The 565,935-nt window shown below is 54.1% G+C and overlaps 14 protein-coding genes across 36 annotated transcripts; 4 read left to right on the top strand and 10 right to left on the bottom strand.

Moving 5' to 3' along the window:
• Window positions 1–4,960: 4,960 nt before the first annotated feature.
• Window positions 4,961–78,618, bottom strand: SBF1 (SET binding factor 1). Of its 15 annotated transcripts, none has more exons than XM_040544880.1 (44): window positions 78,488–78,618; window positions 43,543–43,628; window positions 36,008–36,145; window positions 35,758–35,886; window positions 32,970–33,080; window positions 31,085–31,108; window positions 30,146–30,251; window positions 29,492–29,624; window positions 28,003–28,111; window positions 26,969–27,082; window positions 26,185–26,262; window positions 25,517–25,630; window positions 23,323–23,451; window positions 22,986–23,084; window positions 22,127–22,331; window positions 21,641–21,753; window positions 21,001–21,150; window positions 20,794–20,862; window positions 19,947–20,105; window positions 19,500–19,759; window positions 19,071–19,243; window positions 18,789–18,862; window positions 18,481–18,676; window positions 18,036–18,163; window positions 17,071–17,246; window positions 16,402–16,479; window positions 14,605–14,744; window positions 13,634–13,841; window positions 13,278–13,474; window positions 13,041–13,178; window positions 11,961–12,053; window positions 11,560–11,637; window positions 10,781–10,965; window positions 10,532–10,708; window positions 9,804–9,905; window positions 9,537–9,722; window positions 9,255–9,381; window positions 9,040–9,170; window positions 8,268–8,501; window positions 8,046–8,156; window positions 7,676–7,887; window positions 7,390–7,477; window positions 7,165–7,296; window positions 4,961–7,015 (listed from the first exon to the last, which is right to left on the bottom strand). In XM_040544880.1, the coding sequence occupies exons 1-44, from the start codon at window positions 78,540–78,542 to the stop codon at window positions 6,917–6,919; spliced, it is 5,844 nt and encodes a 1,947-aa protein (XP_040400814.1). In that variant the 5' UTR covers window positions 78,543–78,618; the 3' UTR covers window positions 4,961–6,916. The 15 variants fall into 15 exon arrangements, with proteins under 15 accessions (XP_040400814.1, XP_040400804.1, XP_040400836.1 ...); XM_040544870.1 differs by lacking the exon at window positions 78,488–78,618 and adding an exon at window positions 51,849–51,921; XM_040544902.1 differs by lacking the exons at window positions 11,560–11,637; window positions 78,488–78,618 and adding an exon at window positions 51,849–51,921.
• A 5,593-nt stretch (window positions 78,619–84,211) lies between these two features.
• Window positions 84,212–88,934, top strand: ADM2 (adrenomedullin 2). The gene is made up of 3 exons (XM_040544856.1): window positions 84,212–84,281; window positions 84,585–84,723; window positions 88,331–88,934. The coding sequence occupies exons 2-3, from the start codon at window positions 84,617–84,619 to the stop codon at window positions 88,866–88,868; spliced, it is 645 nt and encodes a 214-aa protein (XP_040400790.1). The 5' UTR covers window positions 84,212–84,281; window positions 84,585–84,616; the 3' UTR covers window positions 88,869–88,934.
• Window positions 88,935–92,910: 3,976 nt separating this feature from the next.
• MIOX (myo-inositol oxygenase) lies at window positions 92,911–94,945 on the top strand. Its single transcript, XM_040544997.1, has 10 exons — window positions 92,911–92,998; window positions 93,118–93,180; window positions 93,299–93,379; window positions 93,492–93,654; window positions 93,768–93,835; window positions 93,932–94,041; window positions 94,136–94,203; window positions 94,345–94,394; window positions 94,494–94,606; window positions 94,682–94,945. Exons 1-10 carry the CDS (start codon window positions 92,942–92,944, stop codon window positions 94,788–94,790), a joined length of 882 nt encoding a protein of 293 aa, XP_040400931.1. The 5' UTR covers window positions 92,911–92,941; the 3' UTR covers window positions 94,791–94,945.
• A 112-nt stretch (window positions 94,946–95,057) lies between these two features.
• LMF2 (lipase maturation factor 2) lies at window positions 95,058–101,105 on the bottom strand. Its single transcript, XM_040544775.1, has 14 exons — window positions 100,968–101,105; window positions 100,615–100,868; window positions 99,107–99,135; window positions 98,755–98,951; window positions 98,356–98,534; window positions 98,108–98,246; window positions 97,669–97,803; window positions 97,454–97,559; window positions 97,188–97,284; window positions 96,857–97,039; window positions 96,485–96,653; window positions 96,294–96,405; window positions 95,938–96,046; window positions 95,058–95,859 (listed from the first exon to the last, which is right to left on the bottom strand). Exons 1-14 carry the CDS (start codon window positions 101,062–101,064, stop codon window positions 95,515–95,517), a joined length of 2,151 nt encoding a protein of 716 aa, XP_040400709.1. The 5' UTR covers window positions 101,065–101,105; the 3' UTR covers window positions 95,058–95,514.
• NCAPH2 (non-SMC condensin II complex subunit H2) lies at window positions 100,852–110,377 on the top strand. Of its 6 annotated transcripts, none has more exons than XM_040544787.1 (22): window positions 101,142–101,260; window positions 101,682–101,859; window positions 101,951–102,216; window positions 102,666–102,767; window positions 103,181–103,236; window positions 104,599–104,674; window positions 105,283–105,354; window positions 105,519–105,598; window positions 105,959–106,110; window positions 106,493–106,588; window positions 106,850–106,950; window positions 107,052–107,123; window positions 107,311–107,377; window positions 107,498–107,605; window positions 108,458–108,511; window positions 109,028–109,098; window positions 109,170–109,269; window positions 109,351–109,416; window positions 109,539–109,591; window positions 109,716–109,817; window positions 109,902–110,051; window positions 110,131–110,377. In XM_040544787.1, exons 3-22 carry the CDS (start codon window positions 102,109–102,111, stop codon window positions 110,266–110,268), a joined length of 1,824 nt encoding a protein of 607 aa, XP_040400721.1. In that variant the 5' UTR covers window positions 101,142–101,260; window positions 101,682–101,859; window positions 101,951–102,108; the 3' UTR covers window positions 110,269–110,377. The 6 variants fall into 6 exon arrangements, with proteins under 6 accessions (XP_040400764.1, XP_040400721.1, XP_040400747.1 ...); XM_040544813.1 differs by having other exon boundaries at window positions 101,934–102,216; XM_040544804.1 differs by having other exon boundaries at window positions 101,165–101,260; window positions 101,752–101,859; window positions 101,934–102,216.
• LOC121063906 (protein SCO2 homolog, mitochondrial) lies at window positions 110,370–111,949 on the bottom strand. The gene is made up of 2 exons (XM_040544843.1): window positions 111,908–111,949; window positions 110,370–111,373 (listed from the first exon to the last, which is right to left on the bottom strand). The coding sequence occupies exon 2, from the start codon at window positions 111,364–111,366 to the stop codon at window positions 110,560–110,562; it is 807 nt and encodes a 268-aa protein (XP_040400777.1). The 5' UTR covers window positions 111,367–111,373; window positions 111,908–111,949; the 3' UTR covers window positions 110,370–110,559.
• Window positions 111,950–113,417: 1,468 nt separating this feature from the next.
• Window positions 113,418–118,243, bottom strand: LOC121063817 (thymidine phosphorylase). Its single transcript, XM_040544691.1, has 9 exons — window positions 117,389–118,243; window positions 116,691–116,893; window positions 116,474–116,572; window positions 115,536–115,665; window positions 115,275–115,393; window positions 114,993–115,155; window positions 114,348–114,578; window positions 113,785–113,925; window positions 113,418–113,677 (listed from the first exon to the last, which is right to left on the bottom strand). Exons 1-9 carry the CDS (start codon window positions 118,182–118,184, stop codon window positions 113,532–113,534), a joined length of 2,028 nt encoding a protein of 675 aa, XP_040400625.1. The 5' UTR covers window positions 118,185–118,243; the 3' UTR covers window positions 113,418–113,531.
• Window positions 118,244–118,440: 197 nt separating this feature from the next.
• On the bottom strand, window positions 118,441–120,844 carry ODF3B (outer dense fiber of sperm tails 3B). Of its 2 annotated transcripts, none has more exons than XM_040544721.1 (7): window positions 120,766–120,844; window positions 119,840–119,973; window positions 119,542–119,745; window positions 119,360–119,461; window positions 118,892–119,013; window positions 118,675–118,815; window positions 118,441–118,589 (listed from the first exon to the last, which is right to left on the bottom strand). In XM_040544721.1, the coding sequence occupies exons 2-7, from the start codon at window positions 119,946–119,948 to the stop codon at window positions 118,512–118,514; spliced, it is 756 nt and encodes a 251-aa protein (XP_040400655.1). In that variant the 5' UTR covers window positions 119,949–119,973; window positions 120,766–120,844; the 3' UTR covers window positions 118,441–118,511. The 2 variants fall into 2 exon arrangements, with proteins under 2 accessions (XP_040400655.1, XP_040400645.1); XM_040544711.1 differs by lacking the exon at window positions 120,766–120,844 and adding an exon at window positions 120,226–120,262.
• Window positions 120,845–121,351: 507 nt separating this feature from the next.
• On the bottom strand, window positions 121,352–122,767 carry LOC121060692. Its single transcript, XM_040538704.1, has 2 exons — window positions 122,177–122,767; window positions 121,352–122,057 (listed from the first exon to the last, which is right to left on the bottom strand). The coding sequence occupies exons 1-2, from the start codon at window positions 122,765–122,767 to the stop codon at window positions 121,758–121,760; spliced, it is 891 nt and encodes a 296-aa protein (XP_040394638.1). The 3' UTR covers window positions 121,352–121,757.
• A 6,404-nt stretch (window positions 122,768–129,171) lies between these two features.
• Window positions 129,172–130,500, bottom strand: LOC121063846 (rheacalcin-1-like). The gene is made up of 5 exons (XM_040544755.1): window positions 130,429–130,500; window positions 130,017–130,111; window positions 129,783–129,923; window positions 129,397–129,502; window positions 129,172–129,315 (listed from the first exon to the last, which is right to left on the bottom strand). Exons 1-5 carry the CDS (start codon window positions 130,490–130,492, stop codon window positions 129,248–129,250), a joined length of 474 nt encoding a protein of 157 aa, XP_040400689.1. The 5' UTR covers window positions 130,493–130,500; the 3' UTR covers window positions 129,172–129,247.
• A 2,194-nt stretch (window positions 130,501–132,694) lies between these two features.
• On the bottom strand, window positions 132,695–140,830 carry CPT1B (carnitine palmitoyltransferase 1B). 2 transcript variants are annotated; one of them, XM_040544669.1, is made up of 19 exons: window positions 140,704–140,830; window positions 138,829–138,988; window positions 138,610–138,749; window positions 138,140–138,311; window positions 137,863–137,964; window positions 137,638–137,775; window positions 136,923–137,000; window positions 136,701–136,808; window positions 136,380–136,464; window positions 136,031–136,226; window positions 135,720–135,905; window positions 135,528–135,633; window positions 134,933–135,049; window positions 134,567–134,731; window positions 134,353–134,487; window positions 133,857–134,009; window positions 133,587–133,700; window positions 133,388–133,480; window positions 132,696–132,919 (listed from the first exon to the last, which is right to left on the bottom strand). In XM_040544669.1, exons 2-19 carry the CDS (start codon window positions 138,967–138,969, stop codon window positions 132,830–132,832), a joined length of 2,319 nt encoding a protein of 772 aa, XP_040400603.1. In that variant the 5' UTR covers window positions 138,970–138,988; window positions 140,704–140,830; the 3' UTR covers window positions 132,696–132,829. The 2 variants fall into 2 exon arrangements, with proteins under 2 accessions (XP_040400612.1, XP_040400603.1); XM_040544678.1 differs by lacking the exons at window positions 138,140–138,311; window positions 138,829–138,988; window positions 140,704–140,830 and having other exon boundaries at window positions 132,695–132,919; window positions 138,610–138,747.
• Window positions 140,831–141,953: 1,123 nt separating this feature from the next.
• CHKB (choline kinase beta) lies at window positions 141,954–146,306 on the bottom strand. The gene is made up of 11 exons (XM_040544702.1): window positions 146,146–146,306; window positions 145,428–145,536; window positions 145,229–145,342; window positions 144,215–144,348; window positions 143,987–144,091; window positions 143,816–143,874; window positions 143,648–143,735; window positions 143,465–143,573; window positions 143,234–143,340; window positions 143,023–143,104; window positions 141,954–142,741 (listed from the first exon to the last, which is right to left on the bottom strand). Exons 1-11 carry the CDS (start codon window positions 146,301–146,303, stop codon window positions 142,685–142,687), a joined length of 1,122 nt encoding a protein of 373 aa, XP_040400636.1. The 5' UTR covers window positions 146,304–146,306; the 3' UTR covers window positions 141,954–142,684.
• Window positions 146,307–152,071: 5,765 nt separating this feature from the next.
• Window positions 152,072–165,472, top strand: MAPK8IP2 (mitogen-activated protein kinase 8 interacting protein 2). Of its 2 annotated transcripts, XM_040544656.1 has the most exons (13): window positions 152,072–152,175; window positions 156,937–157,042; window positions 157,573–157,812; window positions 159,446–159,548; window positions 159,904–160,059; window positions 160,186–162,378; window positions 162,685–162,760; window positions 162,933–163,105; window positions 163,223–163,332; window positions 163,559–163,678; window positions 163,764–163,834; window positions 164,018–164,116; window positions 164,257–165,472. In XM_040544656.1, exons 1-13 carry the CDS (start codon window positions 152,111–152,113, stop codon window positions 164,327–164,329), a joined length of 3,585 nt encoding a protein of 1,194 aa, XP_040400590.1. In that variant the 5' UTR covers window positions 152,072–152,110; the 3' UTR covers window positions 164,330–165,472. The 2 variants fall into 2 exon arrangements, with proteins under 2 accessions (XP_040400590.1, XP_040400580.1); XM_040544646.1 differs by having other exon boundaries at window positions 159,904–162,378.
• A 7,506-nt stretch (window positions 165,473–172,978) lies between these two features.
• SHANK3 (SH3 and multiple ankyrin repeat domains 3) lies at window positions 172,979–558,157 on the bottom strand. Its single transcript, XM_040544765.1, has 26 exons — window positions 557,921–558,157; window positions 548,342–548,391; window positions 534,640–534,951; window positions 499,813–500,016; window positions 495,975–496,046; window positions 480,730–480,838; window positions 465,639–465,790; window positions 465,177–465,344; window positions 463,949–464,065; window positions 462,311–462,388; window positions 438,700–438,766; window positions 420,404–420,610; window positions 400,338–400,354; window positions 372,866–372,883; window positions 370,674–370,938; window positions 321,487–321,600; window positions 295,453–295,528; window positions 259,277–259,359; window positions 245,704–245,828; window positions 222,388–222,523; window positions 219,856–219,936; window positions 216,767–216,790; window positions 213,083–213,210; window positions 212,080–212,185; window positions 197,900–200,225; window positions 172,979–173,522 (listed from the first exon to the last, which is right to left on the bottom strand). The coding sequence occupies exons 3-26, from the start codon at window positions 534,904–534,906 to the stop codon at window positions 172,979–172,981; spliced, it is 5,484 nt and encodes a 1,827-aa protein (XP_040400699.1). The 5' UTR covers window positions 534,907–534,951; window positions 548,342–548,391; window positions 557,921–558,157.
• Window positions 558,158–565,935: the final 7,778 nt, after the last annotated feature.

Below are 565,935 nucleotides of genomic sequence, written 5' to 3'. Positions count from 1 at the left end.
CACCTGCAAGCACCGGGGGCACGGTGCTGTGCGTGGTGCTGTGTGCGGCGATGGAGGTGATGGAGGCGGGGGCTCCGGTGGGGTGCTCGCCCCCGGCATCTGCCTCTGCTGCAGAGCTTTAATGTCGGGGCCACCGGGTGACCCCGCGGCCGTTTGGTGCCCAGGGAAGGGCTGCAGGGGACGCGCCAGCACCAGTGCGCGGGGCATTCGCAGCCAGCGCGTTGGCCACGTCGCAGCATTCGTGGGGCGTCCACGTCGCCCTCCTGGGCTCTGGTTGGGGTGAGGACGTGAGTGACCTGTGGCACGGGCATGGGGCTGGAGACGAGGGGTCTGAGGGCTGGGGATGGAAACAGTCGGGAGGGACAAGGGAGAAAATTGTTCTGCCCGCCTTGGTGGTGATCCGCAGAGCAGGTTGAGGCGCGAGGAGCACCCTTCATTTATTGCTGTGCCTGAGAGGTTTATCGCGTATTTTTGATAAATTCTCCTGGAAGTGTCAGCGCCTTCTCTGCGTGCAGGAGGCTGTGTGTGGCCGAGGGCAGCGCAGAGCTGGCAGAGGGGGGCGCAGGGGCCGCGGGGGCTGCGGGGCAGAGGGAGCTGCAGGGACTGTGGGCACTGCGGGCCTGGGCAGGACGGGGGCGCAGGGACTGGGGCAGGGGCGCTGGGCTCACACAGGGCTGGCTTCGGTTCCTTCTCTCGCCCTCTTGTTTGTCGTGTACATAGGGTCTATTTATATATGTATAAATATGTGTATATTTCTAAATTTCTTCACCTTAGACCTATTTTTCTCAGAGCTTTCGGGTTTGCATTTAATTTCTTGATGGGTAAGTGTGCACCTTCTAAAACACCGTAATCGTTGGTACAAATAATAATAAAAAAGGTACTGGGTGCGTGGAAGAAGGTTTCTGGAAGGGCAGGATTCACTCGTGACTCGCTTCCACCGGGCTTAGATTTGAGAATTAAATGACTCGTTAGGGTTTCTCAGTTGAAGATAACATACTATTTTGCTACAGTTATAAGTACCTTGCTGCCATTTTCTCTAGGTAGGTGAAGTTATGTTAAAGGAACATTCTCAGACTGAAAAAAAAAAATGCTCAAGGGTTTCTCATTTTGGTGTTTTCTCAACAAGGCTCATGGAAATTAAGGTCGTTGATTTTTAATTTTTGTTCCTTGTCTGTTTCTGTGTTTGCCTTTTGTATCCAAACTGGGTTTTGACAGTGTTTAAAATCTAGATGAGCAGCTTCAGTTGAAATGTAAAGTTTTATAGAAACCTTTTTCTTGATCTGATATTTTGTAAACCTTTTCTTTAACACAACCCAAGTATTGGCACTAGATCAGCTTGGCAGTGCTTAAGGTGGTCATCATATATGTGTGTGTGTGTGTGTGTGTGTGTGCGCATACATATACGCATACATACATGTACATACTTGGAGTGGGTAATATGTATTATTGCACATGAAAATATCCATGGTTCTAATGATATTTTTTATTATAGGGTGTATCTGCTCAGACAAACAGAAACTTCCTTTTCAAACTCAAAAAGACGCCATGGTTTAACCAGTTAATTTGCACTTGGCATATTTAAAGCAATCAGAATATTAAATATTCTTTGCCACTTTATTTTGATCCACGGTCTCTTGCCTGTAACTCCTGGAGTTGCTTTTCTGGGGGGTTTCCATAACCTCCGTCGGTTTCTGTTCGGTTTGGCGTTAGGCTGCAGTGTAGACGTGAGACAATTGGAGGTGTTTGGCTTTTTGACTGTTAGCACAAACCACTTATTCAAGGCCCGTCCACCCTAGGAAGTTCACCAGTTGCCACCTAATGCCAGAGGACCTGGAATGCTTGTTTAAACTAAAAGTGATCCAAAACATATTTTTAAAAAGAATTACTTAACTCGGAGAAAACTGGAAGGCTCCAGGAGCCTCTGGCCAGGCAGCTCCATCCAAGCGTCCCTGCGGAGCCGCGGCCAGGCGCGGTGCCGGGCGTGTGCCTTGCTGCGGCCGCTCATTTTGGGAGAGAAAAACGTGCAGGCGGCACCGCGGCAGTCCCGGTGTCACCACCGCTCAGCGCCGAGTCCCAGGGCTGGCGGGATGCAGGGCAAAGCCCTTCTGGCTCCTGGGACCTCTCACAGCCCGGTCCAAGGTGGGCGAGTTGCGCTGTGGGGTGTGGATGGGGCTGTGGTGGGCTCGGGAGCCGGGCTCTGCAGTGCTCCGTGCCCAGACAGGGGCCCTGATTTTCAGCAAAGCTCTGCACCCACTTTCTTCTGCTCTTCTAAAATTCCAGGTGTTTTGTTTTGGTGTCCGAAGAGCCAAGTTTCCTTGAAAAAATCTGCCTGTTGAGCACTGTTGGAAAGCCCAGCTGTAGTGCTTCCCTGAGGAAAGGCTCGCTGCACATGGGGTTTGCAGGCGCCCCGATGGCCTGGCTGGAAAAACAAGCGTTAGGGGCTGAATCTATGCTTTCTTTTTTTTTTTTTTTTTTTTTTTTTTTGTCCTTTAAAACAAACCATGAAATGGTGGCTGACGATAGGTAAGATGCACTCTGTATAGCAATAAGAAATACTTGCCTGCATAGACGGTGTCCTGAGGCTGTGGTAGCGGACGTGCCAGGCAGCGGCTGCCCGGAGGCTGGGGCTGGTGCGGGAGGGTCCTCGCCGAGCCCCCGGGGGACGCGGAAGCTCAGTCCTAGCTTCAAGTGGCCTTTCCTCTGAATCGGGAGGGGTGGCGAGGGGGGTGCCCCACTGGGTGAATTAATTTAGTGCAATGACATAGGGGAGCCTTTTTTCTCATGATGCCTACTGCCCTTAAATGTTGAAACCGGGTCTTTGTAAGCAATGTCTGTGTATCTATGTGTATATATGAGGGACAAATTTTAAATTACTGCCTTTTTTCCCTGTTTATTTTTCTGAGTAATTCCAGATGTACTTTAGTCTCTCTACTGTCAAAACTTTTATATTGTAAAACTGATGCTGGTGGCTTTTGGTTATTTTGGTTTTTGTTTTTGTAAAAAAGAAGAAAAAAAAGAAAAAAAGAAAAAAGAAAAAGAAAAAAAAAAGTCTGCATCTCTCTATGTTGTCAGTTTTAGGCTGTAAATTCCAACTATCAATAAAAGCTCAAAATTCACGTGCCAGTGGTGGATTCCTGCAGGACACACTGAGCCAGGCGCCGTCACGGCCTCAGCCCGGCCGCTGTGCACGGGCAGCGCTGGGGCTGTGGGACCCTCACCCCCCGCCAGTGCTGTGGGACCCCCCCCCGTGGGAGCGCAGGAGCCGTGGCCAGGGCTCAGGGCATGGCCAGGGCAGCGGGGCTTGAAGGCGTTTGTTGCTTTCGAAGGGGTGAGAGAAGGTAAAAGCGCATCGGTACCTGCTCCTGCGCTGTCTCAGGAGGTGAAAAAGCAGCAGCAGCGTTGTAAGAGGAGCGAGGCTTTGCTTTTAATCTGCACCACTGGAGCGAGAGTGACCTGGCACCCATCAGGAGCTGGTACAGGGCAGGATTTGGGGCTCTGGATGACACCTCTGGAGTGACTGGGGGCAGTGACCAGGGATGTGGCTGATGGTGAGGCCAATGCACATCCTGACTGCAGCCGTGCTCTTGCTCACCCCGGTTTAGTCCTTGCCACAGCCTGGCCTGCAAGCAGGCGAACCACCCGCAGCGCCCCGAGTGCTGTGGCTGTTAGCAGCTTTGCCAAATGCTCTGTGTGCAGCCGGTCCCTTGTTGTTGACTGATAGCTGTGTTGTAAGAAAAACTCCATCCCAGGGAGCCTTGTGACAAAGTTTTCAAGTCTTCACCAGGAAGAAAGCCGTGCTTGTTGCTGGTAAAGGCTGTGCCAGCCATCAGCACGCACCTGGAGCAGGGCTGGGCATCACCCCTGTAGCTTGTTCTCCGTTGACCCCGTTTCAGGGCGTTGAGATGGAGTCGTCGCATGAAGCCTTCTCTTGTTCCCTCTAGTTTTTCCAAGGGGTCCCCATCTTGGTGGCTGCAGCCAGGAGCAGGTTTAAGTGAGACAGTTGCGTGAAGTCACTGTTCCCATCCAGAGTAATGAAGCTTTTTGGTTACCCAAGGTGAGCAGCCCCAGGTGTGGTGCCACGCACTGCCTGGTCTCACCAAGGCATGATAGAGAGGTTGCAAACTGGCGTCATTGGGTCTGGGTTTCTTTCTGCTTCAACTTCACTGGTTTCCATCAGCTGCTGTAGATTTAAGGCAGTTTTCAGCATGCCTCAGCAGTGCTGTGCTTCATCCATGCGCAGTGTGAGCTGCTTGGAGACAGCCTGTTGCTTCAGCGTGTGAGAAACGGGAACTGGTCCAACCTTCGAACGCACTCCTGGGGCTGGAGGGGACCCCGGGGGCGGTCAGTGGGATGGGGACAGGGCCTGAACCAGCTGTGTGCCAAATGGAGTTGTGTTCCTTCAACGTGAAGAAAGAAGACAGAAACAAACAAACAAAACCCTTTCATATGGACAGCAAATGGGGAAAAAAAAAAAAAAAAAATGGTCGTTTAACAAATTGAAAGTCACAGCTGCAAATGTGCGTATGGGGTGGGGGTGGGGGGGGAGGAAACTAAGAGAAAACCAAGCATAAAATCTGGGCTCCTGGAGACTTACCCAGCAGTACAGGGGCTGCTGATTTTGTTCTTCATTAGCTTTTACTGTTAAAATCAGCTGCTCAGGATGTCCCCACCACAGACATGGAGCAGCAGAAATGGTCTCACAGCAGAGCTGAGCTTTAATGCCCCAGGCAGCAGACACCTGATGAACCACGGTCTGTGTTAGCCCATGATGGGCATCACTGAACCCTGCTCAGAGCAGTCCTGGCGGGGCTCCTGCCCTCCTCCTCCTCGCTGTGCCGGCTGCTCTCCACAGGGCTCTAGCCCCAGCCACAGGTAGCAGCCCCCATCCTGCAGCTCCTGCGGCGCTGGGGGGCTGCGGGGCACCCGCTGTGGGTGGCAGTGAGGCACAAGGGGGCACGTGTCATATTAATTTTTTTATTAAATTCAGTTAGTCTTCTCTTTTATATAATAACCTTTTTCCTCTAGGCACAATACAATACAAGGACTCTGTATGTTTGACACAATGTACAGAAACTTCAATAATCTACAACTGCTCAGGTAAGTTACAAAACCTCCATGTTACACCAGCTACCTGCCACAGCCATTATTGTACAATAAAACAAAGAGGGGAACCTGGGGATTAAGACTGTACAAAGACCTCTGCACTGAAATAAAACAAGGAACTCCTTTAAAAACAAGACAGGTAGGAGAGCTGGCTGAGCTTGCAGGAGAGGCGTGGTGGGTCGGGCCCTGGTCACGGTTGCTTCGCGGAGCTGGGAGGGCCGCGGGGGCCGGTTCCCATCCCGTGGACGGACGGACAGCCGCACGTCCTGCGCGTCCTCCACCTGCCCAGGAAGCGACCTTGCGATGAGCGGGGCCAAACCCACCCGCAGTAACACCAGTGCAGGGGATGAGGTGCTGCAGGATCTGATTCTGTACCGAGATTCCCCCTTTGCACTGACACTGTGACAGCAATAAGCAGGGAGGCGGCAGCGGGGGGGACGCGCAGCCCCCAGCAGTGCTGGGGGGCAAACCTGCCCTCCTGTGGGGATAAGACCCCTCCACTGGCGGGCTCGGCCTGGCAGCGCTGGCAGGGGCCCAGCCTGAGCACAAGCACAGGGGCTTGGGGAGGGGAAGAGCCCCGGAGGTGGGGAGAAGCAGGCAGCACAGCGCAGTGCCCCGCACGGTGCCCGCCGAGGTGCTGCCCGCTCCTTCCCGCAGGATGCACGGGGTGACCAGAGCAGAGACCAGAGCAGAGCGTGGCACTCGACAGCGCCCATCGCATCCTGGCCCTGGCGTCATCACCTGGCATCAAACCCCTGGGGACCCTGGGCTGCAGCCGAGCAGGACCCCTTGTCCCTGGGGCTGGGTGGTCCCCATCTGGGAAGGGACCTGCAGGGACAGGGGGCACTCCCCAGCCTGGGCCAGGGCACCGAGGCTGCAGCATTTGGCACCTCCCATGGGGAACGCACCCCCGCCAGCAAGCCTGAGCAAGGAGGTAGAGGCTGCACCCAGCCAGGGCAGGGAGCCCGTTGGTCACAGCCTGAACAGGCACCAGCCACATCCGTGCCCCCTCCTGTACACGCACCTGGTGCCTACAGCTACAACACTGTGAGCAGCCCTGGGCAGGCAGCAGCTGTGCTCGTTTGTTCCTGTGCAAGTCTATGAGAGCTCAAGGGCTTGGGAGCGCTGCCCGCTGCTGCCAGAGGGCCAGGGCAGGATGGTCCCAGGGCTCAGGCCAGCACCCTCTGCACCCACAGGCACCCTGAGCTGCAGATCCCCGGCTCCAGCAAAGCAGGAGCTAAGCCTGGGCCACACTTGGGCCAGCGACTGCACTGGGGGCAGCAGCACCAGGTGAGGAGGGAGCAGGCCCTGCCCCCTGGATGCTCGGGCAGATATGCAAGCCGTGGGGAGGATGAGGGAGCCAGGCAGCTCCTGCTTTCTCTAGCAGCACGGGGCAGTGGCAGGGGGCACCCTCTCCAGCCAGCCAACACCATCCCTGCTGCAGCAGAGCTGGAGTGAGGCCGCCTGGCCCAGAGGTGCACAGAGGACACAGGGTAATTACAGGGCTCAGACAGGACGGAGGAGCAGAGCAGGACAGGCTCCCGCCTGCACCCCAGCCTGCTTCAATGCGACGAATTCCTCCACTACACAGTCCTACCATAGTGTAACACGCTGATCCTGCCCCCACCACCACCTGCGGGAGCATGGGCGGCTGTGGGCACTCCGGTACAGCACACCCACAGCAGGGAAGGGTCCATCTCCTCGCCAGTCAGTCACAGCCCCGGCTCAGCGCCGAGCCTGGGCACTGCCTCTGCTCCACGTGCTGGGGCGCGGGAGACTCTGTGCCTGGAATAGAGGCTCCTCTGAGCCAGGCTCACGCGTCCGACAAGCAGCTCTGGATGCGGTCGATCCACTGCTGGGCTAGCTGCACATCCTGGGCGCAGAAATTGTAAACTCGTTTTGTCGTCTTCAGCTGCAGGGGAGGAGAGAGAAGGTGAGCGGGGCCGGGCGGCTGCTCCGGGTGAGCCAGCAGCGCCGTGGCCCCCAGGAGCCCAGCGAGGGGCAGGGGCCGCGGGCTGCCGAGCTCCTTTCCATGCAGCGCAGGCTCAGCGCCCCACTCACATCGAAGAAGGCTTTCTCGTCCACCGTCTTGGGGGCCCCCATGGTGGGGGTGCCAGGGGTGATGGACTCCACCTCGGCCAGGTCAATGACGCCTTTGCACTCCGTGTCCATCCGGCTGTCGTAGTACCGCAGCTGCGGGGAGAGGTCCCGCACGCAGCTCAGCACGCGGGGAGGGAGGGAAGGACCCCGGACACCCATCCCTCACCCTGCCCAGCCCCTCAGTACCTGATGCTTGGTTTTATCCAGCACAAACCAGCGAGGCTTCCAGGGTTTCATGAAGGCTCCTTTCTTGTACAGGGTCCCCTCATAGGACCTGCGGGGGCCAGGCAGTGCGTCAGTGCCTCGCTGCACCCCGTGGGCGAAAGCAGAGAGGGGCCCAAGTGCAGTTCAGCCAGTGGCAGCCTGACATCAGCGGGGACCACCGAGGTCCCTGCGCTGCAGAACCCAGGTGCCACCTCTCTGGGAAGGGCCCCCCACCCCTGTCCCCCACCCCTCTCCCCTCCCCGCCTGCCTGTTCTCGCTCTCCGACATCTGGAACTGGCTGTAGAGCGTGCTGGTGCTCTTCCGGCCGCCCTGCTTCCCGCTGGACGGGGTGGAGGTGCTGCTGGTGTCGCTGTCAAGGCTGAGGTTGAGCGTCGAGCCCACGCCACTCTCCTGCAGGTACACGCCCAGCGAGCGGCGGTGGTGGGAGAGGCCGGAGGACATCAGCAGGGAGCTGGGGGTCTGCGGGAGGCAGAGGGCACCGTGTGAGGGTGGAGGGCTCCTCGGGCACACCAAGCACCAGCTCCCCTCCTCAGCCCCGGGCTGCAGAAGCTAACACCAGCCTCGCTGGGCACCCTCAGCAGAACCAAGTCCTCCCTTCAGCCCCATCACAGCCCTACCCGGCTGCCCTCCTGCCGGGCCTCGGTGCGCTGGGAAGCTTTGATCTTGTCCCACGTGTCCTTCCAGCGCTCTGGAACCTGCCCCAGCTCCATCTCCAGGTTGTGCAGCTCCTGCAGGGAAGAGTCAGGCATCAGCCCAAGCTGTCTGTGTCCCGGGGGGCTGCAGAGCGCTGTGCATGGGGCACTGCACCACCTCTGGACACCATCCAAGCCCAAACTCACCTCCAGCAGCTTGGAGATGGCGTCGGGCTCCACGCGGCTGCGGTTGTCGTAGCAGGGCCAGATGATCTTGCGCTTCGTCTGCGGGGCGCTGGTGTCCTGCCGGTCTGCCTCCTCCACGTGCTCCGGCTGCCCCTGCACCAGCTCCCAGTCATAGGAGGGGCCCTCCGACAGCGTCTCCTCCGTGTAGTAGTCCCACACCTTCAGGTTGGAAATGTTGCTGTACGGCCTTAGCACCTAGGGAAGAGCCAGGGTTATGCTCAGAAGAGCTGGCGGCATCCAGGCAGACCTGGCCATGCTGCAGGGTCACAGACAAGCCTGTGTTGTACTGGTTTTCTCTGTCCAGACTGGAAACCAGTCCCTTCACAAAGAGCTTTCCCCATGGTGATGCTTTCTGGCTGGTACCAAGAGGCTGCAGGCTGGTCAGCGGAGGGCAATGCTGGCCCGGCGACACCAGAGCTGCTGCCAGGACAGGGCCCAGACCAAACGCAGGCTCTGAGCAGCCCAGCCCCAGACTGGGCTCGCATGCACAGCGCATCTCCCATCGCTGCCACCGTGCTGGGGCCATGCGCCAGAAGCCGAGCTCTCCCAGTGGAAGGGTATTTCCAGCTTGTGGTGGTGAAGAGCCCATAAGGAGACCCTGACAGCTCCAGCTCAGGATCTCTCCTCTGCTCGAGGTTCCTTGCATTACCCCCAGAAATCCCTGAGCCCCTGCAGAGTGCGGGGTCCTGAGGTGCTGGAGCAGGTGGATCCAGAGCAGCAGCAGAGCTCTCACCTCCCCATCCTCGGGGGCATACATGTAGTTGAAGAAGACAGGAGCCTTCTTGTTCAGCCGGTCGATGTAATCCCAAATTGACTTGTAGACCTGCTGGCTTTTCCGCTCACCCTTCTCCTCGTAAAGGAGGCCTGTGGAGAGGAGGGCAGGGAGGGCGTTATTTGGGGCAAGTCACTGAGCTACCACCCCCTGCGCACCCCGCACGCTGCCCTCACCCAGCTCGATGCGCTCGTAGTCCGAGTCCAGCAGGAATGTCCGGAAACGATTGGAAATGTAGTGGTAGCTGAGGAACTTCAGGTAGTACTGGCTGAACTCAAACTCCATGGGGAACTGCAGGTGGATCTGCGAGGAAGAGCGAGGTGAGGCCTCCCAGCACCCACCTACGCTGGCAGTCGCTGCCCAAACCGCGGGCTGGCACCGGTGCTCGGGCAGCCCCCACTGGTGGCAGGGATCTCCGCGGCTGGCGGCAGGGCCAGCAGCCCGCACGAGGACCTCACCTGATGCACGCAGTCCAGGAACTGCAGGAAGATGGGCGCAAAGCCGCTGCTCTGGCTAGCCAGGGTCTGGGCCCCGCGGTGGCTGAAGCGGTGCCCGAAGGACAGCCACTCCTTCTCCACGAGCAGGCGGAAGCCCTCCATCGTCCGGTAGTAGGGGTCCGAGAGCAGCTGCACCAAGGAAACAACCTGCAAGGACAGGGGGGCTCGAGATGCTCGTGGGGACAAGGTCAGCGGCAGCCGTCGCGCTGGGCAGCTGAGGGCTCCTACCTGCGTGGTGATGTCCCAGCCGTCCTCCAGGCTGACGAGCACAGAGGAGCCCGTGTCCAGCAGCTCCACCACCAACACTGAAATCTGCAGGATCTTATGGATCTGCCAACGTAAGGATCAAGACTTACTAGGGAGCAGGAAACTCACTTGCTGTCGTGGGGCAAAGCGACCCCTTCTTCTGGAAACAGCTGAGCCAAATGGAGCAGAGCACAAGGGCTCTGCAGGGCCAAGACACGACTCCAGTGCTCAGGCACTGCGAGCCTGAACAGCAAAGGCAGAGGGGCAGAACCACCACAGCAGCACGGCCGTGGGTGCTGTGCTCCCTCCAGCAGCCAGGGTCTGGGTCCACGGCAGCTCTGCAGACAAAACCCATCCTACAGAGAAGCAGACCCTGGGTCCCCCTGGGTCCTGCGGGTGCTGCCCTGTATGCTGCTGTGCTGCAGGTCCTGTCCTGCTTCTCCAGCCGGCAGCTGCCCCAGATGCTCGCAGCGCTCATATCCAGAGCCAGCAACCAGCACGTTGTCTGGGCTCTTTCATCCTTGTTCCTCTCAGCCCAGCCTTGTTTGCTTAGTGTCCCCACTCTGCGTCAAGCGGCACTCGGGACAGAGCACCTAGACCCCCCCCCTTCAGCCTCTGCTTCACCAGAAGGGACAAACACATCCCTGACACGATCCGACAGTGCCATGGCGATGGATTGGGGCCCCTGCAGCCTCCAGGGAACCACTGACCTGGGAGAGCCACTCGGACTCCTCCAGGGACCGCAGATAGGTGACGGGGGAGTCGCCGGAGGGGCAGCCGGGCACACAGGCCTTCATCAGCTTCTTGAAGCTGGCTTTCACCTGCCGCACGTCGAACACTTCGATGGGCACCACCTCCCAGTGCTGCAGCGGGTCCGGTTTCACGCCCTGCGGCAGGAGAGCATCAGCACCGTGCGAGGCCGTGCGCAGCCCCACCGCCACCTCGTCCCCTTCAGCTACCTTCAGCTGCGACTTGTCCCCGATGATGTAGAGCGAGGCGCGGTGCTGGCGCAGGAAGCTGGCCTCGGCGGGGGTGCCGTTGTGCTGGGCGCTCAGCAGGTCCTTCCCAGCCAGGCGCGACCCGATCTCCACGTTCAGGGCGTAGCTGCTCATGCGCCCGCTGGCGCGGATGCTGCCCCACTTGCCTGCAAGACGGCCGCGGTCACCAAGGGGCCCCGAGGCCGGGACGGCCGCTGCGCTCACCCCGACCCCGACGGGCTGGCGCAGGGCGAGCAGCTCTCCGTGGGAGCCGAGCTGCTGCCACCCGCAGGGCAGCGCCCTTGGAGCACATGCTGGGAAGGTGCTGGGCATCAGGTTTGCTTTCGCTCCGTCTCCTCGCTGGGTGCTGTGGGGCCTCCTGCCCGCCGTGAGCCGGGACCAGCCCCAGCCCCAGCCCCGAGCAACGTGGGCTGCCCCCGTGCCCCTGTGCCAGGACTCGCCCCCTTCCCTGCAAGCCAGACCCCCTCCTCCGCCACCACCACCGAGCACCAGCAGAAGTGCGAGGAGCCTAAAGCAAACCTGGGAGAGGGCGCGGGGTCGGCACGGGCAGACCCAGGACTTACCGCTGGCACCGCGGCTGGGCCGCACCAGGGACGTGCTCAGCTGAGCGCAGGCGTGAGCGGGCGGGCGGTGGTGTTACTGGGGCATTAGTCGTGTGAAGGGGGTGTGGGGTGTGGGGGTGTGGGGTCAGTCGTCAGGTTAGCACCCGGGCGGCGGTTAGGCGCACGGCGGTACCGTACCTCGGGGCGCCTCGCGGCCCTTCGCCGATGCGCACTTGGGGGTGGAGAGGGTGATGACCCTGGCTCTGTGACCGAGCCCTGAGAGCACAGGACGAAAGCAACCTCAGCGAAGGCGCCGGGCAGAGCCGGACCAACGCTCTCGCTGGGTGGACATGGATGGAAGGGACGGGCAGCGGCGCCCGGGGGTCGGGATGGAGCGACTGGAGCCACGAATGGGATGGAGATGGCACGGGGAGCTGCCTCCGGGTCCTGCAGCCGGTCCCTCCCTCCCTCCCCTGCGGCTGCCCCATGCCAGAGAGCTCTGGGGAAGCGAGAGGGAAGCAACTACTCTACCCCAGCTGCCCCGGCCCGGGGGCCTTCGCGAGGCCCCCACGAGGCAGCGTTCACTCGCACGTCCTCACCTCCACGGCTAATAGTACCGGGCCCATCGTCCTTCCCTCCCATCACCTGCTTCATGAGCGATCCCAGCTTAGGCTGCCTCTTGTCGGAGAAATCTGTAGCACCAACAAAACGTCAGCTCTGAGCCTCCCTGTGCTGCCCCAGCAGGACCCTCCCGCCCTGCCTCCCCACGGCTGCTCCAGAGGGAGGGAAGGGGCCCGAGAAGGAACCAGCGGCAAGCAGGAGAGCCCAGGGCCGGGACCAGGGGCCAGCATGCAGGAGACACCTTCCAGCTGCAGCCACGGCACGCAGGCACCTGCAGCAGCAGCGTGAGCAGGGGCTGGACCCCACAGCACCAGCGAGTGCCACCGCTCTGCCCCAGCCCTGCCCTGGGGGGCGCCACCCAGAGCCGTGGAGCCGGGCAGAGCCCAGCACCGTGCCTGCTCCCTCGCCGCCCCCCAGCCCCTCTGACCGTGCTGCTTCTGCAGCAGCTTCGGGCACGTCCCACACCAGGGAACGAGCCCTGGGGGGCTTCAGCAACTGGGCTCTCCTACATCCCTTTGGCCCCCGGTCACCTCCGCAGCGATGACGGGGTGGAATGGCAGGGACAGACGATGAATGGCAATGGAGCATGGCTGGCAGCAATGGAGAGCTCTGCTCGGGCAGGAGCTGCTCGGACAGCACGAGACAGACTTACCGCAGCTTCCCGTGACAGACCCCGCGGGCTGCCCCCTGCTGTGCTTGGTGCCGAGGTCTCAGCTGATGGGGTCCATCCCCTCCCAGCCCACCCCCGGCTCCCAGCAAGCGCCTGGGTCCAGCTGGGAGCTCCCAGTGCTTGCAGGTGCAGGGACACCGCCTTTCCCAAACCCATCCCCACCACCAGTCCTGGAGACCCGGTGGGAACAAGGAGCTCTGGGAAGTGCGCCGGGAAGGCTCTGCTGCCTTCATGGAGATGGCAGACCAGGGAGAGCTGCTCACCTGGCTGTCCAGGCTCTGGGACACGCAGCAGGACCCACGAGCGGGGCCCCGTGCACCAAGTAAGGCGCGAGCCTCCTGCCTCCCCTGAGCACTGCGCCGCAGCGCCACGACCCAGCTCCTCTCACCTGAGCTGCTCATGTGTGCCGAGGTGAAGCCACTGAGCGTGTTGCGCCCACTGGCATCAGCATAGTGAGGCATGGAGTTGATCACTGCCTGCAGATACTTTTCCTGCTCCAAACTGGTGGAGTCTGTCTGCGAGGGGCCTAGGAGAGAGCCAAGAGCATCAGCACTCCGCCCCGGGCACGGGATGGGGCCGCAGCCCGCTCCAGCACAGCGCTGCCCGGGGCGAGGGGGACAAGCACCTGTGGTGGGGGCATTCTGGGACTTGAAGAGGCCCACGACGCCCTTGCCGTGCAGCCCTCCCGAGCGCAGCAGCACGGCCTTGGTGCGGGAGTTGCGCCAGCACACCACGGGGAAGCGGTTCTGACGGTAGCAGCGGGAGATGCGCTGGATCGTGTTGTCCTGGATGCTCTGCGGCACGATGAGCAGCCCGGGGTAGCTGCAGGAGAGAGCGGAGGCTCTGCAGGGCGCAGCGAGGTGCAGCACGAGCCCGCCCGCAGCTCCCACAAGCGTCTGAAGACCCTCGCTGCCCTCTCCTGCCATTGCAGGCCTCTTCCCAGGCGGCTGCCCCCGCCGCCGCCACGCCACTTGGGCTCACCTCCGACAAATGGCGTACATGCGGTTCACCGTGGAGATGCGGAAGGGCTCGTTCTTGGAGCGCGTGAGGCTGCTGCTGAGCGTGCCCAGCCCCAGCCGCTGGTAGTCGCGGCAGCAGGCTCGCTCCACCAGGTGGTTGATGGTCATCTTCTCCGAAGGTTTGATGGTGGTGGTGGGGGTCAAAGTGCTTCTGTCCATCTCTTCAGACACTGCGGAGACAAAGGGGGACCTGGGTCAGCCTGCGGCGCGGAGGCGGTGTCCCGCTTGCAGCTGGAGGCATCGTCCAACCTGGCAGAGACAGGACGGGACGGGAGCTGCACCCCAGCACCTTCCCCTGAAACAGAAGAGCTCTGGTCCCTCCCAAGGGCTGGGCACTGGATTTTGAAGCAAGAGCCTTTGCTCGTTAGGTTAACAGAATTCAAAGCATCCTAGTGAACAGAAGGAAAGCTCTGAAATCAGCCACGTACGATCTGAGAGGCCAGCCCCGCATGCAGCAGGCTCCCCGTGGATACTGCTCCCATCGAGCCCCGGATCCCACAGCCATGCCTCCTCCGACAGCCCTCCCCGGCGGAGGCTGGGATCTTCAGTACTGGGAACTCCTGGTCCTTTGCTCCTCTCAGCCCAAACGAGTTTGTCTCACATCCAATCCAACCTTTCTTGCTACAGCTTAAGTCTGCACATTTTCGCCTGACAGGCTGAGGCCACCAAGTAACTCCCTCCCCTCCGCACGGCTCACTGGGTGTTTTCAGTTCTAAGGCAGGAATATCTCAGCTCGCTGCCTGGTCACTACAAGGGGACGAGAGCTGGCAGGCTGCCGGGGACAGGCAGAGGTGACCGGGGGCAGCGCTCTGCGCAGGGAAGCTCCCGCGCCTGCTCCCTGCACGGTGACAGCCGAGCCCTGTCCCGGGGAGCTCCTGCTGCAGCCTCCCCCTGCTCCCCGCCGCCTCCCTCCCCGCGCAGGATGCTCCCAACCTGAGATCTCGTCCTCGTTGTCCTCTGCGAAGTGCTGGCTGCTCCGCTGCTCCCACGCGGGCGGCGTGTATTTCTTCCGTGTCACGTACTGGCGGCCGATTGTTTTCTTGGCGTTTTTCACCAGGTTTTTGGAGAGCGTCCTGGAACAAAAGAAGAGGCCGGGGCCAGCTGACACCCGCTCCAGCACACGTACGGCCACCAGGGTAGGCCCCGAAGGCTGGAGCAACACCCACGTCACACCCAGAGCGAAGCAGAGACGGAGCACCCCGACCACCGGAGCACCCCGACCACTGGCACACCCCGACCACCCCGACCACCGGCACACCCCGACCACTGCCGGCAGGCACGGTCGCAGCCACGGCCACCAGAGGATGGATGCCACCTGCAGCGCCCAGCACTGGGCGAGCAGCCCCAGACTGAGCAGCCCCCAGCGCCCCAGCCTCCTGGGCGCACCACCGGCGTGGATCCAGCCATGTCCTGGGCTCTGAAGCCACCACCTCCACATCTGAGCCCTCAGACCCATTGGTCTGTCGCATCCCTAGAGAATCGTGGAATCCCAGAATGGTTTGGGTGGGAAGGGACCTCAGAGCCCACCTCATTCCAATCCCTGCCCCCAACCCCATCCAGCCTGGCCCTGGTCACTGCCAGGGACTGGGCACCCCCAGCTCCTCGGGGCAGCCTGTGCCACTGCCCTCATCATGAAAAAATCCTCATTTCTCCAAGGTGGGCTCCTTCTCACCACCGGGGCAAGGTGACGGCTGCTGAAGGCCGCCTGGGGACGCCGCCAACCCAGCCCAGACACGGGGCAGAGGGGAGCTGCTGAGGGCGAGCTGCCCGGTGCTGTGTAAGGGACAATGACAGCAGCTGGGCTCAGCCCCCCAGCCGCCCGTGGGGGAACTTCTCTGCCTGCCGAGGGCAGAATGGGAAGGCGCAGAAGGGAAGTCTTCAAAAACCTGCAGATGGTTAGGCTGCGTGGTCAGAACAGGCTCCTTAGGTCACAGCTCCAGCAAGCCTACGCTTGAAGGCATGAATGGTCTGCTTGTGTGCAGGACCTCACACACATTATCATCATCATCATCGTCATCTCAGGGAGCCCATGGGCTCAAAGAGGAACAAGTAAAGAAGGTGCAGGAATCAGCCAGGGAACAGGCCACGTCCAGCCCAGAACAACAGCCAAGCTGGTGCGCAGATCTCTAGTAATTCACCTTGTCAGGACTGGGGCCAAAGTGAGACTAGCAGGTGGCTCGTTTTGCTTTGCAAAGCAGACCAAGAGGGAATCTAACCGCTCCCTACAGTTATTAAGAGAAGAAAAGCCTTAGGACTGGGAAATAACACTGTCCTGGGAACCAGTGGTCAGGTACGGAGGCTAGAAGTAGGAGTGCTTCCTAACCAGAGGAACAAGACCTGCAGATAGTGTGGGGCACAGCCGGCAGCAGACTTGTGGGGTGGTGATGAAGCAGACCTCGCAAGATCTGGGACTGCGCCCAGGCAGAGCTGGGCCCAGCAGCTCTGGTGGTCCCTAGAGGTTAGTAGGAAGACGCAGAGCTCCCTCAGCACGTCCTGGGGATCCGCCGCAGTGCCATGGAGCACAGGGACGGCCGCCCGCCGCCTGAGGCTGTGGTGAGAGCGCACCCCAAACCTTCACTCCGGCAGCCTGGAAAAGGGCATTCCCCAAGTGCCAAGCCCCCGGCCCAGGCAGCATGCAGAGAGGGTGAGAAGAAGCCCTGGGAGCAGTGAAGGCTGCAGCCTGAGCCGATGCCACCTCGCAAGCTCCCGCACAGGGTGAAGGCATCTTACGTGGTTGAATGGCCAAGGTGCCCGAGGGACATGACCCCCACTGTCAGGCCCTGGAACATACCGGTCACCTGCTGGGAGCTGAGTCACAAACACACGGGAGAGCAGCTTAGACTCCAGGGCACACCAAGCACGAACACAGCAGCAACCAGACCCCACAGCTACAGCAGCGGTTAACGCAGCCACCGAGCGCAGGAGCAGGGTCTGGCCTCGGGCCAGCACCAAGCACAGAGCTTTTCCACTGCCCCGCAGCGCTCCCCATCCTCCGCAAAGGCAGAGACCACGCTCTCGTGCCCAGCGGAGCTTCTCCCATGAGATGCTTCCTTGGGGCTTGCGCTGCTTCAGCCCGGGCAGCCGTGCAGGGAACAGCACTGAAGCCGTCAGCGTGCTTCCCAGGCTTGGCTGGTCTCTGCTTGGAAAAGGACCCCAAAAAAAGGACCGTTCCCCTCCTTGCAAAAACCCAAAGAGAGCAGGAATCCTGTGCCAGGGGAGGTCTGAGCAAGGCATGCCCAGGGACCCCGAGCTCCAGCTCCGGAGCCTGTGCCTGGTTTCCCCCTGCCTGGCGGCTCTCTGCCGGTGGGCTGGTGGAGGGAGAGAAGAGCCCCAGCACCGCCTGCAAGGGCCAGGAGCATCCCACGACCGCTCCCCCTGCTCCGGGGACGCTGCAGGCACCTGAGCGAGGGGTTCTTCTCCTTGGCCTTGGGCTGCATGGCTTGCTTGGGCGACTGGCCCACCGTGAAGGCGAAGGTGCCATGGACGTGCTGGGGGTAGCGCAGCTTGTGCAGGTGCTTCCTGAAGACCTCGGCACTCTCCGTAGCCACCTCATCATCGAAGGCAATCTTCAGCAACTGCGAGGACAAGCAGAAGGCAGGCTCAGGGGGGTCACCGCGTGCTTGGCACCGCTGGGGCAAGGGAGAGCAGGAGAGCTCCATGGGCCCTTCCCCCAGCTCAGGTCCTACTCAGCAGTGGCCACCATGGGCACGGGCCAGGTGGGGGGCTGCCCCGTCTGCCCCCTGTGCCAGTTACTTGGTGCCATACACGGCCCTCCTGGGGCTGCTCTGCACGTGTGCGCTGCCCCCGGGATGTCCCCAGAGTGCGGGGACAGGCGGGAAGGGGCAGGCAGCACACTTTACATGGTGCTCTCCTCCCCAGGTTGCTCTGTCTCCACGAGTCTCAGAGACGTGCCATGCTCAGTAGTGACTCCCCTTCTGACATCTCTCCCTGCTGGATTCCTCCCCTTCTAGGACCCGCTACAAGGTTTGCAGGATCACCTCTGAGAGCACTGCATAAGCACGGCACGTGCCTTCCCAGGGCTCCAACAGCCACCAAAGCAGTTGGAGAGGAGCCTCCAGCTACAAACAGACTGCGACCGGCCCTGTATCGGGACCACAGCCCAATCCCTCCTCTGCAAGGGGGCCTCAGGCTCTGCCCCCAGGTGCAGTCACCCCCTTCAGAGGCCGTCTTTGGCCCCTGCAGGCAAAACTACCCCCAAACCAGGTGAGCATGGGCAGCGAGTGCCTCGTCCCAGGGGAAGAAGCTAGCACTGGCCAGGTCCCTGCTGGGTCCCACCGTCAAGGCACTCCTCAGCTGCGACGATGCAGCTCCAAGGAGCAGCCCGCAGCCCCCCGCGGCCTCACCTGGAATGTGCAGGAGCGGAGCTGCAGGCCCTCCATGAGGAACTGATCCTGCTGGCTGTGGATATTGATCTTCTTCTCTTTGGTCAGCGAGGCGATGGGGAAGGAACGGATCACCACCTGCTCCCCCACTGGGCACAATACGGAACACGTTAGCCACTGCCCAACCAGCTCTCACCAGTCCCACAGGATCAGAAGGCCAGCAACAGGTCAGAGGTTCTACAGCCAGGCCACGGAGCTTTGGAGATGGCACGAGTAATGTAACATCTCCAGAGGGCGCAAAGCGAGAGCAGGCACCCCTCCTGTGCAGCACTGGGCGTACCCACCAAACTCGTGGCCCCCCCGGCAGCGAGCGAGCTGCAGCCGCTGCTCAGGATCGTCCCTGGCCGCCTCCCCCCAGCACCACCAACCCACCCAGCCGGAGGATGTGGTGCACGGGCAGCCTTACCCAGCGGGTCCGTGGGAGTGCCTTTGAAGATGATGCGGTACGTGGTGAGGAAGATGGCTCCCTCGGCAGGCAGGAGGGGCGGACCACCTATACTGCCCCCCGCAGCCTCTTCCCGCTCGTCGGGCATGAGGTACACGCGGAAGCCCTCCATCACGCACTCCTCACCCACCAACAGGTTGGGGCGCAGCAGCTTTGGCTACGGGGATGTAAAATAGGAGGTTTAGGGCCATGCAGACATGGAAAGGGACTCGACAGCCCCCCACAGCACCAGAACCTTCCCCCCACCCTGCAGCGGGCCAGGTCAATACCTTCTGGATGGGAGGAAGCCTCTTGCTCTCCCTGTGCACGGCATCCAGGGTCTCTATGTGCATCTGCACAATATCTGTGGACAAGAAGTTAGAGACCATGAGCAACGCGTTATCTTACACGCTCCCCAGGCAACCTGCCCTGTAGCACGGAGTGCTCCTCTTTTGCCCTTCTCGCTGCTTCTTTCAGAATCCCCTCGCGAGCAGACCCCCAGCTGATCAGGAAGGGTCTGCAGTGGGATCACACGGCCGCCCACCCCCCAGCAGAGCTGCAGGGCACATTACCAGGGATCATGACGTGCAGCCCCTTGAGGTGCTCATTGGTGACCCCGCTCTCCGTGCAGACTTTGTCCACAAAGCGGTTGATGAATCGCACCACGTAGTTGGCCACATCGGAGCTCTCGGCGTCCTCGAATCCACTCTCTGTGTCATAGCTCTCAGCCACGCTGCCAGCGATGCTGCCGTACAGAAGCAGAGAAGACTTAGCTCAGAGTACCTCCCTCCACTGCCATAACTATAGCAGGAGGCCCCTGCCCATGCCAGGCAGAGTTCGAAGGAGTCTTCATCCCTCTCTTCGTATGAACCCAGGGGTTCCACTCTTGATGTGGAACAGCCCTGGGCAGTGCAACCTGCAGCAATCCTGCCTCGCGGCTGAATGATCCGGATGCCCAGGTATCGCACCAAGGTGTGCTCTCAGTACTGTGCCCACGGTACCTGTTGGTGACGAGGCTGTTGCTGACACTCTCCACGTCCCCCAGCCCGGAGCTGCGCAGCAGGCGGTTCTTGCTGGTGTCAAGAGGCAGCAGCAGGTAGCTCATGCGGTTGGCGTAGTGGATGGCCTGGCTGAAAACAGTGCTCTCCTCCTTCTGGATCAGCTCCTGCTGTTTCTCTCGGCTCATGGTGGGCCAGAGTCTCAGCTGCTCTGACGCTATCTCGAGGGCAGACTTGGCTTCCTGTGGTTCCTCCATGCTCTCCTGAAGGAGGTGGAAGGACGTGTCAGAGGTCTGCACGGACAGGAGACCTGCCAGCCTTCACCCCGCTGCTCCCAGAGCAGTCTCCAACAGCAGGCTGCAGTCCCTCGTCCGTCCCTATCAGCCTGTGGACCTAGGAGGGCTGCTCCCATGCAGCTGCTCTGCGGGAACCCCGACACCGCCGCCTCACCTCCTCCGTGTGGTTCTCCTCGTTGCTGTCCAGGTACAGGGCTCGGATGTGGTTCTGCACATCGCAGTAGAACATCGCCTCCCAGAACTGGATGTTGGTCCACACCACATGCTCCTGCACACAGCTGTAGGCAAACTGCGTGATGCCTGGGCCCAGTTTCTGAGGAAGCAGAAGACAGAAGCTGCATGCAGACACGGCCTTTGTGCCAACCTCTCCTCCCCAGCTGATCCTTTCTCTCGCCTGTGCCCTTGGGCAGGCAGGAGGGACGCTTGTACCAGAGCTCCTCCAAGCATTCCTTGCAAACTCTTCTCAGATTTGCTCAGCGCTGACCCAGGGCCCAACAGGGCCCCGAGCCAGAGATAGGTTTTGGAAGGCAGAATCTATCAAGTGTTGGGACAGGCTGCCCAGGGAAGTGGTGGTCTCCAACCCTGGAGGTATTTAAGAGATTTGTGGACGTGGCACTAAGGGACACGGTATAGCGATGGCCCTCAGTATGTCACATTGATAGTTGGACTTGATGATCTTGAAGTTTTTTCCAGCCTAGCTGATTCTATGACCTGAACCCAGCCTGACTGATAATGAGAACATCCCCAGTTTCTGAGCACCCTTCCCAACATGTTCCAGCCACTTTGGAAACCCTGGGCCCGGAGACTGGTACAGACAGCAGGGCTGGCGTGGCTGGGAGCTCCTGGACAGGACCCCATGCTCTGGGAACTGAGGGGACAATCTGCCTTTAGCCTGGCTGCGGCACTGGCTCTCGGCCCTTCACACTACCAGCCCCTGTGGCCTCCAAGGAGCTCGGAGCCTGCAAGGCTACAGCAGGCATCAGGGCACCGCAGGTACTCACTCGGCAGAAAGCAGTGACCAGTGGCAAGAGAGCAGCTGCGATCCCATGCTCGTCCATGGCCGTGCAGTCCTGGGGAAGGGAACAGAGCTTACAGGAGGATTCACTGCAAGACACCCCAATCTACCCCCAGCCCTGCACAACGCTGCCTCCCCCAGCAGGACACGCTCTCCTTCCTGAAGGGATGTGCTCCCCCAGCCCCTCTCCCACCTGCAAGCAGCAGTTCATCATGCGGACTACGAAGTCAAACTGCTGGTGGTCCAGCACGGCCCGGTTCTGCTGCACGTGCAGGTTCAGCTCCTGGGTCAGGCAGTGCCGGGCTGCTCGGCCCTTCATGGCTCGCAGCACAGCGGGGAATAGCTGTGGGAGGAAGAGCAGAAAGATGGGGCCCAGCTGAGCTCTGGGAGACGGTGAGGTCAAGGGCAGCCCGCAAGGAGAGGTGCAGGAGGGGCTTCACGTTCTGGCTGCATGGGCTGACACCACGGTGTCTACAGGCAGCTGATCCAACGCGGATGCAAACCAGAGCATCCCCATCTGGCCAGCTGGAGCACAGCTCAGGGGGGCTCCTTGCCCAGCAAGGCTGGGGGATAGGACCCCAGCCCGGCCACCTCCGTGGGACAGACCCTGAGGGGCACTGGGAGACCCTGGTGCAATGGAAGGATCAGCCAAAAGCCCAGGGACAGAGCAGGGAGGAACAGGGCTGCGAGAACAAGTGCCCGTATGGCAACAGAGCTGCTCAGGAGAGATCTGGACAGAGGCAAGGAACGGCCTCCCCAGCCCGTCACGGAGGAGAGGCAGAGTGACCTCAATGCCTCCCCTCAACCAGCAGCTCCTCGCGAGTGCCCCTCACCTTTTTGGCTTCTAACATCTTGTTTTCGAAGACATAAGAGATGCAGTTCCTGACCACCTCCAGGCGCCGGGCGCTGTTGGCCAGGGCGTTGCCGTTACGCTCCATGATGGCAGCTGGGGAGAGAGTCAGCTGTTAGCTCGGGCAGGGCAGGGCCGTCACCCCAGGGTGGGGGGCGAGGGGTGCCCCCACGGCTCTGCGTGGGCAGGGCCCTGGGCTGCAGCAGCCCTGCTGGAAGGATCCTGCAGGGTCCCAGCTGTTCCCTCGTGCTGGCTGCTGGAGCCCGGGGAGCTCCAAGCTGCCAGCAGCTAACGGGGACAGCGCTGCCGCTCAGCCAGGAGGCAGGACTGCCCTCATTTTGCTCGCATGGGACCCTCGGACACGCCGCGGTGTGGAAGTGAGGCGGCACCCCGAGAGCTGGCACTGCCACGGGGGAGCTCCTCCCGGGCAGGGCTCCTCACTGCGGGGACACGCTCTGCGCACACGTACCGATGGGGGGGCCCGATGGCACCATGCACTTCTTCTCCGCCTTCACAGCAGGAGGGGCTGTCTGCAGCTTGGCCGTGGCCTGGTCAATGATCCACTGCACTGTGCCCTCATCCAGACGGGGAAAAGGCTTCTGGTGGAGGCGCAGGTGGCAGCCTTCCGTGGGCTTCTGCACCTTGTGCATGGTCACTGCGGGGTACGGGTTCTCCTGGCACAGCAAAGACAGTTTCTTTTCAGGCACATGGAAGTTGTGTCCCCTCACAGAGCAGGAGGCTCAGGAAGGCATTCTTCTGCGACCCCTGCTCCTCTCCTCCTCTCCCAGAAGGTGATCTACAGTCCCCCAGGCCTGCAGTCCTGAGACCTTAGTTACAGTGCCATCGTGCTCTGCTCTCAGGAGCTGCAAGGACAGCACTCCAGCCCTGAACTCAGCAGCGAGCAAAAAGCCAGTCAGGAGCTCAGGGCTGAGGTGCCCAAGGGGCTCACGGGCGCTGCTCTGCTCTCGGAAGACCTCAGCAGGTCTGACCTGCGCCATACAACGCGTGCATCAGCTGGCCAGCTGCTCCAGAGCAAAGGAAGTGCCTGACGGCCAGGCCACCCCAAAAGAAGGGCTCCTATTCCCAGGCCAGACTTCGGGTCCGTCAGCAGGCCAGACTTTGGGACCTGCTTTGGGTCCGTCAGCAGTTGCCCTGCCACGCCTAACAGTGCAGGGCAGGACGGAACAAGCACCACCAGCACTGCCTCCAGCACCAGCTCACAGTAACACAAGTGGAGGGAGGACGGACCGACCGGGGCTATGACCCAGGTTCTCCCAGCCCTGTATCCCCGTCAGACCACCAGTTCCCCTCAGGTGCTCAGGACTCACATTTTTGTAAAGCTTCTCTGCCAGCTCCTTGATGTGCCGCAGTATTTTCTGCTTGTTCCCCTCTTCTGCACGCATGCGCTTCACTTCATAAGCAACAAGCTGGAAGGAGGAGAGGCGGGTGAGAGGAGCAGCTGCCTGCTGGGCAGGATCCGACCACCCTCCCCATGCCCCAGCTCTGTCCCCAGCAGCTGCCAGGCCGGGCTCAGCACCGCAGCCAAGCATCGAGGCGGATCCCCACCCGTAACGTGGGAGGGAGCGCATCCCACCCGTTCCCACCCGTACCCAGTGAAGGCAGCGCGGCACGGGGCAGCCGGCAGGGGCCGGGGGGGCTGCTCACCTCATCGAACAGGTCGATGGCACGGTACGGGGCGCCCCTCTCGGTCACGAAGCCCGCGAACGCCATGCCCTCCAGCACCTTGGTGAGGAAGTCGTCCTCCGTCAGCCCCCGCTGCCCGAGGAAGGCTGCCTGCAACAGGGAAGCGCGGAGCCGTCAGCAGCACGGCAGCACGGCGGCCGTCCTGGCGTGGGCGGCACGGCGAGGGCCCCGTCCCCATGGGTTAGCAGAGATGCCTGCACCCAGCCCACTGAGCTGAGGGCACGTCCTGGGTCTGCAGCAGGACAGACGCGGGGCAAGCAGGGCACGCTGCCTGAGCACCAGCCCGTGTGCACCCAGAGGCAGGTGGGGCTCAGCAGCCACATGCGCGCAGAAGCCCAAAATATCCCGAGTTGGGAGGGAGCCACCAGGATCGCTGAGGCAACTCCCGGCTCCACAAAGGAAACCTAAGAGCTAAACCATGCATCTAATATTGCCCAAATGCTTCCCGAACTCCTGCAGCTCGGTGCCAGTGCCCGACCACGTCCCTGGGCAGCCCATCCCAGTGCCCGACCACATCCCTGGGCAGCCCATCCCAGTGCCTGACCACCTCTGGGTGCCAACCCTTCCCCTGCCAGCCCTGCCCCAGCTCCATGCCACCCTCCCAACCCACCAGCAGTCACAGAGAGGAGATCAGCTCTCCCCTCTCCGTTCCCACAGCGGGCTCCTTCCAGCGTCTGCAGCGAGGACCTCACCCTGAATGCTTGCTCACCCTGCCTCTTGCCCCAGCTGTGCCTCTGAAGGCATCTCACCACTGCCCACAAAGGCAGCCTGAGGCACCAGGGCTACCCAAAGGCCCCGGGACCTTGCCCTGGGCAGGTGAGCAGGGAGCTGGCCCCCAGCTGCTGCGGGGCTCCCTGCTCCCCCAGCACCCTCACCCGCCCGGTGAGATGCTGGGAGCAGGGCTGCAGGGTGCTACAAGCAATCAGCGTGGCTGTTTGGGCAAGAATGGGATGTTTCTGAGATGCTGCTGTGGCCAAAGCAGCCAAATGAGCGGAATTCAGGCTATTTTGTACCGCACGCAGCTGCTGCACGTGATGGTTTTATGAAGTGGAGGTTTGTTATGCTTCATAAGCTCTATAGCTGTTTACCAAGGTAAAGGTAAAAAGTAAAGTTTTTCTTGGGTTTACTGCGTGCTTATAATTTTATGGAACACGTGAATCTTGTCAGCAATAAACATTTACTGAGCATAAAAAAAATCATTCAAAACCTTTAAGAACTCAGTGCTGATTTTAAACATCAGAGGCCAGCACGAATCCTGCAGCACTGGGCAGTGCTGGCGATGCACATGCCCGGGACGTGCACAGCACAGGCGTGCTCACGCCTGCCCCCCGCACACTTCTGCAGGACCGAGGTTTTGCCCCCACGCTGCACTCCAGCCCGCTGGTCCCCACGGGCCCGGTGTGGGCAGCGGCGAGGGGCGAGCTGCTTGCAGCTGACGTGGCCACGCTGAGCTGCAGCGCCCGAGTCCCTCTGCTCTCTCCCCATCTGTTGTCTTCTCCTGCGCTTGGTCTCCCCACGGACCCCTGAACACCTCAAATATTTTCCTCTTCTCCCTGCCCTGCACTTGCCAACAGCCCCAAGGCACCCGGATCGGCCGGCCCTGCCTGCCTCGTCTCCCCAGGCTCTGCTTCCTTTGCCTGGACTTGAAGATTTTCCCTAGACTTCCTGGATTTAAGAAAACCCACAGCTCCAGTCTGCGACGCGAGGGACGCCTTCTGTAAGCCTCTGCACGACACTAGGCACATGAACGTCAGCTGTGGTGCATCTGACTACGTGTGGGCACGAACAGGGAAATGGTATCTGACCCACGGGACCTCGGGATGCTCAAGGACAAACAAGGGATGCAGGTGGAGCTGGTGATGGTGCAGGGCAGTCACCTGCTGGCAACGCAGGTCTTTATTTCTAGATACGGCTGTATTTGTGCAAACCTTCCCACAGATTAACTCTCCCCAACCTTAATTCAACCCATTTGGTAAAGAGTTTATCCACAGACCTACAACGCAGCCTGAAAAAATAACCCTGCTGTGCGGGCAGAAGGCCTTGGGGCAGGAGGAGCAGAGTCCCTGCAGCCGCACGTCCCCTGCCCGCCCCTGCTGGCCGAGCCCCGAGGTTTCCTACCCTCCCACCACCCCACGTGCTTCTGTCCCAGCCGTACCTTGTGGAAGCGGATGACCGGCTCGGGATGGATGCGGATGATGTGCAGACACCAGCGATAGCCCTGCAGCAGCTGTGCAAACAAGCGAAGGAAGACAGCCCGGATCTCCTTGTCCTGCGAACAGGGACGGGCGGCACGGTCAGAGGGGCGAGGAGCAGCCAGCAAGCAGGGCAGAAGTTTCCACCCAAGATCCGAGCCACGTGTCAGGCTCGGCCTCTGCTGAGCGGGGCAGGAAACCCAAAGGTTCAAGGGAAAAGGGAGAGGCAGACGGATCCCCCGTGCTCTGCCCCTCACAGCGTCCCTGACACCACGCACGGAGGAAGGAGCTCTCAGCCCCGGGGCCCAAGGTGCCGCTCCCGGCAGGGCAGCACACCGGCACCGCGCGCTGAGCCCCCTCTGGCAGTGCTGCTGGCTCCAGGTCGGAGCACGTCCCGGGGCTGGGGGCAGCGTGCTGAGCCCCCACCCGCAGCGGTGCTGCCCCAGAGGCAGCGGTGCTGAGTGCGGGGCAGCCTGCTCTGTGCCAGCCTGCAGCTCTGCCAGCCTGCTCTGTGCCAGCCTGCTCCGTGCCCGCGGAGCGCGGTGCCCACAGGGCCGGCAGCCTCGCGGCAGGGGCTCTCCGCTCCCGAAGCGGCGAGGCCCTGCGCCTCCCCTCTTCCCACTCCACTCACCTGCATTTTGAGGGAAGAGGCAGAAACGGTGGACGGGGGGAACGCGAGATCAGCCACCTCCAGCTCTGGGTCCAAGACCTGCACAGACAGGGCACAAAGCATGCTCGAGCCCGCGGGGATCTGTCCTCCCAGCTGGGCACCGTGCAGCAGCGCTCCCCGGGAGCCCGGCAGGACCCACGGACGAGGTGTGGGTCCCGCAACCAGCAGGGCTGGGCTGCGGTCGCCAGCCATCAGAACCCCCCCGCTGTGCCACGGGCTCCCCGTGGCTGGACGCAGCTGCCCAGGGACAGCTCGGCGGCTGCCTCTCCAGCTCCATGTCCTTGTTAGAACTGGGGAAACGCGTGCCACGGAGGGGCTGGCGCTTGGCACGGCCAGGCTGTGACCAGGGCTCACGCATGTAGCGGAGCTCAGCCCCCTCTACCCCCGGCCACAGGCAGCGGGGCCCGAGGGGCCCAGCCTTTGTTTGCCTGCGCTGTCCTGGGCACGCACTCGCACGGCCGGCAGGCTCTGGGAACGCGCTAGCAGCCAGAAAGCAGCTTCAGGGCTGCAGCTGCTTCCTGCCCGAGGGCTGGGAGCCAGCCACCTGATTCCCAGAAACCTTTGGCAGAGGGGCCCCCTGCAGCACTGCCACGCAGCAGGGGCCATCGGGATCAGGAGAGGTCCTGTGCGGCACGGCCAGGGGGACCCTGAGGTAGGAGCCCTGCCCTCAGCTCCGCTCTGCCCGCTCCCCCCACGCTCCCCAGGCGCCCGCACCCTGGAGGTGGGGAGAAGCCGCAGCACTTACCATGGAGAGGGCTTCCCGGGTCTGCTGCAGCAGCGGCTCAGGGAGCAGGGAGATGTGCACGCACTCAGGGACGTTCACCGTCCCGCCGTCCAGGTCTGCGATAACAACATCCAGCTGCAAGGGGGGACAGGCATGAGACGAGGCCAGGCTGGGGCACTGCCACCGCCTCCTGCTGCCGACGGGGAGCTAACGGGGGAAGGAGCCTGGCCAAGGGGGGGACCTTGGGGAACCCCAGCTTGTCTCCTCTCTGTCGTCTGCAAGCTCAGAGCACTCTGGCCTTCAGCAGCAATTTCCCCTTACCCACTGTCACTGCACCCAGACACGTGCAATACCACAGCTGTAACAGGATCCCACCACTGCCTGCAGTGGAGGCACCCGGCTGCACGGAGCCCACAGCAATGGCACCCACAAAACCAGGGGCAAGCCAGATGTGAGGGAGCAGCAGAGGAGGAAAGCTGGCAGAAGAGGGACGAAGAGGGACGCAGCCCTGCTCGGGAGGCTGGGTCACCGATCGTGGCTTTGCGGCATCAGACTCCTCAGCTGGGTGAGACGTCTCATGGAGAACAGACACCGATGCCAGCCCCAGCGCGTACGCCACCCCGCTTAACCCAAACGGCACTTCTCAGCTTGTTCGGAAGGCTGCACAAAAGCTTGTTTCAGTTTGGATCAGGCTCATTATGCTTTGATTTAATTCAGTTTCTGCACTGAAGTCTGTCGGGCTGAAGTGCCAACACAGCCTCTTGGACCAGTGCTGCCAGCTGAGTTTCAAACTCAAACCCTCAGTTAACCCAGGCGCTGCTGGCCGACTGGAGACCTGAAGCCCTGCCCAGGCAGCCCCAGGCAGCCCCCCTGGCTCGTGGCCGAGCTGCCTGGCCAGGACAGCACGCCGGGTGCAAGCTGGGTGCCCAGCCTGCTGAGCCGGGCGCCTTTCAGGGCCGTTTTCTCTCTGGGATCACTGGCACACGGCCCCGCTGCTTCCCCCGGCCCAGTCCCCGCTCCCAGCCCCCAGGACAGGGCATGGGGGGGGTTCTCACCAGCTCCTGGGTCTCCGACTGGAAGATGGAGTGGACTCCGATAATGAAGGGCGTCGGTGTGCTCAGCACTTCCAGGAGCTGCGCAGGCAGGATGGGCACGTACGTGAAACTGCAAGCAGAAAAGGTCATCGCTGCAGCCGGTGGAGCCCTGCTCGGTGCCCGGCCCCGTCCTCCCCACGCAGCCCCCCTGGCAGAGCTCAGCCCACCATCCTGCCCATCGCAGCGCTCTCCTGCCAGGAACACACCGGCGCGTCCCTGAGCAGGGTTTACGCGCCAGGACATGAGGAGACGGCAAGCGCAGCACCCTGAACCCATCCCTTCTCTGTTCCACGGGCAGCTGATGGTCTGCAGGACGGAGCTGTGGGGTGACCGCGTTCCCAGGAAAGCAGATTTTCGTCTGCCACTGTCAGCCCCCGAGACAATACGAGTCTTACAGCTGTGCGAGGTTTCTGAGTGCTTGTGGACACAGACCATGATCGTTCCCTGGCCCTGGGGTTACAGCCCAAGTCTGACTGAGGGAAAGGTTCCCAGCACAGCAATTTAAATCCAAAAGAAAGCTTTCTTTGGACTACAAACAGCCTTTCTGCAGCCTGGGAATACGGCAGGCCAGTGTGGAAACAGCACGACAGGAGCTGGCAGCCACAAGAACTGTCCTACATGGGGATGTGCAGCAGCAGGCGGGCTGTGGGCTGGGTCCCTGCTGGCCACCGCATCCCCACCGCCCCAGGAGGGTGAGCAGGGTGCCGGCTGTCCCGCGGGAGTCACCGCAGCCGCTCAGCCCCGGGCCTGAAAACAACAGCTCCGTGTGTGCGTGCCCCGTCCTGGGGGCAGGATCTGCCCCGCGGGTCTTTGGAAGCCTCCCAGCACCCAGCCCTGCCCAGTGGGACGCTGGGGCTGGGGCCGGGCTGCCCGCAGAAGTGGTGCCCAGAGGCTCTGTGCTCCGCACAGGGGGAGCTATGAGCGAGGGGAAGGGATGGGCTCTGGGGCACTACGCCCCGCCAGCCCCTCCGAGCACACTACGGGGCATCCACACATCCCCCCAGCCCCCCAGCCCTGCTGCCCTCCCTCCAAGGCTGGGAGCAGTTGTGGCAGCAGCTCCAGGAGCTGCAGGCGCTGTAGTGATGCCTCGCTGCCTGCCCCCAGGGCTCGCTGCCTGCCCCCAAGGCTAGTGCCCCGATTCCCCGCCTGTACCAGGAAAGGCAGGAGGCAGCGGGTGGGAAGCTCACAGCCCTTCGCTGCTGGAGGCACCTGGGGAATTACACTGCTGTGCACACCAAAGGCTCCAGGAGAGGAGCCGTGAGCACAGCCAAGAACAAATCCTTCACGTTGCCCATGCTGCGTTCACCTGCCCTGCGCTGGCAATGCCCCAAACGCAGTTATTCACCAGCCAGGGCACGGAGCGAGGGGGTGGCAAATGGCCTGGCCAGTCGTGGTGCCCCAGCTGCCTCCAGCTCCGCTGAGGGCTCGGGGAGCAGGGCGCTTCCCTCACCTGTACTTGAGGGGGAACATGAGCGCGAGGAGAGCCCGGCAGGCGTCGGTGAGCCTCTGGTAGCTGCTGGAGAGGAACAGGATCTTGTGTTCAGTAAGCGCTGCGCAGAAGAGAGAGAGCACGTTGGTGATCCCTGGGGAGGAAGGGAGAGAAGAGCACTCAGAAACGAGGGTTCCCCTCCTCTGCTCCAGCACAGACCGTTACACCCCACCCGTACGGATCCCACTCCCATCTCCACGCCGTGCACAACGGAGGGGCTGACGTCCTGCAGGGAGCCACTGCTGGGCCACCCACGGAGTGCCCTCCCTTGGGGATGGCGCTCGGGGGCTCTGCCGAGGCTGCCAAGACCCTTCTGTTGGTGGCACAAGGACATGGCAGCACGGCTCTGCGCCCACGCCTGCCAGCCAGGCCCTTGGCACGCCCGCGGTGAGACCTGGCCACAGCCCTGCTCCCAGCCGGGGAAGAGCCACGGCCCTTCCCCACCGAGGGGAAGGCAGAGCTGGGCTGCGGCGGGGCTCGCTCCGACGGGGCTGCAGCGGGAGCACAGCCCCGAGCCCCCACACCGGGCTGCAGACGTGGTGGGAGCTGCAGCCCGGCGCTGCGCTGGCCTTGGCACCGGACCCGGTGAGAAGGAGGCGCGGGGAGAAGTCTCACCGAGCTGACGGAAGAGCAGGGCCACGCTGCAGCTGCTGACGGGAAGCGAGTCATTGATGGGCGTCTGGATCACCTGCCTGTCCCCCGCGCCCAGGGAGATCGTCCTCTGCAAGACAAAGCAGATGTGTCCGGGGCTTGCACCGTGCAAGGGGACAGTGCCGGCAGCAGCCCAAAGCCCCACACGTGGGGTCAGGACCGAGCCCTCGGCAGCACTTGCGGGAGCGGGGCAGAGCCGTGCCGCGGCTCGCGAGGGCTCTCCGGGAGCTCCGTGCCCGAGGAGCAGCTCGCCTGCGCCATGCCCCCCAGCACCACCAGGCAGGGGCTGCAGCGCCAGCTCTGTGCCAGCTCTCTGCAGCCTCAGGCGAGGCCACATCCAGGCAGAGCTGTCCCTGCTCGGCTCCTGGGATAGGGGCTGGGGCGGGCACGCTGGGCACGGCCCCACGTCTTCTACCCAGGGGCAATTTTTCAGCTCATTCGCAGCGGCACTGGGAGGCCCTCCAGGTCCTCAGCCTCTCCCCAGAGAGACGAGGGCAGCCCCGGATCGCTGCGCTCCTCTCTCTGCGCCTCTCCGGGGACACGCCGCTCTGCAACAGGAGGTTTCGCCATGCGACCCACCTCCCCGCTCAGCCCCACGCAGCCGCGAGAACTCACGCCACCGCAACAGCCCAGGAGGCTGCCCCCGAACGCCGGGCTGGCCGCGCAGAGCAAGCACCCCTGACCCGCTCTGCCAGCCCAGCAGGCCGGGTTTTCACAAGCCCCAGGGGAGGCAGAGCACAGCAGCCCTGCTGCCCGGAGCGCAGCCCCACGCACGGCCAGGGCTCCGTGCCCGCGCTGGGGACGGACCCGGCACTGCAGGGTGCACGGCCCCCGAGCCTTCCCAGCGGGAGTGAGAGGTGGCTAACGAGGAGACAGACCCGATGAAAGAGAAGGTGTGCGTACCGCTGCTTCGTCGTCCGCGTCAGGCTGAGATAGGGACAGACAGAGATAGCACAGTCAGTTAGAAACACACGGACACAGCCAGGCGAGGGGAGACACACACACAGCCGACGCGAAGCAGAGACCAGCGCCCTCAGAGGAGGAGAGGTGCACACAGACAAAGCAAAAGCAGTGAATGCCACACTGAGAGAGAGCTTCGGGACACCGCGGGGGAACAGGTGAAGCACAGGAAGGGAAGCGCCACCAACAATCTGTCCTCCCTGCAGCACGCTACTTGTCCCCATGGCACAGATCGATCCTGCAAGAACCGGGAGGTGACGAACAACTGTGCCAAAATGCACGGCTCACTGAGCCACGGCATCTCCAGAGGCCTCCCAGGTCCGAGGCCTCTCCTTGCCTTGCCTGCTGCTGACAGGCTCCACCTGGGAGGAACCAGACGGAGTCAGACAGCCCTGGGCAGCTCCTGCAGGAGAGCCGCTGCCCATACCCGCAGCCGGACACAGCCCGGGACGCTTGGCACAGCCCCAGCCCTTGCTTCCTGCTCCGGAGCGGGGTGTGACCGGCACACAGCCCTGCACAGCTCAGCCCCCCGGGACCTGCAGCGCTCTGGGCCATCGGGGCAGCACCAAACTTAGGCTGGGCCATGAAGCCAGCCCACGGGGCATCGCTGCCCAGCAGAAAGCACCCGCACCAGGAACCTACACGGGTGCAGGAGAGCGGCCGCTCCCTAGGGTCATGGGCCTCGGTGGTGGAAGGAACTCAGCCTCCACGCACCGAGGACCTGCAGCACAGCCAGGGCCTTGCAAAAGCTCCTTCCCCTGGGTGCAGAATTGGACGCTGCCTTTTGCTGAGCAGCTGAAAGTGAAGCCACTGCAGGAACAAGTGCCACATCCGTGGCGATCTTCCAGGGGTTAGCATGGCAAAACAGCTCCAGGGGGTTATGCTGCTGTCTCCAAGTGCTTCCAGACAGGGGCTCCAGCTGGGCGCTCTCCACTTTTTCCATCTCCTCGTCAATTAGCGAGGAGCTAATTACACCCATCTGCTTACACCCATCACCCACCTTACACCCCTTACACCCATCTGCTGCTCGCGTGGGCCTGCAGCCCAGCTGGCCTTCCTGGAGCAGGAGGAGCAGCACAAGAGGAACGCACGGCTCGGGGGGAACGGGGAGGGCTCTTTCTGGTGGCCTGCTCTGGGCACAAGCAAGGCTGTTGCTCCTCCAGCCCTGTCCAACAATCACAGATGCTGGCCATGCACGGGCACAAGCCAGTGGTTTGAGAAGAGAGCTCCAAGCCGTTCATCTAGCAAACAGGAGCCCTGCTTGGCCTGTCCCCCTCGAGACGGGGACTCTCACAGACGGCCTGAGACCAGCTCTGGAGCAGCTCTCCGTGCAATCAGATAGGCTTGAATGGAGGAGCAAGACCTCCCTGGTGCAGGGGCGACCACAGACCATGGCAGTTGTTTGCACAGACGGCTCTGCCACTACGCAGCTGGGGTCAGCCCATCCAGCACTCCCTCCTGCAGGGAGCAGGGAGCCACGACAAAGCTGCTTACCCACGGCAAGCGAAGCAGCGAGATGGCCTCAGCTGGTCCAGGACCTGAGCTGCTCCATATCACAGAGCTTTGCTGTTTCTACTAATAAGCACTTGGGAAGGCACTGCGGGCACTAGTCAATGCCGTGCCAGCAGCAGTGCCAGCTTGGCAGCAGCCAGCACGCAGAGCCAGCTGCTGCCTGCAGACCCAAGCAGCCCTGCTCAGCTCAGCTCAGCCCAGCCCAGCGCCCAGGACGCAGCCGAGTGGCACATCCCGGCCCCGCGCCTCCGCTCTGCGGGAGCCGCGCGAGGCAGAAGCACGGGGAGGTGGGAGAGGGCGCGGGCAGGCTACCCACCTGAGCTCCCCCGGTGATGGGGATGGTACACGTCAGGAGGTTCCCGATGACGTTCTCCAGGGACACGCTCAGTCCGTCCACGTAGATGGTGTAGATCAAGCCCAGGCTGTTCTGCAGAGGGAAGCACAGCGCGGCTGAGCACCGGCGCAGGGGGCAGACAGGAACCGGAGCAGCGCGAGGGCCTCCAGCCCGGGCACCGTTCCCTGTGCCTCCCAGCGCCTGTCCCAGACAGGAGCACGCCCCGTGACAGCCAAGCCCTGGGTGCAGTGCTCGAGGCCTCCCCTGAAGCTTCCCACAGTGAGTCCTTGTCGGCAGGGACGGGACATTCAGCCCGTGCCCAGCCTGCTCCCAGCCAGCAGCACCTTCCCAGCACGGGGCTGCCCCGGTGGGCTCAGCATGAACGGGGCGGTGGGACTCAAGGGCTCCACAGGCAGAGGGGGAATTCTCCAGCACTCCTGGTCCCTGCACAGTTTAACCAAGTCTCATAAAAACCCCAAACAACGGACAGGGAGGAGTCCCCTTGGTCACCGAGGGCTTGCTGAGGCACCGCAGCTGGGCACTGCTCTTCTGGCTGCACACACCGAGGAGCCGGCGTCAGCTCCTGCACAGGGGCACAGGTACGGGGCAGTGTTCAACACGTCCTCTGCTGGGACACGAAGAGCTACTATAATACACAGATATGTAACTAGGAATTCGAGGAATTTGTCTTCAAGGCACCCCCTGTTTTTTCTCAAACCATCTCTCCATGTCGGTAGGAAGAGAGAACGTCGTCACTGGGCCTTTAGGAGAGCATCGGGGACGGGTGCTGAGTGAGAAGCGAGTTCCCGTTCCTGCCTGCCCACGGACACACGGACACACACAGCTCTGCTGGCCACGCAGCGGAGGGAGCCGGGACCACGACCCCAGCCCAGCACCACGCTGACCGAGGGTGAGCAGGGCAAGGTCTGGGGCTGTGCAGAGACTGCTTCAGAGACGAGAAGGGGCCAGGACAACTCGAGCCGTGTGCTGGGGAAGTAACAGGCTGCACTTCAAACTCAGTCGTGAAATTCATCCGCTCAACCGAAGGCCAAACCATGAGGTTTTACCTGTGCCCCTTCTGCTGGGAGGGGCAGGGAACAGCAAGGTGAGCAGCAAACGCTGCTGAAAACAAAACCACCGAACACCTGCAACAGCGACCCAGCTCCAGGGCCCGATTCCCCCTCACAGATCCCCAGTGACATTTCTGATTTTGTCGTAGCTTAAGGGGGACAGAACCCAGGGCCCAAAAGCACAGACTGCAATACTCCTGTCGCTAACTTGTTCCCCCGAAATCACTGAGGCGGATAACTCACGCAGCTGAGTGCTGAAATCAAGCAGCCGGGCGAGCAATGCAAACATTGCTCGGCCTCCCAGCGAGAGCAGCGGAGCAGAGCGGGCAGGTAGGCAGACGCCGAGCTGGGAGCCGTGTCAGCCAGGCTCCAGGCGCTCTTGCAGGAAACGTCTGTGTTGGGCAACAAGCGAGCTGACCCACTTTCCTCCGAAAACATCCCCGAGCACAACCGGCTCCTGCCCCGTGCGGCAGGCACGGTGGCCTGGCTGACCTCGCTCTGCCCTCTCGGACCCCGACCACGAGCAGCTCCTGCGTTTTGGGGAGTCTCAGCTCCACGGAGGGCTGGACACGGCAAAGCTCGTCCCCGATGTGAAGACGAACACAGGATGCAACTGCTCACGGTGAGGGGAATGGTTTCAGGGTCCCAGCTCCCATCTGCTCTCACGCTCCCTCCTGTCCCGGTGTCACTGCTCTCACCGAAGGGTCTCTGTGTTTTCCTGCCACCTCTCAGCCACCACGGCCTCACGTACGCTCAGACGCCTTCCCAGCAACACACCTAGGTACGAGGCTATGAGGCGCGTGGCCTGCCTTGCTGTGAAGGTGCCTGAGCGTGGCCCAGGCTGCCCCGAGACGCTGCAGTCGTTGCACCTCTCAAACCCAGCCAGTCAGAGGTCCTGGGTGACCGGCTCCAGCTGACCCGGCTCGAGGAGGGGTTGGAACAGACGTCCCGGCGGGACGTCCCCACCAGCCTCAGCTGCCCTGGGGTCCTGTGAAGCCCGAGGTCTGTTTGAAGCAGCTCCAGGCCGAAGAATGCAGCGATATTTTTCTCTGTCAGTTATTACCACCGGGAGGGCGCAGTGGCTGAACACCCCCAAGGAACACCCCGTGCCCACGGGGCAGGCTGAGAACAAGAGACTCAGGCACGGGGCAGCTACCCAGAAGTGATATCCTCACAGCAGGAGGGAAAAAAGGAAGAATAGAGCCCAGCCTGGTGGAAAATGCCACCCTCCACAAGCCCAGCACCTGGGCTAGCAGCGGATGCTGCCCGACCACACTGGCCCCACCGGAGAGCTGCTTCCCCACGCGTGGCACCTTTATGAAGGTGCCAGGTTGCAGCCCGTGCCCTCCCAAACCTTTTCCAGCCACATAATGCAACGAGTTTGAGGAAAACACAGATGGCCAAGATAAAGGCCGTACAGGAACAGGCTGTGCTTCACGGTTTTTGCATTAACAAAACTGGGTCAAGGCCACCAGCTGCCCAGCGTGGCCGGGTCCCAGGTTTGCTGCTCTGCAGGCAGACGTTTGGGTTCAGCGCGCTGAGCGTGGCGGTGCCGCCAGACGGGGCGCAGGGAGCGGGCTGGGCTCTGGCAGCACATGGTGCTGGGGGGCTGCGTGGCCTCCTGTGGCTCCCACAACCTCGAGGTCTTCGCTCAGGTTGCTCTTCTTTGTCTCCCCTCTCCCAGATCATTTCAGACTTACCCTGAAGACCTCCGCGTGGTCCAGCCGCGACACCAGCACCAGGCTTTTGGGAGCAAAGAGCTGTGCCGGTTGAACAGGAGATGACGACGACTCGTCCTCCTCCTCTCCATTCCTGGGGTGGCTCTGAGGCTACGGAGACACGCGGATCAGCCACATCAGACACCCTTCCCTCTCCCAAATCCCAGGTTCTTCCAATACGGGAAACCAGGAACCCGTAGCACCAGGCACCCTCCCCAGCAGCCCGCGGTACCTGCGCGCTCTCCACGGCCTCCCAGAAGGTGAAGCAGGCGCAGTAGTGCCGCTCCGAGTTGATGTCGGTCAGCACGGCGACGAAGAAGGTGGGGGGGTTCCTCTCCGTGAAGAGCTGCCAGCCGCTGGGCTGGCAGAACTGCAGGAGAGAGCAGGGGAGGGGGTCAGGCGGCAGGGCCGGGGGGCTGCACGCTGCCCCGTGCCCCCGCTTTGTGCCGGGAGCTCGCTGCAGTAACGCATTGCCGTGGGGCACGCAGGGCTCTGCCACCCCCGGCAGCACACGAGCAGCTCTGTTCCAGGGGGAGCTCTGCTAGAGCCCCTGTCCTCCGCAGAGGCACCCACGGAAGGGCAAGGGGCGCCGGGACCCGCTGCCGCCCCGTGCCCAGCCCAGAGCTGGCAGAGGGCTGGGGCTGAGCTGCGCCTCGGGAGCGGTGCCTGCAGGATCCGCGCTGGGCTCCGCGCAGCTCCTCCAGATGGGGTGAGGCCGGGGCTGTGGGGTGAGGCCAGGGCCGTGGGATGAGGCTGGGGCTGCGGGGCTCGGATGGGGCTGTGGGGCTCGGTTGGGGCTGAGGGGCCTGGTTGGGGCTGTGGGGCTCGGTTGGGGCTGTGGGGCTCGGCTGGGGCTGCGGGGCTTGGTTGGGGCTGCGGGGTGAGGCCGGGGTGCGGGTGTAGAGCTCCGGGAGGGGGCACTGCTCCTGCGGGGCCGGGAGCGCCGACCCGGGCTGCTCCGTGCTGCAGCCGGCTCCAGCGCGCGGCTTGGCTGGTTCCTGGGGACTTCCCAAACACCCTCCCGGGCCCGGCGGGTAATTCCAGCCCCAGAACTCCCCGCGGGGCTTCAAAATCTCAAGGGATTTTTCTGCATTTCCCCTCCTCAGCACCCGCGTTTGGCTGGTGTACGCTGGAAAATTCCCAGTAGTTTTGGAACCCCACAGAAAGTGCTTGGAGAGCAGGGAAACGTGGCAGCTTCTGCGGCCACAGTCTGGCAGCCCTGAGGATGAGGCGATTTCAGCAAAACGGGGGCTGAGAGCGGGAAGGCCACAGGGCCGGACAGGCAGAAATGCCTGCTCCAGCCCTCGCTGCCGAAAGCTGCTTCCAGCCCAGTGCAGTTTGCCAACCACTCGCTGTTCTCCATGCCCTGTATCATGCTCCACATATACGAGCACCCTACGGCACACATCCACCCGTCCTCTCTTACACAGCGCGGGGTGGCCACGGCTCCAAGACGGGAATCGGCCGCAGCTCTGCCATTTCCAGCTGCCCAGGAGTCGGCGAGGCAGAAGGACACAGCTGGCTGCCCGCCGGGCCCCGCCACGTCCCCATAAAGCTGTGCCTGGGGCCTCTCCTTCCTGCTGCCCGGCCCCGGCAGCACGCAGGAGGTGGCTCGCAGCGACCAGCTAAGCGCACGGCGCCGCTCTCCCTGGTGAGTTCCTCACCTCGCTGGGCTCCGTGCCGGGTGCCCTGCCCCAGCTCAGCGCTAACGCTCCCTGCACGTTACAGACGAGGCTGAAGCACACAACGGCTCGCAGCCCGAAGGAGCTGGCTGCCGGCCCCACCCAGCACTCGTGGTCACCACGCACGGGTGCAAGGAGCAGGACGCACTCCGTGGCTGCGGTGCTAAGCCTCACGTGGAGACGTGTGCATACAAGCCTGGGCACCAGGGGTCAAGCGTGCCATTTCTCAGGCCTCGGGATGAGCAACCCGGTTCCCCTGGATGGCTCCCCTAGGAGAACGCCATGAGGACACCACCACCACCGCCGGACACAGGCCCTGCTCCGCTGCCCCAGCAAAGCTGCCTCCTGTGCTGAGGCAGCTTGGACCCATTCCTTTGGGAGCTACGGCACCGCTACATGGGCGCAGGGCAACGACGGTGCCACATGGGCGTGCCTGTGGGTCTTCAGGTGGGCCTACAGCTCTGCTCCAGCAGCAAGCTCAGCATCGGAGCCCAGACCTTGATCCCACCGTGGAAGGCTCTGAACTGAGCCGTCCTGGGGCAGAGGAACAAGAAGACAGCTCCTTCAAAACATCACAGGCCGCTTTGAAGCACAGCACCAGAGCCCAGCTCATGCTGCGGCTGTGCACGGAGTTGCTCCAGCCCGATGCAGAAGATGCTTCTCAGCAGATTTATCATGCACAAGTCCCCGCAAAGCATCAGGCACACAGAGGTCTGATGGGCGCTGCCTTGTGTCGAGCTCGGTCCTTCAGAAGGGACAAACAACGATTCAGCTTCTCCGTGGACGATGGGTGTAGATCAGCTGGCAGCAAGAACAGCAGCGCCCCAGGACCAGTGCCCGAACGGCAGCACCGTGGTGCTGGGCCACACGGACCTCCCACAATTACAGCGGGACAAAGCCATGGGCCCCCAGGCAGAATTAACGATCCCTGCAGGAGGTGAGCCCAGGGCCCTTGCCTTGCCCAGACTCGGACCCGCAGTGGGGGGATGCTGACCCCGTGCCCGTTTCCCCTACGGCTCTGCAGAGCCAGCACCCGAGGCGGGCTCCTCCTCAGCCTGACAGCAGCAACAGCCTTCATTTCTGCAGAAAGGTTTCACAGGAAGACAGAGCTGTGTCCTGGGCTGCACAGACACTGCCTAGCGCAGCAAGAAGCAGCTTTAGCAACATCCTCTCGCGACCGTGCGTCTGTCTGTCTGCTTGGCAAGCCTTGTTTTCCACAGCACTGCTTCACCACCTTTTCTCCTTCGCCAGTGATGTTGCAGGCCCTCCCCAGGTCTGTAACGATCGATTTCGGAGCATCTTGTCTATGACGATCCAGGACAACCCCTGGATCCTTCACATTCACCCCGTGAGGCCAGGGGAGGGCAGAGCCCTCGCCGCCCGCCAGGAAGGGAGGCACGGGGAGCCCCCGGCCCCAGCAGGCGGCCAGCAGCCCCCTCGCTCCTCGCCGAGCCCAGCGCAGCCACCGGTGGCTCTGCTTGCTCCCAGCGCTGCCGACCCGCAGCGGGCTGCCAGCTGCCGTGCCGAGGGACGTCCACAGGTCCTGATCAAAGTGGCAGAGGAGCTCGGCTCAGCTCTCATCACATGACGGAAGCAAAGTGCCCAAGGACGTTTCCATGCAAGCAGCAGAGCGCGCTGAGGGGTCTGAGGCCCCCAGAACGCAGCCCCACCGAGCCCCCTGCCAGGGCCAGGACTGGCACTGGAGCGTCTGCACAGCCCCGTGCTCTCCGTTAACCAAACGAGGGGACTGAAGCTGCAAACACGCAGGCAATTACCTTGCGGTCAGAAAACAAAAGGACCTCACGGCTTTATCTCAGAGAGCAGCAGGAGCCCTGATGCTCTCCAGCGCACAGGTGCCAGGAGGAAATGCTGGCAGACGCCGGCTCGGGAGCTGCTGCATGCCGGCAGAGATGAGACGCTTCTGGAGGCCGGGATGTGCCCGGTGGGCACGATGACAGTCTGCAGAATGCGATGGGCACGGGAAATGCTGCGCTGCCCTAAGTAGGCCTGTGCGATCCTGCTGCAGGACCAACAGACAAACGCTACAGGCAGCGCTTCAAAGGAGAGGAGGAGTTGTCCCAGCACACGCCAGAGCAGACGGAGCTAGCATGTGCAGCACACCACGGCAGACCTGTGGCCTCTCCTTCCAGCAGCCACGCCATCGCCGCAACGCGCACCTCACCGCTCAGGTGGCCAAAAGGCCAACAGCATCCTGGCTTGTATAAGAAGCAGTGTGGCCAGCAGGTCTAGGGAGGTGATTGTCCCCCTGTACTCGGCTCTGGTGAGGCCGCACCTCGAGTGCTGTGTTCAGTTTTGGGCCCCTCGCTACAAGAAGGACATGGAGGTGCTCGAGAAAGCCCAGAGAAGGGCAATGAAGCTGGTGAGGGGTCTGGAGAACAAGTCTTACGAGGAGCGGCTGAGGGAGCTGGGGTTGTTCAGCCTCAAGAAGAGGAGGCTCAGGGGCGACCTTATCGCTCTCTATAGGTACCTTAAAGGAGGCTGTAGAGAGGTGAGGGTTGGTCTATTCTCCCACATGCCTGGTGACAGGACGAGGGGGAATGGGCTAAAGTTGCGCCAGGGGAGGTTTAGGTTGGATATTAGGAAGAACTTCTTTACCGAAAGGGTTGTTGGGCATTGGAATGGGCTGCCCAGGGAAGTGGTTGAGTCCCCATCCCTGGAGGTCTTTAAAAGACGTTTAGATGTAGAGCTTAGTGATATGGTTTAGTGCAGGACTTGTTAGTGTTAGGTCAGAGGTTGGACTCGGTGACCTTGGAGGTCTCTTCCAACCTAGACGATTCTGTGACTCTGTGATCCTGTACCTGCAGGGGCCCTGGGACTGGGAGCGCCGCGCGGCAGCAGCCGGTGGTGCCAGCACAGAGCCGGGCTCCCTGCGAGGTCCTGCTGGCACGGGCACGCCGGCAGCAGCCCCGCGCCATCTGGCCACAGCCAGGGACACGGCCGTCCTGCTGTCCTCGGCCTGTGCCCCCAAGAGGAGCGAGGCTGCCATGGAGGAGAGGCACTCACATCCTGTGCCTCTGGAGGAGCTTCCACCAGGAAAAAAAAAAAAAAAAAAAAAATTTTTGTTTGGAAATGCTGTCAGCGAGCTGGGACAGAAGCTACCAATTCCTCAATCCCTGCCCCCTAAGACACCGAAAATGTGCTCCTCGGAGTGGCTGTCGGACACAGAAGGGATGACACCGGGAGGTACAACGCTACCAGCGGGGGCTGCCCGGCTTCCCAAAGCTGCCTTTCAGCCCTAAGTGCTGCTCTACCAGGAGGCCTCCCGGCGACTGGTGGAAAGCCTCGGAGCCACCCCATGGCCCCCAACAGGACGAGGCTTCAATTGTTTAAATTCCACAGATTTTTTGGCTGGACAGTTTGGCCCTTGGGAAAAAAGCACAGCTTTCCTCTCTCTTGGCACAGGTCCCAAGTCCCCCGCAGACAACAAGGAAACACTAACCAGAAAAATAATATATATTTTTGCCTCAGACAAAGTAAATAGCGAAGTCCATAACTGCGCTGGGATTACGGTGAGCATGCAATAAATAGGAAGAAGGTTCCCCACCGCCGATCCCGAGGGCTGGTAGGCACACAGCGCCACGTGGCAGCTACAGAGGAGCACCGTGAGCAGAGCACCCGAGACGAGGACAGGGACCAGGAGACGTGTCCAGCTCCGGCCTTCCCTCCACGAGCTGCTTGCTCCTGGCAGACAACAGGAGCACGCCGGCAGCTCTCCCTCCTGCAGGGGGTTTACGTGGCAAGGTTTGGGTAGCGGGGGGCCACAGGCGTGGCTTCTGTGAGAAGAGGCCAGAAGCTGACCCGTGTTAGATAAGGGGCCTGCTGCTGGCCAGAGCTGAGCCAATAAGTCATGTTGTTTGTGCCTCTGCGAGAGCAGAGTTAAGAAAGGGAATAAAAAAATGCAGCTACACAGCAGCTGGGAGAGTGAGGAGTGAGACCCAGCCCTGCAGACCCCAGGTCAGTGCAGCAGGAGGGCAGGAGGTGCTCCAGGCACGCAGCAGCAGTTCTCCTGCGGCCTGTGGAGAGGCCCCTGGTGGAGCAGGCTGTCCCCCTGCAGCCCATGGGTCCCACATGGAGCAGATCTCCACGCTGCAGCCCCCCCGTGGAGGAGCCCCCGGTGGAGCAGGTGGATGTGGCCTGGAGGAGGCTGCGGCCCATGGAGAGCCCCCGCAGGAGCAGGCCCCGGGCCGGAGCTGCAGCCCGTGGAGAGGAGCCCACGCAGGAGCAGGGGGTCTGGGGGGAGCTGCCCACCCGTGGGGGACCCGTGCTGGAGCAGTTTGCTCCTGGGGGATGGACCCCGTGGTATGGAGCCGTGTGGGAGCAGTTCTTGAGGAGCTGCTGCCTGTGGGTCAGTAGGATCATGTAGGATCAGTTTGAGAAGGACGGCATCCCGAGGGAGGGACCCCATGGGGAGCAGGGGCACAGAGGGACCATGAAGGAGCGGCAGAGGAAGAGCGCTGCAGGCCCCATTCCCCTGTGCTGCTTGGGGGGAGGAGGTGGAAGAGAGTGGATGGGGAAAGGTGTTTTTGATTTGTTTTTGTTTCTCACTGCTCTAGCTTGTGAGCAATAGGCAATAAACTTTATTATCTCCCTACTCTGAGTCTGTTTTGCCCATGACGACAATCGCTGAGTGACCTCCCTGTCCTTATCTCAACCTTTTGCATCGTATTTTCTTCCCCTTTCCCTTTGAGGAGGGGGAGTGAGAGAGCGGCCGTGGTGGAGCTCGCCCCAGTAAAACCTCCACACCCTGCACGCGCCAGCAGGGCCCAGAGGTTTGCAGGTGGCATGACAAGAGCCCTGGGGGGCACACGACACGAGGTGTCCTGAGCAGCCCCATGCACGGCCACAGCTGACACGAGGCCCTCCGGCACCAGCACACGCGGTGAGGTGGAGGTGGCAGCCAACTGAACAAGGCCAAGGAACGTCGAGGTGGCTAAGAACCGAGCTCGGTTGGGATGTGCGAGTGTCACAGAATGGCTGAGGCTGGCAGGGACCTCTGGGTCCTTCTGGTCCTACCCTGGCTCCAGCGGGGCCGCCCACAGCTGGTGCCCAGAGCAGAGACGGCCGCAGCCCCACAGCTCCAGGAATCGAGCGCTGCAGAGAGCGCGGTGAACTCGCCCAGGCCACGGAACGGGGCAAGGGCTGGGCCACCACCTCCCGGCCACCCAAAGCACTGCCTGTGGGCTACGTAAGGCAAGGCAGAGCCCAGCACTCCACCCCGGCCCCCTGCACCGCGTCTGCTCTAAGAGAACGTGCTCCCGAGGGCACGAAGCCCTGGGGACAGCGTGACCCTGATGGGGTCCCCTTCTGCCTCGGGAGTCCGCAGCTCCCCTGGCCAACACGAGGGCTGCTCAGAGATCCTAGCGCTCGTAGGGCAGCAAATGAACTTCTAAAACCTCATCTGTCTTCACAGTTTGTGCTCCGCTGCACTCAGCCAGCAGCGGGAAAGAGCTGCAGGAGGAGGAAGAACGCAGCCGAGAGGGGGCCTCGGCCTCGCGGTGAGGGGGGCCCGCAGAGCCCACGCTGCTTTCCAGCAGAGCGGCAGCACCGATGCAGCAGGGAAGGATCTTAAAAGAACTTCTGCTCAAATTTAGAAACCGAGGAGAACAATCCTATTATCCTTGATTAGTTAAAAGCTGGTTTGTGAAGAACCCACGCAGTGCCAAATTAGACTGGGTGTGTCGCTCTGGGTATGACCCAGCAGCGATCGCAACCTCAAAGGGCTGCACAGCAGCAGGCGAGCGCGGCTGGAGGGCTGGGGAAGGGATCCAGGGCCCCCACCCCTCGCCCGGCGGATGCAAGCAGAGCACACCCAGCCCCGCAGCAGGGCGAGCCCCCGCCGGCCCGGGCCGGGCAGCACTGGGAGAGCTCAGCCGACGGACGAGCCCCGCTGCTGGCGACGGGGCCGGCGACACGGAGGTTTATCCGCACGGCTCCTGCGGGAAGCGAAGCCGGGAGGAGTGGGGGTACAGCGAAACCCACCGCTGCCAGGGCTGCGTCGGGGCGCGTGCGGTGCCGTAGCGGGACAGCCTGCCCGGGCCCCGGCCCCGAAGGGCGGCACACTCACCAGCTCGATGCCTTGAGGAAAGGGGTTGTCCTCCCAGTCCTTCTCGGGGAAGCGCTGCAGTATCTGTCCCTGTCCATCCCCGCTGCCTGCAGGAACAAGAGGAGGATTAGAGGGCAGGCAGCCGTGCGGCCAACGCTTCGGCCTCCCGGTGACGCCGGGCAGAGCTCCAGCAGCACGACACCCCCACGGACACGGGCAGCGCAGCAGTGACCCCAGCCCCTTCCACAGGCACGGCGACGCGGCAGCAGGCGCCCCGGCACAGGGATGGGCTCCCCTGAGCCACGAGCAAACAGCCCCCAGAGCGAGAGCAGCTCTCTGGGGATGCACAACCTGGCAAAGCAGAAGTGCGGCAGATCTCTGGCCAAGTTTAACAGTAGTTTCCTTCCTTGTTGCCACTGCTCGTTATCTCCAACTTGGCACTTGACATTTTCCCCGAACAATGGAACCCAGCTGCTCAGTTTCATTTTCAGGTTCCCCCGGGGCCCGCAGCTGCCCCGCGGCTTTACATCACCTGAAGCCCACACCGCTGCTGAAGGCCACCCACACCTTCCCCCGGCTGAACCCAGCAAAACGAGCATCCCCCGCTCGCCCCTGCCCGAGCATGGAGCCAGGCACAGCAGGGATGAGGCCAGCGCTCCAGGAGGCACCCGGAGAGCCTGAAGCAGAGGCAAAACCCCGCTGAGGCTCCCGTAACTCCTGCTGCGTTTGTGGAGCTGAGTGCGAGGCCAGCGAAGTGGCCTGGCACTGGCCACGTCCCCTCAGCTATGTACAGTAAAACCCTGCTCCAGCGCATGGAGCTGCAGTGAGGGACCCGGGGCGCAGTGCTCCTGCTGGGCGCAGCCAGGTAACCCCTGCGGAGGGGCGGCCCCAGCCCGCAGACCTGCTGGGGGTCCCGGCGGACGCCTCCTCTCCGTCCTGGCAGGGACGTCCCATGGCCGCGGGGCCACGTCACGGGAGGAGCCGCGCCGGGAGGTGCGCGCCGCCGGCGGGATATTTTCGGCACCCAGACCTGTCTCCACCACCCCACTCACCACCGGCCAGCCACAGCTGAATTTAGCAGAAGACGGCATCAGAAGAGATGCCACTTATAGCCCGAGGACCGAAACGGAAAGGTCAGTGCCAAGTTATGAAGAAAACAGTGCCAAGCGTCACGTTGCCCGAATCCCCCTCGCACCGTGCCCGGACCCCGGCTCCCCTCGGGCAGGGCTGGCACAGCGGTGGCAGCGGCAGTGGCTGCGCAGGGCACCAAGCGCCGTGAGCGAGGGCTGCCTGCTCCAGCACTGCTGGGCTGCACGGACAGCACGAATGGAGGGATCACTCCGGCAGATGTTGGAGCAAGAGGGCACTCAGCTCCGGGGCTTCTCGAGCACGTTACTTAGCAGCGTGCGCCCCACATGCGCCCCAGCTCCGGCTGCCAGCACCACCAACCGGCCTGGCCCGCGCACTGTGACCGGCCGGCGGCGCCGAGCAGTCCGGCGCTTCCCTCGGTTACTCCTCGGGCGGCCTGATCCTGCCTCCCTGCCTCCCGGCTCCCAGCGCACATCTGCCTATCGGGCTGTTCTATCAGCGCGGCCCTTCCTGCGGCGCGGAGCCGGCCCGGCCCGCCGATTCTTCTGCTCCCCGGCCCGGGAAGGCACGTGTGCGTGTGAACGGGCGCTGGCGCAGCTGCCGCGCTCCGCTCCTTCCTTCCTGCCGGCTCCTCCGCGCAGAAAAGGCAACGGGACTGAAGGTGACACCTGGCCGCTGCTCCTGGGGCAGCCTGCGACGCTCGGGATTCATGTCAGGCTATATTTGGAAGTTTATGAGATCTTATCACAATACAGGAAACTCTAAATAAGCAAAAAGTTAAACACTCAGCTGACGCACCACAACCCAGTGACCTCAAGTCCCGGGCAGGCACGCTGGCACGCTGGGGACACTGGGGACACTCTCCCGGGGCAGGCAGCTCCCAGCCCAGCCAGGGCCACGGTCGAGCGAGAAGCTCCCCACCGCTTCCCTTGCTCCTGACACTGCTGGAGCGCTGGGACGAGAGCAGCTCAGCCCCAGTGCCCGGCGGAACGGCCGGACCAGGGCTGCACTCACGGGGCACTGTGCCCTGCTCCCAGAGCGGCCCCAGGGCCCCGCAGCCCCGTCCCCCTCAGCCTGGCGGCTGCCCCCAGCCCCTGCGCACCGCTCGGGGCTGGCACTGCCCGCAGGAAGCTCGCAGCAGCGTCTCCGGCCGTGCTGGGACCTGCCCCTCGCTGTGACGGCGGAGCGAGGGGAGTCAAAGAAGCGCTTCCATGCGGCAGGGGACCGCGGCTGGCTCAGCTCTCCAAGGGCCGTGCCTGCAGCCCTGGGCCCTGCCAGCGTCCCACGGCAGCGCTGCGCAGCCTGCGCTCAGCCTCCGGAGGTCGGCCCTGGGCTCGGGCACGACCCCCACGGCACCGAACTGCCACCAGCCGGTGTTGTACAGCACGGGGGAACGTGGAGCTCGCAAATCCTCAGCGCGTGAGCACGGCGCGCTTCAGGCCTCCGCCAGCCCCTGCCTCCATGGGGAGGCTGCCTCGTGCTGGGGTGTTTGGGGCACTGCAGCAGCTCACCCCTGGTACGGGGAGCCCAGAACTCAGTCTTCGCTCCCAAGGTCGTTAGAGGCTTCAAATTACACCCCGGCATCTCACAGCTGAAATTGGTTTAAAGCTGCTTTAAAGCATCACAAGGTACCTCATGCCACAAGAGCGCTGAGCGCAGCTCCTGCAGTGGTTTCCTGCAGCGCAGCACTAAGCCACAAGGCACAAACCCGGCAACAACCTGCACGGGGACCCGGGGCTTCTGCCACGAGCGCTCCTCGCTCAGAGCTGTGCGCAGCGCCGCACCGGGCCCAAACCTGCCTGCCCGCTCTGTGCGATGGAGTCAGGCACCGGGGCTGCCCGGCAGGCTGCTCGTGGTGCTCCTGGAGGAAGCAGCGACCCAGATAACCCTCGCCAGGCCGCGAGCTGGATGAAACAGCGTTGGGCAACTACCCCGCAAGAAGCAGGAGCTATTGCATCAACTACTGCCCCGGTGTGACTAACGTGCCAGCACCTCTCTGCAACGCTCAGCTCTACCTGCAATGCCAGGCGGTGGCTCTTGGCACCGCTGCCACGCGCCGGCCGGTGAGAAATGGCATGGCACAGGGCCTGGGGAAAGCAGGCACTCTTCAGGGAAGTGCTGCGCAGGAGGTTCTCACGCAAATGTGCAGACCAGTGAACACAAACAAGCACCTGACTGTCCAGGATGAGTGGCACTAAAGAAAACAGAACACCGCGTTCAGCTGCCGCGATGAGATCGGGCCGGGAAGGAAGCGGGGAGCAGGCGAAGCCCAGCAGCTTGCAGGGCTGCAGGGAGCAGCACAGCCCGAGCTGAGCCCGGGCCAAGAGCGCTCCGGCACCGGGCTGCAGGAGCCCGCAGCGAGAAAGCAGCAGCAGGAAGCTCCCCGATTCCTGTTTGCTGGGCAAGCACAAAAGATCTGGAGCACGGGACAGCAGCCCAAGGCTGTGACCTGCACAAGGTTGGACAGGCACCAGCAGCTCCCTGCGGCACGCTCGGCTGCGGGCTGCACGTCAGAGCGGCCGGCACGGCTCGCCCTCGGCCGGAGCACCGCAGGCACGGTGCCTGCCTCGACTGCTCGGGACCTGCAGCTGCGCTGTGGGAGCTCTCCGCCGACACCCAAGCCCACAGAGCTGCACCAAGCCACATGAGAAAAGCCACTCCAGCTCTTCAAGACACTACGACAAGCATGCCCCTTCTCCGTACCTCCGCTTCTCTCCCTCCGTATGAGGAAATGCACTTTTTAGGCAAGCAACAGCTTAAACAGAAGAAGGGGAGGAAAGCCCAGCGGGAGGGCAGGGGACAAGCTGCAGCCACGACTGCCATGGGGGGTGTCGCTGCAGGGCCCTGCGCGGGCCGGAGGGGGCACAACGGGGACGGATGTGTGCCCACAGCCCGACTGCTCCCGCAGAGCCCTGGGAGCTGCACGGCTCTCCTCCCCAGCTCCCCCACCAGGAAGCAGCCTTCTTTTTCACCCCAGCACCACACCTGCTGTTTCGCTTTCAGACACAATCGTTACCGGCCGTCATCGCTGGCTCTCATTTCCCCTGCCTTGCCCGTCAGGCCTCACCCCAGAAGAGAAGCTTTGGAGACAGGCTCCGGCCAAACCCCCTCGGCCTTCTCATTTCTTCCTTTCAGTCTCAGGAGGAAGCTCCTTTGAGGTCTTCCCTCGTACAAACTCCACATCGAGGCTCCTGTGTCCATCCCCTTGGCCCCAGAGTTTCCTCCAAGACGAGGGGATTCATCGCGCTGAGCACAGGAGACGAAGCGCCGCAGCTAACGGGGGTCAGCACACAAGGCAGTCAAGAGGCAGGGACACCACGGCCCACGGACATCAACTCCTCCTCCGGGAGAGCAGGGAGAAGCCTTGGGGCTTCACAAAACTGTGCAGGGAATCAGGGGGAAGTCAGGGGTTCGGAACTCGGTCCCGCAAGCTGTCCTCCACCTGCAGCACACCTGAAGTTCGCTCAGGCTGCGACAGAGAGCCCCAAGATTTAGCTTCCGTACTTCAAATTCTGGCCACAGCCCTGCTTCTCCCTCAGTGCCTCGCAACTTCACAGCTGGTGCCTGGACACCAAGGTGAGCCCCGAGAGGCAGCCAAGGGACCGGTGGCAACAAGACCGCGGACAGCACGAGGCGGATTTCAGGCCCGGCGCACGGGACCTGAGAGCAGCCACGGCTCCACCGCCCGGTGCCCGGAGGCAGGGTGTCCCTGCGCCCCCGGGACCCAGCGGGACGGCAGGCTGCTCTGTGCTGGGGGCAGGGTGGGGGACCCCGAGAGACCTGCGGCGATGTGCAGCACCACGTTCCTGACGGCACGAGACTTTATCCAACCTGCAGGAGCCGGCTGCGAGGAGCACCGGGCGCACCCCTGCGGAACGGAGACCGGGGCGCTCCGGGCACCAGCAGCACTGCCGCTCCCCCCGGCGCTCGGGTCGGGGCTGCGTGCTGCGTGCACCTTAAGGGAGAGGAGGGGTCTGAAGGCTGATGTGAGCCAGAAGCCATCTGTACGAACCCAGGGCAAGACAACAGGTACAGTGCCTGTGAAGAAAGGCGCCGCGCCGTGAGTAGGGCAGCGTTACTTAAACCCGACCGGGTCCCGGCTGCCTTGCGGTGCTGTGCCGCAGCGGGAGCATCGCCCCTCCTGGTCCCCGGGGGCTGCCCCAGCACGTCGGACAGCCCCAGGCCAGCTCCGTGGGTCCGGCCCCAGCAGCACCCAGTCCCGCCACCGGTGGCCACGGCTGCCCCGGGACCAGGGTGGGGAGCGCAGGCCCCAGCCCGGCCAAACCCACCGCACCGGAGGGCACGGCAGCCCCGAACAACACGGCGAGTGTCTGCTCGGAGACAATAACCGCACTGTTCCTGCGTTACATATTTATGAAATGAGCACGAAGAATGGCTTTTCTATGGGGGAATACAAAAGGGCTGTGTGCGGTGCTGAGGCTGGAGCTGGCCTGCTCCTCCCTGCCCCTGCACGGTCCCAGCTCCTCCGGGGGAAAGCCCACCCGTGCCCCAAAGCCACCACGGCCCGGCAGGAGCACGACGCCACCACTGAGGGCACGGCTCGCCGGGCAGCCAGCCGCCGGTGGTGGCGTTCGCTGGGCTCGTGCTGTCCCCTCCTGCTCCTCCCAGAGCCCCGACCCGCTGCCACAGACGCTGCCGCCTCATTTGTCTGCAGAGGGGCCGGCAAGCCAGACCAATAAATAATCCACACTTTTTTCTTCGCTTCATGTTTTAGTGCAGTTTCACAGGGCAAGAAACTTGGGAAAAGACAAAGCTCGGTCCTTTCCCAGACAGCGAGAAAACCAGATGCCTGCGTGCCAGCTGAGTCAACCACCCCTGGAAGGAGCCGCAAACTCGAGGCAGATTTGAACCGACACCAACGGGAGAAGCAGCCTGACAGCAAACCTGCAGGACAAGAGCAGGCCGACACAGAGGCTGCGGGCTTTCATTCCACTCTTGACAGCATTTAAGGCAAAACACTCTGTAAAGAACCAAAGTCGCGCTCAGCATGCCAACTTCTGTGCTGGGTACATCAGAAATAAAAGGAAAAAAACAAATGAGGTCTCTGTTTAAAGATCGCCTTAGTGATGTTTGAAGACATGCTTGGCTCTTCGTAAACACGAGGTGATAACGATCAGAAGGACAAACAGTTCAGGATGGGACCGAACCGCTGGATGGAGAAACGCGCTGCCTACGTGCAGGCCCAATGAAAATAGGAGCGACTTGTTGCTGGGAAAGCTTCCTGCAATTGCGGAACTTCTCCCAGCTGCAGACGAAATACTCGACTCTTGGGTCACTTCGCTCCCAGAAAAACGTCCCCGGCACCGTGTCCGCGGGATGACACGGCCCCTGGCCGGACCCGCCAGTGTTCCTCCAGAGCACGGCACAGCGGTGAGCCCTGGGAGGCCTGGCCGAGCACGCCAAGCTGGGGAGCTGCTTAGTAATGAGACTTTTATAGAAGAGCTAAAATTAAAGCCTCCGAAGAACTGGACAGCGTTGTTCTCCCTCGCAGACCTCTCCGTAATTCTATTTTCACGCCGTTCCTTCCCCGGGCCCCAGCTCTCGTCCCCAGGCTGTCATTACCGTACTCAAACCCGTTCTTACCCACTCTCCAATTAGGGCCCAGAAGTGTCAGCGAGACATCCCATCTCCTTCCGGACACCATCCTGCGCGCGGCCACCGCCGGACCTGCTCCACGCCGGGGCCACCGGGGCCAGGACCCGTCGGAGCCAGCGCTCGGGGTTTGGGTGCTGCGTGGGGAACTCTGCGAGACCGCGGGACGAGTCCCCTGCCCACCTGCAGGACAAGTCCCCCGCATGCCCACGGGACGAGCCCCCTGCCCACCCGCGGGTGCCACTGGCCGCTCTCCCACCCCCTCTGGCAATGCCCGCGCAGATCTCCGAACAAGACATCTCCCGAGGTCTCCAAAGCCGCTGCTTGTGCCCAAGCAAGATATTTCCACGATGACAGCCCTGACCCGCGCCCCAGGAGGAAGCGGCTGAGTGGGTTCGGAGAGATCCCTCGCTCGGGACCTGTCACGGAGGGTGGCTCAGGACCCCCGGGGCAGCGGGACGTCCATCGTCCCAGGCAGGGAGTGGGAGAAAACGATTTACGGCCGCCTCAGGAACGAGCCGCAGGTTGAGAGCCGAGGCACGGCACATGCTGATATGAAGCTTTCCTCTTTTGTAAAGCTTTACTGTTCCTTGAGCACACGCCAAGAGGAGAGTCGTATTTATCTTTAGAAACATTAAGGCATAAGAGGAAGCAATTAAAAAAAAATATCCGCCTGTTTCCAAGAGCTTGTCCCAGAGAAGTGCTGTTCAGGGCCCCGAGGGTTACTGGCAGCCAGAGAGATAAGCGTTTTACAGCTGCCTGCCACTTGCTCACCCTTAGCCATTTCTGGAAATGCCCCTGCACGGACCTAAGAGGAAGTCCCGCACAAAAACCTCGGGCTCAGCAGCCAGCCAAAGCCCCTTGGAAACCGCACAGCCCCCGACCCATGCAAGCCCCCGCTGCGCACCCGCAGCACCTCAATGCCCTCGGCCTGCTGAGGGGCGAGCCCCAGGTGCCCCCAGCGCCCCCGGAGACCCGCAGCGCCCTTCGGAAGAGCCCCCCACAAAGGCTGTGCCGAGCCTCCGCGGCCCGAGGGCTGGCTCAGCGCACGCAGGCACCGCAGCGCCAGGGGCCGCAGCCTGGCAGTGGGGCCGCCCGCACAACGGGATGAGACGTGTGGTGTCCGCCGGGGTTCCTCCCCGAGCGGGAGGGGGTGACAGCCTCGCACCGCGCGGGGTGACCGGGCACACCCCCTTCCCCGCTCCCGAAACGCTGCACAACGGCCGAGGCCAGCGTGTCGGGGGGACGCCGCTCCGAGTGACACGGTGCGGGCTGCCCAAGCTTTGCGGCTTGCACGCTCCTAAACCGCTTCCTGGCGAGAGCTCCTCACAGGGAATCCGAGCCCCCTGAACACAGGTTTGCCCGGCTTACGCTTTGCCAGATGGTCAGGACGGCAGCTCAACTCCCAGCTTTCTACAAACCACAACCCGAAAGCCACCGCTTCAGTGAAAAGCTGCTGGAGAGCCCTGTTTGTAGCCCAGCCCTGCCCACGCCTGCGCCCGGGGCTCCCCAGCCCCAGCGGCCGCAGTGTCAGAGCCCAGCCGAGGGCGGAGGTGTGCGAGGCCCCCCCAGCAGGCAGGGACACGCTGCCCGGCTCCGACACTCTCCAATTACCAGGGCTTTACCGAGGTGGAGAGAGCAGTCCCTAACGCAGGCAGAGTGCTCCGAACGATGATGTGGCATTATATGTCGTCAGGTCCGTCAGTCCAAACAAACAGAAGAAGAACGAGGGTTCTCAATGTCCCACAGCCGTCCCCACACATTTCAAGGTGGCCTCAAGGAGCGCTGCCTCATGGAGCGTCCCCGGCCCAGGACAGCAGGGCTGAGCGGCACAACACGCCCGGCACAGCGCCGCCGCGCAGCGAGCGCAGGCAGGGACACCGCCGGCAGCCTCGCGGTGACACGCGCTGCACCAGGACACACCGGGAAGGTTTCGTCCTCCTCCAAGGGCAGGTGTGTGCCACCGTGGTGCTCGTGCAGCCCGCTGAGCGCTCGCTGCGCGGCTCATTGCAGAAAGGAGCGACCTGGCTCGGGGCTGCCACCTGCAGCGGCTGGTTTCAGTCCTGGGGAGCGCGCCCGCCTGCCCTCAGCCGCTGTCCGAGAGCCGCAGCTGCTGCCCGGCTGCCTGCTGGCCGTGCTGCCTGCTGGCCGTGCTGCAGGCAGGCCCAACGCTGAGCGCGCCAGCGCTCGCCCAGCCTGGGGCAGCAGGTGCCGGACACCGCCGATGGGCTGGGGGGACGGCGGAGGGCAGCGGGACAGTTTCAGAAGGCATCGCTGCCTCGGCACCGAGGCGTTCCTGGGCCTCCCCGCGCCAGGTGAGCCGCGCCGCTTCGGTTCCCACAAACCTTCGCCCCGCGAGGTTAAACACAGAGCAAGGCTTCAAGCAGCACGGGCGAGCACAGCAAGGCACAAGTGCTGAGAGGAAACTCCAGCTTCGGCCAGGGGCAGAGAGAAGCAGAGGCGGGCACTCCGAAGGGGAGAAGTTTATCCTCTCCAGTTGCTGACCATAATAGGCATTTTCAGCGCGGAACAGCTGGTGTTTGGGGATACGAATCCCGTGATTCACCCGCACTCCTAACCGAATACTGTGCAATGAATGCACTCGAGGGCAGAGCTGAGCTCCCCACAGCCCCCAGGGCCTGCAGGACCTGACCCGCAGCTCGTGGCTCCGCCGGGCAGCGGGAGCGGGGCCGGGGCGGCTGCTCAGGCGCTGAGCTCACGACGCCCGCCGGCACCTTGGGTTCTCTGCTCGCCCTGCCCGGCGCGGAGCAGCGTGCGCTCAGGAGGAGGAAGCGACGCTGCGTGCCAGCGTTACCTTCACCACCTCTTCTCACCCCACTTCCTCCTGGCTGCCGGAGGCTGCCGCGTGATGGCTGCCGCAGGAGCGCGGGCACGGCAGCGCGATGAGCTCAGCGGGGCCGCGCCGGCTGCGGGCGCTGCATCTGCTGCATCTGCTGCCGGCAGGCGCGTGCCCGGCCCCTGAGCGCCGTGTCCGTGGGAGCTGCGGCCGTTAAGCTGCAAGGCTGCAGCAGCCGAGTCAAAGCAGGCAATAGGGAGCGTTAGTGCTGCTGCCGGGAGGTGACACGGGCGGACAGCCCACGGTTACTTGGGCGAAACGGGCTCCATATGTGAGCGTCTCCTTCCCCATACGAAGCGAAGAAGCTTTTTCGGTTGACACGGTGCACTCATGCGTGGTTCCCGAGCACGTGGGTATTTATGGGCGTGCTGCCTCATAACTAGAGTCTGTACAGCCCAATTCAGTACTTCCACATTCGCAGCAGTGCACGCTTTATAAAACCCCAGGTGCTAACACAGTTAACTGAAGTTCTTCCTGAGAAATGGACTTGGTGTCTGGAAGCCTCCTGGGGGGCCGTGTCCCGTGAGGGCAGGCCCACGGCACCGCACAAAGCAGGAGAGGCCGCAGGGCTGCTGCGATCGCTGCGATCACACCGGAGGAGAGGCGACGTGGAGCAGCGAGGCTGCCGGGGAAGCCTGAGCTGGGCTTCCTCTGCGAGCAGCAGGGGCTCGTCACAGAGGAGTAGCACAGGGCAGCACGAAGGAGTCCTCTGGACCCCGAGTGAATAGAGCCAGGCCCCGATCCCAGCCAGGATGCTCTCCTTCAGCCACGAGGCCTCTCCCGCGTGGCCTCCAGGTCTCGGAGAGCCGCTCCTCGCACTCACTGCAGGACCCGGGGCTGCCGCCACGCTCCTGCCCAGAGGTCGGCAGCCAGCGCTCGCCAGGCCCAGGCCCAGCCTGCGCTCCCCGACCTGGTGTTTGTGTCCTCTCCTCCTGGCAGCGCGGGCAGGGCCGGGGCTCGCACGCCGAGGAGCGGCACCCGCAGGCAGCGGGCACCGAGCAAACAGCGCGGCCCACGCACGGCTCCACTTGGGGAGGGTGTGGGGGGGGCAAGGGGACAGCTACTAAAAGCATTTTGGGGAGGAACCTGTTCTATTTTTACCCAACGCCAAATTCCACTTGCTTCCCGGGGGAGCCACGAGCCAGCTCCAATGGCACCCTGTCCCGATAATTACAGGGCCGCACCGCCGGCGCTTACCCAGAGCCTAAAAACAGCACGTGCTGCGCCGGCGGCCCCCCCGCGGCACCGAGCGCCGTCCCGTGGCACGGAGCGCCGGGCGCTGCTGGGGCACGGCCGCGGGCACCTGCTGGCCTCTGCCCCCAAGGTATTTTTAGTCTCCCCCCAGAGCTGCCGGCTGCCTGCCAGCGCTCCCACGGCCCTGCCGAGGCCGGGGGGCGAGTCGCAGAGGCACATTTGCCTCAGGAGCGGCACGGGCACCGCGCGCGCACGTCCTGTAGCACACGGGGGCACAGAACGCCCCGAGCCTGCGAGGACCGTCGGGTCCAGCTGCTGGCTCCACTAAGGGCCAACTGAAAAATAAACCATACAGAGAAAAATAAAGCATACAGAGAACCGCAGAACCACGACGCGCACACATCCAGCGCTCCCGGCCTGGCGCGTGCCGACGCAGGGAGCGCTCAGCCCGGGCTCACAGCCCCCGGGGCACCGAGGGCAGCGTGGCAGGAGCAGCCCAACGCCGGGCAGCAAACCTGAGGTTTCAGCAAAGGAACCTCCAAGTGCTCCGGCCCACCTGGAACCAAGTGCCAGGCACATCCCAGTCCACATTGCCGTGCTTTTCACACAGCACAGACGTCGCGGGTTCCCCATCCAGCCCAGGGTGGAGGCGTCTTGGTGCCTCCCCTCCCCGAGGACCCCAGTTTGTGACCCCTCTCCCGCCTCGGGGCCGTGCCATGCGAGGAGCCAGCACCAGCAGCATTGCTCTGGACAGGAGCAGTGCGTCCTCTCAAGCTCAGCGCCGCGGCACATCGCAGCAGGGGCACGGGACTGGTTTATTCGCTCCGGGCAAGCAAACGTTTCAGCTGGGCACCCAAGAGGAGGGAGCTGCCGGCAGTGCCCTGAATGGGGCCAAGGCACCCGCAGGGAGAGCAGCTATGGGGGAAACACGAGCAGGAGCTCCTTGCTCGCTCACCGACAGCACTGCCAACGGCTGCTCCAGGCACCACACTTGGACAGAGCCAGCCCTGCCCCTGTGCCACAAGCGCTGGGCTCTGCTCCGCCACCTCTCCTTGCCTGCTGCCCAGAGGGAAGGGCCCGCCGCTCCCAGGCCCTCGCTCCTCCCAGAGCCCCACTTCCAGCACCCCTCTCGGCAGCTGAATTTGGGCTCTGAGCCTCCCGAAAGCCTGTCGGGGAGGGCAAGCCAACCACCCAGCTTCGAGTCACCGCTCCCGGAGGTCTTCAAGAAACAGGTAGTTGTAGAACTCAGAGGCATGTTTTAGTGGTGGACCTGTCACTGCTAGGGTACAGGCTGGACTGGATGATCACACGGGTGTTTTCCGGCCTGACCCATTCCATGATTCAGCCTCACCCGGCCTTCGGCTGCACGACTGCTGCGCCCTGCGCCTCACCCGGCCGCAGCGGGGCAGAGCGCTGTGCCCGAGCACCGGGGGAGCGCTCGGCACGAGCCCGCCCGCGCTGCCTTTCACTGCAGGCCCTCCTAACGCCCAGCCCTCGTTTCCTTCCCCTGGCATCGCGCACCGGCCGCGCACGCCACCAGCCCGGGTGACGCAGCCGAGCGCTGTGCACCAGGTAAATGGCACTGCCGGGAAGGGGCTGGAAGGAAAATCCCTCGCAGGTGACGGGCAGCACCGCCAGCAATGTAAACACCGCGCGCAGCGTAAGCACGGGGCACGCCACGGCCCTGCACGGGGCAGCCGGAGCTGCAGGACGCGGCGTGCCACGGCCGGGCTCGGCGCTGCTGAAACTTCAGCCGGTGCCAGGCGTCCGGGCGGGACGTGAGCCTCATCCCGTGGGCATAGGGGCACCGGGTTTCACTTCTTGGAACTCTGACCTAAGCGCAGGTTCCTCCCGCTGCACGGGCCAATTCCTGACATTATTTGTGTTTGAAGACAAATCTGCTTTCCCGCTTCGTTCCACTCCACCGGCAATTCCCAAACGTTCTCCTGAGCTACGCCACGCAGAAAGGCAGGGCGCTGGTGCCGAGGCAGTGCACGGCCCCGAGCCCCTTCCTGCAGCCCCGCTCGGCAGCGAGGGCTTTGCTCTAACACCAGGCACCGAACACCAGCCAAGCCCGAAGCCAGGCCCCAGCGGAGGCTCTGCACCCCCGGAGGCCGCTGGCCACGTCTCCGCTGCGTCACCGCCGGGCGAGCACCGCCGCCTGCCAGAGCCGTTCATTAACTGCTGCCAGTTCCCCAGCCAGCGGCGTTTCAGCCCCTGCTCCTACGGGATCGGAGCGCCTTCAGCCAGGCGTGCCTTCCTTTTAGGCTCATTTCCCTGTGGGAATGGGAGCCCACTTCTGGTACCGTGCGGAGTCTGTTACAAACTATGGAAGACTGGTAACCTGTAAAAGCGTACTAAAAACACAAAATGCACGGGGCTTTTCACCCTGAAGGGAACCACCTCTTCTAACCCTGACAGTCCGGTGAAGGACTGACACCAGATGCGAGAGCATGGAAAGGAGCTGGGGGTGCCCCATCCCTGGGGGGGCCCAAGGCCAGGCTGGGGGGGCTGGGGGCAGCTGGGGCTGGAGGAGGGTTGTGCCCACAGCAGGGGTTGGAACCAGGTGGGCTTTGAGGTCCCTTCAACCCAACCCACTCCATCATTCTCTGAACAGAACAAGGAAACGCCGGCACCTCTCCCCTGTGAGGAAAATGCTGCTCCTTTTGCTTGGCAGTAAACTCTAATGCAAAGACAGGGGGGAAAAAGACAAACCGAACAAGACCGTTGTTCACTGGCTCACGTGAATACCCCAAAGCCCTCCCTCTTTCAGCACGCCAGGGAAGAAGGAATGATCTAAGCACTAGCCCAGTTTGCCCCGACCCCACCACGAGATCATTCACGTCCACAGCGTTTGCCAGGACCAACGTCTCCTGCAGCTGCAGGAGGAGCTTTTGTTCCCAGGTGCTCGGCGCAGGAGGCAGCACCGAGGGATCGGAGCCGCTGTCAGCACAGGGAACGCCACGCTCGGAGAGAACAAGGGCTGCGAGTGACAACAGCAGGAACTGCCAGGATGCGATACAGGGAGCAGCCAGCGTGCTGCCCCAGTGCCGGTGCCGCACCGGCTCGCATCAGGTGCTGAACTGCGAGGAAATGTTCGGAGATGTGTCACTAGCCCCTCCGCAAAGCACGGCCGTTCGCGCACCGACTTCTGGCCTGATGGGGCCCTGGGCAACCCGATCTAGTGGGAGGCGTCCCTGCCCACGGCAGGGGGTTGGAACTGGATGATCTTTAAGGGCCCTTCCAACCCGAGCCGTTCTGTGACACACGGAGGAGGGCACCGGCCGTGCCGCAGCGCCGCCATGCGCCGCACAAACGGCCATCGGAAGGCTCCTCCAGTGCTCCTCCAGAGACCGTCCTGCCCCAGCTGCCCTGAGCGGCCTCGCACGCGGCACCACGCGGGGTTTTCAGCTCACCACAACGAGAGCTCGGCCGGGTGGTGCAGGAGAAGCCACCGAGCACCGCGACGCGCTGCACAGCCCAGCCTCGCACCCGGCAGCGCCTCCCGTGCGCCCGCAGCTCACGTGGTCGGGACGTCCCGCGGCGGTCACGGCAGCAGCCGCTCGCACGGGCAGCAAGCAGAGTCCTGCTGCAGCGTGGGCAGAGCGGCCCCGACGTCCAGCTGCTTGCAGGGTTTGCGTTTCAACTCGCAGGACTTAGTGGTGGAGAGCAGGAACGCTGCAAAACCAGCGCTCGGGGCCGGTGCTAACGGGGGGACCGGGTCATGGAGAGGGAGGGAAGCGCTGCCCTGTGGCAGAGGCTGCGAGGAGCTGCAGGGGGACGCTCGCCAGGCAGCCGGGAGGGAAGCAGCCAGGGATTGCCACCTTCCCGAAACTGGAATTCGTCTCAGGCTGACCCGGTTCTTCCCCTGCCCCCTCGCTGGGAAGTGACGACCGTGCCCCATTCCACCCCTTGCTGAGAACTGCGCCAGCGGGGAAATGCGGGGATGCTGCGAAAACTGACGGCCACGACAGAAGGCACGATGCGCTCTGTCCACGGGGCCAGAGAACAACAAAACCACTTTGGGCGGCTGCTTCACCGCACACCCCCGAGCTACGCGTCTGTGATCGCCTCCTGACTGCGATCGCCTCCTGACTGCGCGGCCACGGGCCCCGCGTGCAGCACAAACCCGTCTCGCCGGGCAGGAGGCGAGGCGGCGCGGTGGGGCCGGGCAGCCCGGTGGGGGCTCAGCCTCGCCCCGGCTTGCAGCCCTGCTGGCAGGCAGGACAAGCCCCACGCCAAGGAGAAAGAGAAGGAGAAGCTGGGCGGAGCGGGGCTGCAGCAGGAACCGAAGCCGAACGGTTCCTGCAGGAACCTCTCCGAACGCGCCAGGGCAGCCAAGCCCACAGGAGGACGGGGCTGTTGCTAACGGGAACTGAGAGCACCGTTAACCTCAGCCCCCGCTAGGAGGGAGAACCAACACATTCCCCTTTGGCTTCCACGCATGCAGCTCCCCAGCGAGCTGGGACTCGATGCTGGGGAGCCCTCCGCAGGTGCCCTCGGTCGCGCAGGCTCAGCAGCTGCAGGGGGCCGCTGCCACCGGAGGACCCCGAGGCACCGTGCCACGGGGGTCAGCTTCGAGAGGCTGCAGCAGCGTCGGTGCCGAGTCCTTGCTCTGCGCAGAGCAGCTGCCGCCCTGCAGAGCAGAGCGTTACGGCCTCTGAGACCAAGCACTGGCCCCATCCCTTGCTCGTCCGTGCGGTGCTGCTCCTGGAGCGCTGCAGAGCTGCTGGCCCCTTCCACCCCGGAGACCTGCTGCCGTGCCCGGGCAGGACGGAGCCGTGGGCAGCTCCCACCTGTAACCCCGCTGCAACCAGCGGACTGGCTCCTGTGAGCCCCAAGCCCACCGCGAGGGGCCCGGGGCTGCCGGCTGTGCCGGCCGGCAGAGCCCCGCAGGAGGTGAGCGGCGGCGGTGCGGTGCCCGCGGACACCCCCGGCACCAGCGGGGTTCAGCCTGGGGCCCCCCAGCTCCTCCGTCCTTACCGACACCACCTCATCCTCCGCACAAGAGATTAGCTGGAAAGCCTTTAAGAGGCAGGGGTGTCTCCTGAGGTCACTGGAGCTCGGAGGGAAGGACAGGCAGCACCACGCCGGGCGGCGGGGACGAGTGCGTCCTGCAGGCAGCTCTGCCCAGGAGCGGGAGCAGCCGGTGCCATCACCCAGCTCCGGCTGCTTCACGAGCAGGCCCGGCGCCTCTGGGCACCTCCTGGAGACCAGCAGCATGTGCAACGCTTCTCACCTCCAGCCTGGCCACGGCAGTCACTCCGTGCAGGGGGGGATCGCTGCCTTGGGACACCAAAGGCACGGCCTGCGCCAGGCCAGCGCACCCAGATCTCAGCACGGCTCCTGCAGGAGCAGCGTCCTCTCTGCAGACAGACAGACAGACAGACAGACTGACAGCAGCCCCAGGGGAGAAACCTCCAGACGATGCAAAGCACATCAGCCACCTCGGTGCAGGAGAGGCACTATCTGATTAGGCAAGGGAACGCTGCGCAGTCTAACTCAGGAGCAGGAAACAAAATCCTCCTCCTCCCCGAAATCAGCAGGCCCGAGGCACCAGGCAGGCAGAAGACACCAGCGCCTGTCTCTGCCCACCCTGGGGTCCTCCCTTGGGTTTATCATCCCCGAAAGTGGGAACCAGATCCTGGAAACCAGAGGAAGAGGCTGGAAGGGGCTGCACATGGCCTGAGCAACACCCCCCTTCTCCACACCTACAGCCTCCCAAAGAGCCAGCGGAGCCGTGAGACAATTTGACAACTTGACACTGATTTTGAGGGTAAGGGAAGCCCGTGGGGCTCGGTCCTGGTGCTTCTCCCCTCTCAGACAGAGCCGGTGCCCACGTGCCAGGGAAGCTGAGGGAGCAGCAGGAGCCCGGCCTCCTTCCCCGAGGCAGAGGCTGGTCGCTTTCAGCAAGAAAGCCTGACCCTGACAGGAGAGTGAACATCTCTGAGGTCCCACCCGTCGGCACCCCTGCCCTGCTCCTGCAGCACCTCACTCACCGCGCTGCAGCGGCCGCAGGCACGGGCAGCGGGCTCCATTCGGACCTCGGCTATCGGCCTCACCCTGCTGAGACGAAGCTACAGCCCGTCTGACAACCTGCTTCTCGATGACAGCAGAGCATTGCTAGAGCCGGCACTGACAAGTCTGGAAGGCTGTCAGGGTTCCTGCAGCTGGAGGACGGCGTCTCACCGATGCCGTGGCCAGGGCAGCCCAGCGAGGCTCCGCTCGCTGCTTGCTCCCGTCCCACCTCGCCGACACCGCTGCAGCTCCGGCACTCGCCTCCTCCGTCGCCCTGCTTCAGCCGTGCTGTGCCACCCAGATCTCAGAGCAGCGCTTCATCCTCTTCTCTTCACTACGCCCATTGCGCCCCTCGAGACAGAGATTTCCAGGAGGACAACCAGCTGCAAAGCAAGCGATACCTGCAGAACCCCCTGCTTGTCCAGGCTTCACAAAGCGCTGCGAGCACTTGGGGACACGAAGCCTCCACCCTGCCTCACTCGGCACCAGGAACACCACCAGCCTCCGTCCCATTTACAGGGGACAACCTGAGCTCTAGTCCCTCCACACCGAAGTTATCTTTAACAAAAGAACAGGGTGATCACAGCCTCTTAATGCGAGGCCCGAATTCACAGAAATGGTTAATCTTAAAATGTAAGTTACGGCAGTTTCACGACTAACTCGTATGCAAGTCTGAACTACTTGGCAGCGTCCCTCCTAGCAGCCCTACAACACACTTATCTGAGCCATCGGTGGCTTTAGGTCACTGCTATCAACTCTTGCAGCTGAGGTGGGTGAAGGGAGCTGCGGGTGCCGAGCCCTGGGCTGCTCCCCCGGCGGGCAGTAACGCCCCCTCGGCAGGGGGACGGCACTCGGCACGGGGCTGCCCAAGTGTGCCTAAGATCCACGCGGGCGGCGTCCAAGGAGTCCAAAGGATGCCCCGGCCCCAGGCAGCCAGAACACAGCCACGTCTATGCCGGCACCGCTGCCGGTGGCTGCCACGACCAGCCCGAGCCCGAGCCCTCGCCGCCAGCCCGGGCCTGGTGCCCCGTCTCTGCACACCCGCCACAAGTGGGTCCGTGCCCGGCCGTGTGCCCGCGGTGCTGCTCCTCGCCGATGGGGCGGCCCCGACCGAGGGAAGCCACCGGCACCTGGTGGCGTCCCGGCCGTGTCCGTGGGCACGGCATCGCGCCCCAGCCTCCCCTCCAGAACGGGAGGCCAGCCCTTTGTTTAAACTCTCTGGGTGGCCAAGAGGCTCTACAGAAAACAAACAACCTGAAGAAAGGGCGTGCTGCGCTGCTGCTCCATTCCACTGTCCTCTTCCCCCCAGAGAGAAATCACGGAGCAAGCTGCGGCCCACACCTCCGCCCTCCTGAGCGAGGCCGCAGCTCGGCAGCGCCAGCAAGGGAAAAAGGGAAAAAGGGAAAAAGGGAAAAAGGGAAAAAGGGAAAAAGGGAAAAAGGGAAAAAGGGAAAAAGGGAAAAAGCCCCCGCGCCAGGGCCGCTCCCTGAGCTCCACCACGGCGCAGAAGGCACTGAGCAGCCAGGCAAGCCTCCAGTGACAGAGGGCTCGGCGTGACTCAACCCACGCAGCCGAGGTGCCCACGGGGCTGGGAGATGCTCCCCCGGACCGAACACGCCTGGAACGCGGAGGAAAACACAAAACCCACAGAGCGTGGCGAGCGCTGGGCTGACTCGCGGGGTGGTCTGCAACGCGCGGCACCGGTCAGCATTTATGAACGCCTCCTTGCCACGTTCGCTCCCCTAAATCAGATTTCACAACTTATCCCAAGAGACTCGAGGAAAAAAATTGTCCCCCACACGATGGCAGGACAAGGCACAGGGAGCGTTAGCTCCCGGCAGATCCCAAACCCCCATTTTCAAACATTTTGGCCATTTATAAAGAGGCTCACACCCCGCAGGGGCCGAGCCTCCCACCACAGAGAAGATAGTAATAACCTACTGAGCTACCACGTGGGGAAAGAGAAAACACGACCAAAATCAAAACCGAATCTAAAATAAGAGCTGAAGTGGAGGAACTTCACGGGGGGACCAACTCCCAGGGCAGCTCCTCGAAGCGGGCACCGCTGCCCCGCCGCCAGCACACTCCCCGTACCGGCAGGGCTCCGTCCCGACCCCATCACAGCACAGAAGCCCCTCCAGCCGAGGAACACGTCAAGTTTTAAGCAGGTTTCAGCCCTTTCCTCAAACGTGCCTGGACGTTTCCGTGCGAAGTAACGCGGATTTCCGTACAGCTGTGCCCACAGGTGCCGGCTGCAGCGCGAGTGCTGCTGCGAGGAAGAAGCCCCCGCGCAGGACGGAGACGGCGCGCACCTCGCCTGGAGCCGTCCCCGACCACCCGACTGCTGCCGGCACCGGGTGCAGCGCTCACCTCACAACCGGGATTTTAACCTAAACGCCTGCGGAGCCCCCTCTTTACACCTCCGCACCGCCTACTGCTCCAGAAAGCAGAGACTGCAAGCGCCGCACAGGCTCCTGGGGGCACTCGGCCTGCTGCCCCGCTTCGGTTTTAGTTCAGAAACCTCAGCGCCGAGTCTCTCACCGTCAGCAGCGCTAATGGGGGTGCAGAGGAAACAAAGTCAAACGCGGGCGGACTGACTCCTGGGGACTAAACAAAAAGAAGAGCGTAAGTGGAAAAACAACTTTTGTTCTTGATACAGCAAGGGGAAAAGAAAACGAGAGTGAAACTTTCACGCTGCAAGGAAACAAAGCAACAAAACAAACAGCCAACACACAAAACCAACACAACGCACAAACCGCCCTCTACTCCCAAAGTAATCCTGCCCGGAGCCAGAGCCGCCAACCAACGCGGTGCTGGGCTGCCAGCACTGACACGCCGCCCCGCGAGCATCAGAAGATGGCCGCAGCTTGGCGTGACCACGGCGAGAGCCGCTGCGTGCCCTGGATGCCGGCAGCCGCGCTCTGCACGCACGGGGCCGGACACCGACACGCAGGAGCAGCGGGCGCAGCGCAGGACCCCCTGCCCGCAGCCATCGTCAGCTCCTCCCGGGGCTGGAGAAGCGAGGTCCTCGGCCTTTAAAAGCCACGGAGTCCTAAAAGCGAATTCCGCCCAAGCTCTCAAGCTGAAGGGCCTGACTGCAAATAGACGCAGGGGCTCGGACGGCTTTGCCCTGAAGCACGGAGCCACAGCAGGAGGGGAAAGGGGCTGGCTGCAGGGAATCAGGCTGGGCGAGCGCACGCACCTGGCCAGCGTGGCCCTTCCTCTCCTCCTGCCGAGCTCCCAGCTTCTCCTGGGCGAGGGGCTCTGCTGCACACACCCAGGGGCCTCAGAGCCAGCAGACCGCGGGCGAGGAGCCCACAAACCGGCCGAGAGCGGCAGCGCACACGTCGCTGCGGTCACCAGCCGGCATCGGGCCGGACCAGGCGGCACGCGGCGCACGGCTCGGGAGGCAGGGTCAGGCGGCTGAGCACGGATGCTCGCAGGGCACCGAGATGCGCGCCCCACGCGGCAGGCGGCCGTACGGGGCCACACACACGAGGCCAGCGGGCAGCGGCTCCTCCCGGCGCTGCTCTCACATCCCCTCCGGCAGGCAGAGAGCAAACGGGCCGCGGCCGCAGCCGCCTCGCGACCGTCGGGTACGCGGCGACTGCGTCTATATAAGGGAAGACGAGCGAGGGACTACACGCTGCGCAGCAAGCCCCGGCTTCCTGCTTGGTCCCCTTCAGCCCACAAAAGTTTTTGTGCTTTTTTTTTTTTTTCAGAGTGACAACAGCAAACAATAGCAGGAACATGATTTTAGTTAGCAGAGCGAGGAGAGCGGGCGGCCCTGGGGAGAGGAGCGCGCAGGCGCAGCGTGCCCACGAGCTCAGGGGCACCGCAGCAGAACGCGCACTCCTGCCGTTTCCCCAAATACGAAGCGTCATCGCCCCCGGTTCAGTTTTATTGTCTGCAGCGCAACAATTCAGCTCGCTGATTACCTCTTCTCAGGAGAGATGCTAACTCGATCCTGTTTGGGAAGTATCCTGCCCACTGAGGACAGCTCTGTGCGGGCGCAGGGGGAGCTGCTGCAGGGTACGCTGGCACAACCAGCAGGAAGCCGCTGGTTCTGAAGCCTCAGACTGAAACCCGCTCAGGTCCTGCAGAAACGGAGAAGCCACAACACGGTGGCAGCACAGGAATGAGGGCTTTGTGTCCGTCGTTTGTCTACCTACAGGCACAAACCGATCGCAGAGCCCTTCTCAAAGGCTGCCGTGCACCAGCGAGCATCCACGCAGTGCCTTTGGTGCACCACGGAGCGATGTCAGCACATGGGCTGTGCCCCTCTGGGCTCAGTCCAAGCCGGAGAGCACAGCCCCATGGTGAAGGGTGCTCGGCAAGGCACGGGGCAGAGCCATGCGGGGAGAGGCCCCTCGGCGCCCCCGGTCACCCCCAGGGCTGCCGCTGCTGGGCTCTGCTCCCCGCCGCCAGCGCGCTGCTGGATGCAGAACCCGATTCGCCTCCGCTGTGGCTTCCGCACCACCGGCCCCAAAGGCCTTTGGAGACCGGGGAAAGACGCAGTCGGTTCTTACAAAGCCTGCCGACCTCACCAGCCCGTTCCCGCGGGGAGCCCCGTGAGGCCCGGACACGCAGCTCCTGCCCGTGGCCCTTCCCTGCCCGCCCAGGTCCGCGTGTCCCAAGAGGATCTCTGCCGATAACTCACCGACCGCCCCCAGCCACGCCAGCCCGGCTTGGAAAATGAGCTTTGTTCGCTCACAGCTGCTGAACAGCAGGAGCCGGGGCTGTGAAGGACCTTTCTTCAGATCCTCAATGAAGTCATTCTGCCGAGGCTCAAGGAGGCTGCGACCACGGGAGGGGCTGAACCGGGGCCCCACTGCCCCCCGAGCCCAGTTGCTGCAGGGCTGGTGGCACGGCACGCGGCTCGGCAACGCTCCCTCCAGCTCCTCCGTGGGCACAGAGCACACCAGCCTCACCCAGCAACCAGGCCGCTGAACAACACGCCGCCCAGTGCTGGAAAACACCAGTAAGCCCCAGGATTTACATTAACTCCCGGCAGCGTCTCCATCTGGAAGCTTTGCAAATCCCAAAGCCCTGCCTTGCAGCCCTGACCCCCGGAGCACATCCCGCAGGGCCGCCCCGTGCAGGTCTCGCTGCCCCACGCACGCCGCGTGCCCAACAAACACCGGCGAGCTCGCTGGGCACCGCTACCCCGATGCAACCGCACGTCCCTCGTCCCAACACCGTGCAGCGCTTCCTGGCAGCTCAGCGGCACCGCACGACTCGTCCACCTGCCTCCAGCACGGCCCCAGGCGTCACCGCGCCTCTCACTCGGTTCCACCTTCGTGGAGAGGCCGCAAAGCGGCCACCCAAAGCCCTCTGCCCCTGCCTCAGCCGTGGACTGAAGCGTGCGTGGTTTCAGATGGAAAAGCGGTGTCGCACGGACCGCGTCCAGGAGAAAGCGGACCTCTGGAGAACAAATACGGCGTTACCTGGCACGGGCGTGCTTTCCAAGGGCAAAGAGCTACTCGAGAACCTCGGCGGTGCTATTCCACGGGTACAGGGAACGGAGCAGGGAGAGGGGGGTGCGGGCACTGGTCCCCACCACCCAGGGGGTAGGAGCACCCTTGAGCTTCACACACCGCCTTCCCAGGTCTCCGTTCCCCCCTGGGTGGGTCTCGCCCCGCTGTGCCCACGCGCAGACAGCTCCGCGGGGCGGACTGGCTGCCACCGCCAGGACAAACCTGCCGTCCCCAGAAACAGCCCCCTACTCCCTCCGTGCTCCGCTCCCAGTGGCACACGTTCCATTTTCTCATTATAATCGCTCTCATCTTGTGCGGCGAAGCCCGGCACAGACAGCACAGGCCTGCAGACCACGGCCAGCTCCCCGTGCGCCTCCCAAACCGCGGGGACCTCCGGCTGCTGCCCAGGCACTGCACTGACATCCGACGGAGCCTGAGGAGGGGAGCGGGGGTGAGGGTCCCGCAGCGGTGAGGGGAGGAATGTCACAAATAACGGTTTGGAGATGGACAGCGAGAGTTGTCCATGGAGGAAAACAATGGCAAAGCTCTGAGGACAATCCTCCGTTTGAAGGGAGCGCTTGAGGTCCCCCGCGCTCCCACTCAGACTGCAAGCAGGACGGCCCTAGGTTCTGCAGTCACCCCTTAGAGCCGAGGACGCGGCACTTCCCATGGCAAAAGTAGGACAAAAGCTGTGGCAGCTGTGCGGGGAGGCGGGGCTGGTTTGCTCGGCTTCTTGTTTGTTTGTTTTTTAAAAAACTGCACAGGGCCACTGTCCTTGAGCAACGCCCTGCGCTCCTGTCGCAGCACGGCTACAGACAGCCCCTCATCCCCCGAACCGAGCTCCCCTCCTCAGGCAGGACACCCAGCCCCGTACCACGTCAGGACACCAGGCCACCGCCCTACTGGGACGAGAAGAGCGCGCCTCCTCGCGCACACTTGCGAGACCTTTATTCCCACGATTTTTACTTCTTGCTCTCTGCGGATTCACGGACAGCCAAAATCACGAGCCACGGACGAGGGCGGCAGCTCCCAGGGTCACAGCACGAAGGCTGCAGGAGCACCGCCGGTCCCGCGCGCGCCGCAGCCTGCCGTGCCGTCGCTGCTCCTCTCCCGCTGCCTGGCAGGGCTCCGGGGCCGTCAGCTGGTCCATGACCGAGCCTCAGCCTTCCACGGCACTTCCCACCGGGAACAGATTTCCTTCTCTAACGAGTGATTCAGAGGGACCGCAGCCCCCGCGCTTTCATGGAACGCTTGTCTCATGACTCCCCTGCAAAAGCCTGCAGCGTTTCCATTCCTGCAGGGACGGCGCTCACGGTGCCGTCTATTCAGTCTAGCGTGCTGAGGCAGCGTCAGATGACAGCGCGCGCTTATTCTTCTTGGCCTGATGCCACCGAGACGCTTCACATCCAGGAGACAGGGCCAAGATATGCCCACAGATGCTTCTGAAGGGCCTTTGAGAAAATGCAGCTACTTTTCCATGGGCAAAACCTTCTGTGAAAAGGCCAAGACCATAAAGAAGCGGAGGTTATGACCTTGTCTTGGGGAGGTCTGCTCAGCTTTCCCGCTGATCATATACGGTCTGAATAACCTTACTATTGTACCCCTTACCGCACCTGCGAGTAAGGCGATAGCTGCCTGCCTCTGGAGTTTCACAACACCCCGTCCGCTCTTGCCAAAAATTCGGTTCTCTGGGGTTTATTTCATTTGTTCTCGCAGCGGCCTGGCGCAGCCTCAGGTCCCGGAGGCGTCGGGGCCCCGGCCAGCCCTTTCTTGTGCTCTGCAGTGCTGCAAAAACCCCAAGCCCAGCAGCGTCGCTCTGCGCTCTGCCAGGACAGCGGCGTTAACGTCAGCAGCAACGCCGACATCCAGCGCCCCAACGAGAACATCTCCGTGACGCCGCTTCAGGAGGCGACTGTCAGTCTGGCCACCCCACGGCCTCGAACCCAGCCTCGTTCCTCCCTCAGAGGCTCAAACTGAGCGAGTCCCCGGACCGACGAGGTGGGACGGCGGGGCAGGAGAGCGGCTGGCACCGCCTCACCAACGCCTCCACCGCGGGGACACGGGGCCGGAGCCGGCCGCGACACACGGAGGTGACGGGAGCAGCGAAGCGGGCACCCGGCTGGGGGCAGCGGGCACGTCCACAGAGCACGGCACTGCCACCAACCTGCCCACGGCTGCGGCCCCAAGCAGAGGGGCTCTCGGAGCTCACACCTTGCTTTTCTCCCGCTCCAGGCTGCCCCCAGCCATCAAATTAAACGTGGAGGCTGCAGGTGGCGATGAAGCTCCCGCGCGCTGCAGCGAGGCAGTGCCAGAACCAGCCACAGGTGAGCTCTCCGAAGGGACTGGCTCAAGCAGCAATCCCGGCCAGCCCTTGGCATAGCTCGTCCTGAAGAGACATGAGTCTAAAAACGGGACAAACCTTGAGTAGGTGCATCAGTTTTAAAAACATCCAGCGTGATCACCCTGACATCCTCAATGGCGAGGAATTTCCCTGAGAAGCAACATTTTTGAGAGGCAGTTCTATAAAGTGAGAGTTGCCAAGAAAACTTGAGGTCAATAGAGAAGAATCAACATCCCCATTCTCTGCTTCGTTAACTGTTAAAGCGGCCTCAATTGCCAGCACTTAGAGTAAAAAAACAAAACAGGGATGTCAAAGACGACAGTAAGGTTACGACAGTAAGGACAAAGGCAATTATGTGAAACGAGCAAGGAAACCTCCAAACGGCCAAAAAACCAGTCCAAACAGAGAGGAAAATAAAGAGCAAAACCAGAGCATAGTCAAGGCAGCTGACGGAAACTTGGAGAGCCTGAAGCCAGAGGCAGAACAAGCAGCGCAATTCACTGAAGCAGCAGCAGGAATTCCCCCGAGAGCAGCTGCAGGAGCTGCGCAGGTCACGGCTCCGCGCTGCACACGCTGCTGGCAGCGCCTCTGCTCGCTGCGCTTCTCTCCAGCCTGGGCACGCTGGCTGCTCCTGCCCGGCTCTGCTTTACAGAGAGTCTTCGAGGAAATCGCCAGGCGGGACTGGATCCTTTTCCACTCAGAGACAACTCACCACGCCGAGCTGTCAAGGAAAACGGCACTACAACGGCCTGGAAAATTAAAAACGCATGCGGTAACCAAAATCAGAGAGGAGTTACCCTACAGCTGGAGAATGAAAAACCTCCCCTAAGGCCTCCGTCGCTTTTTGTTCCCAACTCGCTTTAAATACACTGTTAGGAACAGAGCTGCTCCCCTGATTCACAACCACCGTGCAATTACCTTAACGAGCCGCCCGGACCAGCCAGCAGCAGACACGGGCGGACAAGCAGTGTCCGCAGAGCAAGCGCGTCAGCTCCCCGGTGCGTTCCCAGGAGGCTTCAAGGAAAGAAACCTTCCCTTCCGCGGCTCTGCCACCGCTTCCAGCCCACCTCCCTACAGGAGGAAGACGGGGCAGAGGGACACGGGTGACGGAGGCGGTGCGGACACCCCACGTGAAGCCTTGGGGAAGCGCCGTGCCACCCCGGTGGCTGCTGAGCCTGAGAAGCAGCACGGCAGTGACAACACCAGCAGCGGCTCGGCCTGGGGCCGGCAGCTTGAGCGAAGGCTCAGCCCGCACGGGAACGGCCTTCTGGTGGCTCTAAGCAGGACCGCACGCAGCCCCAAAGACAAAGGCCAAGTCCCTCAAGCACCTCCAAGTCCAACACGCAGCTGCAGCACGCCGGCGTTCCGTTGGCTAATAAAACACCTGCGCTGCCGAGGCAGCAGCACCGACACGGGCGATGGAAGCCGCCTGCTGGAGCAGCCCTCTTCCGTCCAAGCTCCTCTGCGCAACGAGGCGGCCGGGAAGGAGGCCCAGCACGGCCACGCTTCTGGAGCCCTCGCCCTGTGCGCCGCAGGCGGGGCCGACGGGCACAGACCCTCGGGTTTCAGCCCGGTGCCCCGTTAACCGCACCGGGTTGCAGGGCACCGCCGCCGCCCGGACCCTCGCAGGTGCCTCTCATCTCGGTGACTCCCTGCGCTGCCCCCTCCTCACCGCACCTCCCAGCGCCCACATGTCCTGCGCCCGGCGAGGGCCCCCGGGGAGGTCCTGGGGTCACGGCGGGGAAGTTGGGCGCTCAGTGCAGGGGCACGAGGCGCTGAGCGGCTCCACAAATCGCTTCTGCGCCGTAAGGTGCTGGCAGCTCCCTCGTCCCGACTGTGCATCGGTTGGGAACGCTAACGACAGACGGTCATGTCCCAGCTCATTAGGGAAGGCCATAATTAACGCTACTCCAGGACCTGCTGCAGTTGCACCTTACCGCCCAACTCCCCCAGTGTGGTTCTGCGTAACCGGCTGCCCGCAGCCCCTCGGCCCCCGGCTCCCACCGCCCATCCACGCGCACGCGCCGCAGGGACGCCCGGCCCTCGGCTCACAGACGGCCGCTGCCGACACGCATCTGCTGGGGCTGCTCCTGCCCCTCAGCCGGAGCCGTGCGGGATCGCTCCTCGCCTTCTAGGGGAAAAAAAGCGCTGCCGTGCCCCCGGGCAGCCAGCAGCAGACTCCGCTGACTCCCGGTTATCGCAGCCCGTGCCGCTTCGCTAATCTGGGCTTTAACCACACCGCCAGCCTCGCTGCGGCTCCCAAGCAACGAGGCCGAGATTTGCTTATCCAATTTAACATCTCAAATGGAGCCAACTAACAAGAACCATCACGCTAGGACTAGGTGCCCAAGTTTAATCTCCAACACGGACAAAGCGCAGGGATACGTGCACGCACGGGACCCATTTTAGCCAGCACTGCCCGCACGGGAGCTTCCCGAGCTGCCTCTGTCGATGGGCACTGACCTACGTGGTGAAGCAGCACCCGCATCCGAAGCGACGTTGTCCTAACGTCCGTGCTCTCACCCACAGACATCCAAGCCACTGGTAGCCCATCGGAGTCACCCCTGCCGACCATTGCTGTATAAATCAGCACTTCTTCTTGCCGGGGGGCTCATTCTGCTCGTTAGGAAGCAAATTGGAGCAGCCTATCTTTGGTACGCCGTACGGCACCGTGCACGCTGCCTGACCTCCTTCCTAAGTAGGCCTGCTAAGTTCACATTGATCTCATCCAGGAGCTTATCTCTCCTCGTTTCTAATCTAACCTGGCTTTTCGCAGCAACCCCCGCCATGCCAGCTGACAAAGTCCAGCGCCACCGAAGAGCGCTGCTTTCTCACTCGCATCCACCCGCGCATGCCAAGCGATGCACGAACCCACGAGCACCGCGGTTTCGCCCATTGCTAAATAAAACCGATGACGCGGCCCCTCGCCGATACCCCTGCTGCCACCACAGCCGCTCCTCCAGAAGGAGCTGAAGCAAACAATTGTCCTCCGGCCGCGTCCTATTCAGCGCCGAACAGAGATGCTGTGTCCCAGGCGAGCTCCAGGCAGCGTCCCGCTGCCCGCAGCTGCGCCCGCCCCGGCTCCGGCTCCTGCGCTCCTGCCGCAGGCGGTGCGGGAGCCGCGGTGGTGGGGGGCGGCAGGGGGCAGCCCCCGCAGCGGGGAAGGGCTGGACACGGGGAGCACCACACCGGGACCCGCCGCTGCCCTGCCGCGCGCTGCCGAGCGGGCACCTGGTCCTGGCACAGGGCCTCCGCGTACCCAGTGCACCCAAACCCCCCGGCCGGGGCTTGCACGTAATTTAGCACAGACTTCCCCAGGTGTCAATTAACAGACACGCACCGCTGTTCTCGGAACACGAGATGCCTGGCTGCCGGTACCGAAACCAGCAGCAAGACAAACACTGGGCGAGGTCCCGAGAACGGCATCGGAGGCCGTCGCCCGCTCCAGAAGAGCGAGGGATGCACCGAGCACCACGGCGGCTGCGCCGCGGAGCCCCCTCGGGACGCCCCGTGCTGGGCGAACCCAGAAGCCGCCCGAGTCGGGCAGGGCGAGGGGGCGGCATCGCAGCATCGCCTCCCTCCCCGCTGCAGGGGCCGTGACTCAGCCGGAGCGAAGGCGCGCTTATCTGGGCCATCAGCACGGTTCGGAGAGGAAGGTGACGTAGCGCCGAGGCAATCAGCCTGACTCGTTTCTGCTCCACTTCCTACGGCTACCCACAACACAAATGTGTCTGACAAACAGAGAGCTTCAATTCTTCCTCCCCAAAAAAACACCCTGCTGCACCATTTTGATCAAAAAAGCAGTCAGAAAAAAATAAAAATAGCAGGCAAGACTATCCAAATCGCAGCTACGAGGCATCGGCAGCTGCCAAATACGCGGGCTGTTCCTGCACACTGACACGTGGCCGCTTCTGAGCCACGCCATAAACAAAGAGGGGACTGGAATCAGCACGAGGAAAGGGCCTCTGCTCCTCGGAGTGCCCGTGCTCACAGGGAGCCCTCTGGCACCCCGGCCACCCCCTCACTGGTGACCGCGGCCACCTCGGCCAGGCCCTGCGCGCCTCGGCTCCTTCTGCTGCAAAGCCGGCAGGGATTCACACGCTCTGGGTATCTGAACGACGCGTTCCCGGAGCGGGATGATCCCTGCCCCGTGGCACTCTCAGTACCCGGTGCGATGTCACGGGGCATCCAGCACATCGCAGCCTCAGAGGGCGACGCAGCCCGGCCCGCCAGGCTTCATGCCGCGACCGCAGCAGACGCAGACAGGAGGAGGCCCCGGCCGTGCCCGCGGGACCACCATCCCGGAGGGCTCCTCTGCGCCGCCTCCTTCCCACCCCGCGGCCGGGGCTCCCGCGAGGCACCAGCAGAGCCACTGGGCAAAGGCCAGGGCACGTCCCTGCTGCGGCCGAGCCTTCCCTGTGTTTGTTTGCTTTCAGCATCTACAGAACCGCAGCTGCTTTTCATATCTGGCATTGCAGCGCCAGGAACCGGGAAGTAAAACCGGCTGGGAACAAAGCCTTCAGATTCCTGCCCGAGCTGAGGAAAATACACGCTAAAGTGAGGGAAATTTTAAAGAATTTGCAAAATTCTCACCGGCAGCAAACAAAATATTACTAACGGTGAAGGAATCTGGTTACAGCATATGTTTCGAATTGGTGCTTCCTCCTCACGCTCACCCGCTCTGCCCAAACGGTGACACACGGGGATGGCAGCTCGGGACGGGACTCCAGCCCGGCCCCGCGGGAGGCTCCTGGTGAGCAGGGCCGGGCGGGACGGAGGGCTGAGGGTGTCACACGTGGCTATGCAGAGGGCTGAGGCTGGCGCACACGCGGCTGTCCGGCACAGGCGTCGCTGCGGGGCCCAACCCGCTCCCACCGGGGCGACACACGGCGCCCCGCGAGGGAGGAGGGCCGCCCGCGGCGGGGCTGAGTTTTCCATCCCGCCCCCAGTGACGCTGCAGGGTCACCAGCTGCAGAGGTGAGCCGGCGGAAAGCTTCACCCCGAGACGCTTCTTGCGCCGTACGAGGCGATTTCAGAGCATCACCCACTCGGCGAGCAGGGAAGCGCAGCGCCCCGGGGCCACGCCCGAAGCCCCGCCACGGGCGCCCCGCAGCGCCCACGGCCGAGGCCAGGCCGCGGCTTCAGCGCCGGGGCGGCGAGCGCGTTCGCAGCGGGGTGCCAGCCGTGCCGGCCCGCCGCCGGGGGAGGGATGGGTGGCACAGGAGGAACAGAGCCCGCCCAGCGCCGCGCGGCTCCCCCAGCCCGCTGCCTCACAACCACCGGGGCGACCGCAGGACTTCTCCCTTCTGATCCGCGGGAGCAGAATCACGGGACGCGGCCTACAATGGGCTGCGTTGGCAGGGACCTCAAAGCCCCTCTGGTTCTGACCCCCCACCACGAGCGCGACCCCTCCTCCAGCCCCGGCTGCCCCCAGCCCGGCCTTGGGCCCCCCCAGGGATGGGGCACCCCCACCTCCTCGCGGCAGCCTGCACCAGGCCCTCGCAGTAAAGAACCCCTTCCTTATACCCTATCTCACCCTGCCCTCTGTTACTTTAAGGCCCTTACGCCACGTCCCATCACCACGTGCCCTGGTAAAAAGCCCCTCCCCAGCCGTAGCCCCGCTTTGGGCACTGTGAGCCCGCTGCGAGGCCCCCCCGGGGCCTTCTCGCCCCCAGGCCCAACGCCCCCAGCCCCCAGCCGGCCCCGCGGAGCTGCTCCCGCCCCGAGCATCCTCGCAGCTGCCCCTGGCCCCGCTCCAGCAGCTCCGTGTCCTCGCGCGGGGCCCAGAGCTGGACGCAGCGCTGCAGGGGGGCCTCCCGAGGGCAGGCAGAGGGGCACATCCCCCCCTCGCCCCGCTGCCACGAGCGCCTCCGGGAAGGGGCAGCGCCGAGACCGGTGCCAGAGAGCGCCCCGCTGCCCATCGGAGCCGCTGCTGGCTGAGGGCTGCCCTGAACCCCCGCTGAGCAGAGGGGCACAGAGGCTGCCAGGCGCCCGCCTCCCCAGCGCCCAGAGCGTCTCCTCCAGGACGAGTCCAGCCACAGAGGCCGAGGCAATGGCTGGATGCCCCTGCACGGGGCCGACCCCCGCGTGGCGGCGCCGGGAGATGCCCCCGCTCCCGGCAGCCGGAGCACAGCCGGACGGCAGGCACAGCCCCGCACGCAGCGCGTGCACGGATCACGTCCTCTCCTCCCGCGGCGCCCCCCGAATGTCTGCGTGGGGAGCGAGCTCGCCGCCAGCACCCGCGGGAGGCGGCTCAGCGCACGGGGATCGCGCCAGCTGCGTGTGCGTGGCGCTGAGCGAGCGGGGTCGAGGCGGCGAGTCACTTGGACGGGCCACAGCACCCGTCTGCTGCCACGGGCAGCGCCTCCCCCGGGGGCACGGCAAGGACACCCCGGCAGCAGGAGCCCGGTGGGCTCCCCGGTGCCCGCACGGCACGGCAGGACGCGGCGGGTTGCCTTCAGCCTCTCCTGCACCAGCTGCACGTCCTCCTCCCGGCCTTCACACCGACGGCCCAGCACGCCTCCTCCGGAGTGACTTTTGTGAAGGAGAATGACACGGAACATTTTCGGTGCGAGCAAGAACTAACGGAGCGCTCAGAGCAGCCTGCAGAACCGGTGAGAAAAACTGTTAGGACAGGCAGGAACGAGCGCGTATCCTCCAGCAGCTCCGCGCCACAGCCAGGCCTTTAAGTGAAGATTTTTTTCCGCTCTGCTGCCAAGTCCCAAGCCAGAATTCTGCTTTCCTGCTGCAACAGCTGAAGATCTCGCCACAAACAAAGCACAGAACAGCCCGATGAGAAACGCCGCATACGGAGGGCGTGAGGGCAGGAGGCTCGGAAGGGCAGCTGCAAATTTGGACACAGCCAGAGACAGCAGCGCATTCACAATGGCTCATTCTGAAACGCGTTTCCTAAACCCCCCGACTTTATTGTTGTTCTCCAGCTCCCCACAGGGAAGGGGCCGCGGCTCGCTCAGCGCTCCGTACAGAAATCCCAAAGAAACCCCGAAGAGAGCCCTCGGCAGCGCTCGGCACGTCCTGAGGCTGCGCTGCTCTGCCCGAGATCCGGCCCCGCGCAGGCCACAGGGGACGGAGCGAAACCTCCCGGCGCCGGAGGGCAGCAGGCAGCCAGAAGGCCCGGCCCCGCAGCGCGGCCGTTCCTCCTCATCCGCAGGGCCGCAAGCGCCCGGCGACCTGAAAACAGCCAGCTAGAGAGTACCAGGAGTTATCGTGGCAGGACGGGACCAGCGCTCGCGGATGAACGGGGCCGTTCCCTCAGCTGGGCGCTGGCTCCGCGTGCAGCCCCTGCAGGACGCAGCCCCTCTCCTGAGCACACGAAGCCGGTGAGAGAGGCCCGTGTGTGCCGTGGGGCACGATCCCACAGCTCGGTGCGGTCCCGTGGCTCAGCATCGCAGCCCGGAGGGGAAGGCGGCCAGACCGGTGCCTGGTGCACACCCAGAAACTCTCACAAGGCCCTTCCCCGGTCAGACGGCGCGCTTCCGTCACAGTTAGCGACCCTTGGCTTCTATCAGAGTTAACGACCCTTCTTCTCTAACCCCAGCAGGACAGCACCCACCCCGGGCAGGCCACCGCGACCCCGCACGGTGCGTGCCGGGGAGGCCGAGCCCTTCGCAGCCCCGAGATGCCAGCCGTAACCCGCGGGGACGCGCCGGGCTCCCCCGCGGCACCCCCGCCAGCCCCACTTCCTGCCTCTCCCCAGCCCCCGCAGCCGCCTTCGCTCGCTTTCGGTTTTGCTCCCACGACGGCGCGATGAGCTGTGCCTGGGGACGGCAGAGCCGCCGGGGTCCCGCATCCCGCGGGGCTCCCCTTCGCTGCCCCCCGCCACCAGCCTGCCCCCGCCTGACCGCTAACCCCATCGGCGCACGGAGGCCTCGCGGGCAGAGCCGAGCCCCTTCCCCGCCTGCTCGAGGGCCCCCCCGTGCCACAGCGGGACCCCCGGAGCCCCCCGCACCCGCTCCCCTACTGGTACTGGCACCAGCTAGCCGGGGCAGCAGGGAGGTGCCGCGCAGGCTGCAGCCCTGCCGAGACCGCCCCGACCTGTAGGGCAATTAGTCACTGGCAGAGAGCGGTGTGCCCTGCCTCCAGCACCACCTAAGCTCCCTTCAGGGAGGCGCTGCAGGAAATCGGCGCCGCAATGGCAAGTATTGCCACCACGGCCCCCGGAATCAGATAAGGGGTCACGAAGATACCGGTCAGTCTGCGCTTCCGTAGCCGACGATCCCCGGGGCTCCTCAGGTCGCTCTGACACGCAGCTTGCTCCAAACCGCCCGTCGTGCTGCGAGGGAGAGCACCGGGGGCTCGCAGGCCGGGATGGGGGAGCCGTCTGCCCTTGCTGCCACTGGCGGGGCTGGCGTTCGCAAGGTGCCACCGGCGTCGGTCCCATCCCCTGGCCAAGGGCACACGAGCGCCCGGCCGAGGTCGCCTTCAGTGCAGCCCCAGGAGCACAACACCCAGGCCCTGCGGTGGAAGCTCCTTGTTGCGCGCCGGAGGCTCCCCCCTCTTCACCGCGCAGCTCTGCCCCGCTCTGTAAGACAGCCGTCCGTCTGTCCGTCCTGACATCCAATTCCCTGCGCCTAGGGCGATGCTCAGGCTGCACCAGCGGCCACAGGTAGAAAGCAGGCCTGCCTTGTGCGACGCGGAGCACACAACAGCCTCGTGCCATCGGGCACAGCCAGCCCGGCCACGAAGCCGCCCACGGGGGCGCTGCCTGAGGAGACCAAGCCCCGTGGGGACGCGGGGCCCTGCGCACCTCCGGCCCCGCTGCACCGGCGGCTCCGCTCGGCCGGGTGCGAGCAGGAAGCGTCCCGCAGCCTTCCCCCACAGCACTACTCACACCGACCGGGGACCGACCGCTCCCCGCCGGGAGCGGCGCTCGCAGCACGGCACCCGCTGCTGCTCCTGGGCCTCTGGAGCGCGAGGCAGCAGCCGGGGTCGGGCACGCGGGGGCCAGGCGCGAGGCACTGCTGCTCCTGGGCCGGGGGCGCCTCACCCCACCGGGAGCCGCCGAGGGGTTTCAGGTCAAGGCTGGGTGCTGTGCCGAGATCCGTACCAGCACAAACACAAGCACGCGTGGCGCGGTGCTGTAGCCCACGGATGGGATTTAAAACCAAACGGTGGATGTTTAGGTCAGAAGAATGCAGCTCGTTAATTGCAACGTCTCCTTTCTGATGCCCCGCTGAAAACAACACTTGGCCGCAGAACTTCCCCAGGCGAGTCCCGGACGGCACCACGAAGACTCACGGCACTCGTTTCTCCCTTCTGAAACTCCGGTTTCCAGAACCGAGGGCGAGGAGCGGACGGCTGCGACACGGGCCTGTCCCACAGCACCGCCGTACGTGACGGCCGCCGCTGCCAGCGGCCACCGCTGCCGGCTGCCAGCACCCCACGAGGGAGGCCGGGATGTGCAAAGCGGCGCAGGAGGAGGAACTGCAGGGCTCAAAGGAGCCAGAGCCAGCACAGCCACACGCCGCTGTCCCGGCCTTCCCAGCCCTCCGCGGGTCTCACGGCACGCCAGCCCCGTGGCACGCCAGCTTCGCAGCACGCCGGTCCCGCGGCGCACGAGTCCGGCCCGGGGGTGGCCGGGGCGAAGCATCTCCCCCAGCCCTCTGCCACGCCAGGGGATGCCGCAGGGCCGGGGAACCCAACGCGGACGGTAACGGGGGAGAAGCGCCACGGCATCGGTTCTGCTCAGAACGCGCCGGAGCTCTCGGCCGGCCCCGGCCCCGCGTTGCTCCCGAGGCCGCGCTCCCGGTGCCGCCCCGCAGCCGGGCGGCCCCGCACCGGGTGCCCCCAGGGCCGCTGCTTCCCACCGGCGGGGCAGAGGGGACGCCGGTCGGGCGGTGGGTGCCGGTGCCCGGTGCTCCGAGCGCCCGCGTCCATGCAGCCGGGTCTCGCCGGGCCCCCAGCTCCCTGCGGGGACAGCACCGGGCAGGAGGGGTCCCCCCGGCGCCGGGGGAGCGCCACGACCCTGCCCCCGGCAGCCTCCGGGCCCGCGGGGCGCGAACGGGGCCGCGGCTGGGCCTGGCAGAGCCCGGTACCGGCGGGGGGCTGCGGCCGGGGGGCTCGGGGCAGCGGCTCCGGGCAGCGGCACGGCCCCGGCCCTGCCCCGGGGGGGGCTCCCGGTGACCGCCCCCCCCCCGGGACCCGCTCCGGGGAGCTCCGGGAGCCGCCCCCGGGCCCGGCCCCGGTACCGGCCGCGGTCCCGCCCCGCCGCCCCGCCACGTCGCCGGGCCGCGGCCCCCCCCCCGCCGCACCTCCCCGCCGTGCCCGGCCCCCCCCGCTCCCCCCGGTCCCCCCCGGCCCGGCGCCGCCCGCGCCCCTCCCCCGCGGCGGCGGCTGACAGCGGCGGCCCCGGCTCACCGCGCTTGTCCGCGTCGTAGCCCACGAGGACGAAGTAGTCGGCGAGGCGGGCCATGGCGGCGGGCCGGGCCGGGCCGGGCCGGGCCGGGCCGGGGGAGGCGCCGCGCTCACAGCCCCGCTCCCGCTGCCGCCGCCGCCGCCGCCGCCCGCCCGCGCGCCGCCCCGACCGCCGCCATCTTGGCGCCGCGCGCTGCCCGGCCCGGCCCGCCCGCACTGCGCCTGCGCCGCTGCCAACGGGAGGGGGCGCGGCACCGGCACGCCGGTGGGAGAGGGGCGGGGCCCGGCGGAGGGGGAGGGGCGGGGGGCGGGGCTAGGGGCTAGGGGCGGGGGCCGGGGGCGCGCTCCGCGGGCACGCGCGGGCGGGGGCGCGCAGCCACGGGGGGGGCGGGGGGGGTCCGGGGACGAGCAGCAGCTCCCCGGGAAGGGGTCCGGGGGTCCCCTGGGGTTTGGGTGCCCCCAGCCCCAGCACCGTGTCCCCATGTGCCCTGTCCCCGTGTCCCCACATCCCTGTGTCCCCCGTCCCCCTGTCCCCCTGTCCCCACGTCCCCACATCCCCACGTCCCTCTGTCCCCGTGTCCCCACATCCCCGTGTCCCTCTGTCCCCATGTCCCCACATCCCCATGTCCCCCTGTCCCCATGTCCCCATATCCCTGTGTCCCCCTGTCCCCATATCCCCATGTCCCCACGTCCCCATATCCGTGTCCCCCTGTCCCCCTGTCCCCATGTCCCCACATCCCCATGTCCTTCTGTCCCCGTGTCCCCATATCCCCACGTCCCCATATCCCTGTGTCCCCCTGTCCCCATATCCCCATGTCCCCATGTCCCTGTGTCCCCATATCCCCATGTCCCCCTGTCCCCACGTCCCCACATCCCCATGTCCTTCTGTCCCCGTGTCCCCATATCCCCACGTCCCCATATCCCTGTGTCCCCCTGTCCCCATATCCCCACGTCCCCATGTCCCTGTGTCCCCATGTCCCCATGTCCCCCTGTCCCCCCGTCCCCATATCCCCGTGTCCCCGTGTCCCCCTGCACGGGGTGGGTGCTGTCACAGGCACACGTCCCAGCGCTGCGGACAGGCACAGCCCGGGGGCTACGGGAGCCTTGTCCCCCCCCCCATCCCCAGGGGGCCTGGCACACAGCGCAGGGAGGGCGACGGGGGGACGTGGGGCTGGAGCGGTGGCAGCGAGGGAGCGGGGAGGTCGGGCTGGGGGGAGCAGGAGATCGGGCTGAGCTGCTTTGAAGCGCCCGAGGGCGAGGCGTGCGTGGGTGCGAGCGGTTCCCAGGGGACAGCGCGGACTGGGGGCAGAGGGAGGGAGCACGGCCAGGGGCATTGGGGCTGGGGGATCGGGGCCGGGGGGATTTGGGGCCACTGGAGCGGGTCGCGGTCCTGCCAACCCACGGGGCTGCGGTGGCAGCAGTGGGGTCGATGCCGGGCCCCCAGCGTTGCGGCACCCATGGGCGCTGCGTGGCCATGGGCTGCCCATGGGGACACCGGGGGCACCCCCGTGTTTGGTGACCTGGGGGCCAGACGCGTCTCTCCCCTCTCCCGGGGATTTGCAGCCACCGAGGCAGCGCCGAGCACCGCCCGGGCAGCTCCTCCGGCGTTTTCCTGGCAGGCGAGCTCGTGGCTGCGTACGAGCGGCGTTTCCCCGTCCCCACCCCCCGGCAGTTGCCGACCCTGACTCAGCCCGACGTTTTATCGCTCGCTCCCCCCGTGTTCGAGCTCCTCCGGCACCTCTCCGCCTCACCTGCCATCCGTCCCGTCCCCACGGCTCGCCCAGCGCCGTGCCCAGCCCCGTGTGCCCCTGCCCCCTGCCCGGGCAGCCCAGCACCCGACGGCTTCGGCAGTTGTTGGGGCACAAGCACACCCTCCTGTACCCCCAGAACTCCGTTTCAGATTAAAAACCTCCAGGATGAGCCAGGCGACGGTGTTTTTCCGGAGTCCCCGTGCCCAGGCCCTGCCCAGGCCCGGGGAGCAGCGGGGGGCCGGGGCTCAGCACCTCGCTCCCAGGGGCAGGATGGGGGCCCGGTGCCTGCAGGGGGGCACCCGCCGCTCGCGGACTTGGTGCTGGACGGAGCTCGGTGCCCACAGGGAGCAGGGCTGGGGCTGGGGCTGGGGGGGGAGCGGGCGGCCGGATCCTGCTGCGGAGCTGTGGTGCTGCGGGCAGGGCAGTGGCTGGGTGCTGGGGGTCTGGGGTCCGTGTTGGGTGACCCTTTCGGTGTGGGGGCTCAGCCGTGGTGTGGGGGTCCCAGTCATGGTATGTGGGCTCTGCTGTGGTGTGGGGGTCCCAGTCGTGGTATGGGGGCTCTGCTGTGGTGTGGGGGGCTCGGCAGCAATGTGGGGGCTCAGCCACGGCCCGGGGGGCTCAGCTGTGGTGTGGGGGTCCCAGTTGTGGTATGGGGGCTCTGCTGTGGTGTGGGGGGACCAGCAGCAACGGGGGGGCTCAGCCATGGCCTGGGGGGCTCCACAGCAACGTGGGGGCTCAGCCGTGCCAGAGGGGCTCAGCCCCAGGATGGGGGCTCCTCCGTGCCCCAGGGTGCAGGACAGCACCCCGCCAAGGCCCTGGTGCCCCGGTGTGAGCGCGCTGATTCAGGCTGGGTGCCGCCCGCTCCCGCGCCCGTCGCAGAGCCGCGTTCACCTCCCTGCTCGCCTGCGTCACGCGCGGCCGCGGTGCTGCTGGACGGGGCGGGGGCTCCGTGGCTGCGGCCCCTCGCCCCGTGCCCAGCCCCAGACAGCCCCCCCCCGCGGCCCCGCGCTGTGCTCCGACGTCCCCGGGTGATGTCTCGGTTCCCAGAGCGCCGGCACCTGCCGAGGGGTCCGGGAGCCGTGGTGCAGGTACTGGGGATGCAGCGGCACGGCGGGGCTTGGGCAGGGGGGCGCCAGAGCCTCCACGAAGCCCCCCAGGGATGGGGGGGCTCTGCCGCTTTCCCTCCCCGTCCCTGTCCCCGTGCCTGTCCCAAGCGGGTGTTGGCCACGCAGGTGCAGCCCCCCCGCTCCCCCCCTGCCCCCAAAGCGCGCTCTGACCCCAGCGGGACACGGGCCCAGGGCTCCGGTCTGTGCTGGCTGTGCTCAGCTCCCTGCCCTCCCCTGCCAGGCGCTGGCCAGGAGGTAATTAAGCTAATTGAAACTTAGCGATTGATTCTGGTGGCTGGACGCCAGGTGTCTCCTCCAGAGGGAAAGCACTGCCTGTCCCCAGCCACCAGCCGGGGGGCCTGGGGCTCTGGCAGCTCCTGCTGCGGGGGTCACCACGCCAGGCCCCCGGTGCAGCCGCGGTGCCGGTGAGCTCTGCTGCAGGCCGGGGGGGTCGGATCAGGCACAGCAGGGCACAGGGGCCTTCCCAGCGCCCCGGGAGCCGTGCTGCCCCAAGCAAGGCAGGGAGCCCGGCTCTGCCCCTGCTGCGGCTCAGCCCTGCCTTGTCTGCGTGCCCTGGGGCCGGGCACATGCCTGGAGCGAGGGCTGGTGGAGAGACCTGCTCCTGGTTCTGCTCCTGCTGCTTCTGCTGCTTCTGCTTCTGGTCCTGCTCCTGCTCCTGCTGCTTCTGCTGCTCCTGGTTCTGCTTCTGGTCCTGCTCCTGGTCCTGCTCCTGGTCCTGGTCCTGCTGCTCCTGGCCCTGGTCCTGCTCCATGGCAGCACCCGGAGCTGCCAAGCCAAGGCACGAGGGGGCACCCAGCAGAGCCCTGGCCTCCTGCTCCCCCCCCTGCATGGGGAGGGGTGACTGAGCAGTTGGGGCTCTCCCCCCCCCAGCCACCTGAGTTGGACAAACGCGAGCCACCCACAGCTCTGTTCTCTCATCCAGCCTCGTGCAGGCGCCGCAGCCCCCGGCACCCTGACGCTGCCCGTGTGGGGGCACGGGAGGTGCCGTGGGTGTCCCCAGGCAGGACCCCAGCACGGCGCAGCTCAGGGCTTGATTTGGGGTAGCGGGGCTGGGCTGGTGGTGGCCGGGCTGCTCTCAGCCCTGGGGACAGCAGGGGACATCCCGCACAGGGGACATCCAGGGGACATCCCGGGGACATCCCATGCAGGTGACACCCCTCACAGGGCACGCTGAGGCTGGGCCGGGGCCAGGCAGGGTGCTCGTGCCCCCGGCCCCTGGCTGCACTCCTGCGGCGCGGTTTCCCTGCTGTTTTTTCCGTCGCTGCAGTAATCCAGCAACAAACAAGCGGAAGAATCCGGCGTGCCACAGAAATCCCCCGGGGAGACGCCAGCAGAGCCCAGGGCCGCGGCGCCGGCTGCTCGCCCAGGGCCGGGGGCTGCTCTGCTCTGCTCTGCTCTACTCAGGGGGCTGCAGACGCGGCTCTGCCCCGTGGGGGCTGCCTGGGTGCCTGACACCCTCCAGGCTGGACCGTGTGCTCTGTCCCCAGTCCCATCCCAGTCCCGTCCCGTCCCCATCCCGTCCCGTCCCCGCCGACACATGATCAGGTGCTGCTGCAAATCCTCCTGCGCTGGCCGCGGGTGTTTGAAGCCTTTGTGTCCTGATGATGCAGAAGAATCCGAGCGATTCGGAGCACGCGGGGCCCCGGCCCCTCGGCACCAGGAGGCCTCCAGGGGGGAGCGGGGCACGGAGGGGGCACCAGCACCCCGCCTTGGGGTGAGACCCCGGCCAGGGCAGCCCAGCGGTGCCTGGGCTCCTTGCCTTGCCCCAGCTTGGCAGTGGGAGATCTGTGGACACCCAGACACGCTGAGCCCCTGCCCTGGAGCACGGGGGGGTCCCTGCACCTCTGCTCCCCCTCCTCTTGGCCTGGCATTGCATTTCCCTTGCCTGGCTGGACACGGTGTGGTTCTGAGCCGGCCTCGTCCCTAAAGCTGCCCCACTTCCTCCCTGCTCCTGGGGGCTGCAGCGAGCCCCCGGTCCCCAAACCCCTCCTGCAACCCGAGGGGACAGCGAGGGAGCACCCCCGGGGCTGAGCATCGCCCGCCCTGCGAGCACCCCGAGCCCGGGGACCCCCACGGCTCTCAGCCGAGGGCTGCCAGGGGTGAGGCAGAGCAGCGGGGGACAGCGGGGAGCTCGGGGTGGCCTGGGCTCGTCGCTCCCCGAATCGCGTTAAAAGGCCCCGAGAGGTGCTCGAGGGCTGGGGGAAGCCCCGGCCCCGCTGGGGGCGGCTCCGTGGTGGCACGGGGCCCGTGGGGCTCGTGGGGTCCGTGGGGCAGGGGTTTGGGTGCTGGCCGCACCGGGCACCGAACGTCTCCGTGCAGCCCGGCAGGGGGGCAGGATGCGGCCCCGGCCCCGCAGCGGGGTTTGCTCAGGTCTGTCCCGTGGGACTGGGGCTGGGCACGGCTCGGCACGGCTCGGCACGGCTCGGCGGGGCTTCAGCAGCGCTGCCACGGCCCGGCCGGCCCCGGGCAGGGGGCGCAGGTGAGGGAGGAGCCCCCCAACCCCCCCAAACCCCTCCAAGCCCCCCAAGACCCCCGCCGGCCCCGGCCCCGCTCCCGGCCCGGGGGTCCCGGCGGGCGGCGCCCGGGGCCGGTCCGTGGGCACCGTGGGGAGCGGGGCCGGGGGCGGTGCGGGGCCGGGCCGGGAGCACGGTGTGGAGCGGGGCCGGGCCGGGCCGGGCTGCCCCGCGCCCCGTGGCTCCTCCCGCGGCCGCCCGGCTCCTCCTCGCCGCGCCGAGCCCAGCGATATTTAACCTGGGCCGGGCCGGGCAGCGCCAGCTCGGGCAGCGCGGCCGGCGGCGGCACGGACCCGCACCCAGCACCGCGCACCCGCACCCAGCACCGCGCACCCGCACCCCGCAGCCGAGCCCGGCCCGACCCGGCACCGAGCCCCCCCCGCGCCCCCGGCCCGGCCGCAGCCAGGTACGGGCGGGGCCGTGCGGGAGCCCCGGCACCGGGAGCAGCAGGGGGGCACCGGGGGCGGGAGCAGCCTGGGGGCAGAGGGGCACCGGGGGGCACCGGGTGGTAGCGGGGGGCAGCTCGAGGGGGGCGCCGGGGGCACGGGGCAGGAGGGCGCAGGGGGCGCCGGGCCGGGCGGAGCGGCTCGGGGCGGGTCGGGCAGAGCCGGGCTGCGGCGCTGGGGTCCCGGAGCCGCTCGCTGCCGCCGAGCCGAGCCGAGCCGTGCCGTGCCGCGCCGAGCCCTGAGCTTTCCTCTTCTCCTTGCAGCCCCGGATCCGCTGCCCCGGCCCAGCCCCGCCATGAGAGCCCCGGCGCCGCTTGCGCTGGGTTGCATCAGCTTGGTGCTGTGTCTGCTGGAGCTGCCCGGCTGCCGGCCCCTGCCCGCGGGGCGCTCGCCCAAGCACAGGTGAGCCAGCACCCAGCACCCCCACCCGGCCCCTCGCGGGGACGCGATCCCGACCACCTGCTCAGGACCCAGCCCAGGACTGAGCCCTGCTGCCCTAAGCCCCTGCCCAGGACCTGTCTGGCACCGGACCCAGCCCCGCACGCCTGCCCCGCGCCGCTGGGCTCTGCTCCTGACTGCAGCTGGCCCGGTGCCAGCAGGGGCCACGTCCCCGCACCCGTCTGTCCCGCCAGGCACCGTGTGTCCACCCGTCCTGCCACCCAGCACTTCCCCATGGGGCCGCTCCAGACCCGGTTGCTCTCCCTGGCTCCCTTGGGGTCCAGCACGGGTGGCACTGCTGTGCCTCCTGCCACCAGCACGTCCCCGCTGCAGGACGTGGCCCTGGGCAGGGAGGGGGCACCCGGCCCCGCACAGAAGCGCCCTTGTGCGGGCAGCAGGTTGGGCACAGGGTCCCCTGGGCTCAGACACAGCCCCTGGGGGTGCGTGGAGGGGGCGGGCTGGGGGCTCCCCCAGATCCACACGATCCCTTCATGATGTTCCAAAAGTGCTGCGGGAGCCCTGCAGCCTGCCCTGGTGTGAAATGGGTGAACGGGGCTGGGACGTGGCCAGGGTTAATGCACGGGGCGCATTGCTGTGTGGAGCTGTGCATGGGGACAGGGGGGACGGGAGGGCGCAGGGGCCAGAGCGGTACCGGGGGGTGTCTGTCTGTGTGTGTGTCTATGCCCAAAGCCTGGGCAGAGCGCGAGTGTGTGCAAGGGCCGGGCAGAGTCCATGTGCCCAAGTGTGAGCAAGGCCAGGACGAGGTGTCCGTGCGTGCCGTGCCGGATGGTGCCTGTGCCAGGAGCCAGGGTGTGCGTGTGCTGGACAGGGCACACGGGGGCGAGGATGTCGAGGGTCCACGAGCAGCGGCTGTGCGGCGCCAGGATCTCTTGTCAGAACTTTCTGCCGAAGGAGGAAGCTGGGAAGGGGATTAAAGCTCCTGCCGGCGCCGTGTGTGCGTGCACGCGCGGGCTGCGCGCCTGCATGTTGCTGCTTGAGGAGCTGGTTTGGGCTGCGCCCGGCTCCGTGGGAAGCCTGCGCTGGGCTCCGTGCGGCTCCGGTGCCTCGGCCGTGGGGTGGCACGGCACGGCTGCCATTGGTGCTGGTATCCCTGGGGCCGGGGGCGCTGCGGGTGGGTGTCCTGGGGCTGCCCCCGCGTAGGTGCTGGCTCCGCACCGGTGCCATGGGAGCTGGGTCGGGCAGCAGTGAGAGGCAGCGGGAGGGGGGGGGCTCACTTCGGCACTGGAAGCTGCATGGAAAGGGCCCGGGGAGGCTGCAACCCAGTAGGACAGGGGCTGTGGAGGGGTCAGTGGGAGCCCGCGAGCCTCGCAAAGCCCCGGGGGACAGAGCTGCAGCGATCCCACGCACTGCCGGATGCGCTGGGGCAAAGCCAGGGGCGGGCGGGGAACTCCGCAGCTGTCCTGCGGGAACCCGGCACGGGGCTTTTTGGGCTGGGGGCACGGCGGGGCTGCCTGGATGAGCGCTGCCAGGGAAAGCCCCACACGGCCGGGCAGGCTCCGGGGTTTCCGGGCACCAGCTGCCTCCTGTAAACACGTCCGAGGAAGGGGCAGGCGAGCGCGAGGCCTTGCCCCGCCGGTGCTTCCTGTCCCTGCCGGGCTGCAGGAATTTGGCCTCTGTCCCTGCTCCCCGGGGCTCGTGGCCAAGCGGCGTCCGGCCTCGACCCAGATGAGCCGTGCCGGGACGAGCCCCCGGCCCCGTGGTGCAGGGCCAGCAGCGCCATGTGGCCGCATCCAGCCGCAGCGGGGGTCTTGGTGGGCTCAGGGTGGTGCAGGGCTGCGTGTGCCCACCGGGAGCAGCGTGCCTGTGTGTGCGGGGGGGGTACAGCGGGGGGGTGTGTGCCAGGTTGTGGGGGTCTGCATGCCAGCAGGGGTGGGGGCACCTCGTGTGCACGGGGTCACCGCCCGTCTGTGTGCACTGCGGGACGTGGGTACGGGTGTTAGAGTGCACGGATGCGTGTGCGTGCCGGGACATGTGTGCACCGCTGTGTGCAGGGGTTGGGGCGTGCGTGCGTGTCTGCATGCACACCGGCATGTGGGTGTACCTGTGTGTGTACAGGGGTCACGGCACGCGTGTGTGTGTTCACAGGGGCGAAGGGGGACGTGTCTGCAGGGACAGCTGCGTGTGCGTGGGGTTGCACCGTGCCTGTGTGTCTGTGTGTGCGGGGTTGCACCATGGCCGTGCCCCTGTGTGTGCGTGGCACCGTGCCGGTGGCGCAGGAAGGTGCGGGGGGCTCAGGCCGGGCTGCAGGGGCAGTGCCGGTGCTGCCGTGTGCCCATGTGCCTGCCGGCAGTGCCGGTGTGTGCGTGGGGGGATCCCCACCACAGTCCCTGGGTGCCCCCAGCCACGTGGTGTGTGATTCCCCCCCACTGCCCCCACACCCCGCTGCATGTCCCTGCGGGGCAGGGGGCTGGGTCGGGGCAGGGCCTGGTGCCGATGGGGATGGGGCAGCAGATGTGTGAGCAGTAGGGGCTGGGGGGCAAGGGCTCAGCTGCCAGCATGCAGCCCCCTTGGTGCCCCGTGGCTGCACCGTGGCCAGAGCCGGGCCCCAAGCCAGGGCTGCTGCTCACTGGTCACAGCCACGGCCAGAAGGAATGGGAAGGCGGAGAGGGCCCGGGGTGTCCGTGCGTGCCAGGGCCAGGCTGGGGCAGGCGGTGCCCCTGGGGTGTGGGGGCTGCGGAGGAGGTGGGCAGCGGGCTCAGCAGCCCGCCCAGCACAGGGACCCGGCACAGCCGTGGGGCAGAGCGCGGCCCCAGAGGTGTCAGCGCTTGTGGGGCTGGGTGGGGGCTCGTGGCGGGGCTCCCGGCCACGCTCTCATAGCGCAGTGGCCGCGGCATGGGGTGGCCGTGGTGGGACATGGGCTCCCGTGTCCCCAGAGAGCCCCGTGGGACGGGACAAGAGGGGCCGGGAGGCGACGGGCGCTCATCCCAGTGCTGCTGGTTTGGAGGCTGGGAGCCTGCGGCCGCAGCCGGGCTGCTGGCGGCACCTCCCCACCAGCCCTTGTGGCGCGGCGCGGGTACGTGTGGGGCTGCAGGTAGCTGCTCCCGCTCGGCCTCCTCCCGGCCCCACGCAGCTCCCTGGGGCCCGGCGTGGGCACGGGGCTGGGGTCGGGGTCCGGCTGCACGGGGGGTGGGGGGCACCGGGCGGCTGGGCTGGGGGTTGCCGGCACCACCGTGCTTTGGATCCCCCCCCCCACATCCCGTGGGGCACGGGGCAGGAGGTGGAGAAGAGCCCCGGGAGCAGGGGGCTGGGGACCCCCCTGGGGAGGGGGCTTGACTGGGGGGGGGGCGGCTGCTGCCTGCAGAGCCGGCTCCCTTCTGCGAGCACCCGCTCCCCAGGGGCGAGCTCGGCCGCCCTGCGGCACCCACCCAGCGCTGGCCCCGCACGCCCTCTGCAGGATGTGGCCACCCAGGGCACCCTGCAGGGCGCGGGGTGCCCCAGACGGGCTGGATTGCCTGGGGGGTCTGTGCCACTCTGCAGCCCCCCCTGCCCGGGGCTGCGCGCCGCTGAGTGCCGGCCCCCCTCCTGCTCACCCCACGCTGCTCTCTTGCAGGGAGCCCCCGGACCGGAGACCCTCCCCGGCCTCGCTGCAGGTGCCCCGGCAGCGCCCGTCCCCATTCCCCCTCCATGGGGACCACCCTGGGCTGTATCCCCCAGCTCCACCGCAGCCCGCGGGTGGCCCCCGGCGCAGACAGCTCGTCCCCCGGCACGGCCCGCGGCTCACCCCCCGGCACGGCTCGAAGCTCGGACCCCGGCCGGCCCCCCGGCACGGCCTGAAGCTCATCCCGCGGCGCGGACCCCAACCAGCCCCGCGGCACAGCCCGAAGCTCACCCCGCGGCACGGACACCGCCACGGTGCGCGCCTCGTCCCGCGGCACGGCCCCCGTCTCGCCCCCCGGCAGCCCGGTTCGCGGCGGGGCCGTCGGCACGCCGGGGGCCGCCTGCACCACGCGCAGCTGCTGCGGGTGGGCTGCGTGCTGGGCACCTGCCAGGTGCAGAACCTCAGCCACCGCCTGTGGCAGCTGATGGGACAGTCGGGCCGCCAGGACTCGTCCCCCATGAACCCCAACAGCCCCCACAGCTACGGGTGAGGGCGGCCGCCCCCCCCAGACTGCCTGGGCCCGCGTAGGAGCTCCCACTAAAGCACTTCCAGAGGCTGCCGGGCTCGTGTGCGCCTTTCTGCGGGGTGCCCGGGGTCCCCGTGCGGGGCTGAGCCCAGCGCCAGGCCGGGATGGGGCTGCAGGGCGGCGGTGGCCCCGTGGGGACGTGGGTTTGTCCCCGTGGAGAGCCCAGGCGGGACGAGCGCTGTGTCACCGCGGAGCTGCTGGCCCGTGGCGCCTGGCGGTGGCCCGGCTGCTGGGGCTGTTGACCGCAGGTCCAAGGGGCGCCGGCCCTTGTGCAAGGGCGCGGGGCCGAGCCCCTGGCCCTGCTCCTGCCTGACTCAGCAGCTCGCCCGCCCCATGGCGAGAAGCCCCAGGGCGAGTGGCCCCAGCACGGGCACTGCCTGCACCCGCCCAGGATGCGCAGTGACACGGGGCTCCCCCAGGTGCGTCCTGGCCCAAACCTGCCCTCTGCTGTGCCCAAACCTGGGGCTTTGTGGGCACTGCTGGGGGGCCATGGGCAGGGGGGGTCCCTGCTGTCCCTAGGGCAGGGAGGGGCTGAGGACAGGGACACGCAGGGACCACAGGAGCAGAGCGCGGGGCACCTCCCAAGCCTGGCTGCCCCCAGCATGGGGCTGCCCCCAGCACCCTTCTCCTGGCGGGGGTCCCAGGTTGGGCTCAGTGCCCTGGGTCCCTTCCCAAGGCTGAGGACAGGGTGCCTGTGGGGTCATGTCCTCCCTGGGGAGGAGGCTGCCCCCCTTCCCCTGAGGCCCTGTCCTCCTTGTTCCCCCCGTGCACCCCCCCGTGCTGCTCACAGCCCTAAGATGGGACCGGGACCAGGTGCTGCTGGGCTCCAGGGCATGGAGAGATGTCCCTGTCCTGACCTCATTCCTGTTCCTGTCCTATCCCCACTCCTGTCCCCATTCCCTTCCTACCTCCTGCCCCCCTCCAGGCCCTGGTGCAGCCCCAGGGTGGTGCTGAGGCCCTGGGGACAAGCCCCGTGCCCCCAGAGCATGGCTGGGAAGGGCCCTGGGGTCTCTGGGGACCAGGATTGGGGGGGGGGGGGGAGCACAGACACGAGGGGACCCCAAGTTTCCCAAACACCCCACGCTGTGATGGGGACGTGCAGCCCCCTCCTGGGGCTGTGCCTGCCCCCCCGGCTCGTGTCCTCCCCGTGACCAAGGTGCTGGGGGCCCAGGGCCACCCGTGGCCACTGGCTTGGTGCCAATCCAGGGAGCAGAGGGACCCCAACCTGCTGGCAACGGAGCCCCTCTGTAGCCGGGGGAGACACACAGGACAGATCCTCTGTGGAGAGGGTGGGGGGCATGGCGTGACTGCACCCCTTCTCCTTCCTGCCAGCCCCCATCCCCACCACCACGGGCACCCTCACCCATGCTCACTGTCATCAGCCCCATCCCTTGCACGAGCACCCTCGTCCCCCTGGGAGCAGCCCCCCCGTGCCAGCAGTGCCCTCATCTGTCCATCAGCATCCTTCCCGCGGCCCCCTCCGTCCCCAGGAGCACCCAGTGCCCCCCCTGAGCACCAGGGGATGGGAGGCACCCGTGGGTGCTGCTCCCGGCCCCTTGCTGCCCCCACCCCAGGCGCCCCAAACCACGGGGCTGGGTGGGAACGAGACTGCAGACCCCGCGTGGGAGCTTAGCCCAGAATATCTGGGGTCAAACTCTACAATTTTGGCCAGGCTGTGCGTGACAGCGCCGGGCCCATGGTCAGGTGTGCCAAGGGGCTGCAGCCGTGGCGTCGCTGCCCCTGGGACCCGCGGGGACCGGGACGACCCCTGCCCGGCCCAGGCTGGTGCCCCCCGGTGTCCTCCGGTGCCCCCAGCCGGATCCGGCCCCGCTGCAGCCGGGAGGCGTCACGGCCCCGGCACTCGGAGGCACGCCGGGCACTCGCCTCCCCGCGTCCTCCAGAGCCCGTCGGGTTTGGGCAGAATAAAGCGTGAGACTTCCCAATGGGTGCCGGGGATTTCTGTGCCCACGGGATGCGGCAGGGGGATGCCAGTGGGTATCGGCCGTGGGTGAGGGCAGGGAGCGAGTGAGCACTGTCGTGTCGTGACGTGACGTGTCATGATTCGTTGTGTCGTGTCATGTCGTGACGGAGCCCTGCACGAACGGGCACTGGATGCACTGCCCTGGGCAGCACCGGGCCCCACTCGGAGGCTCCCACCAGCCCCCCGCTCCCACCGCCCCCCCCCATCCCATCTGTCTGTACGCCTGCCCACCCCTCTGCCTGTCCGTCTGTCCCACTGCCCCTTCCTGCCCCCCAGCCCATCACCCCCCTCACCTGCCCCCCTCCTGCCCCCCCCCAGCCCCTTGGGATGCGGGGTCCATCCCCACGCCCTCCCCCCAGACGCTGCCCCACGGCCCCGTCCCACGCTGGGGGACGCGCTGGGTGCCCCAGCCCCTGTGAGATCCCCCCCTTCCATTTCCTCCTCCCCTCCCCCGGAGCCCCCTTCTCCCATCCCCGCTGGGGAAAGGGCTGATGGGGGCAGCGGTAGGACTGGGGCTGTCCCACAGAGACCCTTCCCCAGCATTAGGGTCTCGGGATGCTGCAGCCGGTGCCACCAGGGCACCCCCATGTTTGCCACGGCTGCAGACCCCCACCCCAGTGCCCCCCTCACCTTGTGCCCCCCCTGTGGCCGTGGCAGCCCAGCACCGCGGCGTCCCCGTGCCCTGGCCCCAGAGCAGAGCGGCCGCGGCCCCGCTGCCCGTGGGGCTGCCGGCAGCTGGGGGTCCCTGGCTGGGGCTGGGGGCTCCCCCACTCGGGGGGCTGCAGCATGGGTCACCCCATCCCGGGGGCTGTGCCAGGACTCCCCCAGCACCCCCCCCCCGCCCTAGGGGAGCAGCGATGGCGTCGCGGGCTCAAACATTAACCGGGGGCCGGTTAACTGGTGACCGATTGCCCCTGCGCCCGGGGATAAAGCCGGGGGTCCCGGCGGCCGCCCTGTGCGCCCTCTGCCCCTCGCCACGGCCAGCATGAGGCCCCTCCGGGCGGTGAGTACCCCCCCCGGGGCCAGCCCCGCTCCTCCTGCGCCGTGCGTCGGGGGCAGGACCACCCGTGCAGCCCCCTCCCCACTACCCCCCATGCTGTGGGGCACAGCCCTGTGAACGTTGCCCCCCCGTGGGGCCTGGCGCTCAGGGAACCCCCCCACAGCTCGGCGTGATGTGGGGCCTGGCAGAGCTTGGCAGTGGGGTGGCTGCTTTTTGGGGGGAGGGTGGGGGGCAGGCAGGAGACCCCCCCAGGACCCTCTGCAATGTCCTCACTGTTGCGGGGATCCCAGCCCCACGTGGGACCCAGCCCCATGGGGACGCCACCCCAAGGAGGTCTCAGGCCTCTCTGTGTCCCAGCCCCACGTGGGACCCAGCCCCATGAAGATCTGATCTCCACAGGGGTCCATTCCCCATGGGGGTCCCATCCTTTTGGGGTTCCCACTTCCACAGGAGTCCCAGCCCCCGAGTGGACCCAAACCCCCGCGGATCCCATCCTCAGGTGGATCCCAACCCCCCGGGGGTCCCACCCCACAGCACTGCCCCATGGCACACTGACCCCAGAGGCTGCGCTGTGGGGCCGCAGCGGGGATTCTGGGCAGTGCTCCTGTCTCCGGGCTCCCCCTCTGTGGAACAGGGCTGGTGCCCCCCCCATGCTCCGCTTTGCTCCCTGGGGACGCAGGAGACACGGCCCCGTGCACCGGGCTGGCCGGGTGGCACGGACTTTGTGCCCCGTGGGGACACGGCCTGGGACTCCCTGTGGAATGGGGATGGGGCAAAGGAGCGGCAGTGCAACGCTGCGTAGTGCCGTGCTGTGCGGTGCCTTGCGGTGCTGTGCAGTGCGGTGCTGTACAGTGCTGTGCAGTGCGGTGCCACGCAGCACAGCGACAGGCAACACCGTGCCGTGCAGCACAGCACAGCACCACGCGGCACAGCAGCGTCATGCAGCCAGCACCACGCAGCACAACGCAGCACACTGCAGCACCACGCAGCACAGCACCGCACTGTGCAGCCTCGTGCAGTGTAGTGCAATGCCCCCCAGCGCTGCGCCACACTGCAATGCCGTGCAGCGACGCTGTGCAGCGCTGCCACTGCCTCCAGGGCTTTCCTTTGGAGGTCGCGTGGTCCCTCTGCCCTTCAGGAAACATTTTGTCCCTGAGCCTTTTAGCTCTGTCCCCACGGCCACGGGCTGGGCTCAGGATCGGGCCCCGCTGACCCTGCCCCTCTCGCCCCAGGACGCCGACCCCTCCGAGGAGCCGCAGCCCGGCAAGGCCAAGTCCGAGTACCGCAACTACACGGTGAGCCGCCGGCACCGCGGGGCTGGCCCTGCTGCCCTCGGGGGGCAGCGGGACGGGGCGTCCCCCCCCCAGCCCACCCCACGGGGCCGGGCCCCCCGAGCCTGACGCTGCGCCGCAGGAGGGGAAGCTGCTGGACCGCGTCTACACCACCTACCTGCTGATGCACACCCACCAGACCGTCGACTTCGTCCGTAGGAAGGTGCGCGTCCCTCCTCCGGGCGTCCGGCCCTGCTGGCACCGCGGTCCCAGGGGGTCCCGGGGGGGTCCTGCAGGTCACCGGGCCGGCGCTCACCGCCCTGGTGCGTCCGCAGAGCGCCGAGTACGGGGGCTGCTCCCTGCGCAGGATGAGCGTGATGGAGGCGCTGGAGCTGCTGGACCAGCTGGTGGACGAGTCCGACCCCGACGTCGACTTCCCCAACTCCTTCCACGCCTACCAGACCGCCGAGGGCATCCGTCGCGCCCACCCCGACAAAGGTAGGGCTGGGACGGGGGGGCTGAGCTGTGCCCACCCTGACAAAGGTAGGGCTGGGTGGGGGGGCCAAGCCCCGGGGTTGCCGGCGGGGGGTGACGGCCCCGTTCACCCCCAGACTGGTTCCACCTCGTGGGGCTGCTGCACGACTTGGGGAAGGTCCTGGCGCTGTTCGGGGAGCCCCAGGTGAGCAGGGCGATGGGGGTGCAGGGGGGACAGCGCCTGGCACCGCCATGGAGCCCTCCTCAGGCCCCCCCCGGGACACTTGTCGCCGCCCCGCAGTGGGCTGTGGTGGGGGACACCTTCCCCGTGGGCTGCAAGGTGCAGAAGTCCGTGGTCTTCAGCGACTCCACCTTCCACGAGAACCCCGACAGCAGGGACCCCCGGTACAGGTGAGCGCGGCCCCCTGCCCCTCTGGTGGTGGTGGGGTTCGGGGGGGCCGAGCCCCACGGCGCAGCCCCCTGAGCCCACGCCCCTGCCCCCCAGCACCGAGTGCGGGATGTACCAGCCCCACTGCGGCCTGGAGAACGTGCTCATGTCCTGGGGACACGACGGTGAGCTGCAGTGTGGGACACCCCCAGCCCCCTCTCGGGGGGGGAGCACAGGGGCTCTGCCCCCATCGCCCCACGTGTCCGGAGCAGTGGGGCCAGGGGCAGCGGCTGCCCGGCCCCCCCAGCCACCCGCTCTCTCCCCAGAGTACATGTACAGAGTCATGAAGTTCAATAACTTCGCCCTGCCCAAGGAGGTGAGGGCAGGGGGTGCAGGGTGGGCGCCCCAAGGGGCCGGGGGCCGGGCACCCACAGCCCCCCCATGCCACGGCCCTGTCCCCCCCCCCCGCCCCCAGGCCTTCTACATGGTTCGCTTCCACTCCTTCTACCCGTGGCACGCGCACGGGGACTACGGGCACCTCTGCAGCGAGGAGGACCTGCGCATGCTGCCCTGGGTCAAGGAGCTCAAGTGGGTGGCCGGGGAGCTGGGGGGGGCTGGGACGTTGTGACCCCCCCCAGCTCTAACCCCTACTCGTTCCCACAGCAAGTTCGACCTCTACACCAAGCAGGAGGAGCTGCCCGAGGTGCAGGAGCTGCGGGGCTACTACCAGTCCCTCATCGACAAGTACTGCCCGGGGCAGCTCTGCTGGTGAGCTGGGACCCCCCCCACGCGCAGCCCCGGCCCCCCTGGCACGCAGCACTGCACTCGCCCCCCCTGCTTGCCCCGCACCCTGCCCCAGGGCACCAGGCCACCAATAAACCTGCTTGGCACGCACCGTGGTGCTGGTCGCAGCCAGGGCACGGGGCTGGGGAGAGCCCCCTGGAGGGGGGGGGGCAGCAGGACCAAGTGGGACCAGCACAGCCCCCATTTCCCCCCATGGCCCCCCCAGCCTTTCTGGTGTGAAGGAGAGGCCTGGGGCTGGAATGTCAAAGGCTTTATTTAGAAAATCGTAGGAAACCCCTGTGCTGGCCGCAGCCCAGGGCAAGCGCGGTGCGGTCAGACCCCCCCGGCACGGGGCAGCGGGGGCCGGAGCCCCTTGTGGGCACACGAGGCCGCGATGCAGCTGCCCCCCCAGCGCTGCCCCTGCCCCACAGGACGGCCGGGGGATGCAGAGGGGCAGCCCCTGCTGGGGGGCACGGGGAGGCCACCACGGCCCGCGCTGCTCCGGCTGTGCGTGAAGGCACTGGCAGGGAGAGCGGCACGTTCACCCCGGGGCGGGGGTCGTGATGGCGGGGGGGGGCCGTGCCCCGCCAGGGCCCCCCCATGGGGACAGAGGCAGCGTCGGGCAGCCGGGGGGCGCGGGGGGGGCCCGGAGCCAGAGGCATCAGTCAGTGCGTGGAAGACGGGTCCTGGGCTGGCGGCTCCCGGCGCTGCTGCTACTTCTTCTTCTTGGTGCTGCGGGGGCCCTCGCCGTCGGCTGCCCCCCGGGCACGGCCCTCGCCCTTCTCCTCCGCCTCTTTGGCCTCCTTCCTCCTCACCTGCCCGTTCTTCTCGCCGCCCCCTCGGTCCACCGGGTCCCCCCGCTTGGGGCCTTTGTGGCGGGCCGGGGGTGCCCCCCCCCGGGGCCGGCGGCCGAGGGCGCGCAGCAGGCAGGCGCTGGCAGCGACGAGGTACAGGGACCACAGCACGGCCGGGCCCGAGTAGGGGAGGCTGAGGCGCCGGATGGACTCCAGGAGCCAGGGCAGGAAGGTGGTCGCCGGGCGCTTCGGTGGCGCCTTGTCCTGGGGGGGGCACGGGGGGGTGAGCGCCGCCCCACGGCCACGCAGGGGGCTCAGCGGGGCGCGGGGACGGGGCCCTACCTTCAGCCCGTGCTGCGCGAGGAGGTTCTCCAGCGTGGGGTCGCCCAGAGAGACGGTGGGGAAGAACTCCTGGACGTGCTGCCGCCGCCACCACCGCGTAGCCCCCTCCCTGCGGGACAGGGGATCAGTGCCTGGGGGGGGAACGGGACCCCCCCACAGCCCCACAGTCCCCCGGAGCTGCTCTCAGGGTCCCGGTGAGCTCCCACCCTCGCAGCTTGTCCCCGCAGCAGCTGCCCAAGGACAGCCAGCACGGGCAGCCACGGCGCCTGCACGTTGGTGTGCGGTCACCCCCGTGTTGGGGAGCAGGGGGGGCAGCGGGGGGGTGCTGAGCCAGCCCTGCCCCTGTCCCCGCTCACCCGGTCTCGGCGCTGCCGGTGAACCAGTACTTGTAGAGCTGGGCGCGGATGTAGGTGGGCGGCTGGGCGCTGAACGGGTACTTGGCCTCATCGAGCTGCACCAGGCGGATCACTGCGGGGGGCACAGCGTTAGGGGGGCTAGCGTTAGGGGCCCCAGGCCCCTGCCCCACTCGCCGCCCCGCCCCACTCACCGTCCTTCTTGCCCTGCAGCAGGCGGTGCACGAAGCTGGCGAACCAGGGGCTGCTGCTGTGGTGCCCCAGGGCCGCGAACCACATCTGCCAGTCGAGGCGGGGCTGGTGCGGGGCCACCAGCGGCGGGGCCACGCTGACGTTGCCCGGCTTGTACATGAACTCGATCTCCTGCGGGCAGGGCGGGGGGCTCGGGTCCGGACCACAGCTCCCCCACGCTCTCCCTGTCACCTCCAGGGGCCGTGGGACGAACAAAGCCCCCCCAGCCCACAGGGACGGCCGGGGTCCCCAGCAGCACCAAGGCAGCGGGGAGGGGATGCTCGGGGCTGGCTCCTCAGCCCCATCCCAGCCCTCGGAGCGAGGCGGGCGCTCACCGTCCAGGTCTGCTTGTCGTAGCTGCCCTCCAGCACCACCTCGGGCCGCCCCCCGACGCCCGTCATCCTGCGGAAGAGCCCGTAGGAGTTCACCACCTGGAAGCGCTCGACGGCGTTGAACATGTGGTGGATGCCGGGCCACAGCTTGCCGTTGGACTCGTAGTCGATGTAGGTGAAGGGCACCTGGGCGGCGCAGGAGGAGGGCGGCTGCAGGAGGCAGGGGCAGAGCCCCCCCGCGCCCCGCTGCTGCCCACCGCACCCCCCAGCCCCAGCCGAAGGAGCGGGGACCACCCCGGCGGCCCAGCAGAGCCCCCCGTCCCCCCAGGCTCACCAAGCTGACGGCGAACACCCCCACGGCGGCCGTGGCGAAGACTGCCCACTGCAGCAAAGCCCACAGCTTCCAGAAGCAGCCGCGGACGCAGACGCACCTGTGAGGGGTGGGACGGGGGGGCTCAGACCTGCACGGCACCCCCAGGCCGCACGTGCATGGCGGGGGGCACGGCTGGGTGCACGGTGTGGGGACGGGCACCTGGGTGAGCCCCTCCTCAGCCCGGCTGGGAACCGCACCCCAGGGGCGCAGGGCTCTGCGGCACTCACCGGTACAAGGCGGAGAGGATCTCCCAGGACAGCGAGAGGAAGCCCAGCCCCACCAGCGGCAGCGTCACCGCCCGCAGCCACTGGGTGAACTCGTGGTAGGTGAAGGCTGGGGCAGGGGGACAGCGCGGGGTCAGGGCCGGCGGCGGCACCCGTGGGAGCAGCCGGGCCGTGGGGACGGGGATGGGGACGGCCACCCCGGTGCGGCCGGGACGTACCCACTTTGGATTCCAGCACCTTCTTCTCCCAGTCGATCTCCAGGCCGAAGTGCTGGACGCTCCAGTAGAGCAGCAGGGCGTAGGCAGCCAGCTCCAGCAGGGTGGAGAGGAAGGCGAGGAGGTTGGGGGGCCAGGCTGATGGCGGGGGGCAGCTCAGCGCCGGGGCCTGAACCACGGCACCCAGCAGACCACGAACCCAGCCCCAAGAGCCCGTGTACAGGAGGGCAGGGGCAGCGCTCAGAGCACCTCCCTGCACCACAGCCCCATGCTGTGCCCCGGCCTGAGCGCCCCAGGGGCGGCAGCTCGCTCAGCACCAACACGGGGCAGCCACAACGACACCTCCCGGGGCCACACAGAGCTGGCAGCCCGTCCCCCTCCCCGCCCCACACACAGCAGAGGGCACCATGCCCCCAAACGGGCCGTGAGCCCCCCGACTCACAGCTGGTGTGCTTCTTCTTGCTGCGCCCCAGCCAGTACGCCACGTGCTCCTCATCCAGCAGGGAGAAGGCCAGGACGATGGTGAGCGCGTTGAAGAAGTTGTAGTTGCCCGTGAGGATGATGAGGACCTGCAGCAGGACCTGGGCGGGAGCAAAGGCAGGGCTGGGGTCGTCACGGCGCTGAGCAGGCTGCCCGGGGGGACAGCAGCCTGCATGCAGCCCCCCGCCGGTGTCCCAACACCCCCCGCACCTGGCAGTAGAAGGCGAAGAGCCGGAGGCGGCGGATGGGGGCGAAGAAGAGCAGCGGGACGGCAATCTCGATGACGTAGGTGGCCACCACGCTGAGCTTCTGGAACCACACGGGCAGCTGGTGGGCGAACCAGGCGGCCGGCGTGGGGATGCACTGCGTCTCGTAGTGGTAGGTGAGAGCTGGGGGGACAGCAGGGGGTCAGCGGCGTGCCTGGGGGCAGGGGAGCAGCTCGGAGCGGGCAGAGTCGTGCCGCGGGTGCTGAGCACGGTATGTTTGCACGGGAGAGCTGCCCAGAGCCACACGGGGCACAGCCTGGGGCCAGGGGCTGTGCCTGTCTCCCCCCTGCCTCGCTGTGTGCCCCCACAGCCTGCGACACCCCGCAGGCCGTGCCCCCCTCACCTGTGAGCCCCCACCAGGTGGGGCAGCGGCTGGTCAGCTTCACCACGCCGGAGGCGAACATGAGGCGGAAGAGCAGCCAGCGCACCAGCCAGAAGGTGACGCCGTCGTGGGCGCTCCACGCCGTCGAGCGCCATTTGAAGAGGCGCAGGGGGGCCACCAGCACGCCCAGGAAGCCCGCTTCCAGCAGGAGGCTGTCCCTGGGGGCACGGCACAGTCCCACACTGGCACCCCGGGGCCGCGTCCCCGAGGTGCCGAGCGGGGACGGAGCCCTCCGTGGAATGGGAGGAGGCACGGAGCCCCCCGGCAGGGCCCTGCGGGGTCTGGAGGGTGGGCGTGCGGGCGGCTGACTTACCACTGGAAGTAGAGGAAGACCTGTCCTACCTGCGGGGAGAGGGAGCGGTGAGCGGGGCGGGGGGCTCTGTGCTGTGGGGTTTTGCCCCCCGGGCCCTTCCCTGCTCCCTGCCCGCACGGAGCCCCCCCAGCGCCTCCCCAGCACCCTGCCAGACCCGAGGCCGGCCTCGGGCCAGCCCCAGCGCGTGGCAGCGGCCTCGGCACGCCGCGGTGCTGCGATGCCACGGAGGCAGCGCCGCCTGGGGCGTGAGGTGGAGGAGGGAGGACGGAGGAGGATGCTCCCGGGCCGGACGTGCTGCAAGGCTGCGGCGCCAGGAACCGCAGCCCAGGAGCGGCTCCAGGCGGGAGCTGAGCTCCAGGCACGGCCACGTGGCCGGCAGGAGGAACGGGGCAGCCCCGGCGGCAGGACCGGGACAGGATGGGGCCGAGCCCTGCCCAAGCCGCCCTGCTGCACGGGGCTGCCCCTCCTGGCACGGCCCCTGGCTGAGCCCCGCTTGCAGACAGCACCGAGGGGAGGAGGAAGAGGAGGAGGAAGAGGAGGGCAAGGATTTCTCTGCACATCACCTTAAAAGGGAAGGACGAGGGCCTGGCACGCAGGGGCTGGGTGGAGGCTGCTCCGGCAGCGGGGAGCCCCGGCTTGCACGGCTCCTGGTGCTGTCCCTCCGGGGGCAGGGACCGAGCCTGGCTCCCGTCCTGCCCCCATGGGACATGGCACAGAGGGGCACCCCGGGACAGGGGCAGCCGCACGCTGCGGGGTTGGAGCAGCGCCACGTGGCCTCCCCAGCTCCAGCTCCAGCTCCAGCAGCGGGCGCCCTGCCCGGGGGGGGCTCCTGGTGAGCCGCTCCCTGCTGGGTTTCCCCGGGTTGGGAGGGAAGAGGAACCGAGTCCTGCCGCAGCTGTGCTGACACACGCACACGCAGAGACGGGGGCACCCAGCTCACACATACACAGAAACACACGCACAACCAGCTCTCACACCTCACACACCCAGCTCTCACACACACGTGTGCACACAGTCACAATCACACCCCCCAGCTCACGCAGCTCACACTCACAATCACACACCCAGCTCACACACACAGTCCACATGCACACACACACAGCACACATGCACAGCTCACCCATGCACACCCAGCTCACACACACACACTCACAATCACACCCCCAGCTGTCACACACAGTCACACACCCAGCTCACACGTGCACAGCTCACCCATGTGCACCCAGCTGACACACCTCACCCCCCCAGCTCTCACGCACACACACGTGCACACACTCACAATCACACCCCCCAGCTCACACAGCTCACACTCACAATCACCCCCCCAGCTCACACACACAGTTCACGCCCCCCCCCAGCTCACACACGCACACACTCGCAATCACCCCCCCCAACACAGAGCTCACACCCAGCTCACCCTCACCGCCCCCCCCCCGCGAGCAGTGGCCGCGCAGCGCTCGGTGCCGGGGTCCCGGGGCAGGGTCCCGGTGCCGGTGCCGGTGCCGTACCTGGTAGACGGAGAGGTACGCGGCGCGCAGCGCGCCGAACAGCAGGCAGTCCCGCAGCGCGGGGCTCAGCAGCGCGCCCAGCGCGGCGGCGGCGCCCAGCAGGCAGAGCAGCTCCGCGCCGCGCTCCGCCTCCAGCCCCGCGCGCGGGCACAGCCACAGCAGCGTGGGCTCGTCCCGCAGCAGCGCCCGCAGCCCGCGGCCGCCCGGCCGCAGCGCCCGCCGCACCGGCAGGATCCCGTCGCGCCCGTACAGCCCTGCGGGGACACGGAACGGGGCCGGGGCTCAGCGCGGCGCCGAGCCCCGCGGGGCGGGGCGGGACGGGACGGGACGGGACGGGACGGGGCGCGGCGTACCGGGCACCTGCAGGTAGAGCGAGACGAAGGCGGCGAGGTAGGCGGCGGCCAGCCCGGCCAGGAACAGCTCCCGCGGGCGGCGCGGCGGCTCCGCCATGGCGGGGACGCGGCCGGGGCCGGGGCCGGAGCGGGGCGGGCGCGTCCCGGCGCGGCGGGCGGGGCCCGTGACGGCAGCGCCCGGTGACGGCAGCGCGCACGGCCGGGAGGCGGCGGGCGGGAAGCGCGAAATGGCGGCGCTGCGGGAGCGGCGCTGAGCGCGGCGGGCGCGGCCTCTGGGCTCGGTACCGGTACCGGTGCGTGGCTGCGGCCCTGCCGCGCGGAGCCGGTCCCTGTCCCCGGCCCCGGATCCCGATCCCCGATCCCCATCCTGATCCCTGTCCCGGTCCTGGTTCCCGATCCCTGCCCTGGTCCCGGCCCCGGTCCCCGGCCCCGGTCCCCGGCCCCGGCCCCGGTCCCGGCCCCGGCCCGGTCCCTGTCCCCGATCCCTGTCCCCGGACCCCAATCCCGGCCCTAGTCCCCAGTCCCCCGGCCCGGTCCCTGTCCCCGGTTCCCCGTCCCCTGGTCCCCGGCCCCCGGTCCCCAGTCCCCGTTCCCATGTCCCCGTTCCCCGGCCCCGGTCCCCTGTCCCCAGTCCCGGTCTCGGTCCCAGTTCCCGGCCCAGGTCCCTGCCGGTGCACCCCAGCTGCACCCCGGTGACACCCGCGCCCTTTGCAGGCCACGCTCAGCCTCGGGCTGCCAGGGCCCAGTGCTGGGCCCGGTGCTCAGCTCGGTGCTCATCCCTCAGCCCAGTGCTCATCCCGGTGCTCGGCCCCGGTGCTGGGCCAAGAGCTCATCCCGGTGCTCATCCCGGTGCTCATCCCGGTGCTCATCCCGCCTGCCGTGGATCCGCGAGGTAACGCACAGCGTTCCTTTCTTCTCCTGTCTCTTGGGCGCTGCCCTGTGCCCGTCGGGCTCCCTTCCTTACAGCTTTCCTCCTGCTGAAGCCGCGAGGCCGCCGCTGGCTTCGTGTGACCACAGCTGCCCCCTGCCACCGGACCCGGAGTGACCCTGCCCCGAGCCACCCGGCCCCCAGCGGGCAGCTCGCCGTGCCCGGCCTGCGTCCGACCGCCGAGGAGCTGCCTCCACCCCGCGGGGAGCCACCATGGAGGACGTGGAGTCGCGCTTCCTGCACCTCCTGCAGCCCATCCGCGACCTCACCAAGAACTGGGAGGTGGACGTGGCCGCGCAGCTCGGGGAGTACCTGGAGGAGGTGAGGGGGGCGCCGTGCCCCCGCGCTGTGGGGGCTGCGGCAGGGCTGCTGGTGCACGGGGAGCTTCTGTTCCTGCCTGCGGCCGCTGCCCGCAGCCCGTCACGGCCACGAATCTCCTGCTTGCCCCAGAGCAGTGCAGCGGCGTGGTCGCTGGCCTGTGCGGGTGGACGTGCAGGGATGGGAGAGCCAGCATCGTCTTACAGCCATCCCTTCTGGATGTCCCCTGTTTTCAGGGATGCGTTCCTTGTAGTGCAGCCACAGAAAAGGTCCTCATGCTGCAGGGAAAAGGGGAATGGCATTCCTTCTTTCTGCATTCACTCATTACGTCCAGTCCCCAGAGTGTCACGTCAGGCAAACTGCCGTGATTTTGACTTTTTCCTTTTGCAGTACTACCCTTAAATCAGTCTGCAAATCAGTGTTTCATTTTCCTTCTCTTGTACGTTTTGCAGCTGGACCAAATCTGTATTTCCTTTGATGGTGGCAAAACCACCATGAACTTCATAGAAGCAGCCCTGTTAATCCAGGGCTCTGCCTGCATCTACAGCAAGAAGGTGAGAGTGCTGGTGGGCACGGCCACGTCCTGGTCCTGGTCCCTCAGCTGGGGCTCCTGGGGCCGAGGCTCCTATGGGGGCTGCTTTGGGGAGCTGCCCTCGAGTTTGGATGACTTGAATGTAATAACGGCCAAGGGATTTGGAAGGTTATTGATCTCAAATTCCTAAATTCCATCCCTTTATATGTGTTGGGATTGGCAGCCTGAAGAAAAAGCAAAAGCAAAAAACAACCTCTTTTCCCAAACCTGGATTCAAAATGGCTCGAATGGGAAAAAAAACACAGCAGGATTATTAAGAAATTGAACTCAGGCTGTGTGGGGATACAGGAAGGTCCGTGGTCATCCTGGCGTCAGCCGAGGGGTCTTTTCTGGGAGCTGCTTTCTCTGTCTCTGAGTCTGGCCCCTGTTTTGCAGGTGGAGTATCTCTACTCTCTGGTGTACCAGGCACTCGACTTCATTTCCAATAAGAAGTAAGTAACGAGCTCCATCCACTGGGGAGACGATCCTTGTAGGGGCTGGGGTCTTCCTGCAAGTCCCACTGCTTTAGCAGAACACACGGACGTGTCCCCTCGCAGCTCAGCCCCTGCGTTGTGGCACGGCCCTGCTGAGCTGAGGAGCTCCTGCCGCAGCCGTGTGCGAGCTCTGCTGGCATAGGGACGAGGCCGTGACCTGTCCCACCCACAGGGAGAGCCCCCGGGGCTCTGCCCCCGCTCAGAGCCACGCTTTGCTTTTCCTGAGCACCCTTCCCTTACGGCAATCCTTTATTTTAAAAACAAGCCAGCCGATTGCAGCGTCAGCCTGCGGCCCTAGGAGAAGTTCTCTGGGGTTGAGGATTTCTGCAGGCAGTGTGAAAGGCCCCACTGGGACGCGGTTCTGTCTCGAGGGCTTGGGGCCAAGCTCTTCCCCCAGAGCTCTTCCAGCGGCGCCATGCTGGGCTTTTGTCATTGCGGTGCCCGGCTGTTGGGTAAGGAGAGGGCTGTGCCCAGCACCCCGCAGCGTGCCTTTCAGTGCACAGTGTGACCCGTGTGGCAAAGAAGCTCGTGATTTGTTTCCCCACTGTTGCTGAGAGTGGGGCACTGCTGTTGCAGTCGCAGTTTTCAAGTTGTCTTGCACAAGTTGGCTTCTGCCAACCCGGCTTGAGTTCAGAACCTGGCTTCCACTAAGGAGGGATCAGCTTGTGACACTGTTCTGTGTGCCCTCAGACAAATTTTGTAAAACCCGAGGTTTTTGTAAGGCGCCTCGCACCAAGTGGGTGCTGGGCTCAGGCAGCTCCCTGCAGGAGCCAGCCGTCCTTTGGCTCGCCCAGCCGTAAACCCCGCTCATCGGGAACTGTGCTGCGGGCTTGTTTGGGAGCCTGAGGCAGGGCACCTGAAGGAGGCTCTGTTGGGGCTGCAGCACCGTGAAGCTGCTGCGGAGGTTTCTGAACATCCCCCAAAATTATCTCCACGCAGTGTTGTTGCCTTGCAGTGAAACATTCTCTTTCAAATTGAGCTCCTGAGCTGAGTGGGACGTTTTTGTTCAAGATAGGATTTGCTAGATGGACTGAGTCCCCTCTTCCCTCAAGTCCTGATTCCTTTGCAGCCCCCCAGCACTGCCAGGGCCGTGGGTGGCAGCTCATCAGGGAGCGAGCTGGCGCTGTGGCTGTCCAGCGGTGCTGGCAGCGCGCTGCAGTCCGTGCCTGGTGCCTGGGAGTTCTGCCCAGAGACGCTGCAGAAGGACGCCGCACCAGTTGCTGCGTGCGCCACGGCTGGGCTGGGGGAAGCCTGCTGCTGCTTTGCCCGAGCCTTTAGCCGGTGGCGCACAGCACCTGACTGTGTTTCTGCTCCCTGCAGGCGGGAGAAGCAGCCCTGCTCCGTGGGGGAGGACGGCAGGGACGCTGACGCAACCTTTGGGACGGAGGAGGAGGAGGTGAGGGGGACGCTGCAGGTGTGCTCCCTGCGGCCCTGCGCGCTCTGCTGCCTTCAGCCCCACGTCTGCCCCCTCCCGCCCCCAGGCACGGCAGGAGCGCCTCGGGAGGTTTTTGTCATGAAACTCCTGTGTGGCCTCCGAGGGAAGGGATTTGCTGCCTCGCAGCCCTGCTGGGAGAGCTTATCTCCCACACAGCATGTAGGGACCCCTCCGTCCCGTGCCTTAGCCTTCCTTCTGCTGGCACGGCTCGGGTTGGAAGGGACCTTGAAGGCCATCTGTTAAAGGGACCCTAAAGGCCATCTGTTAAAGGGACCCTAAAGGCCATCTGTTAAAGGGACCCTAAAGGCCATCTGTTAAAGGGACCTTAAAGGCCATCTAGTTAAAGGGACCTTAAAGGCCATCTGTTAAAGGGACCCTAAAGGCCATCTGTTAAAGGGACCTTATAGACCAGCTCCTGTCCTGGCAGAGGCTCCAAAGCCAGAGCTTTCCCTCTGCTGCTGGTTCAGTCCTGCCTGCGCAGCGGCAGCTCTCAGGCCCCACGGGGCGCTGCGGTGCGGCACGCCAGGCCCCGCTGGCAGCCGGTCACCGCCGCGGGCCTCTCTCTGCAGTTCCTCTCCCTGGACGACATCAAGGACACCAGCCAGGGCAGCGTGGACATGAAGAAGGACCATCGGCCCAGCGTAAGGGAGCCTGCTGTCGGCCTTTTCGTCCCCCGGCATCGCGGAGGCGCTGGGGCTGCTGCCCACCCGGCGGGGCTCCGAGGGACGGCGCTGCCCACGCAGTGCCCGCGCCTCCCGTCCCGCCCCGAGCAACGGCAGCCGCGCTCCTGTTCTTGTCCCTGCAGGCCGTGAGCATTGTTCCCCTGACCCCGATGTCTTTGGTGCCCCCGGAGGAGGCTGAGAAGAGGAACAACCCCCTGTTCAGGTGAGAGCCCGCCTCACCGCCCCCAGCTCGTGCTGCAGTAAGGTCTGGCTGTCCCCGTGCCGTCGCAGAGGGAATGGCCCTGTCCCAGTTAAACCCGGGAGGCAGGGAGAAAGAATAATCCTAAGGGTGCCAGGAGCCTGCATGGGGGCTGCTCCTGGTGCAGGGGGTGCAACAAGGCCGGGACTGCGCTGGGGAATCCGGGCAGGGCTTTGTGGGGCCGGAGGAGCGTGAGGATGGTGGCTGGGAGCAGATCCCTCCTGGCAGCAGGGTGCTGTTGGACTGGGGGCACCTCAGCCCCACTCCCCCCGTCTGGGGGTCCCCAGCGGGACCCTGTCCCCCTGACGGGCCCGTTGTCCCCAGCCGGAAGGGCGAGCTCCTGGCCAGCCGCAAGGATTTCCGGATGAACACGTGCACCCCTCACGCCACCGGGGCCTTCATGCTGGAGCTGGCGGGGCTCTCGCCCACGTGCCTGCAGGATCGGCACCACGAAGGGATCGCCGGTGGAGCAGCAGGTACGGGGCTCGGGTGAGGAGCTCTGCAGGGTGGAAGGCAGCACGGAGTGGGGCTGCCCCGCTGGGATGCTTCGCTTGCCTTCTGCCTCGGGAGGATGTGAGCTCTCAGCCCTGCTCCTGGGGGTGGAGGAGATGTGACTCTGCCTTTCCTCTGCTGCCCTGCCTTTGTCAAAAGCACTCCGACTGCCAGCACAGGGGTTGGTTAGGTTGGTTACTGCCAGCACAGGGGTCGGTTACTGCTGAAAATTGGGCATGGGGGAGACCTGGGGGTGGGCAGAGGCAGAGCCCAGCCTGGGGAGCTGCCCCTTCCCTGCCGCCACAGCCACTCTGCGTCGGGCCGGCTGCGGGGCTGCAGGTCACCCCCACCTCTGTCACCTCTCAGGAGCACGGTCCTCGGTCCTCGGCGGCAGCAGGGAGCCCCTGCACCTCGGCGCCGGTGTGACGCCCGTCCAGGCACTGGACTTCTCTGACGACGGAGGTGAGATGCTCTCGGTGGGGTCCGTCCGTTTGTCCTGCCCGTGTGCCTTGCTGGGCCGGGCTGCGTGCGGGCAGCTGCTGCCCGGGGTGTGCCGTGCTGTTACCAGAGGTGCTCCTGTCCTCTGTGCACCCCCAGCCGGCCCGGGTGTTGTGATTTAAGAAGTAAAACTCCCCAGGGAAGCTCCCCCTCAGACAGGGTGGAAAAGGGAGAGCCCGCAAGAGGCCGTCCCAGCTCCTGACTGTATCCCGTTATCCCCGCTAGGTGCTGCGGGGCCAGACGACAGCGGGGACGACTTGCCCATGGCCCCCGAGGACAACGTGGAAATGGCTCCGGCTGCCGATGAACGCATCGAGGCGCAGAGGGTAGGGCAGGCAGGGCACGGGGGGCACCGCAGCTCCTCGCTCCGGCCCTGGAGCCCGGCTGCCCGCGGCTTTGTGTCTGCCTGACGCTTTGTGTCTGCCAGGGCGCGCCCCAGGCGAAGGGCTACGTGCTGCGGGAGCGAGCCCCCGCCAAGGACCCGCAGGAACACATCAAGGTAAGGGCCCGGAGCGGAGCCGGGTGGGCAGCAGCAGAGCCCGGGTGCTGCGGGAAGCCCCGGGGTGTCCCTGCCCGCCCCACCCCGCTCCGTGCTGCGCTGGTGCCGAGGGAGCCGTGCGGCTCCGGTGCCCCCGTCCCTGCTGAGAGCTCTGCCTGTGCTCGTCCGCTCTCGCTTCCTCCGCCAGGAGATGCTGGATCCGTGGCAGAGCCTGGACCCCTTCGGGGACTCCGAAGACAAGCCCTTCAAGAAAGGTATCTGAGGTGGGGCGGGGAAGCGTGCCTGCCCCCTGCCTCGGAGCTGCTCGCGTGTGAGCAGCAGCACGGGGTCCTGCCCGCAGCCTGCGGCGTCGCTCATCTCCCCCTGCCCTGCAGGGAGGCCCTTCCTGGTGCCGCAGGGCCTGGACGACGTGATCGGTAGCAAGCGGAAAAGGAAGGGGCCGAGGAAGCTTCAGGACTTCTTGAAATGGTTCTCTGCCTCCTGTGAGTGTCGCGGCTCTACCACCGCCCACCCTGCCGCGGGTTCAGCAGGAGCTGCGGCTGGCGGCCGCTCTGATGCGAGGCCTCGGGTCTCGCTGGCGCTGCCCCAGTGCTCCCCGTGTGCTCCCCCCTCTGCCACGCGGGGCGTGGGGTACAGCGGCTGCACCTCAGTCCCTGTAGGGCTTCAAGGAGGGAGGAGCAGGTGGCCATTTTATTTTATTTTATTTTATTCTATTTATTTTTATTTGATGAGCTGGAAGGGACCCATAAGGATCATCGAGTCCAACTCCTGGCACCGCACAGGTCTACCCCAAAATTTTAGCCCATGGCCCTGAGGCAGCCTGAGCTGGGCAGAGCTCTGCGCCCCACTGGGTGGTGCTGGCCCGGGGGCAGGGGCAGCCCGCCGCCAGGCGCCCTGCTGACGGGACACACTAACACGGACACAGGGACAGCGCAGGGCAGGCAGCGCTAACACCAGCACAAGTAAAAGCGCGTGGGTTCTGCCCCGCGAGGTGTCACCGTGGGGCAGGGGCAGGGGGCAGCTGAAGGCCCCGGCTCCCGGGCAGCAGAGCCATGGCTCCCCCTGCGCGTTCCCAGGAGGGCGAGCGCTGCGCTGGGCCCTGCCCGCTGCTGGGGCTGGAGCCTGGAGCTGCCTTGGGGAAGGAGGTGGTGCTGGGGCGCGGCGGCAGCCAGCTCTGCACACCCTGACGGGCACAGCCGGCAAAACGCCCGGCGGTGCTGGCACCCGAGGTGCTGCCGTCCGGGGTCTGCCCCTCGCACGCCTCCCTGCAGGGCTCGCGGGGCTGGCCCCCTCTGCTCTAACTGCAGTCCTCAGTCCTCTCCTGCTTTCTGCAGACAACGACGCTGCAGACGGCAGGAAAACGAAGAGGAAAGGGCCGACGTTCGCGGGTGAGCAGGGTGGGGTGGGGTGGGGTGGGGTGGGGTGTGGGGGGGTGCCCGCGGGGGTGGCGCTCCGTGCCCAGGGGAGGCAGCGCCGTGGCTGCGGCGAGGCTGTGCTGAGGTGAGGGCTGATGGCAAAGGGCACGGGGGCACGAGCAGAGCGCCACGGCTCAGGATGGCCGAGGATGGGTTGTGATTGGTGTTCTCAATCCAGAAATCTGACTTAGTCCCCTTCTGAAAGGTAGACCCTAAACCTTGCTAACCTAAGCCTCGCCTCTTTTCGCTGCACAACCTCTCCCACGCTTAGAGCGAGGCTGGGGAGCTCCCGGCTCGTTGCCCCAGCACTGGTGGGACCCGCGGGAGGAAGGGCAGGCAGGCAGGGCTGCAGCCCCGGGACTGCGCAGGGGGAGGGCACCCTGGCAGCCCCGCTGTGTCGGGGGGGAGCTGCGGGGGCTGGAGGGGACCCCCGTCCATCGCTGCTGGGGCGCGGGGCGCTGAGGCCGTGCCCGTGCTGCGTCTGCGCAGATCTGGAGGTGCTGTACTGGAAGCAGCTGAAGGAGCGGCTGGCGGCACAGAGGAAGCTGCAGAGCAGGGCGGTGAGCGGGGCAGGGGCTGGGGGGCTCGGGGGGGGCTCGGGGGGGCGCTGGGCTCAGCGCTGCTCTCCCAGAGGCCGCCCTGGGCGCTGCCGCTGGAGCGCGAGGAGGAGCCGGAGGCGCCGGAAGAGGAGCGCGAGGATGACTTCGGGGGGGACGCCGAGGAAGCCCCAGGTACGGGTGGAGCCCCGGGGTGCTGAGCAGCCGCAGGGACTGGCGCACCTGGGGTGCTGAGCGGGGTCTCCCCGCCCGCAGATGATTTTCTGCAGCACGAGGACGTCCAGCTGGAGGCCCCAGAGGCGGTGGTCGAGGGAGCCGTGGGTGAGCGCTTGTGGGGGGCTGTGGGGAGGGCTCCCCCCCGAGGCCGTGCCCTGCTGCGTCCTGCCTGCGGGCCGGGGCAGCCTCCCCTTCCCACCCCCCAGCACCCCTCCGCCCTCTCACAGGCCCCTGCGACTTGGACGCGCTGGGCTACGAGGAGCTGGTGAGGAGGAACGTGGTAGGTGTCGCGCCCGGGCAGTGCCCGCGGGCTCGGGGCACCCCGTGTGCTCTGCACCCCCATGCTCCCTGCGCCCCCCCCGTCCCCGTGTTCCCCACATCCCCGCGTCTCTCTGCGCCCCCAGGAGATGTTCATCGCCAACTCGCAGAGGTACATGCAGGAGACGGAGCTCTCCCAGCACATCCGCCAGTGGGAGGAGAAGATGGGGCCGATGCTGCAGGAGCAGGCACGTTGCGGGGGGGCGGCAGCGGGGCTGGACGGGGCCGGGGGAGGCGTGGGGCCGCCCTGACCCCCCCCCCCCATCCCGCAGGAGGAACGGGCGGCCTTCGACATCCACAGCTACGGGGAGCGGCTGGCCGCGCAGTTCGAGCGCCTGGGCGAGTGGCGGTCCTTCAGCAGCCTGGTGTCGGGCATGCCGGCCTTCGAGGTGTGCCGCTACATGCTGGCCTCCCTGCAGCTGGTGAGTGGGGGGCCTCGGGGCTGGGGGGGTCCCCTGGGGGGCTCAGCGCAGCCCTCCCGACCCCTGCCCCTCTCCGCAGGCCAACGACTACACGGTGGAGGTGGCGCAGGACCCGGGCCTGGAGGAGGCGGTGGACACCATGCGGCTCCGGCTCCTCCGGCGCGAGCAGGCCCACGAGCGCTTCCGCACCTACCGCGCCTCCCTGCTCTGCGACTGAGCCCCCCCAGTCCTGTACAGCCCCCCCGCCTCCTGTACAGCCCCCCACTGTGTACAGCCCCCCGCCCGCGGTGCCCCCTTGCTCAGCAATAAATACCCAGCTTCCGTAACGCCCGCCTTGTTGTGACATCCACAGAGCGTCCCCAAAAGCAGCCAGGCTCCAGCAGCGCGGCCCCGTGGGGCTGGGGAGGGTCGAGTCCTGGGGCCGCTGCCCCCCGTCCCGGTGGGGCTGTGGGGTCCCACGGCGGCGTCGGTGCCGGGGGGCCGCTCGCCGCCCCCTCCCCGTCGGCGCTCAGGCGGGGAGCGGCTCGTAGGTCTCCATGTGGCGGCGCACGCTCTCGGCGATCTTGGCGTCGCTCTTGCCGCGGCTGTAGTAGTCCAGGAAGAGCCCGTCGGGGCCCAGCAGGTAGATGATGACCGTGTGGTCCACGATGTAGTCGCCGTCCTCGTCCTTGGGGCCGGCGCTGGAGTAGACGCGGTAGGCGCTGCCCGCCGCCCGCACCTGCTCGGGGCTGCCCGTCAGCCCCAGCAGCCGGGGGTGGAAGTCCCGCACGTAGCGCGCCACGGCCGCCACGTCGTCGCGCTCGGGGTCCACGGTGATGAAGAGCGGCTGCACGCGGGGCAGGGCCGCCTCGCGGTCCAGCAGCTCCACCGCCCGGCTCAGCTTCTCCAGCTCGTCGGGGCAGACGTCGGGGCAGTGCGTGAAGCCGAAGTAGAGCAGCACCCACTGCCCGCGGAAGTCGGCCTTGCGCCGCGGCCGCCCGGTGTGGTCCACCAGCTCGAAGTCGCCCTGGCCCAGCGCCAGCGCCCGCAGCTCCCGCGCCCGCCGCTGCCGCCGCTCCCGCTCCCGCCGCGCCCGCAGGTGCAGCCAGCCGCCCGCCGCCGCGCCGCCCGCCGCCGCCACCACCGCCACGCGCTGCCACAGCGGCAGCGGGGCTGAGCCCCCCCCCCCCGACGACGACGACGACGACGACCCCCGGGGCCCGGACAGCCCCCGGGAAGGGGCGGGGGGTGCGGGGGGGGGCCGGGCCTGGAGCAGGGTCCGGGGCGAGGTCCGGCAGCACCGCAGGCAGCGCGCGGGGAGCAGGGCCTGGGCCATGGCGGGGCTGGGGGGGGCGGGGGGTGAGGGGGGGGCCGTGGTGCCCCCTGACCCCCCCCACAGTGCGTCTTGATCCCCCCCGGTGCCCTCTGACCCCCGGTGCCCCCTGACCTCCCCAGTGCCCTCTGACCGCTGGTGCCCCCTGACCCCCCCGGTGCCCCCTGACCTCCCCAGTGCCCTCTGACCCCCGGTGCCCCCTGACCCCCCCGGTGCCCCCTGACCTCCCCAGTGCCCTCTGACCCCCGGTGCCCCCTGACCCCCCTCCCGACCCCCCCGCTGCCCCCTGACCCCCAGTGCCCCCTGAACCCCCCCGGTGCTCTCTGACCCCCTCAGCGCCCTTTTACCCCCGGTGCCCCCTGACCCCCCCCGCAGCAGTGACCCCCGGTGCACTTTGACCCCCTCAGCGCCCCCTGACCCCCCGCTGCCCCCCGGCCCCGCCCTGCTCCCGCACCCTTTGCCCCCTCCCGCCCCGCGGTACCGTTTCCCCCCCCCCCGGTGCCCTCTGTCCCCGCCCCCCTCTTGCCCCCCGCCCGCCGCCCACCTCCTCCCGCCGCAGCACACCGGAAGCGCCCCGCGGGAGGGGCGGGGCGGTCGCGCGCGCACGCGCAGTGCCCGCCGCCGGGGGACAGCAGCAGAGCGCCAGGGGGCGCCGCCGCGCGCGGCTTGGGGGGGGGGCACCCACGTGACCCCGCACGGCCCCACGTGACCGCGGCGCTCCCCTCCGGGGGGGGGCCCGGCTCGGCCCCGTGTCACCTCACAGCCGCCACACCCGGTGTCACACCCGGTGTCACACCGCCCCGTCACACCGCTGCACACCCGGTGTCACATCCAGTCTCACACCCGGTGTCACACCCCGCACACCCTTCACGCCCAGTGTCACACCCCGTGTCACGCCTGTCACACCCGGTGGCACACCCGTCACAGCCCGTGTCACACCGCCCCGTCACACCGCTGCACACCCGGTGTCACACCCGGTGTCACACCCGGAGTCACGCCGCCCTGTCACACCGCTGCACACCCGGTGTCACACCCGGTGTCACACCCGGAGTCACGCCGCCCTGTCACACCATTGCACACCCGGTGTCACACCCGGTGTGACACCCGGAGTCACGCCGCCCTGTCACACGCCTGCGCCCCCCCCCCCCCCGTGCTGACAGAGGCGCCAGCAGACCCTTGCCAAGCGGAGAGAGGGCGCTGACAGCGTCAACTCGCGGGTGCCGATTAGCGTCCGCGCTAACTGCCGTGCACTGTGCTAATTAACTAAAGCGCCAAGCCTCGGGCCCCTCACCGAGGCCAGTCCCCGATAACGGTGCGAGCCCGTCCCCAGGAACTGGGAGGAACCGGTCCTGAGGGTGGGCGAGAGCCGCGAGCAGCGGGCAGCCGGCGGGGACGAGGAAGAGGCACCAGCCTTCGTCCCCTCTGAGGCCAGGAGTGGAAGAGCGGGGGCTCGCTTAATCGCGTTAGTGATCGCTAAATCAAACATTCATTAGTACTGAAGCCAGGAATGGAAGAATGGGGGGGTCGCTTAATCGCCGTAATAATTTCTAAATAAAATAATCATTATTATTGAATCCGGGGATGGAAGAACGGGGGCTCGCTAAATCGCATTAAAATAGATGTTGCTGAGTGTCTTTGCCTACTGCTGTGCAAATTAACCGAAACGAGGAGTCTGAGGGCCCCTCACAAAGGATGTTCCCTGACAAAAATGGGGAACCTGTCCCAAAAGCCAGCTGAGACCGACCCTGTGGGTTGGACGAGTGCCAAGGAGCAGCTGAGCCTGCACACAGGCAGGGGGTCAGCTGGTGGTGATGAAGAGGAGTTACCAGCCTTCATCCCCACGGCCCCCGGCGACCACCACCGGGAGACACTGCGCAAGGCGGGCGGGAGGAGCTGATGGAAATGACTCCTTGAATTAATTTTAATACGAAGCGGGGACCGGTTATGTGTACGTACAGGCGCATTGGGAAACTTCATGCGCATGCAGCTCTTTGCTGCGTATAGCCATGGCAAGTAGTCGCGTTGGGGCGCACGCGACTTTGGTGGGACTGCCCCCGTGCTGCCCAGCGCTGAATAAACACACCTACTTCACAGTCCTACTGATGGTGGAGCCCGCTTTCCTCAAGTCATCTGCCCGTCGTCATCGTCATCGCCGTCCCCGCGTGCGGTCAGGGCGCGCTGCGGGGCAGCACGGTCTCGGCGACGCGGGGCGCGGCGGTGCCGGTGCCGGTGCCCAGCAGCAGCGCGTCCTGCAGGGCCTGGCGCTGCTCTGCCCTCAGCGCCCCGTCGTGGTGCAGCCGCAGCCAGGGCTCCCCTATGGTCGGGCAGCACGTGGGCACAGGGTGGGGGGCACGGGGATGGGGGGCACGGGGATGGGGTATCCACGCCACCACCGTCACCCCCCTGCCGCCGCCCCCTTACCTTCCCGCAGGTGCTGCCCCACGGCCACCAGCACCTCGGCGCCCACGCGGGGGTTGATGGCTTCCCCGACGCGCGTCCGGCCGGCCCCCAGCTCGTGCAGCACGTGGGCCAGCGGCAGCGCCTCGATCCGCCGCACCGTGCCTGGGCCAGCAGCAGCGTCACCGCCGGCACCGGGCACCGGGGCGGCAGGGAGCAGCGGGGGGACACTGGGACGTGGGGGTGGTGGGGAGAAGCAGGGGGGCACTGGGATGCTGAGCAGTGGGGGTCACCGGTCCCGGGGGTGGCGGGGAGCATCAGGGGTGCACTGGGACGTGGGGGTGCTGAGCATCGGGGGGGCACCGGGCCTGGGGGTGGCGGGGAGCAGCGGGGGGACATCGGGACGTGGGGTGCTGAGCAGCGGGGGGGAACCAGCACATGGGGATCTGGGGCTTGGCAGAGGGCTGAGCACCCCTTGGTGCCCACAGGGGTGGTGCTGGGGGTCTGGGGCTCAGGGCATGGGCAGGGGGCACGGGGCTGCGGGTGGGGATGCAGGGTGCCGGCAGGGACCCCCGGCCCCCCCTCACCTTCGCGGGGCGCCAGCAGCTCCTCACGGGTGCCCGCCTGCCCCAGGACCTGGCGGCGCTGCTGGGGGGTCCCCGCGCAGAGCAGGCGGGCGGTGTCGGGGGGCACTCCCTGCGCCCCCAGCATGGCCTCGAAGGTGCGCAGGGCCGAGCCGTCGTCCAGCGCCTGCGCCAGCCGCTCCTGGCCCTGCTCCGCCGTCGGGGCCATCCCGCACTGCCACAGCAGCAGCCCGCCTGCGGGACATGGCACGGCGCTGGGACCCCTGTGCTCCCCCCACCCAGGGTGCAGGGAAGGGCTGGGGGCCAGGAGCAGCCCCCCAGCAATGAGTGGGGGGAGCCTGGGGGCTGGGGGCAGCGGTTAGGGGGCTACAAGGGGCAGGGGACATGGGTGGGGGTGTGGGGAGGACAGGGACCGGGAGCAGCAGCCTGGGGAGGAGGGTGAGAGCTCGAGGCACAGGGCAAGGGGCGGGGAGAGGGCTGGGGGCGCAGGACCTGGGGGGACACAGGATGGGGCAGGGAGCCCGGGCTGCGCGTGGGGCACAGGATGGGGGGGGACACGGGGGGGTCTGTGCACGGGTGCAGAGCTGGGGCAGGGGGCTCGTGCGTGGCCTTGGGCAGTGCCCACCCCGTCCCCGTCCCCGTCCTGACCCAGCACCGTCACCAGCTCCCGCAGGTCAGCGGGGCCGCCTCCCTCCAGGCACTGCAGCGCCTCCAGCACCTCCAGCGAGTTGCCCACGCAGCGCCCCAGGGGCTGGTCCATGCTGCTCAGCACGGCCGCCGTGCGGATGCCCAGCTCCTCGCCCACCGCCACCTGTGCGGGGGCACCGGGTGTCGTGGCGGGGCAGGATGCGGCCCCGGCACCCACCGGACCTGGGACGCCGGCCCCAGCGCTGTCCCCATGGGGATCCCGTGGGGGGGCCGTGGGCTCACCAGGCTCTGGGCCAGCTCCCGCGCGCTCTCCAGCGTGGGGTACAGCGCCGCACTCCCGAACTTGACGTCCAGCACCAGCGCCGAGATCTGCTCCGCCGCCTTCTTGCTCAGGATGGAGGCTGGGGACGGGGCAGCCTTGTGGGTCGCAGCAGCCCCGGCCCCACAGACCCAGCCCTACACCCACTCCTGGGGCCCTGCTTGGATGGGGGGGGGGGGGGGGTCCCGTCCCAATGCCCCCGCACGCCCCAGCCCCCCGGGTACCTGTGATGAGGGGGAGGCTGTCGACGGTGGCGGTGACGTCCCGCAGGCTGTACAGCACCCGGTCAGCCGGCACCAGCTCCTTGCTCTGCCCCACGATGCAGCAGCCCACCTGCTCCAGGATGCTCTGCATCTGTGGGGCCGGGGACATCGGTGTCCTGCATCCCGCATCCCACCCGCATCCTCCTCCTCATCCCCATCCCACGTCCCACCTGGGTCCCATCAGCTCCCCATATCCCATCCACATCCCGTGTCTGTCTCATCAGCATCCCACACCTCGTCTGCATCCCGCAGTCCTTCAGCATCCCGCATCCCATTGGTGTCTCACATCCATCAGCATCCCACATCCCATCCGTATCCTGCATCCCGTTGGCATCTTGCTTCCCATCCACATTCCATCAACATCCTGCGTCCCACTGGCATCCCACACCCTATTGGCATCCCACAACCCATCAGCACATCCCGCATCCCATCAGTGTCCCATGTCCCGCTCCATGCCATCCCGGCCCTGTGCCCCCTCCCCGCTCCCCCCTGCGCTGCCGCTGTTTCCCGTTGTCCCCTTACGGGCCACCCCCGGTGCAGTGTGCGTGGACCAGCGGGGTCTGTGAGCGCCGGGGTGACCCCAGTGCACCACCTGCCTGTCACGGCGGGGGTTAGGGGCAGCTGCCCCCACGGGCAGAGTCTTGGCTCCAGCCAAACGGGAATGGAGCGGCCCCGTGCCAGTGGGATGGGCAGAGGGCGTGTGGCCACTTGTCCCCATCCCCATCCCTGTCCTTGTCCCTGTCCCTGTCCCTGTCCCTGTCCCTGTCCCTGTCCCCATTCCCTGTCCCCATTCCCGTCCCCATCCCCGTCCCCATCCCCATCCCTGTCTCCATCCCCATCCCATCCCCGTCCCCACCCCTGTCCCTGTCCCATGTCCCCACCCCGTGTCCCCCCCGCACCTGCTCAGGGCTCTGGGAGACGCAGAAGCCGGGGATGGCCTCCAGCTTGTCCAGCGTGCCCCCGGTGTGCCCCAGCCCGCGGCCGCTGATCATGGGCACCTGCGGGCGCAGGCGGGTGGGCGCAGGCGGCGGCGCGGGGACCCTGCGGTGCCGCTCCGTCCCCGTCCCCATCCCCGTCCCCGTCCCCGTCCCTGTCCCCGTCCCCGTCCCCGCTCACCTTGCAGCCGCACGCAGCCAGGGCAGGGGCCAGGGCCAGGCTGACCTTGTCCCCGACGCCGCCCGTCGAGTGCTTGTCCACCAGCCGCCCCCGCCAGCCCGGCGGCCAGGCCAGCAGCCGGCCCGAGGCCGCCATGGCGCGCGTCAGCGCCAGCGTCTCCTGCGCGTCCATGCCCCGCAGCCAGATGGCCATCAGCATGGCGCCTGGGGGCGGGGTGGGGAGCCCAGTGACCCCCGCCTGGGAGCCCCCAGTGCCCCCAGTGCCCCCCACCTGGGACCCCCCAGTGCCCCCCAGTGCCCCCAGCCACGTCCCCCCCCTGTGTCCTACTCCCTTTTGCTGCCTCCCCGTGCCAGGAGCCCCCCTGCCCCCCCATCCCTCTCACATCCCCTCAGCGTGTCCCCAGCCTTTGTCCCCCCAGCCCTGCCACGCCCCAGCTGCCTTTGGCTGTGTCCCTGTGCCAGGTCCCCTGGCTGTGTCCTCCCCAGGGATGTCCCCGGGTGTGTCCCCCATGCCCTATTCCCCACCATGTCCCCGTGCCATGTCCCGTACCGTGCCCCAGCTGCTCCCATGCCTCACTTGCCCCCTGCCTAGTGACATCCCCCCGCCACCAGCCCCCTCCTGCCTTCCCCTTGTCCTGTTCCAGGTCCCCCCAGTGCACTCCCGTGCTATGTCCCCCCCTGGCCCCGCCATGCCCCCACCGATCTGGCCCTGCTCCGCAGAGCCCTCGGTCACGCCGCGCACGAAGCTCTGTATCTCCTCGTCCCGCAGCCGCTCGCCGTCCCGCTTCCTGCGGATGAGGGCCGGGAGGGAGACCTGGGCGTCCATCGCTGCTCCCCTGCCGCTGTCACCGCTTCCGTGCCACCGGCACCGCTGCGCCGCCTGCCCAGCCTGGCCCCGTGCCCGCGTCACGGAGGCGCCTTGGGCACTGGACTCTGCCCCCAGGGCAGGGAGCGAGGTGGCAGGGCTGGGGCTGGGGCTGGGTGCCCTTGTCCCTTCCTGGCTGCCCCCAGTGTCTCGGTTCCCGACAGTGACGTGGGGCAGGTGCAGGGCTCTGCGTGTCTCCGCCTGCCTTGGCACTGCGTGCGGCTCAGCACCCTCCACACCCATGGCACCCGGGGTGGGTGCGGCACCCACAGGTCCCACGGTGCCCACAGCACCCCACGGTAGGTGCAGCACCCAAGGCGCCCTCAGCACCCCTGGCACCCCAGTCCTGCAGTGCCTTGCTGATGAGCGTCCCCTCCCTGTCCCCACAGGGCCGTGGTGACAGTGGCACGGCCACTGCGGTGGCGCAGGACACAGGAGGCAGCGGAACGGCCCTGACCCGATCGCTCCCAGCCCCACCCGTGCCCGTGGTGCCAGCACCCATGGGGCTGTGGCAAGAGTGGCTGCAGAGTCACCGGGCTCAGCAGGAGACATGGGGTGGCAGGGGGCACCTGTGGGGATGGGAGGACAAGGGGTAAAGGGATGTGAGGGACATGGGGGCTTGGGGAGCATGAGGGGACACAGGGAGATAGGGAATGCATGGGGACACAGGGATGGGATGGGATGGGATGGGATGGAGATGAGATAGGACAAGATAGGGAGGGAACAGGATGGGATGGAGCAGCCAGGCTGGGGCAGCCCTGGGCATGGTGGGGCTGGTGATCCCCACCTCCCGTTGCTCCCCAACCCACCCCCTTGTTCCCCAGCTCTCCCAGAGCCCCAGACGAGACGGGGCAGGCGCAGCCCCGGTCCCGGCGACGCGCTGAGACACGAGGCGAGCGACTGAGTCTTTCGGCACCGATCTTTTGCCATCAGAGGCCGACCGCCCCCATGACCCCCCTAGTCGGGCACGTCCACGATGAGCGGGGTCAGGTAGTCCGAGTGCCGGATCCCGAACGTCAGCCCCTGCGGCCGGCCCTGGGGGCGAGGCGGTGGTGAGGGCTGGGGGCTGCCCCCCGTGTCCCCACCGCCGCGCCCCGCGGTGCCGCTACCGTGGCCTCACCGTGCTGGGGTTGTATGCACCGGGCCCCGGCTTGATGGTGCTGTCCCCGGGGGGTGGGTTGCGCGCCAGCATGCTGTACTGCGGCGCCCGGCTCTTGTAGACGTTGGCGTCCACCACGCGGTAGTTGCAGGGTCCTGGTGTCTGTGGGCAGAGGGGGGTGGTGATGCCTTGCTGCTGCCCCCCCAGGTGCCCCCCTGGCCCTCTGGCCCCCCCTCACCTTGCACAGGTCCTCGTAGAAGGCGCCCACATTGCTGCGTCCTGGCATGGAGTAGTTGGGGGCCGAGCTCTTGCTGACGATGCGGGGCCCCAGCATGGGGGGCAGGCGGTACGCGGCGGGGCCTGGGGGGGCGAGGGGATCAGGGGGTCCTGGGGGGATCGGGGAATGGCGGGCGGCAGGCTTTGACCCGGGGGGGGGCGGGCAGAGGGGCTCAGCCTGGGGATGGGGGGGCTCAGGCAAGGGATGGAGGGCTCGATTCAGGGATGGGGGTCTCAGCCTAGGGATGGGGGGGCTCAGTCTGGGCATGGCGGGGGCTCAGCCTGGGGATGGGGGCTCAGCTCAGGGGTGGGGGGCTCAATTCAGGTATGAGGGTCTCATAACAGGGATGGGGGGGCTCAGCCCAGAGATAGGGGCTCAGCCCAGCCTGGGGGAGCCGGGGGGCTCAGCCCACCCCCCCGTTTCTCATACCTGGTGTCTGGTCGCTGGTGAACTCCTTGGTGCGGGAGCGCAGGGAGTAGCCGGGCGCGGAGGGGAATGCCCATTTCCCTGCCTTCTCCGGTGAGTAGCAGCCTGCAGCGGGGCGAGAGCAGCACGGCCACGTGGGGAGGGGGCTCCCGCCTGCCTCCCCCCACACCATCAGGGCTCCCCACCTGGCCCGGGCGTCCGGAAGGGCTCCAGGTCCCGGGGGCGGCCGTAGATGGAGTACGCTGGGATCCCGTCCTTGCCCTTGGCGGTGGTCCTGGGGGGCAGCATGTACGCGGGCCCCGGGGAGCGGTCGTCCCGGTGCTGCGCCGTGCGGGCGCCGAAGCTGTAGGCGGGCGCGCGGTGCCGGGACGGGTCGTGCAGCCGGTACCCTGCGTGGGATGGGGGGCATGGTGGGCACGGGACCCCCTCGTCCCCCCATGGCACCAGAACAACCCTCCCACACCCTCCCACCCCCCCACTCACCGACATTGGTGGGGAGCCCGTACTTGGGCCCGGGGCTGCTGTAGAGGGCGGCGATGGGGCCGCGGGGGCGGTGGGGTCTCCAGGTGCCCACCCAGGCGCTGGTCGACATGGCGGGCACACGGCTCTGCCCGGCCCTGCACGGAGTAAGCGCGGCCTGTCAGCGGGTGCCCACCTCGGGGGGCTCACTGAGGGATGTGTCCCCCCCTCCCCACCCCCCCTCCCCTCCCCTCCTCTCCCCTCCCCTCCCCTCCCCTCCCCTCCCTGCCACCCAGCCCCCAGCAGGGTCCCGGTCCCCAGGAGTGGTGCCCCCCGTCTGGGTGCTGTGCGGTGTCCCAGTCCCCGTCCCCATCCGCGTCCCCCTGCAGCAGGGCCAGGGCCGGGCTCACCCCGCGGAGGTCCTGGGGCACAGACGAGCAGCCGGGGTGTCACAATGGCCCCCGTGGGTGGGGGGCTCTGGGTTCTACCCGCCCCCCCCCCCCCCCCCCCCACACGCACACACTCCGGTACCCGTGGGGCTGAGCAGAGGCCGTGCCCTGGCTCCTGGGGCAAAGGACCCCGGGATTGCCCCCGGGATCGCCCCCAAGTGCTGGGGGAGCCCCAGCAGCCCAGGACTGAACCAGGAGGAGCGGGACCCAGCTCCCACTGGATGTAGCCCCAGCACCCCCAGATGCAGCCCCCAGCACCCCCTGGATTCAGTCCCAGCACCCCCTGGATTCAGCCCCCAGCACCCCCAGGATGCAACCCCAGCACCCCCTGGATGTAGCCCCCAGCATCCCCTGGATGCAGCCCCAGGACCTCTGGATGCAGACCCAGCACCCCCCAGATGCAGCCTCAGCACCCCCAGAATGAAACCCCTGCACCCCACAGATGTAGCCCCAGCATTTAGGGTCGGAGCCCCCCCAGACCAAGCAGGGGTCGCCCCTTACCGTCTCTGCCCGGGTTTGGGAGCTGTGGGCCCGTCCCCTGCCCGTTACTACGGCACCCGGGACAACAAACGGCGCCTGCAGCCCTGCGCAGGGCTGGGACCTGCGGCTACGGCCACCCGGCCCCCTTGTGTCCTGGGGGGCTGCAGGCAGGGGGCTGCCCCACTGCGGGGCCAGGCTGCGCCCGGGGTCACGGGCGTGGGGGGGCTGCGGGGTCAGGGAGAGGTCACAGGGGTCCCCCGTGGCCATGGGGTCCCTCTGGGACTGCAGGAGCCCCACTGGGGGCTTGCGGGTCTCTGAGGCCAAGGGGTCTCATGGGGTCCGTGGGGGTGGGCAGTGCACTGCAGGGCTGCCCAGAGACTCCCTGTGCTGTCCCCGTCCCCATCCCCACCCCATCCCTGTCCCCATCCCATCCCATTTCATCCCATCTCATCTGGGACCAGGCTGAGCTCAGGGCCTTTATTGGGGGCAGGAGGCTGTGCCCGGGTGGGCAGGGGCAGGCGGGGCAGGCGGGGCAGGCACCGCAGGTGCTGCGGGCACTGCAGGCAACACGGGTGCTGCGGGCACTGCGGGCAACACGGGTGCTGCAGGCACTGCGGGCACCGCGGGTGCTGCGGGCAGTGCAGGCACTGTGTTGCTCTAGGAGAGGGACTTGCAGATGAAGGGTTTTCTGTCGCTGCAGGCTTCTGCTTCCCACGTGGTGAAATCTGGAAGGGAAAGGCGCCGTGACCCCCCAGCACAGCCCACCCCGCCGGCAGCCAGCACCGGGCCCCGGCACGCGCAGGGCCAGGTCCTGCGGTTGCCAGCCCAGGGCACCGAGCGAGTGTGGGCACGTGCGTGTGTGTGCACATATCTGTGTGTGTGTGCACACATCTGGGGGTGTGTGCATGTGTGCAAATGATGAGCACCTGTGCATGCAGTGTGTATGTGCACTTGTGTGCATATGTGCACATGTAGTGGGCAGGCGTGCACAGTGGGGCTGTGGGCACATGTATTCATGTTGGCAGCATGCACGTGTGCTCACAGAGCACGCCCATGTGTGTGCACGTATCTGTGTGTGCATGCACAAGCCACCCAAGGACCGCCCCAGCCATGGCCACGAGGCTGCGGGGCTCGGTCAGTGCCGCGCACGGTGGCGGTGTTGCTGGTGGCGGTGCCGCCGGTGGCGGTGCCCCGGTGCCGGGCTCACCCGTGGAGTCTTGCAGCGCGGCGCAGGCTCTCCGCCTGCTGAGGGCCGCCCGGTGCCAGGAGTTGTACGCCACCGCCGTGCCGTCCGACCACTGCCAGCTGCGGCTCTGCGGGGGGACAGGGCAGTGCTGGGACCCCCGGGGAGTCCACGCACCCCCAGCCTGGAAACGTCCCGGGGCTGCCTCAGAGAGGGGGGTCCGGGGCCCTTTCCCGGGGCTTTGCTCACCCGCGGAGGCCGGTGGAGGCCGATCCAGACCTCCTCGTCCAGCTCCTCCTCGCTGGCGTCGCTGGAGCGGGAGGAGAAGAGCAGGTCCACCACGGCCTGCAGCTCCTCCTCGCTGTGCACCGAGGCCAGGTGGGTCCCGGAGCCGAAGCGCCGGCAGAAGGCCTGCAGCAGGGAGGGCAGCGTGACCCCGGCCCCCACCTCCCCAGGAGGAGGGCGGTGGGAGCAGTGCCGGGGCTGTGGGGATGTGGGGACGCGTGGTGCCTGGCACCCCTGTGTGCTCTGCCTTGGCGCAGAGCAGCAGTGCCACAGTGGTGGCAGCCGGTCCGGCGAGGGAAGGGAGCCCTTGGAGAGGGTCCCCGTCCTGGGGTGGCCCCAGGACGCTGTGACACGACCCCCCAGGGCCGCAGAGCCCAGCTGCCGCCCGCATCGTGCCCTGCAGCCCCTTACCTCGGCCCTGCTCCAGCTCAGCTCCCAGGGGAAGAAGCCGAGGCAGCCCCCGCTGACGGGCACCCAGCCTGGGGTGCAGTCGGACAGCTCCTGCCCTGCAGAGGGACGGGGTGAGCGAGGGGCAGTGGGGGCATAGCGGGGCATGGCGGGGCGTGGGGGGGCATGGGGCACTCACCCCACAGCGCAGGGACCAGCAGCAGGCAGCCCAGCAGCCAGAGCCCCGGCGTCCACATCGGTGCCATGTCGCTTCCCTGGGAGGACACCTGGGACGGGGCCCGCTCAGCACCCTGCTCCTGGGGGCTGCCTCGGCTGAGCCCCCCACCCCTATTGACCCAGGGGCTGGGGGTGGCGGGGCCTCCCCTTGTGCCCAGGTTGGAGCGGGGGGCTCAGGCAGGGGTGCGTGGGGACCCCAGCACCGTGGGTGTGGGCACCATCGAGTGGGGGAGCAGGGAGCATGGGTGCAGGGTGGGGAGCAGGGTGCAGGGGCACGGGGTGCAGGGATGCGTGGTGTGTGGGGGGTGTGGGGTGCAGGTGTTCAGGGATGCAAGGTGGGGGGGCACAGGATGTGAGCTGCAGGGTGCAAGGTGTGGGGTGCAGGGTTACAGGGGCGCAAGGTGCAGAATGTGAGGTGCAAGGTGCAGGGTTGCTAGGGTGCAAGGTGCAAGGGTGCAAGGTGCAAGGACGCTGGAGTGCAGGCTGTGGAGTGCAGGGTGTGAGGATCAGGGCACTTCATTGTGGGTCTGTGGGTGCAGGGGTGTAGGGAACAAGGACACCGGCCACAGGAATGAAGGTTACAGGTGGTGTGGGGTAGCAGTGCTGGGGCACAGAGGTGCAAGGATGCAACTTACAGGGGTGCGGGGTTACCGGGATGCAGGGTGCAGGGATATAGAGCGCAGGGATGCAAAGTTCAGTGATGCGGGGTGCAGGCTTTCAGTGTGCAGAGCTGTGGGGTGCAGGGATGAAGAGTGCAGGTTTGCAGGGTGGAGGTTTGTGGGGTACAGGGCTGTGACGTGCAGGGCTGTGATGTGCAGGGTTGTGGGGTGCAGCGTTGTGGGGTGCAGGTTTGCAGGGCGCAGGGTTGCAGGGTGCAGGGTTGCAGGGTGCAGGTTTGCAGGGTGCAGGGATGCAGGATGCAGGTTTGTGGGGTGCAGGGATGCGGGGTGCAGTCTGCAGGGGACCCCAGACTGCTGTGGGGCCAGGAGCCTGTGGCTGAGCAGAGGAGCGGGAGTGCAGCCTCCCCTTGCCAGCGACACCCCGGGTGCGGTGGGCAGGGGCAGTGGGGGGCTCACCTGTGTCCGGCGGCAGCAGCAGCGCTCGTGTCCAGGCTCCGGGCGGTCAGTGGCAGCCCCGGGGGTTTTTATCCCTGCGAGGGCAGGGAGGGTCTATGGGGAGGCACAACACAAGTGGCACGAAAATGTCATCCCTTCCCCAAAGCAAACAGGGATCACGCACGGCGGCCTCATCGACGCACTTGGGAGAGGCAGCGGCGTGTGTCCAGCGCTGCCGGCCTTTGATGGGGCGGGTGGGGGGGGCCTGGCCCCCCTCTGCTGTCGTCCTCACCGGGCACGGGGTGGCTGCGCGGGTGCCAAGCCGGAGACAAGGCGCGCTGCGTGGCTGCGTGGCCGCGTGGCCGCAGGCCCCACTCGCCCCGGTGCTGCTCGGTGGGGCCGGGGGAGTCTCCGGCTCCGTGGCACCGGGTGCGGCCCTGCGCTGATGCTGCCCGCGTTCACGCCCCGCGATCAAACGCCTCTGCCCGTGCCATGGCAGGCGCCAGGCCCTGCGCCAAGCCTGCCGGTGTGCCAGGAAAGCCCCGTGCCCGGAGCCTGCGGGGGGGCTCCAGGATGGGGAAATGGGGAAAAGGGGGGGGTCCCGGTGCCAACGGCTGCAGAGGTGCTGTGCGCCCAGGTGGCTCGGGGCAGGGGCAGAGCCCAGCACAGCACCGGTGTCATCCCGGCCACAGCGTGCTCCCAGCAGCCTGGCACTGGGCATGGTGTGGGGTGGTGTGAGGGGGGCTTGGGGGGCTGCAGGCACCGGTTGTAGCTTTGCCAGGCTGACTGCTGGCACCCAGGTACACTGCGCAGTGCCACCTGGCCCCGTGGGGCCGCAGGAGGCTCGAGGCTGTGTTTTCTCCCAGGTCCCCCCAGCTCTGCCTTCCGTCCCTGGCCCCTTGGTCCTGCTGCCAGCCGGCGCTGCAGGGCACGGCAGGTCTGGGACAGGTTTGGGGGCCCTGGGCAGAACGAGGACACTACTGAGCTGTAGTTACAATTAAAGCCGTGTTGTTTCGCAGAGCTCTGCAGTGGTGCAGCACAGGGTTTGTGTTTGGCACAGCTCGGGGCACCCAGCGGCGCTGCTGAGCACAGCCCCAGGGCGAGGAGAGGGGGCACTGCTCACACTGCCCCCTCCATGGCACCGGTGGCTTGTTTGGCGATTCAGCATGAGGTAAAACAGCGCTGGGGCAGCCAGCAGTCACATTGCTCAGATCATGGACACGATTTCTCAAGTGGGTAACGAATCCGATGGTTGGTGTTGCTCACGCCAACTGCCGCCAGATGCCAGACACGGGTGGCTGGCAGAGCTGGCTCCCCGAGCACCTCGGTGCCGACCTCATTCGGCATCGCCACCGCCCAGCACCCCGAGTTACCGCCTGCAGCCTCCCAAAGCACATTGACAGGACACAGCCCCGTCAGGATGCCCAGGGCACAAACTCAGCCTGGGAGGGAAGAGGAGCAGCAGTACCGGCACGCTGCCCTGCCGTCGCACCCCAGGGCAGTTCCAAGGTAACTGCAGCAACCGTGCGCAAGCTTGCAGTGGTTCTGACCTAGAAACATCCTGGACCTGCAATAACGAATCCACAGTTGCAGACAGCGGTGTTTTTGGTAGTCTGGAACTCAGGATGCTTACAGGGAGTGTGATGGTACAATTGACAAGACCCCGTAATGTCACCGGCCCTGGCTGTACGCGCTGTAGTTTGCAGAGTGGTGGTTGGCTGCGTGCTAATGATAATTAGGAAACAAACAGCCCAGAAGGCACGTCTGGCTGTGCAGATCACCACCTCTCTCAGAGAAGCCCGTTAAGCCGAATGTGCTTCATAAAATTCGATTGCCCTCCCTGTGCGGTGCTCGCCTGCCCGCACGGCAATGACTCGGCTGGCCGCTGGCACAGGGGGGCTCTGGCTCTGTGGCGCTGGTGCCCACAAGAGGCACTGGAACCACAGCACGTCTTGCTCCATCAGCATTTCGACCTAAAAATGTAATATTTCACTTTCTGCACAGCCAGCACCTTGCACCTAACAGGTGCAAAGCGTTTAACCCAGCAGGAAGGCCAGCCAAGCTTCGCCAGCTGGTGCCTGTGACGTTTCCAGCTCTGGGTGCTGGAAGGATCAGCAGCCTGAGGCTGATTCACTCTTACAGTCCAAAACCACTGGGCCTCGGACTGTCCTTCGGCCTCTCAAGGAGGGGTTTGTGAGCCAAAAAGTAGCACCTGCCATATTTAAGCTACCAAACCCAAAGGAATCGAACACGGTGCAATCACCACTCCTGGTGACGGGAACCTGCCGGGTGACTCAGGGCCAGCGGCTCCATGGGGCTGGGGGCCCAGACCCCGCAGTGGGCTCAGCTGTGGTACCGGGGTGACCTCAAGGGGAGCAGAAGTTGGTGACACCTGCTCCAAGAGCTGGTGTCTGAGCCCACAGAAGTGCCTGAGTATCTGCACCGGAGGTGTAAAGGCACTTGCTGCCTGCCCAGGGGCACGACCCAGCTGCACCCTGCCCGTGTCACCTGGCAGCCCCCGGCCCCAGGACACTGCCTGGCTGAGGCTGGGGTCACACAGCCTCCCGGCCCCCCCTCCCCCAGCAGGGCCCCCCCAGCCAGTGCCCAGCCCCATGTCCAGGCGGGTTTGGAGACCGCTCAGGAGGAGACCCCCCAGCCCCTGGTCCCGGTGCCAGGTCCCAGCCCCGTCCTCGTGCAGCTCCCTGCGGGTCCGAGGGCCGTGGGGGAGCCCCCCCGGAGCCGCCCCCTCCCCAGGCCGAGCAGCCCCAGCTCCCGCAGCCTCTCCTCGGAGCAGGGGGGCTCCAGGCCCTGCAGCACGCTGGGGGCCCTGCGCTGGGCTCTCTCCTGCAGCCCCATGCCTCTCCTGTACCAGGGTCCCAGCAATGGACCCAGTTCAGAGCCCTTGGTGTGGGATGGGAACGCCGCACCCCCTCCTCCACCTAAGGACCCAGGAGCTGGGCCAGGCGGTCCCCAGCGGGAGCAGGACCAAGCGCTGGCACTCAGGGCAAGTGCCGAGGGTCTGGGCTGGAGACCCCGCGGGTGCACGGGGCCCTGGTCCCGATCCCTCAGCCGAGGAGGTCACCGCGTCCTGCTTCACCTGGCGCCGCCCGTGGTCCCCGCCTGGCACCGCTCGCTGCGGATGTGGTGCGGGCAGCCACAATGCTGCCAGTGGCACTGAGTGTGGCACTGAAACTGGCACTGAAACGCTGGCAGACGTCTCTCGCTGTCCACAGGCTGCAGCTCTAACAGCAGGAAGCGAGACAGCTTTATTCGAAAACGACAGGAACAGCCTAAGTCAGTAATATTCGCTTAGGAAAGTCTCGGTGAAATCTCCTCATAAAACACATTTTGTACCTTTCCTTGCCTTCTTATCAATGTGCAGACTGCAGGGAAGGGAATGGTTTTGCATGCTTTGGTTAAAGTTGTTTTCTTTCTGTATCCCTCAAAATCCAACAAAATGAAGGGATGACTCGAGACTAGCCTGCAAACTGGTACATGAGGCTGACCTGTTTTTGGGGAGCCATGGGCGCGAGGCACCTGGGAGCTGCTCACCTCCCTGCCCCAGCGGCTCTGCTGCCCCGGCACGAGGGCGGCCCCGAGCCCCATGGGGATGGGGACAGGGACAGGGGCACAGCCGGGGTCAGCCGTGGCTGTGGGGCACGGGGATGTGGCAGGACATGGTAGGACATGATGGACGTGCTGGCAGCGGTGTGACCTGGAGCACCCGCGGTGCATCCCTGCTTCCCAAGCCCCAGCACTGCCCCTGCCCCCTGCGCTGCTTGCTGTGCGGTCAGAGAGCCGCAATTGCCTCCTGGACACCCCAACTTCGGGTCACCCCCGAGCCTTATCAGTAACCTGGCCGTGAACTGCTCCCAGGCAGCCGCTGTGGTCCCCAAGCAGCCCGGACCCTCCACCAGCAGCATGACGGGCACACTGCCCCCAGCCCCTGCCCCATCCCTGCCTGGGGCTGCCCCTGGGCCCCCTGCCCTGCAGGTGGGGAGCAGGAACGGTCTGATAGCTCCCTTGTCACACACTGCACCGAGGGCAGCCCGGCAGGCACAAGCAGGAGTAGTGCGTGGGGCTGGGCACGGACACAAGTGAGCAGGGGCAGGACGGGGATGGGGACAGGGACAGGGACGGATACAGGGATGTCGTGCCAGAGGCACTTGGCACTTATGCAGCAGGGACCGCTGGCTGTCCCACTTCTTATTTTGACCACAAACTGTACAAGACCCCCAGATTCCTCTCCATGCCTCTCCTTTAATCCTTCCTCCCTCTCCTCCTACGGAATCAGACTGACTCCTGCACCCCCCCACACCCCCATCCCTTGTGCACGCTTTGCCTTCCCGCGGGCAGGGAATCCCCCACCCTGCCGCCTGCGCTGTGCTCCCTGAGGGGTTCTTGGTGCTCGCTGCTGCGTCGTCTGCGCATCCCACGAGGGCTGCCCCGTCCCTTATCACGGCCACTGAGCTCCAGGTAAATACCTGAGTCTCTGAAAGCGGCCACGGCAAACACAGGCGCGCTTTGGCTGATAAGGGGGAGGATAATTTCCTGCTTTGGTGATAACCGCTTGGCAGATCCGGGGGTTTCCCCCAAAAAGCCCCTGACCCCATGGCCCGGTGCAGCCCTGGTGCCCCCATGGCGATATGCAGCCGGGGGGAGTGCGGGGGGCTGAGGGCCCCTCTCCACCCCGGCACGGCCCCGGGCAGCAGCACCACTGGTCCCGGTGCTGGGCTCGTGACCCTGGCACTCGAGGGGCTGCAGTCCCGGTGCTGAGGCTGGGGCAGGATCCAGCCGTGCCCAGGGTGGGCGACGTCCTCGTGCGCTGGGGGCCTCGGGGTTGTGGGAGAAGTGCCACAGGGGTCTCTGTGCCCAGCTGTGCCCGTTGTGCCCGGGCTGAGGGACCCCCTTGCTGGGAGGCACAGCTGCCCCTTTCTCAAATGAGCTCCGGGTCCCTTCAGCAGTGTTCATCCCTCTGGCCCCTGCCCAATGTGCAGCCCCCCGCCTGCAGGCACGCCTCGCCGCTGGCCCGGTATCACACCACACAGCGGGGGCAGGACCAGGGGGCTGGGGGCAGACCCCCCCCCCCCCCCCAGGGGCAGCCCTGCACCCTGCCGTGGCCACGGGACAGCGCTGAGTGGGGCGGGGGTGCGGCTAGAGGAAGACATGGCACCACGGCGTGCTTCGTGTGCGTTTATTGCGGGGTCCCTCGCCACGGTCACAGCAAGGGGGCTGGGAGCGAGGGGGCGCCCAGGGTGTGGGGGCGACGTGCAGGGGGGCAGCAGGCACCGGGGCGGGGGGACACGGGGTGCAGGGTGACGGCAGGGCTGGGGGCGGCTCGCTCGCGGCCCCGCTTCTAGGCTGAGTATTTGCAGATGAAGGGGTTCCTCTCGCTGCAGGGGTTGTCCTCCCAGGACATGAAACCTGGAAGAGAGCAGAGCGAGCGCTGGGGCTGGCAGGGACCTTCCCCCGTCCCCCCACAGGACCACCAGCGTCCCAGCTCACCCGAGGAGCCCTCCAGCACTGTGCAGTACTTTCCCCTGGGGAATTCGTCGTCGTCCCAGGCAGAGTAGCGCTTCTTGGAGCCGTCTATCCACACCTGGGCTTGGTTCTGGGCCGCGGGAGGAAGAAGGCTGGCGTTAGGGGACGGGGCTGCGCGGGGCTGCGGGCGGCTCGGGGGCTGCGTGGGCACGGGGCCACGATGCTGGGGGACACGGTGGGGACATGGGGGGGGGGACACGGTGGGCGGCCGGGGCCAGGGACCTGCTCCGAGATGGGGACAACCTGGGGACAACCTGGCCTGGCCCTCCTGCACCCGGGGCAGGACACACGTTCAGGGCACCCACGGAGGGCGGGGGATGTGGGGGCCCCGAGCAGCCCATGGCGCTCACCCAGTGGTGGAGGCCGATCCAGACATTGTCCTCCTCCTCGCTGCGCTGGAACTTGGCCACGAACCTGGCGACGGCTGTGTGCTCCTCGGGGCTGTGCAGGGAGGCGAGGTGGCAGCCGGCGTGGATCACCTTGCACCAAGCCTGCGGGGGGGTGGGACGGGTGGGTGAGGGGGGGGTGGGGGCTGCCAGGGCAGTGGGGAGCCCGGGCCCCCCCTGCAGCCTGGGGGCACCTACCTCTGCCTTCCTCCAGGTGAGCTCCTGCCCGAAGTACCCGTAGCAGCTCCCCCTGAAGTCCAGCCAGCCCTTGGGGCACTTGTTCGCCTGCACCCCTGCGTGGCACAGAGAGCTTGGTGGGGGGGGGGGGCGGGGGGTCCAGACCTGCCCCCCCCAGCCCTGCCCCCCCGGAGCAGGGAACCCAGGGGTGCTCTGCCCCACCTCCACCATCGGAGGCAGGCGCTGAGCCACTGCTTTTTGGGGCAGCCCCGAGCAACTTCCCCCTCCCATGGGTGCTCCATCCTTGGGGCGATGCAAAGAGCTGGGGGGGCCTGCGTGTCCCTGGGGCTGGGGCAGGCAGGGCAGCAGCTGGATGGGGCTGGGGGGGTCATGAGAAGACGAAGGGCAGGGGCTGGGGGCCGGGGGGGCTCACCTGGCAGGGAGGGCAGCGCCAGGAAGCCCAGCAGGCAGAGGCCGAGGAACGCGGCTGGTCCCATCCTCGTCCTTCCTGCAAAGAGAGCGGTGATGGAGTGGCGTGGGGGGCACCCACCGAGGGGGGGCGCCCACCAAGGCGGGCACCCAACAAGGGGGGCACCCACCCAGGGGGGCACCCACCGCCCCAGTGCCCACCCAGCACCTGTGGCAGAGGCGTGGAGGCGAGCGGGGCTGGTGCAGGATGCGGCCGCCCGGGTGCCTTTATAGCCGCCGCGGGTGGCACCGCCGCGGGCTGGCAGAGAGATCAAAGCTTCGGGCGGCCGCCCCCGGGATGCGCCGGTCCCTCGGGTGGGTGCCCAGACAGACGGACAGACAGACAGATGGACAGACAGACAGATAGGCCCCTGACCGCCTGAGGACCCCCTGGCCCCAGCCCCACGGCCCCGAGCCCCCAGCCCTGCTTTGGCCCCGCTTTTTGTACCCCGGCCAGCCCCAGAGGATGCTGCAGATGTGTGAGGTCAGACCCCCACTATTTTGTGCCCCCCCCTTGTCTCCTTGCTGGGGTCTCGAGCCCCTGACATTGGGGGGGGGGCTGACTGCTGCACATCCTGCAGAGAGAAGTCCCCTGGGAGCAGGCCCCTCCTTGGCAAGGCTGGGCAAGAGCCCCCTGCATCCCACAGGGCGGTGTCACCAAGGGGTCCCCGACACCCTCTGCCCTCGGTGCTCTTTGCACAGCGTTTGCTGACCCCCCAGCAGCCCCATGGAACTGGGGTGCCCCCGGTGCTCCGGTCACTGCCTCGCAGCTGGGGCTGGCAGCGGGGGCCCTGGCACGTCGCCGTTCACTGCCGAGGGGCTGAGGGACGCTGTCCTGGCAGCCCCCAGCAGGCATGGGCCCGGGGAGGGACTGGAGGTGCTGGGGAGGGACCCACGGAGGGGTGGGGGCTCAACACATGCAGCCCCCTGAGCAGGGCCACGCTGGACAGCAGAGGGTTACGGTGCTGCAGCACCCAGCGGTTTGTGCCTCCTTATCGGGGGCATCAGATAAGGGATGGAGCTGGTGGGGCGGAGGAGCCCGGCTCCAGACACGCATCGGCAGCTCCTTTTCCTCCAGGCTCCGCCTGGCACAGGCTGCAGCTCTCAGGGTCCCTGCAGCACCTGAGGGGCCCCAAACCCAATCCAGGACCCCCCCAGGCGTGGGGCTGAGCCGTGCCGTGGGTCAGGGTTGGCTCCTGCAGCAAATCCCACGGGGGGATGGCGGCACAGCAGGCAGGGTGGCAGAGCCCGGGGTGCAGGATGCCACCCCTATGCAGGGTGGGGGTGCAGCACGGGGCAGTGCAGGACGCGGGGCTGTGGGGGCTCAGCCTGAGTCCAGAGCTGGCAGGCAGGGAATGTGCTGCAGGAGGGGCTTGTAGGGAGCATTGAGCTGAACCCTGGGGCTGGGGGCTGCAGAGCCTGACCCTAACAAAAACCCTGACCATAACCCCAAACCCAATCCTAAACCCATCCCCTAAACCTAACCCTAACCCTAACCCTAGCCCTAACTCTGACCGTCACCCTACCCCTACCCCTACTCCTACCCCTACCCCCTACCCCTACCCCTACCCCTACGCCTATGCCTACCCCTACCCCTAACCCTAGCCCCAACCCTAACCCTAACCCCGACCCCGACCCCAACCCCAACCCTAACCCTAACCCTAACCCCAACCCCCAACCATAACCAAAACTCTAACCCCAACCCTGGGCCAGCCCCCACCCAGTCCCCCTGCTCTGAGCACCCAGCGTGTGCTGCTGCCCGAGCAGTGCTGTGGGAGCACCTCCCCAGCCACCGTGGCGCGAGGCCGCTCGTTGCAGGCGTGAGGGACTCCGCACTGTCCGTGTTTCCTGCTGTCCGTCTGTCCGTCCGCTGCACCATGGCTGCTTGCCCCACGGCTGCTTGCCCCACGGTGCGGGTGGGCGCCACGCCGACACGGCTGACGGGCTCAGCGCCGCTCCCTGCCGCCATGCCCCGCTGCACACCCCCGTCACACCGCGCGGCCAGCGCCGCGGCACCGGGCCCGCTTTCATCGCTGCCTCGCCGTGCTGCTGGCGCCCCGACCGCGGCTCATTAGCCCCATGGCACGCGCCCGCTGCCTGCGGGCAGGAGGGCCCCTGGGACACAGAGATCCCACGGGGACCCCACGGCGCCGCCACCCCCTTCCCGCAGCTCAGGGACCCCAGCGCTGGCCGTGCCGTGCCCCGGAGAGGCTGCGGAGGGATGGCAGAAGCAGCCTTTATTGGCAGCATTTACAGAGAAGCAAGGCCCTGCTCCCCCCACCCGCCCTCGCCCCACGGCCCCCCGTGGTCCCGGCTCCTCCATGTCCCCTGGGACCCCGCGGGGACCCGGGGCAGCCCGCGCCCCCTCACTTCCCCGCCTTCTTGGCTGGCACGTCGAAGAGCTCGGCGATGTCCAGCATGGCCTGGCGGATGTTCCTCCCGAAACGCTTCGAGTCCTGTGGCAGCGCCCACGCCCCCATCAGCTGGGGGGGCCTTATCCGGGGGGGGGAGGGGGGCCAAGCCCTGCCCCCCCCATCCTGCTGTGCCCTGCCCTGTGCACAGGGATGGACATCCCAGCCCTGGGGACCCCCCAGGCCGCTGGGCCCAACCTGTGTCTCCTGTGACCCCCAAAAGCTCTGGGGACCCCCCCCAAACCTTGGTACCCCCCGTGTCCCTTGGGACCCCCCCCAGAAGGTCCTGCACGGGCAGCTCTGTGAGCCTGGATTGTGGTCAGGGACCCAAGGGAGAGCAACTGGGACGCAGTGGGGCAGACACAGAGGGGCAGCCCGTGCCCTGCGCTGGCCAGAGGGCAGAGGCTCAGCGCTGCGTGGGATCTGGGTGGGGACGGGACTGTCCTTACCCAGCTGGGGGCTGCCCAGCTCCCCCCGCCCTGGGGACCCCCAGCCCCCAGCCTCAGCCCTCACCGTCTCGGGGCTGGAGTACTTGCTGGAGACGTGGAAGGTGATGAGGTTCTCGCCGGCGATGATGTAGGAGACGCCGTAGCCATCGTCAGCGACCTGGGGGGGCAGAGGAGGGGAAGTGAGCGGGGCCGGGGGAGCCCAGGGTCTGCTGGTCCCCCCCGGGGGGTCCCCATCCCCCTCCCCGTGGCCGAGTGACGCTGACCGGGCCGAAGCCGCCGCCGGTGGAGACGTGGTCCGGGTACTTGTCCAGGTCGAACATCTTCAGCTGCTGCTGCGGTGTCTGGCTGGTGGAGAGGCGCCAGGGCTCCGACAGCACCTGTGGGGATGGGGTCACCGCTGCGGCTGGTGCCCCGCTGCACCCCACTGCGCCCCAATGCACCCCACTGTGCCCCACTGCGCCCTGCTGTGCCCCACTGTGCCCCGCTGCGCCCCGCAGTGAAGCACGTGCTCCCCGGCACCCTGCCCCGCTCACCTGTGCCAGGAAGGGGGACTGCACCCCCAGGTAGCGGGACACCACGTAGAGGCAGAAGAGGTGCCGGTCGATGCCGGCCCCGGTCATGGCCATGCGGTACATGTGCTGGTGCTTCTCCGCTGCCAGCTTGAAGAGCCGCTGGCGCTCGGCCCGCTGCGGGGAGAGCCGAGCTCAGGGGCTGGCACACCCCAAAACCTACCCACCCCGGGGTGCTCTGTGCGGGGTGACGTCCTCTGTCCTGCCTGGGGATGGCAGCGGCTCCGCAGCTCTGGGTAAACGGTCCCAAGGGACGGGGACATCCCCAAGGGACAGGGACCTCCACCGGGGTCAGGGACCTCCTGCAGAGACGGGTGCTTCCTCCGGGGGCGGGGACCTCCCCGAGGGGCAGGGGCCTCTGCTGGAGATGGGGAATGTGACCAAGGGGTGGGGACCCCCTCGAGGGACAGGGACTTGGGCAAGGCACGACGCGAGGGGCGTGGGGCGGCGCGGTGCTCACGGTCTGCCTGGCGTCCCCCATGCTCCGCACGAAGGCAGTCGACTCGGAGGTGCAGGAGCGCACCGTCTCCGTCCGGCCCTCGCGGAACAGCCGCGTCATGGAGGCCTCGTAGGTGAGGCAGAAGCAGCCCTTGTCCTGCGGAGAGAGGCGGCTGGGAGCGGGCACAGGGGGACGCCCACCGGGGCCCCCCGCGCGTCCCCGCGGCGCAGCTCACGCGGAAGTGGGCGAGCTGCAGGGAGATCTGGATGAAGGCGTCGGGGCTGGTCCGGCACTTCTTGATCAGCCCCTTCCCGAAGTCGGAGAACTGGAAGCAGCAGAAGTCCACGTCGTCGGCCAGCGCCTTGGCCACGCGGTACGAGCTCTCGATGGTGGCCTGGCACTGCGGGGACACGCGGCCGTGGCGGTGGGCGCGGGGCACCAAGCGCCCCGGGACGGGGACGCCGAGGGTCAGCCCCGCTCCCACGGGACCAGGGCGGCACTGGGTGGCACCGGGTGGCACTGGGTGGCCAGTGGGCAGGGCTGGCTCCAGTGCAGGAACACCACAGGGCGCGGGGCCGGGGCGGCTCGGGGCTGCACCCACCTCCTGGGGGATGTCCCACTGCAGGCGCTGGGGTGGTGCCAGCCGCGTGTCGGGGTCCCCCACGCAGTGCCCCCCCTCGGTGTAGCCCAGCTGGAATTTGTCCGTCGCCAGCATGAACTGGGGAGAGGCAGGGACTGAGCAGGGGGCACCGGCCTCACAGTGCCCCCAGCCCCCAGCGTCCCCCAGACAGCAGTATTCACCAACTCGCCCCCAGCATGGCCCCACACACAGCCCTCCTGCAGCCCCCTTTACCCCCAAGGCTGTCCCCTGCCCCCAGTGGAGCTCGCTGTGTCCCCAGGATGGTGGTGCCCAGCACGGGTGTCCCCAGTAGTGGTGCCCAGCCCAGGGATGCCCAGTTTTGGGGGGACCCAAGGGGTGCCCAGTGGGGGTGCCCAGCTCCAGAGTGCCCAACTGGGGGTGCCCAACTGGGGTGCCCACTTCTGGGGGAGCTCAATGGGGATGCCCAACTCCGGATGCTCAGCCCCGGGGGGGTGCCCATTTTGGGGGTGCCCATTTGGGGGGGGTGTGTCCATTTAGGGAGGGGTGCCCATCCCGGGGTACCCCACGGGGGCGCAGGTCCCCCCCCAGCCGGTACCTCCCAGAGGTGCCCGATGATGGGTGCGTCGGCCCACGAGTGCTCGGCGTTGGCGCCCAGCTTGCCGTTCTTGTAGACGACCAGGGTGAAGGATTTGTCAAACCACCTGCGGGGGGCACGGGGTGAGCGGCGCGGTGCCGGGGGTGTCCCAGGGGTGCAGGGGCTCAGGGGGGGGGGCCTGGGGCTGCCCACCGGTCGTAGCACTGCCCGTGCAGCAGGGACTTGGCGTAGGTGTCCATGCAGTCCTCCCTGTCCGCGCTGTAGCCGTGCGCCTCCTCGTCCAGCGTCAGGAAGAAGGCTGCCCGCTCGATGGCGTCCAGCGACACCTTGTTCTTGCCCTGGCTGAAGAATCGGGCCCGTGCCTCTGCCCAGGGCACCCTGTGGGCACCAGCAGCAGTGAGGGCGGGCGCCTGGCGATGCCCCCGTGCCCCGGCAGCCCCCAGGTGCCACCATCCCGTGGGGCAGCCGCGTCCCCCATCGCCCTGCGCCCCCTGCCCGGGCACCTGTCCCCAGCGGTGAGGGCCGCCAGCCGCTCCTCGCCGGGCTGGGGGGGCGAGGGGTCGTCCAGGATGCGCTGAAACTGCAGCTCCAGGTCCCGCGGCTTCAGCAGCTGCCCCCCGTAGTACAGCCAAACCTTGTAGAAGCGGCCCTTGTGGTAGACGGCCAAGTGCTTGCTGTCCAGCAAGTGCAGCAGCGTGTCTGCGGGAGGGGCACTATTGCTCCGCTGCGGCCACCCCACGGCACGACAGGACCCATGGGGCGGGGGGGCTGAGCACCCCAGGGCAGCCCTCGTGTGCAGGGCTGGGGCTGAGCCCCGGCTCAGGATGGGGCCCTGCCCCGCCGGCCACGTACCCGTCTCCTTGCCGGGGATGCGGGTGGTGTTGAACATCCGTTCTGACTGGTAGGAGCACATGGGCACGATGCCCAGCGCCATCATCTGTGGGGGGGCAACAAGAGGGGCTCCCACCCCAGCCCACTGCGACCCCCATCCCCGCTGCAGCCCCCTGACCCTCTGCCAGCCTCATAGCACTTGCCCCCAGCCCTACCCCTGCCCCATTATTTCCCTTCCTCCCGTGCCCCGCCGGGCTCCCCAGATCCCCCACCCGGTGCCCCCAGCCTGCCCCACAGCCCCACAGCCCCACCCCGACCCCGTGCCCCCCCCCAGGTGCTCACGGGCGGGATCTCCCCGCGGTCCAGCTTGCGGCGGTACAGCAGGATGGCGTGCACCACGTTGCCCGCCCGGGCAGCCTGTATGTGGCTGGGCGTCACGTAGAGGAAGTCCTGGGGACAAGGGACGGGCTGGGAGGGGGCGCCCGGGGTCCCTGCTCGGCCCGGTGCGGGTCTGGGAATGTCCCCGGCCAGGGAACGGCGCCGTGGCACTGTCACCCCCCTCACCATGGCGTAGTAGTTGCTGTTGACCATGAGCGGGCTGCGGCCGCGTAGGTAGATGTACTGCTCCCACCAGTCGCTCACCTGGTGGGGGACATGAGCTGGGGTCACCGCGGGGCAGGGATGGGGACAGGGATGGGGATGGGGGACAGGGATGGGGACAGGAAGGGCAGATAGGGCAATGGACAAGGCAAGGCATAGGGATGGGGGAAGGGGACAGGAACTGGGGACAAAGCGGGGCGAAGGTGGCTGGACAAGGACAGAAGCAGGTGCGGGGAGAGGGGACAGGGAGAGCAGCTACGGACACTGGGAAGGGGACGTGGGACATGGGCAGGGGAGAGGGACAGTGGAAGGGGCCAGCTGCAGGAGCAGGGACAGGGAGTGGGGTCAGTCCTTGCCCTCCCCACACTGGGGCTCGGTGCAGGACCCCCGTCCTGCCCACAGTGACCTTGTTGGGGTCCCCAGGCTGCCCAGGGGGCAGCACCCCTGCCCCATGTCCCTGTGCCCAACTTTTCTGGGCATGGTAGGCTGCAGAGGAAGGCCCAGGCTGGAGCTTCTCGGCAAGTGGGACACAGGAGCAGGGACAGGGGTGGCACGAGGCTGCCCCAGGACCACCCCGCATCCCCCCCACCCAGCCTGGGTGCTCCAGGGCCCCACAAAGGGGTGACCATGCCCAGGCGGTGGGATCACTGCAGCGTCCCGCTCCCGGGGCTGGGCTCACGTAGTTGGTGGTCCACCAGGACTTGAGGATCAGGTACTTCTGCAGCCGAGGGGCCGTCTTCTCCTTGAACTCCTTGGCCAGAGCCTCCATCTTGCTGTACTTCTCGTCGTCCATCAGCGGGCGCACGGACTCCAGGTACTGCGGGCAGGGGGCTCGGGTCACCGCCGTCCCCGGGGACCTGGGAGGGCAGCACCAGGCGGTGCCCCCACGCCGCTCAGCCCTTACCCTGCGGATGGTGGCCTCCACGGGGGGCACGGGCAGCTTGGGCAGCGAGGTCTGGAAGCTGTAGAGCAGGGGCTTGCGGCCTGAGAGCACCTTCATCAGTGCCTGCAGGGCCAGCGCAGAGGCTGGGGGTCACGGACAGTGCTGCAGGAGCCAGCCCCCCTCCCCACACCAGCCCCCAGGGTCCCCAGTGCAGTCCCCACCACCAGCGCCTTTGCGGCACTTCCAGCGCCCCCCGTGCAACACGCGCACGCTTGGAGGCGCACGTGCAGGCACGCACCACCCAGATCTTGGTGCTGCGGCTCATCTTGCCGTGGGGCTCAAACATCCACCCGTGGTAGGAGAGGAGCAGCCTCATCGTCTGCCGGAAGAGCAGCACAGCCGAGAGCCAGACGCCGGTGGAGAAGAGGACGGCGCTCACGACCGTCCGGCTCTCGTAGCTCAGGAGTTGGCTGCGGGGAGCAGGGAGAGGGCTGAGGTGGGGACGTGACCGCGGTGGGGGGCACCACGGGGCTGGGGGAACACGCGGGTGGGACGCCCTGGGGGATGTCCCCGTGCTGGGACCATGCTCGCGGTGTTGGGAGATGTGTGGGGTGGGACACACGGTAGGTGGGGACGTGCCCATAGGGCTGGGGGACGTGGGGCATGGTCTCTCATTGGGGACACCACAGGTGGGGCCGTGCCCGTGGGCTGGGGGGGCTGAGTGGGGTGCCCAGAGGCTGGGGGCCGTGTGGAGCTGCCCCCGCTCACCTCTCAGGCAGGAAGCAGCGGATGCGGGCGATCAGCCCCATGGAGGGGTCCACCTGGCAGTAGAAGGAGCCGGCGGTGGCCATCACCACCACCATCCAGCTGGAGGGGGATGCGGGGTAGACGCCGGTCAGGAAGCTGTTCTGTGGGCACAGGGGGTCAGGGCGGCGGTGGCGGGGCGGCAGGGACCACCTGGCTCCGCAGCCCCCGCCCCGGGCCCACCTTTGCGCGGACGAAGCGCTTCTTCCAGGAGGAGATGCCGGCGAGGTAGAGCTGCTTGACGGCCTCGCGGCTGAGGTGGAAATCTAAGCCCTCGGGGGTGACGGTGAACTGGAAGGCCACGGCCTGGTGGGCTTCTGCCATCTTGGGGGGCTGCTGGCACCTGGGGGCGCGCGGGGGGTGGCTGAGCGCAGGGACGGTGCCTGGGGATGGCCACACCCGGCACCGGGCGCCAGGCTCTGCGGTGCCGTGGCTCTGGGCACCACCTGGAACACCCCATGACGCTGTTGGCATCGCAGCCCCCCCTCTGCACCCCCCCCCAGTGTCACTGGGGCCACCGCGCACCGGGACGGTCACGCTGCGTGCCAGCGGCCGTGCCAGGAGAGCTGCGTCACGTCGGCCCCGGCCAGGCCCCAGAGCCACGTGCGTGTGCCCGCGGGGGGGCCCTGTCCCAGTCACATGGGCCTGGACGGGTGCCCAGTGAGGGAAGGGTCAGGCACCGTCCCGCTGCCCCAGCGCACGCCACCGAGGGGGCAGATGCACAGACACACCCCCGCGGCGCACCCAGCTGCGTGGGGGGGTAGCAGCACCGGCCCCCTGCTGCCACGCTGTGCGTCGTCCCCACGCACCGGGAACACTGGGGCAGGGGGCTGCGGCAGGAGCTGGGCCCCCCCACACCCCTCCGTGCCCAGGGTCCCCTCCCTCAGCGGGCACGGGCAGAGCCCCCACCGCTGTGTGGAGCCCGGGCTCCTGCTGGTGTCGGCGCAGCCGGCTCAGCACGGCAGCGTGGGGGGAGCCACGGAGCTGCCTCCCCGGTGCGTGAGCCTGAGGTGCCCTTCCACAAGGGCGTCCTTGGGCTGAAGGCAAACAGCAGCGCGGCGAGAGCCAGGAGTCCTGCCGCTGCCACGGCACTGCGCGGCACCGCACCGCGCTGGCATGCGTCACGCTGCATGGCACCAAAGTGCACAGCACCAACTGCACAGCACCGTGCTGCAGCACAGCAGGGCCTGCAGGGCACTGCGCTGCTTCGTGCTGCGCTGCGCTGGGTTGCATTAAACTGCATCGCGCTGCACCGAGCTGCATGGCACTGCGTGGCACTGCCCTGCCCTGTGCTGCGCTGCACCGCACCCTCCGAACTCATCACACCGCACGGCACGGCAGTGCATAGTATGGCACGGCACGGCACTGCAAGGGCTCTGCACAGCACAGCACTGCACTGCACAGCACGGCACGCTGCACTGGACTGCACAGCACTGCATGGCACCGCACAGCGCAGCACTGCACAGCACAGCGCTGCACAGCAGACACGTAACTGCAGGCCCCGGGGGACCCACGTGCCCTGGCCCGCTCTGCCCACTCCTCACGCCCAGCAGCCACCGAGCGTCACAAGGTCACCGGGGCGGTGCGGCACCGGGACGTGCCCTGGAGGGACACGGATGCCCCGGGGGACACCCTGGGGGACACCCCAGGGACAGAGCTGCAGCTGCCCAGCCCACGGGGCGCCCTGCCCGGGGCTCGGCTCCTGGGGACCATGGGGCCACCCGACGGGGCGCAGTGGGACCAGGGCGCAGTGGGGCCGGGGTGCAGCGGGACGGGGTGCAGCAGGACGGGGTGCAGCGGAACAGGCCGGCACAGGGGTACCCAGAGCCCCCTGGGACGCCCCGGGGTCACAAGGGGGCCCGGCAGACGGTCCCCAAGCAGCAGCAGCAGCGCAAGGGCACGGCCCGGGAGGGGACCCGGTGCGGGCCGGGGGCAGCGGCTCGGCGGCGCCCCAGCGCCCCGGGGCTCCCCCAGCCCCGAGCGGACCCCGACCCCCCGCGGGGCCCCCCCCAGGCCCGGGTGCCGCGGGCGCCCCGCCCGCCCCGCAGTGCCCGGTACCTGCTCGGGGGGTGCGAACGGCGAGGGGCAGAGCCCCGGGACGGCGGCTCCGTGCGCCCGCTGCGCCCCGGGGACGGCGGCTCCGTGCGCCCCGCGCCGCGCCCCGGGGGGCTGTAACCGGACACGGGCGGGGGGGCGGCCCCGCCACATGGCCCGAAATGGCCGGGGCCGCCCGGCCGCTCCTCCCCCGGGGCCCGCCTCGCCCCGCGCCCCCCCCTCGCCGGGGACCCGGCACCCGGCGGGACCCCCCCGCGGACCCCCGGCCGGGCAGGGGACCGGCACCCCCCGGGGACCCGCAGCTCCCCGCACCCCCACGGCCGTGTCCCCGTCCCGCTGCGTGGGAGCCCCGGCGTGGAGCCGCCGCGCGCGGGGGGAGCGGGGGGGGGCCTCGTGCGGGCACCGGCCCCACGCGTGCACCTGCCGGGACCGCGGCTCGTCCGCCCCGCGCGGCCCGGGGAGAGCCCCCCCCGGTCCCCCCGGCAGCCGCTGCCGCGGGGGGGCTATAAATGGCCGGGACGGGGCCGAGAGGAGCGGGGGCAGCGCGCCCCGGGGTGCCCCCCCGCGGGGCTCCGCGCCCGGGCTGGGGGTCCCGGGGCAGGGGGGCGGTCCCGGCCCGGCCGCGTGTCCCCCTGACGGGCTCGCAGCGTCCTCCGGGATCCCCCCCCCCGGTCATTCCCCCCCCAGCAGCGCGGTGCCGGGAGCAGCTCCGTCCCCGCATGGACAGGGAGGGCAGGGCAGGGTGGGCGCTGTCCTCCCGTCCCTGTCCCCATGCGTCCCCTCCCCGCGTCCCCGGGTGGCGCTGAGCCCCCTCCTCCCCGGCCCCCACCCCACATCCCCGTGGGGCTGGGCTCTGCCCCCCCCTCCCTGCCCACAGACACCCCCTCCCCATGCACCCCGCGGTGAGCCGGGGGGGTCCCGTGGAGCAACGGCCCTACGGGAGCTGGGGGTGTCCCAGGGGGCTGGGGGTCCTGGCGCTGTGGGGTGCAGGGGGCGTAGAGGCTGCCGGGGGTGCCGCAGAAGCCGAAGCCACTCACAAGGCAAAGCCACGAGCCCCTGCGGCCAGCAGGCACCGAGGAGGGAGAGGCCACACCAAAGCCCCCCCTGTGCGCACGGGCAGAGCTGTGAGCACCGCCCGACCCGCGTGGGGGGCAGCGGAACCCCCCCGGGGCTGCACACACCCGGCCCACCCCCCTGAGCCTGCAGGGCAAACGGGGCAACGCCACGGGGCAGCAGACAGCGAGCAGCCCCCGTGCACCACCGCAGCGTTTATTGGTCCAGGACTGTACATTCTGCTGTCGGGGGGCCGCCAGCCCCCAGCCCCCAGCCCCCAGCCCCGCCGAGCAGCAGCTGCACAGCCAAGGCAGCGGGGAGCCAGGCAGGGGGGCACGAGGAGGGCACAGTGCGGCATGGGGGTCCTACCTGGCCCCAGACGGTGGGGGAGAGCTGGGGGGGGATGAGATGCACGTGCAGAGCCCCCCCCCTGCCCCCAGCACCTCCACGCGCAGCCCTTGCAGCGGGCAGGACCACACGCAGCCACCCGTGACCCCTCCTGGTCTGGGGGGGATCGAGGGGGTCCCACCAGTGCGGTGCCCACGGCTCCAACCCCGCCTTGTGCCTGCAGGGGGAGGCCAGGGCTGCAGGGGCATGGGGGGGCTGCAGAGGCACTGGGGGGGGTCAGCAGGGGCTGCGGCCTCCTTTGCCTACAGCAGTGATGGCAAAGGCGGAGCCCCACGGCTGTGTCCCCTCTTTGAGGGGGGGGCGTCCCCTTTCCCCACACCCCGGCGGTCCCACAACTTGCCCCATGCCACGATGCAGCCCCGGAGCCTGCCCCCTCCCTGTCCCCCACGGGGCAGCCACGGCAGGGACCAGCCCCACGGCCGCCTGTTGCAGCCCCCGTGGGAGGGGGCGTTGCGTCTCTGGCCCCACGGCATGGCTGGGGGGCTGCGGGGGGGCGCAGGCAGGGCCAGGGATCCGGTCAGTCTCAGCAGCACTGCGCCTTGTGCTGGAAATAGGCCTCGAAGCGGCTCTGGGCATAGTCCTGTGGGGGGAAAAGGGGTCAGAAGGGACCTGTCCCCCCCACCTCCACCAGCACCCCCAGCGCAGGGGTGCAAGGGAAGCACCGCGACGCCTGGGGGTCACCCCATAACCCGTCCTGGTGCCTGGGCTGGAGACCCCCCTGCGCCTGGCTGTCCGGACCCCTCCCTGCCCCGATGCCCCGTGCTGGGGGGGGGGGTGATGAGCAGGAGAGCTCCAGGGCAGCCCTGCGTGGAGGCTGGGCCCCTCCCTGCACCCGCCCGGCCCCCCAGGGGCAGCACTCACCAGGTACCCAAACTCGATGGTGGAGATCTTCGCCTGCAGGATGGACCAGAGGCCCCAGAAGAAGTGAGAGGCCAAAGCGAACCTGAGGGGAGCACAGCCCTCAGCACCCCCGGCCCCCTCCCTGCCCCCAGCGGGGCGAGCGGGAGGGGCGTCCCGGGGCTGCTGCTCTCCCACACGGTGCCCCCAGCACCGCTCCCCCCGCGTCCCTCACCGGTTGATCTCCGTCAGCATCTCTTCCTCGATGCGAGCCTGCTCCTCGTGCGTCGTGTCCCCGCGCCGCCCCGAGTCCTCCGAGAGGTAGTGCCGGATGAAATGCAGCTGGGGGGGGGCCGCAGGTTGGGACGCTGCGAGCGGCGCGTGCCCCAGCCCAGCACCCCTCCTGCAGCCCCGGCGCCTTGCCCGAGCCCCGCAGCGCCGCGGGGCAGCACGGCTCACGGCTCACCTGCTGCTGCCGACTGGGGTAGTTCTCCAGAGAGGCCTTGTAGTAGGGCCAGGACTCGTGCGTGTAGTTGTACACCCACTCGCAGAAGTGGTTGCCGATGTCAAAGCCCCTGGGGAGGGAGCGGGGGGGTGAGCGAGGAGCCGCCTGCTGGCGGGGCACAGCCCCCCGCAGCCCCGCGCCCACCGGTAGTTGTAGCTGCTGTACTCGAAGTCGATGAGCATCAGCTTGTCCGAGGGGGAGGCCTCGTGCCCGGACAGCAGCAGGATGTTCCCTGGGGACACGGACGGGACCGGGACGGGTCAGGGGGACGAGGAGCGCGGCCCGGCACGGCCGCAGGGCGCCGGCACTCACCCTCCTGCACGTCGTTGTGGCAGAAGACGACCGGCGAGGGGGTGGCCTCCAGCAGCTCCCTGCAGGGGGGCAGAGCTCGGCGTCAGCCCTCGCCCGTCCCCTGCCACCGCCGCCAGGCAGGGCACAGAGCTGCGTCCCCCCCCCAGAGGTCCCCGAGGACACCGGGCTCACCTGAGGCTCCTCATCTCCTCCTGCAGGTTGTAGGCCTTCAGGTGGTTGAACTTCTTCAGCTGCCCCTCCTCGGAGAAGGTGAGCTCCGAAATCTGCTTCAGGTACCTGGGGCGGGGGACGGGGGAGGCTGCAGCCCCCCTGCGCCCCCTCCCCGCCGCTCTGCGCCCCCCTGAGCCCCTGGGATTTGGGGTTGGGGGTGGCTGCCCCCCACGAGCGCGGCGCCCTCACCACTCCATGGTTCCGAAGAGCCACTTGGGCTCCTTGTTGAAGGGCATCACCATGCCGTGGAAGCGCGACATCTTCACCGCGATCTCCTTGGAGATGTCGGGGTCCCGCAGGTCCTCGGTCCGCAGCCGACGGCTCTGGGGACGCACAGCGGTGTCAGCAAGGGGGGGCCAGCGGGGACCCTGCCCCGTACCGCCCTGTATTGCCCTATATCACCCCGTACCGCCCCGTACCGCCCTGTCTTGCTCCGTACTGCCCCGTATTGCCCCATCTCGCACTGTACCGCCCCGTATTGCCCCGTATCACCCTGTACTGCCCCATATTGCCTTGTATTGCCCTGTGTCACCCCATACTGCCCTGTATCACCCTGTACTTCCCCATATTGCCTTGTATTGCCCTGTGTCACCCCATACTGCCCCGTATCACCCTGTATCGCCCTGTACTGTCCCATACCGCCCCATATGTCTTACGAGGAGCAGATGAGGGAGCTGGGGTTGTTTAGCCTGGAGGAGGCTCAGGGGCGACCTTATCACTCTCTATAGGTACATTAAAGGAGGCTGTAGAGAGGTGAGGGTTGGTCTGTTCTCCCACGGGCCTGGTGACAGGACGAGGGGGAATGGGCTAAAGTTGTGCCAGGGGAGGTTTAGGTTGGATATTAGGAAGAACTTCTTTACCGAAAGGGTTGTTGGGCATTGGAATGGGCTGCCCAGGGAAGTGGTTGAGTCCCCATCCCTGGAGGTCTTTAAAAGACGTTTAGATGTTGAGCTTAGTGATACGGTTTAGTGCAGGACTTGTTAGTGTTAGGTCAGAGGTTGGACTCGGTGACCTTGGAGGTCTCTTCCAACCTAGACAATTCTGTGATTCTGTGATATCATCCTGTATCGGCCCGTATCACCCCATACTGCCCTGTATTGCTCCGTATCGCCCCATTTCACCCCGTATCGCTCCATATTGCTCTGTACCGCCCCATCTCGCCCCATACTGCCCCATACTGCTCCGTACTGCCCCGTGCCGTACCGGGATGTACTGCTCCAGCCGCCCCTGGGGGAAGACGCCGTAGAGCCGCGGCCCCAGCGCGCGCTCCGCCAGGATGGCGAACATCACGCTCTCCAGCACCAGCGAGTCCACGCCCTGCGGACGGGGCCGGTGAGCGGCGGCGGGGCCGGGGGCCCTGGGGGTCCCGGGGGTGCCGGTGGCGGCGGGGCCGGGGTCTCACCTGCAGGATGGCCCCGTAGACGCGCAGCAGCACCTGCCGGGGCTCGTCGCCCACGCTGAGGATGTGCTCGGGCAGCGCGCACTTGAAGAGCAGGTTGCTGAGCCCCCCGCTGCGGGCACGGGCACGGCACGCGTCAGGGGTGGCCACGGCGGCTCACGGGGGGCACGGGGAGGAGGGCACCGGGAACCACGGGCACCGGGAACCGCGGGCAGGGGGCACCGGGGGGCCGTGGGCAGGGGGACTGGGAGCTGGGGCAGGGGGACCGGGGGGCTGCGGGCACCGGGAACTAGGGGCAGGGGGCACCGGGGCTGCCGGCGGTCGCGGGACCGGCAGGGACACGGCGGGGCACGGGGCCGGGGAGGGAACCGGGGACGGGACCGGGGGGCACCGGGGGCGGGGGGGCACGGGGCAGGGGGCACCGGGGGGCTAGGGGGCGGGGGGACCGGGGAGCGGCAGGCACGGGGCACCGGGGCTGCCGGAGGGTGTGGGTCCGGCAGGGACACGGCAGGGAACGGGGCCGGGGAGGGGACCGGGAGGGGACCGGGGGCGGGACCGGGGGGCACCGGCGGGGGCACGGGGGGGGGGCAGGGACAGGGAGGTACCGGGGGCGGGGCGGGGCGGGCGGGGCGGGGGTCGCGGCCGGGGCGGGGCGGGGCGGTGCCGGTTCCCGTGCCGGTGCCGGTTCCGGTTCCCGTTCCGGTGCCGGTGCCGGCCGTACCTGACGGGCCCGATGACGAACTCGTCGGGGCCGATGAGCTTCCAGGAGCCGGCCAGGAACTCCCGGCACCAGGCGTAGGCCCGCAGCCGGGTGGCGGCGGGCACGGCCCCGCTCCCGGCCCCGCCGCCCGCCCCGCGCCCCGCCGCCATGGCCGCCATGGCCGCCGCGCCCCGCCCCTCCGCGCCCATTGGCCGGCGGCGCGGCGGCGGGGCGGGCGCGGCCCAATGGGGCGGCGCGGCGGCGGCGACGTCACGCGGCGCGGCGGGATGCGGCGCAACGTGGAGCTGAAGGCGCGGCTGCGGCGGGCGGAGGCGGAGGCGGCGCGGGGCGCGGCGGAGCGGCGGAGCGGGGCGGCGGGCACGGCCCTGCCCCAGGCGGACACCTTCTTCCGCGTGCCCGCGGGGCGCCTCAAGCTGCGGCGCTCCCCCGTGAGCCCGGGGCCGGGGGGCGGGGTCCCGGTACCGGAACGCGGGGGAGGTTGGGATGGGGTACGGGGTACGGGGCGGGGGGACGGGGGCGGGGACGGGACCCGAGGTGCGGGGGGATCCGGGGGACAGGACCGGGGGGACGGGGGACGGGGTCCGGGGCAGGTGGGAACGGGGGATGGGACCTGGGTGAGGGGGGGAGACGGGACCCCGGGGGGCTGGGGGGGGAACGGGGCCCGGGGGTACGCGGGGGGGCCCGGGGAAGGGTGTCGGGACCCTGGGGAGGGGGAGACGGGGGACGGGGTCCGGGGGGGGGGTGTGCGGGGATGGGACCCGGGGGAGGGGGGTTACGAGAGACGGGGGAGTGGCACGGGAGGGGTACGGGACCCTGGGGAGGGGGGGAATGGGGGACGGGAGCGGGGTTACGGGGGGGGGGGGCGCGGGAGAGGGAGCCAGGAACTGGGGGAGATAGGGATGGGGGACGGGGGGTGTACGGGGATGGGACCCAGGGGGTACGGGGGATAGGACCCGAGGAACAGGAGGAATATGGGAGATGGGAGGGGGCCCGGAGGGGTGTACAGGGGATGGGACCCGGGGGGGGGGGGGGGGAATGGGACCCCAGCGTAGGGGACAGGACCGGGGGTATGAGGGATGGGACCCTGGGAGGAGATACAGGGTTCAGGGGAGGTACAGGGCACAGGACCTGGGGTGGGGGGTACGAGGAACAGGACGGGGGGGGGGGGACAAGGAACGGGGACGGGGGGAGGGGGTGGTGGGAGATGGGATCCTGGAGAAGGGTGCACAGGGGATGGGTGGCAGGACCCGGGGGGGTGACAGGGGACAGGAATTAGGGGGTGGGTATGGGGGTACGGGGTACAGAGCGCAGGGGATGGGGTGGATACAGGGGATGGGACCTGGGGGAGTGGTGAGCACAGGGTACGGGACCAGTACAGATGTGGGACTGGGACTGGGGGGTGGGTGTGGGGCCCAGGAGGGTGCTGGGACTTGGGGGGGAGGACACAGACTGACCTTCCCCAGTGCCCCCCAGGATGGCCGAGGTGAGCTCATCTTCTACGAGCGCCCCGACACCGCCGGCCCCAAGCTGTCCCAGTTCAGCATCACCCCCACAGATGACCCCGATGGCCTGGAGGTACGCACCGCCCTGCTGGGGGATGACCCCTTGGGGGCGGAGGTCCCACCATGGGCCCCCCCCCCCTCCCCAGGGCCTGTCCCGGCCGTTAGAGCTGTGGTGCTGTGCAGGCGGTGCTGGCGCAGGCGCTGGGCGTGCTGGGCGTGGTGAGGAAGCAGCGGCTGCTGTACCTGGTGGGGCAGACACGGGTGCACCTGGACAGCGTGGAGGGGCTGGGCGACTTCCTGGAGCTGGAGGTGAGCCGGGCACGGCCGCAGGGGTGGATGCCCCCCCCCCCCCCGGGTGCCCCCCTCACCCCCTCCTCCATCCGCAGGTGGTGCTGAGCGAGGACCAGAGCGTGGAGCACGGCGAGCGCGTGGCCCGGGAGCTGATGGCAGAGCTGGGGGTGCAGGACGAGGACCTGGTCACCGGCGCGTACCTGGACCTTCTGCTGGCCAAGGGGGGCGCGAGCCCCTGAGGGCTTGGGGGGGGCAGGGCCGTGCTCCCCCTGCTGCGTGGGGGCGTGTGGGCACTGCTCCCCGTGGGCACCGCCAGCCCCGTGCCCTTGGGTGCCCAATAAAAGCTCTGGCAGACGACGTCTCCGTGCCTGGGACTGGCTGCGCCGTCACACCGGGACCGGGGTGGGATGCCCACGGCTGCCGTGGGGGGGGCAGGGGGTAGATGGAGGGGGACAGGATGGCAGCGTGCAGGAAGCACCGTCCCAGCAGAGCTCGGCCCTAAGCCTGGATCACGTCCTCCCCCCGTGGAGCCCTGCCCGGTGCTGCTGGGGGCAGGGGGAGGCTCGGGGCCATGGCAGCAGCTGGATCAGCTGGGGGGGGGGGGCTGGGGGTCAGTGCCGCTGGTGCCACCCCCCCCATCTGGCTGCTGCCACAGCGTTGTGTGGGACTGGGGCTGCCCTAGTCTGTCCTGGGCTGGGGTCCGGTGTCCCTAGGGGGTGTCTGGGGGTGGCGGGGGCAGTGCTGGACGCCCGAGACAGATAGGCTGAGGGGGGGCACTGGGGGGCTGCAGACCCTGGCATTGCTCTGCTGTCCTGGGGCCGGGAAGCAGCTGCAGGGAGCCGGCCCCATACAGGCAGGGAGCTGGGGGAGTCTCGGTGCTCCCGAACCGGGGCAGCTCCCTCTGACACCCCCCAGGCACTCACAATGCCCCAGTAGGATGGGGGGAGCCAGGCCGCCCCCCCCTCCCCCCCCCGGGCTTTGTCCCCCTGCAGGGGCAGTGCCCTCTGGGCCTCCAGCAGTGGGTCCCAAAACCCATCCCACGTTCAGGTGGCTCCCTCAGGGGGGGCCATGCTCCGGGGGGGTCTGTGCCACTGGGAGCCAGTACCTCAGCGGCCGGGGTCTGCAGTGAGCAGGAGCTGGGTGCCATGAGGGGCGTCCGTGGGGCCTGGCACGGTGCCGTGGTACCGTCGGACGGGTGGGGGGGCTCAGCACAGTGCCATGGCGTGGCCGGACAGGTGGGGTCCCGGCCCAGCCCTGCTGTGAGCCTGTCCCAGCATCGGCCAAGCGGCTGCAGGGAGGGGTGGGCGCACCGGCCCCCCGCCCCCAGGCCTTTGGCCCCCCAGCAGGAGCTGCTCCCTAGCGCAGGGGTCCCCCCCCCGCCTCCTGGCCCTGCACAGCCTCGCCTCTTGTGGCCTCTGATTTCTGCGGCCTCTGGTGCCCAGAGCTGTTCCTGGCCCTCGCAGGGCCTCCTGTCCTCCCCTGAGGGCCCTCGGGCGCTGCTTTCCTGGGACCCCCCGCTGCCTGCTGTGCCCCCTGGCCTCTGGGGACCCCCCATGCACAGATCTCTGCCCCTGTGCGAGAAAAATCTCAATTTTCTTCGGTCAGGATCTTCTGTGAAGCTATTTTATTCACGATTGCAATGGCGGGTGTCCTGTCCATCAGGAGCGCATTTTAGTAAACAAATCGCAACCTTTTATTCCCTATTACCCAACGCCTGATCACCTCCCCTGTTTCCTCACTGGCTGAGTACTACAGGTTCCTCTATACTACGACGCTTCTCTATACCATATATGTACAATTCTTCTTTTTTTCAACCCTTTAATTTCTCCTTTCTTATGTTTTGAGAACTTGCGATCTTTGTTTTACTGTTCCCACACTGCTCATCCTGTTTTTCCTCAAGCTTCTGCCTTATTTTGGAACAGCGAGGCCTTCCACTGTCCACTTACCCACGTAGCATTTCTCCTTATTATGACTACACAACTACCTTGGAATACAGAAAATTAGTTCTCTACTGCAAAAACACAACTTTGTTTCTCACAATTCCCCCCTCTTCTTTTCTTACTCCTGTTGTTTTTGCACCTCTTCACATACCGCACTCTTGAGTTTTTCCAACATTAAGGCACAATATTCTTCTTTGGATGTCACTTGGGATGACAGATATACAATGCCATTAATATTATAATACCAACAAATAGTTGTTTGAGCCAATTCTATTCAGGCAATCACAAAATTAGTTTCTCCCAAATGTTTCTAAATCCCCAGGAAGTGTCATCTTGAGTTACTCTATGTAGGATCTTGTGTTTTTTTTTTCTTTTCTCCCAAATATTTTTTAGATCAGTCAAATTCATCCCATTTGATCTACATATATACAGAAACTAGTATTAATTACAGGGCACGCTCCTCCTTATGAGGTTATTAATAAATCTAATACTATTTGATTCTAGAGTACTATTTTTGCAAACTTATCTAACTTATTTTATAGATCTTCAATATATTTACAACAGCTTTTTCTAATTCACTCACCCTTAACCAAGGTAAAAAACACCTTGCAGAACTGTAAAATGCTAGTGAATTTTACTAGAGGCTTATGTGAAGTCCGCTTAATTCTGTGTGTGGTCTCAAGGGGGCTTTGGCTTTGTGGGTCTTCAATAGCAGTTACATTTGGAATTACTGCCTCCAGGGTGCAAGCTGCCTTCCATGCTAGGGGCAACACCTTCCTGGCTTTATTGCCACATAGCCAGCACCACCCCTTGCCATTCGGGACAGGCTGTCTGGTTACAGGATTCTCATGTTTTATCTGGTGTGCATTATGTATATTAACATTCCTGTGGCTACCATATTCGGTACAGTATGGATTATTCCCTACTTCAAGGATATTTCCACACCCAGGGTCAGTACTGGCATGTCCTGACCCGGCCGGACCCACAGGGCCAGCTGAACGCCCAGCTCCATGGGCTCCGTGGTGAGACCTCGGCCCCAGGTGGTAGCCGTCGGGCTGGGACAGCCCCGGCCTCCAGCACCTGGTCCTGGACAGCTCCTGGCCTCCAGTACCCGGACAGCCCCGGCCTCCAGCCCTGGGACAAATCCCGGCCTCCAGCACTGGATCCTGGACAGTCCTGGCCTCCAGAACCAGGTCCTGGACAGCTCCTGGCCTCCAGTACCGGGATATCTCCTGGCCTGTGGAACAGGGACATCTCCCGGCCTTCAGAACAGGCACGACTCCCGGCCTCCAGCACCGGGTCCTGCACAAATCCCAGCCTCCAGCACCGGGACAGCCCCAGCCTCCAGCACTGGATCCCAGACAGTCCCAGCCTCCAGGACCAGGTCCTGGACAGCTCCCGGCCTCCAACCCCGGGACAAATCCCGGCCTCCAGCACTGGATCCTGGACATCTCCCGGCCTCCAGGACCGGGACAGCTCCCGGCCTTCAGAACAGGCACAGCTCCGGCCTCCAGCACTGGATCCTGGACAGCTCCCGGCCTCCGGAACCGGGACATGTCGCGGCCTTCAGAACAGGCACGGCTCCCAGCCCCCAGCACCGGGTCCCGGACAGCTCCTGGCCTCCAGCCCCGGGACAAATCCCGGCCTCCAGCACTGGATCACGGACAGTCCCAGCCTCCATCCCCGGCTCCCGGCCAGCTCCCGGCCTCCATCCCCGGGTCCTCCCCTGCCCCCCGGCCGGGGCTGCCCCTCCCCGCACGGCCCCGCACCGCCCCCGCCCCTCCCCGCGTGCCCCCCCGGTGCCGCCCCGCGCTGCTGGGGGGGGCCGGGCGCGTCCCGTGGCTGCCCCCCGCCCCCCCCCGATCCCCCCGACCCCCGCCCTCGCCGCGGGCCCTCGCAGCCCCCCCGCAGCCCCTCGCCCCCGGCAGCTCCCCGGCGCCCCCCGCCCGGCCCCCCCACCTCCTCCGTGCCCCCCCGCTCCCTCCCCACCGCCCTCCTGCCCCCTCCTCCCCCCGTGGGGAGCCCCCCGGCCCCTCCCCACCCCCCTTTCCTGCCCTCCCTGCCCCTCCCCACCACCCCCCTGCTGCCCCCCCGCTGCCCCCTGCTCCCCAGCCCCTCCCCCCCCCGCCCCCTCCCCTCCCCGTCCCCTCCCCCCGCCCCTCCCCCGCCCCGCCCGGCCCCCCCCGCCCCCCCCCGCACACCGCAGTCCGGCGCAGCCCCGGCCGGGAGAAGATGGCGGATCGCGCCGAGATGTTCTCGCTCTCCACCTTCCACTCGCTGTCCCCGCCGGGCTGCAGGTGAGCTGCGCCGGGGCGGGGGCCGCGGGGGGGGGAGGGGGCTGCCCTCTCCCGCCCTGCCCTTCCCCACCTTGCCCTTCCCTTCCCTGCCCTCCCCACCCCCAACCCTGCCCTTCCCCGCGCATCGCCGGTGCGGGGCCGAGACCGGGGGTGGCGCGGGGGGGCCGGAGCCGCCCTTCACCTTGGGCTGGGCTGCGCAGAGCCCGGAGGGCTCCCCCCGGTTCCCCCCCCACCACTCCCCGGTCCCGTCCCCCCTCTCTTCCCGGTCGTCCCCCCCCCCAACCCCCGGCCCACAGGGGCAGAGCCCCGGTCCCGGCCCGTGCCTTTGTCTGTCCCGCTGCAGCCGGCGGGGGGGGCCCCGGAGCCCGGCGGGGTCCTGGGCTGGGGCTCAGCCCCCCCGCCCCCCGTCCGAGCCCCCCCCGCCCAGGCGGCTCCGCACCCCCGGGGTCAGACGCGGGCGCCGCCGGGGAGGGGCCGCGCTCGGGGGGCACCCCCGGGGGTCCGGGGGGGGTCCGGGGCTGTGCCGATGGACGGAGCCTCGCAGCGCGGGGTGGGCGCAGGGCCGCTCCTTTCCACCCCCAGCACCTCGGCTGACCTTGGGGACCCACTGCGGGGCGCAGTCTGGGCTGGGGTCCCCGGGGGGCGCGGGGGGGTGCGGGGTCTGGGTGCGGGACCCGCCGGCTCGGCACAGGGCTCCGGGATGGGGAGGGGTCGGGGAGATGGTGGGGGGCACGGGGGAGGCCCTGGGGGTGCGGAGGTTCACGGGTGGGGGGCTCAGAGGGGATGCAGGACAGGTGTCGTCCCCCCCCCCCGGTGGGCCTGGCCCCCCTATCCCCTCCCCAGGTCTCGCAGCACGGGGACCCCGGGAGAGGCCCCGGTTGCGGTGGTGCAGGGCGGGGAGGATCCGGCCTCTCCCTGCAGCGCCCGTCCCGCTCCTTCTGCCTCCTGCCTGGCACCTGGGCCCTGGCGATGCTCTGGGGGCCTGGCCGGGCTTTCTGCCTGGCCATGGCCCCTCCTGGTGCTCCCCGTGTAGCCCCCAGGCCCCTGCTGCGTGGGGATCGGTGCTGGCCGCCAGCAGCTCCACGGCCCCCAGCAGCTCCATGGCCTCCTCCTTGCAGCCGAGGCCTGGGCCAGGAGGGTCAGGGGAGGCCGCAGGGCCCCAGCCCACCCGGGCCAGCTCCTCTCCAGGGCTGTGAGCCCCCCAGGAGCGGTGCAGACCGCGGCGTCCTCCTGCTACCACCCTCCGATCCCTCCCCACCCGCAGCTGCGGCTCATCCCAGGTGGTGCCGCACGAGCCGCCCCCGGGGCGAAAACCTCTCCTCGTGCCAGACGGAAACACAGAAACACGGAAACACACTGCTTTCCGCATCCCCCCCACCCCTGTGCTCCCCCAGGAGCCAGCAGTCTGGCTCCCGATTTGGCCACAGCCGCCGTTCCCCGCGCCATGGCCCATCGCTGGCTCCTGCAGCCTTCGAGGCCCCGGCGCTGCCCGGGCAGGATCGGGTGCTGAGTGCAGTGCAACGAGGACCAGCCCCGTCCCCAGGCTGCCTGGCCCTGTGTGGGGATGAGGCCCACGGGGGCAGCCCCGGTGTGTGGGTACCGTGATGGAGCTGGTGGCCGGCTCGGGGGGCCTGAGGGGGCTGGGTCCAGGTCGTGCCTGTTGCCAGCAAAGGGCTTCGCCGCGGGGCACTGAGTTGGGGCTTCCTCTGGAGGGAGGCGAAGGAGAGGCAGGTGAAGGCGATGTGGTGGGGAGGGGTCAGCACTACGGGCACGTGGCGGGTCCTGGGCAGGGGAGGGGGCTGCGAGGTGGCTCTTGCATCCTGTGGCTGCTCCTGTGTTGGGGTGGGGGATGCGGGGCTGGTGCTGGGCTCCCCGGGGGGTCAGCCCCGACCTTACTGTGCACCACTGGCCCAAGGACCTGCAGGCACAGCATTGGGCCGCGGGCTGCGGGTCACGGTCCCTAGCCCTTCCCTGCAGGAGAAGCCGTTGCAACGTATCCAGGTCCAAGGAGAACTGTCCAGGGAGCTGAGCTGAAAATAACGAGGAAATTCAATCTTCCCTTGGCCTGGTTGTTGGTCACTCCCTCCACAGAAAGCCCGGCCCACGGCAGCTCCCAGCGCAGACATGCCGGCTCCTGGCTGCGTGCTGATGTGTGCCCGTGCCCCGTGCACCCCAGGGGCTGATGTCAGGGACCCCTTTGGGGCCCAGCCCTCCCCTGCTGCATCCCCCCTGCTCCCCACTGCCGCCTGGCCCAGCCCGGCCCAGCCTAGCGAGGTCAGCTCGGCGTGGGTGGCAGTGCAGCCCAAAGGTGCGCAGTCGCGGTGCTGGTGGTGTCCCGCTGCGAGGTCCGGTGTCCTGCTGCCTTCTGCCACCTCCTGGAGCCCTCTCTCCACGCATGGGGCTGGGGTGAGCTCTGCCCCCCTGGAGCCACCGGCTCTGCCTTGGCTCTGGACCCTCCTTTGGGTGCTGCCCACCCGGTGCCACCTCCCTGGCCGCCGTCTGCTCATCACCAGCGCGTCTGAGGCACCCGCTGCTGCGTCCCTGTGCTGGTGACACTCCCCGTTGGCCGAGGGGCCAGAGTCCGGGTGTCCCTGGGGCAGTGCTGCAGCTCCGGTCCCACTGTGGCCGCCTGCGGTGGCCCCGGAGCTCCGGCTGTGGTTTGTTGTGGCCGTAGCTCGTGACCGGAGCTGCCTGTTGGGCAGAGCACCGCGGTGCTGTGCCATGCCGTGCTGTGCCATGCCGTGCTGTGCCAGCCCATGGCCAGGGTGTGCGTCCTCTCGGCTGGGGATGGGGGCTGATAGCGGCGTTGGTTCCCCCAGCTGGGGACCCAGGGGATGCCGGCACGTTTCCGTGCCAGGACTCGTGGCCGCGGCCGTCCCTGGGGCTGGCAGCTGGGCTCTGCCCCCGCAGCCCCCGGGGCTGTGCCACCGCTGGGGGCCGGGGCCTGGGGCCGGTCCCAGCCCCTCACCCCGTGGGCTGGTGCTGCCACTTCCACCGCCGACTGATGATTTCACCGCCGATCGGAGGATATTTGACGTTGTCTTAATGGCCTACTTCTGGGAATTATGTGATTAGGGGAAAATCTTTTTCTCAGTAAAATTGGAGTAAGCTCCCGGCATCCGTGGTGGAGAGGGGAGCTTGGAAATGGGAGTTAAGGGCAAAAATAGAAGTCAAAGGCAGGGAAAGCAACCCAGGAACAATGTTTGGCTTTGGTTGTCCATGGCCAGGCTGTGATGGGGGTGAGAAAAGATGGCAGGGGCCAGCTGGGACAGGGGTCCGGTGCTGGGCTGGAGCAGGGCACCCCGGGGTGTGCAGCTCCAGCTGGGGACGCTGCTGTGCCCCTGCCTGGCCGGGCCGTGGGTGCCCACGGCGTTCCCCAGGCTCCCGGGGTGCAGGAGGGGGGGTCCCAGCCACAGCCCCGGGCACTGCAGCCCTTCCCTGGTTCAGTACCGACCAGCGGCGATTGGTTTACGTTTTCCCGGCAGAAAATCCTGCCAAGAGTAATATTTTTTTTTTTTTTTCTCCCTGCAGAAAATTTTGGTTTCCATGACACCCTCTTCCCGACAGGGAAATGGCTTGCTTTAATTTTTTTTGACCAGCCTTACCTCAGTATCTCGGTAGGCAGCAGGGCAGCCCTCGGCTTGCCCGCTGGACCGCGAGCACCGCGCTGACGGGCAGGCGAGCGGGGAGCGCTGGGCTGGGGGCAGCAGCCTGGCGCGTGCCAGCCCCGTCCTTGGAGCTGGGCAGGAGCTGCACAAATCCTGGCTCGGGTCAAACGCAGGCCCCCAAAGGTGTGAAAGCAGCAACGCAGCTCGGGTCACCCGAAATGCGGTGATGCCAGCGGCCTGGCCGCCGTCACGTGCGCTGTTTTCGGACCGAGGTGGGGCGGGAGGCTGGGAGGCTCGCTGCCTGCGGTGTGGTGGGGGTTGCGTGGGGCCGGTTGCTGCCATGGGCTTGCTGCCTGCCCAGGGCTTGTGGAGCCTCCCGTGGGTGCCCTCGGGGTGTTCTGCAGGGATGGGTCCGGGGGAGGCTCCCGTGGGTGCTTGCCCAGGGGGGCGCAGGGGCCCCTTGGGTACTGGCGTCACACAGGTGGGCCTGGGGGTGCTGCCACTCCTGGGGCCGGGAGCAGACAGTGCATGGAGGCACCGCATTGCCTCTCCTGGGGCAGCTGGGGCACCCCCAAACTGCAGGGCCTCGGGGAGGCTGCGGGGCCTCGTGCCACGCGGGGCTCCCATCGCCTTGGCTAAAGGCCAGCGGTAACCTGGGGATGCTCAGTGCCGAGCTCGGCAGGGAGGTCCCCGAGCTGAGCCCGTGCTGGGCTCTGCTGTGGCTGCTGCCCTCCCCATCGCCTCCGGCCTCGCCAGTGGGGCAGGTCTGCAGGCTGCAGTGCGGGGTCCTGAGCGGAGCTGCTCCGGCCATGGCTGCCTCGGGGCATGAGCCCACCTCGGGGAATTGCGGCCGCCACCCTGGGTCCCTCCACTGCGCCGCCGGGGCAGAGGGGCTACGGCGTGGCTGTGTCTGCTCCTGTCTGTGCCTGCCCTGCTCCGTGGCACCAATGTCTCTGCTCCCAAAACATGCTGCGGCACCTCGGCCACTGCTGCCGTGCTGGAGACCCGGGGTGATGGTGGCACTGTGCCCTCATGTCCCTGTGGTGCCACGCGGCTTGCCGGGACCTCGTGGTGCCAGGGGGAAGCAGGCGGCATTTCCCCACGTGCAGCCGAGAGATGTCCACAGCCCTGATGTCCCCTGCTCCTCTCCCAGGCCCCCCCAGGACATCAGCCTGGAGGAATTCGATGACGAGGACCTGTCGGAGATCACGGATGACTGCGGGATCGGGCTGAACTATGACTCGGACCACTACGAGAAGGTGCACGAGCCACGTGTGCCAAGGCGGCTGCGGCAGGGCTTGGGGAGATGCGGGGAGGGGGAGCCCCATAAAGCTTGCCCCAGGCAGGGGCTGTCGGGGGAGGTGGATTCGGAGCCCGGGCATCCCCCGGTGGGGCTGAGCTCTGGGTCCCCACCACCTCCGGCCAGGCCCCGCGGGGCAGCCGCAGGAACAGTGATGGCTCAGCAGCCAGCCCGGTGCTGAGCCCGTGGCTGCTCTCACGTGGCTCCGGCTTACTCAGCTCTTCCCCAGCACTGCCCCAGGCACCAGGATGGCCAGGCTGGGGGACACGGGACAGGGACACAGGCAGGGGGGGCGGGCAGGCTGCTGCAGAGCCAGGGGCACCCTGGTCCCCAGCACAGAGCAGGTCCCTCTGCTTGGAGGCCCTCTGGGGCATGGGCAGGAGGCGATGCTGGCCCCGAGCCGCAGGGTGAGGCGTGGGCCTGGCAGCAGGGCCATGGTGGGGTCCGGCACCACCGGCCTGGCTGCTAACCCCGTGCTGCTCCCCCCAGGACTGCCTGGTGCTGGAGCGCAGCGAGCAGCCGCACCCCGTCTGCACCTTCCAGGATGACTTCCAGGAGTTTGAGATGATTGACGACAATGAGGAAGAGGAGGAAGAAGAGGAGGAGGAGGAGGGCAACGAGCTGGAAGCTCCACCGTCCCCTTCAGCCTCGCCTATCCCCTCGCCTGCCCTGGAGGAGACGCAGAAGCACCGGCCCACCACGCTCAACCTGACGGCACCGGGCACCCAGGTGAGGGTCAGGGTTGGGAGCGGGGTCAGCCCCTACCCTGGGGTCTGTGCTCCTGGGGCCTGCGTGTGGGGGGTCTCTGGGGGTTCCACAGAGGCAGGGAGGATGGGGTGAGGGCTGCGTGCCCAGCTGGGGGCTACGGGGCCTGGTAAGCACAGGGGGGGCAGAGAAGTGCAAGGAGGGCTCTAGCTCTGCAGTGGTGGGGCCGAGCTGGGGGCACCGGGGCTGGGTCTGTGCGGCGGCTGCCGGCACCATGGGGTCCCTGCGTGCCCCCGGTGCAGGGCTCAGGGGCCTGTCCCCATGTGCAGGGCTCTGGGGTGAGCTCGGGGTCCGGCACGTCTCCGTGGGGCAACGGTGAGAGGTGCTGTGGCTGCTGGCACCACGGCACCACATGGCCAGGGGTGCGTGTGCATGGGTGTGCATCGGTGTGCGTGTGCACGCTGCGTCCCCCGGGGCTCTCCGTGTGGCAGGGGGCGAGGAGGGCCCTGTGCGTGGTGCTGTGGGGGTGTCCCCGTGTCCCTGTGTCCCCGTGCGCACGCGCCTGCGGTGCTGCCACAGCGCTGCCGGAGCTGCCGCGCCGCCGCAGTGCGTGGGCAGCCGGCGCGGTGCTGCCTGCATCCGGCAGCGTTGCCATGGCGCTGGGGGCTCCTGGCCCCTTGGGGTGGGCTCTGCTCCCCGGCGGGGGGCCGGGGGCCGGTGTTGGGTCAGGGCAGAGCCCTGCCGCCCCTCTGTGCCGCGGGGGATGCACAACGCCCGGTCGCACCGATCGATGACCCTGATCCGTTGTCCCTCGGGGCATGAGGGGGACTGGATCCGGCCCCGTCGGCATGCCCGGGGTGCAAATCCCGGCTAATCCCGGCTCCGTCGCGTTTTGCCTGCTGGGGCCAGTGCAGAGCCTGGTGCTGTGGAGCCCCCCAGCACCCCATCCCTGGGGTGCACGGTGCAGCCCATGTGGTGCTGGTCCCAGTCCCTGCCCCTTCCCCAGCCCCGCAGCCCCCCCGGCCCCGCAGCCCCCATTTGTGGCACTGCGTGCCCCGCCGCACGTTGTGCCAGCCCCGCTTGCTAATCTCCTGGCTCGGCTGGATTATCGCTGCCCGCCGGCCCTAATCCGCAGCTGCCGCCGCGCTGGGCGGGCAGCCCCAGCCCTGCTGGCTCCCGTCCCCCCCCCCCCCGGGGCTGGTGTCCCTTCGAGGGACCCTCTCGCCACGGGTCGTGCAGTTCATGGGGGGACAGGGCTTGTGGGGCCGTGTAATGGGTTTCCCCTGGGGACAGCACCTGTGTCACCGCGTCCCCTGCTGGGCACTGTCCTGGGAAAGTGCCGGTCCCCTGGGTCCCCGTTCTGGGGATGTCACGGCTCTAGTCCGGATCAGTCCCAGGCACGTGTCCCAGCTGCTGCCAGGCCGTGCCATGGGGTGCCACGGGTGGGACCTGACCGTGGGGTGCCCACGGTGGCGGCAGCGGCCAGACCTGCACAAGGCAGCACCGCAGTGGGATGTCCCCTGCCGGCCTGGTCACGTTTGGTGCCAGCACACGTCCGCAGCCCGGCTCCGGCGCGGCCCCCGCTGTGTCCCCTCTCCCTCCCGTACCCTGCCGACCGCCCCGTCCCCAGATGTGCCCGGCTCTGCTCTCCCCGCAGGACTCCCTGAACAACAACGGCAGCTACCCGCCTCCCGCGCACCGTACCACGTGGCAGGATGCCCTTCTCCACTCCTCCTCCTCCTCCTCTTCCTCGCACACCGGTGAGCACAGGACTGTGGGGCAGGGTCCTGCGTGGGTGTCCCGGGACCTGGTGCTGCAGTGGGGCTGCCCCAGACCTCGTTCCCCTTCTGCCAAAGCCAAGGGGGTGTTTGGGCCTTTGTGCCGGAAGCCTCCCAGGCGTGTCCAGTCCAGGCTGGGGGCTCATCCAGCACCGTGTGCGGAGCTGGGGCCTCCAGGGGTCCTGGGCAGAAGGGTCCTCACCCCATGGGGCTGGGGAGCAGGCACAGGCGGGTATGGGTATGGGTGCACCTCGGCACCCCCTCCCCATCCCAAGGTGCGGGAGGGACCGGCTGCGTTGTGGGGAGCTGACCTGAGTGCTGTGCTCTTGCTCCGCAGGACACTCGTCTCCCCACGCCTGCATTCAAGACGGACCCTGCCTGGAAAGCCAGAAGGGGCTGGGGCCGAGCCCCGGGGGGACAGGGCAGGCCCCCACCCCGCCGCAGCCTTCCCTCTTTGACTCGCAAGGCAACAGCCACGAGTCTCTGGCACATGGTAACCCATCGCCCGAGCGAGCCGGGGAAGATTATAATATGAATATCATCTCCTCTGCGCTCAGACCACCACATTCCCCATCTCACCTCTGCCAGCTGCCCCCTGAACCGTCTCTCTCTCCAACAGGGCTGGCCGCTCCTGCTCGCATGCCCGCCGGCTCCGACGCGGGCTCGCAGCCCCAGACCCCCGGGGCCCGGCAGCCCGCGGCTCCGGACGGCCGCTGCGCCCCGCTAAAGCAGCAGGCGGCCGGTGGCCGGGAGAGTCAGGTGCCCAGCGAGGGGGATGGCGCGGGGGCCGGGAGCCCAGGGTCCCCTGTGGCCCCCCGTGAGCAGTGCGGTGCCCCGTTGCCCCCGGAGGAGCTGGCGGCCAGGGCCTGTGCCCAGCGCAGCGAGGGGCCGGGGTCCCGGCTGCCAGGCCCCCACGCGTGCCCCAAGGGGCCGGCGGAGCAGCTCAGCTCCGACGGGGAGGGCCCCCTGCCCAGCCGGGCGGCCAGCGTGCGCGGGCGCCCCTCGGGCTCCTCGGAGACCACCTCGCCCTCCTCGGACCCCGGCATCGAGGCCGACCTCACCAGCAGGACCTCCAAGCCCTTCTTGCCCTGCAGCCGGCACAGCGAGGACCTCAGCTCGCCTGGCTCCGACTCGGACGTGGAGGGGGAGATCGAGGCGGCCTTCGCTGCTGGGCGCCTGGTCAGCAACATGATCTCCTCCATCTCGGAGACGGAGCTTGACCTGAGCAGTGACAGCAGCAGCGGCAGGTCCTCCCACCTTACCAACTCCATCGAGGAGGCCAGCTCCCCCGCCTCGGAGGCCGAGCTGGAGACCGAGCTGGAGGCGCCCGGCGTCATGGGCATCAAGGACTCCCTGCTGCTGGACAAGGGCAAGGAAGAGGAGGAGGAGACCCTGGACAGGGAGCTCCCGGAGAGCGGCATGGTGAGGCGGGAGAGCCTGGCGGAGCTGAAGATGGAGGGCTACTATGACAGCCTGAACCCCGAGGACTCCTCTGCGCCCGTGGACCAGACGGATGTGTCCACCTCCAGCCCCTTGGACCTGAAGATCGACCCAGACCACAGCCTGGAGAGCATCCGGCGCTCCTTCTACCTGCCCGTGGGGCCCAAGCTCATGCCCGAGGCGGACGATGAGGACAACAGCGAGTACGACTCCGACTCGGAGTCGGAGCCTGACCTGAGCGAGGACTCGGACTCACCGTGGCTGCTCAGCAACCTCGTCAACAAGATGATCTCGGAGGGCTCCTACCCCATCAAGTGCCCGGACGAGTGCTTCCAGCAGACCCACTCGCTCTGTGACACCATCTCCCCAGCCTCTGATCTGGAGCCCGAGATCCTGAGCGAGGCGCTGGACGAGGAGCCTGGCTTGCGGGACTCCCCGGTGAGTGAGGGGGAGCCGGCCACCCTGCCCTGTGCCCAGCGCAGCATCGAGCTGGTGGACATGGAGACGCTGCGCAGCTCCCTGCAGCGCGCCGAGGACGAGCACTCCCTGGGCGTCGGGACGGAGACGGCGCCGGAGCCACCTGCAGACGACCCGGGCCCGTTCCTCTTCCTGAGCAACCCCACTAACGACACCATCGCACCCGTCTTCCCGGGGCGCCCCGTCTCCCTCGACAGGCTGGGTGGCTCTGAGGTCCTGGCCACCTTTGGCTGCTGCACGGGGCCACCCCGCAGCCCGCCGCGCAGCTCTCCCGGCACCGAGGCCACCTCTGGCGAGCCCTGTGCCACGGTGGAGCCGGCTGCTGGCACCAAGGACTGGGCCGTCGACAAGGACCTGGACTCAGGCATCCTGGAGGACAACGACATGATTGACGATGTCCGGTTAGAGCCCCTGGGGCAGGACCCCGACGCCTTCCCGCCTGCCCTGGACGTCTCCACCGCCAAGACCAACCGCTGCTTCACCATGGCCTACTCCACAGACGAGGACGAGGCGCCCTACCTGAAGGGCTCCTCCTTCCCCGAGGACCCACGGGGCTTCCCCGGGGAGCTGCCGCTGCCGCCGGCCCCCGAGGCGCTGGAGCCGCGGGCGCTGGACGAGTCCCTGGCCTACGACTCGGTGAAGTACACGCTGGTGGTGGACGAGCACACGCAGCTGGAGCTGGTGAGCCTGCGGCGCTGCACCTCGGTGCTGAGCGATGACAGCGACCTGCTCCGCGCCTGCGACCGCTGCGACCTGGAGGACGAGGCGGCCTTCGAGGATGGGCTGGCGGCCCCCGACGCGCACAGCTCCTCCGAGGACTCGTCCCCTGAGGCCGACCTGCAGTTCTCCAAGAAGTTCCTCAACGTCTTTGTCAACAGCACCTCCCGCTCCTCCAGTAAGTGACCGTGCCGTGCTGTTCCGGCCGTGGGCTGCCTTGTACAGGGGCAAGGCTGTCTGCCCGGCACCGTCCTGCCTTGTCCACCTGGGCACGCCACCAGCACGGCATGGCACAGCACGGGGCCCTGGAGGTGGGCAGGGACTGCACGGCCGCGGGGTGCTGGGGCTGCTCCCAGCGTCTGGGGGCTTCCCCCTGCAGGGCTGCGAGGTGCCACTGGTGGTCCTCTGCCCTGGGGTGCTGCGTGGGGCGCGGGGCTGGGGGCTCAGGGGGGCCCCAGGGTGATGCCGCCTCCTTCTGCCCCAGGCACAGAGTCCTTCGGGCTGTTCTCCTGCATGGTGAATGGGGAGGAGCGGGAGCAGACCCACCGGGCCGTCTTCAGGTGAGCAGTGAACCCGGCCGCCAGCTCCGCTCCCCGTGGCCTCTCCTGTCTCGGGGCAGCTCTGCAGGTGCAGGGCACGGCTGTGGCCATGGGGCGCGTCTCGGGGTCTTGCTGCCTCCCCCTGGCCCCCCCCCCAGGCATGCGTCTTCCTTCCTTCCCTTCCTCCTCGCAGGTTCATCCCTCGCCACGAGGACGAGCTGGAGCTGGACGTGGACGACCCCATCCTGGTGGAGCTGGAGGAGGACGACTACTGGTACCGGGGCTACAACATGCGGACGGGGGAGAGGGGCATCTTCCCCGCCTTCTACGCCCACGAGGTCGTCGGCCAGGCCAGGGACGTCATCGGTAGGAAGCGCTCCCAGCCCCGCGGGTGCCTCCGGTGGGCGGCACGGGGTGCTGGCGGGGGCAGCGGGAGGCTGCGGGGGTCCTGGGCACCGTCTCCTCGACTCCTCTCCTGTTCAGGCCTGAAGAGGAACCCGTGCTGGGTGGAGCGGTTCAACGTACAGTTCCTGGGCTCGGTGGAGGTGCCGTACCACCAGGGTAACGGCATCCTCTGTGCAGCCATGCAGAAGGTGAGGCAGCTTTGGGGGCCGGCAGCGCCATGCAGCCCCCCCTCCCCACGCAGAGACCCTGCTGTGCTCAGGAGATGCGTCTCGCTGCCTCCCCAGCTTGGGCAGAGGATGTGGGTGCTGCGTGGTCACCGGCCCCTTGGTGCTTTCAGCAGGGGCTGGGGCGTGGGTCTGTGCTGGGGGGCCCACTGGGACCACGCGCCCTGATGCCCCGTCCCCACGCCCCCAGATTGCCACCACCAGGAAGCTGACAGTGCACTTGCGCCCGCCCGCCAGCTGCGACCTGGAGATCACGCTGCAGGGCATCAAGCTCATCCTGACAGTCAACGAGTACGGCCGTGACGAGGAGGTGCGGGGGCACTGTGGGAAGGGGTCCCGGTGCGTGTCCCCCAGCCCGCTGGGTGCCCACACCCTGCCGGGGTTTTCTCTTCCAGTTTGAGCGCTGCAGCCACTTCTTCCAGATGAAGAACATCTCCTTCTGCGGATGCCACCCCCGGAACAGCTGGTGAGACCCCGTGCTCCCGCACCTCGGGGTGCACGGGGCTGCTCCTGGGTGCTCCCAGCCCCGCACTCCCCCGCCAAGCAGGGGCAGCCCTGGGGTCCCCGCCTTGGAGCCCTCCTGCGCTGCAGGAGCCCCCCCTGGGGTGAGAGTGGGGTCCCCCGCGCTCACCGTGCCCTCTCCCTGCAGCTACTTCGGGTTCATCACTAAGCACCCGGTGCTGAGCCGCTTCGCCTGCCACGTCTTCGTCTCGCAGGAATCCATGCGGCACGTTGCCGAGTGCGTCGGGTAAGATGGGGACGGATGGGGAGAGGGCTGGGGGTGGTGGGACGGGGGCTGGGAGTGGCGGGGCTGGGGGTGCAGAGGGCGGTGGTGCTGGGTCCTGGCCCCATCCCTGAGCTGCCCCTGGCTGTGCCCTTGCTTTGCAGCCGAGCGTTTCAGGAATATTACCAGGAGCACCTGGAGTACGCCTGCCCCACAGAGGACATTTACCTGGAGTAAGGGGGCAGGGCGCTGTGTCTCCAGCTTCCGCACGCCCCCCCCAGCCCCACAGACGGCCAGAGACTCTGTCTGACCCCACAACCAGCCGGCTTGGCCCCTTCTGCACATGCTCCCACCCATGCCCAACGGACTCACTGCACATCCTCACTGCTTCCCCAGGGGGCTGGGGGCCAGGCCGCGGCCATGGGTGACGGGGGGGGGGCTGGGGTGCGCCCGGCATCGTCCTGGCCATGGGGGTGGCACGGCCATGCCCCGGGCTGGGCGAGAAGCTGCCCCCGTGCATGAGCAAACCAGGTGGGGACACAGGCCCAGGGCTCTCAGCTGTGACCCGGGCCAGCCGCTGCCACACAGGGTGGGGGCACCAGTGGAGAGCAGGGGGGGCTGATGTGTGCCGAGGGGGCAGGGCAGCACGGGGAGGGGAAGGGGGCTGGGGGCTTGCTGTGGGGGGCTGATGGGGGCACGGGCAGGATTTAGGTTCCAGGGTCAGCATCTGCTACCCAGCTCTGTGCTGCCCTTGCACCCTCATGGGGCCCCCAGGCAGACAGAGCTGGGGGGGCTGCAGGAGGGGCTCCCCCCCAGCTGCAGGGCCCCAGGAGCAGCCCCACACCCCAGTGCCCCCCTTCTAATGCCTCCCCAGCCCCAGTGCTGCAGCCCTCAGGAGTGTGGCACTGCCCCTCCTGCCCCTTCACCCCCCCCCCCCAAGCCTCCTGCCCCACGCCAGTCCCCCCAGGGGACCCTGCCTGGCCATGGGGAGTGGGACCGGTGCTGGGATGTGCGGCGCTCAGCCATGGGGGGTGATGCTCCTGGCCCTGTGGGAACCCCCCTGGCCTGAATGTATTTGCCCCAGGAGAGGAGGACCCAGGGCTGGGGTGGCCGCTGCTCCCGGTACCGGGCACGCAGCCCCCCCTGCTCCTCACTGCTGTGCCTGGTGATTTATTTTGCTTGCCGGCCCCGTATATCCGACCAGTGCTAGTTTAGTGACTATACCTCCACTCCGCTCTATGTACCGATATTTATCTCGTAACTCGAACCAACAAGAGGAGTCCTGAGCAACTGTAACTTGTACAAAACCCTGGTTAAAGGTTCCCCCCTCACTGCCTTGTCATCCACTTGGTCTTTCAATAAAATATATGCTTGGTGTGACCGCGAGCCCTGCGGCGCTCTGTGCGGGTCGGGGTAATGCAGCAGTAGCCCTGGGGCTGTGGGGAGGGGGCTGCTTGCGTCAATCCTGGGGGCAGGAGCCCTGGAAAGCTCCTGGGGACGTGTGGGGCTGGAGAGGGGACCCCGTCCCTGCTGCTACCAAGGGTGACTGACATGGCCAGCCCCCGGGTGGCTCTGCCAGCCCGTGGGAGGGGGGCTGCGGGTGGTGAGTGTGGGTGGAGGGGCGCACTGCCCTGACCCCCCCCCCGGCAGTGCTGGTCCCACCATGGCTCGGACAAGGTGGCCAGCAGGAGATCACGGCCGCTTCAGTACCCCAGTATTGCCTGGCAGCAGATGTTCACAAGGCCCTGCAGCCGCTTTGCATGCAGCGTTTGCACCTAATTAAGCATATTCCAGTCAGGGCCAGTAACCCCAGCAAGGGAGTCACGGTGTGGGGGGGTCATTGAGGCAGCTGTGGTTCCATCCTGTGCTGGGAAGGGTGCTGGGGGCTTTCTCACAGGGTACCCCCTGGGGACACTGCGCATCTCCCCAGGTGTTCTCCTTTCCTCTCTTTCTGCCACCCACCCGCAAGGTGACCTTGATGTCAGTGCTTGCCATCAGCTGCAGATGTTGAACAAAGCTTTGTGCACGTCAGCCCAAGTTTGTGCACATCGCTTCAAGTTTTCGTGTAAGGTCTGGGAAACTCCAGCTACACATGTCCTGGGGAGCCAGGAGCTGCTTTCGCTGCCCTGCTCCTGGACGGCCAGCTCTGTCGGGGGATGCTGGCACACTCGCCCTTCCCTGGGACATCCCCACGGGGCTGCAGCTGCAGGGACGAGGACAATGCTTCGCCAAGGCTGGTTCCTGCCAGTGCTTCCCAGCCTGGCCTGAGGCACTGGGCTGGGTGCTGTGGCCCCGGGGGAGCCCCACTCCCTGCAGAGGGGCCCTGGCTCTGGGAAGCTGCTCCCCAGCACAGGGCGCCCCGGGGTGCTGGGTGCTGGTGTGGGTCTGCTACACACTGCCCCAGAGCTGTGGCGGTCACCGAGAGGCTCCAGCGTCCCTGTGCAGCGGGAAGTGGCCTCTGCTCAGCCCCAGCCCTGCTGCTGGCTGAGGCCGGGGGGCACAGAAACCCCCCCAGCAGAGCAGCCGGGCTGTGACAGGTCTTGGTGCTGGGGTAACCAAAGGCTGGTGCAATCCCCAGGGACCGCAGAGGGATTGGAGCGGGGCCCCGGGTGCAACCCTGGTCCGGGGGCTGCTGCAGTGTGGAGCAGGGACTGCTAGAGCAGAAACACCACAGAACAAAACAGAGCTTTCTTATAAATTTATTACATAATAATAATAATAATATAATATAAGAAACATAGATCTCTGTGGGGTATGTGTATCACAACGTCAAGGGCGGGAGGTGAATGGTCACACCTCCATGACTCTGGAGAAGGAGAAATCTCCTCAGAAAATCCATACAAAATAAGGGTGAAGTCAAACTGACCCTGTAAAATTAAAAACAGAACAAAAACCCACAGGTGAGTTCGTCTGGGGGGAAACAAGAGTGTGGATGTGAGACGTGTGCGTGCGCGTGTTCACGCACGTGTGTGCGAGGGTGCGAGCCTGTCTATGCACATGCAGAGTCTGTGTGAGTGTGCACGCGCCCAGGGGCCGTGTGCATGTGGGTATATACGCACATGTATACATGCATGCCGGCAATGGGGGGGTATGCACGTGTGCTGGGAAAAAAAATAAAACCAGGCCACACTTTGTTGCTGCTTCAAAATGGTTTGAGCTGCAAAAGCTCGCCCACCAGGAACAAAGTGCTTTGGGTTTTGTTTTCTCTTAAAGTCAGAATTACAGACAGGGGTTTATGGAGAACAAGGATTGATGAATTTCGTCTGGACAAAGGAAAAATACCAACAACTTTAAAAAAAAAATCCCTTCAAAGAAAAGAAAAGGTGTATCCATTTTTACAGAAGATAACCCAAGTCATTGAGAAGCCATGAGAATCACAGTAACGGCGGCGGGTCCTGGCACACCAGGACGTCCTGGCAGGTGGGGCCCAGCTGCGCTCAGGACCCTAGCCGCAAGGCCGGGTGGTTGGGTTCCTCGCCTATCGCTCTGCCTTCTCCTGAATGGCTTTTCAAAATGAAATGTCTCACTGGGTCTGGAGATGTTTGGAATGGAGATGCCAATGCCATCAGAGTAGATATAAAGTCAGAAAAGAGCTATCTACACATGGGAAAAAAAATCCTCTTTGCTTCAGCTGAGAAAAAAAAAAAAAAAGTTAAGTAGCAGCAGCTGCGTTAGCTGGAAAATTACGTTTCTGTCTAGGTGGGACTAGAAATGATCATGGGACAAGACCACTGCTGGCCGTCAGGCCGGTACGCAACCGACTGCTCCTGGTGACGCTGCCGCAGGGAACGGAGCCCCCGGGCAGACCAGTGCGGGGACATCCTCCAGCAAGTGCGGGGCACTCAAGACCTCAGCTTGGCTGGTGCTTGAAGCGGGGATGAAGCTGCTCGGGGCCAGCATGGCCACTGAGCGGGGCAGTGACGGGCACCGCCGGCTGGCCAGGCACAGGGGCAGAGCCCTGGGCCGCAGGTGGCACCGGTGAGACCGAGCTGTCCGGAGCGGGGAGGAGCTGGCCCTGGCCGCTCACGTCTCGGGCAGGGCAAGCGCCCCGGGTGCCACCGCGAAACGGAGCAGGCTCGCCCCGCGGGTGCCCTGGCGCTGCCTGGGACGGTGCTGTCTCCAAAGTCCCAGGCCAATGCTCGTCCAGCTCCACACACATGTATGTCTATGAAGGGGACGGGAGGGTGATGAGGAGGATGAAGCTGTCGCTGCTGTGTGGACAGGGAGAGGGGAGCAGGACTTTGTGGCAGACCCAAGCAGCCGCAGGGACAGGGGCGATGGCACGAGTGTGGTTGGAAGTCGCCTTCTTTTGTGTTATGCCTGACTGGGACCAGCCGTGGTGGCCCTGGGGCTGGCAGCCCTGAGGGTTCACGCAGTGTTTGCCAACACAGGTACGGCTGCAGCTGCTTCATGATGTGGAAGCTGGGGTGCACGTTGGGGCGGCACGGCCGCCAGCTCCGCCAGCAGCAGAGCAGTGCATCCACCATCTCCAGCCCTCGCCAGGAGGAGGGGGCAGCGCTAGGGGTGGAGGAGGGCTTTTCGGAAATGGCAAGAAGGCGTCCAGCTTTCCAGGTCCCAGACCGAACTTCCTGCAGAAAAGTTACGCTCTGCAGTCTTCTGGCCCCTCGCAGCGAGGGGCGGGTGCAGGCAGGGTCTCTGTGCATCGCCCCAGAAGCAGCTGCAGAAGGGGCAGAGACCCGCAGTCCACGGGTGAGAGCCCGAGGGGCAGCCTGCACTCAGGACAACACGGTTACACTTCAACCCACAGTGCCCACCAGCCGCCCCGTGGCCCCAGGGGCCGGGGAGAGGCTTTTGGGGCTGTGCCGTGGGGATGCCAGGGAGCAGCAGGCAGCAGCTCTGCATGCTCCGGCTGGAGGAGGGGAGCAGCTCCACGCCCGTAGGACACAGGGCTACCGGGGGTGAGGGCTGCCGGGGTCTGCGTTACCTGCAGGTGGGGTGGAAAGAAGCTGGCAGTGAGATGGAAATGCCGTGGGAATGGAAGAGGTGAGAGCCACGGGGGAGGCTGGTGTGGCCAGGGCAGCGGGGCAGGAGATGGAGGTGCTGGGCTGGGGGGGGCCACAGGGCCGGGGGCGAGGGCAGGGCAGGGGCTGCAGAGCCAAGCTGGGCAGCCTGGGCCAAGCCATCAGTGGTGCAAAGCTTTGGAGCGGCCGCCAAGCTGTGGTGTGCAGAAAGAAAGCGTGCTCTGCGGGGCCACGTCTGCCCCTTCCACACAGACAGGAGCGGCCATGGTGGGAGCCCGTGGGACGGAGCACAGGAGAGCGAGCCACGGGATGGCCAGGGAGCTCTGAAGCATGGGGAAGCAGAGGCAGAAGCCAGCAGAAGGACACGACCAGCCCAGGGACAAATGGGCGGGGGCTTCCCATGGCTCAGTGCAGGCTGGAAATGAGCATTTCTACATCAGTGAGAGGCTCCAGAGCAACCTCACAGAAGCAGCATGAGGAACAGACAGCCAAACTAATTTTTTTTTTTTGAAATTCTAAAGTTTTACAGAGTTTGAGGCAGAGCTTGCATGACATGGAGCCTGGGACAAGCCTGCCTGCGCCCGGTCCCCGCAGCAGCGGAGCTGGCATGCGGCAGTGACGCGGAGGCTCTGTGTGCCCAAGGGTGCCACCAGGACGTGGCAGTGCCACTTCGCCAGGCATGGGGCTGAAGAAGCAGCATCAGCCTGAACATTCGGGTCGCAGGGGGCAAGTGGTGGGCTTGGCTTGTGGCAACGTGTGTACAGACAGCATTGAGGGTCCAGGCACTGCAGAGCATGTGGGAGGTGACGAGGGGGGGGCAGGCAGGGAACACATGGAGCCGGTAGGTCTGCAGGCAGCGAGCTACGTGCCAGGGGTGCAGCAGCGGCGGTGGCAGCGGTTGTCGACACAGCCTTATTGTGCCAGCAAGTGCCACCCTGCCAGCGGCATGGGACATCCCTAGTACAGAACTGTCCCCATCTGTGCATGAGCATGCCAGCAAGCGTTTGCGACCAGAAGGTGATAATTAATGCCAGGACAGGCTAAGGAGCTGGAAATGTGGGCAATGGAGAGAGTGAGTGGGCTGTGGGCAGCTCAGCATGGGGAGCAGGGCATAATTCAGTGCGTCTGAAAGTGCTGCTGGCCTTGTGAGAGGCCATTGTGGAGGGCTTATGGGTGCTTGGGCGGGGGATGGAGGAGGGCAGGTGGTGAATAGGAGCAGCGGGGTATATGCAGGGCATGGAGGGGTGCACGGAGGCAGAGGCGTGATGGGGCAGGCTGCAGCGATGGGCACGGGGACAGGCACGGCGGCAGGGGCAGGACATGGTCACACACCATACAGCGGTAGCGTTGGCACACACAGGAGGGGCAGGGAGGAGACTAATGAATACGATGGCAAACCTGGTCAACAAAGAGGTGGCTTCAGGCAGACACAATGGTTGCTATTACAATTAGGATGCCTCTTGGCTCACCAGGTTATTGGATGGGAGGCCTGGAGTACCCTGGGGTATCTACAGCAGGATTTTTGCTTGCAGAATAAGAAGGTACAGGTTGAAACCCCCTCTTGCCTTCCCCATGCGACTGTCCCAGCTGCAAGCACTGGGATGTTGCCTGGGGAGGGAAGAAGTGCTTGTGAGTACACAGAATTCAGCGGTTTCTGGAGAGCTCTGTATAGAGCTGTTTTGGGCACGTGCCCAGCAAGAGAGCTCAGGGAAAAGGAGACAGCACCACAGCCTGCCAGGATCTGTCCCGAAGAGGGCCTCAACCTGGTGCTCACACGCAGGAGGAGGGGCTGCAGCCCCAACCCTTGGCCTGTGCCTTTCCACTGGCTGAAGGTTGTGAAGGTTCGGAGATGTGTGAGGGTCAGAAGGAACCTCCTTGTCCTTCCCTCTAGCACCAGAAGAGTTAATGCCTTCATGGGGGACTCAGCTTTTGGGGAACACCAGTCACCAAGCCATCCCCTCCCGAGCTGGCTGGGGCGAGCCCCTGGCCACCCCTGAGCCTGGGTGCGCAATGCTGTTGAGGGTGCAGTGCGGAGGGGAGCGCACGGGGCAGGGGGACAGGAACCGGGCTGGGGGACGGGGACGCTGCCTCCTCCGGCTCTGGGGCTGCCCCTGGGCACCCCAGCCTCCTCAGCCACTGGGTGTAATGCCAGTGCTGCCCCTCGCTTGCCTCCGGCTGGGGTTCCCAGCACAGCGCTCGCTCTGGGGCACGGCACAGCCTGCGCAGCCCTCGGCCGGCTGCGGTGCGCTGCGGGCACGGGGTCCGAGGGCGGGCGATCGCCCCAGCGCTGGAGGCGGGAGGAGGACCTGAAGCCATGGGGGCCCTGCGCCTGCCGGAGGCGCAGGGTTGCTGCAGGGTAGTGGAAGCTCTCCATGCATCTCTGCCTGCGGGGATGGAAGACTTGGTGTGTCCCAAAAACCAAGTTTTGTTTTGTGTTTCTAAATCTTTAAAATCCAGAGTGTCTGAAAGGAGCTGTTGGTTTTTTTTTTTTTTTTTTTAAAAAGACTTTAACATTCATTCAGTCAGTCACTAAAAACTCCCATGAGTCATGGGCGTCCCAGGGGAGCGGTGCAAGCACCACCTCATCAGCATCTCAACAAGTCTAGAGATATATAGATTTAGTAAAATTATAACAAAATCAGGTGGCTATAGCTATAGATATAGATATATAGATATTTGTTCTCTCTTTTCAAATATATAGCTGATTAAAAAGATGCAAAATAAGGATGACTAAGACGGAGTGGGAATCCTGTAGTTCAGTATCATCTCTTGTAGATCATCAGCTGCTCTCTATATAAATGCACGGAGATTATATATTATCCATCAATGTGTCCCCCTTGGAAACAAGACCCCAAACCAAGAGGAAATAAAACACCTCCCCCCACCCCCCACCCCTTTGAACGTTGGCAAAGCGTTTTCTGCTGGATTCCCCACCGGCCTCCCTCTGACTCCCCCCAAACATGCTTCTATCCATGCGGTTTCGGTCCCTCTCTCTCCAGGGCAAACCAAGCGCAACCAGGCAGGGGAGCAGAGTCCACAGGCCAGGCTCTCTCACGCTTGGCGCTCTTCTCACCTGCACGGCAAGGCTTGCTCCTGCCTGCGACAGGTCTGCCGGAGGAGCCGCGGCAGGGTCGGAGCAGGGCGCGGGCGGGAGCAGGGCGGCCGTCACCGCGGCTCTCCTGGCACGCAGCGAGGCTGCCCTGCCACGGGCCCTGCTCCCGCTGCCGCCCTTCCTCGCCCAGCCCCACGGGGCCTCCGTCCTGCTCCTGCCCCCGCAGCACCCTGCCTGCCTCCCACAGCAGCCCGCGCTGCCGGGGCCCTGCCTTGCCGTGCTCCCCACACGCAGCCTCTTGGGGCAGCGCGTCTGGCCTGCCACCTCCCTGCCTGCCACACAAGGGACTTGCGAGCAGCGCTGGGCTCGCAGGAAAACCCATGCAGAGCCTGCTGCTCAGAAGCCCTTGCCCTGCACAGGTTCGGTGCCTCGACTGCACGGCGGCCCTGCACAGTCCCCCCCAACCAGGTGTCGCCGTCCCACAGGTCCTGCGCAGGGAGCCCGGGCGCGGCGGCACCTGGCGCCTCGGCCCCTCCTGCCACCAGCGACGCCCCAGGGAAGAGCACATCAAGCGATATACAGGCCAGACTCTCTGGGAGGAACAGAAAAGAGGATGTATTTCATGCAACATTCCTTTTCCCGAAGGCGTCGCGGGCCTGGTGGGGCTGAGCGGGGTCTGCGTGTGTGTGGCACGCAGGCTGTGTGTGAGCGGGTGGGAGCCCCTTGGCTCCGCGCCCTTCAGTGCAGTGCTCAGAGTAGAAAGAGAATCAAACTGGGTTTTATTAGTCTAGTAGAAACACCCCCCCCTCCCCGTGTGGTGGCTCTGGAAGAGGCCAGTGCTGCCTAGGACGGTCAGCTGTCTACCAGCTGCTTGAGTGCCCGCTCAATGTTCATACGGTGCCCGACCCGTGTCACCCCCAACTCCACAAAGTCCTCCTTGGTGAGGGCGGGCAGGTGTGTGCCCTCTATTTCATGGTCCTCAAACTTGTCTCGGTGCTCCACCAAGTTGATGCTTTCCAGCCAGTCCCCGACGTCGTACTTGTTCCACAGGTGGAGGGGTTTCTGCATGAAGGGCCTTGGTGGGTGGAGGGTGTGCAGGGGCGGCCCTGGAGAGGGGGACGGGGACGGGGAGCGGCTCCGGGCGCTCACGCTCCTCACCACAAAACGCACCTCCTTGGGCTCATGTGGGATGGAGAGGCTGGAAGATTTGAGGATGGTGGGAGGGGTCAGACCATAGGGCCGCACGGTGCTGAGGGGCTCTGTCCGATCCAGAGCCGGCTTCACGGGGCTGGGGGTACGTCGGGTTACAGGGTAGCGACTGCCAGGTCGAACTGTGTAGGTGGTCCCGGAGCTCCGCTGGGAAATGGTGCTGAGTTCTCCTAAACTACTGAAAAGTCTGCAGAAAGAACGGTACAGCGAGAGAGAGAGGAGAAAGAGCAGAGGGCGGGGTGAGGCCAGGTCCCCAGACACAGCGGCACACACACAACACGCGGGGCGGCCGCTGCAGGGCTGGGCCAGCCTCAGGCAGCAGGGGTGGCTCTGCAGTGCTCGGGGACACGGGCTCGGAGAACTTTGGCCAAGAGTTTCTGCAAGCCCTGCGAGGTCTATTCCAGAGGAGGCAGAAGAGGTTCAAGCAAGTATCTCCGGTTCCTGGCCAAACCTGCCCTAGCTGCCACGGCCCTGAAGCCCATGGAGACCTCCTGGGGAGCAACCTGGCCCTGCAGCCCGCTGTGGCCGTGCCGAGACGGCTGCAGCTGCAGCCCCTGCACCGCTGCCTGCCTTGGCGCATCAGCAGGAGGCTGTGGCAGAGCCGTGCTGAGCCACGCCAGCCCCCTCCCACCAGGAACCATCTCCCCTTGCTCACATCTCTAGCTCCAGTTTGCAGTCGGGTCCCGCCATGGACCCAGAGCAAAACATAACACCTCAAGCCATCTGCCATGGGGGCAGAGCCCCTTCCTGGGACAAGGGACCCCCCCCCCCCCCACCACCCCAGGCAGCGCTGTGTGGGTGGGAGGGCCGTCGTGCCACCCCTAGCATGGTGACAGTGGGGCCTGGCTGCCACAGGAGTGGTGGCAAGCTCCCTAGCGTGGGCCGTGCAACGGGCAAAGAGGTGTCTGAACAGTCTTATCTTGTGTTATGCCACATATCTGCCTCCCTGGGCATTTTACGCCTTGGTCTGCGTGTTTGTGTGCGTGCTGGGGGCATGGGCAGGCTGGCGCTGCTGGGGCAGCAAGTCTCACTTGTCGAGTAGGACGCACAGTATGCCTGGGCACTGGCCTGTCTGCTCCCCACTAGCTCTCCATGCTGCAGGAACACTTTCCTTCTGCCATCACCTACTTGTCTTTACTACTTCGCCTGGCATAAACAAGTATTCTCGGTATGTGAAAAGAAACAGACAAAAAAAATGATGGGGAGAAAACCTGGAGGGCAAGGCCTTTGAGCATAATGGCCTGAGCGAGTCCCTCAGCTTGGGAAGCTTGGGGACAAGCACCTACCACTGGTGGCTGTTGGGGCCAGGACCGGCCAGGGGACCCTGGGGCTCTGCGTGGTCTCTCTAGTCTGGCAGTGGAGGCAAACGCAGCACGCTGAACCAGGCCTTTGGCTGCGGCTACATCCTATCTCCAATTACCTTGACTACTGCTCTTTGACTGGGCTGCGCTTTGCTAACGTACACCCAACAGAACACGTTGGCCTTGGTGGGCGAGCTAGCCGACCACTGCTGCCAGGTTGGAGATGAGCACAGATGGTTTCTGGAGAGCAGCCGGGTGCTGCGGCCTGAACGCCTGCAGCAGCTCCTCAGCCTCAGGGCTCCAAGGCCTGGGCAGTGGCCCATGAACCGTGGCTGATCGGGGCCTGGGTGGTCCCGCAGCAGAAATGCTGCAGACCTGAGGTGGTGAGAATGCTCCTGAATGGAAGCAAAGGTCTGCTGCTCTGGGTCTGCGCACCCCTGGGCCGGGAGGCGCAGCACTACTGGGGCTGGACTGGCGATCTCTGCTGAACAGCGCTGCCCACTGCTGTGAGTCAGGCAATGTCAGCGTGCTTGTCCACTGAGCGGGGCTGCGGCTCCCCGTGCCTGCAGGCTGCAGGTACGCCACTGCCACGTCAGTGACCAGAGCCCCTCAGCCCAGCCCCGCAGAGCAGGACGCTGCCCCGTGAAGTCAGAGCCTGAAGCTTGGCACTTGAAAGCATCAGAGCGCTCCTCCCTGGGCCTGCAGCAAGCGGGACCTCCCAGTCCTGGAGCTGCTCTTGGGCTGCAACGAGACAGCACGGTGTGCATGCCTGGCATCCCCAGGGCTGCTGCCGCCTGGCACCACCACCTGCAGCCTGACGCACTGCAGTCCCCTGCTCCCCTCTGAGCTCTGCCTTCCCCTCGGGGTCACTCCTGGGACAGACGGACACTGAAGAGCCTTTGATGGCTACAGCAATCCATGGACTACACTAAGCACGCTGCCATTAATGCAGACACCACACAAGACATGGTCTGGGAAGTTAATACATGTCAATGATTTCTTAGAGAGATGGCTCCAAGAAGATGAGCTTAACATGAATATGAAGGTCTGTCCAGAGTCTGTGGGCTTAGCCACATTGCCTTTTATTCTTATTTTCTTCCTACCTTGGCACAGAAAGCAAGAGTGATAAAGAAGCGTGACGATGAATCACATTTAGGAAGCTCCATCAATATAAAAGAGGAACAACCGAATGACCTTGAGGACTGCAGTACAAAAAACAGAACAAAAAGTGACAGTACGAAATTCAGTGTCCTACTGGCAAGGATCTCTGCTTTCAGATGGAGCTCGTTTATGGAAATTGATGAAGGAAGAGAAAGTTCTGGGTCTACTGGTGCACCCTAAGATGGCCGGGAGGCACCAGTGTGGCAAGAATACTGCAAGATCTGAAGTGTGCATTAATGTCGCCATACAAGACACCGATACAATCTATTGTGAAATTCTGAGCACAATTCTGGTCCCGTATGTTCAAGAAAGGTAAATTTGAACAGGAATGGCTGCAGACAATGGCAGCTGGTGTGCCAAGAGCTTGTTCAACCTGGCAAAGGCAGGACAGAGAGGGAAATTGCTGTCAGAGGCTGTGAAAGGAGAAGAGATGCTTAGCCTGGAGGGTGTCAAGGACGCCAGACCTCAAACACACGCAGGCTGGTTAGCAGACAGCACCTAGCTGTCAGACTGATAGCGTTGGTCAGGGAAGCCGGTGGGCCACCAGGCCTCAGGTCAGTCTGCAGAGCGAGGACGTGGTTAGGGCCCACGGTGAGTAATGAACTGAGACAAAGCCCTGGGCCTCTCTTTTCAGGCATGCAATTAGCTGCACAGGGTTATTGCCTGAAGATTCACCTTCCACGTGGTTTGCAAAACAACCCCGAATCTGTGTCCAAACATGAATTAACCTTGGTATAGGATGAATGACAACTGCTGCACTGAGGGTTTGAGGGCAGCAACATGCTGTGTGCTCCTGTCTCCAGACATCATCTGCACTACATCTTCCTGGGCAGCTGTTCAATTTCTGCTTGTACAGTCAGTAATAAGATCTTCCACACAAGGCTCTGTATGGTCTGTTGTGAGAGAACTTCTATGCCATGGCATAACCAGTACATTCAGGATGTGAGATCAGACAGTGGAGACCAGCCCCACAAATGTTGCAACTTGCCTTGAGAGTTTTTGAGTTTAGGCTGCAAATAAAGACGGTTTGTGAGGGTGGGGCATATCCTTCCAGAGGATTTAGAAAACTCCACAAATGGCACAGTGGGCCATTACTGTCCAGTTGTGTTCTGGTATTACTGCCACCCCTCTTTCAAGAGCTGGGGGTAAGACTGCCATGCAGGTATCTCCCAGACAGTAGCAAACACAGCAATGCTTCTATTAGTTTTCACCTGCTTGTGACAAGGGGTTACCAACCATGTGGTGAGATGCTGCGGTGCTGGGGGCAGCGAGGCCCTGCTGGCGTTGCAGGCGGTCCTTCCGCAGCAGGCAGTGCCCCCAAGGAGATGCAGAGAGGCAGCAGGACCAAGCCTCCAGCAGTCCTGGGCATGTGCCCCCCTAAGAGTGGTGGGCACCTGATGCCTGTCCAGCAGCATGGGCCTTGCTACCAGGCATGCAGATCCTAGATGAGACCATAGCAGGCCTCTGTGGGTCAGTTTCTTCTCTCAGGGTCTGGAGAGCTTGGGGAAAGGGCTTGCTGGAGCCCCATGCAAGAAAGCAGCTGTGTGCCCAGGCTTCCAGGGCCAGCATGTTCCTGCAGCAGTGACACAGGGGAGCCGAAGCCGACCTTTCTGGACATGGCCGGTCAACAGATGCAGGTCTGTTCTCTGCGGAGCACTGGCTTGCTCAGCACAATGGACTGCTGGCAACACACTGTTGGCTCTCAACACTTTCAGGAGGACTGTTTTGCCAGCCACGCATTATGTCCAGAGGTCTCTGATGCCCTGTCCAGCTCTGGAAGATGACTTCATTACAGGCCATCAGGACAATTGTTTGCTCACAGGCACTTTATTCTGTGCTGAAGCCAGGTAAGTTTTTCTGGATATGATCCTTCACAAGTGGTATCTCAACACAATATCCTTTCTGACAACTTGCACATTATGCATAACAACCATATCTGCTTAGAGGGCTTTTTCTGGGTCATTGCTCTTTGTTACAGGCTCATACTGGCATATTAGCGTTTTGCCAGTGGACTACACATTGATACAGATGTACCAACCAGCTGTAACAAGCTGAGGCCAAGTGCTGCTTTAGGATGATGCTATCAAAGCCTTTATGTTTGTCAGGTTTCATGAATACTAAGGTGTTGCCCACTTCTTTGGGCAACATCATGGAAATGTAACTGGGAAGCTTGACAAGAAAAACAAAATACTTTGCTTTCCACTTACAGTGATGCTCCAACTGGGCCTTGGAAGATGAGCAGCACAGAAATGGTGGGGTTGCTGGCTGTCTCAGATTTCACTGTGGCAGCGCTGATAGCTGTTACAGGGCTGCCCTCAAGCTTTCCTTTTCTGAACAAGTCCAGGTTCTGGCAGCTCTTACCCCTTGTCGTGCAGAGGTCAGTGATGGCAGTCTGTTGGCAACAGCAGTAGCAGTAGATTGGTTGCCTGGATTGCTTCTTCAGAGCAGGCAGAAAAAGCAGCCTTTGAGACACAGAATGCAAGGCCTGATTTGTACACCACAGCGTATGTATGGAACTGACTGAAATCAGTAAGAGGGGGAGAACAGGTCTCATGGGAAGCAATCTCAAGGCAAAGAAACACCAGCTTGCTGAAAAAGGAACTTATAACCAAACAAAGAGGGATTATGCATTTGCAGGACAGCTAATTAAGCCTTCTGGGAATACTTTTACTGAAGGTATTAAACCACAGATTTCTTGAATAAGTCACTAATGGATGAGCATTCTTTCTTTGAACTCTGTATCTCAGTCCCAATTTCTTCAAGAGTAACAAAGGCTAGGGAGGATTCAGCAACAGAGGTAACGCACCGCCAATCACTCCGAAGAGAAGCCATTGCTTTTGCTCAGCAAGTCTTTGTTTTTACTGCTCTTGGCTTCCAGGTGTTTTCCTACTGGTGTTCAAAGGCATCTCCACTGCTTTTCATTAGGACTGCATGAAGGATTCACTGCATGTGATGAACAACCTTCACTACCAGATCACCGAGACACAAGACTGCTCTCGTGATTCTCCACCAGTGCTCGGTGCACCCAAAGGCTCTGACGTGGAGCTCGGTGCAATTTGGGATCGTGGCCAGTCTGTGCTTTAAGGTCAGGATTGGGGACTAATCCTCTCTCTCTCTTTGCTTAAATGCAGCTGGAAACTTTGGTTCTTGCTGCCTAGGAAGGTACATACACAGATGATACCGCACCTCTACAGCTCTCGTCTCAAAAGGATTTGGTTTTCTAGAATTTTCTCAAGAGAACTGTCCCTGAAAAGGGAGGGCAAAAGGGAAGAGTACAGAACTGAAAGAAAACCTCTCTGGATAGCCTCTAAACCAAAAATCAGAAGCACTTGTGCTACTTGTCACCATGAAAATAACACAGCTGCCAAGCAGGACAAAGACTGGTGTGAGCTGGTTGCTCCCACATGCTGCTTTCTATGTGACAAAGGTGTACCAGGGGAAGGAGGACTTCCCATCCCCGCCTGTGGTTCAGATCTTGCTGACAGTCAGTTCGGACACGCTTTATTTGGTGGTGCTGGTGGAGGAGTTTGGGCAAAAAGCTGTAACAAGATACACTTCTTCACAAACCCTTGAGAAAGTCCCACTAGCGGAGCACCAGGCAAAACCTCGTCATGTCAGAACTAGGAAAGCAGCTCTGTGCCCAAAGCTGTATGCTCTATCTAGACAGAGAATCCACAGGAAAAAAGGCAGCGTCGCAGCCATCCTGCTTCCACACAGTGCACTGCACCAGAGCAGACAGAGCTGCATTAATGGAAGATTTACGAACTCTTCTCAGGGACCATTTGCTAACCCACTGCTCATCCTTAACTACTGAATTTCAGCAAGAAATTTGTTACTGGCTTTCAGCAAAAGAATCCAAAGAGAGGATAAGCTTATACCCCTAAGAGAAACCCTGCAGGGGAAGGGGTGCCCAACAGCGCGTGAGGCTTATCTGAAGAACTACTGAGAGGAAGGATTTTCTCTGAAGGCAATCTAATTTCCTGCTGTCATTTTTTCTTAGGACTCTACTCGTGCAGCCACCACTTTCATTAAGGAGGATAAATCTGGCACTCCTGAATTATTCTCTTTCACAGTAAAAAAAGCAAAAGGATACTGAGAGGGAACACCTACAGAAGCGACACAAACAAGTGGGGTTAATTGTACACAGTGTACTGTCCTTCCTGAATGCAATGCACTAACTCTGCCAGCATCTGGAGGGCCTGATGATGCTGAAGAAGAACTGGACGAGTCTCTCTTACACAAGAATGATCAAAAAAAGAATAGAATTGCTACAGCTTGTAACTCTAATGGCTGCTATGCTTCTGCATGGAGCCTCCTGAGCACAAACAAATGCAGAATTGTGGGCAGCACGTATGCATGAAGTCCTAGAGAACAGGGCAGCTTGGTCCTGTGAAGCACACTTTGCGAAGATGGGCTACCACGGGCAGAGCTCTCGTGTCCTTGGCATGTCAGACTTAAAATGTGCAGGAGACAGATCAGCAGTGCTGATCATGTGCAACTGGTCTTACATTTCCAGAAAGGGTCAGACTTGTATATGCTATGTCCTTATCGATGGCCACGGGAGCTAAGCCCTGGCACAGCTGAGGTGCAGCCGCTTCGCTGGAGAGCCAGCACAGCACAGCTTTCACAGGGCTCACAGACTCTGCAGGGCACAGAGACTGCATTGGGCGTGACAGATGAAGTTGATGCCTTCTGAAAGCAGCTGATGCACTGCACAAGAACAGTATAATCAGCTCGTGCAAATGACGTGGCTACACACAGTACTTCATGCATGGAACAGCCCTGCTGCAGCAGCACTGCTGCAGGTCACATGAGCGTGCCACTGCCCAGAAATCTCAGGCCAACTTCCCAAATCATCAGATTCATTCCAGATGTTGTTTGCAGTGGGAAGGTACGCATTTCTGGGAGAACTCAGAAGTAGGGCACCTCTCTTCTGGGAACGATGACTCCTTCGGACCAGACTGCAGGTCTGTTCCTTCCCGGGAACTGGCTGGTAAGAGAGCCGCATGAGCTATCTGTTAATGTGGCTTAGGGCAAAGCAGCCAGTGGGCAGAACGGCCTTCCAGACACCCCACCGTGCGGGGGGAAAGGGGAACCGTGCGGCAGCTCCGGCAGAAGGATGGTGACGGGGTACCTGCAGGGGCTGCACCTCCCCTCAGCCTTCGGTGAGGAGGACGAGCAACCTCCAGAAAGCAATCCTTCTTTTCCCACTGCCTATCGAGTTGCTGTGGCAACCAACACGCTTAGCCTACGGAGCAAGAATTTGGCAATGGCAGCCCACTCTCAGTGCCTGTCTCGGCTGCAGCCGTTGTCCGGCTGCTCAGCAAAGCAGCGGTGTAACTCCTCGGGAACTCCTGCCTTCAGGAAGGAGGACGCAGGGAGCGCCAGGCTGGCCAGCCTCACACTGGTCCCTGGGCAGGAGACAGAGAAAATCATCCCGGAAACCATTTCCAGCCATACCGAGGATGAGAAGGCGACTGGGACGTTGTGAAGGGGAAGTCATGCCTGATCAGCCTGTCAGCCTTCCGCAGCCAAATGATGAACTTGGTGGAAGAGGAGAGACTAATGGATGTTTTTTATCTTGACTTCAGCAAGGCCAAAAACCCATCTCCAATAACAGCCTCACTGGCAAAGCAGTGAAGCATGCACTGGACAAGTGGAAGGCAAGGTTGACTGGGAACTGGACGAGCTGCCAGGCGATGTGAAGGACTGTGGTCAGCAGTCCAGTCCAGCTGGAGGCCAGGTAATGATGGTGTACTCCGGCTGCTGGTACTGAGGCCAAAACCACTTATGTCTTCATCATTAATTACCTGGACGATGGGGCATAGGATACCCTCAGCAAGTTTGCGGATGGGTTTATAAAACAAGGAGGGGTGTCTGATAAACCAAATGGGTATGCTGCCCCTCAGTGTCCCTGACTGACTGAATAGTGGGCCAAGAGCAATCTCCTGAAGTCCAACAAAGGGAAATGCAAAGTCCCGCACCTGGGAAGGGGGGAACAGCCCCATCCTCCAGGGCATGCCAGTGGCCAACCAGGTGGAAAGCAGCTTTGTGGAGAAGGACTTGTGGGTCCTTCTGGACACCAAGTTGAACACGAGCCAGCAATGTGCCCCTGTGTAAGAAAGATGGTATATTGGACTTGCACTGCCAGCAGGTCGAGGGAGGTGATCCTGTCCCTCTTCTCGGCACTGGTGAGGGCACACCTGGAGCGCTGTGTCCAGTGCTGGGCTCCCCAGTACAAGAGAGACATGGGCATACTGGAGAGATCCCAGCAGAAGACCAGGAAGATGGTTTAAGGGACTGGAGCGTATGACACAGAAGCACAGACTGGGAGAGCTGGGACTGTTCAGCCTGCAGAAGGTTCAGGGGGAATCTCATCACTGTCTAACTACATGATGGATGGGAGGAGAAAAGATAGAGCCAGGCTCTTCTCAGTGGTGCCCAGTGACAGGACAAGCAGCAATGGGCACAGTTAAATATAGGAAATTCCATCTGAAGACAAGAAATCATTTTTTTACTTTTTTACTGTGAGGGTGGTCAAACACTGGCAGGCGCAGGTTGCCCAGAGGGTGTGTGGAGTCTCCATCCCTGGAGGCAGTAAAAACCTGAAAATGTCCTGGGTGTGCTGCTCGAGGTGGCCCTGCCTGAGCAAGGGTGGGACGATCTCCAGAGGTCCCTTCCAACTTCAACCATTCTGTGATTCTGTGAATGCAGATGGTGGGAGACCCACACCTGAAAGTGATGATCACATCAGCTCACTGCTACAGATGATTATTTCTTTCTGCCACAGCTGCCCAGTGGAAGAACCCTCCACAAGGTTTTACAAGAAGCCTCTATGAGGATTTATGCAGAGAGCACTTGAGCTTCCAACAGATCTTCCAGACACTGTCCTCAGCTTTCACTGGTGCACACACAGCAAGCAAGCAGCAGTGTAGTCCTGCACCACCATCAATACCTCGCTGTCCCTACCAGCCTGCACCATTTCAGTATCAGCTTTCACTTCTTGCTGCCTGTGGTACAGAGAACACTGGAGGCATCAGGAACATTGCCAACACCAGGTGGTCAAAATTCATGGCTGGGGACTGAGCTCTTTGACCTGCAGAATTTAGCTTTTAGCTGCCCATTTCTTTACATTTATTAACAGTGAACTTCCTTTGCTATCACACAATTCACTCACCTAGCTTGGCTAGTTTCCCTCTAGTTCTTCACTGTCCTCTCTAAGTTCAATGTCTCCCATACTTCCATGTTTTCTGTAAATCATGAATTCTCATTAATTACTGTGGTTTTCATATAATTAGTAACTCTGTTACTAATGTTAAATGGGACCCTAATAGAAAATACTGAATCTCTGCAATTAACCTTTTTCCACAATGACAAGCTACCCCAACTCTTCATTTCTATTTTTCTCCTCTGTAAAACACATCAAGACCAAAGTCTTACTCTGAAATAATTCCTCAGTTTTAATAATCCATCTCCTGTGCTTCTGATGCCCAGCTCCTGAACCACAGCCTGGAGCAGGGGCTGCTGGCTTTGCTCCTGAGACATGGGCAGCTGGCAGGAGAACACACACGTGCCTGCCCAAGAGAGTGGCCTTCCTTAGGGGCTGTGAATGTGGAACAAACACAGCTCCCTTGAGCCATGCGTCCAGAGTCGAAGCACGCTGCATTTAGCTCAAGTCCCATCACGGTATCTCACCATTGACAAGTCAACACAAACAATCCACTTGCAGCTTTCTGTCTGGAGAGGGAAATGCAGAGGAGCCCAGGGGGTCTCTCACTGCACTGCTGGAGGTCCTCAGCAGTCATGCAGGCTGTGTATGAAGACTTCAGTTTCCAAACGAGTGCGGAACTGCCAGCACTGAAGAAGTGGAAGACATGCAAGGCAATGAAGTGGCCTACAGAGGACAAACCTCCCTGAACCAAGGCACGTGCAACACTGACACCTCTCTGCACAGGGGACTATTTAGAGCCAGTGTGTCCTCCATCCATGTCACACCACTGTACAATGAAAACCTTTTCTTCTTGCTAGGAAAGGAGGGGAGAGATTTGAGTTTCTAAATCTAAGACATCAAGTTCTGGATTTCCTCAGTCTGCTCAGGACTGGACTTTCTTCTACTTATTTCCAGAGCTGAAAAGAAGTCCTAGAACTAGCACAGATTCAGCATCTCCCTTGACTCTGGGGACAAAAAAGAGATGGAAAAACTGATTTCTATAGCTTAAGCAGCAAGTAGTGAACGTGTAGCAACTAACCAAGTGAACCAGGCCAGCTCTATGCTGCTATTCAGGTGTTCAGCAAGACAAACCCACTTGAACAATGGAAGTTGTTTATAAACCCTAATGCCAGATCATGAAGGACTGGCAAAGCTCATAATCACACGACTACAGGGCAGCAGTGCATGTGGCCAGAAGCTTGGTGCTCCACAAGCATGGGAGCGACCAGCGGAAGAAAGCAGTACAACGAAGTATACAACTACTTTTGCAAATTGTTTTTTCTCTCAGAGAAGCATATAGTGAAAGCCACTTAAGCCATGACTTCTTGCATGCCATGGCAGTAACCCCTACACTACTGCTGGGCTGAGCTGCCAGGGTGGCACAGCGTGGGCAGCACCAGGCAGACTTTCTGGGAGCAGCCTGTGAGCACTGCAGTCAGCGGCCAGGAGAACACCCATCACAGCAGACCTGGGCAGTGTGATTCAAGCCTGGAGGCTGCTCTGCATGGCCAGCTGCTGGCCTGGTGCACTGAAGAGGAAAAGCACGGAGCGACTTGCCCGCAGTCAGGGAACACCGTCAGGTACAGAAAGCACCAAGTACGAAACACTCAGTGGGGACAGGAAAACGAACAAATCCATGGAAGTTAAAGGCAAGCAGACACGAATGGAAAATAAGGCACACGTGTCAGGTTTGTAGGTGATGCAGACCTGACTGAAGCAGCAGGGGAAGCCCTGGATGCCTTCAAAGCACAGCACTCAGACCTGGGTGCGCTTCTGGGAAATTCCTGCTAGCATTGAGACAAAGAGCAGAGGCCTGAGGCTCTCCACCCGAGGAGCACGTAAGACTGGCCTGGTGGAAGCTGTGCTAGAGGTAACAAATGTTTTTCTGGATTCTTGTATATCACTTTAATAGAGTATGAAAATCTTCTCCAGAAAGCTACTGTGTCACTGTTTTAAGCCAGTACCTCACTATGTGAGGACAAAACAAAAACTGAGCAATGGGATGGTATCACTGATGAAGCAGCTGAGCCTGCTACTCCTCATTTACCATGTCATAATGATCTTTTGCTCTTTATCACACTACACATGGCCCTTCATGTGGGAATAGGACACCCCTGCAGATGTGCTTCTGATGGAAAAAGAGCTAAGAACTTATGATGTTTCCTTGAGCTGATGAAGGGAACGGCGTGGACAAGTCAGGACACCTGCTTGGCACCTGGATAACAGAAGGATGAAGTTGCTGCGCTGAGGCTTTGGGCTTTGATGAAGTGCAAGGTGCAGCTGAAGACTGAGCCCTGAACTGGCAAAATGTCAAAGGATGAGACTCACCTATGAGTCAAGATGAACCGTCCACTGCCCCCGATCTCTCCACAAATGCACTGCCTTCCTTATGGAGAGAGAGGTCCCTTACCAGCCTCGGTCATGGTCAGATGAAAGCAAATTTCACTTTTGCTGGGTTTATCGATTTATTTATTTTTGCTCTCCCAAACTGTTTATAAGACATTATCCCAATGAAACAGAGCCATGAAAACCCTTGAGGCATATGCCCTTTTGTGGCTTCTCAGTGTAAACGTCTCCTTCCTGTTTCAAACCCACTTTTTCTCTCTCCATGTATTTCCCTCTTCTTTCTCTGATCAAACTCCTGCAGCCAAGACAGTAACCATTCTGGCCGTTCCCTGTTAGAACATTTTCACATGACCCCAAAACACTAATTGTCCTTCCTTCACCTGCTCTTCCCAGCTCACTACAGTGTCCTACAAACTTCATCAGGAGCTGTCTCCTGAGCCAGAACTGCCTGTCCTACCCTCTGCTGAGCTCCTGGCTCCCAGTCACAGGAGTCTGACCTTGGCCAGTGTCTGTGCTGAGCAGGCTCTGCGCAGATCACGGGATGGTGCAGGCCACTGGCAGCTGGCTGACTTGGGGCATTGCACAGAGATCTCTTGCACAGAGATCATCTAACATGACCCTCGTAGCACCTAATGCCTCAGAAGTGAGTTCCTAGTTGAAAAAGTGACTGGAAAAGAAGGACCCAGGGCTCTTCATATTTATTGCTCCTGCTGGTCTCAGATCAGAGGACGAAGGGCACTTCTGTGTTGTTTTTCTCTTCCTAATTCCCAGTGCTGAGCTCTGAGAGCCAAGACAGAGCCTTCCCCTCTCCGTCAGCACCAGTTGCAGGCACCTGCAGGCCAAACCAAGCCCAGCAGGCACTGCCACCTTCCACGCTCACCCTGTCTGCTGGCAGCCAGTGCTGCCCCAGGCACTGCAGTCCCAGCCTGTTTCAGTGCGCTCAAGTGCTGGCACGGAATGGTGAGGCTCGTTCTCAGCTGGCTGGGCCCAGAGACTGCAGCGGCGCTGTTTTGATGCTTTCATGCAGACCCAGCTCTTCTTGTGCACCTCACTGACAGCTACAGCCTGCCCTGGGCTCGGGCTCCTCTTCCTGCCTGGTGCCACCGATCGCCAGCGTCAGCGCTGGGCACATCTCCGGGCCTGACCTCAGCCACCTGCACAGAAAGGCAGGGCTAGAGCTTTCTGCTCAGGTGAGGAGCTGTGTCACACGGGAAAGCTACTAATTTGCAGAAAATGACTGACCCTGATGGGACTGACGAGTGGGAAAGTTGGCCCAGGAGTGTTTGAAATTTGATGACACAGAAGGTTAATTTACAGGGTTGCAGGACATCGTTACATACACAGAGCTAACGACATGCCTCCAGCCAGCAGCAAGCACTTCTGCGCCTGAACTGATCATGCCTTAGAAGTGGTGTAGAAATGAGTCTCCTCAGTGCAGCCTAAAAATATCCTGGTTTTACACCACCCCTCCTTTCCAGGAAATTAAATGCAAAAACTTGTGCTAGGAAAATATTAAAGGTGCTCAGCTAAGCAGGCACCTGTGAAAAAACAGGGTGGACTACACATCCAGTTTTATCACCAGTCACTTTGGACAAAGACACCAGCTGATATTTTTTGCACCATAATTGGGAATAACACCACTCCCTAAAGTCCCTGTGCAGTCGGTGCCTGCTGCCCAACCCTCCTGCTCGTGCTAACACAGCCCTGTTTGGCCATGGCCTCCCCCCGCTGCCTGCTGCTGTGCCGCAGCCCCTCTGCAGCGCCCGTTCCCTGTCCCGGCTGCACTCGGCGCTCAGCGGGATGCTGGGCTCGGGCGAAGTGGTGTCCGAAGCTGTCATGCCAATGGGGTTGTGCAGCAGAGCAGGAACATGAAGTGACGGGGACACTCAGCCAGCTGGGGCTGGACGGGAGCAGTGCTGGCTGAGCCCAAACGGACGGGTGCAGGCTGGGAGCATTGTCTGAAATGCCTGCTCAGCTGAACGAGGATGGAATTGGCTCCCGTTTGTTTCAAACAGTGATAATTATGTTAATGCTGTCTGACGAGCCGGTGCTGTGCTGGGACCGCTGGGCAGTGTCCCCACAGGGTGGGGGGCAGAAGACAGGTCCGGGCAGCCTCTAAATTGGCCCCGTCCTGCTGCACGCAGCACAGAGCTGAGGGACGAGCCCAAGTGCCCGCAGCAGTGACGGGGGGACAGGCTCCCCCTGGGTGCAGCACTCCCAACACTCAGACGCTCTGTGATACCAGCAACAGGACGGAATGCATGAAGACATGGGCATATGCAATGACATGAGCAGGACCCTCCCACCGCTGACCAGAGGCAAACAAAGCAAGATTTATGTGCCAAACGGGGGCGCGACTTTCTGCCCAGCTCTAGCCAGAACAGTGCCCCATCTCCAGCTGTACCTACGGGCTCCACCACCTCTCCCCACCAGGACTGCCCTGGGCCAGATGGCACCTGAGTTTCCCACACCTCTGCTTAAAGCGGCTGTGTGACACAGCCCGGGAGTGGAGCAGACCTGGTCCCTGCGGATGGCATCCACGCGGCTGTCTGGAAAGCGGTACAGGAGAAACCAACAGCCCAGCGGTGGTGTATGGCATCTGGCAAGAGGAGTGTCCTAGTGTGCTGCCATTCTGCTCTCCCAGGGACTGGCCCTGTCCAGCTGGACACCGGAAAGGGGATGCAGACTCGGAAATTCAGCAATTGGCAGAAAATGACAAGTAAAATAAAACATGAGACTGTCCAGAGCTCTGGGTATGCTCTGGGTTTGCCTTCACACGTGGAAGCAACACAGGTGTAGGTAGCTAGTTTCATACACACTACGGGTAAAAAAAAACAGGACAGACAGACAAACACGGAAGAAGCACAACCAAGACCACACAGCTGGCCATGCACACTGGGGAAATTCACTTGGTGGGCAGCCTGGATTGGGAACATGTGCCACAGCTCGAGCCCTGCAGAGCCCCTGCAGGCCCGCAGGCCATCTTCCTGGGGAAGAGGGAGGCAAAGGGGGCCTGCCAGCCAGGGGCTTGCAAGGACTGACAGCAGCACCGGTGGCAGCTGAGACCTGCTGGGGACATGTGCCAAGTGCTGTGCCAGCGAGGACTTCTCCAGCAGCCATTAACCACTTTGGGAGAAGGGAGGCAGTTTTCTGTCGTGTGATTTCCCCGCAGCAGTCCCAGGTAAACCTTGATCTGTGGTTTAAGTCTGTGCCAGCAGCGGTTTCCCTAGGGCACTGCATGTCACCGGCTGTGGGCCACCAGGCTGGATCTGCCAGAAGGCAGCACTGTCTCCGTCCAGGCCTACCCTTCACTGCCCATCAGCTGGGCTCAAGCCTGGGGTCTCTGCACGATTTTGGACATAGAAAGAGCATAAAAGGCTGCTTGCTCTGTCTCATCAGGCTACTGCTCCAGGAGGTGACCGGCAGCAAGGGTGAGGCCTAGGGCACCTCTGAGCACAGGGCAGCTGCCAGGGGGCTCGGCAAGGAGCCTGCTCCCTGGGGGTGGCTGGCTCAGCCCTTTGCCGGCATCCGTCCCCAGGCCTTGCGGACTGCGCTGCAGGGGCCCGGCCTGGCCCTGGCTGGCTGGGGCATGTGGTCTCATCCAGCCACGGGATGGGCGCCATCAAAGCCCGAGGGAATTTCCTCAGTTGTCGCCCAGGAGGCAGCAGCACACAACGCCACGACACGGGGACACGGACATGCTACAGGGCACACGAGGACGGGCGGGCGGACACTCACGAGGCAGAGTGGGCACCGCTCCCTGCCCTCGGCCGCCCGGGCACGGGAGCGGGGAGCGGGACTGGCGGGCGGCGCGGGGAACGACATGAGTTTGCTATGAGATGAGAACATGCTCACTTACACAACTCGCCCACCCTCCTGAGGCCAGAGGCGGTTCTAGACAGAGCAGCGCAGACATGCAGATGTGAGAGCAGGAAGAGAGCAATGAGAGAGAATGTTAGCTCCGGTCCGGGCGCAGCAACAACACGGAGTGAATAGATGTTGGCACACGGCCGCGGCCTGGACAGGCCGTGCGGGCCCAGGGGCAGTGGCTGGGGCGTGGGGCAGTGGGGCAGCGGGCCCCCGGCCGCTGGGCTCAGTGTGACCGAAACCCAGCAGCTCCGGGGGGTCGCTCCTGGGTGGGGGGCCCAGGGAACCACCAATGGGGCTTCTGGGGCCAGGTATGTTCAGGTGGTTTCCGCACTTGCTGAGGGTACATTCGTGTGTTTACTACGGGAAATGGGACAGTCATAATTGCATGAGTTCAACAGCCAAAGCCTGAACAATTCAACAGTACTATTTATAACAGCTGAGAAAAGAAGAAGGGAGGAAGGGAAAGAGAAAAGGGATGGGATGGGGCAGAAATTTGGGGAAGAGCAGAAGGGGGAGGAGAAGGAGGGAAAGGAAAGAACATATGCATGAGAAAAAAATGGTCCACAGCAAGAACAAGAAAGAGTGGCAAATATAGTTCAACATCTTTTCTGACTTTACCAAATATCTGTGTTAAGTGTTTTGTTTTTATGACTGTGAGAACAACAGCTACAACTGGAGGTCAATGGAGTATTATTAGGGCCTTGCAAGTGAGTTAATGTTTCCCAAAGGGGATAATCACAGTTTCTCTGGTATACAAGTTTGTGTTAATGCTTTGCTAGGAGTCTGTGCTATGCCAAAGCACTGGCCCTGAGCTGGCAGGAAAGGCTCTGGAGGAAAAAAAAAAAACAGCATTTGATATCCAGTAAGGAGGTAGGACACACTCCTTGCACATGTCCTTGCAGGGGCAAGGACGGCCTTGCAGCCTCTGCCCGGGTATTAAACTTCCTAGACTGTCTTCTTGTGCACTGCGAAACCCCTCGGCCTCAGCTCATCTGGACGGCATTGCCCACCTCCTCCTAGCAGAGATTCGCTGCCTCCACGCACTGCAGTGCCAGGCTCTTCTCATTTCCTGAAAGTCCCCGCCATGTTTCAGTTTGGCATGGGGAATACAAACATAAAAAAATAATCTCTGGTTTCATTCATTTTTTTTCCTCTTTTTTTTTTTTTTTTTTTTTTCCTTTTTTTCTGCAGGTTGTACTCCTAATGCAAAGAAATTCATAGGAATTTCTCATGCCTGCACCAGACTCCAATGGGGAAGAAGGAAGCAAGACAGTTATAGTCTTCCAGATGGGATTTGCTTGGCCAAACAAGGGACTGCAGGTGGAGAGTACTGGCTGGTAGCTGGTGCAGGTCACCAGCATCAAGTGAAGCCTGTGCTGTCTGGGACAGAGATCTAGCTCACTCCTGCGCAACCCGAAGCGAATGCACACAGGCAGCGCCCAGGCAGGACGGCGTGCTGAGGAGGAAGCATGGTTATCCCCTGGGAATGCCAGGCACCACCAGCGAAGGCATCCCGGCTGTGTCACGGTGACGGACTCGCTACACTCAAGGAGTGACCTAGAAGAGCAAGAGGACTTCTAAATGCACTTTGAGCACTCTCCTTCTCATGCTTTTCCATACAAGAGGATCTCAGCCTCCAGCAACATTTTCTTGGGCAGTTTTGCAGCTGGTGATGTACCTGGATTCTAAGTCGTTCAGACTTGGGCTCCTGCCTGCCTGTGCTGCTTTGTGGAATAGGGAGAATCGGCAGCAAAACCTGTGTTGGTGAACATTTACAACAGTGAGTTTCTGGCAGGGTCAGAGCTTTATGGACAGAAAAGCTGCGTGCGCCTTAGCTAATGTTAATAATCTCTTGATGCAGTAAACCTGTTTTGTCCTCTTCTCATCTCTTCTTTTTAGGAAAATGAAATTTAGGGCCAGTAGCTGTAGGACACCTTGTCTCCTCCTGTGTTGTCTCTGGGAATCTCCAAGCCAATCTCTTCCTAAACTTTCACTTAGGAGTTTAAGTCAACACAGATTTCCTGCAAAACTGCTCTAAGTTAGCATGCAGGCCTCTTTACATACAGTTGCTTTGCCTCTTGTGTGTTGACAAAATAATTGTAATTTGAGTGTCTCTTCATTTTTCTCCATAAAAAAGGAAAAGCCCCTTTTCTATGACTTGCACATCTAGTCTGCTAAGGCCCCTGAAAGGAACATCCCTTACAGCTCTTCTCCTGCACCTGGGAGACAAATAACTGCATCACGGGACCTTCCCAGGGCTGTTATCAGCCATGAGTGACTCTTTCATTCTTCTCTTTGAGCCATCTCAGCACTGACACAGTATTGGTGGGACCCAGAGCTCTGCTGATGGAGGTCTAGCCAACACCTGCTCTGCTGTCCCTAAATCTCACTCTGGACAAGCATGAGTCAGAGTCTCGCTTTGCTCTTCTACTCACTTGGAGGAGTGATGAGTGCATGAGCTGTGATTAGTACATGTTAGTGACCAGATGAGGTGAAGCCAGCTGTGCTTGCTGTGATATGGACACATGCTGAGACTTGCTACCCACAAAGCCCCTGTCTCCTTGTAGGCAATGCACATCAATGTCAAAAACAGACCCTACCCATGCACCAGTGGCAGGAAGCATCGAACTGGTTCCAGGCCGGTGCCACTCAAGATCAAGGGGGGAGTTCCTATGGGGCAGGTGTTCTCTGAATTTAGCTCTTCACAGTAGCTCATTGAAACTCTTGCCATATTTTCCAAATGCCCGGCCTCCCTCAGCTTATCTCTAAACAGTGCGCTTCCCCACCCCCTTGCTGTCTGCAGTCCCATGGCTAAGTGGAAAAGCCCAGAGGGGTGGACTGGGTGCAGGAGTGCCACATCCTCATCCTGGCCTCCTGCAGTGAATGCTGGCACAATGCCGTGTCGTCAAGGAGCCAACAGCACCTTTGTGCACACTGGTCTGAGCCATCACCAGGAAGCATGGAGAGCTGCCCCCAGCTGCCTGAGTGCACCCGCAGCAGAGCTGCTGGTCCCACTGCTGCACGCCTCCATGTGCAGCACCTTTCTCCCACCGTCAGAGGATGCAGAGTCCGTGGAGCAAAGGATGCGTTTTTATAGTTAGCTGCAGAGATGTATTAAGCATCTGTAAGCAAGCTGCTGCAGGAAAACAGACCTGAGTCCCACCATGGCTCCACCACGGCACTGCAGTTTTGCCCTTCTCATCAGTGGCTGCAGGTTTCACCTGGCACATTGGGAAAAGGCGGGGTGCTTGGGGGCATGCTGCTGGGGCCTCAGGGTCTCCAGAGGACAGCAGGCTTTGGAAGCATCAACAGTCAGGCTGCTCTAGACAGGACAGCCCGAGGTGCACCCTGTTTTACTTCGTCAGAGGACACAGCTGCCAGCCTGTTGGAGCGATGCAGCCTTCCAGCACCTGAGGCCGGGGTCTGATGCTTGCACTCTGCACGAGACTCTATTTCTCATCGGAAAGGCCACCTCCTGCAAAACCTAAATGCAGCACAAATAACTTCCCATATGCCACAAACTCCCTCTGGGGAAGGGGCTGAGAAGCACAGATCTCAGCTGGCCTCATGAGTGACAATCTCTAGCTTTTCACCAGCTCTCCATGGACAATTCCCTTGACCATTGGAAAAAGCTCAGATCTGATTTGTGCATCAGTTTAGACGCCATGAAGAGACAAAAAGCCTACAAGGAAACAGGGGGTTGTATCTGCAGCGGCTGAAAGCTTGCACCAGAAATGTTACACCATTTAACTGAAACAGAATTAATTGATGAGTTTATATAGAAAGAGGTAGCTTTACCCTAGGAGCTAAATGCCTAAAGGGCTTATTTTTCTTCTCTCTCTCTTTCAGATCTGTAGAAATACAAAGCAGTTGTGGGTTTCCAGAACAGCACCTGAAAAACTCAGTTTTGCATCTAAAATTGTGCTTCACATGATACATTTGGCATGTTCGGCTGTTGCTTAAATATAAACAAACAATCAAACAAAAACCCTTTGCAAAACACCCTCTAACCCATATTCTTGGCTGAATTAGCTGGAGCCCAAAACTGGAACTGTGTTGACACTTCACATGCTTCTGGCTTGAGTCAACGTGAGCTCACATTTAGCTTTATGGTCTGGCTGATCAGCATCCTAGCAAACCTGTTAGCAGAGGTGGGAGGTTTAGATCTGAGTGTGACTATGCACTATGAGAAATGACACAACCCTGATGAGGCTGGATGGCCACGGCCAGTCACACAACAAAGGGACATTAAACAGGAATGCCATCTTAAACACATGTTCGAATGCTGCACATTGAATGCGTGAGTCACCCTGAAGAGCATGATTTCAGCATCTGGTACTAGGATGCAGTTCTTCAGCTGGCATTTTCATCGCTAGCTATGACTCACTGGATCACTAATCAGAAACGTACACCTCTCATTAGTTAACGTCAGCTTTATTGTGATAATGGATGTCACACAATGAATCCATTTCAGCTCTGAGCTGCAGGTTCCTTCAACTGCTCCTGCTCAGTGGAAGAACTGCACGACATCTGCTGCTGTGTTAGCTCTGTCCCAGGGGGCTCGGCAGTTCAAGTCATAGACATGCCATGGCATCTGGTCACTCTCCTGCAGCTCAGCTTAGACAAGGCTATTGCGTCTTGGGACACCGGCTCTTCAAGGATCACATTCATGCTAAACATGGAGATGTCTGCTGCTGGCTTCGTGTCAGCCTTCGTAGACATGCTTTGTTAAAGTAAGTGGCAGAGGAACTCCCAGGTGAGCAAAGTTTGTGTGTTCCCAGCTCATGGGTCATCTCATAGTCCCACGAGACAGTGTGAATGAAAGTTGTCCCTGCGCTCTGCTGTCACTGCCACCGCCAAACTATGGTGTCCTGGTGAGCACTGTGCAGAAGGCTGAATCTGAGCTAGTGGGCATGCTACTGCTTCAGTAGCAAACTAAAAGCACAGTGCATGGGTGCAACAAAGCTTCCCTCAACATGCTTAGCCCTGGCCATTCACACAGGGCCTGACGACTGGGGATGATGGAATATATATTTTCTCTATTGATTGCCTCAACTCTGACCTTAGGTTCTCATTTTCAGTATTTCTTGACCTCTTTTTCAGTCCCTCTTGTCAAATGTCCTCCTGGGGAAGACTGTCTTGGAAGGAGATACAGTCAGAGTTAGTCATGGAGAAAGCAGTTTCTGTCTTCTGTTCCTGGAGGCCCCCAGCCAGGACCCTCACAGACCTCTGCAAGAGAACTGCACCAGTGCCTGTGCTACAGACAGCGCGTGCAACAAGAGGTTACCTGCTCTCAGGTGTAAGTACTGTAAATTCAGAATTTAATGTGCTAGAAATGAATCCCAGTCATGAAACCTGCAACTGCAAGCAAGCCGCTCCACCTGCTCGCAGCAGCTCTTCAAGCCCCTGCAGTGACACTGATAGTGACAGCAGCTCACGAATGGTTTCTGCAAAGGGCCCCTCATCATCCCACTAAGCCCTGTGGAACTCTGGGACACGTTCTGGCTCTAGATAAGAGCCGCAGTTCAGCTCACGACAGTTTCTGGAGCAGTGTGAAATGTGAGAATGACTGAAAAAGCTGCAGCACAAATCAGGCCACGGCCTGTCAGTCCTCCAAATGCCCTGCAGAGGGGCTGGAACACGGGCTCTGGCTGCAGCAGCACCTGGGCTTTCAGGATGCCTGGACAAAGGGGTGCCCCATCCCGCAGCCCCTGGAGGGATACTCAAGGGCCACCACTGCTGACAGCAGCATTGGGCCAGCATGGTCCCACCTCACTCCCTCCATAGCAGTACTGCTGTATTTAGGGGTGTCTGTTGTGGGAGATTTAGATAATACTGTCGTTCTCAGGACAAGCCCAGGGACTGGAAAATGTGTCCTGAAATGGGTAATTTAAGCTTATCTAACTGTTCTTTCCATTATTTTCTGAATTTACAGTAATTTCATAAAAGAGAGGAATTTTCACAATGAAGAGAGTGACTGACATCATTAAATATTCTATTTACAGCTGACTACCTGGGAAATATTTTAAGAATTTGACACCAACCAAGAGCATAAAAAATTCAGAGATGAAAGGCCATGACTTTCAGAGAAAGAGATGAGAAATATTTAACTCTGCAGGACTGCCAAAAAATGCCAAACACTTGGTGGCAGGGTGGGTACAGGACAGGAGGCAGGGACGCATATCCCTGCAGGGCAGGGCAGCAGGTGCTGGCGAGGAGGAGGACAGGGTCTCCACACAGAGGGTGCATTGCAGCAAGACCACGTCACGGGGCAGGAGCTGTGGCAGGGGCCTGCTGCCGCCGGGAGAGATGGGGACCAGGGAGGCACACTGCCTGCTGGGACATGGGTGGGAGACCTGCAGCCGTGAAGGATGGGAGGCGTTCGAGAGAGGCAGAGGATGGAGAAGGGGCACCCCCTGGGAACTGGGGGGTTACTTGTGCCGGGTGGCTGCACGGGGAACAGAGGCTCACCAGTACCTGGTGATCTGGACAGACAGGGGAGGCCAGGAACGGAAAGGGGACAGGTAGAGGGGTTGCTGAGTTCTGACACCATGAGGGAGTTGCAGGTGCTTTTCACTGACACCTCTGGGAGACCAAATGAGGGTGAAGACACACAACCTAGCAGCCCCTCTACCACTATCAGGTGAGGGAGGACTAGCTGTGCCCCAGGACAGGTCCCAGCAAAAGGACAATGTCCTGTATGGGTGAGCTGTTTGAGATGCCACCCCGATCACCATTAAAAGATGATAATCCAAGTTCACTAGCTTCACTGAAGATGTGCATGGTCAGCAATTTTTAGGAATATGAGGCATGGCATGCCTTATTTCAGAGGGTCCACAAATGCAATTGAACTAAGGCCATTCAGCTCAGGACCTCATGTTGACCAACTGAGCAGTGCTTGGAGGAGGGACCATGCGTCAGACATCAGTCTGTAGGGAATGGCCGTAATGTGCATTTGAGTCCGAATCCATCAAGGAGATAAAATAGCATAGCAGGGCAAGATCCAGAGATCTTATTCCACTCTGTGATCGTAACTACAAGTTGGCACCTACCCAGAGGTGGATCATCAGTGCAGCCAGGCTGGCACTGCCAACACAGGCACCAGCAGGGAGATACAAGCCAGGTGGAGGATGCAGATACACGAGCGCTCCTGCGGGGCTACGTCAGGTTAGGACATTTTACCCCCGTGCTACAGTTTGAAATGTCATCAGCTGTGTTAGCCCTACATGGATTTGTAATCCATCACTGCGATGCTCTGGTTAGATAAAACATCTCAAAAGACAGGTTCCCCTTAGCTCAGAGCTCCCTGCTGGTCTGTCACCTTGCTGACCCTGCCAAGTGTCTGCATCTGGGTGGCCTGGACATTGTGATGCCAGTGGGACCTGCTTACTGTGCCTTTGTGACCAGGAAGGCATTTGTGTGAAGGGCACGGTGCAACTGGTGTCTTTGTGTCCCTTCCTGCTGTATCTTTAAATTTCTATGCCTTCTGAGGGTTTGGTCTCAAATCTCAGACTCTAAATTAGAGTTTTTTGGTTTAGTTTAGTTTTACACCTAGATCAGTGGGTGAGCTGGGGTGAAAGCAATGGCCAACGGGGCCACCACCTCCACGGAGGCAGCAGGTCTGAATGCAGCGCCGTGTGCGGGCTGGTGAGTGGGATGGGGAAGCCGAGGGGGTGCCTGCCATGGGAGGAGGCTGACACGGGAGGTCTGTGCTGCCTGGAGAACACGATGGGCACAGCTGCAGCGTAGGAGAGGGGAGCCAGTGGCTCCTGAGCGCCTTGAGGGATGAAGAAATCTGAGAATGAATTTGAATGAGAAAGAGGCTTCTGATGTCCTGGGGATTCACACCGTAACCTGGACCGTGACCTTTTTAGACCTGATGGGTTGACCAGGCCCTGAGCAGCTCTGGGTCTGCAGGAGGACGAGGAGGTGAGAGGATCTGTATTTCGGTGCTACGCAGAGACCTCTGCGTGAACTCCCCGGCCCGCTGGCGGGAGGAGGTGCCGCGTGGCGCTGCGAGTGGTGTGGTGCTGGGCTCAGCAGGACACGGCCCGGGCGCCCTGTGCAGCACCGTACGTCACCTCCTGGCTGCATCCTGACAGAACCCTCCCTGCGGCGCAGTGAGACTCGCTCACGCCTGGAACCTCAGCCAAGAAATGTCGTGTGTGGGGTTGCTGTGTCCTTTTTAAAGGCTACCACAGACCACCCTTGTGACGGCAGTGACTGACCAGAGCTCTGCTAGGCAGTCTGATAACATTTGGAGATCCTTTGAAATGAAAAGCACTGGAGAAACATACATTGTTATTAATTGTTCAGGAGAAAACATTTAGAAGTGAAACCCACAACTAAATACAGCAGCTTAACGATAGAATAAAGACAGAGGAGGAACATGAAACAACAGGAAGGCAATTTAAAGGGAAAAAACAACAGTGAGCGCTCTCTACGTGTGTGGTGCGTACTAGAGAGGAGCCATGAACAAATCACACCAACTTCGAGAAAGTTTGTCTCGGCATTTTTTCTCCCCTGTGTAGCTGAGAAGTCCTGACATCTCTGAAATGCCCCTCAAACACATCCTGAATTACTCAGCAGAGTTATATCCTGCCTGTGCAGCTCCCTATCTTTCTGGGTGCCTAAGCCCTGCACCAGCCCCTCCCCGACCAGCGACCAGCATCTTACCGTGCCGCGACCACCGGTGACTTCTTCCCGGGATCTAACGTGGACCCGGCAGGTTCCTCCCCCAGTGATCGTGTATCCTTATTCAGTTGCTGTAGTCGGGAACTTAGCTCACTGATCACAGTTGGCTTGTCATCATCAGCCCCATGGATTGGCCTGCTCTCCATGGGGTCCCCCCATAGCTTGGACCTTCTCTGAAAGAGGTAGCGTGGCCGGCCAATGCTGGCTGATGCCAGAGTGGCCGCATGTTGCTGGGAGATGAGCTCGCTGTCCGAAGACTGCTTCAAAAGTGGGTCCCTGAAAGTAACCGGCCCCTTGCTGAGCTGGGACTTGAGTTTTGGCTTTGGAGGCACTGGTGGCTTCTCGAGTATAAAAGTTTGTCCATCCGCAAAGGAAGTGTATGTGTCAGTAGGCTCCCCGCTTTCTGAGGACAACGTAGACATGCTGGAGACCGTAGAGATGGTGCTTGTGGTCTCCAGGTGATGGTCACTTGAACTTCTGGTGTCCACCTCTTCCACTCCTGAGTCTGCAGCAGACTCTGGGGCTACGGGGGCATCAGAGGGCTTCCCTGAGGGTGTTCCGCCAGTGGTAGAAGGTGCTACTGCTGCCGCTGGTATGGATGGCGTGCTAGGCGTAGCCAGGTGGCTGACTGGTGTGCCAGGGGTGGTGACTAGTACCCCGTTTGCAAACTCATCTGGTGGAGGCACCAGCCCTATCTTGGCCAGCTCCTCCCTGGTCTCTTCATCACTTGAAGACAACTGAGCTGGTGGGAGGGTAACCGTGTAGGGCTCCACTTCTTCCTCTGAACTCCCTTGTCCCAGTGTCTTGTCAGAGGCTGGACTGACTGGTGGCTTCCCCACGGGACTGGGCTGGGTCTCTACTTTGGGAGACTCTGCTGGCTCTGTGCATGCTTCAGGGACAGCTGGTTTCTCCTCTTTTACCTCAAGTCCTACCTCGTCTTGGCCATTACTTGTGGCGTGAACCATGATAAGGCCAGCAGTCTTCTGCTGTGATGTATCCACTATACTAATAATCATGGACTTCTTGTCTTCTTGTTTTTTCTCCTCCTTCACAGGTGTTTCTGCTCTTGCCTCAGTTTCTTTTCTCAGTGTGGACGGAGTCCCCCACGGGGTCTTAGTAGGGGCCAAAGTCCCAGAGTCCGTTCCAATTGCCCCTTTGCCTCCAGGTGAATACGCAGGGGACACTAAACTCTCCAACTCCCCCCTCTCTGGTTCTTTGGTTTGGATGTCCACAAACAGGGGTGCTGCTCTGTCTGAGTCTGGGCTGTGGATCGGGGTGGGCGACCGGGATGGGACTTGAGTTGAGAGGGCCCGTTCCCTTGCGGCCAGCGCAAGCGCCAGTGGTGAGTTTGGATCCAAGGGCTTTCCTGTGAGGGGGTGGATGAACGTTGAGGATGAGCTGCTAATTAATGGCTTTAAAGCTGAGACAGGGGAAGGCAGTAGTACATCTCGGCTTCCTAACAACCGCTCATCGATAGACCTGGACTGCTGTAAGGATGGCATGTCACTGCTGGGGGGGCTTCCTTCGATGGCCCCAACTGAGAGGAAGACAGTGGATTTCCGCTTCTCATCCAGACGCCGGTCTCTGTCCTTCATGACTCCAGCAATGGCAGTGGCAAAGGGGATGCTTGTGGCTTCAACCTGAGCAATGCCTGTGTGGTGCTGATATTCCACGCCACTCAGGCGATGGCTCCTGCGCGTGGGAGAGGGCTCCCTTGTAAAGCCTCCAGTGATGGACAGTGCTGCTCGCTCCTGTGCATCCTCTACTTGTAACTGCTTAACAAGAGGACTCTTCTTCCTCTGTGGCTTGGTGGGAGCAAAGAGGCTGACATTGAACTGACCCATGTTGGCATAAGGGTTGTCAATCACTCTCCCCTTCCTCTTTAGCTTCTCTGGAGGGGTTGCGGATGGGCCAGGCCGGGGGATCTCTGTTGGCTCCACAGGAAGATGAGAGGAATCCTGTAGGATTATCATGGATCGGGCCCTCTTCTGCCTTTCAGGATAAGGAATGGAAGTCCTCGCCTGATCATACATCTCAGCTGCGCTAATGACCTGTGGGAGTCCGTGGAGCTTAGCCTCCAGGCTTGGCTTAAAGCTTGATCTTATGGTATCATAAGCTCTTCCTGGGGGTGGAGGTGGTGAGAAGGATGGCGGGGGGCCTGTGTCAAAGTAATATGGAGAAGGAGGTGGGGGTGGGGCTGTTTGAGGTGGTGGTGGAATCCCATGCCCTTCCCTAACAGTGTCTTGCATCGATGTGCTCCGGGGAAACTTCCCATCTAGCAAAGAAGCAGCAAGTTTCTCGTCTTCACCTGGAAAAATAGAAGAACAATGAAGTCAGAGAGGTCTTCTCCAGAGAATCCAGGGTACAGCAGTCACCACAATTTGGGTATATGACATCCCTTTCTTCCCCCTACCCCTCTTTCTTTCTAAGGTGACTTTCCACTTCATCTTTTCTTTGCTTGGTGCAAGCATTTCTAGTTTGGCCCCTTGTTCACATTCACTCAGTACAGAAGGGTGGCCAGACTCTCAAAACATCTGACATTGCTTTAAATCCACCAGACAGTCTTGTCCAATACTCTCCAATCAAGCTGAATGCTCTCCAGACCAACACAGCACTGACATAATTGAACACTTGCTTGATTGAACCTACCAACACTGAACTGCCAACGTGTGAGACAGCTGGGTGCGACCAGGTTGTGTAACTTGCAGCAGGCAGTGCCGTCTCCCATGTGCGGTTCTCGCACTCTGAAGCTCGCTGTTCTCGTGTCACACTTCCCCACTCCCCTTCTGAGGGGCTACATATGCTTAAATGTGCTAGACTGAATTCAGAAGCAGGGTCTACCAGAAATGTAGCTTATGCATTGCAAGAATTGCAAGCACCCAGGGAAGCCAGATTCTGCCATTCTTACTACTAACTTTCAACCTGGGTACACCTTGAGAGCTTTTCCAGGTACCTCTAATACTGAGGAGGTGGGAGTACACAAGTTAACCAACTTGTCCAGCTCTAGCCTTCTGCATGAGTCTGCTGTTCTTTACCAAGACCTGCTTTGCTATGCTAACCATTTACTTGCCATACCGTGTTCTTTTCAGTTACAGTTCAGCTGTTGTCAAGGTTTAAAACTGCTTGTGAGAGAGAATGCTCAGGATGGCAGAAAGCCACATCTTGGCACAGTAGTACGGTGACCACCTGCGTTTTGGCTCTAATGTTTATTCTGTAATGTCCACCAGCATTCAAATTGCTTTGGCAACTATGCATTATATTACATCAGCAATTTCACCAAATGCTTGCAGATGTGGAGTCTGCTGGGAGAAAAAGGGAATATTTTGGCCAGTGAGCATTGAACTTTACATCTCATCACATTGTTCAGTCTATCGCTGTGTGATCAAAGCTGTGCTATTTTTGCTGAGCACTCTCTGAGGACTTTTAATACCATGGTAGCATAATGAACTGGAATCATGAAACAGGTTCAAAGAAAGACTGGACAAAGCCATGGAGGATATTTTTTGTGGGGGTACTATGCACACAGAGATCTCTGAGTTGAAGACACCCTTCCTGGGTGGTTATCCAAGAGAAACATCATCACCCTGTTTTCCCTGGACATCTGCTTATAGACAATGCTTAAGACAGGATCCTGCACTAGATGGAGCCATGGTTTGACTTGGTATAGACATTCTCATATTCTTAACAGCATGAGGATAAAAAAAAATAAATAAAGTTATGCCTTTATGCTTATTTCTACTTCTCACGTGGGAATAGCCAAGAGCTGAAACAAGGAAATTTATGCAGCATGGAGCTCTGTTACCATGTCCTATTACAGTACATGGTCTAGCACCATTAGAGCTTGTCTTTGGGATATGCTGACCATCCAGTGGACAGGCACTACAGTGTCGAGTTCAGAGATATTTCAGGAAATAAAACTGGAAAGTGTGTTCATCCTCAACTTGCTCAAAGTTTGCTCTGCAAAGAGCAGGCTTGCAAAGTGGCTGCCAGGCCAAAGGAGAATGTGACTGTGAAGCCACTGGTTGCTGCAAGTTCTTGGCTTTGACTGTGAACAGTTCTAGTTGTTCTACCTTCTGGGGCTACCAGAAGCCCCAAAAGCCTACAGTCCCTGATGTGATCTTTTAATGAGTTACAAGCAAAATATTTCAAGTGAAGGAAAGGTGAGGAGGTTAGTTAGATAATACAAGCATTTTTGCTGCATGGGTATTACTTTTGGTATTACTTTACATAGCTGCTTCTACGAGTATTCATTTTACTCTCTGCTCCCCACTTGATATTTTTCTCTACTGTAAGCATCTCTCCTGCATTTTTTTTTAATATGAGGTGGGAAGTACTTTGGAAAATGATATCCAAAGCCCTGTCAAGTTCAGTGACTAGCTGGACATCTCAAAAGGACCTAGACAGGCTAGAGGAACGGGTCAGAAGGAAATTCAGAGAATCACAGAATCACAGAACGGCTCAGGTTGGAAGGGACCTTAAAGATCATCTAGTTCCAACCCCTCTGCCATAGGCAGGGATGCCACCCACCAGATCAGGCTGCCCAGGGCCTCATCTGACCTGGTCTTGAACACCTCCAGGGATGGGGCATCCACAGCTTCTCTGGGCAACCTGTTCCAGTGCCTCACCACCTTCTGAGTGAAAAATTTCCTCCTAACCTCTATCTCCTCTATTTTACTTTAAAACCATTCCACCCTGTCCTGTCATTGTCTGCCTGAGCAAAATGTTGCTCTCCATCTTTTTATAAGCTCCCTTTAAATATAGAAAAGCTGTCAATAAGGTCACCCCAGAGCCTTCTCTTCTCCAGGCTGAACATCCCCAGCTCTCTCAGCCTTTCTTCACAGGAGAGGTGCTCCAGCCCTCTGATCAACCTTGTGGCCCTCCTCTGGACTTGCTCTAACAGCCCCACATCCTTCTTGTGCTGCGGGCATCAGACCTGGATGCAGGACTCCAGAGGGGACAGAGAGGGTCACAATCCCCTCCCTCCACCTGCTGCCCACCCCTCTTTTAATGCAGTCCAGGATGCAGTTGGCCTTCTGGGCTGCAGGCACACACTGCTGGCTCATGTCGAACTTTTCATCCACCAGAACCACCAAGTCCTTCTCTGCAGGGTTGCTCTCAATGAGTTCTCCCAGTCTGTACTCATGTCCAGGATTGCCCTGACCCAGGTGTAGCACCTTGCACTTGGACTTGTTGAACCTCATTAGGTTCACGTGGGCCCACTTCTCAAGCTTTTCCAGGTCCCTTTGGATGCCATCCCTTCATTCTGTTGTATCAATCGCACCACTCAGCTGGGTGTCATCTGAAAACTTGCTGAGGGTGCACTCGATCCCAGTGTCTATGTTGTTGATGAAGATATTGAAAAGCACCAGTCCCATGACAGACCCCTGAGGGACACCAGGTAGATAACATTGGTCTGTCTTCCCTTGTCAACTGATGCAGTCACTCCATCATAGAAGGCCACCAGATGGATCAGGCATGATTTGCCCTTGGGGAAGCCATGCTGGCTGTCTCAGATCACCTCCTTGTCCTGCATGTGCTTTGACAATGCCTCCAGGAGGATCTTCCCAAGCAGAGAGGTGAGGGTCACCGATCTGTAGCTCCTTGGGTTCTCCTTTCTACCCTTTTTGAAAATGGGAGCGATGTTTCCCTTTTCCAGTCACTGAGGACTTCACCAGACTGCCATGACTTTTCAAATATGATGGAGAGAGGCTTGGCAACTCATCATCCAGTTCCCTCAGGACTCTGGGATGCCTGTCGTCAGACCCCATGGACTTGTACCTGTTCAGTTACATCAGGTGGCCTCGAACCTCTTTTGCTTACAGTGGGTGGGACTTTGCTCCCCCATCCCTCATTCAGGAAAATGAGAGATGTGGGAAGTCTGACTGGCAGTGAAGACCGAGGCAAAGAGTACCTGTTGAGTACCTCAGCCTTCTCCATGTCAGTCGTTACCAGTTCTCCCTTCCCATTTATTAGAGGGGGTACGCTCTCCTTGTCCTCTCTTTTCTGGACAATGTACCTACAGAATCCCTTCTTGTTATTTTTTGCATCCCTTGCCAAGCTATGTTCCATGTGTGCCTTGGCTTTCCTGCTGCCATCCCTGCACATCCGGACAGCATCCCTTACTCTCCCCAGGCCAAGTGTCCCTGCTGCCACTGCCCATGCATCTCCTCCTTGCACCTCAGTCTGACCAGCAGGTCCTTGCTCAGCCTTTCTGCCCTCCCTGCTCTCTTTCTTACACTGGGGGATGAAGAGCTCTTGTGCTCTAAGGAAAACATCCTTAAAGAGTTGCCAGCTCTGTTCAGCTCCTTTGTCCCTAAGGACAGTGTTCCAGGGGATCTCGTCCACTAGGTCTTTAAATAGCTTGAAGTTTGCTCTTCAGAGGACCAGGGTCCTGACCGCTCTTCGCCAGGCCTACATTCCTCAAGATCACAAAGTTAACCAGGGTGCGGTCACTGCAGCCCAGACTGCCTCCAATCTTAACCTCTTTAAAGAATTTGTCTGCACTGGTGAGCACCAGGTCCAGAAACGCTTCTCCTCTGGGTGGTTTGTCTAATACCTGTACCAGGCAGTTATCCTCAACGCACTCTAGGAATCTCCTGGATTGCTCATGAAATTCATGAATTTCAACAAGGACAAATGCAAAGTCCTGCACCAAGAAGGAACCCCTTGACACCAGAAAGGCTGGGGACTGACTGGCTGGGAAGCAACTCTGGCATCTTGGTAGTCAGCAAACTGAACAAGGGCTGGCCATGTGCCTTGGCAGCAAAGGCCTACAGCATCCCTGGCTGCGTGAACAAGAGCCACTGCAACAGGCAGAGCAAGAAGATTGTCCCTCTTATTCACCACTCATGAGATAGCACCTACAAGACTGTGTCCAATTTTGGGGCTCAAGGAACACCTCAAGAAACTGAACTAAGTTCAGCTGAGAGCCACCACAATGATCAGGGCTGGAGCTCTTGCTGTGCCTGGGGAGGCTGAGTGATCTGGGCTTGTTCAGCCTGCAGAAGAAATGGCTTTGGGGGGACCTAACAGTGGCCTTCCTATACCAACAAGGAGGTTATCAAGAAGGTGAAGCCAGGCTTCTCACAGTGGTAGGTGGTGGAAAGACAAAAGGCCAAGGTGCAGGAACGAGGGGGAATAGGCAAAACTGAAATGAAATCAGTTTCAGAGTGGATAAAAAGATAAATTTTATGATGAGGACAGTCAAGCAGCAGAACAGGCTGCTCAGGAAGGTTGTGCACTTTCCATCCTTGGAGGTTTTCAGGACCAGACTGGATAAAACCCTGAACAACACGATCCAATCTCATAATTAACCCTGCTTTGAGCAGCAGGTTGGACTAGAGACCTCCCTTCCAAACTAAATTATCCTTTGATTCTACAACAGAGGAAGAGTGGCTTCATTCCAGTTCTGGTTCACAAGCTGACCATCCTGCTCCTAGAAATAGCGGGAATCATGTCTGTTCCCTGTGAAACTGAATGTCTCCCGTTGCTCCTCAGCAAGAAAATCAACACTCAGGAGAGATCACTGATGGGAGAGGTGGGAGGAAAGCAGAAGCTTGGCAGGCTTCTTCTTCACTACCTGCAACTCACCGTTCTGACATAGCTCCTCGTCTCACTGTATCTGTGTGCTCCGCCATCCAAGTCATGCATAAGCAACTACATCCATTTCCTCATCTGCCTCTCCTCCTCTCTCTGCAGCTTGCTCACTCTCTGTATTCTGTTGATGATACTGCCTCTACTCCACTTCTCCATTTCTCCCCCAGAATTGCAGAAAACTAGGGCAATGACTGTGGATCGAATCAAAGGCACATCTAGCCCTGTATGCCGCCCGACAGTGGCCAACAATAACTGCCAGAGGAAGCACATAAGAACACAGCAAGCATGCAGTGCTGCTTTGCGCCTCCCAAATACTCTGTCAGCTTCCAGCAATTTACTGATCAAGAGCTGGCTGAGTCAGACTGCATTTGTATTTAACCCTTGGTAGACGTTCTTCCGTGCACTTGTCACTGCTCTTTAAACTCAGGCAAATTTCTAGCGCCCACAGTAACCTGCAGCAAAGAGCTCCGTGGCTTACCAGCAATGTGTGTAGAATTACCTCCTTCCCTTTCTTTCGAACCTCCCTCTATTGCCCATCTGGCTTGTAAAGACCTTTTCATTAGGCTTTCTTTGAATTGGGTTGCTGTGTTATTATGCTCTCTTATTCAAATCTTTCACTACCCATTCCTACTGTGATAGCAAAAGAATGAAGTAAACCAACCTTTTTTTAAACCTTGCTCACGTAAATATATTATCTGGTAAATCCAGTCATACTGAGTAAATTCTAGCTATCTCTCTAAAATCTGATTTAGACAATATTTGCCCTAAAGCTAGTATCATCCCAATGCTACCCAGACTCAAATGTGCTTAATCTTTATTAAAATTATTAATGAATTACAAGCAATATTCTCTCTGTAATTCACTGCTGATTAAACTGTGATCAAATCACAATTGTGACCAAATCACCCCTTTAAGCTATGTAAAATACAGTCTTCATTACAGAAGGAAACTCCTCACCGATGTTTCAATGTGATCACACAGGCAAAGTGAAACCTCTCCCTTAACATGGAGAAGCATCTGTTTATAGTTAAGCACGAGGCTAATCATTACTGAGCTTTACTTACTGTCTACGCAGGATATAGATCTGCTCAGGGAGTCTCTGAAGTTAAACAAAGGCAACCAATAATCCCTTGGGAGCAGGCTTAAAACCTGATGTCTTGATTAAGTACTGAATTTATGAATTGCATTCAGCCCTTTAGGAGAGGGTTGGACTCTACATGGACCCCTCCAGAGATATAGAGCACCCAGCCATATGGAAATCCCTTCAGTGAAAGCAGTGCTGGGAACAAGGGTCCTCCTAAAAGATTAGATACCAGACACAAGACTTGTGAAACCATCCTGGTAGCTTTTATCTTGATGAAATGGAGACAGAATCTGTCTGAGCTTATGTAAAATACTAGTAGCTAAAAGCACGGCTCTCTTATCCAACCCCATTTCTATGCCTCAAATGCTAACAGTTAATTACCCGTAGTAAACGTTCATTTTTCACTTCTATCTTAACATTTGCCTGCTGATAAATGCTTCATCAGGTAACGGGCAGACCACAGCCCAAGAGATGGGCTGTCTGTAGAAGCAGGAGCCTGACCAACTCCTGCAGCACTTGGAGCCCTTCCACAAGACTCACGGGCACGTAAGAGCAGAGCAGCTCCCTGTTGCCTTGTGCACCCACAAACCAGCACAGCAGCTGGCAAGGGAAGTCTCCCCATCACGAGCCTAAGATTCTCTCCAGCACACGGCACAAGGGGAAGCTCCTTTAAATTTGTAACACCTGAACGATCATCCTTTCATCCTGCCTGATCCCGACCTAGCAATTACCAGCTTGCCATTCGATCTCCTCTGTCACGGGGAACACGTGCGTCTGAGCTCTTTGTCTGCAGGCACGCTTCACTGGCAGGGACTGTGTGCTGCCGCCTCCCCCAGACCCCGTCCCCGTTCCACACACCCGTGCTCTGCCACCGAGCATGAAACCTTGTCAGCTATTCTAGGTTCTGCAGAGGGACGGTGGAGGTGAGGCTGATCACTGAGAAAAGAGCTGTCTGTCACCAACGGCACGACCCTTTGTGTGCTGCCTCTGACCTCCTTCCTGCCGCCTCACAGGGTTCATATTCCAGGTTCTTAAACGGGAAACTAAACTTCCCCAACGAATAAACAGATCTGTCCCTTCACTAGCTGCAGGATCTCTCAGTTTCATTCAAACACACACTGTACCTTGTAGTAGGGTGCACACACACTTCCTACAAGGAGCAGCGAGACCTCACCAGGATCACCCATAACCTACAGAGGTCGGCACATGCAGGAACAAAGAGCCTGGGTCAAGCCAGGAGCCCTCCGGTGACCAGGAGGGACCAGCAGAGACCTCTGTCCCTGAGCACCGCGGGACAATGGCTCTCGGAGGAGAATCACGCTGCTGCGTGCATGCCTAAAGCGCAGCTTGGTGATCCCAAGCCTCATGGCAACCCCTCTGCAATTCACAGCGCGCACAATGCGTTATTAATCTCTAAGGAAAGCACAATAACTCTCCATAGTGCTTTTGGGCCTGTTGCCATAACAGCCTAAAACCCTGTGAGAATGTAACTCTGCGCATTAATTTGGGAGAGCTAATGAGGTTACTCTCTCCAGCTCACACCCCGGCAGCCCAGCCTTACCCTCCCCATGCAGGGAGGGCCGAGCAGCGCCCAAAGCTGCCCCGTGCCACAGTACTGAGGTGCCAGGTGCCGGTGCTGGGCTCATTTTTGGAAGGGGAAAACGGGCGAGCGTTACAGCCCTTGGCTTCGCTCGGCTTGCAGCACCTCCAGGCAACAACAGAAACCCGGCCGGGAGGAAGATGAGGGAAGTCACCAGCACATCAGAGAGCAGTGAAATAGAGGGTGCTGGGGGGGCTGGCACTGTGCAAGGTTCAAATTGCAGCGAGGGTGAGCTTGAAAGCCTGCGTAGAGAAGGGGAATGAAAGCACTGGGAGCTCATCCAGGTCTTTACAGAGACGGACGGTCCTGAAACTGCACGGGGAGAGGTCTTGTGCCACCCGTGCCTCTGCCAACCCCTCCCTCACGCTGAGCCCGGGGGGATCTGGCATCCCCAGCAGCCCCGAGCACCCCAGTGGCCCCGAGCTCCCCGGGTGCCCGCACCCTCAGCAGCCCTGGTGCTTCCCCCCGGCAGGGCACATGCACTGCTTTTCTCCTTGCAGAAACACCTTCCACAGCGTTTTGCATTGGCTCGGGGGGAGACTCAGCGCGTACCGAAACCGTTCTGCAGACATTCAAGTGTTTTTAACTTCTGATGCTGGAGCAGATGGCATGGCAGCTATCTTGGAAGTCTGACAGAGATCTTTTTGATCAGCCTCCCCGCTGCAATGCATTTCTTTCTTCACATTTTTCTTGAAACATCTCTTCTGCTTTCCTTGTAGCAAGTGAAGGGTTAATTACCTTTGTCTCAAGAAATATTTAGATGAAAACATGAAATATTTTGATCTTTTGTCACAAGTCCCCGGGAATCTGAAACAGCTGTGCTTGTGGAGCATGTGCAATATGCAAATAATTCAGAGCAATTCTTCACCAAAATAAAACCAACAAACCAAACCAGCCAACCCCTGCTTATTTTTCATCTAGTTCTTTGCTGTTGGTAGAGATTTTTATGATGAAGTCAACTGACTGTACATCGTATGAGCCTGTCACTGTGGGTGTGAAATGACAGCTCAAGAAGGACTTCTAAAACAAGTCAATTGCAACCCAATTTCTAATGTTTGGCTGTTTTCTATTTTAACTTATTTGGAATTCCACAAAAATTAGCTGATTTCTAAGAGGCACTGCTTTTGGTGTGCATTGTAGCAGACAAGCTGGAAGCCAGAAGTTGCTGTCCCCTCCTCAGTGGAATTGCTTCCATTTTGTGCAGACAGATACCTTTCTTAGACTGAGCATAATTAAAAGCTATTTGTAATTTTTTTTCCTGCATTTATTGTTAGGTCATGCTTGGATGCTGTGCTTGTGACAGCTGCAGCCATTCCAGCTCAGAACAGGCAATCTCCAGGTCTGCTTTTAATCTTCCCTGATGCAGATTAAATCTAGCATTTCTAACCCCTTGTTGCATGAGGCTGTACGGGCTGGAAATCCCACACAGGGATCGGGCTCCCAGGTTCCAGGTGCTGAACAAAAAAGACACACGTAGGACATTATGCTCTGTGCTTATGAGCATACAAACCCTACACACAACCCTCAAGCCTTACAGTTGTATAAACCCTACAGACTTCAAATTCTTCTTAGGAAGAAATTCTTCACTGAGAGGGTGGTCAGGCACGGGAACAGGCTCCCCAGGTCTGTGGTGATGGCACCGAGCCTGCTGGAGTTCAAGAAGTGAACACTCTCAGACACACAGTCTGATTTTTGGGTGGTCCTGTGTGGACCCAGGAGCGGGACGATCCTTGTGGGTCCCTTCCAACTCGGGATATTCCATGACTCTATGAGGTTGGTGAGACCCTGGCACAGGCTACCCCGAGGAGCTGTGGGAGCCCCATCCCTGGCAGTGCCCACGACCAGGTTGGACGGGGCTTTGGGCAGCCTGGGCTGGTGGGAGGTGTCCCTGCCCATGGCAGGGGTTGGAATGAGATGGGCTTTAAGGTCCTTTCCCACCCAAACCACTCTATGATCCTATGATTCTGTAATTCTTCCCACAGTTCTCTGCATGCAGATATCCTTGACAGAATACCTGCTCTACAAGCATCAGGGGTAGGTTTAGATGGATTTCTTGAACCATTGACTCTGCTTTCACAAGTAAAAAGGAGCTCCTTACAGGCAAGTATCTTGTATTTAATGAATACTTTTCCAGTTTATGATCTATTATTGAGCTGAGATGCTATTTCACACAACAGTTCCCCTTTAAAATGATTTCCAGCTGTTGTGGCTTGATCGTTCTGCTTAAAAGCATTTTCACAAACATTCTCACAAATAAAATAAACTTCTAGGATAGAGTTTGCAAAACAGACATGCAGTTTAGACACCACTGGCCACTACAATGCTGGTCCGCCAAGTAGCAGACAGTGGAGATTTCTGCATTGTTAACATGCAAGGCTAGATGAGACGACTCCTACCCTACATGTGCTACTGGTAGTTTTTACCTTCATGAGAGGATTAACTTGTTATATCTGCTCTAGCCAGATGCAAGTACATGGGTCACTGCTGTGGTGACCCAAGGTACCGAGGCAGTCAGGTCGTCTCCCTTTTCATCATGTCCATCAGCATTTTTGCAACATATAAACTACTAATTAATGCCTGCATTTGCTTCCAACATTGCATCTTATCATTTGCTCAACCTCAGGCTTTATTTCAGCTCTTCAGTTACAGCAGCTTTACGCCTGTATATTCTATGGTGTGACAGCAGCTTTATCAACATGGTATATAAGTACACACGCTAGGGCAGTCCATTAAACACCCACTCTTTTTTTTTTTTAAAGATTATCTCTTTAGTTTGTTTTTCAGATTTATCATACACGCATTTAATTATCTGTAGCTTTCTACTACTCTCAGACCAATCTCACGTGGGACTACAGGTAGCAGCTGCTCTCATACAAACACAAATGTGAGGCACATATGTACAGCAATTCTGTGCCCTTGTACATATAAAAGTACATTTTGAATATGAATCCTTGCCTTTTTCAAATATTTTTACATTCTTGCTGGGGTTATGCTGCTCTCAGCTGCGTATCTAAACAGAATTTACTTTCTATTCATTTATGTGTGTGTTAAACACACAATCTGTTTTGGCATCACCACTGCTATCAAAAGGGTTACTTAAAATTAACACTTAGCACACCACCTTCCCCTTGCCCCATAGCTCCAAGTGATAATGCACTCTCCCCAGCTCCAACCTACACAGCCCTCACACCTTGCTAACACTATGGATTCGTGTTATCACCCGGATGAAACCCACTGACACACAAGATCAAGAAAATGAGACCACCGTACTGCCCTTGTCCATCCTGCCCATCCTCCAATCGCCTTCCTCCAGCATATTTTTGGTTTCAGTTGCACCATAAACCTTTTGGGACAGGGGACAGGGTCTAAATGTCCTGACATAGTCCATAGATGACGGCTTGTTACAGACCCTGTCATGTTTATCCTTAGAAAATATGCATTTGCTCCCTGCTCTGTCATCTGAGCCTGTTACAGCTCATGGCCTAATGCTCAACCCCCCACGTTCAGCACACGGCACTCCCAGCCCAACCACAACACGGGCAGACAGAAAATCACCCACCAGTCTTCACTTGCAAGCACAGAGAATGGGAGAAACGTCTTATCCCTTGCAGTTCTATAAAGAGAATCAGCAAAAGAGGGACCTCTGGAGGTCTCTAGTCCAGCCTTCTGCTCAGAGCAGGGCTAGTGTCAGTGTTAGAGCAGGTTCTCAAGACACACGCAGCCTTCAAACTACAAATCACATCAAGCATCCCCTCTTAAAAGATCTTCAGATACAAGACAGTAGAGGGCTGAGTCCTTCCTGCTGCTTCTCATGCAGGCATGAATGCTCCCTGGAAATGACCTTTCCTCTTTAGGAACAGATTTCCCCCCAGTTTGCCTTACCTACAGATTTTGTCCTCGGAATTCCTTTGCGTAGTGAAACATGGGGCTTATCAGCTCCTGCAAGGACCCCCGAATGTGCTGCCATACCCTGGCGTTCAAAGAGTGACTGTAGAAGAGAAAAAAAAAAAAAGGAAATTTCCATTCTGGACATCAGCAAGAATCAGCTGAAAGGAAACAATACTTCACCTCAGCCCACCTGATGCTCCCAGCTGCAGAGTTCCCAACCCCACATCTGTCTGCACGCCAGACCCTGACCCCGCAGCTCCACACCCGCAGGCAGGTCCCGGGACAGCTTTAGGAGGGGCTGCTTCCTTAGGAACAGGCTCTGCCCCCTGCCTCGCTTCTGCCTCCAGCACTCCCCCTTCAGCTCTTCCCAAGGCAGAGTGCCCGGGACCCTGTGTGGCTGCCCTGGGGGTTAACCCTCCCTGCTCCTGCTGCCAGGCCCTGGTGGCATGCAGCACCTGGGGACATGCAGCACCTCCCTGGTGACCCTGCTCCAGAGCAGCAGCCTTCCTCTGTGGGAAGGCTTCAGGCAGGCCAGTCTCTGCTCAGATCCAGCCTGTCCCATTTTATCTCCTGCTCCAGAAGCTGCCTCCCACCGCCTGCAGCACGCGTTCACAATCCAGATAGCCTGGAGCTCGCATCCCCACTCCTACTGCATCCATGTTTCCCCTCAGAGACTGCCTTTTTCTCTTCGATTCCTCCTAATTTTCAGCTTCACATCCAGAAAACTGCAGCCAGCTTAAGCTCTCCGACTCAGCTCTCCACACTCTTGATCTGTTCTGATGTCCCTCCCGCTGCCAATCCTGTACTTGTGCACAAAACGCCCAGGTCAGCTCCTCCACCCCCAGCTGGGCTCCTGCTCTCTGCAGCTCTGTCTCCCCCCAGCCTCTCCCCCTCGGGAAGCCCCCCTCCCCAGTGCAGGTCCTTTGCTGCAGGCATCCAGCAGGTGACCCAGCACAACGTGCCCTTCCCTTGCCCACCGCAAGCCCTCCTCTCTCACACTGATTTCTGCTGGCGTGATGCGCCGGCTTGTTGGTCGCTGCTTCACAGTGGCTGCCCTAGAATCTGCTTCGACAATGTCTGCTCTCAGTGAGGGCTCGGCTGCTGCCAAAATCTCATCCAGTTTTTCTGAAAATCCAAACATAGAAGCAAACCAGTTAGCAAGGGCCATTGCACCAGGGCAGCTCTCCTATGACAAGCCCGTCCTCTGCAGCACGACTAAGCAGAGCGTGAGCTTCCGCTTAGCGAACATTGTTCGTGGGCCTGTTGAAAACAGACTGAGGACACGTCTGCTCATCCTCCTAATCCCCAGAGCCCTGCAGATGAAGACCTTGGTGGCTCTGGAGCAGCACCCCCCTCCCACTGCACAACCAAGCCCTGACCTCGCTCCACGGGGGACCCGCAGACAGCAGCTCCGCGCTCCCACCCCGGCTGCAGTGGACGCCCCTGTGCAGCCCACCCAGCACCTGGGGGTCCGACTTGCCCACGCTCGGCTCTGGGGTCTGCTCCCAGCTGCGCAGAGCTGTGTGGAAGCTTGCACCCTTTGATTAAAGGAGCACATTTTTGCCCAGCAAACTCTTGATATTCAAAATCAGTGATGGTGAAGTTTTTGATAACCAGAATGAGATCAAATTCCCCCAAATTGGGTTACAGGGTGGGGTGAGGCAAGCAGCTGTGCTACTCCAGACAAGGGGAAACCCAGGTGTCCCAGGGAACACAGGCTAGGCAGAAGACCGCAGCAGAGTGCGGCACTCCTTGGGACGCCAAGGGAGTCAGCCTGGCTCCAGCTCAACCAGTTCCATTCCATTGTTAGGTGGAGACAAACTGGGATGTTTTCTCCCTGGGTGGACTAATTAATGCAGCTGATGGAAGTAACCTGGCCCCATGCACAGCCAATGCTCCTGGGTCCAGGAGCTCCAGTTAAGCTCGGGACCACCCGAGTGGTACAGCAGCATCTGCCTGCGGTGCTGCCACAGCCATGCCATGGCCAGCCCTGGAGCCTGGCCTGGATCCTGACCCACACACAGGCTTCCAGACTTGGGCTTGGCCCTGCCTCATCACCATGGGCCTGCCTGGAGATCTTGGCTACGTCTGACCCTGGTTACCCTCACAAGACCAGATCCTGACCCAGCTCCTGCCTAACCTCAGATCTGCCCCATCGCTGCAAACCCACAGAGCTGCGTCATTCTGCACTTCTCACACCACTCGTGCCAGGAGGGACCGATTACCCCCTCAGACATGGCACCAGCTCTGGCTGCCACTGGGACTACCTGCCAGGGGTACTAAGACATCCTGAAACAAAGGACATTGTAAAGGGCAGCAGGCAGATGCTGGCCACCATCACCATTGACCCTTTCTGAGCTTCCTCCACATGCAGCCAGACAGGGTCCAGCAGAGCCGAGCTAACAAAGCCTGCTGGGCTGGCGCTCAGCCCGTGCAGGATTCGTTTGGGTTGGGCCACCCCCACTCCTACGGCTGCTGGGGCCTGGCAGGGTTCACTCTGTCAGCTCCATGTCACAAACTGTGCCAGCTCTACCTTTTGAGGACAGCTGGCTCTGAAGTGTGGCCACCACATTGGTATGGTGCTGTGCTGAGGCTTACAGGTCTGTCTTGGCATCACGAAGACTGGATGACTCTACCCCCATGGCACAGCTAACCCACAGTTCCAGTAAACTGCACAGGGAGAGGGGGGAACCACGTGCAGCATTTGTCCCGTAAGGCTGACGAGCTCCGCCTGAGGTCAGGGAAAGGCTTGCAACCTTCTCGGCTCCTCCCAGCCTGGCTGGTCCAGTTAGGACTGCAAAATACCACCTGTGTGGTGTGGGAGCTGCTGATCCTAGTGACCCAAGTGACCTGGAGAGCTCTGACCATCCTACAAACCCCTGCTCGGGGCTGGTGTGACTCACAGGCCAGCCTCAACACCTCTGCACCCCGTGGTCACAGCAGCTGCCCACCTGTCTTTGTATGACAGCATTCTCCAGTTATAAAACTAAAAATGAGTCCAGTCGCTGGAGGAGCGAGCCCTGTACAAACACAGGAGGCAAGTAGTCTTTGCCAAGGGGACTCACATGCCCTCTGACACCAACCCCTCTGACACCTTGGTGCCAGGCACCCATGGCCCTGAGACTAAGGAGCTCCAGGGAAGGCGCTCAGGCCAGCTGCTGGATTTCCTCGGCACAAAACCTCCAGGGCTTTGTAGCAGACCCCCTGGTGCAGCCATGCAGCCCATCCCTGTCTCTGGGGGATCTCGCAGTTCCTCTCCCTCAGAGCCGTGCAGCTCTCGCGGTGCAGTCACCGCACGAGGCTTAGGTGGCTCGGCCTGAGCCGCCACCTCCCAGCGGTGTGGTGGGAGCCTGCTCTCCCTGTGCTGCCACACACTGCTAAGTGACCACCATGAGGACCTCCAACAGCAAAGCCTGAAGGCAGGATGGGCCACAGGCTGCTTTTAAAGGACCACATGCTGGAAACATGCCCATGGGTGTTCCTGGAAGCTGCTCTGGGCAGCTCCGGGGGATCTCAGTGCTGTGACAGGAATAACAGCAATGCGCAGCCCTCTCCATCTACCTCACTGGTTGGTTTTATTCTGCTTTTTGTCTTTTAATACCACCAGAGTGCATCCTCGTGTGGCTCCAGGCTGCTGGGGTGGGAGATGTGGCAGCGCTGTAGCTGCCCTGAGGCATAGGGACCCTCCAGGAATGGGGACTGCCAGCTTCCATGCCAGCACAGCCCTGGCGACCTCCTGCCAATCACCGAGGCATGGGACTTCTGCAGTGCCTCCACCTCTGAGTGCCGGCAGATCTGCTCAGTAGAGAGGTCAGGGGAGGTCCCTGGGAGACTTCCCACTTGCCAGCCCCATTCAGCTTCTCTGCTATCTCTATTAGGGTAGAAGAGTAGATCTCCCACCTTTCTGTAGGTTCAGGTTATCAGACCAGAGTTTGGCTGCCGAAAGGCAAAGAGCTGGGGTCAGGCCTGCAGGCTGCCCACAGCCCCGTGCTGGAGACACGCGGAGCAGTGGGCTGCCATGGGATGGGCCTTCTCGCTTGGCTCCGTCTTTGTGCCGTCCCTTGTGCCATGTCCCCATGGACACCGCACAGTGCAGCTTTCATCCACACACCCATGCTGCAACCAGCCTCACCCCAGCCAGCTTGGGCACTGAGAACACGGCCTTCAGAGCGGATGGCCCTCTCCCCAAACCTCCTCTACCCACCTAGCTCCTCTCCAGCTAACTGGGGGATGTCCTCCGAGCTGCCATCACACCCCGCTCGCAGAGCAGGTCTCCAGGTGCTTCCTGGGTGCCGGAGCACTGGGAGCAGCAGCAGGACAGCTCGCAGGGAGCGCAGCAGAGGCAGCTCCTGCACAGCACGGCTGTGACTTTGCCTGACCGAACCGCGGCGTCCTGACCCAGGGGCTGAAAGAGGCTGCACTGGAGGACCCCAGATGTGGGGACATTCCTGTACAGGGTATTTCCACTGTGGAGTGCACCCAAAGCAAGCATGACACCCCGAGGAAGCCAGACCTGGACATTCATGGGGCCTGGCTGACAAACAGGAATTGCTGTCCGTGCCCAGAGCTCTGCCTGCCTTCAGAATAAGCTTTCCCGTGACTGTCCCTGTGGCAAGGACTGGGGGGCTTGCTGGGCACTGACAGGGAAGGGATGAGCCCCAGGATGTGCGGTTTCACTCACCCCCTTTTCTTCTCCGCATGGAGGCTTGGAATCAAGAAACAAAACACAACACATGAATGGCATGCACAGTTCCTGCTTCCATCCCCAGCTCTAGCCTCGGTCTCTGCCTTCTGTGTCTCATCCCCGCACTCTTGCCTCCCAGCATGCTGACAGGATCCGGCTCTGATGGTCCAGCGTGTGTCTGTTTGAGGCCGCTCGCTGCGGGGCTCTCAGCGTTATGGCTCAGGCAGTGCATGGCTGTGGGCAGGCGAGAGGTGCAGCACCACATGCACCCCTGGCGCTGCCCCCTGGTGCCATGGAGAAACTGGTGTAAAAGTCATTAATCCCTCCCTGCTCACTGCAAAGAGACCACAGCCTACACGCCTCCCGAGGACAGCTTCCTCCAGATGTTTTAACTGCATCCAACAAAAGCAAAGACTGCAGGACAGCAGTGCTTTCTTTGTTAGCAGCTTGCTGGAAATCTGCTTTTCTAAGGGGATTGGCACAACGTGCAGCACAGGAAATTTTAAGGTATCACTGTGGGCACATGGCATGTATGGTAAGCTGCAGGACAGGGACAGGCTTCAAGGAAGAAGAGGCAGGGCCCGTCCAACAAATCTCCCCTGAAGAAGCTGCAGGTGGAAATGTCCCACGCACTAGCACCATCTTCCCCTCAGAAAAGGAGACCAGGCTCTGAACCTGCACACCGCTGAGGTGTGGGGATGCTGACCTGCATGGAAACGTGCCCTTTGCAGTAAAAGCAGGAGAGGATCAACCACCAGAAGACAAAGTGAGGGAGGAGAAACAACCCCATCTTCCCTATGCCAGGCTCCTTGGAGAGGCATGGTGGGACTGGCTGCAACATGCTCCCTGACCCACAAGACATGAAATTAGGACTAACTGCTAAAGCCTCCTGGAAGACATCGTGACCAAGACCAGGCACTGTCTACAGATTCCTCTCGTGGGAGAATGAGGCAGTTGTCACTCCCAGTCCCTCTCCAGGTAGAAGAGAGGCAACATCTAGATGCACACTCCTCAGGGAGACCCAGAGGTCTCACCTTTAATATATCCTCTGGCAGAGATATTTCTTAGCTTTTTGTGACTTCCCATTCCATGAGCTTGTATCCCTTCCCCTCACACCTGGCAGCTGTGCTTGTCAAAACACATGCAAGTTGTGCCCCATGCCCTCACGCATGTACAGGTTGTCCCATGGTGATGTCCCACACCCCACAGGCAGGTGTGTGTGCAGGTGTAAGACAAAGCGCCATGGTTTGTGTGTCTGTCCCCCTGCCAAGGCGCCTGCGTAAAGCCTGGCTTTGACCTGGGCTGGTGGTCGCCAAAGATGGGCCCATGCAGCTGGGGAACACGTTCTCCCAGAGGCAACAGGATGCCTGCACAAGAAAACACCTATCACACCAGCTAGAAACTGTATTCAGGACCAGTAACTGGGAGTAAAAATATGAACCCCAGGGCCTGTGCAGTATCTGTGCAAAGGGAAGAACAAAAAGTAGAATAAATGGGCTGTTCTAAATCTTTTCTTAATGGCTACTACTAAACACAGAGCCTTTGAGTTTAGTAATAAAGAGATGGGAAAGCAAGGAACAGGTTAGGGTGAAAAACAAGGCTGGGGGCTTAGCATAAAATCACAACGGCCATCAAGCAGTTGATGCAAATCCTTGGATACTATGATTTCTCTTCAAGCCTATGTTTGAGGGTGAACCCTAACCCTCAAGGTCTCCCTTCTTCAGAACCCTGCAGGCTATAAGGCCTGGTCATGTGTGTAGCACAGGGAGCAGAGCAGAGCGAGAAAGGTCACGGACCTTCCTCCAACGCCCTGATGAAGGGAGGCGTTGGGTCTGTGCCCAGGTTTCTCTCTCCCAGCAGGTCTCCTCTCGGCAGGAGAGCAGTGTGCCACGCGCAGCCTCTGTGCTGTGGCCAGCGAGCACAGCTGTGCACACCACCACATTCTCACATGGCAAAGAGCTCAGCACAGAGAGCAGAAGCAGGAGCCAGGGTAGCCAGCAATGCTGTGGAAGGCTCGCTCAGTAGCTCTGCCGGGGCTCTCACCGTGGGCTTGCAGAATGCTCGGCTTGCTCCACGTCTGCCCTGCACAGCTGCTCTCAGCGGTGCCACACACATGTGTACCACAACTGCACTCTGAGCTCTCCAAAATGAGGGTGGAGACTGCCCCTGCACCTCTTAGTGCCAGGCAGGACGTGGGATGACCGCGACGCAGCCCTTCTGCCAGCCAGCCAGCCTGTTCAGTGCCGGCACCCACACCTCCACCGAGCCCCCTGCCCAGGGCCCTGTGGCCTCTGCCACACACGGGGACAGGGTGCTGCGAGACGGGCACACGAGCCCATGTGCAGCAAACAGACTGCACTTTGGGGGGGCATGAACGCTGACAGCCCTGCAGCCCTGGGCAGGTGGGATGCTATGGGGGCAGGCCAGGACACTGCAAAGGTGTGGGCTCGGCAGGGATGTCAATACAAGGGAAGAGCACGGGGCTTCATCACAGGGTACCTGCATGTGAGGACAGAGGGGGCGGGTGGAGCGGCTCTGAGAGAACACATGAACATGGAGCTGCAAGCTGGGATGCTAAAGCATCTGGAAACGTGGGTAGGCTCTGTAGTGACAGCAGATCGTGTGAGCGTGTGTGCATGTGCATGTGTGTGTAAGGGAGGAGGGCAGCCCAGGGGGATGCCAGCTAATCTTGCAGCATGTGCTATCTGCCTAGAGGTAGAGGAAAATAAAAACAATAGGCTGCTCGGCGCACGTGAGGCGCAGGGTGCCTGAAGGATGGGGCACGGAGGAGGTGAGCCTCTCCGCACGCACACAGAAGCTCCCAGCGCCCTGTCCCGGTCCGTCTGCCTGCTGAGGTGGCACCGAGGAGCTGGTCTGGCTCTGTGGGGGTCCTGTGGGCACTTGGCCCCCCACACCCCGCACAGCACAGCAGGGACGTCAGTACGGGAGGAGCGCGTCGCCGCGAGCTCACGTTCATGCACCCCTCAGGAAAATGGATGCTGTGCGTGCTGCCTGCTCTCGCCCCAGCCCCCGCATGCTCGTCATGCTCCTCCGCATGCAGGCGCGAGCCCCGCGCCGCCGCTTACCCAGCTCCTCCAGCTCGGCTGTCATGGACTTGGACCGCAGCGTCAGGGTGGTGCTGGGCGCTCTCTTGGGAGGCGGCGGAGCTGAAAGGAAGAGAGACGGCATTTTGCATTTCTTGTCCAGGAACTTACGAGGAGTGGCCAGATGCAGGTGCCACTTCTTCTCCACAGCCTGGATCTCCTCGTACTCGCGGGATGAGGAGTCGCACTGCTGCAGAATCTTATTGAGGCTGCGCGTGGAGGCAAACTTCTTCATCGTCTCGGTCGCACGGTCCCGAGGGCTTGGGGCAGGCCCCGGCACGGAGGGGCTGGAGGCTGCCGCAGGCACGTGCACGCTGCCCAGGCTCCCACAGCCCTCAGCGGAAGAGAGTCCAAGTCATGTCCCCAGGCTGCTTCTGCCCCCCTGCCGCTACCGGAGATGCTATGGCTATGAAAGCCTCTCGCGAATTAAATCTGTCTCAGGCAGCTGGCTGCCTGCCTGCGGGACTCAGTGCACAGCTTTGATGGCTGCTTCCCCTCCACACACGCCATGGGTGGAGGGGTAGGAGGGAGAAGCAAGTCCAGGAGGCCTGATTCTCAGTCTCTCATCCCCGCCTCGGCGCGGCGCGTCCCCCAGCGAAACGCAGCCCACCCACCCTCGTCTCTGCTGGCTGGGGCCGTATCCAGGACGGGTGAGGCTCCTGCTGCCCTAGCGAAGCTCTGGAGGCGGCCGGCTCCGTGCCGGGCAGCGGTACATGGCCGGCGGGCGCTGTGCTGGGGCGCGGGGCTGCCCGGGGGTCCCTAGCCAGGCCGGCCCGCGGGTCTGCCCCGGAGGCGCTCCATGCCACGAGCCCACCGGCACAGGGACGAGTTGAAGGCTCTTCCTCTTCACTTCGGTGCCTCCTCCTCGCGCTCGCGCTGTGACAATACTGGCTTCAACGCTCAAGCATTGCCATGGCAACCAGAGCTTCAGGCTGGTGCTGGCGCTGCCTGCATCAGAGACCCCAACAGGGGCGGATTCAGACAGAAAACGCCAGTCCCACACAGGCCTCCATCACCCGCAGGAAAAAAAGGCCCCAGCTGGGAGGGACGGGGTGGGCCCCCTCCCGCGGCACCACAGCTGGGCCCTGCCAGACGACAGCAGTGGGGCTCGGCCCCAGTCCCTGGGCGCTGTGTTGGGACAGCGGCCGTGCAGCTCTGCGGGCATGGCTCGGGGCACCAGCAGCGACCGGTGGCTGCTCACCAGCTATGGGGCTGGAAGCATGAGAAGCAGCGAGTGGCACCGGTGGTGGTCCCGGCACTGGTTCCCAAGCCTCAGCCTTTCCCACAGCTCATGCTTTTGTGCAGAGACAATGTAATTACAGCACTTGGTGTCAGCATGCAGAGCTGCCTCCCTCCCCCACTCCCGGTGTGCTGGGCTGGGAGTGCCACTCTGCTGTCCCCGCTCCCCAAAAACCACGGCCCCGCAGGCACCCCCCCACACATGGCCCCACTCAGGTGAGAGCAGCGCCCAGCTGGGAGAGCCTGCCCCGTGCCGGCTGCTCCCAGCGCGCCCCTGCCCTCCGCAGCTCTGTGCCACAATGTGCCCTGCCATGCACAGCTGGCTGCGCCCCTCCAGATGTGCCCCTGCCCTCCACTGTTGGCTGCCCCTATCCTGAGGGCTGCCCTGCCCCATGAGCACATCAGCCCGCCCCCTTGGCGGCCCTCTGGCAGAGGGTCTCACCTCTGCCCTCAGCGCCTGGGGAAAATCGGGCGAAGGCCCAAAGCAGGGGGCTCCATGGCCACCTGTGCTCCCCAGAGCGGCCGGGCAGCCTCAGGACTGGCCGTGGCCCCAGGAGCCCCCAGCCCGTGGTCAGCTCCCATCCCCTCGAGGGAGGACAAGCTCCATCCCATCACCCCCTGCACAACTTGGAGGCCGTCCTCCACCCTGGCACCCCCTGCATCCCCACCAGGACAGTCCTCCACGACAGCCCTGTGCTTTGCAGGGGCAGCCCCCACCCCTGGGGGGCTGCTTCCCACCCAGTGCAGGGCAGGGGAAGTTCTGTGCCATGACACCCCTTGAGGCTGGGGGAGCCCCGGCTCCAGGGGCAGGCTGCCGCTGGCACTAGAGGTTAGTGCCCAGACTGGGCCCAGCAGCGGCTCCGCTCCATGGAGGAGCTGGCATCCTGCTCCATCGAGAGCACCCAGCTCTGGAGTGAGAGCAGTGCTGCCGGAGCGCTGCAGCCCGGCAATGGCGGGGCCTGCAGGAGGCCTGGCCAGCAGCTGCCAGCTGTGCCCGGCTTCCCCTTCAGCAGCAGAGCTCTGTCAGCCTCTCCACCCTCAACCATCCCCACTGCACCACTCCCCACACGTGTCCGGGTGTCCGTGCTGCGAGGACAAGCAGGGCTCCCACATGCAGCGCTCTCTGCTCCCAACAGCTGCAGTGCTGCAGCATCCTCCTGGCACGGCTGCTCCACGCCGCAGCTCCTCCCGGCATGGCCACGGCTTCTCTGAGCCCACTCATGCCCTGACAATGCCAGCCCTCCTGCTCACAGCACCACCAAGCTCTGCACTTACCCTTTTTCCGAACAACTTCTTCTGATTCTGGCTTGCGGCTGACGGAAACAACTTTCATCACCAGGTGATTCCCCCCTTGCCGGATGAGCGAGACCACCTGCTTGTGCCCCACCTTCACCACGTTCACACCATTCACCTAAAAAAAGAGAAACGGTCCAGTACAGAGATGGCTCTTGACAAAGAGAGAGGGCAAGACTGATGGATGTCACAACACAGAACCAGCCACCTGTCTGCGTGGCTGAGCACACTCAGGCATTTAAGCTGCCCGGTGAGGTGCTGGGTGCCAGCAGCCCCAACGTGCTAGAGAAGCCGGGGGAGCTGCGCCAGGCCGGTGGAAGCAGCACACGGTGGGGCAGTCGCCAGGCAGCAGAACCTCCGCCTTCTGGTCCCAACTTTGGTGGCTAGGGCTACCCACCCTTTGTTAAAAAAAAAAGACAGGTTTGCACACTTCTGCATTCACTTTTGAAATGTGCTGTATATTCTAGGACTGCTATTACTCTGGATACAAGATAATGAATGATGGCAAATAAGGGACAAGTGATTTTCTATGGGCAGGGCTACGGCAAAAACAGAAGCACTTGTGTTAATATTTACACTAATATTTATGTTACCAGAAGTGAACCACTCACAAGATAGGTAATGACCGTATTTAGGTTGCCCATAATTCCAAGATCAGAAGCTTTATATCCAGGCTGTTGCATGCCAGAGGCTTCAAGTCAAAGACTACTCAAAGACACCAGGAGATGAAGAATTTAAGCCCTACCCCTGAATGTTCCAACTGCTTAGTAACTGCCACTGCTTACCCCCCACTTCCTATATTAAACTAGCATGAAATCAAACTTCAGCCGCTGGTTCTCGTGACACCTTTCCTTATTGTGCAGCACCTTCCTCACTACCGGCCTCATCCTCTGGACCTCACCCTCTGTGAACAGAAGTACAACGACTGAAACGCAGAACTGACCTGGATGGAGGAAACTTTGACATTTCAAGAATGTTTCCTTTGCATTTGTTCCAACTCCAGCTGGAGATGTTTCATCTTAAGGTCTAAGGTGTTTTTATTAATACTAATTTGGGTAAATGTTGCTGTTTACATAATTAGAACTATGTAGGTTATTATAACACTTGTAATTCATGAGCCGTACTGCGGTCTTCTGTGAAACACCATAAAAAATACAAAAAAGAAAATGCATTGAAGTTAGTTCTGAAATAGAACATCAAGATTTTCTAAGATACAAAGCTTTTGAAATACTCATTTTATTTCAATTATTTCTCTTATTCAGCTTTCATGAAAATATAGGTTTTCCTCAAATAATAGGATTTTGATGAAATTACCAGCCTACTCTAGTTAAATCACCTCTAAACCTTCTTTTTGGATCAGCTGTATTGAACGGATTGAATTCTGCAGCGTGGTTACCCTGCATTTTCTCCCAGTCCTGAACCACTTCATGAGTTATTCCTTGCAAGCAATCTGGTTTTTCGAAACACATCTAAACAGCAGACTCGGGCTGCACGGCACCTTCCAGTGCCAGCCCACTTTTTGCCCTGCTTCTTTCATCTAAGGCCCTCACTCCCCCTGCTCTCCGCATCTTCAGAGCCATCGGCCCCTGGCCGCTGCCCCTGCCTGCAGCTCTGCCCAGGAGGCAGAGCCACGTGGGGCTGATCCATCCCGGTTCCTCCCTCTGCAGACAGCCCTGCTCCCGCCTGTCCAAACACTTCAGCCCGTGGGTCACCATACATTTAATTAGCAGTGATTTCAGGTTCATTTTTAAAATGTTTATGAAAGCACTGAGTAGCATCAGGTCTTGAACGAAATCCTGGAGAGACCACTAGAAGCACCAGCCAGCGATGATTTCTCACTGACAATTACTTGTCAAGACCTGTCATTTAGCAAATTTGTGAACCACTTAACATGTGCTCCACTGATTTTGTACACCATGGACTTTGTAATGGGTATGTTATACAGTAGTAAACAAAGGCCCCCATAAAACTCTATTACATCTGAACAGCTATCTTTATCAAACAAATCTGACATCTCAGAGAAGGAAATTAAATTTGTTTTATGGGATTTTCTGGTGTTAATTATATTCTACTCTTTAATTCTTTATCAACTGCCTACAGTATCAGCGTGTCCATTTTTGCCAGAAACTGGTACCAGGCTCACAATTTTATAATTCAATGGATAATCTCTCTTGCCCCTTCTAAGCACCAATGCTCTGCGCCAGTCTCCTGGCATTTCCCCAGTATCATAAAATTAAAAAATGCAAAAACTGAAAAATTACCACCTGGTAGATGCTGACAGCTTCACTTACTAATGGTTTGGAAAGTATTTCATCATCTGCATGTGATACAGGCACATCACCCTGCTCCTTTCCAAATAAAGAACAGAAATACTGATACAACACGCCTGTGCTTTCTGTTTCATTTTTAATCATCCAAACACGTCCACCCAAATGGGCAGCAGTTCAGATTTTTCAGGTTACTCCAATAGAAAGAAGCAGGAGTGGGAAGCTCTGACCTTGTGGGCTGTAAAGGTGATATTTCCACCCTCTTCTCCATCATGTTGCAGCACTTATGGCAGAAGCCAGAGTACGTGGTCTCCAGGAGAGCATTAACTCCTGTGGCTCCACCTGGCAGAAGCACGATCTGGTCAGGACCCAAGCATCCATATTCTGTTGGTATTCTGGCAGGCTGCTGAGGTTTTTGCTGACAGCTCCAATGACAGATGGAAAATGTGGATTTTCAATTGCTTATACCTTAGTGAGACCAGGGATGAAAAAAGGTACCAACATGGCCAGACAGCTTTTTGCCCAATGTGTTTTAAAAGTGCCCATAGATGGACAACGCCTAAAAAAGCCGTAAGACACCAATTCACGTTGTACAGCGCAATTTCACTCCACTGCTGGGCACTCCTTGACTGATGAGCAACCAAGCAGCAGAGAGAGCAACACTGACCTGATGAAGCACCCTAAGGACCCAGCCAAAAAAGACAAGAAAAACATGATGCTGGGCAGTAAGTGCTAAGTCTCAGCGCTACACTTGTCCTGGGAAGCTGACCTGACCCTGTGACTCTGAAACATCCTTGGCCAGAAGGACGTCAACCCACAGCCACAACCAAGCTGGCCAGAAATGTGCCAGAGCCAGGTTGGGTTACAAAATCTGCCAAGGAAAGCTCGATCACTGGGGTGTGAACGTGAATAATTTGGCCTATGGGAAAAAATAACATCTCTGCCGCTGATTAGGAGAGAGGGAACAGCACATTAAAGGTCTTCCAGTGACAACCGCAAAGTATTAGTCACATGTTGCCAGGCCTTTTATTTGAAAGATGGAATAAAACCAGACAGGTTTGCAAAAACAGGAAGCTGTAGCCAACCCTGACCCACAGGAGATGACATCCTGCAGAAAGCCGGTAAGAAAAGCAGTCAGGAGGCTAAAATAACACAGGAGGTCAAGAATGAACACCATACAACTATACAGCAAAGCTGATCACAGAGGAGACTGGTCAGACAATTGCATGCACCATAAATTCAAAACTGCATTGACTCAATATGGCACAGTAAGCTGCACGTTCCAAGACCACAGAGCCTGGACACCAAGGCTGGTTTTATAACCTATAAGGAGCTGAGCTCTCACTAGCAGTGAGTAAGCCGGTGGTTCAAGATACCGCTCAGCAGTGGGAAGGGAGATCTGGCAGCAGACAGGACCTTTCAGCCTACCTGCAGACTGCTGGATGAAGCCACAACAGCCAGAGACCTTCGGTGTGAGGCGCCTGGCAGGGAGAACAGCCTGCGGTTTGCTGATGATGCTGATCTGCTGAACCCGGAGAATATCTTAGCCAAGACATCCCCCCGCCTTCCAGCAAGACTGAAACGTCAGAAATGCATTCTCAGAAGCACAATACCATCTCCCACAGGAGGAAGAAAAGTACTTAGACAAAAAGAGGAGGCAGCGAAATGAACAAAGCAAACTGTTTCATCTCTCTGAAGAGACCCACTGCACGGAGGATCCCTGTCATGCAGACAGCCCTGGGCTGTCTGACGACGTTCGAGTGACACACGGGAATCGCATGAGACACACACAAAAATCAGTTTTTGGTCCCAGTCTGTGAAGTGCAGATATTAATTTTCAAGACGGGCAGCTGGGAGTCCTCCCCTTGAATTAAACACTCCAAGCACTTGCTGGCCATCAAACGGGGAGGTGTGTCAGAATGGGAAAGATCAGACACACAGTGGTAGAAACGACTAGTTTTGATCCAGCAATAGAGAAAAACTTCCAATTTCTTGGACACATGTGCCTGATGAGGATGCCCAGCTCTTGGAGATACACTTTTGGCCTGGAAGAAGGCCAAATCAAGTATCAAACCATGCAGAAAGTGGCTACAAAACATACATGCACAGAAATCTGAGGACGCTATGTCAAAGTCTGTGGACATTATAAACTGATGCAACTATTTTTTGAGTAGCCAAATGATGCAACAGAGCTGATGAACTCCAGGAGGACTCCCAGGCTGAATGAATGTGCATAAGGTGGCAAATGGGTCACCATGAAGATAAACGCAAAGTACTGCTTTTAGGGAAGATCCATCTGAACCATGCTACACAATGCTGAACATGGGGCTGGTGGGTACAACTCCAGAAAGGTTTTGGAGCTGATGCTGACAGCTCTCAAAATCATGGGCATGATGCACAACAGCAGCCAAAAAACCACACCACTAACCAACAAAATATATCAGAAAAGAGGTGGAAAGAGGGCAGGCAATGTCATTTGGGGCTATGCTGATCCTGCACATGCAAGCCTTCAGAGCTGTGTGTGGTTCTGGATCAGCATCTCAAGGGGGAAGTGGTGGAGCTAGAGAAGGTCTGGGGAAGGACAGCTAAAATAGGGATGGAGCAACTGCCCTACGATGAGAGACTGAAAATGCTGGGACTCTCCAGCCTGGAGAGGAGAAGGCTCAGAGAGACACATGGCCAAGGCTTACAAAGCCACCCAAGGCAGTGGATACAGTAAATGCAGATCTGCTCTTCACCAAATAGTGCAGCATTAGAAGGAGAGGGCTCACAGTGAAACTAGTGGCACATCAGATACAGACAAAGCAAATCTTCTTTTCACAGGAGGCAATTGTCTTCCAGATACAGGGCATGGGAGGCCGTGGCGGTAGACATTCCTGTCAGATTCAGAAAGAGATTAGATGAAGACCTGGAGAGCAGATCCATGCACAGATACTAACAGGACCGAGCAGGATCATTCCTGCTAATGTCCCCAGGACAATGATGTTGGATGCTGGAAGGTACGACAGGAATGGACAACCCAAAATGGCTGGGCACACGTGCTCTCCTTAAGACCATCTTCTAATGCTCCTGTCACAGACACGGAACTGAGCTAATGGACCATTAATCTGGTCCAGCAGGGCATTTCATACTTTCAGTCTGATCCCTTTCAGCAGTTGACAAGGATACAAAACTTTAGCAATCTGTCACAGGAGAAAGCCAACTGTACCCTGGGCTGCACCAGCACCGCGTGGGCAGCAGGGCAGGGAGGGGATTGTCCCCCTCTGCTCCGCTCTCCTGAGACCCCACCTGGAGCCTGCGTTCAGCTCTGGGCCCAGCACCAGGACAGGGACGTGTCAGAGCGAGGCCGGAGGAGGCCACGAGGATGCTGCAGGGGCTGGAGCCCCTCTGCTGTGGGGCCAGGCTGAGGGAGCTGGGGGTGCTCAGCCTGGAGAAGAGAAGGCTCCGGGGAGAGCTCCCAGCGGGCTGCCAGGGCCTGAAGGGGCTGCAGGAGAGCTGGGGAGGGACTCTGTGCCGGGGGGTAGGGGTAGGGCAGGGGGAATGGCTTTAAACTAACAAATTTAGATTAGAAATAAGGAAGAATTTCTTTACCATGAGGGTGGTGAGGCACTGGCACAGGTTGCACAGAGAAGCTGTGGATGCCCCATCCCTGGAAGTGTTTAAGGCCAGGCTGGATGGGGCTGTGAGCAACCTGGTGTAGTGCAAGGTGTCCCTGCCCACAGCAGGGGACTTGGAATTAGATGATATTTTAGGTCCCTTCCAACCCAAACCATTCTATGATTCTGATTCTGTGATAATGTCCTCATTCTCCTGGTATCTCCATGTTGCTTTTCCAGCCTGAATTTGTATTTTTTGAACACAGCTGTCTACAGGGGTGGATATTATTCCAAATAAGCTCTTATGTGATTTGAGCAATTGTACAAATACTTCCACCTTGTGACTGACCAATGAACCCCTACAGAAGATGAAAGCTCTGAAAAGAAAGGCAAGGGCTATGTGTTCCTGAAACTCAGGGAGTGACTGACCAGAGCAGCTGCAAGAAAGCTGAATCTGCCTCAACAGAAGGGGACCAGAGGATGGCCTTTGTTCTAGATCAACTGGCTACAGCAGCTGAGAGCTCATCCAGCTGTACCAGCTGGGGATGCACCAGCTCTGCAACTTGTCTGCACCAAGCACTGCACAGACCACAGCGGCACATTCCATGGCTATTTGCTGACAACCTTGCTGTGTTGCTGCTTTCCAGATTTGTTCCCTGTCTGAAAACCCTGAAGATCTAGAGTTTGGATTACTTTTCTCCAGGTGGAATTCACCACGTATTTTAAAAGAGACTGATTTTCTTATTTGTTTACCCTTCCTGTCTTTCCCTGCTTTGTTCCTTCTTTGTTCTTTCATATATTCACCTTACAGGTGTCCTGAACACTGATAATTTAGATAAAGTAGGGAACTGCTAAGCTGATTTTTGCCTACCACTGTGGCTCTTCACTAGAGCTCCTTACACCACTGCTGGCAGCCCCAGAACATACTCCTGACTGTGACCTTTCATTACTCCAAATCTTGCTCCTGAACTATATGCACGGAAGCAGTTTCCCTCTTACAGCAGGTTAACTTCTCTGCTACAAAAAAAAAAGCAAAAAAAAAAAAGCCGCATCTCCAGAAAATTTTGGGACAACAAAAAACAGTACCCAGCTTCCTTGAAAGTTATTGCCTGCACACATGGTGGGCTGAGTCCCCACAAGTTCCTGAGATACAAGTCTGGGTTCAGCACATCTGGCTATTCTGAAGCATTTGAGAGAAATTCCTCAAGGAGATGCGACCTATGTGGAGATCAATGGTATGTTCAGCAGTCCCTAGCATGGTGGCAGCAATGTGACAAACTAAGTATTTCCAGCTGAAGTCAGACTGTTGGTAAAAAAAGAACAGAAAACTGCCCCCTTGCAAGAAAGGAATTGCTTAACAGTTTATGACAATGTAATGTTTGATTGCTAAAGGATGATAAAATGACTATCCCTGCAGGTTGGACCAGGGAGGTGATCGTCCCCCTCTCCTCAGCTCTGGTGAGGCCGCACCCTGAGTGCTGTGCTCAGCTTTGGGCCCCTCACTACAAGAAGGACATCGAGGCCCTGAAGCGTGTCCAGAGAAGGGCTACGAAGCTGGTGAAGGGCCAGGAACACAGGTCCTGTGAGGAGCGGCTGAGGGAGCTGGGGGTGTTTGGTCTGGAGAAGAGGAGGCTCAGGGGAGACCTCATTGCTCCCTACAACCACCTGAAAGGAAGGTGTGGGGAGCTGGGGGTCAGCCTCTTCTCACAGGTAACCAGTGATAGGACTAGAGGGCCTCAAGTTGTGCCAGGGGAGGTTCAGGTTGGAAATGAGGAGACATTTCTTCTCAGAAAGAGCAGTCAGGTGTTGGGACGGGTTGCCCAGGGAGCTGGTGGCGTCACCGTCTCTGGGGGTGTTCAAGGTAAGGTTGGACCTGGCGCTTAGGGACATGGTTTGCTGGGTGACATTGGTAGTAGGGGTATGGTTGGACCAGATGACCACGGAGGTCTCTTCCAACCTTAATGATTCAATGATTCTGGACTCTTCAATAGATCACCACAGTAGTGCAAATTCCCAGGAATAGCAAGAGTTTCTTAGAGGAATGTCAGCGCTGAAGCCTGAAATAAGATTCTTCTTCTACCAGAAGAACACCTGGTCCAACAACCAGGAGATGCAGACTGCTAGACAGAACTGAGGGCAATAAATCTTCACCAACAGGAACAAACCTGTATGCCACTGCATGTTCCGATTGCCAACTTCATCCCCTCAGTGTTTGAAAACTCTCATGCTGGAGAAAGCTTCCAAGATACTCCAGATCCCAAGTCACTCCTTTTGGGAACTTGAGCTCTAAACTGTCTTTCCCATGTCTCCCAGGCAATCTCATTCTCTGGGCATAGCATGTACTGGTGCAGAAATGCTTTGAAACAGGATTTCACTGAAATTCGTGATCACAGTTATCCAGGGGAACTTCTGTATATACACTGAGACCTGCCACAAGCAGGACCCCCAGAACAGACCCCCCACAAACCAGGCAATGGAACTCAAACCTGATCGAGTGAAAGATGAACCTGACTGTGGCAGGAGGTGGGCTGGGTGATCTTTAAGGTCCCTTCCAACCCAAACTACTCTGATTCCATGAATTAAACACCTGTGCACCAGGGCTCCTGCCTTCATGTGCTGAACAAGATGGACTCCTTAAGCCTCCCAAACCTTTTTTCATGTTGTGAATCACTTTGAGGCCCTTGTTTGAATTCCACTCAGTAACTTCAGATTCATCCAGTGGTGTGAATTCCTTACTTGCACAAAGTAATGCTTTAGTAATCTTCCAAAGCTGCAACTAGATATGCAAGTTCACATAACTCTTAAAGCTTATCCTTTACATATACAAACAAAACATCTCTGCCACATCCTACGCAATCAGCTAATGTTAACACAATTATCTTGGAGAAACCCATGTCTTTTGCTGAATTATATTTTCCAGGGTAATCTCATACCGTGTAACCTGGAATCTTTGCTTGCAGACACGTTACATGGGCTGCTGGAATATGGCTGCTTTGTCAGGAAAGCCAGACCATTCTGCAGCAGTGACTTTACAGGTAGCTATTCCCCCACCATTTGTGACACCTTCAGTCCTTACAAATGCAGCTTCTTTGTCACTATTTTGAAACAGTGATAGAAGTGTTGAGCTGCAGGGATCAAAAACTGTAATGAAGCCTGGTTGGTAATGGCTCCACGCACTGGTACCTTCTCCTTAGCAGATGCTTTCTGAAATGCACCACTGAATGATTTTGTAAAGAATCTAAGCCATACTCCCTCTGTTAATTCCACTTAATGTACATTTATTTATACACAAATCACATGGCTATTAAGGAAGTCAAAACATGCTATGTAAACACAGTCTTCACTTTAGCCAGTCCTATGATGCTGTCAAGAAAGGACAGCAGGTTTATTTCCACCTTCCATGGATCCACACTGTATTTTACTACCTGTATTTTCCTTCCCTAATTCTTTGTTGTGTTCCAAATTTTTCTTTATTTTATGCAGCACTGGTGTTGATCTAAACAAGCTGAAGTTTCCTGAATCACCTATTTTATACCTTCAGAATATTAGAATAGCAACAGCCTTCTACCAACTCTTTGAAATTTCATAGATTAGCAAGATTTTGAGGTATTAACATCAGTGGTTCAGACAACTCCTCAGCAAGGCTCTTTTAGACACTTGGGTATATGTTATTCAAGACTGTTAATTTGAGTATGTTTATTTTTAGCAAATACTATCTCACTTTCTCCTTGGTTACAGCTGGGAAACTTTCTGTTCCAAGCACATCATATGGATAGATACATCCTCCTGATTTGTTCCAAACTCAGAACAGAACATTTTTACTTTTTTTGTTTTTTCACCAGAATATGCAATTTTATCATTTGCATATAGAAATGGATCTCTACCGGATTTTTTTTTTTGCCTCTAATGCTTAAAAATTTCTTATTATTTTTACATATTGGCCTTTGATATTTCCTTTGGCTTCCCTTATCAACCTCCTACGTACTTTAGCTCAAATTATCTGCATTTCCTTCCCTTTTACTTGCTAACCTTTCCAGTAAGAAGGGGATACTGTGGCTATAAGTAATATTTAACTGCTCCTTCATTATCTCACTGAAGTGGGGCGATGTCTTGCCCAGCAGTTTTTTTTTTTCTTCCCCTGACTTTTGGGCTGCATTTAGCAATGTGTCCTCAAATAACCTGTAGATTTTCTTCATTATGTAAAATTGATATTTCCAAATATCAAAAACTGAGATTCAGAAAAATGACACTCTCCCATCCTCAGGAGAGGCTCACAGTTTGCTGACATGCTCCACACATGTAAATCACAGCAGATCACGACCATCAGATCTACTACTACTCCTGCACATTTTTATCGGAGCGATCAATTCTTTTTTTTTTTATCGTGTCAAATCAAATTAATACTAGATTACAGTATCTTACACCAAGAATATTTCACTAGTGACAGAAGAGATATTCAGAAAATGCTCCCTGGCTGAACCAACTTCTGACATGAGAGGTTTTCTCCTTACCCATAAGGAAAGGCAGCCAACAGGGTCTCTTCAGTACCAAACAGGCACTACAACAGACCAGGCAGAGGTCTATACACCTGACTGTTTGGGCAGTCATATCCCAGGTCAATTGTTAATTTCAATTTTCTTTTCCCCTAACAATGCTTTTGTACAACTATATAGCAAAGACATATATAACGAAAATATCCACAGATTTATATCCATATTTGTATTTGATGTCCGTAAGTTTAGTGTGTATATGCACATATGCATGTATAAAATGAAAATGTACTTCCAAAGGCTGTCTACATCACTACTTACAGGCTCCTCAAGGAAAAATCCAAGTATCTAAAGAAGGTCAGGCTTAGAGGAAGGTAAAGAAGGCTAGATACTGCAGACAGTATTCTTGAGCACTGGTCAGATAAGAGAAGACTTTCAAAATCCCATGCCCTGATAGGTCAAAGCTTTGACATTATACCCTTCAGACAGGAAACATCTACAGCTAGTCCCATAACTGTGGCACTTTCCCAGCCTGATGCTGTCCCACTGACTCCAACTAGGCAGGTGAGCACTAATTGCATAAGTGTAATTGCCCATGTGCATTTTGTTATGGCGCTGAGCACAGAAAGGCAGTCATTTGGGTGCCCTATGCAGTATCTGCCAGATTCAAATTCTGCTTCATTCAGAGATATCTCACAAAGCCCACCACTGAGCTCTGCACAGCCCCTTTATCTTTGCAATTTGAAAGCTTCCCTCAAGAAGCAACACATCTTCATACTCCTGCATTTCACCCAGCTAGAAACATCTTCATACTCCTGCATTTCACCCAGCTAGATGATATTCTAACATCCACATCCATTCCTCCTGCCTTTTAAAGATTTTCTGTCAATAACCAGAGCATTGTCCACAAGCACTTCAAACTCTGATGTATGCACATCCAAACGCTCAAGCACAGACACTTTTTGCCTTAGCAGTATCTGTAGGATTTGCTGACCCAGGCTGTCTGAATGTAGCATGATAGGGAAGAGCCCACCCCACTCCTATACTTCTGCCAAACCTTACAGTTCCAAGTGAAAGGGCCTAGAAGATGTGCACTGGATACCATATTCCTAGGAAAATGCAGTCCTGATCAGGTAACCTTCCCTTCTCCTTCAGTTCTCCTACTTACGTGCATCCTTCGTCCATGGGTCTGCCATGCAGCATCACCAAGTGAAGAAGCTGCAACAGGAGACTGAGTTCCCAGCCAGGGAGACTACAGCACTGCTCTCCCCAACCCTGTGTCTCACCTGCAGGCTGCAGCACTGTCAATGATGTTAGTACACGACGCCCTTCAGAATGGAGATGCCTCTCAAAGACAACCTGGAGGACACGAGCCCTACTGAAAGCCCTGGAGAGCTGCTGGCCGTTCCACCCCAGCTACCGCACACAGTCTTCCACTGTGCTGCTCTCAGTAAGACAGTCTTTGCACTCAGAGCCTCCCTTCTCAGATACCTCTGCTGCAAACTACAGGAGATGAGGGCATCTTCCTCGATGCTTCTGTCAAATGGAGAGTATTTAAAAATGGAGAGAGCTCTGACTTGGAAAGACAAAGCTCAGGAAAGGAAAGAGACAGTGTTCAGTTCTGCTGAGTGACCCTGTCCTGGAAAAAGATGGGAATCTTATTTATGACCTTGCTCATTACCCTAGCCAACGTTACTGTCACAGGGAAGGCTTGCTGGTGATACACCCAGGAAAAACCTGGACCAGCTCAAATGGGACTACAGGGCTTTGGGGTCAAGGGTGGTGGAAACACAGCAAGAGCATGTTCCAGTTGTGTTGTCAACTGAGTCTGTTTGCAAAAACTCTTCTGGTTGAAAGGAAGACCTGCTGAGGAGTGCACACATCCACCAGACCAATGTCTGGTTGTGCAGCTGATGCTGCCAGCTACAATTCAGCTTCCTTGATCCTGGTGCCTCCAGGCACCATCTTAAGGATGATGGAGGACTACCGGGAAGAGAAAGACTCAGTGTAACCACGAAAGGGACGAACACCTTTGTGAGCACACTTGCTGACGTGGAGAGAAGGATTTTAAACTAGGTTCATCAGGGAACGGGGACCTGAGCCTACAGATTAGACAGGTATGGAGGAAAAGGTCCACAGGGGACATTCATATTCTTGCCCAGAGGACCAAGCATTCAGAGGCCAGGTTCATTCAGGTTCCCAGAGGATGGACAACAAGCAGAAAGAACTACATGTCCTGGTGTGGTCGCAGGGCTGGTTAGAAATGGTCGCAGAAATGGTTAGACTCACTGAGAGTCACTGAGGGCAGCCCACATTCATCAGGAGGTGGCCACAGCTGCCTGCAGGCTGTTCAGGAAGGACAGGGAGGTGTCCCCATGTGATGGAGCTCCTGACCGCACTGAGCTGCAGTGAGAAGGCACAGCGGTGCCTTCTGAGAGCCTCTGGATCCAGACAGGGAAGGGGAGGGACGCTGGGTCTGTTACAGATACCCGAGAGGAGGTGGTGGCTGAGGCTGCCCATAACCAGCTAGGGAAGTCTCGCAAGCCCTCATCCTCTCCAGGATTCTGACTACCCGGACATCTTCTGGGAAGACAATGAATCACTGGAATCCAGAAGGGTCCCAGACCACTGGTGACAATCTCCTAACATGAACACTGGAGGGGGTTGTCAGAGCTGACCCCCTGCTTGACTTGCTGCCCACAAACAGGGGAAAACTGGTGGTGAATGTGAACACAGGGCAGCTGGGGCTGCAGCAACTGCCAGAGGGCTGTGTTCAGGATCTGGAGGAACGCTTGAAAGGTGAGTAGCAGAATTAGGATCCTGAGGTCCAGGACTGACAGCGGCTTACTTAGGGAATTGCTGGGAAGTAATTCCTGGAAGGCAGCCACAAAGGGAAGGTGGTTCAGACCAGAAGGGAAGAAGGGTCTGGACCCAGTTCACATGACAAATAAACTAAAAAAAAGCAGCCTACAACTGCTTGCAAGGCACCTGGAGATCAGTGAGCCGAACTCTTCAGGAAGTAGCAGATGATGAAACGAGCACAGCCAGCAGCCACAAACTGCCTTGGGGCATCCAGGCTGGGCTTGGACCTTAGGAAAAAAATTCCGAGCAGGGTGGTGCAGCCCCACAACAAGTCACCAGAAAGTCTGCAGCAAGACAATTCTGCGTGACGGGAAGTAAAATAAAATGCATGTTCCTTGCAGAGACCGGTCAAGTTATACTACCATGTAAGTACAGTTGATGAAGTCATCTCTAGCAACACAGTGACAGTGTGGCTTTCCAGAATATACACAAGATAAAGTCAGGCCTAGATGGGTAGCACAGGGTCTGGTGTATGGCACAACAGCCTTGCTACTGCAATATAGATTAACACACCAAGATACGATGGCCTCTGCAGTGATGACCTTGAGGCAAGTCTTAGCACTGTGATGAAACCTTGTGCTACTGAAATTCTCGGCCCACCATGAGCTGGAGATGACTTCTGTGAGCCACACTGACTGCACTGAGAGAATGAGATGGGAGGAATGAACCAGATCTCTTCCTGAGGCAACGGGAAGATCATGCTCAGAAACATGTCCAAAGGCTGAACCTCCAAAGGAAAGCGTTGTGTCAGGAAGGGTTTCTTTCCTCCATGTGTGCTGCTGGAAGACTGCAAATGGCACCAACTCACAGGTACCTCAGGATCACTTCTGAGTCTCCAGACAGGTCAGCACCTCAAGCATACGGACACCACAGAAGTCTCTGAATTCACACTGGGGACGCATTGCAGGTTTCTTGTCAGGGCTTTGCCAGCCATAATCCCAAGAAGTACCAGTGGTGATTCTACATCCAGCTGTATTCACAGTGTCAGTAACACTCTGAGGTCAGCAGTTCCTCTGAGAGAACCCCCCGACAGCACAGAGAACAAATACTGAATGCTCCAAGGAGCGGCTTCATGTTTGGCATTTCTCACCTGCAGTGCTACAGAAAATGTGCTTATTGCCAGGAGTCTGCAGTGCTGGGATTCACTTGACAGAATGTGCTGTCTATAAAATGGGCACCTACCCCAAAAAATTTGCCCTGCAATCCCTGTCCAGACAGGGAAGAGCTGGTCAGTGAACCCAGCAGACCTTGAGTACAATATGTCACATCCTAAGGCAGACCTCAGGTTAGGTTAGATGAATTAATTACTCTCTGAATTCCACCATCACATTTATTTGGATTCTGCAGACAGATCTGGCAGCTTAGACAAGGCTCCCAGGCGTAGGCACCCAGATACGTGCAGCCTGAAGTGAGGTGAGATGAATCCCACCACAGATCTCTACCAAAGGCAGGGTATTGAGATCACCTGCAACTCTGTTGTCACAGCAGCCCTGTGGGTTATAGGACCGCAGCTGTATTTAGGAAATTAGAGTGCCCCAGGGAATGCTGGCACCTGGAAATGTGAACAAGAACATTGACAAGCCAGTGTTAGCCAAGCTAACCAGAGAAAATCAGCCACACAGCTTCATGTGAGAGTTGGCTTCCAACCACTCTACTTGGAGCACATGTGATGGAAGTACAGTTAAAGAGATGCTGAGTAAACACTGAGGTTACTTATCTAGTTATTTCTATACATAGAAATACCGTGGGAGGTGGTGATCTCAGTGCTGGAAGATCAAGGGCAGAGCTCAATGCCTGTGATCTGTCTGCCCTAAGCAAGCAGAAGCCCTGGAACTTTCTGTCCCTTCACATCCCTGAACAGCCCATACCAACCAACACGACAGGCAGGCTTGCCCATGGCTGATCTGAACCACACGCATCACAGACAGGGAAGGTTAGTCACTAAGAAGATAGCGTGGCCTTTTCACTGGTGACGAACCGATGCTCTTCCTTTGACCTGAGGATATACAGTCACTTAACTCAGTTCATGTTTTTGTTTTAGCGTTAAGAATCTGAAAATAGGATCTTTTTGTTCTTGGATCAGCAGATTACAAAGATGCTGAGCAGGTACTGCTGAAATTTCACCTGGACTGTTTTTCTGGAAATTTAGGTAGATGCACTTTTTGGAGGTCTCAGGGCTTTTGCTAGGTAAATGAACAAAGCAGGGAGCATGCCCATCTGAAAGCACAACCAGCCATGCAGGTTGAAGCCAGACAGAGTGGCCATGTGTATCGGGTCTATGTGGCAAAGGTTTGCTAGATGGGGGGGTGCAAGGATGGCTTCTGTGAGAAGAGTCCAGAAGCTGACCCGTGTTAGACAAGGGTCAGCTCCATCTGGCTCCAAAAGGGACCCACCACTGGCCAGAGCTGAGCCAATGAACGATGATGGTTGTGCCTCTGTGAGAGCAGATTTAAGAAAGGGGAAAAAAACTGCTGTGCTACAGCAGCTGGGAGAGTGAGGAGTGAGACCCAGCCCTGCAGTTCCCAAGGTCAGTGCAGCAGGAGGGCAGGAGGTGCTCCAGGCATGCAGCAGCAGTTCCCCTCCCTGCGGCCTGTGGAGAGGCCCCTGGTGGAGCAGGCTGTCCCCCTGCAGCCCATGGGTCCCACACGGAGCAGATCTCCACGCTGCAGCCCGTGGAGGAGCCCCCGGTGGAGCAGGTGGATGTGGCCTGGAGGAGGCTGCGGCCCATGGAGAGCCCCCGCAGGAGCAGGCCCCTGGCCGGAGCTGCAGCCCGTGGAGAGGAGCCCACGCAGGAGCAGGGGGTCTGGGGGGAGCTGCTGCCCACCCGTGGGGGACCCGTGCTGGAGCAGTTTGCTCCTGGGGGATGGACCCTGCGGTACGGAGCCGTGTGGGAGCAGTTCTTGAAGAGCTGCTGCCTGTGGGCAGCCCCCGCAGGCTCAGTTCAGGAAGGACGGCATCCCGTGGGAGGGACCCCACATGGAGCAGGGGCAGAGAGGGACCGAAGGAGTGGTGGAGACGAAGCATCAAGGACTGACCTCAGCCCCCATTCCCCCATTACCCTGTGCTGCTTGGGGGGGACATAGAAGAGGGTGGATGTAGTGGGGCAGGTGTTTTTAGTTTGCTTTTAGTTTTTCACTGTTCTAGTCTGCTAGTGGTAGGCAATAAATTACATCAATCGCCCTACTCTGAGTCTGTTTTGCCTGTCACGATGATTGTTGAGCGATCTCCCTGTCCTTATCTCAACCCTTGAGCCCTTTCCATCTTATTTTGTTCCCCTTTTTCTTTGAGGAGGGGGAGTAAGAGAGTGGTTGTGGTGGAGTTCAGCTGCCCAGCTGAGTAAAACCACCACACCGTGGCAGGACCAAGGATGGAAAAGGGGGTTATGAAGTGAATGAAAAAATACATCCTAGAGTGAGTAGCAGCTCATGAAAATATGCTGAAGGATTGCAAGACTGAAAAAAGCAACCCAGAACAGAGGGGATGCCAACGTTCTGAGTTCAGCCAGCCTGAAGGACAGCAGATAAGCAGAAATGCTCTGTCCAGGCTCATAATGAACATGAAAGCAGCACTTCTTGCACCTCTCTGTTCTGCTTGTGTGATATGCAAAATGATCTGTGCATTCCACCTGTCCTGTTGTCTTTATTCTCCTCAACGTGTCAGATGCCCGCCACCCCTCTCACAATCAGGTGCCAGACATCTTACAGTCTCCCTACATGCTTACAATCTAGACAGCGGGTAAAATCTTAGGAATAATAAAAGCGCGATCTGATTCCCACCCAAAATACGCAGCAGCAAACGAGGGCTGAGTCAACATACAAAAGCAGAAGGTCTAACACTTGTTACAGATGCATATGGTTCGCTGGGATTTAAAAAATGAACATGTTCAGTCCAGTACGATGAGAAGGCTTAGGTTTCCAGAGAGAGAGGACTTGAGGAATGACAAAGGAAAAGAGAAGAAGCAAAAAGCCCAGAAGCCTAGGGAAAAAAAAAAAAAAAGAAAAAACGAGATGGTATCTCTCTGTGGAATGAGAGGAATGGCCAGATATTCCAGTCTATTATGGTATTTAAGAGTTGCAAATGCTTCTTGGAAGGTTAGGGACTTGGTTGCTGTAAGGGCCTCAGCGAAATTTTAAACACACTTCTAATACTTGAATTTCTGTTGACAGATGGCATTGCAGGACTGAGGTTACTTCTCTCCACAGCTCCTGCTTCCTCTGCCACAGTGCAGAGACAGAAGAGGCTCAGAGGCAAAGATGCATGAGGCAGCCCAGCCCAGCCCAGCCAGGGCTCTGTTAAAAATGGGATCAGCAGGAGATGAACCCCAGTGGCAAAGGGAGAGCAGGCAGAACACATGAATACGTAATGCCTGCAGACACGATGACGGGTTGTTACTATTAGATTATGTGATTAAAGGCTAATCACCATAACCATAAAGGAGCAGAGAACAATGGCAGGTGCAGGAACCTGGCCAGTGCTAATGGAGCACCCTGCCTCAGCTGCTTCCAGGGCTACCACAGGAGGAGCCTCGGCCCCAGCCCAGGTCCAACACCCACCAGGTGAGTTGATGGGAGGCTCTCTCCAGGCCACCCTGCAGACCAAGGGGCTTTACTGAGGGGCACAGGACACGTTACGGGCTTCCAGCAGGAGCATTCAGGGATTGTGCAAGACCTACTGAGATCAGTGAAAAGACTAGAAGCTGGAGAAGGGGGGATGATGGTGAATCAGGTGAGAACAAGCACAGGAGAATAAAGGCAGAAGATGTGGAAGAAGCCAGCCGAGGGTAAAGAGGTCAGTGGTCAGAATGACCAAGTGTCTGAGGCCAGCTTCTGGCAGATCCAGTGCATCAGGAGATCCGAGCACCAGCAACTGGAGTGGGTCTCAAGGGTTCACATACTCAGGTGCCAGTAACCAGCAATCCATATTGTCTCTGTGCATATATGTATATAGTCTCTGTTGACAGGCTTTCGTTCTGATAAGTCAGTGGGGAGGACATGGTCAGGCCACCTGTCTGATTGTGCCTGCAGCATGCCGTGCATTTTCTCATCTGTGTGGCAGGCTGTGTGCATATGGATATATGGTACATCTGTATGTGTCCCCGCTGGGAACACATGCTAAACCTTGCTGCTGACTGAACCTGGGAACCTGGAGCTGCAGCAGCCTTGCATTTCACAGAATCACAGAATCGTCTAGGTTGGAAGAGACCTCCAAGATCACCGAGTCCAACCTCTGACCTAACACTAACAAGTCCTTCACTAAACCGTATCACTAAGCTCAACATTTAAATGTCTTTTAAAGACCTCCAGGGATGGGGACTCAACCACTTCCCTGGGCAGCCCATTCCAATGCCCAACAACCCTTTCGGTAAAGAAGTTTTTCCTAATATCCAACCTAAACCTCCCCTGGCGCAACTTTAGCCCATTCCCCCTCGTCCTGTCACCAGGCATGTGGGAGAGTAGACCAACCCTCACCTCTCTACAGCCTCCTTTAATGTACCTATAGAGAGCGATAAGGTCGCCCCTGAGCCTCCTCTTCTCCAGGCTAAACAATCCCAGCTCCCTCAGCCGCTCCTGCTAAGACTTGTTCTCCAGACCCCTCACCAGCTTCACTGCCCTTCTCTGGACTTTCTCAAGCACCCCCATGTCCTTCTTGTAGCGAGGGGCCCAAAACTGAACACAGCACTCGAGGTGCGGCCTCAACAGAGCCGAGTACAGGGGGACAATCACTTCCCTAGACCTGCTGGCCACACTGCTTCTTATACAAGCCAGGATGCTGTTGGCCTTCTTGGCCACCTGAGCACACTGCTGGCTCATATTCAGCCAACTGTCAACCAATATTCCCAGGTCCTTCTCTACCAGGCAGCTTTCCAACCACTCATCTCCCAGCCTGTAGCTCTGCTTGGGGTTGTTGTGCCCCAGGTGCAGGACCCGGCACTTGGCCTTGTTGAACTTCATACAGTTGGCCTCAGCCCATCGGTCCAGCCTATCCAGATCCTCCTGCAGAGCCTTCCTACCCTCGAGCAGATCGACACACGCACCTAATTTGGTGTCGTCTGCAAACTTACTGAGGGTGCACTCCATCCCCTCATCCAGATCATCGATAAAGATATTAAAGAGGACTGGCCCCAGTACTGAGCCCTGGGGGACGCCACTAGTGGCCGGCCTCCAACTGGATTTGACTCCATTCACCACAACTCTTTGGGCCCGGCCATCCAGCCAGTTTTTAACCCAACGAAGCGTACGCCAGTCCAAGCCATGAGCAGCCAGTTTCTTGAGGAGAATGTTGTGGGAAACGGTGTCAAAAGCCTTACTGAAATCAAGGTAGGCCACATCCACAGCCTTTCCCTCATCCACTAAGCGTGTCACGTTGTCATAGAAGGAGATCAGGTTCGTCAAGCAGGACCTGCCTTTCATAAACCCATGCTGACTGGGCCTGATCGCCTGGTTGCCCTGTAAGTGCCGTGTGATGACACTCAAGATAATCTGCTCCATGAGCTTCCCTGGCACTGAGGTCAAGCTAACAGGCTTCCAGGTTCCCCGGGTCTACCCCCCGGCCCTTCTTGTAGATGGGCATCATGTTTGCTAGCCGATAGTCGACTGGGACCTCCCCTGATAGCCAGGACTGCCGATAAATGATGGAAAGCGGCTTGGCCAGCTCCTCCGCCAGTTCTCTCAGTACCCTCGGGTGAACTTAATTTCCTGCGTGACTTAAAACTCCCGACAGTTACCAGGGAGTTGGCGCTTTCCTGCTTCAAGATTATCTTTGTCTATTCTTCCTGGAGGTGTCTGATGAAATTTTCCACCTTCACACAATTAGGCAGAAGTTTTCCAGTATGAACAGAGACCAGACTCACTGAAGAAAGTATCGGGTGAGGACACCAACACTAAAATGCCCGTGCAATTTTGATCTGAATTTAACACATCTCTAATACATACACTTGGACAGGTTGATGAAGATGTGTGTTGGAGACCTGTATGAGGCTCCAAGCCACATCACAGGATCTCTCTTTCTGAATATTGCTCTCAGGATGTAGCTTTACGTTGCAGCAAAGTTGATGTGCTCAGTCTGAACCCATTTCCAGCTTCTCTTCCCAGCGACAACACACATGCTCACTGCTCCTCTTGCAAAAGATTTAATGATCCTGCAGCCACAGGGGAAGTCAGCTCTCTAGCTGATGGAAGGAAACAGTAAGCTGCTGAGGGCAGGTTACCAGCTAAATACACTTGTTCTGCAGCTGAACATCCAAATTGGGAGGGAGAGGAGAAGGACTGTGAATCTCAGCCATGATGAGGATACTGTGCTGCAGTACTCACCTGCTCATTCCACCCCAAGAGGCTTTATACACATCTGAAATTCCTCCTTGCTTTATACTGTTTATAATACTAGGTATCAGAAAAAGGAACAGCTCTATAATGATTTTGTCAGGTTTATGCCGATTTGTGTTTCTCTGTGTCTCTTTAGAGGCTACAGAAGACACACTAAGAACGCAGACATTGCTGGCAAAGGCTATTTGGGTCGAGCAGTCTCTGCCAGCACCCCCCAGCTCACAGCTTTGGGGTGATGTTCGTGCTGTAAGACCGTGCCCTCACAGCACACGGCCCCCTTCTCCGCTTCTTGGTCTGGTCACCAGCTGAGGGATTCACAGCAGCACACATTTCCACGTCCTCCTGCCTGCTGGCAGCAACACGGCGCATGTGGGCACGGTGTTGCCTGCAGGCGTTTCCGCTTTGCACGAAGGCTGCAGCACACTCAGCGCCTCGCCACAGCACGTCACGACTGGTCCCCTGCTCTTAATGCAGGCTTTCCATCAACCACTCATTCAGCTTCAAGTCTCACAACAGAGCCTGAGGCACACGGTCTGGAGGAAGTATTCCTAGAAAGAGCCCACAGAGTAGAAAGATTCCACAGAGAAGGGGGATCCTGGTGTGCTGGGCAGCTAGCTGCTTGTTACAGTGGGGATGACCACCCATCGAAGAGTATTTTTCACTATAAGCTTCAGACTGTGGGATGAGTTGCAGCAGCTGGGCTGAGCAAAGCCTCGCTGCCGCCTTCTCCAGTCCCAGGAACACTTCTGCAACTGGTACAAATTCACACATTTACTCACCTACACCACACACAACCACAACTTTTATCTTCACATTGAACCAATGTGGTTGTAATATACTGCATTACTGGGTTTAAAGCCTTATGATTTTTGCATGGGAAAACATAAGAAAGAAAATCCCATGGCATGCCTGTCCTTTCCCTGACTGCACACAATCTGTTCAGTGTGCACTATCGCATACTCGCTGCAAGAATCCTGACCACACAATTCACCTCTGCTTTCCCCATGATGTTCCCTTTCCCAGCCCCACCTAACACACACGGCTGTTTCACAGACTCAGTGTCAATTCAGCATCACCCCACCTCTTCTGCTAATGTTGCTCCCTTGGTAGAGGCAGGATTCACCTCACACTACTGACACCATACACATCTCCATTTGGAGCAGACTCTCTGGGAACCCTTTACAGTGACGGCACAGTAGCAGACATCTTGACTGAGTGATTCACAAACATTTAAATATTTTCTTAACCACCTTATCGCAACAGCCTTTTCTCTGGCTCCAAGAAATGCAGACTTGGCCTATTCATACTATATCCATTTGGCATGGATTCTGAACATAATTTTCATTTTCAAGTACCATAGTAATTTCTCCTACACTTCTCTCCTATAGTGATGAAAATCCCCGTACACATTAACAAATTAATGTTATCACTCTCTTTCAAATCACTCCTTAAAACTATCCTCTGCTGTGTTCACTAAGAGATGAAGCAGCTGATACGCAAGAACCAGTCCTTGCAGTGTTATCTCCCTACCTAGGGACAGTGAGCATCAGCACTGGAGCACTCACGTAGTCCCATGGGTGCAACACAGCCGTCACCACCGGTCCTGCGCATATGTGTGCTCTGTACAGCACCTAGCAGTGTTCTCCTGACCTGTCCCTGCTGTCTGGGCATATGCTAATACAAACAGGAACAAAATATCAATGCAGCCAAGCTGGGGATCAAGCGAGCGCTGCCACTGCTGGAGACCTGTGAGCCACCTTCAGAGCCCTACCATGGTTTTCTCCCAAATCTCCCACCCACGCCTCAGGCAGACTGCATGCCATACTCCAAAGAACCTGCCAGGAGGCACCTGGCATCCTCCCAGCACACCCCATCCCCAGCAGGCCCCCCCCAGCCGGTGCCCAGCCCCACACCCAGGTGGGTTTGGAGACCCCCCAGGAGGAGACCCTCCAGCCTCTGGTCCCGGTGCCAGGGCTCCGGCCCCCGCCTGGCCCAGAAGTGCTGCTGGGGGCTAGGGGGAGCCTCCTGGCTGCAGGCTGCGCCCGGGGCCTCCGCTCCTGCCCTGGGCACCACTGGAAAGAGCCTGGCTCCGTCTTCTTCATGTGTCTGTATCTACCTCTCTGCATGCACCACACTGTATTCCCCCTCTCTGTAACTTGCTGCTGAACCCATTGGCCAGTTTTTAAATGTGAAATTGCCAATGACTCTAATCCTTGCTTCTTTTTTGTTTTAAACATGACCAAGAAAATCCAGTCTGCTGTGACCCTAGAGCAGAGTGGAGGCAGGACACAGACTCCAGCAGGACTTTCTCAAGAAAGAAAAAGTGTGAAGTGGGAGATATACAAGAGCAGAGCATTACGTATTTGCTAAATCTAATTCTTCTCTGTAGACCCCAATACTTGTACCACATTGGGCAAAACTGTAATAAATATCAGTACAAAAGAATCCTGGCAGGCCTCCAGAGAGGACATCTAATGAGTCTTTTCTCTGACTTCCATTTTCCCCATAATTTTAGTTAGCAGAAGGGAACCTGTCAGCTCGTTTTCTAGCACAGAGAGCATGTATCTGCTTGAATTATTGTACCGAAGAACATTTTTTCATCAAGACATCTAGGCAGCAGACATTTCAATAACAATTATTACCCAGCTCTCAAAACACCTTACAAAGGAAAATAATTTTGTGCACGATGTTGGCCCTTGTGCTGCAGACGAAGATATTGCTGGCTGCCATCAGTCACTCTCCCTGCCGCGTCCGGGCTCACCTCAATCAGAAAGTCTCCTGTGCGAAGCCCTGCTCTCCAAGCAACGCCTTCCACATCCACTGATTCCAGGTACTGGAGCGCTGGGAAGGCTGGGGTTGGGGTGAACTCCTCAATTGGGGTTTCAGCTACAAAAGACAGAGAGAGAGATTGAAGCAGTGTGGCTAAAAGCAGGCAGAAGATGGTGGACAGTGTCCAGGAGCCTAAGAAAATCTCCATACGTTGGTTTAGAAAGAACACTCATGCAAGACTTAGCTTGACTTTAGTGCAGGAACCAGAGCTAAAGCTACATGGCTGCAGTGTTCATTGGATTGAATCCTGAGATAGCCCCAGAGCCTCCCAGAAATGTGCAACTCCCGGAGTTGTGTATGTTCCCACAAGGTCCTCATACATCTCCCACTACCACACACAAAATGCGAACAACATCTACAAGCAGTGCCATGAGGAGTGGAACTCGCTCCTTGTGACTCGTAGCTACAGAAGACATGTTTATGTCTGAGTTAGAAGCTCTAGGACTCCCTCATAGTCAGCAGAGAAAAAACTGTGCCAACCACCTGTGTCACTGAAGACGCCAGCCCTAGAGCGGAGCCCCTCACAGTACGGGACCTACAGGAGTCGAGATGCTCAGCAGCAGCGGGCCGCCTGCTGATGCACACCCGCATTCGTCAGATGAACCCCACTCTTAACCACTCAGGTTGAATTGCATTCCTGGTAGGAAAACCTGCTCCTGCCCCTAGTAGGGACACTCGTCTGGGGAAGGGACTTTCTCGGGTAGACCCAGGCAGTGCACTTGTATTACCCAGCCTCAGCCCATCCTGCATCACTGCCCGCCCGGAATGAAGGGTTTGTCCACCTTACAGCAGCAGGTGTGATGCATGCTACCTTGTGTGACGGGAGAAAGGAAAAAGCTTACATTGTCTGTTTATCATGAGACTGTTGCAGGCTTTCAGAGACACCAGATCCATGAAAGAAATGAAGCAAAAAGGCCACAGCTACACTTTGGGCAACTGGGCAGTCTCTGAACCTAGAAGTGGCACCAGAGGGGTTGCTGTCCTTGACACAGTCTGTCAGATGTGGCTGTTTCAGGGACCAGTCATGACTCTCCAAGAATTTATTTTCCCCTTCATGTATTGTGAAGAGACTTGCTTGACTATGTACCTGTTTTTGTGCAGAGGGAATTTGTGTGGTACGACACAGGACCACAGCATTAAGTCAGTGAGGTCTGCTTCACTAGGCCTTAGGTGACTAGAAACACCTGAAGGGGACCCCGGAGAATCACAGAATGGCTTGGGTTGGAAGAGACCTTAAAGTCCACCTAGTTCCAACCCCCTGCCACGGGCAGGGACACCTTCCATTAGACCAGGCTGCCCAAAGCCCCGTCCAGCCTGGCCTTGAACACCTCCAGGGATGGGGCATCCACAGCTTCTCTGGGCAGCCTGTGCCTCACTGCTCTCTGAGTGAAGAATTTCTCCCTAACCTCTAATTTAAATCTCCCCTCTTTCAGTTTAAAACCGTTCCCCCTTGTCCTGTCACAATCTGCTCATGTAAAAAGTCACTCTCCATCTTTTCTATAAGCCCCCTGTAAGTATTGAAAGGCCACAATGAGGTCTCCACAGAGCCTTCTTTTCTCCAGGCTGAACATCCCCAGCTCTCTCAGCCTTTCTTCACAGGAGAGGTGCTCCAGCCCTCTGAGCACCCTCGTGGCCTCCTCTGGACCTGCTCTAACAGCCCCACATCCTTCTTGTGCTGGGGGCCCCAGACCTGGATGCAGGACTCCAAGTGGGGCCTCAGAAGGGCAGAATAGAGGGGGACAATCACCTCTCTCGACCTGCTGAGACCTTTCTAATGAGCCTTTTCTCATGGCATGCCATCTCATTACTGGCTTTCATGTGTTACCAGACAGACAGGCTTTCCTAATAGCAGGTTCCTCAGAGAAGAAAAAGGCAGAAGTAACCTTTCAGAGAAAAGCGCTTCTTCTCAGCACTATAGCACACATCTGCACAGCCTTCTAGGGAGGATCATGCCCAGTCCTACCTCCACTTAGTGCTAGTCCCAGGACTAGCATGGGGATTGTGCTTCGGTGAATTGTACTGCATTAATCTTGGAGCTGTTCTCATCCAGTTACAGCCTCAAATGTAAAGCTCAAGGTGGGCTACCACATAGAGGAGTGCTCAGCAACATTGTGGGGGGTTGCAATCCTGAAACCCCGTATGTCAATGAACCTGCTTTCCCTGTCTGCACAAATAGGAGGCGATGTTCAAGGTCACCTGTCACGCAGAAATATAATCACCGACACATTGGGAGTAAGACATGAATGAAAAACCTAGGCATGCTCTGACCAATCTGCACTCTCCTCAAAAAAGAGACACACCGGAGGGTCAATGAGTAGGTTTCATTATTCCTTCCCACCTGCAACAGCAGCTTTGCTCAAGGCCAGTTGTAGAGTAACAGACAGCACGTTGTACAGCAGAAGTCCTCTCCTATAACAGCAGCACAGCACTCATTCTGTTGAGTAGCTCTTGAACATACTTAAACCACCAGGAGGACATAGGGTTAACAAGCCGTTGTTTTTTCTAATGATGCAGCCTATGTCATGCACTAAAAGATATTAATTAGTGCCTGAAACATCTACATTTTGGCTAGTGACCAATGGCTGGCGGACAGTATGGCACTGCAACTTGCACAGGGTCAGAATAAAAGCCTGATGCACAGCTTCTGGCACTGATGGCGTTGATGCAGACTGTCTCAGTCCAGTGCTCTATACAAGCAGTAAGTTTAAGTCTAGCGGTCATGACTGAGGTGCACAGGGAGTCCTGTTGTACTTCATGTTGTCTCAAGGATGAGGTTGTTAACACAGAAGCATGTGGAGGGGCTTGCAAGCCAGCACCGAGAGCTGCACAAGGGACTCTCAGAGCTTGGCCGATGGCTGACACCATGGCTCTCCACAAACGATGCAATTCTCACACATGCAGGAGAGACGCAAGAGCTGGCAGTGACAAACGGAATGGCGAGGACACATCCGCAGCTGCTCGAACATGAAGCAGCTGACTCAAACATAAGCAGAGCCAAGGAATTCAAAATAGAGACATGCTCCCCAGCCCCTGGCCAGGCAAGCAATTTTGGGGCCTCGTATGTGAGTCTACACTGAAGGTTCCCAGTCAGGACTTTGGGGGGAGTTATGGAGCTGTCTTTTTCTCACATGAATCTTTAGTCCACACAGGATTCACAGGCTCCATTCAGAAGAGCCAAAGGTAAAAGGACATTCTTTGCTAGTGTAGGGACAGCCACGTACAGGATGCACTGAAGGGTCTAGGCCAACTTTCTAAGAAATCAGACACCAAATGTCTTCTTCAGTGGCTAATGATGCTTGAAAAAACCATTTGCCCTAGACATATGCAACAAACAAGCCAGAAAAAACAACATTATCTAGTCTGATATCATGCATGACAAGGGCCAGAGCCTTCAGCAATTGCTCCTGTAGATCCACCTCTCACCTCAGCTGATGTATGCAGAAAGCATGCTTTATTTTTCCGAACAATATAGATAATGAAGTAGTGTGTCATCACTTCTGGACAAGTTATCCATCACTCTATTATCAAATCAATGTATTTAAGAGCTGCATCAAAACCCTTATGAAGCAGAAGATTTAATAACAGAGTCAGCGGATGACCTTGTCCTTAGATCTCCTCCGATGTCAGGTCACTCCAGTAAATGTAACCTACATTCTCTTAATCAACAGATGACCATGTATTTGTGCAAAATGTATAGTCAGTTATTTTATATAGACAGGATATTTCCATCATTTGCCATAACACTTTTTAAAACTTTGTTTACAATTTTATGCAAGATTTCTTCTGCTAAATCAGATAGCCATCAGGCAGCACCAGAGCAAGACAAAGTTTGCCTGACAAGATGCTATTTTCTCAAAAATAAACTGAACGATCTGATTATGCTTAGATGTTTTTATTGACTGGATCCCAGAACAGCTTTCTATGACCTTCTTCCTTTGATGGATCCTAGCTTAAACTGGCAAGCAGTAGACAAGTCATCCTACCTATTTTTAAAAATGCCAGCGTAACATTTGATTTCTCCAAATCCTTCAAATCTTCCCCAGTGTTAAACTCAACTTCTTGGATCACTGTTCACCAGCAAGCTCTTTCAATAATCTGAAGTTAAAAGAACCACCAGCCTGACCTTGTTGCAGATGGCAGCTGCAAAACAAGGTGCCCATTAACTTTTGTTAAACCCAGGCCCAGAGGAACACAAGATTTAAGTGGAGAAAGACCTTGTGTATTGCCTGAATGTCTGAAAATTAAAAAAGGGGAGACTGAATGTAAAGGGGCTCTCTGAATGTAAAGTAAATTATTTATATGATGATAATGATAACACAGTCCCTGCAGAATATCAGCACTGCACTTTGCAAAATGGAGCATCAACATGACATCCCAGTACTGCTCTCTTATCATCACAATCAAGACTTGAAAAGGCCGAGTGGAAGTCCTGATCCCTGGGGAGGACAGCATTGTGCAGATGAGAGTTTAAGTGGTTTCCCAGCCAGAAGGAGCCTAACATGAGCAAACTACCTATCACAAGAGGCATGAGACAGACCTGTCCCACCAGGCTCACTCCCGCTGTGTTCCCACAAATGCCCAGCACAACTCAGAGGTGCTTGCTGCCCCTGTGTATCCCCAGGTGTACCAGGAGGAAGGAAAGTGAGTGCCCATAGCAAGGGAAAGAGCAGCTTTGGGATTTGGCTCTGTTCCACCCATTCCTTTGACCTGCAAGCATCAGCACAGTGAAGGAGCAGGACTAAGCCCAGAATGGAGGGTGGCAGCATCAAGCCACGGGCCACAGGGCTGACAAGGGGAGAAACCTTAAATTATAGCTCGGAGTCATTTGAGGGATAGTTCAAGGATGTGGTTTTCTCACTGGCAAACAAAAATATAAGCTGATAGGGAATACAGGTAAAATTAACCTAGGAAAAACAGCCTTATAGCCAATTTTGTCACCTGTATTATTGATGTGTTACATGAGGATGATGGTAGACCATTTTCTGTGGGCTGGAAGCTATATCTGCAGTAACTGCATGCCACTGTACACAATTTTTAAAGTGTCAGTAATGCCTTAAAAAGTCAGTAAACAAGAAAATGCATCCTGAAGTCAGAACTGTATCCTCATGAAAGCAAATACTGGAAGCAGAATTTAATAAAAGAAGAAAAAAGCTGAAAGAGGAAGTGAACAACTCTCTCATGTTACTGCCTGAAGACCCAATATTTAATCACAAGGAACAAGAAGCTCTAGAAGGGACAAGTAAATGTGGATTAAACCATCCCTTCTCCATGCAGAGAATGAGAAGATGTGCAAGGGCGACTGCTCCAGGTGTCTCCAACAGCCACATCAGGCAGTAGGTGGAGAAGTTGCGACCTCTGGATAGAGGTACAGTCTAGCACTGGATTTCCCATCTGCCTCAGTACTGCAACATTTAGGCAATAAAGGGGAAACCTACTGTTTAGCAGTCTGCAACTGTACTTTCTTGTTTCAGATCTTTCTGTTACAGCTGCTCTAAGTTATTCTGTCAAATATATCAATACTGTGCTTATACTTGCCCAGTACCGAATCTGATCTGTACTTTTCTTCAAAGGACCTGCAAAGGGAGAAAATGCTCCTACAGTAGTCAGTAATTAAAACATAATCACAGAATCATAGAATATCCTGCATTGGCAGGGACCCACAAGGATCATCGAGACCAACTCCTACCTCCAAACATGGCAACCTAAGAGTTAAACCATGCGCCTAAGAGCTCGAACAGGCTCAGTGCCATGTCCACGTCCCTGGGCAGCCTGTCCCAGTGCCCAACCACCCCTGGGTGCAGAACCTTTCCCTAACACCCAGCCTGACCGTCCCCTGTCCCAGCTCCAACTGTTCCCTTAGGTCCCGTCACCAGAGAGAAGAGACCAGAGCCTGTCCCTCCACTCCCTTCGTGAGGAAGCTGTAGGTTTCCTTCCCTCAGCCTCCTTTTCTCTGGCTGAACAAATTAAGGGACCTCAGCTGCTCTTCATATGTTTTGTCCTCTAGTCCTTTTACCATCTTTGTTGCCCTCCTTTGGACACTCTTTAATATTTTTATATCTTATATCGTGGAGCCCCAAACTGCACACAGTGCTCACGGTGAAACTGCAGCAGTGCTGAGTATAGTGGGACTATTGCTTCTTTTGACCAGTTAGCTACACCACTTACAATGCACCCCAGGACCCTTTTGGCCCTCAGGGCTCACCATCGACTCACACTGAGCTTGCTATCAACCCAAACGCCAGATCCCTCTCCGGCCACTTGTCCCCCAGTCTGTATGTACATTCAGGACAGCATTGCTCTAGGTGCAGAATCCGGCACTTGCTCTTGTCAAATTTCTTACATTTGGTGATTGCCCAGTGCTCCAACCTATCAAGATCTCTCTGTAGGGCCCCTCTACCCTTAAGGGAATTGACAACTCCTACCAAGTTAGTACCGTCCAAAAACTTACTTAGTGTGTGCTCAGCTCCTCTGTCCAGGTCACTGATAAAAACATTGAAGGGAACTGACCCTAAAAAGGAGCCCTGGGGAACCCTACCAGCGACTGGCTGCCAGCCTGGTGCAACCCCATTTACTATAACCCTTTGAGCCTGACCCGCCAGCCAACTGTTCACCCATCGTACTGTGTACAAGTCCAGCTGCACGCTGCATGTTTTGTCCAGAAGGGCCCAACCCGGTCTTTCTTTTTAAGCTGATGGGTACTGGGCACATTGTTTTCTCATAAGAAACAGAATTAAATGTAACGTTGCTAAAAAGCCCTATGAAGCACCTACAAACCATGCCACATTTCAGACACCTTGGTGGTGTGCATGTCTCTTTCCAAACCACAGCTGAAAGGGGCAGAAGCACTCCTGCAGAACACTGCTCTGCAAAAGATGACGTGTGAATGGAAAATTCACTGCTGTGGGAGAAACTCTGACCATCACTGTCACTCTTCTGCCCTCGAGGCACTCTGTCCAGCCCAGAGCCAGGAAAACCTGTGCTCCTCAGGGGCACGGAGATGGAGCGCTGCACGAGACATGCTCCACAGGCTGCCCTCGCGCAGCGGGACGCAGACATCTGAGCACCGTCTGCACACAGCACAGCACACCTTCTGAAACACTTGGGAGTCAGTGCTGGCCTCACACAGGTGACAGCCCAGTGTTTCCCTTCAGCTATCTGTGAGGTTTGGCCATTTCTAGCATCACTCTCCCTTAAACACCAATGAAACCCAGCCGTCCCTCACAGCACCACCTGTAACTTGGTCAGCTCTCTCATCGCTACCTGTCCTGCCGTGCAGCTTCTCACATCACGACTGTCAGACTTCCACCTCCTGTCCTGTCAGCTTCACCTCAGCCAGGGCCTCATCATCAGCCCAGCCACCAACGAAATAAGGCACCAGAACAATCCACCATGTTCAGAGCCTGATGTAGCCGCAGTAACGAAGGAAGAAGACATTATATGCTCCGTACACAACTTGGGAAACACAACCGCTGATGTCTCACAATGGCCCAGGCCAAGCCTGAGTGCAGCAACCCAGCCAATCCAAAATTCAGCTTGGAACCAGATCCTCCCTAATACTGCTTCCAGACCAGAGCCTGCAGGAAAGTGTTAGGTCAAAAGTATGTAATATGGGTAACAATTCATCTGTAAGTACCTACACAGGAAGGAAATAAAATTTGAGGATGCTCTTTCTATCCAGCTGACAAGGGCATAACTAAATCAATAGCTTTGGAATTAAATTGCAGAAATTCTCACCGGTAATGACGTAGAATTTCCTAACAAGGAGGTCTACTGTTCGTTGCAAAATCTCGTGACTTTAAATCTCAAGAATTATAATTTGTACCAGTCAAGAAACTATCACGTTAACACCAAAGCTTTAGTTGTACAATTTGATCACTGTGGCCATTTCCTGATCTTAAAAATCTAATGTCATCTGGGCTGCCTTGCACCACAGGCTCTATCCTCAGCTGCACCCCGAAGAGTCAGGACAAGTCCCGAAAGAGACAGGTCACCAGGGAGCTCGGCAGGAGCTCTGAGAACCCCTCGATGCTGCGGATCTCAGGGTGAAGGCCCTGCAGCACCCAAACCCAGGTGGCAGCGCTGCAGGGGCACAGGGGATCTTGTCCCTGCAGGGCTGGTTTGCCACCGCCGCGTTGCTGCTGCCAGGAGGATGGCACTGATGCCACAGGGGCACCTGAGTGAAACCGACGCCCCAGTTCGTTGGTACCTGCCAGGGCCAGAGGAGTGCCCGGACCTGTGAGCTGTCACTGCCCTGAGCTGCTTGTCTTCGCTAGGAGCTGCTCCCAAGGACCTCATGCAGTAGACCCCAGCCTTGATTTTGACTCTTGCAGCATCGCAATTGATCTCATTTCAAGATGAAGGCTTCACATTTACAGAGTGGAAAAAAAAAAAAAGGATTCTAAATCATATTTACTGCAGTATATCTTAGCTACTTGGTACTTCTCACCTAAAATCCTGAAGGCACGTCCCAGAATATCGGAGCACCTGGTAGCCACTTGCAGCTAGCTGGTCAGTGGATAACAGGCACCTACAGAGTACATGTATTTGGAGGTAGGAAGAGAAGGGGTGCCACAGAGGTTAATTAAAATCAGCTCCTGAGTTTTAAAGTTTCTAAGGCTAGTATAAAAGATGGGTCAAAAGCAGCATTTACCATATCTAGATTCTACTGAGCTCTGTTTCTAGGCTTCCATTAGATCTCCATAATGATGATACTACCCTTAACAATACAGATGACAGACATGGTGTTTGAAGTGCTTTAAATACATCTTCCAGTCCCACTTTGTTATCATCCTGAGGGTCACAAAGTGTCACAGCACTCCTCTGCATAAAAGCCACATTCTGAAAACCATAAATAAGCTCTTCCAGTTCCGTGAAATGTTATGATACCAGCATTGTCCCAAAATTTGCTGCAGGGCTTTAGGCCAGCTTCCCCTCTGCCTGCTAGACCAACAGTGAGATCCTCAAGCTCTGACCATGCTTCCTGCACCATGCCCCGTCCTCGTGCCCCCAGGGTTCTGCAGAGCAGGAGCTGTGGCTGTCATGGACCTTCATAAGGCCATGAGACCCTGCACCAAGCAATTCACGGCACTGATGCTCAACTTGTAGGGGCTTCTGTTCCTGGATGTAAGGTCTTCACACCAAGTGTTGGACAGGAAAAGAAACTAAAACTCCCTCAAGTGCCCAACGGATTGCTACAGATTGAAGCAAGTACAAAGCTTGGGTGGCTGGATCACTGAATTCACCCAAGGCAATTTGTCTCAGTAACTGCAGTATCATCTCTTCCGGCTGTTCTTTACACAAAGGGATGCAAACAAACATCTTTTGCTGAATATCAAACTTTAACCCCTCCTGCAGAGAAAACATGTGAAAAGACAAACGGGAGTTGGTGAAGCACACAAGTCCTAAAATGCCATCCGTGCAGAGACCCTCCCTGACCTGGCCTTGAGCTCTCTGAGCACCTTGCAACTGTGTCTTGACTGTGGAACCAGGCCAGCCCTGGGCATTTGTAGGACTGGAGAAGGAATCTCAGTGAGCTTGCTGTGCCCAAGCTCACATGATGACCAGGAACAGGCAAAGAGACATTTGTGGTAGCTGCACAGGCTTCCAAGTACAAGACTGGAGCTGTGTGGTCACACTGCCCAATTTTCCTGTGATGCTAAACATAATCCAGTGTTCATGGGGAGTGCTCCAGAGCAGGCTGGAGACAGCACTGCTCCCCAGGCGGTTCTGTTGTGTCCCAGCAAGGAAGGATGGGGCTGGGTTACAAACTGAGCCTTTCTGTCCGCCTCAGCTGGCATCTCACCACTGGCACTGGGTTATCTGGCAGCCCGTGCATCTACGGGATGCTGCTGCCACTCATGTGATGACAGTCCCACGCTTGGACTGTCTGAGACCATACGTGGAGCAAGGGACCTGGTCTCCAATGCACAGCCACACTCATGCATTGCTGTGCCCAAGCTTATTCAGCTCTGACAGCTCCGTGTGACTTGCTGATCAAGTTGTCCCCTAGTGGTATTTCTGCACTATGCCCCACTGGACCTGGCAGTCACCCATGGGAATAGCCCTCAGATTGCCCTCAGAATGCCCTCAGACAGAGGCAGGTTCGGAGCTGAGCAGCAGGTGAGCACACCCCACTGGTTCGGCAAGCTCTCCGTAACAGTCCGGCTCAAATGCGTGGACAGACACTGAACGTGGAGGTGGAGGGAGTGCTGTATCATGTACAGGAGTGGAGAGACTGCAGAAGAGAGCAGCAGGGACGTGGGGCTGTGTGAAAGCAGGGAGCCCAGGGAGGGAGGGCACGGGTATGATGCTTGCTCCAAGGAGCAGCGAGAGCTGGGCAGACGTGGAAAGCGGGTCTGTGTCCTGCATCAATACAGGTACTCTTGGTAAAGCAGGTAAGTGCTTGCTTGATTGGAAACCTGGCAAAAAACAAACAAACAAACAAACAAAAACCACAAAGATTTGCAACATTTTGGAAAGAAGCAGGAGCAAAACAAGCCCTGCACTAGGTTGGTACGACATCTTCTCGCCAGCAGCATACAGGATCAGCTGCTTCAGGAGATACACATATCACAGGAAGCAACAATCTTGGGAAACTTCTTGCATAACATGCCCTGCCTGGGGACTTCTCCCCATATTAAACAGACAAACAAAAGCTCATGCCCTGGAGCAAGGACTTAAGGCCATTTCTCTCTCTCTTTTTTTTTTTAAACACAATTCACATTATAGGCAATATCTTTGGTATTCATTAAATTATCTCCTCCTTACTTACTAAATGGCTGAGTCAGGGACTGTGTGTGCCTCCACCACTTTCACAGAACCCACTGTAACCAGACGCCAAATGAGTATGAACTGGCACAGTCATAGCACTCCTCGGTCAGGGAACAGGTAGCATGGATTTGCTGAAACCATGTGTGAGGTGCGGTTGCTGTATCGGCTATAACAACCACTGTTTACAAGGATGGCCCTAGTGAAGTATGTATGAATACTTTATGAATCATACTACTACAGGGACAGTGCCTAATCTGTGGTCATGGTAGGCAGAAAGACAGAGGTTGCTAGAAGAACCTTCTATGTATGCATAGAAGAGTGACTGAGTTCAGGATATTATACGCCTAGAAATATCATCTCTCAGCATTTCATCATGAAAACATTTCATCTCATACCTGTGCTCAGCACAGGTCTATCACCTGTGTACGTGAAAGGTAGGGCTGGTCTCTCTGGGCTGAGAAATGCAGCAGTAAATCCACCTGCTCACCACCCTCCTTCAGGGTGCTGAGCAAAGGTGCTGCCTCACTGCTGCCCCTTGCTCCATCCACACGACTCCCTGAGGCAACAGCTGCGGGCAAACTCCGCGTCAGAAAGCTGCACAACATCTCCTGCAGGGATCCAGGAATAAGCTCTGCCCAAATGCTCTGCTGGTTTGACTGGGACCTGGCCTCCCCCGGGTGCTGGAGGCAGAGGGGGATGGGGTGGGCTAGGGAGAGCTGGCTCCCCCTGCCTGGGATGCAGCCGGTGGGGCAGTGTCACACGGATGGGCAAACCCAGCTTGGAAGGAACCAGCATGACTGCCAGAAGCCGTGCAAGATCCTCACCATCCTCTGCAGCATGAAGTGCAGCTTCCTTTGAGGATCACCCAGCTGTGTCTCGCTTAACCAGCTCCTTCCCTCTGCAGGGACTTTGCTGACTCTGGTCCCTCCCGTTCCTGGGCTCCTTGTCCAGACCACCCCAAGAGACCTGAAGTGCTTCGCTATCTAAATGAAGCGTGAGCAGTGTTGGCAGGTGGGGCCACGACAGAAGATCCCAATGCTGTTTCCAGATTAAAGCCCCAAGCAGCAGGAAGCACGAGGCTGAGTGGCTGGGAAATAAGGGGGTGACAAAGCTGCCACAAGCCCCTCTCCGCCAGGAGGGTGCTGCTCCCCTGGGGCATCAGCAGACACACCAGCATCCCCGCCCCAGGCGGCAGCACCAGAGACCGCGTCCGTCCTGCGGGGGCTTCCGAGACGCGGCCCCTGCAGCCCTGCTCAGAGCCCCTGCAGCAGCGCCAGGCTGCGAATGCCTGAGCCAGACCCAGGTCCCACACAGCCTCACGCCCACCGTCCAACCCGCTCCAAGTCCGCTCCCTCAGCCTTGGCAGACAAAGGAAAATACAGAGCTTGCAGACGTTCGGAGGGCAAACACACAAACAAAAATGGAAATAGGGCACAATTTATCCCATTTTGTCCTAACACGACAGCTGCAAGTCTGATCCGGCAAAAAAATGGATGCCATTTTGAGCCCTGAAGTTTCACTCCACATTACACAGACTGATGTGAGCAGTACATGGACAGACACATATGTCACATATTTAGGGAAGGGGAGAGACAGGGAAGGAGAGAGACAGCGACCATATTCTGACTGGAACACAAACACACCCACTGGCACACGGAGCCCCTTCGAGACACGGACAGAACAAAGGCAATTCAGGAATCCTGACAGAAAATCACACCCAAGATTTAAGTCCAAATCACAACGATCTCCAGGCACATGGAAGTCTAGGAAAGGTGCAGCTCTACCAGAGGAGCTGGCAGCCACTCATTTAAGCTTTCCCTCCTGCATCCTGCACCCTACATGCGGGGAAGGGATGGCAACCTGCGCCGCTATGCCTCTGCTGACAGCAGCTGTATTTCAGAGACCCCCAGCCTCTGCCGTGCCTTCAGCCTTGAAATGCAGGCGAGAGGACCCCCAGCCTGAGGGGGACCTGCCCCCCATTGCAGGGGCTGAAGCCCATTCCTGGGTGAATATGAGCACATTCATTAACAGTCCTCGAGGGACTCTTTTTTTTGTAGCAAAAAGATCAGTTTCTTGAAACAGGAGCCACAGAAACAACCGGGTGCAACGTGCCGGTTGCCAGCACTCAGGTATTGCAGGGCTGTGCAGGTGAAGCGTGCCCTGGGCACCAGCAGGGGCTTGCTGGCAGCACAGGGTCCGAGGCAGAGCTTCCACCAGCCTGCCCTTGTGCTGGGGCTGAGCCCCAACACAGCCAGGGCCCCCAGGAGGACCCCAGCTGTACACACTCAAAGAACAGTGAAAAACTTCAAGCACTAAAAAAAAAAAAAATAAAAAAATCCGTGGAGGACACCGGCCCTACCCCACGGGGCTTACACTTGTACCTGGAACGGCAGATGCACTTCATACACCCAGTAAATCGGCAGAAGTGAAAACTCTTACAAATTCAAAGCTACAAATACCAGCATCTGTACCAGAAAAACACCCCAGAATGTTCAAGAGATGCACATTTACCATGAATGGCATTTTCTGTACAATGCACGTACCCAGAAATAGACTGCACTCACACTGCCTAGCTGTCAGAGAAGGAGAAAAGAGATTCCCTTAGGAGACCCTGATGCACAGGGGCTCGAGGGCTGCTCCATGCAGCCAGGGAATCAGGGTCCAGAGCACTAACCGAGGTGACGAGACGGAGCTCTCCCCCAACCCCAGGACCAAGTGAAAGAAGCAGCCCTTACCTTTGGCCCCTCGCAACACAAACCCGAATCCCTCATGCTCCCTCTTCTGCAGCACGGCCGTCTTCTCCTCAATGATGTAGTCACTGGGCAGGAAAGAGCACAAGAGAATGATGCTAGGGTTAGATTTCAGCACCATGCTGCCAGGCGGAGGTGGCCTTTGTGCCTGTGACAAGGAGACCTCTTCTCATCGACTGTTTCATCTCAGCAAGGAGCTGGGAACACTCTGCTTCCCTCCCTCCCTTGCCCAAAGTCAGAACAAAAAGATGAAAGCTACTTTCCCTCAATATGTAGGTGGAGGGAAGCCCCGGCTGCCTGGATCACCCTTCTGCCCACCGGTCCCCTTCTCAGTCACCTGCATACGCATGCAGGGAGCTTACTGATCCCACTTTGGGCTTCCCTTTAAATGATGCCCTTAACATGTAACTGAAGAGTGGAGCGCCTGAGCAGAGGAGGTGCGGGGGGAGGCAGCCATCCATCCATCAGGGAAGATGCTCTGAGACTTTCCAGTTGCCTCTTGTATGAAAAAATTAGATGCCTGACAAAAGGAAAGGTGCCTCTTTGGTAAGTTTCCTGGGAGAGAGAACAGCAGAGTTTATATCCTCATCCCGATGCTCTGATCTTCTCTTAAAATCCCCCCCCTCGTTGCTAAGTAACCGTCTGTCATTAGAAGAGGGGGGATGCATTTCATTGTCCTATTTTAACAAAGCCGCTCTTCCCTGCCCTCAACAGCAGCTAGACGAGAAGAACGGAAAAAAATCCGGTGCTGGAGAGAGAGGAATGGACGCGTGGCTCTGAGCAGCCCCTGGGTGCTGGCGGCCCTTCCAACCAAAATCATCCACAGGCTCCAGGAGAGGCGGGGGGCACAGGGAGAGGGCTTCTCTCCGCAAACGGGAGCTGAAATGCAGCCCTGCAAATCCCTCCCAGCAGAGCCGCATGTCTGACATCAGAGTGGAATTAATCAGGGACCTCGGTCCTGCTCAGCAGCACGGCAGGACGCGTTACGCACCGCGCCACAGCCCGGGCGGGCAGAGGGGGACGGGCGGCGTGTGGCGGCCCCCTGACCGCACGCGTGGGTGCTGGACCCCCGACCCGCAGGGAGGACACGGAGCGGGCACACTGCGGCACGCGGGCCCGGCAGCCCCACGGCCGCCCCCCTGCCCCGTGTGTGCCGCAGGGAAGCGGCTGCACCACGCTGGGACCGCGCGTCCACGGCAGGGGTGTGGGAGCCGCGCTTTGGGGTGAAAGAGGGGCTGCGGGTGCTGCTGCACGGGCCTGGCTGGCGGCCCCATTCTGTGCACGCTCCCAGCAGCCAGCGACGCCCCCAGACTGGGCGCACCTCTGCACCCTGTCCATCTGCAGCCCCGCCTGACAGCGATGCCTCTGTGGGCATCGCCATCCGTTTTTTGGTAGAGTTTTATGACTCTGCCGTTAACATCACAACAGTATCTGGCTCTCCTATCGAGACAGGTGGGCAGAGTCCTTTGTTTTCCAAGACCAAGGGAAAGCGATCACAGAAGTCAATACATGCCAGGGCCACAGGTACCAAGGCACTCTAGGAGACTCAGGAGAGATGCTGTCCAACAAAATTAACACAGAACTCAAGCCTAAACTCCTTGGATTTCCCTGTTATTTCACTGTGTGCTCTAATTTTGGACATCCTTTGGCATTACACATTTTTTAAAAAAAGGGGGGGTATCTATAAACCCATCACTTCATGCAACGAAGTACCTAGGTGTGGACAAAATTCAACAAAACTATGTGAACTGCTTTAAAGGAGGTGGCTGCTGTCACACAGTCATCCATTTATGTCACATTTTCAACACATTGCCTGTCTTTCAAAAGCAGAGCTGGTTATGCGTATGCTCCTTGACACGTGTAAAACTCTCCCTTCTACGACAAAATCCTCTCTTCCAAGTCTAGCATGTCCTACTTGAAACAGATTCATACCTGCAATGCCCAGAAGAGGCCATTACGGGAGAACGATTCTCCTGTCCACCTAAGAGCAGCCAGACAACCTCAAACCATGATTCCTGTATCAAGCCTTTACCTTCTCCTTGAGCCGTAGCTTACTGTCTAGGAACAGAACTAGACATAAGACATTTCACATCCAGGGGAATATCCTCCCTTTTCCAATGGACACGTCAAGCCCTCGTAGATGCCCTGCGTGAGATCTTAACCCTATACCATGAGAAATTCTGCCACCTCTACTAGCATGCGTTTGTGCAGGTGTATGTGCAGGAGGAGAGAGAGGGAAAGGCAAACAAACGTTCTGTACAAAATTGTGGTTTTTATTTTACCTAGTGGTGGGCCAAGAGCTCAACTAGTCCTGCTGTGATTGCTTTATCAATGAAAAAGGAATCCATGATAAAATTCTGTACCTCTAATTCTTCCATAGGACCTCTGTGGTTGTTTTATCCAGATGATAAACTGAAGAAATTCTTGACAAAACCACTTGTATCCTGTATAAGTACAGTTTATGCAGCCTCTAACAATCCTCATCTACCAAGACTTCCTCTAATAATGTACACCTTTAAATAAGTTCAGCCCGCTGCTGTTTTACCAAAAGTTACTTTGCAAAAATATTTCATTCTTTCCACCACCTCTGAATTAAACCTCCACCTGCAAATAAACTGGCAAGAAGCAAAATCTAAACTTGTCAGAAACAATAGGAAAACTCCCCAACATGACTCTTTCTGTCTCTGGACGCTCCAACAGTAAGTATGTAGAGCCACCTGTGGGTTTTTTGGAAATGTTGGACATTTATTTGTTTTAGCTCACTCCCCTCCGTCTTCCACAGAGGGATTTACAAAGTTTGATTTGCAAGGGGGATCTTGCAAGAGCACTTCCAGTTTAAGTCCCTCTGGAACCTGCAAACTCTTTGCCTATTGCCATTTACCTCTACAAATACCAAAAAAAGCCTCGGGTTCATAACCGACTACAGTAAAATCCAGTGGACACCTTCACTTTTTGATATAACCACACTAAATAGTTCCATAGATAGATCTATGTAAAAAGTGAAATAAAAACCCACTAAATTTTTGTGAACTAGAATCATGGGGGAGTAAAAAGTCACCTGAGATGCCACTGATTGACACTGCTAGAGCTCCGAGAGCTGGAAAAAGAAGCAAAAACCAGCCTGGGGAAGGAGGTGAAGCAGTGCAATCAAAGATCTGTGATCATGTCATACCAAAAAAGTAATCTGAATTACTCATTTCTTTATTTTTGTCTAAATAAAAATAGGAACTTTAAAAAAAATGTAGTGAGGAGTTATTTGAATTTTAAAATATTTGAGAAAGATTAAGCAAAATAGTGATTTAATACTCTTGGGACATAAATGTTAATCGAGTTATGATACCTGACGGAAAACAGCACCTCAAGTTCACTGCCAGATTACTGTGCCCGACATGTAACTGGTAAATGAGTAAACAGATGAGCTAGTGTAACGACACAGAGGCATCAGAGCACGGCCCTTCAGAGCTGCTGCTTGAGACAACACAAAGCCTGATGGATTGTCTCGCTCCTGCAATGCCAGGGTTGGGTATCAGACCTCCTTCGGCTGGTTTACCTTTTACTGAAACCAAATTACAGACAGTTAATGCACTTGACCAGGGCTAATTATTTTAGTAAATTTGTGACTGTTTAGAGAGACAAACCTAATAGATCAAATGAACAATTACAAAAAAATAGCAAGGTTATGACTGGACTAAATAGCTACAATTAACTCCAGTCATCCTGGTAACACTTGGATGGCAAAGATGAGCTCTGACTTAAGTAGAAAAAACAGCAATTGGAGGAATTCAATTTTTTTTTTCCATTATCTGGGCCGGCTGAAGTTCTCTGAAAGAGCCTGGGGAGCTGGTGGAAAACATCTGAGAGCTATGATGGATTGTTCTGAGAACTTGCATGGGATGCACGACACTCCAGAAGATCTGAAAAAGGCATCGCGCATCTTTAAAAACAGGCAATAGAAAGATCAAAGGAAGTATAAATTGAGGTAACTCATCTTTAATTCCCAGGAAAACTCTCTAACAAACAACACAACAGTTTAATAAAACATCTAGAAGAAAAGAAGGTGATAAATCCCAGGTGGCATGGATTTGAAAGAACAAATTGTGCTAAACTGACCTAATTTCTGTTTGAACATACTAGGTCTCATGAACATGGGAAAGGCAGTTCTGTGATATATATCTTGATGCCAGTTAAACACTTTGAATGCTCTCACAAGACATTCTCACAAAAAGCAAGGGGAACATAAACTGCTGCATGGTGAGTAAATAGCTGGTTTGACATTTTTCACTGTTGAACTGGATGGAAATATAAAGTGGGATTTAAAAGTGGGTCTGTCTTGGGACAATCTCAGTGTCTTCACCAATGACTAGGATGTAACAGAGAGTAAACTTAAACTTGCAGAGGATCCTAACTCAGAAGACAGCAAAATGTTGGAAGAGGGGATTTGGATTCATGTGGTACCATCACTGGAGAAATGGTCTGAAAAATACTGGAGGAGAAAGGAAAGTTCAAGGCACTAGGCAGGAACTATGAAAAGAAAGGCAGAGGCTGCAGAAGGACTGGCTGGACAGCCAGCAGGGAAAGCCAGAAATACCACTTTGGACTCAGAAGCATCAGCTGCAGTGTCACACTGGACAGACTGGAGAAAAATAAGCAAGAGTGCTGTCTAAGATCTGACATAATCCTTCTGCCCTGCTCCATGCAGCAGTAGCCTTGGGAGTCACTGAGTTAAATGTGGGCGTATATAAAACAAGCACCTACAGTCAGCAGGTTGCTCCAGGCTCCTTTTAGACTCAATGGAGATCTGTTCGGTGAAGTCAATGGAGCTGTGATTCATCCCATGCTGAAATGACCGCCTACATTTTGTCAAATGAATGGCACCCCTGGCTTCACTGACTGCACACATCTGCATCGACTCTCAGGGAAAGCCAGGGCGATGAGCTCAGACACCTACATGGTAGACACCTACAATGAAGTGATGTGAATCACATTCCTAAAGTTAGATAAAGAGTACCACTCAGCTGTCCGGTTGCCAGCACCACACTTCCAGAAAGATGTGGGTCAGCAGGAGAGAGTCCTGAGGAAGACATCTGGAAGATAAAGGGCCCAGCAAACATAGCCTGAGGAAAGACCTGGTTTGATGTACTGACTCGATTACTCCCAGGAGAAAATGCTTAAAAGGTGCCACACCACTTTTCAGCAGTAATGAAGCATGCTGAAGCACAGGAACAGAGGTGGTGGTGGAAGGTCACTTACAGGGAGCTTTTAGATAAATCCTCCTCAGGAATAATTTAAGGTCAGCTGAGCCTGACGTAGGTGGAAGATGAACCACATTAGGCCTCTCCCAGTAAAAACCTCACTTACATACCATGGTGTTGCAGACCCACAGCCAGGCAGTGACAGAGCAGTGTAATTCTGCTCAGGTACCTTGTGCAGAATATGTCTGATGCAACAGAAGGATGATTTATAGCAATGATGAGTAACTGGGCCACTGACCAGTCTCCAGCCACAGCAGTCCAGGTCTTTGTGGACAAACTTTCTTCTCTGCCCCAGAAAATTAAAACCAGCGCACAGAGCAGCTCTTTCCAGCTGCATTTCAGAAATTGCCTCTGACTAGAGCTGGCCTTGCTCTATAACTGGGACTGTCTGGGAGTTGGCCCAGTTCAAATCTATCCCATGGAGCAAGCTAGCAATGAAACAGCATGGATGTCTACGGCACACAGGCCTCCTTCCTCACCCATCTCACTTCCCGGGGCTGGTGAAGCTTTAGAGAAAGCGATCACCATTAGACTTGCACACCAAACACTTAAGCTTCTAGCAGAAATCAACAGGGTACAGGCATGTGCCCTAGAGGCCTGGGATGGACTGGGCATATCACTATTGAGCAGTTTGTGAGGTACAGCATCCCTGGCAGCAAGGAGGCCGTGGAGATCTACCCAGGCCCAAGCACTCTGCAGAGGCAGGTGTCACAGTGGCAGGTGCTCTGCTGTGACACGGGCAATAGCCAAAGAGTAACACAGCTGTACTGGCTCTGTTTGAATACAAGAGAAAAAGAATGACCACAGCAGGTCAGACTAAGCATCTCATCTGAAACATTTACTGCCAGCAGAAGCCTGGGGAAGAGTAAAGGAGCAGGTGTCCTAAGTGTACTTCTGTTCCAGAAGAGCCTCCCAGCCCCTGAGACTGGCAGCCAGGGGACCTGAGCAGTAATATCAGAGTGGAACTGGGAAAAGCCCTATCCTGAATGGAAAAATAATCCACTTAAAACTCCATGAAAATGGATCATGACATCTCTGGAAATGCAGGTGACAGTGGTGCTTCTGTAATGAAAGCAACGGACACCAGCAAATGGAGAGGGGGCCAGAAAGGAGCCTATTTATGCTTGTAACTGATCCTAAGGCACTGATTATCATCAGTAACATTTTCTGTTTAATTCAGTCAGGAGGTAGCTCATTAAAGGCACTGATTATGAACTACGTCAAAAGCAAACTGACACATGAAAAGCAACTCTTCCCCCAGAAGAAACCACCTTCCAGCCACACACACACACACACACACAATTTGAAAGTGCAGCAAAATCGCAGGAAGGATGTGTTGTTTGAGATCACATTCCCTCCTGCATTGGTCAAATGCATTTCAGTCATCAGTTAAAAACCCCAAACCACAGCTGTTCAGTCCTAAATGAAATGTGGGCTTTGAGAACCAGAGAAATTCTGAAGATTAGATATTGCAGAAAGTGAGGAAGACAGTTAGTAAAAAGTATCACCTTCTCAATTCAAGTATGGACAGTTTTCACAGGGTATTTTCAGTACTGGAAGCATTTTATTTAAACACACCAAACTAGTAACTTCTAGGAAGTTAACCAAAACATTAAAATAAAGCAGCTCATTAAGGGAATGAGAAGTCCAGGATACATTTCACCTGGACTTCAAACCAACAGAGATAATGAGAAAGCTGTTAAGACCTTGCTGAAAAGCAGTCGAGTCAAGGAAAAGAAGCCATCGCAGAGACACAGAAAAGGTAAGCCTGTGGAATAATCAGGCTGATATTAATGCTGGTAGAAAGAAGCTATTTGTCCCAAATTTTTCTCCTCACTTGCCAGAAAAGGCATTGCAGCTGGAGAGGTGCTGCTCCAGCTCCTTCTCACTGGGCGTGCTCTCCACCAGATGTGCTGAACCCGACACTCCAACAGTGACCACGGGACACGGACCAGCGAGTGTGGCCCCAGGCTGCAGAGAGACGAGATTCATCATCCACTGCCTTCCAGCATCACTTCTTCGGCAAGCGGTGGAAAATGGTGTCGACTAAAAAAGGAGGCAAAGGCAGGCTCTCATGCATGCTTAACGCTGCTAAATTACACCTGTGGGAATTCTGCTCCACAGAAACAGCATTGTTCAAAGCTGACATCGGAGCCACTCGGTTGTGCAGATGCACAGAGATACAGACAAGGTAACATGCAACAGCATCTCAAGTCTTAAGATGTATCGCTAGCTCATGAAACCTATGCTGCATATATTTAAAGGGGAAAATTGTCACAAACAGGGATGTTACAGTTAGTGGTATCACTGGCTTCAGTTGCTGCAGGTACTGAGAAAAAATAGACGACATCTAAAATCTCCCTTTGCCTGAATGAAAGGAGATTAAAAAACATTATGTCTGTGTTTGTCCAATATGTATTTATGGAAGAACAATGCGTATTTCTATAAATAATAAAAACAAGTCCTAGAAAATCCAAATTCTACAATGTGGATTTATCCTATCCTCAGCAAAGGAGACAGATGGAGACTGTTTAAGGACACCGTGCTGGAGACACAGTGCAAATACATTTTACAGATTGACAAAGAACAGAAAGAAGCTGGCATGGCTAAACAGCAGGGAAATGGAGGTTATAAAAGACAAGAAAACGTCCTTCTTAAAGCTGAAACCATGGCCAAGTGAGGAACACGGAAAGAATTGTAACTCTGTCAGGCTAAATGTAAAAACAGTTATGACAGACCAAACATAAATCTGTGGAACAATTTGCAAAAGGCATCAAAACTAATACTAAAATCAGTTTTCACACACATATGAAGCAGGAAGCCTACCAGAGAATCTTTGGGGTGGGATAGTCACAGTGCCAAAGCTCCATGCAGGGTACAAGGCCGTAACAGACACCTGAACAAAACCTGACCTTCGTGCTGTGGGGAGGTTTTCCCTTCAGAAGCACAGGGATTCGCAGACAGATCCAAGGCTGAAGCGCCTCTACAAGAGGCCATGGAAAAAAAAAAAGGGTCACGGACTGCCAGGACTAGACTGCAGACAGCCAAGGTCCTGGAGCACCCTGTGGCTGGAAGAGCGGCGCTCGCCGTGGTGTGTGAGCTCCAGCGGGGCTGGGCTGGCGGGCGTGTGGTGCTGGTGGGCGCACGGCACTGCTTTTTGCAAGACGGCAGCAGAGGAGACAGCTCCAGGCCTGTGATGGCAACACTGGGCACGACTCTAGCACTGGGATACAGCAGACAGCCAGCACACACAGGGGTACATCCCAGCATCACAGCTGGGAACGTTAACACAGCATTTTAAGAGAACACTTTGCCTCCTAATCTTACCGTAGTTCCCTGAAGTCATACATATGGATGCAGAGAAAGGAGGTCGCTCCCAGCCTCTGTGATTCAGGGATTCTCTGGGATTTGTAGATAGCGGGGATGAACCAAACTTATGGGGGTACAGCCAGCCCCCTCAGGAAGCTGTCATGGACCCCCAAAATAACCAGTGTAGAACAGCTTGTGTCTGCACCATTCGAGTACCCCCCTTTGAGCCCAGTGCTTAGGGACGTGCATTGCATGAGCACAGCACAAGGACAGGCAAAGGGGCCTGCCAGGATTGTGCTGGTGGATTGTGCAGAGAGGAGGCAGCTGAACTCAGCAGTCTCATCAAGAGCACCTTTAGGAAGCGCTAGCTTGAATCAAATTGCCCCAGCACCACAAGCAGGTTTTGTTCCAGACATGCAATGGGCCAACACTGCAACAGAGCAAGGGGTAAACTGACATGCAGCCAGAGAGAATGGCCAAAGACAAGGGCCTGGGAAAAAAAGCATAGATGCAAGTTATTTGACAAGAGAAACTTAACTGAAGTCAACTTACAAAACCATTTGACGAAGTCCTTCACTAAGATCTCTTGAGGAAGCCATGAAGCCATGTGATAAAAAGGAAGGTTCTTACATGTTCAATTTATTAGAAGGTAGAAAATTATACGATTTCACACCAGATGAAAGGTCAGCAGTGGAGTCTTGCAGGGAATTGGTGCCAGGACTTAAGCTGTTCAGCATACCCCTAGACCACTTATGAGAGGGGAATGAAAGGCAACCAGGTTTTCTGATAATGCTGAACTATTCAGAGTATTAAAGATGAAGAAAACTGTGAAGAACTGTAGAAAGATCTTCTATCACTGGGGTTAAAAATCTAAGATGAAATGTAATGTTGAGAAAAACTGAGGCACGAGGAAAAAAATTCTCTCCTCATACATAAGATCCCAGGCTCTGAGATGACCATTACTAACCAGAATTAAGAACTCTGGGATATGGTAGACAGCTCAAGAAAAATGTCACCATAATGTCCTACAGCGGCCAGGAACTATTAGCAAAGAAAAGTGAATTAGATAGAGAACCATTATATCACTAGCACAGCCGAAGTGCCCCCACACCTTAAATACTTGTAGTTGCTCTGTTCTTCCCACTTTGGAAAAGAATACAATCAAACTCAAAAAAAAAGAAAAAAAAATTTCATAGATTTTTGAAAGTATGGAAAGCTTTTTTTGCACAAGGAATGGTGCAGCTTAGTACTGCATAACCTGGAAAAAACACAGTTCAGGGGAAATAGTTCTACCAAATCCTGAGTGCTGTGGAGGCTAACTTTATGATCACTCTTAGGGAGCTCTGCGAAAACCCTTCCCAGCTCACAAACCACACACTTGCACTGAAAAGACACTTGGCTGCCATATGTACATACGATGCTACTCTGAGTGTTTTCTTTTAGGAAACCCATTTTGCATTTGGGAAGAAATATGGCTCTAAGGAGTCAAAACCATCACACCTAAGCCACTTCTGAAATCTTGCTGGTAGAAACTGCAGGAGCAGCAGGTTTGCACAGAAGACCCATGCAAACTCCTCAGACAGCTGGAGTCGCTCACTGCACTCTCTGGTTGCTTTGATAATGCACACGGAATCGTGCAGTTTCTGAATCAACACCTCAGACAGCACTGAAGACTGGCTGTCCGTGGCCTGGTGAGGAACATGTCAGTGACAGGACTGGCTGGCCTGCTTTGTGCTCTGGCAGCTCAGATGTTTTAAGTGATTCACATTGATAGCTCTGTTCCTGCAGACCCTAACTGGAGAAAAACAAAGCAAAACAAAAACAAAACAAAGCAAAACCCCTTCACACATAAAACAAAAGGTAAAACCTCAAAAAGACCCAAGTATTTGATCGTACCTGATAGAAAGTCAGAGCTTCAGCTGCTGAAGAAATGGTTAGAGCACTGGCAGCCCATTCAAAAGCTCTCATCAGCTACTGTCTGGTTTTGGTCATTGCTGCATCATCATTGTAAAAATTAAATCAAGAAAACTCATTGCAAGCCCTTCCTGGAGTAGATAATTTGGGCTTCATTTAACCTCTCCTAATAACTCGACTCTATCCACACATACTCAGAACTTCCACATGTGTGAGTTGAGTTGCCAAATATTCTGATGGAGATCACTTGTGTGACGGAGTAGAAGGGACAATGGCTGTTAAGTTTGCACAGTCTCCTGGCTTCCTCTTGTCTGGCAAAAACAAACTATACTTTGGACAGATCTTTTAGAACCTTTATGAATCAACTACGACACAATCCTCATCTCAAATCTTTCTTGCTTTATCCTAGCAAATCCTAGCAAGGCTGGATTAAACAATTTGCACTTTCTTCATCTGGGGTATGTAGTGGCTACAGTTTGTCTTCCCACTGGGGCAAAAGGAGGAGGAGCAGTGTGTGCGGCGTGTGGTAACCTTGTCACCATCCTCCTGCTATTGGAGTGCAGGCAGCTTGCTGAGAAGTCATCTGTTCGGTGGCATTATCAGCACACAGGACTTCTATCTCCTGCAGCATCTGCGCCATGGGCAGTGCAGGTCAGCAGCACAGCCCTTGCTGTTGACTGGTTCTCCTGTTCAGGACTATCAGCACAGGCCATGCCTTTAACCCCTGATTTATTGCATCTCTTGGTGTTTTCTCAGACATTTCCACTGATACTTTAGTCATGCCACCCTTGGTATTTCTCTTATGGCATAAAGCTGCATCATGGGAGGTTCGGACTGGGTGTTAGGAAAAGGTTCTTCACCAAGAGGGTGGCAGGCACTGGGACAGGCTCCCCAGGGCAGTGGTCATGGCACCGAGCCTGCTGGAGTTTGGGAAGTGTTTGGATGATGCTCTCAGACACATGGTCTAATTTTTGTGTGGTCCTGTGTGGAGTCAAGAGCTGGACCTGATGATCCTTGTGGTTCCCTTCCAACTCAGGATTTTCTAGGCTTCTATGATTCTTGCAGTTTCCACACCAGGACTCACCCAGTATCTGGGAGCCCTGTCCTCCTGTGCAGCAACTCTGGCATGTGTCACAGGATGCTGCTGGTTATGTCGACCAGCTCCCTCTGTGGAGTTGGTCATGCTCATTTTGATGAAAAAGAAGTGATGGAGAACAGCAACTAATCTGAGGTCACTAGATGTCAGGCTTTCTTGATACACACTTGCCTAATGAGCTGATCATGTTCAGGCAGTGCTTCAGCATTGTAATACTGGAAGCTGCTGCACGCTGTAGATAGTCTCCAGCCTTGCTCTCTACGTTATTTAATGGTAATGGTTATGTGACCCAAGATATGGGCACTGTTTCTTCAAATCACACCTCTTTTCATTAAAGATAAATCCATATCCTTGTAGCTGCAATCCTTTAAGATATCATCCTCATGAAGCTCAAAGGTAGAGTCCGAAATCACTGAGATAATTTGTCTTACCGCCTTTTGAAAGACATTAGATTCGCAGGATACTTGAAACAGTACGAAAAGTATCTCATGACCCCTAAGTGGAGCAACGAATGCAATGGGAAAATGCTTTTGCTGGAACGATGCATTGATTTCCAATTTGCTGAGCAGTTCAATACCTTGCAGCCTGGGGAAGGAGTACCTGGTTTTCACACATTTACTGGGTATTCGAGTCTCCCACTCTTACTGAAATATCAGTGCACAAGCACATGACCTCAGAGTGCCTTGTTTTGAGGACTGTGAGCACACAAAAAACTCATCAACTGATGCAGTAGCTTGCTTGAGGGTCATATGTTTGAACTGATTTTCAACAGCCTTCGTCAGTGGAGATGGTACTTAGTAAGGGGCATTGTAAAAAATGTTTGAGTAACCTTCTCAACTTGGGTCCTTTAGTATTGTTTCAGTTTTTCTTTGCTGTTTTACAGACAGAGCATTTTATTGTACAGGCTGTATTCCTGCAACTTGAGATTTGGCCAATTTAGTCCTAATTTTCTAAGAGCTCAATAGCAATTATTTGATTTCTCCAAGAGTACAGATGTCGTGTGCAGCATCTTACATTACAGCTGCTTCCTTGCTGTTCTGGCAGTTCACAGGGATGACTTCTCTTGCAAGCAGACTCTTGTCATCAGCTGGTTCAGGAGATGAGTCAGAGGAGACCTTTAAAATTTCTTGGTGAAACCATGAATGGCTGTGACCACCTCGAAGTGGCTTTTTAGTGTCAGACTATAAAATCTCCACATCTCAGCTCTAGTCATCAGTGTATGTCCCTGGACAGCACTCCCATCATCATCATCAGCTTCCAGCCCTGAAGTAGGGCTTATTGCCTGACTGCGCACATTGATCCCTTCCACGACATCTGCAACAAGAACCTGCTTAATAGATGAGGGAAAGGCCATGGATGTTGTTTATCTGGGTTTAGTAAAGCATTTGACACCATTTCCCACAGTGTTCTCCTGGATAAAGTGGCTGCTTGGGGCTTGGACAGGTATGTGGTTTGCTGGGCGGAGAACTGGCTGCCTGGCCAGGTCCAAAGAGCCACAGTGAATGGAGCTCGATACAGCTGGTGGCGGTCACCAGCGGCGCTCCCCAGGACTCGGTCTTGGGGCCTGTATTAACATTTTTATCAACAACCCTGTTGAAAGGATTGAATGCGCCCTCAGAAAGTTCATGGATGACACCAAGTTAGGTGGGAGTGTTGATCTGCTTGAGGGTAGGAAGGCTCTGAAGAGGGGGCTGGATGGGCTCAATGGGTCACATCCAGTTGTGTGACATTCAACAAGGCTGAGTGTGAGGTCTTGCACTTGGGTCACAACAACTCCATGTACTGACACAGGTTTGGGGGAGAGTGGCTGGAAAGCTGCTGGCAGAAAAGGAACCTGGGTCTGCTGGCTGACAGCCGGCTGAACAGAAGCCAGCCGTGTGCCCAGGTGGCCAGTAAGGCTACTGCTGTCCTGGCCTGCATCAGAACTGTCATGGGCAGCAGGAATAGGGGAGTGATCGTCCCTCTGTACCCTGCACCTCGAGCACTGTGTTCAGTTTTGTGCACCTCACTACAAGATAGACATTGAATTGCTTGAGTGTGTGCAGAGAAAAGCAACGAAGCTGGTGAAAGGACTGGGAAACAAGACATGACGAGCAGCTGAGGGAACTGGGGCTGCTTAGTCTGGAGGAAAGGAGGCTGAGGGAAGACTTCGTCACGATCTACAACTGCCTGAAAGGAGGCTGCAGCGAGGATGGTGTTGGTCTCTTTTCTCAGGTGACAAGTGATAGGATGCAAGGAAATGGTCTCGAGTTGCACCAGAGTAGGTTTAGACTGGGTATTAGGAAGATTTTTTTTCCACAGAGGGCAGGGGTCAAGCATTGGGATGGGCTGCCCAGGAAAGTGGTGGAGTTGCCATCACAGGAGACATGTGGACGTGGCACTAAGGGGCATGGTTCAGTGATGGGACTTGGTAGGTCAGGTTGATGGTTGGACATGATGATCTTGAAGGTCTTTTCCAACCTAGTTGACTCTGATTCTAAGAAATGCCTTTAGCATGTAGGTATGTCCAGATTAGGAGTATTCTGCCATTGCAGCTGCTCCAGACTCAGCACAAGCAGTGTAGTCACTATTGATTAACACATCCTTTATGGACTTAACTAAGAGTTTCTATCTCTTTAATGAATGACTTATCACTTGTAGAATGAGAAAAGTCACGAATGATGTTTTTTGGTTTGACACCTTCAGTTGTCCAGCCGAACTGCTCTCTGACGAATCAGTCCAGGTAGGAGGACTGTGATGGTCCCTCCACAAAGAACAGCATGACTGTGCATCACTCCAGCCAGGGCTGCATGCAGAGCCATGGTTAAACCTTCAGCTCCCACTGCTGGGCTGTGAGGGACTGCCGACACCACATACAATCTCAGCTCAGCTTCCTGGCTCATTTTAAGGGACTGCATCATGCAAAGATCATTTCACAAATTTACTAATGAGATGAAAATAACTTAGCTTACAATACTGAATGGGTCCACTTCTCAAAACCACTTTGCAGTGTTCTGTGATAAGAGAAGACCACATGGACAATCTTTCTGTGTGATCACCACACAGTAGCCTCTACCACTCTATTTTCTTCCTGGATCTATGTTTCCATGTTCTACTCACAATATCCAATAATTTGCACAATTCTCATTCTGAAGCAGCGGCTGTTTCCCGTGAGTCGACACGTTTGCTTTGTAATAATTATCATTAACTTTTTACTGTAATTAAGAATAACTTGAAGTTAACTTACTCTGGTGCTCTCAATATATTTTGTTATCTCTGTTTAAAACATGAACGCCCAGAAACAAAACCTCTTTTTTGTACCTTATATACTGATAATTTCACATTCAGTGGTTATAGAGGGTTTCTGCCCAGAAAAGACGTAACGTGAAAAACAGTTAATTCACTGCTGCCTCCCAAGTTTATCAGCTACTTATACTGACATTAGGGACAGATACATATTTCACTGACAGCTCAAATTGTTAACTAAACTCCGTTTGCACAATCCTAATGTTGCTAATATTCAACACAAGTACTCCTTTGCTGAGTCCAGTTAGAGGTGGAAAGTATCTTCTCAAACTTACAAACTGAGCAATTTAGATCTGAATCATCAAGAGTCTGTCCCTGTCTGGTATGAGCCACTCTTCCGTACATTACTGAATTTTTGTAAATCAATCACCTCCTCTTTCCTCCCCATCCTCCCTTACTTACTGCCACATACTCATAAAATGGACTGCAGACAAAAAACAAATCTCTCCTTTAGGAACCTGTTCCAGAAATATATTTATTACTTTAAATTTTGCTCCGATAATAAAACATGCTGGTTGTCTAGAGCCCCATGTGTACTTCCACCTGTAAAAAAGTACCTAGAAATGGCACATACTACCATGAAAGACCATGACCACAGCATAATACAGCCCATCTGAAAAAGCAATCCAGGATAATTTCCCTAGCACCAACCCCAGCCTACCCCTGCCCCACCAATGTCACCCAGGGCCTGCCAGCCAAAACCCCTCAGCTGGTTTTTATTATGGGAGAGTTCACACTACTTTTTTAGAGAGCCTTGTTCACAGCTGATGGTTTGAATTGGAAATCAATGCAGCGCATACATAATGTGCTTAGCCCAGCTTTCCTTGCTGCTAAGCAAGCTGTTTGTCACAGCATTAAGCTTACAAGTAGTCTTCAAAAAATGAAAAGGCCAATATGACCCTGACATAAGCATGTAATATCGTGATAAGGATTGTATGGGAAAAAGTAATGATCTGCTGAAAAACCAAATGTGGAAAAATAGCTGTCAGGCACAGTTGCTTCTCAAGGAAGCAGAAGAACATATGGATCTGAAATCTTGCATTTCTTTGACTGTCTACAAAAAAGGAGCATGGATTATCTACCAAGGCAGCAGACCCAACGTTACAGATTGCACCAGCAGCCCTGCAGACACTAAACCATCACCTTGGCATTGGCTAAGGTTCACCTTTTTCTCATTCAAACACTTAAGTCCACTCAACTCATAGCACAGGAGTCGCATGCCAGAGGCTCTTCTTAACTTCAGGGGACGGTGAAGTAAAGAAAAAAAAGACCATATTTCTTAAAGATATAATGCTTTTGACTTCTTGAGTTCTTATACTATAGATTTATTTGTCCACATCAATTTAAAGAATGAGAAAAAGTATTTGTAAAGGTAACCCTTATGAAAACCACATAAAAAGAAAAACACCTCCAAGACAGTAACAGGAATGTAAATACTTTGATAATTAATACTTGCACCTTGGGAACAAGTGTACACATATCAAATGTATAGCAACCCTGACAGCTATTCTTGAAAAGACAGAAAATAACATAAATATAGCAGAAACTTAAGGAAAGCAAATAGAAAACAACTTTTTTTTTTATTATTTTTTTAAGGTAAATGATCCAATTAATCACAAGCCTGAAAGTTAATTAGCATTCCTAACAAAACAAACATTAAAGGAAAATCACCCTCACAGAACATTCACAAGCAGCAGTAGCATACCAGCAGCCTTGATTGCTTTGAAGCCAGCACTGAACAGTCAGTGTACGGAGGAAGAGGGACTGATTTATAGTTTGATTCTCTTCTGCCCTGCAGCTTGAGTAGTAATTTACGCCCCCCCAAATAATTATAAAACCCACTGTGATTTGTTAGTATGTTATTCCTACTGTGCACATGACTGTTAGTATTCATACATGCAAATATATGCAACTAACACATGTAGCTCTAAAAAATCTTCGGACTAATGCGAGCAGCATTCCTTATCCACGGCAGCTGTGATCTAGTGCCCTGCAGGAGGGTGGGTGGCTGCATCAGCTCTAGCAAGTCCTATGGAACTGCTCAGGCTCAGCGCCATACAAATGACAGCTAGAGATGACCCTGTCCAGCCAGGAAGACTTACCTTCTGTACGCCTTAAAAATACCATGGCGTTTATGGTGTACCATAAACCATAATACCATGTCCTTTACAGGCAGGGCAGAAGGGACTGCTGGGCAACGTAAAGTTTTTTTTGCCTCCATAGTATCAGTTATGAATCTGAAAGCGATGATTATACTATTGCTAATTATAATTAACATTCAGGCCTGCTACTAACATTTTTAACTCATTATTTATAGATAGAAACATCTGACAAGTGCAGTTCTGGAAACAGACCGGTGGAGACTAAGTTTTCAGACTGCTTATTTTGCTTCCTCAAACCACGCTTTTGTTGCACCAGTACCACGCATTGAGCCTCCTGCTGCTCTCTGCCATTACCTCTATGCATGGTTTGCATTCTGCAGTATTTCTGTGCCTTTTTACAAAGCACTGAAATCTGCCCTTCCCAGAGATGGGCTGTTGTGCATGCTGCTGCTCACAGCAGTTTTGAAAAATGCCTCTAATTGGCAGTTTGTTGGTATATCTTGCTCGCGTGCTTAGAGCTAAACTGATTAGTATACAACCAAGACATTCTTCTTTGACTGCTAAGTACTGCAGGGTACTGTTGCACACTTTTTTATTTCTTCTGCCTTCCTCTGTAACATGAAGTCCACAATTCGGGGTCATTTCAGCAGTTCAATTTTCATGCAAAATTAGGAAAGCAGCGGCACCTTATTTCCCAAGTCAGCTGCCTCCAGGATCTTAGGTTCAATCTTCTCTTGCCATAAGATCTATGAAAACCCACTAGAGAAAGCATGATATTTAATTTCATGAAGATGAAAACAGCTCTTCCAGAATACCAATGGGACCCATTATTAAATAACATCTCTGACTGAAACATCCAGTTTCCCATTTGGTGATTGAATTTTCCCTTACCCTACTGAAGCCCTATTTGGCCTTTACATGAAGTGCCAGAACCGGCTATAATCACTTCTCTGGAATGAATCTTCTCTTCCTCAGCATCTCTTAAAGAAGATGGGCCAAGAAGCTACTTTCAAATCCCCATAGCTGATGTCAGCATATTAAATGTTGTACTAACTGGATTCAGTTCAAATCACAAAACAAAGACCTGTTGCTGCTGTCGTTTGAACTCGAAGGATACCTACGCCCTGAGCCAGTTACAGACTCGGGCAGGAGTCCCCTGCCTGCCCCAGTCTCCACCACCAGCACCAGGGCAGTCCAGGACCAAGGAGGCTGCAGCAGGCCCGGGGCTGGGACGCAGCTGTGCCCAGCTCTGGCCTGCCCAGGAGCTCGTGCAACCCGGCCTGGCCCCCCCAGCCAGGGCAAGTCTCTCCGGGCCTCACCGGTGGCTCGGCAGGGAGCGACACGCAGTGTGGTGTGGGGCTGGGGGTGGCCGCCTTTGGGCTGGGGACCGAGGGCTCTGCTCTTGGTACCCCTGTGCTCAGGAGACGACGGTGGAGCTCTGGCCATGGCCGCTCAGCACACACAGCGGCAGCAACTTCACACTCAGTGCCCTGGCGCGGCTGCCCCATGGCTGCCCCCAGGCACACCTGGCCCGTGCAAGCTACACCAAAACAGCAACCCATGGTGCAGAGGACTGTGACTGGCTCCCGGCAGGGCCGCTATGGACTTCTAACACCCGACGCGTCCTGGTCCCGCACCCCAGGGCCCAGCCCCAGGCCTTGCAGCGAGGACACACTTCCCTCTCACTGATCCCGGCCTCAGGGATGGCGACTTCCATCAGACCGCCCCCACGGAGGACAGCTTCCTGGATAGAAGGCACAGATTTTCACCACGCAGATCCTGCTCTGACGCTCAGCACGGATGGATTATCTCACAAAGGGGACTCCACCATGTTCTTCAGCTGTTTAACAATAAATCACTCGCACTGTCAAGTGTTACTGCCCATGAGGCTGCGCTGGGCCGGCAGACCCCAGCCCGTGTTTGCTGGGTGCAGAAGCCATTCATTATCAGCTGCTCCCTGGCCCCGTGTCACAACCAGGCTGAGCTTGCACAGCGAGCCAGCAGCAAAGCAGAGAGCACAGCATTTTAGTTCTGACTGGATGATTTGCATCACTTTTTTAGTTCTTCTTCTTACAATGCATGTTTTCTAACAGATATATCAAAATCTGAATTATCCTTCTCTGTAAATTCAGCACTAGTCACGAGTTCCTTTGGTGGAAGAGTTAGTCAGCTGAACTCCAGGAATGCAATCGAAAAGAAAACAACACCATAAACCAAGACCACAGGCTGCACTTAGATCAGGACACTACTGGCATAAAGAAAATTTTGGCAAACGTTTGCCAAAAGACCATTTAAAACAAACAAGCAAAGAGACCTGTACTAGAAATAGCTCCGACTTAACTGAGTGCAAGGGATGCTGCAGATCCTGATTTGGCTGTTAAGTCAAAATGACTCCTGCTGAAATAATTTAATTTCACAAAGCTCTCTTATGAGGTGAATCTGCATGGGTTATGTGGTACAAACGATATTTTGTTCGCTTCCAATCTGTAGCGTATGCCAGCTGCAAAAAGAGATGGCCTTCAAGTTAGATGTGGTGGGTGATGAAATGTGAATTGAAACATAGGAAAGACAGAAATGTCCAGTAAGTACTGTGGTGTTGAATTTGGAACAAAGGTGGCCACTGGAATGATATAGGTGGAATGGAAAATTTGTCACCTCTACGGAGCGCATGAAGTACTACCTGTTAAAGTGAAGCATTTTCACATCCAGAGCCGGAATTCTTTACACTGAAGAGCGTTAGGGAAATCAGCTAAGGAGCTATCTCAGTAACAAATGTCAGTATTTAAGAAATTCTGGAAACTTGGGAAATTCCAGAGCCTGGAAGGAGTGCCAGGGATGACACAAGAACTATAAACTATCAGCCTGACACCAATCCTAAGTAAATTAACAAAATGCTTTATCTGGAAGATGGAATAAGAAATGCTTTTGGTGGTGTTACCAAGAGGTAGATCATGCCAGCATCTTGTCAAGATTCCAATATAATTGATGACAGTAACAATAGGAGACCACTTACTGTGGCTTGATACCATCACATGAATTAACTCTGTACAGTGCAACTTTCTAGTAGGCTGCACTAATATATTAGAAATTCACTCACCAACAGGTCAAAAAAATACAGTCATAAGCACGCGGACACTAGCAGGGACAACTGCCTCCAATTAGTCCCACGAGGACCAGTCCTCATCCATAGTGCAGTCAGTGATCTATACCAGAGCTGTACAGCTTCTGCACCTTTACAGCTGAGTTATACTCTTCTGCAGAGTCACACGTGTAGCAGAAGTCCTAGGGCTGACCAAAGATACTGAGAGACATCTCACACAATTTTAGACTGGACAGACTCTTATAATAAGCCATACCCAGTTTGTGAATAACGTTGTAAAATCCTGATTTAGAAACACAAGACCTATGTGTTTGAAGAGGAAACAGAGAATGCTGCCTTAGCAGAGAACTGATTATCAGAATGATTTGGATTATGCCATTAAACAATCAGGACAAGAAAGGTTTGAGATACAGGTAAATACAAGTGTCAAAAGTACAGGCTCTATTTCAGGATAAACAACATTCTTGAAAAGCAACAACTGAAAAAAGAGAATACTGCTGCAGCATTAACGCTCGCTGCAATCAAGTGAAGAAAGGCAATCTCTGGACTTATAAAAATTATACAATAGAAACAGAATTAGTATTTTCCTCTGAAAACATGTGTAAGACTTTACTGGAATAGTCCTGCCAGTGTCTTCAATAATGATGTGGAAACATTTGAGACCACAAGGCAATGAAAAAACAAGATCAGGAGTTGGAAAAAAAGTCTTACAATATGAAATTCATCTTGATTTACTCCTATCAAAGAGGTCAAGAGGCATGTAGATTACTATACCGAACATAATGAAAGAGAAATATTTTCAGTATTTTAGAATTTTCAAGCAATGCAGGGCAAAAAGACCAGATTTCAAGATATGACTCAGAGGCCTTGAAATTCAGCCTTGAAATAAGGTCAATTCCCACTACAGTGGGCAATTAAACATCGAACACCATGTCAAGAAAGTGGTGGACTCTTGCTTGAGGCTCTTCATTGACAACTCAGAGATTACATTTTCACTTAGCTTTTCCAAATTATGTATGGGAGAGGACTAGGTTGTTTGGAAGCTGATTCCTTCTGATTTTTACATCTGTAATGACTGCACACCCCCAGCTTCTCCTTCTACTCCCCTCCTTTCTGGATGCTGCTTCAGGGAAAGCTGAAACAAAAACTAGTTGAAACAGGAAAAACGACAATGGATGGGACAAAGCAGCTCTCTGAGGTTGTACAAGGATGCCTGAATGCTCTGAGTCGAACAATTACTGTATTTAAGAGGGGAAGAAATAATCTACCAAATTAGACTGTCAAAAAAATCCAGGAGTTTTCACTTCCTTTGCATCATATGATGCTAGTCATATGCCAAAAACCTGTATCTGCTAAATTCCCTAACAGTAGGAGGGTGTTTGAGGCAAACAACAGTTTTGTCTTGTGAATATGCTAATGTTCTAGTCTACCAAAAGTCTTTGTAATCAAACACAGTACCTAGGTAAAATTTAATGGGCTGTTATACACAGGAAGTCAAATTAAATGTAATTGCCCCTTCTCACTCATATTTTATCAAAACAGAAAACATTTTGGGGTAATTTTTGTCTATTTAATTGAACTACTGTGAGTTGATGAAGTGCTAGAGGAAAGAACATTTGACACTATTTTTTAGAAATTTCATTTGTTTATAATGATCTGATTATCTTCTCTCTGGAAGAACAAGAGCCATCAGCCTCTAACCAAAAGAAAAATCCACCAAAATTCACTAAGAAGATATTGTTAAGAATCTGCACTATCTTTCATAATCCTACTTCCTAGGTAATGATGTAGCTCAGAGATATATGGCCATCTTCTGTAATACCTGTTTTTAATTGCTTTCTGGAAATACGTAGAAATAACTTACAACTGATCATGTTGAAGAAAGACTTTCGTTTCCCTTTCCTCATGACACTTAAAAGAATAGCTACCGTAGCTGGCAGCGACACGTGCAATCTGAAGCCCTATCTCTCAGGAGTGGAATACTTGACGAAGATCTGGAGACATGTAGCACAGCAATGATAATAAAAAATCAGAGAAACCCCAGTCTACGAGTGATTTTGAGAAGGCTTGCCCCAGTGCAGAATCAATTATACCAAAACACTCGTAACAGATGTTTGCCTAACGTGTTCTTTATTTACCAAACGAGAGACCTTTAAATAACTATCTAGACAATCTTTTCTAATGCTATGCTACCCTTATGATTAGTTTTCTCCTACTGGCTAGCTTAATTTTGTTTGCTGTGGTTACTGCTGATGACTTCTTGTCCTATTCAAAAAGGTACTGTGCAGAGTTTATTCCCACCTCTGCAGTTAAAATTATGTATTTGAAGACTGTTACCATGCACTCTCACTCAGCACAGCACCCCAGTTTATACTTTACCAGTGCTAAGCTAAGCTAAGGAGAATATTTATTTCAAATGTTTGCTGGACTTCTGTTTGAATATCCCAGTATCTTTGGGTTTTTACATTTTGATATTGCTCACTGATGCTCAGTTTAGGATTGCTGTAACTTCCAAATCTGCTCTGCAGAATTGCTACATAACCAACTGTTCTCCATTCTACATTTGCACAGTTGATTACTTTTCCGCAAGTGTAGTAATTTGCATTTCTCCTTACTGAATTGCATCTAAGCATTTTCAAAGAAGCGTTTCTATTGCCATGATTATTCTGAATTCCTATCCTGCCTACAAGTTTGCAGTATTTGCAGTGACTCACTGAGGGCATTTACGATGTCTTCTGTTCCTCATCAAGCAAGTATTCTTGTCCAGAAAAGGAGGAGGACGATGCTTGTCCCAGTGCTTAAACATTCTGGGAAGCAAAAGTCAACAGAGGTTCTGTGGGTTTCTCTTCTGCTCCTTCAGGTGTCCAAGTCAATAAACAATAGCAATGATGCTAAAGACATTCACAGTTACTCAGGCACAACACAGGGGAAGGTACCACAGCAGCAACAAATCTTGGTACAAAACAGAGAAGACGTACTGATTGTAAAGGATGAGTCATGTTGTCTTAGGGAATGTATCTGACATCAGATAAATTTTGCTCAGGAATACCTTATTTTTCATCAACAACCAGGTAGTTAAATGAAGAGCTTTTTGTTGCCAGCACCTGGAGCAGGATGCATCTTGCCTAAGTTATGACACTGGTGATGGCTGTGGTTTAAACCCTATGGACAGCTAGACACCACACAGCCACTCTCGCTCACCTCCCCCACCCCCTGCAAGAGAATCAGTGGGACAAAAGTTGGAAAACTCATGGGTCGAGATAAAGACAGCTTAATAAGTAAGAAAACAAAAAGAAAAGAAAAAAAGAAAATAGAAAGAAAAAGAAAAAAGCAAAGCAAAGAAAAAAACAGCAATGCAAAATGCAACCGCTCACCACCTGCTGACTGATGCCCAGGCAGTCCGACCGAGCACCGGCAGCTCCCCGCCAGCTCCCCCGGTTTATTGTTCAGTGTGCCGCCACATGGTATGGGATATCCCTTTGGCCAGGTGGGGTCAGCTGTCCTGGGTCTGTCCCCTCCCAGCTTCTTGTGCACCCCCAGCCTCCTCGTTAGCAGGGCAGTAAGAGAAGACAAAAAGTCCTTGCCTTAGTGTAAGCAGTGCTCTGCAACAACTAAAACATCTGTGTGTTATCACCACTATTTTCATTAGACATCCCCAAACACTGCACAATATGAGATACTATGAAGAAAGTGAACTCCTCCAACCAGCACAATGGTGTACACGTCTACATGTGTGCTAGTACCCCTGGGGTTCCTTTTGATTCATCTTACTTCTTTTAAATGTTTTAGATGGAAATTAAGTGCACCCTGCAAGTTCCCTTTTGCTACTTCATACCATAAAGGGAACATTGATGATAAGGTCAGGCAGACAGGTACCGACTGTCTCAAGGTACACAAGATGAATTTCTCCTCTCTAGTCAGATGACAAAAGTCTCTTCTCTCCCCTGTTCAGCAGATGGCAGAAAACCATTAAACAAAGCGCAGTGTTACAGAAAACATTTACGCTTTGGTCAAAGACACCGAATAGTTGATAGGAAAACAAAGTTTTCAAAGACCAAACAAAGAACTGCACCATGGAAGAAAAATAACTGAGCTTAATAGCTGTAAAATGTTCAAAGAGCCAAGTCCTTCATTTCTGAAGGTGGCTGAGAAGAAATGAAAAGGCTCCAGCATGTTCTAACTTATTTTCTTCTTCCACCTAGCATGAAGGAACAAGAACAAACCTTTTCTGGAATATGTGATTATGTTTTTAATTAGTCTTGAGTGTTAAAACACACACCATGTTAAAGTACAGAGAGAGACTGATTCCTTTCACCTAATGGCCTTTTGTAAACCAGAATACAAGGACATGGGTACTGCAGGAGACTAGGAGTTGGTTCATCAGCACCACTGTCCTTTAATGAATAATGGTCAGCAACAAACAACAAAGGGAAGACCTTAAGAAACAACATAAGTGATCAGCTCAAGGAATACCCTCCCTGCTTCTGAAAGCTAGTAACCAAATTCCTCCTCTCGAGCCCCTGACCAGGTCACAATGTTTCTTGGTCACAAACTTACTCTCCACTAGTTTTGTATGCACTTTTTGAATGCATTTGTATTTTTGGCCTCCACAACATGCAGAAGGAATAAATTCTACAATATAAGCACCTGCAGTGTGACAAAGTACTTTATTTTAATCTTGCTGCTTGATAATTCCACTGAGTGCCACCTCATTCCTTTGTACTAAGAAATAACTATTGTTCCAAATTCACCTTCTTCTTGCCTACTCATAATTCTACAAAACTCTGTCAAATCTTTCTCAGGTACCTCTTTCCCAAGCTGAAGAGTTCCAGGCTATTTAATCCTTCCTCAAATTAAAAATGCTCCATGCTTTGGGCCACCCTTTTGCTTGCCTTTCAACTTTTTCTAATTCCTCTGATTCACACGGGTAAACTACAACTGCAAGTGTTTTTCAAGAGATTGTCAAACTATGGACTTACATAGAAGTATAACAGGATTTTAGTAGACTTTCTATTTCTTTCCTATTTCCTAACATCCTATCTGTGTCATCAGTTGCTGCCTAGATAATGCGTCTACCCAGTGATGAGAACTACCCACATGGACTCCAAAGCTGCTCAGAGTAAAATGCTGTTAAAGGAATCCATCACCAAGCAGGTATACACTTCAAAGACTTTCAACCCAAAGACTCATCTGGGGCGCAACAACCCCAAGCAGAGCTACAGGCTGGGAGATGAGTGGCTGGAAAGCTGCCTGGTAGAGAAGGACCTGGGAATACTGGTTGATAGGCAGCTGAATATGAGCCAGCAGTGTGCTCAGGTGGCCAAGAAGGCCAACAGCATCCTGGCTTGTATAAGAAGCAGTGTGGCCAGCAGGTCTAGGGAGGTGATTGTCCCCCTGTACTCGGCTCTGGTGAGGCCGCACCTCGAGTGCTGTGTTCAGTTTTGGGCCCCTCGCTACAAGAAGGACATGGGGGTGCTCGAGAGAGTCCAGAGAAGGGCAATGAAGCTGGTGAGGGGTCTGGAGAACAAGTCTTAGCAGGAGCGGCTGAGGGAGCTGGGATTGTTTAGCCTGGAGAAGAGGAGGCTCAGGGGCGACCTTATCGCTCTCTATAGGTACATTAAAGGAGGCTGTAGAGAGGTGAGGGTTGGTCTATTCTCCCACGGGCCTGGTGACAGGACGAGGAGGGATGGGCTAAAGTTGTGCCAGGGGAGGTTTAGGTTGGATATTAGGAAGAACTTCTTTACCGAAAGGGTTGTTGGGCATTGGAATGGGCTGCCCAGGGAAGTGGTTGAGTCCCCATCCCTGGAGGTCTTTAAAAGACGTTTAGATGTTGAGCTTAGTGATATGGTTTAGTGGAGGACTTGTTAGTATTAGGTCAGAGGTTGGACTGGGTGGTCTTGGAGGTCTCTTCCAACCTAGACGATTCTGTGGTTCGGTGACTACAGGAGCAAGAAGGACTTTAGTCTCAGACAGACCAACCAGTCATTGCCTTGTTCAAGTTCTGGTTGTGTTCCTTGTATTGCCTAACCAAAACATCCTGCAAATACTCTGTGGAAAACAGGACTCCTCTGACAAAGCCTCATGACAAATGCTGAGGGTGGTGCATGTTTCCCTTCCCTCTACCCCGCCATAAACCCTTCTTTCCAGCATTTCACCTACCACAGTATTCACTGCAGCAACAACAGGCATGGCATCGTTTGCTTAACTACAAAAAGAAAGGAAAAGCCCAAGGAACCCCTCTTAACTCTTGTGCAGCTGGAGGGTTATTTTGCAGACAAGTTGTTCGTATGTTTTCCCCCAACCTAATTTCCAAACTGCTAAGTAGCTTTCCTGATTTCCTTTTCTTTCTTTCTTTCTGTTTTTTTTTTTTTTTTTTTTTTTTTTTTTCTAAGAGAAAGCAAATGATTATGGTTTAGTAGACAGGTCTCCTTTCCAAAGCTCCTTTAATTATTAAAAAGTATCTCTGAAAACTGTAGTTGTTCACAGCTTGGGTACCTTTCCTACCAGCTCACATTGGTTGGCTGTACTCTGCTTTAACCAATTCATTGCAGCACTATCTGGTCCTGTTTCTTGTAAAAAAAACTGGCCACAAAACCTCACATTACCCACCAATTCTAAAATTCTAAATTCTTAATTTCAGCAAAAGCTGAGCAGTCTAGTACATGACTCCAAGCAGAAGGACTGCTTGGGGGAAAGCAAGAGGTTTGAGGGAGTTCACTCTACCATTTCATTGAAACTTTCTGTAAAAGAGGTAAGTGGTCCCACAAGTCACTGTTCCCCAAAAGATTTTCAAAGACTATTTTGAAGGCATGCTAATTTGACAAGTGGATTATACAGGAGCCTTTTCAATAAGAGATTTAATTTTCTCCCTCTACACTTCTGTTGCTATAGAAATGAACGTTGCACTAGCCCAGTGCAGATTACTTTTTTACAACTAGATGTGCTCACCGCTATAAAACCCTATTTCCTGTAATATACCAAAAGCAGGCACCCTTCCAGACCAGCTAAAGTGAACTGGTCAGCAGCTGAAGTTGCACAATAAATTTGTCAAAAATGCATTCCCCCTTGTAGTTGCTAAGCATAAGCTCCTTTTGCGGGGATATTTTTGATGACCCGCTCTGTAAAGCCATTGCCTAGGCCTCTTTCAGGCTCCTTGTTGAGCCCTGCCTGTAACACAGCTTCTCTCAGAGAATGCTTGCTAATTAGCCCGAACTAATCAGAACAACAAAGCTGATGCAATTTCCAGTTCCCTGCCTGCTGCTTGCCTCCTAGATGAGAACTTTTAGGAGCATCAGGAAGGACTCCACCTGCATAACGCTCAGCACACTTCAGGAACGATCTCATATGAACAGCACACCAGGGACTGATGGGAGAGAAGCAACCAGCAAATAAACTGCAGCACAGAAAGGAATAAAAAGAGTTGTCTCAGAGCCCCACATGGCCAGGAAACAACTCGAGGAAATTCAGAGCGAGTATTTTACTTGGTCTGATCTGGAAGAACGGAAAGCAGCTTGCTGCCTGCACATCGCTACCACTGGCACCGCACTGGCTCCCCAGAGGCACAACAGCCTCGGGAAGCGGCCACACAGAGGTGGTGCATGGACATGGCGAATTCTGGTGACGGACGCAAGCAGAAATGCTAGTATCAGTGGAGGAGGAGTAAAAGCTACAACCGTCACTGCCAAGGGGGATGGTTCCTGAATAGGACCTAGAGAAAAGAAAGAAACAAAAGCCACCAAAGTGACTCTGCGCCAGGAAAGAGCTGCTGCTATTCTCTTACATGTTGGTGAAAGGAGAAATAGCAAGTTATTGGTGCAGTCCCAAAGATTTCTAGGTTATTTTACCAATCACTTACAGTACTGATTTGCTCACTCAATCCACCAGAATATTTGGGGGCTACAGCATATAGCGTACAAGGAGACGCTGAGAAAGCTGGGCTTGTTCAGCCTAGAGGAGAGCTGGCAATGGGGGCACCTCGCTGCCACCGCAGCTGCCTCACAGAGGCTGCAGAGAGGAGAGCGAGGCTCTTGGAGGCACACAGGGATGGACACGAGGCTTCGTGCACAGATCAGAACAGTGAGAGAGCACAAATGTTCTCGTGCCAGAAACAGACCCAGATCACAGGCCCAGGGAGGCTGTGGGGCCACCAGCCCTGGAGACATGCAAAGCAACCTGATCGAAGCTGGCCCTGCTCTGAGCAGCACATTGTTCTAGAGATATCAAGACACCCCTTCCAACATAAATGATTCTGTAACTCCGCACATTGACATGTTTGGCCAGTCACAGCGTTTTGAGGCACAAAAATCTCTGCTTAGTGACTCCTTCATGTTTTTCCTCTTTTAAGGGAAACCCATCCAGATGGCTTGTGAATACTGACCGCTGTAATCACTCTCCCTGGTCAGGTAATCCCCATGATTGAACAAAAAAATAATCCTAAATTGTCTGTTGCTCCCGATTCTTTTGCTTCCCAGCTGTGCCATGTGGAATGTAGGCTCTTAATTTTACAGAGTTAATTTCAAATCACTTTAATCTCTTTCCTTAACACAGTTCATCAGGGAACTCAATTCCCCTTGCAACTGCCTCTTTCTGATAAACACAAGCTCAAACTTTGCTGCCTGTTTGCCCTATTCCTATTTCAGACCAGATTATATTTGCTAAGCTCTGTCTCACACTCTTCATCCCCAGAGGTCTGGGGAAGGCTCTTGTTGCCCCCTGGGACCTTGAGTGCACCCCAACTGTGGAGCAGCCTCCTGCCTTCTTCCTTCTGTAGCTGCTGTTATGCTTCAGAATGGTTATCAAGTGAGAGGAGGGGAGCCTGCCCCAGAACAATCTCTCACCCTGTTCCAAAGCAGACCTCCTATCTATCATTTGTGCTAGTGAGGTTTAAAACTGAAATACTGCTTCCCTAGTGGTTGATTCCACGAAAGGAAAGACTTTTTTTCAGTATATAGCCTACTATCTTCTCATGTTCTCAAATATATCCCTCCACGTATTTGTAGCTTTCTTTTCACCTTATTAAGCAAAAAAGAGTAAATTACATACCCCTCCCAAATCTGCTATTCACCACGTGAATGCTGTTCCCTCCTCCATTTCACAGGTTATCCATTCAAACCTTCAGCCATTTCAAAGGCTTCTTCTGAAAACTAAAGTCACTTGTGTGTAATTTTCTCAAGTACTTTTAAGTTGTTCCTCAAACATTGTCATTATGTTAATCTTCTCCCACGTCTGAGACCTCCAGTGAAGTCAGAGTTGACGGAATAAGCACTTGCCTGCAAATCATGTTAATGTCTGCTGCACAGATCTTACAGCATCTTAGTTACTTCTTGATCTCTGCTCTAAAGGGATCTATTGGTTCAAGTGTTTAATTGTGGTGATTTCACACCGATGGGCAGCTAAGTTACAATGTACCGCTCTCTCACTCCCTCTCCTCAAAGGAACAGGGGGAGAAAATACTATTTAAAAGGGCTCATGAGCTGAGATAAGGACAGGGAGACACTCACCAATTACCACCACAGGCAAAACAGACTCAGCATAAGGAGATTAATACAATGTATTGCCTCTGATAGCAGACCAGACCAGGGAGAAATAAAAGCAAACTAAAAACACCTTCCCCCCATCCACGCTCTTCTATCTCCTTGTCCTGAGCGGCACAGGGGAATGGAGCTGTGAAGAACAGGAAAAAAAATATCCATTTATCCTATTTATCAAGGCAATCCTAAAACCAGCATGTGAATCCCCATACCACACATGCCATTCTGCCTCCTCTCGAGTCCAAACTCCATTTCGATCCCAAAATGCCGCTGAGATGTGCCCCGTGCAGCTGAAGGCTCTGCTCCCCGTGCTCGGTGCCACGCAGCAACCGCAGCGGCCAGCGCCGCCTGTGTGCCTCAGCACCAGCCACACGGTGGACTCCAGGGAAGAGAGCTGATGTGGCTCCACGGAAACGGAAAGGTGCTGCTCCTGTCCCAGGGTGTCTTTTGCTGTCAGGGTGGCTGAATGGTGTTTCTCACATCACCTGCATCCAGGCCTTCAGACAGGGGTCGTGGGTGCTGCACAGGCATCAGCAAAGCCAACACGCAGCCTCAGGGAAGGCAGCAACTGCAGTTACCTGTCTTACCCTGAGCCGGTTTTCCCTAACTGAATGGCGAGGCTATGGTTTGTTTCTGCTTTCAGTGAATGACAAGCTTATACACTTTTAACAAACTTCTTTCTGATTTCCTATCAGCATGCTGCAAGTATTTTGACACAACAGGAACAGCAGACGCATGCACCCCACCGCTCAGCACCACCTCTGTCTCACCGTCTCTACCAAAGGCAATCCTGTCCCTTTCTCCATTTCAGGAGAGAGAGTGAAAGCACTCAAGTTACATGTCACTAGGCAAATTGATGGAATAACGATCCATTAAAGGCTATTAAATACAAGGACATTGCCTCTGGCACAGGAAGACTCTGAACAGTAAACTGCTGCAGGCGGGAATAATATTTTGGGGAGCTACTGGAATGTGCTTATTCTGTACTCATTGCTGCATCAAGCACTGCCACTGGCCACGGGGCAACACACGATACTGGCCTAAAGGATCTTTGTCATGCTCCAGAGGGGCCATCTTCATGCTTTTATGTCGCATGACTATGCACTATATTATGGGACAACAGCTAAAATCATCCAATCTGTTTCAGTTTAAACAACCAAAATCTGTCAAAACCCCAAGTTTCCACATCCATGCTTAGCATTGTAACTGTGATTCCAGCACACCCCAGTCACACTTTGGCAAAGCAGTCCAGCACATCAGTACTTTGCACGCACTGACTGCCTGGGAGTGCCAAGACCAATGGGACTATGGGGACAAGTCCAGAGAGGCTTTATATCCCCTGACACGTAGCCCCGGAGAACTTTTAAGATGAAAAGATGCATTATCTTGTCTAAGGCGTGCAGTTAAAGACATACACACACACAATTACCTGACTCATTCCCCTCCTCCCCAGTTGATTCTGGAGTAACAGGACCACTATGGGCACAACTGCCACCATGAGAAAAACTGCCCCCATTTTTTCCTCTTTCATGAGGGTCCCTGGATGCCAAGTTATAAGACAGATGGGACAGCTTCTTATTCCCTTGTGCAAGACCATTCCAGTCAGCTGCCCTTCCCAGTACCCTCCCTCCATTGCACTACCTCATCATACAAAAATTTCTGTGGATTTCCCTCAGGTGAGAGGGAAAACAGGAACAGGCCAGAGCCAGAAGAGATCGCTCTGCTGCAAGCTACAGCCCACAGACTACAAGGTGAGCACCCTTCTCTAAGTACAGCTTTTGGTTTACTTCACGTAGGAAACTGCTGGCTCCTGTTTAGCTCAGCGTCCACCAGGACCTTTTCTGCAGAGCTGCTGGGTGGCCCCCAGCATATCCTGGTCTCTGGGGTTGTTTTTCTCCGGATGCAGGACTTTGCATTTCCCTTGGCTGAACTGCATTAGGTTCTTGTCAGCCCATCTCTCCGCCCGTCCAGGTCCCTCTGGATGGCAGCATGACCCTCTGGTATACCAGCCACTCCTTCCAGTTCGGCATCATCCGCAAACGTGCTGAGGGTACACTCTGCCCCATCATCCAGTGTATCTATGAAGATGTTGAACAGTACTGACCCCAGTATCAACCTCTGGGGTTCTCCACTAGTGACTGGCCTCCAACTGGACTTTGTACCACTGATCACAACCCTCCGGACTCAGTCATTCAGGCAGTTTTCAATCCACCTTGCTATCTAGTTATGGAAATACACTTTGACAGTGCATCTTTGAGGATGTTATGGAAGAAAGTATCAAAAGCCTTGCTCAAGTCAAGATAAACAACATCCACTGCTCTCCCCACATCCAACAAGATAGTCACCTCATTGCAGAAAGTTATCAGCTTGGTAAAGTAGGATTTCCCCTTCACAATTCCAGGCTGGCTACTCTCACTCACCTCTGTTACCACGAGGATGATCAGAGGGCTGGAGCACCTCTGCTATGAGGACAGCACAGAGCTCCCCACACCTTCCTCCTCACCCTTCCTGAAGACAGGGCTGACATTTGCTTTCTTCCAGTCGTCAGGAATCTCTCCCCATCAACACAACCTTTCAAAGATAATCGAGAGTGGCCTTGCAATGCCATCAGCCAGATCCCTCAGCACTCCCGGGTGCATCTCATCAGGCTCCATGGGCTCACGGATGCCCAGTTTGTTTAAACATTCCCTAACCTGATCCTCCTCCACTGCGGGCAAGCCTATCTTGGCACGGACTCTCCTTCTGGTTTCAGGGGCCCCAGGTTCCTGAAGGACTTGCCAGTGCGGACTGAGGCAAAGAAGGAAGCACCTCAGCCTCACTCAGCTCATTCAAACTCTTCTTGCTGCATAAACATTCACCTTCCTTAGGAAGCAGGGAGAGAAAGCATGAGGTTGGGGGCAGGCAGGGAGAGGAGCAGATGGGTGCCAAGGAGCTCTGAAGTTACAGCAATCCATGCCAGGCACACCAAAAGGACAGCACTCAAACCCAGCAGCGTGGATTCAGCTGGACTTCAGAAGGGCCTGGCTTGAAATCGGGGTGTCATCTCTCAGCAGTCTATCTGGCCATGTCACTCAAAAAGCCTGCCTCATTTTCTTGTTCAAAATCATGCCTTTCTCTTTTAGTGCCGTACTCAGAAGTCCTTGTGAGCCCAACTCCTCTGTGACAACCACTGGTCCCTGCAGGGGCCCCGGACTGATTGAGCAGTGCCACAGCATTCAAGAAAAAGCTGCAACTGCTAAAGGATGGCCTTACCAGTGAAGGCTAAGGCACTGAGTACCTTAGTCTTCTTCTTGTCCTTTGCCATTAAGGTCCTTGCCTCATTCAGCAGGGGACCAATGTTTTCCCCAGTATTCCCTGATTTGGCTTGCAGAATCCTGTCCTGTTTGCCTTCTCATCTCTTGCCAAATTCAATTCCAAGTGGGCTTCGGCTCTCCTAACCCCGTCCCAACATTCTCAGACACTGTGTCTGTATACCCCCCACGTTACTTCTCCCTGCTTCTGCCCCTTGGTCACGTCCTTCTTCTGTCTGAGTTTAGTGAGGATCTCCTTGTTCATCCACACAGGCCTCCTGTTGACCCACCTGTTTTCCTATTTGTCCCAATGGACCATTCCTGAGCTTGGAGGAGGTGATCCTGGAGCTTCAGCCAGCTCTCCTGGACCTCTCCTCTCCCCAGGATGGCATCCCATGGAATTCTTTCGCACAGATCTCTGAAGAGGCTAAAGTCTGCTCTTGAGACAATCAGGTCAGATGCCCAGGCTTCCTCTATTATCAGAGTGAAGAGTTCAAAGCCAAGGAACAGGACTACTGTCGGCCAGATGCCTGACCACAAAGCCATTTCAGCAGCCACACAGGACATCCAGAAGGCAGCCATGCCTTGAAATCTGCTCTCTGGGGAACCTCACTTTGGGCTTCAGAGAAAAGCCTGCTTCACCCCCAGCTCACAACAGTCATCAAGGGTGAGGCCAGGAATCCTCCTGACTTCCTAGCAGCAGCTAACCATCGGAACATGATGAGGAAATTACAATAGAGTAACCATAGAGCAGTGCTTCCGCACTACATGCTCCTAACCTCTGCTGCTGCATGACTAACTGAATTCCTGAGTCAGAGTCGATCTCTTCGTATTCAGAAGCCTGCAATGGATTTTTCTTTCTCTGATCTGTCCCGCTGCTTTCTGAACCTGTGTCAATTTTTAGCACTCTGAATGTCACTTAGCAAGGAGTTGCACGGTTTAATTGTATGTTACATGAAGAACCTCCTCCTTTTGTTCACTTTTAGCATTCCATGTACTTATTTCATTCAGTACCTCATGTTCTTGCACTGAAAAGACGGAGATCAACTACCTCTGGTTCACCTTTTCCATATCACTTATTTATGGACTTTCACCAAGACCCTTCTCCTTCACCAACATCTTCTAACCACGAGTGTTTCAGTCTATTCAGTCTCACCCTTATGGAAGACGTTTCACAATTTTGAGCCCCTGTTAGTTTTCCCTGCCAGCTTTTTGACAACTATGTTTTACACCTGAAAGATGAAAACTGGATGCTGGTTTCAAGATACTTGCATAGTACACAGTTATACAGACACTAATATTCATGTTTTCCATTTTGTTCTGTTTTCCTTTCTTAACAAGTCCAAAAACTAAATTTCCTTTTCCAGGTTTGGACTGGAATTGGAGTAATCCCCCAATCTTATTCCTGAGCAGGAGAAGTCAGTCCAACACCTCCACTGAACACAAAATACTACTACTACTTTTTTGCTTATATGTATTACCTTTTATTTTCTGTATTGGAGTTTAGCTGCTCAGTACCCAGTGTCACAATATTCAGTACTGTGTGATTGTTCTGCAGCTAAACTCCATTTTTTTTTTCTACAACCCTGACAATCTTAGAAGTGTTGACTAATTTTGTTAGCTCACCATGCATAAATGATGTGGAAAGGAACCAAGCAGGTTCTACAGCACGGACTTGAGAGCAGGTTCCCCTGGAAATCCAGGGGTGAGCCTTCTCCAATTGCCCTCCTATACAATAGCTTTAATTGTATTTTCTGACCTACTCTTGTTTGCTTTTTGTGAATGTCTCAGTATTAAAGAAGATGTTTTCACTGTGATATCACAGTGATGTCAGATCTTTTATTCCTAAGCAATTACAAAGACATGAAGAATCTTTAATAGGCAAGAGTACCTTGCAGTGTTTCTTTGGATGTGTGCTGTCTTTCATGTTGCAAAATAAATTTATTCTATTATCCCACTGTTTATTGACCCAGCTTGATGCAATCTCATCCATCTGCCCTTGTCTTCCTTACGAATTTTGAATAATCTGCAAATTTTGACCTATTTCCTGCCCTTTTCAAGACCTAGTGCAACCAGTGACCCCAGCACAGATTCTCTGAGTTCCGTGTAGCATTTGGCTATGATGGAAATTGAATGTTTTTTCCCCCTCCGTTCTTATTCTTCGCTGTTTTCTGAGTCATAGCAGCATTTTTTCTTTTGTCCCATGATCAGTTAAGAATATAAACAGCTCTGAAGAAGCATGTCACAGGATTTTTGAAAATCCAAACAAGTTACACCCATAACTTTGAGTAAAAAAGTGTTGAGAGCCATGGAGACAGATTTAGGATAAGTAGCTCAGAACAAAGAACACATTCACTGCTTTGCTGGTAAACTCAAAGACTTCAGGATAACTTAATTTTGTATAATGAATTGTCACAATTTGCTCCTTTCACGTCATTCATGCTTATTTCATAAGCAATAATGCCCATCCAATTACTTTAATGACCAACAGTTTGAAATAGCAATGAAGCCTGAGTGCAAGTAGGGAGTGCATTCCACAGAGTAACCCTACATCTACCCCTCAAGCACATCACACACAAACCCTGTGTCAAAAGCACACTCTTGAATCCAAAAAGTAGAGCCACTCCTACAGCTCAGTCTCCTATGAACATGTCCACCAGGCACACATGCTCAAGACCACATACAAAAGAGCAGCATCACCCCTGCTTTCATGGTAATTCCAAGCTTACTTCAGTATCAAGCCTGACCATTTTCCCGAATGTCAGTCTCTCTGCCAAAGTGAGTACACTCGATTGGACTAGATGATCTTTCAAGGTCCCTTCCAATCCCTAACATTCTGTGATTGCCACATACTGGAACGCCCTGGGAGAACATCCCTGTAGTCCAGAGAGCACATTCAGTACTGCCAACAGGCTCAAGTGACTGCAGTCTGCATGCCATCACCTGCACAACACCATCCTCTTCCCCTTCATAAGAGAGCCATAATCCCAGATCTGCATCCAAATCATTTCCTTCAATTCCTGGAGCACACCACAAAACCTCCAGAACACTTATTTCTAAACTAAAACACAAGCCAAACTGCCCTGTTCAGTTTCAACATTTTATGCAAGCAAGCCTCATCTAGGACTTACAGTTTAGACTACAAATGAATTGACTGAAACAACCAGAAAGTTTCCTTCCCATAAAATTAACATGACACATGCTGCACAGTCAGAAAAATGAGATGCTCTTTCCATGGAAATGAATCTCCTTATAATCACAAAGCAAAGATGCTGATGCTTACCTGTGAGAGGTGAAATTGTCGTAAGAGCCCACAGTATAATGTCGGAAGAGACGCTTTGTCCTGTCTTCTCTGGTTTCTACAAGAGAAAAGACACATCACAAAGCTAAGAGCTAAAAGAACACTTATCATTACCTCTGTTTTCTCTACATGTATACAGAGTGAACCTTGCTTTCATGCAAACATTAATTAATAAACACGCAATAACCTGTGTGCAGACGTGTCAATGTGATCAGTCCCATGCATACTCGGGTACAGTCCCATATGCACACAAACAGCATCAGTGAATGTAAGATCTCTTCACTAGGACTTCTGAACCCAGAGATTTTAATATACCACGCTGAAGCATCAAATCTCAACAAACTCCAAAGTAGAGCCAAAGAGGAGAACCAGCCCCAGTAAGGCAAAGACATACTTCATGTCCCAAGGGAGCTGCCAGATTTTGTCCCTTTGCTTTGTTTGGCCACTTGAATTTTACGCATGTCAAGCAATGTGGATGCAATTGCCACAGAAAAATTGGTAACAACTCCAGTTAGCCTTCATCTCATCAGGTGGTCACTGAGATCTCCGAGTTACAAGGAAGGAAAGCCGGGAACCCAGAGAGGCTTCTGTTACCACTCGTGTGAACCAGCAGCACTGCCCCAGCAGCTCTTCGGCCGAAGTCAGCGCGTTGGGCTCTTCAGGCCACACATGGACCAAATATCCCCTTTTGGGTGTAACAATTCCAGAGTCTACTTGCTTGCCTCAGAACGGTGGAAAAAGCCAGAGAAGCTGCCAGCCTGACCTGACACTTCAGGGCAAATACAGGAGCCCACAAGTAGGCACCCAGAGAACTCCAAAGCTGACAAGAGAAGAGATGCTTGGGCCTCCAGGCTGCTGGATGCTGAGGAAAGGCAGCTTGAGTCATGGCTAGTGGACACGAATGCCACTGCAGCCATTGTAATGTGGCTAGCAGCCACTGGCTGAAAGGTGACAGGGAGAATTTAAGTTAAGTATTTCATTTAACAGTGTAAGAATTTAAGCTGGACATTCCCAGTTACCATTTTCCTAACCCAGAAGAAATTTGCATCACACTACCAAAAATGAAGTTATTTGCACGACCCAGAATTACTATGCAAGACTCAAGCTGCAGGGAGCAATTGAGGCCTTGCACTAACCAGACTGAGAACATCACATTGAACCAACTCATACACGGCTACACTAGGGTGGTGGCAGGACACCAAACCATCAGGTCACTCCATTTGCCTTTGTCACTACATTCTTCTGAAGCACTTGGTGCTGTTCACTGCATTAGCGGCTACATCAGATAGGCTGCTGATCTATGTAGACAGGGAATGTCTTTTAGCAGACTGAGTAGGACAGTCAAAAGGGGAATGAAGGGGGAAGGAGAAGAGATGAAGAGTAAAACATTGATGAGACTCACCTTTTCTCTTCAATAGGGACACAAGCTGTTTGCACCCAAAGCAGAAACAACACAAAATAAATGTTTGCTTTCACCTGCTTTGGAATTATCATTTTGGAATGACAAAAGCCAGCAAGAAGGGGCTACAAAAGTAGAGGGGCAGGAGTTTTTACTGCCATTGCAATGCTGACAACCTAAGGAAGCTTGTTTTAAACTCGGGACAGGATGCACTTTCAGACCTTTTACCCTGGTCTTGCGATCAGAAGGAACCATCACTGCTGTCCTAAGCTGGTAAGTGGAATTGCTGCTACAGTGGTCATAACGCCAACTGCCCGCTGTGGGGACAGGTGACAGTCCCCGATGCATCAGCAGCTGCTGTGCCACAGCCAGCACGCTTCTCTGCACCCTTGCAGCTCCCCAGCAGGCGCGGGCTGTCCTCCGCTACTGGAGGCTGCGTCTGGAGATTGGCTTTGCATCTCCTCTCCCAAAGAGGCTTGTGCAGTGGGGTGCGAGGCATGTACTTTGACAAAGATGTCCTGCTCAGGGGGGAACCTCGCCCTCAGCATGCGCTTCCATTGCATGCACAAAGCACACTTATTACTGCCAAGGTTAAACCAACAACTACCTTCACCAAAGTGTAGATATGGATTTGCCAAACATAGCCTTGTATTTTTTTTTTAGATTTTTTCTTTCTCATGTCCTCTTTTTGTTTTATTTTTTTAGATTTTTCTTTGTCATCTCAGAAGAGCTGAAGAGCAGCCTTATCACATCCCTGCTGAGTAACGCCCCGTGCCATGGTTCCGGCTTTCCTTCCCACCACATCAGACATCTCCAGGCATGCCTCAGTGGCCTCCGAAGCGGGGTGTGCACGACAAGCCAGCGTGGCGTGGCAATAACGTGTTTTTTGCAGCACTGCAAAAAACTTTCTCAGAAGTGTTTTCTCTGGCTTCGTCTCACGCGTTTCCAGTTCCTATTTTTGCACAAGCTTCGCAGTGTACATGACGGAGCAGTAGGGACGAGCACGCGTACCGCACCGTACCGTTCTGTACCGCACCGTACCATTTTGTACTGTCCCGTACTGTCCCGCGCGATATTTTTTAGCGATATGGTTTAGCGGAGGACTTGTGTTAGGTCAGAGGTCGCACTGGGTGATCGCGGAGGTCTCTTCCAGCCTAGATGGCTCTGTGACGCTGTGGCACCGCACCGCGCCGTGCGGGGGGGCCGCGGCTCGGGGCTGCCGCCGGCAGGGGCCGCCCGCGCTCCACGGCGGCGCCGGGGCCCCCCCAGCCCGGTCCGCGGGCGGCCCCGCGGCGCGCGGGGCCCGGCGGCGTTACCTGGCCGGCGGGGGGGCGCCCCGCGAGTCCTCCGGGCCGGCGACCTTCCGCCCAGCCCCGTCGCCGCGGTCCCGGGAGCAGCCGTCCCGAAGAGGCGGGGAGTAGCCGCAGCGGGCCGGCCGGCTGCGCCGCGCGGCGGGGACCGTAAGGGCTGGGGGGCGCAGAACGCAGCGCTGCTACCGGGCGGCTGGGAGGGAGACGACCCCGCTCCTGCGGTTGGAAATCATCCGAGGCAGCTTCGCACCTTGCTCGTAATCCTCCCCAGCGGCGGCGGACTGCCAGCTCCTACCTCCAGACGGGGACACCCGACCTCTACCCCCGCAGTAAGAGCACGCGGCAGCCGCGGAGGGAAGGCGGCACCAGGAGCCCCGGCCAGGGCCGACGTGCTGCCAGGGAAGCACCGCACCGCACCCCGGCCTCCCTGCTGCTGCGGGAGCGCTCAGCCCCCAGCAGCAGGGAGCAGCCCCAGCTCCACCTGCACGCCAGCAGCACCGCGGGGATCCCGCAACGCTTCCCACGGAGGGAGCGAGGTAGCGCTGCGGGGACCTAAGATCCACCGAAAGCACCAGGATGACACCGAAGGCCAACGTGCCTGCGAAGGAGCTGGTACCCACAGTAACAAGTTGACATAGATGTAATAAAAATGGGAAGTGGGTAGTGAAGCGGGACAGGTGGGCAGGCCCTTGTGGAGGTACTGGAACAGCGCAAGCTGAGCAGACCACGACAGCTGAGGTGAACGCATCCACCTCTGCCTCGTGGTACGCAGAGGGTCTCAGCGCAGACACAGCCACAGTCCCCTTTGGTCCCCGTGAGGGACAAACACGTTGCTGCTGCAGCGCAACGAGCCCTGCTCCAGACAGGTTTCCCCTCGCCTCCGGCCTCTCATCTCTGCTCCCAGGGGCCCTCAGAAAGCCCCACTCCCCGTGTCCCCACGCACCTTCGCTTCAGTTCTTTCTCCTTCCCTTTTCTCTACCATACTGTGCCTCCTCTTCCTTCATCTCCTGCCTCCCATCCACGCATGCACAGACACGTGTACCTCATCTGCAAACATCCCTATCGATCTCATTCCAGATAGAAGAACGGTGATTTCGTGAAGGGAGCTGGATTTATGGGCTGTCCGCAGCCCAAAGGCTCGTTCTCTTCATGACTTCTAAATATAACTGCTGTGGAGTATGTGTTTAATGGAGCCGTCAAGGAGGCATCAGGGGCTGAGGCTGATGGATGGAGAGGAGCGAATGCTCTGGAGATAGGTGTGGAAAGGGAGGCTCTATATTTAGGGGACAGGGAGCAAGAGGAGGTAGAGCTGCTGGTGCCCAGGGTGGCTCTGCAGGAGGAGCTGTGCATGCAGGGCTGTGGGGGCTCCTTGCGATGCACACAGCGGCACGAGCAGGGAACAGAAAACGCTGAAAAACGACAGCCTGGAAAGCAGGAGCAGGTAGATGGATGCAGACTGCACTCAGGCTGTGCTGCAGAGCACCCGTAGAGTGCATTTGTAAAGGTAACATTTTTTTTTCCAGGTAAGCCTGTCCAATACAGAAAATGAAAATACAAGAATGCCAGTATCCCATGGCAGGCCAAGAGAAGTCTGGACGTGCCAAAGAGACGGTCACAGGAGAGAAGCAGCGCTCATGCAGACTGACTGGATAGAGGGCCCTGCTGGGCAGGAAGCCTGAGTGCCATTCCCACGCAGCCCCAGTACCTGGGCTATCCCTGTCCTCTCAGCTCAGACAGATTTATTTTTTCTAGTCAAAACCCAGATTTTGCTTTCTGAATGTGTGAAAAATACCTTTTTATTTCTACAGAATGATAGAACTATACTTCTAAATATTACATTTAATCTTATTAAATGCAAGGTTTATGTCTCTCTAGTTACTGGCAGCAATTTCTCTTTCATCACTATTTTTGATCAACTGTTCCTGTACCACAACAGGCACCGTAGCAGCAGAAATTCTCCCAGGTTAACAGGCTAACGTTAGTGACAGAAACGCACCATGGCAGTCAAACAAAGGACTGCTCCTCGCAGCCAGAACCCCCCCACCCCCCAGTGGCTGCAGGCTGAGAACACTTTGGGCCAGCACAGCAGATTCCTGCACTGGGTGAAGCATAAGGAGCCAGATTTTGGAAAATGATCTCTTAAATGATTTAATGCAGCAGCTGGGACAATACGGTTATCACCCAAGAGTTACATCAAACCACCTGAGAAGTCAAGGTCACAGCAAACCATACAGCAGTCAAGCAGATAAGGAACTGAAGAAGGGAAATAACAGTTCAACCCTGGGCTAGTCAAGGAGGATTTCAAATGGATACAACCTTCCAAACTGAAATTTCACACTGAAATGAGTAATATGCAAGTCAGAGGAGACAGGGTCTCAGGAATGGAGAAGGCTGGGGCCTGTACTTGTGCCTTCTCCAGTACGTGGACACTTCTCATGCCAACACACCCACAAAGGCGGCTCACAGACGCCCCGTCTGTTTCAGCAGTCCCTTGTGGGAGTACTGATTCATTGCTTTTTGAACTGCCTCACCGCTCTGGAAGATACCATATGCAGACAATGCTCTTGGTCAACAGAAACGTTGGGCAGCCGCCTCCTCCTGAAGCAAGCTGGACCATAAGCCTTGGCAGACACATGGGAGAGCCGTGCCACCCCACAGGCAAAGCCAGTGCCGGGACAGCGCAAAACCCCAGCGAACCCAGGCAGGGCTCAGCGGGGCGAGCTGCGGTGCCAGGGCGAGCCCGATGGGCAGCTCCCAGGCAGGAGGAAGCGCAGTGCTGCAGCCCCTGCTCTGTGCAGCTCCGCAGGCGCGCAGCGCTGGCAGACAGAGCCTGCTGCCCATTGTGGATTTCACCCACGCATCCCAAACAGTGCTCTCGAGCACCTGACTCGGAGTAGGTTGATGAGCAGATGCCACCACAATTAAAGACTCTTCCAGGCTCTGTGCCAGTCAGCCAATCTGGCTGGGGCTGCCTCCGAGCACAGTGCTGAAAAGAAAGGGAATTATTTCACAAGAAGAAATGCTGAACTACGCTGAAAGGGGGAAGGGCACGCAGAGGCGAGAGTGGATCCTGGTGGCCCTCCACACAGAAGACAAGGAGCTGGAGCAGGTAGGACACTGGAATGCATCGCCTCTGCCACCAGCTGCGGTGACCACTGGCAAGTGCTCCTTCGGTAGCAGCAGGTCCAATGCAGACAGGGGGCCTGCACGCCAGCATCAGTAAGCCTTACTTCAAATGCAAGCAAGCATGGAAACCCTTGAAGTATGACTCTTCTTCCCTTTCTCACAGCACTGCCAGGAGAATCAACTAATTCATACCCCTGCTGCACCTGGATCTGTTGACTGAAAACAGAAAAGCCCAAGAATATATTTGCTTAGAGATTTGTGGCATTACTGTATTTTATGCAGAACGGTTAACTAATTTATGTTTTCCCCATGACTGATTTTTATTCTCTGAAGTTCAAATACAACTTTTCTCTGAAAATAAATAATTCTAGAAGCCTTGCTGTATAACCCTTAGTTTCACACAATAATTTATGTTCAAGGTGTAATCATTTGGTGCACCTTTGGCCTGTGTTACACAAATGCACAGAGGAGATAATTGTATTAGCCCCCTTCTTGCCTTTCATTTATGAGTTATACTTGCAATACAATCATGTTTGTTAGAGTTTTTAGCTCATCTGTTACTGAAAAAATGCAAATAAATGGAAAGTCATCTCTCAAATAACTGTGAGTTAGAGAGCAGCATCTGTGCATTACCTTTCACAAGGACTTAACTGCCCAGGTTGCCAGTTTAAGAGGAACAGGGGGATCAGTTAACGAAGCTGTAATGCTGAAATGCCACGCACAGCAGTAGCAGGGCCCAGAAAACAATGTTCATCAGAAGGTCTCCACAGCCACTGCACGTAGATTTATACAGATTCCCATATCAAAAGTATTTCCAGGAAGTGCCATCCAGGGAGGTGCAATTAATTCTGAATGATCCAAAAACCTCTGAGAGGTAACTCCTCACCAGCTTCACCTTGCTCCAGCGTAACGCAGCCGTGCAGGCATGCAATCCTTCCCCACAGGCACCTCCAGGGCCACAGCAGCTGGGACAGCACCAGCTGCAGCTCCCCCGGCAGGCTGATCACGCTGGCACTGCTGCCCCCGTGGACTCATCAGCAGGACATGCCCCTAACTCCCCTGCAGCGCTATGGGGGGGGGGGGGGGGGGGGGGAATGATGGACAGATGATGACACAACCCCTAATGTGGATTTTTTTTTCCTTTTTTCTTTTATTTAAATAAAAATAAAACAAGGCTGTTGAGATCAGGAACTCCCACAAGCTGCTAGTTACCTTCAAAGAAAGCTATTTATGATAATGGTTTGCACAGCCAAATCCTAGCGTGAAGACTGCCACTCCTGCACTGATCCCTAGGTGTTAGGACAAACGGGGACCTCAGCAATGCCACCTCCCTGATGTCCAGTAGCTACCAGCAAGAGGCCTCACAGCCATAATGCAGCACAGGTCAGCCTGGGTTCCTAAACCCAGACCATGCCCAACCAGGGGAACTCAGAAGGGCGAGGACCCTACCTGAGCATGCAGACCCATGCAAGCTCCTTCATTAGTGACAATTAGGTTCACCTTGCCACGTCTCCACCTGCCCACCTTTGTTTTGGGCAACAAAACTGGTGAGCAGTCTGGAGCACAAGTCCTGTGAGGAGTGGCTGAGGGAGCTGGGGTTGTTTAGTCTGGGGAAGAGAAGGCTCAGGGGAGACCTCATTGCTCTCTACAACTTCCTGCAGGGAGGCTGTGATGAGGAGGGGGCTGGCCTCTTCTCTCAGATAACTAATGATAGTACTAGAGGAAATGGCAATGAGTTGCACCTGGGAAGATTTACATTAGACATCAGGAAAAACTTTTTCTCTCAAAGAGTGGCCAGGCACTGGAACGGCCTGCCCAGGGAGGTGGTGGAGTCACTGTCCCTGGCAGTGTTCAAGAAGCACCTGGACAAGGTGCTACAAGATACGATTTAGTAGCTTAGTGGGTAGTATTGGTGATAGGAGGATGGTAGGACTTCCCAACCTTGTGTTTCTATGATTCTGTGACGCCTGGCACGTGTCACTTCTCTCCAGACAGCGCTGTCCCCTCCAGGGACAAAAGCCATCTGTGTTGTGCAAGAACCCCAGGTGCCCCTTCCCCATTCACGTGGACCATGGCTCTGTTGGCACCGCAGGGAACCAACTTCATTGGCACAGCACAGGACAGACATTTTTACTCTGAACACTTGCACAACAAATTGCTGTCCCGCCATTCCAGGGAACCCCAGCTCTGCAACCAAGTGCTGAGAAAATACAGGGTAAGCCAGAGCTATACTCACAGCTCCAGGGAAAAGAGGCAGCTTACAGACAGCATGGGTACCAATTAAAGATGACGAAGACAGCAGGGGAGAGCACTTACTGGCACCAGGCACAGCAAGGGAAAAATGGATGCAAGTTTTGTCTGTCCGCCTGTGAGGTAAGCAGTCAGGTCAAGCCTATTTCTCTGAAGCAGATGGTGCCTGCTTTGAACACAGTTAAGAAGTGTCAGAATTGAGGCTACCTGAACCTTATTAAGATCCCTTCATGTTGGGCTTCTCCAATTCTTCACCTTCCATTTCTTTTTGTCATTTTTGGAAAAAAAAAAAAGTCTCCTTCTGCTTCTCTTACATCCCTTGATCTGTACTTACTGATCTGTGCTTTGGGGACATCAAGGCAGCAGGGAGCACAGGAAACCTTCACTCTTCATAACGAGCTTTCAGGAGATGGGTTGTGTACAGACTTACCCCAACCATAATGTTAAGGTGTGACACGATGGATCAGCAGTTTCAGTTTTGTAACTTAGGCTCCAAAGTACTGTTTCACATACAACTTGGCCACAGAGGATGGTGTCACTGCAAGAACTACAAGAATTTCTACCACAGCAAGTCAGGGAGGATCATCTGTATTTCTGTTTGCTACTCCTCAAGCTTTACACTCCTACTACAGAAGGAAAATATCCACATCACACCAGCTCCCTAAGAGGAGCTGTGGGGAACAACGGCCGGAGTTGGGGGGTGGTCCTCAAGTTTTAAGCATGACAGCTGAGGAGCCAAAAGGCACTGCTACTGTCTCGTTCAGATCTGGCTTAGAAAAATACGGCCTATTACTCTAGGATTCAGTAACAAGAAACAGGAGTACTGCTAACATGGCATCCTCCAACCTGGGAAATAATATGAAGAGTGGGTGGGGAGGGAACTTTAAGCCTGATATAGATGAATAAGATGTTGCTGATTCATTATGTGCCAAGAACATGGTACAGCTGCAGAGGGAAGTCAGTGGAAAGATTGCATCAGTTCTCCCTCAGGGCGCTGGTAAAGACCTGGCATCGTTATTGCCATTGTTCTTCAGCTTAATCCTTACCACCAGATGCACCAGCTTCAGGACTGGGGCTCTCTCATTCCCCACAGTGACTTAGAAGACTGCCTGTAGAGGAAGGCTCTGAAGGAAGATCTTTCAGGAGGGCTTCTGGGAGGCTTTGCACGCTGACAAACAGCAGTGGTCAGTGCAGAGCTCTGAACGAAGACTGTGCTAGCAAAGGCTTCTTTCTTCCCCTCAGCTGAGGGAGTTTCAGAACCATTACTTTATTAAGCCTGAGGAACATAGCTGCCGTGAATTTTGCCTAATCTCTTTTCGGAGCCTTTAATCTCCACCTACTGCTGCAAAGAGTTCCAGAACTGCACGCTGTGTGGAAGTGGTATTTTGTTTTCTGGAGTTAAGGGACAGTCAATGAAATCTGTCAGCAAGCTTAATTCTCACATTAAGGCAAACAACAAGAACTCATCCCATTTCTCTATACTTTCTCAAGACTCCCATTATATTCTCCTGACAACCCTCCCAACACCTGCCTCGCCTCCCTTTAATTCTGTCCTTCACCTGGAAACTACCTTGTAGCCTACCACTCGCAATCTCCACCTTGTATAGAGCCTGCATGCCTATTTCTATCCTTTGCTTTTTATATTTCAACTAGTTATATAAAAGAAGCCTTAACAGCTTTTGGAAAGCCTAGGCACAATATATCAACCCTTGTCCCAATGTTTCTTGACTCCTTCAAAGACTTGTAGGACATCTAGTGGACTTTCCCCTACGAAGGTTTGAAAATGAGGAAGAGTCAATAAAGTGTCACTTTATTCTAGTTTTCACTAATTTGCATGATGTAAAAAAATCTCGATATCCTGGCAGTGGTGCTGACATACTACAATAACACAAAAATAATGCAGGTCAAGCTCTGTAAGCAATGCTTGTTCTTTCCATATAGATAGAAGAGATCATGCATACTGACTCTCTAGTTTTTCTTCTAGTGATAATTACAGGAGATGCTGAACAACAACTACTAGAGATGAGTACCTTCAAATTAGCAGTTCTAGGCAGGAGTTCTTAGTGAGATCCTTAAAAGATCCTAGCTGATGATCTCTCTGGACATTACATTTTCAGTAAGCCTCAGAAAACAGAAGTAACCGAGGACCAGAAGAAGTCTGAGTCAGTGGCCGAGTGTTTAAAGGATGAGTGGGGACAAATGCAGTTATGGCATGGAATCACAGAATCGTTTGGGTTGGAAGGGACCCTAAAGCCCATTTAGTTCTGACACCCTGACATGGACAGGGACACCTTCCATTAGACCAGGCTGACCAAAGCTCCATCCAGCCTGGCCTTAAACACTTTCAGGGATGGGGCATCTACAGCTTCTCTGGGCAACCTGTTCCACTGCCTCACCACCCTCGCAGTAAAGAATTTCTTCTTATATCTAATCTAAATCTCCTCTCTGTTAGTTTAAAACCATCCCCCCATCCTATCACTACACTTCCTGACAGAGTCCCTCTCCAGCTTTCTTCAGGCCCCCCTTTAGGTACTGGAAAGCCACAATGAGGTTTCCCTGAAGCCCTCTCTTCGCCAGGCTGAATGCCCCCAGATCCCTCAACCTGCCTTCAGAGGAGAGTGTCCCAGCCCCTTCATCATCTTTATGGCCTCCTCTGGACTCACTCCAACAGGTCCACATCCTTCTTGTGCTGGGGACCCCAGAGTTGAACACAGGGCTCCAGGTGGGGTCTCATGAGAGCAGAACAGAGGGGAAGAATCCCCTCCCTCACCCTGCTGCCCACACTGCTGGTGGTGCAGCCCAGGGTATGGTTGGTTTCTGGGCTGGAAGCACACATTGCTGGCTTGTGTCGAGTTTCTTGTCAACCAACAACCCCAGGACCTTCTCCTCAGGGCTGTTTTCAATCCACTCTCCACCCAGTCTGGATTTGTGCTTGGGATTGCCCCAGCCCAGGAACAGCACCTTGCACTTGGCCTTGTTGAACCTCAGGTGGTTCACAACAGACCCAACCTCTCAGGCCTGTCCAGGTCCCTCTGGATGACATCCCTTCCCTCCAGTGCTGACCCCCACTACTCAGCTTGATGTCATTAGCAAGCTTGCTGAGGGTACACTCGATCCCACTGTCCATGTTAATGACGAAGATGTTAAACAGCACCAGTCCTAAGACTGACCCCTGAGGGACACCATTCGTTACTGATCTCCACCTGGAGACTGAGCCGTTGACCGCAACAAGTTTCACCATGGAAGACTGACACTGATGTCGAGGTATATATAAGAGCCAACAAGAACTTGTGATTAATTATTAATTTGACTAGATTGCTCATTTTGCTATTACTCAAGTGGGTCACCTGGAATGTAACAGCATTGCTGTATCATGCTTTACCCTTGAGTGCATAGAGCAGATCTAGGTTGCTTAGAAGAAACCTAACCCTAAACAATGTTCTTAACAGTGAGATACCTGGCCCCAACAGGACCACTCGTGATATCCAAGTTCTTCATGTAGCTAATGGCAAGACAAGCACTACTGATGGCCTCTAGAGGAAGACTAGGACCCCGTCAATTTGAACTTGAGCTGCCTGCACAAAACAACTTCCTGGAGCAAACTTCCAGGACATTTTCACATGCACACACTTGGGGGCTCAGACTGTCCAGCCAGCTTTGAGGACAGACACCTGATCAAGAGCAAGGTCTCTACCCTCGAGTATTTGATTGACTTCACTCGCCAGCTACCCAGCATCCTAAAGCTGGGCAAACACATGCTGCAAGCTGCGAAAGACAATAAATTAAAAAGCTAACTGAGAAATGCAGGGAACTAGATATTGAAAGGATTTGTGCCCATTTCCTCCAAGACTGCTGAGCTCAGAAACAGTGGGAAATGCATAATACAAAAAAAGAGTACCAGAAGATATTAGCAACTAAAAATGATACAGTTGCTTAAAAAACGACAAATTCTAACTCATTGTGTGAGCTAATATCAAATACAGTACTGGAAATGAATAAAATATAAAACAGACTGAAACAAAAGTGATCATAAGACATTAACTACTGCAACTTACATAGTACCAACAGACAAAGCAGAAAATTTACAAAACTGGAAAAAAAAAGCCAGCGGTCAAACATCCAGATGGCTATAAAAAGGGCTGACTTGTTTCAAGACTTCTGAGTTAGGCACAGACAAGCCCGCATTCACCATGTGGTGACCAGTGCTTTGCAGCAATGACAGCAATGCAGAATTCAGAATTAACATTGTCACTTAGCGTCATTAGCCAGAATTTCCTCTCCTCCCAGGCTACAAGGCACAAGCAGAAGCAATGTAAGTCTTTGTTCCAGGGAGTCTCTTGCTCCTTATACTTTGCAATGTCAATAAAACAATTCTGTTGAGTCCAAATTCTTTCTGTAGGATACTAAATAGCCTTGCTTTTTGTTGTTGTTTTTTTCTGTCTTTTTTAAAAGTGACTTTTTTCCCCCTTTTATAAGCCTAAACAAATAAGCACAGAAGAAACCACTTCAAGCAACTGTCTTGTTTATATTTCAATTTCCTTTGAATTCTGAACAGTTCAAATGCCAGCCTAAGAGTGCTTTAAGACAACTGCATCCTTGGAGAGACAGTGCAAGTGAGATAAATGGGCTAAGAGTGCTAGAGCATTGCTAAGAGGTTCATAAGTAACTGTCACAGAAATCTTGGTACTTTGTACTGTTCCTTGATACACTCTGCTTGACCTCAGTACTCCTACAACCCTCACTTAAGGAATGGGGACGTTCAGTTCATGCCCAGAACATTTGTAGTTCTGGTGGTTTTACCTTGTTGGGCAGCTGAAGTCCACTACAACCGCGCTCTCACTCCCCCTCCTTAGAAAAGAGGGAGAGAAGAAAGTACGCTGGAAAGAAAAACACTCACAGGTTGAAATAAGGATAACTTAATTAAAGGGAAAAGGAAGAGGGGGAAATAAACAAACAAAGCACAGAAGCACAGCGCAAGAGAAAAGAAATTACTCTTTACTTCCCATCAATGAGCGATGTTTGGCCACATCCTGGGAAGCAGGGCCTCGATACACACAGCAGTTGCTTGGGAGGGCAGATATCTTCATAACAAGAGCCCCCCCCTCCTCCCCCTTTCCCACGTTTTATTGCTGAGTGTGACACCATATGGTACGGAATATCCCTTTGGTTGGTTTAGGTCAGCTGCCCTGGTGATGTTCCTTCTTCACCTCTTGCCCACCCCCAGCCTGCTGGCTCTGGGGGGGTCTGGAGGGAGTCCTGATGCTGTGGCAGTGTTGCTCAGAAGGAGACAACACTGGAGTGATACCAGTGCTGTTCTAGCTACATGTGCAGAGCACAGCGCTGTAGGGGCCGCTGCAGGGAAAGTTAACTCCATCCCAGCCAGACCCAGTACAGCACTACCTAAGCCTGCCCACTGAAGTACCCACGATAGATGCATGTTTTTGCTAAGTGGTCAAATCAGTACGAAGTGTTCTCTTATCAGAAATATTACAGGAAAGTTAATCTGGAAAGAATCTAGTGCCAAGACTTGCAAGTTCTCGGTGGGGGGTGGAAATCAGCAACTTAACATATATTAGCTTTAGAACCTAAGCAGCACTTGGGATATTCATAATGTTGACCTTTTTTCTTGACTGAAAGAGAAGGCTGCCAGCTGAGTATCAGATTAATTAAAATGAGGAGGAAAGTTCAGAGAAACAAAAGGGATCAAGGTTAAACACAGCACAAACAGAAAAGAAGCCTAACATGGGAAGCAATATATTGGATACAGGATCAGTCTTTTGGAAGAAAGTCAAAGAAGTGAAAAAGAAATTAAGGGGATTTTTAGAACACTGGCGTAAGTACCCAGAGCACTCGTTCCCACCTCGTGTACAACAAGAAATACACATCAGAAGGGAACGCAATTCTGCTTGCAATGCTGGTTGGTGCACCGGGCCCAGAGGGAGATGAGAGGTTATCTGAGCTCTTGTTAGATGGTTTTCATTTGCATGCTCTTCCAGCAGCAGCTGGCTGGCTTTGTCAGTCAATGCTCCATAATCTACATCGCTATTGTTACCAGGTCTTCAGCTGTCTCTGCACATGCTCCTATGCATTCATGTGCTGCTGCACGCATAACTCCAGCCAAGACAGCAGTCAGCCACAGAAAGCTGAACATGAGCTTCCTAGCCAGGTATGAGGATGTTCTGATTCACTGTTCTGATAGGGAATTGTCACCTTACAAGTGGCCAAAGAGGTAGAGTCATTTCTCTCCAGCCAAGAGACCACAGTAAAAGCAGATATATCTAAGTATCAACAAACAGGAAACAATTTGAAGCTGCAAATCTACCCTTACCACCACTTAATATGAAAGTAAATGTCTATAAGGACAGTGCAGGAAGCTGTGACAAAAAACAAGGTACACAACATCCACTAGCCTTGCCTTGGGGAACACCAGCCATCCCAGTGCTGCAGGCAGGCAGGCACGACTTGTCTGCGGTGAGCGTCTGCTGGCCGTTCCAGGCTTTTGCTCCCCTGCTTCCCTCGCTCCTCTGTCCTAACCCCAAGCCTCCTCCAGGCTGCCCAGGCAAAGACGCAGAGCACGAGCATGCCGACCGCCCACTGGCTCACGCACAACAACGCGGCAGCCGGCGGCCGAGCAAGGAAGGCTCCCATCCAGCTCCAGTCCAGCCCACACTGAAGTCTTGTTCTCAGGGACCAGTAACTGTATGGCCTGAAGGAGGAGACCGAGCTCAAAGCCAGAAGGTGACACAGAAAAGTTCCAGCAGGACAATTTACAGTGCTTGAGCTGCTCCACAGCTGCATCCCACGTGCAAGCTGCCACACAGAATCCTCCGAGCGCGCCGCCTTCTGGTTCATCACCCATCATGGGTGCCCGTCACGCAGGGCTGAGGTGCAGGTCTGCTCCCGGCACAGCTGCAGCAAAGCCTCCATGTGCCCACCTTCTCAGCTAGCATTCTAACTCTTCGATGTGGAGTTGCAGAGAAGTACAACAGGCACCTTTCTTGCACAGCCTCCCAGGGCTGGGCTCCACATCCGACTGGAAGCCTGCTCTGCTTTGACTCCCGGCTTACTGCCCCAAGGCAGATGCCTCCCCAGGAGTTCCTTCCCCTCACATTCAGTCTTTCAGAACCAAAACGCACTCAGAGAACCCACAGTGTACAGACCCAGGGCTCACTGCTCAGCCAGGGCTTCTCGGCAGCTGTTGCAAGTTTAGCCGATGTGTTTTTACCCTTCCCTTTCTGCTGCCCATACTTCATCTCCTAGTGCAGTCCTTCTTAAAAAAAGCAAGATATTCATTAAAAGCAATGATTGCTGAACCAGGCCGTCTGTTATAACAAGCTAGGTGGGTGCTATGTGCAAAACACTACAACCAAACCAAAGAGACACAAACCATACAAATGCCCACTGGGGACACCAACAGCATCTCAGTTGAAGGACTACAATTCCACATCAGTCTAACACACCATCCGTTCTCACTATGGATGAGGCTATTATCACCAATTAGTTCAAGATGACTCCACTTTCACTTTAAGATAAAGTTCTCCAGAGGAGGATCACTGTGAATCAAGGGAGACTCCATAACGCACCAAGAAAATGAAAGAAAAGGTGGCATAGATAACTCACCCCTTCATATGCAGGACACACAGAGATAAGTTATGAAATGGACACCACAGAAAAACAAGGCGACCTCCCCAAAGGCTGGAGCAGGCCTCCAAGAGGAAGACAAATTTACTGCAGGAAGTTAGAGAGCTGTAACTCATTAGGGTACCAAAATCCTCCGCAATCCTCCTGCGCCTCTGCAACCTACGCATTTGTATCACCTGAGGCTGGCAGCAGAGAGAGTGAAGAACAACAGTGCCCTCTACGCTAAGAAACAGCCAACTTCTGTAACTTCCCATCCAGAGCCCAAACAGCAGGGACAGAAACTGCCCTGCTCTCCAAAATAGGACAGGACTCAGAGCGGGCTCTGGCCAGTGGTCGAGGTCCAGACCAAGTCACAACACGAAACTGCCCTTTTGGCACTGAAGCCCCAACACGCATACAAACACTTCATGATCTTCAGAGACGGTGTACTGGGACAGAAAACACTTTCAACTCCCCTAAACAACACAGTGGGAATGGATTATTTAGGAATAGCAATGCTAACGATTTTTTTAATTCCCTTATTGTATTATTTGCTCTTCTGATATCTACACTGGTTAACTTCACCATGATGTTCTCATTATTAAACCTGTAAATAATGTGAAGTATCCAGCAATTGATATTACAATTTAAAACCACTTCTTACGTAAGAAACTGGTTTCTTGAGCAAACGGTGGTTCAAGCTCCTAAATCTCTCTTTTTCCCCCCACAATAGGGAAAAGCAGTAACCCTTCTATTACCTCCACTGCTACCCAGAGATAGAGGAAGTAGCCAATACTTTCCCGTTGTAAGAGAGAAACCATCCCAATCTTAAAATTATTTTTCCTTTCCCATAAAAAGAAGGAATGAGAAAGACTAAATCCACTAGGAACTCTGTTATCATGGTTTCATGTAATAGTAGTTTAGGTGCTGTGATGATGGAAAACAATTGAAAATCTTGCAACAAACAAATGGGCAGACAAACAGCAATAAGGAAAGAAGTCTCTGCCATTCCATGGGAAGCAGACAGTTCACCAGTCATCAATGACTACTCTCATCCTTCTACGGGAATCAAAGCGAGATAAAAAGGGAAAATTCTAGTAAGAGCATGCTCATGCCACAGTTATTATGTACCGAGGACTAACATAGCTCTCGGTCAGTCCCAGCCTCATGTAACATGCTCTCTGCAACCTAGACCACGTGCCCTGGTCAGCAGCAGCAGAAATCCAAGCCTCCCGGGTCTCTGCAGCTCTATCTCTTCATCTTCCAGACGGTGAAGGCCCAGTCATCCTTCTGCAACACCTGCCCTGGAGAGCAATTCGGCAATGCGCCCACCCACTGGTCCCGCAACTGTCTGAACCAGGGGCACTATCAGAGCATCTCAAGTCTCCTCTGCTTTAGAGGGAAGGGATAGCTCTGTCCCTGAAAGGCCAGGGAGCAGCCACAGGGAAAAAACACACCCAGTGGGTTTGTAAATGCTCTTCAGATACAGCCTAAGTCTGCAAAGATTTCCTTTGCATTTCTCTCCACAAAGACAGATTTGTATGTGGAAGCAGACAAATAGCACAGAGTGTCTCCTAAAAGAGATGTTATATTACCTCCCCAAACAAACAAAACTTGAGAGAGGCAAACAGCAAGGTGATACCAAACAGTCTTGGATCTCTACCAAGGCCAGGTTCCAGACTTGATGAGCACGGGAGAGCTTATGCTCCACTATCACACCTTCTCTCAATCCACGTACTGTGACAACAGGCTGCTTGCACATATGCATTGTAAGCGTTTGGCACATCCTGCTTCACAAACCCAAACTTGTCCTTTAGTTTCTGAGTATCATTCCTCAAAGATCAGCAAGCTCTGTATGGCAGGTGAGTTCTGTTTCACTGCTACAATTAGGTGGGGGAGACAGAGTCAACGTTTACCACAAAAGGTGATTTTGAAAAATGCAAGGGAATGAGGCCACGGAAGAGAGAGACAATAGCTCAGGGTGAAATGACCCCAAACTGGGCACACACACTTCCATGGGATTGCAACATCACAAGGTATGATAAATAAACTTGCACTTTACAGTGCCAGCATCCAATCCCAAGCAGATGGCTATTACCAAATGTTGCTCTTCAATTTTAACCAGAGCTGCAGATCCTTCTTAGAGCTTCTACCCAGACCACAGTATCAAGACTACTCTGTGATTGACCCAAAGCAAGAATGAATTGTGTTCAAAGCACAGGCGCAGACATTTCAGTGCCAATTGTTGTCCAACAAGTAAAAAAAACACCTAGGTTTAAGAAAAAACAACAAGAAACTTACATTTAATTCCATATATTGCCAATAGCCGTAGCCACATTACTGAAATTTCTGTGCACAAGCTTTACATGTCTGGAGTCCCTCAATTCTCACCCAAGAAGGGATCCCATACTCAAGGTTTTGGTTCCTTAACAAAAACACGAAGCCTGCCCAACGCTCTCGGACATGTGGTCAGATTTCAGGGTGGCCCTTTGCAGAGCTGGGAGTTGAACTCGATGATCCTTGTGGATCCTTTCCAACTCGGGATATTCTATGATTCTAAGAGCCAACTCCAAATAGCAGATGTATGTATGTGGGAAGAACAAGACCACTGTGAATTCAGTTTCCTGGGGACAGCAATCAGAATGACAGTGAATTTCAGATCAGATGTTAACAACTCCTTATGCTGTAGCACCAACACCTCCTATGTGCTGGAAATGCAATGTACAAGACATCCTAGACTCATCTGCCTCCTTCACAGACACGTTACTCTATACTTACAGTCATCTCCTAAACCACTAATACACCTCTTTCTGTTGCTTCAACAAGTAAAACGTTAGCTTGCAACAGAAAATCGTCTCAGTAGTTCAGTGCAAGATCCTGCAATTTCATCCTGTTACACCAACTCATCCAGCTTCTCAAGTAAAATGTCCTCAACTCATGTGATGTCACAAGGAAACATTAGCAACACATTCCAGTTTTCTTTTGGCCACAGCTACTAGTGAAAGCATTTAGCAGATGAAACCATTAATCAGCTAGTGACAGATGACAAGCTTCTAGTGCTCCCCCACACTTCCTCCACCTTCACTAATAATTTCCCATGACACAGTTAAGCCCTGTCCTGAAATCCAAAGAAGCAGGGATGATGATATTTCTTTAGCCAACACAATCAATCACCTTTAGCACAAAAACATACCTGGGTAAACAGTGTTCTGTCTTACTCCTTCTCTCATCTTCCCCATCTTTTTCTTCCCTTCCTTTAAAAACTGTCTTAAAGGCTTTCCAATCGGTCAGAACACCTTAACTCAGTTGCCCCCAGTGCTCTCTCCACCCCAGATCTACTGCCACCTCAACGGAAGCCTTCAGTAACATACGAGTAGTTTTACGTAATACCAGTACTTAAAGGCGGCCTACAGGAAGGCTGAGGAGGGAGTCTGCCAGGGAGTGTAGTGATAGGACAAGGAGTCATGGCTTTCAACTAAAAGAGGAGAGATTTAGATTAGATATAAGGAAGAGATACTTTACTATGAGGCTGGTGAGGCATTGGAACGGGTTGCCCAGAGAAGCTGTGGATGTCCCATCCCTGGCAGTGTTCAAGGCCAGGCTGGACGGGGCTTTGGGAAACCTGGTCTGGTGGAAGGTGTCCCTGCCCATGGCAGGGGTGTGTGTGTGTGGAACTAGATGATCCTTAAGGTCCCTTCCAACCCAAGCCATTCTATGACTCTATGATTATTTCTTTCAGAATACTGGTGTCCCTCATTTGTTGGGGGCCACAAGGGCAGGGCTGCTCCCAACGGGGAGGAGGGCCGGGAACCCAGGGAGACCCCTCCACCAGCAGGGCAAGGGCCTCGCTGGACAGGGCCTGAGCAATGCAATGAGGGCGGACCCAGGGATGGTGGCCAGGTCCAGCACGGTGTCCAACTCATAGGACAGTATAATGGCAACAAGGCAGGCCTCAAACAAGCTAGAAAGCCAATCTGCAGTTGGCGTTAGGGTCAGGTCTAATGATCACTGGTCAGGTCCACAGTGACAGGGCAGGTCTGAGGTCAAGGGGGGACATCAGTCTGTGGGTCACAGTCTGGGTCAGGAGGGTCCCAGCTGTCCGCAGGCATTACTATGGCTGAACTGGAGACCAGAACTCTTCCAACATAGCCTGGGGCTTTCAGCCTCTGCCTGAACTGAGCTGAAGTAGAGCTCCTGAGTCCATGGGCATGGGAGGGAGCCCCAGGTGAGGCTGATCAGGGACATGAAGGCACATTAGTGCCATCAGAGCCCTGACACCGTTCTCCCCAACCATCAGCATCAATTCTGCCTCAGCCTATCCATCCAACATCCTACCCATTTTGACACTCAGGCAAGTGTTCTGGTAGACCTGGAGCTTTATCTCATTAACTTTGATCTTATCTCATTCCCACTGCTTAACAGCTCTACTTCCTCTTTCTTCTCTTAAAATTCTTAATATTTAACTTAGCTGTGTTTTTGGCAAGTTGCATATTATATTTATGATTTCAGATCCCTCTCATAGATTTCTTTGCAGATGAATCCTAGTCTCTGTTCTTTGAGCGCTTTGCTTATCCAGTTTCTTTCAGACAATCACATTTGGATTCTCTACCTGTAAGATTTTGGTTCTCCCTGGAATACATGCTAGAGATGGTTTTAATACCATTGACTTAAAATATTCACTTAAAATTCCACCTCTGTTTTAACTTGCTGAAGATAGTCAATTCCATTTACTTCACTACATTTGTCTTCATCAACTATACAAATCTAGACTCTACCCTTACTACTAGGATATCTTACACTATCTTTTTTTCAAAGCAATTTAAAGGTTTATGTTTCAGTGCTCTCTCTGCTTCTGCACAGTTTATGTACCACATGTACCTCCCACCCTCAGCTTCCCCTTTACTTCTGTCTTTCCTTAAGGTGCATGTGTGCTGCTCTGCCCTGTTCTCACCCCTTGCAGCTGTTAATATTTACTGAACCACTTGTTTCAACTTCTTTCCCTCTGTGCTCAGGAGCTGGCATACACTCATCTTACTGGCCACCACCAGTTTCATTGGCAGAGAAGAGAGTCTCTTTTGAGAGCAAACTGCCTGCTTCACTGCTGCTTTCACCTGTCCACCCAACTCCTCTCATGTTCCTTTAGGCAAAGATATGTGAACACCCATATGATTTTCCTCTTGCTGTACTAAAACCAGCAACACAGATAACAGCCTATCCAAATCAACTCTCTTCCTTCCTTGGTTTCAAACCACTTCGATCTCTGGGAGTCCAGATGTGGAGGCAGAGCCCCTTCATGGAGCATGCTCTCTGAATGCTTTCAGTGACTGAACAGATAGTGACTTACCAGCAGCTCTGGGAACCACCACCACCACCTGCGTGTGCCTGTGGCATTGCCACTCCACGTAAGGTGCTTTAGCTCTAGCAGATGCTGTGCTTCTCCCTACCTCACTGATGATGCACACCAAGCAGCTCATGCTCAGTGACCTGGCACTCTCCAAACCCCAAACTTCATGATTCCTGGGGTCATACTAGGGGCAAGAAGAAGCATGGGAGGGGGACGTACACATGGGCATTTACAGACAACCTCTTTTTCTGTTCCATTTTAGTCAAAATCCTGTATGTATTCACACAGTGAAAGACTATCTTTCAACATCACGTGGAGACAGATCTGCAGACTCTCAGGTACTGTGAAGGTGCTGCCCATCACATCCCCTGGTAATGCTCCACAGCATTTCTGCAAGTATGAATGAAGCTGCTTGACAAGCAGGAGTGGGAGCACATTCCCTCCAGTCCCAAGATCCACCAGTGCCTCTGCTATGGGAGACAAAGATATTCCTCCACAGAATCACAGATGCAGCTCGAGATCCGGGGGATGCACTTCCACTGCCCAAAGACAGATCTATGTGATGGTCTCATAACAGACTCAGAGATGGGGAGACTTGACTGGGTGGTGTCTGCATGCATGTTCTTACATCTACAGAGCTCAAACTAACAAACAGCCATGAGGATCAGCTGATTATCTTGATGCTACATTGACAGAAAGACAAGGCCTGTTTCAACCACATGGAAAACACAGATTAATTCTCTGACTGATACAAATGTCACACCACTTAAAGTACAATATAGGCTATGGCATTAGAGGAGATGCCTTGAAAGAATTAAAGTGTATAATGATGGGACTGATGACTAGAACCTGCATCTCCTCTTGGGATATCATAATGCTATAAGAAAGATCACCTTTATGGAAAGATGACTGAAAGCAGATCTCTGACTCAGTAGGGCCATAAGAAATGAATTTAGAACCTAAAGAGTGAATTATTAAACTGTGTTTAAGCCCCAAAGGATTTTAGTTCCATAGGAAAAGGGAATATTTAAGGAAAACTTCACTGGGAACTGACAAACTTAAGTTTTTGCCTTGGGGCTGGAAACTGAGGTGGACGATGGGACATCCTCCTTTTAACTCCACAAGCACTGCAGTGTCTACAAACTGTGGTCTGAGAAGAAAGCTCTGACCTAGAGGTACCTCTACAGGAGAACATGGCTTATTAAGATAGATCAATGTGCAGCTCATGGCCTTTTCCCTCAAAGCATGAAAATACACGCAGGTTAAAGGAACATCCTAATACCATCTCTAAAATGTCAACTCTGGAACTTGATCTCTCTGAATTTCAATGAGGATCACAATGAATTTCCTTAGCTACTCTCAACCTTGTAAAAGTTATCTCCAATCTGTCCCAACAAGAGTCTAGTCAGATATCTGCCATGTAACCCTCCTACTTTCCTCAGTCTGTAAACACAGCTGGAGACATCTGCAAGTTTGACATGGCTTTGTTCCCCAGCAAATAATAGTCAGGTCAAAACCTTTTATAGAGTCATAGAATCATCTGGGTTGGAAAAGACGTTCAAGATCATAAGAAGTCCAACCATCAACCTGACCTACCAAGCCCCATCATTAAACCATGTCCCTTGTTACCATGTCCACACATCTCTTAAATACCTCCAGGGATGATGACTCTACCACTTCCCTGGGCAGGTTGTTCCAACGCCCAGCCTCTCTCTCTCTGGGGAAATTCTTCCTGACATCCATCCTAAATCTCCCTGGCACAACTTGAGGCTGTTTCCTAACGTCCTATCACTTGTCACCTGAGAAAAGAGACTGACACTCCTCGCTGCAGCCTCCTTGCAGGTAGTTGTAGAGAGTGATGAGGTCTCCCCTCAGCCTCCCTTTCTCCAGGCTAAACAGTCCTTCTTGTACCAAGGAGCTCAAAACTGAACACAATATTCAAGATGTCATCTAACCAGTGCCATGTACAAGTGGACAGTGCATAGCCCAATCAGCTATTAGGCTATACTGAAACTCATAAAATAGACCCTTTTTCTTTGGTCTTGAGGGCAAGCGGCAGAGAAGCACCATGTCCATATAGCTAAACTATCTTCTGTGCACAATCGTGATGGTGTTATCCAAGCTACCTACTGCAAACAAACTGTGTCTGAAAAACTGCACCCAAGCTTTGTCGGGAAAAATAAACGCTGGCAGAAGCCAAAACCATGCCAGGAGACACACTAACCAAACAGTATGGACAACTGGTGGAAAATGCTCACACTTCACAGAATCACAGAAATCGTCTAGGTTGGAAGAGACCTCCAAGATCATCTAGTCCAACCTCTGTCCTAACACTAACAAGACCTCCACTAAACCTTATCACTAAGGACTACATCTAAACGTCTTTTAAAGACCTCCAGGGATGGGGACTCAACCACTTCCCTGGGCAGTCCATTCCAATGCCTAACAACCCTTTCGGTAAAGAAGTTCTTCCTAATATCCAACCTAAACCTCCCCTGGCACAACTTTAGCCCATTCCTCCTCGTCCTGCCACCAGGCCCGTGGGAGAATAGACCAACCCCCACCTCTCTACAGCCTCCTTTAATGTACCTATAGAGAGCGATGAGGTCACCCCTGAGCCTCCTCTTCTCCAGGCTGAACAATCCCAGCTCCCTCAGCCGCTCCTGCTAAGACTTGTTCTCCAGACCCCTCACCAGCTTCGTTGCCCTCCTCTGGACTCTCTCGAGCACCTCCATGTCCTTCTTGTAGCGAGGGGCCCAAGACTGAACACAGCACTCGAGGTGCGGCCTCACCAGAGCCGAGTACAGGGGGACAATCACCTCCCTAGACCTGCTGGCCACACTGCTTCTTATACAGGCCAGGATGCTGTTGGCCTTCTTGGCCACCTGAGCACACTGCTAGCTCATATTCAGCCGACTGTCAACCAATATTCCCAGGTCCTTCTCTACCAGGCAGCTTTCCAACCACTCATCTCCCAGCCTGTAGCGCTGCTTGGGGTTGTTGTGCCCCAGGTGCAGGACCTGGCACTTGGCCTTGTTGAACTTCATACAGTTGACCTCAGCCCATCGGTCCAGCCTATCCAGATCCTCCTGCAGAGCCTTCCTTCCCTCGAGCAGATAAAGAGAGCACTTCTGCTCTAGTGCCTAGGGACCAGTACTGTGGACCTGGACATTTCACTACACAAGTTCAATTTAACACAGACATGGAGCATCCTTTAAGAAAACACAGCAAACATTAACTCCTAGACAGAGGAAGGAGTTACCACATTAACTACTTAAACCACGTTGATAAGGGTACTCTCTCAATTTAGCATCGCAAAGGGATAGGGCAAGTGGCCCTGCAGAGCACAGCTGCGAAGCAAGTATGAGAGGGAGGAAGGTGGAATCCCCTCACTATAGTCCCAACTCATCTGCTTTAACCACCTCTGGAAAAGGAGGAATATCCCATTCAAGTCTTTATTGTCATCAAGTGTTTCCCACCAGCACAACAGAAATATTTGCTTCACTTCTAAGGGATGCAGAGTACAGCTGAGTTCATAACACTGTGATCAGTCAGAAGCCCTTGCTGCACAGGACTGGGAAAAGCCAAAGGTGATCAATGACATACACTGAAGCACACACAAAGATAAATCAAAGAAAGAAAACAAATGAGCATTGGGAACACAAGCTGGAACTTCAGGCAGGTGAGCTAACAGCTGTGAGTGGAAGAAAAGCTTTGCTGATTAGACCCTGCAGCATGCAGGTTTGTAGTGCCACCAGTGGGGCACCACTCCCACTTACACCTTCCACAGCCACCAGACCCAGGTCCCAAGGGCACCTAATACACTCTCCACAATGACTGATATGCAGGCATCCCAGAGCACACCACCTGCCACGTGGTTGTCACAGCACACACAGACTTTGTGGCTCACTTATAGTATCCAAGCGTCCTGGTACAGAGAGGCCTGATGGTGTGTACAAATACATTTTAAAACTTTCAGGAAGAACTAGGATTACAGGAAATAGATGACTTGAAATGGAAACAAGCTTCCAGAAACTAATTAACACTTCTCGTTTTGTAAAGTTGGAATCTTATTTTATTAATTTTCTGTTCTATAACTTTGTTTCCAACTCCACAATCAAAGTTAACTCTTGCTTATCAGAATCCAGCTGTGTGAATATTAAAACTCCTTTAATGTGCAAAGTGAACTTTGCTGAACTTCAAGTCAGGGCCACTTCTCCCCTCTTGTAAGTAATAAATCGAGAAACAAAATCTGGATGTTCTCCTCAGTTGCGTTAGACGTGGACAAGTTCAGGTCTACTAGAAGCATCTTCCACCCAGCTCTCAGGCTGGGAGAGGAACACTGTCCAGGCAGCTGTCAGGAAGCTGTGGTGATACAGCCCACAACAGCAGGAAACCTAGTTAGTTACTGTGACCTCCAAGAGCACCATATGTTTGGCACATGCAATTCACAGCTGCTCCCAACACTGCTGTCCCAAGGGCTGCTGTCCTCCAGGAACAGCCAATACCTGTTAGGTCGTGACTGGCACTGAAGGTGGAGGGTCAGGAGTGCTATGGCTGAGTCACAGCCATTTTTAGTATTTTTGAACCAGAACAAACACACGTAAATTACTCAAGATCTATCTAGTGTTTTCCTTTGAAGGCTCCTACAATGCACTGCTGAGTTTGAGGTTCAGACCAACAGTCATTGCATCACCGCTAAAACCTCTACAAAATGAACTGATGATTCCTGTCCTCACGACAGTACCATGCCACTTACATGAATCAGTGTGTCTACTACTGGATGTTAATGCACGCAGTAACATAAGCTAACGCCCCAAGCAATACAGTTCATAAGATGTATTCATGACTCACTGGAAAGAACGGACAAACTCCAAGTGTGAAAGAAATTTAAAACTGACACTTCTGAATTTCTGGGGCTGTTCAATGCATCTGCTGAGAGACATACTGATCTAAGAACAGCTTACCTTGTCGTGGATCATACTGTCGCATCTGCACCTCCTCAACACATTCTGCTGGGAACCAGCCAGTCCTTCCTTTCACAGTTCCTTCCCAAAAGCCACCTTCGCCAATACTCAGCACTGTGGAAAGAAACAAACAGGTGAGTGAGAACGAGGAGCGCTCAGAAAAAGGGAAGGCCAGAACAATTATCCTATAGTGTTAAGTCAGCGGAAACATGACAGAACAGAGCACAGAAAAAATTTCTGGGGACACGCATGGTCTGGAGGAACAAAGCATCTCAAGGAACTTTCAGCAGGTTTTCTCGCACACATTAAGTAGAAAGGAAGCGTACAGAATGGCCTCTGTGCGGCCATGTGATGGGAACATGAATGAGTAGACTCGCACCATCCGTCGTTTTATCAAGGATCGTTGACAGAAGGGCCAGACCTAACATGGACTCTGGTGAGACAACTCCCAGGAACACGCTACGTACTGTTAACTTCTTACATCCTCAGAGCAACAGAGAAATCACAGCTACATAAGGAAAATGAGGTGCAGAGAGGGAAAGAAACTGGGTGATGACAGGAGTCACCGTGAGAACTGGGGTGTCCTGGCAGGCCCCTATTCAAAAAAATAAAAATAAAAGAGCTATTTCACTCTAAATGAGACACCAAGCACCAAGGTACTTCAATGTCACAGAAAAATTCTCCCAACCCATTAAGACTTATTTTTACTTGCTCAAAGCTTAGAGAAACAGAAAGGAAGTCTTGAAACGTGCTCTGAAGATTAAATGAACTCAGAGTCAGGGCAATTTTAATCGAGAATTACATCACGAGTGTCCTCATTAAACCAGGGAACTATCAGCTTGAGCTCCTCACCAACTGCCGACTGAAAAAGGATGTCTTCCAGGTAGCCAGGATCCAAACTACTGAAGAGCTATGAACAAAACCAGCACTTCTTGTTACACCTGAAAAATGAACTTGGGTCCAATACAGACTAGCCAGCACAGGGTCTGCTATGAAAATCATTACCAGCAACTGTGTGCTGGCATCTCTAAATGTCAGCTGTCATCTCTAAATTCCTTGCAACTGGATCCCCCACACCTTATGCTACCAGGCTCTGCAAGAAAGATTTGCATTGTTCTGGGACGTTTAAAAATGCATCAAACATGACCATTACATTGCTTACGGCCACAGAGAAAATGATTGTCTTTCCCTGAGCATCCAAGCAAACAAAAATATGTACAAGTGCAAGAGGGAAAAAAAAAGTGAGAATCGTTACTAATCTTTCTGGATGTTCCCACTTTTGTACTATATCCCAGAATGCCCAGATATTATCCCTGTTTTATCCAGAAAATGGCCAATGAGCACCTCTCCCTTGAATTCAAGCACTTACAAGGCCAATTATTTGCACTATCTTGATGCAAAAAAAGTGGAGGAGAACAGATATACGTTTTCAGGTTATTGTGGCTCACAATGTTTTCCTAACTCTTTGTAACACAATAATTTCTGGAACAGATCATGAACTAATGTGTTATATGTAGCCTACAAAATGCTATTTAGATCAAGAGAAACTGCTGCACATCACCCAAAAGTAATAAGCTTTTGATGCATCATTTGGAAAACACTATGAGGTAACATTCATAATTGCAATTCATTTGATATTCAAACAAAAACAAAAAACAAAACAACAGAAGACTTGCAACATCCTAGGGTCCCTGCTGTCAGAGTGAAATCCCAAATGATCTTCAAACTATTTCCTTAGCATTATCTGGATAAAAAAAGTACTTAAAACCCAGGCTATATCACATGAAGAGATGCCCCTGATTAGCACAGAGACATGGGGTTTCCTGGACTTGCTTTGAAACTTCAGGAGCAGCTATAAAATCCCCTACTACAAAGAAGGGACATAAACCCAAGGATAACCTCCAACTCAGTAGGATGTTTGTGTCTTATCAACAAGGATCCACTGAACTGAATTCTGAAGCTCCTTAATAAATCCCTGAGCAGCAGGTAAAGCAAGTCTGATGTCGAGTCTACATTAGATTTGCATTATCTTACACTTTTTCTTTATAGCTGTTTCTCCAACTTTGTAATCAAAACTTAACATTGTGGCTTTGACAGCATGAAGCTCAACTTCCTTTTGAGCTTGCCTATGATCTAAAACATACTCAAGTGAATCTGACAGTTAAAGTGAGCTGTTTCTCCCAGAGATAGGGACTAGAGGTTGCAGACAAGTCTTAGGACCTGTCCCAGCACAAATGCATTGATCTTGGAAGCAGCCGATTACTTCCTCCAACCACCAGGCAGGCCCCAGCAAAAGATGAAGAACCTCCTCTGGCAGATTACCAAAAAGATCTTTTGGCAAGGGGATGACAGTGATGAGGCAACCAGCAATGGCAGGGAAGCTTTACTGTCTCATTTTTCTTAGTCTGCACTGCAAATAGGCAGAGTAAGCAGTTATCAACAGTTACTCAGGTCTTGTCACAAGAAACTAAGTAAATGAGACCACTGCTAAAACACAACCCCAGGCAGCCAGATCTTTGATCCTCAGTAGGAATACCAATTGAGATAAGGATTTTGAAAACAACATTTGTACCACAAGGCTATGCAAGCGTCCTATGATTGTGAATGCTGCCCGAGTTACACAAGTAGCAGTTATTGCCCCTCTTCTCCATAAGATAATTCAGCACAGTTTCCAGTACCCTATTGCTCCCTCCTCCCGCCACTTTTAAAGACAAAACCAAAAACTTAACACCTCAGAACGGGCTGGGTGCTCTGCAGAACACACAGAAGTGCCCTGTTGGAAAGGGAAAGCCTCCACACTCAAAAGGAGGTCTTTTCAGCTCATATTTAATGAACCAAGTCCCTTGAGGATCCTATTCAGCTGTAGGTGGAAGTGTGAGGCATTTTACCCCAAAGGCTATCGAGGCAAGGGGGGCTGGCACACTCGACTCACTTCTCCGGGATGTCTGCACTTCACTACAGCACTGGGTAGTGGGGGTGAGGCAGGAGCATCGTGCTCAAGTGATCACACTGCTGCCTGTCACCTGCGTCACCCTGCTGCCCACCACTCTCCCCCGGGGTCTCTCACTGCACCTCTAGCTTCAGCATTCAGGCTTCAGACGCATTAGCTGTTTTCTGCTCCTGCTGTTAATCTCTACACAAAGCACTGTGTAATTCACTCTCTCTATCAGTATATTGGTGCGTCCCTAGTCAAAGACCTCTGATAAGTGTCTTTTTTTTTTCTTGATCCAAAATAGCAGTAGCCCCATCCACTCAGGTGTCATGGGAATCACTGCTGCTACTCCTGGGTACCCATCCTCTCTGAGCAACATACGAGAAAGGAAAGGAAAGCTATCCTATGTAGGTAAGGAAAACAACATAAGACTTAATTTCCAGGTGGCAGATTTATAGCACTTTCAGATCAGTAAAAAGAGTGCACGGTTACGCACAAAGCATTGCACCTTACAAAGGGGAAGCTGATCCACTGGCATGGACCACGGTTGTACTGCTAGCCTGGGATTTCTGTTGCTGGTAACAGAGGGGACAACTTTTTTTTCTCCCCTTTTTAATTAGATTAGTTAACAAATACACCATTCTGAAAATATACTCCTAACTACTATGGTATTTGATATCCCAACTGGCAGAAGGCACAGACATACCCACACTCTTCAGTGTGCTGCCACCTCTCTAATTCAGCTCTCTTCCAGAGCTGCACAGACAGCACTATTGGATTTGTCCCTGCACCCATCCACGTAGTGCCCATGTGTCATTCACAGCTAAATGCAGATACGAGAGTTACTCATAAATTACATACTCCTCCATGCCAGCCAAAGCAGATTCCCCACAGAAGAGGAGCTTCACGATTGCCTGTATCTAGGCATTAGTTCTACAGGAAGCAAGGGAAACACAAAAAGCTTGACTTACGAGCCAAACTGTAGATTCGTTTAAGTCTCTTCTCTAGATCCTTTCTTGAGATGCTAATGCTCCTAATGCTCCCGCTCTCCAAAGGCTGTGATGTTGTCACAATTTGGAATAGATCCAAATCCCATATTATATTTCCCACTGCTCTTGTCCATGCATTAGAAGTTCTGATAACACTTCCCAGTGGAAAATTCCCCATCTAGTACTTTGTATTTATAACTTCTGAACCACCTTTTCAAGAAAGAGAGCTCATTCTGCTCTTCAGAGCCTCCTGTTCTTGCATTGTTATGCTTTGCTCTTCACTCACACACTGCTTCTCTTTTAAGATTCGCTATTTCTTGAGGATTGCCAGCACCACGCTGAACACAGATTTTAAGGAAAACAGCAAGCCAAGTCTATTCTAATGGAAGGGAAACTTTAAAACTTGCTAACTGGCAAAATATGGACTATGAGGCCATTACACAAGACGTCAAAAGCCTTGCTCAAGTCAAGATAAACAACATCCACTGCTCTCCCCACATCCAACAAGATAGTCACCTCATTGCAGAAAGTTATCAGCTTGGTAAAGTAGGATTTCCCCTTCACAATTCCAGGCTGGCTACTCTCACTCACCTCTGTTACCACGAGGATGGCTGGAGCACCTCTGCTATGAGGACAGCACAGAGCTCCCCACACCTTCCTCCTCACCCTTCCTGAAGACAGGGCTTACATTTGCTTTCTTCCAGTCGTCAGGAATCTCTCCCCATCAACACAACCTTTCAAAGATAATCGAGAGTGGCCTTGCAATGCCATCAGCCAGATCCCTCAGCACTCCCGGGTGCATCTCATCAGGCTCCATGGGCTCACGGATGCCCAGTTTGTTTAAACATTCCCTAACCTGATCCTCCTCCACTGCGGGCAAGCCTATCTTGGCACGGACTCTCCTTCTGGTTTCAGGGGCCCCAGGTTCCTGAAGGACTTGCCAGTGAGGACTGAGGCAAAGAAGGAAGCACCTCAGCCTCACTCAGCTCATTCAAACTCTTCTTGCTGCATAAACATTCACCTTCCTTAGGAAGCAGGGAGAGAAAGCATGAGGTTGGGGGCAGGCAGGGAGAGGAGCAGATGGGTGCCAAGGAGCTCTGAAGTTACAGCAATCCATGCCAGGCACACCAAAAGGACAGCACTCAAACCCAGCAGCGTGGATTCAGCTGGACTTCAGAAGGGCCTGGCTTGAAATCGGGGTGTCATCTCTCAGCAGTCTATCTGGCCATGTCACTCAAAAAGCCTGCCTCATTTTCTTGTTCAAAATCATGCCTTTCTCTTTTAGTGCCATACTCAGAAGTCCTTGTGAGCCCAACTCCTCTGTGACAACCACTGGTCCCTGCAGGGGCCCCGGACTGATTGAGCAGTACCACAGCATTCAAGAAAAAGCTGGCGTTGATGGGAGAAGAGAAATAAATGGTCTACTGTGGGCTACAAATCATTGATGCAAGCTGGGCAACCATCAGCTCTGAAGGTCACCGGTAATTTGAATAGCTATAAACATGGTAATGAGGCATACACCAAGTCATGTTGGAATGCACACATGAAATACTTAAATACACTTTGAAGAAATTAACAAACAGAAAACAGACTGGAAAAAAATCTCTAAGACAGATTGCCATCTACCTGCCATCTACCAGTGTTGTGCTATACTGCTGCTTGCTCCACCCAAGCGACTGATGCATTGAGTTGAGTTTGCCTGCCAGCTTCCTTTAGCTTGCTGCTGCAGGACCCTGGAGGAAAAGCCAGCTGCTGAAATCACTCTGGCTTTCTTTCAGCCACTCGAGGGATCTCTTGCTGTTTCCCTCTCCACTTTAATATCAAATGCAGATATCCTTGCCTTACCCCTTAAAGGCAAAATTCTACCATCCACCACTGTTCTACCATGAACTTGACCCTACTTTCCTCCATCCTGCTATCAGGCCTTACTCGTTAACAAAGGTCTGAAAGACGTGTTTACATGCTGCCTCCTACACACTCCACTGTATCTGCAAACATCTCCCTAGGACAATCCACTGCAGCATTCTTCAGATCTTCTGGAAAATGCCCTACTGAAACGATGCTTATGGATCTCAGACATCTTCAAATGACAAGGCAGATGTCCTGCCGAAGGTCTACCTTTTTCCTTTGTTTTCAATTCCGTTTTACCTTTAAGGGATAATATATAAAACAGCTCAGCAAGGTCAGCTCTTCAAAACTACCTCTTTGCACCCCATATTTGCATTGTCAGCTGTTCTACTGCTTGACTCTACAACCTGCAGACCTTCAGTTCCAGAATTTGGTTCTGCCTATTCTCTGCTGCATACCACAAAGTGGGTTTCCAACCTGACAGGAGCCTAAATGCTACCAAGATATGCCTTTCACATAGGCTAGCAACATCACAGGTGACCAGGAATGCAGAACTCTTTAGTTTGTTCCTATCACCTCTGTTCCTCTGTTTAAGGTTCTATTTCCCTTGGTTTCATAAGTTTCAAGACCAAAAAAAATAAAACAAGAAAAACCCAACATAGTGGCCACAGGTTTTCCCTTTCTTGAGTCCCCTACACACTGATATGCATAGAGTAATCCCAGAAGTTGCTTCTTACACAATCTCTCAGATACAGATTTGACTTGCTTTGATTTGTTATTGTTTACACCCTATTAGAAAGGTCACTCCAAACATCCAAGCTGCTCATTTATTCACAAGGCTGGGCTCAGGCCAACTGTCGTCTCACTCACTGCTCAAGGAGAATCCTCCTCTTCTGTTCTGTCTCCCAAGACAATGCATTTCTGACATTTCCCTCTCCTGGTGTATTAGTGCAGGGATCACTCCAGCATGTGCTGGCGACGCAGCAGACACTGGCCAATTTCCCCTAATGTTTGCTCATGAGCGATGTTGTCCATCCTGCTCAGAGGAACACGGGATCTCTCTTCAGCATCTGAGATTTTCCTATAAAGGGATGTGTTGCCGTATTCCTCCTCCTAGCTTCTCCTTGATGAGTCCTGAGGACGGCAGCATGCCTGGCAGCACAGCCAGCAGAGTGCTCCAGTTCCAAGGCTTGCTTGGGGAGCCACACGACCCAGCCACGCTGCTTCTGCAGGGACTCCACTTGAACACAGAGTGCCCACAGACCCTTTAGCCTTTGCAGTTGGTGGTATCTTTAAAGAAATGTTTTGATCATCATTCCTGTCCAAAGCCATTGTTGCCAGGAACGATGAGCTGGAAGAGCAGGATCCACCTCGTCACAGGGAATGTGCCTAGAGGGCTTTCCCCAAGGATGACCTATGGAGTCACCTCTCAGCCACACCTGAAAGTCTCCTCCTGGCAGGCAATTTAGGTGGCAGTTGTTTGAGACCCAAACCCTCCCTGGGGACCTCAATGCACTCACAGCACTACTGCCACTGTAGTTCTTCCAGCATGCCCATTAATTTATTACCCTTTTTCCTAGATGGAGACGCAAGACAGATGTGTAACAGAGTTGCTGACCAGTTCTACACGTACAGCCAGCCTTCGTGCCAGGAGGTCCCATCTACACTCTATTTGTCACCCCAGAGCTAATGACACAGAATCAGAAATTCATAACATACTGTGCTTGTCATCTATTCCAGCACATTAAAATCCATCAAATGAGTGATTTCACAGCAAAGCCCAGGTGAACACTGCCCTCAGTCACAGATATGCAAAGTCCCTGCCGAGGGGAGAAGCTGAAAGGACCCCAGTTATAACACTGGGGCCAATGCAGCCATTGAGGATGTAAGTGTTACTTTCCACTTGGATTCTGCTGTGCTGAGGACAAATTATGGCACAAACAAACAGCAACTCAGAGGGCAACAAGGAAGACTCTGCAGGCTTTGCCTCCTAGTCTGTAGCAGCCTTGATTTCATTTTTAACAGCCTCCCTCATTCCAACTCTCACCCATAGGTCTGACAATCTACCCTTGGGACTTCCATGCTAACCTTTGCAGGGGTCTCTCACTCTTGCCTCACAGCCCAGGTTCCCCACACTTTGCTCTCAGGATGCCTTTAACCCCAACTCCCCACCAGTTCTGAGAGGGGCCTCCTTTGTCCTCCTCTGCAAAGTGACCCAGGCAGCATTCGGGGACAGTCCTGCTGCCGCCTGTGGTCTCCCTAGTGCTCCAGCACAAGCCTGCTTGCCACAGCTTTCTTGAGGCTGCTCCAGCCCACTTAGTCTTGCCATTTCCTTCTGCTGATCCCAGGACTGCAAGATGCAGGACCCTGGCGTGTTCCCATTGACCCAACCAGCCTCACACTCCTGGTCAGCCTCACTCAGATGTTACAGCTGGCATCTCACCTGCTGTGGTGGTTCTGTGGGGCTTTGTGTCCTTCACAGCTGTCATGGCCAAATTCTTCGATAACAGGTTAATTTAGTTTCAGCCTCCTGAGGGGCAGAAAAACATCAGAATTCCCATCTCATGCACTGAGCTACAAATAAGGGACAAATCAATTCTGCTTGTTTTATCTATTAATAACTATCTGGAAGCCATTTGAGGGGGACAGATAGATAATCTGTTCAAGAGTTTCAAACCTAGCGATAAGGCACGTCTCAAACCCAGAGGCATCATACTAGGCCTCCGCAACAGGCAGCACGTGCTGATGCCCTGAGAGGGGTCTTGGCCTTGGGTTTCAGAGACTTTCCAGGACTGCTGTGATGCAAAGGCCATGCAGAAGTAAAGGCTGGTTCCTGAAGCCACCCTGGCCGTATAAGATGCCCTCAGTGGTGAGGTAGGAAGACTGATGCAGCACTCACGTTTCTCTCAAACCCAATACGTGACTCCTTGAGACATACCTGCAGTGGCAGGTAACCCACAAAGATGACCATCAGGGTCTCTTGTTCTCAGCACTACGGCTCTCTGCGTGCCACAGGGCACCAATCCCCCAGCATGCAGGCTTACTTATAGCTCCAGATTAGTTACAACATGCAGCTTTCCAGTGTGGGTGAAGCCATAAACTTGATTGCAGCTAAGATCTTGTTCCAGTCTATATCCAACTCTACCCCATAACAGCTTGTCCCTGGAAGACACATTACAAGCAAAGAAACTCCAAAAGGCTACAAAATGAGGAAAAAAAAAATGGAACAGGTAGCCTGATGTCACTCCAAGCCTAGATGCACAGCACAGCATGGAAATAAAACCATTACATTACACTCTTGTAATCCAAGATTAAGTCGAGAGGAAATTGGTGCCTCTGTTGTACACAGGTCTCTAGGCAGTTTTATTCTAAAACAATTTCCCAGCAAACAGGAAAATATTGCCTCGACTTACACAAGAACTCCATGTCCTCAACAATCTCTCACGTCGCCTGGGTATTAAACAAAGCGCCCTGCACTGCTTGAGAGGCTGACTGGGAGATGACACGGTCTCTCAACCACACTTCTTCACCTTTGTGTTTTTTACTTCTGAGCCACTGCTGTACTAGGGACCCAGAAAAATGGAAGCTGCCAGAACCATGCCAACAGCACAGTTTTGCTCAATGTCAGCTGTAAACTACTGATGCTGAGCTCTCAAAAATCACCAGCGACTGACCCATTTTTTGGTCAAGTCCCTCATCAGAACAGCAGTATTATGCTATGACCTTCAGTTGGTTTCAGAGCTCATCAGATTCTGCATTTCTTGCTATTGTTTTCCCACACTAGGAAAGGTTTCTCCTTTCCTTTTAATTTGCCTGTGACTGTACTGAGCCACAGTCAAAACTGGAAGCAAGCCAACCACAAAGTCTTGCATAGCTTTAAATCCCTTGCCCTGAGCCCTGTTAACCCCCAGCTCAACTTGAACACCTGAGCATACTGCTCAAGTGTATGCACACAGTCCAGCAAGCCTGAATACATCTCACGTGCACAGGCTACATATTCTCAAGTGTGCAATTACTTGCACGCTTGATACCCAAATCCCAGGAGCTGCGTTTGTGAACCAATGCTAGCAATGTCCTCTTTCAGAAGAAACACAGCAATTGTGCCATGGATGCATCTTGGGAATATCAGGCCTAGGAAGGTGTAGTCCCTACTACCAGCACAATGAGGTTATCATCTTCCTAAATCACAGAGCCCAGGGACTCTCAAACCCCATTATCTGACAAAGTTCACAGATCCTTGATGGATCAGGCTGCAAAATGTGAGGCATTTTTAGAGTCAGTGATCTCCCAGCATACGTCACAAAAGCCCGTCTTTGCACCCCACACAACTGCTTTGTTATGAAATTAAAACAGTTATAAAAGCTGATTTTAAATGCCCCATCAAATTAATACACTGACTGCACACAGTCCATATGAAGTTGTTGCACATTTTTTTCATCACAAACTTCACTTGGGTTTATTAATAAACAAAACAAGGGAGATATACAAGTTGGCAGTTAGAGAGATCAAGGAAAGTAGCAAAGATTGAGCCGGGGCCCCCAGCACAACAGGAAAAATGATGTGTCCACCAGCCTAATAACCTTCCAGAAATGCCCTCGGAGGCTTTTGATCCTGGTTACAGTGAACAAGCTTTCATTAGATGTCACTTGCTCCTTTATTGCCAAGGGATGAGAAGTCAGAGCCCACACGCAACGTGCAAATGAAGTCCTAGAATCATTTAAGTTGGAAAAGGCCTCCAAGATCATGAAGTCCAACCATTAACCTAGCACTGCCAAGTCTACCACAAAACCACATCCCTAAGCACCATATTTACACATCTTTCGAATGCCTCCAGGACAGTCCTCCTGACAGGAACAGTCACAGATGCCTTCTGCTCTTAGGACACATCCACCATCTCACTGAGCACACCAGTGTTCACACAGACCTCAAAACACTACACAGCTACACACTGACAACAAGCCATTCCCACGTTGCCCATGAAAAAGCATCCTCAAGTGTGTTTCTGGTTCATCAAGGAAAGCACATTGCTCTCTTTGCTCTCCAGTGGGAAGTTCTACGTGTATACTGTTGCTGGACCCTCTCCCAGCCCTCCGTACGTGCATAATTCTCCCAAACAAAGGCACTCCACACTTATCTGCTATAGACCCTTGCAAGTCTGCTGCAGAAGAGCTATGTGCTTTAGAGGCGATGCTCCACCCAGGTCCTGCCTTAATGCAACACGCTTTTCACAGCCGAACTCCTAAGCACCTCCCATCGGGATGATCCTGCCCTGCTGTTCAGAGCAGTTTGTCACACCTACCACTCAGCAGCTAAATGCAGGCACCGGTTAGCCATGCCACTGCTGGGTTAAACCATGACAAGTGGATATGAAGCTTCCTTCACAAGCCCCCAGTCACTCCTGCCCAAACAGGCTTTGCAGTTACTCCATGAAGGCCATTTGTCATCTTTCAGCCACAGCTACCTCCTACCTACATTACTTCATGGTAATAAAAACAGTACCAGAGCAAAATAAGTGGATTTTTCTCGCTCAAAGGTTACATGCTTTATAATATTGAAACAAATTATTCTGGAAAGAAATCCAACACAAAGTGTTAGCTTAAGAATATGGGACAGTTTTGACACCCTGACACAAACATCAGCCTTCCATGCAGGTGGAAAGCAAGCTGGTGGATTCCCCAGTTACACGTTCATCGCTGAGTTGGCAGGTGCTCTCTATGATCAGAGAGATTCATTGTGGTGACTGATGGAGATCTTAACCAAAAACTCAAAGAAAATCACAGAATCGTAGAATATCCCAAGCTGGAAGGGACCCACAGGGATCATCAAGTCCAACTCCTGGCACCGCACAGGTCTGCCCAAAAGTTTAGACCATGTGACTAAGTGCACAGTCCAATCTCTTCTTAAATTCAGACAGGCTTGGTGCAGTGACTACTTCACTGGGGAGCCTGTTCCAGTGTGCAACCACCCTTTCGGTGAAGAACCTCTTCCTGATGTCCAGCCTAAACTTCCCCTGCCTCAGCTTGACACTGTTCCCGCAGGTCCTGTCACTGGTGATAACGGAGAATAGGTCACCAGCCTCTCCACTCCCCCTCACGAGGAAGTTGTAGACTGCGATGAGGTCCCCCCTCAGCCTCCTCTTCTCCAGGCTGAACAGGCCCAGTGACCTCAGCCGCTCCTCATGTCTTCCCCTCTAGGCCCTTCACCATCTTCGTCGCCCTCCTCTGGACACTCTCCAATAGTTTAATGTCCTTTTTGTACTGTGGTGCCCAGAACTGCACACAGTACTCAAGGTGAAGGACCACCAAAAAAAATCAAACCATGTGTCTGAGAGCGATGTCCAAACACTTCCTAAACTCTGACAGGCTCAGTACGATGCCCACTGCCGTGGGGAGCCTGTTCCAGTGCCTGACCACCCTCTGGGTGCAGAACCTTTCCCTAACCCCCAGCCTGACCCTCCCCTGCCCCAGCTCCATGCTGTTCCCTCGGGCCTGTCGCTGTCCCCAGAGAGCAGAGCTCAGCACCTGCCCCTCCGCTCCCCTCGTGAGGGAGCTGCAGGCTGCCATCAGGCCTCCCCTTCTCCAGACTGAACAATCCAAGCGGTTTCAGCCACTCCTCATTCTTCTTGCCCTCCAGAGCCTTCACAGTCTTCATAGCCCTCCTTTGGAGGCTCTGTAACAGTTTTATATCTTTATTGTACCATGGTGCCCCAAAACTGCACACAGCACTCCCTCAAGTTGAGGCCTCACCAGGCAGAGCAGCGTGGGACGGTCCCTTCCCTTGACCAGCTAGCAGTGCCATGCTTGATGCACCCCAGGATATGGTTGGCCCTCCTGGCTGCCAGGGCACACTGGAAGCACAAATGATGGAGAGCTTCAGAGTCTCCAACCAAGTTTATTCTTGAAGTAGAATAACGTTTCCTCTCCAAACAAGGAAGATAAATTAATAAAGAATTCTTCTCTTCAAACTTTTTCCCCCTGAATCACAGTAGGAGCTAAGATACTGAGTATAAATATTCAGACCATACGAAATAGACTTAAAATCACCTTTTGAATTTTCCCACTAAAAATTTTAAAAGTTGAGAACTGTCATAATACCAGAGAAGGTTTTAAGGGACCTTTAGTCCAGGGCACAAGAGTCTCTGTGGCTGTAAAGCGGCCTCCAGTGATCCCATGAAATTGTTGGTATGATTTATAGTTATCAGCTGATGAAAAAGCAAATACTGCAGCTGCATGTGCTGGCACAAGTCCTGGCTGCAACCTGCCATGCTGAACCAAACAGGCAGCAAAGACCGCCTGCTTTCCTGACACTTCAGTGCATGGCTCCTGAGGAAAGCAGGCTCACTCCCGAAGCATCTCCAGAAGGGCCAAGCCACCAGAACTGGTGTTAAAACCAAGCAACTTTGGCAGTAATTCAGCATGCCAGATTTCCAAGTTAGGCAGAAAATGCAAGTCATCCCAAGAGAGTAAGGGATAAAAAGGACCCCCAGCTCAAGCTAACTCTGAAGACGAGGCACTTTGACCTGCTTCTTATACAGCAAGAGGCCAAGATGATGGATGTGACTTTTAGTGTTCTGTTTTGCATCCACAATTCTTTACACCTGAATGATTTTTAAAACAGAGAAAGGGGAACAGGAAGAAAAATATTAATTGCTGTATCAGAAATGAAAGGGGGTAGGGCATTTCCTCACTGTTCCTGAAAAAATTCTGGGCAGAATTTGATTTTACAGCAGCCCAAAGAATCAAAGAGTCAGCAATGCTGAAGCAGCTGTGCTTGAGGCTGAGCACAGAAAAGTTGTGCTGAGTACTTGCTGCAAGCGTCTCTTCTGCAAGCTTGGACTGTCTGTGTCCCCAAAAAGAGCAGCCCTGCCTTTGCTGGAGACGATGCTGTGTGCCTGAGGAGCAGAGAGCAGCCACTCATCCTCCCTCAGAGCCGGCAAGGGACCCACATGCCCAGTGAAGTCCAGTTCTGAAGAATGTGAACCAAGCAAGTCCTGATGGGTCTGCCAGAGGTTTACACATACAGGCTCACCACAACCTTTCACATCACAGTCGAGACACAGGTTTGCACAGTGGCTCTGCACCTCTCTCTGTTGAGGGAGCCATGAAAGGGACACTGGCTGCGCACTGCAGCTCTGCAGACCGTGTAGCGGAGCACAGCAGTGCTGACCCAAGTGGGGATGTCCATCCCTTCCTTGCAGCTCCTCCTGTGCTTGAACATTTCCAGCCCCACAGACCTCGTGCTTGCTGCCTAGGGACCACTACAACATCTTCTGCTACAAACACATAACCTACATTTTGATGAAGGTAACCTATTTTAGGGGTTACAAACCTTTTAGACAAAAGCAAGCAAAAAAAAAAAAAAGGACTTCTCTCAGCATCTACTCCTATCATTCCTGCACCAGTGCACACTCAAGTAGCTTACAACTTTTTCAAAACTGACACTGAAAATCACATTAAGTGCTTATGATTTACTAAACTTAAACTTTCAGCTTTTCACACAGACTACCCTAACACAGGCACAGTACAAGTAACAGCCCGGGGTGAGGGGCACTTTCCAAATTGCATCTTCTGCCTCTTGTTAAGTTTGGGGCTCCAGCAATCTCAGAGGAACAGAGGCACAGCTGGGTCCAAACGAGATCTGAGGTAGTGCAGAGCTCAAATATAGCAGCAGAGGAAATGAGATCATTATGGAGACATGACCTGGAGAATGGGCACAAAGAGAGAACTGGCACTGCAGAGAGAAAGCAGACCACCCTCACCCACACCATCTGTCACCAACTCTTGCACCTTTCCTGGCATCTTCAGATGCAGGCAGGTCAAAGCAATTAAGTTCAAAGTCTGGGGACCTGAAAAGTCTCCAGGAGCAGATGGGATCCACCTGAGTGCCATTAGAAGGGAAGGGCAGAAGCCTGTACAGAAGCAATAAGAACCAGGACACACCATCTCTGCCCTACACAGTCCTGCAGCACATCACAGGGTCCAACAGAAGACAAGCCACAGGCTCTGCAGGAGGTTGTCACGCTCCCTCTCCTGAGCCTTTTCCATTCCATTCAAGTTTTGTGTCACGCTCGTCAGCATTTTAAGGACATACCACAAAGGCTTTTCCAACGCACCCAACAGACGTGCTCCAAGCCCACCAACTCCTCAGGGGTGAGATCTGCATGTGCCGTGGAGCCAGTGACCGGGCAGAGGAGGACCTGGTTGTGCCACACGCTGACCAGGCAAGCACACTAGCAGAGGTGACCCAGTGAGGAGTGGCAGTTGGTGCTGGGTGCAGGAGGCAGAGAGGCTGGAGGGTGAGCCTGGTGAGCTCTCAGCAAGCTGTCTCTCAACTGACATGTCTCACCCTGGCTGGGGCCTGAGCACCATGCTCAGCCACAGCCTCAGCTCCAAGTGCTGGTCCAGGCCATGGTGCTCCCTGCAGACAAGGACCTAGACCTTGAACCTGGCTCACCAGCCAGAGGGACTTGGGGCCAGAGGCTGCAGCTGGTGCTGATGCAGAAACACATCATGTTTTGTAGCTTCTTTAATGTCACAGCTCCGCTCCTCATCTGCAGCAATACGGATGGTAGGCAGCAGTGGTACATCCACCTTTTCCCCACCTATTGCTGGTTTAGACTGAAATTCCTTAAGGCACAAGGTATTCCTGCAGTGATATTCCACACAGCCCTCAGAACAAGAGGGCCGTGGATGGGGGTCTGCAAGTGCAACAGCAGCAGAGATGCTGCATATAATCAGCTTGTGAGCAGACTCCACAGCACTGCCACGCAGATTTCTGCTCTGAGCTATTCCAGCCCTTCAGCCTCCAGCTGCTAAGCTGATTTTTATAATCATCTTGCTTTTAATACAATCATTATACAGTCATTATGCCTTTAATTAAGCATTTATTGTAAAAAATAGTGCCAATCAAAGTCAGCAGGTTGGAATAGGAAAGGAAGGGAATTAACGTATTCCCAAAATGTTAATGAGGACTTTTCAGCCTGAACAGAGCTTCAGGATCTGGTATCCAATAAGCAGATTCAAAATGTTATATGCAAAGCTTGAGCAGGGCAGCCCTGACCCAGATGATCCAAGCTGAAAGGGGACTGTATGGTTCTCCTGATGCTCATGCTTCTTCTCCTCCTCTCCCACCACTGGAGAATCTTCCCACTTCTCCTTCCCCACCTCCCAGTGACACACATCCCACCCAGACCACTCACAGCAGCAATACTGCATGCCTGAGGGACCAAATTGACCTGTCACCCTTCCACTGCCTGTTACAGGCAAAACGGGGCACGTGTCAAGCCCTTTGGATTTCAGGACAGACCCACACAGAGTTCCAGTCCCAGAAGCGTGCCCCAGCAGTAAGAACCTGCCTGACAAGCAGTCCTTCAGGGGGACATTTGAAGACACTGGGTCTATCAAACCTTTCCTAAAGCCAAGCCTGCCCTGAAAGACTTGGATGAATCACCGCACATACTGCTGCACACAACACCCCAGCGTGAGCACCCACACCACCTTCCCTTACAACTGCTCCTCTGCCACAGGGGCTGACATCTGCCTGCCCGAGGCCCCCGGCTTCCCAGAGAGAGCCCGGGGCAGCCCCAGCAGGGCAGGGTGCTGCAGCCAGGCGGCTGTCCCAAAGGCCTGTTCCTGCTAACAGCACGCGTGCGCTATCACAAGGGCTTGAGCTGCGTCAGACAAGCCGGCAGCGTGGCTCCCTGCCCAAGTCTTCTGTTCACACGCACCAGGATCAGCAGGAGGTTCTCCCAGCTCCAGCTCCTTCTACAGTCCTGGTATAGGAAAACCTGAGCCAACGCACGTGACCATGCTGCTCCTTCTTGGGCCTTGCAAAGAGCACATATGGGAACAACAGAGCAGCACGAAGACAGTAAACCTAGTCTTCAGCAGAGATGATGGGAGTGTTAGCAGGTGTTCTCTGAGACGTCCTTCCCACACACGCATGCAGACAGCCTCCGGCTCTGCTACCAGCAACACCGCAGGCCGACGCTCAAAGGACATGCAGCAGAACACCCCGCACCTCCGGATCGCCCTCTCATGCTTGGAGGGCCTCCCTGCAGGAGCCCAGTACTTCGTGCTGCCAGGAAAAAGCAACGACTTTCACAAAATCTTGTCAAAAGACCTAGATGGGTCCATGCCCCTCCCTGGTGCTAGCAGTCCCACCAGGGTGCAGAATGCCTGGGAAGGCAGGGAGGGTCCCATCTGCTCGTGCTGCAGGGCTCGCAGCGAGCTCCAGCCTCTCAGAAAGGTCCCAGGGAGTCAATGCATCACCCGGCTGGGCAGGAAGGTGGGGAAGGTGGCCCTGGAAGCACTCCAGAGGAGAGCGAGACATGGACTCTGCTCCTAACATTTGCACTGGGCGACACCAAGCTAGCAGGCAAACTGCCAGCATCAAATTCAATACAGGCAAACATGCCGCAGCTCTGTATGAGAAAGTAATATTACATAAATGGAACTGGGCTCTGACCTGTTGCCACTCAGAAATCAGATTTTGATTTGGATCCTTCCATGAGAACAGCTCAATGACTGACAGCAACAAAAAAGTAATCAAACTTTAGGAAAGGGAAAGCACCTTAAATACCAGGTGCAGTTCAGTTCCCTTAGCTCAAAGGGGACACAACACTGGTACACATGCAGAAGGGGTTGACGGGGACAATGAAGGGTCTGGAACTTCTCCCATGCAAGGAAGAGGAAACCTCTATACTGACTGACAGTGAGAGAAGGGATCCACTGCCTGCTGCTTCTTTAACCAAAGATTTAGGTGCTATCAAGCAAAACCAGCAGATAGCAAGCAAAAGAAAGTCCTCAAACGAAATGGCTTTTCACGAAATGCACATTTAAGCTGCTGTGGATACGAAGAATTTGCATGGGCTAAAAATGCAAACAGACAAGGGTACTACAAAAAAAAAGAAAGAAAAAAAAACAACCAGAAAACCCAACAAGTACCATTAGGGACTATGAACACAGCAATGCCCCTCACAGATGAGGACCGCTGAGCTTTCCAGTCTTGCTCCCTCCCCTGGGCACTTAGCACTGCCACGGCTGATGGGGGACCTCCTGACAGACACCACAGGGCTGCTCCTATTCCTGCTCCTACAAGGCAGGACCATGTCAATGACAAACTGCCTTCTCCTGAAGATGTTCTGCAGCTTTTGGCCCCCAGCCTGGTGAACGTGTGGCTGGGGCACATCATGCACACATTCAAACAGCACTTCCCCAGGAGCCAGAGGGACCAACTGCAAGCACTAGTGAACAGACACTGTGCAGTCCAAACCGCCTGCTGGTTGCCTGTCTCTCCAAAAACCAAACAGCAACCCATCTGAGGAGACTTCTTAGGAAGTATTCCAACTTTCCAGCAAAGTAAGAGAACATGGCACTGCCACAAGACTCTGGTCATGACACAGCCTTCCTTCACTGTACGGCTGGGTGGAACTGGAAGAGCACTGGGCACGCAGTGCCCTACACGCAGGTAGGCCATGAGCTTCCTCCAGCTGTGCTTCACCAAGGCATCCCAACAGGCATGCTCACAGGAGACGAGAAAGCCCCAGACAAGAGGGGCAAACTTTGCATAAAATCAGGTCAGAGAGAACCCATCCTGGGAAGCACCAACAGCAGCCCTATCCCAGTCCCCATGCTAGCTAGTGTCACCTCACTCTTTACCCTTTCCCAAAGAGGACTGATACATCCAGCCTTCCAGCCTGCCTGCATCCTTCCCTCCCTCCCCAAGTCTCCAGAGAAGTTCCTCCACCGCCAAGAGATCCCACTAACACTGACCTGAGACTCCCAGAGACACTTCCCCCTGAACATGAGCAGCAGTGTGCCCAGGTGGCCAAGAAGGCCAAGGGCATCCTGGCTTGTATCAGGAATAGTGTGGCCAGCGGAACCAGGGAGGTGATCGTCCCCCTGTACTCTGCTCTGATGAGGCCGCACCTCAAGTACTGTGTTCAGCTTTGGGCCCCTCACTACAAGAAGAACATCGAGGCCCTGAAGCGTGTCCAGAGAAGGGCTACGAAGCTGGTGAAGGGCCAGGAACACAGGTCCTGTGAGGAGCGGCTGAGGGAGCTGGGGGTGTTTGGTCTGGAGAAGAGGAGGCTCAGGGGAGACCTCATTGCTCTCTACAACCACCTGAAAGGAAGGTATGGGGAGCTGGGGGTCAGCCTCTTCTCACAGGTAACCAGTGACAGGACTAGAGGGAATGGCCTCAAGTTGTGCCAGGGGAGGTTCAGGTTGGAAATGAGGAGACATTTCTTCTCAGAAAGAGTAGTTACGCATTGGACCGGGTTGCCCAGGGAAGCGGTGGAGTCACCGTCCCTGGGGGTGTTCAAGGAAAGGTTGGACTTTGTACTTAGGGACATGGTTTGGTGGGTGACAGTGGTGGTAGGGGGATGGTTGGACCAGATGATCTTGGGGGTCTCTCCCAACCTTAATGATTCTGATTCTATGTTACTGGGTGCAACTGGTGCCCTACCACAAGCTTGGTGTCCTGCACTATCCCCTGAAACATCTTGTTTGCATGTGTTCAGCCCCCTTTCATTTCAACCTGGCATAACAGACCTGAAGGGAAATCCTTTGGGAGTTCTCCTGGTGCTGCATACCTTAATCAGATTCACCACAGCTCCTCATCTGTTCCCTGCATGGCTGATCACATCTAGCCAAGAGAAGGAGCAGCTCAGACTCCCTTCCCTCTAGCATTCTGAAAATGCCCCAAAGAAAGCAGTTTTGAACTGAAAACCAGTTCCTTCCAGGCTCTTCACCTAAAATACAAGAAATATGCTCAGTTCAGACAAAGCAAGCAACACTTCCTCTGTCTGTTCCTCCCCTGTACTCATCAACATCTGCTTCACAACATGCAAAGACTTTCAGAAAAGCATGGCTGGATACCTCAAGCACATTTAAATCTTGCTGTAGGTTACAAGCACTGTTGCGCTGCCCTGTGCAAGCAAGCACAGATGTGAGCAGTGAGCACACCTGGGCAGCCCTGGCACAGTGCAGTTGGTGTGCCAACAGGAGCGTGGGTGGGGATTCACAAGTACATGCAAACAAAGGTTAGACAGCAGGCGTATCTGGCACTTTCTGTACCCAAAACGTGCACAAAGCATAAGAAAGGTTGATTTTGGGGAGCCCTGGTGCATTGGGAGCTGTTGATGTGCTGGACAGAAGGGGATGTACAAGCCTACGAGTAGGTGGGCACAAAGTGCATAAAAATCAGCATCTGGGGACTGCCGAGCCTCAGAGGCACAGCAAGAACAACGCAGGCCGGTTGCATGCCCTCCAGAGGTCCCTCCCAACCTTAACCATTCTGTGATTTGGACAGAGCAATCAAAAAACTGGGGTCTGAGGACAAACTGAAGGCTACAGAAGTATCTACCTTATCTACCCCAGAAGGATGAAGGGCAGACTAGCCAATAATCCCATCAGAAGCAGTATTAATGGCAGCAGACCAGACATCCAGAAAGAAGCCCACTATCACCTCTGCTGGCAAGTTGGTGTGAGCAGGGCAACCTGCAGCTCCCAGACCTCAGGAATGCCTGCTGCCACAGACCTGCCCCCAAGCAGCGGGCAGGCCGGACCCTGTGCCGCAGGCTCCAGTTGATAGCACTCCCAGCCCGAGGAGCTGCCCGTCCTGAGGAGCTCAGCTGCTCCACAGCCCCCATTCGTTTTAGCCACAGCACCCACTGGAGCATGCGTGGGGTGCAACCCTGACGCAGGAGCCCCACGTGCCAGTGCAGGGTGTGGGGAGAAATGAGGGGCAGCCAGGCCTGCGTGGCCTTGGCTCCAGGGGCGCAGGCAGAGCAAGGCTGACCAGCTAGGTGCCCACGTACGCCTCTGACAGCCTGCCGTGAGACTAGCGGTGCCGGCAGGCTGGGGAGCAGGTGGGCCACCCCAGAACCAAGCTGGGGTTTCCACGGTCTGAAATTCCCTGCAGAACGAGGGCCCTCAGCAGCAGAGATCACAGCTTGCCATTGATACGGTGCTACATCACACCACAGGGAATGCTGGCAAAAGATGAGGAATACGGGTGTCATGCAGCTATACTTGAGCAGGACTTCATCTAACCCATTCTCCTGTCTGCGAAAGGAGAAAGACAGCTGTTCCAGAGGGAGGAGCAGGACTCCTCCTAACAGATCAGGACAGCATCATTTATTTTCACAGAATCACAAAATCATCTAGGTTGAAAGAGACCTCCAAGATCATCTAGTTTTGGGGCAGTGCTTCCCAAATCTGTCAGAGGAGTTGGTTCGTACCTGAAGATTTTATATGCTTATGATTTCTGCCCTGTGCAGGCACCTGCAGGTATGTCCTCAGTGACACAAGTGTCCAGGAACTGGTGCAAAGTCTCAGGGCAGCACCCATGCCAGCTCTGCTAGTGCCAGGAGGACCAGGCAGATGTCCCACCTGCAGCCTCCAGGAGGGCAAGCACGCTCCCCATGGCCACTGACCACTCATCCAGAGAGAAACAAGTCTAGACGAGGTAGAACAATAACAGCTGCGGAGCCCTGTTTCAAAGCCATCCCATTTGCCCACACCAGAAACCAAACCTAAACAGCCAACGCTGCTCACTGTGAGATGAACAAATGACAACACTGAGTCTGTGGCTTCATTAGGTAATAAATTCCTGACAGCTTCTGAGCAGGGACTAGCAGCACAAGTCCAGTAATCCCACCCTGGTGTCCTTTGCTCTCCCTGCAACAGTCTATCACTGACCCATAAGTGAGACAGAAACGTAGGTAAAGGGTTCCAACATCTACACCAAGCTCGATCTAAACAAGATTAATCACGAGGAATTAACCCCCAGTCAGCAGGAAATCAGAGCCAAGGCTCAGTATGATTTTGTGCTGACCAAAGCTGACGGCTCTGACAGGGTTTGAGAGAAGCTCCAGGGACCGATCCTGCAGCTGGTGTGGCACTCCAGGGTCCTGTCCTGGACTTCAGCACTGGGCTCACAAAAAACTTCAAATGCAAAATCCAAACACTCATCTCTTCCTTCATCTCCTTCAGATGCCTGCCCATGGCTTCAGGATACATGTAGACCTGGGTCTTCAGGCTGCATGTCTACAAACTGCCTCCTCCCATATAGCCATGACAAACTTTCCAGGGTCAGATCATTTTCCTAGGGTCTTCTCTACACTTCTAATTTGCTAACACCTCCCCCAAAGTACAAACAGAATCAGGAGACAGCGATGGACATACCGACGGCAGACAGAACCACACAGGTGTTGTCCAGGTGGGAAGGACTAAAGGTTACAGCAATCTGTTGTGACCATGTACAAGTTGTAACAGTCAGTCATCTCCGAATGACCACATAACTCTAGTTCAGCTGTGCCCTACAGATCTGCTGGTCCTCAGGCACCTCCTGCCAAGGGAAGGGTATGCATGAGGCACAGTCTGGGAATGGTCAGAACTTCTGTCTGTGTAGAGGCAGTGTTCACGAAATGCCCCCGTGCTGCCTGGAAGAGATGGCAGAACATCAGAGAATTTATTAAAAAACAAAAGAAAACAACAAAGAAACTCTTAAGAACATATACCCAGAAAGTTACAGGCAAGTGTATTCCTGCTGCTGCACCCCTCACATGTCAAGTGTTTTCAAGGATCACCTTTCTCTAGTACAATTAACACCTGCGTGCAACCAGGAGATGAAACAGCTGTGTGATGGCAGTGGAAGTGGAACTCAGTGCAACTTACACAGCTCTGCTCACCTGCCACCACATCCATCCACACAACCAGCAGCCCACTAAGAGGCAAAACACTCAGACTGCAGCTAGGAGAAGAAAGGTATGAGAAAGACATGGCTTCACAGTCATAGTGTTGGGGTGATTTTTTGGGATATAATTACCCAGACAGAATAGACTCAAGATTTAGGAGGCTCTTCACAATCTTGAGCACTGCAGAGCAGAACATATGAAAGACACCTGCATGATGCCTGGTCACCTGCAGGCTCAATATCATCCTGAAGGACAAGAGCATGATCTTGATTTCACTCCCACTGTACTACCAGATATCAGAAACAACAAACCTAGACATAAAACTCTGAAAACTCAGGAACTATAGCCACCCAGAGCACGTCTCTCCTGCAATATACAAGCCAGGCTCCTGCACTCTGACTTCTGCACTGGTTTCTCACAGAGCACCTGGAAAAACCAAAAGGTCTGGGGGAAGATCCCAAGAAAAAGCATTCTGTACTTCTTAGAGGTCAAGGTATTTCCACTGCAACTGAGGTAACACGAAAGCCTCTGAGGTTTTTTCTACCCCTCTCCTATTTTTTTTCCCTCAGCTAGTAATACACAGAACACAGACTAAGTTTAATATATTCAATAAAAGTGATATATAATCACTGCTTGATTTCTCAGCACAGGGACAGAAGGACACAGCTAGTGCTACTCACATCAGTTAAGGTGTGCAGATACTCTGGTGACTACGGTCTGAAGAACAAGACAGAATAGAACGTAGCATCTTCCTTCTCCAGTACAGAGAAAAAACAGCAGCAGCAGAGGGAAAAACAGCAGCTGCCCAGCACAGAGCACTATGGTTGTCCATTTACTGCCTTCCTGGCCAGGTGACACCAATTAACTTGTTCCTCCAGGACCAGAGCATGCCCTGAGGGGTACCCTGCCTGCCCTCAGCTCCTCTGCTGGCAGGTTTAACCCTGGCACCTTCACTACAGGAGGACTTTCTGGATTCAGAGACCACAGTTCAACAGTCCTTGAATGCGAGGACCCTACTGCGTCACCCTGCCTTCTGTACAAAGGGCTGACATGCAGACACAGCAACCCCCCTGCCATGGCACGTCTCAGTTTTCTCCTCAGCATGAGACATTTTGCCTTTTTTGCCTCATTACCACCTTACATGCCCTTGCCCATCTCATTTCCAACCCTCTGGTGGGCAATCAAAGAGAAGAGTGGGGCTGTTACAGCACTTAACTGCAGAGCCCAGCATCGCCACTGTCCTGCTGCGCATATTAATGCCTCGCCACGCTGGGCATGTTCATTAGCACTGCAGAGCAGACACGCGCAGTTCAGTTTGCAGGGGTCACAGGCTTTCAGTGGCGTTAGCAGCACTGCCGGTGTGAAGGAAGCAGCAGCAGCACAAGCTTCCTTAGCTCTTGAACATGGAAAAGCAGCCAGAGAGCTCTCTCTTAGCCGACTCACACTGGTAACTCAGCACACTGCCCACAGAGAACAAACTCGTAGCCGCACAGCAGTGCCAAGCTGCCAGGAAAAGAGAAATCTAGGAGAAATTCAAATGCTTTGCCAAGCTGCATCACCCTACTTGTTCACTTCCCCCTGCTCCTTGCTGGCAGGCTGCTCTCCTGCAGGAGGAACCCCGCCAGAGCCCCAGGGTTCAGGAAATCCCTGCCTGCTGCCTGAATCCTCTTCCACTGAAGCACTGTGACGTGCTTTGCTGTATTAACACCACTCAAGCAGCTAAAATGCCTTGTCAAAGAAAGGCAAGAAAGCACCTTGGAGGTTATTACAGGCTGATGTGATTTTTCTAAACCCTCACTGCATGAGCCCCACTCCAAGGAACATTTCAGAATCAGACACTTACATGGGGACTAGCAATTGCAATTCTAATTTACTGCTGCAGCTGAGAAAGCTTCTCCTTGAAGACAGAGGGATTAGGAATCCCCCAGATCCACTCAAAAGCTATATAGAGAGGAAATCCGGAACTGTAAAGCACTCAGTGACCCCCTGGGAAGGAATCCCTGCCCTGACACATCATTCTCACCAAATGCAGGCAGAAGAAGCAGACTCTGACTTTGCACAGGCTTGCTGTTGATGCTTTAGCAGCCACCCATCAGTACCGTGAACTCCGGAGCAAAGGCTGCTGCCCAAAACACTTGTTGCTAGACCAGAGCTAAGTGAAACTCAGCAGCCAGGGAGCCCAGCCAGCAGAGAGGCCTGAGCACACACTGCATTGCCTGGCCTGGCGCTCACCTTTGCACATCACATGAAGCACAAAGGACAGAACTGTTCTTGTTTCTCACATTCTAGCCTTGGACTGAGAACAACAGTCAAACAAATTATGCAGCCAGAAGCAGCCAGAAAACCATAAAAGAGGCAGAATCCAGTTCCATGTCCAAAGGAGGAGATGTGGGCAACATCAGCTGAGGCACCCTGAACCCAACCAGAGGCTTACGCCTCCAGCAGCTGGCCTCCAGCACCCGTACACAGCAGCAGGCGCTTAGAGAACAGCTGTAAGAAACAGCACACACCGAGTGATCCTTCTTTCAGTGCCTTGCAGTTTCCAGGAGCTGACAGCTCAGGGGATTTTCCGGAGACTGCAGGAGTCATACTGTCTAATAGACACTGCAAACATGTCTTCCATAAATATATCTTCTCCTTTTTAAAAACCCATTCACATCCTTGGCCTCCACAATGTCCTGCAGCAATAAATTCTGCAGTTTAACTCCATGCTAAAAAAATAAAAGTGTTCTCCTCTATCTTAAGGGTGGAACCAACATTTCTTTAAGCATCTCCAAGGCTGTCTGCTATCTTCTACTTTCTCCAGACTAATCATGAAATTACAGACTGCTGTCACACCAACTTCAACCACTTATTTCCCAAATGGATAAGTCCTAAATTCCACAATGGTATCTCCTCATGCAGATGAGTCTGAACATCACTGATCAGCTTCATTATCCTCTCTGTACCTCTTAGGGAGAGGGGGACCTAAGCTGTCAGATGAGGGCACATCATAGATTTACGCTATGCACGTTGATCATTTTTTGTTTTGGTCCTAACAGCTTTTCTAATAATTCTCAACACTGTTTGTTGGGGTGAGTTTGACCAGTTCCTGAGCACTGCACTGATTTTACAGACAGCATTGCTGGTTATATCTTTATCTGTAATTATTATTGACAGTGCTACAGAAGAATGATTACTCCAAGATCTACTATCTGAATGCCAATAGCTAATTGACTCCCTTTGCTGTATATGTAGCATTTGGGCTATTCTTCCCTATGTGCATGATTTGCATTTATTAACTCTGAACTTCAGCAGACACTTATTTCTCATTCACTCTGCATCACACTATCACCCCACAGCTCTCTGTAGTCAGCTTTCAGGCTACGCATCCCAGGTAAGAGCAAATACTGCATTGTCTGTGGATTGGCCAGAGGGAATGAGACGACCATTCTCTGCCTAAATCTGCAGACAGCTCATAGCAGTTGGAATAGTACGCCACCTTTTCCTTTAACACTGGCAGCCATTTCACTGTTTTAAAAAAAATAAAAATAAAAAAATTACCAGATCATATCCTTCTGAGCAGCCCACTGACACCTTTGCAACTTCAAATGCCAAGAGCTTGCTGCTCTCTAATTAGCAACACAGACCTCTCCTCCTGTCCAAGGTGCTTTGCAGCATGACAGTGCACTTCTTAGAAACAGAAGTGAAGCACTCTGAAAATTAAACATCTCCTCTGATACTGAATACACCAAGTCTGATGTAAACATATGAAGCACAGAACCTGAGCACTGCCGGGGCCGCTCAGCTCCTCGCATCAGCTTCCGCAGGGATCTGGCCCTGGCTTTTCTGCTTCCTGGGATGGCAGGCTGCAAGCGGACCAAGAGGGTGATTCCACCTGGCACATGACCGGGACAGCGTGCTGCAAGGCCCTGAGGAGTCCCAACAACCGCAAGATATTGGGGAAGGGACAGCACAGTAACTTTCCCTGGCCCAGGTTCATGCCTTTCGCCACTATTTCCAATCAGGGGAAACGTTTGTTGTCATCACCCATGGAAGTACTACCAGGAGATGTCTCAGTTGACCTGAAAAACTTAATACCATGTAGGAAATAACTACAGCCAGGGGACAGACGAAGAGCTGTGACCTTCTCTACTTGGAGTCAGCCAGGGGCGTAAGGGACCACGTGCTTACAGGCTGAGGTCCAAATTACAGTGGAAACTAGAACGATTAGCGTTAAAATTCCTCGTGAAATAAGCAGCAGACACTAAAAAGGTGCTCAGTCCTTGTGGAAATCCTCAAATTCATTAATAATTCAATTTTCTCTTCCAAAGTCCATTATGGAAAAATGGGCAAGTAAACGGCTTTAGCAGGGCTGCTATCGGGGCTGGGCTTGGTCGAGCCGCAGGGACGCCGGGCGCTGGACATCTCCTTGAGGCCCAGGGTCCCGCAGCACACAGCTGCCGAGCCGGTGCCCTCGCTGCGCTGCCCCCTGCTCAGCCTCCTGCAGGCCACTGAGCGTGCGGCCACCGTGCTGCCGGGACAGAGCCGGCCGCTTGCCACCGCCCGGTGCTTCCAGACACCTGCCTGGGTACTGGAGCCGCGCTCACCACCTGTCCCATAGGCTCTGCTTCGGCAACCCGCAATCCAATTTGCTCGAGACAGAAACACCCACACAAAAGTGAATGAGGGAAGGGAGCAGATGAAAGGAAGGATTCATTTCTGATTAGCAGCCACCCCCGCAGCCCATTCCTGTGGAGACCACAGAGGAATGAGCAGACCTAGCCAGGGCAGGGAAATTGCACTCCTGCTGCAGCAACGGCAGATCCTGGCACGACCCGGCACAGCCGGACACAGGGCATTAGCTAGCTCTGCAGACAGTGCAGCAAACAGCAGCTTGTGGCTCACTCGGCACGCCACATCTCCGATGAGCCCTGCAACGCCACGGGCTCGTGCACAGCCCCCAGCCACAGCCCAGCGCAGATCTGTGGCTCCCCAGCTCTTCCAGCCAGGGTGGGCTGCACGCTTTGTTCTCCTTACCCCCTCACCCTTTCCCTCCCTGCCTTCTTCTCCTTGCATTTCTACTACTGCTTTATTTCTTACTCATTGATTGTTAAAAGCCTGGGTTAGTTTATGAGGAATACGATGCCACTTTGAATGCATGACCAAAAGCAGCTGAAAGCAACAGAGCCTTGGAATGCTTCGGTGTGACATGAGTCTATCACGTCTTTGTAGGGCTTATCATATTTTGCACTCTTGCAGTGTTTTCCAAGAAGCAGGTCGGAAAATAAGGATGTGCTTATGACACACAGGGTAGTTCCTTGCACGGATACCCAAAGCAGCACTAGGAGTAGAAACAAGGTTCGTTCTGCATTCTGTTTCGAAAGGACTAGAGTTCACCCCACTGCCCCAGATCACCAGAGCTACCTCCCACTCCACCTCTCCAAAATGGCAGGTAGCAACAAAAAATGATCACGCACAGGGCTTTCAAATGTTGTTCCCTTCTGAGACAGAGAGGGAATGTTAAATCGAAAGTCTTAACTATTCTGTTTTTTTTTTTTTTCCCTCTTTAATTTCCATATTTAATGCAAGGTTAAAAAGGCTTTGAAAGCCATTTTCTGTAAAAAGAATAAGCTGGTAACAACCATCCTTTACCCATCCATTATACAATAAAAGCCAGCTTCATCGGACAGTTCCCTAGCACTACCTCTCCCCAGGACAGCAAACAAACTAGTATTTTTGTTCTCTCATTGCTGCAGGTTAAGTAAGACCAAGCATAAGCCAAGCTATCACTAAGCCACTGTATAATGCCAAGCGTGCCCACCTATTTAATAGCACACACAGTTCCAATCTCCTCACATCAAAAGTGAGGGAGAGAACCAGAAGAAGTTCCAGAGGAAGGCGATGAGAACAAAGGTCTGGAATGACTTCTGCACTGGAAATAATGCATAGAGTAGAACTCTTCAGGTTGCAAGACACCACTGGAATGGGAGGGCAGGGGAATCACGCATGGCTGGGAAAGGACAAATACGCATCAGCTCTTCTCTGCTTCTCAAAACACAAGAGGCTGGGTGCATCAACCAGCACTCCAGGTCCTCCTTGGAGATCTTCAAGAGCCGCTTGGACATGGCCCTGGGCACCAGCTCTGGGCAGCCCTGCTTCAGCGGGGTGGTACCAGATGGACATGAGGTCCCCTCAAACCTCAGCCAGCCTGTGATTCTTCATACGACACAGGCTGCAGAACACTTTACTGTAGGGCATTGCCGACCATGCAAGTCATCATGGGTTCAACCGGAAAAAATAATGAAAGCAAATAAGAGTTGACCAAGAACTACAAATTAGTCCTTGAGTTGTTACACGTGTAACTTCCAAGCTGCCAGCAAAGCATTGCTGTGCACCTTCCAGTCTTAATCCTGTGCCAGACCGTGGCTTTGGGACGCTGTCATAGACTAGACGTGGAACCAGATGGTCCTTGGTCCTGATCACACACCGTCATTTTCACATTCTTATATTAAAGGACAACAACGCAGAGAAGAGATGCATTTCCACTGAGCTGCAGGAAATAGAAAGCTACTTTTGCTAATTGGGACAAGGTGATTATGCAAGGAATATGAGACCTATATAGCCTCACAGGGTAATTGCATCATACAGCACAGACAGCAGTTCGTATGATGTGCATCAATCAGTACACTTCAAGAAACCACACTCTACTGCATTCAAACTAAGCGATCACCAGAGCAAGGAGACCCCAGTAAGCATAAGAAGCAGGAGCTGAGACTTCTCAGTAGCTGTCATACTAAAGAAAAAAAAAGACAAACAGGAGGATAACACAAACTGCATGACACCTCATTTTCGTGTCAAGTGTGATGCTGGTCACTTCAAGAGCACTTCACAGCTACAGAAAAGTTAGCGACCAAAAAAATGACATGACCAAAGCCAGTGAAAGGGCTTTTATGAAAAAAGACTGAAAATCCTGGGATCTTCTGAAGAAGAAAACTGAAGTGGGGAAAGAGGTTTCATTATTCTATTTCTTCGTAAGTACTGTCCTGCATCTGCTTCTTAGTTTTGATATTAAGAAAGAAGCGTTTGCTGCCTTTCTGCCATCAGCAATCCTGATGCCAGGTGGGTTCTCAGGAGAGACTCGAAGTTAGCAGCCCACTAAGATGTAAGATGTATGCGCGGTAAACACTTCCTCTGGTGTGTGCCTTACAACATATGCTATCCACATGACAAGTGCTGCAAAGCGAAGGAAAACCTTCTGAGGGAGAAGAAATGTGTTAATTAATGAAGCAACCTAGGAAGGCTAGAGAAACTCATGTCTAGAAAATGGAGATGGGAATGAGCTACGAATCCTTCACAGCCAGGCAACAAGCATGTCTTAGAGCAGCAACCCTGACAAAACAAAACAATTGCCGGGGGGGGGGGGGGGGGGGGGGGGACAGGGAAAAGGGGAGAATAAAAGAAAGTGATGAGGGAGGAGAAAAACACTCAATTTTTAGGAAAACTCTTAAAGGAGTGGTTCTGAAATATTCCAAGGAAGGCAAGGATGAAGAGCTAGTAGCTCATACATAGTTAAAGGAGGTGCTCCATTTCTTAACTAAGAGACTAAGAGCCAAAGGCTACTGAAAGGTACTGGTTCCAAAAATTAACACTGGTAGGATGGAGTGTCGCTGGGAAGTTCCCAGGAAAAACTGCAGGAGAGAGGCCTGAGCAGCAGCAGCTGAAATACTGCTACGCTTGAAGCGGATCTTGGTAACAGTTTTTTTGTTTGTTTTCCCATGCTCTCCTTTTGAAGCACCGCTTCCTCATTCTGTACTTCGTTGTGCTTGGTAATGAGAGCTGCTTCAAGGTAAGCTGGCAAGCGCTGCTGTTCCTTAAAGACAGCACCGCTCGCATTCCCTGTTGCGCTTCACACCCAAGACGAGGTGTGGGACGGTGCCCAGCGGGGCTGTGCCTCCCTGGCCCACTGCAGACAGGAGGCTCCTGCTCCCTCCATCCAACACCTGCGGTGCGCAGCTGGCACCGCGGCACAACGGGGAGCGGGATTCCTCCTCGCAGCCCCGGCCACGAACGCCAAGCAGACAACTCCGCTGCACAGAGCTGGCCTCATGAGTCAGCAGAGCCCCAGGAAACGCTCCCAAGCGGAATCAGCATTTGCAAATCTAATAGCATTTCAGAGAAATACTGGCAACAGTTTACAAGAGGATAAATGGTCATGGAGGAGCTGCCAGTGCATTATGATGTCGAACATTTTTTCTCTAAAGCACTCGGTGGCCCCGTGTTTCCAGTGACCTTTAATGTGCCTGAACTTAACTGTTCGGGGTGACTTTCCTACACCAAACATCTGCCTCAATGATCTTTTAAACAAAGCTTCAGCTAACCCCAGATCTGGGGTTCAGTTTTTGCTCAGAACTAAAATCAAAAGAAAACTTTTTTACTATGTCTAAACCAAACCAAACCAAAAAATCTTAAATATTTAGACAGGAAGCCGTGACACTTGGGCATGTCAGATGAGGGTTTTAATTTGGCAGAAAAGGTCTCTGTCATGTGCTTATTGACACCCACACAGAAAAGCAACCAAACCTGGGAACAGTTTAAAGCTTCAAAAAAAAAAAAAAGTCAGCTGAACACATTTGTGGTGCAACTCCCAAAGTCTGCCGGTATATGTCTGGAGCCTACTTACATGTAGGATGCGTGCTTCCTGTTTCTGTGGCACAGTACGAGACCCAGTTTCATCCTAAGAAGACTCCCAAACCTGTTTCTGGACTTCTGCTTCTTTTGTTTTCCATGTTTTCAGCTTCTGCAACCTGCCCTGAAGCTACTCCCAGGACATCCGCTGAGTATCCTTGAAAATGCACCTCCTTCTCCTCCCTCCCAGTGTGGGTGGCTACCCTCCCATGCTGAGGCCACAACAGATACCATGGATGGGTGAAGTGAGCCTGTGAAAGCACAGAAGGTGCACAGCAATTTCAGCTGCCAGCTCTGCCTGTAATTATAAATTACAGTGTTTGAAGGCAAAAGTCAACTACCATTCAGTGTGAATTAGAAGGACAATTTTGTCTTTTTGTACAGGGATTCCTTTGCCTCTAGTGCTGCATCAACCGCATCATCATCAGAAACAGAAGCCCGGATTGTTTAAAGATATTTGGCCATCCCTGTGGTGAAACAAGGGGCCAGGCCTGTCTGGCCATACATAGACATCTACCTGGAGTTTTTGCTGGGCTTCCTCTGTAGGCAGAGATGACTGTTTTGATGACTTTTTTTGTTGACTGAGATGGCTGTTTTTAAGATGGATGTTTCTGGTGTGACTCCGCTCCATGTCATCCCAGAAGCAGGTATTGGGAGCAGATGGGGATGTCAGTGGTGCACAGTGCTTCCTGGAGCCCACTCTCCTTGACGAGATGCTCCCAAGTGACACCCTACAGGCCACAGGATCAGATCTCCAGCCTGAGAATGGTATCTCACAGGAGGGCATCTGTCCCTCCTGACAAAGCTCAAATACTTATATGCCAGCACTGAAAAAAACAAACAGCCTATACAAGGCCACCTGGCCTCAGTGGTAACTTCCTCTCCAGCTTGTCCACAGGCAACGGGAAGCAGTGGGGTCTGATACTCTTCCCTGCTGTCATGCACCACGTCAGCAGCCAGAACTTCTGCAGAGACTCTCCTAGGATCAGCTCATTCCTTTCCACAGTTCTCTCCAGACACCACAGGAGTATCTTCTTGGGAAGCACATACACCTCCTTAGCTGGTCTTCCCAAGTACTTCACAAGAGACATACAGGAACAGAGAAACTTCAAGGACTGTGCAAAAACAGCAGGATGGGAAAGAAAAGCCCCCTTCTTTGCTACTCAACTCCATACAGGCTAGACAGCAGGAATCAAGGAAGGAACAGGAAAAACTCAGCTCCAAAAGCCCTTGTAAACTCCTACACACGAAGGGCACAGCAAGGAGAAGACTAGGAAAAGATGCAGAGGAGTGGAGGAAAAAAAATAGAAAAAGTTATAGTTACCTAGTTCATGAAGCTGCTCGTCTACTGCGAAGCATGAACGAAAATGAAAGAGAAAAACCATGGGACATGTGCATTAGCTGAGAGCAAAACAGAAATACACACAGAAGGAGCACAAGAGCTGTCTCCAGCTCAGCTGCGGGGACACCTCCAGGCCACAGACAGCAGCAGGACACTGATGGCCTGGCCTCCTCTGGCCTGCAAATGCTGGCCCCGCAGCTCCTCTCAAAGCCCAGATGCCCACACACTCTCTAATAATACCAACTTTAGACGACAATGCTTCTTTACTCCTTTACCTCATAGCCCCGCATTCATGAGACAAAACCACTCTGCAAGACCTTCCAGTCCAGAACTAACAGAAAAGGAAATTCAATTTATAAAATAGTCTATGTAAAAAAACAAACAAACAAACAAAAAAAAACAGCTTCTGGTTTGTCCACTCAAGTCCTCAAGAGGCTCCAGGTGGTTCCAGCTCTGAATGAGTAACCACACCATCCAGAAACATACTAATGCCTACACTTCCAACTCCTTTTTTCTAGATAACCTTTCCTCACTGGCTTTGCTAAATCCAGACACACCTTCTGCCTTTCAGACACTGAAGCTCTTCCCCATCACCACCCTAACTGCAGGGCTCAAGGGCCAGCTCCTGCACCGCCCAGCCCGGGGACGTGGCGGTGCAGCGTGGGGAGAGCACAGCACCCTCCAGCTCGCCATTTGGCGCCAGGGCCAGAAGCCAGCTGGTGCCGCAGGTCGGAGCCCTCGTGCCAGGCCCAGCCCCGCACGTTGCCATCAGCCGCTCCATGCCTAGAGCCTTTGCTGGGGCACTGTCCGGGATGGCTCCCGCTGCACCTGCGGGGAAACCACCACCATAAGGCTGGAGCCACGGTCAGGGAACGTCCCTCGAGAGGCAGGGAAGTAAGCACGAGGAAAAGACTAGGTATGCTTTCTAGCAGCCTCCTGAACCAAAGGGTCTGAAGAAAACATAAGTGTATATAAACACCCTGCAGTGGCGGATGATGGCTGCACATGCCTTGATGCTCTCCGGAGGAGACAAACAGTCCTGTACTTTCAGATAATATGGTCCTCAGGACTGTGCTTCTGTAAACCGTGAGGATGCAAAGCATGCATTCATCTCAAAAGTGGATTTGGAAACACCAGACCGAAGTCCACCAAGACTGCACGCACCTGACTGGCCCCGCAGCCCCTGCCCTTCAGGTGCTTCAGGCCCACTCGTTCCCGGGTTCAGCTCCGAGCTCTCAGACTCGGCTGCATGTTGGGATCTGCTCGAACACCATGCTGTCAGCATCCGCAACACAGATCCCCAGAACAGGCGGAATACCAAAAGGAGACATACCATAAAAGATGCATGGCCCTATCAAACCAGTTGCTACCGTCAAACTGACAGGTACAAAGAATATACACCAGTAAGGAGAGAAGCCAGAGGTTCGTGAGGCAGCTCTCCAGACGCCTAACAACTTGGCTACGTAAACAGGCTCTTAAACACATAAGCATGCAAACAGACCATTAGTGCTTCAGCTGCTCTGCAGAGTTGTCCAGATGCAGGCTTACATTGCTGTGAACGCAGTACATGCACTCTTTCAGTGAGAAGAAATCCAAGTTATCCTAGTGCACATCCATCCTGCAGCAACTAAAGCCTGGCAAGTTCATACCCAAGTTTTCCCTCTAATAATAGGTCTGTGTGCCCCCATAGCCGAAAACTGGGACACTACTAAGGTCAAACTGAGGCACACAGAAGATGCTGACTTGAATTAATGAAGCATTTTCTAATTCTGGAAGGTAAATAGGGAGAGCTGCCAGCTCAGTGCACAACTAAATGCATTTGACTTGACCGTCTTACTAATTCAAGTGGTTTCCAAGGAAAGACAGACTACATATTGCTAAAATTGCAAACCTGATTTCCAACAGGTTTCCTATAGAGGTCATCTGCAAAATACATTTTAGCCCCAAATTTGTTTGCCATTACGTCTGGCAGGAAGACACATCTTCTACACATTATCATGTTTGTCTGCAGCCAAGCCAAGAGGCAAGCCAATCTCGTATTGCCAGAATAATTTGGCTAATAATTACCACAAATACTCCCCAAAACCCAGAGAACATTTCAAAAGAAATTAGAATAAATACCATCTTGTTTATGTGCGTACCTAAAGTGCCCTCAAACTCTAACTGATTTATAGCCTACAGAAATCTCAGTGCGAAAGGAGGAATGCAAGGAAACTTTTTCCCCAGAGGGCCCAGGAAAAACAATACCCAGAAACCAAACCATGGGATTTTACATTTACTACCCATATATCCAAAAGTTTGTAAATAGCAACGTTGCTGAAAGATGCCCACACACCCCAACCACCTCATACAGATCGGTAAAGTTATATCACCAGGCGCATCCCCTCCTTTTACCTGTCACTGATAAAAAAAATTTATTACTATGCCAATATTCTGATGTACCAGAAGATTAGTTAATTTATATTAGTGATCTGAACTGAAATGTATTAGTCACAGCAAGTCATATTTATAAGTAGATGCTCTTCTGCAGAATTAAAAGTGAATATAATTTCTTTTATGATAATTAAAGCTTTGGAAGTGGAGAGAACTGAACTGAACTAAATGAACTATTTTTGTTCCAAGTCAGAGGCCACAACAGCTGTAAGTGGGTAAACTGGTCTATTACAAAGGGCAGCATGGACCAGCTCTTCTGGGTGCCCTAGATAGTGAAGACCTGAAGAAGGAAAAAAAAAAGATTGTGGTACCTAACAAAAATCTCAAATGACCAAACTGTTGATAAGCAGATGTTCAACAGTCAGTACTGTGCAAATGCTCACCGCAGACAGCCAATTAACAAGAACTCCCTGGGTTCAAGAACGACAACAATCAGAAGATTCAGCTAAACAAGTCACCAAAATCCCAGCAGTAGATCTAGACGTTAGGGCCACAGAACAGAGCTGAGTAGGAGTGCAAAGAAAGCTCTCATTAACTTAAAGGCCAGCAGCGCTCCTGATGAAACCAGAAGGTGCAATTACATCTGGCCTGACTTTGGCCACCACGCGATCTCACCCAGCAACTTCTGCATTGAGAAAGCAACCCCAGGCAGGTGAAAACAGGGCTGGGCACGGGGCCGACAACCACAAAAGCCCTTACAAGACTCAAGATTAAGCGTGTGCCTTATAGTGCCATGTGAAGCTCATGACTCCCCTGACAGACCCGTGGTACTAAAAGCTGACATCAAAAATGCCTCTTCCTGGCTCACACAGCCCCCCAGATGACCACTGCAGTTAAGTGGAGGGGCTCCTTGCTGTCCTGCAGGTGTGCGAACTTGTACAGGAGCACTGGACATCCCTCACATCACCTGCTACAACTTTAAACAGCTGCCTTAGACTGTAATATTTGTGCTCCTAACAAACAACAATTATTATTACAATTAAAAGTTAACTAAATAATATTTAGAGGTAATGCACTGAACTTACAGAAAATCATCATCGTCATTTACATTTTAGAAATAGGCAATAGATGCTCTCTTCATCAACCTGCTAGGAGTCTGCTGAGACATCCATCCACACTCCCCATGGACAAGGTGCAAGATCTGTGCCCTGGGTTTAGCTTTTACATCACATCGCACCCGAGCTCTTCCCAAGACTCGGCTCAGATTCAAGCCTTCTTCCCCTAAGGCTTTCTGTGAGTTAATAACTGATGTGCTGACACTCTCCGGCTCACAAAGGCAGTGGCATCAACTCTTGCCCAGTCTGTAAGCAGACTGTATTAAACTGTCCCAACATTTTACTCAAGTATATCAATCACAAGCCCACAGAGAAGGAAATGCTTCTTCTGACAGGCAGCACGAGATCAAATGAGAACAGTACCACACGCACATGATCTGACAGAAAGCCTTAAACAAAGCGCAGAGTATGTGGATCATTACTAATTTTTAATCAAGACAAGAAACAAACACACTAAGGATGACCCCTCATGCCCATCAGCTACTCCCAGCTGATGTGACAGCAGTGTCTCTAATTTTAAGAGACTGTGACGCATCGTTTGGACAGCAAAGAGGCAGCCCCTGGTGTGTCTTACAGGTGTTAGACCCAAGGTCCATATTTAATCCACAAACATGTGGCTGGATTCAAAGCAAGCTGTTACTGTCAGGCACAGAGATTTCTGCTGGCACGCTTCTCCCCAAAGCTGAGGATTCAGATTATTTGGCAAGCCTGTGCCAGCAGAGTCCCAGACAGTCACACAACAGAGCTCCACCTTGGGAGCGAGCTGCTAAAGTGCCAGTCTCACCTCTCCAGAGCTGGAAAGCCTCGAACAGAAACACATCTGATCTTTATGCAAAGGACACCCACCAGTAGGTTTGTTCAGCCGTTAATTAACCTCACCCTTAAAAGACTAAAGATAGGAATTCACTACTTAAATGAAGCAGCATACACTGAGACAGCCATGAACATCTGTCTCTCGCTCCCTTTGCAAAGCAATGCTTCGGCCACATGGAAAGCAGCCTACGCTGTGAAAGTATGATGATTCATTAGGGACCATTTTGCTGGTTCCAAGAGAAGACCAATATCTTTAGTTAATACCCGCTTGGGATAGGTGAGGAGTGTCAGATTGATGACTGTCCTTTTCATTAACTTCCACAGCCAGATGTTAAGTAAAGACAACAGCAGAACAATTTCTGGACAGAAAGCGGATGCTGAAGTCAAGCAACCCCTTTCTATGGTTTGCAATAGCCACGGCTAATGGTCAAGACAGACAAAAGAGAGAGCTAAAAGGCTATCTATATATGAGCTAGTCAACAGAGAAATAGCCTATTTCAGGGTGTGATTCATCAGACTTATTTTAAATGTCTAACTTGGGATGAGATAAATTGCACTTTGGAAGAGCTATTTCTTACCACTGACTACAGGGAGTCTAGACAACTATCTCAGGTGTAGCTGTGTACATTAGGCAGCCACAGGCAGACAGATGAATCACCCCCTCTCATCTCTGACAGCCTAGAGCACCCCTCTGGACCCGTCATGGAGGCTCTGGGGATTCACACGGTACTCAACACACAACAGCAGGTTTGCAGTAGTGGGGTTACCCTGATCCCAAAGTCAGTCCCTGCATGTGGACGGCTGAGCCAAGGCGGTTCATGCCCATACCCCCAGGGGCTCTCCAGGAACAGCCACTCCACCTCACATTAAGGCTTTGCGCCCTAAGGAACAGGATCAAAGGTGACTTTCCCCTGATAGAGTCAGAACAGCCTAAGTAAAAGCTTTTAAAGACCCTGGACTGTGGAAGAATACATCTTCTACCTATGCTGATCCTTTCTAAATCTGTCGGGTCACCCAGAGAAACCCTACAGAACGCTGATGTGGGAGGGAGGAAATCAGACTTTCTGCCCTTTACAGAAATAACTCAAGTGCAACAGACAAAAAAACATTCCAGAAGAAAAACTTCCAGAGCTGGGAAACTAGCTTGGGGAGGGAAAAAGTAGTCCCTTTATTACTGGGAAACTGCTCAACACAGAGAGATCCGGGAGACAACCCACCTGGCTGGGACAGCTCGCTTTTGCTGCACAGGTATGCGGGATGAGAAAACACCTGATTCATCACGTCACCTGGTGGAGAACTGCGCAGTATAAAAGACACACCAAACAACAAGGAAGGCAATGCACCGAGCAGACATGCCGACGTTAACAAGCAGGTCATCATGGAAGCAGCAATGAAGGCCAAAGCTCCCTGGGTTGCAGAATGACAGGCAGCAAGGGAACTGCTGGGCACAGCACTGCAGGGGTCAGCCTGAGTCTCGTAAGCAACAGGGAAGGGAAACGTGATGACCACGAGCACTGCGGGGTCTGCATGGGGCTCACAGAGCTGCGTGCAGCCTGCTGCGGGACGTCAGACAGGGTGTGAGGGATTGCAAAAGTTACGTATGTATAGACACAGAGATACGTAAATAAAATTCTGGGAATGTAAACAGGCAAATTCTCTCATAGTAAATTCTCTCATAAGCTAACTCAAATTTCAATCTATTTCATGGTTTAAAAAAAAAAAAAAACAAACAAAAAACACACAAGCGAGTAACAACAGAGCAGAACGGCCTACTTGGCCGCTGAGGGCCAGCACTGAGGGTCAGGGCCCCAGGGAGCACTGTTTGGTGAGGGCAGCTGAAGCCAGTGCCCAGGATACAGCTGGGGCAGGCCGAAGACGGGCCTGAACTAAGGAAGAAGAGCTCAATTTGTCAGTGGTGGTCTAGGAATGGGATGGGTTGTGCCCACGGGAAGATGGCTGGGTACTACCAAACAGCACCTGCCACAGATTTGACTAAAGACATTCAGCAGCTAAAGCAAACCTCACTGTAATTTGATTTAAGACAGAGAGGCGATGCTAGCTGTCAGTACCCAATTGTCCCGAAAGTGCATCTGACAGATGTGGGAAGTAGAGGAGCATGTGGTAGATGAGATGAGACATTTGTATTTGTCCTGCACTTCCCGAGTCAACAAGCAGAAAATGTCACCGCGTTAAGAACTGTACCTTGCTAGAAGAAACTGAGGGAATAACCTTGGCTATTATTCTGACAAGTGCCTTGGTTCAGCAGCCACTCAGGAATGCTCTTTAAATTCTTAATACTTTCAAACACACTATTCAGCATTGCACAGTTAAGAGACAAATTTCTCTTTGCTGTAGAGTTCGGATGTAGGCAAAGCATAGGAAATCGAGAAGGACCTTCAGAAGGCATTCAGGAGTATAACTCCACACCCCCCAAACACACCTCCTGAAAAAACACTGTCGGTGTTTAATTAAGAGGATTACTTTTACATTTTTCCCCAGGCATTTGGGCTTGTAAGTACTACAATGCTAGAAGAGGAACCAGTGGATGAAGAACAAATTGCATCGTAAGTTTGGTTAAAAATTTTGTAAAAAAAAGTGTGTACCTTCAAGAGAAAAATTTCTTGTAAGGAAAGTCTATCCAAAAGCAAGATGCAAAAAGGAAGCAGAGACCTAAAGCCATGCTGGAAATACTATTAGTAAAATTAAATGACACTTTCTGTGCTAGTCGAGCTCAAGCACATATGTTTTGTCTGTCCCCTGAGAAGAGCACACTTGAGTCCAGCTACTGAACTGATGCACACAAGCCAAGTACAACCGTCTCAATAAAGTCTGCGGTGAACCTCTGTTTCTCACCCCATGCTGCTGGGCTCACGACACAGCCAACCATAACAGGTACCCAAGAAAAGAGTGGGAAACAGAAGATTTCCATTATGGAAGTAAGAGCTTTGATGGCATCTTGTTCTTTGACTTGTCAACAAGGCTTCCTCTCCTACAGTGACAAGCTGGTACGAATTCTCAACATATCATTGCAGATGCCAAGCACAAATGTTATCATTTTTAAGGCAATATGCAATAATCCAATCTCACACTGGGTACCTATATGACTTTCAAATAGCATTTCAAAGCACTAAGAATTTCATCTTGGAGCATTTCAAAAAGACACTGAGGCAATGTTACTCATTGCTATATATGCAAACAGAGATGTTGACATAGGAAATGATAACCATTCTCTTTAATAAGAGCAGAGAAGAAATTCCCTTAAAAACACACAGAAAAAGAATGAAAAATTCAGAACATCACAGGAAAGAGTCTTCTTGACCTACAGGTTTTCAAACACCTTTTAAAGCTTCAGTGCGAATACTCACAGGCAGCAGACCTGAATCCTGTGTGGGAAACAGGCACAACAGGACACTGCACACCCACGTGATTCCCATTAATAAAAACTCTATCTTATATGGTTATGCTTTCACCACCTAATTATCTCACCAGCATGGTGTTACATGTATAATGAGCATCTTTGTAGAAACCTGGAACTGAAAATAGCTGATGTCTGAAGAAAGTTCCCCTAAGTTTTGAAGACTAATATTCCCTGGCAGAGGAATTAATGCTGAAGAAAAAAAGTACCAAAAAGTTTTAGAGATGTTTTTATAATAAACGAGCAGAATCTCTGCAACCTTTTCCTTGGATGTAAAGAAAAGATGGATACAAACGGACCACAACAGTTCAGGCCAATTTTGTCCTACCCATAGCAGCGAACAGAGATCCTGATTCTGTTCTGCCTGACACAATCTCTAAATCCTCCCTTTGTTTTCTGATTGTGATTTTTCATTCCATTTTTCAATCCTTCCTCTTCAGAAGGATTATTTGGACTCAGCTGGACATTTTCAGTTTCATAGCACCAACAATCCAGAAGCCATGCTGTTGGCCTGCAACACTAATCTCAGTGGAAAAATCCTGCCCTAAACTCAAAGAAATTTAGCACAGCAGAAGGCAGGACTTATGACAGACAGCAATCCCGAGAGGTTGTATAATTCTCATACCAGGCTACAGCAACCAGCCGCATCTTGGCTTCTTCCCATCTCTTTCAAAATGACCTTCCCAGTAGAAAAAATAAGAAGGAACAGAAAATTACCTGACCCTGGTTCAAAGGAAAAGATTCTCCAGTAAATTGAATTCCTTCCTGGTCCTGAAGAAACTATAGAAACACTCGGTATTAAACTCATTCACAGAAAAAAATGCTGGAAAGGGAAATGCAGGATCAAGGGGGTTTTGATAAGTTTTGTTTCTAGCGATGATAAAAAAAACAAACCAAAACAAAACAAAAACAAACCTCAGCTTAAGAATGATCGTAAGACAGTATCTCCTCCACCCAATATGCAACCACTGGAGTTTGCTCCAAACAACCATCCTAAGAGCTCCAGCAGCGTCACAGGTGTTGATGTCCGATACCATCTTCAAACGCAACTCTGAGACTAAGCCCTGATGCCAGATGCAGCTCACCTGTATTTATACATGTACGTTACCTGCTTCATTCAGGAATCGTGCTGGGGTTGCTGCTTGCAGCATCAGCTCTGCGCCCTCCTGGAGCGCCGGGGCACTGGTGCAGTGCACAGAAATACCTCCTCTGGCAAGCAAGCATGTGTATTCTTTCAGATTACACTGAAGAAGCCCAAGTGTGCACAGCCTGATCTGTGCCAAACAATTAAACTTTGAGTGAGAAAATTTTAGGCCAGACCAATCTTTCTAACCATAGTTTAGGATCACTAAAAATAGAGTTTATAATGCCAACTGGTGGCAGCTTTAATAATCGTAGAGGGATTACTTGTTCTGCATGTCCCCAGGGAATCTCCACTTCTGCTTTGCACTTAAGTAAATTTTGACACTTCTTTCTATTGCATTGTCCTCAACAGACACCCCCCCCAATCTTTTTCTTAATTCTTGATCGATATTAGACCATACACAGCATTTCAGAAATTTTGTAAGAATCCAATAAGCTACCTTCCCCTCCTCCCACTGTCTTAACGTGCCTCACTGCTTTGTGGGATCTGTGGCACTTGCTCAGAGCCCAAATGTGCAAACCTGCCACCAGCGCTGGGGGCTGCCCAGGTGGATGCAAGTATCCCACAGCCTGCTGATCACCTGCAGCTGTCAGGAAAGCAGGATCCTTAGAGCTAAAACCCCCACACTCCTACCCCAGCTTTTTGTTTTTCTTTCCTTCTAGGTTATGCTGCAGTAGTGGGCATAATTCAGACACAACAGGCCTGCAGCCAGCTCTGAACGGAAGAGGCTGCCGACTAAAAAGTGCTTTCCCCCCTGGAGCCTAGGGCTGCCCAAGTACCGACTATCCGGGCGGGACGTTTCAGGCAGCAGGGCCCAGGCCAATGGTGTTCTACCAAAAACTTCTTCAGGAGCACAACAGCTAACCCAGCACAACCACGTAGCTGGAGCTACACAATGTTGTAAGAGCAAACACTAAAGAGCTCGATGCTGTGACTTCCCAATGCAACCCAGCTCGTCATCCCTCTCTGCAATAAATGGGAGGGTGAAGTTACAGGATAATCTTGGAACAAGTGGAACAGTTACAACTTGGGTCGCAGTGTATGCAACGCCTCCAAAGAAACACCAGCGATGAAGTACAGTCATCTTCGTGTCTTACGTTTAAGAAGTGAATAAACATGCAGAAGGAGAGGAAAGCAATGTATGGTTCATAGCTTATGCTAAAAATATATGTTTAGTATTTCTAAACTTTGGAAGGTTGTTTTTCCTTGAAAAAGCAAAACAGTGTATATAAATTCTATGTTCCCTTTATCTTAAATCACTTAACCCAAAGCGATGCAAGATTCATCAGGATGCCGCCCAAGACTGTAATCACAAAGATCTATTTATTCGTAACAGAAACCAAACTCATTTAAGAGAAGACCTAACGGGTTGATCAGAGGCATAAACAAAACTTAATTGCAGGAACAGATTTAAAGAATGAGGCACATTAATGGCAAAACAATGTTTACTTAAGCAGGTACAAAACAAATATATAAAATGGTAAGTGGAATTTCAAAAAGACAGAACTTACATGTAACATCTGGACAAGAAAACACAAATTGAGGAGTAACATTTATAAACCAATAAAATCAGATACTTTCCTACATCGGACATAACACCCTGTTGTATGACAACTGGCACGAAGAGCACAGCGGGGATGAGAAAGAGGTCAGATATTTATATAGAAAACGAGAGCAGATGGAGTTACACCAGGCAGGATGAGACTGAGCCTGCTGACCTTGCGGCCGCAGTTGGGAAATCCCCCTCCCACAGGCCCACCAGCAGCCCCCTGCCCAGCACGACCCCAGCCCTCGTGCTGCTGGGCCAGCAGACAGACAGACCGCCTCACGACTGTGCCAGGCTCGATGACATGTCAGCTGGCTGCTCTGCCCACCCTCCGGTCCCACAGTTCAAGAAGACTGGCCTCAAGACCTGCGCATGCAGGACAAATTTCTTCAAAAAGGTCTGAGTGGTTTGAAATATAGTTTGAAACAAACAGAAGAGAAGAGAAACAACAGCTGCCTATGCCCAATTGCCTTAAGAGAACAATCTCAAAACAGGGACCATATATTCTCCTGCTTCAGGGCACGAGCCAGGTAACAAACATGGGCTTACCATGACTTTTTCAGGAGACCCTCATGTTAACTGATTACAGACAAATTAACACACAGCGATAAGACCTTGCTCAGGCCTAGGAGAGAAATTACACAAGCCTATGGTATGAAAGCACTACTTCTGTGCCCCACTAGCCTGAAAGGCAACAAGATTATACCCAGTCACCACAGGTTTGGCCATGCAGTTCTACATATACACAACAAAATACCCATTTCTTTAAAAAAAAAAAAAAAAAAAAAAAAGAGTTTCTATAGATCCCTAAGACATTTTGGTTTTATTCAGTTCATTTCTTTTGACTTTCATAAGCAATCCTTATTCTCTTTTTTCTTCCATGACTCATTTTTCAAAGTTTCTAGCAAGACAAAATAATTTAACTTGGTCTCAAGAAGCTCTCATTATTCCTAAAAAAATCTTTTAATTTCCAAATACCGACCACTAGGCAACCAGTACAGAAGCAGTGCCCAAGCTCCCACAGCACATAACCTTGGCCTCCCTATTAGAACGTCCTGTACAGGGCAGCAAAACAAGGCCTCGCCAAGTCACGCCAGAGCATGTTCAAGGCTGCCGTGCTCATTGCAGAGGGCCTCTGGTAAAGCCAAGGCAAAGGAGATGCACTGGAACATGACGTGGGATGGGGACTGCTTTGCGCCACCGTCTGCCATCGCTCCCCTCCAGCACACAGAGGGAAGGTGACCACTGTTGTCCAAAGGCCTGGTGGGATCCACACTGGTGCCAAAGTAGTTGGACTCGATGATCCTTATGAGTCCCTTCCAACTCGGGATATTCTATAATTCTAAGTACTTCCAAGGAACTTAAGGCTGCCAAGAACCCAAACAGCACTCATCCATTTCCACAGTCCTGTTCTCATCAAACTCATGATGTTGGGGTCAAAGACAGTTCTCAGTGCATTTCAGTCCTCAGGACTGCAAAGAGTTCCTCAGATGGAAAGCGAGAATGCTTAGCGTCCAAGGACTACAAGGGAACTGAGAGCACCAAGCACTGTGGCCTCAGGGGGCAACAGGCCCTCAAGGGTACCTGGCCTGGTCTGCTACCGCGGGGAGTGCTCTGCCCACCAGCACCTGAGGACAGAGTGGCTCAGGCCGAGGAGACCAGAGAGACGAGGAGCACAAGGAAACGGCCTGTAGCAGGAGGTGGGACACAGCTCTCCAGCACCACTGAAGGCCTTGCACACAACCTTTGATCAGAGCCACAGCCACGCTAGGATTCCTACTTGGCTGATCACTAAAACAAGGCTAGCAGGTAGCACCCATAGCTAAGTTCTTTCATTTGTTAAGAAATGAAAAGTCAGTCTCCTTATTCTAAACAAGGACGTGGTTGCAGCACCTTTGATGTCTCACAGCCAGATCACACAGTCTGCTGTGTCTAAGACACACATGAGACAAATGAGACAAAGTATGGAGTGCAGAAGGTTCTAGAGCAGCCTCCCAAACAGGCCAGCAGAAGGGAAGCTTCAGTACATTTACAGGTGGAGCACAACCAGTTTACATGCAGTTGTATGGCAAAGCCACACAGAGCCAGGGACCCGAGTCACTGACCACAAGACTCGAGCTCCATCTCTGTTCTTCCAACACCGGGAACGAGAATAACGCAGAAGGCAGCTGTTTGTCACCCCGCCGCTCTAAATCGCCATGGTCACAGATAGTTTGGGGGGAAACTGTAAAACTTTGGCTTAATTTTCCAAGTTATTAATGATTCGGTCTCTAACCACCTGCATCTGAATGCCAGAACAGCTGCCTTCCTGCGGGACAGCACAGATCCCATAGCCCTGAGTGAACTGTACATGAGCAGTCTCTCCCAACCATTTCTGGGTGGATAAAGAAACGCCAGAGGAAACTAGCTGGCTGATCATCAAACAAAGCCCACAAAGCCTTCCTCTAATAAAAAACACCTTCATTGTGCAAAAACAACTTTATTCACAACTGACATAATCCTCTCTATCTAAGCAACCTCCAGCACAACTAAGAACTACTATGATAAAGATTCAACACAAGCATAACCCACAGCCAACAGAAATTCAGACTGCCATTTATTTCACACAGGGTTAGCTTAGATACTGCAGTAGAGAATGTCAATAAGGAACCACACTACATAGGAAGACTTACTGTTGGATACATATGGTAATAGTTGCTTGAGCCTAATCACAAAGTGCAAAGAAATGAGACTCCCAAACCAGCATATTCATAATGTTCCTAATTTTCCCCTAGTTCCCAGGTTGGTGACTGAATCCCCTCGTTGCACCTTGCCCACAAGCCACTTCTGCCTGTGACCTTGTGATTTCAAGGCTGGTGACTACTGGTTCTCCCTTTGCTTGGGGCTCTCACATCTCATTTCATTTCTCATTATCAGTAACAAGCAGATCAAGGACAGACTCTCCTCTACTTGCATTCTTTTGCTATCTTACAAATGAAATATCTGTATTGATTATTGTCTTTTGTCATCCAATAGCTACTGGGATGGTTATTCTGTACGGTGAAGATACGTACCCTAACTTTCATCGTGCTCTTGAAACCAAACCAACTCCTGCTGAAAGCTCCCAAGGAAATCCACCACACAGCATGGGATCCAGTGCAACCATCAAATCTAGCACAAGATCCATGCTTAACATCAACACAAAGCAGAATTTCACAGGAGTCAATTTGCTTTTAACAAGGGACACAACTTCTGAACACAGCATTTGGTGAATGTTCGCGGATCCTCAGCCTTTTTTCCAGGACAGGACACCAACAATCAGTATTTCCTTTGTAACACAGTCATGCTTCAAACAGAACCATACACAAAGCCTCCTGTGGCTCACACAAGACAGAGGTACTCATGTTACTCCACGTCAAACTCTTCTCTTTTCTGCAATTCTCAAGATAAAGAGAAGTCAGATGTTTTGCCATTCTCCTCTCTGATACTAATTCCTTGCAGCCCTACCATATGAAACCACTGAATTTCATTGGATCAAACTGATGGCTATCAAACCCCCTCACTAACACCGGCTAAGAGACACTGGTCTTACCACGGCTTCCATGCCCATGACCTCCTGTCCCAAGGGGCCTCTGCCTGCCCAGCGCTGCCCTCCCCGCAGAGCTCCCATGCCACAGCAGAACCCCCGTCCCACAGCAGAACCATGCCATGGGACAGTCCCTCGCTCAGACCTGTGCTTTCAGACATGTTCCTCCCTCACATCGTACTCTCACAGAGCTCCCCACACTCCACATCTCCCCAGACACAGCCCCTCTCTCATTAAGAACTGCCTCCAGCAGTTCTTTGATAACATTCCCCAAACCTGCTCCCACCCTTCCCCAAAAGCTCTTCTGCTCATATGCACCACACTTCAACATTCCCTCCAGGGCCCCCCAGCATCCAGATTGCTGGGTGGCTCCGTTAGTCCCTACATGCTGGTGCATCCTTTTCAGGAGCCCAATCTGACCTCACCCAGGCTGACACAACAGCTGCCCTGCTCTTTATAGAATGGCTTAGGTTGGAGGAGACCTCAAAGCCCATCTAGTTCCACCCCTCCTGCCATGGGCGGGGACACTGCCCACCAGACCAGGTTGCCCAAAGCCCCTTCCAGCCTGGCCTTGAACACTGCCAGGGATGGGACATCCACAGCTTCTCTGGGCAACCCGTTCCAATGCCTCACCAGCCTCATAGTAAAGTATCTCTTCCTTATATCTAATCTAAATCTCTCCTCTTTTAGTTGAAAGCCATGACTCCTTGTCCTATCAATACACTCTCCAATAAAGAATCCCTCTCCAGCTTTCTTGTAGTGCCTTGCCATGAAAAGGGGACTATCTCAAACCACTCTGTCCCAATACCTCTTATGGCTGCTGCCTGTTTGTGGACACGTTGACACCCTTGCTAGCTCACAGCCAAACTCCAGCACCACCTCAGGGACCTTCACTTGCCCCAGCTCCTTTATCCCACAGATCGGGTGCCAGAGCGTTCCTCCCACCAACTGAAGATCACCTCGTTTCTAACAGCACGCACAAGCCCACCAAACATGACAAAGTACCAGTTGCAGCATTTCTGCTCCTGCTGTTGGTTTCCATTATACCCATCACTCTAGCTGCCTGCAAAGACAGGACACCCAGTCCAATGACTGTCAATATTCCTATCCTCGTAAAAATAAATCAGCATCACAAAAGCAGTAAATAATTAAGCACTGCCCATCTACGCTGCCTTAAGATCTTTCATAAACGAGTCACTAAAGTGATCCTCAATTCTTATTAAGCCTTCTCAGCCACAAATTAGGAAAGCCAGCTGAGTGCCTCCAGCTCAGAGGATGCATTCCCCATTGTAGTCCTCTTTTCCTCGCCACAATGTGTCCCACAACTTGCTTTCTCTCTGGAGACCATATGAAAAAGACATGCAAACAATTACAGGTGAACACATGAATTAAGGATTCTGGTGCAACTACTAAGGATTGGCATCAGGACAACCTACTTAATACAAATGTCTGAAGAGATTAGGAATTGTGTGATAGAAAGCACTGGATAAGTGGATAAAGACAAAAAGACGGGAAAGGTGCCTGTGACCCAGAAGCCCTGTCGATCTGGTAATCCCTTCCAGCCTTTTGGCAACCTTTATCCCATGACCACAAGATAAGCAGCTCCACACATCAAACAACCGTTGACTCCAACAGCACAAAGCCTTACCATCTGGCACATCAGCCAGATCACAGATGTTTCATGTCTACACCTCTTCCTCTGCTGAAGGGGAAAGAACATGCAGGTGGGGACAAGAGGCAAGTCTGCTTGGACTGTCACCTCCACGGCTGAGGTTTTCAGCATCCTCAACACAGGATGTACATGCAGTCTAACATGCTTCTGAACTAGTGATTCAGAGCATGGAACAGCAAGCCCTGTCTCCCAAGCTCAGATTCATGTTACGGCTAATGCAACTAGTCAGATTAGTGACTGCTCCAGTCCATATTGTAAGAGACATCAGCAAAAAAGTGGAGGCAGGAAGATGAAAAGAAAAGAAGACCCTTAAACTTTCTGTGAAAAACTGTGGAATTAGCCTGCTTGCAGAGGAAGTCTTTTCTCATTCCTGTCTGCTGGAAGCTGACTTTTGACCTACCGCGGGGGTTTACATGCCTTTCAAGAAGTCTTCTCAACATAATGGGCAATCCCATTATCCCTCTAAACCTCTAATCTCCCCAACAGTTCTGCATCGCCGTGGCTCCATGGTGCAGGTAGTTGGGAGCTTTGCTTAGAGAGCAATTCCTCGCCAGCTTCCTCCTCTCTGCTCCTGCTGCCCGTACCCCCCGGCGGTGCGCAGTAACTGGTGGGCTGCGCATCCCAGCCAGCACCCTGCAGCCTGCCCCACGGTGGGACCAACTCCAGGGCCGCGTAGGGTGGACTCTCGAGGTGTAAAGCCAACGTCAGGCTGGGCTGGAAAGGGCTCCGCGACGCACCAGCCTCTCCTTGGTGCCCCAGCCAAGCGCGGAGCCCCAGCGCCCTGTGCCGCAGGGCTGGCGCCAAGACCCGCGCCCACCGAAGGGGCAGAGCCCCAGGGCCCCGCGCCCGCACGGAGCCCCCCACGGCCCCACCGGCGCCCGGGGCCCTGCTGGGGGTCCCGCACCCGGGGCTGCCCCGGGGCCCCAGGCCCTGCGGCCCCCACGGGGGTCCAGGGGGCCAGAGCCCGCGGGGCCCCCCCAGCTCCGCTGCCGCCGGCCCCGCCCCGCCCCGTCCCGTCGCGGTCCCGGCCCCGCCCCGGCCCCGCCCGGCCCCGCCGCACTCACCCTTGACGGCTTCGCCCCGGTTGAGCTGGATCTCGCCCTCGCCCTGCGGCGCGTAGCTCTTCACCACGATGAACTTGCGGCCGGGCACGGCGCTGTACAGCTTCCGCTTGGGCCCGCGCAGCGGGGCGGGCGCGGCGTGCGGCGCGGGCTCGGGGCCGGGCCCGGGCCCGGGGGGGCCCGCCGGGCCGCCGGGGCTGTAAACGAAGACGTAGGTTACGGTGCTGATGCCCGGCAGCTCGTGGCTCGGCCCGCCGCGGCCCGCGGGCTGCGCCATGGCGGGGACGGCGCGGCCGCGGGGCTCGGGGCTCGGCGCGGCCCCGGGGCCGGGGGGCTCAGCGCAGCCCCGGCCGCCGCGGCGCCGCCCGGGCGCGGGCACCGGCTGCGGCTGGGGGGCCGCCGCCCGCCGCCGGCTCCATGGCGCGGCGCCGCCCGCCCCGCGCGGCGCTCCGCTCCCTCCGGCGCCGCGCCGCCGCCGCGCGCACCATGGCCCGGGGCAGGTGCCGCCGCCGGCGGCTCCTCCCCCTGCGGGCGGGGACGGGGACGGCGCCGGCCCGGCCGCCTCCCGCCCCCCGCCCCCGGCCGCCGCCCCCGCCCCCGCCGCGCCGCGGCTCCGCCGCCCCGGCCGCCGCCGCCGCTCCCTCCCGCCCTCCCTCCCTCGTCCGCCGCCGCCGCGCTCCGCGCCGCCCCCCGGCGGCCGCCGCCGCCGCGCTGCCCCGGACCGGAGGGGGCGGGGGGGGGGACAGCGGGGACGGGGGGCAGCTGCCGGGGGGAGCGCCCGAGGGACGGTGCGGGGGGACCGCGGGGGGCAGTGCCGGGGGGCGGCCGGGGCGCGGGGGGTAGCTGGGGGCGGCCCCGCTCCCGGTCCGGCGGCGCGAGCGGGGGTCCGGGGGGTCGCAGCGCCCCCTGCACGGGGCGGCCCCCGGGCTGCCACCTGCCGACCTGAGCCGGGCCGGCGGCGGATCGCGGGGCTGGCCCCTGCTGCGGGCAGATCCGCCGCCACCGGCCGCCCACGGCTGCCCCGCGCCCGCAGCCCCCGCCCCGTGCCCGCAGCCCGCACTCCGTCTTTGCAGCCCCACGCTTGCAGCCCCGGTGTGAGCTTGCAGCCCCATGCCCCATGTTTTACTCCGTGCTCCATGTTTGCAGCTTCGTGGCAAATGCCTGCAGCCCCTGTCCGATGCTTGCGGACCCTGCTCGTTAGCACACATCCTCCCCAGCTCCCCACATCTCCCAGGGCCACGGGGCCACCTTCCATGACCCAGATGGGGCTGCCCCAGGCCGTCCCTGCTGCGCCCCTGGGCCTGCGGAGCACAGCCCTGCTCCCTGCCGGGGCTGTCGGTTGGGAAGCGGCACGGCCCCACCGCGGGGTCTCCACCTGCGGACCTCCTTCTGCCCGGTGCTGCGTGGAGGCGGGGAGGGGAACGGCCACTGCAGTGGGAAAAGCTGTCCCACGGCTTTTGATGAGCAAGAGGGGCACGGCTTCCCCTCTTGCTCATCAGCACGCTGCCCAAGCCCTCTCATCAAACTTGCTGTCCGCAGGCACAAAGCTTCAGTAGAAGGCACTGTCACACCGGGGATGTGTGCTGGGTCACCTGCCAGCCTCAGCCCAGAAGTAGTGCTTCAGTACTGCGTTGCATTATAGTCCCTCAAGGGAAAAAAACACTTTAATAAGAAATAAATAGCTACCCTTTCCTTATAATACTTCTAAATGTCACTCCAGTATCATGATTTAGTCAATGCAGAGATATTAAAGACCAGCTCAGATCTCTAAAAGGCTCCTTCATGTTTTTAGAAACAGTCATGAGAAGCATGCAGAAAATGTAGGTATTGCAGGCAGCTCCCAGAAATACTCGCTCAATGCAAAGAGGCTGTTGGATACTGCAGCTCTGCACCACGCTGCATGCTCACACTGACCCAGGGGTGCCCAGCCCACAGCACAAGACATTCACGTGGGGGGCTTTGCACGCAGGTGTGTGTATGCAAGCGCCCAGGCTGCTGGTGCAGCCAGCGGAGCCCCGAGCACAGTGGGATTGCTGCAGCGCTCCCATGCTGCAGCTGCATATCCCTCCAGCTGCACTGACTGCAGCGGTGCTCACGCAGACCCTCACATTCATGAGTCAGTCTGCAAGCAGGATCCCACTCCTGCCGTGTCACTTCCCCAAACTGCTCCCTGCAGCCAGCCCACCTCTCAGCACAGCACCAGCGCTGTCATTCTTTGCAAATACCACCCCTGGACTAAGAGCCAGTCCTTGCACAAATGCCATGAAGATCAAAATGACAGCCCAAATTCTCCATGACTCCTCTTTAGCACTTGCATTGAGGAAGCATTAATTATGTGGCTTGCAATCCAGTTCATATCTGCCATATTGATTTTGTAGCACATTCATTTTTAAATCGTTAAGAAGTTATTAAGTCAAAATGTCTCAGAAGCCTACATGTATTATATTGAAAGTACATTTATAACAAGTTTTGTAATAATTTCAAAGAATACTACCATTTTTGTTTGGTCTGGTTTTAGGCAGGCTCAGTTTCAATTAAGGAATATTAATTAGTTTAATCCTTTTTCATGTTAATGCTTACTTGATAGAGACCTGTGTCAGTCATGCAGCTGCTCCAGGTTCAGACTTTACTCTAGGAACATTTCTATATATATTCCCAACTGGAAAATGTGAGAAAAACCATACAGAATCGTTTTTATGTTTTCTATCAGTCCAGTGTGGACAATCTCTTGGCATGTTTCCACATGAATTGACAATGTGTTTCTTCACCTACTTTATCACCCTATGCCATAAGGCACCTCGAGGCCTGAAGGAGCAGGGTTCTTCCTTTGCTTTGCCTAGCTAAGCTGTAGCTAATCGCTGCTGGATCCACAGCTTAATTCTAAACTGGAGCCAGGACGCCTTGCATATTATGAATAAAGCAAACACTACCACGACAGCGTTTATTAAGAAGCTAAGGAGCTTCTTAATGTCCCCAGTGTATAATCGTGATTTCACCGAGCGCAATGCCCACATCCTCCTCCTCTCCGAGACACAAAGGACATCGCAGCCAAAACGCCTGAGCGCCAGAGCAGGCTGCTCCCCACGGGGCTGCCGAGTGGGGGCAGCTCAACTTAAATGTAGTCACTGAAAGAGAGGCTGCCCTTTCTTTTTCCATACAGATACCCTGCCCTTGGTGATTACAGGGCTTTTCCCCATGTTGGCAGTTTATCTGAAATTTGTCCATATGAACCGCAAATCAGATTTCACAGCACTGACCAGAGAACAATGTTGGGTAAATAAGTTAGAGATGTAGGCATCTTACAACTGAAGCACATTGACAAGAGGCATGCTTCTGGTTCGAGTGAGCTTCAATAGCAGATGGAGGACTCCTCCTCCTACTGTCATATGCTGTCCCTGTAACCAGCAACCTATTCTGGAAGCCAGTGAACTGAAACTGGATTTCCTCTGCATGCTTCACCAAGAGCCTCAAGGAGGCTGAGCACTCTGCACATGACGTTCCTCCTGGAACGCGTACACATGTGTACACCTGCTCACTGAGAAGGTGCTCGGCTTTGATTCTCCTTCAAACAAAAGAGTGCTCAACAAACACTGCTATAAGCCTACACATCAGCAAGAAAACCTGATGGCACACACCTTTGTATCAAATGTATGAGGTCTCACACTGGCTCTATCTGTTGAAAATAGATATTTGAGATGGATTTGATGTGTGACTCCATGTCTCACTCTTCTTACAGATATTTTAGCCATACAAGCGTTCAGACTCAACTGTGCCTGGATACAGTGATGAAGACCTAAGCATCCGACAGGGTGCCTCCATCAGAAGCCAGTGTTGGGTCCCAGGATGGAAGCGCTTCCTCATGAGAGAGAATAATCCCCTTAAAAAGACACAGGCATTTCTGAGGGAAGACACGCGTTTCCCTTCCATAGGCTGGTGGCACATTCCAACCACCACCAGTGAATTAAATTAACAGACCATAATACTCACCACAATTACTTCAAACACATCAAGCAGTCCCAAATACCATGGACAGCTGCTTCACTCTGCATGCACTCTCAAGGGCCCGACCATCAGAGAATCACTTTTTTGTCAGGTGAGTTCTGGCTGAAGGATTCTCATTCTAGGTTTAAATGGCACTCCTTCTTTGGAGACTTTCTGCCCCCATCCTGGTGGAGCACGTGAGATGGGAGGTGAAAGCACGCTGGTTTTTGGAGAGCACAGCCAGTGGTTTACACACGCTGCAGCTTTTGCTGTCAGAGCATGAGCTGTGATGGCAGGACCGGAGGATGTGGCAGACTCAAGCCAAGGCAGTTATGCCAGAGCTGTGGGAATAACTTAAGGTTTGTCTTGCCACATTTCTGTATATCTCCAGGAGGCAGTGAAAATACTAAGGTGCCTTGCACATTATCATGAAAGTATCTATTACAGATCGTGAATTTCTTCCCTGTTGAGAGCGAATGTCAGATTTTCTTTTGTTGCTTTAGGACACAGAAAGGTTTTTTTTGCATGGGGGAGCTTCCTAACTCTTTCAAAACATACTATAAATGAACCCTGCAGGAACAAAATGTATTTGACAGCTTTGCAGTTAATCTGTTAGCCCTTCCTAGTAACTGTATGACTGTTTCTGGCTTGTTTGTTTGTTTGTTTAATGAGTTGCCTCTGGCATTGGAGTTCTTTTACTTTGAGCATGATATAAAGGCTTTGTAAACTACTCCCATTGCTCTGAATCATAGAATCGTTTAGGTTGGAAAAGATCCTTAAGATCATGAAGTCCAACCATTCACCTAACACCACCAAGTCCACCGACAAACCATGTCCTTAAGTGCCACATCCACACATCTCCTAAGTACCTCCAGAAATGGCGACTCCACCACTTCCCTGGGCAGCCTGTTCCAATGCTTAACCACCCTTTCCGTGAAGAAATTCTTCCCAGTATCCAATCTAAACCTCTCTGGTGCAGCTTGAGACTGTTTCCTCGCATCCTATCACTTATTACCTGAAAAAAGAGACCGACACCCTCCCTGCTGCAACCTTCCAAGTAGTTGTACAGGGCGATGAGGTTTCCCCTCAGCCACCTTTACTCTAGACTCAACAGCCCCAGTTCCATCCTCATGTGTCTTCTTTTCCAGTTCCTTCGTCAGTCTCATTGCTCTTCTTTGAGCATGTTCCAGCAACAGAGTAACTTTCTTGCAGTGAGGGGCCCAAAACTGAACACAGAACTTGAGATACTTGCCTGTTCTGTGCACAGAGGGACAATCACTTCCCTCCCCAGTCCTGCTGGCAACACCATCTTTGATACAGGTCAGGATGGCACTGGCCTTATTGGCCACCTGGGCACACGGCTGGCTCCTCTTCAGCCAGCTGTCGACCAGCACCCCCCAGGTTCCTTTTCTGCCAGGTAGCTTTCAAGCCACTCCTCCTCAAGCCTATGATACTCTGAGAACATTTGTGTGCTCTCACACATACAGCTCAGCACTGACTGGGTACCTGCAGACAATTTCTTTGTACAAACCTTTTTGGAGCCATCTACGGCCAAAGCTGTGATGGGAGGGATTATACAAGTGCATGCCGTGCCATGGGTCCTTCAGCACTGTCTAGTAACATGTCTAGTGACCTCATTTGTGAGTTGTACTTTATGATAAATGGGTAAAAGACAGATTTTGCCATCACACAAGCAGTATCATAAACTCCACCAAGTCCTTATAACCTGGTACTTTCAGAAAGCATTTGAGTGACAACCAAACACTCTTTCTCAATTATGACACTTGCTGTGTGTCATAGAATCATTGAATATCCCGAGTTGGAAGGGACCCATAAGGATCATTGAGTCCAACTCCTGGCACCACACAGATCTACCCAACAATTCAGACCATATGACTAAGTGCACAGTCCAAACGCTTCTTAAACTCCAACAGACTTGGTGCCTTGACTACTTCCCTGGGGAGCCTGTTCCAGTGCACAACCACCCTCTCAGTGAAGAACCTCTTCCTGATGTCGAGCCTGAACCTCCCCTGTCGCAGCTTGACACCATTCCCTCGGGTCCTACTGCTGGTCACTAAAGAGAATAGATCAGTGCCTGCACCTCCACTCCCCCTTGTGAGGAAGCTGTAGACCGCAATGAGGTCTCCCCTCAGCCTCCTCAAGAAGAAATGCTTTTGCTGTTCTGTCCTTTGGAAGAAATGCTTTTGCTGTTCTGGAGTTTCAAATTGTTACTCTAAGTGTGGCTGACAGATACAGAAATAGACTGGTTCTACACACACAGAATCATACACAGAATGGTTGAAGTTGGAAGGGACCTCTGGAGATCATCTGGTCCAACCCCACTGCCAAGCAGGGTCACCTAGCATGTGTTGCACAGGATCGCATCCAGGTGGGTTTTGAATATCTCCAAAGAAGGAGACTCTGGGCAACCTGTTCCAGTGCTCTGTCACCCTTACAGTAAAAAATGTTTTCTCATATTCAGCCAGAACTTCCCGTGTTTCAGTTTGTGCCTGTTGTGTTTGTTTGTGCCTGTTTGTGCCTGTTTGTGTCCTGTCACTGGGTACCACTAAAAAGAGTCCGGCCCTATCCTCTTAACTCCCACCCTTCAGATATTTGTACACGTTGATAATATCCCCTCTCAGTCTTCTCTTCTCCATGCTAAACAGACCCAGCTCTCTCAGCCTCTCCTCATGAGAGATGCTCCAGTCCCCTCATCATCTTCACAGCCCTCTTCTGAGCAGACAGGTGAACCTGGACACACTCCCCATTTAAGGGAGGGATATGTTTTACTCTAAGCTGCAGAGAGTAAATCTATATTCTGCTTCAGATGCTGAACTTTGAACTTCTCTCCTGAGGTGGTACTTTCAAAGAAATAATGGTGATTTGGAGCTTTCCTAGAAGAACAGACAGTGTAAGAAAGGTCAGCTCTTCCAGCTAAGACCAGCTAATGGGAGCATCCACTCAATAGGATACAGGAGATCCAATTTTGGTGAGTCCAGTTTGAAAAGGCTTCTCTGCTTCAGGAGACATGAACTCACGTTGCTCACCTACTGGTGAAATCTCAGCTGATGTCTGCAGCACCGTGTGGGGAGGCGGACCCAGTGAGGACCAGGCTGGCCCCACTTTACCAGCCCATTGAGGGTGCCTGAACCCACAGGTATAACTCACACCCACTCACACCCTCTCTGGTTTCAATGGGTATTTAAGTAATCTTTAAAAAGATGAAGAGCTTGAGCAGGAGAAAACAGAACATGGCACCGTTCCATGTCCTACCTGGACAAATTGATGGGCTCTCTGGGGAAAAGAAAGAGAAGTGCTCAAAGCCATGTGGAGACAATGAGCATATGAGTTCTGTGCTACCATATCACATGCACGTGTTCTCAACAAGGGAAAACAGGAGGTGTCCTGGTTTCAGGTAGGACAGAGTTAATTTTCCTCCTAGTAGCTGGTAGGGTGCTATGTTTTGGATTAGGATGAGAAGAGCGCTGATAACATGCTGATGTTTTAATTGTTGTAGAGCAGTGCTTACACCAAGCCAAGGACTTTTCAGCTTCTCGCTCTGTCCTGCTAGCGAGCAGGCTAGGGATGCAGCAGGAGCTGGGAGGGGACAGACCCAGGACAGCTGACCCAAACTGGCCAAAGGGGTATTCCATACCATCTGACGTCATGCTGAACAATATATAGGGGTGGCTAGCCGGGGTGGAGGGGGGGGCCGGCTGCTCGGGGATAGGCTGGGCATCGGTCAGCGGGTGGTGAGCAATTGCATTGTGCATCACTTATTTCGTACACATTATTACTATTAATACTATTATTATTATTATTATTATTATTATTGTTATTATTTCCCCTGTCTTAATAAACTGTCTTTATCTCAACTCACAGACTTCACTTTCCCGTTTCTCTCCCCCATCCCGGAGAGGGAGGGGGGAGGGTGAGCGAACGGCTGTGTGGTGTTTGGCTGCCAGCCGGGCTAAACCACAACAGGAGGGTACCTGCTTTTCTCCCTATTCTGGTGTATGCTAAGACACTTTCACAGAATCATAGAATATCCCAAGTTGGAAGGGACCCACAAGGATCATTGAGAGCAACTCACTTTCAGGGCTTGTCTGTCATAGAAAGAGTTGGAAAGGTTTTGAGAGACTCTTTTTTCCTAGATCTTCTGCAGTACCCAGAGTTGCAAGCCAATTAAAGAATCAAAGACTTCCCCAGAAAACAGGATCTCAAAGTCTGGGAATAAGACCATCTCAGAGAAAAGCATTATATATGGTGAAAAGATTCATATTTCAATCACTGAATTGTAGACTGAGGTTGGAAGGGACCTCTGAAAGTCAACTTGTCCAACTCCCCTACTCATGCAGGGACACCTAGAGCAAGCTTCCCAGGACCATGTCTAGGCAGCTTTTGGAGATCTCCAAGGAGAGAGACTCCACAACCTCCCTGGGCAATCTGTGCCAGTGCTCCATCACCCACACAGTTATGAAGTGTTTCCTGATGTTCAGAGGGAGCCTCCCGTGCTCCAGTTTGTGCCCACTGCCTCTTGTCCCAGCACTGGCAAGAGCCTGGCTCCATCCTCTCTGTATCTCCCTTCAGGTATTTATTATCTCCCTTCAGGTATTTATTATCTCCCTTCAGGTATTTACGTACATGGATGAGATACCCCTGAGCCTCCTCTTCTCCAGGCTGAACAGTCTCAGCTCTCTCAGCCTCTCCTCATAGGAGAGGCGCTCCAGTCCCTTCATCATCATTGCGGTACTGCGATGGACTCTCTCCAGTATGTCCACATCTCTCGTACTGAGGAGCCCAGCACTGGACACCGTACTCCAGGGGTGGCCACACCAGTGCTGAAAAGAGGGGAAGGATCACCTCCCTCCACCTGCCAGCTCATGGTCAACCTGGTGTCCACCAGGACCCCGGGTCCTTTTCTTACAAGTTGCTTTCCAGCTGGGTGGCCCCTAGCATATATTTGTGGTCAAGAAAAAATTTCCTTGGCTGTCAGTTAGCTATTTTGGGAGCAATTGTGAATTCATTAATGGAAGAAATCTTCAGAGACACTCTGCCTAGGGTATTACCTGGGTTATCTCTGAAATACTGAAAGATGCATATTCTGTTCAAAATTCAGGAGGCAGTTTCCTACTCGCAGAGCTTTGTGCCTCACCACGGAGGCTTCCTCCAACCACAAAAGTGGAGCAGGACCCACACCCTCTCTCCCCCAACATGCCCCCTGAGCCAGGTAACAAGGCAGACTTCTGGCTGATATGCCGGGGCTGACTGCTAATGCTCTTGCACAAAACGTTTTTATTCCTTTCAGTTCCTAGAGCACTGCTCATTTAGCTTGCAGTTCAATCTGCTGAGAAACTTCTGGTCTTAGATCATCTCTGCACAACTAAATGAGAATAACATAATCACCTGCTAACCAGAGCCAATTAGTGGCAGATTCACACTGTTTGGGAAAAAGCAGGCAATGGGAGAACAGGAGTCACTCGCCTTCCCTGCTTCTCCTCAGGCAGCTGTGAGACCAGTGCTCTGCTAATTAGCACAGAGGCCTGAGCAGCATTTTAACACTGAGGAGCCTTTGGGTCAGATCTGGCATCTGCCAGGAGGAGTGGGAGTTCAGTAGGTGGTTCCTTCTGCAGCAGCGGAGTTAGGACTGTGCACGGTGCTGCACTGTATGAGGGAAACACAGTGCAGGACAACATGGTGCAAGAGTCAGCCAACAACCAAACAAGAAAATCCTCAGAAGATGAGCGTTTGGCCAAGAAGCACTGGGAACCATGATCTACAAGATGCTTCAGAAACCTGGGCTGAGACTCTACTGCCAGGGGCACATGGCAAATGGCTGCAGAAGATTGCCAAAGTGACAGCTGGGGGAGGTCCTGCAGACACCCTCCTTGCTGGGCAGTGACCTACGCTTTACTGCAATTATTAGTCTGGATGTAGAACTACATCCCTTGAAGTACAAACACCTCTGCCTGGCTGTAGTCACAGCCTTACAGACATGCCTGGAGGAGATGGAGCGGAACTAGAAACCCTAGAGAGACAATTAATTAAAAGGTTTCATCTCCCCTCATATAATCACAGATACTGCTTCACTCTTTAAAATACTGTGTGCATCCCAGCCAGTAAAACATCCACAGTGGTAGTAGGATTTGTACCTCTCCACCCTGACAGCCCAAAGTGTTTTATATTACTGGGCTGCTCCATCAGATCTTAAAAAGCCCCATTGAAAAGACAAAATATAGCTTCATCAGTTGACAAAGAGGACAACGGTATTTCTGAAAACTATGCCTTTAATCCTGCCTATCCCGCAAGATTACAGTCCTCAGGAATTTGGACAACTTGTCTGATAAGTTGAGCAAATGCAGGAACAGACAACTGCAGTGAATTAGCATGCACCTCACTCTGTCAGATACTCTTAACAAAGGTGAGAGAAAGCCTAATTTTGCTAAAGATTCATGACAAGTTTACAGTAGATAGTAACTGAAGAGAGCTGCAAAAGGTTTACCAAACCCCACACTCATTGGAGTCTGGAGGCAAAGATTCAGGTGAATCCTCACAATCTGCTGATGATCAAGACAAATACTTCAAAAATCTTACTTTATTAAGAAAAGAAAAAGATGAATCATTTCAGCAGTATCTTCTAGTCAGTGCCACCCAGGAGTGAAAGGAGATAATTGATCAGGAGATGATTGACTCAGAGGGTGGTGAGGCACTGGAGCAGGTTGCCCAGAGAGGTTGTGGATGCCCCATCCCTGCAGGTGTTCAAGGCTGGGTTAGATGAGGCCCTGAGCAACCTGATCTAGTGGGTAGCATCACTGCCCATGGCAGGGGAGTTGGAACTAGATGATCCTTGAGGTCCCTTCCAACCCAGGCCATTCTATGACTTGATGATTTGTCCCTACCTACTTTAGACGCTATGAACTTTTCAGCCCCAAAGGTCTGTGGCTTTGCAGCTCCTAGAAATGGAGATACTGGGTAAGAAAGACCAACAGTCTTCCAAAACTGAGATGGCTGAGCTTGCTTTCTCCTGGACCACCAGAACAACACTCATGTTCATCCTGGAGACTTCCACTTGGGTCCAGAAGTTACTGGAACTGCTTGGAACTGTTAAAGTATTAAAATAAGGCCAAAGAAAGGGAACTTACATAGAAGCATATCCCACACTGCTAAACTGCAGTTCAGAATATCACCAGAGGGAAGAGAAGCAGCTGTCACTTGGTGCAGTGCGAGGCCAGGCACACTGCGCCATCTCCTGACCTAAACCTCACAGGAAGCCTTTGGTGTGAGAGGACATGGGAATATGTCTCAGCTGCAAAGCAGGCAGCATCTTTGCACAAAATTCCCATTGCCTTGGCAGAAAAGTGCATAGTCTCCTCTCTTGGCTGGTCTGCACCACTCGTTTTAGTGACATGAAAACCAAGCTCTTGAAGTTTCAGCCTGAGACAGCCTCCAGAGGACCTCCAGCATGGATGCAGCCATCTCCCTGTGGTCTGTATATCACTCGGATCCTGATCTTCTGTTAGCAATTGCTGTTTCACTAAAACTGTCATTGCCCAAAGACTGACCAAAGACAACCCAAAGGAAAGAGATTTCTTCTCAAAGGACCACCAGGTTGGAAATATTTATGTTTTTTCTTCCATAGCACTGTAAAACGCTCAGTCCTGAAGCATTTCTTTACTTGAAGTTACGGTGCCATGAATGTTTCTCCATGGCATGCTGCACCTCCCACGAGGAGGGATGGATCTGCTAGAGACACGGCCCAAAACAGCAGTGTTGGGGCCACTGAGACCATGCCTGCAGCTGCTGGGAGCTATCAGCATACATCTCTGGAAAGATAAAAGGGTTGTAGAAACAACTGCTGCCTTGCTTGCGATATTGAAATCTTTCCTTTCCTTTCCTTTCCTTTCCTTTCCTTTCTTTCCTTTCCTTTCCTTTCCTTTCCTTTCCTTTCCTTTCCTTTCCTTTCCTTTTCCTTTCCTTTCCTTTCCTTTTCCTTTCCTTTCCTTTCCTTTCCTTTCCTTTCCTTTCCTTTTCCTTTCCTTTCCTTTCCTTTCCTTTCCTTTCCTTAATAAAAAGAAGTTAGAAGACGTACTCCTCAGCTGGACATGCATACAACTCACTGTGTGTTTCAGCCCCAAGGCAGGTTTTCAGGCATTTTGCTGTATGCCGAGTTACAAATAGATCTGTTTTCATACACCCTCAGTTCAGAGAGTCAGTCTGTCACCACTTGTACCCCTTGCTCTGTCCCTGGTCACTGCCTCTGCCTGGGAGATGCAGCAACAGGGTGAAGCTTGCAGTGAACATCCCAGCCACTTGAGTCACAAGTTCTTCATACCCAGCAGTGAAATCAGCCTCTCTTCTTGGTTCTCAAACATACAAGCACAGAGATGTTGTTGTATGTAATATTTGGGACTGGTGTGTCTAAGCACTAATGAAGGAAGCCACACTCCTGGGTCTGCTGTTCAGGTAAACCTCTCATTTCATCGCAGCAGCTGCAAGGCATTGGGATGAAGCGGGTCTTTCCCTCAGTAGAAATGGAATGTGGCAGCAGCAGCTCCATACACAGGGACTGGCCTGCCAGGGTCCTGGGCTGCCGAGGAAGATCCGCCTGGCATCAGCAGGCACTTGGTGCTGGTATTGCAGGGACCTGAGTGTGTGTGATGTGGTCCAGGGAGTCGCTGCTGAGGAGGAGTACTCATAACGGAAGTTTCCCTGGGACTCTAATTAATTTTCAATTTTATTCCCTTGGAAGGAAGGACGTGTCTGTGTCAGATGCCAAATTAAGGGGATTCTTTGTGTAGGAAGTGTAATTGATTCCCATTTACTCCGCATCTGTATTTCTTAAAAAAAGGAGCATGAGTGAGTCATATGCACAGGCAGACTGGCTTGTTATGATGCCTCTAGCAGACAGGCACCTGGGAAGGGGCATATTGTCTACCCTGTTGCCAGAAATATTTTGCCACCACGCAGTCTAATTCAGGATGCAAGCAGTCTAAGCAGACAGTTCTTGCAGATGTGGTGGTGTCAGGCAGGAGGCATCCGTCACTTACTACGGTGCAGGGTGACCTTCACGTGAGACCTGGCTTCAGCCTGGGCCTCTGTGGTCACCTGGTGCTCCAAATGTTTTCAGGATCAGTTTTGTCTCCAGCTTCTGGCAAGATGATGCAAAGACAAGGTTTGCCAACAAAGAGAGCTGCAGTAGGTAGAAACAGGACCACTGGCACTGGAAATAGACCCACTGGAAACAGGACCCTCTGGGTTTTCCTTCGTCAGTGTCCAGAGAAGTAGCTGCTGTGCAGAAAATAACAACCTGAGGTTTCTGCCACTAACCTTGGCCAGCTGATCTCCAACAAAGTTACTGACAAGATGAACCTGAGAGGGATCAGCTTGAATAGGTCCCTGCACCATGTGCGTGTAGGACAGGGGGTGCCCTGGCCTATTTTTTGCTGCCCTGCTCTGCAAACGTGGGATTGAATAGAAGTGCTCAGGCTGTCAGTGCAGACTACATAATGCATTTCACCCCCAAATAATGCAAATCACATCCTGGGATGGTGAGCATGCAAGTGTCACCCCAAGAAAAACAGAGGAATGACTGTTTGAGAATACATAGTAAACACAGCAATGACCTCTTTTGATTAAAATGATGCATCTTGGATCTAGGACAACAAATCTGAATAATAGCCTTTTTTCTAAAGCTAAATCTCCCACCCACTCTTTCTAACAGCCTCCTCCACTTCCTGCAATATCCCTTTATTAGCCTAAACAAACTTGCTGTTGATCACCTTGCATCCCCTTGGATGCTGCGTCAGGGAATGTTTTCCCACCTCCCCTGCCTCTCCTGTCTCACCCCCCACCCTGGGCTCTCCCTGCCCATAGCAGCCCACTGCCTCCCCTGCTTTCATGGGTGCCCTTTGGCTGTACTGACTGCAATGCTGCAGTCCTACTCAGCCCTAGTGTCTTAGAGCCACCCAGGTGTATTTACCTGTTTCTTGCTCATTTTAACTCTTAATTGTACACTTTTGGGGCAAGAGGCAGCTTTCTTTATTCCTCATCTCACCAGCCCTAGAAGAACAGAACCTCCTTGGACATCTTCAAGAGCCATCTGGACATGGTCATGGGCAATCTGTTCTAGGTGTCCCTGCTTGAGCAGGGGGATTAGACAAGATGATCTCCAGAGGTCCCTTCCAACCTCAACCATTCTGTGATTCTATGAATAAACTATATACAATACATGGATTTTTTCACTCTGCAGTGGTCTTTCTGGTCTACAGAGGATTATGATCCTTTTGTTAATAACTTCTAATACTTGCAGATCTTTTTTCCTTAATATGTAATTTCTCTATACATCATTCTAGAGGAATAATAAAGTCACATTTAGTTTATTTTATGTTATAGTGCTTCAATTTTGCTCAAAGTGAGACCAACTTTGCATAAAGCATGCAGTGCTTGTTACTAGCCTTAGCACTTGAACAGCAAAGAACAGGCACAGCATATTTAAAGCACTTACTTAAGTCTGACTGTACTGCAATCACTCATTGAAGTAATTTCCCAGTCCTTAGAGGGGTTGCTTCTTTGAATAGAAACTACTCTTTAAGCAGGCTGGCATGTTTGTCTCATAACCTTAAAATATTCCACTAAAACATGGAAGGTGAACACAGCCAGGTAGCTCCCAACAGTGGCAGGGCAGATGTTGAAGCCATGTCCACACAGTACAAGGCTGAGAACAGGCTGGGGTGTGGTAGGAGCCACCAGCCCCACCACACTGCTCGGGGCCATGGCGACAGCAGTATAGGCACCAATGGGACCATTTGGGACCCCGGACAGGCCGATCGCCATGAGGCCAAGACCACATCTTGCAGTCCTGATAGAGCCCACTGACAGTGCTCAAGAAATTAATTACCTATAAACTGTACGCTCATTAAAATGGCAGTAAAAATAGTTCTACCAAGTTGAAATCAAGCCTTCAGCATCACAGTTACTACATTTTGTCATTGGGTAGAAGCTCCACAGGGCAGGGCTCAAGAGAGAAGGATGGGATGATTTAAGAAGCCAGAGTAGGAGGTCCCACTAAGAGAAGGTGCTTGAACGTGAAACACCAGCTGAGAGTTAAACAACAGAACAAAGACCATCTCATGCATTTCCTCAGCTCAGGCATGCAGCTTGAGAAGTGTCACATAGCACAAAAGTGGGAGATGAAGTTCCTTACCACGAGGTAGATGTCATGGTCCAGGCACACCCAAGTCAGTTTAAGAGGACATTGCAAGGGCATGGACCAAGAGAAGATGGAAGAATGTATTCAGTAAAGAACTAAATTTAGTTCAGAATGGGTTTTCCTTGCCAGAAAGTATCAACAGGTCTAGTGGCCACCACATCAGCATGTGAGGATTCACAAAACTGATAATACACTTCAGGAAGACACATCCATGACACTCCTTGGTGGGTGCATGATCCTTTCATTTTCTTCATCTCCACACCTTCTCCTGCACAAATCAGTGGATGGCAAACATCTCCAAGTCAGAGCAAAGCATGCCAAGGACAACAATGTCCACTGCCGCCTGGGTCTTATGATATCTAAAGGCTTCATATTTGAGAGACGGTAGTGCCGAAGAAACCCACGCAAATGCAATGGGTTTGACCCACTAGAACAGGTTGCCCAGAGACACTGTGCATGTCCCATCCCTGGAAGTGCCCAAGGCAAAGCTGTATGGGGATTTGGGCAGCCTGGTCTAGCGGAAGGTGTCCCTGTCCATGGCAGGGAGTTGGAACTAGATGGGCCTTAAGGTCCCTTCCAACCCAAACCATTCAATGATTCTATGGTACTAACAAAACAGTCAGTAGCTGTTCCCTGACCACTTTATTTACCAAAATAATTGTAGCTGTTTCCAACTCTGCAACAGTCAAAGAGCACTCCAAAGGTTTTATCTGTGCAGAATTACAGTAAGTGTAAATATGAACTGCGGTACACTCGCTCCCCACGCAGACGGCTGCCAGGCAGACTGGGTGTCAGGAGCCCTGCACAGCTCTCAAAGAAGAGCATCTGCACGGGGTGCAAACTGGCTTCTGTGCTGTAAGTTCACTCCTCAGCTTATTTAGCACTAACTTCGTCTTGCAGACGAGCATCTTGATTTTGAGCTGTTCAAATCACACAGAGTGAGTTTGTTATGGAGCACTGTACAACTGCTCTTAATATCTCTGAGCCCAGAAAGTCTAACCCTAAAACTTATGCCATAAGGATCACTTACGACAAGCTGTGCACATGATTTGTAGCTTTGGAAGTGTGAAAGGCACCGGATATAAGCATGTAAGTTTGCAAAATGCAAAGACAACGTGACAACTGAATAAAGTGAAACCGTACAGAGATCTAAGATACTGAGTAAGCAGTTAAGGCCAATCACTGAATCAGTAAGTAGATCAGGCTAGGGTGGAGTCCAGCCACAGCTATAGAATCATAGAATGGAATCCTAGAATATCCTGAGCTGAAAGAGACCCACAAGGATCATCAAGTCCAAATCCTGGCTACACACAGGACCACCTAAAAATTAATCCATATGCCCGAGAGTGTTGCCCAAATGCTTTTTGAGCTCCGGCAGGCTCAGTGACATGACCACTGCCCTGGGGAGCCTGTCCCAGTGCCCAATCACCTTCTCAGTGAAGAACCTTTTCCTAACACCCAGCCTGACCCTCCCCTGCCCCAGCTCCATGCTGTTCCCTCAGGTCCTGTTGCTGTCCCCAGAGAGCAGAGCTCAGCACCTGCCCCTCTGCTCCCCTCGTGAGGGAGCTGCAGGCCACCATGAGGCCTCCCGTCAGCCTCCTCTTCTGTAAGCTAGGGGGAGATGAGCTGATGTCCCTCTGTGTGGAGCTCTCTCCCCTTTGACTTCAGTGTTGGTGCTGCTGAAGAGGGGGGAAGTCTCATGGTAGAAAAGCATGAAGCTTGAGAAGGGGAAAATGCTACCAGACAAGGCAGACTACAGAGTGGTCGATCTGATTACCAAGCACACAGATGAACAGGCTGATGAAACACAAGCAGACTTCATGGTGACTGATGTTCCATGTGGTAAGATGGTAGACTTCATGGGCAGACCCTTCAAAATTCTGGGGAGGATCTCATGTTTGAGATCCATGGGTCAGTGACATGGGAGGAGCGGGAGAGAGCTGTGGGAGGCAACTTTCTGGGAGCCAAAGATCAAGACCGGCATGTTAATGTTTTCTGAATAACCCCCAGTGCCATGCAGAAGCCAGATAGAGGAGCGGGGATGTAAAATCCCACTGTACAGCTGAGAACATGGTGTAATAAAGAAGGATGCATACTGACTAAATACTGGGGAAAACGCAGAAAATAGGATACCTGTGAAGGAGGGGCATACTGTTTCTAAACCACAGTGGAAGCAGGCTGATGGGATTTAACATAACAAGGTTACAGGAGAGCCTTTAACTAGAGGGAGGAAAAATGGCATGTGCAGAAAAGCACCTGCTTGGGCATGATTCATGCTGTAGAGGTGAAGCCATAAAGAGATAGGACAGAAGCTGGCAGAAGTCAGATATAAAACCGCAAAGAACAGTTGCACAAACAGAACTGGAAAATAGAAGCCCCAAACTAATGTTTATGTTCCTCTGTACAGGAGCTAGAAGTCGAAGAAGTAAGATAAGAGAACCAGAATACTTAGTTTTAATAAAAATATTGATACAATGGGTACTGGAAACTCAATGGAAGAAAGACACAGTGGGAAAGCATTTAAGAAAGACAGAGCATTCAGGAAAGACAGAGCAGGCACTGGTAGGGGAGGGGATGCTGCATCGCAAAGAAGGCTTAGAGCTAAATCAGATTAACGAGGTGAGTGCCAACAGAGAATATAGACTCGCCATGCGCTGATGCTCCAGCGGGACCTGTTTGTGGTTAGGGGTATGCTTCTAGCCACCCAGGCAGGATGGTGACGCTGACAGTAACCTGCCAAAGAAAATCAGAGGGGTCAGCAAACTCTACAGGAACGAGACACAGCAGTTAATTCTGCACAAGCTGGCAAATACCACGTCCAGGCATGGCCAGCAGAGCGGCCAGACACAGAATCCACCACAGGAAAATGCATTCCTGACCTCACAGTGACCAACACGTATGTCATAGCTCATAATCTTGTTAATTAGGAGACATTATTTAACAGTGACCCTTGTATGTGTAGGTTCATAATCTTGCATAAGCAATGGAAGACAATAAATCAACAACCATTATGTTCAGTTTAAAACATAGGGACTTCATAATTCAGAAAAATTAGTTTTGGTAATAACAAACTAAAATGGACAGTTAAAAGTAAAGCCTTTGCTGTTGTCCTAGAAACTATTTCAAGAAAACTTACGGGATGTTCAAACACATAATGCCTGCCAAGAAGGACTTTGGAAAGACCTAAAGAAAGCCAGCAAAACTAAAGAATAGAAGTGTAGGTAAAGTTATAATAAGTAAGAAATGCCAGTCAAAAAGACAATGTTGTATTGAAATGAGAAAAAACAAACAACAACAACAAAAAACAGAACAGATCATGCATTCTTTAAAGTGCAAAACCAAACCAAAACAACAACAAAACAAACAAACAAACAAGAACAAAAAGCAACCACAAAAATGGAGTTGGAAGAATGATGTGTAGAAACCCTAAAAACTAGTAAACCATTTTTCAGAAACATCCAGGAACTTAAAAGACTAATAGATAACTGAGGTATAAAAGAAGTGTTCAGAGACAACAAAGCTGTAGTAGGAAAAAAAAAAAAAAAAAAATGAAAATTGCCACCTATGTTTTTGGGAGATTGGATAGAGATTTGCAACATCCCCACACTGAATCTCTTCCTGACTGGTGGCATAACAGAAAATCTGCCTCAGTCTTGACAGGAGTCGACAGAAAAACAGATTAGTAAAGGTGTAGCAAGAAATCACCAGGAACTTCAGTTTGAAACAGCTGAACTGCTAACAGCAGTGCATAACCTTTTGCTCAAATCTTCTTTTAGCATCAGAAGGCGGCAAATGGGCCAGCAATTTTTTAAAAAGGTTCTGGGGGAGGAATAACACACCATTAAGCCTGTTATCTCTACTTGGCAAACTGGGAGACTATTTAAAGATGAAGAGTACCATACACATGGACAAACATGAATTACTGGGAAGAGTCAACCCATCTTTGTGAATGCTCCATGCAGTTCCAGTTTCTGGCTTCCCAAAGAGGCAAGTTCTGTTGCAGATCTGGAAAAGGCTGAGGAACTGGTGACTGGAGTGAGTGAAGGTCTACAGTGGCTTCTGCACAAGGAATGACTCCACAGTAAAGCATCCTCAGCATGGGAGGAGAACACTGGGGGACATGGCAGAGATCTCTGACACCAGGGGTGGGATTGAGAAGGTCAATAGAGATCTGCTTCTCACAGACTCCCCCAGTACAGGAACTGGATGGCAAAAATTGAGTGGGGAGAGGGTCAGGCCACACAGAGACAAAGAGGCACTTTTTCACATATGGATAAGGAAGCTGCAAACCTCTCCCCTGCCTGATGTTGTGAAAAGGAAAGTTTACATAGCATTGAAAAGCAACAGACAAAACTCAAGGGAAAAACCTCTCCACTGAGAGCCATCAAATACAAAAGATATCAAGCCTGGCTCAAGGAGTCCCTAAGCCATATAGTTAGAAACAAAGAGTACTTTGTAGAATTATAGGTCCCTGTTCTTATTTTTCAAGGCATTAGCTATTAGCCACAGGATATTGGGCTAAATGGACCTTTAATCTGACCCTGTTCAGCCAGCTTTATGTAGTTACATTAGCTAATGGTAATGCTCAAATATGCACTGTTTCGTTTTCTTTCATTTCAAGTACTGCTCAGCACTCTGAAGTCTAGTTTCAATGAATTATCTTTTCCTGGCAAGCACTGTTTTATCCAGTGCATCCTTTACTGAATGTGGTGGGGAACATGACTACTGAGGTTAAGGAAAAGGCTGAGGTTCTCAATGCCTTCTTTACATCTGTCTTTAACAGTCAGACCAGTTATCCTCAGTGTACTCATCCTCCTGTCCTGGAAGTCTGGGATGGGGAGCTGAACAAACTCCCCATGATTCAGGTGGAAACAGAGAGCTGCTACTCCACCTGGACTGTCACAAGTCCATGGGGCCAGATGGGGTGGCCCACAAGAAAACATGCTAATGGGCTCCAGGGTGCTGAGGGAGTTGGCGGACGTGATTGCTGACCCACTTTCCACCATTGGTGGAAAATGGAGTGGTCCTGGTCAACCAGAGAGGTCCCATGTGACTGGAGACTTGCTAATGTGGCACCCATCTATAAGAATGGTTGTAAAGAGGATGTTTGAAGTCCCATGCCTGTCAGTGTTCAAGAGGCATTTGGACAATGCCCTCAATAATATGCTTTAACTTTTGGTTAGCCTTGAAGAGGTCAGTGAGTTGAGCTAGATAATCTTTGAAGGTCCCTTCCAACCAAACTATTGTATTCTACATAATATTTTAAATATAGTCTTACAAGATCTTGTACAATGGTGTTAGCACTTGCCTTCACTTCACAACAGACTCTGACCATCTTATTCTGATTAATATTCCCAACCATTTTCCTCTATTGTTTCCAGCAGGTAAGGCAACTATGAACTCATTGCAGAAATTTTAAATACATCTTGCTTACCATTTTATCTTATTTCTAGCTTTTCTGTACTTGATATTCTTCATAATATTCCAGCCCTCCTAAGCATTGACTTTATATCATCAGTGAAGTTCACGATTGTGTTTCTCATGTCAAGGACACTAGAGAAAACACTGGAGACTTTTCCTACTAACCTCCTTCCAACCTGGCAAGTTGCCTTTTCAGCAACCCACTGCTCTTGCACGTTTAGACCACTGCTTATTGATATTACAGCTCTGCATTAATGTCATGTTCTCCAGGAGAAGTACCTGTTTACAACAGGGCACTGTATCAGATGTTCACCCAGACAGATTAGATCTACTGTGTTCACCTTTCCAGGGGAACCACACATGCAGCAAGTATAAATCTAGGAAGGCTCAATTTAGTGAAGATAAAAAGATGCACAAGCTCCTTAAAACCTGAATAATGTATTAAGGAGATAAAGGGCAAGCTACAATAAACCATTTAGATAGATAGATAGATAGATAGATAGATAGATAAAATGCATATATATATGGATATGTAAGGGACATGCATATATGTGTGTGTGCTCATGCAACTTCACAGCACTGTAAAACATGTATTCAGCTTCCAATTATACCAGCAAGGCAGGAAGAGACCCCATCTGTTCTCAACATTTGCGTGACCATGGGCCAATTCCTGCCTGCATTTTGCCTGACCACCCTCTGTGAGGGGGTGTGCAAGGCTTTCCTGCACCGCTCAGAGGCTCCAGCTGTAGAGAGACACTGGCAATAGGAAACAGAGTGGTGCTGTGAGGGGAGGACAACTGATCCTCCTGTCCTGCCCAGTCCAGACCATGCCAGTCAGCACTGGTGTCAGGAGAGCAGTGACACAGATGATGCAGCGTGGGGGAGGCTGCTGTAATCTCCAGACTCCCCAGATCAACATCATTCCCTGTGGATGCGTGTTCCCGAAGCAATTCTCCATGGGGTACAGCAATTCCCTTCACTGCCTCAACCTTTGAGCCAATTCCCAAAGGTCCAAGCCACCAGAGCCTCAGGGCAGAGGCAGGCTATGCTGATTAGGACTTAGGGCAACTAAGATGATTAGAGGACAGGAGCACCTGTCATAGGAGGACAGGATGAGAGAACTGGGCCTGTTTAGCCTGGAAAAGAGAAGACTGAGGGGACACCTCATCAATGTGTATAAATGTCTGAGGGGAGGATATCAAGAGGATGGAGCCGGTCTCTTTTCAGTCATGCCCAGAGACAGGACGAGAGGCAACGGGCACAAACTGAAGCACAGGAGGTTCTGGCTGAATATGAGAGGGCATTTCTTTACTGTGAGGGTGACAGAGCACTGGCATAGGTTGCCCAGAGAGGCTGTGGAGTCTCCTTCTCCGGAGATATTCAAAACCCACCTGGATGCCATTCTGTGCAAGGTGCTCTAGGTGTTCCTGCTCGGCAGGGGGGTTGGACTAGATGATCCTCAGAGGTCCCTTCCAACCCCACCCATTCTGTGATTCTGATTCTGTGATTTTAATTTTTACGCAGAAATAGATTGTATGATATCGTATTTAGAGTAGCTCCCATGAGATGGTCATCTTCACCACCACCCAACACACACCTCCCCTACTCCAGGTCTCTGCTGAGGCTCCCTGTTAGTCATTCTCACCCACCAACTGCCAGTTGCAAAGATACAAAAGGCAAAACAGAAAACTCAAGGCTACTCACCACCCTTGCAAAAGGCACCTGGGACCACCTCTTGGCTGCCCACCTGCCTAACCAAGTATTTTTGGAAGACACCACAGGTCTGCCAGTGCTCAGCTGGGTGGTCCCACTACCTATCCCCGGTGCCAGCTGCCAGCACCCCCAGGCCATGGGAAGACCTCTTCACATGCAAAGAAGAGAAGACCTCTGAGAAGACCTGAGGCACATCACTCAAGAAAGGTAAAGCCACAGCTGCTAGAGCAACATGCTCCTCAGCATTACCCTGATGCAACATGGTAGTCCCCATCCTGACATTACTGCACTTGCCAGCCCAGGACACCATGGCAAGTTCCCCGGGCCAGCAATTGCTGCAGCCTTTCTTCACAGGAGAGGTGCTCTAGCCCTTGATCATCCTCATGGCCCCACTCTGGACCGTTCTAACAGCTCAACATCCTTTTTGTGCTGGGGCCCCAGACCTGGATGCAGGACTCAAGGTGGGGCCTCATGAGGGCAGAGTAGAGGGGGATAATCTCCTCCCTCGACCTGCTGGCCACTCCTCTGTTGATGCAGCCCAGGATGCAGTTGGCCTTCTGGGCTGCAGGCACACACTGCTGGCTCATGTTGAGCTTTTCATCCACCAGAACCACCTAGTCCTTCTCCGCAGGGCTGCTCTCAATAAGTTCTTCTCCCAGTCTGTGCTCATGTCCAGGGTTGCCCCGACACAGGTGCAGCACCTTGCACTTGGAGTTGCTGAACCTCATTAGGTCCACAGGGGCCCACTTCTCAAGCTTGTCCAGGTCTCTTTGGGTAGCATTTCTTCGTTCTGCTGTATCAGCTGCACCTCTCAGTTTGGTATCATCTGAAAACTTGCTGAGGGTGCACTTGATTCCAGTGTCTATGTTGTTGATACAGATATTAAACAGTGCCAGTCCCAGGACAGAACCCTGAAGGACACCACTTGTCACTGGCCTCCACCTGGACATAGAGGTGTCCTCAGCAACACTAATGCAGTTTCACGTTCCTTTTCAGGTAAAGTCTGAGGGACAATATTTTCACTAATCATGGAAATTTTAGCACATCTGGGCTGAACTACAAGATCTGGTTAGCTATGCACAGCAATGCTACAAATCAGGTCAATATAGGAAGTGAATCAGAATGCCACATTCAATTGAAAGTACACAGGGAATTTAGATAAGCAGTTTATAAATATATAAACTGGAACTTAACCGAGGGGAAGACATTCCTTATCAGTAATGTCAATTCTTCAAGTAGATTGTCACCATAATATCTATTCTTTGTCTTTGACTAAGCCTTCAGATTCTGATGCTGATTAAAAACCCTCCTGCAGCAGTGACTGCCAAGGCCATTTCCCATCCGAACGCTGTGGACTACCAGTATACAAATGACTTCAGCCAGGGGGTACCTGTCCAAGCCATGGGCTGCCAGCTTCTCCAGGAGAATACTGTGGGAGACCATGTCAAAGGCCTTGCTGAAGTCTAGGTAGACTACCTCAACAGCCTTTCCCTCATCCACAAGGTGGGTCACCTGTTCATAGAAGGAGATGAGGTTGGTCAGGCAGGACTCGCCTTTCATGAACCCATGCTGTCTGGGCCTGATCCCCTGGTTGTCCTGCACATGCTGTGTGATTGCATTCAAGATGTTCTGTTCCATCACCTTTCCTGGCACCGAGGTCAGGCTGACAGGCCTGTAGTTCCCAGATCCTCTTTACGACCATTCTTATAGTTGGGCGTCACTTCAGTGTAGTGGGTTTACGTGGCAAGGTTTTGGTAGTGGGGGGCCATAGGGGTGGCTTCTGTTAGAGGAATCCAGAAGCTGACCCATTTAGATAAGGGGCCTGCTGCTGGCCAGAGCCGAGCCAATAAGCAATGTTGTTCATGCCTCTGTGAGAGCATATTTAAGAAAGGGAAAAAACTCAACCCTTCAGTCCTTTGCACTGTATTTTCTCCCCCTTTTTCTTTGAGGAGGGGGAGGGAGAGAGCAGTGTGGTTGAACTCAGCTGCCCACCCGAGTAAAACCTCCGCAATTAGCAAGTCTCTAGTCATTTAGGACCTCTCCAGATGACCAAGACTGCTGATAGATGATGGAAAGCAGCCCTGCAATCACATCTACCAACTCCCTCAGCACCCTTGGGTGCTTCAGTCACTGAAGTCCTGTGTAGGCTGTCAGCCCAGTCATCTGTTTTGCAGGTTATGCAGTTACTAATTTCTGAAAGAAGGGAAACTAGAACTGTACCTTTAAAAAATGCAAAGGAAACAACATAATTTGATATATTCCAATAATAAAAACTCTTCTGGAGTATATTAGGCAACTGGAATGGGGATCTGATTGAATTTTAGAAACCGTTCTTGAATATGTGAATCACATTAAGAGGAAGACCTGATGGAAAGAGTGAGATGTGGCTGGTACTCAGTGAGCAAGAGGATCTCTAGAGCATGTAAATACCTTATATGAAATGCTAGAAAGAAGACAAAGGAAACTTGTAGCTTTTCTATTTCATTTTCCTCCTTGTGAAGCAATCCAAAACAACTCCCAGACGACCATAATCTTCTGAAGGTATGTTTCACGTTAGCTGAGCTATGCCTAGAGAATCACTGGAACAGTGCAAGAGTAGACTTCACAGAGCCTCAGCGGTACCCTGCACTGAGCTGGAGGCAACCTGAAGGTAGTACTGGTGCAGGGGCTGTGGGAGAGGAGCACAGCAGCATTTATAGAGATGGTCTTTGGATTGTGCATTGAACATGCTGTTTTCAGGCCCTCAGTGAAACCTGAGCTACATTATGCAAGAGCTCTGCAGGACAAACTGACTTCTGAATTGTCACTGTTACCTCAAGCTGCAAGCCAAGACAGACAGGACCTGAACAGGAGAGATAACTGTCCTTTGCTGTGAGTCTCAGCTTGCATGGAGGAACATGTCCTCAGTTATCCTGAGCTTCAGGATACCTCCAGCCTCTTAGAGACGGGTTAGGAAAGGGATGTCCAACATTGATCCATCCAACCCCTGCCCTTGGCACACTTCAGCTGAGAAATAGAACTTGCTGGGAGCCCAGAAAATGGGCAGGCTGGCTGGTACAGCACTTTACTGACACTCACCAAGACATGCCTCAATTTCCAACTTGTTCAAAGACCCCTGAAACTGGCAGCTTTTCAGGGGGTTTTTCTCAGCCAGGCTCAAACATTTCATTCCCGCTGAGCACTGAGACATGTAAGTCAGAGCGAGTGCAACAGAAGTGCCCAAGTACTCCACGAGTGTGGTCTGTATCAGGACCTAGACAGCCTGTTCAGAGCTAATCTTCCTCTTTATGGTATCCTCTGAACTGTCACACGTGAGACAAGGGAGAGAAAACTTCAGGGATATGGTTTGAGAAGTTCCACTTAACCAAAGTCACAGATTTAGCCTCAGCAAAGCAAGCAGCAGCTCTGTCAGCACAAACAAAATATCGATGGGTGCATTGCCCCAGGCAGGGTTCCCAAATGCAGAAACACAACAGCAACACTGGAGTAAAGCTGTCAGTGCTAACACCACGGGAGACAAGGCCCGAGGATGGGATTCATATCTAACCTAAATGGATCTTACAAATGACACATCTAATGCAATCAGACGTTGCTTACAACTTCCAGCAGATTCTAAAAGTCAAAAGCCTTCCATTACACTGAACATCTAGGGTGGGACCTGAAAGACTCTACACAAACTTCAGATCAAAAAAGTACAACACAACAGTAGAAGTCTCATTGTAAGGTAATTAACAAATGAAACACAAGAAATATTTCACAGGTACAGGTTAATGGTCTGTTAGCACAGTTTTCTGTCTCTGACAGGAGCATTAGAAGGTGCTCTTAAGGAGAGCATGTGTGCCCAGCCATTCACTTGTGCCTTCCTGCATCCAACATCATTGTTTTGGGGACGTTAACAGAAATGATCCTGCTCAGTCCTGTTAGTATCTGTGCATGGATCTGCTCTCCAGGTCTTCATCTACTCTTTCTGAATCTGACAGGAATGTCTACCTCCATGGCCTGCCATGCCATGAATCTGGAAGACAATTTGTCTGTTGTGTAAAGAAGACTTGCTTTGTCTGTATCTGATCTGCCACTAGTTTCATTGTGAGCCCTCTCCTTCTAATGCTGCACCATTTGGTAAAGAGCAGATCTGCATTTACTGTATCCACTGCCTTGGGTGGCTTTGTAAGCCTTGGCCATGTGTCTCTCTGAGCCTTCTCCTCTCCAGGCTGGAGAGTCCCAACATTCTCAGTCTCTCACTGTAGGGCAGCTGCTCCATCCCTATTTTAGCTGTCCTTCCCCAGACCTTCTCTAGCTCCACCACTTCCCCCCTTGAGATGCTGATCCAGAACCACACACAGCTCTGAAGGCTTGCATGTGCAGGACCAGCATAGCCCCGAATGACATTGCCTGCCTTCTTTCCATCTCTATTCTGATGTATTTTGTTGGTTAGTGTTTTTTGTTTGTTTGTTTGTTTGTTTGTTGTTTGTTTGTTTGCTTGTTTTGGCTGCTGTTGTGCACCATGCCCATGATTCTGAGAGCTAACAGCATCAGCTCCAAAACCTTTCTGGAGCTGTACCCACCAGCTCCACATTCAGCATTATGTAGCTGACTGTAGAGTACTTTTAATACTTTTAGATGCACAGTCAGCCTGGGAGTCTTCCTGGCAGTCACCAGAACTGTTGCATCATTTGGATACTCAAAAGACCTCATCTTATCCACAGACTTGGAGGTTTCACTGCACACTTCCTTCTCTAGCTCATTGAGGAAAACAGAGGATGAAGCAGTTTCAACAGTATCTCCAGGTACCCCACTGCTGATGGTTTGCCATCCTGAAAAGTGACATATAAGTCCCAACTTTTGCTTCCTCCATTTACAAGCCTTCAAGACGTAAGGAAATATTTTATCCAATTCTTAGTTTCAACTGCCTTGATATGAAACCTCATCTAAAGGTTTTCAGAAAATCCAAATGTATTTTGTTCACCTCCTTGCCTCCACCCAGAGGCTTGTCAACATGTTGTACAGCTCCTATATCAGGTCAGCAAGGTAAGTTTCTCTTCACAAAAGCTCTTGGTTTCTTCCCAGTAGGTTGTACTACTCCACATGTTCAATGATGTTATCCTTTATTAACTGCAGACACTACCATCATATAAAGGATTTCCACAGCTCCCTTGAGCCCCTCTAGCCCTTCTGGTGGATGGGCATCACATTGGTAATCACAGTACTCTGGCAAAACAGCAGTTTGCAATGACAAGTTTCACACCACATTTAAACTGACAAAAGGCTTTCCTTTATGTTCTAGTTTAAATACCCCTTCATGACCTGTCAGATCTTGGTACAAGCTGGCTGACTCTCTCCCTCCTGTCCGGGTGCCTCCTGCTCCTAGTGGCTCTCCCCATTCCCAAATCCCCCTCTCTGCACAACCACAATCTGTGCACCAGACACCAGACCTGCCTTTGGCCTCTTGCACACCATGGGCAGCGTGGTGAGAATGTCACCACTGAGGTCCTGGGCATCATTGTTTCACCCAGAGTAATGCTGGCTTGAAGTTCTTGGGCAACCTTGTCCCTCCTCATGTCATACTATGAAAACAGCAGAAGCCCTGTAAAACCATGCCCACATGCTCTTCTGCTGGATCATAGAATCATAGAACCACAAGGTTGGAAAGGACCTACAAGATCATCTAGTCCAACCGTCCTCCTATCACCAATACTACCCACTAAGCTACTAAATCGTATCTTGTAGCACCTTATCACAGAATCACAGAATCACAGAATCGTCTAGGTTGGAAGAGACCTCCAAGATCACCGAGTCCAACCTCTGACCTAACACTAACAAGTCCTGCACTAAACTGTATCACTAAGCTCAACATCTAAATGTCTTTTAAAGACCTCCAGGGATGGGGACTCAACCACTTCCCTGGGCAACCCATTCCAATGCCCAACAACCCTTTCGGTAAAGAAGTTTTTCCTAATATCCAACCTAAATCTCCCCTGGCACAACTTTAGCCCATTCCTCCTCGTCCTGTCACCAGGCATGTGGGAGAGTAGACCAACCCTCACCTCTCTACAGCCTCCTTTAAGGTACCTATAGAGAGTGATAAGGTCGCCCCTGAGCCTCCTCTTCTTGAGGCTGAACAATCCCAGCTCCCTCAGCTGCTCCTCGTAAGACTTGTTCTCCAGACCCCTCACCAGCTTCGTTGCCCTTCTCTGGACTTTCTCGAGCACCCCCATGTCCTTCTTGTAGCGAGGGGCCCAAAACTGAACACAGCACTCGAGGTGCGGCCTCACCAGAGCCGAGTACAGGGGGACAATCACTTCCCTAGACCTGCTGGCCACACTGCTTCTTATACAAGCCAGGATGCTGTTGGCCTTCTTGGCCGCCTGAGCACACTGCTGGCTCATATTCAGCCGACTGTCAACCAATATTCCCAGGTCCTTCTCTACCAGGCAGCTTTCCAACCACTCATCTCCCAGCCTGTAGCGCTGCTTGGGGTTGTTGTGCCCCAGGTGCAGGACCCGGCACTTGGCCTTGTTGAACTTCATACAGTTGGCCCCAGCCCATCGGTCCAGCCTATCCAGATCCTTCTGCAGAGCCTTCCTACCCTCGAGCAGATCGACACACGCACCTAATTTGGTGTCGTCTGCAAACTTACTGAGGGTGCACTCCATCCCCTCATCCAGATCATCGATAAAGATATTAAAGAGGACTGGCCCCAGTACTGAGCCCTGGGGGATGCCACTAGTGGCCGGCCTCCAACTGGATTTGACTCCATTCACCACAACTCTTTGGGCCCGGCCATCCAGCCAGTTTTTAACCCAACGAAGCGTACGCCAGTCCAAGCCATGAGCAGCCAGTTTCTTGAGGAGAATGTTGTGGGAAACGGTGTCAAAAGCCTTACTGAAATCAAGGTAGGTCACATCCACAGCCTTTCCCTCATCCACTAAGCGTGTCACGTTGTCATAGAAGGAGATCAGGTTCGTCAAGCAGGACCTGCCTTCCATAAACCCATGCTGACTGGGCCTGATCACCTGGTTGCCCTGTAAGTGCCACATGATGACACTCAAGATAATCTGCTCCATGAGCTTCCCTGGCACTGACGTCAAACTAACAGGCCTATAGTTCCCCGGGTCTACCCTCCGGCCCTTCTTGTAGATGGGCATCACATTTGCTAGCTGCCAGTCGACTGGGACCTCCCCTGATAGCCAGGACTGTCAATAAATGATGGAAAGCAGCTTGGCCAGCTCCTCCGCCAGTTCTCTCAGTACCCTTGGGTGGATCCCATCCAGCCCCATCAAGTCGCGTACATCCAAGTGCTGTAGCAGGCCGCCAACCATTTCCTCGTGGATTATGAGGGCCACATTCTGCTCCCCATCCTCTTCCACCAGCTCAGGGTACTGGGTATCCAGAGAACAACTGGTTTTGCCGCTAAAGACTGAGGCAAAGAAGGCATTAAGCACCTCAGCCTTTTCCTCATCTCTTGTAACTAAGTTTCCCCCCGCATCCAGTAAAGGATGGAGATTGTCCTTAGTCCTCCTTTTTGTGTTGATGTTATTTATAAAAACATTTTTTGTTATCTTTAATGGCAGTAGCCAGATTGAGCTCCAGATGAGCTTTGGCCTTTCTAATTTTGTCCCTGCACAGCCTCACAACATCCTTATAGTCCTCCTGAGTGGCCCGCCCTCTTTTCCGAAGATTATAAACCCTCTTTTTTCTCCTAAGATCGAGCCACAACTCTCTGTTCAGCCAGGCCGGTCTTCCACGCCAGCTTGTCTTTGGGCACGTGAGGACAGACCACTCCTGAGCCATTAAGATTTCCTTCTTGAAGAGTGCCCAGCCTTCCTGGACTCCTCTGTCCTTCAGAACCACCTCCGAAGAGACTCTGCCAACCAGTGTCCCGAACAGCTCAAAGTCAGCCCTCCGGAAGTCCAAGACAGCAGTTTTACTGAGCCCCTTCCTGACTTCACCAAGAATAGAGGACTCTACTATTTCGTGGTCACTCTATCCATGACAGCTCCTGACCACCACATCTCCCACCAGTCCTTCTCTGTTTGTGAACAGAAGGTCTGGCAGGGCACCTCCCCTGGTAGGCTCACTAACCAGCTGCATCAGGAAGCAACCTTCCACGCTCTCCAGAAACCTCCTAGACTGCTTTCTCTGGGCTGTGTTGTGCTTCCAGGATATGTCTGGGAAGTTGAAGTCCCCCGTGAGAACAAGCGCTGACAATTTCGCAACTTCTGCCAGCTGCCTGTAGAACTCCTCATCCGTCTCCTCATCCTGGCGGTCTATAACAGACCCCCACCAGGATGCTTGCCTTGTTGGCCTTCCCGCTGATCCTAACCCATAGGGACTCAACCTTATCATTCCCAGCCTCAAGTTCCACATCAAAACACTAATATAGAGAGTCACACCACCACTCCTTCTGTGCTGCCCATCCCTTCTGAAGAGCATATAGCAAGACATTGCAGCACTCCAGTCATGAGAGTGGTTCCACCACATTTCCATGATGGCAACCAAGTCATAGCCTGCCTGCTGCACGATGGCTTCCAGGCACTTCTTGAACACCGCGAGGGACGGCGACTCCACCACCACCCTGGGCAGGCTGTTCCAGTGCCTGACCACTCCTTCAAAGAAAAAGTTTGGCTTAATATCTAATCTAAATCTCCCTAGGCGCAACTTGTGGCCATTTCCTTGAGTCCTATCATTAGTTATCTGGGATGACACTTATCTCAGCTGCTTTCATTGTGGATGCCTGCCACCTTGCTAGCAAAGGATGAAAGACGTCTATCAGGACACCTTGGAGACCAAGCAAAGATGATAGTAACTGAGAGAAGCTTGATAAAACTGAGAACAGTGAGCTTTAGTGGTGACATGATCTATAAGAGAAGACAGGATGCCGACCAATGGGGCAAGCAAAATCCCAGGCCCACACTGGGAAGTCTCTTCTCACAAGCATGTGTTTCAGTAACAGGGCTTCCAGGGCACTGGTAGCCTCTGATGCCAGAGGAAGGAGAGAGCATAAGTGGAGATCAAGGCTAAAAATGTCTCCTAAATTTCAGGTAAGGTTACTGCACTTACCCAGTCTAACCTTCCCCTAACACAGACCACAGACCTCAGTAACAATCTCCTGCCTTGCCCTGGTTAGATCATTGACCCCGACATCCCTGCGATAGCCCTCCACCACACAGCAGGACTAGAACAGGTCACTTAAATTGGTACCCAGTCTCAGTTTAAAGATGGCATGATAATTCACTTAAACTCTTAATTACCCTCACTTTAAAAAACAGAAACCCCAAATCTCATTTGAATTTTTCTGCATTCATCTTACATTCAATGTCTTGTGTTATGTGGTCATTGCCAAATTCATAAAAGTTCAGTTTTCAAAATCATCTCCCCCATGGAGACACTCACAGTCCTTGTCTAAATCACCTTTCAGATTTCTGCCAGAGGTTTCAAATGCCTTGAAGTCCCTTTCAATGAGTCTCAAAATTCCTCTTGAAAATATGAACTGTGCATCAGGATACAAAAGTCAACAATGCTCAACTAGTGCACTGTGTAGAAGCCATGCAGCTCATGCTTGCTGTTCCCTTCCAAGGCATTCCTGGATTTTGCAGGCATGGATCATATTCAGGAGGGTCAGTGCTGGGTTTTGCTATGAATGCTGTGAATGATGACAGCTCGTTTTTCTGAACTGTGTGGACAGCAGAGTCTTCTCCCACGACCATTGCTGCCAGTCCTGAGCTCCATGTCACAACTTCTCTGCAATCTGTGCCAAACACAGCTCTATTCCTGACCACCCAGATGGAAATCCAGCAGATCCTCCAGTGAGCCAGGCATCCAGTCTGAAGTGTCAGCATATTTTAACATAGAGTCTTCATTCTAATTTAGGAAATTTCAGAGCCATTTCTCATTCTCAACACAAGACTCAAGCAATCCCTCTGTACGTAAAATCATTTCACTGCCCACTCAGTTGTTCAAAGACAGAAGCTCAAGCTTCCACTCCCCAACAGCTTTGCAGTCCTTCAGATCCTGAGAGTGACCAGCATCAGCAACTGCTAACAGCTTCCAGGAAAACAGAACAAGACATCAGCTGTGTCATCCATGAGGGAAGTGTCCTCCCAACTTCATGTAGACGGAATTTGGTCTGTGCCTAAAGAAGGCATTCCTAAACTGATGGGATGTATTCACCTGCAGCTTCCTTCTTGCTGGATGACAGTAGTCTGAGAGCCTGAGAGCTCAGTGCACCCCTGTGTGTAACTCACTGCTAAGAGGGGAGTTCAGCTCAATACATGCAACAAGATGGGAACAGGAGGGTTCAGACATAAGCAACTAAAATTCTGGAAAGGCTTCTGTGTGAGAAGGCAGTGAAAAGACCAGGACCATATAACCACAACAGTCAGTCTGAGGTAAACCTTGCAAAGGACATTAAAGCAAACAAGGGAAAGCTCTTCAGGCCTACAGGAACACACACAACAGTAGCAGAGTGCTATGTGTGAGAGTGGTATATAGATAGTCTAAAAATTAATTTAATACTTGGCCTTGGTGTTTGATAAAAACTTAATACAAAGGTTGACTGGCTAATGGAGATGCAACTATGGAAATCAACATATGAAAGGCAGTGAAACCTAGAGCATTTATTGCATTCAGACAGGACACTGCATAATCTTCAACTCAGTTTTCTACAGGAGCTGTAGAAACGACAGCAGTGTAGAAGTAGCACTTACTTTTAATGATTTTTTTCAAGTCAGAGGATACCATATTACTTTGGGAGTGACAAGTCTATTGCCTTTCGTTCAAGGAGGGAAAAATTGATATGGGCAACCAAACAACCTGCTTTGGGAACACCCACAGCACTGAAGCAGCCAGCGTGGGTCCCAAAACTGCCCACAGGCACAAATGATGCCAGAAACATTTTCCCAACAGGTACAAGAGTAATTGAACAGTTATGGGAATCCCAAATAGTCTGAGAAGGTGATGGCTTGCAATGAAGAGGGCAGGCACCTCTGTGCCTGCTGTATTTGTTAGGAAAGGCTTTGTACAGAAAACCAGCATGGTGCTAGGGGTTCCGACCGCGGATGAGTCACTTTGCTCCAGTGACCCTGGAGCACAAAATTAAAGGAGGTGTGAAAGCTCTGGCAGAATAAGGCAGGAGGAGGAAAGAGTCTCACACATAGAGCATAAACATCTGATTGCACTTCTGGGCAAGCCTCATCTCAAATGGCAATGCTGTCCACCACCACCAGACCTTTCTGCTTCTCAGTTGGGGCACGGAACAACTGCGGGCCTCCTGCATGGAGCTCTGCAACATGGAGGTGGGAACAAGACATGGTCACGACCTCAAGTTTTTGCTGCAATTTATGCTGTTTGCAAGGCAAATGCTCAGCTCCATGCTGGGTTTATGCACAGCTCTCACCCTCACTGTTGTGAAGAGCACTCATGTGGACAACAGCAACATCCTAAATGAACAGTACTCAAAGTTGAAAGCAAGCCAAATTTGACAACTTCTACAAAACCTGTCCTGATACCTGCAAAGGCATAAGAAGCGTCTCTATGTCCACACACCCTGCAGCTGCCTTGTCCCAGCCCTGGGGATCCCAGGCAAGTTCTGGGGTGGAGAGAAGAGCACAGCACACCTCTGCTGCTTGCCTGAGCTGGAGCTTCACCAGGGCTGGCTCTGTGGTGTTCCCCCAGGAGAGCAGATCATGCTTCCAGCAAGGAACACCTGAGCACCTGAGATGGCCTCTACAGTGCTCACCAAACCATCTCACAGCCCATCTGTCACCCCCTCCACACTTACAGACATGGCTGTGCTAGGAAGAGTGTGAGCGAGCCACTGCAGGAAAGGGCTCCCCACCCTGCACTAAAATGCAGATATTTATCTGGGCTGTGAATTTTAGGGTCTGTTTCAGGATTCCAAGCAAGAACTGTCACTGTCAGTTCAAATGCTTAGTGTGGTCAAAGGCATGAATGTACATCACCATCTCATGCCACATCTGGCAGATGAGGACCCACAGCTGGCTTTCTAATCTGCACACTCTGTTAGGCTTCCATGCAGTTTTGTTGGAGCAACAATCAGTAAGTGTCTGAAGTAAAGGGGAACTGAAGCCAAGGTAAATCTCTCTGTAGAGCTATGCCCTACACCATGGCAGTGTTTATGGTACTCTGATTTAGTAGACTGTCATTTATAAAAAAAAAATACACAAATACAAAACCTGATTTTTCTAATCCCTAGTAGCATGCAAAATCAGAATTCATTTTGAAGTACTAACTGTCACCTTTTTGCTTCACTGCTAACACCCATGTAAAATACTAGCTTTCTATCACTATTTTTTTACAAGCATCATGTCCACTCAAAGAATATATTGCAACCACTTTTCCTTCACCTTTCCTCATTTCAAAAATTCTGGTCCATTTTAACTGAAACTGAACCAGAAGCAATGAAAAACCTGAGAAATTTCAGATTAGAAGATATTTCAACCAAAAGATTAAAAACAGCTAAAAACATTTTTACTACAAGCAGTCTAGCTCAGTAAATGCCACTGGTGAGCTTTCTACCCACCATAAAGTAATAGCTCCATAAACAGGAAACAAAACCATTTTACAACAGCTGAGATTGCTACCCATTGTCAGTGATGCTGAATTCCAGGCAATAACAGCATTTTCATGCAAGCCATAAAGTGTGGTCTTATTTGGGGTGCAGATACCATAGCTAGGGAGCCCTATAAAAAATGTGTAATAAATACGACATCATTGAAATGGCAATGATAATACATTGATTGCTTCAGCCCAGGGTCACTCCAAATGGCTTACACCAGAAAAGTCTGGGGGTCCTGAATGCGTTTGGCAGTCTTACAGTGAGACTTCTGCATGCTGGTTATGAGCTACTTAAACATTAAACCAAGACATAAAAGCCTTAAAATATCAGATATTTTGGGTTAAAGTCCAGCCTCATGACTGGGGCACCTCTGAACCTGCGTCCAGTGTGTGGTGGCCCCCTCCTGAGAGCCCACCTGGCTGCATTTCCCATGCAGACACCTTGGAGGAACAGGCACAGGGATGCCAGCTGCAGGTGCAGGGATGCCAGCACCTATGCCCTGCCCTGGCTGGGGCAGAGGGTGGTGGCCACGTGTGCTGCAGCCTTGCATCCAGGAGGAACAGCCGAACAACCCTCACAAGCAGCACGTTGTCCAAGAGCTCACACTGTCCTTCCTGCCAAACTGGAGCCTCTCTAGGCAGGCAGACAAGAATAATGATGCTCAAATGAGCCCACAGAGAAGGAGGTGTTTAACCATTCTGGCCTTGCATTAGGACACTTGCTTGGCAGAAGCACGTGAAAACTGGGATTAGGAACCAGCCTTTCGGATTTAACATACATGTCAAAGCTGGCCATCTTCAGGTAAAATCAAAAGCTGTCTTGAGTCCAAAATACCCACTGAATGGGGTGCCATGAGCACTGCTCCCTCCTCTTCTGGCCTTGCACTCATGTGCATGGTGTGTAGGATGCAGGCTGCTTGCACCCATGGTATCTGGTGCCTGGATGATTACAGTCCCTTCTGCACTCTGAAATCCCCAGCACCTGCATCCGTTTTCTGAAAAAAAAAGACTGCCAAAGTCTGAGACTTTGGTGACATGGACAGTTGTGCTGAAGGTGAGCACCACTCCTGCAATAGCAGATGAAGCAAAGTAGGAATGGTGTGTGTGCAGACACTTTGTCAACTTTGGTACATGCCAGTTTGGTCCAGCATGCTGGACCCATCTTTGCCTGCTGTAGCATAAGTCACCACCCTGCAGCTGGCTGTGCTTGCACAAGAGCAGAGCAGCATTTGCTGGCAGGCAGCAGGGCTTGATGTCTCATGCTGCTGCACAGAGCTTGAGGAGGGCTCAGCCCTGAGCCTGCTGAAAGGCTGTCTTGACAGAGCATGTGCTTCCCCAGGAGCGGCAGCACTCCCACGTGGCCCCACATCAGCGTGATCACAGACCGAGGGGTGAGGAGGGCTGGAAAACCTCTGTCACACCTGTGTAACTGAGAGAGCTCATGGCAAAGCAATGGTAGAACCCCAGAATTGGCAATTTTGATTTGGAGCCAAAGTCCAGACTGCACAATTTCCACCACCAGTAGGAGGCAGGGCTAATTTGTAAGGCAGAAGGTATAAAAGACAATAGTAGCAAGACAGGAATAACCTGCCCCCACAAGGGCATTAGTCCGTTTTAGAAATTTCCGCAACACCTGACATGAGGCACTGGAACGGGTTGCCCAGAGACGCTGTGGATGCCCCATCCCTGGAGGTGTTCAAGACCAGGTCAGATGAGGCCCTGGGCAGCCTGATCTGGTGGGTGGCATCCCTGTGCTTGGCAGGGAGGGTTGGAACTAGGTGATCTTTGAGGTCCCTTCCAACCCAAACCTTTCTATGGTTCTATGAGCAGTGATCCCTCTGCTGCAACTCCTGCAGCAGCACTGCTTCTGCGTCAGCCAGAAGCCTCACTCCTCTGCATCTTCCTGGGTGCTGGGCTCAAGCCATGCCTATAACAAGGAGTTCCACAGATTCATTACTTGATGTGCAATAATTACTTCCTTTGCAGTTTGTCATTTCACTGTTTGGTCTCTGCTTCTGTTTGATATGAGTCAGCCCTGCAGCCAGTGTCAGTTTTAAATACTCTGGACTGGCAAAACTGAAATCACCTGCTGATGTCCTGCACAGCATCCTTACACCTTGGGCACCAGGCTCTGCAGTGTCTGCGAAGCAGGGAGTGCTCCCTGCTGAAGAACGCATCCCCATTTGGCACCATGTTCAGTATTGACCGGCCTCTGCTCCACCTACCTGCTCGTCTATCATCTATAAATACATGCGTACCTGTTAGTTAAAGGAACAGTGACGCTGTGAGAAATGCTAGTGAATCACCGTGGGGAGGGCACGATTACAAATGGGACCCTGCTCAAAACAGACTATATATTTTATGGCTCCTCCAAACCAACCATGATGTTAAATCACATCCTCCTTGTTTAATCCTACCTCTGCAGTGACAATCCCATTCTTTCCAACATCTCTGCATACAAAGAGAGCACCTCCAGCCAATGCTTATTTGCTGCATTTGTCTCTGCCTTCACCCTGCACAGCTCTGTTCAAAGCAGGCTGCCCGACAGCACTCACAATGTTCAGACAAGACTGTGCTGCTGATTGATAAAGGCACAGGGATATCTTCTCTTCTACTTACTATCCTGTCCCTTACATTGCCAAACAGACTGTTAGTTTCTGGCAGAATCTGCATAGCAGGCAAAGCCTCTCAAGTTGGCTGCAGCGACATCCAGGCTGCTGCCCTATGCTAACAGAAGCACACTGGGCAGTGGCCGCAGGTGAAGCACCAAAAAGCACAGTGCTGGGCTGGCACAGAGCCAGTGCTACGGATGGCAGGCAATGCAGGAGGTAAATGCACAGAGACAGGCAGCAAGAGGCTGAAAATGAGGGAGAGAAAGTTATCACAGCAGGGTACAGGGACATCACCTGCAGCTGGGACTGCAAGGGTCTCAGAGACAGGAGCAAAACACAGCGATTCTGCCATGTCCTGAAATTCAAGGGCTGAAGTCAAGAGTATTAACTTACTCCCCCAGTGGGAAGTGCTCAGAGATCGCATCTTGATGATGCTGTAAAAAATTATTGTACTATCATATTTGGGAAAAGCAGCTGGATGCACAGAGAACATGTAGATAGCTGTGAGTTGAGAGACATGACACATTGCTATCCAGAAAATACATCACTGGAACTAGCCCAGCATGCACCAAGGCACTGCATCAGAGAAGAAAACCAAATCCTCTGACTGTCTACTGCAACAGCAGCTTCTTTCTTAGTAAACCTTCACTTGGGACAGCACTGGCCACCTGCTCAAACAACTTTACATTTCTGTCTGCTCTCCAAGTCCCTGGCGAGGATGGGCGGGCTGCTCGTGCCTGCAGAGCGTCGCAGAGCTCATTCAAATTCAGGCCACTGCCTTTGCTCCTGGCCTGTTGGTCTGAGCCATATGGCCACACGGTTGCTCTCATTCTGCCAGAAAAGCACATCGATGCTGAAACTGGTCCCGGGTCTTGCGAGGACATCCCCTCCCCAAACCTGCATGGGCCCAGAGGCATGGGCAGACCTGCAGCATGCCACAGGCATGAGGAGGGCAGTGGGGCTGTGTCTGCAGGGTGGGTGCCTTCACACCACCAGCCTTCCGCTAGAGGAATGAAGTCGGTATTGAAAATAATCTTAGCGAGTCTGTTAGCAGAACACACAACTGGCAAGTCGGGACTCAGGAGCTCTTACACTGACACCTTGCAGCTGAAGGCAGATGCTCCTTAAAAAATTAGAAGAGGAAAGAAAGACAGCCCTGAGCAGAAATATTCTGTGGACTGAAAAGCTCAGCTGGGAGAGCAACATCATAGGGAATGACAGACTGGGGCACCGGGAAGGATGTTAGTGGTTCTCTGGTGCAGCCAGGACATCCATGGGAGGCGCCTGCCTGTGGGAGAGGTGTGGGTGCCTCCACTCAGACCCTGCCCATGGCGCTAAGCCAGCCCCAAGAAAACATCCTCCTCACCCATCAGCTGACGGTCAAACGACAAGCGTAAATCACAAGATGCAAATCACAACAAGCAATAACTACAATGAAGTGATTGTGAGAAAGGAAGCTGAGGGAGCTGCATGGCTTAACTAGATGCAAAGGAAAAATCTCTGGTAGCTTTAAATGTTGCTTCCCCCATTCTGCGGGATCTCCCTCACTGGGCAAACGATGTGGCCCCACGGCTGCCCGGTGCCTGTGGCTGCCCACTTGCAGCCCTGCAGCAGCAGCTCTGCTGCCTCCCCCCTGCTCTGCTGGTGCCCCTTGTTGGGTCAGGGCTACAAGTACTGCACACTGCAGCCGGACAGCAATGCCCCACCGAGTGACGGAACAGTGTTGTCTTATTATTGGCATTATTTTCTATCTCATTTTATAAATTCTGATGTTTTGTTCTGTATTTTAACGAGTGATTCCTCACCAAAAAAGCAGTGATTTTTCATGGCAGCACTGACAAGGAAGCCTGTGGGACTGCAGTTAATTTAAAATCCAGTAAAATGTAGAGGCTGTCTGAATTTCTTCCTTGCAGTATGTATTTGCCTGTATTTATCTACACAATTCATCAAACTTTGAAGTCTTACAGTTTCTTCCAGTATAAAATAACCAAGCTGGGGATCAGCAATGCAGAGAATCAGCGCACGGGAGGCACGAAGACCAGCTATGGATGGTTTGCAGGGGCCCACACATCTCGGGCTGTCCTGAGTGAGGAACCGGGAAGAAGCCAGGAGTGACTTGCTTCCAGTGGCATCTCCCCGCTGTCCCTGCAAGGTAGCAGCTCTGTCACCCAACATGCCCACAGCTGGGTCAGGACAAGGTCAGTGCCAGGAAAAGCCTCCATCGCAGGTCCAAGGATGGGCTGCCATACCTCATTGAAAGGCTGCCAGCCTGACTTTAACAGCAGTGTGATTTTTTTGCTATATCACTACCGTGTCATGGCTCATTTTTAATGCGGATAATTCCTTTTCTCTTAGGTCTGAATGGCTGTAGTAATCCAGATGAACCTCTTAGAATAAAGTTGCTCTGCATCATACTGTAAGTGCCTAGTTTCCATATTAACCTCATACAAGAGGAAACCTAATGAAAGCTCTAACAACCCTTGATCACTGGCTCCAGTCAGCAGTCCACTTAGCTTCACCCTCTTGATGCATTTCCCATGCCCCATCTCCAGTTTGGCCTTTGCTCTTTATCTCCTGCACTCATCCTGCTGCTCACAGCCCTGCACTATCAACAAGATCAAAAAGCTGAGGAGGGGACACACACTCTAATACATTATTTGTACATCACTGTATTATTTATAGTGTCGCATTTCAATGTTTTGGACTGGTGAAACTCAAATCCCCTTCAGTTTAAGCCACTCTCCACTCATGTAGCCACCACCTGCTAAAAACAAGTATGTTGTGCAACCTTGTTGACTTTTCCCATCACAGTACTCTTGCTGCTCAGGATGACACAGTTTCTCTTCCTAAATCTTTAGTTTTCTGGCAATTTAGGGTTGAGAGGTCAGTAAAGGAATTTTCCTTTGAGATGCTTTCCATCCTGTCTGGTGCACCAGGACCCTCACCATAGGTGAAGAACAGAGTCTACACAAAAGTCTCCTTTGGGAAGACAGCTTCTGCTTGCTGCTTGCAGGTCATGCTGTCTTCCCTAGACCCAGATTCCCATTTCCAGTCGTCCCTTTCCTCTCACAGAGTTTCCTAGCCCTACTGCAGGCAGCTAGATTCCCACATTGATGAGCTCCTCTCCCAAAGATCCTGCCTTGTGCAGCTCCAGCTGGATTGCTCCAGCACCTCCTGTATTGCCCTTAAGGATACTACTGCTTCTGATTTTTCAGGCGTTTTTGGTGAATTTCTGTCATCTTTTTGAAATTCCCCTTCAGAATTTGGCATGGCAAGTGTTTTCAGTGTCTCGCCTTCCTCAAGATGCTGAGCCTGGTAAAACTGTTGTCATTCACTATTCCACATTTTCTGAAGTGTGGCTATTTCTGTAACTCTGTGTACAGGCAGCACAAGGGCAACGTGCATCCTCTCCTCGGATGTGCTCTGGAGGCAGTGGTCCTGGGGGGCCGGTGGTGGTGGTCACCAACAGAGCGTAAGCCAGCTCCCAGCACTCCCAGACTGGGGCACCAGAGTGTATGGCTTGCACCGCCAGGCCCTTGCCCTGCTGAAGAGTCACCTCACCACTGGGCTTCAGCAGTACTTCTATACTGGCAACCCCAGGCTTCAGCGCCTTGTCCCCACCACCGCTCACCTGGATTACTCCAGCCATTCAGACTTCAGCTCCTTAAGCTGCAAAACCTTTGCAAACACTGTGTCAAACAGTCCAGACCTCACTGCCACGTCTAAGTGCTGTGTCAGATTTTATACTCCCCATTGTTTCTCCTTGCAGTACCATCACGCCAAGGCCCTCCTCCACTGCCAGGTGCTCCAGCCCACCTGAAGCAGAAGAGCTCGACATGAGGGTCCTGTAAATCCTGCGCCACTTCAGAAATCTTGCAGCACAGTTTTCAGATATAAAATGTAATGTTTTAACCAACAGAAAGCAGGAAAGCCTATCAAAATGCTTTGCTATTTATTCAGATAGCAAGTCTTATTTATTGTAAGGACTGCATGCATCACTCACTCTCTTTGCACTGCTGCAGAGTTTTGTAAGAAGGCCCTGAATGACAGCCAGGGCAATCGCCACGGGGGTGGCCTCTGGCCCTCTAGTCCTGGAGGCAGTGTAGGCGCTTGCACCCCATCAGAGGAAAGCACTCCGCAGGGCAGCTCAGCTCCTCGCATCTAGTCCCATTTTAATTTTGCCCAACTAAAATAAATATTCCTGAAGATTCACTGGTGTACCAAATTGACAGCATATATCCTTATGGGAACGTCAACGCAAACAGAAAAAGCTATTACAGAGACAAACATGCCTGGCATGGAGGTAATCTTACTTGAATATTGCTCAGATTTTCTTTTAGTTTATCAAAACTTAAAAGGTGTTTGTCCTAGTTACTTCAGATGCAGTTTGGCAGACATTGAGGGGAGCAGCATGTGTCAGAAACGTTTCATGGTGCAAGCAGTTACTTGCATGTTTAAGGAGAGACTCTGTCCTGAGAAGAAATGCTGCCATTGCACTGTTTTTCTCCCCGGCGGCAGTTCTGCATCAAAAGCAGCACAGCCAGCAGGGCCAGGGAAAGGATTTTCCCCCCTCTACTCTGCTCTCCTGAGACCCCACCTGGAGCACCGAGTTCAACTCTCGGACCCCCAGCACAAGAAGGACATGCCCCATCCCTGGAAGTGTTCAAGGCCAAGCTGGATGGGGCTTTGGGCAGCTGGGGCTGATGAGAGGGGTCCCCATGCCAGTGGGGTTGGAATTTAGTTGATCTTTAAGGTCCCTTCCAACCCAAACCATCCTATGGTCCTACAATTCTGCCACAGGCAGGTGGGGGAGGAACACGCACCGGGGTGCAAACAAGGTCTGCAGAGGGGTCCTGCCACAGCTGCCCCCAAGGACTGGTGAGACGGGAGCTTGGGGCAAGGGCAGGCACCAGCCTCTTGGACAGGGCATGTCCTGTAGGAGGAAAAGCCAGGCTGGCAGACAGTGATGCTGGGAGTGCCAGGCAGGTCCCTGGGCACACCAGGCACCAGCACCCCACGGCACGGCTCAGGACCTGACCTTGGTTCCCAGCCTTGGGGCTGGCCCCGACCAGACTTCCTGCACCCAGAGCCCCATCTCAGCTGCACAGCCAGGAGCCCCTGGCAAAGGGCAGGAGCATCCCCAGGGGATCAGATGAGGCCCTTCCCACTGTTTTACCAACAAGTTTTTGGAGTTTTCTTTTCTCCTTAAATGGGAGGGTTTGACCAGATGTTCCTTCAGACATCCTCCAGATGTTCCTTCCAATTTTAATTATTCTGCAGGTCTGTAACTCCGCTGCAAGCACCCCATATTTCCTGCACAAGGTGTTCAGTCAGACAACTGGGGACCCACAGTCCTTCTCATTGCATGTTTCTTCAAGAAGCACTGTCCATCTAATTCCTTACTGGTCCACTATTCCAGAACAAGGACTTGCCTTAGACTACAGTACCATACTATGAGCAAGAGATCCCCTAACTTTGTTTCACAATTGATCCCCTAACAGTTCTTCACTGTTCCACCTCAAAATAAAACGTCATACCAGGAGTGTCAGGCACAGCACCAGTATTGCTGTACTGCTTGGTGCTGTCAGCTGTGCTGCAAACAGCGCAGAAGCACTTGAAGCAGCCTGGAGACCCTAGGAGAATCCAGAGAAGTGGCCCTTGCACCACAGACCTTCATGTTCCCTAGCACCCCCAGGGAATTATTTTTGCTGCAATAAGGAGACATGCTACAGCTGAGAAGCAGAGGGGACTCAAAACAGCAGATGCTGACAAGCTGAAAACCAAGACACAGAAGAGAGAATGAAACAGATTGTGGCAATTTCTTCTCAAATCCCTGATGCAGGTAGAACAAATCAAATGGCTGTAACCCTTTCAGAAGTCAGGAAGGTAAAACAAATTGTCTAAGGCATTTAATAAATAAATAAATAAACAAATAAACCAGTGACTTAGCAGTTAGGGCAAAGATCTCACTCACATTGCTGAGAAAAAAAAAAAAAAGGCTTGGGAATAGAAAAATCAGTTCAAACTGTTAAAAGTAATAATACAAAAAAAAAAAGAGAGAGAAATAGGGACAAGGCATTTATTTTATTAAACCACCCAAGGAGAGGTCAAGAATATTAGAAATAAAATCCCCAGGTTGTGGTTGATGCAATAACTGCAGTTTTAGCAATTTCAGAAGGATATTTGTTCAAGGTGGCAAAGCTCCAAGAATCTTCAGGGGAGGTGCTGGGAAAGGATGCTCTCTCTATTTACTTGCAGCTGAAGAGTAGTGAGCTCATTGCAGTCTGCATGGAAAGTCTCTCTGAACAACACTCTGCGCGGAACTCTCTGTCCACACAGCAGCCAGTCACACATTAGCAATTCACATTTCCTTTTTCAGAGATGCTCACAGACAGGACCAAATCAGAAGGTATTTCAAAGAATGCGTAGGACAATCCCCGCTTTTCTCAGCACGTGTCCTGCTCTCTAAACATATGCCATGGGCAGCCATCAGCCAAGACACTGGGCTTGGCAGATATCCATTCTGATCCAGTATGGTGTCTTTTGCTATGCCCCTCTGATGCTAGATTAGGGGACTTAGGGATAATAAGAGATGGCATTTATCTGGAGATCTCCCAGGTAAGGAGCAGGACACTGACTGTCCAGAAAGCTCTTGGACTATAATCGTGACAATTTATTTGTATAGAGAACATGCAGAAAAAAGATATAGTGGCTTGTTAAGCACTTTGATTCCAAGTGGCTGAAAAGATGAAGGCAGAGGTAACATTGGTAGGAATGATCACAAAATGGTAAGTGTTCATGGAAAGAAGGAGAGAGGTAGGAAAGGAGAGAAACAGAAGTGATTGCTATCACACACACAAAAGAACAGAAATCCGGAAGACACAAGCATGAAAAGAAATGTCCCTATGGAGAGAAGCAAGAAAAACAAGAAATCATTCTGTAATTACACTGACAGTGAAAAAAAGATCCCAGGAATTGCTGGTAATTGTTGGTGCTCTCTTAGGTAACTGCAGATGGAAAACTTCCAATGGATGAAACTAAAAAGACCAATGTACTTAATATTTGTTAGTCTTTAAATAAGTCTTTAATACAAAGATCAACCGTGAAAGGATGTGTATCTTTTCAGAGGCAGAGAGGTAAGATCTCACCTGGAAACCAAAAGCAGAAATTAATTAAGAATATGTGCATAAGCCTGACTATACATCTACTAGGAAGTTTAAGAACAGATTGAAGCAATCTAAGAACACTTAAGCTCATCTTTGAAGGCTCACATTATATAGAACATGTCCCAAAAGCATGGAAAATAGCAAATTGCCAAAAAGCAGAAAAAAATAAGAGCTAAAGAAATGCTGTAACTTCAGTTCATGGAAAAAAAAAAAGAAAAGAAAAAAAACAAGCCAAAATATTTTTACTTGTCCAGGAGGAAGTGATGCAGTAGCAGTAAGTAGGGATTTGTCAAGGACAGACCGTGAGAGGTGCTGGCAACCAAGAAACAGTCAGATGCTTTCCTTTGGCTTCTCCCCCCTGTTCCACAGCTGCCCTGGGAAACACGGCTGAGATCAGACTGAGAACTTGCCCTGGTGCTTTGCCAATGGTCCAGATGGGTGGAGGTTCCAAGGGGTTACGAAGAGGCTATCCTAGGTTGGGGTCACCTTTAGAAAAAAGAATGATGGATTGGAGAAGATCCTTAACAAATCTACAGGTAGTACAAAGGGCCTGCCAAATATTCCAAAGTCCAGCAAAGAACAAGGCTAGGATTTATATGGATCCTGATAAACTGAAGGTACTAAATCTATGCAGGAGCCATCAGATGCAAAAGGATTCAGATAGGGAAACACTTGATATGTAGTGGGTTTTGAAGGAGGAAAAAAAAGTGGAGGCTATCACACGCTGAATGTGAGTCATACATCACACCATTTCATAAAACGCAGTATTATGAGCTATCAAAGCCACAGCCTGAAAAACATGCAATGTGATTCTGCTGCTGCACTCCTCTGCTGTCCTGCACCTGCTCTGGGCACTGCACTGTCAGCAAGGAATTGGGCTGACAGGAGGCTGCAGAGGAGCAATGGCAGCTCTGGGAAAGCCAGAGGGAAAGCTATGGGGAAAGGCAAGGCAACGGGGGTCGACAGCCGAAAGAAGAGGTGACACTGAGGAAAACACAGCAAGCAGTCTTCAGTGTGCACAAAGTTGCTGCAAGGGGGACGCAAGCAAGGTGTTCCCCATACCGAGATTCAGCATGGCATGACAAGCCAGGAGAAGTATCAGGCATGAGGAACCTCCCTAGTGGTGAGGACAGATGGACACAGGGAAGAGGAAAGCCCATGGCACATCTGTCCCTGGGGTTTCCTGTGACCAGGCTGGATTTGTCACATAAGTTTGTGTGTTAGACCCTTCTTGTTAGTTCTCTCTGTTCCCCCTGGGGACCTGCACCAGGACTTTTGGGGTCAGAGAAAACTGCATCAGCAACTTCCTCTGCACCGTGCCCCCCCCCCCCCCCCAAGCTTGCTCCCAGCAGCAGGCTGCTAGCTCAAGGGTAGCCAACCACCAAAAGGCATTTGAGACATGCCAAGCAAGTCTGTCCCAAGCCACACTGAGGTGGATTAACCTCTGGCATCACTCAGGTCTGCCCCACATACGTACACGCACCGGTCCTCCAGGGCCAGAGGTGTGCTCTTGCTCAGCCTCCCCAGCTGACCAGGGCCTCAGCCTCCTGCAGACCTCCACGTGAGGAGACCCATGGACCATCAGAGAACTCAGCCACCAAAGTCATTGGCATGGCCGAAGCCTCAAGAGCAACACGAGTCAACAACTGCTGCTGCTTCCAGCACAGCTGAATGCCAGCACTGCTGGCCAGCCCACTCAAGGTGCTTGTGTGCATCACTCCTGAAAACATGAAACACTAAAGCTAAACCAGTCTTCATCTAAATTATCTTTGCCATCCTGAATATATTTGCAAAACAATCAGAATTTTGCTGGCAGTCTTCTCCCTCAGAATAAAGAATTTCAGGGCACACATTGAAGGCATTGCATTTTCTTAGTATTTACTCTGATAAAAATCTGACCCAAAATCAATTTTTCTGCAAGATTTTTCAAGGAAGATGCATGAGGACTGCATGTGTTTATGGATGTCTTGTCACTTACTAGAAAGAAAAGGCTTTCTTGTTGGAAAAGAAAACATCACTTGGAACTGAGTATTCAGATGAGCTAGGGATCCCCGCACTGCTGTTCCCTAGTCCTGGAGTAAATAAAAGCTGTCAAACAAACACACTAGGAACTGACTAGGAGTGCGGTAAGGCCAAACAAGTGAAAGAAATACTGGGTCAAACAAAGTACGGCTATTAGTTAGCTGCTCTAAGCACTAGTTAGCACATAGCTTCATACTGAACAGCAGTGGTGCGTGCAAATTTCTATGTAACTTAATATCAGACAATACAATTTGGAGATCAGCACCCACCCAGCCTCCCCAGCCATCTCACGGGGGTGGTGGTGATGTGGGGGCAACCGCAGGAAGGGGCACACGGCACTGCTGACACCGTGGCCTGGCATTCGCAGCTGGGATGAGGGTGGTGGCATGCTGGAACCACACCGGCCACGCTCTGTGCAGCCCCCGCGGTTCCTCGGCTGTTCGCCCCCACCACTGCTGCCCTGCTGCAGGCACCACCAGCCCTGCATGGGAATGTCCCTTTCACCCTGCCCTGCTCACAGCGTGGGGCAGTTGAGCCCTGTCCAACAGAGGGAACACAAAGCAATGCGTGACAGTGGCTGTCAGGCTCAGATCCCATTGCCTGACTCAACACCCATTTCTTCTCTGCCCCTTTGACTTAACATCTTGCGTTTCTCACGTTACCAAGACCACCTCTGTACGATCCTGACAGCTCTGACATGACCAGCATGTACAAGGTGTTGAGCACATAGGTTGCATGTGTGAGCTTCATTTGCCCCAAGCTCAGTGCTATGAATCTCACAATACTCCTATCCCTAAAAAATGATACAAACATCAAAAGAAATGAATAAAATGTGGTTTTATATGCATTTTATAAAATGCATGTGGCTAGGAAAAATTAAGTCAATTACAGCAATCCTGTAAAAATTTGCACAAGCAGGAAACAGAAGATGGGGCAGATGCTTGCTCCAACAGTGCTGGCAGCAGGACTGGAGAGGTGACCGCCTTCCTGTGCCCCTTGCCATGAACTGGCCTGGCTGGGGGAGGCTTGAGCCTTCACCATGTTGCCCCCTCCTCCTTGTTGCCATCGGGGCTCCAGGTAATTTTGAGAATAGTTCAAAAAGCTTATTGATTATAAAATCCCATAGCATTATTTTACCCACACCAGCCTCCTAATGCTTTTATAAACATACCGTGCTTCTGGCTTTAGCAAGTTCCCAAGGCAGTGAATTCCAGAGCTAACTGCAGGGTGGAAAAAAAGCAGTCTTGTACTGGTTTTCAGTTTGCTTGCCATTAATTTCATTGCACACTCCTTTTTCCTTGTGCCATGAAAAAAGCAGAAGTTCCCTATTTCCCTTTTAAAAACCGTTCAGTATTTCCAATATTTTTAACATATTTCCTCCTATTTATCTTGTTTCTAAGGTAACAATCCTGCTCTTCTAAATCTCTCTTCAAAGCAGAGATTCTTTTTCATTCCTGATGATTTTTGCTGCATCTCTGAGACCCTTTAACTGACTCTATTCTCACTCACTAGCAGTGCCCACACTGGTGCGTAGCACTCAAAGGTGTCATCATAGATTTTAACCATGGCATTAGACTATTTTCCACTTTATCATCCATCACACTCTTTAGGTGATCTAATATCACTGCATTTTGTACTGAAGCTGCACGTTGAGCAGAGGTTTCCAATGAACTCCTTAGAAAACAAACTGCAACTTTTCCCAAGTTAAACTGTTAATTAGGAATCCTACCAGGTAATTGAGTGGTTGATTTTTTTTTCCTTCTAGTAGCTATTTTGCATTTATTTTCATTATTTTTTATTCACCAACATGTTTCTTTTTCCCCAATTTCTTTAAATCGCCTCAAAGGGCCTCAAAGCTGTTTCTGGTATGGAGTTAATGTAAACAATTGTCATCTGCAGACTGGTTCTTCACTGCTCACACCCATTTCCTGGTCATCAGTAAACACAACCATAGCCCAGACCTGGCACCTGATCTTCAAACTCCTGCTCTGACCTCACAGTATTAGAATTTCTTGTTAGCCCCTTCAAGCAGATGTTGTTTTACACCAGACATGGCTGCAGTCAGTCTTGCCTCTCTAACAAAGGACGTGGGAAAGCAAAGCCTGAACCCCAGTCCTCACCAAAGGGACCCTTGTCAACCACCATTCTCCAGAAGCAGTTATGCTCAGGCAGGTCTTTGCTGTCCGAGATGGCTAGCAGTTATCCCCCTAAATCAGCAACGGGGTCCATACCTTGACTTCCACTCAAAGGTAAGCACCAGCTGTGACAAGTGGTCTCAGAGCTGGAGTTCACATTGCACTTGGCCAGTGAATGACTGGGGAGCAGCAGGAGAACCAAGAATCACTCCCACACATATCGGCCACTGAAATCATCTGCAGCACAATGAATGCCTTCCCGTGCTGACTAGTGAGAGGGTGACTGTGCCCATCAGCCACCCACAGGCCCAAGTGGACCCAACAGAGCAACCACCTGTGCAGGTAGACAGAGAAGGCAGCGATAACCGCAAGTCGGCTTGGATGCATTAGGTGTTGGCTTATCTGCAATATGCCACCTCGAAGTATTAGTTTTCAAGATGCATTCATTGTCATAGCAACAACAAGTGCAACATGGAATTGATGTACTTACCATCCTTCTGAGATGCAAAATTAGACTGAGGGCTGGGGAGCAGATTGAAGAAAACAGCCCCCACAGTGCTCGCACCAAGCCCCGGACAGCCCCGCTCCCTGCAGCGCTGGGGTGGGGAGATGCAGCCCTATACCAGACTGCACCAGCCTCCCTGCTTCTCACCCGGGGTCCCAAAGGCGCCCAGCTCCATGTGGGTATGGGGTTCCCATGGGTGCTGATGCCCACAACAGCCATGGCACGAGTCAGCCTTGATCTGCCTCCCCCTGGCCCCTTACCTGGCCTTGCCACGGCTGCTCCTCCGGAGCGTGGGCAAGTCGGCCTCCTTCTCCTCCTGCACGCGCTGCAGGGATGGGGAGCGGCTGTGGGCGCTGCGGGTGCTGCTGGAGCTGGCCAGGCTGCCGTCCCCACCGCCGGCCCCTGCTGCAGCCTCCTGCATCTGCACCAGCAGCTGGGGGGGCAGGCTGCGCAGCGAGGGCACTGGTGAGTAGGACGCCCGGCTCTCTGCCTTCAGGTTGTTGTCGCTGGCCGAGCGCTGCAGCATGCGCGGTGAAGCAAGGCCGCCAGCACCGAGGATCCGTCTCCGCTTTGTATAGCTGGGAGTTTCTCTGAAAGGCACTGCAAAAGAGCCAGGAAAGCAGCATTAGCTACCAGGCACACGGGACAAAGCTGGTGTTGGCCGGTCACGCTGGGGCAGGAAGATGGTGGCAGAGAAGGAGCACAGTGCTAGGCCAGGAGTGGATGAGCATCCCTGTGGGAGCACAGGAACAGCCATAGCAGATGAGGACGTGTCTCCATCTGCTTCCAGCTCCCATCCCAGCAAGACACCCAGAGCACACTGCTCTCCTCAGGGAACATCTGCAGGCCTGGGAGCACGTGGAGCCAGCAAGTTGGATGGCATGGCAGCATGGGGAGAGTTTGGAAGCAGTGTCTGGAAAAGCATCAAGGAGCCCTGTGGGGGGACGCAGTGATGGTGAGGGTCAGGGCCACCATCTTCCAGCCCACCTCCAGCTACCACTCCGGTTTGGAGGTGGTGACACAAACACGGGACACTGTTACTGGCCATGATCCTGGCCACCAGTTACTCCTCTGTTCTGGAGGTACAATAGGCCTAAATCTATAGCTTTAGGAACGTGCCATGTCTAAGCCTCAAAAATGTAGTGTACAGAGTAAAACACCAGCTACACTCTGCCCCTCCTGACCCTGTAGTTAACTCTTACCAGTGTCTGGAAGAGCCAGACCTCACAAAGGCACCTGGAGATGCCAACTCCTGCTTCTGCCAGCAGCTCTGCAGAAGGAGGGGTGGAAATGGAAAACTTCCTGTAGGCGCAGAGGGATGAGCGCTCTGCTGCCAACATGGCACATGCACACTGTGGAGCTGGAGTGTTGCAGAACTTAGGTTAGGAAAGACATATTTTCCTGAAGTTTGTTCAGTGAATCCATTTTCATTCTGAAGTTTAATATGCTTAAAGTTTGCCTCACATTTGTGACAGCCTTCAGCAGGGAACGCATAATCAACAATATCCGCTTGTTTCATAGAATATCCCAAATTGGAAGGAACCCGCAAGGACCATCAAAAACCTGACTTCTGGCTTCGCAGAGAACTACCTAAAAATTAAACCATATGTCTGAGAGCATTGTCCAAATACTTCTTGAACTCTGGCAGGTTTCATGCCGTGACCACCAAGGCTGTTGCAAATTCAGTGACAAAAGCAAGGGGATACTTAAAACACACCATCTGATGCACTGCAGAGATCTCCTGCACTACAAAGTTCTCCTGCACTCCTGCTCAAAGGCATACTCAGAAGTGGTGTGATCCTGCTAACAGGGGACTGCACAACTTCACCTTTCCAAGACTACTCCTTCCATGGTAACTTGTACCTGGTGTGCAAACAGGTGCTGAACCCTGAGCACACTTTAGCTACCACAGCCAACGGGCTTCAGAGGAAGGGACTGGCCAGGTATCTGAACAGGACATTGCCTGACATTTAGCAAGGTCTCTCACCCTGTTTAATCGCTGACTGAATGCCTTCAAAGCACTTTCCAGCTGTGCTGCACAGCCACACTTGCAATATTTTTCTGAGGAATAATTTAGGTTCAAAGTACAAGAATTTCAGGATCCTGTAAATCTTCTTGTTGTCATAGCAACTCAATGCATTTGTTCTCTGATGTTCCAACCACGTGGTGGGGGATTTCTGCCGGCAATGTCTGTGCTCCCTACAGCGACCCAGTCCAGCTCGCAGCCCAGCACCAGACCAAGGTGTCTCTGTACCTCTGCCCACAGCTGCAGCACTGCAAGTGCCTTGCATCCAGGGCACCCCGCAGGAAAAACAGGTCAAAATGGGAACCCAGAAAGAACAAGAGATATCAGATGGAAAGAGGCAAGGTCCAGGCCACATAAAATGTGCTGTGGATTCAGGTGTGTGGGAGTCCGCAGGGCTGTAGCAAACAGGACTCTCTAATCTGTAGCCAGCCCCATCAATGCAATACACTTGAGCTGAAGCCAAAGTCAGGGCTAACCACTACCCTTTCAAAGGCAACACTGAACATGTTTGGCTGACAAGGACTGCCAGCCTGAGTTTGTGTGTCATCCAGACATTTTATTTTGTACTACATCACCTCTCATAGAAAACCACTTTAAAAAAATCAGAGAAGCAAATATTAAATGGATGCATGTCACAGTAACTGACAGATTTAAAAATTATTAGAAATTGGAAATAGTCACTGGAAGTGCAAGGAAGTTCCTTGCTAGTCTCCAATACCTGTTTTCAAATCAAAGCAATCCGTGCACTTTAAGCACAGTTCTTGAAAAAAAAAAATGGACAGAATTACTTTTAGTACGGTAAGTGCTGAATGCTGACTAATGATGAAAGCACATCAGTCAGTGGTCTGAATACATTTCCAAACTGAAGGCCAAGGCAAATAGCAATGAGTACACCCATGGTGTGCTTCCAGGGACCCAAAACATAGGTGAAACTCAGTGATCATGGGACTGTAACCTGCAAAAGGCTGTGAACTCATAGTGGCTGTCAACCAAACACAAGCTCAGTGCAACTCTGCTGGGAACGGAGTCAATCTGAGCTCATTACATCTAAACTGGGGAACAGCAAAGCCCCAGAGAGGTGATCTCAAAAGTCCTCTATCAGGAGGCAACGTCACAGCTGGAGAAATGCAAGGTTTGGAACCACACCATATTAAACTTTGCTAGACTGAAAATATCAAGGAAAAAATCAAGATCTAGAAGAATGTGCCTGACCAGCTCTTTGCCTGTCTTGGACAAAACCAGGAGCAGCAGTCAGTCCTTTGCAGACAGCTAGGGCTACTGGAGCTCTGCACCAGCCAGTCAGACTGAGTCTGCACTGTTCTCCCTCTGCGCACGCATGGCCTCATCCTTTACTACAAGGAGGCCAAAGCAGTCACCAAGTGCACCAGATCTGCAGCCACAGCCCAGCCGAGGCATCAGTGCGGTCACCACTCTTCTGTATCTGCCTGGGCTTGGCATCATTGGTCTTAGCACCAAAGCCAGAAAAAAAAAAAAAAGAAGGAGGAAAACAAGAATACAGCAATGAAAACCTCAGACAGAAGAGATGGTCTGGTTTGCTTTGGTGCACTTTATAAATTAATTATTAGTTTCTAGATATTAACTGCTTAGAAAAAAAAATCATTGCTGTATGTTGAAGTAATTGCATACAAGCTCACTGTAAAACTATCTTGTTGGCAAGCTGTTTTTACTCAACTGAACTAGGACTGGCAGAACTTGGCCAGAGTTGTGCAGTAGGCATGGTCCTTCATGAGAAAAATAAATAAATAAATAAATCAGGGCAATAATCTGGAAAAAAAAAACAAACACTGGAAAACATTGTTAGTATTCAACATAAGAGAAAAGGGGGAAAAAAATTTGAAAAGCAGTGACTTATTTTGCAAGTAAACAAAGCAGCACACCTGACAAGAGATCCTTTCAGTCTGTGTGAGATCTCTGCGCCTGGTAGCCTTAGCTTAACTGAGAAGAAGCAGAAGCCTGCCCTGCAACCAGCATGGACATCACTCCAGGAGATGTGGAGTGGTACAGACTTTACTGTGAGATGTTCACAGCAAGCACCAATTATTAGGCAATGAGACACAGGTTGCTCAAGGACTCCCTGGTGTAAGGGAAGGTACTTTATAATTTCTGACACAGGTCAGGGTAAATTCTTTAATTTAGGCTGTCAAATTAATCACCTGGCTACCCATTTCCACGCTCTACACAAGAGCAGTCATCACCTTACATATGGAAAGTGCTCACTCCCAACACGAAAATTATAGAGTCCACTCTAAAAACAGAGCAAAACACAACCACTGTCTCAGATTTACATCAGAGACGAAGAGCAGCAGGGCTGCAGAAAAAAGCCCAGGACCACTCTGCTACTCACTAATCCATTTATCATAACATCAAGCATAAGAGTCCCTGAATTACAGCATAACATAGCATTTACAGGAGTAAATAAGAAGCTGTCCAGGTCACATAATAGACTGCAAAGCCAAGGTTTCCTGACTATTTAACTCTAGAAGTGTGTTACGAGAATGGTATTACAGCTGCAAAGGCAATCTCTTGACAGACAGGAAGATACCTGCACTGACTAACTTTAACTTGCTCCCCAGCACACAGTAACTGCACGTGAGGTGAGATCAAGACAGTTTACTTCACTTGCCAAAGTGCAATTTAGGGGCAAGGGAGTCACAAGTCCAGACGACAAGTGAAAAAATTGCTTCCAATACTATCACAGGAGCAGAGACTTTTATATGACACACATGCATACCGTGTGAAGTTCCTTAGGTTCTTGGGTGTCCAGCATACCCTGATGTCTCCCGGCCAAGGCAGCTATACCCCGTGACCCGGGACAGAGGACAGCTCAGGGGACTCAGCAAAGTCCTTGGGAGCCTCAGTGCAGAGGTACTGCTGATAGAAATCTGCCTGCTCCAACTTCAGTGCCTAGCTTCTGGAGCCTAGACTGCCTGTTTCTGGGTCGCTGTGCAGCTGGGAAGGCAACTGGACCAAGACCAGTTTCTACAGAGAGGTTAGTGAACCAGGGATGATGACACCTGGCCTGGAAAGCTTGGCTTTAACTGAGAACACAGATGAGCAGACATCCAGGCAGCTTCATGGGAGGATGGCAATCAAAGGAACACACCTATTGCTTGTATGAACAATATAGGACTTTTCTCCCCGGATACTCCAGAGATTCTTCAGAGCCCTCATCTAAACACAGACTTATATCCAGTCAGTCTGGATGCTATGCCACGTAATACACGCAAGCCTGGGTCTGCTCTCAAAACAGCAATTAGATATATTCAGAGAGATACAAAAACATGTTTGGCTGTGCTATGCAATGAGATGAAGACAGCAAGGGAGACAAAATCTGTTGAATGTGGCAGAACCGTGGGAGAGAAAATTGCGCCTTGGCCAGATGGCAGAAAGGACAGAAGAAATACCCACATTGCATGGGGAGGTGTGCTGAGGCAGATCCATGGGATGGACCCCAAAATGGATGAGCTAATGGTGGAGGCAGTTTGGTGTTGAAGGGTACTATGCATGCACTTATTTGCACAAAAAAGTCCAGCAGAAAATCAGCACTTGGCACAGGCACAAGGACAACAAAGGTACCAGGAACATGTCCAGGGGCTGCAGCAGACAGAAGATCGAGGCCACCATGTACTTGAGGCAGTGACACAGGCAGCTGTGCAGAGGACAGGAAAGTGATTGTCCAGTTCTACTCTGCACTGGTGCAGCCTTGCCTCAAGGACTGTGTGCAGTTTTGGGTGTCACAATATAAGAAGGACATAAAACTGTTAGAGTGCGCAAACAAGGGCTGCAAAGATGGTGAAGGGCCCCGAGGGCAAGAGGTATGAGGAGCAGCTGAGGTCACTTGGTTTGTTCAGCCTAGAGAAGAGGAGGCCTCATGGCGGCCTGCAGCTTCCTCACAAAGGGAGCAGAAGGGCAGGTGCTGAGCTCTGCTCTCTGGGGACCCATCTAACAGGACCCCAGGGAACAGCATGCAGCTGGGACAGGGGAGGGTCAGGCTGCGTGTTAGGGGAAGGTTCGGCACTGAGGGGGTGATTGGGCACTGGAACAGGCTCCCCAGGGCAGTGGTCATGACACCGAGCCTGATGGAGCTCACGAAGCATTTGAACAACACTCTCGGACATACGGCTTTATTTTTGGGTGGTCCTGTGTGGAGCCAGGATTTGGACTTGATGATCCCTGTGAGTCCCTTCCAACTCAGGATATTCTATGAGTTTGTGATTCTATGAGAGCTGCACTTCCAGCAGAGCCTCGCTCAGTACTGGGAGCTCACCAGGGATCCTTTACTGCTGTTTTTAAAAAGGACTTTTCTAGGAGCCCTAAGCAAGAGACCAGCAACAGTCACATGTGATTTGCTGTTTACTTCTCTCCCTGGTGGAGCCCTGCATATTCAAAAACAAAAATCTGGGGGAAACCCGGCACTTCTTTGGGAGATGAGTGAAAGAGAACTTTGTGCTAGGACTGAAAATGCTGAATTAACCGTCACTCTTTGTTTTGAGCAGCACATTTCAGAGGCTCTGGCTACCTAACAGAGAAAAAAACAGAGCAGCCACAAGCTTGCAACAGCCAAATGACGTGTAATGACATCTAGGTCTCTAGAATGCACAATAATCCTAGGCCCATTTACTGTCTTAAAAGCACCAGAGGACACGTCTGCCAGGTTGTCCTATGGGACAGCAGGGTCTCAGCTACCACATAGGTGCCAGTGAGGATGCTGAGGTCCTGCCTGGCTGCACTGTCTCTAACCCTGAGGGCCAACCACCTCCAGCATTATGACACAGCCTCATTCAACCAAATAATTGGGCCACTCAGCTTTACAGAGAACTTAGTTGTCTTCTGATCAGAAGCACATTAAGCAAGGTATCCATCATGATGCTTTCCCCACTGCATCCACTGTGAGCCCCAACTTGTCACTGAGACATAACTCTGCCCCATTCCCTGCCAGTCACTGTCATACCAGTGCAAAAGAGACTGAAATCATGCTCTTGACTACAAAGAAGATAGCTGGAAAGGAGGACTGGAGAGGGCTGCTGGCAGGTCTCTCCTGCTGGGGATCTCTTGCAGGACGCTAGATGTGTGTTCACTGATCCAAGGACTCCCCAGTGCCAGAAGGTGGTGGCACTCCACCCTGTACCCTGGGCCCCACCCACAGCGTGCCCCCAGTACATCATGCATGACCTCCCAGATTCCAGGCCAACCTGCCAGCCAGCTTATCTCAACAGCAATGTGGACAGCAATGGGGCAGTGAGCCCAGCACAGGCAGAGGGATGGGGTCACTGTTCTCTGCGGGAGTGGGAAGACCAGGCTGGGGGAGCCCAAGGCATGCTTTGGCCAGTTCTATAGGCAGCAAAGCCAGCTTCTCACTGCACCTCAAACTACCTGAAACTGGTAATAATAATAAACTGCTGAGCCTGAGCTGCAGCGACCAGGTGCAGAGACAGGATGGTTTCAGCCTGCTGTGAGGCAGCCAGTTCTAGCAAAGGCTTCCTCTTCCCAACCCCCAAACCCACTGTTCCTAGTGGGGAAGGGAGGGAAGTGAGAGCAATAAAAAAAAAAAAGCACCAAAAAACAACTTTGTGCAGCTCATACAATCAGCTTTGAAGATTCTTTTCTATACCTTCTCAAGAGTTTAATCAAAGTGTGTTTACTGGGTTTCTCTCAGCAAAATGAATCACTTCAGTTACCATGACAGCGCTGCTCGAAGAAGCACAACCGTGCTCCAGCCAGCCTGGTTAATCTGACACTTCCGTGTTGCTTTTGCCCTCCACAAGGAGAAATGCATGGCTCTTGGGTTGAAAATGCCTCTTGCCGCTCAGGTGCAGTATGAGCGGGGTGCAGCCAGGGTTCCCAAAGGAGTTCTGGGCCCCGAGATGCTGCACTGTCACTGGGCGGCACCTGGACCACGCTCCAAACAACCCCAAGCTTCAGGCTAATGAACCAAAATGTAATCAACACTCTGAGGTTATTTAGAGATTTACTGGCTTGATGTTAAATATTCATGTAAAAGAGCAAAAGAGCACGAAGTGTAAATGTCTCCACAGTTCCAAGCTGAGAGGCCACATTTACATTTTAATAGTGGAAAATTACAAAGCAGAACGAAGAAGGCGCATAGCATCTCCCCTCATGTGGCACATTGACACCCAGGCTTCTCTTCCATGCAGGAGAGAGAGGCTACTCCAAGAGACCTTTCAGGTATTTTTTTCCAGGAATGAAAACTAAAGGAGAAGTACACAATGATCAGGCAGACCAGAGCCACCACCTCAGCTCCAGCAAGGTAACTGCTAATTTACCTCAGTACTGAGAAACAGTGCACTGGTAGGAATTGGAGTCGGTCCCCCTCCCCCCCGCCCCTTTTAATTAAAAAAATAAAAAAATTATCCTCTAATGATTTCTTCAGTCATCTTCATTTGCCTCTCAATTACCCATTCTCGTGTGATGCTTCATCCCTGGACATAGCCCCTCAGAATTACCCCCTCCTACCTCACTCCTCCATCTCAGTGCACGTCTCTTGCCCCATCCCACTCAGAGTGTCAGCCCTATGTAGCTGGGGACAGATTTCCCTCTGCTTTTGTAAAACTTAAATTGAAACTGCTAAAAATACATTTTAATCAAACTTGCTAGCTTTTCCCTACAAACTGTCCTCAAATGTGCTGCCAATTCACCTGTGAGTAGTACGTGATATGGGATTGTCAGCCTTTCTCTTCAGACAATATTTATCAGCCTGATGCATATCATCACCGGAAGATTTTCCTTGCAAGAATTTTTCATTCCTCTGCTTCTCCTTGTCACATTCAGAACATTGAAAGTCCTGCTTGGACTCTCAGGCCACTGCTCAAATCCCCACAGAGGAAATCCTGGCAACTGCGTAGACCCGTTACAGGAGTGACACAATGAAATTAACAGTGATGACCAGAAAATCAGAAGCATCAAACAAGTATTTCTGATTAATATTTGAAAATAATTCCTGTACATACCTCCATACCATCAAAAATGCACCCAGAAATAAAACAGGTTAAAACTTCCCCCCACAATTCCAAGGATAGCAGTAACAGATGTTTATTCAGTTATGTACGTTCAAATTAGCAGGTCAAAAGCTTCTGCAGCAATGTTCAAAAGAATTTGCCATACAGCTCACTGAATCATTGGCCTATATCTATAATCCTCCTTAAAAAGTGTCAGTGGATAGGGAGGCATTTTTGAAAGGGTCAGCGGGATTATTCAGACAATCACAGAAAGCATAGCTTTATATCATTTCTAGGAAAAGACTAGAAACACTGAAACAGGACACTTAACAATTGAAAAATAAAGCATGAGAATTTAATTTATATCACCCAAGATGGCTTTAAGAACTCAAAGCTCACTGACAAAAATAATAAGCTTGGGTGAAACCGTTGACTTCACTGTTATGATACTGATTACATGCTACCACTTGTCAAGATACTAGGGCAGATTTTAACAGGTTGTACTGGGTCTGGCTGGGATGTTAACTTTCCCTGCAGCAGCCCATACAGTGCTGTGCTCTGCACTTGTAGCTAGAACAGCAGTGCTATCACACCAGTGTTGTGTCTGCTGCTGAGCAGTGCTGGCACAGCATCAGGACTCTCACTAACCCTCCTAGGGGGTGGGCAAAAAAGTGAGAAAGAAACATCACCAGGGCAGCTGACCTAAACCAACCAAAGGGATATTCCATACAATATGATGTCACACTCAGCAATAAAAGGTGGAAAAAGGAAGAAGAGGGGAGGGGTGGGCTCTCGTTGCGAAAACGTCTGTCCTCCCGAACACCGGCTACGTGCATTGAGGCCCTGCTTCAAGGACATGGTCAAGCATCACTCATTTGTGGAAAGTAGAGAGTAATTTCTTTCCTCTGCACTTCCACACAGTCTTTACTTGTTTTGTTTTTTTCCCTTTCCCCCTCCCGTTTCCCCTTTCCCTTTTTTCCCTATAAATTGTTTAATTAATAATAATCTTTCCTTAATAATTATTTTTCCCCTTTAATTAAATTATCCTTATGTCAACCCGTGAGTTGTTCTTTCCTTTACTTCTTCCCCTCCTCTTCTAAGGAGGGGGAGTGAGAGAGCGGTTGTGGTGTTCAGCTGCCTAGCACAGTAAAACCACCACACAGACAATAAAACCACCACACAGATAATAAGACAAAATAATCAATCATTAACGGAGAACAACAATTGGGAATGTTTCCAATATTATCCAGTAAGCCAGTTCTTCCTACAGTAATATTTATATTTTTACCTTTACCAATGACCTCTCTATATATGGACATATATACGGTAATATGTATATACACACAGACATATAGACAAACACAGATCATTGGCAATAAAACTGCAGGTGATGCCATGGCTGGTGCAATAGCATATGAGAGAGGGTGCTGACACAGTGGAATCTCTTGTTAACAAATGTTAACAAATTAACATTTGTTAAGATGGGATCATCTGAACGCATTTCATTACTTCCTGATGTAAGACAAAGCAGCTGGGAAACACAAACGTAGGTTATACAGTACAGAACTGTTCCTTGAAAAAGAGCTCCTTTCAGCGAGACTGAAACAGGCCAGTGATTCCTGACACAAACCACCTACAGACAAGCTCCAAGACCAATGCAGTGAGCAGAAAAGCTAACATAACCACTACATATATCAGTCCCTGAAAAAGGGTAGCACAGTCTGTTCATCCATAAGGTTATTATGGAAAAATGCATTGGAATGCAACATAAAGCCATGCAAAGGCTCAGAAGCTGGTCAAGCAGACCTATACTAAGAAAATAAATAAACAGAAGCTAGTCACAGTTTGCCAAGGTAACAGAGAGTCACAAATTTGTATGTTGGGTAAGAGTATACTCCACAATAGAAACTTTCTGCATAAGAAACTTATTCAAAAGTTCGCACAGAATTGTGTAAGTGTTCAAGTTTTCACCACAAGGTGACAATACTGGCCACGTTGGTCTTAAAATTTATTGTCCCATCAGCATCATTTTGAGGAACTTGTCAAACTCTCCATGAAAAAATAAATCATAGAATGGCTTGGGTTGGAAGGGACCTTAAAGATCATCTAGTTCCAACCCCTCTGCCATAGGCAGGGATGCCACAGACTAGATGAGGTTTGCCAGGGCCCCATCCAGCCTGCTCTTGAACACCTCCAGGGATGGGGCATCCACAGCTTCTCTGGGCAACCTGTGCCAGTGCCTCACCATCCTCAGAGTAAAGAACTTATTCCTAACATCCAATCTAAATCTCCCCTCTTTCAATTTGAAACAATTCCCCCTTGCTCTATCATTAGCTACCTGAGTAAAGAGTCCTTCTCCAACCTTTTTAATAAGCCCCATTTAAGCAATGAAAGGCCGCAAGGTCTCCCCGAAGCCTTCTCTTCTCCAGGCTGAACATCCCCAGCTCTCTCAGCCTCTCTTCATAGGAGAGGTGCTCCAGCCCTCTCATCATCATTGTGGCCTCCTCTGGACCTGCTCTAACAGCCCCAAATCCTTCTTGTGCTGGGGGTCCAAAACCTGGATGCAGGACTCCAAGTGGAGCCTCACAAAGGCAGAGCAGAGGGGCACAATCCCCTCCCTCAGCCTGCTGGCCACTCCTCTGTTGATGCAGCCCAGGATGCAGTTGGCCTTCTGGGCTGCCAGTGCATACTGCTGGCTCATGTCGAGCCTTTCATCCATCGGAAACCTCAAATCTCTCTCCACAGGGCTGCTCTCAATGAGTTCTTCTCCCAGTCTGTACTCCTGTCTAGGATAGCCCCAACCCAGGTGCAGCACCTTGCACTTGGACTTGTTGAACCTCATGTGGTTCACATGGGCCCACTTCTCCAGCCTGTCCAGGTCCCTTTGGATGACTTCTCTTCCTTCTTTGGTATCAACTGCTCCACTCAACTTGGTGTCATCTGCAAACTTGCTGAGGGTGCATTCAATCCCATCTTCTGTGTCATTGACGAAGATACTGAAAAGCATTGGTCCCAGGACAGACCCCTGAGGGACTCCACTCATGACCGGTCTACACCTGGACATAGAACCATTAACCACTACTCTCTAGGTGCGGCCATTGAGCCAATTCCTTATCCACCGTATGGTCCACCCTTCAAATCCTTATCTTTCCAATTTAGAGATCAGGATGTCATGTGAGACTGTGACAAAAGCCTTACAGAATTCCAAGTAGATGACATCGGTCAGTCTTCCTTTGTCAACTGATGCTGTCACTCCATCATAGAAGGCCATCAGATTGGTCAGGCATGATTTGCCCTTTGTGAAGCCATGCTGGCTGTCTCAGATCACCTCCTTGTCTTGCATGTGCCTTAACATTGCTTCCAGGCGGATCTGTTCCATGATCTTGCCAGGCACAGAGGTGAGGCTCACTGGTCTGTAGCTGTCCAAGTCTTCCTTTCTACCCTTTTTAAAAATGGGAGTGATGTTTCCCTTTTCCAGTCACCGGGGACTTTGCCTGCCATGATTTTTCAGATATAATGGAAAGTGGCTTGGGAACTACATCAGCCAACTCCCTCAAGACCCTGGGATGCACGTTGTCAGGCTCCATAGACTTATAGCTGTTAAGTTGCATCAGGAGGTCCTGAACTTGCTCCTTGCTTACAGTGGGAGGGACTCTGCTCCCCCAGCCCCTGCCTAGAGGTTCGTGGACTCGAGAGATGTGGGAATATTGACCACCAGTGAAGACCGAGGCAAAGAAGTTGTGAACTACCTCAGCCTTCTCCATGTCTGTTGTTACCAGTTCTCCGTCTTCATTAGTCAGAGGCCATACACTCTCCTTAGACTTTCTTTTGTGGCCAATGTACCTGTAGAACCCCTTCTTTTTATTCTTTGCATCCCTCGCAAAGTTTAATTCTGCGAGTGCCTTGGCTTTCCTGATCCCATCCCTGCACATCCAGCACCTAGACAGGTGCCCTTCCTAATTCCTATGGAACAATTCACAGGTGTTTCCCTGCTGTTTTCTAAAGTATTGGCACTCAATAGATCTTTGGAGTCACTTACAGGTACATCCTCTTCCCCCACTGAATCTAGTTTAAAGCTCGGCTAATGAGTCCGGACAGCTTGCTGCCCAAAATGCTTTTGCCCCAAATGGGAGCCTCAGTGCCTCTCAGAGGGGAGTCTCCAAATACCAACACCCTCTGTGCTTTTTTTTTTTTTTTTTTTTTTTTTTTTGTGGCACTGGTTTTTATACAAGTGGTTTGCTGGTCCACCTTTTTGCAGTTGCCCTTTCCTGGGTCTTGACCATTACCATTGTTGTCATTGACACTGTCTCCTTTTTTGAGCCCCAGAGCATCATATCTGCTAGAAGAATTGGAAGATGTTAGATTCTTCCACTCTCTGGGTAATCCCAGACTGAGCTTACATACACAGTTTCTGACATACAGCTTCAGAGCTCATGGAGATACTTGGGACAGGCTTTGGATGAGGAAGGCACCTGAAGGACAAAGGAAACACTGATCTCAGGTTGGCTTCATGACACCCTCATTAATGAGAAATAACTTATTCTTTGGTTTGAGCTATAAAATGTCATAAAGTTGAGACAACTCAACAACAACTGACAATTCAATGCCCAAAGCCTCATGTAATCTTCCTAACGTGTCATGGTTTAAATTAATATCCTGGTGTCAATTCACACAGAGAAGGAAACTAGGCCACATGCATCAGGGTATGGGATGGGTACCTAACGAGGAGTTAGGTGACCAGATCATCTTCTGACCCTTGCTAGGCCTAATCTGCATCTTCATATACCTAAATACCTTGAAAAAAATCTGTTCCAAGGTAGCAGGAGAGAGGAAGACACTGTGCCAGCAACTCTACCCATACAGAGCTAACAGTAAGCCAGGGCTGTAGGATCTTCAGCAGACATGGGCCAAGAGTCTAACACATCCCGAAAGCAAGGACCACTGTGGATCACTGAAGCTGCAGAACCATACCAGAGGAGATGAGTTACTCCGCCACCCCTGCCTGTACATCTAAAGAAAACAAATGTTGTTATGGTGCACTTCAGTTCGGCAAACAAATGCTGGTGATCTCATACAGATTGTAATTCCCCAACAAAAAGATATTTTACATAATATAGGGTACCTGTTTGGGGTCTCACTATGACTGATAATGAATTAATTCCTTTGACTTGAAGTTAGTGGTTGCTTAGTGACCATGAATCATGACCTGATTATATTCAGCATAAGAAGAAAGAATCCTCAACCAGTCTTACGTACATGTACTGCTTAAGGTTAATTTCTCAGTATTGAGCTAATATTATATTATTTTCTCCAGATCTATTTTCATGTAGATAGAGTAAATATGAATAAAAATCAGGAGTTCAAAAAAATCAGCAAAGTTACAATACCACAATTATGAAATAAAGCAGCTGTGGTTAAACGCCCAGTTGGACAAAAGTGGCAAGATGAAGACATTAATTGGTATTGCAAAATATATTTTCCATAATTGAAGTTTAAATAACTGAAATCAATATGGAGTTACAATACACTCTAAATTGATACGGGGAGATAAAACATTAACAAAAAAAAGAGTTTGCAGAATGGAGGAAAATTTTAAGAAGCTTTATGGTCGTTTTTAGATGTAAAAGTAAATTCTAAAACAAGCAGAAAGAGGCACTTGTATCACATCATGATGACAAAGCATAAGGAACTACTAATTAGCTGAAACAAACACTTAAAAATTTGCAGGCTAAGAAAACTTCCCAGAAAGATGGATAATGAAAATTATTGAGCAGCTGACAAGGGTCCAACTGATAAAAACAAACAAACAAATAAATAAATAAATAAACAAACAAAACAAAACTATGTGCAGTTAACACTACTGGTAATGTTTTAGTGGAAAACAGGTAATGTGGTACACACCTGATGTTACTGAGTGGAGTTACACATATGGGTGGTAAATTCTGATGTGGATTTAAGACTTGAAAGCTGATGGAACAAGCAAATGGACATGCCAGGAGGCTGATGGTGGTGCTCCAGAGAGGACCAAAGGTTCAGGCGCAGCCCCGCTTGCACTGTTTCCCACTGACCAGGTCTCGGTGTTCCTGATAAACATGCAGCCTTTTTCCTCTGCCATCCCTTGCTTTTCCAAATCTGCCTGGCATGGTCAGAGACCAGGTTCTGCAGCTATACCCAAGAGGGTTAGGGCTGCCCTTGCCATACCAAAGAAACCACTCCCATATGGACAAGAGTGGACCCACCACTAATGAACAAGCACTGTGCTGTGCTGCTTCAAGCACACAGAGGATCTGTAGTGTCATTGCCAAGTTCTCATGATCCAACCTCTCAGGTCCAACCAAGAAGAGAACAGGCTGCATTTACTATACATGGCATTCTGTCTTCAGACTCATAAAATACGAGAATCAGAAAAACAAACAAAGAAACAAAACAAAAAAAACACTATCTTCAACTTCAGTGCTGGTGCCTGTGATGGAGCAAGCAGATCTTGGTGCCTGCACTGACTGGAAGGACAGAGAACTGTGCATAGGAAACTATGGAGAAAACTGCACAAGAAGTCCTGCAGCCCAGTGGGCTGTTAAGAGCAGACACTGATCACCCAGAATCCTCACTGTGGACATTTTTGGGCATCTTCCTTAAACTATATCAACCCTAGCTAGATCCATGAACTGAATGCTTGTAAGCAGATAGAGCACATCAGCTGGAGCACAGTTTTGGGTTATTTTCACCTAAAAGAAATTCACTTCACACCCTCCAGACCTGCTGTACATTGTGAGACAAATCACAGCAAGTGGGGACAGCCAGCTCCACCTCAGAAGTACACTCCTGATCCAAACAAACATTGATGAATGCTCTAAGAGCCAGAAACTACAGCTACGTGCAACAGGCTGTCGTGCAGCAAGGAGTGAAAGCTATTGCTAACCATCTTTCCTTCCACAGCCTCAACACAGCAGGTCCCCTCTGAATATTTCTGATGGTGGGGGCCACCAATTCTTGTCTCACAGACAGACAAGTGCTGCCTAATAGCAGGAACTTGAGAAGATTTCTCTAAGAGCTATCACGTACAATGCTGCACTGTCACGTATAATCCTACCCTTTCCTACCAGATTGTTTTAGTATTTCTGCAACTATTGTGATGGAACTATCAGAGAAAAGGAATAGAAACAGCCAGACTGCCTAACCCTGACCCCTTCCTTATCCTAAATCATGCCAATCTGCTCTCCTCCAGTCAGACACTCACACTTTTCAGATCTTAACGAACTTCAAAAAACAATTTCTCCTTGCTTGGGAAATTCATCTGCTAGTCCCATTGACTCCAGGTGGATACCATCTGGACCTGCTGGTTTGTGTGCGATTAGTTTGCAACTGTTATCTGACCTATTTTATATACACAGCCGTATCTAGAACATGAACAATTCATTCTTACCCAACATGTTTTCATGCCATTTTTCCCTACACTTTTTTCAAGAAAAATAATTGAGCCATTCAATCACATATAGATTCAATCGTAGAAAAATTTAGTTTGGAAGGGGACTTTTGCAGGTCATCTAGTCCAATATCCCTCTCACTGCAGTCTCTTTCCTCTTGAATTAATAGGGTGGCTTTCTGGTGTAAGAAATTTTTGGCTTTTCCTCACATTCTTCCTGACTCTTCTCACAAATCCTCAGCATCAGTGATAGTTAGCTGAGAAACGAAGTAATAAAAGGATGGGTTAAGGTGCAGCTTTCTAGACTCACAGCCACTTCCAAGAACCAAGCCCAATACTCAAAGGCTGTATCAGACTCTACAAGTCTTTCCACTTGATGACTTGTTGTGGGTTAACCCCAGTAGGCAGCTAAGCATCCCACAGCTGCTTGCTCACTCTACCCAAGCAGGACTGGGGAGAGAATCAGCTTTCCGATTAAAGTGAGAAAACTCATGGGCTGAGATAAAGACAGTTTAATAAGTAAAGCAAAAGCTGCACTCACAAGCAAAACAAAATAAGGAATTTGTGCACTACTTCCAATTGAAAAGCAGATGTCCAGCCATTTCTGGGAAAGCAGGGTTTCATCATGCACAATGGTTACTTGGGAAGACAAGCGCCATAACTCCCTCCCTCCTTTCCTCCCTTCCTTCTTCTCTATCCCCAGCTTTCATTACTAAGCATGATATCATACGGTATGGAATATCCCGTTGGTCAGTTTGGGTCGCTTGGTTGTATTCCCTCCCAGCTTCTTGTGCACTCCCAGCCTCCTCGCTGGCAGGGCAGCATATGAAGAAGAAAAGTTCCAGGTTCTGTGTAAGCACTGCTCTGCAACAACTAAAACATCGGTGTGTTATATCAGCACTGTTTTAATCATAAATCCAAAACCAGCACCATACTAGACACAACAAAGAAAATTAACTCTATCCCAGCCAAAACCAGGACATGACCTGATGATTCTGTACCTTCTGTGAAGTTACATGCACTGAGACAACAGTGAGAAAAAAAAGTCTTTGTAGACAGCACAAGAAAGAAGGGAACACAGAAAGTGAACACTCTATCTCTTTGCCACAGCAAGCTTACAGATTTCCAACTGCCCTTATAAATAGAATGGGCTCAACAAAAACATCCACGTTTGTTATACATTCTGGGAAATTTGACACAATTAGACAAAAAGAAATAAAGCTTTCCATTGTACAAGTACTTATTTTTGGCTTCCATACTAAATTTTTTAACTTCTACCTCATTTAGGCTTTCCAAAAATTTCTCTGAGAAAGGATCAAGGGGAAAGGTTAGAGAGAAAGGAGAAATGTATGTCATTACCTCTACTTCTGCTTGTCTCACGCGTTTACCTGAATTGCTGTATGCCATTCCACAGCCTTTTTGGAATCCAAAACATAGCACCATACTAGCTACAATAAAGAAAATTAACTCTATCCCAGCCAAAATGAGGACATGACCTTATGATTCTGTACTTTCTGTGGACTGCACGTTCACCAAGAATTAACCCTTTACATTGGTTTGTCCCTTGCTCTAGTAAGCTCTGATCCAATCAACTTTCTAGAACAATTCAGGAAAACTCAACAAGTGGTATGATTTTATACCTAACCTAAAATTCAGTTTTGCATGACATATATTATATTTCATGACAATGTCTACACCAAAGGAGGAAAGAGCAGATGCTGCAAGGAAAAAAGCTAAACAGGAAATCCAAAAATATTCCTCCATAAAGAAACAATACCAGAATACTACTTCACTTTTACTTATAGAAGCTCCAGTGCGGGGCAGCTCCATAGCCATTATCACTACTAAGAGAGAGGACACATCTCCTTCTTGCACCAAGTCCAGTTAACAGTCTTAGCAGGAGAGCATCTCTGACATGAAAGGGCCTCAGGGATGCAGAGAGAGAGAAAAGGCAAGGGATTTTACAAAGAGCTTTTCAGACCCACTCCAGACTAATTTGGCTAATTCTTTAGTTTGCTAATCGCAGCAGCCATAAGCAAACACTGGACTGAATAAACTCACTGAATAATGATGGCCCCGAGAGGAAAGTAGATGTGTCCTGACGCTCCCAAGACCCAAAACTAGCTGCAGGCTGCAGCTTCCACTGATCACTGCAGGCAGCACTAGGAAACCACCAATTAACATATCCATTCTAAAATAGTCCTGGACTCTACAGTAAGATTAAAAAGGGAGAAAAGGGGGAGAGAAAAAAGATCAAACTCACCAACATCGGATTCTTTGTGGGTTTTGATGATTTCAGCCAATTCAAAATTTCCTGCAATGATGGCCACCTGAAAAGAGAGGGAGGGAAGACAGTTGAGCAGCTCTGAACAGCACTGATCCTGTGCTTGCTTGCACAGATACCACCATATGGACTAATAACAGCTGCCTTCCATGGGGGATGCAGAGCCAACAATTGTTCTGCCTCAGCTCACCCAGTCAGTAACCCCAAGGTGTAAATACACTCTCAGCATTGCAAGGAGAACGTATGTCGATTGTTTGTGCAATGAGAAGGTAGCAAATAGCTCAGAGATAACCATTCCCTTCTCCTCAGAGTCTGGTGGTGATATGCCTAACACCAGCTAGGAATTAATTTTAGGTCTTGCAGGTACTGACCAGCTTTCTCAAGCCTGAAGGCTTTCAGCGAACCATAGTTAACTGACAAAAAGCAGCTTACCAGAAACCCACCTTTCTGCATGTCTTACCTGCACAGTCCCCAGGACTAGCTCCTGGTCACTCCAGGCTGGATTGGCTGAGGAACCACTTCCAGTCAGCTGCTGCAGCAGCTTGCCCCAGGAAAGCCGTAATATATTAGACCAACATTAAATATTGCTTTACCCAACACTCATCCTATAGTTTCTCTCCACATGAAAAATCTTCAATAACTCAAAAGGACAAGGGAAGAGGTGAAGCTGAATGGGGATCTGCCAAGGGAACACACAGACATGGTCTGCCTTTCTCCAGGAACTGCTTCCACAGATGCTCACATCCTGGGGAACAGCAGAACACCAGCAGTCCTCAAGAAGGTAGATTAGAACATGAGTAAGAGAAAATAGACAGAAGTGCTACTCTCCTGAAGCAAGTACTCAACCGACAGACTAGAGACGTTACATAAACTCTTTGTTGATTTCTTATATATTTTGTGAGGGGGGTGGTGATGGAAGGGATGGTGGTGGCAGGAAATACAGCATTGAATCACAGCTAGTAATTCCAAACCAGTTGTGATGTTTTTTCAGAACAAGGTCCAAAAATATTCTTTTAAAATGTGAAGGAACCACAGTGAGATGGGTAGGAGAACATGAAGTCAGTTGCTGGTCCTCAGAATATTAAACTGGAAGAACTGCTCTGGACTGAACTGTTCAAGTCTTGCATTTGATACAACTGGCCCTGCACACCAATGCCTCTCCTTCCCACACAGCACCATATCCATATCATGCTTACATGGCAGGAACCCCTGAGGACTGTGCAGCACCTACAGCTGATTTGGGAATGAGAACCAGCTGGACCAGATAGATTCCCAGTAGAAAAAAAAGTGCTACTGCTCAGAGCATGAAAACACCTCTAAGAGCAGGCTGAGATACTGATGACGATTTTGCCTGTCCATGCTGGGACCATTTTGCTGCACCCCCACACTTTTTTAAACTTAGGATTGATATTTGGGACAAACAAATTTGATCAGGCAGTCAGTAGAAACCGTATCAATCCAGACACCGCCGGAGTCAAGAGCAATACTGGCAGCTCCAGCTGCCTGTTAAACATTTTCCTGCCCTCCTACAAGAACAGCTTTTAGAAATACGAGATTCATTTGCATTTTACCACTAACTTGTGATGAAGGGATATTTTTAACTTAGTGACTCAGTACAGCATGTACACCTCTCTACTACGATCCTTTATCAGCAGAAATAGTCTTACTATTCTCAATAATGCTCAATATAGCTCAACAATGTTTATATGATTTTTTTTTTTCTTTCCTGAGTCCTAGAATTCATGCTGCAACTCCTCAGCCAGAACTGTAAGAGGTCAGTAATGGCTGGAAGAAAGGAAACCTTCTGCAATCTCAAAATGAGGCCACAATAACAGACAAAAAAGAGTAAGAATTGCTGTTTTCCCCCAAGCTTGCTTCCAATTGCAATCTGTCTCTCTATATACATATACAAGGCTTACTGGCCCAAACATCACATTCTCTAAACAGGCAACAAAAGCTTTTGCACAGAAGGACAAATGACCAGAATTTGGGGAGTTTTGATAGCTAAAATACCCACGCTAACAAAAGACTGGAAAGGAGAACTTAGGAAAAGCATTTGAACTTCAAGGTTCTTCAAACAATTAACACTGTCTTGGTGAAAAATCCAAATTCGAAGTAAAAAATATGAGTTTCATTAGATATATCCAAAATACATGATTCTATAGTGAATGCACACGCTGCAACATGAACTGCTTCTGTCACTGCACATACCCGATGGCAGCCCTCCTGGTCCAGCTGCAGGTGGTGGAGGTCTCCTACGGTTGCACCCACCACCCAGCAGGGAGGTCTGACAGCTGACACAGGACCCCTATGTGCAGGCAACAGAAGCACTCTCTCTCATAGCCGTGGAACCGTTACAACTTCCAGGAAAGGCGAGAAGAAACATGCTGAATAAGAAGTCTGCTAAGAATATAATCTCACATAAATCCCTAAGAAGAGAGAAGAGCCCTGCTGTTTACATTTTTCAATCCAACTTGGAAAACGCAAAGGAGATGAAAGGATTTCCCTTACCGCATTGTCACCTCAGCTGGGGATTCACAGCACACTGGTTTCCCCAGCAATGATTGTATTCGACAGACACCGTGCGAGCCCTGGCCAACAGGTCACCACAGGACACGGTTCCAGCTCTCCAGTCCCACAGTTTTCTGAGGGAGGAGGAGCCACAGCACAGAGCAACATGAAATCTGTTTTGCTGAGTCTCCTAAGGATCAGGGGAGTTTTTCTACGTCAATAGGATATCCATCTACTTAGCAGCGTTGTAGAAAGACAGCTCACCACTGGACTGACTGAGCCGCCCATTAAAGCCCACGACTCAGCCATGGGCATGAGGTTACCCAGTCCCACCAGCCATCATGCAGGCAGACTGCCACCATGGCCAGGATCTTAGCAGTTCTGTGGAGGGCTCCAACCTGCAACACAGTATTTTACATGGGAAACATGAAGAACAGCCCTCCTGAAGATTAAAGATAAAAAATAAAAAAATTGGACTTTTCCTGATGCAATGACAGTGCAACAGTGAGTATATTGACCTTGAACTTGTGCTTATAAGTAAGAACACAGGGAGGTCCAAGATGGATTAACATTATCTGCTCTTTGGTCCCTAAAGGTATCCACAGTAAAGCACCACCTCCCTCTGCTGAGGAAGGGACAGGTCCTGTGGCACTTGAAGCTAACAGATTGCCACCACTGGAGATATCATATGGCAAAGGTCTCAAACAGAAGGGTAGTGGTGGGCTGGGAGACTGAAGAGCAGCAAAGCATATCAACAAGACATGACTCAGAGTCCTAGCCAAACACATCTGATTTAAGGGAAGCCTCCAGCTGACACAAAAACTGAGATCTCCATGAGGTATGAAGAAAAAGAGAGGATGGCAAATTTCAGTGGCTTTTGATGATACCTTCAAAAGGAAGTTGCATGGATGAAGCACAGAACAGTGAGTAGATGCCACTGTGTGCGACTCCGAAATCAATGATATTTTTGAATATTTTTTGTACCCGAAAAAGTACTTACCCCCACTCACTCGAACCTCTGACTTGAGGAGAAGCAGCAAAAGATCTTTGCTGAATCAAATGAAGCTCCATAGTTTTTGTTCTGCATTAAACCATGTTCTTAGAGGTATTTCTCCGGTGCAAACTGCAACAATTAAAGAAGTCCAGAACTTTGCTATTACCATCCTAGGTGTGCAAAATCCATACTGACAGTATTGGGTGCAAAGGCAGCAAAGATAAGGCAAGAGCAGAGCCACGTCTGAGGCAGGCAAAGGTGAAGCTGCATTGGTTATAGGATTCAATGGCTCAGAAGGAAGCAATTATCAGTGATGCTGCTGGGCAAGAAGAGTGTGAATCTTCCGTGGAAAAGTACAGTCTCTTAGTTTTGGTGCAGGCAGCCCATTTGGTGTCATAACACTTTCAAGCTACTCAGCTTTCCTTAGACCCTCAGAAGCATCCTTTAATCATGCCGGACTTTGTGATGGCAACTATTTCCAGACCACTTTCCCCAAAACTTCTCTAGATACTGAGGCTCGCCATCGTTGCTGGTTTTCTCCCACATAACTAAGTACTAAACTATTATTTTTAATCACCACAATTTATAGCAGTGCTACCTGAGTAAATATATCTCGACGTTTTCCAATGTTGCCTACCTTTACTTGGCCAGACAGACTTCAAGCATCTTCTACATTTGTTCTAGATTCCCAGAAATCTGGCAGTCCTACTAGGTCATTCCTACTGCTCACATATGGTAGTTCCATCTGGACTGCCATATGAGCAGAAAATCTAGATACATTCATAGCAACGTGTGCTGCCATTATATTGCACAGATGCAGCTAGTCTGATGCTTTCAGGAAGTGTCATTGGGGTCAGTCACTGTATGACTACACTGTAGACCAAACAGATCCTGGAAGCAATAGACAGGCCTCCTGTGCATGAACTATACAGCTGATCTGAGACAAATGCATCTCAAATGCCCTCTGCTCCTGCAAACCAACTTACTGTCCATGCTCTATACAGCAAAAGATTTTTTTTTTCCTATGGACAACACACATAGGCCTTGATTTAGAAGAGGCAATTTAGCCAAGCAGTTTGACTAACATTCTGCCACTAAGCCTACAAGGAGTATCTGCTAACGATCTGCATCAGGCAGTGGGTACAGGTAAACATATATGAGAAACAGAAAAAAATTCCAAAGCTGTAACCATTCAGCTCTAGCCTAAGAGAGATGGAGAATCTTCTCAATACATTCAGATGAGGTATATGGAACTACTGGAAAAACAAGATGATTCTCCTAATGAGATGCACCACAAAACCATCCTAAAGAGACTCAGGTAATGTTGTCATCTCTTCCATCAAGGGGAACAGGGTGTTCTGAACTCCAAACACTCCTGGGAAGCTAAAAAAGCTCAAGAAGGCAGCTTAGAAATGCTGTGCTCAGGAAGTCTTTGAGCTGAAGCCATCAGCCTTGGCATGGGGGGATGGAGGGGGGAGCACTTCCCCTACAGCCTGCTTTTGGAGACTTGCAGGCCAGAGCAGCGATACACGCAATAGCAGCTATACAGGTCAACGGTTTCCACGAATTGGTTGTGTTGCTGAAAGGCTCTGGAAGCGACCTTTGGCTTCCCTCAGAGACAGGAAGTGTATTGGTGGTATCTCTTGAAGGCTCAGAGAAAGATTCTGCAAGGAAATAATGACAGGTTTGGCCAGAGCTATACAGCATCTGCACAGAAACTTCACAGTGCCATTAAACAGACCTTAAGAGATCTAAGCACAGAGTGCTGAATGCAAGGTCCATGGATGGTCAGTGCTGAGGAAAAGAAGCCAGTCTCATTTCAGTGGTGCCCAGTGACAGGACAATAGGCAATGGTTCTCTTGGAACATCAGGAAACACTTTTCTACTGTGAGGACGACTGAGCACTGGTACACATTCCCCAGAGAGGTTGTGGAGTCTCCAGCCTTGGAAATATTCAAGAACCATCTGAGTATGGTCCTGGGCAAGCAGTTCTGGGTGACCCAGCTTGTGCACAGAGGTTGAATCGGATCCACAGGTTCCTTTCAACTTCGGTGAAATGAGTACCTCAGACACAGGAGAGAGGGGAGACATAAATAAGTACATTTCTCAACTGCCTTGTTCACATGGAGTCATGATGGATGGTGCTGTGCAGAGAAAGTAGCACAGGTTAAAGAGGATAGGCCAGTCCTTCTGCGAAAGAGCTAGTCATAGTCTGCCCTCTGGTCCAGCCAGTGCTAAAGGATGCTCTCAAGGGACTGGGCAGCATGTAGAGAACGGTCCTTACCATCAGAATTAGAATTGCCTCTGACAGACCTCCTGAGAGCTATCAGAAAAGTGGGCCCATGTGAACCTAATGAGGTTCAACAAGTCCAAGTGCAAGGTGCTGCACCTGGGTCAGGGCAACCTCAGACACGGGTGCAGACTGGGAGAAGAACGCATTGAGAGCAGCCCTGCAGAGATGCACTTGGGGGTTCTGGTAGATGAGAAGCTCGACATGAGCCGGCAGTGTGTGCCTGCAGCCCAGAAGGCCAACTGCATCCTGGGCTGCATCAACAGACGAGTGGCCAGCAGGTCGAGGGAGGGGATTGTCCCCATCTGCTCTGCCCTCGTGAGACCCCACTTGGAGTCCTGCATCCAGGTCTGATGCCCCCAGCACAAGAAGGATGTGGGGCTGTTAGAGCAGGTCCAGAGGAGGACCACAAGGATGATAAGAGAGCTGGAGCACCTCTCCTGTGAAAAAAAACTGAGAGAGCTGGGGATGTTCAGCCTGGAGAAGAGAAGGCTCTGGGGAGACCTCACTGAGGGTTTTCAGTACTTAAAAGGGGGCTTATAAAAAGATAGAGAACAACTTTTTGCTAAGGCAGCCAACAAAAGGACAAGGGGGAATTGTTTTAAACTAAAAGAGTGGACATTTAGATTAGAGGTTAGGAGGAAGTTCTTCACTCAGAAGGTGGTGAGGCACTGGAACAGGTTGCCCAGAGAAGCTGTGGATGCCCCATCCTTGGAGATGTTCAAGACCAGGCTGGATGAGGCCCTGGGCAACCTGATCTAGTGGGTGGCATCCCTGCCTATGGCAGGTGGGTTGGAACTAGACGATCTTTAAGGTCCCTTCCAACCCAAGCCATTCTATGATTCTATGAAATTCAGGGCTTCCCGTGCAAAGCTGAGACATCAGTGTAACATCTGTAAATGGAACGTGACTGCTGCAGGTCAGGGAAGATTTCAAGTCAGCAGCATCATCTGGATAATTGAAGCTGAGATGGCATCTGACTCAGAATTAGATCAGTCTCACACTGAAGACTGGAGGAGGAGTGGGAGGGAACCAAGCCAGAAACCTGATCAATTTCTGTAAGACAAACTTCAAATGAAAAGCGAGAGAAAACAAATTAAATAAAATGAGGATAAGAAGAAACCCTTGAGAGAGCAAGTAAATTAAAAATAAAAATAGAAGTTCATCAGATAAATGAAACCTGTTCCTTGGTAAGCAGCCTGCCTTGTACCTGGAGCAGCACACAGGCACATACCTCTAGATGCCCACAGAGGCAGCACACAGGAGAGGAGGATGTGTGTCCCATGCACGGTGGCAAGCCTGAGGTACACATTCATTTGGCATATACACTCAATCTTTGAGCACCGTCATGCTTGGCCGCTCAAAAAGCAACTTTCAGCCTATTACATGATGACAGAAAATCAATCATGCTCAGCTAGTCTTCTCCTGGTCTGCAAGCTTATACTCCAGCAATGGGAAGCTTAGAGTTCAACTCTTTATGATTGACAAGAGAAGCTGAATAGGGCAGTGACCTACATTTTAAATCTGTCACAAAGAAGAAAAATCACAGGTCCATCAAAGTCCTTGGTCCATCAAAGATGCAGATGATACAATTGTAGGCAGCAATGTAGAAAAGGCTAGAAAGCAGGTATTTAGTAGGAACAGGGGAATGCATTCTTCCCAAATGGCAGAGCATACAGAATGGAAATTTACTAACTAAAAGGAAGAAAGATTGCTGATAGCATTTCCTAAGCATAATTAACAATTAAATAGACAAGTCTTGATAAGTTTCAGAAAGTCTTGAAAAACTAGTAATGGAACTTTTCATGCCCATTAAAATACTGGGTCTTGGAAAATTAGAGAAATTCCGGGGAACAGGAGGATCACCAGTGCTCTCAAATATTTATAATAATCAAAAACATTGACCTCAGCAACCAGAGAATGAGCTGCTTGGCATCAGTCACATGGATGTGAGACAAAATGAACATTCCCTCGCTGCCTGGTGGCTGCCAGCCCCCTGCAGACAGCCTGCTGCAGAGGCATCATGCAGCTCAGCCGGCATGCTCAGCCTCCCAGCCATGCTCCCCTGGCATCGTGGCTGGCGCAATGCTGGCTGCCGGTCAGTGTGAACCACCACCTGAACTGGCTGCTCATGCTGAAGGGACTGCTCTGCATGTGACAGCTTCATCTGAGCACACCAAACTATCAGCCCTTCTGAAATACGAAAAAGTTTTATGTTAACAATGTAAGGGCTGAAGTCTCAATTACAGAGTAGGAATTGATAGAAAAAGAGTATGCTCTCTCATTTCATTGAAAAGAAAAGCAATTTCAACTTTCTCAAAAATGAACTCAGTTTTCCTCCCTTACCTGTTTTCCTCTTTATTTTCCTTCCTGTTTCTCATTCTGCTAAGAAGCCAGAACTCACCTTCATATTTTCAGTAATGGTGCCTCACACCTTTTCCCTTCTCTTTGCTTTACAGTTGCATTTTTTGCCCGTATCTGGGTTTATATTTGTATTGTTTCCATTCACTACTGCACCTTTTTCTCATCTGATCGGTTTTCTTGCTATTCAAAATGTTTTCAGAAATATAACAATATTTTAGAAATTACATAGCACAAGAAACATTAACTACACTCACAACATCTACTTTGTTTTCTAAAATCTTCAGAGACCATGTACAGTACATTAAGAATACTGATGCGTATTTAGCATTTAGAATGCTTTTCTAAATTATTTTCGCCTGCATACCTTACGCCAGTTTAGACACTAGACTTTAATTAGATTTTATTCTTCCTTTACTGATAATTTCCTTATTTATTTTTTTAAACTTGTTAAAAGAAAAAGGCATAATACATAAATTGACAAATAAATACACTGATTGACAAGTTTATGAGTCTGGCTGACAAGCAACTATGTCTGAAGTGAGAAGGATGAAATTCAGGTCTAGCACAAAGTGTTACACTTGGAACAGAGAAATAAAATGCATAAATACGAGGCAGAGAATAACTGGCTAGGCATCATAAACAAAAAACAATGTGTGGTAGCATCAGTAACCCCAAACTAAACACAAGCCAAGAAAATGGTGATATTGCGTAGACAAATTTAATTATTTGTATTACAGTACGATATTAAAAGTTGGCAAGGACCCATCTGGACTGATACGTTCAGTTTTGGGACACAGGTCTTTAAGAACGAGGTAAACAAATTGAAAGCAGAAAGTTGGAAAGGAGATTTGGAAAAAATGAAGGCTGAGGAAAGATGGAAAGAACTGGGCTTGTTCATCTTAAGTCTTTGGAAAATAAAAAAGTATTAAAAAAAAAGGCTGGTGATCAATTATCCTACCAATCTGCTTTTGGAAGGCCAAAAAAAAATACACTTACCTTTCAAAAAAAATTAAAAACTTAGAACAAATTTCTGATTTTCTCAGCAGAGATAAGCACTGACAAAAACTACTTTGACTGGATGCAGAGTTTCCTTGGCTGATAGTTGTGAAGCAGATTTGACAAACATTTCCAGGACTGATTGCCTACTGAGGGTAGCTAGAAAATGTGGCATCTGGATTTCCATTCAAGACATTCGTGCCCAAGAACGTATGATATAGCAAATTTATCTTTTTCCGTGACAGTATATTCAGATTGGATCCAGGATATATTGATTATATACATATTATTTGTTATATATAACTTAACTTGCTAAAAATGCATTTGTTGATGTAGAAATGTTGTCAAAGATGGCATTACTCAGTGGCTTTGCTCAGGTTCTTCACCCCAACCTACCCTGTGTCAGTAATGACCACCTGGCCAAAGGTATTGATTCTGAGGGTAAAACTGAAGACACACAGTCTGGTGGGATAACAGACAGGTCATGGCTACAGCAGAATTTGAGCCAAAATCTGATGTTTGCCTGAGAGCAGCCAGCCTAAGCAACACAAAGGGGAAAAAAAAAAAAAAAAAAACTTCTGCATAAACTGTCAGGATAAAATTGTACAGCCAAAAAGAATAACTGAATGTATCAACTAGATATACACATGAGTTTAGTCAAGAGCTCTCTGTGTCACAGTAACAGGACCCGTGTGTGCTAACATAATGGGATGCTCCTAGTGGCCATGGTAAAGAACATGGGGACAGAGAGGCAGATCTTGATGTACACAAAAGTGATCCAGTAGCTATAAAAGCCTTTAAGATGCGTATGTGAAGGAAATAAAGTTATTCTGTTTATCAGTGGAGACATAATCCCTGTGCACAGCTACTACAACATGGGGCAGAAGCTCAAGTACAAGGCTTTCCAGTTTCTGTAACACACAGAAAAGCTAATAATGGGAGGATTAAATTAGGCAGAGTGGCACTGAGGTAAGACAACTTCTAGCAGCAAGGGTAACTAAACTGCTTTTGAAGAAAAGTGGCAGACCCCACTACACTGCAATTCTCATGCAGCAGACTGTATGTGAGCAAGGAGCACAGATGTGGTGGTCCCCGTCAGCCGTATAACCCACCCTCAGGGGCGGGGGAGGACAGGTCTGCCTGCACTGCCTGGTGGCATTTCCAGCCCTGAATCAAGACCAAGCCTGCACTCCAGCAGGGTAATTAATTTTTATTTTCAGGAGGAAGGGGTTTTTTTATCCTTAATTCCCAATAGGCCTAAAGAGACATGATGATTAAAAAAAAAAAAAAAGAGAGAAGGCATCCACACACAAGCGAGGCATGTTATCTCCTTGGCTTATCAGAAAAGCAGAGAACTGCAGAGACAAAATCTCCTCTGTGCCTGAAGAAACAAGGAAGGTGGTGGGAACAGATGATGAGCACTCCAAAAGGTGTTGAAACCTGCTTGGCTTCACAGGCAAAATGAGGAGATGCCAGCCTCACATGTTGAAAACATTACCAATACCAATCTGAAAGGAACAGTTAGACACTATAGTCACTAATTATTTATTTTTGCTGCAAACCATGCTTCTTAAACCCATATTATGAGGAAGTTTTTAATTTTGAGTATTAGAAAGGTTAGTAGAAGCTGGGTTACTATGCTATCTGATCACTGAAGACAACAAAGATCCTATAAGCATATAATATATTTCTCAAAGGTCAGAAACTGTAATCAATTATAACATTAACTTTTAACAAACATACTTTTAAAAGTACAAAAAATACATTTTCCCACTCAAATAGATAGCAAATGCAGTAAGGATGAGGAAGATGTGTTACATTTTTAATACACAACAGGTTGAATAACCACTCCAGTGTGAACTGCCAACTGGAACTCCACACCTCCATAAATTATTTTAATTTCTACTATAGTAGAGCTAGAGAGCAAAATCAGTAGGCTCTGCACACACTTACAAAAACCCACAACCCTTACAACCCAAACACTTGACAGGAGAGAACAGATGGAGGAGAACAAGGTTACTGTTGTAGTGAGGACAAGAAAAATATGGAGCTTATTAATAAAAATAATGGTATAGACATTTTCACATCAGCTAAAAAAATTTGGCATTAGTTAGTACTAACTCTTTAAAGCATGTTAAATAGCAGATGATGTTTGTGTATTTTACACATGTTGAGGAACAATGGCAGCTAGCTTGCAAGAGTTTACAGCTAAGCTAGCTAAAGTGTAAAATAACTATCTTTGTCATTTCCTTCCAAGTATACTTAACACTGACACTTGTAATCTACATAAGTAGAATTAGATGTATTATTTTCTATAACATCACAAGATATGATGTCATTAATTAGTTATAAATCTAAACACTGTCAGCTAAAATTTAAGTTAAATTAGAAAAACCATTGTTAAGTGAAGACATTCTTTAACAAAATCACTCCATTTGAGAAAATTCTGTTGCCTGGGCAACATGACTGCAAATTGCAGAGTTCAGACCATGATGTCTATTTTAAAGCAACAAAATACAAATCTTTGAAGAAAATACATCTAACAACCTGTTTGTATTGTACTAAAAGCTTATGCAAATGGTATGTTAAGTTAACATCAAAATGCAAAACTTTAAGGATTTAAGGTGAACCGTTCAAAGTGCTACCAGGTTATTAGGCCCAATTATGTGTGTGACAGATGCAAAAGATTGAGAAAGGTCAAGGTATGAAATGAGATATAGCAACCAAAGTGTGCAAAGAATACACAGGACACAGGAAAACATAATAATGCATTCTGCAAGAGTGGATCAAGTGCACCAGCAAATCGTCAGGGGAGGAAAGCGTTAGTATGATGAATGCCAGAGGGTTAACTGGCTTTTTGCTTTAGCTTTTTACTTTGTAATTGGTTGTGATCATTCAGCAAATATCACCAAATCAGCAAATCGGTTTGGCCCGATAAAACTGTCACATGGTATTTGGGGCATTATTTGCCTTTGTGCCTGTTTTTGCAATCTGTCTATGAATTGCCTTTACTTTTCTACAAATCACCAGAGATCTGCAGACCATGTGTGAGTCACACTGCCAAAAATCTGCTGGGAGAAATCTCCAGAGTTAGTGGTTTACTCCAATCATCTCTGAAGGTTCTCAGATGCCTGAAAAGGAGGGATGCTATGACTAGATTTAAAATATGCAGCACAAGAAAGAGAGAAACAGCACTAGAGAAGAGGCAGCTTAATTTTATTGTCCAGAACAACGCTGGTTGAAGCAGACAATTTGTAAACAGAAGAACAACAGCATTAATTTGCAAAGAGCATACCCAATTCAAGGAATCCAAGTTACTTCTATGACAGGGTAGCATGCCAGGCTTTGTGAAGAGCAAAGAAACTGAAGATCCCATATAGCTGTCTTCAGCAAAAATTTTGACAGTCTTATGTGACATTCTCAGAAACTACAGAAATTAAGTCTAGGTGAAACTCCTGCTAAGTGGATGAAAAACTGATCAGAAAACTAATTCATGACTTACTGACAGTCTAAAAACACACTGAATGGTTTTCACAGGACCCTACCCCAGGTTCAGCAGTATTTAATTTTTTCATTAGCAACCTGGATGATAGAGTACAGAGCCTGCTTATTAAATTCCTAAATGAGATGAACCTGGAAGGAGGTGCAAACTGATTAGAGGATTAGAATGAAAATGATTGTTGGGAACTCAAGAAATGTATGAGGAAAAAAAATAGGATTTTACTCAATAGAGAAAACTATAATCTAGATTTATGTTCAAGGATTATAGAAGATGGAGCTAGACTCTTCCCCAAGGTGCACAGAGAAAGAACAAGAGGCAACTGGCACAAGTTGCACCAGGGGAAATTTTGTTAGGGCACAATTAAAAGACTCTTCACTAGGAGAATGGCTAAGTACTAGAACAAGTCCCAGAGAGGTGGGAGTGCTCCAGCCGTGGGAACTTTCCCAGACTTAGTGGGAAAGGCCCTGGCTAACCTCACCAGCTCTGGGGCTGGCCCTCCTCTGAGCGGTAGAGCTGGACTAGAGATGTCCCAAGGTCTGCTCAACTTGAATCGCTTGGGTGAGTCTGTGATACCAGGCATGGACACATGCCACAATGCAGCAGGCAGCAGTCCTGCTGTAGAAGATCTGAGGATTGCACGATAACAAGCTCAACATGAGTCAACAAAGTCACATTGTGCCAGGAAAAGGGAAAATTGCTAATTTACAATTAGCAGCCTCACCTCTAACGTGTGATGTAATCTCTCTGTTCTGTGCAGAACAGGTAGAGCGTCAGCTGGTGTAAGCTACTTTGGGGAACTGAATTAAATAAAAGATAAGGGGAGAATCCACAGTAAATCAACAGTAATGATCAGATTATGCTTTCAAGGTCTCTGCAGGAAAACCTGCATGTTCTGGGACACTTAGTCCACAGAACAGAAGATGAGGTGGGGAAGGGGTGATGAGGCCATAAAAGCAGAAAGAAGGCAGCTGCAGCAAGGACAAAAATAATCTGTTTTTCATAACCAAGGAAAAGTGAAGGGCTTAAAATTCAATAAGAAAGATTCAGCTTAGATGTCAGAAAAAGCCTTCTGACAGCAGAGACAACTAAGCACAGAGACTGTGTTAGGAAGCTGCAGTCAATATCCAGCATAGGAGGGTCTCAGGAGCAGGTCACACAAACATCAGTCATAAAACATTCAGACAGTGCTGATCCTGTGCATGGGAAGAACAGCACACAAAATGGTCTCAAGTTTCTTCTTAGTCTTATCTGCATATGGCCTGCTCAATAGGTGGTTGACACTGAATGAGGGAAGCACAGGAGACATCTAACCTTAACTTCAGGAGTTTTTCAGTGTGGTCTCCAATAGCATTTTTATTGCAAACCAGGACTAGGTCTTTTTTGGGTACATGTATGATGAGGTAGGCGGACATCTGGCAGGACCACCAGTCTCAAAGAGTGACAGTCAGCAATACAAAGCCCGTCTGATGGTCATTCCTCAGGGATGGCCATGGCAGCTGGCACCATGTGGTACCTTCATTAACAGCCATGACGATGAAAGGGAAACCACTGTCAGCCAGTTTAGAAGCAGTCAACAGGCAACAAGAGCCAGGCTGTTCCTCAGAGGGGCCTCCAACAGCTGTAGGAATGGCCACAAGGACTGGCAGAGACAAGCACCAAGCCCTGACTATGGCCTCCAGCAACCCTGTGGGATGGAATGGGACACAACCAGATGGGGTGACTGGATAGCAAATGGCTTTGCAGGAAAGCCCAAGGGACCCCAGGGGCCTTCAGACCCAGTGCTGGCAGCACCCTCGGGCAGTGAAGGCTGAGCTCATCCTGGGTGGCGATGGCTGATGGCAGTCAGCAGGTGTGGGCAGGGATGGCTCCCCTCCACTCAGCACTGGTGAGACCCATCAAGACACTGGGGCCAGACTGGGCTCACCAGCCCAGACCCCCTCACAGTCAGGGATATCCTTAGTACCCTTGGATGAATCCCATCTAGCTCCATAGACTTATGAATGTCCAAATAACATAACAGGTCACTTACAGTTTTCTGCTGGATTGTACGAGTTTCATCTCACTCCCTGCCACCATCTTCCAATCAGGGGGCTGGGTACAGTGAGAACAATTGGCCTTACGAATAAAGACTGAGGCAAAAAAGGCACTAAGTATGTCAGCCTTTTCCTCATCTTTCATCACTTTGTTTCCCCTCACATCCAATAAAGGATGAATGTTCTCCTTAGTCCTCCTTGTGTTGTTAATATATTTATAGAATGTACTCATTGTCTTTTCCCGTAATTGCCAAATTGAGTTCCTATTGGGCTTTGGCCCTCCTAATTTTCTCCCTGCACAACTTCACACCAGCACTGAAGTCCTCCTGAGTTCCCTGCCCCTTCTTCCAGAATTCTTCCAAAAGAATTCATACATTCCTTTTCTTCCTGATTTCCTGGAGAAGCTCTCTGTTCAGCCATGCTGGTCGTATGATAGTTATCATACTATTCATTTTACATGTGAAATTATCACAGCTACATTATCCCCAGAGAGCTAGGGAAGAAATCCAGTCATGATGCAGAGATATACATCCTGCTCTGCAGTTTGAGGGATGAGTCACACACTAAACCCCACAGGACCTGTTGAGCACCTCACCACTGATGCCATGGGCAGCCCCATCAATTGCTCAGACCCAAAGACTGCCTCTTACTGAGGGAATCCCACACTAAGGTGTTTGCCCACGTCACAAAGTCTAGGTGAGTGGTACCTCACCCCATTACAAGTGGAAGAGATGAAGCCACTCACTCGTTCCGTGCTGGATGCATCCACGAGCCTGGTCACCTCCTGACGTGCCCACACCACCATGCCTAGATGGGTACCTTGGCTGCCTACCAAATGAGGCATGCAAGAAACTGCTGCCAATCCCCATGCTGCTGCCCAGCACATCCCCTGCCCTACATCAGGCCATCATGAACCAGACAATGCTGAGCAACACCTCTGCTCTGCAGGGGGGGGCGATCTTTGCACATGTACCCTCGATTCAGGCAACAATTTCTTGTCTTCAATGTCAAGCCAAACATTTTTCTGAAACACTGACAGCGGAGTTAAGAGTTATCTAAAACCTCTGGCTTGTGCTTGAGCTTCATGGTCAAGATCAGTCTTGCCAACTGAGAAGCACTGATGTTAGCACAAGTGATTGAGAATACCATAGCCAAAGAAGCTCTCTACAACAACAAAGCCTGTACTACTCATAACGAGAAATTGTGTTTACCTATAGCATAACTACCTAACCCCAAAAAACTCTTATTTACTCAGCATATGATAATCCTGTATATGGAAAAGTTCAACCATGAGTATCTTGAGGACAAAGAAATTTGTACAAAACTGACGTTTACTGATCATTAAGAAACTTGTCTGCACTTCTAAAACTTACATTAGAAGTGTTTGGGATAAGCTAACACAAGCAATCCCATAGCTCCATTGGAATACAAGATTGACAGGAAAGAAAGCAGGATCTATGTTTAAAGATGTTTAGTTTCAGCTTGATACCAAGGTCACCTGCTCACATCCATACTGAGCTGAAGGTTTGCTTATGCAAGACTATTATGATTATCTTTTTCAAATAATATCACTGAATTAGTATCCATTGATAATTAAAACCTTCAATGCTGAGTTCACTTTTTGATAGGTTCTCATAGCCATCTTTATTGGCTGTAAAAGCTACATTGGTACAAGTTCATACATTTATAATAATTTTCTAGTATCCAAAGCAGAGTGGAAATCACACAGACAAATGGATACAGCACATAACCAAGCTGTGTTTTATAGGCAACTTTTCTTATTTTGATATCATAAGCAGCACTCGGGCACAACAGCACTGGAGTGTCTGATGGGCCCTAAGGGCCTCAGTTTGGGCATCAGAAACATTCCTGAGGAGACAATGGAAAAATCACCTTGCCCAAACAAAAGGTTTTGTGGCAAACACAGATGAGAAGCCTCCACCAGAAAAGGCAAGTCACAGATCCAGTAAAGTATCTTCCATTACTGCTGGGAAAGGAGTATTGTAAAAATACATGCAGAAAGATGACTTGCCAGTGACAACACGTGCATGTAAACACAGACATCAACTGGAAATAACCCAATACTGACAGCTGGATTCATTTTCCTTTGAACTACCATGGGAGCCCAAGCTCATTTCCATCGCCCCTCTCCTTCTGAGCCTGAAAACGAAAGCTACAGCATGCCCGTTGCCATTCCAGACCCTCCTCATAGGAAGTCAGTGCCTCAGAGGACTCAAATAAGCAGGTACACAATAAGCTAGCATGTGAACAAGATTGCTTGATGAACTGCAGCTTATCACCAAGCCTACATGTACATTTGCGCTATGGATGACACTGAGGCAACTGCATACCTGCTGTAGAGAGCTCCTGAGGTCCTTCATTCGTGCACTAGCTGCAAACCGCTCCACCAACACAACTTCAGCTCTGAGGTGGTGCAGCAATCCAGTACACCTGAAGAAGGCAAGGGCCAAGCTCCAGGTGTCCAGACCAGAAATATCTGGAGTTGAGAAATTAAACAAGTGATTCTGAAATGACTCAGCCACTGAAAACACATCAGCCAGGAACATACAGGGGCAGTGCAAGTAACTTCCAAAATGCTCTCCATATAATAAAAAAGAGCTATCTTGACATTGAGAACACAAAACACAGACTCCATGTTAGAGATATGAGATTTGGGAAAGAAAACTGGGAAATTAGCAGTATTAAGATAAAACTTGGATGCTCCTTAAAAGGAAACTGCTGGCATCTCCAACAGGCCACTGAAAAATACAGTGCAAGGTTAAGTCATCTATAACAACATGAACTTCTACTTTTTAAGCAGGTATAAGGGCAACTGGAAAAGCCACTTTTATTAAATGAAGGGTTAAAAAATAACCCAGAGTTTTAAAGTAAAAGCCTGCTGGTTTGTGACCTCTGGCTTAATCCCACCAGAGTACTGGGCTCCTGAGAAAGAAAATACTTAAGTGAGCCCTTGAGACACCCGAAAGCCACGGAGGAAAAGGAAAGCATGACCTGATGCACTGGCAGTGACAAGCCAGGTGATAAGAAACCACAGAACTTAACACAGCTAAGGCAGGGTTTTACCCCATCTCACACCAACCACTCAGAAGAGCTGTGACTGATGAACCCATGGGAAAAAGAGACACAGGCATGGGTAGCAGAAACTAAGTGGTTTGTATGGCTACTGAGCAGAAGCAGTTTAGGATTCTCCTGCTGTTTACAGGGAAATCTCTATATGGAAGAGATAGGGTTCCTCTGTTGACAGCAGCTCTCCAACCTGACACTACATGGTAGACTGCTGAGAGACAGAAGTGGCACAGTTGGCCCAGCCTCTGATACAGAGGTAGCAAAATCAGCAGGTATTTTAGAGGACACAGGGAAATAAGACAGGTGGGCTCTTCCCATGTCTCATCTCTGTCTGTAATAATGAGGACATTACAGTATGGATGCATGGACAGCTAGATGGGGAAAAAAATGCTGGTTGGATGGTTCAGGTCAAAGTGATTGTGAATGGGTCTTTCTCTACCTGACAGCCACAGACAGGTGGAACACCACAGAGGTCATCAGGTTTGCAGGTACCTCCAGACTGGTGATGATCAATATATTCAAGGGCAAAGCTGCAATCGAGAGGGACCTGAACAGGCTGGAGGAATAAGCCAGGAGGACCCCCAGAAAATTCAGAATGGACAGATGCAAAGTCATGTATCTGGGAAGGAAGCAGCCTTGGCAATGACAGGCTGAGGAGCAGTTCAGCAGAAAAGGCCCTAGAGAAAACAAGCTGGATGAGAGCCATAGGGACAATGACTTTTACAAGAGTAGAGGGTGTCTTCTTCCATCATACACACTTGTTAATGTATACTCCAACAATCAAACTGTCACCTGGACATCAAACCTCGTGAGACAGGAAGGCTGTTTCACATAGCTCATTGACAGCATCAGATGTGGATCGTCAATAAAACTTCATCAACAGGAGGATTTCTGATGGTCCCAGAAAGTCTCATCCAGCATCCTACTGGAAATAGCCCAGGCAGTGCCAAATCAAGGTTAGGGGAGACTATCTACACATAATATGCTCACCTGAGAATCAACAACTGTTCTGATAAAGTTCAGCTTGCAAAGGTAAACGGTTTCATTTCCAAGTCAAGTCATGTAATCTGCATACTCAAAAAGGGACATAGCTGTTCCCAGAATTTGGAAGGTCATCTCTTTTGGAATCACTCTGTCAACTGACATTAAGGGAAAAAAAAAAAAAAAGAGAAGCCCAAAACACTGCAAATGAACAGTAGCTAACACTTCATACTTCAATTAAAAAAAAAAAAAAGAAAAGAAACTGTAGACAGGCTGACCTAGAAGACTTGGAGCTATCAACAGTCCCATGCTTGAGCTAAAATGGGGCTTTTGGGCCCACAGGCAGGGTGGGGGCCCCAGGTGAGGCTGGTCAAGGACATTAACGACTATGAGTGCCCTCAGGGCCCTGACAATACAGCCCTGCAATGGAAGTGGTTATCTTCCTTGACACAATGTTAACCTCCAGACAAGGCAGATTCATGAAAACTGTCCCTGAAAAGGGCCAAGAAAAAGAGACAGAAATAAGAAATGGATCATTCAGCTGTTGGCAACTATTCAGCACCCAAGCATCTGATGCTGTATGATCCCAACACAATAATATCCTATCAGAAGCAAGAAAAGACAGAAAAGGGAGTCTAGAGGACAAAGGGGCATGTGGCATCCACAGAGCTCCTTCCTAGTCCTTTCACAGAACAGAAAGGCTGGAGCAGGCTTAGGACAGATAGCATGAAATCTTTGACTGCTCTATTCAAAGAGCCCAGCTTGCAGAGCTGTTGTGTCCAAACAGGATCGGTTTCCTTCCACCTCACGTGCATTGTGACCACAGGGATGAGGGATCTGCAACGGGAGAGGCAGAAGGGAGCAATGCAGGAATGACCCCACATGAAGCTTCTGCATGAGAGCCCTACAGCCATGCTGACTGTTCATTGTTTTGTCCAAACCATGTCCCATAGCATCTAACCCTGTTGGGGGAAAGGGAGATGTCCTCCTCCTCCCCCAGCAGGGTCAGACTGACCACTCAGCAACCATTCACTGTGTTTGCACAACCATCTACTTGTATGGCTGTCTACACATTACAATCATCTGCTGGATGTCTTTCTGTTGTTTAAATATGATGGTGGGTTCACCACATCCCAACTGCAACTGTCAGTCTTCACAGTTCTGGCTTGAGTGTTTGGCCTTCCCATTGCAGGCCCCTGACCCACAGTGTGCTCCATTGGCCAATGCCCCAAGTCCAGTCAGTGAGCACCTGAAGACACATGGGAGGTTTGCTCTTTGTGAGACAACTAGTGCTTTAGTAGCACTTTGTTTCTGATTCCCCACCAGCGACACTGTTAAAATAGCTGGAAGGAAAAAAAAATTACATTATTTTTGTCCAGTGTATTTTGAGTATGCAGTATCCTACCTGAAAAATGATTTATCCAACCTTTAGTGAGAAAAACCTATTTGGATGATGCTAGGGAGCTTTGGGAAGGACTACATCTCCATACAGGACTCTCATACAATTTATGGAAGTCAAGCCAGCTAAGAACAATGGAAGACAGATGTAGGCATAAACCCTGGCTCGATAAAACAGTAAGTTGAAGATTTCCAGAAGCTGAAAAGGTACTATGGGAAAACTCTTACCCTAAACCTACCCTGCTTTGGCAGTCCTCTCTGAAGCCTGCCACTAGCCACAAAGAGTTGATAATGCTCCCAGCACTCCTGCCCCACCATACAGACCACATGCTGCAGTCCGCAAGTGCTCCATCAGACCATTCTGCAGCTGGAAGAACTCAACACACAACACAGTGAGATGTGGCATTACCTCCCTAGGTAAGGAACATGCTGATTTGCCTCATGGAAGATAACCAAAGAGATTACAACTTTTAAACCCTCTAAATTACTCAGTGTTATCTGAGTGAGTCATCTCAGGCCACTGACACCACGCTATCTGATTAACAGTAACAATCAAATTAGCACAAGGTATATGCAGTAAACTGACCAAATAGCCATGTAGAAGCAGAGGCATTTACACAAGCTCCCAGCAGCCACAGAACTGCTCTGGATAATGCACTCTCCTTTGTACAGGCTTGGCTTTCCTCTGCTGTGCTGAAAATCAGACACAGAGAGGTAGCACCTCTTTACCATGGCTACACAAAGACAAAGCATGAGAAAGTGCCAGACTTTGTAGCATGTAGTAACTTAATAACATGCTGAAATCTTGAGCAAGCAATCTAAGCAAGGAGTCAGAGCGCTTCTGTTTGAAAGCTGGGAGCTGATGGGAGCACATAACACTAATATCAAATGTTAGTTTGGATCAGGTTATACTTGTCAATAAAAAACTGTTCAGATTACCAAGCATGATTTTAATTCTTTGGATCAGAAACTTCCAATTGGTCAAACTACTTCAAAAAAGAAGACAAACACTGCTTATCCCTTCTTAGAACTCACTGGGACTCTGCATGACATGAGCAAAATCAGAACAGAAGCCATTTGTTCTCTCCACCATCTGCTACACAACCCCATTTCCTTCAAATGCCCAATGCAAAAAGGTTGCCCTTTCTCCATCTCTTGATTCCAAAAGTACAGCCCATTCAACAAGGAGGCAACAGTTTCCTGGAAAAAGTACTTCCCTGGAAATGAATATTTTCACATGACATCTAAGAGCAGTCAGATGGGAAAAACCTCAGTTCCCAGAGGAAAACTCCCTGGAAAGCAACAGTTTGAGCACAGCAGATCTTCCTGCCTCCATCCACACAAACCCTTTCACGAACCATCTCCCGAGGTGGGAGATTGGGTGGAACATGCAGAAGAAGGTCTGAGTTAAGGTGGATTCATGGAGAAAAGGCTCGCATAGGATGGCGTCCTCACCAAGGGCTGAGCTCACGCACCCTTCAGCATTCGCTGCTGTTAACAAGGCACAGTGCTCACTGTAATTCAGAGCAAAGCTGTCTGTGGTGGCACTCTACTTGTGTACGTGAGCACCCCTCCGGAGCCAGTCCCCTTGTGCTCTCTGGGCCATTGTGGAGGGGAGGACAAGCCTTCCCTTCTCTGCAGACAACTGCAGTTCATCACACAAATGACACTCACAGCTTCACCGGGTGTGATGAGACAACAACCACTTACTAGGTGAATTTATTCTATTACTGGTGTACCCCCATGGCACAAATCTATGTTAAAGTTCCCACATGTGACAAAATACCAGACAGGCTATAAGGAATGCTCAATTTGACCTTCCAGGCCCCTTCTTCTCTTAGCATCCAAGCCAACACATAACACAGCTTGTAAGCAACATGGCCTCAGTCTTCCTAAAGAAATTACTTTTAAGAATATAAGCTATATAATCATTTCCCGAAACTACATATGCATTATTAGTTATGTACACACGAGAGCTTAATAATTGGTATCTCTACACAGCTGCCTAATTTGTACATGTGTACTTACCATCATTGTACGTACTCTTTTTGGGACTGTTTGCTCAATTTGCATTAAAATGTACTTAAAATTTAAATGAAATATCCTGATGCAGAATATAACACCATTCCCACAGCAGGCAGCAGGTTCTTCTGAGGCAACCACAGCCAGTTCACCGTGGCTGCCAGTAAGCAGGCAGGTTATGTCAGAGAGCACTTCAGCTCCCCCTGAGTACTTACGGCATTCAAGCTACAGAAGTATTCAGTTCATTTGGAAGAAAGATTATCCCTCAGGACACAATGCTCACTAGAAGTACCCACTTCCTCCATGCAAGAGACAACACTGGCACAGCACTATCCGAGTGTAGCTGATTTCCAGCATGTGCAGAATATCTGCCCAGTTTCCTAGCCCTCTCTTCCCAGGACATGCTGCTGCTCAAACAGTTGTAGTTGCACACATGGAACAAGAGCGATTGTATCTGTAATAAGGCATCACTCAGCAGCCACTCATGATGCTTGCAGGGGCTGTGCAACATCATTGTGATGGTCATGCTTGAGATGCTTTGGCCTAGAGCCTCTATAAACAACATTGAAAGAGTGAAGAAAAGCATTTCTAAAGGGAAAATGGTTAGGGAGCTCATCTGAGGCTACCCGAGCTAGTACATGATTAAGATGCTGACAGACACGCTCTGCTCTCAAGGGACACCTGAAGATTAGTATTAGCTGGACAATGAGTCACAACATTTCTGAAAGGTCCTCAGGTAGAAGATTATGCTTCAACAAAAGCACAGGCAGAAATGCTATTTCAAGTTCAAGAACTTTTCAAAAGAAAGACAAAGCAGACTGAAGGGAAGAGACCTCCTGTATCACAGACTGCAGCCTGTGATGATTTGCAAGCAATCACTTTCCCATGACTTGCAAACTTAGGAAGGAGTCACACTGCAAAGTGACCAAGTTTCCCTTTTCCATCTGTTTTACCTAGCGTATTTACATGAAAGCTATTCCAGAATTTCAATCCATTTCAATAGCGGCTTGAGGTCTTCTAACTCCCATTTTAAGTTTATTAACAGCAAGTTCAGGTGCACTTCTGCTGCAAAACTGTCCTTTATTCCTGGGGATTTTGCTCCCTCACTAACATTTACTGCAACACTTCTACAGAGAGCAATAATTCCTCCTTTCCACCTCCATTACACATGACAGAACAAGCAAAGCTCTTTTAGTTTCCCACCATAAGATACCACCTTCATAGTCCTTCCCATGTACAATATGATTGCTTTCCTCCCTCCCACTCCAGTGTCAGGATAGGCGTCCTGAATCAATGGTTTTGTTCCAGTAAATGTTATCCCAGGCATGCCCAGGGGACATGTCAGAGGCTGCCACTGCCCATGCCAGAGGAGCTCTGTGGGAGGGACTGGGGTCCAGAGCTCACTGCCTCACCTGGAATGCCGTCTGGCTGTTGTAGTTGCGAATCTCTTTGCTCGCACCACGGAAGAGGAGAACCCGAGCACAGCTCTCCTGGGAAAGTAAGCAAGGAGGAAACAGGAAGAGACTGATTAGCACTGCAGACTGGTGACAACAAAGAAGCAAACCACATGGTTTCATTGCACTCAGAAAACCTCCTTTGGCAAGAGCAAGGAATATAAAAGGATCAGGAATCCCCATGAACTGGTTACCTCTGGCACCAAGCTGACCAATTCCATCTACCTGTGTGCCAGCTATAGGTGCTGCCACCATAATCAAGCCCTATACTCAGTCCAAGACCACACCTATGAGGCACAGTGACCACTACACATTCCCAGGTATTGCTATTTCCTAAAGCCTTTTATTACTTTTGTTTTGAATGCTCTGTACTTCTGTGCTGTTAATTCCACATGTTTATGGGCCCTTGTACTCCTTAATGCTGCCCTGCCTAACCAACCCAGTGGGCATAAACCCAGATATCAGAGTCCTGGGTCTGCAGAGTGCACCCATCACATAACAAGCCACAAATCGGCTTCTATTGCAAATTATAAGAGTATTCACCTTTTAAAACGTCGGCATCTTGGAATCTGAAAAATTCTCTTTATAGCAAAAACAGAAAATAGAATGTATAAAGTCTGTAGGAAGGAATAAAACCTACAGGAGAAATCCTTAGATACTGACCTCTACATCTTGGAAAGAGAGCAGTGGGAGGGTAAGATCAGAGAGGGCTCTTCCACCACCCTTGATTTCTTCTGAACTGAGATCAGTGACCCTGAGGGCAGGGTACTCTGCATTGCCTGGTCACCCTTCTTTAAAATTCAGAGATTGGCAATAAGATGTTCATAGAATATCCTGAGCTGGAAGGGACCCACAAGGATCATTAAGTCCAACTCCTAGGTCCACACAGGATCACTCAAAAAATTAGACCATGTGTCTGAGAGCATCGTCCAAGCACCTCTTAAACTCCAGCAGACTCAGCACTGTGACCACTGCCCTGGGGAGCCTGTTCCAATGCCTGATCACCCTCTCAGTGAAGAAGCTTTTCTTTACATCCAGCCTGACCCTCCCATGTGACAGCTTCTCACCATTATGAGCATTTGTGTCAGGGATAGCACCCCAGCCCACATGCCTGCCCCAAAGGCTGCAAAAGCCACAGGACATACCCAACAAGCCCTGCTGGGGGCATGTGCCCTCCCCAAAGTTACATGCAAGCACCTGGACCAAATTAGCACTCTCCACCCAGGCAAACTGCTCCCTCCAGCCAGTGATGGGGGCTCGCTGCACTTGGTGTGAATAAGGAATAGGAACCAGAGGAAAAATTACAGAACAAGTTAGGCAGTAAATCAGCAAAAATATTCTGAATGGGACTAGACTGAACCACAGACTCCTCCCCCTGGCCACCAGGCTCTTGAGAAATCTAACATCAGACTGGTGCTGCAAACAGAAACAACCTCATCCCAAGATAGAGGGTGTATACAATTCAGAAAAACTTTTCTAGGCCTGCAAACAGTAATAGCAATCAGAAGATACCCCAGCCCAGCATTATTCCCTCAGGCAGGCTAGTTCCTCATCTACGTTTTCTTTGTTCTCATGCCCTGAATCACACAGAAGTACCTGGTTATAGAGAGCACAAATATGAAGAGCGGTATTTCCTGAGGCATTCTGTGCAGTCATATCAGCTCCATAGAAGAGAAGATGCTCCAGGTGCTGAACATGGCCGTAGCGACATGCCTGCTCAAAATGCAGAAGGGGAAAACAGAAATAGAAAAATAAAATGAGAGATCAGCAGGGAAGTGATAAACTTTGTAACATCCTCCTACCTCTTCTGGATTCATCTGTGCTAGAAAAGTTCTATCAGACAGGAACAGTAACCTGAAGAGTTCCATTAACACCCATGCACACTCACTGCTCCTCCTTACAGCAATATATACACAAACACTTATCAGATAAATTACCTTTACACTGATTGCAAATTTGGGCTCAGCATCATGCAGGTATCAGGGCCTCCTCCAGATCATTTGCTACATCAATAATAATAATCTGCTGAAAAAAGCCCTGAAGCACAAGCAGGCAAAGCAGAGTGCAATAGATCCAGATCTAGTGTGGTGTTTTCCTCTGTGCTTGGTCCATTCCGGGATGAGCAGACCTCAAAGATCAGCCGTGGAAATGCAGGATGAGGCAGGAAGGAGGAGAGTCATTTCCCACAAATCAAGATCACAAACGCATCTCTTGTTTTTTCACTCTTATCCATCTGTCCTTTGATGTACCAGTACTCATTCACCTTGCAAGGCCTGAGAGCTGAGTGCTCTGGGAGGCCACAGGCCCAAAGGCAGCCTGCCCTCCTTACAGTGCCAGACCGGGGGATTTGAGGCAGAGCCAGCACACTCTCCCTTCTCCAGAAGGAGCTCAGTCTTGAAGCACAAAGCCAGCTCAGGTCCCCTCACCCATCTAGCCCATCTCTTTCTTCCCTGTGCCACCAGATGCGGATATAACTGTGTTTTTGTAATCAGGATGCCTCAGGCTTGATCGAGGTCCCAAATCACTGTCCTGGCACAGCTGTAATCTGGGGAGGATCCCAGACCCCACTGACTGAGGCCAGCATGAAACAGCCTGAATGTTAGGCCTTGGGTGGGACACAGAACCGTCAATCCCCAAGCAAATCCCCAGACAGGACCCAGGACATGACCCTCCCCCCATGCCAGCCAATCCTGCCATGCAGTGCCACTACTGCCCGCCAACAAGACACCGCATCCCTGCGGCACCTGTGGGGACAGGACAGGCCTCTTCACTGACAGTATGGCAGTGGTGGCCCCAGCTGGACCTCGTCCATTGTCTGTCTCACCTGGTGGATCTCCTGCCAGCCGTTCTCATCCACGCAGCCCAGCCGGGCGTAGTCATGCAGCAGGAGCTCACAGCAGTAGGGATCCCCCCCGACCATGGCACTGTGGTACAGGGGCGTCAGCCCTCGGCTGTCCTTGTAGTCTGGGGAGGCACCCAGGTCCAGCAGCGTCTGCAGGAGAAGCGCCTCCCTTGTCCTGCAGCTCCAGGCAGCCACACAGGACAACCCACCCCACGAGGGACTGGGGTGCTGCGGCCATGGCAGCAGGTGGTGCTCACCCCTTCCCTCCCCAGGACTCAGGTCATTAGTGCCACATTTTTGTAACAAGCTGTGCTCCCCAACTGCAGCACAAGACAGGTACTTCGGTCCCAGGAGGGCACACTGATGTGGCGGGCAGTGACATGAGGCCAAGTCGGGAAGTGGAGCGGCTGGCACTGGGGCACAGGGGACCAAGCCATGACTCACCAGCAGCACCGCATGGTTGCGGCACCGCACAGCCTTGTGAAGAGCTGTCATTCCCTCCCGTGTCCGGAAATCCAGGTGTGCTCCCCCATTGCGCAGTGCTTTGATCATCTCGGCACCAAGTTCCAGCTGAGCCGCTGCAGTCAGGGGACACTCTGCAGAACCCCAAGAGAGAGGGGTGCGAAACATGTGAGCATGCACACAATGGGCATCGCAGCACCGCCATGTCTCCTGCCTGGGCTCCAGCAATGTTGGGTGCTCCCTGCTCCCCTCAAGGGAGCTGCACTAAGCCCCACATTTGCTCCCAACCCACTCAGACACCAGTGGATCTTCCCAAACATGGGGATGTAGCAGGTCTTGGCAATGGGCTGGAGACTGACCATCAATTTCGTATGGGTGTGGGATAAGAATCTGGAGGAGATGGGCAAGGAAAGTGCTGTCAGTTTAACAAATGGCAGAAGCATCATTGCCGGCTCTTACACTGCAACAAGGGACACATCTGGGCACAGCATTTATACAAAGGGGAAAAGAAGAACAGGGTTAAAAGGATATCCTTGTTCCATTTTTCCCCAGCGTAAAGCATGGACAAGGGCTATTGTTTTGGGGGAAGATGCACAGCTGTGCAACCCAGCACCACTGCCAGCATACACGGAGTTGTCCTGAGCCCTTTCACACACAGCTGTCCTGTGGCTGGTCCTCATCATATCACATGACCGCAGCAAGCTCCAAACATGAAATGCTCGTCCCCTAGAGGTGATATGCCCATGCACCCATGCGACAAACCCTCTCACCACTGACAAGCCTGACTTGTTGCACACAGAGCCCACACAAACTCGCCTAGCTGACTGGCAGTCCAATCTCTGACCAAGAAACAGTCCCAACTCCCAGGAGTGCCCACTGCATTAGGACTTAGTCCACTTAGGGGTATAATTAGAGTAGGCAGTGGAAGAATTACAAACATCCCCTTCAACAAGCCTTCCTCATGCAGTGCACCCCCAACAGCCCCCCGACCACTCTCTGCATTTGCTTTGCAGATGGGAGCAAGAGCCCTGGTGCAAATCTGTTGCTCTCTGTTGGTGCACGCAGCTCCAAAAAGCAGAAAGACCCCTCTGCACCAGACGGGCACTGCCCCTTCCATCAAGACTTGCCACCTCTGTCCGTCAAGCACCTGACTGCAGCCTTCATCTGTCAGCTAAGCTCCACCTTGATGGGTTCGCAAGAAGCACAGACTGCCTCCCTCTGCAAATGCATCCGCAGACACCCTATTGTGGTCCTTGTATGGACAAGCAAAAAAGTCTCCTTTCTCAAACAATTTTCTAGGTCTTCCCATCCAACCCCCCCATACCATATATGGAGCAATGTGGACACTAGCTAGATTTCATCAGCTAGAAATAAAGTCATGTATTTTTTAGGAAGGTACCTAATTTGCACATAAATTAAAAAACTTTATTTAGTAGAAATAACTATTAAAATGAGAATAATAAAACAGTTTCAGATACAATTTTAAAAAAAAAAGCAAGTGAATATTAATTCTAGTGCATTGCTATTAGCTAATTTTTTTAATGAGATAGGAAGAGGTCGGACGGGGTTCTGTGGCTTTGCTAAAACTCTCAGGATTCTGTGATACAAGACACATACACACACTGTTGTTATATATCACAGAATAACAAAACAGTTAAGGTTGGAAGGGACATCTGGAGGTCATCCAGCTCAACTCAAGCAGAGACACGTAGCGCAGGTTGCCTAGATCCATGTCCAGGAAGCTTCTGAAGTTCTCCAAGGAAGAAGACTCCACAACCTCTCTGGGCAGATACGAATATATCTTTGCATATGTGTCCAAGTCAAGGGTATAATGAATAAAATGAATTAATCCATTGGCTAATGGATGCAGAGGACAGGTGCAATACTTTCAAGTTAGAAAATAAGGGATTCATTTTAAACATGAAGGTAATTACCACTGTAACAACATATACATTATGTGGCAACGTAATAGTGTCCACGTGGCCAACAACGTCACCTAAGAAAAAGCAGTGGAAATATTTCCTTAGCTCAGCAAAAGCTGAGCAAATTAGCATTTGATGGAAAGTCCACATCCCTTCTCACACTGCATGCAACCACCACGAGAGAGCAGTGCCAGACACAGCACAAGAACTGTGGAAAATGCCACTGCTTGGCACACCTACAGATGGATGCACTGCTGACATGAAGCAAAATGCCAGACACAGCCCAGGTAGGTTCTCACAAGACCTTAGTGGAGTATGCAGAGATGTCACTGTGGTTGCTGCCATTTGGAAGAGGTGGGCAACTGCGATGCAATGTCTGTTTAGACACAGCCCACTCTTTCCCCCAAGGCAGGATGGGGACGAGGGGTCCCAATTCAACCTTACCCCCCACACACACACACACACACCAACGGAGATGAACAGTAAGTGACCACAGGGGAGTTCCTGGGGCAGGAGAGCCTTTCTCCTCCACTTCACCAATACCAAAACCAACTGCTTTGCACCTCTCCAACTCTCATGCCCCAGCTCTTTAGCTATGGCCACCTCCAGCTGAAGCCAAAGGAATGACTAGAGAGGAGAGCCTAGTGAGGTTACAGTCCTTCAAGGACCATCACTTATTTTCTTTGCCAAATATCATTGCTTTATTTTCATTATCACTAACTTTCAGTTACTGTTTTTACACCATTATTATTGTAAAATCTGTTCCCTCTTTTTGATTATTTTTAATTATTTTGAAGGCATGCATTTGGCCCATGTGCTGTTATGAATACTCAGAGAATGCTATCAACTTCACGTTGTGCATGTGAACTATCTTTGTCAGTCCCTGATCCAAGCATCTTCCTCCATTCCTACATGCAGTTAAATCAGTGGTCTTTTTTCAATATCAATTTAAATGAGACAAACTTTTCAAAGAGACAAAAGACACAGAAAACAAATCTTCCTTTAGTTTCTGTTGGTAATGTACCAAATTTAATTATACATATACATATATATATATATATATATATATATCTTCAACTCCAGACTGAGAAAGGTCCAAACTGGGCATTTCAAGATTCACTGAATTAACTGCAGCTAGCAATTTGTCCACTAAATCTAATCTAATCTCTATCTAATCTAGGATTTTAATGATTACACTCTGCTAATTTTTGGAACTGTGCATATCCAAATATATACTTAAAGTAATTAACTAATAAACACACGAGATCCATAACAGGAAATGAAAACAAGCAAGATGGCATGTTGTACTTTGCACAGTGTAAAACACTGAGTAATGCACGTAAGAAGGAGCTGTAGGTGGAACTCCTTGCCTTTGGGCTATTGGACAGGTGAACTTGCAACGTGATTTGATACCAGTACACCCTTCTACACTCAAAAACGGCTCTACTGGAAACAGCTTGCACAACAAAGTCAGCATCCGCCTATGCATGGCAGCTGCTCCTGTGAGTCTCGTCCCTGGCAGGGCTGAGATTAAATGCTGCAGTCAAAATCAGCAACAGTGAATTTTGGCCAGCAGATGAAAGCTGTGCTTGGGAGCACCACCAGTGGTCAAAGAAACAACAGCAGGTGACATGGTCGGGACCTATAAAGCTGCCAGTGGACATTTCCTTTAATCAGTGTGCGGTAAGAAGCAGAGGAGGTGATTGTTAAGCTGCTATGGGGATTTCTTTGTGCAAATGGCACCACTGCAATCCACAAGCCTAACTGGTGAGTGCAGCACAGATCCGAACCACCTCTGGGGGCAGAATGCAGGCAAACAGCTCTTTGCTGGGGCAGCCAGTGCAGGAAACAGGTACAGCTCCAGAAAAGCCTGCAAAACTTAATTTCTGCTGCATTTAAAGCAGTGTTCTTTCCACATTTCTGTCTTGTATCTGTGTTCTCTTTGTTTGACTAAAAGAAGCTTAGGATGAAAAGCATTGCTTATATTTTAATTGCATACGAGGTACTCTGGCAATCCTCAGGCTGGTCAGTTCTGTGAACGCAGCGTCCAAACAAAGCTACGTGGTGGAGGAACAAGTCTGAGCTCCTGCAGCCGGAACCCGACAAGACCACCAGCATCAGGCGCAGTCCTACCGACTCAGGCGGCAGGGCAGACGCTATTCACACACACCCCAGAAGCCGGCAGCAAAGAGACAGCTTGATGGGACAGCCACAGTACGGCAATGTGGATGTTCCTCCACACATCGCAGAAGGAAACTGCGGCAGCTCAGCAGGCGGTGTTTGGTACGAGACCTGGAATTCACACGGTGAGGCAAAGGCAGCGACGAAAGCTGAGACCCCAAAGGCAGTTCCAACACAAGCAAGAACCACCTCTTCATTCAGATAACAGATTTTTGCTGTTGTTAAAAAGGAAAAAAAAAATACTCCAGAACTTAACTTCAACCTTTTGGAAACAGGAGGGTCTCTGTTCAAGTTGAGATGGCAATGGACTTGATATGAAAGTTATCATGCAAGCTACTAGAGAGGAGGGTTAAGGTATACACAATGTTCCTATACAGAAATATAACAAATAATAGGAAATATGTGCCTATGACAAATGCTATCTAGAAGTAGAACCTCACGGTACTGTTTTTCGGGTGTGGGTAAAAAACCTTACAAAATGACCTTTCATCTGCAATTGCAGTTGAATGCAAACACATCATCTTTCATTAATCTGCATAACACATTGAACTCAAAGTGATGCTACCAGTTTGCTAAAAAAAAAAAAAAAAAAAAAGAGGCTTAAAGCAACTGGACTAACAGACTTTAAACTGAGACGAACCATAACTTTACAAATCACAAGCCACTGAAATTTCTTCCAGTGTTTCTCCTATCTAGGCCACAACTGCTGGCTGAACCAAAGCACAACTTTCAGCTTTTAAAATTCAAATCAACAGAAAACATATCATATTTTAAAGTGAGTTATTCAGGTTCTTAATCAAGTAATGCTGCTTTTATACCTTGAATGCATTATGCCATAGCTAGCAGATAGTCTGCAGTACAGCACAGCCGAAGCAGGAGATCAGCAGGCGCCAAGCGCCTTGGGCAAACATTTACCCGTAATGGTAAGCAGAAGGTGCAGAAAGCACGGCCATGCACAGTAAGTATCTCTCCCCAATTACCTATTCCTGCAGCTCTTTGTCCTCACATCATATTGAGCCACAGTCTGTCTTGCTGCACACGGTCAAGAAAATTTCTTTGTAAATGCAACAATTTCCTCTCATTGTTGCTGTTCCCCTGTTGCAACCCTGTTAAATATTGAGCATTGCTTTCACATTTCTCCATTCTGAACTAATACTCAGCTTTGGGTCTTATTTTAGAATAATAGTAATTTCTAAAGTATGTTTTTTCACCCTTAAAATTTGCCTACAGAGCAAGTCTTTTTCTTTTAAACTGTTTCAAAAACTGTTAATCTTTCCTAGAGTATCTCACCAGCAATCCTGCAACACTGAAACATAAACTATGGCAAATTGGGCAGTGATGGTTTAAGAAACTGCACTTATCTGCTCTCTCCCCCTCAGCAGACCTAGGAGAAGAGAACGTGTCCCTGCGCTTCAGCTGCCTCCAAGCAGCTTAAAACCACTCCCAACAGCAGCTTAAGTGGAGATACCAAGCTTTGTGCTTGACTGAGCTGAGACAGCACTGTACCTTCCTGTTGGCTCTGCTGTGAGGATGGCACCACAAATCACACAGTATTTTATGGTGCAGCCTGCATTATTCAAAGTACACTAGATGGATTTAACTCTGCAGAAGAACATTTCTCGAAATAGGCACGTCCTACTTACTTCAGGAAACCTCCCATAACACGTAGAACCACAGAATGGCCTGGGTCGGAACGGACTTCAAAGATCATCTAGTTCCAACCCCCCTGCCATAGGCAGGGACGCCAGGTGGAGTGCACAGAAATGGTTCCATTCAGAACAATTCAGCAGAGGACAAGCATGCAACACCCTGGTGTGGACAGGCTGCAAACCTCCCTGCATCTTCAGTAAATTTAGCATTAGTGTGAGATACAAACAGGCTACGATCATGGCAGAAGAAGGGAAATGTCTGCTTCCTACAGGGGACAATTTGAACAACAAATCCTGGACCAGGACTTGTCAACAAGGCGGTTGCGTGCCTTGGAAAGAGAAAGAACAGCACATGCTGGAAAGAGAAACTAAGAGTAAACACAGGTATTTTGATGGCCAAGAACAACTGGGCAAAAGTGTCTCACTCTTATCTACAACACAGATAGATCCCCTTTCTGAACTGCTAGAATTGAAACCTCAGGCAGGGTTATTTGACATCTCTCCCTTACACGAACTAGCTCACAAGCAAGGGGAAACCTCTGCTTTCTGGAAAACCTAGCCGGTTGCAGGTAAGACTATTAAATTCCCTATGCTGAACAGTCATGGATAACGACCCATAAATAATTTCTGCAGTGATATTTTTTTCCCTAGGTCAAGACAAGTAGAATAAAAAGTTACAGAAACTGAGAAGAGGATGAATCAGTTTCATTAGGGATCTATACTGCAAAGTCTTTGAGACAGTAATATTGTATTCACTGTCTTAAAAATCAGCAAAGCAGTTTTAAATCACCTTCAGACTGGGAGGAAGGAACCACTTGTGTTGCAAATGAGTGGTTCAAGAAGAAACCCCAGTTTTGTAGGAGGAAGGAGAATAAATGGTGTTTGTAATTAACCAAGCTTTTAAAGACCTGGCTACACAGTAAGAAGCATTTGGTGTCAGGGCCTATTTGCTATACCACTGGTAAACTTATCCTAGAGACTCAGTGGATAAAAAAGCATAGCTGATAGCAATGCTGTTTTGACTAAAAAAAGAAAGGTTTTACTACAGTGATTTTGTTAAGCAGAGATGAGAAATTAAAAATAGAAAAAGCTGCTGTGCATAAGTGCTATCTTTGCTAAATAACAAGCACTGGAAAAAATGATCATTTATTTATTCCTTCTCTTGAAATCTTAGTTGAAGAGCTGCCCACATTACCATAACTTTACTGATAAATCTGAAAGCTCTGGGTTAAAAATTCAATGTACAAGTATTCTCAACAAATAAAAGAATTTTATTTCAGATTTTCTCAGACTAAGGTTTTGAAGCATCTCGGAGAGGGGAAGTTTGACTTGGCAGCAAACTAGCCATTGAGTCTTTAAGTAACAAACCAGAAAGAGCAATGCACTGGCAGTGTTTAACTCAGGAACATCAAAAGTCTCTGGTCAGATGGGCCCCTCCTTTGGGAGAAACCCCACAGAACTGGAGACCTGCTGTGGCAGGAGCAAAATTCCAATGGATGAGATGCCTTGGGAGCACAAGAAGTTTTGTCTCCACAAGAAATTATTCATGTAGCTCAGTAGCAGAAAAAAACTTCTCTCTGAACCACAGTTTTCTGGTTCCTGTCCAGCCTCCAGCTTGCCACCTCAGGTCTCTCCTCTGCACACAGCCATACCTGCAACAGCTCCACAGCAGGCACAGCCTGCCCTTCACCCTGGCTTCCCAGAGAAGGAAAACCCCAGTCGTGGCATTACTCCTCATTTCAGAGAGCAGGTCACAACACTGCCAGCCACCACACCATAGAGGAGGGCACACTGTAGATTCACAGATGGGTTAGGAGGTAAGAACTTCATTGAAGGCTCCTGTGCTTCAACAGGAAGGTTTCCCTGCAGACTGAAGGTAGGCTTTAAGAGCAAACATAATAAAAAAAGGCAGCTCCTACAAAACCAGTCAGGTTCTGTCCAGAACTGTAGGTACAGAAGCCAGTTTTTAAATCAGCTTAGTCTTGGCAGGATTCAAGTCTACATCCACAGCCACGTTCAGTTCTACGGTCTTCCCCGTTCTGGAGAGGGATATTAAATATTAAATTAATGCTCTTCTTTCTCTCTAGACTGTCTGCTTCCAGAGGGACTTGAAAGGAGATGGTGTCCTACAATGAGACTTCACTGTCTTCATCCCCAGCAACTCTCTCCCTTCCCAGGTTTCCTGCATCCTACAATCTTGGTGTTCCAGTGTGGGCAAGCCAATGTCCTCCTCCTTTGCTTAACCTTGGGGACTGCACATGTTCATTCCACCAGACCTCCTGCATTGCAGACTGAGACTTGGGTAAACCCCTGGAATATAAAACTATGAAAACATTCTTCCATCCATCACCCTTATCTAACAAAGACAGCAGGAATGACATAGAACAATAACATTTTTACTTTACAGCTTACCAAAATAAAATGTTATCCTGAACATATGCATACTTATTTTCTCCACGAACAAGATGCCACAAAAAAGGATCACAACTGACACACATCAATCATATTGCTCAACCGACTCCCATAATGTCCTCAGACATTATGGTAAAAAGCCAATATGAAAACTTTTAAAGGAAAATAAATAGAAAAACAATCCTCTCTCACCAGGTATGTCCAATACCCTAGGGTTCAAATAAAAAAGCATAAGGCTCTTAACAACAACAACAACACTATTATGAAACAGGAAGAGGCTTCTAGTTAAAGGAATGAGAGGGCTGGAACACCTCTCCTATGAAGAAAGCTGAGAGAGCTGGGGATGTTCAGCCTGGAGAAGAGAAGGCTCTGGGGAGACATCCTTGCGGCCTTTCAGTGCTTAAAGGGGACTTGGACATGGAGAACAACTTTTTGTTCAGTTAGATAATGACAGGACAAGGGGGAATGGTTTTAAACTAAAAGAGGGGAGATTTATATTAGAGGTTAGGAGGAAGATCTTCATTCAGAAGGTGGTGAGGCACTGGAACAGGTTGTCCAGAGAGGTTGTGGATGCCCCACCCTTGGAGATGTTCAAGACCAGGCTGGATGAGGCCCTTGGGCAACCCAATCTAATAGGTAGCATCCCCGCCAAGGCAGGTGGGTTGGAACTAGATGATATTTAAGGCCCCTTCCAACCCGAAATAGTCTATGGGTCTATGATTTGTGCAGCTTTTAAAACTTACAGTATGTATTATATCAATACCAACATGATTGACTGCTAATACTGTCATAGGACAATACAATCCATAAATCTGCTCTCATACTCTGCAGCACAGGATCCCTGCATACTCTTCATCTTTCAACCGGAAATTTAGGAAATTCTAGTTTAGTAAACGAGTCCATTGTGAAGACTCCTATCAGGAAAGTAGGACTGCCAAATAGGAGTTCCATAGGGAAACTCATTCCTTCTTTTCAGGTATGGATCTATTCCAACTGTACAAATAGAAAAGCTATGCCAAGCTGGATGCACTATGCTTTCCCTTCTACAAATGGAGAGGGACAGTCCTGCATATGAAGTTCAATCTGGTGACAACTGGAAGATATGGATCAGAAGCACACATTACACTACCATATAAGGTTTGAATAAATGAAAACTTAGAGGAAGTTGGCTGGAGAGCTAAACTCAAGAGTCAGCCTTAGAGGCAGCCCAAGGAGAAGGATCATTACTGTTACAGCCAGAAGTGGAAAAGAAATCAGAAATAGACAAACGTATTTTATTTTCTTGCCTATAATTTCTGTTTTCTTTCAGTGAGACTATCAGCTCCTATTTTATACAAAGATTCATGAGATGCTCAGGCCCTGAGAAAAGTCATCAAGAAAGACTGTTTGATGTGAGAGGTGAACAGTAAAACAGTGCACTGTCTTCTTCAAGCCAAAGCCAGAGGCATGGAATTCAGCCCGCAAGTTAAGTTTCCTATTCATGGGTACATAGGCTCCCGCATGGTTTACAGCAGCGTGGTGGATAACTCAATGGAGCACAGCTGAGCCCACCCTGCAGCAGCCCACAGGTGGGATGCAGCCATCCCCAGCAAGGACCCCACCTGGCAATGCAGGATGCCCATCCTACTTGGAGTAGCAGACAAGTCTCCTGCCAGCCCTGCATCGCATCTGTCAGGTCCACACTGATGTCTCAGATTGCCCAGAGTGAGGTGCCCAGTGCAGGTCACCGACTCTGCCTCAGAGCTGGCAGCTGAAAGGCATCTGGGTGCCCTTCACCATCATCTGGAACAGGAATCAGTGCACAGCCCATGCTGCATCCCTGTACGGAGGCACTTTCATTTATGTTACATCTTAACACAAAAGGTGAGGGCAGCCCAACATTTTCCTTTAATGTTGGATAAGCTTGTGAAATTAGACAGAAATTCACTAGTAATGGGACATGAGGACATGGATGGGAAGTTGATGGAAAGAAAAGTCCATGTGCTCATCCCAGGGATCCCTTCAGTCTTACAAGCAGGAGAAGACATTGTTCAGAAAACACTAGAAGTGAACAGCCAGCCGCATAAGAGCAAAATTGAGTTTTACTAAACTTGGGTTTAGAGAACACTGGCCCATTCTAGAGGATTTTCTCAGTCAACAACCTACACTTCACAGAGAGGTGAGATAATGATCTTGGCTGAGAAATAAGTAGAACAATTAGAAAGACATTAAACCAAGAACACAAGTGAAACAATTCCAAAGAGGGAAATACAGCACAAATGCACCATGTCAAAAGTAATTAAGGCCATTTGACAAAGAATGAGAGGAAGATTTTTCTTTTTCTTTGCTCATTTCAAAGTACTAGGAGACCGTATAACAGCAAAAAGGATGTGGACTGCTTTTACTGGTAATAAGAATCTTGATATAATTGTCATTACTGAAATCTACAGACAATTACACCATTTTAGAACATTAAGAATGAGAAAGTACTGAGTGGGCAAGGAGGCCCAGAAAAAGAGTTCACATTAAAATCCCATCATCTATCATATGGCCAGCAATGATTCAGAACAGGGCCACAAATTCATGTAGATTAGTGTCTGAAGTAACAAGTTAAAATATCCTTCATGAGATTTTATTACAGACCAGTAAAGAAAAAAAAATAATTAACCTTTAAGTGTTGATCTCCAAGTTATATAAATTAACACTTGCACTATCAGGACAACTTCAACTTGAGAGCAAATGCTGGCTGTCCCATCCAACGACCAAAAAAATATCATTTCATTTTCTAAAAAGGAAAAAATGATTGCTTTTCTATAGATAATGTTTTGCTCCAACATAGGTAAATGCTACTTTAGATTTCAACATAAGGAATAAAAATCTGTGAAACACTTGGCTGCTGCCTCGTCAGCTAAAGACAACGGGGAGAGATGGAAGTCCCAACCAGCCAGGTAAATATTTGATGCTTCCTAAGGGAGTCAACCAAGGGAAATTAGATTAGGAAATTTATCGTAGGAAACGTGGGAGGCTTAAAATTAAAAAGAAAAAGTAAAAGGTGACTGGGAATTCTTGAAGAACAGTTTCAGGAATACTACTCCATAAATTGAAGAGGAGAACCACTGCTGTGTTCCCCATCCAGGTCAGCAGTGAAGTGATAAGAGCAGTTACAAAGACTCTAACACTAGGCCACGATGAAATAACAGTCAGTATGAATTCAAAATTAGAAAATGAAGGGCAAGAACAAGAACAAATGACATAACAGTAAAGAAAACTGCATTCGGCATGGCAAAAGACTACTGAGAGGGGTTTTGTTACTGTTGTTTAAATTAGATAATACCAAAATAACTTCCTATGCCCTGTGCAAACCAGTCAACTAAGCAGATAATGAATAATTGTCAATAAATACAGAAAGTAAGATGATCAATAATTTATTTTTAATTTTGCTACCATGGAAATATTATTTTCCTTATTACTAAATAAGGATTTTTGGCATGAGCTACCTGAGCTTGAATAAATTGTTTACATCTAGTGAATGTTGTATATCATCCTCCTTAACTTATTCCTGAAGGTCTTTCTGGGCCAATAAAGTTAAATTTTAATACATTTTGAAATATTAGGACATTCAAAAAGACTAAAAAGATAGCAATGTCAGGACAATATTCAAAAAGGAGTAAGTAAGATGATCCACAAAACAACAAGCCAGAAAAATAGCACTGATCCTGGAAAAACGCTCGGAAAATTCATTTGGATTTTAATTGACACAGCATTGAAGAATACCACTGTCATTAATATTGGCCAGCCAAGTTTTACAGTAAATAGGTCTTGCTACTCACACGTAATTTCTTGTCTTGGTAAATTACAAGTCTGATTGATGCAGATAGCTGTATTGATGTAAGACTCATGCTCGGCTGAGTCCTACATGACATTAAAAATGAGCAGTATAAAATGTCAGCTACACATGTTTTAAATTAACTAAAACCCAGTTAAGGAGAAGCAGTCAGAGTGGTCACTGGGGAACATGGTTGCGGGTGTTGAAGAGGCTCTCCAAGGTGTTGGACTTGGCACTACCTTCATCATCTTTATCTTGATGTATATGGAAATCTCTGATCATATTTGTAGGTGACAAAGCTTAGAAGATTGCTAAGAGCAATCAGGGCTGGGCAATTCCAGAACCAGAAACAAAAGCCATGGCAATCCTGCAGGATCCATCTTAGCCTGGGGTGAACACACTGCATGGGGGAGGAAATGTGCTGCCCTGTATGGCTGCACCCTGTGGTCACAGCTTTGCAAAATCCTCCTGTGCAGGGGGCAAAGCTGCAGCTGGCAGCCATGGGAGGAGCGACGTGCTCCCACCTTGCTCTGCCCATCAGCCAGCCAGGCTGCACAGGGAAGTCAATGGGAGCAAAACCAGCCTCACCAAAACAAAGCTTCCAAACAAGGAACTGCTTCATGGTTTCACCATGCTTCAGGTGACACAGGTCAAATAACCCCTGCAGGGAGTGACGTAGAGGTCTATCGCAGAGACGTGCAGCTGCCAGGGTCCTCCCCAATGAGGCCACTGCTACCACAGCCACAGGAGACCAGAGAGCAAGGACCCACAGGGAAAACGGCACCTGCCCATGATGAATGGTGCAGACAGACAGCAGGCTGTCTGGTGCCTGCCTTCTTAAAAACCCCTTAGAAATGGAGCAGTGACAGGTAAACCTCAAAAGTGACAGGAAAACTGGAAAAAATACCTTCAATGGAAGGCTAAAGGAGTTTGGCCTCTTTAATTAGGAAAGGGAAGATTGAATGTTGACTTGATTACCATGTACAAATACCTTCATGTGAAGACATACCAGGTTCTAAAGTGCTCTTTAATCTAGAAGATAAAGTATAACGACAGCTGGAAGCTGAAGCATACAAATTTAAATGAGGTACGAACTTTAAACAGTGAGGGTGATTAACCAAATAACGAAAGTACAGCACGGATCCTCTATTCCCTGAATCAAGATTGATGACTTTCTGGAAAATATGTTTAAGCTTTGCTTAGTGAACACACACACACACAAGGTGACGAGGATCCAATGAGATGCAGGAGGTCAGGTCAGATGGTATAATAGCTCCATCTGGTCTTAAAGTCCAGATACCCATGAATACTGAACAGCAGTTTTATGTCATTCTGTCACGTTCACAAAACAGATTGTAAAGCAAGCAGTAATAAAGTTGTTTTGCACAAGAATTAGGGCTCAAAATAAGGTGTCCAAGACTCCCTGTGCTCCAACACTATTTTCACATCTCATAAAATCCAGTTTTGCCTTCAGTTCTGAACTGGAACCAAATAACTGTTTGGATCAGGTGGTTTGTTGTTTTGTTTTCCTTCCTCCCACTCTGTATTTAAGAGTCTTTGCAGCATGCAAGAGTCTGTTCCTATAAACCTCCACCCTTTTGTGAAATAACATCAGATCCAAAACTTTCCCAGCATCCTAAACTTTACCAGCCCCACTGAATGGGGCTTTGAGCAATCTGATCTACTGAAATGTATCCCTGCCCATGGCAGGGAGTACGAACTGAATGATCTTTAAAGTCCCTTCCAACCCAAACCATTCTATGATTCTATGATCTCCTCAAGCACACTGCACTCTGCAATATATTTCAGAAAGCTGAGTCAGCTTTAGAAGAGCATAGGACTTTTTAAAGAAACATCACTCAAAATGCTTGAAAGGTCTTGGGCTAAAACGAAAGTGAAATAGAGGTGAGCTGTTTGGGCATGCTCCAGGGCAATCAGCAATCATGCTTGTATGCTACTAACAGTTCATTTTTCATATAAGCAGTTGTTCACCAGGGCACTCCAGCAAGATCTGACAGAGTGGCTACACCAGCAAATTACATGACACAAACATTACTGTGCACTGTTTGAATGCTTCTTGCCAGAGTTTGGCTAAACCAACTTTCACCTTCCCATTTGAAGAGCTGGCAGAGGCCAAGAGCCATTCTCAAGGGGCAGTTTGGGTGCAGCCCTGTTATCTGAGAAGGTAAGAGAGGTTAACAGAGTGCATGACAGCAGACTGTGCCAGCTGATCTTGGTGTGGAACAACAGTCTGGACACACTAAAACTCCTCCTACAGAGGTAGCCAGAATTTCAGAAACAACCTGAAAAGCCATCGAACTGAACTGGAAACACAAAAAATTAATCATCAGATTGGAGTCTGCTCATGGGTTGGAAACATGCCCATAATTCACACAAAGAAGTTCAACTCTATGCTAAATACCAATAAAGTGCATTACTTTAAAACAGAAACAATAAAAACAGTAGCTCCTCTCTCAGAACAAGACTATGAGAATCCTCCCTCATGATCCTGTCCATAAGGAAAATGCATGGGATTGTGATTCTCATTCTTCATTCCCAGGAGCCTGCAGACAACCCAACAGCCTGTGCTCCAAAGGCCTGACCTCTCTGAGGTGCATAAAAAATAAAAATAAAAAAATGAGGCACCCAGAAGCCAGGATTTTATTTTCTTGACCTCCAAAACATTTCTTAAACCTTCTGACAGCTTCATGAAGAGATTTTGTGTTCACCCAACATGCCAGTCACAGAGAAAGCTTTGTCCTCCCCAGAATCCAACTCTGAAAGATGCACAGCCCCACAGCTGTTTCATTTTATGTCATATTCCCAGACTATTCATCTTTCCCTCCCCACACACACTCTTCTGCCAAGCACCTTCTGTAACTTCATGTTCCCAAGACCTCCAAGACCCAAGTGTCATAACAGGACACACTACTAAGAAATCCAGCTTATATACCTCTCTTCCAAACCTTACATTTCAGACAAATTATCATTTGCTATGCCTCTTCAAGAACAACCACTCCCCCAAATTCCCACTGCATCCCCTGGACACTTTTTCCCCCAACCCTGCCCTGTCATCATCCCCTGTCTGGAGAGGCCAATCTCACCTCCAGTATCCGGGTCATGGAAGTTGGGGTCCAGTCCCTTCTCCAGCAGTCTGCAGACCTTCTCCGCGTTTAGCATTTGCACGTACTCCATGAACTTCTTCAGATTTGCCTGCAGCCGTGACACCCCAGGAAAACATACAATACATAGTGTTAACACACCGATGGGAAGAAAAAAGCCACCAGAGGAATATCCTCATTCAGGAGACCCAAGGCAACCAGCAAGGATAATGGTGCAGCACCCACTAGAAGCCAGGGCACTTATTCATTCCCAGGTCCCTGAGACTATACGCCCTACAAGGCAAATACCCTCTTCAAGGATATGCCACAAGTCCACATGGAATGTGGTCCTTCCTACCCACTCTTCAAGACTGGGGATTGCTGGACCATCCCAAGGAAGCCACCCTCTGCCCACACCACAACGCTCTGCTAATGCACGCTTTCTATTCACAAACACCACGAGGGCAGGCGCACATTGTACATGGCTGTGACACAGACACATCACCAGACATCTATCAAGGCATTTGTCAACCATGCAGCACGGTGCTGGCTATGGAAGGTGCAGTGCCAGCCACCCACTAAGCAGCACCAATGATGGCACAGCACACTTGGGCTTTGTCTGTGTCCTCACTGCAGTGTCGCATCTTCTCTTGTAAATCATTTTGAGGCTGTATCATCTGTCTGCCTGTTGAACTTGAAACACTCAAGAAAGATCAAGCTACTCAAACACCGACTATAATCGTACAGTGTAATGGGTATGGCTGTTGCACTCCCTGCTGTGAAATTCTGTTTTATTCTTGGTGTAATTTTCTGTCTTTGGCCAGAGACATAATCTTGTTCTCTTGAGGGGACTGAGTGCTCAAAAGACTCTAAGTCTGCCTGGCTGTTTGTAGGTTACTGGTTTTTTCCTCGTTTTTTCTCTTTTGGATAGCTATACTTGATGAATATATTCTTTTATTAAATTTCTAGACTCTAGAAATTGCAGCTCTGCCAGGCAGGCAGACAGCACTTGGACAGACTACAATGTGAAAATACTCATTTCCAGTCCAGTTTTTCAGATCTTTGATTGCAGGTTGGTCTCTGTTTGTTTGTTTTTGTTTTTCTTTTAGCTGATTTTAATTAAGCCTTGCAGAAGCCAGTTTTAGGAAAGGAAGGCTAGAAAGTGTCTGACATTCCAAAAATTGTGTGCAAGCAGCTGAGGGAAGACTTTGGGAAATGCTTTAGCCAACCAGCCAACCTGCAATCAAGAATCAAGGAATAGCTGTAGCTCCTGTGAAACACTGCACTGCTGGCTGAATGCTTCTGAGCAGAGTAGATTTTCCATACAGGGAAAAAACTCAAGATTCAACATTTTCCTTTAATTTGACACAGAAGAATGATATCTTTTATGAAACAAAATGAATTCCAAAGTGTTTCACTTCAAATTTCATTTTGAAGTTTTTCAGCTGAAAAAAAAACCTGAAAATACCAAGCACAGTGCAGAAACATTTATGATTCTTTTCAATGACTTACTTTCTAAGCAAAATTTCATTATGCATTATCTTGTATAATATTTTGCTCCTGCCAAAGTTTAATTTTCTAAGGGGAAAAGTTAATACTTTTAGAAGCAATTCTACAGAGGAGACTGCAAACCCCCAAACTTGGGACCTGTAAAGTTCACCTGTGCTCTTTCTCTGGCATGCTGAGGAGACCACGTTAAGAAGTCAGACAGAAAGTATCCCCAAGATGAGACTTTCAAAAGATGAGGCAAATTAATGCTGGGCTGTTTACCTGGTTAACCAAATTCTCTATGTAGTTAGTGTGCAAAGCTAAACATTTTTTGCACATGTTTTCTAAGGTTGGCACCACAGACCCATGCCATAAAACAAGCCAGATCACATACATAAAGTTCTTGTCATTTTAGTGCACCACCCCCTGCAACATTAACTCCATCTCATCAGAGATTATTAGCTCAGGCAAAACCTTGCAGCGATGCAGCTCCACAGCACCCATACCAGTACTCAAGCGGCTCACTCCAGCTGTCCACAGTGACACCCAGACTTGGGCAGGGGTGTCAGTGCCACAGTCATGCATGAGATGAGGCACAGAGCCACAAGCACACATCTGAGTTACAAGGTTGGCTTCCCGTACTGCACTGCTCTCCTGGGGCACAAGGGCAGGAGTAGGTATTACCCAGAGATGTCCAATATCACAGCTGATCCTCTGCTCCCCATACTAATCACTTCGCACATCCCAGATGCTCCCTCATGTTCCTCAGAGCCTCTCTAGCCTGGATGGGGTCACCAGGACAGACCCAGCACCATAGCAGGACAGTGCACATGAGTGAGGGAAACTGCTCAAATTGTAAAAAAGAGTTGGTCACCCGAAGCGGAAGGAGCTGGAAATGTGCACCCATGGCATAATTGATTCCCACAGCACAAACGGGCATGTGCAACTGGCATCAACTGCAGCAGTGCACAAGTGCTGCCTTTCTGATGACAAGACACCTCCCTGACCCTTGCTACTCGGTGTTGCTTCTCCCCCAGATTCCTTCCTGTTTCATGAGGAACTAAAAGAAAAATCTTTCTCCTGTTTCAGTATTCCATCAGCACAAGTGCAGTAACACTGGAGGAACTCACAGCCACCTGCCAGCAACAGCACAGACTGACAACTCCGCGACCACCTCCAGGATGTGATCCCAAAATGCCTATTCTCAACTATCACCCAATTGTGCAGATTGAACCCTGTTCTTTCAACTCCTGTTTGTCCATATGTCCCTTCTCCTTCCAACAGCCATTTAGCAGATGATGCTAACCTAACCCAACAGATGATGCTCCATGCATGGTAAGCCCCAGTACCCAAGAACAGGACTGACAGTCCCAGCAAGATCCTTGCCAACAGAGCTGAGTCCATGTCAATGATGAGCCCATGCCCACCCCCGTGGTGCCAGTACCCTCTGCCCATGCACATGGACATACACATCCCTAGGAACAGGAAAGATTCTTCTGTGAGCTCTCTGCTCAGGCAGACAACACACCTCTGTGCATGCAACAGTGACTTCTTACAGTTGCAGGTTTAGGTTGTTACCAAACATCCCAGGTACTAAACTGAACTGCTCTTGAGGTTCTACTACTGACTGTTGTTTACAACCCAGAAGTACATCCTATCCAGACCATCTACATCCATCAGCAGTGTGCTAGTGTATACTTCTACTATTGTAGGTGCTCAGGAAGGTAAAACATATTTTGACACTGGGAAGATGATGCGCTATGTCAACTTTTAATGATAGTTTCTATATTTAGCAAGATACTGAAGATAAAAGTGCATGAGTAAAAGGAGAATGCAGAAAGAGAATGCAGAAAGAGGCACCTTCACCTCTGGGATGTGCATTCTCACACTACAGGTGCTTGTTAATCATCAAGGTCCTGTGCACCACACAGGCGCTAATGGGTGACCACATGGAATTTCCGTTTGGGGGAAATCCATTACTATCCTGTCTTTCCAAATGAAGAACGAAGAATGTTCATCTATACAAGATCTCACATCAAATCTACAGCAAAGCTTCAAAAATAATCTGTCAAGTCCATAGACTTTACCTGTTAAATAATAAATAGAAAAATATTTTCTTCCATTAGTTTATAACTGCTTAGCAGCATGCTCCAGATGTGCATCTTGGTGCCCAAGCTAAGAGTTCACTGCAGTTCACAAACTTAAAAATACAAAGAGAGGACAGAACATAATGTAGCAGCTTCTGATCATCCCTTGCCCAGTTTTGTTTCTCCACTTTCGGTCCTAGACCTTGGAAAACAAGGGTAATACCTAAGAAAACTGAACACAGATAATGAAAAAGACCATTTACTGAGGCATAATTATAGATGTTACAAGAATCACATGTCTAATCACAGGATTAGATGACAGCCTTGCTCCACTTACAAATCTGAAATAAATTATAACGAGGAAACAGACTAATAAAAAGAAAATCGCAACCGAGATGGCATCTCTGATTGAGTTTACAGCATGACCTTACTGGAAGATGTGTTTGTACAACCAAAGCAGTGAACTGTGTCAGCAGATGGGACAAGCAGACAGGAGCAGGGTCACCTTGCACCATTTCACTGCCAAAAGACAGCAGGTTTGGAACTGTGTGCTTGAGCAGCAAAGCAGCAACCAGAGGAACCCATGTAATTTTGTTACAGGCATGAGGAGCAGCAGTATTCACAAGTGTAGCTGCCCAGAGCTTCATATTACTACACAGTTTTCAGTTTCTTATTCTTCACCAATGGAGAGGTACATAATTAAATCAATTGAGCTGTTTTCCAGAATAAAGTTAGAGAAAGACACTGTTTCACTGGAGTTAAAATTTTGCAATGACCACAGAGAGACCACTGTTTCGAAGCACACATACTTGGGAGGCACTCAACTACTTCCCAGAGAGCTCTCCAGCACTCTGCCAATAGCCAGATCTGAGAAATAACAGAAATCGGATTATGGAAAGGAACAGGATATTACGAATTAAGATGTTTTGGTCAGTGCATACTTCAAACTGTTGCATCAAGATCCAGGCGCTCTTGTCCTTGGCAGCCTCTCACATACCTGGCCATTGCAGACTAATGCCTCCAGCACCAGAATGCCATGTGGGACTCCATGCTCATCCTGGCTGGCTCCAGGATCCCTGGGCAGAGCATGCAGGACGGTCCCGGAGCCTCTCAAGCAGCCCCAGCTCAGAGGGGGATGCGGGCCCTTGACAACAGGCAGACATCTGCCCACAGTCTGCGGGGCAGTCTCAGCTTCTTTTGGCGCAGTGGCCCATCCCCAGCAGTGCAGCTGAACGATTCAGCCAGCATTTGAACCAACACCACACCAGGAACACAGCACAGGGCTGATCGGAGTTTAACAGCTTGAACTGAAACCACGACACACACAGCAGTGCCAAACTAACAGCAACTTCATCCTGGCTTTAATGTCTTTGTTTCAGTAAGATTTCGGTTACACTAAGGGTATCTCTCTTTGCAAAAATACAGCTGTATAAACCTGCGTTTGCCATGTGACAGCTTATGCTAAGTCCATACTTCCAAGTATTTAGAAAACCGTATTGATTAAATGGCCCTTCCTCTAATAGTCATGAATTCAAGCATGCTTTTTCTGAATCATTTGAAACCAGAAGCAAAACATACTTGGCTTTGTAAATCAACTCAAAAACTATAAATATGTCACGGCCATATCCCATGCTGGGCACATTATAAGCACTTTTCAAAGAAGCAAATGCTGGTATTTACATTCTTCCATGTTGTTTTTTCAGCTTATGGTGCATAGAAAAGCTTTCCTATCAGATTGTTTTTCATTTCAATTTAGCTAGAAACATAGATACTTTCTTTATAATTTGGACTGATTCGCTCAAAGCCGAAAGGAGATTTGAGAGCTGAGAGAGTAAGGAGGCTTGCTTTCCTCCCCCAGTTTATGAATAAAATCCTGTCGGGAAAGGAATGAGATCTCATTATTCTAAGAACTTGAGGATTTGGGGCCAGGTTTTCAAAAGTATTAAGGTGACTAGACATGAAGAGACAGAGCAAATGTCAGACTCCCACAGAAATCAAGGGGAGCTAAGCAGATGCCTAAATCGCTTAGGCAATTTTGAAATCTCACCAGATACTTACTTATTTTCTGTCACTTAAATACCTTTGAGAATATGTAATGAGAAACACTAATACAAACCAAATCTCCCTTTGTTTAAAAGATCAGTCAGCTTTAAATACAAAAGATGTGTACTGATAAATTTACTTTTCTTCTTCTGTGTCCAGTACGTTCCAGGAACATTTATTAAAGTGATAAAGACACTATTTAAAATGTTATTCCGCTTTAATTTTAATTGAATTTCAGCTTCTGCCCAAACACAGTTGGATACAAATCAAAATAATAATATTAAAAAAAAATCAGAAGCCAGTAAAGGCATCACATCCAATTCCCTATACGCACAAATTAAAACATAAACATATTTATATAAAGATATCTAATGGCTTAAATAAACACTCATAGTGTATCTTCCCACGAGCAAAAGTACCATATTTAGTGTGAAGATTGTGGTGATTTTCAAATCAGTGTGTTTGAATGACTATACTAAGAGGCATGAAGGAAACCTTCCTTGGGGAGAAAAAAAGCAAGACACAACAAGAACTTATGCAAATAAAATTAAACTAGCGTATGGCTGCCCCTCGCTGATTTAATGGGCATTTTGTGTCTCTATTTCACAGAATCACAGAATTTTAGGGATTGGAAGGGACCTTGAAAGATCATCTAGTCCAATCCCCCTGCCAGAGCAAGAACACCTAGATCAGGTCACACAGGAACGCATCCAGGCAGGTTTTGAATGTCTCCAGAGACGGAGACTCCACAACCTCTGGGAAGCCTGTTCCAGTGTTCCCTCACCCTCACTGTGGTTGGACTAGGTGATCTTGGAGGTCTCTCCCAACCTAGATGATTCTGTGATTCTGTGATTCATATTTAAGTGGAACCTCCTATCTTCCAGCTTGTACCCGTTGCCCCTTGTCTTATCATCAGATGTCCAATAGATTTCCCAATGTCTTGGCACAGGCCAGCAGCAGGTGAGAGCAGGGGATGGACACAAGGGGCTGAGGCAGGTAGTACCCTCCCATCCCAGCACTGGGGCCATTGTGGTCTCTACCAAAACTCTGCAGTGGAGCTTAGATCACCGCCCCTAGCATCTCCTGCAGGCTGTCCATGAACCCTGCCCTCATTCTGGAAAAGGAGGAGCCCAGTTAGAGAAGACAGGAGCCAAACCTGGCTCTGCCCTTATCCCACCATTGGGAAGCCACTGGGGCTTCTGCTCAAACCTCTGCCACCTCTCCCTTGTGCTTCAGCTTGATTTCCACATCATTACCCAAAACACCCTATGTCAGTAGATGACTGTTGAGCAAGTCTGAGGCGTGTTCACAAAAGCAAGCCTGAGGTTAAGATCAGGAAAGTTCCTGGGGAAGGGACACAGTCCCAGTCATCCTGCTGGGACATTGTGTTCAGCCCATTATCTCTCATTAGCACAAAACCACAAGAAAAATCAACACCCTCCAGAAAATAAAAGCTCATTGAGAGGAAACTGGTGCAAGGGAACAAGTCTTTCTCTCTTGAATAGAAATGAAAGAAAATAAATGAGATATTCTTCTCTGCAGAGAAATTATTCTAACTGTCACTCACTATTCAGCCCAGGCTGGGCGCACAGGAAGCCAAGTGCTCAGCCGCACTGCAAGAGTGGAGACAAAACATCCCCTTAACGCCAAAGGCATGCTGATGTTTCCAGCAATTTTAGTATCAAGAAAAGCCTAATCTTTCCTCAGGGCCTGGCTTGCTCCAAACAGCAGCTAAAATTAAGACAAACCATCCACATTTCAGAGCGTGGCAGATGACGTGGGGTCACAGTCACCAGAAGAAGCTGGTCCTCCCTTGCACCAGCCATTTTACAAGTTCTCACCGAGGCAATCAGACAGCAGCAAGCAAACATCATTGATTCCCACAGAAACATCAGATAATCAATTTCACTGCACACAACAAGAATCTTTAAACATCATCTCCGAGGTTTGCTCAGTGCTTCTCCAAATCCTTTTGAAGCACTCCCAGCATGAATGGGACCAACAGCTTGCAGAGGGATGCTCTGGCCCAAGGTCCAAGCTGTGGCAGGGGCAAGCACTCAGCAGAGGACTGGGGGCAGCACCTGCTGTCCCACAGGCCACACACCTCCATGAGGGATGCTGCAGGTGTGCTGCTCCGAGTGCTGCTGAGGCAGCACAGGCTCCAGCCTGCACCAGGTGATACTCAGCTAATGTTACCAGACAGGCAGAAGGCACAGTGCACATGGTGCCCCAGGAGTTAGTGCTGTTTTACAGCACCTGCACAGTTGCTTGTCTATTCATGGCAAGTCCTTTCACTGTCCAGCACTTACTGCTGACATTAACGAGTTCCTTTGGCTCTCTAATTGGATTTTCAGGGATATGACAACATTTTAAATAGGAACGCAAACAGGCTAGCACCATGATACTATAACCTCAATGGAAGCTCCCAGGCTGGTATGCACATGGCTGCTCTGCCAGCTACCAAAATGCTGACAGCCCATCTTCTCCTGGAGAATACCACACAGGACAATACACTGATACTCCCTAAAAAGGGCTTAAAGAAGGCAGCTGTGCATGCCACACCAGCAGACTTGGTCACTCCTATACCAAACGCCAGTGGCCCAGCTCTTCCCGAGGTCCTTCACAGCCTGCCCTGGCTGCCTGCCCCCATGCCTCCTCCCAGCATCACCATGGCCATGGTGGTTGCTCCCAGGTTCATGTGGGGCTAAGACATCCCCCACATCCCACTGCTCCCTGGAGCTCTGCCGCCATCTCCTCCACATCACTATGGCCCTGCTCATGCATCAGCACCTAGAGAAAAGCTGGTGGCAGTCACCTGTGGAGCTGCTGCTGGTGTTGGCTGCCAAGCTGATGCTCTCTCACTGCTCCTTCTCCCAGTTGCCTACACACACCCTGTCCCATGCCCATGCCTGGGCTGGCTGTCTTCTCTAATTGTACAATTTGTAGCACGTGAAGATCACTGCCTACAGCTAATGCTTCCTATCTACACTGATGTCAGTCATACTGCTAATAATTGCTTTAAATGTGTTGCTTCTTTCCCATTCGAGGTGGTAATACCCCATTTCTTTTGGTAACACAATGTCCTTCGTGGACATTTTGGTAAATGCCAAGATTTTTCTGCACAGATTTTTCATTTGTAAACATGAACGTTTCATTTGTAGACATGAACGCAGCTCAAGATCTGCATTCGGTCGCAGGGCCACGATCTCGTTGCGATCACAGAGACGTGGTGGGACAGCTCGCATGACTGGAACGCTGTCATGGAGGGCTATGTCATTTTTAGGAAAGACAGGCTGGGGAAGCGAGGGGGTGGGGTTGCCCTTTATGTGGGGGAGCAATTAGAGTGTACCCAGCTCCACCTGGGGGAGGGTGAAGGACAAGTGGAGAGCTTCTGGGTGAGAATTAAGGGGTGGGCTGGTATGGGAGACACTGTTGTGGAGGTGTACTACAGGTCACCAGATCAGGAGGACGTGGTCGATGAGGCCTTCTGCAAACAGCTGGCAGTAGCCTCACGATCACGGGCGCTGGTTCTCATGGGGGACTTCAATTATCCAGACATCTGTTGGGCAAGCAACTCAGCCAGGCACGAGCAGTCCAAATGGTTCCTACAATACGTTGAAGACAATTTTCTGACACAGGTGGTGGAGGAGCCGATGAGGCGGGGGGGTGCTTCTGGACCTTGTCCTTACCAACAGGGATGGGCTTGTTAAGGATGTGAAGGTTGGGGGCAGCTTGGGATGCAGCAACCACGAGATGGTGGAGTTCAAGATGGAACTTGGTGGAAGAAGTAAGGCTAAAAGCAGGATTGCTACCCTGGACTTTCGAAGAGCCAACTTTGACCTCTTCCGGGACCTGCTTGGAAGTATCTCCTGGGTTAGGTTGCTAGAAGGCAAGAGTGCTTGTGAGAGCTGGGCTACATTTAAACGGCACTTCTTCCAAGCTCAGGATCGATGCATCGCTAAGAGGAGGAAATCAGGGAAGGGGGACAGGAAACCTGCGTGGATGAGCAAGGAGCTAATCGATAAGATCAAAAGGAAGAGGAAGGTCTATGAAATGTGGAAAAAGGGCCTGTCCTCTTGGGAAGAGTATAGAAGTGTTGTCAGGGCCTGCAGGGACGCAACGAGGAAGGCTAAAGCCCACCTAGAGATGAAGCTTGCAAAAGAGATAAAAGATAATATGAAGGTTTTTTTAAAGTATGTAAACAGTAAAAGGAAGACTAGGGATAATGTAGGTCCCCTGCTGAACGAGGGGGTGTACTGGTAACGGCAGATGCTGAGAAGGCGGAGATACTGAATGATTTCTTTGCTTCAGTCTTTGCTTCAAGGACTCCCCCCCAGGACTCTTTGACCAAGGTGGGGGGAGAAAGGGGCTGGGAAATGGAGGGCTCCCCCGTGGTTGACCCGAGGGTAGTTGGGGAGTGCCTGAGTGGGCTCAACGCACACAAATCCATGGGTCCTGATGGGATGCATCCATGTGTGCTAAGGGAGTTGGCAGAGGTGATCGCTGAACCGCTCTCTATCATCTTTGAAAGGTCCTGGAGAACAGGAGAGATGCCTGAAGATTGAAGGGTAGCCAATATCACTCCAGTCTTCAAGAAGGGCAAGGAGGAGGATCCGGGAAACTACAGGCCAGTCAGTCTCACCTCTGTCCCTGGAAAGGTGTTGGAACAGCTCGTTCTGGATGTCATCTCCAACCAATTGGAAGAGAAGAATGTTATGAGGAGTAGTCAGCATGGATTTACCAAGGGGAAGTCATGCTCGACCAACCTCGTTGCCTTCTACCTATGATGACATCACCACCTGGGTAGATGGGGACAGATCAGTGGATGTCATCTACCTTGACTTTAGCAAGGCTTTGGATACTGTCTCCCATGACATCCTGATAGCAAAGCTGAGAAAGTGTGGGATAGAGGAGTGGACGGTTAGGTGGGTTGAGAACTGGCTGACTGGCCGAGCTCAGAGGGTGGTGATCAGTGGCGCAGAGTCCGGCTGGAGACCTGTGACTAGTGGCGTTCCCCAGGGGTCGGTGCTGGGTCTGGTTTTGTTCAACGTCTTCATCAACGACCTTGATGAGGGAATAGTGTCTGCGCTCAGCAAGTACGCCGATGACACGAAGCTGGGAGGAGTGGCTGACACACCAGAAGGTTGTGCCGCCATTCAGCGAGACCCTGACAGGCTGGAGAGATGGGCAGGAAGAAACCAAATGAGGTTTAATAAGAGCAAGTGTAGAGTCCTGCACCTGGGAAGGAACAACCGGACGTATCAGTACAGGCTGGGGGACGACCTACTGAAGAGGAGCTCTGAGGAGAAAGACCTGGGGGTCCTGGTGGACGACAGGTTGACCATGAGCCAGCAGTGTGCCCTGGTGGCCAAGAAGACCAATGGGATCCTGGCGTGCATTAAAAGGAGCGTGGCCAGCAGGTCAAGGGAGGTGATCCTCCCCCTCTACTCCGCCCTGGTCAGGCCTCACCTGGAGTACTGTGTCCAGTTCTGGGCTCCCCGGTACAAAAAAGACAGGGAACTCCTGGAAAGAGTCCAGCAGAGGGCCACAAAGATGATACAGGGCCTGGAGCATCTTCCCTATGAAGAAAGGCTGAGAGACCTGGGTCTGTTCAGCCTGGAGAAGAGAAGACTGAGAGGGGATCTTATCATTGTGTATAAATGCCTGAGGTGTGGGAGACAGAGGGATTTGGCCAACCTCTTCTCAGTGGTTTGTGGGGATAGGACAAGGGGCAATGGCCACAAGATAGAGCACAGGAGGTTCCGCACCAGCATGCAAAAAAACTTCTTCACGGTGAGGGTGACGGAGCACTGGAACAGGCTGCCCAGGGAGGTTGTGGAGTCTCCCTCTCTGGAGATATTCAAGGTACGTCTGGATGCCTACCTGGGCAGCCTGCTCTAAGGAGCCTGCTTTGGCAGGGGGGTTGGACCCGATGATCTCTCAAGGTCCCTTCCAACCCCTTCGATTCTGTGATTCTGTGATGTTGGGATTGCCCTTTTATCACATGCATTTTTTTGCTCTCCCATTCAAAGTTGTCTACTGCAATTCAGTGAGGAAAAAAAAATCTATTATAAGTGTCACTGCCTTCAGATCCCAAAAGGTATAAGAGATTAAAGCTGACTGACTGATTTTACCAAGTCACCTTGTTATTGCTGCCAGTCCAAGAAATCAGCTTCCCCACTTCTTAGAACAAGTCGCCTGGCATGCAAAAGGAGTTGCTTTTTTTTTTTTTTAAAGTGTCAGTTAAGACTCATACATCAAGAGCATTTAAAGTTTCAGGTAGGATATCCTGCTACCTACAATGAGACTCTAAACTCTGAATGTTTTTGTACTTTACTCTCATTCAGATGAGCCTGTTAGCCACAGGTCTCAAGATTTCACATATACCACAGCCTGAGGCACAGTCCCACCATCCCATCAGACCTAAATCTAATTCTTCACAGTACTTTAAATTACTGCATCTCAGGGAAGACAAAAAAAAACAACAACAAAAAAACATACAAACAAAAAAACCAATCCCACCAGTAATTCACTACCCAAGAGATTAGGCCTCACTACAAATAATATGGAAACAATTCCATCCTCATGCTTCAAGACACATGCATGGTCTGCACCATTCCATACAGGGATCGGTGCTATGCATCTGCTTTCCCAGCAGAACGCATCAGCCCCTAGGAGCACTGAAAGCAGAAGAGACACCCACAACAGCCCACTCATATCCGTAAGAGTAACTTGTACACGCCTGCAGTTGTGGACAGGTCAACCACTCCAAGTTGACCCAACAAAACCTCCTTGCTACAGGGATGATCCCCCCACCCCAGCCCTGCCTCGCTGCCAGCCCCCTGAGCATCCCTGCATAGGGTCAGTGTCATAGCACTGGATTGACCAGTCTCGCCGGCAGCGCCTGGCACAGAAGCAGCAGCAGGCAGTACCGTGCTCTTCACTCTAGGCGTGGGGTCCCCAGCAGCTTGCCAGATTTCTCTCCGCTCAGTCATCCACCTCCCTAAAGAGGAGCCCATGTCCCCCCTTGCTTTGTGCCTCTCTCATCCTCCAGCCACCCACAGGGTGGCTTGCACAGGCTCTTCGCTCTCACCCTCTCCCAGCAATCAGTGCCAAGCTGCGCCATGCAGTTAGTCACGCTGCTGCTGTTGGCTGTCAGCACTGTCATTGCCCCAGTGAGCAGCTGGCACAAGCATGTCTCCTGCTCACCCACCCCCTGCACTGCAGCCCTACAGGAGCAGCCCCAGGGCAGCACCAGGGCTCCTCTGCCATCCCCATGAGCTTCACGGCCCACGGTGGGCTCCTGGAAAATGCCAGCCAAGGGAAACATGCATCAGCACCCTCTTGATGGAAATAAAAGGGGAGCACAGATGCAAGATTTCATTTGGATGCCATATTTTAGTGGCAAAAGACAGCTTAAAAACATAGAAACAACATGAAGGAGATTTGTTATTTTAAGCAGACATTAAAGCAGAGAGGTTACGTGAATATTTAATAAAGCTTATTTATGGCTACTATACAGTCTTAGGGGATGTCCTCAGATGCTGCCGTTTAGGTCTCCCTGTTACAGGCATCTGCAGCCCTCCCTCTAGGAAATGCAGTCTCCCACTGGCAAAGCTCAGAAGTGATTCATGTTTCCTGGCGCCAGGAGATGCTGAGAGCTTTCCAGATTTGCTGCCTGGATATTCTTATGCCACTAGACAGAAACCTCATGACTTTAATCTTCGTGAGTCAAATTCAAACTCTAGTAGCATTTTGTTTCTCATTTCTGCAGCTCTGCTAAAGGAAGACAGAGGACCTGTTTCTTCCCATGAGGAAGATTTTAATCTTTATGGTAGGTCACGTCCTTTGGGAGAAATTTTTGTTCCCTCTGTGTTACGCCTGTAGCTCCACCATACTCAGCTCTTGCTGCTGTACATGTTAACTGAAAACTTACAACCCTCTTCTGCCTCTCTTACAGAGCACGTGTGAGCAGGAGCAAGGCACCAGCCTGCAGACCTGCAGCAGGAGCAACGCACAGCAGCCCTATGCAAAGGGGCTGAGCAGGCTGCTGGGAAGGCTGAGGAGGAAGCAGAGAGCTCGGGCACACAGCCAGCATTGCTGAGACCTGGTCACCTCCTCTGTGTTTCCTGGAACAGCTGGCTTTCAGAGGAAAGTGGCTAAGCACTACAGCTGACTGTCTGGCAACTGTGCACATTGAGTCAGAGGGCAAAACAAAAATAGTCAGGAAGCCAGCCATACCGCACCGTGGAGCTGTAGCTCTGTACAGCCACAAGGGACCCAGCAGGGAGCCCTGGGGATCTCACCCTGTCCTACGTCCTCCTTAAACAAGAACTTTAAAGCCTCCTTGCACTTTCCTTCGTGCACAGGCCACACCCAGGATCTCTTCCATGGCATCGCTCCCTGCCCTGAGCCCCACTTCTCTATGAACTCTCCCAGAAAACAGGCCAAGTTTGACGGTCACTGAGGGTGTCCCCACACCACACAGCTATGCAAATGCTGCCAAACATGTTAAAGCCACTGGGCTGCATGAGGGCCAGCTGTGCTGCTGGAGCCCACCTCGCTCCTCCTGCCTGTGGTTTCCCATCTGCCACTGGTCCTGGCCTCCAGGGAACCAACACAGTCCCCACAGGCCATGGGCAGTCTCAAGGTACAATTATTAATGGCAATAGAAATCCTTTGATGGTCCCAGACCTCTCCACAGTTACTGTTTTAGCTACTTAGACAAGAAATGACATCATGGAACCACTGCAGCTTTTTGGTAAAGTGCAATGCGACAGAACATCCAGCTACCGTGTGGTCAGGGCCCAGTGACCATCGGCATCCCTGACTCTGCAGCACCCACAGGTGGTACTGGGTTGGGTGTCTCTGTCCACAGTGCCTGGAGAGCTGGGGGTTCGGGGGGGAGGGAGGGGGCACTTTCCCTCCCAGAAAACACTTATGCATGCAAAAAGCACCATCCTTACTGCACTCAGTGTCCTTCAAACATCTGGAAGACCCAATCAATTCCTGCACTGCTAATTTTTACACATTCCTCGATCACTGCTCACAACCCCTGGATGCAGTAGACCAAGAACACTCTCCACACAAGGATTGAACCATGCGTGGGTTAAAGCCAGGGACAAGACAATGGCCTGCATGCAAGGCAAAGGCGTGCAGCAGCCTCTGGCAGGGGGAGGGAAAGGCATACTCCTCAATGCACACTATTGTACTCCCCAGGCATTTAGTCACTTACCCAGGCCAGCAAACAAAGTTTCTCTTGAACTGGCCCATTGTGTGTACCTCTGCCTTACCACCCTGTGGAAAGCTGGCCCCAAGATCTCCAGCAGAGACAAGTCCAACTAGATACCCATCCACAAGCACACGTACACAGTGCATGGACCTCCCTATGCAGGCACCCCACCACAGCTCAGTGGAGTCCTTCAGCTTGCACCCCCATCTAAATCACCCCAGACTTTGGCAAGCACCAGTCCGCTTACACGAGCGACTTGTGTTCTGGCAAGCAAGGAAGGCTGAAACATCTCAAGACCTGGTACTCTCTCTGTAACAGACCACAGCTCATCGGGACAGACCATTAGTGCTGAACATGCTACTAGGGCTTTGAGCTGACAGGCTAGACTCCAGCCTTACCTTTGTATGGAGTTTGGCAAACTGCTTGTCATCCAGCAAAGTCTGGGTGTACACACGCCTTTTGTACCGGAACTGCAAGAGGGGAGAATGTCAGATATGAGACGAACAAAACATACTCAGCATCAAATTGCTCTTGAGCAGCTCCAGTAAAGTCTTACATATAAGACATTCAGTCTAAATTTGAAAACAACAGATACAGAATCCACTGTTCTCCTCCATAATTTGTTCTAATAGTTGATTGCTTTTCTCAGTAAAGAGATTCTGACAAGTTCTTCATATGAATCTGTCTGGCTTCAGCTTCCAAAAGTGTGGGCTTTGTTCTGCTTCTTCCCAATTCATTCAGGATCTCTCTAAGAACAGAGAGGTTTTCCCCAGGAAAGCTCTTACACAAGTATTCTATAGCCAATTTTCCTTTAAGCAGGCTGAGCTCTAAATCTCTCACTGAAGGATCTCCTCTTCTGTTCTCAGATCATTTCTGCTGATGTCCTTTCAAGAACACTGCCTATGGCCCCCACAATGCCCTAATATCACTCTCTTGACCCCAGCCACTCCTGAAACCAACTCACTGTTTGTCAGGGTACACACCAAAAAATTACAGGATCACTTTTTTTGCCATGGCATCACACTAGGAATTAATGTTAGCTTTCTTGACCAAAAGACTCAACATTTTATTCAGAAACTTTGTTTTCTGAAATCAGAGCCCCTCATCTGCAAGAAAGCCTTGTCCCTTTATGTTTTTCACTTGGCTGGCTTAGCAGTATACTTTGATGGGTCCTACTTACCAGATGACCTAGAGTGCCATCCACACTGTTATATTGTCTGCCAGACTTGGTGCAGTCAGACAATCAGTAGTGATTTCTCATTCATAGAATCATAGATTATCCCAGATTGGAAGGGATGCACACGGATCATCGTGTCCAACTCATACACATTTACACTCAGATACCTGGGGTAACCATATCAAGCTTGATGTTGGTCCTTAAGAAACCCCCACTAGAAATATATCTATGCAGTGATGATTTCAGTGACAACCACTTTTAAACCATTGATTAGTTAGCCGGTAGCACTTGTCCTACTGATGTTTAAGAGCACTAATCGTGAATTTGAATACCATGTAGAACAAAACCAGGTACTCCCAAGGGGCTGTTACCTTTGTACAGTTATCTTTATAACGCAAAATTACAATTGCCTTAAAGAGTGAAATTGGCTTTGACTAGATCTTTCTTCAATGCATGAATTGTATTCTGAATTTTTGAATTGCTATGAATTTAATCTGTCACCAACATTTCATTAGTTCAGCTGGAACTGACATCAAATTATCTTTGGACTAAAGTTACTTATTTTTCAATGCTGGCAATATATTAGCACATTTTCAATCTTCTGTAGTTGCCCTTGTATTCCAAAATTTATCACAAACTTGTACTGCTGGGCAGATGTTTCTTCACACAGCTTTTTTTTAATCATTCCCTGGTAAAAACTGTCTCGCCCACTGATATACAGATGTTGGTCACTTGCAGATGTTGCCAGTGTTGGGGTTCCCTTGCACATCCCAACACTGTCATGCAAGCACCCTTCGGTGGCTCCTCTTCACCCCTGGCATCACGTCCCAGGGTCTGTAAATGAGCTCTGCTCCCAGCCGCCAGCTCTGCATCCTGGGCAGCACACTGGCCTAATCTGGGCAGCTTTAGGCTTCTTGCCCACCACTGCTGTCACAGCCTTCAACCCTGGGGAAGCTCCTGAGCACACCTGGTCCCAGCTGCCGTGCACTACAGGGCAGGGAAACAGCGAGGCAGGTCTGAGAGACGGAAGGCAGGCTGTGTTGGCTTTGATGTAATGACAGCACACAACTGGGGCAAAGCAAAAACTTCAACTGAGAAGAGTTAAGTTGTGCAACCCATCGTCAGCCACTCAAAACTACATGGCAGAAGTGGACAGCTAACCCTAAGCTATTTGCACCCCAACAGTTCTGCTCTGATTGCTCATCCGTGGACTGGACTTGTGCAAGGAAGACATGGAGGCACATAAATTTCAAAATCTCATTCAAAGCTACAAGGTGCATGAACTGATTGTGTGATGGCTAATAATGGCTGAAACACAACAGTGTTGTTTGGCATACAAATGAAATAGCTACCTCATTATGAATGAGACGGTAAGCATCTGACAGTAGATGACAACCAGTAGGATAATATGGGATATGGTCAATACCATCGAACACACATGAGGGTAACTGGATCTCAGCAGATGGGCAGGCAGAACCCTGCCCACTGCTTGAGCACCAACATGCTGTGTTGCAGCTGCTGTTTTATCCCAATAAAGGAATCTGGAGTACCAACAGCTCTCCATGGCAGAGGACTGAGCCAGCATCCCACCTCTCCAGGGAAATACTGCAGGTACCTGCTTTTTAACTCTGTAATTTTTCTGTTGCTGTGTACAAACCCTCGTTTATCTGATTACATTCATATGCAGCCTTAAGGGCTAATTTATCTTTTGGGCTCAAGAAACCACACTGGTATCAACATAGGATTTATTTCTTGTAAATGGATTCTGGATTTTTGGTTTTCCGACAAGTATTCTTAAGTCCTCAGCTACCATTCTTATCAAGTTATGAAGAATTGAAATGACACATAACAAATATCCATGTCAAGTCTGCATTTAGATGTGTGCACTAAGACATTAAGTATGGACATTATGCTAAATTATACAGAAACGAAGCATTAAAGCCTATGTAAAGAACATTAAGGAATTTACTACCTCATAGGTTTATTTGCAAGCATTCTTAATGTTGTTCCAAATGTTTTTGTCTATATTAAACGTTAGTTTACTAAGAAATTGTGCAGTACTTTCTTTCCAAATTAGTCAGGATTAGTTATAATAACAGCATTCACGCTTGCATTTATAAGAGTTCATGCAGCTTAAGCGTGTAATGCTTTCTAAGTAGATTCTGTGGGTAAAATATAGCACAAGATCCCTAAAACCAGAGGACCACATGCAGGTAACCAAAGTCCCATTACAGTCAGTGGGGAGTCAATGGAGCCTAAGAAATGCTCCAGGTCACCCTAGAACAAATACCTACATGTGTTCACCTGAATCCCAGCCAAGGGCAAAATCTATATTGAATGTCAGTACAGAGTAATTCAGTTAATTTCTGTTCCATTTAATTTTCTGGAACAGAAAATAGTATAGCTTGAAACTTAGCATTTATCCTCCATGCTTATCACATAGATGAGGTCCACACAGGAACGGTCATTTACTGTCAAAGCACACAGTTGCCCTCCAGCCTCTAGAACAACTGTAAATTAAATTAAAATAAATAAATATTAAAATAAAGTAAAAAATGTCAAACACCTTATTCAGCCTCACATTCAAAGACCTCCCTATGCTTTTCCTTCTGTACCAATGGTTTTCCTTCTGTAATTTCAATCTTCCATGACAGTTATGTGCCAGTAGAAAAAAAAAGAAATTTTGATCAACAGGGTCAAAAAACAGGGAAGCCGTTTCACAGGACTGTGGCAGATGTTATGGAGCTCTCTGCCAGACAGAGTCAAGAGCAACTGAAACTAAAACTCAGAGGCGTTTGCCTCAGCTTTCCCTCAATGAATTCTCTGTGAGTAAACACACACCCACAGAAATTTCTGTGCTTTCACTCCTGATGGCAAATGGGGAAAAAAAGGGGAAGGGGGCTTAATTTTTGTGATGCCTTTGGGGAGACTAGAGTGGAAGGGATCACATGAGTCCTATATACTTATGCATATATATATATGTGTGTGCATATATATCTATATCTGTATATAGATACACACATATATTTGGAAAAAAAAAAAAAAAAAAGGACAGCTACCTCCAGGTAGGGGACAGGAGTGTCTGGATTCAGGGGGTACTCCCGCAGTAGACGCTCCTCATCCAGGAACTTCCCAGCCCTGCCGTTGAAGGCTGGCTGGAAGAGCCCATAGTTGAGAACATCCTTCAGGCTGTGGTTGAGAGTGCACAGAATGCGCTGCTTGGACACCCACACAGGAACATCTGGATTCAACCGCAGACACTTCTGTGGAGAGACAGAGGGCAATTAGAGCTGAGCATCCCTAAGGTTCTGTAGTCCATCACCACACCCAGGAACAGTCACACTAAGAGTGAGGAGAAGGATGAGATTGGAAAGACACAATCTTTTCCATGTCAGTTGATTAGAGGAGGGGAGGAAAGGGGGGAAAAAAAAGTTGAAAATTAGAGAAGAATGAGACTTAGCAGATCCCCCCCAACCTATTTTGTGGGGTTCAGGGCAGACTCAAACCTGGTATTTTACAAAATTCTATAAAATGAGGTGTGCCAAAGAGTATTTTATGGCCTAACAACAGTATAATAGCAATATTTTAATTAAAAATCCCTCTGACAGTGTGTAAGGAGTCTACTGAATTCTCCACTAGGAATTTTGCACGTGTAAAAAAAAGGAGCAGTACACGCCAGCACTGCAACCCCCTCCAGGAAGGCAAGGCATCCAGTGAGGTCTTCTGTCAACTCTGTCTTCATGCATTCGAAGTCCTATTTTTCCTTTCCACCCTGTAACATGCAGTTAATTTCCCTGGTCCTGTAAGCAGCTTCCCCTGCTCGGGCCCTGAGAAATCAAGTGTTCGCAGTCCATCACCTTCAAGCTGTGTCTTCTGCAGCTCCCGTGCACCCTGGCTGTCTTGGCTGCAGAACCGCAGGCCCTTCACGTCTGCTCTCACAGCCAGGAGCAGGAAGGCAGGAAGATGCTGCGCTGGCAGCACCAGAGGTCAGGCTCACAACAGGCAGTCCCCACCAGTGGTCTCAGCTTCCCCTCCCAGGTCCCAGATTTTGCTTTTTGGCCCTTGACCTCTCCTCATTCTAGTTACTTTGGTTTTCCTCCTTCTTTGCTCTTCCACCCCATCCATGCTTTCTGGGCAAGGAGAACAAAGTCTCTGGTATTGTTTCAGTGTTTTGTTTCAAAATCACTGCCTGTCAGTTCCATGTAGAGCTCCTGATTTCTGTGCTGGAAGGCAAAGTGAGCTTTCTTTTTTTTTTTTTTTTTAATTTAAACAGCATTGCCTAGAGAAAAGCAAATGGTCATGCTGAGGCACAGGGTGGTAGGCAGCAGAGCACCATTGCTGCACTGCATAATGCCAGGCCCGATCACCACCCAGAAGTCACCATGCAACACAGCAACTGAGCTGATGTTACAGTTCATTTTTCTCAGGCAAGGATAACTTGCACTTGGCAGCAAGCCATGTACTGCAAACAGAGGTCAGCGTTATCTATTTTATTGCTGACCACAGTAGCAAGTGAACATACTTATCAACACGTGCTTGTCCTAAAGCAGGTGCTAAGGAAGAGGCAGCCACTTGGTGGTCTGAGACATCAGGAGTTCAAAACCTGTGAAATGTCAGCTCTGTTGTGCTTCAGCAGAACATGTATCATTCTTTCAGGGACCCCTAAATAAAAAATCACCATCTATACCTTCCTACATGCTTACTTAGCCTCTAGGATTCTTCTTCACTGTCAAATTGTGCTTTTCAGTACAAAAATATGTGGCTAATGGAAAAAAAGCTATTGACAGATATGCACATATGTACAAGCACAAGTGCTGGTTGAAGGAACATCCCAATACAAAAATCAGTGAATTTTATATCAAACTTTACACTGCAAAAACATACTCTGGAGAGTATTAACATTTCCTGTTTAGGAGAGAAAACAGCTTCCATCCTGCAGTGTGTTTCATTAACCAGTGTCAGAAATTGGAAAGAAAAAAATACCTACTTCCGCTGTTAGGTCAAAATGTTGCCTTGCCATTTGTGGCCATAACCCCACTACTTAAAGTGTAATGTCTCAGTTTTTCCAAATACCATTAAATGTATTAATAATTTTCTCATATCAGAGTTCCTGAAACTAAACATGCTTATTCCACTCCATGATGCAGCACAGCCGCTCCAGGAGCAATATCCCACCAACGCCTGCCAAACGGTTGCAAAGGATCTCTCTGTACAGCCTTAACTCTGAAGTCTGCATGGATCCGCAACAGAAAGCCGCTCTGTGTTCAGTTTGCTCAGGCAGACACTGCAGCAAGGGCTTCTCCAACTCCTCTTTCACAGGGAACTCATCAATCTCCACCAGCACAGCCAGGGCAGCCATGGCAGCTCCCAAATCAGCACCTGGCTGATCCCAGACAGAGCACGAAATGTTCAGCTGCTTGAGCCACAAGCACCACACCAGGCACTGATCCCCACCTCCATCAGGAAAGGGGTGCTGAGCTCAAACAGCACAGGGCCCTGCCACAGCGGGCACAGGGACATCCAGCCCTGAGACAGCACTTGACACAGGCAGGAAGGAATAACTTCCAGCCCTAAGGGCTGGGACACTCAAGCCAACAAGAATTTTAAAAGGAATCAGGAAACCAGTTGTCTCGTGCAGCCCCAAGCATGTAGGAGAAAGGCAAGTTGGTACCCCTTTGCTCCTCAGGCTCTCCTGCCAGGATGCTGAGCACTGCTCTTGCACCAGTCCCCATGAGGAACCCGGGAAAGCACACAGAGACACTGCAGAGATGACCCTGCACCAAGTTGGATGGGGACAGGCCGGAGGCAGCTTTCAGAACAAGCTGCTCACTTTGGTTCACTGTCACTAGCAATAAGTTTTGTCATACAACAATCAAAGCCTTAGAAACAACTCCTGAAAGAAAACAATGCAGCTTTGCAAGTTAGACAGCATGGATGACTCCTTCCTGAAGGAAGAAAGAGCTCATAGCTTCAGATTCAATCCTCAGCACCACAGAGGATGACAGACAAGATCTATTCAGGAGCCACCCTGCAATAATGACAATAAAGAACTTATATTCAACAGCAAAAAAGACTAAAATTTTTCATCGAAATGCACAAAAATGAGAAAGAGTTGAAAGGAAATTAAAAGAAGCAGCTGAAAAGGTAACGTGCTTGCAGGCAGCAGGGAATATATTTCATAATATCACATTAGAAGCTCTGAACAAATGTATGGCAAAAATAGAAAAATGGTCTCTAAGAGGTCCCAGAGAAAGACAGAGTAGCCAAAACAACAGAGCAGGGGAAGCTATAGAAAGTAAAAGATTTCCTTTGGAAAATGGAGTCACCACTGAATGAGAGCAGAAGGGAGCACAAACCACATGCAAAAAGACAACAGTAACAAAGGCATTAAAAACTAGCAAATGCAAAGGAAGTGGGGAGTCTGATGGACAGTGGGTGAGGCTGGCAAGTGACTGAGGTGTGAAGTCATCCCAGGAAGAGTCCCTGGGCTCCTCCTGTGAGGATGGGCAACAGGACAGGCTCCTTGCTGCCGCTACAGCTGCCAACATGCAGGGACTCATAGGTAGGTGACAAAAACTCCCCAGCAGGCACAGGAGCATGACAAGTTCAAGAGCAGGCTGATGAAACAGTGTTGACCATGGTGTGCAAACTGTCCTTGGAGTGGGAGCAGAGCTGAGGCAGGAAGCACTGAGATCCCACTGGGTGCCACAGTGCCCTGGGTCCCACAGGACTGACCTCTCTGATAGGGAAACGGACAGGACTTGGACATGCATCCACACTGCTGAGAGAACAGCTTACTTTCTGTAGAGACATGCCTCCCATCTACAAGGAGAGCCTGGAGAGAACCCACGCTGCCAGAGCAAGGCTGGCCTGCTTACCCAATACACACTCGTATTTCCAAAGTGCTTTCAACAATGTCCCTTGCTGCCATAAACTAGATTGCCAAAAGCAAGTAAGTATTCTTTTGGAATAACCAACAAGGAAGATGGTAAACAAAGGTTAAGGTTAACCAGGCGGGTTTCCTGACACGGAGGTGTTCATTAGCAGAGTCACGTGCACATGCCGGGATGTGAGCCGATGCGATGTAGGCTGAAGGCTGTTACAACACTTAAGTTGGCAGCACATCCAGATCTTCTACATCACGTGTGGGTCTGATCGCTCTGTCTTTTCAGGAAAAAACAGAAACAGGAAAGGTAAAGATGACAAAGGTGACTGGAGGCATGGAGTGGTCTGCAGGGGACAAGTGCACTGGACTTGAGCCCAGACCCAGAAGTGAAACATCCCAGAGGGGCAGACAGCACCCCGCTGCACCAGCCAGGGTTTGCACCCAGTGGGCAGTGGCTCCTTCTGATGCAGTGACTGGGACCAAGTCACAGGAACAGAAAACAGGTACAAAACAAACAAGCCCAGGTATCTTTTTCACCTTTACTTAAAAGACTATACTTGGTTTTCCCAATTATAAGTAATTTTTTTCCCTCTGATTTATTAAAAGCCTATCCCCTTAAGCAGCAGTTTCAGCAGTGAGTTCTTTCTGTGATGTGGGGCAGAGATTATTAATCCCCTGCCTCCTCTCGTTCCCCTGCAGGATCCTACTGGCCTTGCTCATAGGAGATGGATCAGAGCCACAAGACAGCACTGCCACTGGAGCCACTGGGGCACTGCCACCAGTGGCAGCCTCAGCTTGCCACCAGCCAGGGAGCCAGCAGCAGCCCCTGCTCACAGATGGGCAGAGGTTGAGACAGTCCCTGGCCAGGAAACTGCAGGACAGGATGGACATCACCATTGCAGCTTTTCTGCTTCAGGAACATAGGCCAAGGAAGAAGCTGGGTTCTGCAGGAACTGGGCCGAGCAACAACCACCCTGCATTTTAGTGGAGAAGAAGAGAAGCCAGCACAAGTTTCCTGTGCGCTGGATGGTGGTGGTGAACAGACTGGGACCAGCTTACAGAGCAATGTGTATGCTGGCAAAACAACAGGAATTTGGGGGCTTAGATCACCTCCTGAGGAAAGCTCTGGCCCTGCCATCTGATGTGCTGGAACACCATGCTAGGAGAAGCTGCCTCCACCAAGAGGAAACAAGATAAAGAGTAGGAGGGAGGTTCTCAGCTCCCAGCAGGAAGGTGGCTGGTGCATGAGCCCTTCTTGCAGAGTTCCACGCTGTAGATAAAGTATTTTGGCTCACTGAGTTTTCCAGCAAAATGGTTGCTGCTTATGAGCCAGTCTGGAAGGATGTTGTTGACTGTTGTATCATCCTCTGGTATCCTTTGTGGGTAGGAAGCTATCCACAGTTACTTCTATTTGAAAAAAAAAAAGTCCAAGAGACCCCATATTACAACCTCTCTGCAGTGCTGACAGTGACAACCATCTCCATCCTATAGTCCCTCCATCATTGCTTTCAGAGAAGCAGCTGCCTCTGATACAAACACAGCTTGAAATGAATGTTTAAAGAGATCCAGCACCTGATTAACTCTAAGTGAGTGGTTCAGGCAAAAGCTCCCTCTTACACAAAGCTACAACAGCTTTATTATTAACCACCTGCAAGGAAAGGGCTGCTGAAGAGCAAAATCACCGGCCCATTTCATCCAACTGCTGAACTCTTCATACAGAAAAGACAGTGCAAAGGAAATGCAAAAAAGTTTGGGATCAGCAGGTCCAACCAAAGAGCCCAAAATAGGTTAAAGAGGTGAGTATTTCCTTCAGAGACCTGGAACTTTTTCCTGCTTGGCTCACTGCACCATCACAACCACACACACACACACACATAAAAAAAAAAAAAAAAAAAAAAACACACAAACTACTGTCTAACTTGTGAGCAGTTGGAAAATGAAGATCTGAGAAGCTTTAGCTCTGCTTAGGGCAGACAAAAGCCACATACAGTAAAGCTTCTTCTACAGAAGGGTGAATAAGATCTGTTCATCCAGCATCAATATAGAGAAACAGTACCTGGGTAGAAAGGTCCTAATAAACACTTGCAGAACTTGGTAAAGAAATTCTCAGTATAAAGGAGTAAATGAAATCAAATTTGACTAGGGAATGGATGAAACCAGTGAAAATAGCATATGGTAGTTGCCTTTGCAGCACACTTTCAACATGCCCTCTGATTCAGCAAATGTAAAGCCAAGAAAGCCTGTTAAATCATTTATTCTGAGCAATATACCAGTACCCTGCAAGTTTCAACCATTAACTACAATAATCAGCTGAATTACTTCAATTTGGCTATGTTTCCTGAAAAGAATCCCTTAAAAAATAAACAAAAAACCCACATATGATAGAAAAGGCACTCCTTCCTTGGATAAATTAATAAGTCCAATACTCATCCTCAATGATAAAAGGTAGTCTTAATTCTCATTTGATTCCCTTGGTTTAAACTTCCAATCATTATTTCTTGTTATATCTTTATCTGTGTTATTGAATAACTGTTTAGTACTGTGTCTTGCTGCACTGGCAACCCCTGTTTAACATAGTCACCTTTTAGTCTTGTTCAGGGTGAGCTGAAGAGACTAGTGTGTATAAATTATAATGCATTTTCTCCAGATCTCAAATCATTTTTGTTGCTCTTTTCAGCACCCTCTTTAATTTTAAATATACTTTTTTAAATTGCAGAATGCAGAGCCAGAGGCAATATTCCAGCATCTGTCTCACAGCTGTCATATACAGCTATAAAATACTGTCCTCACTTCAACTCACTGTCCACTTTCTTCTATCTCCAGGCATCACATTAGCAGTTTTCAATAAAGCATGCGGCAGTTTGGGTTCAGTTTACTTTGACCACTCCACCCCTTTCAGGCAGTCAAACCCCACATTCTTTCCAATACATATCTCCTTGTTTTCTAGATCTGGCATTAGTCCTTAGTTACCCGTAAAATTGTGCATTTGAATGAATTAAAACGTAATTTGTTTTGATAGGCTAACATCCTAAACCAGCATTTGTTAAAACAAGAGTGTGGGGAGAATGGACTGCAGAAAGAGACAAGGCTTCAGGTGTTCCCTAAATGCGATACCCTTTAGCCACTGCTAGAGACTGATACAGGGTCAGAAAGACCACTGGTTTGGCCTTCTGGAGCTTTTCAGGCTCTTATTTCATAGAATCATAGAATATCCTGAGGTAGAGGGGATGCACAAAGATCATAGAGTCATGGAATCATAGAATGGCTTGGGTTGGAAGGGACCTTAAAGATCATCTAGTTCCAACCCCCCTGCCATAGGCAGGGATGCCACCCACAAGATCAGGTTGGCCAAGGCCCCATCCAACCTGGCCTTGAACACCTCCAGGTATGGGGTGTGAGAAAAAATCTCAATAACTTTCTTCAGACAGGACTTTCTGTGAAGCTATTTTATTCGTGATTGCAATGGCGGGCATCCTGCAAGCATCAGTGCACAGTAAAGGTTTATCATAACCTTATATTCCGTATTACCCGACACCTGATTTCTCCCGTTTCCTCATTGTCTGAGTACTACAGGTTCACAACCTACTTGACGCACTTCTATACCACATGTGTACAATTTTATTTGACCAAACGTTGATTTCTCCTTTTCCTTTTTTTCCTTCTTCTCTCATGACTAGAGGGCCCGTGATTTTTGTTTTTACTGATTTCGTACTGCTCATCCTGTTTTTCTTAGCTATTCTCCTTATTTTGGGACAGTAGGACCTTCCCCTTATCTGCTTAACATACTCCCCACAGCTATGCTGCAAAATCACTTTTGAATATGCAAGGTTAGTGGAATTTTCCACTGCAAAAACACCTTGTATTGCAAAAACACAACTTTGTTTCTCACATGGGGCATCCACAGCTTCTCTGGACAACCTGTTCCAGTGCCTCACTACCCTTCCAGTGAAGAATTTCTTCCTAATGCGTAAACTAAATCTATCCTCTTTTAAAGACCATTCTCCCTTGTCTTATCATTATCTACCCAAGTAAAGAGTCCCCCTCCATCTTTTTTATAAGACCCCTTTAAGCACTGAAAGCACAATGACATCTCCCCAGAGCCTTCTCTTCTCCAGGCTGAACATCCCCAACTCTCTCAGCTTTTCTTCATAAGAGAGGTGCTCCAGCCCTTGAAATAAAAACAAACTAAAAACACCTTCCCCCCATCCACCCTCTTCCACCTCCTCCCCCCAAGCAGCACACGGGAATGGGGGAACGAGGGCTGTGGTCAGTCCAAAACACTTTGTCTCCGCCACTCCTTCTCAGTCCCTTCTCTGTCCCTGCTCCACGTGGGGTCCCTCCCACGGGATGCCGTCCTTCCCAAACTGATCCTGTGCGGGCTTCCCACAGGCAGCAGATATTCAAGAACTTCTCCAATACGTGTCTGTACCATGGGGTCCATCCATCAGGAGTAAACTGCTCTAGCACAGGTTCCCCATGATCAACAGCTCCCCCTAGACCCCCTGCTCCTGCATGGGCTCCTCTCCACGGGCTGCAGCTCCAGCCCAGTGTCTGCTCTGGTGGGGGTTCTCCACAGGCCACAGCCTCCTCCAGGCCACATCCACCTGCTCTACTGTGGGATCCTCCATGGGTTGCAGTGTGGAAAACTGCTCTGGTGTGGTACACCATAGGCTGCAGGGGGACAGCCTGCTCCACCATGGAACTTCTGCTCCAGCACCTGGAGCACCTCCTGCCATCGTTCTTCACTGACCTTGGTGTCTGCAAGGCTGTTTTTCACTCCTTGCTCTCCCAGCTGCTGTTGTGCAGCAGTTTTTTCCCTTTCTTAAATATGCTCTTACAGAGGTGTAAACAACATCGCCTACTGGCTCATCTCTGGACAGCAGCGGGTCCCATTGGAGCTGGCTGAAAGTGGCCGTTATCTAACATGGGGCAACTTCTGGATTCTTCTCACATAGGCCACCCCTGCAGCCCCCCACTACCAAAACCTTGCCATGTAAACCCAATATACACAAGTAGACCCCAGTTTTCACAGAAGCATCTCACAAGATTTTGACCACTGCCTGTGCTGCTCACAGGTCTGGGATGGTCTGGGAAGGGGAAGCAAATTTTGAGGCAAGAACTAATGCACTCAGTGTGGCAAAACTGCGAGCTGACAGTAAAACCCAGCAGAAGGACCTCAGAGCCAAATGGCTCAAGAATAGCGCAGATCAGCCCCAGGTAAAAGTGCAGATGAGGACAGGCTCTGAGCTGACTCTCACCTGACTGTGGCCAGCAGACCTATGACCTCACTGGAGCACCACTCAGCAGGTGTCCAACAGAACAGCAGAGACCACTACCAAAGGAGCTGGAAGCACCCTTGCATCAGAAGACCTTGGTATACCCATGTCCTCCATACTGCGTGCAGTCCTGGTTCCTGTTTCAGAAAGGCCACACCAGAAGTGGGAAAGGTGCCGACAAGGGAGGGAAAGATGATCAATGGCCTGGAGCAGCATCCATATGAAGCTCAACTAAATAGACAAGAATCTTCAGTCTGGGAAAAAGAAGACTGAGAAGGAATATGAGAACACCAAAAGTGACATGGAAAAGATAAACAGGTATTATTTCCTTGGGAATTGATGCAAACAACACAAGACAAGAAAACAGATAGGACATCTTCATTAGACACACTCGTGCTGGTCCTTCAATGGCATGCTGCAGGGTTCTGGCAATTGACTCCAAACTGGTCTCCCAGGTACCTCCACTCACACAGTCATAACCACAAATCAACATTGTGTATCAGCAGTTGCTTAGCTTAACCCAATCAGAACACCCTACCCAGATCTGACTCTAATTGCAACAGTAACTCTTGGTTTAATTTAGGACCACTCTCTACTTCACTTGTTTTACAAAGATCTCAATGACCAGATCCACAGTTTCATGTTTGGATCCTTTTTCTTCATACTTACAACTCCAAGACTTTTGCACATATACCTTGGTAGTTACAACTGCATTGGTTCTGTTAACTTGCGCTAACTTCCACACACCAACAGTGAAGTCTTTCAAAACAAAACTTGGGAGGGTAATAAGAGAAACTGGCAGAGTCAAAGCTGGACTCAGAATGGCTATTTCTCTACAACTCAACACATGTTCACCTGTGGAGCCCTGCAGCAGGGAGTCACAGACTTATGTCAGTGGAAGAGTCCTGGAAAAAGCTGGCCCTGCTCAAGCAGAGGTGACCCGTTAAAGGATGCACAGTACTGGCCAGACAAGTGCTGAGCATCTCCAAGGACAGAGACCCCATGGCTTCTCAAGGCTCCAGTCCACGTCCCACCTCCTTCCAGTGGAGGGCATTTCCTGACAGGGAAGGATGACATCTCTGGCTGTATCTTGGGCCTCTTGTCCCATCGTGGCACTCCCAGAGGAGCCCAGCTCTGTCGCCTCTCCCCACACTGTTAGTCAGTCACAGATGGCAGTAAGGTCTCTTCTTCTCCCTGGTCTAAGAAAATTCCACTCAGCCTTTCCTCCTACCTCCTGCACCTTAGTCCTGAGAATCTCAGCAGCCTCCATGGAACCTGCTGGATTGCGTCAATGTCTGCCTGGGCTGGTGAGCCCAGTCTGGCCCCAGTATCTTGATGGGTCTCACCAGTGCTGAGTGGAGGGGAGCCATCCCTGCCCACACCTGCTGACTGCCATCAGTCATTGCCACCCAGGATGAGTTCAGCCTTCACTGCCCGAGAGTGCTGCCAGCGCTGGGTCATGATGGCCTCTGGGGTCCCTTGGGCTTTCCTGCAAAGCCATTTGCTATCCAGTCACCCCATCTGGTCGTGTCCCATTCCATCCCACAGGGTTGCTGGAGGCCATAGTCAGGGCTTGGTGCTTGTCTCTGCCAGTCCTTGTGGCCATTCCTACAGCTGTTGGAGACCCCTCTGAGGAGAAGCCTGCAAGCACTAAGAGAGTTTAAAATACAATACTACAGTTTCCTGGGAGAGACATCAATGACAGGGTTATCAAGTACAACACCTCTGGCCCAGCCCCTGGACTAACTGTTGGTTTAGGCTGGAAAAGTTTTCTGGGGAGGTGTCACTGTGTGCCCATCCTTTGCTCCAACCCTCCAGCATTTGTTCTTGCAGCTCCAAGAGCCACAGTTTTGACTATCGCTCCAGACAAGACCCAGATGGATGCCGGTGGCCTGAAACCAGTGTCATCAAACTTGCATGCTGCCTACTTTGCTATGTTCCTTTTCAATTTGTTAACACTCTGAACAAACTTTGAGGTATTTTCCTTCCTGCCCCTCAGCACCCCACCAAACTCCTCTGAGGACAAGAATTCATCATTTTTTTCTGTGCTTTCCCAAGCCAATCTCTTCACTTGACATTCAGGGCATTCCAACTCTTCTTTCCACATGCAACTTCTAAAAACATTTCAGAGGTGTTTTCATCAAGCTACTTTGAAATCTTGATAAATCCTCTCAGTCATCTCTCATATCCATTCTTTCTTATTAAAGAATGAAAATAGATTAGGGAGACATGAACTTCTAAAAATGCAATGGTTAAATCTTATCAGAAATTATTTTCCAGCTGTTCAATTTTCCTGTTTTCGATTAACAGTATAACTACTATACCACATATAAGTTTATTGGTCATTAACTTTCCACATTGAAGACATCCTTAGCAAAAGCTTTAGTGTCAACAAATCCTTCTTGCTAATCTCTTTTCCCTGATTTAATAACTGTTTTGAGTGAAAATACACATTATTACTACCTACTCATCTGCTCCATACTTAAAATTCCTTCAATAATTACCTACTGTTTTGTTGTTTTTTTCTAATCAGTTTGCTTCAGCACTCACCTGCTGATCCATTCTTTTGTGAAACATCCCCAACACTTCACGTTGTTGATTCAGTTTGTTTCTTCATTTCTGCTACTGACTCCTTGCCCACCTCTGCCCTGAGCTCCAGATGCTCCAGAGGGACTGCACCTCTACAAAAAGGTATAGGCAGTACTCGGGCTGGCACAGCCCCGCTCTCCTCTGTTACAGAGATATCAGGTGCGGGGCTGCTGTGCCGAGGGTCCTGGTGCAGACCCCTGCAGTGGCTCTGCAGGGACCCTCACAAAACTCCCATAGCTGAACTGCACTTGTCAAAGGGTTGCCACCTCCAGCTGCCCTCCTGCCTCTTCGCAGGGGAGCATCCTGAGTGCCCTGTGAGCAGTGGCACTTAAAGCAGCATCAGCTGGCAGGCAAGAGCTGATGCTGGAAGAGGCATGCTCCTCTACTCCATGGCTTTTAATTAAAAAAGAATAATGACAACGTTGATAAATTTATTAACCACTCCTCTGATGATCAATTCAGCCAGTATTTGTCCAACACACTGAGCATTGGCAGCCTCCCAACAGCAGCCCAAAAGCTTGACTGTTCCCAGGCAACCAAGGCCTCGAGGTTCACAAATGGCAACTTCAACAATATTATCATGTTTGCAATAAAAATTCTGCCGTAGAAAGGAATTTCAAGTTGTCAAATAAACTGAAGTTAATATTAAGTTAAATAGTTTTAGAAGGGCCTATATTGACTACCTTACTTCCATATTTTTCCCAGTTATAAAAAAATAGCATTTTTCTTCTATCAGCAACTGCAGAGTTTGCATGCTCTGCATTTATATACAGGAGATTCCTTTGGATCTATAACGAAATGTATATCATACTTCCCACAGAAAAAGAATCTGAGGCAGGATGCAATTACTTTGGTCACAATGGCTCAAAAAGTACAAAAAAATCCAAAGCAACCCAACAATTGAACATATCCCTGAAATGAATTTGGGAAAACGCAGCAGACTAAAAATGGTAAGACTATAATATAGAAATTGCAATGTCTGAGTGTTCAAGGGAGTCTTCTCAGCAACTTACTTAACTTACTGTTAAGTTTAGCATCTGTGCCTGACTCCGGAGGCCCTCAGCCTCCAGCAGCACTGCAGAGGCTCAGCTGAGCACTACATGGCAGCTTATAGAGCCTCCATGCTTGCCCTGACATCCCTGGGACAGCTCACAACATAATCTTGACTCTGCTTTCCCTTTTTTTCCCTGCAACAACTACTTCACCTCCTTATACTGAAAATTAACAGCAGGACGTTATTAAGGGAAAAGAAGGAAAAATGCCTCTGTTTTGCTTAAGTAGGTACTGCTGCTCTCACAACCTCCCACCACGCATTTGCGCTATGACCTCTACCCATGCATCAGTGGATGCTGCACTCTCCCCTCTGGTACCCAGTCACACCTTCCCCATGCGCACCTGGGCTGCCCCCTCCTGACCCCATGCAGGGCACGTGGCCCAGTCCCAAGCACACGTGGCTGTTCGCGCCTGCGGCCTCCAGCACTGCTCCTTTCCCTGGCCCCCTGCATCAACAGCTCACCACTTGTTCTGCAAGTCAATTTTGTAAAGCAGTGATATAACAAAGCATGACTTTCCATCAATAAACCAGTAAGAAGGAAGAGCCAATCAGAAGCAGGGAGTAGGATTTTGTTAGGTTAGCTGGCTGTTTAATTAATCAACCAAGCCTTTAATGATGCCAATGACCTGTGAAAGTCAGGACACATTTAGACAATCAGTGGTCTACAGCAAAACTGAGCTATAAGCCAAAAGCAGTTACGGACTGTTTTAATAAAACCAGTGTTATTAAAACCAGTATCAGAAAAAGCATGACTTCTAGCAGACTGACAGAAGTTTTCTTTATGTTGAGAATTATAAAATTCCTGGACCATGGAAATAGAGTAAATTGCACATTTTAGAAGCAGTGTTTAATATTCACCTATCTATTCTCTTTAGGGACCATCGATAGGACCTGAGGGAATGGTGTCAAGCTGTGACAGGGGAGGTTCATGCTGGATATCAGGAAGAGGTTCTTCACGGAGAGGGTGGTCACGCGCTGGAACAGGCTCCCCAGGGACGTAGTCACAGCACCAAGCCTGTCAGAGTTTAAGCATTTGGACTGCGCTCTTAGTCATATGGTCTGAATTTTTGGGTAGACCTGTGTGGTGCCAGGAGTTGGACTCAATGATCTTTGTGGGTCCCTTCCAACTCGGGATATTCTGTGATTCTATGATTCTAATACTGCTTCATGACATCTTGTTTGCATGATTTTAATTTCTCAAATTTTTGTTGGATATGCCACTACCATACTGTTCTTCAGCCCTCAGCCAGTATAGCAACAACAATAAATAAGGTCAAAGACCTAAATAGAGGAAGGAGGTTAAATGGCATCTGGGGTCAATCAAACAACAAAGACATTAAAAGGGAATAAGATGTTGCTAATAATGATTGCATCCTAAATAAGCAGCAAGTATACCAAAAAAGTGACATTTCCAGACGAGACTCAGCAAAGATTAATCCTGTTTTGTAAAACTCCACACACACATACTCAGTAGAAGAGAAAAACTATATAAGTTTCAATGCCTGATAATGATGTACACATGAGACAAAAAATTAGAAATATATTTGTCAGCAATAATGGGGAGGAGAAAAAAAGAAATGTGGAAAAATACCCTCTCTTAGATCATAGAAAAGGGAAGACGGATTATCCCCACCCAGCTCCAGTTCAGCTTAATTTGGAGCACCAGTTTCTAAATTGATCCGTGCCTCAACAAACAAGCATAAGCAGTGGGAAGAAACAACATTTGGCTTGAGCTGCTGGAAAACACCCACAGTGATCTCAGGAAGAAACAAACAAACAAACAAAACAAAAAAACAGCCAATGTGAGTGGTCAGCTCAAGCCCGTGCAAGGCTAGTGCCGAGGCAAAAGCCTGAAGATAAAGCACTGCCACAAATCCATGTATATAAACCCCTGGGAGACAGCATCCACAGGAAGGACACAGCTTCTTCATTCTCTGCACCGGCACGTGGCTGCTCCTGGTGTAAGCCAATAGGCAGGTCCTACCCTGAGGTCACACAGTTTGTGACCACAGCACTGCAAAAGATCCATGGGGAACACCTCTGCATGCCTCCATCATGCCTTACACTGTTACACTGGACTGTCAGGCTCCCCAGGGACATTCCCCCAGATGAGAGGTATGATAAGGTGTTCAAGGAAAGGTTGGACCTGGCTCTAAGGGACATGGTTTAGTGGGTGACATTGCTAGTAGGGGGATGGTTGGACCAGATGATCTTGAAGGTCTTTTCCAACCCTAATGATTCTATGATTTTATGATAACCTGCCACATCCCGGTGGGCACAATCAAAGACAAGGGTCATTTCCAGGTACCATGCTCCCCTCTCATCTGAGGGCAGGAGAGCAGGATACACCTCCCACTCTGCCCAAGTGGAAGGAGGTACTCAGAGCCCCAGCATGAAGTGAGGACAGAGGGGAGGGATGGAGGCCACCTCTAGACATGCAGCCCCATGCTGTCAGGAGGCACTGCTGTGCTGACGGGAAGTGGCTCCAGGACTGGGATCCAACCCTCAGAGCTGAGCTTCCTGCTCTGTGCAAAGAAGGGAACATTCAGAGCTACTCAAATTTGTCTTGCCAGATGGTCTGCATGCCAAAGCATCTAATGCCCAAGAAGGTATCACGGAGCCGTTTTGCTCCCCATTTCCCAGCTTCATCTGTTTTGCTGTTCTTTCTAAAAAGAAGTACAACCCGGCATTCCTACTCCAGATGCACAAGGACAGACAGGGCCCTCCTGCAGGAGCCCTGCATGTGCTCAGAGTAAGTCCTGGAGGACCTAGATGGCTTCCTTCTGCAGCAGCAATCGCATGGTGGCTATGGCAGCTGCTAACACAGAAAACCCTCTTCAGAGACCAGCGAGCATGGCACTGGCATCAGCCCATGGGCAGCCACAGGAAAGTTATCTGCAGCTCAAGAACATGCACCCTTAAGGTCACCTTGGGCAGCTCAAGCCACCAGGGATGAGCAGTGGGACAGCAGACCCTACCCATGCGCAAGGGCAGCTCAATGCCCAGTTCCAGCTTTTGGGATAATGGGACAGAGGGGCTTTTCCAGGTTATCCCAGGAAAGGGTACAAGTTGGAAGGAGATCCAAACAGAGCTCCTTACACTTAACTCTCTCTGATGCGAGTTACGTGCAGCTTGTTATGCTGGACCAGAGAACCCAGGTCAATTCCTTAGCCAGATCTTGAATTGAGAAATGCAATGCACTCACTGCTGTACAAATTTCCCATAGTAACATGGCACAGTGGCTGGTACCACATTAAAACCTCAAGCAGACAGTAGATGATGAAAAAAAGACAGCATCAGAAAATACCTCTTTCCCAGCAGCCAGGGATAACAAACTTTACTGTAATCTTCCATATAAGCAAATAACCTGCTTTCTTGGGACATTTGAGTTAGACTGGACTAAGAATAAATATCAATGTGACAAGTTACGCTAGAAAAATGATTACTGGATCTTTTAATTGTTATGGTTCTGGGATTTGGAGCCACACTGCAAAGGCATTACTTCATAGTATAACAGAAGTAAATGCATTTAAGATGATGCATTAGTTTTAGGACACTTTGGTATATAAAAAAATAAAATAAAAGAAAGAAAAGAAAGAAATTTAGAAAACAGCTCATACTTATTAGTTAATCTGAAGTGATTGACAGAAGAAAAGATTAATAAAACAAATATTAAACACAACAATAACTTTAATGGATCGCTACAGTGTTGTACACTCACTGAGATAAATAATTTATAGTTCTATTAGTAAAAGTATAGCAATGTTCCTGCACACCCTTTTTTATGCAACATAGTAACTGTGGAAAAAGCAATATACTGAAATGTACCTTTAACCAGGAAAGAGAAATAGAAATAAGAAGAACATTTCCAGGCTGAAAAATTTGTCTTTGCATGTGTTTATACAACACCTAGCATATTGACTCTCTAATCACAAATGAGACCCTGGCTATTACCATAAATAAGTATCAGCATCTCTAACAATTATGCATCCATAAGCCAGCATGACCAATTAGGGTTGCTGCAAAGCTACAGGAAAAATTAGTAGGGCCCCTTGGACTCAATTACCAGCACCAAGTGCTTACTCTTTAGTTCCATATTTTATTCACTATCAGAGCAACAATCAGCTCTGTGTCTGTCCCATGGAAACCCTTGGGATCACAATGGGCTCAGAATAAGCCCAGACCAGAGCACTTATACTGACTGTATACAGGTCCCATCTCAAAGCAATGGAAAATCTCAAATCTTGCTTGACTCCTCACTAAGCACAAATGTGAGCCAGCAACAGGGACTAAAAGGCACTCAACAGCTTGGATTTAACCCTGTTTGTCAGGGCTGTGGTGAGCCATCCTGTTTTCCTTCCTGGCAGAACTTCCTTAGTCCATGGCCTCAGGTGCTGGCAGGGTACTGACAGTGTAGTCCCAAAGCTGGGAAAAAAAAAACACAAGAAAACCTTGAAGAAAGTAGGGAGACCTGTAGCTTGTGTAGTCTTTTAGCTGAAAGAGACAGGTAGCCTTGAGCTAGCAGAAGCAAGGAAGATAAGGGATAAAAGGTAATAAACAAGGAGAAAAACAGCTCCAGACTGACCTATAGTAACCTTTTGCTCATTAAGGGCCATTAACATATTAAAAATCACACTCATCAAAATGCTAATCTATGCAAATGTGGGATTTGTTGCCGTGCCCCCCTCCCCAACTGTTCCTCTGTAACGCGCAAACTCAGTAGAGATAAGTTAGGTGAGCTGTAATAGCCAAACACAAGGAGCCAAAGAGAGTTTTCACAAGTTTGCTGACGGTGATTCAAGTCAGAGGCGTACTTGCTTTGTGAAAGATCGCCAAGCACCTGACTGCAGAGTTATACAATTAATTATTTAATTGAAAGACCTTCGTGTGGATTCCGACTCTGTGTGCTTATTGGCCAGGCACAAACCTACAGACAACAGCAGCGCAAGGAGACACAGGTGAGTTACCTCCTCCCCCAGGGTCCTAGCCATGAGAAGCACAGCAGCCCACTGTTCATCCTCAATCACCTTTCCAGGGCACCTGAGGCTCTTGTTACTCACCCTACTATTTAACTGGACAAGTCCCAATTAAATGAAAGATAAAATCTCAATTTGTGAATCCCTGAGAAGGGAATGCTGCTCTGAGGCAAAGCAAATCTAAGGCACTGTCCCTGGGTCTAACAGTATGTAACATCACATAATACCAAATCTTCACAAACTGCTAGGAAACTGAAAGCTAAACTGAAAACAATGCCGAAAACATTTTACTATGTAATCTGCAAATTACAAGTTTATGAATCTAATTCCAGGGACTCTATGAAAAAAGAAATGAGAGGGTGGGAGATGAAGCAGGAGAAGCTCTGATGTCCAGAGATGCTTTCTCTCAAACATGCTTCTTTTGGGATTCTCTTCAAAGAAACACAACTAAATGTAAGGTCACTATATCATGAGGTCCCATCGTAAGTAGAGAATGGGTGTAGGACAAGCTCTGAAATTTTGTATATGCATAAGCTGAGAAAAAACGGATAAATCAGAAATTAAGTTTTCTGCATCAGAGGGTGCTCACATAAGTAGCTTGGAGGCAGAACACTGCTAGGCAGAAAACTCAGCTGACTGTATCTATAAGAAAAAAAAACAGTAAATGCAAGATACACTCTAAATCTGTGCTCTGTTATTTCTTTTGTAACTGCACTGCTCCATTTGTAATTTAGGATTTAAGATTTTCGTCTCCTAGCATAAACCTCTGGTTCTCGCTCTGAGCTTACTTCATATATGAAGTGGATTTGGATGAACAAAAACCACAGCATTCCTTAACAGATGAGAAATCTTCATAAACCATGTTGAGAACAAATCCTCCGCGGTCTCTGCAAGCACAGGCCCCCTGGAGTTGGCAATACTGGTTAAGGTTTGGAGAGCACCTGCTCGTGAGCCAGACCATGGTTGCAGGGGTGCAGAAGATGCTGTGGGACACCTGGGACCACTGAGGAGCAGGCAGCTCACATGTCCCAGGCATGCATGCAGGCACCATCCTGACACCATGGCTACAGCAGATGAACAAACTGGATTTTCACACTTACAACTCACTCACAGCTGGAGCTCCACAGCTCTATGGCTAGATGCCACAGGGCACAGTGAGGAAGAACATCTCCTAGAGCAATCCTATGCTTTTCTGGACTGAGAGTACAGGTAAAAGCAAGAGATTCTCTCCTTTGCTAAATCATCTGACACAGCTAAGAAAAATGAATGATGTTTCAGGCCAACCAGTCACTCTTCAGGCTGGGAAAGCTTTGTCCGCTTTTTCTATATATTAACATTTTTTTGCCCATAAATGATTATTAACATGTTTAACAAAGGATAATGCTGCTTCACAACCCTCTTCTGTCTGTGGCAATAAGGAGACAGTAGAGAAGTGAATCAAAGTTCTAGAAAAAGCCTATGTTGCCATAAAAATATGTGGGACAAGGCACAATAAGAGCTGGAGGAAAAGCAGGAAACCCAATCTAGAACCAGCTTCTATGAGAGATTTGGTGAATCCAGGTTTGAACATCTACAGATTTGCAATTATAACGTACTGCTGAACCCTGCCCATTGACAAAATCCCACCACTACAGCAGGAAGGACCTTCACACAACTGACTTGCACAGTCTGTCCATCCACACACCCTTGCACAACACTGAAAATTTTTGAAAATATGCTAACTAAATGCATAAAACTTTGACAGATAAAGACAGTCAGCATGGTGTTGGGCAACAAACTCATTTGTGTAGCTGTAGATGATGTCATCCAATTCCTCCCTCTTAGAGCCTTTTTTGTTACCTTCTTCTGCTGTGTTCAGTCCCCACATGACACAAAGAAAGAATTAATTTCAATTATGTTCCTTCAGCACCTGTGTAAATATTCATTTTAAGGTATATGATTCACAAACTCTAACCACAGCCTGAGAAATGCTGAGGACAGCAAGAAATCAATTTAGAACCAGAGGGAAGGTGCCGATAGCACAGTAGGGTGGTGGATTTGGAGCCAGCCTGCGGACAGAGTGCTGGCTGCATGCAGGGATCCCAGTCTTCCTCCAGAACCCTGGGAGAAAACACCCTAAGTCACCTCAGCCACACCTGATAAAACTGTAGTCAGAAAATGAGCAGCATGCCCTAATGTGCTACACCAAATCTCTGGGAAATGTGGGCAACAAAGGGCTGTAACACCATGTACTTTATGAAATGTTACTGTGTAAATTTATTATTACAATTCAATCAGGGTAGCAAGGGAGGGGATGAACAGCACAGAAGGAGCTGAGGCTGCACAGTGGGGTGAGCCAATCTGACAGGAGAGAGGATGTCCCTGTGCTCCCTCCCATGGGTGCAGTGTTTGCAGATGGCGAGTGGGACCAGGGAACTGGTCCAAGGGCAGCAAACTCTGGTCCCCACTTGCTCCACACATATGCTCAGATGAACCTAGAAGGAATCCATTAGCAGATCCAGTCATCAACAGCCAACACCAAGCCATTAACAGAGAAAAACCCTATGTATGAAAGCATATCAGGAAATTTTTCAGACATGCTTTAAAAATTTAGGGATACTCTTGAGGTCCCCACAGACACCATGCCAGTGCTGAAAGACAGAGCACACTCAGGCACGCTGGACAGAGGCAGCAGCAGGAGCAGAGACGCAGCATGGCCCCAGTGTGTGACTGGGAGCACCAAGTCCTCCGGCACTGCTGGGTGATTGAACCTCCCAGGGATCCAGGATATGGGAGCAATTGCTGCTTGCTCCTAAGTGCCACCAGAAGGACCACGGAGGGTTCAAGGCCAGTGCCAGCATCCTGACCAGGCACAAGTCTCCACCTTGGCCAGGTGCAGGCAAGGACACATAGCAGATTTCATTGGCAGATCTGATCAGCAGCACACACCCTGCAGTCAGCCCTGTGCTGGTGAGCCCATGCCCAACTCCTGCTGGCTGCCTGCAGCAGGACCCCATGCCCTGAGGCAGCCATTCACCTCATTATAGCTCCTTGGTATTGCCCCTGAGGCTGTGTCTGCAGAAGCTGTCCTCCCCATGGCACCTGGCACAGCCGGCCCTAGCCTCTCCCATGGGACACCTTTGCAAACCTCAGTGCTGTCAGGCAGGGGAATGCACTGGCTTCAGCCTTTACCTGTGCAACAGTTCACACCAATTCTGCTAAAAGAGCACCTCTTGGCCCAGACAGGATGATGCGTAGCCCCTGTGAGTACAGATGTCTGCTGGCAGACACAAGTCCTGTGGGATTCTTCCACCATTATGACCAAGCCCCCATGCAGGCATGCATGTCAGCACCAGGTACCCCCTTCGGAGCAGCTGCTCCCACTGCCCAGTGGCACTGGCCCAGCGGCAGCCACTGGGCACCACATGGCCACAGCGGGACAGAGCTGGACTGCTTGGAGGCATACAGAGGGCTCAGTCAGGGATTGCTGCTGCAGGAGGGAGGAGAACAGACACATGGGGAGGGGGCTGTGCTCCCTGCTGTGGGGCACTTCCCTGCCAGCCCCATGGCATGGTGACAAATCCCTCCGGGCAGACAACCTTCCTCTGCTCATACTGCCAGATGCGCACATTTTTCTTGCATGCAAATAGAAGTGGCAGAGGTTTGGGGAATAAGTGGGTCTGCAGCACTGATCATTTTTACTGTAATCTTCCAACAATTTGTGGGGTTTTCTTCACCTAAGATTTCATATCCACTTTTTCTTGGAAATGCTGACAAATAACTTTGGACATTCATTTAGAACTGGGCATCTTCAGCACACTGGGTGTCTGGTCACAATGCTTCTGGGAACAGGAACACAGCTCGACAGCTGGAGACAGCAGGAAGACTCTTTTGGGGCTGATCCACAAAGAACTATACATTAAAAATGAAGCTAATCTCAGAATTTTCCATCAACCCAGATTTTAATAAAAATAATCTCCCTTGGAGATAGCTGTAATATAAAGCTCCAATACTGCTTCTCATACTGTGGCCCATGCTTTCTTACCAGTAACCGTGAATTATGGCTCAATTATGTTCACTTTGCCCTCTAAGCACAGGCAAGGAGAGAGGGAAGGCTGCCCTCTTGTCTTCTTTCCAAAAGTAGACAGTGCAAGCTTGTGCCTGCTCCTGAGCTCCTCATCACATGCCCAAGCAGGATCATGCTCCCAGTGCAGGATGCTCTGCAAGCACTTTCCCTCTGAGGATCCATGAAATCTGCCCTGCGCTGTGTTCAATGTGAACAAACCTGCAGCTCCCAGCACGAAGCTATGGCTGAACCTTCAAGCTGCAAAACCTCTGGCAACTACAAGTATGCAAGTGTTCAGGGGACAGAGCTCAGAAAGACAAGAGAAATACCTGCTTTGACAGTTTAGTCCAAGCTAACTATACCTGTTATATCTTCAATGCCTTGCTTGCTCCAAGTTTTCCTTCATGCATTTCACTAGAATTTACACAGTTCCCATAGCCTGCCAGCCCATTGGGTCTCCTTGCCTCGAGCCCCAGCCCCAGCAGCCCCACCACGCCTCCCAGCATCAGCCTATGGGCCGTGGTGGCTGCTCCTTCTCCAGGCACATTCTGCCCAGAAAGCAAAGATGTGGGACAGGGAGCCAGCAAAGCAGCAGTTGCCAAACAGACCAAAGGCAGAGACATAGCAAGAAAGGAGTTTTTCTCTTGTTAAGCAGAAAAAGCAAGTGAGGAACATTTCTACTTCAGCCACCGCAGCTGGTCTGTGAGCAGGGTGCAGCTCATGCTGTGTCAAGCCCCTTGCTAAAACCTGTCCCAGCCCCTCAGGCTGCAGCGCTTGCACCTCCCCACCTCCAGCCTTGCTCCATCAGCGAAGGCTTTCACAGCCTGTCTGCGGGGAGCTGGGAAAGGAGTAGCTGGAGAAACAACCCTGCCTTCCACAAAGCTGGCTCTGGTGTTGGACAGGAATGGGGAGGAGCATCACCAAATTATCCAAGGGTGTAGGAGACCCCAGAGTGATCCTAATGTGCAAGAATGAAATCTCTCCACTGTGAAACATCTCCACCATCATTATCTCTGAGCCTCCAGGGAGGAGCTGTGACTCTTTGCCTCAGCTCTTGCACTGATGATGCTTAACACTGCTTTTGGCACCAGCTCTTTAACGGTGAAGGGCACATCCTAAACCTTTGGATAAGGCAACCACTATTGACCCATTTTACAAACAAGCTCTGTGATAGCTAAAGAGCATCACTGAAGACAGGAATGAGATGTGGATGCCCAGTTCCAGTAAAACATTTCACCCATGCCCCCACATCCTCTTCTAGTGAAATGGAATAAATGGGTGTCACAGTGACCAGCGATGCTCAGTACTGTGAGATCCACTCACCTGCCTTGCCCTCTCCTCCTCCTTGCTGTGCAGTGGCATTGTCACACCAGGATTGCTGATGCATCAGCCCACAGCAGTGCTGGGATGCCACCAGCACCATTCACACCTATAAGTCCCACTCTGATTGAAGGGAAGGACTCAAACTCAGAATGTAGGTACAAGGTGGAGGCACGTGTCTTGCTAGTAACTTCAGTGTTTAATCCTTTTCTGAACAATTCTGGGAGAAGCAGTTAACTGGAGAGGAAGACTGGGTCTGAGCAGCACCCACTGGCATGGCAGGGATAGTTGGGGAGCACCGGGGATGCCGCTGGCTCTGCTGAGCTGCCCTGCAAGCGATGGGACAAGGGTCCTCACCTTGTGCCTGCCCAGCTCTGCATGGCCCATATCCTTCTCCAGCCACTGCAGCAGAGGTTTGGACACCCATGACACAGGGGTCCATATCGGGAGCCAGCCCAGCTACTGCAGCACCCACCAGCCCTCACCACACTTGTGCCAGCCATGCCTGCCACCAAGAACAAAACACAGGATGCAGCCTTTGCACCATGGCCAGCTGGCTTCACAAGAGCAAGGTGCCTGCACTTACTCGGCCACACAGCCTGGCATGCCCCGCTGCTCCTAGGGAAGGCTCCCCTTTCCCCACTGCTCTCCATCAGGGCGTGAAATGTTTGCAGAGCAGGATACAGGGAATGCTTACTGCTTCCCTGCTGATAGAAGGGCTGAGTTCATTGCACTAGTGAATGGATGCATATTTACATGGCTTTCTTTAAATCAAGTTTCAAGAGTTTTATGCAAATAAATTGCATTTACTCAAAACAACTCATCAAATAATTCACCCACAGTGTCCCAAAGGGTGTTGCACGCTTGGCAGCTAAATTTCCCAGACCCCAAAATAACCAACCACAGACACAGACACAAAGCAGTGACCCAAAGCTCTCCTGCTTCAGGCAAAAGCCTCCCTCCGCACACATAATAAAGTAAAGTAGATTGATTTAAGTCAAAGTGATCACCGATTTTAACCATGATAAATCAACTGGCAGAAAATCTGGTTATAAATAAATGAGTCTGATGTTGTTCTGCATTTTGTCCTTAGCCACCTTCCTAAAGAAAAGCTGAGTCGGATCAATTCATAGCCATTACATTAGATTAATTTGCGATTTAATATAGATTTTACAACCAGAAGTGCTTCTTCCTAAGTAGATACATGGTAACTCTATGCATCTATTTAAGCAATTACAATGTAAAGTACACATTCAATATTTTTAATTTTATCCTAATATTTTAGAAAAGAGTGAGAAGCATTTTTCTTACTTAATAGAGGATGAGTAATTTTTTAGTTGTGATTTAAATCAAAGTGGCCTACGATAAAAACTGGCAATAAAATATTCATTTAGCATTTTAAAATATTTCTGAGTACTAACAAATTAAATAAGCTACCCTACACTACCTGTACTGGATTCATTGGAAATGCCAAAAAGTAACCAAAATATCCCTTGCACTTACAAACAATGGCCATAAAAAGAGACTTTTGTCTATAGTTACTTAAACGAACTGTTTCTTCACATTCATCAAGATCTCAGCACCGGTAGGTCTCACCCCCTTGAAAGGGACTTTTATTTCTGGATTAGAGGCAAGAAGCAAGTTCGCCTCTGCTTGCTAAACCTCCACCTGGTTCCTCACTTTTGGATCTGCTCCCCTGTGAACTGACCCAGCTGCATAAGCTGGGAGGAATAAAACATGTTCACTGATTTATGGTTAAGGTTGGTTTAGTAAGTAAACTAGTTTCATACGCTCAGCGAAGGGCTTCTCTGAGAACCCTCCTTCGATGTGCACTGACTGACAGCCCTGTGGGTCTGGAACCTCGCTCGGGGACCATCTAGCTGCAGCGGCCGGAGGAGATGAGCCACTATCCTACAGCCTGTCCCTGCGGGCAGGCGAGGTCTGGCTGCCGGCTTCCCTCACAGCAGCACAGCCAGCAGTCCCCATTTCGGGCTCTGTGGACCCCAGCCCAGGTCCACCTCTCCCCTTCCCATTACACCCAGGCACCACCGCACTGCACATCCCATGGGCAAAGTAGGGGCGGCCCCACAGGACAGGGACCTGCACTCTGCCCTGCTCCCCGTGCAGGCTCCAAGGTCAGCTCCAACAGCCCGGGCCAATGGGTTTAGTATTAACTACTAAACTGCAGCCTGAACCACAGTGCTCTTGCTGAGGTATGCGACCCATATTAATGATTGTACAAGGTTGGCCGCCACCTGTCTGCTCCTCATTCCCCTTGGTGGCTGGGGAAAACTGGCACATCCCAAGGGAGCAGGTGGGCTCCTTGTCTTACACAAGCACTGCACTGGAAGATGGGCTGGCCAGCTGCGATGCCATAGCAAACCCCCAGCTACTCAGCATGGTATAACAGAACACCAGACAAAACTTTATGGTTTGTTATACTGATAATTCCAGTCCCCTCTGTAAATCCTACTGTCTGGATACTAGCAGAATGCTTTAATGTTTGTGTTAGGAAAATAAATGCAAAAAAAAAAAGCTACAAGGAGACTTCAAAATATGTCACGTTTGGTGCAGCATTCAGCAGCATACAGTGAGTGAAGCATAGGGCTGCAGAGTGAATAAGAAAGATTAATAAAAGCTGAACAGCTGTCTCATTCATTGAGCACTATTAATCCAATCTGAAAGAAGCTGGGTTCCTATGGAAAAACAATGTGCAGCTTGTAATCAAAAAGCATCTCAAAGCATGTGCATAAGTGGTTTGATTCTTCCACAAAAGGGTTGAAAATCCAATACAACTATTGACATCTAGAGATTTTTACAACAGCAGAAAGCAGATGCTTTGGCCGAGGATTAAAGTTTTAAGAGCAGGTTTAGGCCATTCAGGAGGTCATTTCCTGACCTCCAAATCTTCCCTTTGCAACATCAAAGTTCTGCTATTTTTTATTTTTCTTCTGCACTGCTCACATAGCCGAGATGGAGCATGGAAACAAGAATTTTTAGGTGCTGCGTGGTATTGGGAGAGGAGTGAGAAGCCAGGCACAGGGCAGAGGAGATGAGCTTGTGAGCCCAGGAGACAGGGGCTGGCATGGTCACATTGCATGGCTGGTGGCCACGCTCCTGCCAAGGGCCACCTACACTCTCACCCCTCTGGCAGGAGCAGATGCAGTGCCAGCCCCACTTTCCTTGCCCTCTCTTCCTCTCCTTCTCCATCTCTGACAAGCAGCTGCAGAAAGCAGCCAATGCACAGACCGTCTCCACCAGCTCCACATCACAAAGAAAACCACAGGAAAGGGCTCCTGTGAGGCCTTGGGACACACGAGATGAATCCTCAGCCCTTCAGGGGGTGGGAGTTGTCCCTTTCAGGTCAAGAAAGACCTTTTCATTATTTCAGTTTAAAATGACCTGGGAGAATCTACAATGCTCAAACCTGATTTTGTGCTTTTTATCCCTGCTTTGTGACAGCAAGTAAGGACCTAAATAGAGCGTGGTGTGGGTGGGTATATATTTAAATAGCTAATTAGCACACGGCCGATGCCATCCATGCTGCCAGGAGCTCACACGGCGTTGCTGGTGCTGCACAGCCGGCATGAAGACCTGAGCACAGCTGCACACATCCTGGCCTCCAGACCTGCCCCATAGCCCTGGGCAGCAAAAGAATTGGAGGGCTAGAAGGAGCTGTCACTGTTTCTGACAGTGGCAATACACCAGACCCAACAGAACACTACCCAGAAGACAGAGAAAGGACTTTCCGCACCAAGGACACTGTTTGCAGACTTGTCAAAGTCAAAAATGCTGCTGCCATCTCCTCCCTTGGCTCCAATAGTGTGCATGGACCTGATGAGGGAAGCTGCTGCAGGCTAGAGCCAGTGGAGGAAAAATGTTATTTTAACCTACAGCAGCTTCTTGGTCTGGTTTTAACATGATTTAAAAAGGGAAAGAAAGAGAGTTCCCAGCACACAATGGAGAAGAAAAACCCTTGGAAATCTCCAGGTGGAAGCCTCATCAGCTGAACACTGCCATTCCTCCAAATTTTTCTGAGCTATTTCAATAAGCTTCAGCTCTCTGATAGTTAGCCACTTCCTAAGTACCGCTCATCTGCAAGCGGCTCTTATCTCTACATATACATTTTTTATGTGATGTGCTGAGCCATGATTCCTTGGAACGAGTTTTCCCTGCTTCCAGTGAAAATGTAAATGGTGAGGCACTGGAACAGGTTACCCAGAGAAGTTGTGGATGCCCCATCCCTGGAGGTGTTCAAGACCAGGCTGGACGAGGCCCTGAGCAACCTGATCTGGTGGGTGGCATCCCTGCCCATGGTAAGGGGGCTGGAACTATATGATCTTTAAGGTCGCTTCCAACCCAAGATGTTCTGTGGTTCTATGGTTGTGGAAAACCTGTGCCTTTTCACTCTGTATTGACAACAATGGTAGCAACTGGACATACAGGGGGTAGCCAGCACTGCCCACTGGCAGCAGCAGAACACACTTTCCCATAGGATGTATCCAGGTACCTTTCCCATAGGATGTACCCAGGCACCTTCCAACAGCCAGCACCAGTGCATACTGCAGACAGAGGGGACTTGGATGACTGCTGCAGGACTCCTGCACTTTTCAAGGATTATTTCTGTATTATGGGCACCCAGAGGAGGTTGGCACTTATGTCCAAAGCACTTCTACCACAATACTAGGGCAATCAGTATGGTTTTCAAACATTTTAATGATACAGACCTGCAATTCACATCTATTTCAGGAAAAAAAAAAAAAAAATCAGCTTGAGCATGCTTCTGTCTCGTTAAAAAATAGATTATAATCTCATAAATCTTGTAGGTGTTTTGGATAATTTTATCCTGGGTCTCCACCACCCTCTCCCACAGAGCAATACACAACCAAAAGCTGAGTTGAAATGGCTGTTCCTGGAGGATATGCAGCCACAGGATGAATGCAGGAGCAGGCAGATGAGGAGGAGAAGCTCTACCAATTTTAAAAGATCCTCAGGGCCTTGCACATCAGCCTCCTCATTGCTTTGCCCGTGCTTACACCCCCTGCCAATGCAAGGGCCAGCACCAGTGTGCACCAGCAGCTCACATGGAGCAGGGTTGAAGGAGGAAGGGAGCTCTCCAGGTTATCAAACTCCAAATAAATTACTATCTCAGGAATCATCACATAACATATCAGTTCCCTGCCCATATGAAATGGGCCCATGGGGTGAAACACCATCACAGCATGGACCACGAGCATGTGGAACTCCACACCAGACACCGCTGCAACCAGCCCAGCTCTCACACTGTACCACTCCACCGCAGCTGAGCCGGCAGCGGGACAGCACCTGGAGGTGTGCACTGGGACAGCGAAATGCTGGGGTTGTCTGCACCCCCTCAACAGCACACGGACCCAGGGCAGCAGCCCTACGCTCCTGTGGGTCTGCTAAGCCCCATTGGGTTGCAGCACCCTGCTCGCCCCTGCCCACCCACTCCATGCTGCGGGCAGGGCTGCTCCCCCTCGGGCAGGGCTGCTCCCCAGTCACGGCCCTACAGAGGAATGGCACACAACAGGCAGCTGGCAGCATCCTAAGCATCCCAACAAGTGTCAGACCACCAGAAGATGGTCCCTGGTGCTGGCAAGGACAGTAGCACTTGCTAGCCACACTGTCCACTGGCATTTACTGCATGTGGACTGTGTTGGCTCTGCCCCCTCATGAGCACAGCACCTGCAGTCCTTAATTACACCACTGCACACTGTTGCTCAAAGACTGCACCACCAACCAGGCAGTTCTTCCTTCTCTTTTGATATGACTGAAGCCTCTTGTATTTTCCTGTGCAGCAGCAGCTGATGGTGAGGAGGGATTCTTTCCAACTGAGCGGTACCCTGCATGGATTCATATCACATTGCATATAGAGCAGATCTACCCAAAGTCTGTACTTTAACTGCTATAGCCCTGGTGCTAGGAGGGCTCTGCAGGGGACTGGGGTGCCCCAGAGCACAATGCTGCCCTAGACCCCTGCCAGCTTGGACCCAGAAAGCTTTTATCGTCCTGCCAACACCTGCTAACACACCAGGAGCAACATGGATTTAGAACAGTAGTTTATATAATGCACACATGCCAGCAGATTTTCACTATGATTTTCACTATTGGATTGGGGACTATGGGACTAACCCACAACAAGTGTTAAGAGTGGTTTCATTCATCCTTTTTGTACCAATTTCTTCCACAAACTCAGCAGTTCTGTCTTCTGAACACCTGCAGCTGGCACCACATCACTTAGCATGTGGCACCTGCAGGTAGCTGCAGGGAATCAGCACATGTGGGGGACATGCTTGTCCAGGACACTGGAGCAGGCTGCAGGCAGGTCTGCTGCTGTGCCCACCCACACAGCACAGCCATGGCCCCCACAGCCACTGCACACGAACTGCTGAATGTCCATCCATAGCTGTCATGCCAGTTTGGGGAAACCGGCAGCACCTCTTCACCTACCTCTCTTAGTCCCACCTGTGCCACAGGCAATCACTAGCGGACATGGCACGCAGCAGTGGAGTGGTGGCACTCCCTGGCTCAAATGTGTCCACTGGTATTTCCTACATCCCCTGCCACCTCTCTGCTTTTCGAAGCAAGTGGCATATTCTACAGAAAAGGCCACTTATTTAAGACACAAAAACCCTCCTTTGCAAACCACCTGGTCAGAACCAGTGTCCCTTGTCACACGGCCCCTCTGCAGTGTCCAGACCACAGCAGCAGAGGCGCCCGCAGCCCCCGCATCATGCCCTGCAGGGCTGCAGCAAACCTCCCTGCGGGCACAGGCAGGGCTTGCACAGTCCCATGCTGCTGTCAGGTGGTGGGCGGCTCAACCAGCTGCAGCTCAGGGCCACCACATCCCTGCCTCACCAGGCTGCAGAGACAGAGCTGGTGATGCTTGCAGGATGACCTGCGTTCGCTCTCGCATGCTCCTGGCACAGTGAATTCGCATCAAACCTCAAACAAATGGCCCACCACACCACCTCTTCACAGTCTTCCTTCTTACCATCAGCCTTGGCTAAGCAGAAGTTCAGGAAAATGTTGCCTCTCTCTCTTTTATAATAGGAAAATTTATCCCTTGGTTTCCCTTGGCTTAGCAGAAGAATCAATGTTTTGTGCACTGTTTTTCAGGCTCTTCCCTCATTTGCATTAAGGAGATAACAAGCCAGAAAATATTATCCTGGAGTATAGAGTAATTGCAAAGTGGGACCAGAGCAGAGCCTTCTCTGCAGCCATGGAGGAGAATGAGCAACTTCATTCCAAAGAAAAGAGATGCCTGGCCTCTCAAACAGCCTCTTACAAATGGAGCTGGGTGACCCCACATATCCGAGGCCACTGTCTGCTCTTCATTGTGGGACCTTTCCTCGTCAGTCCCTGACATACCATAAAGCCCTGCATGAGGCATGAGCCCTCCTGCAGGACAGATGCCAGCACAGGAAGGACATGTCAGACCCTGCTGCCTGGGCACCTACAGGACTTCCTTCCACAGGATACAGGTACTCCAGCATCTCACAGGCTATGCTTCAGCATGAGCCCCCACATTAATTGTCCTTGGTACCTGCTGTCAGGCCAGTGACATGAGATAACCCGGATTCACTTGCCCCAGGGGTACCATCAGACTGGCCACCCCCATCACAGCTGCTGTGCCCAAAGCCTGCTTGCAGGATCATGGCACCCACAGCCCAGTGAGCGGAGGATCAGAAGCCAGGGTCCCATCATGGTGGACCCCACAGGAAGTGGGCAGGAAGGAGACATTTCCCAAAGAACTTAACCCCCAGCACAGGGGATCCTGAAACTCAGAGCTAGGAAGTCCTTTGGACACTGCTAGTGGGAAGGGTGGGCAAGGGGCAAGGACACAAAACTCCTGAAGCAACGAGATGCTCCCATCCTGCAGAACCTTCCCTTCCTGACATACTTGCCTTGAGGGCCTCAGCTGCCGCACAGAGTGGAACAGGGGACAGGAAATTTGAGGCACCATGAAAAATACCCAGCTAAGCAGCAAGCTGCCTGCCAGGGGCAGGACATAGGACCTTCCTGCAGCACACAAGATGGCCAAAACTGCAGGGCACCATGCAGCCCCTGACCACGGCCCCAGGCACTCCTCAGAGCAGTAGCACTGGTGCCAGCAGTGCTGAGCACCATCCTCTCCCACATTCCCATCAGCCCATCACCCTGACACTTGCAGGGCTGTCCCATACCCACAGACTTTGGGAAACTTGCAACTCCCTGTGGCATCTCCGCCCTTCAGAAAGCAGAGCCATTTGCAAACTCTGTCAGTCAGCACACTGAGGTGTTTATAGCCTGTTTACAGCTCCAGCAGAGTTCTTCTCGTGCATGGTAGGGAATGCCACCAGCTTCTTCTGCGCTGCAACAAGGGGAGTCTCCTTTTAGTAATTATGATGTTCTCCCTTTCCATCCCAGTGCAGCTCCCCTGGTTTTGGTACTGCAGGAGGACCTTTCTCTCTGCCACATCTCTACCTGCTCTCTGCAGCTGGATTTGTCTGTGAAGAGTCAGAGTACATCTTGCAAAGTGTCCTGACCCTCCTGTTCCCCAGGGTCCATTTCTCCAGCTGTTTGTATGGTTATAGGGCAGCTTAACCTCTCTTCCTTGAGCTCAGAGCTAGTGCAGCTTGCCCAGACTATTTAACTTGAAGTGCTGACCCATCATTAAGAGTAAACAGCAATGTGCCTGAAGAGAGTACCTTTCCAGATCACCACCTCAGGTGGAGATTTGCACCTAACAATGGAAACCACTAACAGGGAATTCAAAGGCTTTCAGCCGATTGTGATAGAGTTGCAAAGGAACCTAAAAGAGGCTTGGAGATGAATCCAAGAAAGTTGGGAAGCTTGACTTGAAAAGTCAGCCACTTCACTGTCTAAAAGCCCACCTGTAGGCTCCATCCCTGACAAGAGACGTGAACTTGAATAAAGTGCACTTTCTCTGGCTGAAGTCCAATGGCAGCTAATGGAGTCTTACTTGATACTGAAAAGCTGTGCACTAAAGATCCTGAAAGAGACAATCCCCACCTTAGAGCAGAGCTTGTTATTGAAAAGCCCATGGCTCATCAGCCACAGGCTGTGGCTGCCACACCAGACCCCATGCCCAGAAGCTCCTGTGCGAGGAGGCTATGGGGTCACCTTGGGGTGTTCAGGCCTGGAGGTCAATCAGCAAAGCCCCTCTGTCACACAAGCCTGCTGTCAGCACCATGGTCCTGCGGAGACCAGTGATCCCTGCTAGCATCCCACCCTTCTCATATTTGCCCTCTCCCTAGAGTAACCAGGGAAGAAACCCTCTCCTTTCTGGTTGATCCCTGATGCCCCATGGCTCAGTGCAACCCAGCCTCTGTAGAGGTCCAGAGAGGAGATGGAGGTCAGAGGAGGTCAGAAGTGGCCCCTTTATAGGGTCAGCACTTGGCTGCCCCTCCCACAGGTGCCACCAAAATCCTGTGTCCCATCCCAGCCTGCAGGACACCCTCCCCTCTCCTTAGACCAAGCCCTGGTTTCTACATCCAGGCTGCAAGGTCCCTCAGGGGTGCAGACACTGACCCCCTGCAAACCTACACAGGGCTGGTGCTAGCCTCCCAGCCAGCTGGCACCCAGGCCTCCAGGAAGGGCCATGCCACAGTAGAGCCAGGCAGGCAGAACACGGCAAATTGGGGAAGGACATCTGTGAGAAGATGCCTGCGCCTCAGATCTCCTCTTCCCTTGCTGCAGCATTGCCAGGGTACGCAACATTGCTGCTGCACCAAGGTCAGGAACTGCCACAAACTGACCACATGCACCACAGAGACCTGGAGAGAGTCCAAGCCAGGAGACAAAGCATGTGGCAATGCCCTCTCACTACCAGAAACACCAGGGGGAGCATGAGCTGCCGAGTGCCAGTGCAGCACCCTCCAACCATGGGGAGGAACATGACCCAAATGTCTATGATGGGGAAGGGAAATATGGAGCTGTGCCCAAGGAACGGAGAAGTGGAGAGGTGGACACCACTGCAAACTGCAGAGTGTGTCCTCACTGACAGTCCTCAGGCTCTGTCCCACTCTGCATCACACAATGAGGTCTGCGGTGAGGGCTGGAGCAGGATGGGACCTGGGTCCTTGCATCTGCTTGGGAATGGGGGTGCTGGAGCCGAAGTAAGAAGTCCTGATGTGTCAGGGCTAACACAGTGGAGAAGGGAAGAGGCAAACTTCATGTCCCTGACAGCCTTGCTCACAGCTGCAGCAAGGCTGAGGCAGTAGCAAGCAGAGTGAAGCCCTCCCATAGCACAAGGACTCTCCTCTCCAGAGCAGACTGTCTATCCAGTTCTTTGACACTAAAAGCAGTGTGGCCTCACCTGCCTCTGCCACTCCACAGCACCTGTGAGCCTGTGCTGGCAAACATGCCAGCAACTAGGCCCCAGCCACAACACCACTGTTCTCTCATGAGCTTCTTGGCCCCTGCTGCTGCCCCTCCGGCTCCAGGCAGGACCCCCACACTGCTCTCCAAAAGGGGACTCTCCCCACCAAACAGGAGCGGTCTCACATCCCTTAGTAACCTGCACACACATGCAGCAATGCTCTGCTTGCCCCAGTCCCCTCTGCCTCCTTACCTCCCCCAGCTTCACCCCCAAGGACACCCTTCTCCTGCCCACAGCATCTCAACCCTGAGCTCGGGCTCCCTGCACCTCCCAGCCCATCCCTTCCCAGGCAAGCTACTGCTCTCAGAACTGCACCCTAACAAGCACCCTTCATCAGAACCATGGATATTGCAGTCCTTCAGTGAACTTTCTTCCTGCCCTGACCAGACTCAGCCTCCAAGCACTTGCCCCCAGGTGACCCCAACACCGCCCTGGTCAGTCACAGCCACTCCCCACAGTACACTGCCTGCCAGACACTAAATGTGCTGCTTGCCAACTACCGCCTGTGCCCCATGTGCTGCTCCACTTCACAGCCACCCCAGCTGACATGCCGCGATGCCCAGTGCCCTCCTGTGTCACACATCAGCTCCTGGCGAGCAACAGACACATGTCCTGCCTGCGGCACCATCACCACTGCACCGTTGTGCCCACACTGGGGCACCCAGCACACACCATGGCTGCACTGCACCCAGGCTGGACACCTCAAACCTGCTGCAGTCACATCTACGTCCATTCGCCACTCATGCACACTCACACCTGGCTTGCAGCCCCGCTGCACATGCACGCTGCCCGCACCGCTGGCTCACCAGCAGCCATCACCTTTCCCAGCGCAGCGCTGCAGCTCCACGCTTCCGCGGTACCCAGCCAGTAGCAGTGCCAGAGCTGTTTCTGGAGCTGGTGCCGGTACAGGTACCGGTGCTGGTGCTGAAGCCTCCTGCACTGCGCCCCACTCTACCCCCAGCCCCGGTGCCCCCACGCCCGGGCAGGCGGCACAGCGCAGCCCGTCCCCGCTGAGCTACCGGCCCCGGGCGCTCCGGAGCGCCCCGGCGGGGATGGGCCCCGAAAGGCAGCGCCGCAGTCCCGCCGCGGGACACCGGGAGCGGGGGCTCTGCGGCGCACCGGCAGCAGGGGCGGCGGGGAGCCGGGCCACGGGGAGCCGGGCCACGGGGAGCCGTCCTGCCGGAGCCGTGGCCGGCCAAGCCCCCGCCCGCGGCAGAGCGAAGTTTGCCGGGCGGTGCCGGGCGGCGCCGGGGCGCGGAGGCGGCGGCTCTCGCCGGTCGGCGCTGGGCTGGGAGTCGGGGCCGGGGCCGGGGCCGGGGCAGGTCGCGCACTCACCGTCTGCTGGAGGTCGGGGATGCCGATGCGGACGACGATGGCGCCGGGCGCGGGCTCCTCCATGCGCGCCGGGGCTGCCAGCTTGGGGGAGCGGGGCCCGCCGGGGCCCCGGGCCGGGTCGAGCCGCGTCTCCTCCCGCAGGCCGGCGCCCGGCTCCCCGGCGGCGGCGGCGGCGGCGGCGCGGGGCTGTCGCTCCGGCGGCGGCGGCGGCTCTGGCGGCGGCGACTCCGGGCTCTCATGCTTGCTGCCGGCGGGGCTCAGAGGCATGCTCCGTGCGGCGCGGCGGGGCGGCCGGCACGGGCACCGGGGGCCGCGCTCACAGCCCGCCCGGGGGCCCTGCGGGAGACAAGCGGTGAGTGCGGCCGGCGGGGACCACGAGGGCACCCCCGGAGGGACCTCGCGCCCCCCACCCCCCATGGACCCTCCACCAGAGCACACCCAACCTCCACAAAGGGACCTCGTGGGCCCCCCGACAGGGATCCCAGCGGGGACCCCCACACCACACACAGGCACGCCATGCAGGGACCCCCACCCATCCTACACAGGGAGTCCCATCTAGAGGCCCTCGCTGGGGAACCAACCCCACCACGCAGGAATCATGTGGGGACACCCCCAACAATAATCCTTGTGTCAGGGACCTTGCAGAAGAGCCCCATGCTCCACACAGGCACCCCTTTGGGGACCTATTAAAGGACACTTGTACCGGGGAACCCCCAACCCACCACCCAGGAATCTTGCAGACACACCCCCCCCACAGGTAGCTCCATTGCAGGGACCTCATGGGGGCATCCCCCCAACATGGATCTTCACGCCAAGGGCCTTGCATAGGACCACCCCCACCTTACATGGGAATCCCCATCTCATGGACCCTACAGAGATGCCCCACCCCACGCAGGGATCCCCACAGGTGGCCTCCTCCCAGCAGGGGCCAACTACCACCACACACCCTGCCCAGGCCCCAGAGTGCAGCATATCTGGAGGGCCTGCCTGGCTCTTTCCGCATCTTCAAGCAGGGAGTCATGAGGGAGGCTGGACATCAGCAATACAAGCAGCTGCAACTCATGGAGGGCTCCGCACTTTGCCCATCTCAGGGTTTTATAGGGAAAGGTCTTGGTTCTTGCCCTGCAAACTTCATCCTGCAGGTGCTTAAATGCTGCCCTCTCTGAGGTCTCCGAGACTCCTGCTCAGAGGCTGTCACCACTCACAATGTGGCTGTGCACACCCGCCAACAGCCAGATTGGCCCTTGGGGTTCAGCCTCCAGCAGCATCTCCACCAGCTCATCAGGCAGTGAACAGGGGCCATCTGCCAGGGGCTCCCCAAACTGGTCTGTATTTGGACAACAGGATTCTTGTGCCATTGACTTTGTGCCAAGGTTTTGGGAGTGGGAGGATGGATGGCCAGTTCCCCTCCAGGAACCTGCCTCAGTCAGAGAAGCACGTGCACATGGTGGAGTAGTGGCAGGCACAGCTACTGTTAGCTCCAGCTCACAGAGCAGACACGACTGGCCACTGCCACAGGCTGCTATTTTTGCCAGTCCGCCTGTCAGTGAGAACTAGAGACAGGAGGACCCTGCCTGCCTGGCAGGTCAAGTCCTTGCTCCCAGGCAGGGACAGGCCAGCGACTGTCCTGCCAAGAGCAGATGGGATGCTGGGCTGAGCTCTGCAGGACTGTGCATGGGACTATGTCCGGTCCGTCACTGGCCGGGATTCAAAGCTTTAATCTACATGACAATCCTCAAACAGAAATAGCCCCCAAACCACTGAGAGCTGGAGAGATTTACGGTATGGCCTGGATCTGTCCAGGAAATGACTAATGGTGCTTCCTTCAGCCCTCCCACCCTGAGGCCAAGGGACTGCAACAAGGCAGGCATCAGGGAGAGCCTGACTCTTGACAGGCAGCCTGGCCTCAAGCAACTCTCCCAGATGGAGCAGCATCTGCTGCAAATGTCCTGCACCAGTACAGAAAGCAAGACAGACAGAGAACCCTGCATCTGCAGACCCGTGCAACTCCATGGCACTAACCCCAAAACTGAAATCATGGGTTTATGATGACAAACAAGAGCATCCCAGGAGCAACTGGCCAGTCTCTGAGCTCCTCCTTTCCTTCCCACACCTGCATGCCTGTGCAAAAGATCTGCAGGTCCTGACTGTATGCTGCTGCCTGCCAGGGCAAGGAACAGAGGGTCAGCAGCTTCCCTTGCAGTCACGGCTCCCCTCACCCCTGGACTCCCAGTGTTGTCCTGGCATGGGTCAAGCCTGTGCACCTGCATGGGAGCACACAGTAACATAAGTTTCAGTCATTCCTAACCAGCCCCTTTCTAAGGTGTGACAATACGTTCTTGCCCAGCACCACAGAAAGCCTAAAAAGTCACAAGGGGGACTGCCTATGCAACAGCACCTCTCCTGCTGTGTGCTCCCTGTGGTCTGGGAACAGCACCCTGCCAGGGAACTGGGGCAAGAGGAGGGGCTGAAGTGCTGGAAAGCACCTGTGCTCCCCATCTGGGGTCTGTCCAGGCCCTGGGTAAAGGCACGTTGAAACGGCAGAGCTTTGGAGAAAATGCCAGCTCTGAGCAGAGCATGGGTCTGGGACAAAGGCTTTTCAGAAGAAAATGCAAAAGTGAAGGGTTCCAGGCTAGGCTCTTCAGCCTTGAATCAGGGTCACAGGGGACAAGGTGGGGCTACCAAGGGGAGGAAGTGGATGAAATGGCCATGAGTCACAAGCAGCCGAGAAGCAAGCCCCAGCTGAGATCTCTGGCAGCTCAGAAGACAAAGGAGTAAGAGTGGCCAGGAAGGGAGCAGGCAAAACTATCTGTGGAACAAAGGGCAGAGCAGGAAGCAGAGAAGCCAGAGCTGGGAAGCCAGCAGCTGTGTCTGCACATGGCAGAAGCACTGAGGAGCAGCTGGAGGCCAGGAGGAGAAACCTACAACCATGCAAGCATGGGTCCACAGCACTGCTCCTGGTTGGGCACCAGTAGCCCCACTCCTGTGCAGCGCCTTGGTCCTTGGGGAGAGCACCGGGGGCTGGCCTGTCCCCACACGCTTGCTGCCCAGCGCAGGGGACACTGCAGGGCCAGGAGATGCAGGGCATGGCTGGCCCCGGCAGAGCTCAGTGGCCTGCAGCATAAGTCCCGGGCAGGACAGGCACCAAGCAGCAGCAGGTATAGGGACCCTGCAGACTCATGGTGGAATTGGCACAACCCACAAACAGCCCAGAGACAGTGCCTGAGACCTTGATATCTGCGGCAGGGGAAGTGGGGCTGGGGGACACCGGTCTGCACAGAGGAGGCTGTGCCACCTGCAGGGTCAGGATGGGCAAGCAGAGGGGCTGCTCCTGAGGCCAGCGGCCAGCAGCCACCAGCAGGGCAAAGCATCACCAGATGCACGCAGGGGATGGACGGGCTCTGCCAGCAGCTCCGTCAGGCCTGAATGCAGACAAGGGCTGAACACAGAGCAAGCGGCTCCAGCTTGTGGCCCCTCAGTAGCAAATCTCCCTCCGCCTGCCCTGCAGCAGTACTCATCTCAGCCAGTGCCTGTCATTCGCTGCTATAGCTCTGTTCGATTATTGCTGTTCAATTATTTTATTTCTTTCCTCTTTTTCTGTCTTGTTATTTCAATAGAGGGAGAAATTAAATGCTCCAGATGGTAATTGTCAGGATTATTCTTGCTTTTTTTTCCAATCTTCTGGTACCTCATTAGTTCCCAATGATGTTTCAGATACAACTGTGAATGACTGGAAAAATGTGTTGGCCACCCCCACCTCTGAACTCCATTACAGACTTGCAGAGTCATTCACATTCATTTTCTCTTATTAAATCAACTTTCTGCCGAAAAAAAAAAATCACTTATCTTGAAAAAAAGATATAAATTGAGTATCTTAGAAATTATAATCCGAAGAGTCTTATTCCAACACCAGGAAAAATTGATGAAAAATCATCAAAGAGAGTTATAAAATCTTCCAGGAAGATTTTATAGTGACAGTAACAAATCAGTAATGCTTCTGTCAAAGAAAGTCACTCCTCACCAGCATAGCAGAGCTTCCGACGTGTCACCAGGAGCACCAAAGATGACGTTCAGAACAGAGCCTTTTATTTGGACTCCCAAATACTCTGCAACAGCCCTGACAAGAGGTTGTGAAGTACAACTACCTTCACCTCTTTTCCTGAGAGGAACAGTGTTCCCTAATCACCAGCCCCTCTCTATCACTCCCAATGTCACAATCTGAAGTACCGCCCCTGCCACCACTTAGACATCCCACCACCAAGGGCAACCGTGCCACAGGGACTCTCCCAGGCCGTGCTGCTGAGCACCACTCTGACATTGTCACTGTTACTCCCCCAAGAGCTCTGGCCCTCTGCATCACCCTTGCTCTCCAAGGAGGGCCCTGGAGAATGCCCAGCAGTGGGACCCAGCAAGGGCTGAAGAAAACAAGCAGCCTCAGGGCATGGGAAGGGCAGGAAGGGGAAAATAGGGCACAGGACAGCAGGGGGTACAGCCCAGACTGCTCCTGGGATGGGGCAATGGGCTGCTCCAGTGGCACCTCCAGGGAGCCGGGCAGTTGCTATCCCCCAGCCCAGCTGGCAGGGTGAGCAGTGGTTGCCAGAGGAGCCCAGGGAGGGCTGCAAAGACCCAGGCCCGCTGTCAGTCAGCACCAGGTCCTGCAGCCTGGGACAAGAGCCCAGCTCCCTGCAGGGCCACAGCTGCCCAGTGCTAGGCTGAGGGAGGGCTCTCCCTGTCCTCAGGGCTAGGGCTGGCACACAGGCACCAACTCTGAAACACTCTTTCCAAACGCTTTCCTCCAGGCCTCCTCTCACCCTCTCTCCTCTTCCTGGAAAGCTGTTTCAGACCTTTCATTGCTGTTATGGTTAGCAATGGCCTAATTTCTAGCCCACACAAGCATGGCTAGTTTACCCTATTCCTGCGTCAGCATTGTCTGCTAGCCTGCACAGCTCTTCTCCCCTCCTCTGTTTATGTAAGTGTTTATATACATCACAGGCAGCAATTAGAGCCACACTACAACTTTAGCCTGTTTGCAGGCTAAAAAAGTGCTGCTTATGCAGTCTCCTCTTGCATGGCAGACCCCTAACCCAGAGACACGGGGCTGCAGCACTTGGGACAATGGCAGATTCATGAGGGGCCCCAGCACATACGGGGTCCCAGTCCCAGGGACTGCACCAGTCACTGGCTGGAGTCACACTCAGGGACACAAAGCAATGCACCTCCAAAGGAGCCCTCCGCATGGCTCATGCCTTGCTGGGCTTCAAAGCCGTTGTCACCCCCCACCCATGCATCACAGAGAGGTCTCAGCTCCGGCCCATGCAGCAGTCCCACAGATTCAAACAGTCTGCTAGGGAGCGCAAGGAACGAAACCAGGATAATAGCAGCTGACACCTCAACAGCATCAGCAGCTACCTCTCCACGCTAAGAGAGCACTTACAAGTCTCAGCATGGGGGCAAAGTGGAACCACCTGAGCCTTCCTCTGCAGGGCTTGTTGGCCATCCAGGAATCATGGCCAGACACCTGAAGGAATTAACTGCTGCCCAGCCAAACTGACTGGCAGAAACCTGCAAACACCAGCCTACTGTAGCTAGCAATGAGGCCTGCCTGGGATGGGCAGGCTCCCCCTGGCTGAATCATAGTTAAATTTCCTCCCATTCCAGTGCCTGCTTTCCCATGCACAGCAAGGCTTTCAGCACTGCTCAGGCTTCACCTCCACTCTCATGCCCAGCAACACTGTGATTCCTGCAGGCCTGGCCCTTAGAGGAATAGGCAGACATGTCTCAGAGATATGACATGTATGGAGCACCTGGCTCACCATGTCCCTAGGCTTGCCTGTGCCTGGGGCATATCACAGGAGGCTGCAGATGCTGCTTTCTAGCACAAATGCCACTTTCCTGGGGGAGATGGCAGGAGCGACAGCTCATGCAGCATCCCAGGGACTGGGGAATTCTTGGTGCTGGTCTATGGGAGAGACATGCACACTCCAACTGTGCCCCACGGCCACACACCAGGGCACAGGCTGTACCAGGTCCTGGTGCTCCAGGGCCCCCATTGCAGCACGGGGTTTGTGGGTGGGGGCACCACCATTGCAAGCAGGAGCTAGGGGAAGACCCAGTGTCCTGCCAGGGGATCACTACTTGGTGGGTGTGGAGAGGAGCACACAGTGCTATCGCTGCTGGGAGCACTGGGAAGAGGCCCCACGCCTTGGGGCTGTCGCAGTTGCAGGGGAGAGCTTCTTGTAGAAGGCCCAACAGGTACACACTTCAGGTTAGCACCCAGAGAGCTGCTCTAGGGACAGGGCAGCACATCCACCCACCTGCACTGGGAACAGGGTAGCAGGTCCATCCACACTCACCCTGCCCTGCCAGATCCATGGCACAGCCGCAGAGCCCCAGGCTACGCTCGCCCCTCCAAAGCCCACGGCTGGCACCAGCTCCAGCAGCCACCACAGCTCCCCCGGCTCCGCTCCTGCAGCAGTACCAAATCCAGCCCCGGCGCCTGCACACCTCATCACCTCTGAGTCCCCCCAGAGCTGGGGAGCCCAGGGTCACCTTTAAGAGCCCTGCTCAGAGCCCAGCCCTCCCACACCACTGCAGCGAGTCAGCCCTCACCTCAAAGAACTGGGGAGCGTCCGCTTGCGCCTGGCTGGCGATGCCCATGGGACAGGCAGTGCCGTTCGCTCACACAAGCTAGTTACTGATTTACCAGGGGTGGCTGCAGCTGCAGCTGGAGCGTGTGGTCGATGGCTGCAAGCGCTGCGGAAGGCTGGGCCTCCACGGGGGGGATGGGGCCAGGGGGTACAGCGCTGCTCAACCCCACTGCAGGGCTGAGCGCAGCACGTCGTGCAGGGTGCTGGGGCTCCCACAGGCCACCCTGGGTTGGTCACCTGCTGCTGTGCCCAGGGCCTGCCCAGATGCAGGGCACAGCAGAGCCAGAGCCGTCCTCATGGCTTGCCTGGGCACGGGCTGTTTGCCATGGCTCCGTCCCAGTCGCACATGACAGGCAGCACAAAGCAGCCTGCACCAGCTCAGCCTCATCCTTCACCACTGTTGCCCATGTCCTCCAGCAATGACCCAGGCACCAGCGTGTCCCCGCCCCATGTGGGCAGGGGCAGGCACTGGATGCAGCCCCATCCTCAGTCCATGTTGTGACAGGCTGGGCTGCATCCGCGCCCACCCCATGCTGGGCTACAGCATGTGCAGGATAAGCGCCACGCAGGTGCTTTGTCCCAGTAGTGGCTTTGCACACCAGCTGGGAGGGCTGCTTGCTCCCTCCCTCGCTGGCAGGCAGGTCAAAGTGGGGTGGCAAACCTAGCCGTCCTCCCTTGCTGGCTGCAGCCCCCATCTACCTCACCGGCAGGGAGGTCAGTGCCATCACAGCCCCTCTGACCTGCTGCCACAGTCTCCAGCACAGCAGAGGAGTGCTGGCCACGCTGCCCTCACCTACTAGGGCTTGCTCTTCACCTGTGCCCAGCAAAGGGGTGACAGCACATCCAAGAGAGCTCTCATGGCATCTCCTGCGCCAAGAGCAGAAGGCCAGCCTGCACAAGACTGGGACAGCCGCCAGAAGGAGCGGAGAGAGGTCTTCACTCCAGGGACTGAGCAAGGGAGAGTGCCTGGCTGGGTGACAGGAGCACAGGAGTATATGCTTGCAGTGGCCCCAGATGGAGTATTAAGATGCACGGATTTAATGAGAGAAGGGAGAGGGCAGAGGGGAGAGCGCACGGGGAGCAACGCTCATTGATCAGCCTGCCTATGGCCTGTGTCCTACAGGGCTCAATGGGTAATTCTACTGCCAATTGATTTTCCTTCTCTCAGCCTGCCAGGGTTACTGGGTCACTGGGGATGTGCAGATGATTAAAGTGTGACTCCCGCAACAACTGGGATTGGACCTGCTGCACCAGTGCTGGCTTTCCCAGGGCAACAGCATTGTGGTGCAGACCCCAGTGAGGAGCAGAAAGAAAAGGAGCAGCATCCGGCACCAAAGCAGTGCATGCCCAGGAACACCGGAGCTCACCTGTGCCTTAGTGCCCAGCAGAGGGCAGGGGAACCTCTGAACTGTCCTTGCACAGTTGTGTGGGTGTTGGAAGCAGCTGCAGTGCCTGGAGGTGGCAATTCACAGGGGAGCCCTTGGGCAAGAGGCTTCGGTGCCATGGCTCCCAAACATTGTCCCTAATAGCTGTCCTGCTGTCCCCTGCCACATGCACACAGAGAGGCACCAAAACCTTTGTCCATGCCTCTGTGTGGTCTCTGAAATCCAGGCTTGCGTCACGAGTACATATCTCCACAGTCTGCTGCTTGCACCCTGGCTACTTCCCCACCCTCTTTGAGCCAGCTAGGTCCAGGTCTCTCATAAGAGCAGCTAAACCTTAGGCAGTTTGAGGTTTGGGGCATCCCAGACTCAATCCTTGGGCTCTGAACCATTTACAGCCTCAGGAAGAATGTCTCTGTGCAGGACTCCAGGTTCCCACAGCAGCAGCAGGATGTAAGCAGCTGCCCCAGCCATGGCCAGCACCACCAGTATAGAGCCCACGTGACGACAGTTGCTTGAGCCCCCCTAACCTGGCTCAGTCCAGGGTAATACAGAGTGGAGAACCACCTCCCAGATGTGACCTCTCCCTCTCCAACTGCTCTCCCCAAGCTTTTCCCCATCAGAGGAGATGGGGCACGTCCCCATTTTTTCCTGTCCCATAGCCCCCTTCCATATCTGTCCCAGTTCCCAGCAAAGCATCAGGGGCTGCTGTCTTTCCTCCCTGGCTGCCCTCACCTTTTGCAGTGCAGCATGTGCTCAGTCAGCATCACAGGCGCAGCGTCCCAGCCTGTCCCTGTGGCACACATGGGGTGTTCCTGACCTAAGGGAGGGACAGAGCCTGAAGGAGGGCAGCAGTGGCTGAAGACCTCAAAGCCTGCAGAACCTACTGCCCTGTAATGCAGCTGGAATCTGCAGGCTCTCTGTGCCATGAGGGCAACTCATGGGAGCTGGCACTGCTCACGCAGGGCACCAGGGATGCAGTGGCTGCTGCTCAAACAGGGAAGGTGTCCCCAGAGCCCCCTCCCCATGCAGGGTCTGCTCCAAGCCCATCCCAAGGGGGTGTCTGCTTCCCTGCTGGGCACAGAGCTGGGCATAGGCAGTACACAGCCAGTACAGCCCTGGGCCCTCCAGGTCTGCAGAGCCCAACAGAGCCCCTGGTGTGTGACAGTCGTCACAGGAAGGCACTTCTGGAGCTGGAGCCAGGCAACTGCTGCAATGAGAACAGCCTCACCCAGAAACACCAGCATCCTGGGGGTTTTGCCCCCCTCCTCCCCACGCAGTAACTCCAAGCACCAGCGGTGCGTAGCCATAGGAACATCACTTAACACAGTCACCTTGGTAACCGCAGCTACACGCTCTCACAAGCACGTGCAGGGCCCTGTGTACCCCGGTCGGGTTCCCCGATCCTGCACCCACACAGCAGCCTGCTGCCTGCCCAGCCTGCAGGTCATGCAGCTGCACAGCACCAGCAGGGCCGGGGATGGACCTGTGTGCCAAGAGCCCCACTGGTGGCACTGCACCACCCTCAAAATGATGGGAACACCTGGAAATCACCCTCGCAACCAGAGCTGGGAGTCAGAGCCTTGCAGAGACCTTTGGACCAGTTTGGCCACAGACGACTTTGCCTGGAGGTGTGCACTGGACAGAGCAGTGTCTCCGCCTGTCCCACAAGTCACTGAGCCTTCACCAGCCCCTCGGGCAGAGCCAACAGCATAAGGACCAACCCCACACGCCCAGCCCCCTGACGCAGAAGAGGAAAATGCCTGGGTTGGATTCATGTGAGGACGCAGCTGAGAGGGACAAGACCCCAGTGCCTGACCCACCACAGACAGACTGTCAGAAAATGCAGCTGTTCCCTCCATCTTCCCATACCACCCCTGGGCACAACTGCACATAAACACAGCCCACAAAGGTGGTACAGCCCAAGGACAAGTAAATCTGAGTGTTAGGTCCCCACACCTTGCACCCTCATCTCAGCAAGCACCTCTGCATCCCTGCAGAGTGGGCAGCAGCACAGACCCATGGCTGTGCAGCCAGGCAAAACACCCAGTTCCTGGGCGCGTGGGCAATGCCATGGACCAGGCTGAGCCAGCTTGCCATCGAGCACTGCCCTGCCCTGCAGGCACAGATGTAGGGCTGCACAGACACCCCAGCTGCCCTGTACCTGTTGCAATCATGCGCACTTCCTCCACTCTCCTGGCTCCAGCTCAGGAGCAGCACAAGGCAATGGGAAACAAGAAAACCAAGAACCTCCAGGAATTACACAATCCCTGAAGCAACCTGGACAGTCCCACGGCTAGCAGGACTGACCCACCTTCCCGTCACTGCCACTAGGGAGGCCCATCACGATCCCCCTGGCTCAGCCTCACCGGTGATGGCCTGGGCCTAGCCCCAGCACAGCCCCACACTGCACTGGTGCCCCACATTTGCTGGTGTCCTGCCCACCCCCACTGACACTCCAGGCCCCAGTGGCAGATTGCAGGGTGCAGGGCTGGAGGTGCTGCACCCATGCCTGGGATGGGGGGTGTACCTGACCTGTTCCCAGGGACTCCGTGCTGCCCAGGTGCAGCCGCTATCCAGAGCCAGAGCCAGTGTCGGGGAGGATTCCACCCCAGAAAAGCATCCTGCCTCTGCAGGAGCCCAGCGTGCGCACTGATCAGTCAGCCTGCACTCACTACTCGGCTTCTCCTGCTTAGCTCTGGTAATAGGATAACGCTGCCTCCATCTGTTTGTCTGGGACTGAGAAGTTAATCGCCTCCTTGGCATCCTCCCCTCCCCACACCCCTGCCTCCAGCCCTATCCCACCCTTCAGAGCAGTGCAGGGCAGAGCTGCTGCACTCACAGGAGCCAGCAGCAGCTGGCCAGGCAGCCATGCCAGGACAGATCCAGGCAGGACTGAGCCAAACTCCAGGCTCAACGGCAGCCTCCCTGCATCCCCCAGGCATGGGCTCCTGCTGTAGCTGGGGAGGACAATTTGCTCCTTTAGGGTTAGGAACAAAGCCCTGCAATGGGGTTTGCCTTGGCCGAGCCCAGCTCCACAGGGCCCTGCTCCCACTGGAATCCACTGTGTTGCTGCTGAGCAAGGAGGAGGAATTTTGTCCAAGTGAGAGTGCTGCCTTCTGTGGAGCAATCTGTTGGAAGTGTTCAGAAATGATGCTGCCACAGCATTCAGCTTTGGGCCCAGCAAGTTGTGGATGCACTCTTGGAGCAGGAAGGACTGACTTCATTGAACTCACAAGCCAGTAAAAGAACAGCTTGGAAAAATGTCCACCTCTCAATAAAAGCACAATTCAAGCCCACTGCACACATTTCAAGGCTGCACCTGCCCTGCATAGGCAGCCAATGCTTAGGCAACTGGCACAGCCCTACAGCTTTTCTGGAAAGCACCACTCAGGGCACAGCCACTCCCCAGCCTTGAGCCACCCAGCACAGCATGGCTCAGTACAGTGTAGCACGGCACTACATAGCACAGCACAGCGTGGCACAGCGCAGCACAGCACAGCACGGCGCGGTGCAGCACAGCACGTCACAGCACGACATAGCATGGCATGGCACAGCAACTCCCCTGTACGGAAGCACGTAGTGTGGCCCACGCAGCACAGCCCATGCAGCACAGCCCACCCCTGCACGGAAACACGCAGCACAGCCCACGCAGCTCAGCCCACGCAGCACAGGCAGCCCTGCACAGGCAGCCTGAATTATCTGCAGGATTTACAAGGTGATGTTGTAGGGGTCCTGGAATGAAGCTGCAGCCTGTGAAAGAGCCCGCTGAAGCCAGACCCATGCTCAGAAAAAGCACCTCAGTATTCTTGTGCCTTAGTATTTTACTTTTTCTTTGTTTCATCCTCTGGTTTCCAAACCTTTACACTGAAGCCTACACATTGCAGGCTGCATGCCACAGCTCAGCCTGCCAAGTGCATAGGGCAAGAGGGCTGGGTGAGCCTGGCAGTTCCTGAGCCCCAGCCCCACAGAGGTGTCCATGGGGCGTGTGCATGCACTGGAGTCCTGCAATTCTCAATTCGCCCCTTCCCCAGGGCAGGACTTCTGGGATGTGTGCATGGCAAATACCTGCCGTGAATGGGGCTGGCAGGAGACAGGGGCAGAAGCTGGAGTCGGGCTCCTCTGCAAGCCCCAGCACTTCTTGCACTGGTGCGTGGTGAGCAGTAGGTGGGAACACACCCTCAGGGATGCACTCCTGGTGTGCACACCCAGTGCACAGAAACAGCATCCACCAGACCCTCCAGTGGCAGGAACCAGCTGGTGCTGTGCCTAGTTGGCGCTGGGGTCTTTGCCGGGCACTAAGAAACCCCATGGGAGAGGGGAGGGAGAAGGCTGCTCAGAGGAGCAAACAGGAGGGGCAGGGCAGAGACCAGGGCAGGAAATTGGGTCTCTTGCCAAGCAAAGAATGGAGAGAGTCAGCCCCAGACCATGAGCAGATACTTGTCATTTGCTGTCTTCCATTCCTAAAGGACATCTCTCCCCTGCCTTTTCCCAGCTGGGTCTTACAGCTCAAGCTACATCTCCACCAGCCATGGGCTCCCCAGCACTCCTCCCTGTGCTTTCTCTAGTGCCTCCCTGTCTCTGGTGTAGCTCTGTCTGTCCTTATATACCTCTGTGCCAAGTTCTTGCCCTACCACAGTCACAATAAGACACGGCTACATCCCTTCCCTGCCCGCATCCATTCAGTGCCCTGGGAGAAAGCATGCACCCCTGACTCTTGTCCTGGCATCCTGGGGTAGGGGCACCCACCACTGCTTTGATTCTCCTAAGGGACAGGAGTTCTGGCACCCATCAGCAGTAGTGCTGCAGGTTAGCCATGCACACATAGTGCTGGCTGGCCTCACACCATGGCTCTGCAGCCTCCCTCATGTCAGCCTGACAGCAGCCATGGAAGCAGCACCAAAAGCCTAAATTTCTCTGTGTGTCCAAAGAAAATGCCCTTCACAGCATGCTGCATAGTCCCCCAGAGCTCCCACTGAGATCTTGTCCTGCCCTGTAGCACAGCATGCACACAGCACCCAGTTCAGACACAGCTGTGGGGTGACATGATCCCACACCAGCCACACCAGCTATGGGGTCAGGCAGCGCTTGCAAATGGTTCAGCTTCCTTAGGCAGGGCAGGAAAAAGCCCCATTGCATGAGTCAGCATCTGAGTAGCCAGGGCTGGAAGAAGCACTCACAACAGTGAGATGACCAGGAGCCTCCTGTCCTCCAAGACCAGTGGTACTTGCCCCAGTCAGTGATGCTATATCTCAGCTGGATGGACCTGGGAGGATTCTATGAGAGATGGCATTCTGGATCCCAGAGGGAAGGGTCTGGGCAGACCCTTTCTCCCCTTGTCTTTTCCTTTTGATATCTCCTCAAGGCACATATATGATGTGATGACCTACTCCTGACTCATAACTGCTTCTGCATCATTTACAACCTGCCTGAATGCACCCTGTTCCCTTCAGTCTGACACCCTCCATCCTTTTCCAGCCCTCAAAAGCCCCATTTTTGCCCTCAGTCCTCCATGCTGCTGCTCAAGAACACTGGCCAGGTCTCCATCCCCAGTGCCCCAGACAGGTCATGCTCTCCCAGGCAGAGGCAGCAGGGCCCTCACCAGCCTCACCTCCTGCTGGGAGGCCCAGGGCATTTCCAAAGGCAGAAAGGGAAGAAAAAAACAGCATTTACCTGAAACGACTGTCACGGGCACAGGGTCACAGCACTCCCTCTTCATCAACCTGCAGATAACAGACAGCAAGGACATTATCAGTGCAATGTACCCCATGAAAGGCCCCAAGCACGCTACACCTATGTCTGCCCAGGGAGAGCTGGTGCAGCCTCAGGACAGCAGGGAGATGTGGAGTCCCTCCTAGGACCTGAGTCAGGGAACAGGAGCATCCCAGAGCAAATCCACAGGACAGCAGGGAGAGCAGCAGCGTCATCCATGGCTTGTAGCAATGCCCACTGCCCTGCTGCACTGGAGCTGCCCTGCCCCAGGCCTCCTGCCCACATTGCCAGCAGGGGACCTGAGGGGCTCCCTCCACACCCAGGCAGGCTAAGGGACTGGCAGCTCCACGTCTCTGCTGACAGCGCAGCATGGGGCAAAGTTGTGTCTGAGGGCAATGCAACTTCCTGAAAACCACGGGCAGGAGAGCAGGGAGCTGGCACAGCCATGGGTCAGCAGGACTCCCTCCCACATGCCTCTCCGACTCCTCAGCAGGACTGAGCCTGAGAGCAGGGACTGGCTCCAGATCAACACCAGCTATGCCAAGAGCCAGCTCCTCTTTTTCAGGCACCAGCCCCAAGGCACCTGCAGAGCCTACCTTCACAAGACCAGGAAGTTCACCAGGCTAAACTCAGAACAGTGACAGGCAGCCAGGAGAGAGCAGAGTGTTTCCATAGTGCCTCTGCTCTCCTGTGTGCTGGAAATGTGCATGCTCTCTATCCTTGTTTCTCATTAAAGATCCTTTCTGGGTGAGTGGCTGAAATGGCTGCTCTGTTGTAGAAAATTAAAAATGTATGACTTGGGATTTCTCGGAGCACGCTTGTTGTGCTGCAGCTGGTGTCGGCAAGTGCAAGGTGCTGTGGGAGGGGAAGGGACCACGGCAAGGATCCCATTTTTGCAGAGCATGCGTGGTGCACCACGCAGGCAGCTGGGTGCCACCAGGCTTTCAACATTTTACAAGATGTATTCCATTCAACTGGCAGAGGTACCACAGGCACTGCAATTCACCTGGAAAACTCAGCGGCTATTGTGTGCCTCTGTAAAGTGACGCTGCTGAGGTCACCACGCGGCCTTCACACGATGCTCCGGACATAGCTGTTACCACCCTGCTGACCTCTCTCCCGAGAAAAGCTCACAGGACACCTGTGCTGCTAAAACAGAGGAAACCTACTGCAGCACCTTATGTCAGACCTAAACAAAGCAGCACAGGGCATGCATGTGTCCTGCTTGGACATGCATCGGCCGCAGTGAAAGAAGCTTCTCTCCCATCCCTGAGCACTGGGAATACCAAGGCTGGGACAGGCAGATGCTGAGGCAGTGGACTGCCGTGCCCATAGGAACATCAAACCTGGATGAGCCCAGACTTGCAGGGCTTGGGGCCAGAGGGGTGACACCACACAGCCTCCCGCCCACCATGTACCATCTGAAACCCCTCACTGCAGCACATAACATGGCTCAAGGGCACACAGCAGCCCCAGTCCTTGTGCACTACTGCTGTCAACACTGCAGGGAGACTCATTTGCTGCAATTAGGACACTTGGACAAAGGGTTGTGTGGTGCTGCAGAGCAGGAGCTCCCCACCCACCAAAGGCACTTTGTGCAGCTCATGCCCCCCACTCACCCTGCTGCCTCCAGGCAGCCTCAGCCCCGGGACACAGTGGGTTTGGGCTGGAGCTATACAGCATGGCTACGAGTCACCAAGGGTAGCACAACCCCGACACCCGTCACACCTGGTGGCCCAGCTCCACACCCTCTGGGCGTCCACATGGCTGTTGGACAGGCGCTTAACCAAACTACCCAGCCACAGGCAGTGGTCTGGACTGTGGGAGCCTTCTCCAGCAAGACCACACCAAGGCCTCAGGTTCAGGCTGCTGCTTACCCAACCAGGGCACAGCCCAAGTAGCCATGCTGGGGACCCAGGGCTCCATATTCACACCCAGCCAAGCACTCTGTGCAATTTTCCACTATTCCCCTGGGACCAGGAACACTGGGGCACTGCAGGCAAAGGCTGGGAGCAAGACAGGCAACAGAGTCCTTGGGGAATGAGCGCCTGAACAGCTGTCCTGGGTGCAGTGTGGGTACCAGGGCTCCCCAGGAAACTGCAAAGGCAAGGGGACTCTAACAGGAGGCAAGAGTGGCCAAGGGACTAGGAAAACCGTCATAAGAAGAGAAAGGAAGGAGCTGGGATGGCTGCCTTAAGAAAGGAGGCAAATAAGAAGGCACCCAGATAAAAGGCTGTAACATCCTGAACAGTCTGCAGAAAGGAGACAATGTTTCTGCTCTTTTCATCTTGCAGCTTAAGGGCAATGGAAAATACAGTGGAACCTTGCACTAAGAAAGGAAATGTTCTGTCACATCACCCATAATGAGACGGTGCAACTCACTGCCACAGGAAGCCCTTGAGGACCAGAGCTTTGCAAGTTTCCAACCAGGTCTAGATGTTTCTATGGGCAATGACACCAGCAGCTCCATCAGTGGCAGGAAATCTGGCATGGATGTGAAACCTCATTCTGCAGGGCTCCACTGAGGCCTGCTGACGGTGAGCAGGATCGAGTCTCACATGGAGGCAGCTGGTCTCCAGCTTCTCAACACAGGGAGCCTCTGCTGCTTCCTCTGCTGCCTCGGGCAGAGTCAGAGATGGGCTAGGACAGCAGGGCTGGCCCCAGAGGGCTGTTCCTAGCTGCAGAGTGGTACTCAGCACTTACAGGGATCTTGTTCCATCTCCAGCACGACGGCTCTTCCTCCCAGCTATCCTCTGCACCTTCATCTGTCCACCCAACCTCCACAGCAGACCCAGGCCAGCATGACCACCTCCTGGACTCGTCCTGACACCACCCATTCAAGCATTGTCTTTCTGTCCTCCTGTGACAAGGGCCCAGTGCAATGTTGGCCACAAGAGCACGCATCCTGCAATGTCTAAGCACCAGTTTGCACAGGAAGCAGCTCGGGAGCTAAATTAAATCCTTATAATATGAGCATCTCCTCCCAACCCTGATAACAGGCAAAGGAGATTTATGAGTTTATTATTGGACCTGATAAATTAAACTCTTCACAGAGGAATAAATTATGCAGATGATCTGCAATGTGTTTAGACTGTAGCTTGTACATTGCCAGTATCAGAGCCCTCCCAGTCCCTGAGGAGTCTGCTGCCCGTGCGGCCAGAGGGACCTTGTTCGGAGCACCAGGGAGGCTGTCCTGTTGCTGTTCTTCCTCACAAATGGCAATTCTGCCTTTCACCAGTCCAAGTTTGACTCTTACTGTGAATGTCCAGACTTCCTGCTTTTCGTTCAGCTTCTTCTCTTTCAAAGATAACAGAGCTCACAGTGATCACAGCAGCTGGTCCCCAGCAGTCTAACGAGCACAACATGATCAGAAATGAAGTTAGCAGAAGTAAAACTGTCCCCAGGACAGAACTGGGAACTGGGAAGCATCTGGAGATTCCTGTATCAGGAGAGCTGTGGGAACGTGTCTGCATGGAGAGACATCCATGGGGCTATGATATGGCAAGTGGGACTCACAGAGATGCCTGTGACCAGAGTTCATGCAGAGAAGACCTGCCCGTTTCTGCCTGCTGAGATGTCCCAGGGCCCTGGCCCCACAGAGGGACAATGTCGCTTATTCCCTCTCACATGCATCCTTGAGGACGCATCATCCTTGTCATCCTTGACATCTTCTGCTCCAGCTGCTCCAGACAAGATCTGCAGGCAAAGCCTTCCCCAGCAGTGGGCAGCCACAAACCCAGGGCCAGGAGATGAAGAGCCACGAGCAGATACCACTGCACATCTCCATGCAAGCCCAAGCCCAGCCACTGCTCCGGCCATACCCACAGCCAAACTGCCACTGTGCTAGAGCCCAGCCTAGCACAGCCTGATGCAGCACAGATGCTCCAGGCACCCCAAGGGCCTGCAGGACTCATGCAAGAGGTCAGCAGACAGGCAGGACGAGCTACAGCACTACCATCATGCCCCAGCAGGCTCTTGTCACAGCCCCTGGGATCTGCAACCCAATGGAAGAGCAGGAGTGTCGACAAAGGGCTATGTCCTGCAGCCCGAACCCCAGCGTGATGCCCTGTATCCCCGCAGCATGCCGGGAGCTGTAGTCCCTTTCCACCAAGGCCAGGAAATGTTACATCAGGCTGTGAGGAGGTCACTGAGCCTTGCACTGAGCTTCCCATGGGGAAGGCCCCAGCCAGCGCTGAACAATAGCGTTGGGGCTGAGCACATATGGGGCTGCTGCTCTTCCTGCCATTCTTTGCACTCCCCTGAGGATGTCTATAAACAGCAGAAGGATCCAGACCAGGAAGTTTAAACCACTCCTTAAATCAGCCACACAGACCAGCCTCGCCCAGGGTGGTGGATCCCCGTGGTCCCTAGCTGGGGAGACTGTAAGGAGGTGTGACGCAGTCCAGGACCAGTCAGTTCTGTCCTGAGGAAAAACACAGCCCTAAACCTAACTGCACTTCGAGTTTCTCTGTGCAAACAAGTCCCAGTCAACTGCCAAACCCACCCCTGTCTCTCTGCTGCTCTTGAGCTCACACAACCACCCATTTTAGCATGAAACTGCAGCCCAAAGAGTCACCTCCTTCCAAAGGACCAGCACCTCAAAGCAGCAGCTGAAATACAAAACGCTGCTGGGCTGGAGCACAACCACCAGCCCCACACTGAAAGGCTCATGGCAAGTTGAGGTGCAAGAGGCTGCTTGTGGGATGAACACCACGCACACGTGCCAGGGGCTCAGCTAGGCCCAGCTCTGCCTGGGGGGAAGTGCTGGGATGAGAACAGGCACCAGTGGTCCCTCCTGCACCGTCCCAGGCACTGCACAGCCCCATGACCCTCCAAAGTCACTTGTGCAGCCACAAATGAGTCTTTATACAAAATCCAGAATCATAAACTCACAGAGCTGCTGCCAGGGAGTGAAGAATACATTGCAGCCAAAGAAGATCTTTCAATATTTAATGATAGATGATCCTCCTCATCGACCTGCTTCTTGGGTTACAAAAGTCTCCATGCACTCTGCTCCCCACAAGAAGATGGGCAGCCTGGCTGTTCAGTAGTGACATAGACACCTGATCCCCTAAAAGTTTAGGCTGATCCTTGAGAGACTTCCACAAAGCCAGCGCTGACTCCCCCTTCCTACACTACCAATGGGAGCCAAGGCACTCAGAAGCCAGCGCTTGTGCCTGTTGTCACAGTTACAGCAGCTCAGCTGCATTTAGGAGTGGGATGGCAATTTACTCTTTGTGCTCATTTTAGCTCCATGGCCTCCCCTGTGACAGGTCTGCCATTGCAGAGGGGATCCCCGCCCTACAGTTCTGCTGCCCCTGGGGCAGCTGTGCCCCCGCTGCCCCCAGTGTCAAGGGCAGAACTGGACCACCAGGTCCCAGCATCCAAGCTGGCAGCGCTGGGTGCAGTGCTGGGAGGAGGCAGGCAGACTGGGGCAGGGCACAACCGATCCTATCCTGGCTCTGACGGCGCCAGCTCGTTTGTTCCCCTCTCGGCTCCTTCTTATCTCCTGCGCTAGCAGGCAGGAGCCCAGAGCACTGCTCATGACATTACCTTGGGCTGTGGCTGGTCCCTGCACCACTCTGAGGGCCTGAATGCAGCCAGCAGAAGCGGCTCAACTCCATCACAGCCACACATGCCCCTGCCCAGCTTATACAGCAACATGCCCAGTGCTACCCCAAATGCCATGGCCAGATGCTGGCCTGGCTCTGCAGTGCCCCACAGCAGCGAGACGCTGTCTGCCATGCTGCAGGGCAGGACCTGCCTGCAGTCAGCCCAATGGCCCTGTAGTCCCGCCATCAGGGAACCTCACCCCGCTGGGCACCCCAGCTCCACGCACACCTTCCTGCTCTCCGCAAGACAGGGAAGGGAGCCCAGCCTGCCAGCCCTGCACCCAGCCTCAGCCTGCTGCCTTGTGCACCCCACACTGCCCCACACCTCCCGTGTGCAGACAGTAGCAGTAACAATTTTTATCTGGTTGAAATCTCAACAGACTATTCTGTAATGGGCTGCTTGTACATGTGCACTTTTATAAGACAACAGTAGTTTAACTAAACGATATGGTACAAAACACAGAGTATAGATTATTCATTATCAAGAAAATACCAACAACATCAAGAATACTTAGGTGTTATGTGAATATTTACACGTTCTAAGCCGTAAAACAGAAAAAAAAAAAAGATTATCTAAAAAAAGAACCTTGTAATATTCTCCTTTGTGCCCTTTTTCCCCCTCTCAACCTTTGTTGACACATGCACAAGAACTTTGTAATGAATTTAAGTGTTAGTTAAAAATAAATAAACTATGGAAACTTGTTATGCATTGTCTCCATGTATGTCACTATTGAGAGAGAATGACAACAAAAGTGTTGAGTGAAATTTATGAATTTCTGGTGGAAAAGGACCCTAGCATGTAAGAGCCATCCCTATTCCCACTCAGTTCCCATGCAAGCCCAGCCCCAAGCCTCAGTGCCTGCATGCAAGCAATGCACGCAAAACGTGCTGCATCTCACACACAGCCATACAATCCCAAAGATTCAAGCTCGCACTCACACTCTCAGAGTGCAGGCTCTTGTGCAACATCCACATTTGCAAGGGCTGCAGCAAGCACTACTTGGCCAGCCTAGGAGACACCAGCCAAGAGCAACTGCACATCCCAGGCAAAGACACCTTCTGGGGCACCTAGGCCAAGACAAGAGCAGAACTGTGCCAAGGTCATTCCCTAGCCCTCATCTCCTCTCCTTGCAACCCAAGGCTTTGGCACAAACACACTACAGCTAAAAGAGCAGCTGGTATGCTAACACAGCAAGACATTTGTTATAGGCATGGTTACACAGCTAGCCTCCTGTTTGACTATGTTTCTCACAGATGCTTGACAGATGTAACCCTTACATCACTGAAGCCTCTGAGGATCCCTGTCCATAGGCATTAAGGCAAGAAACAGAGGTACAGTTCCTGTTTAAATCCTGTTTGCTTCCAGGGCTACCGTCTCTTCATTCTCACATCCTGATTCACACAAACATAGACACTCGTGTGTACCAGTACCTGTGCAAATCCAGCTCTGGAGTTTCCTGCTTCCTTGACCCATTTTTAGAAGAGGAGGAGAATGGCAGACTCCCATTTTTCCAGCAGTTCCCCAAGACATCAGGGGGCAGGCCAAAACTGCAAACTGAGGCCCAGGCACAGGAGCATGGCCACATAAGTCCCGCACACAGGACCGTACAGCACATCCTGAGTCTAGAGGACAGCACATTATCCAGAAGAGACTGGGTTGGAGATGCCTGGCTACACCAATTGTGCTTACATACTGACAACAGAACACATGGAAAAATTGTGTGCTGAGCATCATGCACAGGTATGTGCAAAGCCTTGGGTGTGGATACACTCAGTTATATGCAGATACACAAAGATCAAACAGAGACGTGTTACAAAAACAATGACATGCCCTCACCAGAAGTAACCCTGCTCTGTTTAAATGCTTCTGAACCATGCCACAGGCATCATGGTCCCTACCCTCTGATGCACACTGCACCTGTGTGCATGATACCAGAAAGCAGGGCTCCCGTTCCCCAGCACGTACACCCAACCATAAATCATGGCCCCTACTTCCCAGTACGTACGTGTCACTGCAAACCATGGCATCTACCCCCAGCTACATTCAATTCACTGCAAATCACAGCCCTTATCCCCCCAAATACGCCCCCACTATAGCCACAGACCCTTCTCTCCAACCTGCATACCCCATAGCACGTCACAGCCCTCACTCCCCAGCACAGGCACACCAGTGCCAACGACAGCTCCTGTCCTTAAGTGCTGGCACCCTAGTGCAGCCCATGATTCCTGTCCCCCAACACCTGCCACAGCAAACCACGACTGCCACTCCATGTCCCAATATACAACCCAATGCAAGCCACAGCCCCATTCCCCAAATCATTCGTCCAACTGCTCACCAGTGCCCCTAACACCAGCATGGACACCCAACCACAAACCGTGGCCCAGATTCACCGGCGCAGACGCACCAGACTGCACACCACGGCCCCATTCCCAGGGCATAAACCCCACTGCAATCCACAGACCCCACGAGGCAGCACAGTGAGGCAAACCACAGCCCCCGGCTCCCCGCACCGCACGGCGCACCGTGCCTGCTGCCGCCCAGAGAGGACAACCCGCCGAGCGCCGCGGCCCCTATCCGCCCGGACACCCGGCCCGCAGCCCGCGGCACCCGCTCCCCGCAGACGAGCCCGTGGAGCCACGGCTCCGCCTGCCCACGGACCCGCTGCCGGCCGCGGCTCCCCCGCGCCTTTGCCCGAGCCCGCCGGACAGCCCCGCCGCCGCTCGCCGCCACGCGGAGCCGTCCCCGCGCGTGCCACAGAAGCGCGCCGTGCCTCGGCCGGAGCGCGCATCCCCGCGCCCCGGGGCGCTCTCCGGGGGCCGAGCGGCGCCCGCGAGCGGCGCCCGCTGCCCCCAGCCCCGCCGCCGCCGCGGGCTCTCCGCCCGCCCGCCTCGCTCCCGCCCCGGCGCCGGCCCTGCCCCGGGGGCCGCTCTCACCTGCGGGGCGGCGGGCGGCGGGGCCCGAGCCACCATAGCCGCGGCGCGGCCGGGGGCAGCGGCGGCCGCCGGCAGCGGGAGAGCCGCAGCGCGGAGCGGGCGGGGGCGGCGGGGCGCGGGGAGGATCGCGGCGAGCGCGGCGGATCCTCCGCGAAGTCGGCCCCCGCCGGCGGCGGTGGGGCGTTAGTTTAAGGAGTTGTCATGGCGACGGGGAGCCTGTGCGCGGGGAGGGGAGGGCGGCAGGGGAAGTTCGCAAACGGCGCCGAGGGTCTCCGCCCCGCGCTCCGACGGCCGGCCGGCGCCTGCGGCCGCCGCGGTCCGGGGCTGCCCGGCTCCCCCGAGCTCCGAAGCTCCCCGCGCCTCCCCCCGCCCCCCGTGCTCCCCGACTCCCCGGCGCTCGGGCTCTCCGGGCCCCCGGTCTCTCCCCCGCACCCTCCGGACCGGCCCCGCCGCTCCCGCCGAGCCCGCGGCCCCCGGGAGGTGCCCGCGGCCAGCGGCAGCCGACGTGGGCAGGGAGCAGCGCTCCCCGCCGGGGGGCACCCCAACGTGGGGCACCCGCCGTGGGGCACCCCGCCGCAGCACGGCCGCGACCCCGGAATTGCCAGCTGGACGGCGGCAGTGTGACAAACCAAGAGCAGGGCAGCGGGTACTGAACGTAGACACAGCTGCACGACCCTGCCCCACAGCCCTGCCCAACGACCCAGCCCCATGCCGCTCAAAAGACCTGCCCCAGGGCCCAGTCCTGTAGCTCTGCCCCATGCTGTAGCCTGAACACAGCCAAGACCCATGGCCCTTGCTGCCAGCCCAGCCCCACTGACCCCACAGCAAAGCCCTTGGGACAGCCCATTCTGCACCCCAGGGTGAGAAACCAGAGCTGCCAGCGTAACCTTCCCTTGCCAGGGCTGCCCCAGCCCCATGTCTTGGCAGGGATCAGAGGAGTCCCAGCCGCATGATGCTTGAGGCAGCCGGGATCCTGCAGCCCAGCCCCCATTACCTGCCGTGGGCCCGCGTGGTGCTGCTTAGGCTGCTCTGGCTCCTGACGCCCTCAGAGCCTGAGCCTACAGGAAACCTGCAGCCGCCGGCTCAGCCCCTTTCCTGCCAGGAAGGGGACACCCCTGCCCCTGCGTCCTGCCAGCTGCCAGCTGGGCTGGGCCAGCAGTGCGGGACACACTCGCACGTCCTGGGTCACAGCCTGGCCATGGGCTCCTGCATGCACATGCGTGGCTGCATGGGCATAGGTTTGTGCTGGAGTGCTGCGGGATGTTTTGCGTGGCTGGGGCTTGGTGACGCTGTGTACAGCTCAGGGTCAGTGCACACATGCAGGGGTCAGGATGTGCCTCCACATCCTATCTGGGGAGCCAGGAAACACCTTGCCGGAGCAGAGATTCTCCCTTCCTGCGGGAGCGCCACGGCTGGGAGGAAACCCTGAGAGCACTGCAATGGCAGCAGAGACTGCAGCAGGAACGGATGGACAATGGGCTGACTGATGGTGCCCAGCCTAGAGAACAGGCTGGGCACAGAGTCTGCCCCGGCCACGCATGGGTGGGATGAGCTTGGGAAGGGCAGAGTGTGAGGCTGGACCAGCAAACACAGGTGGAGCTTGTGGCAGTGCACTGCACGGCAGCACTACGGCCCAGCCTAGCCTTTGCCTGGCGAGCAAGGGGGACGCTGCCCTGCCCAGACAGCTCCCAGTGGGAACCCTCCCCTCCACTTTGGGCCCCCCACCTGCCCAACCTGGCAGGCCCTCATGCCCCCCATCTGCTGAGCCTGGCTCTCCCCCTGCCCTGGCTCTGTTCCTCAACCTCTATGCAAGTATCAGTGGCACGTGGCCAGGGTGCAGCACGGGGACCCGTGTTTGAGTGGGCTGCGTGGGAAGGAGGTCAGGCACGCCTGAGTTGCATGGGGACCTGTGCCCAGCAGCTGCACAACCCCACATAACAGCTCTCCTGAATGTCAGGTACCCTTCCAGGGACAGGCTACTGCCTTGTCCCAGGCGCCAGCTCTCTCTCTGCCTTCCAATTGTCCCACCTTTGGTCAGCATGAGTCACCACACAGCAGTCACACCCAGCTCAGGGGTGATGCAGGAGAGGCAGAGCCAGCCAGCCAGCTGCAAGTCCTCACAAGGCCCTTCTCTCCATCCACAGGACCACTTTCCAGCGTGCCCTAAGACCTGCACTGGCCATAGCTCCTACACATCTCCCCTCCACCCTCCAAGGGCAGCAGGATCCACCAAGAGATGTCTTCCTGCTACTTCCCAGGGCAGTGTTACCACCTCAGAGGCTCAGAAATAGTGTCCAGGCTCTGTCTGTGCCCTTGGCCTGGTTTTGATCATGAGATGTTTAGTTGCAATTCTTTGGGTATTTTTTAGCTCGTTGAGGCAAACTTCCCGGATTTCCTTCACAAGCCTGGAGAGCCGAGAACGCACTGTTCCCACACAGCTGACACATTCCCCCAGTCCCATGACTCCGGGCATTTTCAGATTACTGTGATGATCACAGCAGCAGCTCAGAGCTGGAGCTGTGATATGCTCTGCAGCCTCACAGCACTGAGAACAACTCCCGTATGCACAGGAGGGAACTGTTCATTGGGTCACAGGGATGGGACCAGTCTTAGGCACGTGGCAGTGGGATGGTATGGGGCTCACAGCCCTGGGAACCCCACATAGTCGAAGTGGCGTGTGAACAGTTCCTGGTGGAAATCAATTGAGACAAATCTGACTGCAAGGCACAGGGAGCAGTTGAATGGCCAGGGACAGGCATTCATGAGGTGGTGTGAGACAGAACCTCTTTCTTCTATCCAGTAGCCCCAGGAAGGGCACAGCTGCACTGGAGCAGGCCACTCCTGAGCCCCACTGTGTTACAAAGGGCAGCTCAGAATGCATAGCATCTGACATATTGAATGTGGCAGCACCCCTTGAAACAAGCCAAGTGTGAAATAGAGCTGGTATGAGCTGGGAGAAGAGACATTGCTCAGGGAAGAAGAGACAAAAGTGTGCTCAGCTCAGGGTATCTCTGCAGCAGCCAGCACATGAGCACAGACGATGAGAAATCCATGCCTGTGTACATGCAACTTGCCCATTCCTGAGAGCCAGGCAAGCCCTAACAGTGGGAAGCCATCCCTCCTCCTGCCTGTTCAGGAAGTCCCAGAGCAGTCCTGTGGAGAGGACCTGTGTTTGTGTGCATGCAGAGATGAGCTTGCATACACAAACATGCACAATAGGCCTGTGCCAGTCATGCCTGAGCCTCACCTTCCAACGAGGAACGTAAGTGTGATGACACTTGGGTGAGCATATCAGGCAGGTCAATCTGCTAGAATGCAGTCTACGAGGTTGGGCCAGATCACAGACAGATAGGCTCTGGCTTGGTTAAGTAGGAGTCCCAAGCGGGGGCTCTGCCATGGGGCAGGTTGATGGTGGTGCACACACAGATGGCTCTTGGGGAATGGGCTCTCCAGCACACTGGTCCCTGGTAGCTGACACCAGGCACAAGAGTGCTGCCCAGAGTCCTAGCCTGGGTCTGTAGAACTGAGCTTGCTGTCTGTGCTGATTTCTCCAAAGGTCAGAGAATAAGTGCAATGCAAACGCTGGTGAGTGGGAAGCAGCAGGAAGCAATGTCTCCCAGGCAGGAGCGAGGAGCCAGGCGGAGGCAGGGCCCATCTGGTCCCTCCAGTCTGGCAGCCAGGAGAATAGCAAATAGTTCACTGAGGACCCAGGAGAGACGGGGAATGGGCAGACAAGGAAGGCAGCCAGGGTTGCCCGTCCCTGCTCCCAGACATACCAGGGCATCCCACACCAGCAAGGCTGGGAAACCATGTCTGGCAAAGGAGCTAAGGGGACCCTGGAGGCATTCCTCTGGGCAGTGAGGTACAGCACAGAAGGAAGTAGCTCCTGGCTGATGACCATGGAAAGACTAGAGAAGCAGAGAGCCAGGCAGAGCTCAGGGGCTTCAGTTAGGGTCTTGGGGGACTCAGCTTCTTGCCCACCTACTGAGGGTGCATGGCTGCACATCGGGATGCTCTGCCATGTCCAAGATAGAGGTATCACTCTATCAGCAGAGGCAGATGATATCTGTGAATCTTATACTCAGCACATGAACTGTGCTGTGTATGGAGCAGGGCACTGCCTTTCCCCTCTCCAGACATCTGTACATGTGTTTTGCTGAGATTTCATGCCCTGACAAACGCAAGCTGTTGGGCAGCAGGGCCCAGCATCCAAAGGACAGCTCAGTTCAACATTCCCCTTTGTGCCCCCTCATTTCACACTTGCCCTTTCCAGCACTAAGTGGCCCAAGGTACAGCATGAGATGGCAGGAAGGTGGGAGGCCAGCTGAAGCCCCCTGGGCTGCTGCCCTTTGGAGGGAAGGATGTGGCAGCGGTGGCTGCTCCCATGCTCCTCTGCAATACACAATGAGCTGCACACAAAAGCAGAAGGGCAGAGCTGGCACCAGCTTGGGCCAGAGCCCAGCTGGGAGCCACTGTGGGTCCGCAGGGGAGGCAGGATTCCCAGCACTGCCAGGGTCACAGAGGGGATCATGCTTGAGCTGGCCATCTCCTTCAGCCTTCATCTAAGTCCAGTCTCCGGGAAGGTCAGGACATGGGCAGGGAATTAACGGGTGGCTCTTGAAGAAGCTTTCTCCCTGGCAGCGGTTAGAGTGAAAACACAGCTCAGCAGGGAGCCCAGGGATGTGTTGTAGGCTCAGTCCTCCCAGGAGAGAAGTGGACAGAGAGACATGATGGAGAACTGCACCCCACTGCCTGGTCCACCTGAACAGAGCATTGCAGCCATCGCCTTTCTAGCACATAGTAACATCTGCATGAGCTGCTCAGGCTGCATTAGCTCACATGCCAGCAAAGTGTCTCTCATCATACAGTGACACCACTTCTCCTGAGGTGCCCGGAGTGCCTGGGGACTGGCTCCAGGAGGAGGAGCAATTGGCTCCAGCTAAGCACAGGCAAGGACAGGGCAAATGTAGTAGACAGAGAATGCTGATGAGCCTGCTTCACTGCACAGTGCTGGTTCACAACTGCTCTCTGCAGCCCTTCTTGAGGGTGATTCCTGCTGAACCCAATGCTCAGAGACTCATTAGAGTTGCAGTGCTGAAACCTCTGGATGGAGATGATACTTCACCCATCACCTAAGATGATACAAAAGGATTGCAGTGTGGCTCCTCAGCAGCATTGGCTACCTCAGCCAAAGCCTCAGGTCTCTGCTGGCCCCCGAGTCCCTCTGACCGGTGAGCCTAGTTCAAGGTCTGGGTCCTTGTCTGCAGGGAGCGCCATGGCCTGGACCAGCACCTGGAGCTCTGGGCTGAGGCTGTGGCTGACCACAGTGCTCAGGCACAGCAGCATTGTCCACAGCCAGGGTGAGACCTGTCAGTTGAGGGACAGCTTACTGAGAGCTCACCAGGCTCACCTCCCAGCCTTGCTACCTCCTGTTCCCAGCACTGCCACTCCTTGTTGGGTCATCTCTGCAAACACAAGTGCAGAGCAGCCCAGATACTGACACGGGTGTACAACCTTCAACCCCACATTGCCCTTCCCAAGGTGAGTGCTCAGTGGCTGCGCTTGCCTACCAACACTTCTGGTATTTGTGCAATAGCTGCATTTGGGATATGCTTGGACCTGGAATCTCTGAGTAGGATTCTGCCTCTCCACTGGGTCCTACCTAGATGCTTATAGAACAAACTGCATTTTTTCCAGGACCCCTTCTCTGTGCCATGTCCCACATGCTGGATCCCACTTTGCAGCCTCTCCCCTTCATTGCCATTCCTGGATGTTCAGTCCAAAGCTGCAGGTCCAGGAACAGGTCTCAAAGGTGGACAAATCCAGGATAAGGTCTTGTGTTTTCCAACCGCTGATGAAAGCAGAAGGTGCAGCTGTCTCTTTTCCCTGAGCTCATGGTGTAGGAGCAGCTGCTGTGGGACTCCGAAACATCAGATCTTCCTAGCTGACACAGATAAGCCTTGGGCTCTGCCAGCAGCAGCCTCTGAGCATGCCGCTAAGGGCACCCTATGCCTAGCCCTCTGTTTCCTACAGCAGAGGCTTTGATGAGTGCATGCATTCCATTGTGCATTTGCCTGATTCAGGCTGTAATCTACCTGGGCAGAGAGCACAGGCATATGGTGAGGGGGAGCGAGGTGACAGTCCTGGGCCACTGGCTGCAGCCCATGGTTTCTCAAAACACACGTCACACAGTTCCACTGTGTCACAGGAGCATGCAAGACATCATATACCTTACCACATTTCCTGCCCTTGCTACTTGTGCCTTGCTGGGATCCAGCTCCAGAACATCACCACCTACAGCCTGTGCACAGCAACTGGCATCATTATCCTCCTGTGGAAACTTCCTGTGCTGAGTTTTGGACACAGTCCCTGTGGTCCTGCTGCCAAGGAGACTCTGGCTAACAGCTGTTAGTGAAGAGCTCTCGTCTGCAACAATGCCCTGCGTTATCAGATCTTTTTCCAGCCCAGCCTGCTGCATGGCAAACACCCTGTCTCTTAGGCACCTGACTGGATTACACCTGTTGAATGGGAAGTTCTGGCATGTGCCTCACATAACCCTCTACACAAGACAACCATTATGGTAAGATTTAAGAACTCTCTTACTAGAATGACTAACCATCACCAACACTGTGCCTAGGATCAGACAGACAGGTGACATGACAAAGCTTTACTTACAGCTCCCTGTGCTATAAGGCAGTGTTATCTCTTTCCCTGTACACAGATCACAGCTGTCGGTATGCTGACACAGCTTTTGGACACAGTCCTTACTCCAGTCTCTACCCTAGGTAGTTCTTTTCCTGACGGGGTGCTAGCTTTGGTGCTACCTTGGCACACTGAACTCTCCCTTGACATCTTTCCAGGTTCACACGTAAACTCTTTCTCTGGATGCCAATCCTTGTGCTTCTCCCACAAGGGAACAAGGCACCTGCCCCTTCCCACTGCTTAATCACCATTCTCTATGATAATGAGGTGACAACTCCTTGAGGGAAACACGCCTGCTAATTAAGCCCTTAATTTGGTGGCACTGCACATTTCCAGAGGCTGGTTCTCTGCCTGCCAGTCCACGAGAATGTCCTTCCCCAGCCTGGCCATGGCACAGTCTTCTGCCCTTGTGCCCTGACTGTGCTTGAGCCACAGGACCCCACAGTCCCAGACTCTCACCACAGAGGACTGGGGTGAAAGCAGCTGCCTGCATACACCCTACCTCAGCTGCCACTGCCCACTGCCATCATGATGTTAGAGAGCTGAGCAAGCTACAGGGACACACTGACTGTGGAGCAAGAGCACGCAGGGCTGCACACATGCACAAGGGCTCAGCCAAGGTGTGCACACATGCAGATAGTGCTCACCAGGGACCATGCACATGCACTGGCAGTGCTCACCACAGGATGTGCTTGCACACAGGCACTGGACTACCTATCTTGAGGGCAATGTTCAGTTTGGACTGTGTGTCTGTTCAATGTTCACCCTGGGATGTGCGTGTCTCTGGTGTATGTTAAGTCTTGCTCTACCTGGGAAGGACTGGCTGATGTCTTTGGTCTGTGTCATATCGGCCTTGGGGCCACCATGACAGGGACCGTGTGAGGGGAAGAGCTGTCTGGCCAGCAGGGAGTGGGTCAGAGTCATGACACACCCAGAGGGCTGTCTGCAAGTGGTCAGAAAAGGCAGCAGCATGGGATCATCTGCAGTTAGTCCATGGCTTTTATGGAAGGTCTGTGGGAATGATAGGAGTGCTGAGGTCTACAAGCTGAACAGATGAGGGTCTCTTTTCCCTGTCAAAGGGAGTTAAAGACGCAGACAATGTTGATACTTTGCACCTCATGAGGGCTTTGCACAGGCAGAGTTCTTAGTCTGTCTCTCTTGGCACTTGTGAAGGAGTAGTTTGGATGGTACAATAATGGCTCATGGCAGTGGTTTCCACTCCCAGGTCTTTGCTTTGTCACTTGACCATGGTACAGGGGCATTCAGCTCCCTTTGGGTCCATGAGCCCAAAGGCATCAAGGCTGGTAAGGCCCCATCTCTGCTACCCAGTGTTGATAGCACCTGGAGTCTGCAGCCAGGGATGGCTCTGCAGGGGACTGGCTTTGGCCAGGATGACCATGGTTTGTCACTTCCTTGCAGCACCAAAGCACTCTGTCCTTCTAGTCTGGGTGGAAGAGGCCAGCAGGCAGACAAGAGGCTGCATGGCCAGCAGCTTTGCCAGACAAGTTGCCATCTCCCTGGAGTCCCCGCTGGCACATTGTCACAGCACAACATGGCATAGCATAGTGTTTCCACACCATACAGACACCCCACAACCATCATCAGGGACAGTGGATTCAGAGGACAGTGCCCTGCCTCCATGTCCTCCACGGGCACACAGGGAACAAGCAGGGCATGACTGTTGCCCGGAGCACAGGCAGCTGGAGACCTCACAACAGGACAGGAGTCACTGCATTACATGGGACAATTTCCCAGCCATGGCCAGGCTCCCTGAGGAGGCAGCGCTAACTCCACTTGTGTCCTGGCAGGACAGTGGCTCCTTGTCCCCACAAGGCAAAGCCTGACCCCAAGAGGGATGAGACCTGCTGCATAAAGCCAACAGCAGCCACTCCCAAGCTAATTGGTAAGGTGCTAAACCCTGAGTATTATTCATTGCTGTGATTACACATTCAGATAAGCACGAGTTGTGTAGTTATTGACATGTGATTACAGCTCGCTCTGGGATTAGTCAGGTATTTCTCTCTCTCTCAAAAACCCTGGAAGACAGTTACAGCAATCTGCAGGAGTGTCCAGAGGGTAGGAAGGAAGCTGTCTGGATAGGGACAGAGATGAACAGAGGTGGGGAGCATGATGATGACAGGGATGGGAACAGGGTTGAGAATAGGGATAAGGATGGGGTTGCGGTGGGGATGATGATGTGGCTGAGTCTTTAGCTGTGAACAGGGATTGAGATGGCAGTTTCAGAAAGGGCAGGTGAATGAGGCAGGGAAGGAAACATTTCAGGAAAAGCTAAGCTTGCTGCAGAGA

Source organism: Cygnus olor, chromosome 1, assembly GCF_009769625.2.
Source record: "Cygnus olor isolate bCygOlo1 chromosome 1, bCygOlo1.pri.v2, whole genome shotgun sequence".
Classification (NCBI taxonomy): domain Eukaryota; kingdom Metazoa; phylum Chordata; class Aves; order Anseriformes; family Anatidae; genus Cygnus; species Cygnus olor.
This window is presented reverse-complemented; position numbering and strand designations above follow the sequence as displayed.

Coding starts and splice junctions, on each gene's coding strand:
- SBF1 (XM_040544870.1), bottom strand. CDS start 51,906: ATGCCACATCATCGTTCGGAGCACTCTGCCTGCGTTAGGGACTGCTCT. Junction 23,452..25,516: donor CGGTCATCCGCTTCCACAAG/GTACGGCTGGGA, acceptor TCCCTGTTGCAG/GCAGCCTTCCTCGGGCAGCG. Junction 9,906..10,531: donor AGTCCGAGTGGCTCTCCCAG/GTCAGTGGTTCC, acceptor TTACGTTGGCAG/ATCCATAAGATCCTGCAGAT.
- ADM2 (XM_040544856.1), top strand. CDS start 84,617: ATGAGAGCCCCGGCGCCGCTTGCGCTGGGTTGCATCAGCTTGGTGCTG. Junction 84,724..88,330: donor GGGCGCTCGCCCAAGCACAG/GTGAGCCAGCAC, acceptor GCTCTCTTGCAG/GGAGCCCCCGGACCGGAGAC.
- MIOX (XM_040544997.1), top strand. CDS start 92,942: ATGCCGTGCAGCGACGCTGTGCAGCGCTGCCACTGCCTCCAGGGCTTT. Junction 94,042..94,135: donor AGCAGGGACCCCCGGTACAG/GTGAGCGCGGCC, acceptor CCTGCCCCCCAG/CACCGAGTGCGGGATGTACC. Junction 94,395..94,493: donor ACTTCGCCCTGCCCAAGGAG/GTGAGGGCAGGG, acceptor CCCCGCCCCCAG/GCCTTCTACATGGTTCGCTT.
- LMF2 (XM_040544775.1), bottom strand. CDS start 101,064: ATGGCGGAGCCGCCGCGCCGCCCGCGGGAGCTGTTCCTGGCCGGGCTG. Junction 98,952..99,106: donor GTCTTCCTCTACTTCCAGTG/GTAAGTCAGCCG, acceptor CCGTGCCCCCAG/GGACAGCCTCCTGCTGGAAG. Junction 97,804..98,107: donor CAAGAAGAAGCACACCAGCT/GTGAGTCGGGGG, acceptor CCCCGCCATCAG/CCTGGCCCCCCAACCTCCTC.
- NCAPH2 (XM_040544830.1), top strand. CDS start 102,109: ATGGAGGACGTGGAGTCGCGCTTCCTGCACCTCCTGCAGCCCATCCGC. Junction 105,599..105,958: donor AGGAACAACCCCCTGTTCAG/GTGAGAGCCCGC, acceptor CGTTGTCCCCAG/CCGGAAGGGCGAGCTCCTGG. Junction 109,270..109,350: donor GGACGCCGAGGAAGCCCCAG/GTACGGGTGGAG, acceptor CCCCGCCCGCAG/ATGATTTTCTGCAGCACGAG.
- LOC121063906 (XM_040544843.1), bottom strand. CDS start 111,366: ATGGCCCAGGCCCTGCTCCCCGCGCGCTGCCTGCGGTGCTGCCGGACC.
- LOC121063817 (XM_040544691.1), bottom strand. CDS start 118,184: ATGCTCCCCAAGCCCCCATGTCCCTCACATCCCTTTACCCCTTGTCCT. Junction 114,579..114,992: donor GGAGCTGGTGACGGTGCTGG/GTCAGGACGGGG, acceptor CATGTCCCGCAG/GCGGGCTGCTGCTGTGGCAG. Junction 113,926..114,347: donor GCTGCTGGCGCCCCGCGAAG/GTGAGGGGGGGC, acceptor CTGCTGGCCCAG/GCACGGTGCGGCGGATCGAG.
- ODF3B (XM_040544721.1), bottom strand. CDS start 119,948: ATGTCGACCAGCGCCTGGGTGGGCACCTGGAGACCCCACCGCCCCCGC. Junction 119,014..119,359: donor CACCAGCGACCAGACACCAG/GTATGAGAAACG, acceptor TCGCCCCCCCAG/GCCCCGCCGCGTACCGCCTG. Junction 118,590..118,674: donor GTGCATACAACCCCAGCACG/GTGAGGCCACGG, acceptor CCTCGCCCCCAG/GGCCGGCCGCAGGGGCTGAC.
- LOC121060692 (XM_040538704.1), bottom strand. CDS start 122,767: ATGCCCCGCTATGCCCCCACTGCCCCTCGCTCACCCCGTCCCTCTGCA. Junction 122,058..122,176: donor GCCTCCACCGGCCTCCGCGG/GTGAGCAAAGCC, acceptor GTCCCCCCGCAG/AGCCGCAGCTGGCAGTGGTC.
- LOC121063846 (XM_040544755.1), bottom strand. CDS start 130,492: ATGGGACCAGCCGCGTTCCTCGGCCTCTGCCTGCTGGGCTTCCTGGCG. Junction 129,924..130,016: donor TCACCTGGAGGAAGGCAGAG/GTAGGTGCCCCC, acceptor ACCCCCCCGCAG/GCTTGGTGCAAGGTGATCCA. Junction 129,316..129,396: donor AGTGCTGGAGGGCTCCTCGG/GTGAGCTGGGAC, acceptor GCTCTCTTCCAG/GTTTCATGTCCTGGGAGGAC.
- CPT1B (XM_040544669.1), bottom strand. CDS start 138,969: ATGGCAGAAGCCCACCAGGCCGTGGCCTTCCAGTTCACCGTCACCCCC. Junction 138,312..138,609: donor CGCTGCTTCCTGCCTGAGAG/GTGAGCGGGGGC, acceptor TGCTCCCCGCAG/CCAACTCCTGAGCTACGAGA. Junction 136,465..136,700: donor ACCGCGGGGAGATCCCGCCC/GTGAGCACCTGG, acceptor GCCCCCCCACAG/ATGATGGCGCTGGGCATCGT.
- CHKB (XM_040544702.1), bottom strand. CDS start 146,303: ATGGCGGCCATGGCGGCGGGGCGCGGGGCGGGCGGCGGGGCCGGGAGC. Junction 144,092..144,214: donor CTCTTCGGAACCATGGAGTG/GTGAGGGCGCCG, acceptor CCCCCGCCCCAG/GTACCTGAAGCAGATTTCGG. Junction 143,736..143,815: donor CCACAACGACGTGCAGGAGG/GTGAGTGCCGGC, acceptor CCGTGTCCCCAG/GGAACATCCTGCTGCTGTCC.
- MAPK8IP2 (XM_040544646.1), top strand. CDS start 152,111: ATGGCGGATCGCGCCGAGATGTTCTCGCTCTCCACCTTCCACTCGCTG. Junction 157,043..157,572: donor ACTCGGACCACTACGAGAAG/GTGCACGAGCCA, acceptor TGCTCCCCCCAG/GACTGCCTGGTGCTGGAGCG. Junction 159,549..159,903: donor CTCCTCTTCCTCGCACACCG/GTGAGCACAGGA, acceptor CTTGCTCCGCAG/GACACTCGTCTCCCCACGCC.
- SHANK3 (XM_040544765.1), bottom strand. CDS start 534,906: ATGCCTCTGAGCCCCGCCGGCAGCAAGCATGAGAGCCCGGAGTCGCCG. Junction 464,066..465,176: donor GCTGGCAGGAGATCCACCAG/GTGAGACAGACA, acceptor CATTTTGAGCAG/GCATGTCGCTACGGCCATGT. Junction 321,601..370,673: donor CCGGGGCGAAGCCGTCAAGG/GTGAGTGCGGCG, acceptor TTCTTTCCACAG/TGCTGAGTATTGGCGAAGGT.